General features: G+C 38.8%; 6 protein-coding genes, 2 long non-coding RNA genes and 1 other non-coding gene across 22 annotated transcripts; 3 read left to right on the top strand and 6 right to left on the bottom strand.

Annotated features, from left to right (window-relative positions):
* Nucleotides 1-1,095: 1,095 nt before the first annotated feature.
* LOC141584152 (uncharacterized) lies at nucleotides 1,096-310,830 on the bottom strand. Of its 2 annotated transcripts, XR_012517093.1 has the most exons (6): nucleotides 310,752-310,830; nucleotides 148,927-148,990; nucleotides 32,373-32,418; nucleotides 31,893-32,011; nucleotides 3,230-3,300; nucleotides 1,096-1,857 (listed from the first exon to the last, which is right to left on the bottom strand). It is a non-coding gene; the product is annotated as an uncharacterized LOC141584152 (long non-coding RNA). The 2 variants fall into 2 exon arrangements; XR_012517094.1 differs by lacking the exons at nucleotides 1,096-1,857; nucleotides 3,230-3,300 and adding an exon at nucleotides 10,040-10,135.
* Nucleotides 1,332-1,463, top strand: LOC120363469 (small nucleolar RNA SNORA70). The gene has a single exon (XR_005579015.1). It is a non-coding gene; the product is annotated as a small nucleolar RNA SNORA70 (small nucleolar RNA).
* LOC141584151 (uncharacterized) lies at nucleotides 59,040-59,922 on the bottom strand. The gene is made up of 2 exons (XR_012517092.1): nucleotides 59,755-59,922; nucleotides 59,040-59,413 (listed from the first exon to the last, which is right to left on the bottom strand). It is a non-coding gene; the product is annotated as an uncharacterized LOC141584151 (long non-coding RNA).
* An 86,940-nt stretch (nucleotides 310,831-397,770) lies between the features above and the next one.
* LOC141584312 (uncharacterized) lies at nucleotides 397,771-406,405 on the bottom strand. Its single transcript, XM_074398021.1, has 3 exons — nucleotides 405,323-406,405; nucleotides 400,697-400,735; nucleotides 397,771-399,905 (listed from the first exon to the last, which is right to left on the bottom strand). The coding sequence occupies exons 1-3, from the start codon at nucleotides 405,852-405,854 to the stop codon at nucleotides 399,748-399,750; spliced, it is 729 nt and encodes a 242-aa protein (XP_074254122.1). The 5' UTR covers nucleotides 405,855-406,405; the 3' UTR covers nucleotides 397,771-399,747.
* Nucleotides 406,406-408,058: 1,653 nt separating this feature from the next.
* NFYA (nuclear transcription factor Y subunit alpha) lies at nucleotides 408,059-433,649 on the bottom strand. 8 transcript variants are annotated; one of them, XM_074398019.1, is made up of 10 exons: nucleotides 433,325-433,649; nucleotides 427,249-431,195; nucleotides 425,491-425,577; nucleotides 422,533-422,679; nucleotides 416,991-417,122; nucleotides 416,394-416,499; nucleotides 415,012-415,178; nucleotides 413,635-413,808; nucleotides 412,016-412,117; nucleotides 408,059-409,116 (listed from the first exon to the last, which is right to left on the bottom strand). In XM_074398019.1, the coding sequence occupies exons 2-10, from the start codon at nucleotides 427,321-427,323 to the stop codon at nucleotides 409,063-409,065; spliced, it is 1,044 nt and encodes a 347-aa protein (XP_074254120.1). In that variant the 5' UTR covers nucleotides 427,324-431,195; nucleotides 433,325-433,649; the 3' UTR covers nucleotides 408,059-409,062. The 8 variants fall into 8 exon arrangements, with proteins under 8 accessions (XP_074254120.1, XP_003923306.1, XP_010332441.1 ...); XM_003923257.4 differs by having other exon boundaries at nucleotides 427,249-427,384; XM_010334139.3 differs by having other exon boundaries at nucleotides 415,012-415,160; nucleotides 427,249-427,384.
* Nucleotides 433,650-433,849: 200 nt separating this feature from the next.
* On the top strand, nucleotides 433,850-439,572 carry OARD1 (O-acyl-ADP-ribose deacylase 1). Of its 3 annotated transcripts, none has more exons than XM_074398022.1 (6): nucleotides 433,850-433,942; nucleotides 434,725-434,796; nucleotides 435,128-435,272; nucleotides 436,247-436,305; nucleotides 437,433-437,545; nucleotides 438,924-439,572. In XM_074398022.1, the coding sequence occupies exons 2-6, from the start codon at nucleotides 434,758-434,760 to the stop codon at nucleotides 439,024-439,026; spliced, it is 459 nt and encodes a 152-aa protein (XP_074254123.1). In that variant the 5' UTR covers nucleotides 433,850-433,942; nucleotides 434,725-434,757; the 3' UTR covers nucleotides 439,027-439,572. The 3 variants fall into 3 exon arrangements, with proteins under 3 accessions (XP_074254123.1, XP_003923307.1, XP_010332437.1); XM_003923258.4 differs by lacking the exon at nucleotides 433,850-433,942 and adding an exon at nucleotides 433,985-434,090; XM_010334135.3 differs by lacking the exon at nucleotides 433,850-433,942 and adding an exon at nucleotides 434,097-434,173.
* Nucleotides 439,573-441,873: 2,301 nt separating this feature from the next.
* On the bottom strand, nucleotides 441,874-454,034 carry APOBEC2 (apolipoprotein B mRNA editing enzyme catalytic subunit 2). Its single transcript, XM_003923255.3, has 3 exons — nucleotides 453,760-454,034; nucleotides 445,015-445,579; nucleotides 441,874-442,264 (listed from the first exon to the last, which is right to left on the bottom strand). The coding sequence occupies exons 1-2, from the start codon at nucleotides 453,888-453,890 to the stop codon at nucleotides 445,036-445,038; spliced, it is 675 nt and encodes a 224-aa protein (XP_003923304.1). The 5' UTR covers nucleotides 453,891-454,034; the 3' UTR covers nucleotides 441,874-442,264; nucleotides 445,015-445,035.
* An 8,537-nt stretch (nucleotides 454,035-462,571) lies between these two features.
* On the bottom strand, nucleotides 462,572-466,644 carry TSPO2 (translocator protein 2). 3 transcript variants are annotated; one of them, XM_074398016.1, is made up of 4 exons: nucleotides 465,702-466,644; nucleotides 463,985-464,177; nucleotides 463,468-463,609; nucleotides 462,572-463,235 (listed from the first exon to the last, which is right to left on the bottom strand). In XM_074398016.1, exons 2-4 carry the CDS (start codon nucleotides 464,155-464,157, stop codon nucleotides 463,038-463,040), a joined length of 513 nt encoding a protein of 170 aa, XP_074254117.1. In that variant the 5' UTR covers nucleotides 464,158-464,177; nucleotides 465,702-466,644; the 3' UTR covers nucleotides 462,572-463,037. The 3 variants fall into 3 exon arrangements, with proteins under 3 accessions (XP_074254117.1, XP_074254118.1, XP_074254116.1); XM_074398017.1 differs by lacking the exon at nucleotides 465,702-466,644 and adding an exon at nucleotides 464,603-464,817; XM_074398015.1 differs by lacking the exon at nucleotides 465,702-466,644 and adding an exon at nucleotides 464,369-464,814.
* Nucleotides 466,645-466,930: 286 nt separating this feature from the next.
* On the top strand, nucleotides 466,931-480,406 carry UNC5CL (unc-5 family C-terminal like). 2 transcript variants are annotated; one of them, XM_074398014.1, is made up of 9 exons: nucleotides 466,931-467,558; nucleotides 472,407-472,851; nucleotides 473,361-473,661; nucleotides 474,392-474,654; nucleotides 475,380-475,481; nucleotides 475,769-475,836; nucleotides 476,732-476,832; nucleotides 476,984-477,097; nucleotides 478,603-480,406. In XM_074398014.1, exons 2-9 carry the CDS (start codon nucleotides 472,467-472,469, stop codon nucleotides 478,823-478,825), a joined length of 1,557 nt encoding a protein of 518 aa, XP_074254115.1. In that variant the 5' UTR covers nucleotides 466,931-467,558; nucleotides 472,407-472,466; the 3' UTR covers nucleotides 478,826-480,406. The 2 variants fall into 2 exon arrangements, with proteins under 2 accessions (XP_074254115.1, XP_010332434.2); XM_010334132.3 differs by lacking the exon at nucleotides 466,931-467,558 and adding an exon at nucleotides 467,620-468,310.
* Nucleotides 480,407-487,587: the final 7,181 nt, after the last annotated feature.

The following is a 487,587-nucleotide window of genomic DNA, read 5'->3' as shown; positions in this document are numbered from 1 at the left end:
CCCATTAAAAGCAGCCCATACTTAATTTCACATGGTCATGGTAAACTCCTCAAGGTTGAGACTCCAGAAAAAAAAAAAAGCAAAAATAGCACAAATCGTTACTGAGGAATTATAGGGAAACAGAAAGATGGGAACCATTGGGAACAGCACCCACAGTACATGTTAGAGCTTTGAAGAAACACTCCCCTAGTGCTGAGCTGAGAAGGGATAAACCCAAGATTGTGACGTAAGGCCAGGCTAGAAATACAGACTGGCCAGTATTAGAAGAATGTGAATACGTAAATATGCCTTAGAGTATGCCTTAGAGCGTGCTAAATATGCCTTGCAACATATAAATAGGGTCCTTTGTAGGCACTTACGGCCAGCTAACTCATCTGCAGGAGCTGGATAGAAGGTAATGCTTAGGCATGGAGACCAGCAAAGGCAGAAGAGGCAAAAACCAGGTGTCTCTTCTTCTAGGAATCAGGCCCATGGGGGTTCAAATGATGGTCTCAATCGCAGGCTGTGGCGTTATCTCAGGGCATCCAGTTTGAGCGTAAGGCAAATTTGGTTGATTCTAAGTTCCACCTGAACTCAAAAACAAGTATTATAATATATCTTGCATCTATATCCTCCAACTGACTGCTGGTGAGGAGTGATACCATGGTCAAATATGTGTTTGTAGATTTGGAATTTCTGGGGCAAAAATAGGGACTTTTAGTCCCTAGGACAAAGAAGCTTGCAGGTCCCCTTCAACAGTATTGCCCTTGTATGAAGCTAGAGTATTATCTGTGATCTTTTATTTTTTTCTTTTTTTTGAGATGGAGTTTCGCTCTTGTTACCCAGGCTGGAGTGCAACGGCGTGATCTCAGCTCACTGCAACCTCCGCCTCCTGGGTTCAGGCAATTCTCCTGCCTCAGCCTCCTGAGTAGCTGGGATTACAGGCGTGTGCCACCATGCCCAGTGAATTTTTTGTATTTTTAGTAGAGACAGGGTTTCACCATGTTGACCAGGATGGTCTCGATCTCTTGACCTCGTGATCCACCCGCCTCCACCTCCCAAAGTGCTGGGATTACTATCTGTGATCTTTATAGCATAGGAAGGACCTCCAAGCTAGAGAAGGGATGGTTCAAGGATGGAAACATCTTTCTTATTAAAACACCACATAAAACCCTGTGAGTTCTCAATCAAGAAAGCAACTTAAAGAGAACCTCCAGCTGGTGGGAGCTGACCCCACCAGCAACCTCTGACACTTTTCTATGACCACTGCCTTTTTCTAGAGTTCTGTTACTCTGATTACCACTGTCATCACAAACTCTGGGACCCAGCAGACTTTTTAAATTATTCATCTTCTGCAGTCAATTAAGCCAGCTGTACTATTTTTCTCATAAGGCCTCAGTGTGATGGCTGCAAACAACAGCCTCCTTTGTCATATACACAGCTGTTTCTTGTATGGGTTGCTCTAAAGAACTTTGGAGACAGCCATTTCCAATGCATGTTTATGTCTCTGACCTTCGACCTTGCACTATTCCAGTGTAGGCTCCAGACAGGTGTGCAGAGTATCTCTGGAAAGCCCCAAAGCACAGAATTTACAATGGCCAAGTCATCATATCCATCCATACCAAGGTACAAAACAAGGAGGATGTGACTGAGTCCCTGCACAGGGTCAAGTTCAAGTTGCCTGGCCACATCTCAAAGAATGGGGCTCTATCAAGTTTAATGTGGATAAATTTGAAGACATGGTAATTGAGAAGTGGCTTAGCTTAGATGGCTGTGGGGTCAAATACATCCCCAGTCATGGCTCCCTGGACAAGTGGCAGGCCCTGCACTCCGGAGGGCTTCCATTGTGCTGCCCGCTCTTATGCTCACCAATAGTTCCTGTCAAAAAAAAAGAAAAATTGTTAACATATGTGTAACCAAACCCTTCCTTTCCTTTATCTTTCTTAGCAAAGTAGAGGCATGTAGAATTTTCTAAATTAATGTGATTTGATATTACACCAAAATGAAAAGGCAGCCATTACAGGCAAACTACATTGCATAAAGTTACAATTCCAAAGTTTTAAGTCCTTGATTCTAAGATGAACACATCCAGCCCCAAAAGACTTCACTATCTCTTGCAGTGAATCCTCTACCTACACCTTTCCTGCCTATTATTTGGTCAAAGTTTTCTAGCTGTCATATTTTCTTCCCATCTTTCCAAGTGTGGTAAGTGTTCAAACCATGGGTGAAATAAAAAACAGGGGATGATCTACTGTAACTGAGATGGTTAAAAAAGATGTCTAGAGAAAATAAGACCAAACTAAAGAGCAAATGGCAGCCAGTCATAGGAAGCTAGGGAAAGCGTGTTCCTGGCAGAAGGAGCAACTTGTACCCACGTAGGCAAGAATCTCTTGTGCTGGAGGAACTGAAATGTGTTCTGTGGAACTAGAGCATGCAGAGGAAGAGAGAGATGACATGAGATTAGGCTGAACAGAATGTCAAAGGTCAAATCGTGTAGGCTGTGGTGAGGAGTTTCAAAGAGTTTGGATTTTTAGTTAAGTGTAAGAAGCTGTTGAAGGCTTTGAGCAGGAGAGTGACATGATTGGGTTTTTCTTTTGAAATACTTTTTGCTGCTACATGGAATAACAGAATTCATGTGGGAAAAATAGGAGAAGAGAGATGGGTTAACAGACTGCTGCAGATATCTGGGCAAATGATGATGCTGTCTTAGATTACTGCTGTTCAAACTGTGGGTCACAATCCATCAGGGTTATACAGTCATTTTATTGGTCTTAACCCACAATATCAGTGAAAGAGAATAATGTACAATAGAAAACATCAGCCCAGCACAGTAGCTCATACTGTGGAGCACTTTGGTAGGCCAAGGCAGGTGGATCACTTGAGGCCAGGTGTTTGAGACAAACCTGGCCAACATGGAAAACCTCGTCTCTACTAAAAATACAAAAATTAGCCACACATGGTGGCAACACCTGTAATCCCAGCTACTCAGGAGGCAGAGGCATGAGAATCGCTTGAATTCGGGAGTCAGAGGTTGCAGTGAGCCAACATCTTGCCACTGCACTCCAACCTGAGCAACAGAGCGAGACTCTGTCTCAAAAAAAGGAAAAAGAAAATAAAACATCAGAGACCATCACATTATTTCATAACAATTCCTGTCAAATTTTTGTGGATATAGGTATGCATTTGCAAGTATCAATTTATACTGTGCAGTGAATTTCTTACTCTGGATAGTGATCGAAAAGTTACTGACCTAAAGTGGTGATTACGGAGGCAGAAAAAAGATAAAGATGCCTTCAGATACATGGAAATGAAAGAGGTCACCTAGTGAGAGACATAAAAGGAGAGGAAACAGAGTCCTGTAACGTATTTTATTATTACATTTTTATGTTTATGTCCTACCTATTCTTTAAAAAAAAATTTATAATAACTTAAGCATAGTAAAAATCTCTTAAAATCCAACAATTAACATTGGAAAATGACATGTAACCCACCATTTTTTTCTGAGCGATACATATTTTAAAAATTGAAACATAACCTGATGGTCACCAGTAGGTCATTCTCTCACCTCTCTGCTGAGCATGACTTTTCTGAGGCATTGACATATGTCTAGCAAAGTTTAGAAACAAGTCCAGAATATTTCCAAATAGTTGCATGCAGGAAATATTAAATCCTATGTCTACTCAGTCTTCATGCCTTCCAAAGAATGTTTCTTGGGCTTCTGAGTTTCCAATTCTAGCTTTGCTGAACTTCACAGTGCAATTTGTCTCTGCTCAGTTTAATGTATAAAGTCACCACCATACAACATGTCCAAAAATTTGCATCATTGCTACAGTGAGAAATGAGAATACATAGTCCACCAGACTATATGTCATGTTTATGTTTTGTTTTGTATAATTTAACATAAAATGACCTTTCTTAGAAAAGATCATCTAATAAGTCTCTTTATATGTACTGGAGCACATTGAATTTAAAACGCTTTTTGGAATATGTTTTTAACCTGATGAGAAAACAGATTAATAATAAATCATCACTGAAAATTAGAATTTGTCTTGGAAAGAAAAGGTATATGTCATGGGCAATTAGCAGATGCAGAAATCCTTTAATTATAAAGCATGTCCTTACCTGAGGAACTTTATACTATGCTGACAAGAGGCTATATATAATAATAAGCATTCTCATTTTACACACACAAACACACACCCACAATCTGTGAACATGTTAAGACCCATATGTTCAAACAACCCATTTACAAATTGCTAGATGGGACCAGCATGAGCTCCTTACTCCCATCACCAAATGAAGAAAGCAATTTCATCACCTTTCTTCTTCCTGGAGTCCTGACAGCTTCAGTTATAACAGCATGCCTCTCCTCCCTCCTTTTACCAAACACCAGTCTTGCATTAGGGTAGGTGACAACCAAAAACTGCAGCTGTATTTTACTAGTAGACTCTTAGAGCTCTTCAGAGTCAAAAGAATGAGCCTCTAATGGCAGAAAATTAAATCCTAATGGGAACAACTCTAGCTGCTACTTGAGATATCTTCTCCCACTGCTTATCAATCCAGGCAACCCAGGTAAATACATATGTTGAATGTCCTTGCATTTTGATAGAGCCATCCAGAGAGCCACTCCTGAGCTGAGTAGTTGTACTGCTGACTCCACTGTAAAGCCATTCCTGTGCCAGATGAACCACAAAATTTCAGCAAGTTAGGAGCTAAAGACAGAGCAGCGTCATAATCTTTAATCTGTTTCTTCATTCTTAAACCTCACAATGTTGGCCCTTTCTGCAGAATTGTCAGTTTGTTTTTTATTCACTGAGGAAGTCTGGTACATAGAAAAGCTTCCTCTTAGCATAGATAAGGCTAACAGGCTAACAGTTATTTGGGTAAGTAGGATTAATTATCAGGAAGCTGTTGATAGTTCATGGCTGACCTGTAAAAACCTGGTTAGAATGAGATCAGCTAAAATAATAGGGTCTATTTAAAGTTTGGGTCATATAAGACGTCATTAAGGATCACATTATTTCAGCAAAGAAAATATTACAGAGACTTATCCTCTTAAAAGAAAATAGCTTTTCTGCTGGAAAGCTTCCAAACCACACCATTGCAAAACCTAAACACTTCAAACCATCGAACACTAATGTTTAACTGCCTAGCTCTTTTTGTCTTGCAAACCTTTTCCCCCTTGGTAATTGATTTTTGCTGCAATCCAGGTGTCATTTGGCATTTAATCCCAAGTTTGTTTCTTATACAGGAGAAAACATATTTTTATTGCCTAGGGGTTAATTCTTTAAAACTTACATAATGTAAAATATATTCTTTGTGATTAAAATAAGTAGTGATCAGCATTTTACTAGAGTTGGGGGAAAACAGCAAAGGGAAGGGCTAGCCCAAGGCATAATTGGGAAATGCCTGAAATTTTAAAGGCTTTGGCTCCTAATTTGTCATTTAACTATTTTTGTCTTAGTCTCTTGTTCAGTCACTTAGAGCTGCATGACCCCCTCTAAGCTTCAGTTTTCTCCTGTTGCAGGACTGAGTGAGATGCTGCACATTGCACTGTGCAGCACATTGCCTGATGCATAGATGTTCAGAAATTGGTAGGTTATCATCATCATCATCCTCATCAACATTCCTAAACCTTGGGACAAAGGGATATTTAATATTGATTTATGATTAAATTGTTTATAAAAACATTTGCTTTTAATTTTATTCTTAAAGACTAAAAAACTTTACCAAACCCAAAGGAATGTGCCTCTAATTTCAATATTTTAGGTCACCACAGGAGGTGGAGAAGAGATGTGGTAGCTGGTGGGGGAGTCTTCCCTTCTTTGTAATGCTGACAGCTACCTGTTCATTAGACTGGCCTTGTTGGAAAAAAAAATGATAATATGAGTTAGGCATGGGAACCAAGACAGTATATGGAACATGCCCTGTCTATACCAGAGCACAAGAGTCCATGTCCTAGTCCAGTTCCAAAGCCACTCCCCTACCAATCCACCTGTGTGGATCCTTCCTCCTCCATCCAGTCCCCAACCATTCAGTGAAGAGTCTAATTAGTTAGTGCATTTTTAAATGCTGTATTGGCAGGGGCAGATACAAGATCTGTGGGATCTGAAGATTATGTAATTATGGGGGGCCCTCTTTAATAGAATACAAAATTATAAGTAATAGATACTATTAAAAATGCATGCTTTGAATGAAGAGACCCCCCGCCAAACAGGCTTTGTGTGAGCAACATGGCTGTTTATTCACCTGGTTGCAGGTGGGCTAAGGCCGAAAAGGGCGTTAGCAAAGGGCAGTAGGATAGGAGATGGCTTATAGGTTTGGGGTGGGCAGTGGAAAGTTACAGACTAAGATCAGTTACAGTGGTGGCGGTAGGGTCGGGGTAGGGGCAAGGGGTGTACGTTACCATAAGTTAGTTACAATGGCTGGTGGGTTAAGAATATTATCATAATAACTATAGTCTATTGCATCCAAGCGTGAAGCAATGTCAGGCAGAAATCAGAATATCTGGCTCTTTGGAAAAAGGAGAAGAAACTGGTGCTGGCCTCTTCCTGAATTATGAAGAACCTGGTTCTTTCCTGCCCCCTCCCTCGGCCCTGCCCAAAGTGACCTGAAGAAGCAATTGTCTTCAATCTTACCTAGATTAAATAATTTTAATTGATTCTCCAAATCCCAACTGTGCTCTGTGACTAACTAGCTGTGTGAGCTGGGACAAATTAGCCTCTCTAAGCCTTCATATTTGCATACATAAAATGGCAATGGTAATATTTTATTTGCATAACTGTGAAAAAAGTTAAATGGATAGTGTATGTATATTACTTGGCACCTAGCAGATAATGAAGATACTGTAGCTATTTTTATTCTTGTCCATATTTCAAGTAATAACTAAAAAGGAGGAACTAGAAAGGGAATATTGAACAGTGAGGACTCCAGATTACCAAACACAGCATAGAAGATCAAACTCCATAAATACTAAAAGGAATTATTTCAGTTTCAACTTTTTTGCTTTCCTCCCAGAGCCCAATGGCAACACAGTGAAAGTGGCCATGGCAAAATGAAAGCCACAGTACTCTATGAACAGAGTTTACCAATAAACATGAGGCTTTTAGGAGGCCGCAAGAATTCTCCTGTCTGGCTCAGGTGTTCCTCCTGATGTAGGATCTAATGCTGAAGCTGCATGAGATTTGGGAAATGTTCTTGACTCAGATTATGATAGTTTGATATTTAGACAGAAAACAGCAAGTTGCCCCTGATACTGGCTACAAGTGACTGGCACTAAGCACCTCGCAGGTAGTAATGATCCTGTAAAAGATTTCAGAATTCATCTAAAGTGATCTGTCCTCAGAGGCCCTGTACAGGGCTGCCTGGGCAAGGAACAGGCTGTGAGTAACCTAAGACATCAGGCAATTTGAGGCATCAGAGCATTGTCGTTAGTGTTGGCTCTGAAGCCAGATCAGGCCTGGCCCCAAATTCCGACTCTAGCATTTACCATATTTACAACCTTGAGCAAGCTGCTTAAATTCTCTGTGACTAGTTTCCTTCAGTATAAAGCAAGGTTAATAAAATATCTACCTAATAAGGTTTTAGTGAGTATTAAATGAGGTAACATTACTGAATGGCTTTAGAAGAGTGCCCAAAGGCCTTCATTGCAAGTGCTCAGTAATGGCTAGCTCTAATGTTAAAGGGGAAAGCTGGTGGGAATATCCAGCAGGTATTTGGTGATGTGTATCTGACACTCAGAAAAAAGACAGTAATTAAAGCCATAGATTTTAGATTTTCTAGTTTTATTCCTTTCTTATGGTGCCTGTAACAAGTTACCACAAACTTGAGTTGAAAAAAACAGATTATTTTCCTACAGTTCTGGAGGCCAAAAGCCCAAAATCAATATCACAGGGCCAAAATCATGGTAGTGACAAGAACCCTCCCCCTGGAGATGCTAGGGGAGACTCCATTTCTGGCCTCTTTCAGTTTCTGGTGTCTGACGGCATTTCTTGAATTGTGACAGCATTATTGCTATTGCTGCCTCCGTGTTACATTGCCTTCTCTTCTTCTCTCTATAGCAAATCTCCCTCACCCTTCTTATAAAAACACTGACTCATGACATTTGGGGCCTACCTAGATAACCCAGGATAATGCAGATTCATCCCTCCATCTGAGGACCATTAACTTAATTACAAAGATGCCCACCCCAGCAAATAAGGTAGCATCTACAGATTCCAAGGATTAGGACCTGATATCAATGGGAGACATTTAATCAGTCTACTATACTAATTAATACACGATGCTGCAAAACATAGATGAAGATGAAATTATGTGAAGAGAAGATTAAATACAGAACCCCAGAACCATAAACACATAACAGGGAAGCAAAGAAAGAAGAGATGACACAGGGAAATCGGAAACAAAGAGTTTCTAGAGGAGAAGACGAGGTGAAAGGAGATTGTCTGAGGCTCCAAGGAGATAGTTTCACAAAGGACAGCATGCTGGAAACACTGCAAAGAATCAAGGGGAGGGCTGACGAGGGATTATTGGGTTTGACTATTAAGAAGAACATCAGTATATTTAGCCACAATACATTTATTGGTGTGGGAGAAAGAGAGCAAATTTTGATAGATTAATAACGGAGTCACTTACCTCTGTGGTAAACTGTGTGCATAGGCATAGTTGTAAGAGGAAAATGGTGCAGACATACATCTTAACAAGCCACTTTCCAATACCTCATCTCAACTATGTTTTTGTTGGATTCCCAACAATAAAATTGCATGAAAGGCCCTGAACCTGCCAAGGTGGACATGATCTATGATTAGCAGAGGAAGGCACTGCCTGCTTCCCTTAGAAATATGTTTGCTCTCCAGCTTCTGAAAGAGGTCAGTGAAAAAGTTATATTTATCTTCATGATTTACTCAGCCCGCCCTCTCACTCAAAGGTATTAATGCCTAAACTAGTCAAGTGGTGATATTTTTAATGATTATACTCTTTTACTCTTTTTCAATATCTTAAAATAGAACTCTAAATATTGAAGTAGTTTACATTTTTTTCTAATAGAGAAACAGTATTACTCAACAACTATTACAGAAAATAAACCATGTGCTAGGAAATATATTAGGGATAGTATAAGATTAAAATATTAGTAACTAATATTTGAGTACTTTGCGTGGGATAGGAACTGCTCTAAGTGCTTTATATATCAACTTAATTCAAAAATTTGGTGACAGAGGAGGTACTAATATGATACTATTATTATTGTTCCAACTTTGTAGAAGAGAGAACAGAAGTGCAAAGATAAGGAAAAGACACACAGCTAGGAAACAGGAGGCAAGGATTAATCCAGCAGTCAATCTCTGGGCCTATTTTAACCACTATGGCATACATATTTACAGCATTTGCAAGAAGACACCTCTAACATGCTCTTTTTAGGCAAAAGCATACAAATAAGCATTATTTTAAAGTGCCTTGACAAAAACTAGTTTTTGCATTTTAAAAAATTTTGGAATACTGGAAGTACTTATTTGTTACTAAGAACTTACTGACTGAGTACTTAGTAATTTACTAGGTACTCATCTAGAAACTGAACTTTCAAAAATGAACAAAATGGACACAAACTCCTGCCCTCATTTTCAAGTAAGCCATTTCCATTTTTAAATGTCATGGAATAATAACACCACCATCATACTTTCAGAGTCAAGAAGAAGCTAACTCTTCCCTCACTGTATACGAGAACAACATTGAATCATTACCAGGAAAATTACAGCAGAAACTACTGTTACCAATTCTTGACATCATGCTTCTGGTGGAAATTTTACTATACTGACCCATGGGTGAGAAATTCATAGAAAATAGCTAATGCATGCTGGGCTTAATACCTAGGTAGTAAGTTGACAGGTGTAGCAAACCACCATGGCACACACTTATCTATGTGAGAAACCTACACATCCTACATGTGTATCTTGGAACTTAAAGTAAAACAAAACGATAAAATAAAATTTTTAAGAAGAAATTACAGAGAAAAATGGAAAATCATACATAGAGGATTTTTTTCTTATGGCTCACTGACCTTTGAGCATCTAAATCAATAATCCTGGTTTGAAGAGCCACTATCTTCTTGATATTGAAAGTGTGTGACATTTCTGGATCTGGTTCCTGAAAATGGCATTGCCTGAAAAAAATACTAAAATTAAATAAATAAGTAATAAAAAAAAATAGATTTGGGTTTGGGGGTAAAATGACATTTCCTGTACCTGACATCTAAGATCGTTTTTCATCTGACTTTCTCTGACCCTAAGTAAGAAATATCAGGGGTTAAGAGAATCCTAGAGGTCCAACATGGTGTACTTTCCACTCACCCACTGTCAAGAATCTAAGAGAAATCCCAAAACCTCAATGACTCAGAGTAAGATAGCCCTGTCCAGCCCTCTGCATCAGTGCAAATGGAGTCCCAGGGATCTGTGATGTTCATTACACAACCTATGACACCCTCTTCCCATCAAATTGTATCATTGAAACACATGTGCCGTTTATCCCAGAGAAAAATTCAAGACTCTTGATGCATTCCTCATTATCAAGTATAGTTGCCAGATAAAATATAGGATGGCTGATCAAATTTAACTGGACATACTGTATTTTACTTGCTAATTTTAATTCTGGGGACTCTAGCCCAGGCCTCTAAGCCCTTTAGAGGAAAATGCCATCATAGGCAGGAAGACTTTCCTGTTCACCCAGACCGTTTTTTTAACTTGTAATCTTTTCACCCTCAACATTTATTATCTTGCTTCTAGGTTAATTCTCCCTATACCATTTATTGTCACCTGACATATGATACATTTTATTTTATTGTATTTTTTTTTATTCTCTGCTCTTTCCTCATCCCACCAAGATTAAAAGCCCACAAGACTATGCATATTTACCTACTTTGTTCATGTTATGTCTCCACTGCCTATAATACTGCCTGGTGCAGAGTGTTAGATAAATATTTGTAAATCAATTTGTTAAACTAAGTACTTCTTTGATGTCAAGAATGATATTGGAATTGTGATAAATATAGTAAATTGAATAACAATAATATTGAATACAAATAGATCATAATTATGGAGTACCTATATACCTGGCAATATGCTAAACAGTTTATTAACTCATTTAATACCAAAAAAAAAACCACACAAAAAACATTTAAAACTCACAAAAAACTGTCATCTTCATTTTACAGCTGAAGCAACTGATACTGAGAAAAATAAGAAATGTGCTCAAGGTCACATAGGGTAGCTCCAAGATTCAAACCCAGCTGCCTGACTCTAGAGAATGAATTTTTTTCCTTAAAAAGAATGTTTTACCTAGGAGACTAAAAATATGAAAAGGGAAATAAATACTTACACAAACAATTGAAGGTTTTTGAATAAATAAATTACTTTTCCTAGCCAAAAAAAAAAAAAAATTGTTAATGGATCCCCTTATGTGAAATAGAACCTGAATGTAGACAAGTTAAGACATTGTTATATAACAGATTTGAGTCATGTTAATACAGCATTGGGTTGGAGAAGAGTCTGAGAAGGCGGGTTCATGGCTGCTAATATGTTTTTGCTCACTTTGAAGCTCAGAACCTTGACTCCAATAGGTGCCAACTTACAACCGGCTCTATATACTATGTACACACTTAGGTAGTTTCTTTACTTAGGACTTTACAAAAACGGCAAAGGGATTCATAAGTAATAACTGAAGCCACCATTCATTCTGAATGATAGTGATAATTCTTTTTATTAACAATTAACATAAACACAAATATACACAATTCTAGGTAAGATCTGATTTAAATTTCTAGTTCCTCCTCATTGAGAAACAGGCTATATTACTCTTTGCCACTGACAGGAAGGGAATTCCTCTTCTTTTGCCCATTCAAAAAGTCTCTTTCTTCTTCTGTGTTGGCTCTTCTCAGCTCACACTGCCCTGTGCTAGATTCTTTTTCTTATATGAGGATGCTTACTATCATTTTCACGTTACTCCCAATACCTGCTAAGACAATGATCCCAAATTGATGTGATGGACTCTCTGTTACTGAAAACTAGTGCACTGTGCTGCTATCAAAACCCAGGATCCCAGCAACAACCCAAATGTAGGAAGCCGTAGCCAGCAGCTGTTACTGATTAACTATTGCTTGCTCTTTTGCGGACTATGCTTTTGCTGATCTTCTCTTGGGCATCTAGACCAAAATCAACAAACTATAGCCAAAAGCCAAAATCTAGCCAATAGCCTGTTTTTGTATAGTCCAGGAGCTAGGAAAGGTTTATAGAGAAAAATATTTACAATCTATTAGAGGATATGGAACACTAATATTAAACAGCTGTTAAATAAAAAGTTATTTAAAAAATCAATTCTTCATCTTAGCAAAATTGTATTACAGAAAATTGTACTCCATTTTTTTTTAATTTCAACAATTAAAATTGTGGAAATGTATGTTCTCTTTTGCTATATAAGTAGCCATTTATACTCAGTTTAGCCTCTTGGCCCATAAAGGCTAAAAAATTTATCCACCTTTTACAGAAAAAAAAATGCTGATCTTTGTTTTAATCTTTGATATTAAGGCAGTATGCTACCAAAAAGGCCAATTGATAATTATTTTTTTAAAGAGTATGTACATTTTCACCAACTCTAATTTTCTTATTTAGATGTAATTTAAGTATGCTATTTTGTGGTATCCTTTTTAAACTTCATATTTATTTGCTGCCACAGACAGGGTTATTAAAATTTTTAATTGTTATTTCCATTTTCAAGGGACACTACTTTTTTTAGCATAGGTTTATGTTGTTGCAATTTACTAATTGTTACTAAAACATTCCACTTTGGCAGTTCATTTTCGTGGGTGGTAAATTACATGCAGTACAGTGTAAAAAGATCTCAGATAATCTAAAACCATGCTTCAATAAACACAATCTAGAAAGACTTTTTCTACAGGAACATCTCTTCCCTATCTATATCAGCAAGGATGTTAATAATTTTTTAATATTTTCAATTGACTAGCATCTCATTTCAGATGGAAAAAAATAAAACTTTTTTAAACAAAAAGTACCTGCTGAAGAAAGTTTGCATGGATGTCCACTCAAACACCAAAAAAAAAAAAAAAAAAAAAATCCCTTTAGCTGACCCCATGGAAAGTGTGGCACATTCTTGATGGAACTATAAAAACACAGTTATGACTTGTTCTGTACTATCTTAAATTTTTTTTAAAGTGTGCTCTCTCTTGCTCTCATGGTAGACCCTGAATCAGATAGGGAAAGAAGAACACACATAGGCATTGCTGCATCCCTGGAAGTCTTTAAGGCCGTCATTGGATTTAACCCAAGTCAGGTTTATGGAGCATAAATTCAACCTGGACCTGGGGCTGTTTGTTCATCATTCCCTAATCCACTCAACACTCCTTTACTGGAAGCTCACTGGGAGGAATTCAAAGTTAATTTCATCCTATTTGGCCAAGGTTGGCCCTAGGAGAAACTATAATTCAAGTAAATATAGCTTGCTGTCTCTCCCTTTGTGCACCTATATTGACTTGACCTTTTAAAGTTACCAGTATCATTGCTCCTGGGATACCAAAGGTCTGTAGCCCATTGCTGCTATTCCTGTCTTAGTTTCTGGAAGTCAGAATCTACTCCATGGAGCCTCCATTTGAGCATTCCCTATAGCTCAAATCTTCAGTCATTTCCAGGTCACCCAAAGGCAAGATTCCTTTCACTGCTCTATATTATTTCCCATCTTACTCCTCCAGGACCAGAATAATTCTTTTAAAAGTAGAATGTCAAGTCAACTAGCACTCTAGGAAGTGAACTAAACTTCTCAGACTTCTAGATGAGAATAGTAGGTAACATTTATCAGTTCCAATGCTGACTTAGGCCAGGCACTGTTGTATAGACTTTACATGAATTCACTTAGAATCCTTTTATAGTAACCTCTTGAAGTAAGTGCTTCTATCCCTCTGCATTTTGAAGATGAGGAAATGGGCACACAAAGTTTTAAGAACTTGCCCAAGGATGCTCTGCTGAGATGTGGAAGGGCCAGCTACAAAGCAAGCTTGTCCGATCCTTAACCTCTACTCTCTCAAGTGCCTTTAAAAATATTTAGAAGATTTATATAGATTTTAGGAATTGATCAGCTAGAGGCAGCCTTCCAAATTTGACCTGACCCAAGCAGAGACTGGAGTAGCCCCTGATCCAAGGGGGCTATGTTCCAAGACCCCCAGTGGATGCCTGAAACCACAGATAGTACCAAACTCTATATGTACTACCATTTCTCCTATACATACATACCTATGATAATGTTTAATTAGACATAATAAGAGAGTAACAACAGATAACTAAAAATAAAATAGAACAGTTATAAAACTATCCTGTAATAAAAGTTATTAGAATGTGGTCTCTCTCTCAAAATATCTTATTGTACTGTACTCACCCTTCTTCATGTGATGATGTGAGACAATAAAATGCCTATATGATGAGATGAAGTGAGGTGAATGATGTAAGTGAAAAATTCCAGAAATAAACAATTCATAAGTTTTCAATTGGGTATTATCCTGAGTAGCATGATCAAATCTCCACACCTTGTGCCTGCATTGCCATTAGTAGCCTTCCATGTTATTAGATGAACTGTCAGTGTCACATTGCTTGTGTTCAAGTCATTCTTATTTTACTTAATAGTGGCTCCTAAATGCAAGAGTAATGATATAATACTTTCAGACCAAGGTTGATTGTAGGTAAGATAAGTCCAGAATAACGGAGAGGGGAATTTTGAGCTGAGACTAAGGGACAGGTAGCCTTGCTTAGAAGAAAGACACTTTTAGTAAAAGAAGCAGACTACAATGATTAATGTTGAACTGTGGGCTTTGAAGAAATTATCTCATAAGAGAAGCTTGTTTCTTGAAAAGTCAGAAATGAGCAGTCTTTTAGGCTTCCATCTTGAGCTGGTTCACCTTGTTCCTGGAGATGAACTTTCCACCAGGGCCCACAGAGAGGGGCTCCATACTGGGGAACTTTTTCATAGCAGTAACCAGGTGACTCCAAGGCCAGGTTGTGGGCAGGATGAGGAGTGAACCAGGACTTGGGATTACGTGCTCTAGTCAGTGGCCAACTCCTTCAGAGAAATCTGGTTCCCTTGTCACATCAGGAAAAAGAGGCTAGAGCAAGTATCTAATTATCAAGGCTTTTCCGAGTTGCAGCATCCTTCAAATGTGAAACATATCATGTCAGCCTAGGCCACTGAGCATGACTGTATGAATACATTAAAACTGCCAGGCTGGGCATGGTGGCACACTCTTGTAATACCAGCAGTTTGGGAGACCGAGGATGGTGGATCACTTAAGGCCAGGAGTTCAAGACCAGCCTGATTAACATGGCAAAACACCATCTCTACTAAAAATACAAAAATTAGCTGAGTCCACTGTGGTGATGTGCGGCTCTAGTCTCAGCTACTTGAGAGGCTTAGGCATGAGAATCGCTTGAACCCAGGAGGCAGAGGTTGCAATGAACTGAGATTGCACAACTGCGCTGCAGCCTGGGCAACAAAGCAAGATTGTCTCAAAAAAAAAAAAAAAAAAAAAAAAAAAGAAAGAAAGAAAAGAAAGAAAGAAAGAAAGAAAGAGAAAAGAAAAAAGAAAACCTCAGAGGCCATCACATCATTTCATAACATTTCCTCTCCGATTTCTGTTCATATAGGCATGCATATGCAAGTACTGGATGATACTGTGAAGTGAATTTGTTACTCTGCATAGGGATCAATAAGGCACTGGCCTAGACTAAAGTAGTGATGGTGGAGGCAGAAGCATGGTAAATACGTCTTCAGATACATGGAAATGGAAGAGGTCACATAAGAAAAGATATAAAAAGGGAGGAAAGAGTACTGGCATGGTGGCGAGCACCTGTAATCCCAGCTACTTGGGAAGTTGAGGCATGAGAATCACTTGAACCCCGGAGGTGGAGGTTGCCATGAGCCACACCACTGCACTCCAGCCTGGGCAACAGAGTGAGACTCCATTTCAAAATAAATAGATAAATAAATCAATAAATTTGCCAGAGTGAGATTTTGGTTTTGACTGGTGTGTCTGTGTGTGTGTGTGTGTGTGTGTGTGTGTGTGTGACACTACATTTTGTGTTTCTATAAAGGAATATCTGTGTATTAGTCTGTTTTCATGCTGCTGATAAAGACATACCCAAGGCTGGGCAATTTACAAAAGAAAGAGGTTTAACTGAACTTACAGTTCCATATGGCTTGGGAAGCCTCACAATAATGGTAGAAGGCAAGGAGGAGAATGAATGCTAAAGGAAATGTTTTTCTCCTTATCAAACCATCAGATATCATGAGACTTATTCTCTACTGCCAAGAATACAGGAAAGACCCGCCACCGTAATTCAATCATCTCCCACTGGATCCCTCCCACAACACATGAAAATTATGAGAGCTACAAGTTGAGATTTGGGTGGGGACACAGAGCCAAATCACATCAAGATGAGACTGAGTAATTTAAAAAGGTTTATTTGGCTTATGGTTCTGCAGACTGTATAAGAAGCATGATCCCAGCATCTATTTCTGGTGAGGGCGTCAGGAAGCTTTCCATCACAGAGGAAGGTAAAGAGGTGCAGGTATGTCACATGGCAACAAGAGGAGCAAGAGAGCATGGGCAAGGGAGGTCCCAGACACTTAACAACCAAACTTCCCATGAACTAACAGAGTGAGACTCACTTATTAAGTAAGGAGGACACCAAGCCATTCATGAGGGATCCACCCCCATGACTGAAACACCTGCCACCAGGCCTCAACTCCAAAAATGACATTTCACTATGAAATTTGAAGGGAATAAATACTCGAACTATATCAACATGTCCTCTAGAAGCTGTGTATCCACCCTCATGACTGAAACACCTGACACCAGGCCCTAACTCCCAACACTGATCACATTTCACTATGAGATTTGAAGGGAATAAATAGGCCAATTATATCAACCTGTCTTCCAGAAACTGTGTACAATGTGTCAAAAGAAGGCTAGGCATGGTGGCTGACACCTGTAATCCTAGCATTTTGGGAGGCCAAGGCGGGTAGATCATGAGGTCAGGAGTTTGAGACCAGCCTGACCAACATGGTGAAATCCCGTCTCTACTAGAAATACAAAAATTATCTGGGCGTGGTGGCATGCACCTATAATCCCAGCTACTCGGGAGGCTGAACCCAGAAGGTGGAGGTTGCAATGAGCCGAGATTGCACCACTGCACTCCAGCCTAGGTGACAGAGTGAGACTCCATCTCAAAAAAAAAAAAAAAAAAAAAAAAAAAAGAAGTTGGCATTTGTGAGGGCATTTAGACTAGACAGCCCTAGAGGCAATCTGTAAGCACAGCTTTCCCTGCATGCCCAGGCTTTCTGGCATCCCCTTTCCACTCCCTTCAGTGGGCTCAGGCTGGTTGGCTTAGATTCTGGAAGAACAGAGATAACTTGGCCTGCCTGTAGATCAGAGAGAATAGCTTTAAGTTCCTGGAATAGCAAAAAATTATACACCACAGCAATATGGTAAGGAAAAAGACAATGTGAGCTCCATTTCTGTCACCGGATGCCAATCATACTTCCCTATTTAAAGGACAGTTTTAACTTCAGGACTGGCTTTTCAGATTTTTCCTTTTAAGCTCACATATAATTCATTACCACTCACCTTCTTGCTTTTAACTGATATTAAAAGATATCAGACCACAGGATCCTAAAGTGTTTCTCAGAGAGTTTTGTTGTTTGCTTTGTTTTCTATTTGTAAACACCAGTATTCATTGCCCCCAAATAGAACAATTTAGGAGACTATTTAAAATAGATTTTCCAGGACATCAGATGTAGCAAGAACTTTGAGAATTCCTAGATATTCTGTGAAAATGTACTTTATGCCTCAATGTACAGGATAAAAAGTCCACCAGGCTGCCCAAAGCCACATCTTCTATTCTTCCCTTTAGGATGGAGCCTGATCCTCTAAGGACTAGACCGAAAGCAGATACGGAGATTGTAGAGGATAATGAATGCTATGGGTTTGGGGGACTTATAGGAATGTAAGGATAATAAAGGAGACATGATTCAGAGCTTCCTGGAAGTTACTTATCTCCATCCTTTGTTTCATCCTTTCTCCTTCCCTTCCTCCTTCCCCTCTATTCACATTATTTGTTGTGGGTAGAGTACAAGATTTGAAATTTGGGTTAAAAATCCTGGCTTCAGCATTTCTTACTTGCTATGGTCTTTCTTGCTTGTAAACTGGGAATGATATTCACTTCACAGGTTGTAAGGATTATGTGAGGGAACATTTGCGAAATAGAGAATAATATCCTGACAAGTAGTAAACACTCAACAACTAGAAGTCACTTCTACCCCACTTGTTCAGAGGATACTAGAAACCCCTTTAATTATGAAGAAAAAGCCTTCCAATTAGAGATTAAAAAGTAAGTAAAATTCAATTTGATATATCAATAGACTCTATACCAGATTTTGATGAGACTTGGAGCCAACGCCCAACCAACCTTGGAGATTCTTAACAAGAATGCTTTGGGTAGTGAAACTGATGCCACACTTCATGCCTTAAATTTCACCACAGTTCTTCAGATAACAGCTGAGGCAGTGGGAAGAGAATTCAGAGAAGTCAGTTAGGTTAATTCCACCTAAAGAAATAAGCAAGCCACTGTTTGCTTTTTTCTTTTTGCCATGTATATTTTTAAGATATTGTAATGATAACATATTCATGTAGTATTTTTAAATGTACTATTACTTTTAAAGACTTGTTATCTCTAGTGAGAACACATGGACACAAGGAGGGGAACATCACACACCAGGGCTTGTTGGGGGCGGGGGCTTAGGGAAGGGATAGCATTAGAAAAAATACCTAATGTGGATTATGGATTGATGGGTGCAGCACACCACTATGGCATGTGTATACCCACATAACAAACCTGCACATTCTCCATATTTACCCCAGAATTTAAAGAATAAAAAATTCATCAGTAAATGATACATAAATGGTAAGTTATCTCATTTCTAAATGGTAAATTATCAGAAGGAAAATAAAATAAATAATTAAAGCAGATGAATTATTGCCAAAGTTTATTGAGTTCTTATTCTTGTCAGCCACTGTTCTAAGAGTTTTTCATATGTGACTCCATTCCATCTAACAGTACTCTGATGCAAGATACCCATTGTTTTAATTATACAGGTAAGGAAACGAACTGACCCAAGATCACAAAACAATAAATAATAGGTCTAGATTCAAGGTCACGTATTCTGGATCCAGAGCACACACTCAGCCTCTTCCCCAACTGCTGAGTCCTTAGTTTCTAGATATTGACTAATCAACAAAATGAAATCATTATCCCAAGATTATTTATTCAATTTAAAAGTCTTTTGTTAATCAGCCAACCTTAGTTTAGGTATACACAGCATAGCACACACACACACACACACACACACACACACAACAGTTGGCAATTGTCTTGTTCATTTATAATCATATGATTTTAAAGGTAAACAATATAGGTACCAAGTAGTGAAGCCCCTGATTTTATGGACAGAAATTAGGAGACATGACTAAAGTACTAAGTCATCCAGTTAATTCATAAGAAAATCGTTATGAAAAATTGGGCTTCTTATCTGCCAGTTCAGAGCTCTTTGTTCTATTTTACTGTTGTATAGTGACAACAACAATGAGGACTCACTATGTGCTCTGTTAAGCCATTGATTAAACTTATCCTATGTCATCTTTCCAAAAAATCTTTTTGATATTTTTATACTCACTTTACAGATGAGCAAATTTATATGGCCTATGTATGTATAAGCCAGTTTACGTTATTAACTTTCACATTAATAGTATTGCATGTACCAGATTTCTTAATTTAAATAAATAGACAACTGAAGGACTTTAGTTTTGTTTTGGGGTTATTTCATTTAGCACTCTTGTCAATTCTCTGAGTAGTACCCATCTCTGTGTAAGACTACATTGAGAATATTAGTATTCTATGCTACCTATTGGTCTTGTTTACATAAAAACAAAGAATAAAAGCAAAAAGGCCCACAGGCTAAAGATCCTCTCTTCTAAGTGAAAATCCTTTGGTAAAAGGCATTATAACTTATTTTGTTTTATCATTTCTTTCAATATTTAGAAAGCAAATGTTAGCCCAAGAGCTGAACTTCCTCTGTATGTTCCGTAATATCCAGTCCACATCTGTGTGCTTTTCAAGCATGTGAATCTAGCCACCATTGTGGAGGAATATGGAAACCATTCAATAGTTGCTGTATGAAGAGGAATAAAATGCCACTTAAAATTATAAAGCAGTGCATTCTGTTAACATTTGCAAATAATGCAGGCTTGTTTGTTTCTACTTTTGGTTTGTATGCTGTTTTAGTTCTTTTGCAATCTCTCCACTTCTATTGCTCAGTTTAATTATCTGCTCGTCAAACCATCTATTGATGAGGGATATTGAAAGTCCTGCAAGACAGCACTTTTCACTTATAACCTAGGGGAACGTAATGGACTCAGGGACTGACACTCTGAGGATTACTTAATATTAAATGTAAGTTAGAATTAAATTATGGTTATTCAATCACTAATAACTAATTACAAATGAATTAATAATTATTACTAAATTAATATCAAAGTGCAAATCGTCTGAGAAATCGAAACTCTAAAGAGGAGGCTTAAGGACAAAAATGCAAACTGATTTTCTTAGCTAACTCTACATAGACAATTCCTTATTAATATTTAAGGAAGAAAACACACAAAAACCAACAGTCACTTGTTTCGGGAATTCCATCTTTACTAGACCCTCTGGGCCAATTACATTTGTTTGATTGAAGTCAAATGTTGATTTAACCTTCAAGATATTTTATGCTCTGGGGGCAGCTTCACACACTCCTCCCTTCATAACCCTTTCTAAAAAAGCAAACACAGGCTGATTATACTAAATAAATAACCTCATAAAATAACGTTATACTTGTGACAAATAATCAGTTATCCCCAAGTGGACATACATCATACATCTTCTCATCCATATTGTATATAAATTGTTAACTGATGTTCAAAGGGCTTAAATGTACAAAAAAATTAAAACATTTGGGAAAAGGAAAGATTCCTGCCGGACAGTATTGAAAATGTACCTCTCAGAAATTAGGAATATGCTTCTTACTGGTTAACTATAAAAAAACCAAAAGAAAAAAGAAAAAAAATTGGGAGTATTCTATATTGTGTGATTCAACTCTGTTACCAGGAAGCTGGATTCATGATTGTTTTCTTAGCATGCAGGCAGCTTTTAAAACACTTAGAGGACAGTCTGCACTTTCAATTGCATCCCCACTTAAAAATGACTATCAATGAAATTCCTAAAGTACAGTGTTGCTTAATTGTAAGACTTGAGGGTCTCTTTAGAAGAACTCTAATCTCACAATCCAGGACTTGCTTAGACTTCAGGAATGCCTCTTTTAATCTAAAGAAGGAGATTTCATAACTCTGTTGGTGACTCTATCTTGATAATAAGTTGTAGAAGATTGTATTTTCCAAGATGTCTGCAAGAACAGCTTGTATTCCACATGCTGTACTACAATGTGTTTCTTACTCTTGAATCTGTGCAGGGTTATGGTTTCCTGATAACTGATGGAATGCAGCAAATTGATACAACATGACTTCATGACTTCCAAGCCTAAGTCAAAAAAGCCAATGCAGCTTTCACCTTGCTCACTGGAAAGCTTGTTTTTGGAGCTTTCTGCTGTCATATAAACATTTAAAAATCCTGAGAGCACTGTACTAAGAGGAAGCTTAAGCCACCTGAAAAGACCACATGTTGGTGTTACCATTAATTACCCAGCTGTATTAGTCTGTTCTCAGACTGATAATAAAGACACATTCAAGACTGGGTAATTTATAGAGGAAAGAGGTTTTAATTGACTCACAGTTCAGCATTGCTAGGGAGGCCTCAGGAAACTTACAATCATGGTGGAAGGGAAAGTAAACATGTCCTTCTTCACATGGCAGCAGGAGAGAGAAGAATCACTGCTCAGTGGAAAGAAAAGCCCTTTATAAAACCATCTGATCTCAAAAGAACTAACTCAGTATCATGAGAATAGGATGGGAAAACTGTGCCCATGATTCAATTATCTTTATCTGGTCCCTCCCATGACACATGGGGATTATGGGAACTACAATTCAAGATTGAGATTTGGGTGTGGACACAGCCAAGCCATATTACCAGCTGAAGTGTCAGTCCATAGCCAGCATCAACCACAATATACATCAATGATGAATACCATAAGAACATCCATGTTCAATAAAAATATATTCATCATATATGAAGTTTTAAATTTTCTATTAGCCACATTTTAAAAATTAAATAGGAATGAATGAAATAATTCTGTTACTGTATTTTACTTAACCCATTATATCTAAAAGAGTATTATTTCAACATATCATCAATATATGAATTAACAAGATAGCTTAAATTCTTTTACTTTCCATATGAAGTCTTTGAAATAGTGAATGTGTGTGTGTGTGTGTGTGTGTGTGTGTGTGTGTTTCAAACTTAGAGCACAGCTAAATTCACTAGACATATTTCAAGCATTCAATAGCCATGTGTCATTATTTCTTTCTCTACTGGACAGCACAGCTCTGGAAAATTCCAGACTTCATTCATCAAATTCTCCCCCAACCCTATAGCAAAAGTGGAGTCTTAACTGGGAAGACTCCACAGTTGCTATAGGGGTAGGAGAATTATGTCTCTCCATAATCTTTACACACAAAATACAGGATTTAATCTGCTAAATTTGCAGATAATGATTGGCACTGATAGTGAAACCTAGGTACTGCAGGAAATGTGGGTTATGAGAACATATGTGGTTTTTGCCCTCTGTTTTAAGCTTAATTATTTTTTAGAAAGATTAAACCATAGAATCTTAGAGGCCCTTAGAAAAGGTCTTTAAAAGTTTTTATTTCAACCTCCTACCTAGTGCTAAAACCATGATTATATTATCCTCAGAAAATGGACTACTCATCTTTGCTTGATGATTTACAAATTATACCTCACAAGAAAATGTATTACATTTTTTAGTGATTTTTATTTTTTTGAAATTTTCCTTTATATTGAATTTTAAAATGGCCTTTTTATAATTTCTCTTCATAAGTACTATTTTGGCCTCTGGAGCTACAGGTCTAATCCCTCTGATGTAATAGCCTTCAGACAAGACAACAAATATATTTTCTCTGCCCATATCACCCCACTTCAACCCCCATATTTCTTTTTCTAGGCTGAACACCAAAATTTCTTCAATTGCTTTTTGTAAGACATAGTTTTAAAAACTTTAACCACTAGAATAAATTCCCTTAGCTCTCTAATTTCTGACTCTTCATAAATCTCAAATTTTTCAATGTAATACTTAAAAGGGAATATATGCTCCAGACATGGCCTGGCCAATACACAGTTGAGTAAAACAGTTCGTCTTGTTCTAGGTGATGTATTTTCATGAAGGTAAGAAAGATTGCTGCTCTCCAAAGGTATTTCAATGAAGTCAGGGCTCCCTCTATCTAAACACAAATGATTGGCACTGATAGTGGGTTAAGAGATAGTAGGGACTAAACACAAATAGTCCCTTAGCTTCATGCAGCAGCGTAACATACTGTAGTAGGAGCCTGGGACTTAAAATCAGAAGACTGACCGTAATTTCAATCAGCAATTTACTAGATATGTGACTTCAGGAAAGTTACTTATACTGTCTGTGTCACACTTTATTAAAAAAAATTTATAAGAATATCATAAGAATATCCTAATACAGAAATGTGGCATTATGTATAAATGATTTGCAATCTGTAATTATGCAAACAAAATCTTTTTAAAATTACTGTCTATCAAAGAGTAAAACTTGATGCTTATTTTCATATAATTTTATCTCCCTGATTTTGACTTATCATTACAGCTGTGGAAAACTTTCTTTAAAATGTTGTTTAGTCTGGTTTAGTAATTCAATAAACATTTACTAAGCATTTATGCAGTATGACACATAGCATTATTGGTTCTCCTCAATGCCTTAGAAAGTTTCAAGTTTCTAGGTCATCTATCAACTGCCTACAGATATGTTGGAGTATTTTAATCAAAAGGCGTGATTTGACTCCGGACTCAGTATGCTGTTCTTTGTACCTGATGATCCGGAACCCTGGGTCAGGTTACCCAGGGAAGCAGCAGCGGCAGCAGCAGCAGCAGCAGCAGCCAATAGACCCAGCTCCACTTTAGGGTCACTACAAGGAGCAACCTGTACAGCTTTCTACTCCATTCCAAAGCTCTAGCACAGTCCAAGTGAGCCAAACAAACACTGCAGAATAAAAGAGCCTGTTTTATTAATGTAGATGTTGGATCTGGAGACTTTCAGACTCAGACTGGTGCAGGGTAGTAAGCTGTTAGGTATCTGGAACTTAATTATGGAATAAACTCCACTCCTCTGCAAGGCTTCTAGAGGCACCAGACTCAGGAATAAGTGTAACATTTGGACTTAGTATGTCAGTCCACAATACACTCCCACTGAAAAAGCCTCGAAGAAAGAAGCACATTTTTCATTTTTCTTCCCTTTAGTTCATTTTCTATTGTGTCTCATACAATAACATTTATATAAACGATAGCAACTTTAACTCTACACTTACTGTGAATGGCATGGCAGAGAATGGCAAGGTATTTTTCTGGTATGACCTGGCATAGGTATATTACAGATTTCTCCCTGTCTATAAGTCATATATGCTTGGAGGGACCTTCTGGATCAGCTAGTGTGAGATACTCAATTTATAGGAGAGATTGAGCTTTGGAAGGTTGTTTAAGACCCATGGCGAATTAACAGCAGCACAGACTACAATTTCCTATCAAATGAATTTTCTCTATGCCATACTGATTAAGCAACTGAGGAGTTAAGTTGCTGAGAATGTCACAAACACGTAAACATACACACATACACTCAGGCATACACACATTAAGTTGGAGTGTGAAAGAAACTGGAACCAACATTACTTCTAATCTGGTTCACGGCAGTTTCTCTTCATAAATAGAAAATGGTTGGACTAGTTTTGTATTTCTGTTGTTTTTTTTTTAAAGCTTCAATGAACTGACTGAACTGATCCACCCTCATTATGGGCCGCTACCAGTCATAGTAGCATATACTATCCTAAAACTCCATTAACATCTACAGAAATATGGGGTCTCGCCTAACTCTCTATTAAGTGGCTGAGAATTAACAAAGCTGAATGGGATCAATCATGGAAGGTTACCTGAAAGGTAGATCTTTAAGGTGGTAAGAGTAATAAATACATTGATAAAGAAAAATGAGGATAATGTAAAGTAAAACACCTTCTAAAAACACGGAAGTGGAAACAATCAAGTGGTATGAGAAAGGTGGAAAGCAAATAGTCTTGGCTAGGGTAGGGCAGATGTAAAGAAATCTGGTAAAACGTGGTGTGAAAGGGTGGCCACGGTCTCGACACCATCTAGATATGCATAATGGCATTATGCCATTTCTACTGCCTATTGTACAGGGCAATAATCCCAGCAGTGAAAACAGTGTGGAGGCACTTAATATTTGTAATATCATATGGGGCAGGTTCGAAAGTTAAATGCATTTCTCCCAAACGTGGAGTTTGTTAGAACTAATTAACATGAAATTCATTGTACAAAAGGAGACAGCAGAAGTGCTCACACTTCACTGAGTTTTTCATCTACGTAATTCTGTGAAATCAAAGCAAGTACTGTGTTTGAACTACTCTGTCAGAAACTATATATGCCGTGCATTTATTAGCATTTCATGGTTTACCAAGCACATTCACAAATACATTTTGTTTTATCTAATTCTCTCATTAACCCTATGAGTTAGGCTATCATTATTCACATCTCACAGATGAACAAAGCCCAGCCTTGAGAAATTCGGTGAGTTGCCTGAGGTCACTCTGCTTGTGGTGTCAGTGCTGGAGCTCATACTCAGGTTCTGAATCCAAATCAATTTATCTTTCCACTGAAAGGGACTATTTCAGGGAATAATGACGAACACCTCCTTGAACCCATCACCTTGAGTAGCCTTCTGACAGAAGGGATTTCTGTTAAGGTGTTCCCAGCTATCATAAAGAGATGAATACTAGACAAGAGTCCCCTTCTTTGCAGGACACTTTATAATCTGTCTGTCTGACTGCTCACATGGGCAACTCTGTAATACATGACAGGACAATAGGTCATACGATAGAGTTTATGTATATAGAAGCTTGGAATGTCTATGGCTCTGTGTAGCAAAATGGCAACTTGAAGAATTGGTTTAATAGGATTTATTGAAATTTTGACCTTTATGCTTTCTGAGGAAGATGAGTTATGTAGAGAGTAAAATTGATTTACTCTTTAATTGGCTTTTCTAAAATAATTGGTCTCATTTTGCATTTAGTCTTTAGCTATTGTTCTGATGCCTGAAATTGTATGTTATTACATTTTCTGAGGCAGACATTATTAAAATATTCACTGCTACTTTATATTTCAGTGCTTTAGTTTCAGTTTCATATTTAGGAATTTGATAATATTTTCAAATTATATATCAGAGCCATTGTGTCAATGCAATTTCCTTTCTGTTTTTACTGTATTTACTTTATTCAAGATGATTTTTGCTTTCTTTACTCAGACACATACACTTGCATGATTTTTTGTATGTGTGCTTTCTAATATTTTTTTCTTGCCCAGTGGCCATTATTATTTTGCCTTATTCAAAATTCATTCATGTCAATTTTAAATAGATTTTTTTAAAGAACTTCAAATATTTGTTCCCATTTTACTGTGGGAGACAGGTCCTATCATTTATCTAACAATGACCAACATTGCTTCTTTACATGTCTCCTCAGAATAGGTTCTCCCCAGTTCTTCATTTTACCTGAAAGAATCAGGATGACAAGATAAAACCCTAGCAGGAAAAGAAAATGGTTGTCCTATAACTTTTTTAAAAAGAGCAATAAATTGTATTATTGGCAGCAGAAGAAAAAGTCTGTTGCTGATGATGTTAACAAAGTTGGCATAGTGCCATTTGAATTGACTCTACTCCTAGACAAGCATGAATAGTATTTACTCAGTTCAAGAAAATGTGATCCTCAGGTTGAATCTGGAAATAAAAACTCAACAGGTCTGTCAATTTTTATTTTCTTAAATCTGAGACTAATGTTTAAAACCACTGAAAGACAAAATTGGCTGTTTGATAGAAGCAGCATAGCATTGTAGCTCACACACTTCTACTCAGAGAAATATGATGTCCTAAGGACAAAACTTTGACACAGAGCTTAGCTATTTAAGGCTTATAATATGCTGAATTTGTAGAGTATATTTTAGTTTACAAATATTGCTTTGAAACTGGCAGCAACCGTAAGAGGTTTGTAGAAAGCATACACTATTAATCCCAGTTTAGAGCAGAGAGGAGTGGAGGTCAGTCAGAAGGTCTAAGTGACTCACAAAGGGCAAACAGCTAATTAGAGGAAGTTCCAGGTTTCCTAATACCTAGTCCATGTTATTTGTACTATTTGGGTTGAGCCATTTTTAAATGTCTATGCTATTAGAGCATTTTTAGACCAGTAAGAAGGACAATTTCTTATGGTCTTTCAAATATTCTTCTTGCAATGAATATTGCCACTGTTGGTGATTTTTGTGTGGGAGTATGGAGTGTGGAGTAGGAGGAAATAGGTTTGAATTTTATATAATTACTAATTAGTTTGAAAATATTTCATGACAATGTGACTTAATATGCTTTTCCTTCTACATAGCAGGAGTTCAATTAATTGTGATACTTATTAAAACTGTGAAGTAAATATTTCCACATGGCTTTAAAAATTGTGGATGAGGAAGATACATCATTAACACACGTTAATAAATAAAATATTTAAATACTCACTTTGCCCTCTGATTTTCCTGAAGATGGTTTGTTTCTTTTTATATCTGAGATTCTATATTCTATGCACTCTACTTCTGATTTATTTTAAAATAAATCTTAATAGTAATCAGAATGGAAAGTTAATAACTCAAACTTATCAGAATTGAGAAAGGTTCTAGAAAAAGAAATTTTTCCCTATTCACTGAGAAAATAGCATTTAATCTAAAGGAAGATGCTTTCTCCCAATCAGGAGAGAGAAATGTTGTTCTCTGTTGCTTGAGTCTCTCCCCAGTCCAGTGCCTATCCCAGAACCCAACTGCCATCTCCAATTTCAGAAAGCAGCATTAGTAAAACACTCTTGCCTGCATGGAGGAGCAGTGAAGCCATTCCTTTTTAATCAATTATTTAATGTCACGCTCCCAAAACAGCAGGATCCACAAACTCTCTTAATGCCAGAAAGACCTCTTTATTTGTGAACAACATATTCCAGGAAGCTCCATACACCTACCATCAATAAAGCACCACTCAGGGCCTTGGCAGTTGGTGACTCAAAGGTATTTGTTCTGTTTATTTCATTGCTGTTTATGGAGGACCATTGTACAAGGAAAATTAAAGCTTAAAAAAGAAAGATAGTTCTGCCAATATTGCATTGGTGGAAACTGCACTATTGATTCTCATCTGCCTCGTGAGTCACCCAGGATTATTCCCTATTTCCTGTCAATGGAAATTTTCTGATAGGGTTTTGAAGGATAAACTGTGTCTCATGGCCAGGGCAGGCAGAACAGCATTAATGATTAAAAGCGAGTGGCTTTTAGGTAGACTGCCTGTGTTTGGAGCCTGACTCCACAACTTACTAGTTACGTGACCTTGTGCAAGTTTCCTAACATCTGTGCTTCAAATTCCACATCTATAAGTGGAGACGACGACAATAATAGCTACTTAGTAGTGATGTCATGAGGATTATATGGATTAATGCATGTTAAGCTCTTAAAATAATGTGTTGCACATGGAACGTGCTCAATATGTATCTGTCATTATAATCAGCTCAGGTGCCCAACTAGCCCAGTGAGAAATACGTTCATCTTCAGGAAAAAAACACCTGTATGTGATTCTGTTATCTCTAATGCATGATGACCACCGAAGTCATAAATCAAAGGTCACCTCAGCACCACATTCAAACTATGGTCAGGACAATGTACAGAAAGAGTTCTATTCTGTAAGCGAAAAGACACAGATTTTAGTCCATGTTTGCTATTAACTTGCTGTGACCTTGGGCAGTTACGCATCTCTTTTTCCCACTTTTTGGAACTATAAAACTAAGGGAATCTTCCAAAGGCTTATTCAGACTTACCACCCTACAATTACTTGGCCTTTGAGGAATAAATGAAAAATCTAAATGGTTCAGTAAACTGAAAACAATTCATTCAGTGAATATTTGTGTGCCATAAACAGCTGTGGGTCCTAGTTGGAGATACAGATTGAAACAAGACAGACAAGAATTTTCTCTCCTGGAGTTTGCCTTCTAGAGAAGAGAATCCATAAATCAATATAGACTAGCAAATACACAAATACATTTCAGATAGTGTAAAGTGCTATGAGGGAAATAACACCATGGTGAAGGGATATGAAAGATTGGGTCACTTTAGTTTAGGTGGTCAGGAAAGTTCTCTTCCAGATATTATACAAGTTGAGAATTGAAGGGCAAGAAGAAGACAGCTATGTGAAGACTCAAGGGATGAGCATTCCAAGCAGAGGGACCAGTGGTTCCAGCCCAAAGTAGAAACTGGTTTGGACTATCTGAGTACAAAAGGAAGACAACAAATGTGGTAGAGAGAGAGTCGAAGAGTCTCAAGAGGGGAGGTGGACTCCTGTAAGCCTCACAGCTGTGGTGAAGAATTCAGGTTTTATTCTAAATGTGATAGGGGCCATTGTGTTTTAAATAATGGGGGTTGGGTGGCTTATTCTGATTTGTGGTTTATAGTGTCTTTTTAAAAATAAGGACTGGTGCCAGAAACCTCATTCGTGGCGACAGTCACAATTTTCTGAAGAGAGGGATGAATTACCTACTTCATTAATTCAACAGTCCTGATTCTTTGTCTCAATTTAACTTTCAACTTAGAGATCATTTGGCAAGTCATATAATTCATAATTGCCTTCTTTTATTATCAGAAAAATAGGAATCAAACTATTTTTTCACCTTAAATTTGGAGGTATGACAAGAACTGTCATTATGCTGTAAAAGCCTTTTGAGTTGCTTTAAGGATAGTGTATCTTACACATTTTCTACACAGTGTTTAAAAGTTCCATATTCCTGTAGAAAATGGGGAGAAGAAAGGCAACAGGGAACATAGAGTAGACATCTGCAGTAGCTAGTCATTAAAATTACAGGCTCAGAACCAAACTACTAAATTGGTATGTGTAATTCTGAGAAAGTTACTTAACTCCATCTGCAAAGGGGAATCATAATAATGGTAATAGTGCCTCATTCATAGAGTTATTGGGAATGTTAAATGAAATAATGTCCCTATAAAGTGTTTCGTACAGTAATTGGTAGGTAAGTACCCAGTTGATAAAACCACTACTTCTTTTGGTTCTTGGTCATCCACCCTGGCCACTCTATTCCCATTTTGGGAGATGCGCACATTGCTATATTAAATGAAGCTCTGCCATCCACTATGAAAAATGACTGCACTGTGACCTAGTCTAGGCCAATCAGGGTAATTATGGTGCAAAGATGATGGAGTTGCTATATTCACAACAAGGCCATCTCTGCTACACAAGAGATGTGGGGTTGTCCTCCACCACCACCATTCCCACTGCCTCAAGGTGCTTTGGTATATAACCTATTTTTCCAAATGCCACCCTCCAGCCTTCTTTTGATACATCTCCCACCAATTCATTTCCCATAGCTTTAGATAGCCAGAATAAATTTATTTAGTCACAAACAAATGATTCCTAGGGAATACAGGCTAGAATCTTCCCTCTGGCTCTCCCTCTAGGGCCTTCTTCTCCTCTACTTGATTACATCTTCTAAGATGGCTGAATTGCTAGATGACAGCTAATGTTAATATCACAGCTGCCTAGCCTTGCTTAATGTGAAGGCCAGAATCCTGTACAATAGAAAGTCTTCCTTTCACTAAGGAGATTTACAATAAATCTCACCTCCTCCAAGAAGTAGAAATGCAGATCACTCTCCCCTTCATATTGCCATCATACATAGTTATCAAGGCTAGTACTGGCTGTACTCTGTTTTGCAACAGAATTATTTGAGTATATACCTGTTTCTCCTCTGGACTATTAGCACACAGAATGCAGGAATTGTATATTACTCATTTTAAAATTAATATCTGATACACATTTAATTCATTAATATAATATCATTTGAGAATTATATCATTGTAGCTAATAGTTACAACTCCCTTTGACAACTATCTTCAATCCTGGTCCCCTTCATGACCCAAAGGTAACAAAAGTCATCATATTGGCATGAGGTTATCAACTGTGGCTGCCAGACTGTCACCAAAAAACCTATCGCCCATGTGAATAACACTTTCTGCCACTGTGCAGTGGGGGGGCCTTCCTCGAAGGGTATGGTTCCAGGATCATTGCTATGCATCACAGTGATTATGGAGAAAATAAATAGGACAGAGAGAGAGATAGAGAGAGAGAGAAAGAGAGAAATTTTTCTCTAACATCATGTCTTGGAGACTTTTCCACTTATGGATCTACCTCCCTCTTCACAAATGATGGATGGTTTTCCATTGCATGGATACCTCAGAATTGGTTTTGCCAGTCTCTTAATGATGGGCATGTAGGTCATTTCTGATTTTTCACTGTTATTTTCAACACATCAATGAATACTTTGGTACATGACCTCTTGGGTTCAAGTACACTTTCTAAGATGGATAACTGAGAATCACTGGCTTTCTCATTGATTTTGCGTCCCTCTCACACTGTCCAGCACAATATCTGGCTTTCAATAAGCCTTCAGAATATTTTTTAGATGAGTTTGAATAATTAAAACTTACCTTGTCCCTTCTAGTTCTTGTTTCTCAAACAGAAATATAGTCCAGAGATAATGTGTTAATATTGTCTAGGCTGAGAACTGAGGTACTTCCACGGTTCTAAATAAGGCTGGGAAGTCTTTCTGCAGACACAATCGAATTCAATAGTAATCATAAGTTTTAAAAGACCTCATTGAAACAGGCAGAAAACAAAATTTGTATTAGACCCAAAGAGGTATTGCATCTATTGAAGACATTGCAGCCATTTTTTATAGCAACAAAACTTATCAACATCTCTTTTTCTGCAGCCCAAATCCCTCCCATTTACAGATGAGAAAATTACTGTGCCCATCATAAACATTAAAGGATATTTATGCAGTGTTCATCTGCTGCACAGTTTCCATACACTTTATATGGCTTCATTCACTTGCAGCAGAGGCACATTAATAGCAAATGCTGAATGATAAATTATTTCTCATGGGAAAGATAGTTAATTTCACTGACCCCATGTGTCACAATTCAATGCATCATCCTGGTTGAGGAAGCAGACCTGTGGAGAGGAAACCACAAAAAAGACAAATCAATGCAAAGCTCTGTGATCCAAGGCTAAGGTCATTTTTAATGGAATAAAAGACACTCCAGGGCTTTAGTTATTATACCACAATCACATGCCACTGTACCCTCAACTATAATTAGAGCACAATAATACACATCCTGGGATGTTTTCTTTAATTGGCACTGAAAGCCAAGGGAGGGATGAAAAAGAACTATTTGTCAGGTACTAAGATTTAAAAAGAATAAAGTATAACATTGATGAAATAAAATATGCATTTTGCATATTTTTAATTACAATTTCTAATTTTACTTTACTTGTCCCTACCTAAGCTAGTCACCAGATATAAAGCATCCTTCCCCTGAACAATGTTGAAATTAATGACCCCATTACTGTGGGGTTGCAGAGAGCAATCATGAGGCCATCCCTATTTTAGAGGTTAAGTAGTTTGACTGCAAGCTTCCCGTTGTTAGGGATCAATCACATCATGCATTGCTTGGACTGGGGAGCAGCAGAGGTGATGTTGAAGGGAATTGGGTGGCCTACTAAGGTGTGACATTTTTGGGAGCATGTGAAAACAACGTATGCAAAAATTTATCTTCCAACTTCAGACCCTGATGGTTTTCTAGTTCTGCCACCAGCTACCTCCTTCAATAAACATGTTTTCTTTTCTCTCTCTCTCTCTTTTTTTTTTTTTTTTTTTTTTTTTTTGAGACAGAGTCTCACTCTGTTGCCCAGGCTAGAGTGCAATGGCAAGATCTTGGCTCACTGCAACCTCCGTGTCCCAGGTTCAAGTGAATTCTCCTGCCTCAGCCTTCTGAGTAGCTGGTATTACAGCCATGCGCCACCATGTCCAGCTAGTTTTTATATTTTTAGTAGAGACAGGGTTTTACCATGTTGGTCAGGCTGCTCTCGGACTCCTGACCTTATGATCTGCTCACCTCGGCCTCCTAAAATGCTGGGATCACAGGCATAAGCCACCGTACTTGGCAGTTTTCTTAATATGACTTGAGTTAAATGTACTTTCCTCATACCCTAAATTCCACAACTTGAAAAGTAGCTGAGTGTCAAGATTTATGATAATTTATCATAAGAAATAACCAAGTACTTTCCTGGAGTGTAAGGTCCTCTTCATGAGTACAGTTTTTGTACATTTGCTTAGAACCGTATTTTCATCTTTTACTTCAAGTTGTTTCTGTCCATATTTCTTTAGCTAAGTGTAATTGAAGTTAGAAGACAGAATTGCATCCACAGAAAGATACTTCTCATGAGTAATCTTACTTCACTTGGCTTCTGTTTAGTAAGCAAGGCTACTCCTGACACATGTGGCAGTCTGAAAAGTTCTTACTGAGCCAGACTGTAGAGTTCTTGGAAACCACATACTCTCTTCATGGGAATTATGATTCTACTTAGAATGGGAGGAGTACATTAACTGAAGCATCTGCGAATATGTTAAACTGAATCCTTTCCAAGTCACAATTGTTTTTTTGAAGAGGAAGAGAAGAAAAAAAGACTAAACCTAATTCGGGTTAAAGTGAAGTAAAGACGATGTGAAAGAAATTTTAAGAGAAAAAAAAAAGTATGTGGAAACAGAAGTGAGTTAAATGTTCCCTCTTTGGAGGAAAATGTGGAAACGGGGAAAAAAAGAAAATTTTCACTAAATTAAAGGAAACAGTGTTTTTGTTTTTTTATTTGAATAACACTCAAGAAAAAAATTAGTTGTTTTATTGTTTTCATGAATAATGTAAATCACTAAATCATAAACAGTGTTTCATGCAGTTCTATGGTAATAACTTTGACAATCTTAAGCAAAATGGATTATTTTCTAAGGAAATGTGTAGAAATTTGAAATAGCAAAATGGGCTAAAGAAGAGATTGGAAGTTCTAAGAAACAATCATACTATGAGAAATGAAGAGAGATATCAAAGAAGTACTCTCTCCTTGCCTTAGGTACCCTACCCACTTGGATGTATGAGATTTTTTTCCCCCAAATATTTCCTGAATAAGTAACTCTAATATTACTTAAATTATTTCAGAGAACAGAGAATGAAGGAATGCTTCATAGCTGGTTTACATATAACTAGGACAAATTATATGTCATTAGTACTTACATGTATTTAGGGGAAAAAAGATGTTAGATTTGCCTGTAGGACAACTGAAGTATATTTATGGTAAAAAGCATTTTTTAAAAAGGTTAAAAGACTGGCTGGGCGCAGTGGTTCATGCCTATAATCCCAGCACTTTGGGAGGCCGAGGCTGGCCGATCACGAGGTCAAGATATCAAGAACATTCTGGTCAAAAAAGTGAAACCTTGTCTCTACTAAAAATACAAAAATTAGCTGGGCATGGTGGTGCGCACCTGTAGTCCCAGGTACTCAGGAGGCTGAGGCAGGAGAATTGCTTGAACCCAGGAGGTGGAGGCTGTGGTGAGCCAAGATCGTGCCATTGCACTCCAGCCTGGGTAACAAGAGCGAAACTCCCTATCAAAAAAAAAAAAAAAAAAAAAAAAAGGTTAAAAGGCAAAGCACAAACTTTAAAAATATGTGCAACATGCGTGATACTATATTACTTTCCTTTACACACACACACACACAAGGATACACACACACACATAAATCAGTAAGAAAAATTTTTACATCTGCATACAAATGTGGGCAAGAGGCATACACAGAAAATTTATGGAGAAACGCAAATACTACATAGAAATGCTCTACTTATAAGTAATCAAAATACAAGTTAAAACAAGACACCAATTTTGGATTTTCAGATTAGCAACAATTAGAAAGGTATTAATCACTGTTGAGCAATTAGAGAAAAGATATACTCGTATAATTGTGGGAAGGTGTAGACATTAGCATGACTTCTTGAGAACAGAGTATGTATTAACGCATTTAAAATATGCCTATCACCTTTGCATAGCAACTCTAATTCTTATTGTAAAAAAAATTGTGAAAATTCACAAATAATGCATATACAAGAATATTTATATTGCTTAAGAACTGCACATTTATTAAAATGTCACCTCTAAACATGCACTTTCCCTATGTCCCAGATATTACACTCCTGGCTGCATTTGTCCTAGAGAAATAAAAACACATTTATACACAAAAAAACTGTATATATTCATAGCAGCTTTTTTTTGGTAATTGCCAAGTACTAGAAACATGCCAAATTCCTTTCAACAGGTGAATACATAAGCAAACTGTAACACACCCATGCAATGAAATACCATTCAGCAGTTTAAAACAATGAATCATTAGTAGGTACAACAACTTAATGGGACATCATGGTGTTATCCTAAATGAAAAAGCCAATCACAAAAGGTTGCATATTACTTGATTCTATTTATATAACATTCTTGAAATGACAAATGTGTAAAGGTGGAGCAGAGATCAGGGGTTTCCAAGGGGTTAGAATTGGATAGAAAAGTGTTACTGTTAAGGGGTAATACAGCTGAGTTTCTTTGTGGTAATGGAACAGTTCTATATGCTGATTGTGGTGACATTTACATGCATCCATGCATGTGATAAAATTTCATAGAACTACACACACACACACATGCACACAAGTGAGTGAACATAAAAACTGGTAAATCCTAATGAGGTCTGCAGCTCAGTTAACAGTATTGTACCAATGTTGATTAATCAAACCCAAATCCTGGGTTTTATTAAAATGCACTGTGATTTTGTAAGATGTTACCATTGGGGAAGCTGGGTGAAGGGTATACAAGAACTCTGTACTATTTTTGCAACTTCTTATGAGTATAGAATCATTTTAAAATAAATTTTTAAAAAATATGACTGTACTGGTGGGGAGGAGGGGAGGGATAACATGGGGAGAAATGCCAGGTATAGGTGATGGGGGGATGAAGGCAGCAAACCACCTTGCCATGTATGTACCTATGCAACAATCCTGCATGATCTGCACATGTACCCCAGAACCTAAAGTACAATAAAATAGCAAAAAGAAAGAATGCTTGGAGTAAGAGATGAAAAAAAAATATGACTGTACCTTCCAAATTTTTATCAAATGGTCTCACTTACTTTAAGCTTTTCTCATGACTTGGCCCATTTTCCCATTCCAACTTTTATCTGATATCACTATCTCTCTTTCTCTTCCTCTGTCTCTCTCTTTCATTTTAAGTATCTCATTCCTCTTGCAAGACACTTACAAAATTCAGCTTTTGTCTTATTACTCTACTAGATTTTAAGGTTAATGAAGACAAGAACTATGTAATTTGTATCTTAGTATATCTGAATATTTGCCATTTATATTGAATGTAAAAAATACTATTCCAGCATAGTTTATAGTCAATAACGTTTGTTCAGTTAATTTCATTTAATTCAAATTCATAAATCCACCCTCATTGGAGAAGAGTGAAAGAGTCTAAAGTACTTCCTACACCACTTCCAGTTTGTCGAATGTAGTCCTTTACTGCCCAAAAGAAGGCAAAACTATTAAAAAAACACAGAACATTGAACACATTATAAAGTTCTCAATAATATTTACTGAATTAAACTAAAGCTAAGATTCACTTTTAGTATAGAAGGGAAAAAAAGTGATATTTTCCATATAAAGTCCATCACTCTGACTCTTTAACTATGGAATTATGAAAGATTTGTTATGTAAATTGAATGTTGGTGATGAATACTGCTGTGGGTTTTCCTTGTCATGGCAATGCCTAATGTCAAAAGAAGAGAAATCAGGTTTCTATGCTGTGCTATGATGGTATTGATTTTTTTTTTGAGGCATAAGATACAAAATGATCCCATTGAAAATATTCCTTTCTATATAGCCTATTAAAAAATACTTTACTAAATACAGAAAGCTGTACATATTTAATATCCATCACCTCCAACAGTTTCTTCTTGCTCTCTTTCTTAGTCTTACATGCAATAAGAACATTTAAAATAAGGTCAGCATTCCTAGCATAATTTTAATTTACCAATTCAGTTACTGTTACAGTCACCATGCTATATAGCACATATCTAAGACTTATTCATCTTGCATAACTTAAACTTTGTTGCCTTTTACCAACATTTTCACATTTTCCCCTGTCCCCAGCCTCAGCAACATTCTATTCCCTGTTTCTGTAAGTTTGATAGATTGCACATGTAAGTGAGATTGTTTGGTATTTGTCTTTCTGTTCCTCTTTTGTTTCACTCAGCCTTGTGTGCTCCAGGTTCATCTATGTCACTAATGGCAGGATTTCCTTTTATTAAAAGGATGAATAACATTTCATTGTATATGCATATTATATTTTCTTTATCAATTCATCCATGTAAGGACTCAGGTTGATTTCATAACTGGGCTATTATGAATAATACTGCAGTGAACATGGAAGTGCAGATATCTTTGACATAGTGATGTCATAATTTCATATCCTTTGGATATATATTGACAAGTTAGATTGCTTAGTCATATGGTAGTTCTATTTTTAATTTTTTGAGGAACTCCTTGCTGCACAATTAACATTCCTACCAACTGTGTATAAGGGTTCCCTTTTCTCCACATCCCCACCAACACTTGTAGCCTTTTGTTTTTTGGATAACAGCCATCCTAACACATTGGAAGTGATACCTCATTGTGGTTTTAATTTGAATTTCCCTAGTGATTAGTGATGCAAAGCACATTTTTATACACTTTTTGGCCATTGCATGTGTTCTTTGGAGAATTGTCTATTCAGAATTATTTGCAGATTTTTAGCTACTGAGTTGTAGAATTAATATTGTTAACATGTCCATACTACTTAAAGTGACCTACAGATTCAATCTAATCCCTGCCAAATTCCAATGACATTTTTTACAGAAAGAAATAACAATCCTAAAAATGCACATAGAACCACAAAAGATCCTGAATCGCCAAAGCAATTTTAAGCAAGAAGAACAAAACTGGTTGCATCACACATCCTGATTTCCAATTATATTACAAAGCTTCAGTAATACGTTACTGGCATAAAAACAGACATATAAACCAGTGACAGAATAAAAAATCAAGAAATAAATATACACATATTTAGTCAACTGAGATTTATTTTTCCAAAAAGTTTTCTGTGCAATACTTAATGCTGCCATTCAACTTATCTTTGATAAGTGTGCTAAGACTATGCAATAGGAAAAAGATAGTCTCTTCAATAAATGGTGCTGTGAAAACTAGAGAGCCACAGGCAAAAGAATGGGATTGAACTCTTCTCTTATACCATCTACAAAATCAACACAACATTTATTAAAGACTCAAACAGAAGACCTCAACACATAAAACTTATAGAAGAAAATAGGAGAAAAGCTTCTGGATGTAGACTCAACACATAAAACTTATAGAAGAAAATAGGAGAAAAGCTTCTGGATGTAGACTTTGGCAATAATTTATTTTTGCATGTAACACCAAGAATACATGAAACAAAAGCAAAGATAAGTGGAATTATATTGAACTAAAAAGCTTCTGCACAGCAAAGGAAACAGTCAACAAAATGAAAAGGCAACCTATAGGATGAGAGAAAATATTTACAATCCATATGTCTAAAAAATGTCTATTATCCCATAATAAGGAACTCCTACAACTTAATAGCAGACACATACACACACGCATGCACACACACACACAAACAACCAGACCCATCCCAGCCTATGTTAGAGTTTCTTTGGAGTGAGTCAAAGAAGTAAAAAATAAAAGTTTTCCAATGCTTCCCAAACCCTAGGCCTGTACTGGAATGGATGTAAAAGTTTCATGCTGCCATCTTCTCACATCCTTAGTCAGGAAGTTCTCCATCATACCCTGCTATTTTGATGGGTTAAAGGGAGAAACAAGAAAATTCTCTTATTTACACTTAAAAAATCATTTTTTCTCCCATAAAGAATTTTATATATCTCTATCAGAAAACTTTTCAGCAGAGATCATATAAATTCATGTAAGTACCACCTCAGATAACAGCACGAGATTTGTTGAAGTCAATATTCTATGACAAGTGAATGGTAGAGACATAATTTTATCTTGCTCCTTTCTTAGAGTGTATTGAGTTACTGTTTATAAGTTATTGGCAGGGCCAAATCCAACCATGTTTTAAAGACCTAGGCTATAAAGATGAAATGGTTCTACGATGGAGTTTCCTTTCATGCTGAGTTTCTTTTGAGAAATATAGCAGAATGAAGTATGAACCTGAAAACCTGGGTTCTTTCTTTTGTCCTTCTGGGATGCTTGTCTTGTTTTTTTTTTTTTTAACCCTAATTTTCTTTGGACCACAGACATAGCTTGAGGTCAGTAGTCTGTAACTTTGGCTCATTTTGCTAACTGCCATTTGGGTGTGGCTGTATGGAATGCATGCCTAGATAGGAAATCAAAATTCCTACCCTATGGGCCTTATTAATGTCAGCTATGGAGCAAAACAAGGACTATTGATTCTTGATTAGATGACATGATTTTAATCATTCATGGGATGCTCTAAGCAGGTTAATTTTTCCATTATATCTCATGATCAACAGGGCAAGCTGATTGTTCATTCATTTAAGATACTTACCTAATAATGTAATTAAACTTACTAGCTAATTCTCATTAGAGAAAATGTAAAAGGGGAAATACTAAAAAAAAAAAAAAAAAAAAAAAAAATGTGTGCTATTTCTCAGTCCAGATATACGCTACACCCTTCTTCATTCAACTCTCTCCCAAGGATGGCTGACCTCTGTGGACTCTATGTCAAAGATTTCTTTGCACTCTTACTGAATTTGACCAAGGAGAAGCAGCATCAGGAGATTGTAAGGCAGAAGGAGAGAGAAGTTCAGGTGTTTATTTCCCTTGTTCTCTCCCTGCCAGGCTTTTACCAGAGAGCCTCTCTTACAACTATACCTCTCTGCAGATTCTGGTAAACATTCTATCCCACTCCCTCTCAAACTTGGATGATAATGGCTCCCAGTACTTTACCACTGCTTATTGGTATCCTTCGCCATACCCATTCACCTGTAAATCATCCTTTTATAAAGTCCTGTCAGTTGTCCCAGTTGGGTGGGTCATCTGTTTTTTAATAGGACCCTGACTAATACAGCATGGAAATAATTATATTTTAATACAGCCATATAATGAGATATTATATAATCATTAAACATAATTTTTACAAATACTTAACATTATGAGAAAATGCTCAGAATGAGGAAAAAAGGATATATAATAGCAAGAATATGACTTCAGTTTTGAAAAGGAAGTGTGATGTGTGTGCGTGCATGTGTAAGAAAAAAATTTAAAGACTAAAAAGAGATATACTGAACTATTAAGAGCTTATATAATTGATGAATTTTAGAAATGTTTCAAATGTTTTCTTATTTACACTTATATTTTCCAAGTTACCTATTATATGCTTATATTGTTTTATAGTCAAATTCATAAATAAGCTCTTTCTTAAATATTTACATCTATCTATATTAGTGTGTCTTAGTCCATTGTGTTGCTCTGAAGGAATATGAGACGGTGGGCAATTTATAAAAAATCAATATTTATTTGGCTTATAGTTTTGCAGGCTGTACAAGAAACATAGCACTGGCATCTGCTTCTAGCTAGGGACTCAGGCTGCTTCCACTGCTGCTGGAAGGCAAAGGGGTGCCAGTGGATGCAGATGACACAGTTAAAGAGAGAAGAGCAAAAGGAGAAAATGTCAGGTTCTTTCCAATGATCAGTTCTCTCAGGAACTAAGAAGAAGAACTCACTCTCTTTACAAAGAATAACACCAAGCCATTCGTGAGAAATCCACCGGACTTCAAACCATGATCCAAACACCTCCGACCAGGTTCTGTCTCCACCTCCGGGGATCAAATTTCAACATGAAACTTGAAAGGGCCACACAAACCACATCCAAACCATAGCAATACGTATGTATGTTTTCTTCAACTAACACTGGAATTGTCAGTAAAGGATAGGCCATACCATTTTGTTTAAAGTGTGCTTTAGCTAAGGACATGAATTCTGTTGTCTTATAATGCCATATGGTTTCTAAGCACAAAGCTATTAGAGAAAACTAAATGAAAAAGATATTTAGCAAAAATTTTACAGAAGAAAAAGGTTATATAGGCTTCTATAAATTTTTCAAGACTTTAAATAGAAGACAATACTTACTTGTAAAGAAGAGTAATTATTAAAGCAATAGTAACAAAGCTATCCTTTTTATATTACTTTTTATTTAAAAATCTTTTGTATATACAATAGTCTATTTTCTTTTTCTAATAATTCACGGAGAGTTTTGTGTACCCCCAATAAAAGTGTTAGTACCATGCAACACTTCGCATTCTTGTCATTTGAAACTGTAGAATCCACTTGCACACGTCAATTTTCAGGGCTGACTAAAAGTGACTAACAAAGTTATAGACTACTTTGGTCTGAATGTTTCGGTCCTCACGAAAGCCATATGTTGAAGTCTAATCCCCAGTGTGATGGTGTTAGGAGCTTAGGCTTTTGGGGCAATTAGGTTATGAGGACAGGGCCCTCTTAAATGGGATTAATGTCCTTATCCTAAGAGTTACCTTGCCCCTTTGGCTATATGAGCTTACAGCAAAAAATAAAAAAATAATAATAAAAAAAGACACCTAGCAAACAACCTTCACTAGACACTGATCTGTTGGTACCTTAATCTCAGGCTTCCCAGCCACTAAAACTGTGAGAAATAAATTCCTGTTGTTGGTAAACCGTTCGGTCTATGGTATTTTGTTATAGCAGCCTGAATACACTAAGACACAGACTATGATTAACTGAATATTGTTCAGAAAAACTTGAGTTTTTGTAGCTCAATCAGTTTCACTCACTGCTGTATTTCTGGTTCATGTCTTTAAATTTTATATCACTAAAATAAATATTCTTTGTACAAAGTAAAAAACAAACGAGTTAGAGTAAGTAAAAACTTTCTTATTCCTCAATACCAATCTCATTTCTCTGGTCCTGTGGTATAACAAACTATTAAAAAATGTTTTTATGAGGGCACGTTTTTATATTATTTTAAATTGCATAAATATAAATAAATACATTCTTATTACAAAATAAATATGCTTCAAGTTTTACTACCATCTATCTAGAACATACATGAAGGAAGACTGTATCATCAAAGACTCCAGCTTATACCTCAATTTTCCCCTCCTTCCTGTATCCCCCTGCCTATGCTGCCTACCTACAGTGTGTATCATCACACTCTAGAACAACTGGCAAGTACAAATGCATGACATGAGTAACCATGTACAATGCAGGGTGGATTACCAGGCATAAACAATGCACTGATAAGGCTAAATTTCAGAACCCCACATTATTCTGTTTAATTGGCACAGATTTAAGGTATTATATGAAGCATTCTGGGGGCTACTCCACTTTCTTCCATTTTCTCCTCATTCATTTTTCTCTTCACAACTGAGTCTCAAAAAATCATATTCAAGGCTAGAGAAAACTCTTTAGTTACAACATCTAACCATCAAAAGGGTATGAGACTCTGCATGTTTCCCCCAATATGCAACTAAAAATAAAGCAAAAATAAATTAATTAAAATTTTATCTTTTCTGGATTTTGTAAAGTTTCTGGTAACTTTTTGTGTTTTTTTATGGTTTGTAATTTATTTTCCAACTCTAAAGAAATGTCCACTCTTGTAATTCATTTTGTATTTGTGATTTTGTCTCCTTTTCTTTAAAGAAGTTCTTGTCAATTAAGTAAACTTCAAACTTCATAAAATCTGGATAGTTTTATTATATCTGGGTGCTGTTCTTATACCTTAAGCATATTTTGTAAATATTTTCAGAGATATGGAACATTTAATAAAAATTATACAATTTTAAAAAGGAAAAGAGAAGCCTTTGCTTTACAATGGCTGGTTCTCCTCTGTGTTCTATTCCAGTTCCAGCTCTTCTCCTTGTAAGGTTCACGCTTTCCTCCTTGTCAGTCAGTTCCTATTATAATGCTTTTCTCCTTGTGAGTTGGTTCCTATTATAATGCTTAATTCTAGTATCTGTTTTTCTATTATTTCTCTTTCTCACTCCTTACTCATCATTCCATCACATCTTCCAATGCACAATTTTCTTTTATCTTATTCTCTTGAGTTCCAGTTTTCTAGTTCCTCTAGAAAAGCATCCTTCATTAAAACTTTATTTCTGGGTCAAATGGGATTTCTATTTTTAGGTCCTTGAGGAATCGCCACACTGTCTTCCACAATGGTTGAACTAATTTACATTCCTACCAACAGTGTAAAAGTGTTCCTATTTCTCCACACCCTCTCCAGCATCTGTTGTCTCCAGATTTTTTAATGATCGCCATTCTAACTGGTGTGAGATGGTATCTCGATGTAGTTTTGATTCACATTTCTCTAATGAGCAGTGATGATGAGCATTTTTTCATATGTTTGTTAGCCTCCTGCATGTCTTCTTTTGTAAAGTGTCTGTTCATATCTTTTGCCCACTTTTGAATGGGATTTTTTTTTCTTGTAGATCTGTTTTAGTTCTTTGTAAATTCTGGATTATCAGCCCCTTGTCAGATGGGTAGACTGCAAAAATTTTTTCCCATTCTGTTGGTTGCCGATTCATTCTAATAACTGTTTCTTTTGCTGTGCAGAAGCTGTGGAGTTTGATTAGGTCCCATTTGTGTATTTTGGCTTTTGTTGTCAATGCTTTTGGCGTTTTGGTCATGAAGTCCTTGCCTACGCCTATGTCCTGAATGGTTTTGCCTAGATTTTCTTCAAGGATTTTTATGGTGTTAGGTCTTATGTTTAAGTCATTAATCCATCTGGAGGTAATTTTAGTGTAAGGTGTCAGGAAGGGGTCCAGTTTCTGCTTTCTGCACATGGCTAACCAGTTTTCCCAATACCATTTATTAAACAGGGAATCCTTTCCCCATTGCTTGTTTTTGTCAGGTTTGTCAAAGATCGGATGGTTGTAGATACGTTGTGTTTCCTCTGAGGCAACTGTTCCATTACTGGGTATATATCTAAAGGATTATAAATCATTCTGCTATAAGGACACATGCACATGAATGTTCATTGCAGCACTGTTTACAATAGCAAAGACCTGGAACCAACCCAAATGCCCATCGATGATAGTCTGGACAGGGAAAATGTGGTACATATACACCATGGAATATTACACAGCCATCAAAAACGATGAGTTTGTGTCCTATGTAGGGACATGGATGAACCTGGAAACCATCATTCTCAGCAAACTGACACAAGAGCAGAAAATCAAACACCACATGTTCTCACTCATAGGCGGGAGTTGAACAATGAGTACACATGGACACGGGGAGGGGAGCACTACACACTGGGGTCCGTTGGGGGGAAATGAGGAGGGACGGCAGGTGGGAGGTGGGGAGAGATAGCAAGGGAAGAAATGACAGATATAGGTGAGGGGAAGGAAGGCAGCAAATCACACTGCCATGTGTGTACCTATGCAACAATCTTGCATGTTCTTCACATGTACCCCAAAACCTAAAATGCAATAAAATTAAAATTAAAAAAAAAAAACTTTATTTCTACCGGTCTGTGAAAGCTTTTGTTTGCAGCCTAAATCATTCTGTTGACTTCGTGCTCGCACCACACCACTCACCTTCTGGGACTGGCCAGGATGCCTATGAGGGGATCTCCCTGACCCCAGCTCTCTGCCATATTGCCACTGCTGAGTACTCGCCTCACCACTTGTCTCACCCCAATGTAGTCTTCAAGATTTGTATGTGACCTTGCCTATGTCTGACCTGATCTGGGGGATAATACGAGGCCCTTCCCAGAGACAATGAACACACTGGAAAAATCACTTGCTTCTCTCCTGCTTCACATATTTTCCATGAACCTTAGTGGTATCATATGCTTTCTCAGGCACTAAACACAGAGTCCACTGTTATACTACCTTCTCTTTGGCTTCCCACATCTGGACTCATCTTGCCTGTTCTTCGTTTTTCCTCCCATTCAGTTTTATTACCATTCCCATCACATTGTCCAAACATTTACTACTAATCATGATGATTGTTATTTTTATTATAACTCTCTGGCCCAGGCACTGTGCTCAGTGTTTTGCCTTTATATTTCACTAAATTGTCACAAAGCTATGATAAGAAAAATGTTATCTATTTTTTGTTAGAGTGAGAAACTGAGGTTTAGAAATGTCAGTAACCTGACAAAAGTTATTCAACTAATAAATGGCAGAGCCAAACATAAAATTCAGAATATTCTGCAAGACTATCTTCACGTCAACACCGTCAGTCACTCTACTGCTGGTCTTATCTACACAGCTATGGCTTCCATATTTCTAGACATTAACTTTTCAATGGCTATCCACAGCTTACAGGATAAAGTTCAAACTTTCTTATATTCACCCTGGTGCCAAACTCTCTTTATGTACTTTATGTGCACACAACCCTTACCCTGCATCTTTATCTAATCTTATGAAATTCCAATTCATTCTTCAAAGCACTTCTCAGCTCTCACCTCAATGATATCATTCCCAAGTTCCAATCCATAGCCATCTCTTCAATTCTCAAAAATAATTATTCTGTGCTACTTATTTATTTTTATTTTTTGTTTTTCACATGATCACATCTTTTCTCCCCAATTAATCGGCAACATTTCTAAAAGTAGGCATAATGATGTTACATAGCTTTTTATTAATCACAACACTTACCCAGCTGTCCTTCCAGTGGTAGGAGCTCAAAAATTTTATGTAGATTGATTTTCCAAATTTCCTACATCTCACTGCTGAGTCCTATTTTAGTCACGTGCAACAGCAATACATAAATTAATTTGAAGAGTTTTGTTTTTGTTTTTGTTTTTGTTTTTTTTAAATGTAAGAGATGGGTTTCACCATGTTGGCCAGGATGGTTTCGATCTCTTGACCTTGTGATTCGCCCACCTTGGCCTCCCAAAGTGCTGGGATTCCAGTCGTGAGCCAATGTGCCTGGCGGAAGAGTTTTTAAATGTAATGTGCTAAAACATTTTCCTCACATCAGACAACACTAACTGGTATCTCTCACTTGTGGCTAATCATGCTCCCTGAGGCCTCTCAAAAAAACACTTTAAAACTAGGGACCGAGTCATAGTGTCAGGTGCTCTGGAGTTTCCTGAGCATCCTTGTCACCTTTTTTTCTTCCCAACACCAACCAAAAGTATTATTGAGAAAGAACTTGAGACTAAAAGAAGGTGACACATGGAATGAACCTGAAAACAATTCACGAGGCCAATTTTTTGGATGCTAAAGCATGCCCATTGCATCACTTCTCAGCCTTTTGGTTAAGATGAAGTGTAGCATGCCCATTGCACTGCCTGGAGAAACTTTTGGCTTTACAAAAGACTTTTCAGGGTCTTCTGTGAAGATTCAGTCACAGGAACCAAGACTATCAAAAGTGAAAGGAGACACTTAATGTGTCCATCAGTTTTGGTCATGGATACTGTTTTCTTAGTTTTATTACATGCCTAAAATGGGGAAGGCAGTCATACTCTGGTTCCAGTGACACCAAGTAGTTGATGGAGATGGGTGGTTGGCCCCTGGAATTTCTATCAGTGATCCTATAGCTACACCAATGTAATAGTATAATAATCTCTAGAAAGTTGATCCTTTCTCAAACTCAAGCAGTAGGAATATAAACTACATTAGAAAATCACTATTTATATTGACCCTAAACATATATGAAGTAAAAACATTACTTGTGATGCAAAGTGAGCTTCCAGATGAGTCCATAATTTATCTCCCAGCTATACTGTTGCCATTGAACCCATCTGTGTAGAATTTTGGAACTGCTTCCAACAAAAGGGCAAATTTGTTGCTGTTGATATTATTTCTTTTGGGAACTCTCTGGAGGAGGTTACAGATTCTGTTCCACATTCAGTTTCTCAACATTAAAATCTTGGCATTACCAAGCCATTGTTCCACCATCAACACTGAATATTACTTTTGTATGTAAGCTCACATCATCTAGATTTCCATATTCCCTGTCAATTCCTTCAGATCACCTCACTAAAGTACTTAGAACAATATGTGGGATTTAGTGAGCATTCAACACGTGGGAGTTATTATTATAACTAGAACCATTGGGTGTTTTCAACATCCTTGAGCAGGGGTATGCTAAAGCCAGCTCATTTGTTAATATTTTTATTATTTTTTAATCATCCATTCCAGAATGTCATTTTAATACTTTTAGAAATTTAACAAGCCAATTGTTAAACATGCCCATCAGTAAAAATTATGTGAACTTGTAATTCAATAAATTATATTAAAAATAAGAGTTATAAGCACCCCAAACTCATCACTTTTTCATTATTTTACTATATTTTCATATTACTTATGGTCTTGAGGCTATTTAACTCTATTATATCAGCATGGCAGAAATACTATATGATGGTGTACTACTGCGCTTCTCTTCCCAACTCTGTGTTCAATGACATCATCCTAGTAGCTTGAAATTGATCATGATGGCAATGCTTCACAAAAGAAGGGAGCCAACACTACAAATCAAGACTTGGTTTAGCATTCTGCTCATTGTTTAGACTAAATAAAATGATGAAAAAATGTTCATAATGCCAATTAAACTTAACAGTGTGTTGTGCCTAATATTAAAGCCAAAAGATATTTCAATTTAATGAACATAACTTGGCACAAGAGTTAGCAGTAGTTCAACCATAAATCATGTATAAGATTTAATGGCAACAAATTTACTGGGATATAATCATTTGTGAAATCATGGTAGCATTGCAATCGTAAGTTGGTTATGCATTCAAGAGTTCTAAAAATAAAAGTTTACTGTAAGAATCAATTGGATATGTGAAATTTATAAAACATAGTATATATTTTATTATTTATAAAATTATGTTACTATACTTTATATTACATTATAAACTTCATATATAAATTTATAAATATATAATATATACAATTTATAATAGACATATATATGCATACATACATATACATATGTATACACATACACACGCTTGTTTCCTAAAAGCTTTATTATAAAACATTCATTGCATGCTTCTGCCTTAGGATTTTCTTACCAACCAAAGGATAAAATAATTTTGCTAAGGATGGAATTCATACAAAAATGAGATGGTGAAAAGGAAAAATAGATATCACCTTAGAAAACCATAGAATTTTTCAAGTAGCAAATATTTATAATCAGTTATTTCTGCAAAACAAACCACCTCAAAATCAGAAGTTTAAAACTGAGAATATTTTTTATTGCTCTCAATTTATGGTTCAGCTATGTAGTCCTGCTCATCTGACCCAGGTTTGACTGGGTTTATTCATGCATTCACAATCAACTAGCTGGTCTAGGTACGGCTTTGCTCATACCTTTGGCAACAGTCTGACTGTTGTCTGAAGTGATGGCGGTAGATGAGCCACATGTATCCACCCACCAACCGGATACCACAGATCATTTTCATAGCTATGGGCAAGATTAGCACAAGGCCTCCTGAAATCTGGGTTTAGAAGTGGCATAAAGCTCATTTCTTCCTAATTGGTGGCTAAAATGAGTCACAAATACAGCTCAGATTCAAAGATGGGAAAGTAACTCCCACATTTTCATGGGAGTCTGGGAAGTCAAAGGGTATGGATATAGAGAGGCATTGACGATTTGAGTCATCATCTACCACAGTGTTTTCTGCCATCTACATATGCTTACTTCAGGATGCAGCTGACATCCTATTTACCTTGGTTAAACAAACTGCCTGTGAATGGGGCCAGCCCAACGATAAACAGAAAAACAAAATCTTCTTTGTCTGTGGATTATGGTCCTGCTCTCCCCTTTTCCAAACATGAACAATTTAGTAAACCTATTGTAGACAAGGATAAAGTAGCTAGAATTTAGTCTCAGTTTCTCTTTTCTCATAGAAAATACGCATAAAATGCAAATTTGCAATTAAAATAGAATTGTAGAAGAAAACTTAAAAAGACATTTAGTAGAATTAAGGAAGCTGAATGAAATTTTATCTCAAATACCAAGAAAAATATGCCTTAAAAGCTGTAATTTTACAGTGTGAGGGATACATGGACATAAACTAAACTTGTGAAAAGAGAAAAAGGGGATTAAAAAAGACTGCTTTATTCCAGATAGAAATACTAAGGTTGTAGGAAGGAACTACATTGTGATAACATTCTTTTTCTTCTTTGGGTACCCTTGCCAACATTTGTAATTATATTTATTTATTAACTAGCTTTTTTGTTGAGTCATGTACCCTTAACATCTAACTCAGTACTCTGGCACAATAAGTAGTTAAATGTTAAATTAATACTTCAATATATGAGACAGCAATGACACTTAAAGAAAAGTGATATTCATGTATGTATTTCAGTAACATTTTCCTTTTAGAAATACTTTCTGCATAGTCTTCAAAAGTGAAACAGTAGAAAGGAAGGATCCTGCCTTAATATTAGAAAACACTTGAGTATTTCTATGGTTCTTTCCTTCCTTTTGGAGACTGCAGAAAAAAAAATTGTAGAACCATAGCAATCTTAACATTTATTCAAATCAATCAGTCCTGTTCCCTCAGCACAGCAGCGTAACCCATGCAAACAATACCGATGCATCTGTTCAAAACACTTCTATGTGCAGATCACATTTGCCAATTTGGCTTCCAATCACAGCAATAACTATCTCTCAATGGTTATTTAGCCAGTCATATTAAAATAATCCTGCCCACTGATTCAGAATAGGAAGAAAGGGAGATAATGAATATTAATTGAGTGATTAAATATCAGGTTCTGTGCTAGAGACTGTAAATACATTATCTCATTTAATTCTCTAAAACAATTCTTCAAAATAAGTTTCACAGATGAGAAATTTGAGGTTCAAAGAGGTCAAGAATTTGGTCCAGTTTACAGTTTGTAAAGTGACAGATGTGGGATACAAACTCCAGTAAGTCTGTCTGATTCTAAAGCTTTTGTTCTTTCCAATCTGTCACTGTACTATTTCATCTCTTTTGTCTTATTTGAATTTTACTAGGGAAGAAACTTTATAAGGTATAATTGGAAATGTAGTAGAAAAGAAAAAGAAATTTCTAAGCCTCTCCTTCCATTGATGGTTCTTCCAGGAAGCGCTACCAAGAGAATGCCATGTTTCAGCCTTGCTCAACAGAGATTAAAACAAACATTCTCATCAGCTATGGTTTATGCCACAGCAAAATTTTGTATTACCCATGACTAAAACATGCCCCTCCTTTTCATAATGAAGATCCCAGGTCTCACTGTACCCCTTGTATCATTCATCCAATTCTGGCTGGCACTGCTCCATGGCTGCACTCCCAGAATCAGTATGTTCCCAAGCCAAACCATTCTTCTATTTCGTATTATGTCTCCTTTAATGGGGGAAGGAGTCTTAGAGCAAAGGAAACAGATAGAGGCTGTGTAAACAAAGCATATCGTAGGCTTGAGAGTGAAGTAAATTAGAGGAAGTTTGAAGTTTTGCAAAGTGATAGCAATTACACAGTTTAAGCATAATTACATGCTAGCATCATATATAATATAAAAGAGAAATGTATTACAAGCAAGTGCTAAGGAAAGATGGAAATGGTTAGGAGTACATACACAGGAGAAAAAGAAACAGGCCCTAAGAGACTTAATGTAATTTCTCCTTTTAGTGGCAAGCACAAGGCAGTTTAATTTTACTTACTTCTCTATTTGACAAGGCTATTTTTATGATTGTTTCTATTTCTAGCCAAATGTTCTCCAATGCAGTGCTCCTCAAACTTTACTGTGCATGAAAATCACTAGGAGAATTTGTTAAAATGTGTATTATTTGTTAATATGATCCAGGAGCTCTGGAGTGAAGCCTAAGAGTCTATGTTTCTAACAAGCTCACAGTTAATGTCCACACTGCTGGACAATTTCAAAACTCCATTTGAGAAGCAAGGTTTTTGTTCATAAGACACTATATTGTGGAGTATGAGTAGGAAGAGGAGTAAAAAATCTAGTACCTTAGAAAATGGGGTTAAAAGAAATATTTTCTTATTTTCCATTTCTAAGAATTCTCCAATTTTGGACTATCAGTATTGACATTTTTCATCAGACTAATTTCAGAAACCAGCTATGCTTTCCTTTTTAATATAAATAACATTTTTTCTTGTTTTGCTGACTTCTGGCATTTGAGACAAGTTAGTTCCTCAAATGTTAAGACTATTTATGTAACAAAATATGAATCTAGATTTCTACTTTCAAGTGTTCAATAGGGTTTTTTTTCTCATATGATGAATCTGTGAACCCACAAAAATAAAATAAACTCAAGCATGTTGGTTCATGCCCATAATCCCAGCACTTTGGGAGGTTGAGGTGGGAGAATCACTTGAGGCTAAGAGCTGGAGAGCAGCCTGGGCAACAGAGACCCTGTCTCAAAAAAACAAACAAACAAACAAACAAACAAACAAACAAAACTTAGCTGGAGATGGTTCTACGTACCTATTGTTGAAGCTACTCAAGAAGCTGAGGTAGGAGGATCAGATGAGCCTCAAAGGAGTTCAAAGCTGCATGCAGTAAGCTAAGATTACAATACTACGCTCCAACCTGGGCAATACAGTGAGACCCTATCTCTAAAAATAAAATCAATTTCATTATTTGTATAGGTGTGTACATATGTCATCTGAATCCAAATGGATTTTAAGGCAAAAATACATCCAACATAATTTTGAAGCTTCTTTTTAACAAGCAGTAATAAGTTTCAGTCTATACAAGGTAAACTAGTCTAAGAAAATGCTCCATAAATTATAGAGGGACACAGATTTGCTCCTTCTCTTTCAGAAGCTTCTGGCTAGGAAAAAAAAATACTGAAATAAGATTGCCATTTATAAAGTAAAACAGTATTTTAGTCAGTGATATACTGAATAAAGCTTGATTCCTCTCATTTCTCTGATCAGAAAATCAAGGCAAAGAGAGGTTAATTCACTTGTACAAGATTGTTGCAGTCATAAGCTCCAGCGGATGAGACATGAGAATAAAATCCAGCTGACTGACTCTGAGACCAGTTCCTTCCTCTCCCCACACTGCCTGCCTGCTTTGGTTCCACCCAACTTGGCTTTCCTGTCCCCAGGACTTTTCACCTTCAGACATGTCGTTGACCCCTTAGAATTCCTGGGCTCAAGTGATCCTCTGACCTCAGCTTCTTGAGTAGCTGAAACATAGTGCATACCACCATACTTGGCTAATTTAATTGAGAGACAGAATCTGGCTATGTTGCCCAGACTGCTCTCCAACTCCAGGCCACAAATAATCCTCCTGCCTCAGTTTTCCAAAGTGCTGGGATTACAGGCATGAGCCATGATGCTTGATCTGATTTTTATCATTGATATACTGGAATTTTAGGCAGTTTCTAACTCAGTTTGCCGGTGAGATGTTAAGATTAGTTCTCAGCATAAGTGAATGCCCTGTTTCAATATTTTTGCCCAGATCCATTGGTATGTTGTTATTATTTTTTTATTGCATTTTAGGTTTTGGGGTACATGTGAAGAACATGCAAGATTGTTGCATAGGTACACACATGGCAGTGTGATTTACTGCCTTCCGCCCCATCACCTATATCTGGCATTTCTCCCCATGCTATCTCTCCCCACCTCCCACCCCCCGTCCCTCCCCATTTCCCCCCAACAGACCCCAGTGTGTAGTGCTCCCCTCCCCGTGTCCATGTGTTCTCATTGTTCAACTCCCGCCTATGAGTGAGAACATATGGTGTTTGATTTTCTGCTCTTGTGTCAGTTTGCTGAGAATGATGGTTTCCAGGTTCATCCATGTCCCTACAAAGGACATGAAGTCATCGTTTTTGATGGCTGCATAATATTCCATGGTGTATATGTACCACATTTTCCCTGTCCAGTTTATCATCAATGGGCATTTGGTTGGTTCCAGGTCTTTGCTATTGTAGACAGTGCTGCAATGAACATTCATGTGCATGTGTCCTTATAGTAGAATGATTTATAATCCTTTGGATATATACCCAGTAATGGGATTGCTGGGTCAAATGGAATTTCTATTTCTAGGTCCTTGAGGAATCGCCACACTGTCTTCCACAACAGTTGAAGTAATTTACACTTGCATCAATGGTGTAAAAGTGTTCCTATTTCTCCACATCCTCTCTGGCATCTGTTGTCTCCAGATTTTTTAATGATCGCCATTCTAACTGGCATGAGATGGTATCTCAATGTAGTTTTGATTTGCATTTCTCTAATGACCAGTGATGATGAGCATTTTTTCATATGTTTGTTGACCTCATGTATGTCTTCTTTTGTAAAGTGTCTGTTCATATCCTTCACCCACTTTTGAATGGGTTTGTTTGTTTGTTTCTTGTAAATCTGTTTGAGTTCTTTGTAGATTCTGGATATCAGCCCTTTGTCAGATGTGTAGACTGCAAAAATTTTTCCCATTCTGTTGGTTGCTGATTCACTCTAATGACTGTTTTTTTTCTGCTGTGCAGAAGCTGTGGAGTTTGATTAGGGCCCATTTGTCTGTTTTGGCTTTTGTTGCCAATGCTTTTGGTGTTTTGATCATGAAGTCCTTGCCTACGCCTATGTCCTGAATGATTTTGCCTAATTTTCTTCAAGGGTTTTTATGGTGCTAGGTCTTATGTTTAAGTCTTTAATCCATCTGGAGGTAATTTTAGTGTAAGGTGTCAGGAAGGGGTCCAGGTTCTGTTTTCTGCACATGGCTAGCCAGTTTTCCCAACACCATGTATGAAACAGGGAATCCTTTCCCTGTTGCCTGTTTTTGTCAGGTTTGTCAAAGATCAGATGGTTGCAGATGTGTTGCACTGCCTCTGAGGCCTCTGCTGTATTCCATTGGTCTATCTCTGTTTTGGTACCAGTACCATGCTGTTTTGATTACTGTAGCCTTGTAGGGAAGTTTGAAGTCCGGTAGTGTGATGCCTCCCACTTTGTTCTTTTTGCTTAGAATTGTCTTGGCTATTCGGGCTCTCTTTTGGTTCCATATGAAGTTTAAGGTGTTTTTTTCCAGTTCTGTGAAGAAGGTTATTGTTAGCTTGATGGGGATAGCACTGAATCTGTAAATTACTTTGGGCAGTATGGCCATTTTCACGATATTGATTCTTCCTAACCATGAACATGGAATGTTTCTCCATCTGTTTGTATCCTCTCTTATTTTGTTGAGCAGTGGCTTGTAGTTTTCCTTGAAGAGGTCCTTTACATCCTTTGTTAGTTGTATTCCTAGGTATTTCATTCTCTTTGTAGCAATTGTGAATGGCACAAGTTCGTTCTTGATTTGGCTCTCCTTAAGTCTGTTATTGGTGTATAAGAATGCTTGTGATTTTTGCACACTGATTTTGTATCCTGAGACTTTGCTGAAGTTGCTTATCAGTTTCAGGAGATTTGGGGCTGAGATGATGGAGTCTTCTAGATATACAATCATGTCGTCTGCAAATAAAGACAATTTGACTTCCTCCTTTCCTATTTGAATACTCTTTATTTCTTTTTCTTGCCTGATTGCTCTGGCTAGAACTTCCAATACTATATTGAATAGGAGTGGTGAGAGAGGGCATCCTTGTCTAGTGCCAGATTTCAAAGGGAATGCTTCCAGTTTTTGCCCGTTCAGTATGATATTGGCTGTTGGTTTTTCATAAATAGTTTTTATTATTTTGACATATGTTCTGTCAATAGCTAGTTTATTGAGGGTTTTTAGCACAAAATGCTTTTGAATTTTGTGAAAGGCCTTCTCTGCATCAGTTGAGATAATCATGTGGTTTTTGTCTTTGGTTCTGTTTATGTGGTGGATTACGTTTATAGACTTGTGTATGTTGAACCAGCCTTGCATCCCCAGGATGAAGCCTACTTGATCATGGTGGATAAGCTTTTTGATGTGCTGTTGCAATCGGCTTGCCAGTATTTTATTGAAGATTTTTGCATCTATGTTCATCATGGATATTGGCCTGTAGTTTTCTTTTCTTGTTGAATCTCTGCTGGGTTTTGGTATCATGATGATGTTTGTCTCATAAAATGATTCGGGAAGGGTTCCCTCTTTTGGGTTATTTGGAATAGTTTCTGAAGTAATGGTACCAGCTCCTCTTGTATGTCTGGTAGAATTTGGCTGTGAACCCATCTGGAACTGGGTTTATTTTGTATGTGGAAGGCTCTTAATTGCTGTCTCAACTTCAGACCTTGTTATAGGTCTATTCAGGGTTTCAACTTCTTCCTGGTTTAGGCTTGGGAGGATGCAAGTGTCCAGGAATTTATCCATTTCTTCCAGGTTTACTAGTTTATGTGCATAGAGTTGTTTGTAATAATCTCTGATGATGATTTGTATTTCTGTGGAATCTGTGGTGATATCCCCTTTATCACTTTTTATTGCATCAATTTGGTTATTCTCTCTTTTCTTTTTTATTAATCTGGCTAGTAGTCTGTATATTTTGTTGATCTTTTTGAAAAACCAGCTCCTGGATGTATTGACCTGTGGTGATATCCCCTTTTATTGCATCTATTTGATTATTCTCTCTTTTCTTTTTTATTAATTGGGCTAGTGGTCTATTTTGTTGATCTTTTCGAAAAGCCAGCTCCTGGATTTATTAATTTCTGGAGGTTTTTTTTTGTGTCTCTATCTCCTTCAGTTCTGCTCTGATCTTAGTTATTTCTTGTCTTCTGCTAGGTTTTGAGTTTTTTTTTAATCTTGCTCCTTTAGCTCTTTCAATTTTGATGACTGGGTGTTGATTTTAGATCTCTCCTTGCTTCTCATGTGGGCATTTATTGCTATATATTTTCCTCTAGACACTGCTTTAAATGTGTCCCAGAGATTCTGGTATGTTGTGTCTTCGTTCCCATTAGTTTTGAAGAACATCTTTATTTCTGCCTTCATTTCATTGTTTATCCAGTCAGCATTGAAGAGCCAGTTGTTCAGTTTCCATGAAGCTGTGTGGTTTTGAGTTAGTTTCTGCATTTTGATTTCTAACTCAATTGCACTGTGGTCTGAGAGACTGTTTATTATGATTTCCATTCTTTTGCATTTGCTGAGGAGTGATTTACTTCCAATTTTGTGGTCAGTTTTAGAGTAGGTGCAATGAGGTACTGAGAAGAATGTATATTCTGTGGATTTGGGGTGGAGAGTTCTGTAAATGTCTATTAGGTTTGCTTGTTCCAGGTCTGAGTGCAAATCCTGGATATCCTTTTTAATTTTCTGTCTTGTTGATCTGTCTAATATAGACAATTTGGTGTTAAAGTCTCCCACTATTATTGTGTGGGAGTCTAAGTCTCTTTGCAAGTCACTAAGAACTTGCCTTATGTATCTGGGTGCTCCTGTATTGGGTGCATATATATTTAGGATCGTTAGCTCTTCTTGTTGCATTGATCCTTTACCATTAGGTAATGTCCTTCTTTGTCTCTTTTGATCTTTGTTGGTGTAAAGTCTATTTTAACTGAGATGAGAATTGCAACTCCTGCTTGTTTTTGCTCTCCATTTGCTTGGTAAGTCTTCCTCCATGCCTTTATTTTGTGCCTTTGTGTATCCTTGCATGTGAGTTGGGTTTCCTCAATACTGCACACCGATGGGTTTTGGCTTTTTATCCAATTTGCTAATCTGTGTATGTTATTAATAGTAAACTCCATTAGCTCTTTTATGTCTCCTCTCATGTATGATGAGCTTTTGAGAAATCCAGTTTTTGAATACTAATCTTCCCCTTCCACCTCAGCTTCCTTTCCTTTGGTCATCCCCAATTCCAACTCCCTGAAGTCCATGATCCTGTCTCACAAATCTCAGGTACTCAGAGAATGATGAAGAAAAGGAAATGTGAACTGTCTTATTTTAGAGAACCTTGTCCCACTCACAACACAAACATTTGTTCTATCCTTCACAGCTAGGATGATCAAATGATTCATAGTCTACATCAGGACACTTTTAAAAATGACAGGAGCAAGGTTAAAAGTAGGCCTGGGTCAGTGGTATAAATTAGGACTGTGCTAGGCATATTGTAACATGGCCACCCTAACAATGGCTACACGGGGCTCTCTGTGATCCCCACTAAGATGTCATGGAAAAGGCGTTGAATGTCAGGAAGTTTAGTGGACCCTGAGCAGTAATCTATGCATGAAATGTGGGGTACAGCCTCTAGATGTTCCACTACATTGTAACTTTCAGGTGTCAATTGATTTAATGACTTTTAAGGTCTCAAATTATAGTAAAAGCATGCAGAGCTGTGCACAAAGCAACAGATTAAAGAAAGAGATGAGACATGTTGGTTTGTTTTTGTCTTTGCTTCCAGCTGACTTAAAACCTCTGTTTGTTGGATATAAAACATTTTTCTGTTTGCAGAATGCATACATCAGAAACCAATGTTGATAAAGAAGAGAAATCCAGAAGTTTATATTTAATTACCCTTGGCTCCCTACTCTCATTCTTTGTTTAAGAGCCAAGTTTATGTTTAATTTAAAAAGGAAAGCAAGGCTGAGAAGTGATAAATTGTACTCTCTAAGAAGATATAAAAATACTATTTCATAACACATTTTAAATTATGGAAATCCCCTGTATGGTGACATCTAATTCCCTCATGAGCAAATGCAACAACACAAAGAATGGGGTATTGTATCATCTTAAGCTGCCTTATAAATGGTATCACTGAAATATTTTCCCATTTGTTTCTTCACAACTCCAATCTTTGTCTCTAATAGTCTCCTAACTCTTAGTCCCCTTGAATTTATTTGCAGTCCTTGCTATCTTTTGCAAATACTTTTCTGAACCTGTAACTCCCCAGTATAGAACATTTCAATGGCCCCCAATAAGGAAACTACAAAATTTTTAACCCAATTTACAAATCCCTGCATCATCTATGCCTTGAGACTTATTGCTGGAAAAATAATGGACTTGCATTTGTTGAATGACTGTAACCAAAGATTAAAAAGACATGCTCAACCTTTCTCTCAAGTGACTTATTTTCTTTGAAAAGGTAGTTAAGATACTAGTGTTGGGATGGACTGAGATACTCCAAGAGCTTGTTGGAGAATGGTTTTTATTTCTGTTTTGCTGAGCTCGTGGTAATTGGGGAAGGAAACAGGAGGAAGTGAGAGGAGACTGAAATTGTTAGTCTAGGAAACAGGTGGAGGAACTGGGTTCCAAGCTGTGGAGAAGAGCTGAAACCTGGAGGAGTGGAAACGAAACAAAAATGAAAATGGAGCAGAGAGACCAAAATTGGAGAACTTTTCAAACTATTTTTAAATCTCTTTCCAACTGTAAGAGCTCATTTCATCCAAAGAAGACTTATGTTTGATGTTCGGTGCCACAGATGTGGACCGTTTGACTCTCAATCTTGGTTGCACATTAATATCACAAAGACATTTATAAGATGATAATTTGCAGCACTCACCTCTGGATGTTCTCATTTACCTGGTTTTAGATGGGGCAGAAAAGTGTAGCCTTTAAAAGTTTCCCCACCAACAAGGTGACTCTTATAAAGATAAAATGAGATTATCCATATGACTGCACTTTACACAGGGCTCTTATTGATAGGATCCTATCTTATTGACAGGATTACTAAATCAACTGCCACTGAATTTCAAAGCAAAGGAGAGAAAGAGCACAGTTATGGACAATGCTAGGGCTTAAATTCAGTTCAGGGTAAGTTTTTCAACAAAATCTTGAAATCCAACTTAGGTAAAGAATAGGGTCAAGCAACCTAGAAGTAAGACCATACACAAAGGCACAAAGGTCAGAAATAACATATTCTGTGAAGAATGCATTTAATTTTCTGATTCATTCAACAACCATTTATTGCATACTTAATCCATGGTTTACACTGTCCTATTCAGTGGGAGCATAAATGTGAGTGACAAGAAATGTATAAACTAAAGTGGATTGGACACAGCAAGGCTGTCTTCTCCTCTAGAGCGCTTGCAGTGGTGGGTTGGTCAAACTGAACTTTAAAGGCACGTTTAGGAGCAAGCAAGGGACAGGATCTTCCTGCAGTGAAGTTCTTATGCCTCAGCTAATTCAGAGTCAAAGACTGGATGTCAGGAATGGGCTTAAAAGTCCAGTGTGATTAGCTTCACAAGAGAAAAGTACGTGAGTAAGGATCTTACTGGCACACTGCAAAGTTTCTGCAAATATGCAACAGCAATATTATATTTTTTGGCTCTTCAAAGCAAATGTTAATACATTGAAAAAATATTTTAATACTTAGTATTAATCCCACAGAAACTATAAAATGCATTTAATATTAACGTATTAAAATTGAAACATTTATTCAGATCTTCAGAAGTGCAGTGACCCAGTTCATCCAAGTTTTAGTAGTTGCCTGAAACTCTTTGTGGAAAAATACATAAATTCACAAACACATATACAGGAGTATTGAGACCGTAACTCTTCCCAGACATGTTTTTTTCATTTAAAATTGTCCATGTTTCTAAGGAAATATGTGTATGAATCGAGAGTAGCTTGCCTAGTCAGCCCAGGGAGAACCAGGGCCAAGGACAAGAGACCCCTGAGCACTGAGCGTGTTCCATAAAGTGGCTGGGAGTTGAGAGGGGAAGCTGGAGACTCAAAAACCAACTAAAACACAGAATAAGTTAGTGCAGTGGTTTGCAAATATGGTCCTAGTACCAGCTATGTCAGCATCACTGGGAACTTGATAGAAACGCAAATTGTCAGGCCAGAATATATACTGAGCCAGACCCCTTGAGGGTGTGATCCAGTAATGTGTGCTTTAACAAACCCTCCAAGTAACTTGATGATTGAGAACCACTAGATCAGTGGTCCCCACTCCTGGCTGCTTATTGAATCTACTTAAGGACTCTATTAGTTTGCTAGGGCTGCCATGACAAATACCACAAACTGGGAAGCTTAAATGAAAATTATTTTTTCATGGTTCTGGAGAATAGGAGTCTGAGATCAAAGTGTTCACAGGGTGGGTTTCTACTGAGGCCTCTCTTCTTGGTTTTTAGATAGCCGTCTTCTCACTGTTTTTACATGATCTCTCTTTTATGTACCTGTCTCTGTGTTCTCATTTCTTCTTCTTATAAGGGCATCAGTCAAATTAAGGCCTACCCTAATAACCTCATTCTAACTTATTATCTCTTTAAATATGCTATCTCCAAATACAGTCACATTCTGAGGCACTGGGGGTTAGGACTACAATATATAAATTGTAGGGATGTTATGAGGTAACACCCTAAACAGCTCTGATCATAGCAAGAACCTTGAATTTAAAAATCTCAATATCACATGAGACCAACTGACTGAATTCTTCGGCATGGGGCCCCAGGGTAAGTATTTCTTAAAAGTTCTCTTGTGAATCATGTGTAGCAGGACTGAGAATCAGACTATAATGGGTAAAAGGCCAAACAATTGGGCACATGGCAGCAGATGTAGCCATCAGTGGCCACGTGCGCCTCTGTCAGGCAGGTAGACCCTACCAGGAATAGAGGCTGCTATGAGGTAGCAGGACTCAATCATGATAAGTCTGGCTTAGGGCAGCATAATTTAGCCAAGCCCTAAAGCAAAAGAAACATATTGAGAATTCAGGTAACAGCATAGAGATGTGTATGAGAGCCAGTTTATAAGACACCAACATCAGAATGGGTGCAAAAGATTGGAACTCGGCTGAGATCCACAGGGCTGATTTGACTCTGGTGACACAAGTTTGTGACCAGGGTCTCCTGTCCAGGAAGCAGTTGCCAGGGTCAGAGGATATAGCTGCAGAAACCCCAGAGATGGCAGTGAAGGAATTCAGATGGCATCTGAGGCTTTTACAAGCCATCCTACCTTTTAATACCTCGAATACACATCTCTCTTTATAGTGTTTTATAAAGAAAGAAAGCAAGACAAACAGCAATAACAAAACCACTGCCCTGAAGACATGATATATGGATGGTCTTAGGAGGCTGTGTGAAGAGCTATCCAATTCCTAGCGAGTTCCTGGACTTTATTTTATGTGGTGATGGAGAGTCTCAAAGAGTGACTGATTAATCTTCTAACCACTTTTGTCTTGTCAAAGCCAATAATCTCTGCTTTGTTCTTCACAGAGAAGAAGCGAATTGTGTTCCAATTGTCATTATTAGCTCAATTTCCAAAGCCACAGAAATTAAAGGACTGCTGCAAAGAAACAAATGGAATCCAGGAAGAGCATGCAATCTCTTTGAAACCTCCTCACCCGCATCCACCCACCTGGCCCAAAGATGGAAGAATTACAGGGAACCCAGCTGAGTAATAATGTTGTTGATTCCCTGCTAATCAGATTTTTCTTGAGTTCAGCAACAGTCAAGTGTTTACAAGACTTCTCTTTTCAAAACAACTCAAAAGGCATTCCCAGCAGAGAGGCTAGAAACCAGCAAATCAATAATATAGGAACTGCTACTAAGGATTTTCATCTACCCAACAAGAAGAATATTTATTTATAGAAAAACTGGCTACTCCAGTTTAGTGTGGTAATAACATGGTACAGCTAGTTCAAAGAGTGGCATGGTTGAACACAGCCTTGTATTATGCCCACCGTAAATGGTCTCTATGAGGAAAAGCCTATAATTTAGAGAGATTTGCCATGGATGGTAAAGTCCGGGTCATTGTAACAGATACTTTTTACCAACTCTATTTGTGGAGAGGGCATGTAAAAAGGAAGGAAAAAGGTTTGCTTCAGGAAACCTGGAAGGAGAAAGTGAGCCTCATTTGGTTTTACCTACCTAAGAGCTATCTTACACCCAGCCTGAAAACTTCCAAGATGGTTGGAGAAAAATTAATTATAAAGGAAGAGTTTTTTTACATGTTTGGTTTCCTAAAGAATGATTTCTCCACTGTCCTGCTTCTGCCTTATCTCTATGTGTTCCTTGAATGCTGAGGAAAAACAATGTGGTCTTCCATTGCATTTTTATATTAGCGTACATCATTGGGTGGAAGTCAGAAAACACTGACTCAAAATGTCAAGCTCTTCTCCGGGGAATTCCCTGGGGCATGGCTCTGTTGACCTTCTGCTGTTTATCCCATCAATCTTTGTCATAGCTACTGGAAAAGCAGGAGGTACAGACTGTAGACGTGGCTGCTTCAAAGCCAGTCTCTGAAGACGTAGGTAACAATTTCTTAGTCCTATTTTTGTTTAATCATCAGGTAAATATTCTGTCAGGAATTAGGAATTGTGTGTCTGAACTTAATCTCTCTGTGTCTGTCTGCCACTGTCATTTCTAGTTTTAATCAGCCAGCTGTGGTGCGGTCCCAAAGATGACATTTGTACAGTGGTATGCTGGTAAAGATTTAAAACTGGCTCTCCAGGAAAAATAGGACTCGTTTGTATTGTTTGACAATTTCCTTGGTGTAAATACTCCCACATGGTTTATTTCAAGCTATCAGCATGAAGTTCTTGGAAGCAAAGTTGGGAAGAAATACACCATTATGTAGTATTTCCAGAACACAGATCCAATTGAAGGAAAAAACTCCAGGAGTATATACAATAATAAAATATAGTAAAATAATTAGTAAGTGGTAAGCTTTGAGCATTCTTAACCTTGTTTTTAATACAATTTATGTAACTGTAAGTTTATATAATTTTTTAAATGGTTGTGTTTATCATCCATCTTTACAAAATTTTTGAAAATCTAAGATTGGCTCACATGAGCCAATAGTAGCCAGTTTCAGCACACCACTGGTGTTCTGGAAAGCGAAGCCCAGATTTATGAATGAAAGCAGAACCCAGGCCCACAACATCAAGCACTGCAAACTGTGAAAACCCTGAGCCTGTGAGCAGAGAAGAGACTGAATGAATGGTAATGGGGGCTTGAGGAATAAACATAGAACCACATTTCCAGATTCTGGCCTGCAGGGCAGAGGTCACCAATTAGCGGGCTGAAAAGTGTCTTTTGTTGGGGAGTTCTGATGCCACTGGGCCAGTTTGTACATTTAGCACAGCAGAAATCAGCTGAATCTGAGGCGTAGCTGCCACCTTTGGGTAAGATTTGTGAACTCTGATTTACAACTATTCAATCCTCTGCCCATTGCCTCTTTCCATGACTTGTTGCATTCATTTACATTGCTTCTGAAGGCAGGAGTGCTTTTAAATCAGCACTTAGCCAAGTACAACCCTTCAAGAAGCCTCATGGCTTTAAGTGACATCTACATGCTGATGTGCCCTTCCCCTGAAGTGGAGACTTCCATATCTAGCCGCTGCCAACTCAGCATCTCTCCTTGAATGTTTAACAGGAATCTCAAACCTAACATGCTCAAGGGTGAACTGCCCCTGCCACTGTGTTCACCAACTTAGAAAACAGCTACTCTATCCTTTTAGTACTTTATCCTTTCCTGGCCAAGAGTCATGGCCTCATCTTTGACTCTTCTTTTTCTCTGTCCCACATCCTATCTGGTGGCAAATCTTGTCATATCTGTCTCCAAAATACACCCGGAATCTGACCTTTTCACCACTCCAACATAGCTTTCATAATCTCTCCCCCTAATTATTGCAATAGCATCCTAGCCGGTCTCTGTTTCTGGCCTTGCCCACCTACTGCCCATTCTCACAACAGCTACCATGAGCCTTTTACAACTTAATCTCAGTCATGTATTTTCTCTGGAGAAAGACCTCAATGTCTCCCTATTTCACTTAGAGAAAAAGCCAGAGTCCTCAGGCCTTTGCTTCTGCTGTTTTCTAGAAATGTTCTTTCCCCAGATATTCTCATGGCCCTCTTTCCCATCCACTAAGCTTTTTCTGAATGTCATCTCTTCGCCTGTCTATGCAGAATTGTATCCTCTATCAAAATTCCCTTTTGCTTTCTTATCCATGGCACTTATCACTAGCTGAAAAACTATACATTTTACGTTTTCTCTTCCTGGAAGAAGTTAAGCTTTCCTGAGGTAGAGAGATTACCTGTGACTATATCCCTGGTCACAAATTGCTATCAATTGATATCTGGTTTGGTCACCGCTGTATTTATGCACCTAGAAACAATGCCTAGCATGGTGGATCTCAACTATCAGCTGGAGCAATAGATACTCACCCACAGGAAATTAAGTTATTTCAAATACAATTAGAAAGGAGGGGTAGGATGGGAAAGGAGGTAGGGAGAAGGGAGTTAGGGGAATCTCAGGAAAATGGAGCATTTCAATTGGTCAGCTCAGAACCTAGTCTCTTCAGGTTTCCTGCTAAGAGTCAGTGAAGGGTGTGGAATTTTAGAAAACTCCAGCACTTCCGATGTGGAATAGGGGCTTATATAAAAAAGGCTGTGTGCATTCCTAAAAAGAACAATACTTTGAAGTGAGATAAACATTGTTGCTGCTCCTATTGTTACTTTCTTGAGTATATAATTTAATCCCTCTAAGCTTCTCTTGGTTCTCCTTTCATTGAATTCTTCCCCTTTTAGGCAGCTGGTTTCTGTGGCATCTTTTATCCCCTTGATTTCTTAAAGGCTGTGCCTAGCAGCCTTTCTGTCACTCTCTTCTCTTCTGACTATAGCCTGATGGAACCACACTTTTCACCTTCCTGATTTCACTCACACTACTCTCATAGCCTAAAGAAAACAGACAGTGCAAATGCAAATCTGCCCTCTGTTCAGCTCAAACTGCCTTTGTGTTCTTATGATCCCATCTCACCCACCTTCCTCATTACTGCAAGATGTCATGGGACATCTTAGAGGAAAAACTGAATCTATCACAGAATCATCATTTCACAGCCATGTTAACTTGAATCAGTCCTTTAAACTGTATAAGCGTCTGTTTCTCTAAGTGAAAAATGGGCAGGCAGCCAGGCATCCTGGCTCTAGCAATGGACTCCTTGGGTCATAGCAAAGCTCTGCTACTTTTAGCTGGGCGAAAAGGCAAATTAATGTCACCAAGCCCCGAAGTCTTCCTTGATGAAAGTGTGAATAATGATTCATAGGGTGGCTGTACAGATTTGATGAGATGTAAAGGCCTGACACACTGCCAGGCACATAGTAAGCTCTCAATTCATGTCAGTTATTACAATCATTATTATGGGGCCATTGTAAATACCCACGAGCTAATGTCCATGTCCTGGACAGCCTCTGTTTGCCCCTCTATATCCACTCTCCCCCAACCTTCTTCCCTAACTCCGGCCCCATGAAGCTCAGCTGGAGGGCCTCCAACAAAGCTCCTTCATCCTTGGGCTTCTGTTTGGGCAAACAGAGGCACTAGCAGGACATGTGCTCCCTCCCTGGGAAGCTCCATGGCTCCTGTCAAATGACTCTCTCCATGGGATGCCGTACTCACTGTATATACTGTCTGGGGATGGGTAACCACACCCTCCTCTTGGTAGTGACGTCCTACTATTACTAGCAATGGGATACTATATTACCTTGATTTTGCTTCACTGTGGTGACACCCCTACAAATAGTTTCTTTATCGAACTCTACTCGATCTGAACATGCTAACTGCTTCCTGTTTGACACCAATTGACAGAATGTACATCAGAGTACTTTGTGAGTTACAACACACATCTTTCCCCTATTTGTTTATTTGTCCCTATATCTCTAGCAACTGGCAGTGTCAAGCACTTGAGGGAAAAAAAAAAATACAAAAAAACCCTGGGTTCGGCATGGTAGCTCACACCTATAATCTTAGCACTTTGGGAAGGTGGATCACTTGAGTCCAGGAGCGAGAGACCAGCCCGGGCAACATGGTGAAACCCATCTCTACAAAAAACATTAAAAAATTAGCTGGGTGTGGTGGTGCACATCTGTAGTCCAAGCTGCTAGGAAGGCTGAGGTGGGAGGATGTCTTGAGCCTAGGAGATGGAGGTTGGAATGAACTGAGATTGAATCATTGCACTCCAATCTGGGTGACACTGAAAAACACTGCCTCAAAAAAAAAATCACTGTTCAAGTTTTTTAAAAATGCACTGCCTACAAAATATCTCCTAGGTATCCGATAGGAGCCTCCAACTCAACATGTCTGTTACTAATCCATCATCTGCTCCTCCTCCAGTATTCCTGAATATTGTTAAAAATATCATACTATTTTTACTATCCATGTGAACATCTCAGGTCATTTTGCTCTCTCCCTAGAATCTGCTATTCAGTCTGTGCAAATGGACTAAGAGCAAGAAGGCTTGGTGGAGGAGGTGGCATTGATCTGGGTTCCACTTTACTCATGCCTCATTACTAGTTTCTCTGTGATGTACCCTCTACCTGTGACTATATCCCTGGTCACAAATTGCTATGAATTGATAAATATCTTACCACTCTATATCACCCCTACAGACCATAAAGGTTATAGATATAACCAACAGACAGTAATGACTTTCCAGGGTAAAAATGTGTCTTGTTTATCCTGAGCATTCAGCAGAGCTCCTGGCACATAGTAGATAGTCAATAAATGCTTGTGGAGTAAATGAATAAATGATATATTTATAGAAAGAATTAACTTTCTCTGGAGAAAGCAAATTCTTTATCTGGCTCTTTATGGTCCTAGTTCAGAAACAAGTCATTTTATAAGGGCTATGGTTTGAATGGGCCCTCCAAAACTCATGCTGAGATTTAATTGCCATTGTGACAGTATTAATAGGTGGGATCTTTAAAAGGTGATACAGTCATAAAAACTCTGCCCTCACGAATGGATTAATCACAGGAATGGGTTTGTTATCATAAGGGTTCAGCCCCTATTCTCCCTGAGTCTAACAAGCTGGCTTATTCTTCCTCTCACTTTCCACCATGGGAAAACTCTTGCCAGACGTCCAGCACCATTATCACGGACTTTCCAGTCTCCAGAACAATTAGCCAAGTAAATATCTTTTCTTTATAAAATACCCAGTCTGTGGTATTCTGTTACAACAGCAGAAAATAGTCTAAAACAAAAAGATACCGACTTTTTATAGAATTACACTTTTCCCTTTTGTGAGGTGTTCTTGGCTGAGCCTTCTATAAAATGTATTAGCATTTCTTATCAGCCTTAATGGACAAAACTCGTTACCAGATGCCAAGCACTTCTATCAAGTGTACATGTTAGACTCCGATGAGAACCAGAACTGCCTCCATTGCTCCACACTTTGCCTCTTCAACCTCCCTTCATCAGTTTCTTTCTGTAAACTCCCAGGTTAAAGTCTCTTTGCTATTTTCATTTGTTTGCTTGCAGTATAGTTTGTTTCCAGCTGTCAGCAGCAGTTCAGTAACACACTTAAAGTCCGATCATACTTCCTTCTAGAGATAAGTCATGCTAATGAGGCATAAATAATCCATTTGAGTAACTGGTAGAGAAGTTTCAGTTTCTTTTCCCAGAAAATAAAACTTCCCAACTTGATCATGAAAACAAAGCCGTTTCAAAGAAAGAAACTTATTAAAAAGAAAACATATACAGACACACACACACAAACCATAACCTGTTGACACTAAACTATCTGAACACAGAAAGCAGTTGGGCCAAGGCAGAGTAATTGAGATTTGTGCTTATTTTTCTCTTGGTCTTGCCCTAATGGGTTCATGAGGATTGTCTATAATGAACAAATAATAATTCTGATGAATGAGTTTATCAGTTAATCATAAAACATACGGCAAGCTTCCTCTGCCACAGTATTTGGGCAAAGGAAAAGCAAACAAAAATCAAAAATAAACAAATGATATGACATATAAACAATGTTTTGAAGTAGACCAGAAAAGTCAACTAATTTGGGTTTTATTGATCTAGAAAAGAGGAAATCCCAGTTCTATTCTAGACACATTTGCACACACCTAAGCATCAAAATGGAGATGAAAACTCTGTTTTCATTAAAATTCAATGGATGTGGGCCCTAATTCTCACATTCTTCTGTATGTTACCACAAGTTTGCTCTGTAAACTTTGTTGCAAAATTAAGAAACACTATGCAAAAGGAGCAGTTACCTTTCTCATATTAGGCTGGATAAGAACGACAGTGCGGTACTATTAAATAACTCCAAAAATCACAGTTTTAACTTAAAAAATCTGATTTCTGCCTCTCACAGTGTATACTGCTAGTCCAGGTGATTGTCCAGGATAGGCTTTTTGATCTTGTTTTACTTCCATTTCAACATCTATTTTCAAAATTGCTGATCACTTCACCAGAGAAGACAGTGTTGCTGGAGGTCTTCTATCAGCAATTAAAAACACCAGCCAGGAAGTGCCACATGGTACTTAATGTCCAAGAAGAAATGTGGAGCCATTACCGTAACACAGAAGCACTATAGAGCTGCAATCAGTTCTGTCACAATTTCCTCATCTCCAAAATCCAGATCATAGTCAAGCCTCTTCTTGGCTTGTGGCTTTCTCTACCCTGGAGGATGCTAAATTTTTAGCAGAATATCATAGTAGGCGGAATAATGATTTTTCTGTTTGCACCAATCCCCAAGTGACCTTGGACAAATTATTTAACTTCTTCAAGCCTAATTTTCCTTATTTGACAGATGAGGGTAATAGTGGTTCTTATTTTATAGGCTTGTGGGATGAAGAGGAATAATACATGAAAAGTAGTTGGCACTGAAGAAGCATGCAGTAAATGCTTGGCCATCCCAAAAAGTACAGTCACTGACAAAGTTTCATGTGCTGCCTATCTCATACATTCTTTACTCACTGAGAAATGCCTATGAGAGAGGGAGAACTCAACTGGGGACAAGCAAGTGTCTGGATCTGAGGTCCCTGCATGAAGGTTATAAAGTATCTGGGTCACTAGAATTAGAGTTGCTTCTGATCCCTGTAAATACTGCCCTGGAAAATGGACTTAGGTGAGTACTTTGCAACTCCCATGGAAATGAAGGTGATAGACAACAGGCAGCTTACTTCTCTGGAACCATTTTAAGTCTGGTTTAAGTTTCAAAGTAAACAATGGTTTACAGCAGCCCTGTAAATAAAACCTACGTAATACTTTACCCCAAAGCACACTTGACCTTTTAAACTTGATTTCAGGAAGAGGTGAAGATGTTATTCTATTTAATCAGAACCACTGTTTGAAATGTTTGAATTTATGTTAAAATCATTATAGGTATGATTTATCACTTTGCAACAGGATTCAGGATGGAATTGATTTAAATAGTATACCTTTGTCTGAACTTTATTTTTATTTTTTTTATATTTATGTATTTTTTGTTTTCCCCACTCCCCTCTACCTTTCTTGGCCTCTGGTAACCACAGATCTACTCCCTATCTTCATGAGATCCATTTTGTTTAGCTCCCACATATGAGTGAGAATATGTGATATATGTCTTTCTGGCTTACTTTATTTAATGTAATGTCCTCGAGTTCCTTCCATGTTGCCACAACTACAGGATTTTATTCTTTTTTATGAATGAATAATATTCCACTGTGTATATATATATATATGCTACATTTCCTTTACCCATTCATTCATTAATAGGTACTTAGTCTGATTCCATATTTTGTCTACTGTAAATAGTCTTGCAATAAATGTAAGAGTGCAGATATCTCTTCAGTATATTGATTTCTTCTGGATATATATATCCAGTGGTGAAACTGTTGGAGCACATGGTTCTTCTATTTTTAATATTTTGATAAGCCTCAATATAGCTTTCCATAGTAGTTCTAATTCACATCCCCACCAACAGTGTATGAGAATTCCCCTTTCTCCATATCTCACCAGCATTCATTATTCTGTTTTTTTTTTTTTTTGATAACTGCCGTTTTAACTGGACTGAGATATTTCACTATAGTTTGATTTGCATTTCTCTGACAATTAGTGATGCCAAATTATCTTTCATATACACATTGGCCATTTGTATGTCTTAATTTGAGAAATATCTTTTCAGATCTTTTGCCCAATTTTTTATTGGATTTTTTTTTTGTTATGGAGTTGCTTGAGTTCCTTATATAGTTCAGTTATTAATTTGTTGTCAGATAGAGTGTTTGTGAATATTTTCTACCATTCTATATGTTGTCTCTTCCCATTATTGATAGTCTCCTTTGCTATGCAGAAGCTTTAGAGCTTAATGTGGTCCCATTTTTCATTTTTGTTTTGGTTGTCTGTGCTTTTACACAAGTTTTACACAAGAAAAATCTTTGCCCAAATTAAGGTCCTGGACATTTCCCCGATGTTTTCTTCCAGTAGTTCTATAGTTTCAGGTCTTAGTTTAACTCTTTAATCTATTTTGAGTTGATGTTTTTATCCGGTGAGAGACAGAATTCTAATTTCATTCTTCTGTGTATTGTCATCTTGTTTTCCCAGCACCATTTCCCAGAGACTCTCCTTTCCCCATTTTATGTTCTTGGTACCTTTGTCAAAAGTGAGTTTGGCTTTAGATGTATGAATTTATATCTGGGTTTTCTATTCTGTTCCATTGTTCTGTGTCTGCTTTATTCCAGTACCATTCTGGTTTGGTTATTACAGCTTTGTAGTATATTTTGAAGTCAGGTAGTATGATGCCTCTAGCTTTGGCTGTTCAGGGTTGCATAATTCCATATAAATTTTAGATCTTCTTTCTAGTTTTGTAAAGAATTCCATTAGTAGTTTGATAGGGATTGCATTGAATCTGTAAATTGTTTTAGGTAGAATTGTCATTTTAACAATGTTAATTATTTCAATCTATAAGCATGGAATATATTTCTTCTTTTTGGTGTCCTCTTCAATTTCTTTCATCAGTTTTTTATTGTTTTCTTTGGATAGAATTTTCACTTTGGTTAGATGAATTCCTAAGTATTTTATATTATTTGTAACTACTATAAATGAGATTGCTTTCTTGATTTCTTTTTCATATTGTTCCGATAGTAGATATATATAAATGCTACTGATATCTGTATGTCGATTTTGTACTTGCAACTTTACTGAATTTGTTTACCCATTATTACAGTTTTTTGGTGGAGTTTTCAGGCTTTTCTAAGTGTGAGACTGTGTCATCTGGAAACAAGGCTAATTTGACTTATTCCTTTCCGATTTGTATGACCTTTATTTCTTTCTCTTGCCTAATTTCTGTGACAAGGAATTTCAGTATTATATTGAATAAAAGTGGTGTAAGCGGGCATCCTTGTCTTGTTCTAGATCTTAGAGGAAAAGCTTTCAATGTTTCCCCCACTCAGTACGATGTTCGCTATGGGTTTGTTATACATGGTCTTCATTATTTTGATGTATGTTTTTTTCTGTACTCTATTCGTTGAGGGTTTGTATCATAAAGGAATGTTGAAATTTATGAAGTGCTTTTCAGTGTCTATTGGAATGATCATGTGATTTTTGTTCTTGGTTCTGTTAATGTGATGTATTATTTTCACTGATTTGCATGTATTAAACCATTCTTGCATCCCTGGGATAAATCTCACTGAGTATAGTAAATGATCTCTTTAATGCAGTGTAGAATTCAAATTGCTAGTATTTTGTTCAGGTTTTTTGGCATATATATATTGAACAGTGACATTGTCCTGTAGTTTTTTTTTTTTTTTTCTGTTGTGTGCTTGTATGATTTTGGTAACAGGGGAATGCTGGTCTCATAGAATAAATTTGGAACGATTCCCTCCTCTTCAGTTTTTTGGAAGGCTTTGTGTAGAACTTGTGTTAGTTTTTCTTTAAACGTTTGGAGGAGCTTCTATCTCATTACTCATTGGTATGCTGAGGTTTTCTATTTTCATGGTTCAATTTTGGCAGGTTATATGTGTTCAGGAATTTATCCATTTCTTCTAGGTTTTCCAATTTGTTGACATATAGTTGCTCATCATATTCTCTAATGATTCATTGTACTTCTGTGGTCTTTATTGGTATGTCTTTTTTTTTGTTTCTGATTTTATATGTTCGAGTCTTTCTCATTTTCTTAGTCTAGTCTAACTGAAAAGTTGTCAATTTTTTTCTTTTCAAAAAGCCAACTTGTCATTTTGTTGATCTTCTGTATTATTTTTAGTCTCAATTTTATTCATTTCTACTCTAATATTCATTGTTTCTTTCCTTCTACTAAATTTGCATTTGACTTATTCTTGCTTTTCTGTCTGCATGTAAAGTTGTCTAATATGCTAACAAGTTTTCAAGAATGCAGTACAAACTAAAAAGGTTTTGTGAAGGTCATATATGATCAATAGAAGACATCACTTCTCTACTTTCTTTTGCAGCTTTCCAAAAGGATCATGTCAATATCCAAGTAAGCATATTCATAGAGATTTAAATAACCATGATTTCTCTTACAGAGAGAGGGAAGATTCTTATTTCTAGAGTTGAAATATATTTTTCAAACTTTCCAGCTTTCAACAAAAAATTGTGACATACAAACAAATAAAAATATATGATCCACATGCAAGGATGAAAGCAATCACTGAAAATTGTCTTTGAGGCAGCCCTAAATGTTGAATTTATAGGCAAAGACTTTAAATCAGTTATTTTAAATATGTTCAAATAACTAAAGTAAATAGTATCTGGAGAACTAAAGGAAAGTGTAAATATAACATCTCATCAAACAGAGATTATCAATGGATACAAATTGTAAAAAAGAGTCAAACAGAAAGTCTGATGTTGAAAAGCATAATAACTTAAATGAAAAATTTAGTAGAGACATTCAACAGCAGATTTGAACTGGCCAAAGAGACTGAGCGAACTTGAAGACAGATTAATCAAATGTATCCATTCCGAAGAGTAGAAAGAAAAAAGAATGGAAAAAAAAAAGCAGTCTCAGAAAACTGCAAGATACTAAGTCCAACATAAATGTAGTAAGAGTTCCAAAAGAAAAAAAAAAAAAGCAGACAAAAAAAGGAATAATTTAAAAATTCGTGCCCAAAATTTTTCAAAAATTGTTTACAAAGCATTAATCTAAACATCCAAGAAGCTGAAAGAATCCAAGGAGACAAACAAAAAGATTCACACCAAAACTCATAATAAAACTGTTGAAAAAAGGTGAAGATAAAAATCTTGAAAGCCTCAAGAGAAAAGCAACTCATCACATACATATAAGGGATCCTCTAAAAGTTTATTTTTTTTTATTAGAAACCATGGTGCCAATCACTTATTCAGAGTGACAAAAGAAAAAAAAAACTGTCTACTAAGCAAAACCATTTCTTAAAAATGAAAGAGAAATTAAGACATTCACCATATAAAGAACCAGACAATTTGTTGCTTGTTGGGCCCCAAAAGGAATACCACTATGAACAAATGTATAGTAACAAATTAAATAATTTAAACAAAATGAACACATTCTTAGAAAGACATAAACTACCAAAACTGACTCAAGAAGAAATAAAATATCTGAATAGACATTCAGCAAGAAAAGAGATTGAATTAACCATCAAAAAGTTTCTCATAAAGAAAATTCCAGGACCAATTGGCTTCATTGGTGAATTCAATCAAATGTTTAAAGAATTAACATCAAATCTTCAAAAACTTACATAAAAAATAGAAAACACTTCAGAACTCATTCTATGAGGTTAAGATAATTCTGATACCAAAACTAGACAATAGTATATGTGATAGAAGAGAAAAAGTGCAAACTAATATCCTTTAAGAATATGAATACAAAAATCCTAGAAAACAAAAATAGCAAACTAAATCTAGCAACATTTGTCAAGAATTACACCTCATGACCATTAAATGAGATTTATTTCAGTAATAAAATATTAGTTCAGCATACCAAAATCAATGTGATACTTCAGTAGTCTGACTTTCAAAATATTATGTACAATTTTTCAGGTCTGACTATAGGCAATTTCAAAGGCTTTTCCTGACAGGCCTTCCCTACACAAGACATGGTGTACAGCTACTGCACTGCAGGTTCCAGTGAAAGTTGCAGTCAAAGACTCAGGTTCTTCTTGCATTCCTAGCTCAGGATCCTCCCTTTAAAGGCATTGTTATTGGGGATAGTTGGCCAAGGCCCTTTCAGGTGTATCTACTAAGCCCACCATACCTGGGGGACCTTGAAGACACTTTCCTTCACTCTGACTTAATATTAAGTACTTCCCCACTCCTAGCCCTTCTGTCTCTTCCCCTCCATCCCTTGAGTCAATAAACAACAGGAGCCTTTTTGGGGAAAATCCCTTAGCAATGAGATAATCCCCATGTCTGCAATGAAACATCTGGCTCTCCCAACACTATTCTATGGAAGAAAACGGAACACAGAGAGCCAGCACTTTTTCTTGTTTAGCCTCTTGCTTATATTATCACCATAAATGATTAAAGTTTTGACTGTTACTTTCACTTTGGCTTGTTATTTTGACCACCTTGACCCTGGCAACTCAGCTCTCTTAAGTTCAGTTCTTGACATAGTAATACATTATATAACCATAGTAATACAATAAAGGACAAAATCCACATGATCATCTCAATGGGCACAGAAAAGACATTTGACAAACACCTAAGAGTATTTTATTTTTATGAAAAAGCCACACAATAATCTAAGAATACTTCTAAGAGTACTTTCTTAACTTAATAAACAGAATCTGTAAAAACCCACCATTAACATTAAACTTAATGGTGAAAGAATGAAAGCTTTGCCCTTAACATCAGAAACAGGAAAAGTATATCCCCTCTCAAATTCTATTCAACATTGAATTTAACATTCTAGCCAGAGTAATTAGGCAAGAAGAAGTAATGAAAGGAATATAGACTGGAAAGAAAGAAGTAAAACTATATTTCCAGATGATATGATCTTGCATACAGAAAAATTCTTTAAAAAAAATCCACAAAAAAAACTGTTTGAACTAATAAATTAGTTCAGCAAGGTGGCAGGATATAAGATCAGTATACAAAATCAATTGTTTTTTCATACATTACCAATGAATAATCTGAGAAAAAATTAAGAAAGCTATTACATCTATAATACTATCAAAATAATAAAATAGTAATACGGTTAACAAAAAGGTTTGTCTTCTATACTGAAAAATAAAAAAAAATCATTGAGGGAAATTTTTAAAAGACATAAATAAATGGAAAGGCATTCTATATTCATAACCTGGAAGACTTAATATGGTAAAAATGGCAATACTCTCCAAATTGATCTACAGATTTAATGCAATCACTCTCACAATCCCAGATTTCTTTTTTTTAAGAAATTGACAAATCGATCCTAAAATTCAGAAACTTAAGAGACCCAGAAAAGCCAAAATAACCTTGCAAAAGAAGATAAAATTTGGATAATTCTCTATTTCCAATTGAGGCTGTGTGGTACTGGTCCAGGATAGATGTATAGGTCAATGGAATAGAACTGAGAATCAAAAAGAAAGAAAGAAAAAAGCCTGCTACATTTACTGCTAATTTTTAAACAAGGGGTGCCAAGACAATCGATTTAGCAAAGAGTAGTTTGTTTCGACAAATTGTGCTGAGACGATTAGATATGCATACATAAAAATAATGAATTTGGACTCTTCACATCATAAAAAGATCTATTCAAAGCTCTATATGTAAGAGCCAAAGCTGTAAAACTCTTCAAATAAACCATAGGCATAAGTCTTTATGAGCTGAGATTAGACAATGATTTTTAGTTATTACTCCAAAAGCATAAGGAATAATTTTTTAAAATAGGTAAATTAGATTTTTTCAAAACAAATTTTTGTGCTTCAAAGGACACCTTTGAGAAAGTGAAAACACTAGCAAATCATAGAGCTAAGAGGTACTTATATTTAGAATATTACAGAACACTTATAACTCAATAACAAGAAGATAAATAATCCAGTTTTTAAATGGGCAAAGGATCTGAATAGACCTTTCTCCACAAAAGTTATACAGATGGCCAATAAGCACATGAAAAGATGCTTAATATCATTATCCCTAGGGGAAATGCAAATCAAATCACAATGTCATACAACTTCGCACCCACTAAGATGTCTAGAATCAAGAAAAATCTACAAATATAAGTGCTATGGAAGATGTAAAAAAATTGGAACCATCATAAATTGCTGGTGGAAATGTAAAAATGGCATAGATTCTGTGGAAAACAATTTGGCAGGTCTTCAAAAACTAAACATGGAGTTATAATAAGATCCAGCAATTCAACTCCTAAACATATACCCAAGAGTATTGAAAGCTTATGTTCATACAAAAATGTATGCATGCATGCTCATAGCAGCATTACTCATAATAGCCAATAAGTAAAAACACCCCAAATATTCATCAACTGATGAGTGGATAAACAAATTATGTTATATTCAAATGGAACACTATTCAGCCATAAACAGTAATGAAATACTGATACATGATACAACATAGAGAAACTTTGGAAACATTATGCGAAGTGAAATAAAACAGACCCAAAATACTACATATTGTATCCATTTACAGGAATTATCTAGACCAGGAAACTCCACAGAGACAGAAGGTAACTTAGTAGTTGCCAGGGGCTGGGGACAAGGAGGAATAAGGAATGACTGCTAAATGATAGTTAGTTTATTTTGGTTATGATGACAGTGTTTTGGCATTAGACAGAGGTGATGGTTGAATACCTTTATGGATATACTAAAAACCACTGAATTTTACACTTTAAAAATGTGAATTTTATGAAATGTGAATTTTATGATATGTAAAAATTGAATTACAGCTCAATTTTTAAAAATTCATGCAGAAGTTAAAAAAGAAAATTAATGACATCAATAATTCTATGATCTGGAGACAAGCACCATTAACATTTTGAATATTCCATTCCAATCTTTTCCCTATGCATATAAACGTATTTTAAGTCAAGCTCATATCCTACATATATAGACATATACTTTCCTTTATTGGCACTATAATTTTTGTAAGAAGAAAAATTATAAGATATATTCTAAAGACCTTTCTTTTTTGGAACAGTTTCTTAATCTTGCACTAATAGAGCAATTCCAGCTCATCCACTGATTGGACAAATGCAAGAAATTGCCTTCAAGGAGCAAGCCTTCACATTGAAAATGATTTTGAATACTGACATTGAGTGTAGAGGTACCAAGATGTTGTAGAAAAATGGTTCAACTAGATATTTTGCAAAACATTTTTCTTTCTCTTTCAACATTCCTTTCTTTCATAAATATATTTGTTTCTCAACACAGGTCTACAGTCAAAGGCTGCATACTGGCTAATGATTAACCAGCTGCTCTGATTATTTGCCAATCTAATGTTGTACAGGAATATTGCGCATTGGATGATAAAAACCTTGGATACCACACATTAACTCTGGTACAACATGTATTCTAAATGTCCGCCATTTGACTGGGAAAGTCTAGTACATTTTCAGTGCAGTTTATTTTTGTCTGCATTTCATTCGGAGGCTGAAACAGCATACTGTCTTTTCTAGGTGCACAAATGGCTCCAGCATCGTAACTTACCTATGACAATTAAGACTTTTATTTTTTTTTTTAGACAGGGTCTCACTCTGTCACTCAGGCTAACGGGCAGTGGCACCATCATAGCTCCCTGCAGTCTCAGCCTCCCAGGCCCAAGCAATCCTCCTGTCCTAGCCTCCTTAGTAGCTGGGACCACAGGAGTGAGCCACCATTTGATTGAGACATCAAATTAAAATTCCAAAGTACTGTGACCCTTCCTGGGCACTCAAAGTATAGGAAAGATTTTTGAGGCAAAGCAATGGCTCTTTATGAGATAGGGCCTATCTATAGCATTATAAAAGTATTCCAGAAGATGGTTTAAGTCAAATATATGGTATAGATAATACACATTAAAAGGCTTTCACATAAGACTACATTTTCTAGGCCCTTGAAAATAATTTCATTGGTTATTAGTTGCAACATAATAATAGTCCATTTTTTTATACAAGGCAATTGAGATGCTCCTAGGTAGATTTATTCAGATCCACTCAGCAACTCAAAGGCAGATTAAAAGTCCTGGTTCTTTAATTCCCAAGCCAGGTTCTAATGCCGCTGGATCACAAGGTCTTTATAATAGAGTTTATAAAAGCACATTTTATGTGAGGTAACTGGTTAGAAAAAATATGACCTTTCAAATTATATCACCATTTTCCACATAAAAGCCTCAGCCAGCCTCCTAATTCATGTGACCTTTGGAAGCCATAAAATCACTTCCCAGAGAGAGTTGATGTTGATTTGATTAGGGCCTGCTCTTTTTGACCCAGAGTGGGTAGGAGCCAGCCACCCAGGGAACAGTCCAGGGAACATCAAAATTCACTCAGCCCAGGGATAAATCTGCAGCCTGAGGAAGTCATCTGAGCCTGGGAATGCACTTGCTAAAGACAGCTAGTTACTCTAGCTAATGGTTTAATCTCTATCTCCTTAACTGCAAACCTAAGAAAACCTTCAGGTTTGCCAATTGCTTGAAGAGAAGTATTTCAGAGATGTTAAGAAATACAGGACTCTGCAAATAGAAATGCTAAGAGTATGTATGCATAGAAATTAAAGTCATCAGAAAAGGAAATGCTGCCTGATTGAAAACTCATATACTTAATACAATTTATGTTTATTAATAAAGCAGTTTTACTTTAGAACTTGATGAATGACTAAGTGAAACAGAGGAAGGAGCAAAGGACTTGACAAAGCACTGTTTAATACCTTTAAAATATATCATGTTTTTAAATATAAAGTCATTTTTATAGTATATCTGCCTTATGTGAAATATCAGTTGGATAATAAAAGATACAACCAAGATTTGTTGTATTTTATATTCACTACTTTTTGTAATGTACAGATTTAAGTACCTAGATGAAATCCTATTTTTACATATACAATAAAAGTAGGATATGTGTGTGTGTGTGTGTGTGTGTGTGTGTGTACATATGTGTGTGTATATATCCCTTTGGCATATATATATATATATATATATATATATATATATATCCTTTTAGGATATGTGTGTGTGTGTATATATACACACACACATATATATCCTACTTTTGATCACAAAACATAATAGTAGCATTTTCCCCACGTAATTATAAATACTATGAGAACACCATCATAAACTGCTGAGTAATATTCCAACATATAAAAGTGCTACAAGTTATTGAAATATTCCATTACCGATGAACATTAGAGTTTCAGTTGTTTGTATCATAATTAACAATCCGTTGAACATTTTTGTGGATAAAAGATTTTCATTTCAGTTTGTCATGTGGAATAGACGAACGAATGTATGTTAAATCATCCTTCGTTTTTGAAGATGAGTATCACCAATGGCCTTCCTATTTTTCTCTAGGTATATTACAGCCTTCTTTTTGCAATTACAATCATTGAATTTGGACTATGAATCAAAGAACCAGGTTCAATACTGTGTTTTTATACCTGCATGCCTCTGACATTGCATAGATTCCTTGAATAATGATTACTCTCCTTTTAACAACACCACTATGAATTTGAACCTTGAACAAGAGATAACTAGAAGAAATATGTAAGAAAGAAACAGAAGAAGTGATGTTCTCAAGCTCTGGAGATTTTCAGGCAGCTTTAAAAATCTTTTTTATTTTACATTTTATTCCCAACAAACTTAAAATCCTACTGGGGCATTAAGGTAGTATCTGAGGGGTAGTTTTTCAAGATCTCCTTGTACACTTCCTCCTAGAAATATCTAGAGTTGTGTAAACTACGTTTGAAAACTCACTAATTTAAGACATAACTTTGCACATGGACTTTCTTACCTGGGAGAACAAATTGTTCTTTTCTGCTTCAAAGAAGTTTTATAATGCCAAGTAAGGCTTGGTATCCTCAGAGGAAATACTGGCAACCTGAGACAATTTTGGCCATTGGATTCCTGAGGAATCAGCCAACAGCTGTGCCCAAAATGGATAATTGTGCCTGGTTAAGTTTAGCCCTCTCTGACATCACACATCACAGAGGAAAGCAGCCCCACACATTTTTCTTCAAGGAGAGAAGAGAATTCATACAGATGATTCAGAATCAAGGAATGGACATGACAACAGGCATGCAAATGTCACATTGAAAACAAAAATCCTTCCAAGTTCATTGGCTAAAGAGACAGTAGAAACTTGCTGGGTTGTACTGAGAGCTGTGGCTCTTGTTCTCAGTGGCCTGGAGCCATTCACAGCACCAACAGGAAGGGAAGGCAGGGAGCAGCGCAAGGCCCAGTTGTGTCTGTTTATCAAGTTCTGTAGACCTCACCAACTATCAGGTAGTCTTTTTATGGAAACGAGATAAACAACATGCGTCACTGTGGCTGTTTCACTTTATCAGAGAAGTGGAAGAAAGACTTCTATGAACTGCAGATATCACACAAGTGTGTGGGCCTTTCCAAGTGATTATAGCACAAAATGAGAAAGAAACTGAAATGTTTTCTGCCAATGACTGATTTTTATTTTTATCCAAGTCAGACAGAAAATATTTCTAAACATATAGAAGTTTACCAGAGGCATCCATGTGGCTGTGACACCCTTTCATCAGCCTTTAGGTTTGGAGTTTTCCACGCCAAAGAGACTGAACATCTGCATTTTAACCCTAGCTCAGAGATACTTCCAGGAATTCCAGTCCTCCAAGATTTCAAATGTCTTGATTCCTGTTCTACACTGCAGTTCTGTGCTGAAAGCATCTAAAGGAGGAAGAATGAGGGAAGAGGACTTCTGCCTTCTGTTTAATCCACCATTTTCTCATCTTTGCTTATCAATATTTGCTGACTGATGAGTTGATGTCTCAGTTTTACCTCCATCTTGCACTCACTGTGTTTCAGTGGCTCCTTACCTTCCTTCATCTCTTCTTTGTGACCTCAAATTATTTATCAGGATCTCTTTTTGAGGGGTTTGGGGTATGTAGCACATAATTTGGAACCAGCCAGGGCCCATTTATCTGTTCAGTTAGACTTATCTGACTATTATATTTAGTTTATGAGGCATTGTCTGGCTCATAAAGTTTGTAGAAGTCCATCCTTCTCTCTCTTTCTCCTCCTGTTTCACCCTGCTCACTTCCTATACTGGTGTATTTGTTTGTTTGCACTACCAAGGAAGACCCCTGTGATTTCTCCCCACTTCTCCATTTCTGCAGACTCTGACAAGGTTAAATTGTTGGCCCCAGAACATTTTTTAAGAGGCACCATGATTGTTGTCCCAGTGCCTAATTAAAGTTAGAGAATGCCGGGTACAGTGGCTTATGCCTGTAATCCCAGCACTTTGGGAAGCCAAGGTGGAAGGATCACCTGAGGTCAGGAGCTCAAGACCAGCCTTACCAAGATGGTGAAATCCCATCTCTACTAAAAATACGAAAAAATGAGCCAGGTATGGTGGTGCACACCTGTAATTCCAGCTACTCAGGAGGCTGAGAGAGGAAAATCGCTTGAACCCGGGAGGAGGAGGTTGCAGTGAGCCGAGATCATGCCACTGCTCTCCAGCCTGGGTGACATAAGACCTAACACCATAAAAACCCTAGAAGAAAACCTAGGCAAAACCATTCAGGACATAGGCATAGGCAAGGACATCATGACTAAAGCACCAAAAGCAATGGCAACAAAAGCCAAAATAGACAAATGGGATCTAATTAAACTAAACAGCTTCTGTACAGCAAAAGAAACTATCATTAGAGTGAACTGGCAACAAACAGAATGGGAACAAATTTCTGCAATCTACCCATCTGACAAAGGGCTAATATCCAGAATCTACAAAGAAGTTACACAGATTTACAAGAAAAAAAAATGCCATCAAAAAGTGGATAAAGGATATGAACACTTTTCAAATAAAGACATTTATGCAGTCAACAAACATATGAAAAAAGCTCATCATCACTGGTCATTAGAGAAATGCAAATCAAAACCACATTGAGATACCATCTTATGCCAGTTAGTATGGCGATTGTTAAGAAATCAGGAGACAACAGATGCTGGAGAAGATGTGGAGAAATAGGAATACTTTTACACCATTGGCAGAGTGTAAATTAGTTCAACCATTGTGGAAGACAGTGTGGCAATTCCTCAAGGATCTAGAAATAGAAATATCATTTGACCCAGCAATCTCACTACTGGGTATATACCCAAAGGATTATAAATCATTCTATTATAAAGACACATGCACACATATGTTCACTGCAAACTACGTGTAAATCAATGATAGACTGGATAAAGAAAATATGGCACATATACACCATGGAATACTATACAGCCATTAAAAGGATGAGTTCATGTCCTTTGCAGGGACATGGATAAAGCTGGAAACCATCATTCTCAGCAAACTGACACAAGAACAGAAAACCAAACACTGGCATGTTCTCACTCATAAGTGGGTGTTGAACAATGAGAACACATGGACACAGGGAGCGGAATATCACATACTGGGGCCTCTTCAGGAGTGAAGAACTAGGGAGGGATAGCAGGGGTGGGGGGCATAGGAGAGGGATAACATTAGGAGAAATGCCTAATGTAGATGACAGGGTGATGGATGCAGCAAACCACTATGGCACTTGTATACCTATGTAACAAATATGCACATTCTGCACATGTACCCCAGAACTCAAAGTATAATAATTATAATAAAAATAAGTTTGGAGAAAACCCAACAGCAAGACCACAGTGTCATCTTGGGAAGGGAGGAAATCAGATCAGTTTGTCTAAGAGATACCTGCACTCACATGTTCACTGCAGCATTATTCACAACAGCAAATATGCAATCAACCTAAGTGCCCATCAATAGTTGAATGATATGTGGTTTGTACACACAATGAAATACTATTCAGCCTTTAAAAAGAGGGAAGTCCTGTCATGTGCAACAACATGGATAAACCTGAAGGACATGATGCTGAGTGAAATAAGAAGTACAGAAAGGCATATAACCACACAATTTCATTTATATGTGCAATCTAAGAAAGTAAAACTCATAGAAGCAAAGAGTGCAACATTGATTACCAGCAGCAAGTGGGTGTAGGGTGGAGAGGTGGAGCTGGTTTGGGGAGATGTTGTTCAGGGATATAAAATTTTAGGTAGAAGGAATAAATTTAGGAAATTTATTGTACACCATGAACATTATAGTTAATAATGTATTGGAAACTTGGAAATCACTAAGGGAATAGATTTTAAATGTTCCCATCACAAAAAAAGTTTGTGCAATAATGAATATATTAATTAGTTTGATTTGGTCATTCCACAATGCGTGTGTGTATATATATATCATGCTATACACTATAAATATATACAATTTTTATTTGTTAAAAACATTTAAATTTAAATTTCAACAAATGGAAAGGGAAATGGGTTTGGAGTCACTCAGAACTGGATCAGATTCCTGGCTGCACAATTTACATGAACAAATCCTTTAAATTTAAACTTGATGAATGTTCATTTCCTCATCTTTAAAATGTACCTAAAATGTACCAATAATGTCATAAGAAATTTGTGGAAATATGAAATAAACTAATGTATGTGAAATGATTGGTAGGTTATTGATTATCAGTATCAGGGTCAATTTCCATCTCTCTGCCCCATAGTTTCATTCCTTCTGCTCTCTCTTCTGCCCAGAGCTCTTTCATTCTATATCTGATACACAGACAAAATCCAACAAACAGCTACTGGCTGGGTGAACTTGTGTATAGATGCTGGTAAGTAGACCATGTTTGCAAACGTGCAGAGTAATGCTTCCCTTTTGGCCAACCCAAATTCTTGCTTTGCATAGGGACTTCCTTAGCTCTCCAGAATTCCCAGAGAGATACCAAGAGGGTTATAGATGCCATGGATACTATTTTTTTTATGTACATCAATATACATAAGTCTGCATGTCAAGTAGATATTTATACTGGGTAGATTTATATAAATTTTCTATTTCTAAGACAGAGTTTCCCACATTCTACTCTTCTGGATTATGAGGAAATCCTTGAAGAGTGTGAGGTCTGCCAACCTCTCCATCTAATTTCCTGCCATCTCTTTTCCCTTCCAGCATTCCCATGCCTTCTGTATTATGGGTTCAATAATTCAAAAGTGTTGCTACGCCATCAGTGCATTTGCACACGTGATTCCCTCTATTAGACTCATCCTTTCCTTAATCTACCATGTATTAACTTGTCCTTTAGCTCAACCATTACTTCTGAGAAGACTCTCCTAACACCACCTCTTCTTTTCTCATAGTTCTCTGGACTTTTCTACTCACTACATTTGCCATTTTATCACTAGTTTAGTTTCTATTTCCTCCCCTAGATTCTCAGCCTCATGAGAACTGGCTCAACAACTTTATCTTGTTTTCTTCTGTGTTTCTATAATACTCCACAGTTCCTGGCACATAGTAGGTGCTTACAAAGTATTTATTGAAGGAATGAATGAAGAAGTGAAAGCACTTCACAAACTGACATTTGCTTTTCTTCAAGTTATGCTGCTTTAAGTAGAAAATGGTTGGGTATCTTTCCTACAAGGTCATTTTATATAATTTAGCAAACCTGAAAATGATTTTATGCCCATCTGAGTCTCCAGCACTTAACTCAATATTGTTTTTAAAAAGTTTCTCATACAAAATACAACTAAATTTTCAGTGGTCATATAGAGGAAATACAGGAAAATATCTTTTTAAAACAGGCTAGCTTCATTGTCCGTTTATATCTGATGTACAACAGAAGCAATTCTATGTATTGTTTCCAAATCCATTATTATATTCATGATTTTTCAATGAGGATGCAACCACATACCTCTGATTTCCGGCTTAGAATGTTTGTGATGTTATAGATACAGATGCATGCCTTCAGTATATACAGCATGATTCATAAAGTGTATGACATCATGGGAAGTTTAACAAATATAAGAAGAAGTAACTAGAGTACAGTTGCTTGACTGGCATTGCTAAGTCACTATCTAGCAATCCTCCTGTTTATCTTGGGCTTCTGGTATTTTCAATTCCACTCGGTGAGGGTTGGCGCTACACCTATGTGTCTAGTTCTGTAATGTATTAAAAGTCTAGCCAAAAAGAGGTGGCTATTCGTTATAACCGGAAGCTAAGTGTTTAAAAAACACACAAAGTGAGAGAAATAAACCAAATTTTCAGGAAGTATGGTATCAGGAAGCTTTGTCTGACTTATTTTTACTTCTTTTTTTACTATTTGACTGCATGTAAGTATTCATGAGACTTATCTTGACAATATAAAATGTGCTAATCATGATATTAACATTTGAATCTGTTAGACACATACATTCTGACCCCTAAATGTATTTTGCCACAGGTGGGAGAAAATTGCATGAGTAGTATGGTTTTCAATTGTTCAAGTTTGCCATTCATGGATATTTAAAAATGGAATAACGGCAACATGGATTTCCTAGAAATGCAAGAAAAATCATCCACAGGCTGTCATAAAGCATGAACCATGAGTGATATACACGGGACAGAAGAAATAGTTATGAACTTTTTTCTCCCTTTAGGCCTAACAGAGCTGAAGAAGAGGAAGCAAAAAAGAAAAGACAAGAAAAAATAAAAGAGACAGAGAAAGAGAGAGAGAAAGAAAGAATGCAAGAGAGGGAGGGAGGAAGGAAGGAAGGAAAGAAGAAAGGGAGGAAGGAAGGAAGGGAGGAGAGAGAAAAGAAAGAGAAGAAACAGAAAAGGAAGGAAGGAAAAGAAAAAAACTCAATACGCGAGAAGGATCATAGATTCATTGAGGTAGGCAGGATATCACTATGTATATTTTAAACCGGTAATAAATAGCAGAGATATTGCTGAGGGCAGGCGGAAAGACGATAAACCCATAGAAAACTAGACAAAGTGCAATACTCTAGGAGTTAGACCTCAAAATTAAATCCTTCCAATAATGTTGAGCAAGTGTTTTAATATGTGTACAACCAGAGACCTTCTAGAACAGAAGTTGTGATGACTCCTGGAGGAGTGCAGGGAAGCTTCAGAGAGGAAATAACTCTTGAGTAGGCTTTCACAGCAGTTGGATATTTCCTCCACCAAAATCTCCACAAGGCACGGAAGCAATCTATTGCATTGTTGAACAGAAAATTTAGGAAGGGAAATAAAATACATCTGAGAATGGACAGCCACTTGAATTACCTCTAAAGTTCACACAACTCCATGGTAACAGTAACAATCACAACAAATTACTACTATTGCTATTACTGACATTTATTCTCAGTATTTTATTTTAAATTATAATTTGTTAAATACTAAGAATCTATAGCACTTTAAGTTACAGACCAGAATCCATAAGTGGAAGGAAGCAGTATCTCTCACTGATGAAAAATGAATGAGGACATGTATTGAACAATGAGACACAGTTTAATAATATGTCTATGTGAACCTGCATAATACAGAAAAAAATTCTTGCTTTTTAAATCCATTGAACAATAACAGAGAAATTGTTGTCAGAAAACTTAGATATGGGTATTCAACTATATTAAATAAAACGAAGTTCAAAAGAGCTGGAATAATGTTAATTATTTATTCCAGTTAATATCTGTATTTAGTGTGTATCATTTTAGACAGTTGTCTTTACTTTCAAAATCCTTCAGCTAGAATGCCTATCCCACCATCACCTCCACTGCAGCCTTCAAGACCAAAATCTCCAGTTATTATGTTGATCAAGGAGGCAAGTTCAAACAAACATAATCAACTGATTTATGGTAAAAATGATAGTTGGTTAAATAGTTTACTGGTTAAATAGTTTACTGGCTCAACTTAAGCACAAAGAAAGTCTAATTTTGCCAGAATATCACAAAAGAATCGTCATGAAGGGTATTGGGGCTGAATCTACAAAAATTTAGCCACACTAGATTGGAAAGGAAACAAAAATTTAAAACAAAGAAACAAAAAACTCTGTGTTTGATCAGTCATCGCTTGCCAGTATCTCCTCCAGCCAGTAGAACCCCAGAAGCATTTTCCTCTGCTGATCCCACACCATCTTCTCAAATCACTCTTCTTAAGAGGCCCCAGTGAAAGTCAGTTCCACTAGGTGTATGCTGACTCAGTCAGGACAGCCAAGAGTGACTGAGAGCTCACCTGAATGCAGGAGCCATGAGCCAGTCAGTTCATCTCCGAAGTGAGAGAAAGAACAGCTCACATCTCTGCTAATTAGATACTAGCAAACTAAATGAGTAGATTCATAGGAGCAGGCTATCATTTTACCACCTGAATGAGAAAAGGAGAGGTGGCACAGATATGATTCTTCAGCAAATTGGCTACAGCTGCCAAATTGCACATTCAGACAGCCCAAGACAGCAACTATTTAACAGATTATCTGTGCTGGGCCTAAAATTTTCCTAAGACATGTTTTTATATATCTTATCATCAGGTGGGTCAAGGTACAGACTAAGAAGTATAGATGAGACACTGGCTTAACTTTCTAACTAAATTAAGTTAGTGAAAGTGCACAAAAAAGATGCATTCATTTAATACTGATGACTTTGATTTATTTTGCCTCAGTGCATTTATCTGCAAAATGAGACAGACCAATATCTGTTTAAAGGCACCTCCTAGTATTAAGTTGAAAGTAATATAAATAAGAAATGCATTTTAAAAGTTAAAAATGCAAGTGTAATTTTTATAGTGGATGATTTTTCTCTTTAAGCTACTGATTTTTTAAAAGTCTTTTCTTTGTATTTTGTTTCTACCTTTGTAGCATGAGAATAGAAGTGCATTTTAAAAGTTAAAAATGCAAGTATAATTTTTATAGTTCAAGACTTTTCTCTTTAAGCTACTGATTTTTTCAAAGTCTTATTTTTTTGTATTTTGTTTCAACTTTTGTAGCATGAGAATACTTTTTTTTTTTTTTTTTTAGATGGAATCTCACTCTGTCGCCCGAGCTGGAGTGCAGTGACACAATCTTGGCTCACTGCAACCTCCACCACCCAGGTTCAAGCAATTCTCATGCCTCAGCCTCCCAAGTAACTGGGATTACAGGTGCCCACTATCACGCTTGACTAATTTTTGTATTTTTAGTAGAGACGGAGTTTCACCATGTTGGCCAGGCTAGTCTCAAACTCCTGACCTCAGATGATCCTCCCACCTCGGCCTCCCAAAGTGCTGGGATTACAGGTGTGTGCCACTGTGTTCAGCTAAGAATACTTAATACTTAGAAATACAAAGGAAAATTGTTCAAATCTAACAGTAATAACATAATTAGATATTAATCTGTCAAAGTGCTTAACTCTACTAGGTCAGCAAGATTCTAAATAACAATCTGGAGGAGAACATGTCATTAATGAACAAACTTTCAAAAAGTAAATTGTACTTAAAAATTTATTGAGAGTAGACCTCATGTTAAACATTTACCACAATATAATGAAAGAAAAAATAATTTAAGTAAATAATTTGTATTTCTTAGGTTTACTATTTGTAAATGTCTTTGTGGACTTCAGGGAAAGGGTGCTGCATATGAAATTATTATTTTACAAATCACATGTTGATTTTAGGCTCTACTAAAGAATATGATTAGAGTTTGGCTCACAAACTGATGACAGAAAAATTGTTTTCTGATTGTACTTGGTGACTTTCACTGAATGAAAAGTTTATGAAGGTAGAAAGATTAATGGTTTTTTGTCTTTTATATTATATTCCTTCCCATTCTGCCCTTGTATATGTGCATTGTGGGAGAATAGGAAGATGACAGGAAAGATTTATTAAAGGAGGAGTGTTTATTTTCTGGCCAATTTCTAATCTAAATCTAAATTCCTAAGAAAAAAAGACGAGTCATCCATAGAATTGCTACTTAGCAGACAAGAATTTCTGCTGTCATTTCCAGAAAAGCACAGTGATTTAGTGTAGGACTCTAACATCAGACTTTTGGGTTGAGATCTCTGCTCTGTCATGCACTAGCATGACATGGAGGGCAAATTATTCAGCTGTTTTATCTCTATGTTCTCATGTGTAGAATTAGAATGGGAATAATACACAGTTATTAAGATTCAATAAGTTAATACACAGAAAGTGCCCAGGACATAGTAAATGCTCACTAAGTTTTACTTACTACTTCCAGATATGTTACACATTTTAAAAAACATTTTTTATAAAAATTAATCTGCTCTGCTGTTAGAAAATAAGAGATGCTTAAGGTGAAATGAAAGAAAGAAAAGAAAGAAAATTCTATTAGTTTACTAGTTGTGGAAAAAATGATATTTTATATCTTACTTAGAATTGAAATGGAAGACCTCAAGAAAAGAAGACTCAGTCAAGCCAGAAGAAAAAAAATGCCCATGAAACTTGAATTATTGCTAGCAGAAGTCACCATGTGAAAGCAGGAGCCTGCAAGCATTGTTGAACAATCTTTTTGGAGGACAGCCCAGGGACACGGGTCAAAAGTATACAACTTTCATTCTCTACTACTCAGTGAACTCTTCTTGGGAATAGAAGAGCTATTTGACTAAAAATTAGTCAAAAGGGGAATAAACTCTACCATGTTTATAAAAATGACTACTGCAATATTATGTATAATCTTGAAAAAAACTACCAAATGACCTATCTCATAGGGAAATGTCTAGTTGATGAAATATTGTATCATTATTAAAAGTCTACATATAAAAATTAGCAACATGGAAAACAAAGGACTGGAAAGGGTATAAAGCTTATTACTGCATCTTTATGAAAATGCATTCATAAATATTTAATGAAATTATATGATAAAAGGCAGTAAGGGAGCAGAGAAAAAGATATTTGGGTTTTGTGAGTCTAACTTCTTTGTACTGTTCTAGACTGATACTAAAATAATAAATACAAAATTGAAACATAAACACATATCTAAAGTATAATGCTAAAATCAGTCAAGTAACTCATGTTGTAACAAACCAAGAGCTTAAATAACTGTTCAATTTCATCAATTAGTAGAGGATTTATTTTAACTTTCTGCTGATATTGATACTGTTACTAAAGCAGTGTTCACTTTACATGTGTAATAGGAAACCTACGTGTCATGACTTAGCAAGTTTGAAGTGAAGAAACATCTTATTCATTTTTTCCCATTTAAAAATAAATTTAAAATAGTTCATTGTTCAATAGTTAATTATGATTTTTTTAAAAAAATAGGTGGCGCAGTGAAAACCAACATTTACTGAAAACATATTATGTGATATATAGCGTTTTTAGAAGTATACGATTTCTCCTTTCAAACACTACAAGAAAATTATGATTGATAACATCAGAGTAAATAAAAAAATGCCATTGTGGTCAGGCACTATGTTTCCCTTGAGGAGTTTCATGAACCACAAATATAGACTGAAAGAATGTATGTCAAAGAAGTAGACCATGAGTTTCCTTACTGCTGACTTCAGCTCAGAAGCATGACCCCACAAAGCCCACTGGAGATGAACAAGCTGCACCCAAGGAGTGGACCTGCCACCCACAGTGGCAACCAGTGAAAGACCACAAGAGACCAGGTTACTCCTCCTCCACCCAGGATCAAGAAGATCACAAGGACAGACACCATCTTGGGAAGAAGAACTGAAAGGAAGAAACCATTATAATAAGGACTTGAATTTGGAATTCCTGGAATATTTACCTCAAAAAGAAATCTCATATCAAAATGGAATGTTTAAATCAGAGGTGGCAAAGAAACCATTGGCTAACATTATTTTTCTTTTTCCTTGCTACCCAGAGGGATAAGGTAGAGATGGGGAGAAGAGAGCTTGAGTTTAAGGAACATTATATAGACGTAGAAAAAGAAAATAACTTTATCTAAGCAGTATATGAATACCTTTCTATATTTTAGGCTCTCTGAAAAAAGAAATCACATTTTATTCTTCTACTTATCCCCCTTTAAAAATTAGTTATACGAGAAATGGCACTAAATAAATAAATCACAAGACTTGAAGGGATGAGAGAGGTTTTCTAATTCATCATCTTTATTTCAGGTAGATCTACGTAATTCAGCACAGAAACCTTTTTTCTGAGGAGGTGGAGCTTTTATTGTGGGTTTGCTCTTGGCCTGTGCAGTAAGCAGGCAGAATAGTCACTCTCCACCAGCCTTACCTTTCCTTTCCTGTCCTTTCTTCCTTTCGTTACAACTTTCAGACTATTTTTCTTTACTTGCTGATTGCTAATAACTTTCTGCCCTTCCTCTCCCCACCCCTCATATCAGCTTACTTTTCAAACTAAGAAAACACCAGTCTTGTTGAACCATCTACAACAAACACTAGAGCAGAATAACAAAGGGATTTTTTAATCAAGGAAAAACTTGAGAAGAGGTTAAATTATTACTATTTTGATTAGGTGGGTTGTTCAAAAAAACTTTATTTTTTTTTCTCCAATGAGAAATTCCTGCAGATAACCTGTTGAGTATTTGAGTCCTCTGAGTCCTCTTGAGGCACTAACACACTCAATTATTTATACTGATCAAATTATAAAACACACCATACATACAATTTGTTAGCTTGACTAAGTTTTGTTTTGCTTTTGTTTTTGTTGTTGTTGTTGTTGTTGTTTTGTTTTATTCATTCTTTTCCTGTTTCTTTTTACTTTTTTTTTTTTTTAAAGGAAACCTTCTCTAGTTATATCTACTTTAGGAACATTTATTTGGAATAAAATAAAAGTGACTTGTAATTATAGTTTAATGCCTCAAAATAGAAAAATGTGCCAAATTGCTTAACCAAATACGTATTTTGTTGGGATTCCAGAATTACTCCTGAGTCAAGGCCCTCGAAAGTCTAAACCACTGCTTATCTTTAATTTATAGTTCCCTGCTAATGGCAGCACAGAACTGATTGTTCATAAGTTTAAAATTTTGGCTTAGGAAAGTTGTGCATCGCAGAATAGGCATTAAGACAAACTTCTATTGCATTCTTTTTCTTTGTTATGGCATCTGTTTCCCTCAGCTTAAGACTCCCTCATGGAGGAATTTCCAATCCTGATTAACAGAGCTGTGCATAAAATGGCCTACCATAAAGACAGCATTCAATGAGCTCTTCCTGAAATTCCTGAGATCTTTCATTTCCTTCTTTCCGATTTTTTGGCCTCATCAAATATTGTTTGTGGTGTCTAACTGGAAATGATCTGCTACACTTCAGCATTCTAACATGCACCGTTTAAAAAAAATGCATGTATCTCCAAGTTTAGAGTAAGAATAAGATGGAGAACTGTGCTTTTCTCCAGCGTTTGCAAAGTTTCAAACCTTTGGCATTGTAAGTCGAGATCCTTACAAAATGGAGTTTTCCCTGACATGTCTGGATATGCATGTACCTGAATCAACTGAACTCAGTCTTTCAGGGAAGCGGAAGATGACCAAGGTGACTATGCAGGCAGTGAGGGCCCTGTGGCTTCATTCCTAAAGTTCAGCACGGTACTCCTCCAGCTGTGCAGCTTGGTTGATGTATCAGCCAGGATCCTGGCAAGAAACGGTTGGCACACTCAAATTGGGTGCTTTGAAGAGAGATAGTAGGGGGATAATTTATTAAGATGAAGGTAAAGGGAGGAAGCTACAAGTACTTAGAGGCTAGTGAAAGCACGATTGGGAGGAGGGATTGGTGGCACCCTAGGCCAGAAGGGGTAAAAGGAGGAAGTAGTTATCAGAACCTGGAGACAAATAACAGACATAGAAAGAGGAATGTGGAGACAGCTGTTGGCAAGAGCCTGGCTTCCAGTGGGCATGTAGCTGGCCTAAAGTAGTTGAACACAGCCAACCCAGAATGAACTTGTCCTTGATCTCCAAAACTGGGATCGCAGAATAAGGGAGGCTGTTCATGCAGGTCAGACTCTTGAGAAATAGCAGGGTGAATTCTGGATCTGAAAGTGCAAATAGAACAGATACAAAAACCAGTGAGAATGATCCGTGAACTCCAAGGTCATGGCTGCTGCTAATTCATAGGTACCTCTTTGTGAACTAGAAAATAAAATGTTCTTTTTGAGGGCCACAGACCCATTAGTGCACAGGATTTTGTTTTACTGAACTCTGATTAATCTGAGCCAATTGAAGTAATTCTATTCCCCTTGCCAGAGTTATTGTTTTGGTGATGGATGCAGACCCTAGTCCAAACCAATTGGCACCCTCACTATCCCCTGGTAAAAGCCAGTGATTCGAGGGCAGGAATGTGTCTGACATTAGCCTGATGGGAGTGAAGTTCAGAACATTTGATCTATGGTTGTTCAAGAAGTTCTTTCTTCCTTCCCCAAATGAATGAGGGAACTTGGGATCCTGAGAGATTCTAGCATTTACTATAACAGATACCAGACAAAGAATGAGCCCAGTGTGTAAAGGGCAACAAAATGAAGAAATCACCTACAGCTCTTTTTATACAGACACATACACTTTTTGTATTCTGAGACTTTGCTGAAGTTGCTTATCAGCTTAAGGAGATTTTGGGCTTAGACGATGGGGTTTTCTAAATATACAGTCAGTTCATCTGCAAACGGAGACAATTTGACTTCCTCTCTTCCTATTTGAATAGCCTTTATTTCTTTCTCTTGCCTGATTGCCCTGGCAAATTTCCAGTATTATGCTGAATGGTAGTGGTGAGAGGGGGCATCCTTGTCTTGTGCTGGTTTTCAAAGGGAATGCTTCCAGCTTTTGCCCATTCAGTACGATATTGGCTGTGGGTTTTTCATAAATAGCTCTTATTATTTTGAGATATGTTCCATCAGTACTTAGTTTATTGAGAGTTTTTAGTATGAAGGGGTGTTGAATTTTATCAAAGGCCTTTTCTGCATCTGTTCAGATAATCATGTCGATTTTGTCATTGGTTCTGTTTATGTGATGGATTATATTTATTGATTTGCATATGTTGAACCAGCCTTGTATCCCAGGGATAAAGCCAACTTGATCTGGTAGATAAGCTTTTTGATGTGCTGCTGGATTCAGTTTGCCAGTATTTTATTGAGGATTTTTGCCTTGATGTTCATCAGTGATAATGGCCTGAAATTTTTTGTTGTGTCTCTGCCAGGTTTTGGTATCACGATGCTGCTGCCCTCATAAACTGAGTTAGGGAGGAGTCCCTCTTTTTCCATTGTTTGAAATAGTTTAAGAAGGAATGGTACCAGCTCCTTTTTGTACCTTCCACAGCTCTTATATCATAAGTATCCAAGTTAAATTATGCCTGAAGTCTGCCCTGTCTCTACATTTTTCAATCACATAAGTCAATATGTTTCCTTTAGTTTCTAAGTCAGCCAGAGTTTAATTTTCTGTTGCTTGCAAACAGGGATTTGTAGTTCTTATTGACCTTTCCATTGTGGACAACTTAAAGCTTTTTAGCTCCTTCATTATTTGAACCATATAGGACTAGGAAAATTTTTTTAAATTGATTCAACCCAAACTACATTTTTAACTCAAACCAGATTGATTTCAATCATTTCTATATGTCTATCCTTATTGATGTTCACTTAGAAGTACCTCCAAAATTACTTAACACATTTCAAGTCGTGGTTTCTTTCTGACACTTTCTTTAGCTTAATTGCAATAATTTTATCATCTACTTAATTTTATCATCTACTCAGACAATTGTATTTGCATTTGTCAAAAATGTTCCCTCTGAGTGGATATATGCCCAAGATATCCCTTTCATACCCACAGCTGGATTTTCTTTTGATAATTTACATATTTTGCATTTAACTTCCTTGCTTACGAATATGAAGGTCTAACAACATTAGAGAAATTGCTGTAAGAAGAAATTAAGAAATGCAAACTAAAGTTTACTAACTCAGGAATTTGGTTAGGTTTAACTATCAGGAGCTAGAGTTCAAAAGTAGACTAAAGTGTGGCTGCCCTAATCTCTGTAGTGATCAGAGCTTGTCTGAGCTCTTCTTTGTATATTTAGTTTATTTCCAGCTGACAAATAGAGAGTTTTATATATTTAAGGTGTGCAACATAAAAGTCTTTTAACCAGCTTCCCCATAGGAAGCTAATCTTGACCTCTTGAAAAATCTGCATTTGCACTACCCCTAAGAAGTTGATGGTCACTCTCCTGATTGGGAAGGGAATGCCACATAATAAAGCCTCAACAGACTTTTGTATGGTTTCTTGCTTCAAAGAATTTTGTTCAGGCCCCTCAACAAGAAAGATAAAGTCCTCAGTGTCTTGTTTGGTTTCCAATCTGGTTTTCTCCCTTTCTCTTCCATACTTTTGACTTTAACTTAACTAGCATCTCCACTACACAATTCTATTTTCTAGCTGTGTCTTTGCTCCATCTCTCCACCTGAAACGTCCTCTCGGGCTCCCCTCCACAAGCTTCCCAGGCTTACCTGGCCAACTCCTACTCTTGTTTGGCTCAGTTGGCACCTTCTCCAGGGCTTCTCTTTTCACACTCTGGCAGCTGTGCTTCCTTTGTGGTCTCGTGTTAGTTCTGTCCCTGCAATTCTATTCTCAGAGTTTCTTAATGTGTGGACTCACCCACTAGACTGAGCTCCATAAGCAGGGACAATGTCTTACTTCTCTTTTTACATCCACTGACCATGGAAAGGGAGTCCTATACTTAATTCCACATACAAATGAATATTTTTATCTCTTTATCCAGGTAGGAACTCCCTCAAAAAATTAGATTTCATATAACAAAACATATAGTTGAGTCAATTGAGAAAACAATTAGTTTGAATTCAAGTTAGGCATTAAATTGAGACTCCTTTTGATCCATGAGTGGAGAAGATAAATTTAAATTCAAATAAAAATTTAAGTTAACAAAACTGTAAGTGATATTTTGTTTTTCTGGATATGGTCCTACGTATTTTTCTAATAGCTTTCTAATCAGTTTCCAAATACTTTCGGCAACTGATGTGTTAATACCTTCAAAAAACAGCAACAAAGACAAAAACAAAAACAACTATTGCAGAGCATTCTTTGCAAGTCTGTCATCCATATTGCGTAATATGTATAGAGTTTCAGTTTTACAATATAAAAACAATTCTGGAGATGAATGGCAGTGATGTTTGTACAACATTATGAATGCATTTTATCCTATTGAACTGTACATTTAAAAGTGATTAAGATGGTAGATTTTATGATATACGTAGTTACCACAAAAAACTGGGGGAAAATGTGTCAAACAAAAATTGCGGGTGAAAAAATACTAATTCTAAATTTCTGAGGGGCTTTATTCCACCTGCTTGGCTCTCATTTATAACACCCAGATATTTCAAGGGAAGTTCGAAAGTAGAATTAAAAGGTAGTCTGAGCCAGGCGCGGTGGCTCATGCCTATAATCCCAGCACTTTGGGAGGCAAAGGCGGGTGGATCACAAGGTCAAGAGATCGAGAACATCCTGGTCAACATGATGAAACCCCGTCTCTACTAAAAATACAAAAATTAGCTGGGCATAGTGGTGCACGCCTGTAGTCCCAGCTACTCGGGAGGTTGAGGCAGGAGAATTGCTTGAACCCAGGAGGCGGAGGTTGCAGTGAGCCGAGATCGTGCCATTGCACTCCAGCCTGGGTAACAAGAGTGGAACTTCTCAAAAAAAAAAAAAAAAAAAAAAAAAAAAAAAAAAAGTAGTCTGATTCTTCTTAGGATAGAGCCTTTCTAGTTGAAGTCTTCTTGGAAACTCTATCTTCCTTTTTGAAATCATGTAGTGATTTCAAAATCTACCTTACTTGTCCAAGGATTGTGAACCAGCAAGGAGGGAGACTTCTTATCACCACAGACGGTAAGGGATGGTGACGAAGGCTGGCATGGGAGCAAGTGTCCACTGAGGGGCCGGGTAAGCCTGTGACCACAGTAAGAGGTCAAGGCAGTGCAGAGGACAGCCACAGCTGATCAGCTAGTCCAAAGAGATATGCCCAAGTGGGCTACTGACCGTGTAAGCAGGGTGGGGCTCCCATCCTGGATCATGAAGGGGACTTTTAACTGACCATAGAGGGCTATGAGTACGTTAAGAGCTCAGTATCTGACTGAGAGAAAGTAGCGTAACAGTATTAATAGCTGTTACAGGGAACATTTTAGGAGTAAAGACAGTCAACCCTATTTTTAAAATAAATAATTGGATACTGGGGCACAGAGAGGCAGCCCAGCTCTGCCCTGGCAGAGACCAGCTTGAGAGTCAATAGAACACTGAAGGTTGGACTATGGATGCGAAAGAATGCAGGGACTAGGAACTAGGACTGCCTGTGCTCACCATCAGTCACAGGGTTCAGGGCAGAGACACTGAAGAATAACCACCATCACATTACTCTCCGCCCACGTTCTTACCATATGGGTACTCAGGATCACTACAGAGAGCCTGCATATAATTTGCCTAGAATGCCACTTTGATCCTTTTCAGTTAATTATCCTTTTATTTCAAAAACCTCATATTAAAAGTATTATAAACTTAAGTGCTACCTCTGCCATATCTCAGTTTCTCTATATGTGTGGATATAATTCTAGGTCCCCTATTATATTTCATATTGTTATATTTATCTATTTGTCACCACCATTATTTTATGGCTGTAGCTCTAGAGTAAGTCTTTTCTCTGGTAGAACAAGTGCTCCCCCAGCTTGTTCTCCCACACCAACTTCCTAGATCATCTGAAATGCATTTCTGGTTTGTTTGTTGTTGTTGTTGTTGTTGTTTTTGAGATGGAGTCTTGCTGTCGTCATCCAGGCTGGAGTGCAGTGGCTCAAGCTGGGCTAACTGCAACCTCTGCCTCCAGGGTTCCAGCAATTCTACTGCCTCAGCTTCCTGAGTAGCTGAGATTACAGGAGCCCACCACCACACCCAGCTAATTTTTGTATCTTTAGTAGAAACTGGGTTTTACCACATTGGCCAGGCTAGTCTCCAATTCCTGACCTCAGGTGATCCTCCCACCTCGGCCTCCCAAAGTGCTGGGATTACAAGCATGAGCCACCGTGCCTGCCTGAAATGCTTTTCTTTATATACTTGAATTCTTACAAATGTTGATATCACTGCTGGTTTTCAGCCTCCAAAGCAGCTTCAGGCATAATCAACAGTAGCCATGGAAGTTGCTTAAACATGAAAAGGAAGGAATGTGCACCTTCCAGAAAAACAAGGAGAGAGGAAGAGTGAGAGAGAGAAATGAGAAATGGAAGGAGAATTGGTATGGTTTGGATTTGTGTCTCCACCCAAACCTCCTGCCAAATTGTAATCCCCAATATTGTATCTGGGGCCTGGTGAGAATGATTGGACTATGAGGATAGAATCTTCATTAATGGTTTGGCACCATCTTCTTGGTGATGTTCTTGTAATAGTGAGTGAGTTATCCTGAGATGTGTCTGTTTAAAAGTGTGTAGCACCTCCCCCATCTCTTTCTTCCTCCTGCTCTCACCACTTAAGACACCTACTCTGGCTTTGCCTTCTACCATAAGTAAAAGCTCCCTGAGGCCTCCCCAGAAGCAGATGCTGCCATGCATCCTGTTCAGCCCGTGAACCCATGAGACAATTAAACCTCTTTTTTAAAAAAAATAAATTACCTAGTCTCTGGTGTTTCTTTATAGCAATCCAAGAGTGGACTAATACAAAAAAAATCTACATAAAACATATGCTGTTAATAAAGATTTAAATGCAGTCAAAGTAGACAAATGAGAAGTAATTGCAAAAAATAAAAAGATATAAGAAGATATATGAATTGGATTGTGGTTCTCCAAACGGCTATGTTGAAGTCCTGATTCTCAGTATCTCACTCATAAGGGTCTTATTTGGAAATAGAGTCATGCAGATATAATCAGCTATCATACGGTAGTAGGGTGGGCCTTTAATCCAATATAACTGGTGTCCTTATAAGGAAGGGGAAGATAGACACCTGAGGGGGAAGGCCATGCGGTGATGGAGGCAGAGACTGACGTGTTGCAGCTTCAAGCCAAGGAGTGCCAAGGATTGCTGTGAACCACCAGAAGTGAAAAAGACGAAAAGAAGGATTTCTCCTACAGATTCTACATACAGAGAGTATGTACCTGCTGACACCTTGATTTTGAACTTTTAGACTCCAGAACTGTGAGATAATAAATTTCCATTGTTTTAAGCCACCCACTTTGTGGTACTTTGTTGCACAGGCTTAGGAAACTAATACAGAAAAAAAGTCACACCAGATTCATAAACTGACACACCATTGATTGCAGGATGCCCTGTTATTTTATGTACCTTGAAGAGATTTTTTAAAGCTGCCAATTCAATTATGGCACATTGTCAGCTGTAAGATGCAAACTAATTTAAAGATGTTAAAAAACAGTATCTTAGAATCTATAAAATATGGTAGCTGATTTCTATCAGCTCAGTTAGACAGTAATATTTGGGTGAGAATTAATCTGATGCTTCATCTAAGATGTCAGGTATCTTGAAAGTAGTCCCCACTTGGTATCTAAACAGACTTCAACTCAAACTGGACATTTCAGATAAGTAAGATATGTAAAATGATGCCAAAGAGGCACAATCTGTTTTAAGGTAAATATGGGATGTATCACGTGGTGTTAATCTTTACTTCTGGGGAATATCAAGCCTGGGAAAAAAATAAACATCGAATGAGCTGCTTCTTCCTCTTTCGTTATTTCTGTGTTATTTGTTACCACTATCATAATCACAGCTTTGATTTCACATCCTCTTAGAATCCCTGAGTATCTAGGTTAGTGGTTCTTGATCTGACTGCACATCAGAATTAGCTTGAAAACATATTTTGAGAATTTATTCCTAAAATTCAGAATTTTGGTAACACACTCTATCAAAAAGATTATGGAAAAAGAGTTTCTCATACGTTGCCAGTAGTAATAAAAAAAAAAATCAGACAATACTCATGGAGGACAATTTAATAATATCTGTCAAAATGCCTTTCCACCTAGAAATCTCACTTTTAGGAATTTGCTCCCAAGCAATACACTGCAATAAGTACAAAAAGAAAACAATTATAGGTAAAAAGATTACTCATTGTAGCATTATTTTCATAAAAAAATTGAAAATTATCCATGTTTATCTACATGAGGCTAACTGAAAAAGTTCTACTATATACACACAATGGAGTACGCTTTACACCAGAGCTATACAAAAAAAAAAAAAAAAAGAAGACGACTTCTGAGAGTGAATATGGAGAGAAAAAAAGCAAGATACCAAAGAGTATGCTGCCATTTGTATATATCTATCTTACATAAATATATAATTGTTTATGTTATCAAAAGAAAATAGGAAGGATACACCAGAATTAAATATAAATGGTTCACTCTTTGGGGTCAGAGGAGAGAAAATTGGTGGTAACACCAATTGGGAGGAATATAAGGCTTCTTGGAGTACAAATCATTAGCAGTTTTGAAGGGTTTAGGATGTATAAATATTTTACATTTTCAAAATAAAATTATATCAGCAAGGATGGAAAACAAAATGTAACTCAAAATTTAACTCAAACAGAAACAAGTGGACTCAACAGTATATTAAAATAATAAGAACCACACAAGAAAAAAATGAACAATTCAAATAACTCTTGAACACGTTTTTCTTAATGTACACCTTTAGTGACATATTTTCTCAGGATAAAAAGAACAACATAACTTAGTAAGTTTATTGACTATTAAAACTATTTTGTGTATCATAATATAAAGCAAATGAGCAAATACATTGGAGTTGTCAGGATTCAGAGTTCACACTGTGGAAGAAGAAGTGTATAAATATGGAATGGGAAAGGTAAGGAAAAACCCAGAGGTATTGGATCTGAAATGGATTCATCAGCATGAACTCACAATTTCAAAAATGTATATATTTTCTGCCCCCGAAGGGACCCAGAAACAATGTCACCTTGAGGCATTGAGAATACTACTATCAAGATCTTGGTTTCTAAATACTACTCACTACTCACTACTGAGAGCAGACAATGTTTCCTGGAGAGATGGCTAATTCCAGATTACAGACAGATAGTGTACAAGGTGAACCCTGAATATTCTGTATCACAAAGCTAAGGAAGTACCTAGAGAATGATAAATATGAATCAAAAGAACAAATCACAAGGATGGAAGGCCAAATTTGGGATAATTTGAGAATTTTAAAAACTGAACATGATGGATTGTAACACACTGAATTTTTTAAAATCCATGAGTCTGTAGTGATACTGGAGGAGGGAGTCTTTTATTTACACAAGAATGCCAGAAAATAAATGTAAAAGGAATAACAAAATTAGGAAATAACTATTTTGTAATCTCTAATGTGGTTCAGAAAAAGGTCATCAGTACATGCTAACACTACTAGATGAAAATGTATTGGAGAACATGATATTCAAAGAGTATCAAAATGTCATCCCATAGATTACTTATCATAAAGAAAAAGCATAACTTCAAAATGGAAAAAAAAAACTCGGTGGACACAATCTTAACCATGTAACCAAACATCACACAAAACACACAGAGGCCGCTGATGTGAATGTACACAATAGCATCTGTGCAGTTTTTCCGCCAAAGATATTCTTCTTGAATCTAGCCATGGAACGCAATCAGACAGATTCAGAGAAACTCTATAAGACAAGCCTGAACTCTTCAAAAATGGCAAGTTAATCAAAGGCAAAATATAGGTGGGAAACTGCTTGGAACTTAAGAAAGACAGTACAACTAATGCAAGGTGTGGGATCCTTGATTAGAGTCTAGATTTTTAAAATCAGCTAAAAAAATACATTACTAAACAAACACATAACCAAATAAATCATTTTGGGACAACTGAGATAGTTTAAATATTGACTTGTTATATTGTTCACTGTAGTGCAGAACTTTTTCTTAAACCCTGTTTCAATCAGATGAAATTATTCATATGCAATGGGTGTCAAAGTTTTAATGGTCAAGTGTTAATAATATAATAAATCTAAGCATAGTATGACATATTTTTAAGACAATTACAGTTTTTGTGTCATAAGAATACTGTTTCAAATGTAGAGATTGTTTTATATTTGGTAAAGATGAAGCCTATGGTTTTTATAATTCCCCTTTTCTCTCTCTGCCAATCAACTGAAAATAATTGTTATACAGCTAGTCAACTCCATAGATACCTACCACAGAAAGCAAATTGAAAAGTTACAACAACAAATAAACCAAAGAAAAGTAAATTAAAATAATTCATGCATATGGACAGATACTTTAGCTTTTTCATCTCTTCTCCTCTTGTAATAATTAGCACATGGTCTTTTATATGATAGATGCTTGTCACTTCTCCAGACCCAGCCAGCTAAGTAACAATTACTAAGATTGACTCAGAAACAGGGCACAACATGAAAATAAACTTTTCAGAACTTGAACTAAGACAGAAAATTGGTGATCACTGAGCTACAGGATCAGTGTTTCCAATGACAGACGCCACATTCCAAAGTGTGGTTAAATGATGGGGATGATAAACACCTAGCAGTCATGCTGTCTCTCCTTTTTCTACACCCACAACAGATACTATATTCTTTTTCATTGGCTTGCACCTTTACCTCATCATCTTCTTCAACCAGGTACTCAATGTCACCACCAATAGTCAGTTGAAAATGCATTTGCTATGAAATAAGGACTATAATTTTGAAATTCTTGTTTCAGGTTAGGCTATAGTAGAAAGAAGATGAGGGGCTATATCATCACAGCTTTGAGAGGAATCTTGCCAGTCTAGCAGCCATGCAGAGAGAACTTATGCTCAATAGCTGTTAAATTAGAAAGTGAACTACAGTAGGGAAGAACGGCAAAAATAATTTTCTTCAACATTGCAGCTTGTATCGTGACCTCAATATGGTAAGTGCTTACCTGGTTGCAAACTGAGCAAAAGCAAAAAAGCTGCCCCACTTCACAAAGGCAAGTTGCTGATTGAGATATCAGAAAGCAAGTCTGAACCAGATGGCTACAAAGGTGTTATTTCAAAGTTTTCACAGAGCTGGTGGTATCTGCTAACCTGGGGTGTTTGGAATAAATTCAAAGGAATTCTTCATTGTGGTTTCTCTATCTGACTCTTTTATAAGTAACACCTATGCTTCCTCACTCTTTGAAATTCTACCATTATTAATGTTTTTAATACTAGGCTTTTAGGCCCTAAATATGGTACGCCATGAAACAGTTTGAAATTTTTTTGAAAATGACATTTTTGAAAACCGTTTATGCAGCATTTTTTGTTTGCAAAATATTTTTGTTATAAGCATCCTAGCTAATTATCCATCCTGGTTATTCCGGGACTAGATCACCCTTACATTACATACATGAAAAATTAGAGAGATAATTTCAACTTAGTAAAGTTAACTTTGCTTGCCTCCTAGCCAATGAAAAATCAAAATAATTTGCCCTACATTATATAGTAAACCAATCGCCTGGCCATGATTAAAACCCTCAGTCTCAGAAGCTCCTGCTCAGTTCCCTGAATAATTCAGCCCTTTATATAAGGATTTCATTGTTTCATAATATATTGATTTTTCTGAAATATTCGTCTCCTATAGTAAATGCATAGTAGTAAAAACTATAATAGCTGACTATTTAGGAAATAAGAATGTCATTTATTTATTTTATATCTTCCATTTCTCATATTCCCAGCATTGCCGTTTCTTTCTCCATATGTTGTAAACATGACAAAGAATCTGTAATTTTGTGAAATCTCTAGACCTTATGTACCCATTAATATGCTATTTTGCTGCTTCCTCTTTTTTAACTTTTTTTTTTTTTTTTTTTTTTGAGACAGAGTCCCACTCTGTCGCCAGGCTGGAGTGCAGTGGTGCGATCTCCGCCGCTCACCGCAACCTCCGCCTCCCGGGTTCAAGCAATTCTCCTGCCTCAGCCTCCCAATTAGCTGGGACTACAGGTGCATACCAACACGCCCAGTTAATTTTTGTATTTTTTTTTTTTTTTTTTTTTTTTTAGTAGAGAAGGGGTTTCACCATGTTGTCCAGGATGGTCTCGATTTCTTGACCTTGTGATCCGCCCACCTCGGCCTTCCAAGGTGCTAGGATTACAGGTGTGAGCCACCCCGCCAGGCTCTTTTTAAACTTTTTGACAAAATAACCTATATTCACCATCTTCATTCTGGAACTACCCAATCACTCCTTAGCTCACAGAAATTTACTTTCTGTTCCAACCAATTAATTGACAGGTTCTATCAAAGTGCATTCACTGACTCAATTATTCTCAAGTCCAAAGGACACTTTGAGATCTTATTTATTGTTCTTGAGCTGATTGATGTATTCAGTTTTGTTGAGGTCTGTTTCTCAACTTTCTGTATTTATCTCTGTCCAGTCCTTCTCTATCTCCTTCATGAGCTACTCCTGGTTTTTCTCTATCTTAAATGTTAAATTTCTGAGTTCCATTCTTCGTCCACTGCTTTTTTCATGATGAAAGTTCTCTTTGGACTGTCATCCACTTTTAGGATTTTAACTACTTTCCGTGTCCTACTGATTTTCAAAACTAAATCTTCATCCATGAACTGCCCTCCAGATTTCAACTCACGTGTACAAATAAACATCTGTTGGGCACTTCTAATCATTTGGGATCCATAGGCAACATATGAAATTTATTTTACCCTCAATCCTGCCCTTCCCATATTCCCTACATCATTTTAATAAACAAATATCTACCAAACCTTAAATCTAAGAGCTTTGCTAGTTTTCTCTTTGTTTTCCTTCTCCATATTCAATACATATTCTGTCCATTGTAGCTCCTAAATGTTTATTAAATTAATCCTCTCTGCTCTGCTTCTACTATCTCCCATGTAGTTTTAGTTTCATAAGTTTAATTATGTTCTAATTGAGCTTCTTGTTTGTATTCTTGACTTCTCCAAACTCATTCATTGCACAAAAGCCCCCTGGGGTAAAACCAAATCTGATGGTTATTCCCCTTCTTACAGTCCTTGAAGCTTCCCTATAGCTTATAGAATAAAGTCCAAATTTGTAAGAGTGGGTACAAGGGCCTTTATAAACTGACTTTAGTCTCCTGCTGCTAAAGATGCCTGATACTCCCCGCCTCACTGTTTAATATTACCAAAATATTTATAGTTTCCCAGGCACATGGAACTTTATCAAGCCTCAGCTTTTGACTGTGTCTGGAACACTCTTCAAATCTCGCCACTATGGGGCTTATTAATAGTGTTTTCACTATTTCCGGATACTCTTCTGGGTACATGGTAGGTTAGCACTCCCCACTCCCTTGAAGATGGGCATGACCATGTGACTTGCTTTGGCCAATGATAACTAAGTAAACGTGATGTGAATTGCATCCAAGCAGAATAATTTAGGAGTGATGTATGATTTTTTTTTTTGTCTTCCTTCTTCCTGTCATGGCAAAACAACATTCCAGAGGCGGTTTAATTTTTTTAAAGCTAATGCTGAATTTTATTTAACCATTTGTCTTGAAACTAACATAAAACTGAAATTAATTCAAAATAATCGGTCACTAGATCTGTCACCACATTAGTTGGGTGACTTTGGGCAATTTAGCATCTCTGTGCCTCAGTTTCCTCAACTCTAATATGTAGCTAATAACACTATCCACCTCATAGGACTGTTGTGGAATTTTTGAAAAACTCAATTCATAAAAAAAAATTACTTAAAATGGTAGATAGCTAGATGTTTGCTTTATAAAATGTGCCTGTTGATGTGGTGGTTACTAGTATAATATAATGATGTCAATTGCCTCATGACTATCTCTTTCCCATAGGTTTTCTTTGTCCTTCAGTAAAAATCAAGCTAGACAATCCTCACTCCAGATAGCTCTCTTTATCAAAATACCAGTAGCCGAATTGCTTGTTTAGAGACTGGAAATGTCCAGAATAAAAAAGGAAAGAGTGCAGACATTTGGTCAGGTTTCAGCTACACTAAGTGGTCAGGATATGTTTGCATGATTAATCTCTATGAGTGTCAGTTTCTTCAATTTTAATACATAAATAGTAATATGTAGAGCTCTTGGGGGGATTGAAGAAAATAATATGCACAGAGAATCAAGCTATCTAGCACATAGTAATTTCACAATACGTGATTTTCATTCCTAGTTACTGTTATCATGTTTATTATCATGAATCCTGAGGAAAGGCTGTCATTCTGGGACCATAAATAGGCTTTAACTTTGCTTTGCCTCCACTACAATTCACAAAACTAAGGCCAGACATACCATCACATTTTATTTATCCAGAATGCCAAATACAGCACCCAGTATGTATTTATTGGATTCAACTGAATTTTTAATCAAGTGTTTTGGATAGCTCAAATCCATCTGACGAATCTCTATGTCAAAGACAGAGTTAGGGTTACATCTGGAGATGGCACAAACCCCCATCCTCTCCCAGCCGGGAGACAACTGCCATTGGCATGCCATGGCTCTGGTCTTAGGAACTGCCTCTCTATATGAACTGTTACAATTGCCACCTATATTGCTGATGATTGTTCACAAACAATAAGCCCATATCTGTAGCAGCTTCAGCACTGTGCAGGTGCAGTAACACACACAGACTGCCTGAAAATATTTGTTGCTCTCTACAGAGGGGCAACCACTGACAACAATAGTACTATAAATTCAGGAATTCTATCACTCATTGTAGGAAATCTCATAGATACAATTAGCATCAGAGTTTGAGAATTTGGGACACTGGTTATAAAAGTATAATACATTTTTTTTCTTTATCTCATACTTTGACCAACTTTCAGCAGAGAATGAAAAGTATGGAAGCTTTAAAACAATCTACAGAAATGTGATAACCTGCTGAATAACTACAACTAGGAGGGGGAAGAAAAGAAAACTTCTTTTCTGATGGAAATAGAAATCCATCAATAGATTCTGACAAACTAGTATTAAGCAAAGAAAATTCATGATTCATGATTCTTCTTCCCAGTAACTTGGTTCAGATAAAGAAATCCTAGGACTAAGGTCACATATATAGCATGACAGTCAATTGGAAAGCAATCAATGTATCCCTGACCTGACATCTGACATTTAGTTGTCCCTTTGTATGCTGAAATAATTGCATGTATGTCAAAAGACTACAATAATTGAAAACCAAAACAAGCCTTCATCCTGCACAGGGAATATAAGCCATTTGGTAAGACACCAGCCTCCCAGGCCACACCAGCATTTGAGATCTATGAACATCAATGATGATACCATCAGCAACAAATGGCATCACCCAATCCAGACAAGTCCATGTAATCTTCATGCTCTGCTTTCCCGTGCAAAAGCATCCATCTTTTACCTACCCGATCAGACACTGAGGTTCTAATGAAAGTAGCTTCTATGGAATCTTTGGATCTTAGGAAAATATCTTCACCAGCCAGAATAAATACATTCATACAGTATTTTTAAGGTACATTATTCTTTGTCTAGTTTGCATTTTGCTTATTTTGTCAGGCACAAGAAAAGTGCTTTCTGGCCAAAAAGGAGAAGTATTCAAAAAGAAAACATGGAAGAAAAAGAAACAGTTGCTAGAACATTTTATTCAGACCTCTTCCTGAAACTTTATCTGGCAAGCCATTTCAGAAAACATAACACATAATCTGCTAAAAATTTTAAAGTGACTGGGAATTTTTATTATCAATCCCAATGTTCTGACCAAAACTTTCTCTTCTAGCTCTAAAAGCCAAATCTGCATTGACATATGCTTTTCTTCCCACAACCTCTCTGGATTTCATGGTGGATAAAGTTATTCCAAGATTTTAGAAATTGGATGACTTTTTGGTTCATAATGATTTTGTGAGAAATTATATTACTCTGGGAAGAGAGAAGTGAAGTCAGGTCGAATTTTTCCAGTGACTTTTTATCTGGCCCAGACAATTCATTAAATTTGGTTCACACCATAGAAACATTTATTTATTACCTGAATTGCTTAGTGTGGCAGAATGGAAGGGAAACACGTTTGGCTTTGAAATTTGAAATTAAACTGGGAATTAGGAACTGACTTCTAATTCAACCTCCTACTAGCTGCATGAATGTTATATAACAATTCTGAAATGTTGTTTTTATTCCTTCTTTCTCTCCTTCCTTCCTCTCTTCATCCTTCCCTCCCTTCTTTCCTTCTCTTTATTTCACTGTTTCTCGTCTATCTGATTATTTGATTATTCAATAATCAAAGGATTATTGAGATGATTAAACATAGGAAAAGCAGACATTGCCTGGAATGTAATAAGTCCTCCATAAGCATTAGATTCTGTTTATTTTATTGATTTTCCATATGAGCAATTCCTGTTTTGCCAATGTGCCAAATGTCTAAGTAGGCTTCTCACACTTTGGCATGCATCAGAATCACCTAGAAGGCTGGATAAATGTAGACTCCTGGGCCCCACACCCCAAAATTCTGATACAGTAGGTCTGTGGATAGGCCTGAGAACTTGCACTTCTAACAAATACCCAGAGCATGTTGATGCTGCTGGTCCAACAACACACTGTGAATGTCACTGATAATCGTAACCAACAGCAAACAAATTTCATCACTTGGGCCAACTTTAATTATTGTGTGCTCTTTTGGGAAAGATTCCGAGGCCGTGTCAGGCTAGGGATGAGATTGTATGTTTGGAGTGCTGAGTATTTAGCATCTCTATCATCCCTGCAGAAACTTTTTCCCTTTTTCTTACCAGTTGCTCCTTCCCCAGTCAAAATGCTAAATCAACCTCAAATTTCAACAGCTTCAAATCATATGGCCAGTCCTCACACAGGAGCAGGAAGGTGCAGAATTGTTCCATCTACTTCCTGGTACCAGACCTTCTTTCAACCCACAAAACACCTATAAAGCAGTCAGGAACAGATGCCCATACATGTCCATCAGCTACAGAAATCCCATGACATACAGAAAAATAAATAATAGCAACAACAGTGTCAAACCTTAGCATGCATATATATTTTTTTAATTTTATATTTTATATTATTATTCCAACAATTCGATGACGTACATATTATTTTCCCCCAGCTTAGAAATGAAGAAATGATGTTTGGAGAGTTTTCTCAAATAGTTTTCCTGAAGTCATTCAGAAAGTATGCAAAATAATTCTAATCCCAAAGGCTGTGTTCTTAATCTCTACAGAAATAAGATGTACAAATACACAAACACTTTCTCCATTGTTTGAAAACAAAACACTGTTGTCCTTTGGGGGCTAAGATGCATTTTAGTTTCATTAAATAGATGCAATCCATCATTCTCACATATCACATTCAAGGGAAGTATTGAACACATACAGTAGCCCTCTCCATCTGCAACTCTGCTTTCTAAAGTTTTAGTTACTTGCAGTCAACCACGGTTCAAAAATGTTAAATAAATAATTTCAGAAAGAAACAATTTATAATTTTTCAATTGTGGGCTGTTCTGAGTAGCATGATGAAAATACTGTGCTATCCTCTTTTATCTTGCCTGGGATGCATATCATCCCTTGGCCTAGCATATCCACACTGTATGTGCTACCTGCCTGTTACTTCATGGCCATCGTAATCATCAGACTAAAAAAAAAAAAAAAAAAAAAAACATCGTATTGTTTATGTAGGATTTGGTATTATCCATGGTTTCAGACATCCACTGGGGGTCTTGGAACATAGCCCCTGCAGATACGGGAGGGTTGCTATATATAAATGGAGTTCTGTGCAATTGTAGAGTGATCTCTTCTAAATATAGCTTAGGTATACATGCTCTGGCTTAGTATTCTTCAATATTTTGTAATCAACTATTCTTACTACAGAAGTACCTCATGTAAAAAGCAACATATCTTAACTCAAGTCTGATGATTCATATTTATCCAAGGTTTTAAATTTAATGCATATTCAATGCTTTGCTAGGCTCCAATATTAGATGCCTTTACTTTTTACTTGAAAGGCACTAGGGTCATATTTTATTACTGATTTCTTGCTTTCTCGTGTTCACTATCAAATTAATTTAATTTATGGGTATCCATGCATAATTCATTCCTTATTTCTAAGAAAAAGCATATTTCAAAGCAGGTCAGACATTGGTAAATTACATGTATGCTGCAATAATTTAATATGACTGCTTAATAAAGAGAGGACTGCTATAAATGACATTCTCTCAAAGCTCTGAAGAATTTAGGTTAGTGGTAAAAGCAGAAGTTTTTCCCTCCAGGGTGCTGGTATATTTATGAAAATGAATAATCAAAGCCATTTTGAAATGTTATTTATTCTATTCCTTTTATGTTTGGAAAATTTCTTTTTTTAAATAACATGCGTGTGTTGACAGAAATTAATTTGGCACTCATGAAACGTGCTTCAAGGATAGTACTATGAATTGTTTTTAAGCGTTCTTATTCTCTTGGACAACTCTTATTGTCATGAGCACCACAGAGGGAAATAGCCTGGTATTTGTTTTTCTCTGCACCTTACAGAGCTGTCTTTGAGATCAAAGAGATTCCTGTGTGAGAGGGAGTCTCAGGGAGTACAGGGTGAACAGGCAGCTGATGCCAAACAGGCAGGGGAGTCTGATTGCAAAGACCAACTTCCAAGTAACCAAAAATATCAGCAGCTGACATAGGGAAACAAGAATTACAGGATTATAGAGTTTTGAAGTCCAATCTCAGTTAGAGAAAACCTAGCCTGACATTTGTATTTCACAAATGATTATACTGAAAAGGAGAGAGGATCCAAGACCTCAAAGTCAATTGCAGAAAAAGAAAAGTTTATTAAAATAATGACAAATAATGCCACCAAAAACCCTTGAGTTCTGGTCTAAGCCAGAACAAAAATTAGGTGACATATTCGCCAGTAAGCAGCCAATTGTAGGTAGGAAAGGGCTTCAAGATGCTAAGTAGAGGAAAACAGCCAAGAGTCAAGGATCTTTTGAAAAAAATAAAAAGAAATGAGATTCATCATCATACTATTTTTATTTATGACTATAAGGATATTAAGAATGAATTAGAGAAACAGTCACTGAAAACTTATAAAAACTTTTCTATTAGGACATATTTTATCCTATTTAGGAACAATTTTGACCAAAGTGTGTCTGGTCTCTCTGGTGACTTCCAAGAACTCAGATTCAGCAAGAAATCTATCAAAAGATGACTCAGGTGAAAAGAACCATTAAGATAGGATCCTTTATGAGCAGGACACAAAACATATTTGCCAACTTTACACTTTAGTTTATGGTATGATACCCAGTATTAACTCTGGTGCCATTTTTAACTTAACCACAACACTTACAAAGTTGAGACTGTAATTCTAAAATAGACTAGGATTCTAAAATAGACCTTATCCAAGCAAATCTATTATAAATTTGAAGCTACAAATTAGAATAAATACGGTATTATAGTATAAAACTACAATTTACACAGACACAAGCAAATAATGTCCCCAGAGTTATCTCAAAATTCAACGAACAGAAACTTAAACTGCTGTATTTACCAGAATTAAGGTAAATATTTGCCTCCATTGCTAGTTGGTGCAAGTATTTAAACAGTATAGGTACCTGTTTACTTATAAGGCTGGTATTGATTCCTTTGTTACTATCAGAGATAAAGTTGATTTCATGCTCTAACCAAAAGCATTCATATCTCTGCTCTTGGAAGGAGTGGACAAATTCTACTACTGAAAGCTAGGGTGTTCTCTATGTGATCAGGCCCCATCAGTGTTTGTCTGAATCATTGCTAACAATGTTAGTAGTTACTCTAGGTAACCAGAAAGTTTTTTAAAAATATTGTAAACATTTACACTAGCACACGCACCAAAATTCAAGGGAGAAAACAATATAAAATTAGCAACCAGGTGCTTTGGTATGTGTTCTAAATGGACTAGTCACTACTTCCTAGAAATTCATACTAGTTTATACTTATGTTAATTGCACACTGTTCTGGATGCTTAGAACACCCTTTCTTTTCCCAATGATGCATTCCTGTTTACCTCCTGAAGACTCAATTTGCTTTATCTTTTCTGCAGTATTAGAGAAAACTATATGTAGCCTATATATATGTTAAATGGCAAACTGTTTTTGTCATTTAACAACATGTGGAGATTATCTCATATTCTATCATACTATATTAACATATACAGATCTATTTTTAATGTACTAACAAGTTTTCCATTGGATTACATAAAACAATCTATTCAACCAGTCTCTTATTGAAAGATATTAGTAGTGTCCAGTTTGTACAACAATAAAAAAGGCTGCAAAAGATTGAAAACTGGTGTATCTTTGTGTGTGTGTTTGTCTTTGAACCCACAAAATCATAGCCAGAAATCACTATGTCAAAGATTTGACATATTTATTTTAAATCTTGGTGCCAATTTCCAAATTGCTCTATCAAGTGCTTGCAACAACAGAAATAGGATTTATGGATGTTTGTTTGCCCACCCCAGAGCCAACACTCTACTATCAAACTTTGTTCATCTTTGTACATCTGACTAGTGAAAAGTAGCATATTATTCTTACTTCAGTATTTTAAAGATATGAGTCATTTAGATTAATTCTGTAGACTTTCTAAGGCTTTGTGTTCTATTTTGAACTACTTCAACCCATTTTTAATAGTTCATGTACAATTTGAGAATATTAACTTTTTAAATAATCTAATCTACAATCAGGATTTTTATTTTACTTTATTGTTTTCTCTCTCATACACTGTCTACATCTTTTGTATTTATCTTTGTTAAAGCTTCTCCTGTTTGTTCCAGCCATTCTGCCAGCCTGTTTAGTGATGCCATCATCCACTGCATTAATCTCCCTCCCAGAATTGTGCCTGCATTCTTCCATAAGTGCAACTGTCATGTTCTTCATGCTGATTTCTGGTCACATGTGCAGTGGCCAGAGCCTATCTAGTTGAGATCGTGTGGCTCTCAACTGAGGCCTTGTCCATACTGACAGAGTATCCCACGTGGCCTCCTATGCCCACCTCTGTGTTCTGAAATGTGTGGGAGAAATCTCTTGCATAGGAGCCATAAACTGGGACGTTTCTGTAGTATTTAAGTGAGTGTTGTTTATCCCCACCTCTCACCACTCATCGTGCCTTCTCCTGGTTGTTTTTGTCAGCTGTATAATCAATCCCGATGAGTCATATCTTCACTACTGAGGGAAAGGGAATGGGAGAAAAGCTGAGAGAAACAGCTTACTGATTTGGTTTATAAATCCACTGACTAAATGAACAGACACTCTCGGTTTGTTTTTCCACCAACTCACACTTGAATGTTATAGAGTCATCTGATTTATCAAATACATTCATATTTTTTTCTTTCCTTTAAAGTGCTGGCTTTACTTAATAAAAAATAAAAACTGATCAACAAGTGAATAAACCTAATTCAACCCTCCTTGCCATTTTCTTCCTGACTTCTTATGGTCATCTTATTTTTATCTGCAGATGATTCAAACTTACTCTGATTCCTTCATATCTTTCCAAATTTTTTACCCAAATCTTTTTAAATGGGGAATTCTATCTAGACACACCCAGAGAGCTGGGTCTCAGGGCTCAAGAGATGTCTAAATCTCCTCTCTAGCGGACAAAAGTATAGGGTAGGCAGGAAATGATCCACTTCTTTAAAATCACAGCATGTCTAGACTTATGCCCAAATACATCGGTTCATAATAAAGTAGTAAGTAGGACTTTCATGGAAAAATATATGGTAGAGAAAACAACACAGAAGTTTACATCCTTTGAAAATTGGACATTGCATAGGATTCAGGAATTGTCTAGCCACAGGTTGTTTACATGTGGTCTAAGCATTTTCTTAATGTGATCCTGTACTTAAGTGTATATAGGTTCAGCCAGAAAAGAGAAAGATGAACATCAAAGTTGTTGCAACGCCAGAAGAAAATTATAGGGTGTTTCCATGTTTGAAAGATCACAGTTTCCATCATTGGTTTGGAGCAATGAATTATCCATAAATAAAAACCTTAGAGACCTCTGACCGAAAACATATACTTTGTTTACAAAAAGTACAAGTTCAATGGGTAGGCACTCCTATCAAAAAGATTAGGTGTACCCAATTTGAAAAAAAAGGAGAAACTAAAAGCATTGAAGTAGCTTTGAAATTTTCTGCCAACACATTCTAGAGTTTCTTTTCCAATGCTGACATTTCTATAACCAAAAAAAAAAAAAAAGAAGAAGGAGAAGAAGAAATTTTGTTTTTGTTTTTGCTTTGTTTCATTTTGAAACAGTGTCTTGCTCCGTTGTGACTTCAGATTCCTGAGATAAAGCAATCTTTCCACCTCTGCCTCCCAAATAGCAAGGACAACAAGTATATGCTACCACTCTGGGCTAATACTTTTTCTGATTTGTAGAAACAGGGATCTCACTATTTTGCCTAGGCTGCTCCAACTCCTGGCCTCAAGAGAGCCACCCACCTCAGCCTCCCAAAGAGATTGGCTTACAGGCATGTGCCACCTTGCCTGGACAGAAAAAGCTTTTAATAACTAATGCTATTTAGGAAAGTCTGTAAATAATAATGGCTTTCATTTATTGACTGCTTACTCTGTGCAAGGCACTATACTAAGAAGTTTACATGCATCATCTCATATTCCTGTGCATTGATCAATACTGGCCCTACTAATCTATGACAAATAGACCCAGAAATTCAACACAAATGACAACACGAAAGTTTATTTCTGGCACACGTAAGTTTATTCTGATCCAGTATGGGTCAGATAAATTTCCTGGATAGTCATCCTCAGATTTCACATCACTGCAATACAAGACGGCTAAACATTCGCTGCAGCTTTCAAATTCTTTGGACTAGAAGTGGCACACGTCACTTTTATTAACAGCCAACTGGCCAGAATTACTTGCATGTCTAAACGTAACTGCAAAGGAGCTGGGCAATGTGAGGCAGCACATGGATATTTACTGAGCAGTGTATTTTCTATATTCTAGAGAGTAGGCATTAGCTCCATTTTATAAAGAAACTGAAGCATATCTGTAAATATACAGTTACGGAGAAGTGGATGTCTAATTCAAACACTAAACTGACTGCATCAGCTGTTGAAATATTGGAACCATCTTTGTTTGGCTAATAGTGGTAAGGCTGCCTTACTCATCTTTGCATCTTATAGAATAAACTGCATAACTAGCTAGAGATCAGCAAATGAATTTAATGTAGATATAATATGACTTTTTTATGAACTAAATAATGTGATTATTCCTTAGACCCTCAATTATAACTAAAAGAATCTCATACTTGTCTCTGTAATCCCAAACACAGATCTCATACTAAGTGCTTAATTAGTAAGTATGTGCTCATTGATCGACTGAAACAACTGTCAGCTTCCCATTAATACTTTCCATTTGAACTAGTTATTTGTATTTTCACCTTCTAATATCAGAGGCAAAATATCCTACTTAAAGGCAAAGACTTTTCTGGAAAAAGGAGAGAGCTGCTTATTTTGATTTTTCTGGGTTTACCTGATGATTTTCAACTTGGGTAAAGAAAAAAGCACTTTAAAGTTATTGAAAGCTGACACATACCATAGAGTAGCAGAAAAGAAAACATTGCTACCAGCTAGTCATTATGATTTCATATGATTTGGTTATTGTCTTCTTTTTAACACATTAACATTTTCAGATGCCAGGACAGCCATAATTTTGCATGAGTTTGTACCAGATTCCTTTCTCTGCCTTTATATATTTTTTAAAGTTTCTATTCTTTTTAATATTCTTCTATCCTCTTATTTTGTTTTAAAAAGTTGCTTCATCTCTGTTCTGGTATGTTATTTATCTTTTAAAATAATGTCTAATTTAGTGTTACATGCTGTTTTGTTGGGTTTTGATGTGGTTAACCATTTCTTCTCGATTGTCCAGATGTTTTCACTTTAGAACTTTAACCGACCTCCCTTTACCTCTAATATCCCTCACACTGTTTTTAGCATAAATGCTTAAGCATCAAATGATGCTTAAGTGGACATATAGAGTGGTAGCATCGAGTCTTATTACGATCTCAGTCCTAATTTATGTTTATTTGTTTTTTCAGTTTCCATTTTAATGAGCTTTTTGCCCTTTATTCTTTTCTTCCAAAAAGATCACACATTTTCTCTAACTTCCCATTCTTAATTATGTAATGCATTTAACACTCAGTTTGTGATATATCTTTACCCCTGTTTCTGTGTAACTTCCATATAATTGTGTGTTGATGAAAGAGATGTTTTTCATTTCTTTTTCAATTATGAATCTTTATATAAATTCATCTATTGATAATTAAGCACTTTGAATAGAATGACCAAGTAATGAAATCTGTTAAGCACAAGCTTTTTTATCATTGTTGTTTTTATATTGAAGAGCAATTAAAATTGAACATATTAGTTATACCAGGATGAGTTTCTTTTTATCCAATGGAATACTCTCTTAAAAATTGTCAAGCTAATTACTAGGTACTTCAGCATTGGCAAAATTATTGTTACAAAAATAAGTTTTGGGGGCTGGCAAGAAGGCTGAATAGGAACAGCTTCAATCTGTAGCTCCCAGCGAGATCAACACAGAAGGTGGGTGATTTCTGCATTTCCAACTGAGATATCCAGCTCATCTCATTGGGACTGATAAGACAGTGGGTACAGCCCACTGAAGGCGAGCAGAAACAAGGTGGGCCATTGCCTCACCTGGGAAGTATAGGGGATTGGGGAACTCCCTCCCCTAGCCAAGGGAAACCTTGAGGGACTGTGCCTTGAGGAACTATGCATTCTGGCCTAGACACTATGCTTTCCCCATGGTCTTCACAACTGGCAGACCAGGTAATTCCCTCAGGTGCCTACACCACCAGAACCCTGGGTTTCAAGCACAAAACTGGGTGACCATTTGGACAGACACAGAACTAGCAGCAGGATAATTTTTTATACCCCAGTGGTGCCTGGAATGCCAGCCAGACAGAGCCATTAACTCCCCTGGAAAGGGGGCTGAAGCCAGGGAGAAAAGTGGTCTAGCTCAGTGGATTCCACCACCTCAGAGCCCAGCAAGCTAAGATCCACTGATTTGAAATTCTCACTGCTAGAACAGCAGTCTAAAGTTGACCTGGGACTCTTGAGCTTGACGTGGGGAGGGGCATCTGCCATTACTGAGGCTGGAGTAGGTGGTTTTCCCCTCACAGTGTAAACAAAGCCACTAGGAAGTTCTAACTGGGTGGACCCCAGTAGCTCAGCAAAGCTGCTGTAGCTAGACTGTCTCTCTAGATTCCTCCTCTCTGGCCAGGGCATCTCTAAAGGAAAGGCAGCAGCCCCAGTCAGGGGTCAAATTCCCATCTCCCCAGGACAGAAGGGGAAGCTATAGGTGCAGCTTCAGCAAACTTAAACATTCCTGCCTGCTGGCTCTGAAGAGAGCAGTGGATCTCCCAGCACAGCACTCATGCTCTGCTAAGGGGCAAACTGACTCCTCAAGTGGGTCCCTGACCTCCATGTCTCCTGACTGGGAGACACCTCCAAGCGGGTGTGAAGAGACACCTCATACAGGAGAGCTCTGGCTGGCATCGGGTGGATGATCCTCTGGGAAGAAGCTTCCAGAGGAAAGAATAAGCAGCAATCTTTGCTGTTCTGCAGGCTCAGCTGGTGATACCCAGGCAAACAGGGTCTGGAGTAGACCTCCAGCAAACTCCTGCAGACCTGCAGCAAAGAGGCCTGTTAGAAGCAAATCTAACAAACAGAAAGAAAGAACATCAACACCAATTAAAAGGATAACCATACAAAAACCCCATCTGAAGGTCACCAGCATCAAAGACCAAAGGTAGATAAATCCACGAAGATGAGAAAAAACCAGCTCAAAAAGTCTGAAAATTTCAAAAACCAGAATGCCTCTTTTCCTCCAAAGGATCACAACTCCTCACCAGCAAGGAAACAAAAGTGGATGGAGAATGAATTTGAGAATTGACAGAAGTAGGCTTCAGAAGGTGGGTAATAACAAATGCCGTCAAGCTAAAGGAGCAAGTTCCAACCCAATGCAAGGAAGCTAAGAACCTCGAAAAAAGGTTAGGGGAATTTCTAACTAGAATAACCAGTTTAAAGAAGAAGATAAATAACCTGATGGAGCTGAGAAACACAGCACGAGAACTTTGTGAAGCATACGCAGGTATCAATAGCCAAATCAATCAAGCAGAAAAAAGGATATTGAGATTGAAGATCAACTTAATGAAATAAAGTGTGAAGACAAGACTAGAGAAAAAAGAATGAAAATGACTGAAAAAGTCTCCAAGAAATATGAGATTATGTGAAAATACCAAACCTACATTTGATTGGTGTACCTGAAAGTGACAAGCAGAATGCCACCAAGTTGGGAAACACTTTTCAGGATATTATCCAGGAGAACTTCCCCAACCTAGCAAGACAGGCCAACATTCAAATTGAGGAAATACAGAGGACACCACAAAAATACTCCTTGAGAAGAGCAACCCCAAGACACATAATCACCTGATTCATTGAGAATGAAATGAAGGAAAAAATGTCAAGGACAGCCAGAGAGAAAGATCAGGTTACCCACAAAGGGAAGCCCATCAGACTAACAGTGGATCTCTCTGCAGAAAGCCTATAAGCCAAAAGAGTATGGGGGCCAATACTCAACATTCTTAAAGAAAAGAACTTTCAAACCAGAATTTTATATCCAGCCAAACTAAGCTTCATAAGTGAAGGAGAAATAAAATCTTTACAAACAAGCAAATGCTGAGAGATTCTGTCACCACTAGGACTGCCTTACAAGAGTTCCTGAAGGAAGCACTAAGTATGGAAAGGAAAAAACACAGACTGTAAAATTGAATAAAGAGTCAAGACCCATCCATGTGCTGTATTCAGGAGACACATTTCACATGCAAAGACACACATAGTCTCAAAATAAAGAGGTGGAGGAATATTTACCAAGCAGATGAAAAGAAATAGAAGCAGGGGTTGCAATCCTAGTCTCTGATAAAACAGACTTTAAACCAAGAAAGATCATAAAAGACAAAAATGGGCATTATATAATGTTAAAAGGATCAACAAAAGAAGGGCTAACTTTCCTAAATATGTATGCACTCAATACAGGAGCACCCAGATTCATAAAGCAAGTCCTTAGAGACCTACAAAGAGACTTAGACTCACACACAATAATAGTGGGATATTTTAACACTTTACTGTCAATATTAGACAGATCAATAAGACAAAAAATGAACAAGGATATTCAGGACCTGAACTCAGCTCTGGACTAAGCAGACCTACTAGACATCGACAGAACCCTCCACCCCAAATCAACAGAATATACATTCTTCTCAGCACTACATCACACTTATTCTAAAACTGACCACCTAGTTGGAAGTAAAATACTACTCAACAAATGCAAAAGAATGGAAATCATAACAAACAGTCCCTTAGACCACAATGGAATCAAATTAAAACTCAGGATTAAGAAACTCCCTCAAAGCAGCACAACTACATGGAAAGTGAACAACCTGTTCCTGAATGACTACTGGGTTAATAATGAAATTAAGGCAGAAATAAATAAGTTACTTGAAACCAATGAGAACAAAGACACAGCATACCAGAATCTCTGGGACACAGCTAAAGCAGTGTGTAGAGGGAAATTTATAGCACTAAATGCCCACAGGATAAATCAGAAAAGATCTAAAATCAATACCCTAACATCACAATTAAAAGAACTAAGGAAGCAAGAGCAAACAAATACAAAAGCTAGCAGAAGACAAGAAATAACTAAGATCAGAGTAGAACTGAAGGAGATAGAAACACGAAAAACCCTTCAAAAAATCAATAAATCCAGTAGATAGTTTTTGAAAACATTAATAAAATACATAGACCACTAAACAGACTAATGGAAAAGAAAAGATAGAAAAATGAAATAGACACAATAAAGGGGCAATCACCACTGATCCCACAGAAATGCAAGCTACCATCAGAAAAAAACCATAAACACCTCTATGCAAATAAACTAGAAAATCTAGAAGAAATGGATAAGTTCCTGGGCACATACACCCTACCAACACTAAACCAGTAAGAAGTCGAATTCATGAAAAACTCAATAACAAGTTCTGAAGTTGAGGCAGTTAATAATAGCCTACCAACCAAAAAAAGCCCAGGACCAGAGGGATCCACAGCTGAATTCTACCAGAGGTACAAACAAGACCTGGTACCATTCCTTCTGAAACCATACCAAACAATAGAAAAGGAGGGACTTCTCCTGAACTCATTTTATGAGGCCTCCTCAACTCATTTTATGAGGCCATCACCATCCTGATACCAAAACCTGGCAGAGATACAACAAAAAAAGAAAATTTCAGGCCAATATCCCTAATAAATATTGAGGCAAAAATCCTCAATAAAATACTGGCAAACCAAATCCAGCATCACATCAAAAACCTTATCCACCATGATCAAATTGGCTTTATCCCTGGAATGCAAAGCAGGTCAATGTAAGCAAATCAATAAACGTAATTCATCACATAAAGATAACCAATGACAAAAACCACATGACTATCTCAATAGATGGAGCAAAGGCCTTTGATAAAATTCAACACTCTTTCATGCTAAAAACGCTAATAAACTAGGTATTGATGAAACCTATCTCAAAATAATAAGAGCTATTTATAACAAACCCACAGCCAATATCATACTGAATGGGCAAAAGCTGGAAGCATTCCCTTTGAAAACCAGCATAAGACAAGCATGACCTCTCTCACCACTCCTATTCAACATACCATTGGAAGTTTGCCAGGCCAATCAGGCAAGAGAAAGAAATGAAGGGTATTCAAAAAGGAAGTCGAATATGTTTGCAGATGACATGATTGAATAATTTTAAAACCCTATCGTCTCAGCCCCAAATTTCCTTAAGCTGATAAGCAACTTCATCAAAGTCTCAGGATACAAAAATCAATATGCAAAAATCACAAGCATTCCTATACACCAATAATAGACAAACAGAGAGCCAAATCATGAGTGAACTCTCATTCACAATTGCTACAAAGATAATTAAATACCTAGGAATACAACTTGCAAGGGATGTGAAGGACCTCTTCAAGAACTACAAATCACTGCTCAAGCAAATAAGAGAGGACACAAACAAATGGAAAAACATTCCATGCTCATGGATAGAAAGAATTAACATCATGAAAATTGCCTACTGCTCAAAGTAATTTATAGATTCAATGCTATCCCCATTAAGCTACCATTTATTTTCTTAACAGAATTAGAAAAATCTACTTTAAATTCTTATGGAATCAGAAGAGAACCTATTTATCCAAGACAATCCTAAGCAAAAAGAACAAACCTGGAAGCATCACACTACCTGACTTCAAACTATACTACAATGCTACAGTAACCAAAACAGCATGATACTAGTACCAAAACAGAAATATAGACCAATGGAACAGAACAGAGGCCTCAGAAATAATGCCATACATCTACAACCATCTTATCTTTGACAAACCTTACAAAAACAAGCAAAGGGGAAAAGATTCCCTATTTAATAAATGGTATTGAGAAAACTGGCTAGCCATATGCAGAAAACTGAAACTGGACTCCTTCCTTACACCTTATACAAAAATTAACTCAAGATGGATTAAAGACTTAAACATAAGACTTAAAACCATAAAAACCCTAGAAGAAAACCTAGGCAATACCATTCAGGACATAGGCATGGGCATAGCCTTCATGATTAAAACACCAAAAGCAATGGCAACAAAAGCCAAAACTGACAAAAGGGAAACAAACTAAAGAGCTTCTGCACAGCAAAAGAAACTATCATCAGAGAGAACAGGCAACCTACAGAATGGGAGAACATTTCTGCAATCTATTCATGTGACAGAGGGCTAATAACCAGAATCTATAAGGAACTTAAAAAAATTTTTTTAAATCAAAAGTGGGAGAAGGATATGAACAGACACTTCTCAAAATAAAACATTTATGTGGTAAACAGGCCAGGTGTGGTGGCTCATGCCTGTAATCCCAGCACTTTGGGAGGTTGAGGTGGGCAGATCATGAGGTCAAGAGATCGAGACCATCCTGGCCAACATGGTGAAACCCCATCTCTACTAAAAAAATACAAATGTAGCTGGGCATGGTGGCACACACCTGTAGTCCCAGGTACTCAGGAGGCTGAGGCAGGAGAATTGCTTGAATCTGGGAGGTGGAGATTGCAGTGAGCTGAGATCATGCCACTGCACTCCAGCCTGGTTCCTGGTAACAGAGCGAGAGTCTGTCTCAAAAAAAGAAAAAAAAAAGAAAAAAGAAAAAGAAAGAAAAAGAAAAAAGAAAAGAAAACATTTATGTGGCAAACAAACGTGGGAAAAAAAAAAGCTCATCATCACTGGTCATTGGAGAATCACAAATCAAAACAACAATGAGATACCATCTGATGCCAGTTGAAATGGCAATCACTAAAAAGTCAGGGAACAACAAATGCTAGAGAGGTTGTGGAGAAACAGTAATGGTTTTACATTGTTAGTGGGAATGTAAATTAGTTTAACCATTGTGGAAGACAGTGTGGCAATTCCTCAAGGATCTAGAACCAGAAATACAATTTGACCCAGCAATCCCATTACTGGGTATATACCCAAAGGATTATATATCATTCTACTGTAAAGGCACATGCACATGTATGTTTACTACAACACTGTTGACAATACCAAAGACTTGGAACCAACCCAAATGCCCATCAATGATAGACTGGATAAAGAAAATGTGGCACATATACACCATGGAATACTATGCAGCCATAAAAATGAATGAGTTCATGTCCTTTGTAGGGACATGGATGAATCTGGAAACCATGGTTCTCAGCAAACTAACAGGGAGGGGAACATCACACATCAGTACCTGTCAGTGGGTGGAGGGCTAGGGGAAGGATAGTATTAGGACAAATACCTAATGTAGATGACAGGTTGATGGATGCAGCAAACCACCATGACATGTGAATACCTATGTAACAAACCTGCATGTTCTGCACATATATCCCAGAACTTAAAGTAAAATAATAATTAAAAAATTATATAAATGTATAATTAGAAACTTCTATTACAAAAGTATAATTTTTGAAATGAACACAATTCTATTTAGTGAAGCATTAATTTTATCCAAACACCAGAGTGATTGACCTTTGGGAAGTAACCTGTAAATGCTTAGAATTTTCCAAATGATGGAAATCTCTCCCCTGTAAACATAACTGAAAGTTTATGCTAATGAGATGAGCCAGGGTGGGGGCTGGTAGTGCCAGAAAGACTAATCCATTAGTTAAAGAGTTGGAATTTGAGCCTCATGAAATAGCCTCTAAGGAGTGAGAGGCTCTAAGGAGGGAGAGGCTGGAGATTGAGCTCAACCACATGTGCCATAACTCAATCAATACTGCCTACATAATGAAGCCTCAGTCAATACTCTAGACATTGATGTCTGGTGAAGCTTCTGCAGTTGGCAATACTCTTTGCGTTTCTACAGATAAATACCAGAAGGGTAACATGTTCCTAAAACACACCTGTGCAATAGTACAGCAAAAAAAAAAGTTTAAAAAAATTTTTTTTAAATATTTATTGGGTACCTACTAAACTTCAGGCATTATGTTGGATACTGAAGTCACATTAGAGAAAAACAAACAAAATGCAGACTCATAGAGCTTACACTTTGGTCAGGAATAAAGAAAAAAAAGCAAAGTAAACAGAATTATAAAATATTGTATGTTGCAAAATAATAATATTTTTTAAATCACAACTTGAGACACCTGTACTCTCAATAGCAGAATCAGGAACTATTTCTTTTAGGCAGTCATATTTACACTGCTGTTTAGTGGACAAGAAGGTTCCCAAAGTGGGGAAGAGCAGAGGGTCTGCAAAGGCCCTGAGGGGGAACAATTCAGTGTGTTTGTGCAGTACAGATGGCTGCTGTGATATAGAGCCAAAGCAGGGGTCAGGGATTAACCAGGGCAGGGGAAGAATTATATTAACTGTGAAAAGTAGGCAAAGGCCAGATAACCCACAGCTTTGTGGTTTAAATTTTATTATGTTGAATATGAAAAGTCTTTAAAAGGATTTAAGCAGGGAAGTAGCATGATTCTAGTCACAATTGTATCAAAATATATTTATTAAGTTCCTCCTGTGTGCCCGGCATGGTTTTAGACACTGCAGATATAGCAGTGAACAAAATAGACACAAATATCTGGTGGCATGGAAATTTCATTATAGTGTTTTAAGAATATCCTAGTGATTGCTGAGTGGAAAAAGTATGAGGGCAGCCAAGATTATGAAACAACCACTAAGAAATTTATCACCAGATTCGAATAGACAGACAATGAATGCAGGACTCCAGTTGAACAACTCACCTAGCCTGGGATGATTTTATAAATAAGATGATTTGAATACACATTCCCTGTCTTTTAAAATCAAACCAGTACAAAATGATATACAATAAAGAATGTACAATAATTATTAAATCAAGATACATTATACACAAATATAAATTCCAGATAGATTAAAAATCTTAACATAGACAAATAAAACCATAAAATATAGAGGAATTTTTTTAAATTCTGAGGTGCAGAAAGCCTTTCTAAGCATAGCCTAAAACTCAGAAATTATAAAGGAAAAGAATGCAAAGTTTGACTTCATAAAAATAAAAAAATCTGGCCAGGCACAGTGGCTCACCTCTTTAACCCAGCACTTTAGGAGATCAAGACAAGAGGACTACTTGAGGTCAGGAGTTTAAGACCAGCCTGGGCCACATAGTGAGACCCTGTCTCTGTGAAAAAATTTTTTAAATGAGCTAGGTATAGTGGTGCATGCCTGTGGTCCTAGCTACTCAGGAGGCTGAGGCAGGAGGATCACTTCATTCAAGTAGTTCAAGGTTATGTAAGCTATAATTGTGCCACTGAACTTCAGTCTGAGCAACAGAGCAAGACTCCATTTCTAAAAAATAAAAATAAAATTTAAAAACTCTGAAAGGCAAAAATGCCATAAGTATAGTTTAAAACATAGCTATATTTATTTAAAAATATAAATATAGCTATGTTAAGTAAAATAAATATTCTTTTTTTTTTAAAAAAAAAAGAAAAGAAGAAATAACTGTGGGATAGGGAGAAGCTGGCAAAATACATATAAGTCATTAATAGGTACTACAGAAAGACCTCCAAGAAATCAAAACAAAACATCTTTAGAAGTCCATTTTAATTTCTGTAAACATTAGCAAGACACCTAACTTGAATACCCACTACTCTGTTCATTCAAGACAGTTCATTAAATATCTTTCTCATGACTAACATGTGCTAAGGGCTACAGAGAGCAATATAAACACAACAGATGTGTACCATTCTCTCAGGTAACTTACAGTTTGGATTTGATTTTTATATGATACAATCATTCCATTATAATCATAGATGCTATAGGATCATCTTTCTGTTCCCCCAGTACTAATAAATAATTCCAATGCTTTTGTTTTTTCCTTTCTCCATAGTTCTATAATGCTTTCCATTGTTCTTTGGAAATATTATAATTCTCACTCTACAGGATCCCATAATGGGGTAATGTATATTTTTAAGGAATATTTTATTTCTTAATTCATCATACTTTTAATCAATTTACTGGGCTCACATTCTGCACTAGGCTGTAATATATGGTAGGACTATAAAGGTGAATAAAGGTAATTCTTGTTCTCAGGGAATTTACAGCCTAAGGAGAACAAAGACTAATTTATCAACAAGCACAGAATGGTGGATGCATGCTCTCATAAAGGAACATATAGGCCTGGATAGAAGCAGAAAGGGGCCGACCAAATCAGACTCTGGGCTAGGAAAGGTCATGGAGGCTTCTGGGTTGATGACAGTAAACTTTCTTCAAATCTCTGGGTTTCAGCCAAGTGGAGAAGGGGAGGGGCCTCCTCAACAGAGGGACTAGAAAGTGCCAGGGCAGGAATGAACTGACATGATATGTCTGGAAAACTGCTAAGGAGTAAAGTGTTTATGACAATGAGGGGCAGTACATAAGGTCTGAAGGCAGACAAGAAAGCTCCACTGAGGATTTAAAAATTATTATGAAAGCTATAGGAGAGGCAATGAAAAAATTTAAACAGGGGTTTAAAATTTTAAACAGGGGTTTAAATTCCTTTAAATTTAATGATGACTACTCTGGAAACAATGTAGAAAAATTAATTAGGTGATAATTGCATAAATCCATCTTAAAAGTGATGAGAACTGAATGAAAGCAGGCTGGATCTCCTGTTATGAATCCAGCAGAAACTTAAAACCTAGTTCATGACCTATTGGATAGGAGGGATGGAAGGATAAATGAAAGAGATGGGTTCAAAATGACTCCAAGTTTTCTAACCTGGATCCTGCAGTAAATAATGGTTCCATGCATGAAGATAAGGCATGTAACAAGAGCAAGTTTGGAGATAAAGAAGATAAATTCCAGCTGGTCATATTGGATTTGAGATGACTTGACTAACTAACTGAGTATGTCCAGGTAGCTATTGAGTATTTGGGTCTGGAACTCAAGAAAGATGACTGCACTGAACATTAAGGTTTGTTACCAGCTGGGTGTGGTGGCTCACACCTGTAATCCCAGCATTTTGGGATGTTGAGGCAGGCAGATCACAAGGTCAAGAGATCGAGACCATCCTGGCCAAAATGTGAAACCCTGTCTCTACTAAAAATATAAAAATTGGCTGGGAGTGGCGGTGCAAGCCTTTAGTCCCAGCTACTCGGGAGACTGAGGCAGAAGAATCGCTTAAACCCGGGAGGCAGAGGTTGCAGTGAGCCGAAATTGTGCCACTGCACTCCAGCCTGGCAACAGAGCAAGACTCTGTCTCAAAAAAAAAAAAAAAAAAAAAAAAAAAAAAAAAAAAAGAAAGAAAAATTATATATATATATATATATATATATATATGTATGTGTGTGTGTGTTACCAAACAAGTTGTAACAGAAACCATGGGCTAACATGAGATCACTCAGGGAAAAGATGCCGAATGCAAAGAATGGTTATATTAAAATGTATCCCTGAGAAGCCAGTTGAGAGGAAGTGAAGGAGAAGAAAATGTAAAAGAGGAGTCAGAAGGAAATGAGAAGAATCAGAAACCTGCAATGACACAAATCCAATGAAAGTTTTAGGATATGTCACTGATACATTATAAGGTAAAGCTAAAATATAAATTTGTCTCTGAGAAATGTATTTTAGTTCCACAGATTTAAGTAGATAAGTAACCAAACAACTAGAATAGAATGCATTTTAGGTGAGGTCACAACGGGGTAAGGTACATACCTATGTGAGCCCACAGAAAGGCTGGAAAGTTGTTAACATTGTGTATTGCTATTGCTGTTTTCTAAAGAAACTGATGCCCAAAACAGAGTTGAAGGAAAAATTTGAGTTATTTTAGTGAGGTGTTGATGGAAGACAGAAAAAGGTAATCCAAGAAGAGAAAATATATTCAAAGATCCGAAGGCATGAAAGGATGTGATTAGAACAGAGTGGCGAGGACATTAGCAGAGATTAGATTGCGCAGGGTCTTGTGAACTTAGGTAACATATTACTTGTATGTAGATGATTCCCAAGTGGTTATTATAAATTTTAACTCTTTTCTAAACCTCTATTTTGTATTCCAATCACCTTCTAAAATTGTCCATCTGTTACTCTCAAAATATCTAAAAGCAAATTATGTTTTAGTAATAATTCTGTGACCCCATGAACCAGGCTACCTTTATTTGATCCCTGTTCTTTCACTTAACACTATATTGAACTTAGTGCAGTTACTTAGCCTTTCTATGTACTGACACCTAATCTATTTAGTGGGGATAATGATAAGAACTACTTCACAGGATTTTAATGAAGACTAAATGAGTTAATACATGCAAAGTGACTAAAACAGTGTCTGGTAGAGATTGAGCCACAATAATTATGTATAAAACTAAATATATCAACATTTCTCTGAAACTTTCTATTTCCATATTTACTCTCTGTATCAATGGCTCACTGTCTACCAGTCACTCAGATTGCCATCTTGATGTCACCCACTAGAACGTAAGCTCCATGAAGGTTGGGAGTATGCCTACCTTCTTATTGGTACCATCTAGAGTGAGCCTCACACAGGAAGCTCAGTGAAAATTTGTGGAATAAATAAATGACTCATGATGAATCTCTCTCACTTACTCTTAAAATTTCAGCTGCCAAAACCTGTTGATTCTACTTCTGTAAGATCATTTACTTGTACATCTTCTTCTTTGTCCACTGCTCCACTTTCATTATTCGTTTGAGTACTATAAAGCCTCTAACTGACCTCTGTGTATCCATTTGCCTTTTCTACCCAGGTGCCCTGTCCTTCACTCACACACACACATCTCCATAGACTCATTGCCACTAGATTCACATTTTCAAAACAGTTTTGATTCAAATACAAACATGTTATCCTAAAATTCTAAGCCTTTTATGATATCACTCTAATCTATTTTCTTGGTATTGGGCTCTGAATTAGATCGTAGAGCTAAAAGGGAAACAAATATATAACACATATCCATTGCAATGTATGCTCAATTACAAACAATATAGTAAAAATGATATGTGCTATCTTATGAGAGAAATTCCTGTAACTCTCCCATAAGATTAGTGTAACTTAGGAATGTTTATAATAAAAGATAGTATTAGATGAACCTTGAGAGAAATGTACAACTTATCTGATCAGAACAGTAAGGAAAGGGTATTCTAGGAAGGCAGAATAAAGATGTAAATATAGAAATGCCTAAGGCGTGTACATGCACAGTAGGTAAATTTGAGATATTCAAGGAAGGCAGATAAGGAAGCATGGGGTCTGAGCTATGACCGTAAAGTTCAGACAGGAGATAACTGAGGAACCAAGTAATGTGACAGGAAGAATTTATGTATCTTAGTGGTTTATCTGATATCAATAAAAGGGAGAAAGAGACATCTAAGATGACTGAAAGTAGTGATAGATATGGGTCCATGTTGAGAGAAAGCTGTATGGAGGGAAGAAAAGATAAACACAGATTAAGATCGATTAAGTTCCAGGAGAAGAAGGTCCCAGTAGAGATATTCAATGAGAAAAGGTTTGAACTTGTTAGGATTATGGGTTGGACAAGATTTGGGAGTAATCTAAACAAAGAAGGTTGTTATAATCATAACAAAGGGTGTGCCCATGTTGAGGACATAAAAGATTAAAGGAATTCATTGTGGAAGACAGATTGATAGCAAAGAGAAAACCAATAAAGAGCAGTTTCATCTACATCAATGGAGAAAAAGAAATATTAAAGGAACAATCAACTGTGTTAAAACTATTGGGTAGAGGTGGAAGAGAATAAGCATTGGACAGGTCATTGATTTAAAGCCTATTGACAATCTCAAAAAAAAAAAAAGAAAGAAAGAAAGAGGATACTCACAAACTAAATTGCATCCATTTATTTCACAAACAACTATTGAGTATCTACTAAGTGCCAGCCACTGAAGTGTATGCTAAAAATATAATAGGGAACAAAATAGATGGGGTCCTTAACTTGAGAAATCTTAACACTGTGAAACAGATGACCAGATAGTTAGAATAGAATGTATTCTAGGTTAGCATTAAGCTGAGGGAGGTCGATAACTACGAAAGCCAACAGAAAGGCTGGAAAGTTGTTAACGTTGTGTGCTGCTATTGTTAGTTTCTGAAGAAAGTGATGCCCAAGCCAGACTTGGAGGATAAATTGGAGTTATTTGAGTGAGTGCTGATGGAAGAGAGAACAGAAGGATTCCAGGAACAGGACAATATGTTTAGAGACACCCAAGGCATGAAAGGAGGTGATTAGAACACAGAGTGGAGAGACAAGACATTAGTTGAGGTCAGATTGTGGAGGGCCTTGTGAACTGAGTGTATTAGGGTTCTCTAGAGGAAAGAACTAATAGGATAGATGCATATATGAAAGGGGATTTATTAAAGAAAATCGATTCACATAATCATAAGATAAATTCCCAGCACAGGCTGTTTGCAGATTGAGCGGCAAGGAAGCTAGTAGTGGATCAGTCTGAGTCCCAAAACCTCAAAAGTAGGGAATCTGACAGTGTAGGCTTCAGTCTGTGACTGAAGGCCTGAGAGTCCATGGAAAAACCACTGGTATAAGTCCAAGAGTCCAAAAGCCGAAGAACTTGGAGTCTGATATTCAAGGGCAGGAAGCATCTAGCACAGGAGAAAGATGAAGGCCAGAGGACTCAGCAAGCCTGCTAATTCTACCTTCTGACTGTTTTTTTTTTTAGCTGCACCAGCAGCCGAGGAAATGGTGCCCACCCAGATTAAGGGTGAGTCTTCCCCTCGCAGTCCACTGACTCAATGTTAATATCCTCTAGCAACACCCTGACAGACACACCCAGAAGCAATACTTCAATTCAATCAATCCTTCAATCCAATCAAGTTGACATTTAATATTAACCATCACAAGTCCACCCCTTATCAACTTAAACCCATGTACATCTCCAAATATAGATAATAATAAGGTCATAAGTATGCCTAACATAATACAGTTATCCTTCATACAGCCAGAAGCACACTAATCCTTTACCTAAAGGTTATTACATAAAGTTAACAACATTTCAATGTTGATATGGAGTCAATAAATCTTATGTCACATGATAAAGGGAAAAAAAAGGAAACAAAATGAAGATACTTTCTTAGTACAAGTGTATATATGCACAAACATATTCTTTTAAAAATAAGGAGGAAATATTCATGATAATTACAATCCTCATTTCTGCAACTGGTCACATGGTCACAGCTGGTATTGATGACTACCTTCTTCTACTACCCATTCTGCATTCCTGTTGCCTTCAGCAAGCAACTCAGCAGATCATGGTTTTTTTTTTTTCTTGGTGGAGTGACCCAAACCTTCATTCCCAAAGGGTCTAGGCCATTTGCAGTCCTGTGTGGATTGGGTTGTTGTAGTTTCCCTTTGCCCTTAATCACAGGGCATGGTAATTTTAAAGATGCCCTAAACGATCTCCTGCATTCCATATATAATCTTCCTTACCTCCATTGTGGGGTAGTAGACTGATTTTATCTTGATATTCTAAGGTTAATCACTCCAACCAACACTCTAACTCCCTTCTTAGCCTGTTGACTTAGAGCTAGGAGGAGCCCAAAGTGGCAAGGGAGAAATCTTAACTTCCAGTTTAATGAAACCATTGTTGTGTCTCCTGGTGGCAGCATTCCTCCCTCTGGAGTTAAGAGCTTTAGGCCAGCAGAATGTAGTGGAAAGAGAAAGCAAGAGTTTTGCTAACAAGTCACTGGGGGTGGCGGTGAGTGGTGCCACTTCCACTTCCACCCCTTTATTCCAGGACCCATGAATCCTGGCTATGGAAGAAACAATACCATATATTGGATGTTAATTCAGAGTGTACACAGCCTTCTGGAGAACTTTTACTCAGCCCTGAAAAGCACTGTCACCTACTTGGCATTGTAATTGTGACTCAAAAGGTCATTCTACCCTTCTATCAATCCAGCTGCTTCAGGATGATGAGGAACATGGTAAGACCAGTTACTTCCATGAGCATGAGCCCACTGCTGTACTTCTTTAGCTACAATGTGAATGCCTTTGTCAGAGGCAATACTGTGTGGAATACCATGATGGTGGATAAGGCTTTCCATTGAGTCCAGAGATGGTAGTCTTAGCAGAAGCATTGAGTGCAGGATAGGCAAACCCATATCAGGAGTGAATGTCTATTCCAGTGAGAAGAGACTGCTGCCCTTTCCATAATGGAAGGGGTCCAATATAATCAACCTGCCACCAAGTAGCTGCCTGATCAACCCGAAGAATGGTGTGATATCAAGGGCTCACTGTTGGTCTCTGCTGCTGGCAAACTGGAAAGTCAGCAATGGCCACAGCTAGGTCAGCCTTGGTAAGTGGAAGTCCATGTTGCTGAGCCCATGTGTAACCTCCATCCCTGCCACCATGGCCACTTTGTTCATGGCCCCACTGGGCAATGACACAGGTGGCTGGGGAAAGACACTGAGCAGTGTTCACAGAATGAATCATCCTATTCACTTGATTATTAAAATCCTCCTCTGCTGAGGTCACCCTTTGGTTAGCACTCACATGGGATACAAATATCTTCAGTTTTCAATCACTTAGGGAGGTTCATCTGCATACCTCTTCCCCAAATTTCTTTATCACCAATTTTCCAATCATGCTTCTTCCAAGTCACTGACCATCTAGCCAAACCATTGGCTACAGCCCATGAATCAGTATATAATCACACATCTGGCCATTGCTCTTTCCAACCAAAGTGCACTGCTCTAAGTTCTGTCCACTGGGAAGATTTTCCTTGGCCACTGTTCTGCAGTTGTCCACTTTCGAGTGGTGTCTGCATATCACGCACAGCCATCTGTAAACCAGGCCCTCATCTTCTCTTCCTCTGTCAACAGATCATAGGAAACTCCCAATGAGGCCATCAGTGCAGTCCAGGAGAGATGAGGCCAGGTGGCAGGAGTGGAGACCATGGGCATTTAAGCTACTTCATCATGTAACTTACTTGAGCCTTCAGGAGCTACTCAAGCCCGATCACATATATGTCACTTCCATTTGATGATGGAAAGCTGCTGTGCATGCCCCACTTTATGGCTGTTGGGTCAGAAAGCAGCCGGTTCATGATAGGCAGTTCAGGTCACATGGCAACTAGATGACTTGGAGTCAAACATTCAGTTTCTATTAAAGCCCAGTAACAAGCCAAGAGCTGTCTCTCAAAAAGGAGAGCAGTAATCTGTAGAAGATGGTGGTGTCTTGCTCCAAAATCCCAGAGGCCTTTGTTGTGACCTATGGGGGTCTCCAAACAGTATCCCTGTCTGCCACTGACACCTTAAGCACCACTGGATCTGCTGGGTCATATGGCCCAAGTGGCAGAGCAGCTTGCATAACAGCCAGGACCTGTGGAGAGCCTTCTCTTGTTCTAGACCCCACTCAAAACTGACAGCCTTTCAGGTTACTTGATAAATGTGCTGGAGTAACGCACCTAAATGAGGAATGTGTTGTCTCCAAGATTTGAATAGGCCCACTAAGCATTGTGCTTCTTTCTTGGTTGTAGGAGGGGTCAAATGCAGCAACTTACTCTTCACTTCAGAAGGACTATCTCGACCAGCCCCACACCACTGAACCCCTAGAAATTTTATTGAGGTAGAAGGTCCATGAACTTTAGTTAGATTAATTTCCCATGCTGTGGCACCCAAATGTCAAGTGTGTTTGCTACTTCTTGCTCACTGGATCCAATCAGCATAATTTCATCAATGTAATTGACCAGTGTGATATACTATAGAAGGGAAAAATGATCAGGATCTCTGTGAACAAGATTGTGACACAAAGACACAGAGAGTTAATATACTTCTGAGGTAGGACAGTGAAATTATATGCTGGCCTTGCCAGCTGAAAGCAAATTGCTTCTGGTGGGCCTTATGGACAGGAGTGGAGAAAAAGGCATTTGCCAAATACATGGCAAATGGCTATATACCAGATGCCAGCAGATGTGTTAATATGTTCCAGCAATAAAACCACATCTGTACAGCAGCTGCAATTGCAGTTACCACTTGGTTAAGCTTAAGATAATACACTGTCATTCTTCAATGACAGGAGACCTGACCAGGGATGTAGTAGGAATCACCACCCCTGTGTCTTTCACATCCTTGATGGTTGCACCAATTTTCACAATCCCTCCAGGGATATGATATTAGTTTTGATTTATATTTTTCTAGGTAGAGGCAGCCCTAATGACTTCCATTTGGCCATTCCAACCGTAATAGCCCTCACCCTACCAATCATGGAGCCAATGTAGAGATTGCTAAGAATGTCTATGCCAATTATGCATTCTGGTAATGGGGAAATGACCGCAGGATGAGTTCAGAAACCCACAGGACCCATTTTAAGTCCGATCTGAACTAAAACTCCATTAATTACCTGACCTCCATAAGTCCCTAATATTTTTTTTTTTTTTTTTGAGACGCAGTTTCGTTCTCGTTACCCAGGCTGGAGTGCAATGGCGCGATCTCGGCTCACAGCAACCTCCGCCTCCTGGGTTCAGGCAATTCTCCTGCCTCAGCCTCCTGAGTAGCTGGGATTACAGGCACGCGCCACCACGCCCAGCTAGTTTTTTGTATTTTTAGTAGAGACGGGGTTTCACTATGTTGACCAGGATGGTCTCGAACTTTTGACCTTGTGATCCACCCGCCTCGGCCTCCCAAAGTGCTGGGATTACAGGCTTGAGCCACCGCGCCCGGCTAAGTCCCTAATTTAACTGGATATATTAGTCCATTTTCAAGCTGCTGATAAAGATATACTGAGACTGGGTAATTTATAAAGAAAAAGAGGTTTAATTTCACAGTACTACATGGCTTGGGAGGCCTCAAAATCATGATGGAAGGCAGAAGGCATGTCTTACATGGTGACAGGCAAGAGAGAATGAGAACCAAGCAAAAGGGGTTTCCCTTTATAAAGCCATCAGATCTCATGGGACTTATTCACTATTAATATCAATAAATGCAGCCTAATCTAACTTCAGGTTTCTTCTATAATTATTCCACACTCTTAATATTCATTTCCATGTCTGTTCTCCAGATTTCTGATTATATAAATTAGAAAACTAAAACAGTTCTTTTGGAGTATAGCACGCCTCCTCATGTAAGGTTCATACTCTGAATTTTACCTCTAGAGGCCTGCTGGGATTTGAGTCTAGTTATAGGTCTAGAGGCAAACAAGGGTATTGTGAGTAGGTCTTGAGGAGAATCAGAATTGTCTTGCCTGACAACTGCTTCATGGGAGGCCGTTATTGTTGCCTCAGGCAGTGCATGGTAAATCTCCTCAGACAAAAGTGGAAAGGCTAAGGGCAGCCTGGGCTGGGGAGGGATGCTGCCACCACTTGGGGGTGGGGATGCTGTTTCCTCTGGCAAAAAAGTTCCATCAGAGTTTTCAAGCTTAGTATCCCCAGCTTCATCAAGATTTTCCCACGTCCCCATTCCAAATTGCAGGATTCCATTCTTTTTCAATCAATGCCCTTACTTTAGCAGTAGAAAAATGGTAAGACTAAATGTGTACCTTTTATTGCAGACCAGCCACTCACATTATAAGAGCTTTTGTCTGATTTTCTGAAATTTCAGCCCTTTGTCTACAGATTAGACTCTCACTCAGGGCAATCTTTGAAGACTTGAGGCTTAGTATGTGTGTCTGTAGCAGGGAGTTAGAATCCCTGGGCTCATTTTTTTTCTTTCATCATTGTGTCCAGCAAACTTAAGAGCAACCAACCAACTTCATTATATTCCTTGGTTCTCCACATATGATCAAATGTATCATGTATAGAGTCATTAAACTCCTTGCCTCTCACAAGCAGTAAATCAGGAGTATCAAATGCATTTATTTTACATAAATCTCTAAACAGTTCACACCAAGGACTCTCAGTGTTTTCCATACTATTAGAAGCAGAGTCTTAGCATTTTGGGGTCTAATCATATTAAGCAGCCAACTCCAGAAACCCTGAAACCAACTAAAGAAACTCATCCTTAAAAGTCTGTTCGTCTAGAACCACTCCCAGTACCAAAATCTGTATTAGTCAGTGTTCTCTAGAGGGACAGAAGTAACAGGAAAGATACACATATGAAACAGAGTTTATGACTCACACAATCACAATGTAAAGTCCCATGACAGACCATCTGCAAACTGAGGAACAAGGAAGCCAGTAGTGGATCAGTCTGAGTCCGAAAACTTCAAAAGTAGAAGAGCTGACAGTGCAGCCTTCAGTCTGTGGCTAAAGGCCTGAGAGCTCCTGGAAAAAACCTGTTGTACATCCAAGAGTCCAAAAGCCAAATAACGTGGAGTCTAATGTTCAAGGGCAGGAAGCATCCATCATGGGAAAAAGGTAAAGGCTGGAAGACCCAGCAAGTCTGCTAATTCTACTTTCTGCCTGTTTTTTCCAGCCGCACTGGCAGCAGAGTGGATGGTGCCCACACAGATTAAGGGTGGGTCTGCCTCTCTCAGTCCACTGACTCAAATGTGAATCTCCTCTAGCAACACACTTAAAGACATGCCCAGAAACCATACTTTGCATTCTTCAGTCCAATCAAGTTGACACTTAATATTAACCATCACACTGAGTTACGGATTTTCAACTCTTTATTATAAGAGAGAGATTGCCACAATAGAACTTCAGGTTCAGAACCATTCCTCTGGATTCTGTGTGGCAACAGGTTTGCAAAGGAGTCAGATGGGAAGTAGGCAGTGAGAAATGGTTGAAAGAGAGATCACTAACTGAGGACAAACATCGGGGTTGAATTGACATTAGAATCACACATCCTAAGGACTGAACGTTTCAAGTAGTGATGGTTGGAGAGACCAGTATGTTGTCAACCAAGAGGAACATGGATTTTGCTCTGTTCAGTAAGGGCCCAACTAATTTTAGGGAACCTGTATGTGCAGTTGCACAAGTTAACAAATGCTATAAAACCATCCAGCAATGCAAAGTGACCTGGGAAGATTAAGGCCTTAAGCATGTCCTGGGGCTGGAGATTAGACAGTCAGAATGAATGTTTATGAATCATCATAAATAAATAATCACACTGGAGCTGCCCATCTTAAACTTCCTTCATCCAAAGATGAATTATATAAGAGCTTGACCTGGAATAAAGATCGAAAGCTGATTTTATGAGAAGAAGAATGGCAGAGTAGAGAAAGACACATGAGAGATATAGGAAAGAAACAAAAGTAAACAAATATTTCAGAACACTGACCATCAGGGGTTGGTCAATTTTAGTCTTGAATGCATAGAAGATCCTATGACATAAATTGAGATACTTAGAAATATCACAAAAATATGAAATATGATAATGCTGGCAGAATATTTTGTTTTATTCATAGTACTATCTCTAGAGCAGTGGCAGTGCCCAGCAAATTTAAATAAATATTTGTTTAATTAATGATTGAATTTATTTGTAACATTTGACAGACATGTCCAGAGGAAGGAGCAAAATTACTATTTTAAAAATCCAGAAGAAAGAATTATTTCTTTAGCTTTAATTTTCAAAGGTACTGTTATGGAACTTGCTTTGAAATGAAGGCCTAGTGCAGGGAATGGGTCCAAAAGGAGAAGTCTTTTTGAAATAATAATATACAGAATGTGAAAAACATCACATAGCCCACAGTTTATTGACACTGTGTCTTCCCTGGTCTGTTACGTCAGTGCATGGTACTGAGTGTATTTTATTTGAAAGGCACAGAAGAAACCAGAGTATCTTCCTCTACAGTATAATTATGTCACACAGATTTTGGCTTTAACCCTTAGCTTTGTTTCTGAGCATATGAGACCTGTTAGGAGACATTCAACCACACAGTCAAACAATACCTTAACTGTTTCAATACTATCTAAATAATAGGCTTATCAACATAATAATAACCTACATTTCTTTAACCCATTACATTTACAAATATTCTTCATATCTGTTAACTTATTTGCTGGTTGGAACAACTCACTCTATAAAGGCAAGACAGAGATACTTCACAGATGAGTAACTGAAACTCGGAAAGCTGACGGGATTTACTGTGACCACCTGATTAGAGGCAGGGCTGGAATGAAAATTTAGTGTGCCCAGCCCAAACCAGCATTCTTTCCAGTACCCCATACAGACACATCTCAAACCACAGTTGAGTCACATTTGAGAACATGGCTGCAGCCCATGGTACATAAGCGTTCAGTCTGGTGGTTTAAACACCACTTGGCTTCAATACAGAGCTTCAGCCTAGTGACCCAGTGCCGAGTTTCAGAATGCAATGTGAAAATCTGGGTAAGAATCCTAAGACAAACGTTGCCCTCTTCCAGAACAGTAGGCACTGGCATCCCTCAGTGTGCATTTTGTTCAGGGAAAGTAATTGCTCTGAGGTCAAGACAGAGCATTATAGCCATAGATTTCTACCAGCTTTCCATCAGGGCACTGATTCTGGGTAAGATCATTGGGAGACACCAAGACACCAAGCAATTCACCCTTCAGAGGAACTGCATTTAAAAAAATTCAAAGGAGACTCTGCCTTAAAATAATAATTATAATAATAATTCAGATGATTTCTAAATATGTGTATGAAAAGATACTTGACCTCTTTTTAAATAACAGAAATGCAATTAAATAATACAATACTAATCCTATCTATCAAGTTACCAAAGAAAAATTTCAAGTATTACATTGTGTAGGCAAAAGTATTTCAAGTCTGACATCTCATATATTTGTTAGGAAGAATGTAAATTGCCATTACTCTTCAAAGGACAATTTTAAAATATCTATTGAAATGAAAATCATATTTCCTGTTTGTTCTAGCAATTTGATTTATAGGAATTTTTCTGAAAATTATGAAAGATGTATTTATAAAGATACCCTAAGAACATTCTAGAAGCATTATTAATTCTGGCAGGGGAGGATACACAAGCAACTTTCAGAGGGGAATCATCACCAGAAGAGTAAAACATCACGCACTTTCTTAGCTACAATAAAAAAAATTCCTCACTGACAAAAAAAAAAAAAAAAAAAAAAAATACAAGTAGCCACTCCAGAATCACTTTATAAAGAACTTTAAAAAATACTATAAACAAAAATAAATCCATTGTTCCATCTTTCTGTTACGTTTTTCAGAAAATAAATTTGATGTGATTTTATGAAGGAAAGCACACTTTACCTGACACCAGAAAGTTTTTTCATCCTTTTTTGCCAGCTGTGAGACTTTGATCAAGCCAGTTGCTTCTCCTGAACTTCAATTTTCTTATCAATTAAAAATATATTTATTTTTTCAATTCTATGATATTATCATTTGGATATTTTAAGTAGCATTGAGTTTTGATTGAGATATATTTTAAAACTTGAACCCCAGAAATATCTAAAACATAAAAAATGACAGAAAGATTTAATCATGTTAGTATCTGTCAAAACTGAGGGTTAGTAGAAATATATTTGGAGTTACAAATTTTCATATATTTTTTTGTTTCCACTCTGAAGTTTCTTGAGTCCTTATTCATTTGCCCAAGAAAGCTTAATTTAGAACTGGCCTGACTCCGAATCTTTAGGATTGGTTAGGATACTCCTAACTGCTACTTAAATGCCACCTTCTATTTCCTGGGCAAGAGTGCCTGGGCTGGCACAGTTCCACAGCCCAGCAGGGCAGCAGCGGTTGTGGTAGGAACTGCAGAGGGGTTGCTGTTTCAGCCCCTGAAATTAGTGCCTAGAGAGCTAGAAATTCCGGTAGTCTCTGATCAGAAGGTCCGGAACTGGAAATGACAGGAGTGAGAAGTTCGTAAAAGAGAAGGCTACAATCAATCCCAAGGGAAATTTGCACAAGAGCCCACCACTGCACACCACTTTCAGCAGAAAAGAATTCAACTCCATTCCTCCCTGGCTTTCTACCTTCAGACCTGTCTTCTCCTGGCTATTAGTATTAAACAACATGGCACCTGGGTCTAGATCTACTCAGTGAGAACAACAAGGTCCTCACCCCACCCTGCCCGCTTCTCTTCAGTCCTCCTGTTTCTACTTCTTTAACTTTGTTCTGTTTTTTGTCATCTCTTCTTCTGACTGCAATTCCCCTACTCTACCAACTGCTCACAAGGTTTTTGAAATGTCAATCAAGCAGGGCATCAACAACAAACAACATGGCCATACTGCATCTTTAGTGTTCACAATGCCGGAGTAGAGAATATGAATTTGTACAACAGTTGTTAGTGTCCCATTCCCAAATAAGACTCCAGATACACCTGCACCCAGGCAGGCAGAGGAGCCAGGTAGAGAGGTTCAACCTCTGAAAAGCCCCATGAGACTTCTCTCCAGGCTCCAACATCTCATTAAATAACAATTAAATGACTTTTAACAGTGTAATTTTCAAATAAAAAGAAGAGAATATATGACTCATGGTATCTAATACATGTCAGTATCAATAGTTTTTTAAATACGTTTTTTTTGGGAAGTCAGATAAATATAAATCTCTAAATTGATATTAAAAACTGACATACCACCAACTGTGTCTGGAAACTAGCAACTAGTGATTCCTGATAATGAGGCCAGAAGATGATATCCATATAGCAATGTGAGAGACACTGCAAGTCTGATTACTCGGCCACTTAACTAACGAATAAGAGGAAGACCTTGAGTTATCTACATCAGGATAAAGAACTCGGGGAGAAGATTAACCAGAGTCAGTGCTTGAGAAAAGGAACATCAGTTAACTGAGCTTCTTAACTGTTTTGAGAGTGTTGCTACTAAGCAAAAAACAGTGACAGGCACAGTAGGTATGTCCATTCTTACCAATCTTCAAGCAGTGCCTCTACCTTCATAAAGTAGGATAATCTGTAATTATTTAAGTGGTAAAAATAAGCTAGTTAAATATTCTATAGTCCCCAGTCATACATCTTATACTCCAGCCATATCAAATGTCTTACTTTCTTTAAACCAGCCTGACCTATTTACGACCACTAAGAGTTTGAATGCTCTCTTGCATTCCCTGTCTGAAATGTTTTCTCCTCTCCAAGGTATGGAGCACTGTTACCTGGTCTTCAAAACCAGCTCAAATGTCTTCTATTTCCTGCCGCAGATATTCCTTTGCTGAGTTAGGAATTTTTTCATGGAGGAGGTGTCTCAGAAAATTGACTTCTTTCCTCTTAGAGAATTCATCACATTATATCATAACTAAGTGTGTACATGTCACTTCTCCCCATTCCCCACCCCGTATTTCCCCCTAGAATTTGTTTAACTGTGGGGCGGAAGCCATCTGTTAGCCCTCTCTTTGTCCCTAGAGTAGGTCTGAAATGTAGTAAGCTCTCAATAGGTATTGAAGAGTAAGTTGAGAATGCAGCTGAAGGCAGGTTAGAGGTGGGGTTGGAGACAGCAGAGGCCCTGTCAGTAAATTCACCCAAATTCCCAGAGCAGGAAGGCCTTGGGAAGGTTCTCATCTGTTCATAGTATATTAAGTGATACCTAAGATGTAAGTAAGCTGTATGGTTATGGTGTGAAATTTTGATGACTACTGTTTTTGGTTTAATAGAAATAACTTTCTATAATTTCTTAGAAAAATAAAGGCAAGGAAACAATTCCTGAACAAAGTAAGGAAAAGAAACAAGTTTACTGTGTGAAGTCTCGAGTAAGAATGAATCTCCCTTACTGGATTCTGGGTGAATCAAAACTCCCATGTTTTCAACAGTCAGGAATAAAATATTTAGAAGACAAAAAAAGTTATAACTATAAAATGGAGTAGTGATAAGTATCTCACAAACATAAAATAACTGCAATCTCTATTTTCTGTCTTTTTAAACAAAGTGCACATATGCCTCTATCCTGCATAACTAATGGCATGATATGAAAAGCTACTGCTTCTAACTTCTCGTAGTTGACAAGTGGGAAAAGCTCACAGTTACCTCACAGATTCTGGGAACAGATCTCTCTAATCTGCATGACTTCACACACATTGGCCTTCAGTCTGAAGGGAAGCCCAAGACAATTTCACAAGAGATGAAATTTCAAATTTTTTACAGCAGGGAAAGTAAAACATTCACGTCTGGGCAAGAATGCTGAGGTAGATTCAGCATCTGTTTATGAACACAGGAATGATGCCTAACGCACATTTGGAGAAGGAAGAAATAGATTTCTTTTTCTTTGCTATCATCTCTATGTATTTTTGAGGTACAGGACACATTTGAGAGGCCTGACACAGAAGTGCAAAAAAGAAAGACAAGATGAGACATCAAAAAAAGGCAAAGCTACACTGTGTTCTCCTTGGAGGTGCAAGATGTGAGAATCTGAAGGTGAAGAGACCAGGGGGGCCATGGGCTTTGCACTCCATCTGGTTTAGTCATTCTAACTAGTACTGAGGCAGACAGAACTGGAAAGAAAAGACGGCAGGCCTCATATTCAGAAATCCACTCTGTGAAGACAGCCGCAAAGCCTGCTGGTTCATCAGAGGACACAGTAGGAGCAGGTTTGGCAGAAGTGGCATTTGTGCTGCTGACAGTTCTGTTTTGTTCTGTGCTTTGCAAGGCTCTGAGGGACGCAGGACAAAAGGGCATTGATGATCTCTTGGCATCGTTTGAATGACAGAAAGTTGCGTGTGGGGCCAACAGGCGGGTAGAATGAATGGTATCATTTAGAGCCAGAAGTCAAGCAGAAAGGATAGGGAAGGAACATTTTCATTTCTGCGTTTCATCTACACTGTCCCTAAAATTGTTCCCAACCCACTTGGGAACTCGATCAATATTAGGAAAAAGGAAGAAGCGTCCTTAGAAGCATGAAGTATCATTGAAAATGACTGAACATGGGCAGAAAGAGATGGAAAATCCTTGTGAAGGTACACTTATTTTGAAAGGTGGGGTCAAATACGTAAGTTTTCAACTCATTTGTGAAGCAGAAGCTAAGATTCTTAAATTCTCTGTTTTAGGATATTAAGCAGACAGCATTGAGTCAGTGGCTTCAGCAAGTAACCTATTTTCTTTGCCTGTTTGTTTTCTAATGGAAGAAAAGATAAGGTCCAGAACTTCAGACATTGCTGAAATTCTGTTATTAGTGAATCAGGGGCTTGAAAGGCAAGAAGCTCATTAGTGGCTTCTGTGGATAAGTCTGGGGCACTCCATGCTAGAAGGAAATGGAAAAGCTGCCAGTTAACAGCAGGAACATCTAAATCATCACACTTAGGAGAAGAACTGGAAAAACAAGACAGTATTTTACCCTCCGCAGAAAAATAATAGTGAAAGAAAGACTTCATTGAGTGTATATATAAAATGTCTTAAGTCAAGCTTCTAAGTTAACAGCTGCTGTTGATGAAGGCAAGAAGATAAACAGGCATTCTTCATGGTCAGAGAGCATTGGCTGTGGGGTAGAGGACACTTGCCATTCCCGATCACCAAGTGACACATACCCCAGGCAATACTGACTCAGAAACCAGCATCTGGTTGCCCCTCATTCTGAGGCAAATACTAGGTTTGGTCTATTACAGTATCCCATAGCTTGGTGGCCTGGGTCATATCAACCAACCAACTAATATTTTTAAACATCAACCATGTGCAAAATAGTATTCTAATCATTTCTGGGAGTGTGGCTGGGGGTGGGGCTGGGAGGGGATCACCAACACATTCTTCCTTTTTTTTTCCTTTTTTTTTAGACAGAGTCTCGCTCTGTCACTCCAGGATGGAGTGCAGTGGGGCTCACTGTGTCCTCCACCTCCCGGGTTCAAGTAGTTTTCTACTTCAGCCTCCCAAGTAGCTGAGATTACAGGCGCCTGCCACCCTGCCCAGCTACTTTTTGTATTTTTAGTAGAGATGGAGTTTCATCAACTTGGCCAGGCTGGTCTTAAACTCCTGACCTCATGATCCACTGCCTTGGCCTCCCAAAGTGCTGGGACTACAGGCGTGAACCACCGCGCCCCGACGCATCCTTCCTTTTTAAGCATGTCCCATGTACTTTTAGAAACAGGATCTAAACACACAGAAAAAGGATAATAACCATTGCAGTTCCCAGAATAGCCAAATGATAATAAATATTCCAGGGGCTGAAAGATTGCCAGGATATAAGGAGTTTAATTGGACTGTTCAGAGACCAAAGTACATTTAGGCTGAAAGAGTGTCAAGAAAGCAATGCAGTCCAAAACTTTCCAAAAATGAGAAAACTGAAGGTACCTGAGAAGTGTCCATGGTATTACAGTGACTAATTGTTCTTCAGAGAAATTTAGTATTTGAATCACAGTTGTACCATGTATTGGAAAGTTATTTAACCTCTCTGCACTCACTTAGCTCATGAATGAAAGAGGGATAATAATAATAATCAGCACAAACTATTGTCAGAATTGAATTCTGTCATTAGCCAACCATGATGTTGTTTCCCTCAGATCCAGACTGAGCCTCAGATCCCTCTCAACACAGAGCCCCAGGCAGTCAGCCATTCCTAACTGAATAGAATTTCCGGTGAGATTCAACATTTAAACAATATTTAAACATAGTTAAACAACAGTAAACAAACATTTATTTTTTCAATAAATCAAGGGGATTTTTACTGCTATTGATGACAAATTCTGTAGACAAATTAAAAACTACTACTTTTTAAAGTTGTAATCTAACTTCTTTCATAAACCTAAATTATTTCTTGGTTGGACTTGCAACTTCCAAGTCTCACTAGGTCATCGCCATTAGTTGAAACCAATTACACAGGAGGTCTTTGCAGTGCCTGACTGTTCTGATGGAGTCTGCTTCAAAATAAAAGTATGTTTTCAGTTTTAGGTATGACAGGCAGCAGTCTGGTTTAACATTGCATGTGGCATATCATGAGGTGGAAGGTCGTTAACTTGCTTGAATCGAATGACTGGAAGCTGAGCTTTTACCACTCAGTCTTTCTTTCAGATGAGGAGGCTGAGATCCGTTATAGCCCCCCCACCACACCCTATTGATGGAGATGCTCGCCCCAACCATGTGGCTGTTTTCCATTTAATGAGCAGAGTACATCTAAGAGCCACCAAATGTTAAATGTGAAAAGAGATCTTAGAGGTGATTTAGCTCACTCTCCCATCTAGCATACAGTTAGTTCCCTGTCACTGAAGACCATCTACTCAGGCAAGTCAGAAGTACCCTAGCACCTTTGTTCAGCAAGACCAAATTAAAGGCATATTAGTCATATGAAGAAAAGTTGAAGCAGCTGGAGCAGTGGCACCTGGGAAGGAAAGAGACCCCGCCTATTCTGTAATCTTCCCTAGCAAGGTCATCAACTGCTTGCTTAAGTCAGTGCAATATTATGTGTGTATTCAATATCGTAGAACTTGCAGAGGCAGAACTAAAGAAACCCTAATTCTGACAGATCAGCAATGTCCTATGTAAAAGGAAGAAGAAATGTAAAAACAGTTGAGACTAAACATGCCTGCCTTACATAGTTCAAAGGGCATGTTTGTGGTGCAGGAACACCCAACTCCAGAAATGGGAAGCTGTTGGGATGAAAGCCAGCATGGAGATGGCTCCCTCCTGACTGTCTAATGGGAAGACTATGTGTTGTGTCCAGCTGCATAATGGAGAGAATCTGAGGGGCTTGCCAATGAAATTCTGACGGAAGTACTGTCCTGCACACCATTATTTCCCTCCTTTGATTTGCTAAAGTATAAATAATCAAAATGATACATAAATTTAATTGCTGGTGTCATGTAGTTATTTTTGAGGAACAGCCACACGTCTGAGATCTGGTATTTAACAAACTCAGGCTACCTACTCAGACTAAACACATAGTGTGTTTGCCAGGCTGTAATTTTATAAAAACAAAATGTCTTTAGAGAGAGAACAAGCTAGTACTATTACTTTAGAAATCACTTTAGGAAAGGTTTCCTTACTAAACTAAAATAAAACATAGACAATGTAATCCATTTTGCTGGCTGGCCTTGATCCGCCCTGTTATGCCATGTTATTACCATCATTTCATTGACATCCCACATGAATGTCTTCTCACTGACAGGCTCGGGGAGCAGATTATCTCCTCTCTCTTACGGTGGGGCTTTGTTTCTCTAAGAGCAGAAGTTTGCAGACATTTCATTTCTGGACCTTTTTACACCCTTAAGAATTATTCAGACCCCTACAGACCTTTAGTTATGTGTATTTTGCCTGTTAATGTTTACTGCAGGGAAAATTAAACATTTTATAAAAATAATGTCACCAAAAACAAAATTTAGTAAGAAGGGTGACATTATGTCATATATTTGCACATCTCTTTATTGTCTGGGTTAACAGAAGAGAACTGGGTTCTCATATCAACATCTACATTTCATCTGTTGGGATGTGTTGTTCTAGCTGAAGTACAGTATGTAAAAAACAGCTAGCCTCACACAGATTTGTAGAAAGAAAAGGGAAAACTATTCTAATAGTCTTTCAGAGAATTAGAGATATTCCTTCTACCCAAACTTAACAAGTAGTAATTTCTTAAAGATTAGTTGCAATGAGGAATCTGAAACATTACCAACAAACATTTTGTACTCTATTACACTAAAATCCATTGGTCTATCTTGTATTTTAAATGAGTCTTTTATCCATGAATGATTTTTATAAGAACATTTTATAAGGTCATTGACACTGTAATTATACAATATCCAAAAATCACATAGATCTGTGAGATTACAGCAGGCGTCCCCAAACTTTTTACACAGGGGGCCAGTTCACTGTCCCTCAGACCATTGGAGAGCCGCCACATACTGTGCTCCTCTCACTGACCACCAATGAAAGAGGTGCCCCTTCCTGAAGTGTGGCAGGGGGCCGGATGAATGGCCTCAGGGCGGGCCGTAGTTTGGGGATGCCTGGATTACAGTCTCATAGAAAAGTCTTTAAGTATTAGGAAGCTTTCAAGCTTATGGTGGTGGGCACAAGTGTATTTTTTCTGTGAATATTTGGTGGCGAAGACTACAACTGACCACCTGTATAATTTGAAGCCAAATTTGCCTTGATTTGTGCTAAGGCAATGGGAGCTGCACTCACCATAGCTTTTGCCCTGTTAGTGTAAATGTTAACAAAGGGAAAAATGCAAATAATGTCTCAGTATTGCTATGAAAACAGTTTTAATTTCAGAGACAGACTGAAAGTGTCTCAGGGACCCATAGGGGTCCAGGGAACACAGAGAACTCCTGTCTTGGAATATTTCAACAAATTTTGCAAGACAAAATGATTAAGTATTAAAAGGAAGAAATTCCAAATGCATAATAGCCATTAAATTTTTTTCCGTAAATACTTTATAATAAAGTCAATAAAAATATCAAAATATGTACCCCAAAACCTAAAATGCAATAAAAAAATAAAAAATAAAAAATAAATTAAAATAAATAAATAAATAAATAAATAAGCCCTGCATAGAACAGCAATTTCTATTGAGGTATAGAAAGAAAACAATGGCATCCCTGCTCTAGCAATATCTTTATCTTGTCTTTTAAAATTTCTATATTTCTGTGTATTTTTGATAACAAAGATTTTAGTACTTGCATATAATTTATAAATAACACATTTAAAAGAAAGTAAGTGTGCTGTTTGTTTATCAATAGGTAAAAAGATATAGAGATAATTAATAAAATGAAAAAATACAAAAAAAAATCAAAATACAGGAATGTTATGTTCTAAAACTAGAGACTTGCCCCTTTGCCCCATAATTTTTGTCCATAATTCTTGATTACTTGCATTTCTCTGGGCCTCAGATGTTGCAACTGTAAAATGGAAATGATAAAAGCATCTACACACATTTTTTTTTCCCACAATTACAAACTCTTTATTGAGGACATCTATGACTCATGAGTGTGAAGTTATTTATGATAAAAATATAACTGCACTTTTCCTTCTTATATATTCTGACATCACAATGCCCTTTAATAGTTTCTTCCCGAAATATTTTTAAAAATAATACTGACAAGCCAAAATTTGAAATGAAATGTGAAGATCCTTAAAATTAATGCCTGCTACATGTTTATCTATAGAAAACAGGACAAGGATAGCACTTGTCCCTTGTACAATATGATTTACTAAATTAGAATGATGAAAGTCATGGTGAAAAAGGTTGTGAGTTTATTATGCAGCTTAAGATTTTAATGACTGAATGACATAAAATATTACTTTTGATGTGTCTTGACATTTTCCTTTATTAGAAAATATTTTCAAATAGCTAAGTAACAGCACCATTAGCAACAATATTGAATTTTGCAGAATATTACTGAGTGTCGCCTGGCATGGGATGAGACACACTACTCAGTGTGAATTCCTAAGACTGAATGAGGGCTTTGAATTTAAATAAAGGTTTGCAAACTTCACAGAAATGTTTCCTTTCTTCTGGCATGAACTTTGAAAAATACCTCTGCCAGTGTTTACACAGTTTTAGGAGGGCTTCGTGGTTTATGATCAGATTAGTCTATTTTCCCCTAGTGCATGGCTCCCAATTCCACATGTGAGAATGTTTCTCTGAGAGCAGTAATAAGTGAAGCCTGTTCTTGGAGAGTTCCTGCAGTCAGGAATAATCAAAGTCTAATAAAGGCAGTCAGTTTGAGAGATACTAGGTTGCAAATGTGGTCTTATTTTAGCAAGTTAGACAATAGGGAGAGGGACTTGGATTCTTATACTATAACAATGCTTGAAAATAAACCCTTCCCACCTCACTCACCTGAAACACATCTACATCAGTTTCAGGCTGTAACTGCCATATTAAAATGAAAGCTAAATATAGGATAAAAAAGGAGAGCATGCAGAAAGTGACCACATTACCTTCTATGTTTCTGCTGCATGCTTCTGAGCTGCCGTTGGCCTTGAAATGGAGCAAAACTGAAGCTGTATCCATGTGGCCAAAAATGGTCCTTATGAGCATGGATGATGGTGTGTTATCTAACCAGTTTATGGGTATTGAGCCAGTAAAAATACATGGGGTATAACTTGGGCAGAATAATACAATGAAGAGCTTTGCATCATGAATATCAATGGTTAGAAAACCATGGTAGGAATGCATCTGTCTAAACACAGCCAATCAACCAAAAAGTCTTAGTACTCACTTACTATGTGCCTACTGCTGTGTTATACTCTGATCATTGGATGACAATGTTTATTTCAACAATGTAGACCAAGAGGCTAAGGAGGAGTCACCACAAGAGACAGGCAACATTTCCTAAAAACAAAGAGAGACCAGTGGGCAGGATACCCTTGGACTCTGTAGGAAAGGATACCCTTGGACTATAGGAAAGCAAGAATATGAAGCTCTGCCATCTACCTTAGCAGTAGCAATAGCACATCTTCAGACATAAACAGAAAGACAAGTGAGTAGGTGAAGGAGTAAATAGAAGAGTAGACAAAGAAATCAAAAGTAATCTCTCTGTAGAATACCCAGGCATCTTCTGTAACTCGCATCAGTACTTTAATGGGTAATTCCCCTTCTTACTTAGTTTCTGCAGCCCCTTGAGTTCAATTTAATCCTTGTATAAAGTGACAGCTGGAAGTAGTATTTCACTTTAAAACTTTCAGAACATTTCTTGCAGTCAAGTATTTGGTTTTACGCCCATGTTTGTTTTTGCACCTCCTTGTGCTACACAGCAACCCTGCGTTCTGCAAGCCAAGGCCAGACAGAGCCTAGGAGGCAAGTTCCAAATGTCTGACAGTGCCAGATTCCAGATATAAGACGGCATCTCTCCTCTCCTGTGTCTCTCTTTCTTTTCCTGATGACAGGGAGAGTAATTTCTCTGCAATGTGACATTTGAAATTATGCCTAGCTTTCACTGAAGATAAGCAAGCTGCCAACCATGGAAGAATTGTGAGGACACAGGATTCAAGAGCACAGAAAGTATTGGGAGGCTTATTGCTTACCTTCTTGTATAGTCCTAGAAGAGCCAACCCCTCACAAATCGCCTTTTCTTCATTTTCAGGACCTCTAAATATTACAGTGAGGCAAAAAAAAAAAAAAAAAGAAAAGAAAAGAAAAGAAAAAAAAATTAGAAGTAAAAGACAATAGTTCAGGATAGTTGACAGAATGAGAGAAGCAATTAGACTTTCCAGTAAAGAGAATTAGAAAGAAAATCAAGGGCTTCTTAGATATACGTTAACTATATTAGATCTTTTCATAAATGTCAAAATTAAGGTGGCATTAATATTTTTAAAAATAAACTGTGAAATACTTTGTTAAGATTAAAATGTGAGGTTTAAATATTTAACTCTTCAAATATGTTGTTTCTCTCCTGTAGAATTTATGAAGTATTTAATAACTCTGGCTCTAACACTTTATAATAACTTTAAACATATTAAGTTACAGTGAGGATTATTAAAAAATAGAATTCTGGGAAATCAGATGCTCTAATTCTTCAGCTCCTTATTTTCTCCTCACTCTTACCATCTCTGAGAAATTTTAAATGCCTTTTCTCTTTTGTTCTAATTACCCTTTACAACTATCATTTGGGTATTATCACCTTAAATGTCTGTAACAGCTCCCTAAATTCTTCAATTAAAAGTAAAAATCATGATCATGGCTTTCTAGACCCATTAGCTGTGAATTCATTCATCAAACATTTATTGCATAACTACTGCATGTCAGAAATTTGCTCAGTGTGGGAAATGTAGAGATGAAAGACGGGCTTAATGTTGAACAACACACAATTTTGGAGGAGAAACTGATCCATAAGCGACCTTCTACCAATCCGTGCTATAAGTGCTATGGGACCATGGAGACAAGACCCTCAAAACTCAGTGTTGAAGAAGTTGAAAGTCTCTCGGGAAGAGGTGACAATTAGGTTGATTTTTAAATAAAAAGTGGACATGAGCCAGATGAAGAAAATTTATGTCCAGGGGACAGCATGTACAAAGGAGTGGACATGAAGCAATTTATAAATAAAATGCTATTTCTATCAAATTACTAAGATTATTTTTCACAGAACCAGAGAAAAGCTATTCTAAAATGCATATGAAACCAAAAAAGTGCCCAAATAGCCAAAGCAATCCTAAGCATACACAAAAAAAGCTGGAGACATCATATTACCTGACTTCAAACTATACTACAAGACTACAGTAACCAAAACAGCATGGTATTTGAACAAAAATAGACACATAGAACAATGGAACAGAATAGAACCCAGAAGCAATGCTGCACACCTACAACCATCTGATATTTGAGAAAGTCAACAAAAACAAGCAATGGGGAAAGGCCTCCCTATTCAATAAATTGTGCTGGGATAATTAGCTAGCCATATGCAGAAGATTGAAACCGAACCCTTTCCATACACAATATACAGACATCAACTGAAGATGAATTAAAGACTTAGTGTCAAACCTAAAACTATAAAAACTTGGAAGATAACCTAGAAAATACCATTCTACACATACGATCTGGAAAAGATTTTATGACAAATATGCCAGAAACAATTGCAACAAACACAAAAATTGACAAGTAGGACTTAATTAAACTAAAGAGCTTCTCCACAGCCAAAGAAACTACAGAGTAAATAGACAACCTAGAGAATGGGAGACAATATTTGCAACTATGCATCTGACAAAGGTCTACAATTCAGGACCTATCAGGAACTTAAATTATCAAGCAAAAACCAACCCCATTAAAAAGTAGGCAAAGGACATGAACAAACACTTTTCAAAAGAAGACATACACATGGCTAAAAACCATATGGAAAAAAAAGTTCCACATCATTAATGATTAGGGAAATGCAAATCAAAATCAAAATGAGAGACCATCTTACACCAATCAGAGTAGCTATTTCTAAAACGTCAAAAATCGCAGATGCTGGTGAGGTTGTAGAGAAAGGGGAACACTTAAATGCTGCTGGTGAGAATGTAAATTAGTGCAGTCATTGTGGAAAGCAGTCTGGCAATTTTTCAAAGAACTTAAAACAGTCACTCAACTCAATAATCTCATTACTGAATATATACCCAAGGGAATATAAGCAGTTCTATCATAAAGAGACATGGTATTTGTTCAAGACAGCATTACCAACAATAGCAAAGATGTAGAATCAACCTAAATGCAAAGGCATGGAATCAATCATCAATGGTAAACTGGATAAAGAAAATGTGGTATTCATATACCATGGTATACTACACAGTCATAAAAAAGAACAAGATCACATTCTTTGCAGCAACATGGATGGAGCTAGAGGTCATTATCCTAAGCAAACTAACACAGGAACAGAAAACCAAATACTGTATGTTCTGACTTATAAGCGGGAGCTAAACGTTGAGTACATATGGACACAAAGAAGAAAACAACAGGCACCAGGACCTGCATGAGTGTGGAGGGAGGGAGAATCAAAAAACTACCTATCTGGTACTATGCTTATAAGCCGGGTATGAAATAATTTGAACATCAAACCCCTGTGACACACAATTTAACTGCATGACAAACCTGCACATGTATAACTGAACCTAAAATAAGAGTTTAAAAAAAAAAAAAAAAAAAAACCTAAAACAAGAGCAGCATGGCTGGGGTGTAAGGCAGCATGGCAATGACACCAGACTGGTATGTAAGGGACAGCTTATTAAGAGCCCTGCAAAGAGTTTGGATTTTAACTCCAATGTAATAAGTTTACATCAAAGATTTTAAGAGAACAGAAACATGACAATTTCTGTATTGTAGAAAGATTTTTCCAAAAGTCCCATGCATAATGGATTGACATAGGAAAACCAATACAGAGGATATTAGAGGAAGCTGGAAGATCAACAATGAGGACTAAAATTGTATAGGGAGAGAAGTGTGGAAAGAAAGACATGGGCAGATGAGATTGATAAACAGTGTTGTAGTTTCTGATCACATATTGCATTGGAGAGCTCTTGCTGAGGGAGAGGAGAAATCAAATAAGATTCCCAGTTAAGAATTTTATTACTTTAAAGAATGTCAGGTCTGAGAAAAGAGATAATCTTAATTGTGGACATGTTGCTTTTGAACTATGATTCTATGTCATATATATATATATAAATATATATATATATATATATATATATATATATATATATATATGGCCTGTACTAGAGCAGGAAGTAACACATTTATTCACCAGCATATTAGTCACATATATATTAGTGGAGAGCAAATGAGGTTATTTGGATCTTACACCTAAAACACATGATCGATCATCTAGAAAGTGAAACCAAAGAATGATGTCATGGAAGCCAAGGGAAAAAGGAGTTTTAAGAACAAAGTGATCAATAGTGTTAAATGCAGTGAAGACATTCTGTAAGATAAAGCCAGAAAACATCACTGTGTTTGGCAACTGTGACCTTTCCACAATGGTTTCATTAGAGTGTTATGGATAGAAATCGGAGTGTAGGAAGTTGAGGAGTGAAAGAAAGGACAGGTATGTAGAAAAATGTGAGAGATCCAAGATAGCCAACTAGCAGCAGCTCAAGATTTTAGCTCCCAGTGAAGGCGCAGGAGTGAGTGGACACCAGACTTCCAGACGAATTTTTATTGCCTATGGACCAGGAGATTCCCAGCGGGAGAGCCCCACGGGTCACTAGCATGACTCTTTTAGCTGGCATGGCTGTTTTGCTGGCGGCGCTGTGGTTCTCAGTGCGGAGTATGCGGGACTGGGTGTCCTTTTAGTTGGCATTTGGAGCTCCGAGAAGGCAGAGTCACCCATTCAGCTGATTGAAAAGGGGACTGAAGGTGGGAGCCAGACCAGGAGATTCCCAGACAGAAAAGCGCCACGAATCTCAGTGCCACTGTCTCAGCTGGCACAGTCGCGGCACAGGAAATTGCATAGATCCAGGCCCTTTTCAGCAGGTGACAGGGGCATCTGGGAGAGAATCAACTGTTCAACTAGGAAAAGGAAAAAGGGGGCTCCGAGGCAGGGAGTCAGGTGATCGGGCTCGGCTGGTCCCACCCCCACAAAAAAACAGCAATTGGAAATGCTGACAGTTGACAGTTTCACAGCAAGCACAGCTGAACCTGGGAAGGTCCAGCTCTGTGGGGGAGGGGCGTTCATCAAAGGAAAACAAAGATACAGAAATAACATCACCACAAACAAGCTGGATGTCCACTCAGAGACCCAATCTGAAAGTCAGCAATTACAAAGACCACAGCTGGATAAATCCACAAAGATGGGAAGAAACCAGTGCAAAAAGGCTGAAAACATCCGAAAACAGAATGTCTCTCCTCCTTCAGGGGATGGCAGCTCCTTATCAGCAAGGGAACAAGGCCTGATGGAGAATGAGTATGATGAATTGACAGAATCAGGCTTCAGAAGATGGATAATAAGAAACTTCTGTGAGCTAAAAGAACATGTTCTAACCCCATGCAAAGAAATTAAGAACCTTGAAAAAAGGTTTGATGAAATGCTAACAAGAATAGACAATTTAGAGAAGAATATAAGTAAATTAATGGGGCTGAAAAACACAATACAAGAACTTCACGAAGTATGCACAAGTTTTAACAGTCGAATTGATCAAGCAGAAGAAAGGATATCAGAGGTCGAAGATGAACTCAATGAAATAAAAATGAGAGACAAGATTAGAGAAAAAAGGGTAAAAAGGAAAGAGCAAAGTCTTCAAGAAATATGGGACTATGTGAAAAGACCTAATCTATGTTTGATAGGTGTACCTGAATGTGACGAACAGAATGAATCCAAGCTGGAAAATATTCTTTAGGATATTATTCAGGAAAACTTTCCCAACCTAGCAAGGAAGGATAATATTCAACTCTAGGTAATACAGAGAACACCACAAAGATATTCCTCAAGAAGAACAACCCCAAGGCACATGATTGTCAGATTCACCAGGGTTGAAATGAAGGAGAAAATGCTAAGGGCAGCCAGAGAGAAAGGTCAGGTTACCCACAAAGGGAAGCCTATCTGACTCACGGCAGATCTCTCAGCAGAAACCCTACAAGCCAGAAGAGAGTGGTGGCCAATATTCAACATCCTTAAAGAAAAGAACTTTCAACCCAGAATTTCTTATCTAGCCAAACTAAGCTTCATAAGTGAAGGAAAAATTAAATCTTTTGTGAACAAGCAAGTACTCAGAGATTTTATCACCACCAGGCCTGCTTTACAAGAGCTTCTGAATGAAGCACTACACATAGAAAGGAACAACCACTATCAGCCATTCCAAAAATATACCAAAAGGTAAACAGTATCAACATAATGAAGAATCTACATCAACTAATGGGCAAAACAGCCAGCTAGCATCAAATGGCAGTATTAAACTCATATATATTATTATTAATCCTAAATTTAAATCGACTAAATGTCCCAATCAAAAGACACAGACAGGCAAATTGGATAAAAAGCCAAAACCTATCGGTATGCTACATCCAGACCCATGTCACATGCAAGGATACACAAAGACTCAAAACAAAGGGATGGAGGAAGATTTACCAACCAAATGGAGAGCAAAAAAGTAAATAAATAAAAAGCAGGAGTTGCAATTCTCACCTCTGATAAAACAGACTTTAAAGCAACGAAGATCAAAAGAGGCAAAGAAGAACATTACATAATGGTAAAAGGATCAATGCGACAAGAAGAGCTAACGATCCTAGATATATACGCACCCAATACAGGAGCACTCAGATACATAAGACAAGTTGTTAATGACTTATAAAGAGACTTAGACTCCCACACAATAATAGTGGGAGACTTTAACATCACATTGTCAATATTAGACAGATCAATGAGACAGAAAATTAACAAGGGTACCCAGGACTTGAACTCAGACCCAGAACAAGTAAACTTAATAAACATTTATAGAACTCTCCACCCCAAATCCACAAAACATGCATTCTTCTCAGTACCACATCACACCTACTCTAAAAGTGACTACATAATTGGAAGTAAATCACTCCTCAGTAATTGCACAGCATTTCACAGGTTTAAATGAAATATTGGTTGGCGGCTTGTTTGTTATTTTCCTCCCTTATTCCTTCCAGTCTCCATTGTTAAGCACAATTATTGGCATAAAAGAGGTTTTTAATACCCATTTTTAGACTGCATTCTAGCCTGTGCAATAAAGCAAGACTCCCATTCTCTCTCCCTCTTTCTCTTCCTCTTTCTCTCTTTCATTCTTTTTTCTTTCTTTCTCTCTTTCTTTCTTTTTTTCTCTCCCCCACCGCCCCCTGCCAAAAAAGGAAAAAGAAAACGAATGGATTTTAGTAAATATAGCATATTATCCAATTAGTTTGCTTTTGAACAACTCTCTGGCTTCAACATTTTTATGAGCATCATTTATTTAATAGAAAAGATCATCTATAATCCTTTTTGGTTTCAACAGCAGTGTCTGATTAACAGTAGCAAACTCTCTACTTATCATTTTTCCCAAACCTAAACCCTACTACAAAAAAAAAAAAAAAAAAAGAAAGAAAAAAGAAAAGAAAAATGTGACAACAACATTTGTAGACCAATTTAGACTGAAGGAACAACTGTCAGATTGTAGCGGCTGACTGCAACAAAGGCTTATTTTTCACTATGCTACATGTCCAGTGCAGGTCATCAGGAGTACTCTGCTTATGGTAGTCACACAGAGACCCAGGCCAGTGAAAGCTCCACCTTAGCACATGCTGTAACATCCACTATTGCTGTAACAAGAAGAGAGAACTGCTGTACCTGGCCTTGGCAATTAAGCTTTCACCTGGAAGCAAGACCTGCCACTTCATTCCTATTTCACTGGTCAAGACAAGTCACATGGCCACACGAGGCAAAGAAGTAGAATGCTACCGTGCGTCCAGAAGGAAGAGAAGTGGGGTATTTGTATACAGTCCTCAGGAGTAGGTTAGAGCACTAGCTACGACAGGGATGTAAGTTGGAGGAAAGATTTGTTTGTCTGGTTTTTAAGATAAGATAGACAATGACACTAGTAGAATACATTTCTCATCATGTTCCTAGCTGGCACTTTGTGCTGCTGTTGTGCAATCCACCAGGTAAACACCATTCGTGTCTAATCCTGTCTTTTGGAATATCCTTTTTCCTGTCCTGTATTGGGTACATCTTGCTCTATCTCCAAACTCTGTTTAAGAATCACTTCAAGCATAAAGCTGTCCCTAGACAAAGCTACTTTGCTACTTGTGTCCAATTATATTTAGATAAGTATATTTTCTCATGTTTCCATTGTTCACTTTTGTCTTTTTCATATACTTTAAAGTCCTTTTCCCTAACCTTCTAAAAGGCAAGGATGTCCCCATTTGTTTATTTTCTTTCCATGTGGTAACTGGCCATAAGGTATGTACTCAATCCACTATGTTGGCTAAACAATTGGTTTCTCCAAACCAGAGAAGATCCTTCAGCAAAGTTTATGGGGTGTTACCACCCCTGAGCACACAGAGTCATTTATACAATGGTTTATGAAGAAAACTGCAGATTCTGGTTTTTTTCCATGGCTGAAGAGGCAGGAAATTGAGTAGCAGTGGCAGCCTAACTCTTATGGAAACTCCACCCCATGAACTGGCACCATGGTAATTTTGCTTAGCCTGCTTTCTGGGACTAGCCCAAACCTGTCAAGTTCTCACTTTGAAAATTCGCAGATGCATCCACTGCATATTTATGCACTTGCTTTCATATGCAAAGAAGTGGCTACTGAAAAGAGACACCTCATCAAGAAGGCTTACAACTGAGTTGTTTTGATGATGACAGATTTATTCAGATTCACCTTCTTTTCTCCATCTGGCTGTCTAATACCAGTACCATGGCTTTGCATGTGCAGAGTACCTCTGGGTTCAGAGTTCAGCCTGGTCTGCAGGACATGTGTATTAACTGGCACCTAAGCATCAAAACCATAACGCAGGTCTTATTAGCACCATCTGATCTGAGCTAAACAACCACAGATACGCAAGTTCAGGAAGGCTTTGGAAATGAAACAGGTGCACATGCATTTTAGTAAGGATTTCCCCTTCACTCAGAGCTAAAAATTTAGACTCAGCCATTAAATTTTAGGGCCAGGAGGAGTCACAAAAACCACCCACACACAAAATAAATAGGTCAATATGTAACCCAGACAGACCAGAAGACACTTTTTGAAGAAAAGGGAAAATTTGTCAAGAAAAGTGTGCTTAATGACAGAATAGATTAAGCAGCAAAGACAGCATATGATTAGAAAAAAACTCAGCCACAGCTATGTGAATGTATCCTGAGGACAAGTATCTATTGTGATCCATTGAAGCTACTAAATAATCTTTTTACATAGGTGAGAAAATGCAATTTGGGGTGCTGCTAATTTTAATTCATGATACAATGTAGCGACAATACCAAAGAAGCCTTATAGCCAAATTGCAATGACAAATAATTTTCCTCTCAAGCGAGTTGGCTCCAATTGGCACTTATCAACTTACAGGTCAGCATAAATGTTTTTATAATAAACCATAAAAGGGGAAAATATAATCTGCACTGGCACTCAGAAAGCCTGCTTACTCACAGCAAGACCACTGAGTCTGACTCTGGGCTATTGGCCAAAATTAATAATATCAGCTCCTTGACAGGTTAGGTGGGGGCAGTTTCTTACCTTTGAAATGGTCTAAAATGTTTTAACAACAGGCAACACGTACTTCAGGGGTAGGTAGGCTGGGCCACTGAGTGGCTCCTAACACAATTACTGGTGCCTTCTTCCCATCCCCACCTCTATTCACTAAGCCCATATTTTTTTATCCATTTCTCTCTACTACTATTATGCTCATTCTATTTTTTTTCCTTGTTGGGTACTTTTTAATTCTGCCATTGGCACCTAGAGCTCCCATACTCACAGCTAAGCTTTGTGGAAGGACTGAGGATGCAACTGTCTCACAGCTGCAATGAAGATGCTGCTGAAATGGAAGCTTCAGGAGGGCAGAATAATGGCTTCCTTGAACATAGTAAGCATTCAATAAATGTAGACATAAAGTGTTTAATATATTTGCAGTAGCTGAAACACATTTCTCCTAAGCTTCGTATGAAAATATTTATAATCACTGTCATGGTACAATGTCCCACTTATATTCCCCAAATACCCTAACACAAGGAGCAGAAATTTGCTTCTGGACTATCAAGTCTCTAAATATTTCCAGCCAGCCTCTCCAATCAGTGGCTCTATTTCAGTAAAATCAAGAGAATGGAAATGGAAATGGAACCAGGAAATAGTTTTGTGTATCCCAAACTCATTTAGAACCAGACTCCACAGCATTTTGCAATTCATGTTGTCACTGCTGTATTTCCAACATTTTTCACAGCAGCTAAAAATTTCATACCATAGAGAAGGCAGAGAGTGGATGACTACAATACAAAATCTGTAGGAAATATGCAGGAATGTGAGCCTTTTATCAGAAAGGCACTGGGTTACAGCTCAGTAGACTTGCTGAAAGAGGGCTGTAACCGAAGGAAGCAGGAGATGTTCAGCCCTTCTGGCCTATAAAAAAGAGATGTTTTTCAGTTTTGCTCTTCTACTGCCTGATGTCCTGACATCTCACTCTAAATTCCATTGACTGGTAACCAGCACAGACCAGCTAACAACTATTTACTAAACACCACTGTGGCTAATAAAGCCCTCCAAACCGTTATTCAATGTGTTTGTTTCATGATGCATTTTGACTTTACAGAATAAAATACTAAAATCGTCTGCTATAAACCCAGACTGTTATTTTAAACTTGAGATGATTTTTGCCAAAGCCAACAGGAATTTTAGAGTAAATCATCATCAAGGCAACCAGCACGACACATTCCAAATCACCATTAGGAAACCAGCAGTCTACAACATTGCTGTTCTGTAAAAACAGAAGCACATACTGCTTTTACCCAGTAGAGTCTTTGCAAATATGCACTACCTCAACGATTTAAATCTAAGAAGAAATAAATTACTTATAAAGTAGAAAGAATTGTAAGAGAGTCTCATCAGATGTAACAGTCTCACTCCATTTACAAGTAGGATGACAAAATATTTTACCTTCATACTAAAACTTGATTTTGTGCCATGCTTTTCTGACTACTACCTATTAACACAAGTAGTCAAAGAGTGCTTTTCCTACTTCCTACATTAACCCAAGAATGCCCCACCCTTAGGAAGGGAAATTATTACTTTCCGAAGAAAGAGTGCCCAACAAATGATGTTGTGATTACATCACCCAATGCCAACATGTCCCGTTTATCTTCAACATTAGATAAACCTTTAAAATCTAGATGTGCAATGCTCATCTCATACATTAGCATATTTAGGAATCTCTAAATCCCAAGAACCAAAATTACAAAGCAAAAAGTAATCATTATTACAATGATTTAAAAAAAAAATTATTTATCTCCTTTCAGTCACCATAACTTGAAAAAAAAGAACCTTGAAAAGTAATGAAATATTCAAATCCACAGATAAAACATCACCTGAATTATTATAATTTTCATAAACATAAATTATTATAAATTCATAAACATAAAATATGCCCTAAGCAATATAACTTAAAAATATATTTTTAGAAAACAGATAAATTAATTCTTTTTGGCATTTACTCTGACAAATGATATGAAATAGCTACTTTCTATTTTTTAAAAAGTAAGCTCTCTGGTTTTGGCAACTTGGAAAATCCCAGCTTTTTCTCTCATGCCTTTGTTTATTCTCTTTGAAGATTAAAAATTTAACATTTTCATTATTCAAAACACTTCTTTATTATCATTTAGTAAATAAAGTTAAATTGGCTTGAGAATTTTCAGAAAAAAATTAAATTGTATCTAAGTTGTATTATTTTTAATGAAAGGAGGCAAAATTTAAAACAATCTCAACACTATTTGCTGGTTAAAAATAACCCCATTGAATTTTTTTAATTCTAAAAAATCGTGACACCAAATTATTAATCAAAGTTTATCAACTGCCCAAATGTGGTACATGGAAACATGCTGGTTATCCTAGACAATCTTGTGGCTTCAAAATAATAAATGGCAGGGTATGAAAAAGACTGGAATTGTCTTTGGACACAGTGAACACTAAGGAACTTTCATTCAAGTTAAGAGAAGGCACACATAAGGTTGGTGAAAACATAGGAAGAAAATTAAAAATAGTAGGTTTAATGTGAGCTAAGAACACATTGAAAAGGTATCTCATTTAATCCCAACAACGAACTTTAAAATATGTATTATTATCCCCATGAAAGCAAAGAGGTAACTAAATCATAAAGAAATAAAATTATTTGCTTAAGATCTACTAGAGAGGGATCAGTGGGACCTTCAGTTATGTGCTCTGTGAACTGTACTAGGCAGCTTCACCATTGTAAGTTCTACTTCTGTGTTTCATGATCTCACTGTATCTTTAGTCCACCCTGCAGACACTGATGGCCTATTAGCAGTAGTGGCATGCTGCAGAAGAGATGAGTGAGTTTAAATCCAGATCCTGAGGCTCAGATTTGCATATGAGAGTATAAAGCTGGTGAGAGGCAAAATTGTAGAGTTGGCAGACAGGAGCTTTACTGCCTCCACCCTACTTTCCCCTGAGGCACCCTGATGTCTTGCAGATGCCTGGCACCTTCAGCTGGCCCAAGCCCTGAAATAGAGCAGCCCTTCTAGCTCATTTCCTTCTGCAACACTGCAGACTGCCTCATATCATAAGTACCTGTGTGGTCTCCTTGCCATGATTCTCCATTAGATTGTAGACTCCTTAAGGACAGTTTCCCTTCCCCCGCCACCTCTTTTTTGAAATGGACTTTAACTCTTGTTGCTTAGGCTGGAGTGCAATGGTGTGATCTTAGCTCACTGCAACCTCCACCTCCTTGGTTCAAACTATTCTCCTGCCTCAGCCTCCTAAGTAGTTGGGATTACAGGCATGTGCCACCATGCCCAGCTAATTTTGTAGTTTTAGTAGAGATGGGTTTTCACCGTGTTGGCAGCTGGTCTTGAACTCCTCATCTCAGGCAATCCACCCACCTCAGCCTCCCAAAGTGCTGGGATTACAGGCATGAGCCTCTGCGTCCGGCCCCATTTCCCTATTTTGCTTAGCTTAAAGTGGTTTCTCAGTGAATATCTGTAGTATGAATTCATTAACGTATGACTGGAACTCCCTCCCAACCCTAATCAAAATATTCAGATCCTGTATTTTCACTCTCCAGTTCTCTGATCTTTGCTCCTTAAGGTGGTGAACAACTAATACATGCTGTTAACATATCAAGAAGTCATTGACTGCTTGACTCTCTCAGGTCTTATTTATCAGTATCACTGGATGTATTTGTTTTTGTTTTGAAGAAAAAATAAATACTCAATATTTATATTTATATTTATAAATAGCCAGTATATACACTGGCTATTTGAATCTTGGGAATTTGGACACAGCTCTTTAGAGAAGGCGATATCACAGTAAGATTGAATGTGCAGCAGTAAAAATGCCTAGGGGGCAGAGCCAGTGTGACAATGCCTGGAGTGGCCTGGCTAACAACAGCAGGCAGAAAGCAGAGTGCATGCTAATACCTCACACTTGACAGATGGCATCTCATTTCATCCTCACAACCTTCGAAGCAGGTTCCAACTTTATTGAAGGAAAAAAAAAGTTAGTCCTAGAAACATTATGTATTATGCCAAGACCAGACAGGGAGTAACAGTGGAGAAAGGATTCAGTTTGGGCCTGCCAATAACTCTTTTAATAGGCCTGAATCCCTCAGGCCCTCAGAGTTATTGTCCAAGCAACAGCTAGAGGACTGAAGACTTAATCTATTACAAGGAGGGTTTAGCATAAGGACTAGGGCTGTTAATTCTCTTAATGTGACTGGAGAAAGAAATCTTGGGATAGAAAAGAAACAGAACTCATTTGAGGCAGAGTTTCCTAGCCTTGGCTAGGAACGGCTGATAACCCCACCTGATACCCCACCAAAAGTGCCACTTCTCCTGCCACAGACGCCCTTGCCTGTGGTGACCATAAGGCTCTTTCTGAACCTGCACCAGCCACATAAATAAAGGCCTGGATGGTTTCTGCTGCAAAACGTCAGTAAAGATCTCATTTGATAGGAGATGAATTTCATATCCCCACAAGATATTTTGATTTTATCTAAGAGGCAGAACATAAACATTTGAAACAATCATGTAGTTGATTATATGGATATAGTGGAAAGAGCACAAGACCGAAAGACGGGAGATGGTTGTGAGAATTATATGAGATAATGTATACAAAGCACATAGTAGAGGTTCAAATGAATTATGGTCATCATTATTATGCTGGGAACCCCTGCATATTAAAAGAGATTGTTATTTAAAAAGAACTTTATGAATATCGACAACCAGTTCTAAGCTAAAATGACCTCAGTTGTTTCCTGGTAACCGAAATAAAGTTGGATTCTGTGGGGAATTCCACAAACTCTCTCTTGATTATGCCTTGATTATCCTGAGAGCATGATTTGTGCAGTCAGGGTGGCTCATGGCTGTTTAAGCACCACACTATAGGTTATCATGTATCAGTCGAACAGTCAGTTTCTAGTGCTTTGCCATGGCCCTGCTCAATTTTTACAAATGTATTATTTCTTCTATGACTACAAAGAATATAAATTCTTTCCTGAGAATTTGAAAAATCTTAAAAATTATAAGAAAAAAATGAAAATTATCCCAAATTCCAATGATAACAATGGGTTTATATCTTTCCAGCCTGTCTCTTTTTCTTCAATTTCAAAGTGTATGTTTATGTATGTATATACAAATACAGGCACTACCACAAGTTGGTTTTGTATTATACACAAACTTTTTAACATGTCATTCACACAAAATATTTTATGACTACTTAACATTCCTCTGAAACATGGTTTCTAATGGCTGCCTCATGTTGCATCTTATGAATTTATTATAATTTAACCAAATTTTACTTTTGTCATTAATATTTTATCATTTTAAGTATCAGTGATTAATATCACTGTACACGTTTGTGTATATTTCTAAAATAATTTTTTTTATGATAAATTTGTGAATTTTCCAGAGAAAACAGAAAGTGCATATATCATGGCTTTTGATACATTATCCTTCAATGTATTCATTTTGCTTAGGAAACTATTCATTTAACTCATATCCACAAACTCCAGATTTATCGTAAAGAAGCCTACCACTTTGATAAGTTAAAAACGCTAACAATTCACTAGGTTGATTTATGCTTCCTTTCTGACCTGTGAGTTAGAGTATTTTAAAATATTTATTGAACACTTTTCTTCCTTGTTAAAGGATTGTCTGTTCATAAATTTTTCCCATAATTCAATTGGCCTTTATCTACAATTTCAAATTATTTGAAAAGAGCTCCTAAAAGATTAAGAGTGTAAATCTGTTTCCAGTACATATATTGTAAATATTTTTCCCAACTGATCACTTGTTTTTTATTTTTGTAATGTTTTGATTTTTGACATAACGATATTTTTTGTTTAGTCAAACTTATGCACCATTTCAAAAGAAAAGAATTAATGAGACCTATATAAAACAGGTAACCTAAAATGGTGGCAGAATTAAAACAAATGGACTTAAATTATGACAAAAAAGCGTAAATTGTTTAAACATTCTTATTAGAATTAATAACTTCAAATTGAGTCAAAAAATCTAAATCCAACTTTATGGAAGACAACCATCAAAATACAATCTATTTAAGGTGAAAGGATAGTTAGAAAAAAAATAAAGCATTAGTGAAGGGCAAATACCATTTGGAATACTGGAGTAAGAAATACCAGAATTCAAGACAAAAATAATAATAAAAGCTGTAAGAAGACCAAGAAGCACATTTTAAATCAATTAATGAGGGAGCAATCTACAGGAAATAAACAACAGGTATGAAACTATGAGTTGAAGAGTCAAGATCAAAATATATAAATCAAAAACTTTAGAAATTCAAGGAGAAATCAACAGAAACATAATGTTATTAGAATAACCGAATTTACCACTCACTCTTTGACAGTTCAAATACGAAGACAAAAAACTAAAGATACAGATCTGAATAAGCTCATTAATAAATGTAAGTAGATAAATACATCAAGCTCTGTAGCCAAAAAAGTACATCTTTCTTTAACCACTCATTGACAACTTATAAAAATATCATCCTACACACAAAGAAAACATAACTTCTAAAAAATAAGTTACACTGTATAAAATGTGATCACAAAGCAGTAACACTAGAAAGTGTTAACAAAGTGTAAACAAATAGAATAAAATGGGTTGGAGTTTTTTAAGTACAGTTGTTCCTCAATATCCATGGGATATTGGCTTCAAGACCTCCCTCCCAAGACCAAAATCCCTAATGCTCAAGTCTCTGATATAAAAAGTTATCATATTTGCATATAACCTATGCATATTCTTTTAAGTCATATCTAGAATATGGAAAACACCTAATACAGGATAAATGTTATGTAAATAGCTACATGATATTGTTCAGGGAATGATGACAAGAAAAAAAATCTGTACATTTTCAGTACAGACACAATATTTTTTAATATTTAAGATCGATGCTTGATTGACTCAATGGATGAAGAACCGACAGATACAGAAGACTGTACACACATTTCATCAACTCATATTAAATAAAAAAAATTAAAACTTTGTTTACCAATTAGATCCAAATTATTGCCGAGATAAATCCAAGACTTAAAATGTTTTAATTATTAAGGTATATTAAGTAAAAAGACAAAATTTTAACCTGAATTAGTGCCTCAAATGGCAATTTATACAAGTATAGAAAGGGGGTTTTTCATGGCAACAGCTCAATAAGAACCTACATTGTAAAAAGGAAGGCCAAGAAGTCAACATCATCTTGGACTATGTTAATAGGCATTAAATGCTTAGATGAATGCAAACCATGATCTCTAGTCTACTACATACAATGCCTGCCTCCACTCTTCTTGAAAAATTCATCTCAGGAATAGAAGACAACACATGGGTCAAGGTGGGGAGGAATTAGGAAATGCTAAAAAGATTACACAGAATAAAGCAACCTCACATGTTCTTTTTTTTTTTTTTTTTTTTTTTTCTTTTTTGACCCACTGTCAGGGTCAGAACAGCATAAGACATAGTGGGATGGGACAAGGATAATAAGCATCTTGTCCGAAAGCATAAAAAGATGGCCAATGCTTTCATCTCTTTTCATTTCTCAAAGGGATGGCGCTATTACAGAGACAGGCATTTGGGGTTAAGAGATATTTTTTAGGAAGCATCATTGACTTTAGGTGGACGGGACCATTGGGATGGAGCCCAGAGAGAGAATGCAAGGAGGAATTGGTTACCTGGGGAAACCTCCTGAACCTGTCTTTCACAGGTGAAATGGTGTGCTCAACTTTCCTTCTAACTCGTTTCTCATAGTAGAAAAGTTAGGAAGGGATTCAGAGTAGAAGCATAACCGAAGAAGAAAGAAAGTTTATTTAGCTAAGATGAGCTCCTTTGACAGTGCAGTAGGTAACAGATGGCAGACAGATGCAGACCATAACACCCGGGTCACTGGTCAGGCCACGTCTAAGAACCACATTCAGGGTCGGGTGCTACATTTTAATTAGAGAATACGATAAATCAGAAAAGCAGGACAAGGAAAGATAAAGGGTCTGAAAATCACATTCTACAAGGAAAGGTTGATATCTAGCCTGCCAAAAAGGTAAATTGAATCAGGAGCTTCATGTCTATAAACATATACGAGACATCCACATCTCTATTCTTTTAAAGGGGTAAACAAGGAGGAAAATTATGCAAATTATGGAGTATCCAAATTTGCTCCAAATGGGAACATTACAACAATTCTAAAATGAAAAGAGTTGACTTGTGGAGTTATTGAGAGCTCTTATCTGGATGTGTCTACACAGAGATTGGCAAAAATTGTCTTCTTAGGAGTGCTAACAGGGTACCACTGCACTTCAAAGCTTGACTTGAAGAATGCTGACAAAATATGATGTGAATCTATATGAACTATTGAGCAGGGTCCTGGCCACATAGCAGGTACACAGTGAAGGCCTGTTTCCTCCTTTCACAACCCTACCTCTTAAACCTTGCTTCTCCCCTCAATAGGTTTAAAGAATCACATTGCTAGAGTCTCAGTAATTCTCCAAGGAAGCGGCCCAGGCTTGGAGGTGATGACAAGCACGAACTCCTTATATGCCCCTATTCTTTGCCATAACACATCATTGTGCCAACTGTGTACTATACCCTTCCTCTTGTCACATAGTAGGTCTTCAAAAAATGGGAATGCTCCCCTTTCTTCTTCCTTCAGAAGGAAATGACATTAGTTTCTCTTCCACTTAACTTCATTAAATCCAACTCAACAAACATTTAATGTCTTTGAAATACTCCTTGTTATTTAGTCCCTTGATGAGTTGAGCTGCCTGAGGTTGCAATATGCTCAACTGTGGAGTTGCTGGAAAACTAATAATTCTGGGAGATTCAAGCCAGGCTAAGTGGGGGTGGTGGGGGCTGAGGGGAGGGTCCTTACAGATTGGTCTTGCTGTACTCCTCACTGTGACCTCACTTTGTCCAGGAAGGACACTATGAGCCAGCCCTCACTCCCTGTGAGCATTGTAGATGCTCACAGTATTTTTTTTGTTTGTTTTACTACAATTCTAGTTAAGAATGAAACACAATATTACTGCCTTTGTAGCCCAGATTAACCCAGTTTGCTGAGGCCATGACTAAGTTTATCTGATATCGAGGATTTGGCAATGGGGACATTAAAAATTTAAGTACATCTTTTCCTGTAAGCACAGGGTGTGGCTAAAGCAATAATCCTGCTTTATTTTCAAATAATTTAAATATGACTAGCATTTTGACAAATTAGCATATGGTTACAGAATTACCAGCTCAAGAAAAATTATTGCAATTCAGGCACCCCTTCCACTGCTATAAACTACTATCCCAGATATAGTTTGATTTCTGCATCACTACACATCTCTTGTTTTGTAGTGATTTAAAACAATGATGGTGTGATTACAAGAGAGAGAAGCAAGACCTATTTTATGAGACTCCAAGAGTTTCAAAAACATAAAGATGTATGTACTCCAATTCAACCTCTGAAGAAGTTAAGAGGTGACAGGTACACAGACAGATGGACTTGGTCCACAAGCAAGATCACAAGCTTCTCTCATGTCATGCAAGGTTTCCAGCCATTTATCCTTATACAGCACTTTTCCAGGAAGGCAATACAACACGGATGTGCTATCCACACAGCAACGTATCTGTCCTTGTGAGGGGAACACCATCTTAGTCATTCAAAGACTAACTCTCCCTAACATTTACTAAGCCTGTGCCGTGTGTGTCAATATGCTGAGCAATTTATATGAATTATCACACCTGAGCTAGATAATATTATAATGTCTAATTAACTGATGAAGAAATTGAGGTTTAGAAAGTTACTGAAGCAATATTACCAGTAACAGGCAGCGCAGGAAATTGACCCAGGCGTCACTGAACCTGGACTCTAGGCCTAGAGCCACACTCCTACTTGCTGCACTCGGCTTCTATGAACAAAAGCAACTCTTTCAAGTTGGAAACAGCCAGAGCCACTATGATCCCCTGAACAACCAATTTCTATTCTTGTGCTCTAGGCTGAATTGTTTGAATCAAGCAGAATATAGTATGCTCATACCCCCACACACACATTTTTCACATAGAAAGTCTTCATGAAGAGACACAGAAAGTAAAGATATTTACCAACAGTAACATCTCTGAAAAAACACTCTACACCACCACATAGGATTTGACTTAAATGTGAATTATAAGGTAACTGCAATTTCTCGTAATTTTTAGAATTCTGGTAAGTTCTTTCTTCTCTGAAAATATCCCATCCTGATGATGGAAAACGTATTGTCTGAGGTCCTATCTTTGACTGAACATTGCTCTTTGTGTGGTACCCCTCTTTTAAAATGCAAATGTTACTGGAAGTATGACTTAGTAAGTCATGAACAACTTTATGTAAGTTGTTTTATTATAACCCTTAGTTCCCATGAGCTAAGAGGTCATTCAGGGTGCTTAGACACACAATGGACCTCAGCTAAAAACGAAAACAAAAAAAAAATCTGGTAGGCATCTAGGGTTTGTCTCAAAACTAGTGAGCAGCTTCACAGAATGACCAACACACAAGAGAAGATGGCACATCTTCTATTGTAGGGGAGAGCTAGAGATCTCTGTTTTAGAGCAGAGCAGTAAGTTTCTGAACAAGACTTTAATATCTAAGTATGTCCAAATGTTATTTGGGCCTCTGGGCATTTTTGGAAACAACATTCTCAGATTCTGTGCATAATGACTAAGTTGCTTGTAATAAAATACCCCAGGATATTTTCTAAAGTTTCCTATTGAATAAAAAGATGGGCCTGGACTGCTGTTCCTGGGAAGATGGAGTAGATACGCTTTTCCCTCTTCCTTTCATTAAGTACAACTAAAAACCATAAGTATTAGGTAGAAAACAAACATGAGAAGACTCTGAAGAGTGGATTGAAGGAGGAAGACTGGCTATGGAAATGAAGACCCGAGGAATAGCACAGTAGTGAGATCACTGGATTTTCTTTTTGTTTCACTTACATCCCAGACTAGAAGCTGAAAATATCAACCACCAAGAAATGCCAATGGGTGCAGGAGAAAAAAAAAATGTTTGCTTTCTCTAGCCAGGGGGCCAAAAAGGCAGTTTAGAAAGAAAGAAGATTTTTTTGTACACAATGTCTGTTACATTCCAGCCATATATCAGAGAAAAAAAGAATAGCACCACTCTACCTATGCCAGAACGGCCAGGTGGGAGCCTAGACTTCCACCCTCCCGAGGCCATATCAAGGCACCCCAATATCTCCACCAGGATGGAGTCAGAGAGGGTTAAATATGGAACTGGGCTTTCATCCCAACCAGCATGTAATGAGCTCCCAAACCCACATAGCATCCATGGAGACCACTTGTAAAGCCTAGACTGCCACTCCCACCTGGTAGTAATGAAAATTGGTCTTTTCCTTAATGGGATGTTGTCAGAGGCGGTATAAGTGGAGAGTCAGGCCTTTCATCATTGTCCAGTGCTAACAAGGCCACCAACCCTGTAGGGAGTGGCAACTCCCATCTCTCTCTGACAATAATGAGGACCCTAGTGTCAATAGAGGATAAAAGCAAAGTCAGAACTTCTACGACCACCTGACAGTAATGAAGCATGATCGCTCTGTTGGAACAGTATCTGAATAAAAAAGGAAAAACAGCTAAAACGAAAGATGTATATAAGATTGAGAATCTTATAACTGAATTCTGAAAATGTCCAGATTTCAATAAAAAAATCACTCTACAAATAACCAAGAAGTTCTCAAACTAAAAAAGACAATCTGTAGATTCCACCACCAAGAAGAAAGAGATGTTAGAATTTCCTGACATCGATTTTTAAAGCGGCTTTTATGAAAATGCTTCAATAATCAATTACAAATATGTTTCAAACAAATGATACATTAGAAATTTCGCCTAGGCAAAGAAACAGAAGATGTAAAAAAAAGAAAATCAAATGTAAAAAAACTAAAAAAATAACAACTGAAATAAAAAGCTAAGTGTATGGGCTTAAAAAACAGAATGGAGCTGACAGAGAAAAGAACAAGAGAACAAGATAAAGCAATATAAGTCACCCACTATGAAATACCAAAAAATTAAAATACACTGAAAAAATAAACAGAGTCTCAGGAGCTTGTGAGACTACAACATAATATCTATATTTGTGTCACTGGAATTATGGAGGGAGAGAAGAGGAAAGTGTTGCTGAAAAGTACTTGAAGTGATGATGATTGAAAAGTTCTCAAATTTGACAAGAGGCATAAACTTAAAAATGGCAAAGCTTAGCCATTCATAAACAGAGTAAAGTCAAAAATATTTGCTCTAAGACACACAATAATTAAATTTTTGAAAACAAAAGATAAAGAAAAAAATCTTGAAAACAGTCCGAGAAAAACAACATTTTACCTATGGAGAAAATAATTAAAATGACAATTTTTTATCGGAAACCATAGAGACTAGCAAAAGTGGCATGACATATAAAAAGTGCTGAAAGAGGCCAGGCACGGTGGCTCAAGCCTGTAATCCCAGCACTTTGGGAGGCCGAGGCGGGTGGATCACAAGGTCAAGAGATCGAGACCATCCTGGTCAACATGGTGAAACCCCGTCCTACTAAAAAATACAAAAAATTGGCTGGGCATGGTGGTGCGTGCCTGTAATCCCAGCTACTCAGGAGGCTGAGGCAGGAGAATTGCTTGAACCCAGGAGGCGGAGGTTGCGGTGAGCCGAGATTGCGCCATTGCACTCCAGCCTGGGTAACAAGAGTGAACTCCGTCTCAAAAAAAAAAAAAAAAAAAAAAAAAAAAAAAAAAAAGTGCTGAAAGAAAATTATCATCAAACTAAAATCTCATAATCAGCAAAAATATTGTTCAGGAATGAAGGGAAAAACAAGACATTTTCAAATTTAAAAACAGAGTTTGTTACCATCAGATCTACTGTAAAATTATAGTTAACTAGTTGCTTAAACAGAAAGGAAACACTAAAATAAAGAATCTTGGAATATAAATGAGTGTAGAGAAAATACTAATATTTAAGATAATTGTATTATACTTAGGGAGGGATAAAGGCATTTAAAAGGAGATAAAATTTCTATACTTCACCCAAACTGGTAAAATGACAGTATCAATAGATTGTGATGTTATGAGTACATGCATAATAAAATAGCTAGAGTTATAAGAAGAGTTTTTTGAAGTTATAACAGGAGATACATTCAAAGACAGTATTAATAAATAAAAGTGAAATTATAAAAAGTTTTCAAGTAACCCACAGAAAGGCAGGAAAAAGAAAACAAATGAAAAACAGAACAAACAGAATACAAAACCAAAATGACATAGTTAAGTTGTAACATATCAATAATTATTTTAAATATAAATGTACCAGTTAAAGGATAAAATAAACTAAATTCATAATTTTAAAAGTTCCCCCCAAAATCTCTATGTGCAGGTGTTTTTACTGGAGAATTCTACCAAACTTATGTACTAGAATTAAAACCAGTTTTACACAGTCTCTTCTAGAAAATAGAAAATAAAGGAATACTTCCCAGTTCATGTTGTGAGGTTAATGAGTTTGGTGTTACCCTGATATCAAAAACCATACAAAGACAATACACAATTTTTTAAAATAGCAATATTGCTTATGAATATATATGCAAAAACACTTTATAAAATATTAGCCAAAAATTCAGCAGCATATAAAAAGAATTACATACTTTGACCAAGTGGCATTTATTCCAGGGATGAGAGTCTAGCTCAATTCAAAAATCAATCACTGTAATTCATCATAACAGGCTAAGAAAAAACATTGCATAATTGTACCAACTTGACAAAATTCCATGCTTACTTATAATAAAAAGTCTCAGAAAAATTGGAATAGAGGGGAAGTTTCATCAGCTTAAAAGCATCTACAAAAAAACAATAGCTAATACTATGCTTAATAGTAAAAGACTGAATGCTTTCCCTCACTATCAAGAAAAGGATGTTTACTGTCACTACTCATATTTCAACATAATGCCAGAAGTTTTAGTCAATGCAATAAGAAAAAGAAATAAAAGTTATACATGTGAAGAAGGAAGAAATAACACTGTCTTTATCTGAACATAACATGATGATCTGTATTGAAAATCTCAAGGAACTAAAAAAAAAAAAAAAAAAAAAAAACTACAAGAACCAATAGTGAGTCCAGTAAGGTCGCAGGATACAAGGTAAACATATACAAATCAATTGTACTTCTATATACTGGCAAAGGACGTATAGACATCTAATTAAATACACAATAATGTTTGCAATTGATCAGAAAAATGAAATAGGTGTAATCTAAGAATACATATACAGCATTGATATGCTAAAAACTACACAACAATGATAAAAGAAACTAAAGAAGATTTAAATAAATGGAGAAATATACCATGTTCATAGATAAGAAAAGTGAACATAGTTGTCAATTCTCTCCAAAACTGATATATAGTTAAGATAATTCCTTTCAAAAGTCCAGTAACATTTTTATAGATATGGACAAAAGAATTGTAGGATTTATGTGGAAAGATATTGGCACTAGCACAGCTAAAATAAATTTGAAAAATAAGAACAAAAAGAAGGAACCAGTTTATCTGATTTCAAGACTTATGGCCACAGTAGTCAATCCTGTTGTATTTGTGTAATGCTAGACACACAGATCATTAAAACAGAACCTAGAAACAGACCTATACAAACATTTCCAGCTGATATTTAACGAAGTTACAAAAACAATTCAAAACAGGAAAAATAGCCTTTCCAATCAATGGTGTCAGACAATTAGGCATCCATAGACAGCAAGAAGACAAGGAGTCAAGGAGGTAGAGAAGGAGGAGGATGAAGGGGAAGAGGAAGAGATTAACTTAGACTTAGGTCTGATATCTTATATAAAAATTAAATAAAATTGGATCACAGGCTTCACTGCAAAACATAAAACTGTAAAATGTTCAGAAAAAAAATTAGGAGCAAATTTTCAGGATCTAGTTCTGGGCAAATAATTATTAGACTTGAGATTGAAAGCATATAAAGCAAAATTGCTAAACTGAACATCAAAATTACACACTTTTGCTTCACATAAGACTCTGTTAAGAGACTGAAAAGACAACTACAGACTGGAAAAATTACTTGCACATCATATATCTGACAAGGGACTAGTATTCAAAAGATACATTAACTTAAAAAAAAACCTGAAAACTCAGCAACAAAAAATCTTGTTAGAAAATGGGCAAAAGACATGAACAGACATTTTATTGAGGATATATAACATGTGCAATTAAGCACATGAAAAAATGTTCAATATCAATAACCATTAGAGAAATACAAGTAAAAACCACAATAAGCTACCATTGCACACCTATCAGAATGGCTCAATAAAAAATAGTGACAACACCAAATGCTGGCAAGGATACAGAGAAACTGGACAGATCAACTGCCGGGGATTTAAACTGCTATGGCTGCTCTAAAAAACATTTTGGCAGTTTCTTTCAAAATTAAACATGCAGTTACCATGTGGCCCAGAGATTATACTCCTGGGCACATTTTTCCCCCCAGAGAAACAAAGAGTTATGTTCACACCAAAGTCCTGCACCCAAATTTTTATAGTGGTTTTAGTCATAGTAGCTCAAACCTGGAAAATAACTCAGATACCCTTCAACAGGTGAATGATTAAACAAACTCCAGTACATCTATACCATAGAATATACTCAGCAGTAAAAAATAAACAAGCATATTTTCCTTGCAGAAATATATGGATGACTCTCCAGAGAATTAATGCTGAGTGAAAAAATCCAGCCAGAAAAAGTTACATATTGCATGATTCCATTTTTATAGCATTCTCAAAATGACAAAATTATAGAAATATAGAACAGATTAGTCTTTGCCGGGGGTTAAGGAAGAGAGGGGGGCAGGTAGGAAAAGGTTGTGGCTATAAATGGGAACATAAGAGATCCCATAGTGATGAAAATGTTCTATTTCTTGACTCTGTCAATGTCAACAGCTTGGTGGTAAAATGTGCTCTAGTGCTGCAAAATATTAGCATTGTGGGACACTGGGAAATAAACACATGGAGTATCTCTTTACTCGGTATTACTTCTTTTTCCTTTTTTTTTTTTTTTTTTTTTTCCAGTAGAGATGGTTGAGGTGGAGGGTCCCAGGCTGATCTGGAACTCCTGGCTTCAAAAGATCCTCCCACCTCAGCCTCCCAAAGTGCTAAGCCACCGTGCCTGGCCTATGTCTTACCATTGCATGTGAATTTACAATTTTCTTAAAACAAAAAGTTGAATTAAAAGCTAATACTCGGAAGCCATCCAAAACAAAATAAATATAGATTATTAACATACACACACACACACACACACACACACACACACACACACACACGTGGAGTTGTAGCTATATGCTATTTGACATCTTCTACCAGAAGTTTAGAAACTGAGAAATTGATCATGGAGATTAAATAATTTATATATATATATATATATGTATTTTAGATTAAAGACCTGAAACAGGGATGGCAAACAGATTAAATCTGATACATTCTTAGATGGAAATGCATGCTATCAGGGAAGAGGAATGTCTCTTATGGGCCCTGGATTGGGGGATGTCGTGGCTTGTGTACCACATAATTGCCATTCCTGCCTTGGAATTTTAACCTAGAGGTTTGTCAGTAGGATCTCTGATAGCCTGGGAATTCCTGAGACTAGAAGTTTCAAAAACAGCACCCATTATAGTTTCACTCAAACGTGAGCATTCAAAAGCTGCTAAATATCCTGGGCTGTCACTCTGGCTGTGCCATGCAAAATGGCTGAGCTACGAAGTTGGCTGTTTAGCTGATGTTCCACAATGATCATTTGCTGGCCCACAAACACATTATGCAGTTCATTGCTCAGGAAAATTTCTTCTTTGTTTGAGTTACAGGGATTAAAAACATTACAACTTAATCCCTTTGATGCATCCAGGCCATTTTAAAATTGAATGTTTTCTTATTAACTCTCCTACTGGGAACCAATTCACTGACACTGTAACCAAAGAGCCAGGCAATCCTGATTAATTACAGAATTTTTGCCCTTCTGCCTCTATGAGTCTCTCTAAAATATTTAATAACAAAAGTACTTAAATAAATCTATGGGGTTAATCAATGTTTCGTGTAATTTGGAATAAGAAACCTCAAAGCCTTTCAAATAAATAGTGAGAAAAAGATGAGAAGTAGCATATTAAAGAAACCCATGTTTAAGAATTCGTATGTATTAAAGGCTCAAGCCATGTTCATCCTCAAACTAACCAAAAAGCTAATTCATGTTAGAAAATCAGCACACACTTCATTTGTTACAATTCTTTTAATGGAGAACATGAGTTTATAAATTAAATTATACATTCAATTCAGAGGCTGTAATGCTGCTGTCAGATTTATAGCCTCCAATTCACAGATATCAAGGCATAACAAACTATCAGGGAGAAAGGCTATCTCCTCATCAGATGGGTTAGACTGAATGTTCTCCATATGGTAACCACAGGGATGAATGAGGGCTTCTACTTTTGTTAGCAGTGCATGTGGAGAAAACTAGATCAGAAATACCTGTCTGATGTTGAAAAATGAATATTATACTTCACTTTATGTGCTACAGAAAATGGAAGAGATCTGTGGAGGAGAAGATTTAAGCATCTCAGTTGCAGACTAGCACATATTGAGAAATTAATCTGCCCACTGAATAATGCAAGAAAAAGTTGTGACCTCAGAAGAATTAGCATCACAGGAAGATCACAGGGTGAAATGTATTTCTATCCTGAAAAAAAAACAAAACTTGTGCAAACTTAAATTTCACAACCTACTTTAAGATATTATTTCTCGTCAGCAACCTTGTAACGATTTAGCATAAAATTTATTTCATACATCAACGAGGATCAGTTTTACTCATGAATTTTTTTTATATAAACTGATATTTCTTACACTCTAAGATCGTATTTATTTCCTGAAGCCTAATATATAGACTCATTCCAAAGAAGTACAGCAATGCTGAGGAATTGTTCATAGTTGCTTAAGGACAAAGCACTATGCTAAATAATGTAGAATTATTATATGGTACCCCCACACACAGAATCCCTGGAAATTAACTTAGGCAGGCAAGAATTGGTTTCACTTTCATGTGTGCAACGAGACAAGCCTTTTTGAAATTTGAATGATAAAATTCCTTTCAAAAATGCCACTTGTCAGCCTAATAAGGAAATAGTCTGTATGTTTTCCTACCTATTTTCCTGAATATTGAACTTTTTTATCAAGGCCATGTGAGCACTGAAGTGTTATAAAGCTCATTTCTTTTACTTAGGAAAGTCTATTCATCTGGGATATCATACACTATTCACAATTTATGCATTTTTATTTTTTAATAAATATTTTCTTCTTTTCTATATATGCTGTTTGCATTTTTGTAATTCGAAGCTAATCACTGCACCACTACTGTGGGCTCCTATTCTGCATAAGGCATCATGTAGGAAGCTGGAAGAGATACACAGTTGTGAGTCCTGGTTTCCGCCTTCAAGGTGGCTTGTGTTCTGGTTAAAGAAATAGATCCACACACCAGACACAAAAACGGAGCGTGACAGGGCTCTTGCTGCTCAAAAGGTGTTTCTCAGACTGCATGCTCACTTTGAGTTTGTGAGAAGTACAGTATAAGCCCCGCCCCAGTCCTGTTGAGTTAGAAGCTGCATGTTAACAAAATCCCAGAGGGTTCATATTCCCAGTACAATATGAGGACTGAGCCATGGGGTTGATGTAGAAAGGGAACTGAGTATGGAAATAAGAAGACTCAAAGTGCCACACAGTAGCACTGGCAGAACAATTTGGAGGACATGGTTCACAGGCATTTCCTAGGTGTAGTTATATCTGAATTTTGAACCTTACCTGGTCTGAGGATAGTTGAGCAAGGTATATAGATGGGGACCCATCTAAAATAAGTACTTTAAAGGCTTAGAGAAATCTCTGAAATTAAAGGATGCTCATTTCTATTTGTATTTTTCTGCATCAGATATCTTTAACGTAATACAGAATTCTCCTGACTTCATTAACTTGTAAGTAAAAATAAGATCAGATTTGCTTTAATATTCAAGTTACATAGGTTTCTAGTTCCCATATGATCAGAGTAGCAATAAATGCAGTTATTCACCAATCTAATGTCTAACACCTTCTTTAAAACTTTTTTATTGTGGTAAAATATAGATTTTACCTATACTAAATGGCATTAAGTACATTCATATTGTTTCCAACCATCACCACTGTCTATTTCAAGAACTTCATCATCACAAATAGAATCTCTATTACCCATTAAACAATAATTCCCTATTCCCTTCTGGCCCCAGCTCCAGGTAACCACCACTCTACTTTCTGTCCCTATGAATTTGGCTACTCTAGGTATCTTATATACGTGGAATAATACAGTATTTGTTCTTTTGTGATCGCTCATTTGGCATAATGTCCTTTTGGTTTGTTCATGCTCTAGCATGTATCAGAATTTTATTTCTTTTTAAGGCTGAATAATATCCCATTGTATGTCCATACGATATTTTTAAAAACATTTATTTTAGGTTTATTCAGGTTCAGGGTATTAACTTTGTGTGAAGGTTTGTTACATGGGTAAACTCACGTCACAAAGGTTTGTTGTACAGATTATTTCATTTACCAGGTATTAAGCCCAGTAGCACATACGTATCTTTTCTGCTCCTCTCCTTCCTCACACTCTCCACCCTAAAGTAAACCCCAGTGTCTGTTGTTCCCTTCTTTGTGTTCCTTACTTCTCTTCATTTACCACATATTTTTATCCATTAATCTGCTGACGGACATTTGGGCTGTCTCTAGCTTTTGGCTATTATGTATAGTGCTTCTGTAAAACCTTACCTTTTCATGTTACCGAGTGTAAAGCTATTGAGAGCTACCTAAGCCTTGTTTGGAAGCTGAGCAATCTTGGCCCCTTTCACAGAAGCTATCATCGTGTGCATAATGAAGCTGTTGGGTGCAATATGTCCTATTCTACTTCATTTTTGCTGAAGTGCAGTTTAACTGCCAAAACCAAGACACTCTAATCTAAGTTCAACTCACTAGTGTGTTGAAACCTTATTAACACGTGGGAAGGAGGACATACCCTCCCCTAGCAGTAAACTTACACTCAAAATTGGCCCAGCTGCCAAGTGTGCAGTGCTGAGTGTTAGCCATTGCCTGTCACTCAGAAGCAGCCACTTCCTCCAAAGCATGCAGTAGCACCCTAGAGGTGAGTTAGAAGAGATCCCAGTACCATCCTGAACATCCCAGAGCCAGTCCCCACTCCCACAGTCCATGTGCTGGGTGCAATCTACAAAGCTAGTATGGATCCATTTCCCTCCAGCTTCCCTGGACTATCGCTTGGTGACTAATTTCAGAGGAGCTTATTAGTCTTTTCTTGCCATCTCTCCTCAATAGAGGTGACTGCCAGTCCCTTGGACGTGTTTTTAAAACTGAATCACAAAGTGGAAGAATGGAACCTGTAGGGTTTCCACCCCACAAACCCCTGTGTGGCAAGTGCTTTTCCAGAAAATGTATCTTGTCATCTCCAATCTCTTTAGAGCACTGAGTTTCACAGAGGGGTGTGGGGACTCTATCCACCTACAGAGCTGGATCCAGGCCCAGCTCAATTAAGTCCCATTATATGCTCTCCCAGAACTGGAGTATTAGCTTTGCTTGCAATACATAGCTAAAAGATGTCATTCAAGTGGTTCTTCTCAGACTGAGGGAACTCACCCAAAAGAGAATGAACAGCTAGCTCATCTTTGAGGCACCAGAAACTAGAGCTTATATTAAATGATCTTCCATCTTATAAGAATGTTTAAATTCAATTTCTTCTAAGTATTCTGTTATACATATGTGCACTTACATTTGAGTATTCTGTTGTACATGTGTGCACTTACGGTCCTGGTGGGAAAAGACAAGTAGAACTCTGATTAAATCAAAGCGTAGCCTCTGATGGAAAAACTCATCTGGGGGAAAGGAGAATCAGGCAAATGAACTTGACCAGTTAAACTTCAGGTATCTGAGGATCACTCAGCTCTGAGAGCTGTGTGGTGTCTATCTCTCGGGTCTGACATTACACATAAACAGCTAGGTGCTAGGGAGCAGAGGTGTTTTTGAGAAAACCTAGAAGGACTCTCTTCACTCTGTAAAATACTGGAGCCTAGGAAATGCTCTGGTGATGCCTGTGCCAGCCGGTGACACAAAAGTGGTTGTGGGAGGTGGTGATTACTCCATTTCTGTGAGGAAGATAGTACAGTTTTGGTACCTGGACGAGTTGAGCACATTTATGGCCAAACATACAGGCTGCAGTATCCAGAGGAAACGTGGGGGCAGAGGTAATGTGCCTGGCAGGGAAGTGGCACTAGCGTATCCTGGAGTGGTTTGAGGATCTGCGTGGGTATTGATGTCCCAAAGAGATGTTGATGTCAGCTGACAGTCATTGCATTTAGAAAAGGAAGCTTATGGTGGGAACAGGAGGAGGCTATTTCATGCAGCTTTGTTGGACATGACCTTTGTTTAAGGGCCCTAGGACAGGAAAGCAGAAAGTGACATATGCTATGATGTGTCATAGAGGATCTGTGCCTAAGTAGTTGTGAGACACTCTGAGGGACTCCTCGGAAAACCTAAAGGGAGACCCTCAATGCGAGTGAGGTGAAATTCTTTTTTTTTTCTTTTTTTGCATTGAAAGTTTTATTCAACAAAATTTTTTCACTACTGTCAACTAAGTATTTAAGTCCATGACTTAAGGAGAATACAAGCAAATATTTAAATCATTTAATATCAGAGCAGAAGGCAAACTTAAACTCTTGAACATAATATTTAGCTTACACCTTCAGAAATAGCAAATAAAGGAAAAACCTTGCTCCACAACTGATCTTAAAATAAAATAATAATTTAGCATTGCAAAGTACAGTACAGGGACATAAGAAAAAATCAGGCATCTGGCAATGCTGAGAAATCATTGCTTATTAACATTTATAAATGAAAATGTGAGGTAAAGTTCTAACTCACACTATCCAAAGCCTCCATTCGTTTTACCATGGATTTTCATGGACTTAGAACACACACAATCTCTTAAAATAATACATATATATGCAAATTTGAGAATGCTTCTTTAGGATGAGCAAATGATTAGGCTTTCACTTCTTACCTCATTTCCTAAATAGGACTTGTTTTCAACTCTGCTGTTTGTTAGGTTTTTAAGAGTGAGGAACATTTAACCATTCACTGCTTTGAAACCTTTACTGTATCTCCTTATGATATATAGTATGGGGTCACAACTCAAGGACGATGGGGTGGATGGACAGGTAAATATGTGTGAATGTATGACATGATGGTTACAAGGCACTAGAGAGTGGCTGGAGACAGCGCTGGCTCTGTCTAAAGGCATGCTGCTTCACTGAAAACAAAACCAAAACCAAAACCCTTAGCCACACAAAACATGTCCATGGGTCACATTAAGCCAATAGGCTACCTGGATTCTCATTCTATCATTATTGTAACTCTTACCACATAGATAGTTGACTTCTACCTCAACATGGCTGGGATCAACCCTCTCTTTCATGGTTGACATGAATGAAAACCAACAGAAGCCTATCAGAGTATCACTCCCATTATCCCTGGAGCTGGCCAAAAGCAGGAACGCTACTGCTTCATCTTCGGATTCTGTGTACCAGTTCAGGTTGCACATAATCAGCATTGCAATCTCATGGAGAAACCACGTCAGATAAAAGAGAATGATAGTATCAAACAACTATTTAGAGCTCATTTCTTGCCAGGTCCTATGCTAAGGATTTTCCTTATCCCATTTCATTTACTCTTCCTAACTAACCTATTGCATAAGAACGATCATTATCACCATTTTATGGATGAGAGAACTGAGACCAGAATCACACAATGGGTGAAGCAGAAATTTGGCGACTTCAAAGTCCATGATTTTAACCAAAATGTATATACTTAGGTAAAGCAAGTGTGAGTCAGTGGTTCAAGGATAACGCAACAGGCTAGAAAGAAAGGAATTGAATGTAGGTAATATTTAACAGGGAACTACTGTTTCCAACAACAGACCTGAGGAGCACAAGAGGAAGAGCAGTGGATCCAGGAGAGCTTGGACAGAGGCTCGGTGGTGGGAGACCGAGATCCGTGGTTAGGGTTGAAGTGCAATCTGACAGGAGGGTGAGTGGAGACAGTGTTGAGGCTGAGCTGCTCCTCCCCCACAATTTCTCTCTCTCCATCCCATCTCTACCCTTTGTCTGTCCACTTACACAAGTTCCAAGTAAGAAGAGATCATTGAAACTTAGAAAAACACTGTATTTCATATATTGAAGCATATGTGATTTCTCTCTGCGTCTCTGACCCTCCCCTTGGGTGTCTGGCCTCTATTAAGTTAGGAAAACACAAACATGTAAACTTGAGTGACGTGGAGAAAAGGACAGACTTTCCCGCTTCATACCACACCACAGTTGTGCTCCAAGGACTGGGTTTAGTGTGTTCTGGATGTTTCTCTCTGAGGGAAGAGCCTGAAGAGATCCAAGACAATGAACTCCAACCCCTACAGAAGCCTTGAGAGACAGAGCAAAGTGCTTGCTGTTCTGTCCCATCTGGTCTCTGTAGTGTTTAGGAGTGACTTCCGGTACTATCTGTGACAACGAACAGACTCTCCCCACACTTCCTGATGTCACCCTGTGATGGTTAATTTTTTTCTTTTTCTTTTTTTTTTTTAAGACGGAGTCTCCTTCTGCCACCAGGCTGGAGTGCAGTGGCATGATCTCAGTTCATTGCAACCTCCGCAATCTCCATCTCCCAGGTTCAGGCAATTCTCCTGCCTCAGCCTCCTGAGTAGCTGGCACTACAGGCATGCATCACCATGCCCAGCCAATTTTGTATTTTTAGTAGAGAGGGGATGTCACCAAGTTGGCCAGGATGGTCTCAATCTTATGATCTGTCTACCTGAGACTTCCAAAGTACTGGGATTATACACGTGAGCCATTGAGCCTGGATGTGACGGTTAATTTTATGTCAACTTGGCTAGACACTATATGCAGATATTTGTTCAAATATTATTCTAGATGTTTCTATGAAGATTTCTTTAGATGACATTAACCTTTAAATCAGTTGACTTTGAGTAAAACTGATTACTCCTCATGATGTGGGTAGATCTCATCCAATCAGCTGAAAGCCTTCCTCCTCAGAGAAAGAGGGAATTCTGCCAGGAGACTGCCTTTGGACCCAAATTACAGCTCTTCACTGGGTCTCCAGCCTGCCAAACTACTCTGCAGATTTTGGATTTGCCAACCTCAGTGGTCACATGGGCTATTTCCTTATAATAAATCTTTCTTTCTATAGAAATGTTTTGTTGGAGAACTTTATTGAATCTACACCCTACTTCACCAATTCTAACATGTTTATTTTTTCACATTTCTCTAAAATCACAAGGTATTTTAAATTAACATTGTTTCCAGTGAAGTATGATCATTCCCAATATTTGATAGTATTCGCCATTCCCTCAGCTAGATATTATTTTGGAAATGCATGCTAATAGTTTGCTATATTGAGCTGACTGATTGTAGTGTAACCACCATCCATGATTTGTATAGCCATGTAGTGACTTTTCTCCAAGGATTACAAAGTTCTGTGCAGTTGTAAATAATTATTTTCCATAACCCTGTCATCTAATTGCCATCTGTAAACTCTGAAAAATGTATTTTTCCAGGGGATGCAAAATATGAACCCAATAAGGGAGATAGAGCTTCAAAGCAGTGCTTTGAAAATGAAGAATAGGAAAATGGAATGCAATGTATTTGTCCTCAGTTAAGCCTCATTGTACTACTTAAGCCCCACTTTCCTCTCCACACAAGTTTATAGCATTTTAACTACCAACTATACCTTCTTTATTCTGTTGAAAGTGGCAGTTTGTTTTTCTACCTGGTATATTTTCAAAAGAATTAGATAAGTGGCCAATACTACAACAATTTTTTGATATATCACCGTCCTGCATAAAACTAAGACTAAAAGGTAACAGTACGTCTTAGGTATGTGTGTATGTCAGCATCTTTGTACATAGCATGTGCACGAAGTAGATGTGGATAGTTGTCAGTACATGCATGTCATTGAATAAAGAGACAAAAATGTGAAATGTTAGCAAATGTCTTTTTTTTTTTTTTTTTTTTTTGAGGCAGGTCTTGTTCTGTAGCACAGGCTCGAGTGCAGTGATGCAACCAAGGCTCATTGCACTCAACCTCCCAGGCTCAAACAATACTCCCAATACTTAGCTTCTCAAGTAGCTGAGACTGCAGGCATGTACTACCATGTCTGGTTAATTTTTAGTTTTTTTGTAGAGATAGGATCTCAAACTCCTGAGTTCAAGTGAACCTCCTGCCCTGGCCTCCCAAAGTAATAAGTGAGTATTTGTCTCCCTTTTATTTATTTTTGTATTACATCCTCCCTTATATTCTAGGGAGTGAGAAAGAGAGAGAGAGAGAGAGAGAGAGAGAGAGTATGTGTGTGATTAAGAAGTTGAGCAAATAAGAGAGCAAGATTGTCTCTTTTGGATTGCGAATATTTTGAAGGTGGCTTGGCCAAAATACCATAGGTTTAGTGCCATGGTTTTGAATATTACTTCTGCCACATATAGGCTATATGACTTTGGAATACTTAACTTTTCTCATCTTCAGTTTTTGTGCTTGGAAAGTAAACATAATAAAGTTTAGTGAGGCTTAAAAATAATTTCTGAAAGAAACAGGCACATAGAAATGGTAGCTCTCATCATCCTGTCTCCCTCTCCTGCTATAGCCCTAGGCACAGCACTTGGTACTTGGAAGGTACTGTCATGTTTGTTGAATGAATCACAAAGAAGTGTCTTGACAAAAAACACACACTATTTTTGGCTTTCTATACAACATGCAATAAATTTTATGGCCTGACTCTTTTGAGTACAAAGTAAAGAACCATTCATAATGAGATCCCTTTTTAGCCCAAATGTTTAATATTTCAACCAGACTCATCAGCTCCAATGTATTACTTATCTTCTAGCCTTACTGTCCTATATAAATATGATCTTCATTTAGATGAAAACAACCATAAAACAAACAACATCGCAGATATTTCGGTTAACCATGGAACATACTTCAAGTTTATGATATTACTAGTTTGAATTTTCACAGAAGAAACCAAGATGCTCATTTCTAGTTTTTAAGCAATAAAGTCACAAAACAGACATCTTCATGTCGACTTTATTTCCCCTTTTGTTTTTTTCTTTCCTTTCTTTTTCCACTGTCTTCTCCCCGACCCACCATCTGTTTGTTTGGAAGATCAATGAATGAATCATCCAACAGGCGAACAAACTCTGGATGACACATTACTTTAAGCCACATCTGAAATGAATTGAAAGTTTAAAAGGCCACATAATAAAATCAATCGGTATGCGTGCCTTTCTTGCTGAAAGATAATCAGATGCCAGAAGGGCCCTTCGTAACACACTGTCCCAGAGACTATCAATTCCAACATCCACACATAATTTCCCTCTATGAAGCATTGGCAGCCATTTTGTACTTACTGATTATGCCTCTATAATTCTTCTTCAGATAAAGGATTCACCAGACTGTAGTAGCACTTAGAGAATCACAACTAACAGCTAAAAGCAAGTATCAAAACCAAGTGAATGAGAGAGAGTCTCTTCCCACTGTTCTAGGTGGCAATGGAAAGAGTAAATTCTAAATAGACTGGAAGCTGAAAACAGACAGATGGAAGGAAGGTACGAAGATAAGAGGGAAGAAAGGAAGTGTTGGTGGATGGATTTAGGGCCAGATTAGTTCAAAAGCCTGAAATTTCTGCTCTAAGTTGTAGAAACTGAGTGGAAGCTAGGATTCAAACAAGTACTTCACTTATTCAGTGGAACTATTTAACCAACACTCTATGTCAGGAAATGTTCTAGATACTGCAAGTATGCTATTAAACAAAACAGAAATCTGTAAACTCCTAGAAATTATTTTCCAGTGGGGGAAGACAACAACAAAAAGTTAATGTAATCAATCAGTCAATTAATTATAAAGTATATTGAAAGAGAAAGAGAAGTGCTGTAGAAAAACTAAAAATCAGGATAACGAGAATTGCAAATGCCAGAATGGAGGCTTCAGTTTAAATGCTGTGGACTTAGCATCAGGATTACTTAAATATCAATAATTCACCAGAAAATGGCAGAGTCACAAAACTAAAAGGAAACCATTATGTAACATAACACAAATAGAGGAATTTCATGACAGTATATAAAAGGATTACTCACATTTTTATCTAATTTAAATAAAATATTTACTATGCATGTAAAACCAGAGAAGCTCTGAAAATATTTCAGAGATAGTTGCTTGGCCAAATGCTTCTTTAATAAAACACCTTGCTGCTAAAAGAACACAGATATGTGGATTTCACTTACAGGCAAGGTCAAAGTCCCTAAAAGCAGTTTCATCTCATCACTGTCCATGTGACTGATACTATTATCCCTGTTTTACAGGTGGGGACATTAGAATGATTATGACTAAGCAACATGAGTCAGTGGTAGGGTTTATGGAAAACGCATGTCCTAGGCAGCATGCAAATGACTTCATCTTATGTGGGTTTGGCCATGTAAGAAGTTAAATTATCTCAGCGATTTTGTGAACTTGGCTTTCTTCGTAATTATCCTTCTTCCTGTCTGCTGTCCCAAAAGACCTGGTTACTGAAGAAAGCTCTGTGAGAGCTAAGGATGAGTGTAAATGCCATGAAAACACCATAAAAGTATGCACAAGGTGCCATGCCACAGAGTTCTTCTAATGAAGGAATTCAGGAAAAGCTTAAGTACTGCCAGAGAGTTTAAGTTCCCAAGCGTTGTTTTTTTTTTTTTTTTTTTTTTTTTTTTTTTTTTCCTTCTCTTAGAAAAGTGCCTCTTTGGCTGGCACTTTGTCATAGGAAAATGACAAAGGCTTTACAGTAAGTCCCTTATCTCCTTTCACTTTTTCAATCTTTAGAATATGGTTAATACTACGTACTTGTGGTTCGACTAGCAAACTCACTGATTACACTTGGCAAGGGACAGCAATAGCAGCAACCCCACAAAACTTAGGCAATCATAATGGTTTCTTTAAATTGGAATTCAAGATAAAATTGAGAAATTCATCAAGAAGGGATAAAGCTCTTTACGTTGTCTTATCACAGAATTTGAAATTTGTGGCCAAGACAATGAAGTTAAATGTTTATTTTATACTACTTGATCATTCTGAAAGTTTTCCAAGTTATTGCAGACTGAACTTAAAGCAGGATATTGTCTTAATCAACTCTTAAATATTAATGTGACACTGCCAAACTAGCTTCCTTAAAATCTCTTTTATTTCTGTTACCCTGCCATTTTCTCATGTAAGAGATAAAGATAAATATGCAATGCTGTTAACCCATTTTGCTACTTGGATTACTAGGTTCACACATAAACACACAGAGAGAGCACCTAAACCTATTCGGGGCAAACGCCACTTTTGCACAAGGCTTCTTAATTTATCTACCTATTACTCTTTTAGTGAACATTTTCTTTCCCTTGAAAAGTATCAGGATTGAAAACCCCAGGAATTCCAAAACAAACCACTCCTCCCTCTGTCATCCTTGTCCTGCTGCTTCTGATCTTGGCCCTCAAACCCAATCAATGTCCTTATCAGAGCAGATCAAGCTGACTTAGGTTGGGGTTATTTTGATGAGACCTTGAGTGTGTGATCAGGTGTATGGATTTTTGCCCTCTCCCAGAAACAGGCCAAACATGTGGCTGCAGCCCTAAGGGGTAGCCTGGTCTGGTCTGAAAGAAAATAAATTGGCTTCATAATGGCCACTGTGACCTTTGGCAGTCTAATTTCTTAGTTGAATTACAACTAGATGCCCTACATACAGCTATTCTCAATAACTACACAAGCCTACAAGAGAGAGAAACTTTTAACTTGTGAGAATGCTGGAGCTACATCTGTCCAGGAAACTGGTAACATGGTTACATCACTGGGCTCCAGAAGTTTTGTGAACTACCATTTGGCTTGGGGAGACAATTCAAGGTGTGAATTCTGACTTATAAAGCTGTCTGTGTTTTGGATGCTGGTTACCTTAGAAATGGCTTTAAGGCTATAGCTAAAGAGTTCCCAGATTTACACTTCAAACACCCAAAAGCAACACCCTTCCATAAAAAGACAAGATGGCTAGAATTAAGGGCTACTTCACTCTAACAGAAGTCTACTTTGTAAAAAATACAACTTTGCCTTTTTGGCTTCCTTTACTGAGTAGAAATATGAATGTAGAAAAAGTACCACTGTGAAAACTTTACCATTCGCAGCTTAATGTCCTTGAGTGTTAAAACATTTAAGGTCCAATCTTAAAAGATATAACAAATTCCAGTGTATATTTAAATAATGTTCCTGTTTATAACCCAATTTATACCACATATTTAGTTGCATGGGATCATATATTTAAACTATTATTCTCTCACTGGAAAGCACATATTCCCATGAGCAACAAGATTTTAATAAATTTGGTGTCATCATCTATAAATACCTTGTTTTAAAATGTGCCTTTCATTTATACTAGGTCTTTAAAAGAATTTGGCAGATTTTTTTCCTTAACCTCTTCATGAGATTTACTTAACCTGCATATACTTGTACCATTTTTACTATATCCTAATTATTCAACCATTGTTTTATTTGTCAAAAAAAAATCTGAACATGGTTTGAATAATCCAGCTAGTGAAGAGCTGAATCTGTCTTGGGATTTAGAATAAACTTTCTCTGGAACTAGCAGCATCAGTGCTCAGTGCTCCTCCTTCTAATATTCTAGTGTTTTAGGATCATCTGAACATTCCTTTCACCTGCAGGTTGTCTTTGTAATTTTTTTTTTCACAGAGGAAAAGAACAGAAGCAGAATGGATTAAGAGGCTTACTCAAGGCCATTCAACAGATTACTGATAAAGGTAGGATTGGTGCATTATATCTCTTCGAAGAAAGCTTTTTCTTTTTGCGTATTTCTCCACCAACTAAATTAACCTGTATCCTATCAGCAGGCGATGTCAATCTCAGAAGACAAACTGTTCTTGCTGCTCCTGTTAAAACATGCCTATGGAGCACATGTATGACACCACCATATAAAGGAACAAGAAATCAGTAGAACGAGAGTCAATTCAAGATTTAAGGGCAGAGAAAAGTCCATAACGGTTCAAAATTGGGCAGTTGCTGGCAGCCTCAAGCGCTCTTGCACTGGTACCGAAAGCAGAGAATTGCTGTGCCGGGACGCTGGGACAGTTCCTCATTCCCTCTCATACACCCACAATTATAGTCACCAGCATAAAAAGTCAAGACGGTGAGCAATGCCTAACCACCTAATTGCCCAAGTAACCGTCTTTTCTTTTACAGGCCTCATTGTCTTGAGCATGAAGGAAGTGGCAAACCAGCGGGACTGTAATCTATTATCTGTTACCACTAACAGCAGGGATGGGTTGTGACACCAAGCGGGGAAAAAAAAGGCTAGAGAGACAGGCACAGGGGAGACTCATCTGAGTACGGCTGTACTAGACATTTCCTTCATCTTTCCTTCAAAAGACTCATGTGTAACTGTGGGTACACTTGGGAGGGGAGCCAGGAGGGTAGAAAAAAAAGAAAACAACTTGATAGAAGAGCTTGAATAGGTTGGGCAAGGGGTGATTTTACATACAGGGTAGTTTCCTGATCCTTGCTCTGTTCTACATGCCTGTGAATCAGTTACACACACACACACACACACACACACACACACACACACACACACACACACTGTCTTTCATGAATTAATTATTCCTACACATTCTTGAATGAAGCCCATGCACAATGCGGCAGAACACGTGATGAATCCACCTGCCAGGACCCTTGGATGGTGCCTGTGGTGGAAGTTGAGCAGCACTTATCAAAAGCATGGCTGTCTTGTTCTCACCAGAAAGCACGTGAATAAAAGCCAATGCAAAATGAGCTGCAATTGTAACACTGTTTTACTAAAGCGAATCTGGCTGCCAAGGATGGTCCAAACAGTTTTTTGTTTGCTTGTTTTAAGCCCTAGAGAGCTTGTGGCCGTTGGCTTTTATGACTGAGACATCAATTTTGAGAAAATCCTTTAATTGTTATGCCTTTTAAAACCTTAATGCCCTGACAGCACTCTAAAGGTTTCCTTGCCTTCCTCTGTCTGATACTCTGGAAAATGTCAGCTCCACAGTTCTTCCATGATCCACTGCAAAGCTAACTAGAAAGATCATAAAACAACATCGCCAGAAATGTTAAAGTAGCTCTTTCTTTTCTCAGAAACTAGATTCTAGTGTAAACTTGTATGAAGTATAAGCTTAAACTTTAAAGCTTCATAATTTTAGAATGTGACCATAAAAAATATGGGAGTAATGACAATGAATAAATTATGTTTTTATAAACGCTGGGTTCTGCAGAAAAAATTTTAAAAACATTCTATAATGAAATGTTTTAAGAACCTAAATTACAAAAAAGAGAAAGGTATTAAATATGAAGCCTAGCTAAAATATTTTTCTATAAATTAAAAATTAAATATAGATAGATATTAAGTACCAAATTATTAGATATCAATTAGACCTAAGATGGTGTGCCAAGTAAATCAATATATTCTTACTAGACCCTAGAAGATTCATAGATGGAATTCAGGCAATTAGCATATCCTTCAAAATTGTATGAAAAATCATATATCTTTGTGAAGATGCGTTCCACTGGAGTCTGAGATGGGTTCACAATGTAAATAAGAAAGTTTCAAAACCACTGACACAAAAGACATGCCTTACACAATTCAAACTTTTTCAGTATTCAGTAATGCTTTGTTCTTTTTGACAGTTTTTCTAATTTAAGGTTGTTATACTTACTCAACTAGTAAGGCATTATCTCAGACTTTTGTAATATTTGGTCTATGTAATCATTGCAAAATGCAAATTTCTTTTTATCATTTTTTTCTGTACAGAAGAAAGGAAAGAAGTACCTAATAGGATAAAGACTATAAGTAATAACAATAAAATTAAAACATTGTTAATTTAAAAATCAAAACAAAAATGTATATATACTGCCCTATTTTATTATCCATAAATCAAAAAGTAGTTTTATTCTGTTCATTACTTTTCAGAGAAAGGAACAGAATTCCTCTTCCCTTCATTTTAAATGTATTCATAGGCACTACGAGTATCTTACAGAAGGTTATTTGGCAATATGCTTAATGATTTGGATACTGAGTAGTTATCTTTAAAATGTACAGACTTTCTTTACTTAAACAAGCAATTTTTCATTTCAAGAGGAATCTCATAAAAAATTGAACAGTGCCTCTACTTTACTGTCTGGTAGAGATGAGCAAAGGCCAGAATATTTTCATTTATCCAAAAGAATGTATTTTTCTTCTTCCTCAGTCTCCTATTTATCAACAGCTTACTGACTATGGGGGATAAAAAGAGTTTTCATAAAACCAGTAGATAAAGTTCTCTAGACAATTGCAAAGTTATCAACACAATTAGGAATAAACATTCATTTCTTGTCAATATGCATCATGAGGATGAAAGAAAAGTGTGGTACTTTGACATTTTTTTCAAACTGTTAACTTTATATAAATACAATTCAAGAAATGTTTTGAAGAAGCAGTAGATTCCTGGTGTTGAAGCCTTATCTTCATGTATATTCTGATCAAGTATCATCAAGTTTTGAAAGCTGACTACTGACTTTCCTAACTTACAAGACATCATCTCAAACTTTTTGTAATATTTGGTCTGTGCTCCCATTATGTCCCTGTTAGCCATAATAAACTCCAAAATCGAAAGGGACAAGTTATCACAGGAGGAAAGGAAAGGGCATTTCGACATTTCACTTTTTGATCAAATACTTAAGGGTTTTATTATTGGTGTTCTACTTAACATGGCCCTGGGCCAGGTGCCATGACTCATGCCTGCAATCCCAGCCCTTTGGGAGGCTAAAGCAGGTGGATAACTTGAGGTCAGGACTTTGAGACCAGCCTGGCCAACATGGTGAAACCCTGTCTCTACTAAAAATACAAAAATTAGCCAGGCATGGGATGCACCTGTAATCCCAGCTACATGGGAGGCTGAGGCAGGAGAATCACTTGAACCTGAGAAGTAGAAGTTGCAGTAAGCCAAGATTGCACCCCTGCACTCCAGCCTGGGCAAAAGAGTGAGACTTTGTATGTATGTATGTATGTATGTATGTATGTATGTATATATGTGTGTATATATATATATATGGCCCTGAATAACAACATTCAAACTCTTTTGCTTGATATTCAAATTTTTTTATAATTTTATCCCCAAAATTCCCAGCAAATTGTTAACCGTTTTTCCCCAGCAAATTGTTAACCTTAGCAATGTGCTTCAGGTTATGGGCTTCAGGAGCAGTCAAACCAGAATTCAAGCCCTAGTTCCACAATGTACCAACCAAGTAACCTTGGCTACGTGGTTAATGTTTCACTTATGAAACATGCATTGTCTCATTTACTATTCCCAGCAACCTGACTGATTAGATTTCAGTGATGACCAAATCAGCCACTCTATATAAAGCTATGTACAGTGTCTGGCACAGAGTAACTGTCCAGTGACTATCAGTCACAGTTATTAAAATATGCCTACACAAATGCTCTGCCTAGTTCTTTACTCATGATTTTCTAAAAAGTCTTCTGTCCCATCTCCATACTTTCTCAGATATCGCCATGTATCCAAATGACACTTATACGTCAAGTTTCTCCAATATACCTCCTCATAAAGTGTTCTCTCAGAAATTTTTAATCTCCTATATCATAATTATTGAATTAATGTATCATTTGGTAGTTAATTCTCTATGATCTATCTGTTATGTATGAATATTTTCCTAAACTATTACTTACACTATTTCAACATTTGAATTTATGTTTAGTATCCCAAATGAAACAGTAATTTAAGGACAAACATTATCTTACATATTTTTCTATTATCCCTAACATCTAGCAGAATTTGTTGTCTTTGTATGTGCTATGTAGAGATTATTTAATTTTTAAGCCTATAGAAGAGAGGAAAAGACTATCTAAAATTATCTCAAATCTACTTACTTCTATAAAACCCAGGCCTATACCCTTGAGCGACACAACTGGATTGAGAAGCATGAGAAGCTGTTAGTTGTTATAGCCAGTGTTGTGCTGGAGTCAGATGGAACTACCGTATCTTGCAGGAGTCAATTGTGTATGTATTTCCCCCTACTCTGCATGCAATGATGTCTCACTGGTAGCTTGAAATAGGTCATGTTGTACTTACACCACGAGAATTGACAAACACTATAAATCAGGGCTTTTTACTTCCCTCCCTCCCTTTCCTTCTCTCTCTCTTTTTCTCTCTCTCTCTCTCCTCTCTCTCTCTCTCTCTCTCTCTCTTTCATTTTCTTTTTTTGGAAAGTTGATTGTTACACATTTATCAGCACACCACAAAAATCAGTTTAAAGCTATCCAAAAGATCTATGTAGATTTAATTTATCTTAAACACCGAGAAATCTCAGACATCTATGCTTCCCTTCCAGAGTCAGAGGGCATTCTATGCACATAGAAATAGCATATTCACATTAGTGGAGAGATTCTATATTCATTATTTAAACTGTAATTTTCTTTGAAAATGATCTAGATATTTGGCAGATAGTCCATGTATTTGTGTAGTGAAACTATGGCTTTATTTTTCCAGAACTGATGTATGTATAACTTGTTCTTCTAAACTGTGAGATCCTCAGAGGAATTTGCTGGATTAAAGACATGTATCAAGCTGAGACTGTATTAAAAACTGTGCTAGGCTTAGAGTAGTTGCTGAAAAAAATTTAAAAAAAGATCCATTCACTGTTTCTCAAGATGAGAGGGAATTTAAAAGAAAGAGAGTATGTTCCACACACTAAACAATTACCAAAGCACAAGTATATTCTCAGCCTTGGAGATTGTAAATAGAGATTGCAGCAGCTATTTTTTTGTATGTGTCTCTTTTTTTCATTTGTTCTGAAATTCAAACAGTTTTTTTAAAAGATACCATTGTCTGTGTTAGGTAAGCAGTATAATCCTAGAGAGACTTATATTTGGTGGTGGTGGTTGTTTTTAACCATGAGTTTGACTGGTGTTTTCCTTAAAGCACTTCCATTTCAGGCCCTGGGGTCAGCCCTAAGCTTTCCTGTGCTGCATCCAGAAGCAGCATTCTTAGGTTATTATGAAGAAAGAGCAGGATAGATGAAGGGCACATTAGTAAAATCTTGGTTTGCATGTGATAGATTTTTCTGCCATGACAAGATTTCTTCTGAAGGCAGATATAAAACACCACCAATGATAAACGAAAATCACATACTGAAAGTCCAGTGATCCATCAAACACACTCAGGACACACTTTTTATTGTATGTGAACATAGATATTTGTCTCCTATTTCAGGAAAAAGAGAAATGACCTCTTACCACTGAGGCACAGCAATAAACCACCTTAATCGAGAAATTCAAAGGAGAGCTGAATCTCCAGCATGCAAATGGAACCACCATAGAGTTCTAACTCCTTTGTAACGAACCAAACTTAATAATCAGATTTCCTCATTTTCACAACTTCCCTATTTTGCCAGTTCAGAATTTTAGTTCTGGAAGCTCTCTGTGCTCCCTGACAGAGGCTGTGTGCTTCAGATTCCCCACCTTCTGCTGTTAAAGTGGAGACTAGCAGGTATTAAAAACATGTTAGTATTTAGATGAACATCTCACCCAGATAACAGAAGGCATTAAAGAATATTTTTGGACATAAAATGTGCCTCTCTGGAATAGAGTTTGTGACAGGAACAAACATTTCAAGCATTGGCCTTTTGTGGGCTCCCTAGAACCTACCCGCTCACATTCTAAATGAGGAGAGTATCCACTATGGGACGTCTAAATAGAGACCCAAGATTATGGTGCTTACTAGGGCAAAGAAGCAAGGAAAAACATCCAGACTAAAAAGGCAGTTTACTCTGTAAACAGTAATTTTAAATTGACATTTGATTTCAGATAAGTTGAAACATCTGAGCCTGAATCCCATGCCAAATTAAAACATACATAAAAACCATCCTTTGGGGTTGTGAAGCTTTCAAAGATGGAGCGGTAATGTAAGCGTATTCTTTACACAGAGTTCTTCCCAATGGTGTCTCTTCTGTGTTCAAAACACTTCAGTTGTTCCCTGTTAACGCTGCAGGATGAAGTCCGATGCCTCAGTACGGCACGTAAAGTCCTTAATCATCCCACGTCTCCTGCCTCATAGCTCACTCCTAGTCCCCTCCCTGGATGTTCTCTACACCACTCATACTACATTTCTTCCCATTTTCTTGTTTCCAGTTATTCACACGAACTGTTCTGTACCTGAAGTGCTGGCTAATTCCCATGTATCTTTGGGGTCTCCGCTTGGACCTTTCTCCTTTCCTTTGCTGACTCCTGAAGGCATGGTTAGTTTCCCCTCGCATTTTCTCCAGACCACAAGGTACTTCACTCATATGACACTTAAAACATAGTGTTTTAAGAGCTTATGTCCTTGTCTCCACCCACTAATAGGTAGTCAGCTTCATAAAGGCAGAGGCTCTGATTATTTTGTTAGTGCTGAGTCCTCAGTATATCCTCTGCATAGCAGGTTGACAATAATCATTTGCCTTTTAAATGAATAAATTAAGCTCCTGTAACTCTATTAACATCAGTGACCGGCTGGGTCCAGCAGCTCATGCCTGTAATCCTAGCACTTTGGGAGGCCAAGGCGAGTGGATCACCTGAGGTCAGGGGTTTGAGACCAGCATGACCAACATGGTGAAACCCTGTGCCTACTAAAAGTTAAAAAAAAAAAAATTAGTAGGGCATGATGGCAGACACTTATAATCCCAGCTACTCAGGTGGCTGAGGCAGAAGAATCACATGAACCTGGGAGGTGGAGGTTGCAGTGAGCTGAGGTTGCAGTGAGCTGAGGTAGCTCCCTTACATTCTAGCCTGGGCAACAAGAGCAAAACTCCAACTCAGAAAGGAAAAAAAAAAGAAAGAAAGAAAGATCAATGACCACAATTACCTGAGCAGTGTCACTGCAGGGAAATTCATGAAAGCAGAGAACTTGTCCTGTCTACCCTTGTATCCCCAGCACTACCATTGTATCTGGCACACAGGAAGTAGATGCTCAACAAACATTTATTGAATTAAAAAAATGAAATACTGAGTAGCATTTAAATTACAATATATTATCCTTAACATAGTGGCTAACACAATTTCATATTAATAGCTCTAACAGGAATATTAAGCATTTTCAGGTTTTTTAAAGGCATAATATCTCAGGGGGGAAATTATTATTCTTATTACAGAAACCATTACTACTGTCAACCTTAATACCTTTGCCTATTACAGATCAAGAATTTTTTTCTTCTCAAGGATTATCCTGAATAAATGTTTCCTAGTCTACTGAGTAGTGTTTTCAGATTTGCATCTTTGAGTTTCAATAATACCTAGTCTTCTTGAAATATGTTATTTTCCAACTACACAAATGTCCTCCCTGACCCTCTCAATAGAAACACACTTGGACTTCTATATTTCTCAAAGAGAAAAACAAAAGAAATCAATAAACTCTTTGGAGCCACACAACCTCACATAGGAAAAAATCAAAACATCTAACTAAAAGGGTATTTAAGAAATGCTCTGGCTCAGCAGCATGCTTAAGACTGAATGATTTATTCTTCCTTTAAAAGGAAGAGGATGGCTACAATTACAGTATTTTATTGATCTGCTCCAAATAGTTAAATATTTTTCTTTAAAAATAGCACTAGTCTACAGACATATGTCATTCACAGAGTCATTACCTTTATACATTATGGAAACAATTTACATAACTGATATAAATGATAAACACTCTTACCAACAAATATAATCAAGGAGAACCAAGTGGCATTCATAGATTACTGATAATCACATTACATAAATACAAATAGTACTCCCACCACTCCCCACCCCTATATTCCTATCATTTCAGTGAAAATCGTTTTACAGTTCTAGGTGAAGAAAATATTGCATCAGAATGAATATTGTGCTATAAATTTTGTTACCATGAAAATAAACCTCTATTTTTAATAAGGAAAAAGAACAACAATAAAAACTATGGAGTCCAGTTCCTCTCTAGAGAAATGATTCAAGATTGAGTTTCCTATATTAAGAAAAATGAGCAAATTACAAAGTCGACAGTTTTGGGTTTTATATTTCTCATCTATCTTTCATAAGATTGTCCCACACCCCCATAGGGCCTCATTTGGGCCTGACTTTTGGCAACTTTATTTTTACTGTTTGAATTCAGTAATCAGCAGACAAAGCCAGTAACATCAGAAGTGTCCTTTAAGTGACTCAAATTTGAAAGAAACAATCCTATTGTAGACAAAGTAACAGAGGAGTTGCATCTGGAGGCTCTCACATAGTAGGACTTTAAGAATATGGCCTTTCCATTCACAATCCAGCAGCAAGGAGAAGCAAGGTGACAGAATGATAGCTGGACATCTTAAGCAGATGGTTAAAAAAAATAAGTTTCAAGAAAAGAAGGGGGAGTGATTGTCTTAGTCCACCTGGGCTGCTGTAACACAGCACCAGAAACTGGATAGCTTTTAAGATACAGAAAATTATTGCTCACAGTTCCAGAGTTTGGAAAGTCCAAGATCAAGACACTGGCAGATCCAATGTCTGGTGAGGACCCTCTTTCTGGTTCATAAGTAGCACCTTCTAGCTGTACCCTCACATGTTAGAAGAAACCAATAAACTCTTGGGAGCCTCTTTTATAGAAGACTAATTCCATTCATAAAGGCGGAGCCCTCATAATCTAATCATCTTTCAAGAGCCCTTCCTTCTGCATTTGATCTTAGCCAAAAAGCCAAGAAACGATGAGTCCTTCCTTTTAATACCATCAACCTAGCAACCAAGATGTTATGAAACTAACACCTCATGGGTAGGTTTCAACATGTGAATTTGGGGAAAACACAAGCATTCAGATAATGGCAATGATACTGGCTAACCAAGTAAATTACTTACCAGATGATACATCAGGAACGTGGACAAACATTCAGACTCATGAATCCAGTATAAGAATGAGGGATAGCACCAGAAAGATTTACTAGCATAGAACATTGAAAATAACAATCAAAGTAGAAGTAGGTTATTAAGCTGAGCCTGGTACAATATTGGGTGCCTGTTGACACAATACCAAGCCACCAAGTGTTGTTCTATGTGGCTCCTGAAGATCCTGGACAAGGGTGTGTTGGACCTTTAAGTAGGTTAAAAAACACCAGATTTGCAGAGAAGGGTGGGGAGAGGTGCTGGATATTGACTTCTAGACCTTCCTCTAAGCTCTTGCTATCCATCAGAATTTCCTCCTCTGGCCTCTGGGCTTTCCTTCCATACAAATTAACACTTTTTGTTTATTTAATCTTAAATAAAGTATGCCCCTTTACAGGTTAAGGCTGTCCTTTTCCTTAGCTTCAGAATATTCTCACTAGTCAAGGAGGAAGGAAATGCTCACCAAAATTAGACCAGTGAACAGAGGAAAATGTGGAAGCTGCTTGGCCTGTGCTTCTCACACTTTTGATCTCATACTGGATGGCTGCTCCAGATTAGAAAACTACACTCAGGGAGAAAACATTCTGCACTGATAAAAGGTAAAGAAAGGCTGACTAAATGTACTTAGGGCAGAAATAACCATAGCTGACCATGAGTCAGCTATGCATCACAAAACTAAAAATAATCTGTCCCACAAATTCCTTCTTTCTCTCATCTGCCATTATCTTTAATCAGATTGTTATAACTAAGTTGGTTTTTTAGAGCTCTTCCTTAGTCCATCCCATAGCAAATGCTATTCTCTGCTCCAATCCCATCTATATTCTGAGGTCACTGTGATTTTTCTCACTCTTCTGTATTAGATATATTTCAATTTCATGTATGTTTCAACATCACCTCCCTGCCAAATTAAGTTCACATTTTTTATTCTGACCTAAACATTTTTCTACCATTACCTTCTACTACCCAACCTATTCAAAGCATTTGTAAATTTTTATTGTTCCTAGTTTTCTGAATACATTTATCCTTTTCTCACTTCTGGATATTTATCCTCACTGTTCCTTTATGGGAATGTCCTACCTTCATCTCTACCTGACAAAATTCGAACTATTCCTCTGAAATCTAGATGCTGTTTAAATGCCTAAGGTATTTCCTACTCCTTTCAACCATAGGGAGTTCTCACCTCACTGATTTTCTGTAGCTCTGTCTCTCATGCTAACTGTACTCATCACATTAGATGCTGGATTAAGAATTTTCTGGGTCCACTGTCATAATGCCTGCTGCTAGTGAAGTTTTAATAAATGTTTGTTGAATTTAAGAGAAGCAAGCATGATTCTTGTGGGTGGATGGATGGAAGGACAGATAGATAGATAGATAGATAGATAGATAATAGATAGATAGATAGATAGATGATAGATAGATAGATAGATAGATAGATAGATAGATTAGATAGCTAGAGATACATGAGCTACATTTAAGTATTTTAAAATAGAATAGGATAGGCCGGGCGCGGTGGCTCAAGCTTGTAATCCCAGCACTTTGGGAGGCCGAGGCGGGCGGATCACAAGGTCGAGAGATCGAGACCATCCTGGTCAACATGGTGAAACCCTGTCTCTACTATAAATACAAAAAATTAGCTGGGCATGGTGGCGCGTGCCTGTAATCCCAGCTACTCAGGAGGCTGAGGCAGGAGAATTGCCTGAACCCAGGAGGCGGAGGTTGCGGTGAGCCGAGATCGCGCCATTGCACTCCAGCCTGGGTAACAAGAGCGAAACTCTGTCTCAAAAAAAAAAAAAAAAAAAAAAAAATAGAATAGGATATCTAATTAAGAAAATTAGAAATCAACAAAATTATAATGGCCACAAAGTAAGGTCATGATGTAAAGTATGTTTCAGCTCTCTAAAGTTTGCTGTTAACCACCACCTTCTTAAAACCCCAGAATCTTTATGAAAACCATCATGTAAACAAAATGACCTAAAGAGAATCAAGATAAGCATTGTCATATAAAATTCACATTTTGGCTATTTAGTCATTCTGGGGAAATCTACTGAGGTTAAAGACAGCAGCTAGGAGCTTCTAGCTTCTTCAAATCATGTAGCTAATTCAAAGGGAAATCTTTAAAGCAAGATTTGTTTTCCTGGTAATGGTTTCAAAAATATCAATAACTTAGAACACTGAACCAGTATAGTGGGTAAATGTCAAAAGTCCTCTTAATTTAGAAACTCTGACCTCTAGCTTCTTGGTATCTAAGTAGTACTACTAAAAAATACATATAACATATTCTACATGGCTTCGAAAGTAAAAAGGATCAATTATCTTAAATTCAATCTTGGCATGGCTTTTAATTTTAAATGAAATCATTATAATCTTCTATTTTTTTAAAAAATCATCTATGCTCCTCCCCCATCCCAAAAAAGACCAACAAAATTCATACCAAATAATGTCACAGTAAAATAAAGTTTTTTAATGAAAAAGATGAATTCAGAGAATGAGATTTGGATTCCAGTTCTAATACCAGCCCTGGACATGAATACTTGAGTGGAATGCTGTACCATTACAATAATTCCTCTCCAGACCATAAAATAAGGAAATATCCTGGTGCCTTACCTATGTCATGGTAAGGACTGAAACAAGTAAATCAAGGGAAAGCACTCTGTGAACTGTAGGAAATGCACCAAAAGCTGTGATGACAATAATGTCAGTTCCTATTAGCCCTCCACTAATGTAGATCCAGAAGCTCTGCAGTTGAACCAGTTACCTTCTCATCCACCTCACATGCAGTCCTCCAGATAGGTTCTGTGGTTTTCAAGTTGACCATATTTTTAAGAACCTCACATTCCTCCTGTCCATCAGTATGAGTCTTGTAATTTTTTCAGACACTTTAACCCCCACAAAACTTTCATTCCTGATCTACCCACTAGGATCTTTGCTGTCAGATTTCTTTTCATACTAATATTCTGAACCTCAAATATGGCAGTAGTTTAAACCTTTATATAAACTGATTTATTACAGCTTGCAAATTTTGTTAAACCTATACAGGAAATTTATTTAAAAGGTCCACTAGGAGCAAGATTTATGCTCTCTGTGTATGAATACTACATCATCTACCTCTGTTATATCACTCCAAGTGCCTAGCTCAGGGCTGGCTAGCACACAGCTTCTTAAAAAGAATGAATTATATAATTTCTAACTTCCTTTTCCCAAGTTCTTGACTGAAGGACACCATGACTACCTCACCCTTGACATGTAACACATCATTAAGTCTCTACTTTGCCTTCAAAATAAAGTCTCACATCTGCCCACTTCTTTCTATGTCATCTGCAGCACTTCAAAAGCTTCTTTACTGCAATTCCACTTTATCAATGGCTCTCAAGTAATCCATTCGATTCACTCAGACAGAAAAGAATGTATCTTTAAAAATCCAATTCTGCCTGCTTTCTTTTTAGAACTGATAAATGGCTTTTCATTTCAGTTTGAATAAAATCCCAATACCAGAGAGTGGCCTCCAAGGCCATGTATGATCTGGCCCCCACCAACTCTTTAATCTTAGCATAGGGCACTCTCCTTTCTCTTTCTAACCCAGCCATATGGGCCTCCTTTGAGCTTCACTTAGTGGCCATGATCACTTGCCTCAAGGCCTTTGCACATGTTGATCCCTTCACTGAAAGGCTCTCCATCAGCACTTTAATAATCATTTCCATCTCTCCTTCCAGTATAGGAGCATCATGCTTGCTTTCCCCCCCATTCTTCTTTAGACAGGAATGCTTAAGCAGTTCCATCACTGTGCACGTTATGTTACCGATCATGGGTAATTATTAGTTATTTTCTGGTTTACTTTCAAATTATTTCTCCTTTCTCTAGATTATAATATCCATAAAGGTAGGGACAATCTATGTTTGTTGTTTTTGTTTTTATTTTCATCATTGTGTACCCAGCATCAAGCACAATTACCTGGCACATAGAAAGCACTTAGAAATATTTGTCAAATAAGAATCTATGAAGTGACACTTGAGTATTTAGTATATGCCAGGTGCAAGAAACACAAAGTAAAATAATTCCAGGTCTCTACCCTTAACTAATATTTCTTTCTAACTCCCTGTTTGGTATCATCTTAGCTTGAATTTGACCATGGTAGAATATTCATACAAGTGAAATTACCAATTCTGGAAATCAGTGCTTCCCTCCCTGCATGACAGCCAGTTTATAAACACATCATTTTAAATAGAAAAATTTATAATTATACATATATGTAAAAAATATTAAGGGAGTTTTCAATATATGGTGCTAGGAAAACTGGATATCCACAAGCCAAAGAATAAAGTTGAACCTCTAACTTATACCATATATAAAAATTAACTCAAAATGAATCAAAGACATAAACATAAAAGATACAACCATATAACCTCTATAAGAAAACATGGGAACATCTTCATAATATGAGATCTATTAATGATTTAGATATGACACCGAAAGTACAGTTAACAAAAGATAAATAAACTATATAAAAATTAAAAACTTTTGTGCATCGAAGTGTGGATCAACCAAATAAAAATCAACTCATGGAGCTAGAGAAATGTATTTGAAAATTATACATATAAATAAATATGCAAATATATATATGAAGGAGTTAACAGCCAGAATATATGAAGAAGAATGCCTACCACTCCACAAAAATAACAAAAAAGAAAAACTAATTGAAACACACGAAAAAGACTTAAACAGCCATTTCTCTAAAAAAGGCATTTTTCCAAATAGCCAATGAGCACATGAAAAGATGTTCAACATTGCTGTTAATTAGGGAAATACAAATCAACAGTATGAGATACTGCTTCCCATCTATTAGGATGGCTATTGTGAAGAAGAAGAAAAAGGAGGAGGGGGAGGAGGAGGAGGAGGAGGAGGAGGAGAAAGAAGAAAAAGTAGTAGTAGTGGAGGAGGAGGAGGAGGGAAGAGGAAGAAGAAAAGGACGGGGAGGGGGAGAAGGAAAAGGAGGAAGAAAGAAGAAAGAAAATAAGTATTGGTGAAGATATAGAGCAATCACAGTCCTTGTTCCCTGCTGGTAAGAATGTAAAATGGTGCAGCTGCTATGTAAATAGCATGATAGTTCTTCCAAAAATTAAATGTAGAATATGATCCAGCAGTTTCATTCCTGGCTATATACCCACAACAATTGAAAGCAGAAACTTGAACAGAACTTGCACACTAATGTTCGTAGCAGCCTTATTCACAATAGCTAAAAGGTGGAAGCATCAAGTATCCATCAATGAATGACTGCATAAACAAAAGGTGATGCATTCATACAATGAAATATTGTTCAGCCTTAAAAATGAAGGAAATTCTGATACATGCTAAACATGGATGAACCTTCAAAACATCAAGCGAAGTGAAATATGCCAGTTACAAAGGGACAATTAGTGGAATGATTCCACTAATACACGATACCTTGAGTAGTGAAATTCATAGAGACAGAGAGCATAGTGGTGGTTGTCTGGGGCTAAAAGGAAGAACTATGGGGAGTTATTGTTTAACGGGGTTTCAGATTGGGGAGATGAAAAGAGTGCTGGAGATGGAGGTGGTGGGTGTCACACAACAGTGTCAGTGTACCTAATGTCACTCAACTGTACACTTAAAAATTAATAAAATGGTAAATTTTATGTTATGTATACTTTACCACTATGAAAAAGTTACCAAAAAAAATGTTATGGGAGTATAAAAGACCAAGCAATTGAAATATTGAAATGGGGAGAGATTCCTGTGAAGGAACTAAGGGCTTAACAGCAGGGGTGACATCTCAACAGAAAGAAGAGAAAAAGTATTTCTGGGCAAAAGAAAGAGAATGTGCCAAGGAAAGGGGCATGAGAGAGAGGGATCTGTTCAAGGAAGGGATGGCTGCTTGGTGAAGTCTAGTCACAGAGGTAACTAGACTAGGTAGTTACATGAGCTGTAACTACCCAAAGATCCCAACAGTCTGATGAGAAAATATTACATTACTTTCTACTAACTTGAAACCTGACAGCTCATATATGTTTTGCTTGGTTATTCAACAGAGTAATTACCCAAAATATCCATTTCTTATTCCCCCAGATTTCAGACAGTTTATTCAATTTAACAATGAACTTAAAAGTGAGAATTTTGACCAAAACTAGAGAACCATATTTTAAAGGCTATAAGCAAAAGAGATACATCCTCTTTATATCAAGTATGAATCCAGATTTCAACATCCAAAGGCTAGAACAAAATGATCAGATGCCAGTGCACTCCACAGCCAACACATGCGGCGTAAGCCTGGTAAGAAGTCTTAATTATCAGCTTAAGGGACATTCAAGAATTACTAGTTACTATACTTTTTTCTCTGTAATATAAAAAAAAAATGAAAATGTTGTTTTTTCAGTCTAAGGTTAATGCTTTCTATTACATGATTAATTGTGAAGACCTATTATAAAGTAGTCAATAAATCTCACTTGTTATCACGTATTATTGACTGTAGAGTCGACCACAGTGAGGAGAAGTAAAAATCATGACATTGCATCACTGAGCACAGTCATGTCAATATCATAAGAGTGTAAAACAGTGTTACTAACACCGAAAACAACTGGGTATTGAGGTCTAGGAAAACCTATTTCTATTCGTCTGAATGGATCAGAATGGTTTACAAGTCACTGAGAGACCTGCCCTAAGGTTTGAAGGTACTCCCATATAGAAACTTACCAGGATAAGTCTCATACACCTGTGGTCCTGAATGAAGCAAGAGATTAATTATCTAAGGAATGAATTTTAAACTAAAAGGAGTTTAAGAGAGCAGAGTTTCATTTGTTTTACTGCAATAAATATGGGCTAAATACCTTCTGAGAAGCTAATATTCAGGCTGTGGAGTGAAAGTAAAAGCACTTCTTTACAAGACTTGTCAGATTTGATTACTTTTCTTCCTTCTTATGTCATGTCTCTCTACCCTGCTTTGTTCTTTTATTCTCTACTCCATTATCATCTGCATGAGAACCTCATTTAGTTAAAGATCCTCCACCCAATGCCTTAGGAAAATGGAGGTTGCTTCCGTCTCTTGGGTTTGGTTTTTCCCGTAAGCATGTTGTTAAAAACTATATTCTTCCTTCGTATCAAAGCCCATGCAGCTTCTTTCTAATTTTAGTTTCCCTCTGTGCATAGCAACCTGCAATCAAAATTTTGGCATATAAACATATTATAGGGCTTTTCATATTATAAGTGCTGCTGTTGAACTTGAGCATATAATATGGAAGGTTTTGGAACATTTTTTATACCAACCATTAATCTCCTCATCTTCTTTACTCCCATACTGTAACTCCACCTCTACTACTGTATATACCAATTTCAGTGTGTTGCACATTATATCACATGTTCCTTAAGGGTAAGGTGAAATTTAATTTATTCTTTCATGCAACAAACATTTACAGAGTAGCAGCTGTGAACCAAGCATAAAACTGTTGGTTGGCAATATAAAGAGAAATAAAGAAGAGTCCCTCTCCTCAAGGAGTTCACTTTAACTTCTATTCTTATTACATGCACTATATGTTTGTTAAATTAAACCAAAACACTAGATAATGCTTTATCTTGAAGATGCTGAGAGCCTTTTCCTAGTAAATTAATCAAGTGTTTCCATGGTACCCTCACCATACAGACTCACATACTTGTTTTCTCTTGAATCTCCAATTGCAAATATTACAGGAGCTGTGGTTGCAAAAACAGCAGAGAAAGGGAAAGGGAAAAGCCCACCTACACTGACCTGAAGGTGAAGGAAGAGCCCAGGAGGAGATAGACAGATTCCTTGCCCAGGTTATTTCACATCTATGTCTGTGGTAAAGGGCCACCATGTCAATCTTGAGTCGTCCCACTTCATAACAAATTTTTCAATGTTATGAACTTAATAAAATTCAGAATCCAAAAGTAGCTAATGTTTAACTCATAATTTGAATGTTTCACAAAATTTATGCAAATTGTCAACTAAAATCCTTCTTTTAATACAATGACCTATGAGAAGGCATACCAGAGACAAAGGTAGTATCTAGACAGAGATGAAGAAATAGACTGTCTGACAAGGTGGAAAGACCACTCTGGCCAATTGATGTCACAACAAATAATCTATGGATAAGGAGACTTACAGGCCCAACATGCTCCTTAAAGTTTACTTATATTGGTTATGTTACAGATTAAACCAAGTTCACTTTTTCATGAATTTCTATTTAAGAAGCCCTTTACAGAGATTAATAATTTCCTTCATTTACACAGCAATGTTTGAGTGTCATTCTGTGCCAGGCTATAGTTTGGGTGCTGCTGACAAAAAGGTGAACATGACATCCTCTCAAGAAACTTTCTATCCAGTGAAGGAACAAACAAATAAATATGCGGGCGGGGACCAGACCTTTAATCTGAATTCAACTCACACTCTCTCTAATCATCTATAGGAGAATATTTGCTGACTTGATTGCTTAAGATTTTGAGAAGCAAAATCAGAAAAAATAGGCAGAAAGAAGAGATAGGAAAAGGTAATTAGATGAAAGGATGAAGAGGCTAAATCAGGCTACCTAAAGAGGAATGAAGTAGTAAGGTACCAAAAAAAAAAAAAAGTCACTTGGCACTAAAGCTGAAGAAAGCGTTTTAGAAGCTAGTACAAAGTAACTCTGGAACATAAGAGTTTACAAGGTGGAGGGTAAGAAAGTAGAAGAGTGGAGAAAATGATATTTATAAGAATTGTTCTGAGACAGAAGTTGAATCCCTCTGTTGTTTTGTTGAGAGATAAAAGAAAAGTTAAAATATACCATAAAGTCACCTTTGGCCTGTCAGACCATGCTTCTTTGTGTGTGATTCTACATAGAGACTGAGCCACGTGGGGCTCTAAGATTTAGGGTGTATGTTGGAAATGCAGGCCTTGTTAGTGGAGTGTATAAAGGTTACTCTGAGGTTCACAATATGTAAATGCCAATATTATTTAGCTAAGCAGAACTTTTTGCTAGCTGAAGAGTCCTAATTTACTATTTCAGTTTTTCAGGATCTTTTAATGTCAGGGAAGGCTCCAGGAAGGATGTGATACGTGAATTGTTGAGCTGTGTGTTTGTTTTAAGTGGAAGGTATATATTCAACCTTCCATTTAAAGATGGAAAGGGATAGGGAAAAGATGGTAAAGGGATGAGAAAGAAAGAGGAGAGTGGAAATTCAACTGCTGAATAAGGTTGGATGAGGCAAGGAAGAACACAACATGGGGATGGGGCTATAAGGTGATATCTATCATGCTTAACTCTACAATTAAATACTGCAATCTTGGTGACACCCAGTCAACCTCTTCCAAGACAGAATGCTCACAGTTTTATTTCCTATTCTGATGAAGACTAGGTGAGTTTTATACTATTACATTTATTTAAAAAAGATGACTTGCCTTTTACTATCCACATAGTGAATTTTATATACATTGTATCTGTCATATCAGGATTATTGGGGTTTTTCTTTTCTTCCTTTAGGGAATGTGATGAGTGTCACATCGGGGTCCCTGTTCAGGCACCGGCTGTGACGAGTGCCATGTCAGGGTTACCACCTGAGACGTTGATTATCACCTGTGCAGATCTGTCCTGAGGATCCTGACTTAATGACAGAGAGTAAAATGCACTCGCACACACCAGAATACAGTGAATCTTAGGGGGCTAGGGATGGTCATTGGCTGCTTTTGAAGGGCAAATGCAGCTAAGACCATGACTCCTTGTACCTCCTCACATTTATTCAGTACAGATTTTATGACAGTGGTTCTAAGTCAACATGCTTGTGGATAATTAACATGGTTAAAAGAATGATTTTATGACTGAGAAAAGCTTTTGGTTCCGGGGGCCCAGAGTAAACACCATTAATGGGTAATTCCCCTTTGACCTCCCCCTGAAAGGACCATCTAACACAAAGTTTACATGAGCAAACAAATTAGAGTAGAGACAAAGGAATGTGGAGTAAACAGACTTAACTGGGGAAGCTTTTATTGTCTCTATCTATTACCCCAGGCGTCCCCAAACTTTTTACACAGGGGGCCAGTTCACTGTCCCTCAGACCGTTGCAGGGCTGCCACGTACTGTGTTCCTCTCACTGACCACCAATGAAAGAAGCGCCCCTTCCTGAAGTGCAGCAGGGGCCAGATAAATGGCCTCAGGGGGCCGCATGCGGCCTGCGGGCCGTAGTTTAGGGACGCCTGTATTACCCTATGACTTAAAGTTCTAACTTAATGAACTGGCTGACTTCAGCCCACTCCACTTAAACCTTTGGTCTGCTAACTTTCCCTAATCTTTCCCTAGTATTTTGCCAGCCACACCAAGTGAATCTCAACAAGGGAAGTTATGGGAACATGTTTTTGCTTTCATTCCTTCTCTGGTGATACAATATACAATATTATGGGAGTAGAATATTCTAGACCAAAGATAGATCTACATGAAATATCATGGCATGTGCAAGAAATTGCAAGTTATTTCTTCGGGCTCTAACAGGAGTTGAATAAACACTCCTGAACATTCACTACGGGCCAGGCACTAGGCTGAATCCTTTATTTATATCATTTCATAGTCTTAATAACAACCCTAAAGTCAATGCTATTACAAGACTTATTTAATAAGACCAAAGAAGTTAAATAACTTGCCCAAGATCACACAACTAGTAAAGAACAGAGTCAGGATTCAAACAAAAAATTAAATTCCAGAGCCCAGGTTCCTAACTACTTGGCTACACTTCTTCCTCATGGATGTTATGCATCAAGATCTGAGCTATATCCTTTAGATCTCTACTTCTCTACTTCTCCAATTATAGCATATGAGTCAGAAATATATGAAGCCAGAGAACATATGTAGCCATCTGACCAGTAAACCAACGGGACTGAAAGACCTATGAGGGAAAATTTTACTCAGATAGGTGACAAGATGTTAAAAGTAAGAATTTTGAAACATCTTATAGGAAAAAGAAATAAAGATACATTGTAGACTAATATGCAAAACTTTATAAATTATAAAGGTATATCATGAAATTTTGAAAAAATGCCATAGTTGTTGTTACCATTTTAACCTATGATCTCTTTCCTCCAAGCTTACTCAGTTCTTACGTTGCTGCATTTCAAATATATTTTTTGAAATACAGCTTTAGGCATGAGAGCCATGGAGGGTTACAACAGGGGTGAATTGTGGTCAGGTTTACATTTTGGAAAGCTATTAACAGGTGAGAGAGGAACACAAGGAAACAATCACACTTCCCTAGTAAAATGAACACTGATTTCACTTATAAGACAGAGTGAGTTTCAGGAGCCTGGGGATCCTCCAAGTGGCCAAGGCTATGTGTGGGTCTGGAACTCAGAAGAGAGGTCTTTCACCAAAACCTTGTACCTTCTTTGGTACAAACAGCATTCAAGATTATGTTTCCACATTTTTCAAAGAAGAGTGTTTGGTGCAGAGTAGGTACCCCAAAACCATTTGTTGAATGAATGAAATGAAAAATAGAGGGCATACGCTAATGTGATTAAGAGAATCATTAATGCTACACTGCAAAAAAAAGTTCTGAATTAAAGGACCTTTTGTATCTTTATATGTGCACATGAATTTTAAACATTTTATAAGGTTCACAGGGTATAGGGATATTTATCCATCCAAGAAAATGGCTTTTGAAGAGTAGAATGTTTCCATGTAGTCCTACTGCATTTTTAAAAAGCTTTAGATTTTAACATGCCAATCACTTGTTATTTCTATAATGTAGAGGCATTACTAAAGTTAAATGATTATAAAGAGCTTTTAAATAAACCCTTCTGTCTTAGGAAAAGTACTGCCTCTTCACTAATCTCTGAGAAGATTTTTGGCTGCCACTGCCATGTATTTCTGCCAAAATCTTATTTGCATGTATGTGTATATATGTATATATACGTATATACTTACATATGCATATATTATATATATGTGTATATATGTCTGCATATATTACAGAAGATGTGTGTGTGTGTGTGTGTGTGTGTGTGTGTGTGTATTTATATATATCTCACAGAATATGGTCTCCTTTTGTCCAATATGACCTCTGTAATATAACAAATGGTTTAAATGTTTATTTTGCCTCAGTAATTTCTCCCAGTAGCTTCATTACTTTTTCAATGTTTTAAGACTTTATAGCTACATTTCCTAAGAGACACTTATTTCTGTGTTTCCTAGTTATAGATTTATAGATTGCTAGGAGTTCTGAGTCACTGTGTAACTATGTAAGATTAAGTCCCAACTTTATGACTCATTTTCTGGATATCACTTATCTCAAGCCACTGTCCTTTTAATTTCATTGGCCATAATAATTTTGAAATAAATGCATATATGCCTATAGATGATACTTTAGAAACTATTATTGGCTTAGGTTTTATATTGAATTACATTTTAATGTTCAAATTGTGTTTTATACTCTTTACTTCCTTTAAATGTTTTTATTTAGAAAATAAAATTTTATTTTGCATTAAACTTACCATTAAAAAGATGCATGTCAGTATGGTATGACTGAATGCTGCTACTATTAAATCTTAGAGGGCTTAGTTTGCCTTTGCTTCTTTAACTAGCTATGGTTGGAGAACATGAACTAGCCTATCACGATTCCCCTTCTAAGCAACAAAATTAGAAGTGTGCATTATGACAGTGTTCTGTGACTTCCTTCTCCTGACCCCAACTTCTAACCATCTTCCCATTCCTAGCACTTTTATTATATTTCCTGGAGCCCTCAATCCCTAGCCTTGCCACTTAACTCACTCCACCTTCTTGCCTTAATTAAAGCTTTTCTCTATCTGAGGCTCCTGCTTCTCCAGCAGTCTCACCAAGTGAAGAATGTGGCTGTCAACTTCCTTTGCTATCTCAGAATAAAGAAGCAGAGTCCAGATCATCTTCACCTTGTAGTGCTTCAAACCAATCCTCATCACCACCAATATTCATGCAAAATCCCTCCATCCTTGGTGGTTTAGATTATCCAGATATACCACATTTCACCCTCCCTTGTACCCAGAGTATCTGCTGATTCCATGGACAATTTCTCCACATTCACTAAACACTTCTGTACATAACTGTAGTTTTTCTCTCCATGCAACTTCCTCCCATCATTCAGGATGGCATCCTGTCCATGCAATACCCAAGTTTAATAATTCTTGACCTTCTCATCTTCAGTTACTTCTCCATGTTATATCAACTACCATGGCATCACTCCTTCACCTCTGAAAACCTAAGCTCAGCCATCTTATTCTCTGACTATTACTTCCTGCTATTTCCTACCATATCCCTTACTTAGTGATTCCTCAATACATTTTCTTCATATTCATTGAGTTCTCTAACCACCTGATAACTCTACTTTCTCCCTCTCTAACCCTTCCTATATTCATTTCCTTTCCTATTTATCCAGGAGTCCACAAATCATTACATTATTATTATTATTTTGCCAGTATTCTCATAGCACTAGCCCACTGCCTTTCAAATTGCTATAGACCAGCAAAACCCTAATCCTAGACAAGTCTACACATCTACCCTATCTATATTCTAAGTCTGCAAAACCTGGCCAAAGAATATCATGAAAACACATCAATTTGAGGGGCAGAACCAAGATGGACAACTAGAAACAGTGGCATTTGGAGGCTCTCATCAAAAATAATAATAGTTATTATAAACATGTGAATTCTCCACCAGCAATAAAAGTATCCAGCTTCTTTCATCAAAATTGACTAGAAGTCTGGTGTGACCCACAGAGAGAAGGAAGAGCAGTGTGGTGTGGCAGCCCACCTGAGAGCCACACCGGGAAGGGGAATTTCCTCCCCCCAGCCGAGGGAGGCAGCGAGCAAGTGCGCTACCCAGCCGGGGAAACTGTGCTTTTTCCACGGAACTGTGCAACCAACGGATCAGAAGATCCCAATCGTGAATGCACCCCACTGGCCTTTGTGTCCTAACCCTGAGATTCTTAACAGCCTCTCAGCTGGAATCTGATTAAGCCTACTGAACTCCTGGACGGGATGGGGGCTGGGGCAGGAGTTGGGCCAATCAACACTGGCTGTGGAAGTCTGCTGTCTAAGCTGTTTCAGCTCCTTGGGGGCGGGGCAGAAGCCAGCCCCAGGACTCACAACTGTCTAACATGCTAAGCTCCCTGGGCGGGGGGAAAGTGGCACCCATTCTATAGCTCCAGGCTGTGCTTTTCTCCTGCTGGAGCCAGGGAGGCTGGATTTCTTGGCCCCAAGACTTGTTCCCACAGCCCAACACACAGGCTGTGGCAGGCTTCCGACAGTGTGCCTCTTCAGGCCTATACCTGACCCATCCTTCCTTAGCGGGTAGGGCTTCCCTGCGGGATCCCCACTAAGTATAGCCAGAGGCTCAGGGACAGAATTCAAATCTCCCTGGGCCTGAGCCCCTAGGTGGAGGGGTGGCTGCAGACCAGCAGACTTAGTTTCTCCTCCTGGTATTTCTTACAAATCCAGGCAGTCCGAATGAGTGAGTTTTCCCCCAGTGAAACACATCCTCTCCACTAAGGGACAAAATGCTTCATTAAATGGGTCCTAATCCCCATGCCACCCAACTGGGTGAGATCTTCCAACACAGGCTGTCAGACACCCTATATAGGAACAATCCTACTGACATCAGGTTGGTGCCTCTTGAGGTCAGAGGTCCCAGAAGGAGGAGGAGGTACCCATCTTTGCTGCTTTCCAGCCTCCTTGAGTGACATCTCCAGGCACAGGAGTGAAACAGATCAATAGAGCCTGAAGTGAACCCCTAGTAAACTGAAGCAGCCCTGCAGAAGGGAGAACTGACTATGGAAAGCAAAACAAGCAGAAACCAATAACAACAGCATCAACAACAATAAAAAGGCCTCCACAAAAACCTCATCCAAGGATCAGCAGCTTCAAAGACTGAAACTAGGCAAACTCAAGAAGGCGAGAAAGACTCAATGAAAAAGTGTTGAAGACCCCAAAGCCCAGAGTGTCTCTTCTTCTCCAAATGACTGCAACATCTCTCCACCAAGGGCACAGAACTGGATGAAGGAGCAGATGAATGAACTGACAGAAGTAGATTTCAGAAGGTAGGTAATAAAAAACTACAATGAGCTAAAGGAGCATGTTTTAACCCAATGCAAAGAAGCTAAGAACATTGATAAAGGTTAGAGGAATTGCTAACTAGGAGAGCCAGTTTAGGGAGGAACCTAAGTGAATTGATGGAGCTGAAAAACACAGCACAAGAACTTTGTGAAGCATACAAATGCATCAACAGTCAAATTGATCAAGCAGAAGAAAGAATATCAGAGTTTGAAGACCAGCTCTCAGAAATAAGACATGCTGAGAAAAATAGAGGGAAAAAAATGAAAAGGAAAAAACAAGGCCTCCAAGAAATATAGAACCTCACAAAAAGACCAAACCTACGATTGATTGGAATATGAGAAGGAGATGGGGAGAATGGAAACAGCTAGAAGACACACCTCAGGATATTATCCAGGAGAACTTCCTACAGATCAACTACAAAGAGAAGCCCATCCGACTAATAGAGGACCTCTCAGCAGAAACTCTACAAGCCAGAAGAGATTGGGGGCCAATTTTCAACATTCTTAAAGAAAAGAATTTTCAACCCAAAATTTCATAGCCAGCCAAACAAAGCTTCATAAGCAAAGAAAAAATAAAATCCTTTCCAGACAAGCAAATGCTGAGGGATTTCATTACCATCAGGCCTCCCCTTACCACCCAGCTGCCCTGTAGCTATTTGGTTATTCTGGATAACCAAATAGCTGCATGATGACAGAATCAAATTTACACATAACAATACTAATCTTAAATGTAAATTGGCTAAATGCCAAATTAACAGACACGGAACTCTTAAAAGAAGCACTAAATGTGAAAGGAAAAACTGATAGCAGCCACTGCAAAAACATCAACATATAAAGACCAATGACACTATGAAGAAACTATATCAACTGGTGTGCAAAATAACCAAATAGCTGCATGATGGCAGGATCAAATTCACACGTAACAATACTAACCTTAAATGTAAATGGGCTAAATGCCAAATTAACAGACACAGACTGATAAATTGGATAAGGAATCAAGACCCATAAGTGTGCTGTATTCAAGAGACCCATCTTATGTGCAAAGACACACACAGGCTCAAAATAAAATCTACCAAGCAAATTGAAAGAAACAAAAAGCAGGGGTTGCAATCCTAGTCTCTGATCAAACAGACTTTAAACCAAAAAAGACAGAGAAGAGCATTACGTAATGGTAAAGGGAACAATTCAACAAAAAGAGCTAACTATTCTAAGTATATATGCACCCAATACAGGAGCACCCAGATTCATAAAATGAGTTCTTAAAGACGACAAAGAGACTTAGACTATCATACAATAATAATGGGAGACTTTAACACCCTACTGTCAGTATTAGACATATCAATGAGACAGAAAATTAGCAAGGATATTCAGGACTTCAACTCAGCTCTGGATCAAGTAGACCTAGTAGAATGTACATTCTTCTGAGTGCCACATGACACTTATTCTAAAACTGACCACATAATTCAAAGTAAAACACTCTTCAGGAAACATAAAAGAATTGAAATTATAACAAACACTCTTTCAGACTACAGTGCAATCAAATTAGAGCTCAAGATTAAGAAACTCACTCAAAACCTCACAATTTCATGGATATTGAATAATCTACTCCTGAATGCCTCCTGGATAAATAATAAAACTAAAGCAGAAATCAAGAAGTTATTAGAAACCAATGAGAACAAAGGAACAACATACCAGAATCTCTGGGACACAGCTAAAGCAGTGTTAAGAGGGAAATTTATAGCACTAAATGCCCACATCAGAAAGCTAGAAAGATCTCAAATTGACACCCTAACATCGTAATTAAAAGAGCTACAGAGGCAAGAACAAACTAATCAAAAGCTAGCCGAAGATAAGAAACAACTAAAATCAGAGAAGAATAGAAGGAGATAGAGACATGAAAAACCATCCAAAAAAATCAAGGAATCCAGGAGCTGGCTTTTTGAAAAAAATAACAAAATAGAAAGACTTCTAGTTATACTAATGAAGAAGAGAGAGAGGATTAAATAGATAATAAAAATGATAAAGGGGGTGTCACCACTGAGCCCACAGAAATACAAACTACCATCAGAGAATACTATAAAACATCTATGCAAATAAACTAGAAAATCTAGAAGAAATGGATACATACACCCTACCAAGACTAAACCAGGAAGAAGTCGAATCCCTCAATAGATCAATAACAAAATGCAAAACTGATCAATAACAAAATGCAATAATTAATAGCCTAGCAACAAAAAAATCCCAGGACCAGATGGATTCACAGCTAAATTCTATCAGAAATACAAAGAGGTGCTGGTACCCTTCCTTCTGAAACTATTCCAAACAATTGAAAAGAAAGGACTCTTCCCTAATTCATTTTATGAAGCCAGCATCATCCTGATATCAAAAGTGGGAAGAGACACAACAATAAAATAAAACTTCAGGCCAATTACTCTAATTAACATTGATGAGAAAATCCTCAATAGAATACTGGCAAACCAAATGCAGAACATCAAAAACACTTATTCACCACGATCAAGTTGGTTTCATCCCTGGAATGCAAGGCTGGTTCAACACATGCAAATCAATAAATGTAATTCATCACATAAACAGAACAAATGACAAAAACCACATTATTATCTCAATAGAAGCAGAAAGACATTTGATAAAAATCAACATTCCTTCATGTTAAAAATTCAATAAACTAGGTATTGATGGAAAGTATCCCAAAATAATAAGAGCTATTTATGACAAACCCACAGCCAATATCACCCCAACTGGGGAAAAGCTGGAAGCATTCACTTTGAAAATCAGTACAAGACAAGACTGCCCTCTCTCACCATTCGTATTCAACATAGTATTGAAAGTTCTGGCCAAGGCAATCAGGTGAGAAAAAGAAATAATGTGTATTCAAATAGGAAGAGAGAAAGTCAAGTTGTCTATTTGCAGATATTATATTTTGAAAACGTCACCATCTCAGTCCAAAACCTTGAAATGATAAGCAATCTCAACAAAGTCTCAGGATACAAAATCAATGTGCAAAAATCACAAGCATTCCTTTATACGAACAATGGGTAAGCAGACCACCAAATCATGAATGAACTCTCATTCACAACTGCTGCAGAGAGAATAAAATACCTAGGAATACAGCTAACAAGGGATGTGAAGGACCTATTCAAGGAGAACTATAAACCACTGCTCAAAGAAATAAGAGAGGACCTAAACAAATGGTAAAGCATTCTATCCTCATGGATAAGAAAAATCAATATCATGAAAATGGCCATACTGCCCAAAGTAATTTATAGATTAAATGCTATTCTCAACAAACTACCATTAACATTCTTCACAGAATTAGAAAAATCTATTTTAAATCTCATGTGGAATCAAACAAGATGCCTTATAGCCATGACAGTCCTAAACAAAAAGAACAAAGCTAGAGGCATCATGCTACCTTACTTCAAACTATACCACAGGGCTACAGTAACCAAACAGCATGGTACTGGTACCAAAACAGACATATAGACCAACAAGGTAGAATAGAGACCTCAGAAATAACACCACACATCTACAACCATCTGATCTTCAACAAACCTGATAAAAGCAATCAATAGGGAAAGGATATACTATTCAGTAAATGGTGCTAGGAAAACTGGCTAAACATACTGAGAAAACTGAAACTGGACCCCTTCCTTACACCTTATGCAACAATTAACTCAAGATGGATTAAAGACTTAAATGTAAAATCCAAAACCATAAAAACCCAGAAGAAAATCTAGGCAATATCATCCAGGACATAGGCATGGGCAAAGACTTCATGACAAAAATGCCAAAAGCAATTGCAACAAAAGCCAAAACTGACAAATGGGATAAAATTAAACTAAAGAGCTTCTGCAGAGCAAAAGAAACTATCATCAGAGTGAACAGGCAACTTACGGAATGGGAGAAAATGTTTGCAATCTACCTATTTGCCAAAAGTCAAATTTCCAGAATTTACAAAGAACTTAAACATATTTATAAGAAAAAACAAACCCATCAAAAAGTGGGCAAAGGATATGAACAGACACTTCAAAAAAGAAAACATTTATGTGGCCAACAAACATATGAAAAAAAGCTCAACATCACTGATCATCAGAAAAATCCAAATCAAAACCATAATGGGACACCGTCACACGCCAGTCAGAATGGTGATTATTTAAAAAGTCAGGAAAAATACATGTGGGTGAGGCTATGGAGAAACAGGAACATTTTTATACTCCTAGTAGGAATATAAACTGGTTCAACCATTGTGAAAGGCAGTATGGCAATTCCTCAAGGATCTAGAACCAGAAATATCATTTGATTTAGCAATCCCATTACCGGGTATATACCCGAAGGAATATAAATCATTCTACCATAAAGTCACATGCACACATATATTTACTGCAGCACTATTTATAATAGCAAAGACATAGAACCAACCCAAATGTTCATCAATGATAGACTGGATAAGGAAAATGTGGTACATATTCACCATGGAATACTGTACAGCCATAAAAAAAAATGAGATCATGTTCTTTGCAGGGACATAAATGAAGCTGGAAGCCATCATCCTCAGTAAACTAACCCAGCATCAGAAAACTAAACACCACATGTTCTCACTCATAAGTAGAAGCTGATCATTGAGAACATATGGACACAGAGAGGGGAACAACACACACCAGGGCCTGTTGGGGATTGGGGGGTCGGAGAAGGAACTTGGAGGATGAGTCAAGAAGTGCAGCACACCACCATGGCACATGTATACCTATGTAACAAACTTGTGCATTCTGCATGTGTATCTCGTTTTAATTTTTTTAGAAAAAAAAAAAGGAAAGAAAACGAAGCACCAATTGGTGTCAATACAAATTAATGACCTTCAATCTGAAGAAGAGCCATGGTATTGCCTGGCAATCCTTTTATGATACTCCAATCAAGTCCCCTTCCCATCTTCCATAATGGATTTCAAACCTTCTATGCTCTCCTAAAACCTTGTATCCTACCCACATCATCCCTGTCATTCTTTAAACATTACTTACTCTACTTCCTGGGGAAAACAGAAACCATCATTCAAAAAGTCTTTGAGCTTCCTGCACAAACCCACACATTTATTTGTGTGGTCTCTGTTTTTTCCATCTTTCCTGTATCAACAGAGGAGTGATATACTTTCGCCAGGAGGCTTGTGTTAGTGTTATGCTTCCTGTATAGCCTGCAGAACCAGGAGCCAATTAAACCTTTTTTCTTGTAAATCACCAAGTCTCAGGTATGTCTTTATAGCAATGCAAGAACAGCCTAATACAAAGAGTTATTTATTCTCCCATTTAAAGCTAATGCATTCACTTAAATGCAGGTTTCCATCCTCAGACCCTCAGAAACCTGCTTAATACATTATCCCATCTCTCTTAACATTTTAATTAAGACATATAATCAACTAGTTTCTACCCATCAAAATCCAACATACTTAGCCTCTACAATTAATTTTTTAAAATTCATTCACCTCACATTCTCCTCCAATTTAACACTGCAGGATTCTTCAACTTTCCTCATTTTATATTTGTCTGGAGAACTCTGGTTTCCTACACAATAGCAATAGACTTAATCATGAGCATTATCTTACAATACAGTCATATATCACTTAAGGAGAAATTAGTTGTTAAGTGATTTCATCACTGTGTGAATGTCATAGAGTGTACTTATACAAACCTAAAGGGTATAGCCTACTACACACCTATGCTATCTGGCCTAGCCTATTGCTCCTGCACTACAAACCTGTGCAGCATGTTACTGCATATTCTACTGAATATTGCAGGCAACTGCAACAGACTAAATAAATCTAACACAGAAAAGTACAGTAAAAATGCAGTCCAAAAGATTTTTAAATGATATTTCTGTATAGGGCACTTACTACGGATGGAGCTTATAGGATTAGAACTTTCTCTGGTTGAGTCAGTGAGTCAGCAGTAAGTAAATGTGAAGGCCAGGACATTACTATGTACTACTGTAGACTTTACAAACCCTGCACACTTCAGCTACATTAAATTTATTTTAAAATATTTTCTTTCTTCAGTAATAAATTAACTTTAGCTTACTGTAACATTTTTACTTTGTAAACTTTTAAGTTCTTCAACTTTTCGATCCATTTGTAATAACACTTAGCTTAAAATACACACATTATACAAAAATATTTTCTTTTTATATTCTTATTCTATAACATTTTAATTAACTTTTTTATTTTTATTTTTATTTTTATTTTTTGGTTAAAAACTAAGACAAAAACACTCACATTAGCCTAAGCCTTCAGAGTATCAGGATCATCAATACCTCTACATCTTGTTTGGCTAGGTGGTTTTCAGAGGCAATAACATGCATGGAGCTGTCATCTATGATAATAATGCTTTCTTCTGGAATGCCTCCTATTGGACTTGCTTGAAGCTGTTTTACTCTTAACTTTTTTCTTATAATTAGAAGAAGTATACTCTAAAATAATGATAAAAATTATAGTATGGGGAATACATAAACAAATAATAATTGTTTATTATTATTATCAAGTATGTATTATACATAATTCTATATGCTATATTTTTATATGACTGGGAGCACAGACTTGTTTACATAAGCATCACCACAAACATGAGTAATGCATTGCACTGTGACATTACAGTAGCTATGACATCATCTGGCAATAGAAATTTTTCAGCTTCATTATAATCTTAGTGGATGACTGTCCCATATGCACAATGTCTGACCAAAACATTGTTATGTGGCACATCACTGAATATACAAATACTTTTAGATTATTACAGTCTTATTACCAAAAATAAGCCTACCATGTGAGGATCAACATTTCCTTGTAACTCTTTTTGTCTTTAGAATATATTTAATTTAAAGGATACAGTCAGAGTACTGTGTTCCAACTTACTTGAACCCATTATGCTCATATGCATAGTTGTATTATCACTTTGACAAAAAGACTCATTTATTTCTACTTGTATTAAATTTTATATTTTTTCATTTTTAAAATTTTATTTTTTTATATTTACAAACTTTTACATGATTCAAATACATATATAGGTAAGCTCAAAATATTCTACTCTCACCCTATCAATCCTGTCCCATTTGCATCCAAACCCAATATATAAACATTTGTATTGGGTTCTGGGACATTCTTCTTGAATTTCTTTTTTGGAAAAACTACATATTCTTTTTCACCTATATTTTTTCACAACGCTACCATACCATATACACTTCTTATATCTTGCTTTTTCAACTGTCAGTGTATCTTTGCTCAAGTCAATTTTATGTTATATTTCCTGTGTATATCAGTGATATTTACTGTTTCTTTCTCTTGGTATTTAGGAAGGTTTTGCTCTTCTTCCAGTGATAACCTCTTTCTAATGTCATTTGTAATGTCCTCAGTCCACTTTTGCCTTTCTGAGGCTTCTACTATTTGGTTTGTCAACTCTAATTGATATACTTGGACTGCACATACTACCTATAAAGCAATAAATTTATTCTTTCCACCTTCTCTTCACCTTTCTACTTAGCTTATTTCTACTTTTTCAGATTGGGGGCTTGGCTTATTTCTACTTTTTCAGGTTGTATAATGCTCATACACTTTTTCTCCACTGTTTGTTTTAATGCTAGGTCTACATTGAAATATATTCAGTATATACTATCAGTTCATTCATTTCCTTAATCTTATTTTGGTTGGATAAAGCTTACCTTCTGGTTCTATTTGTGAATGTACCACTCCTTCAGTCTTCACACTTTATCTTTAAAACCATTTTCATTTATAGACTTGGTGGTTTAACACTAACTTGTCTAGATATAAAAGCTTTGACTCACACTTCGTGTTCTTGCTTTTAAAAATTTTCATTTCAAAGTTGTTTTACTTTTTATCTTGCCATCTAGAACTCTGATTTAAACTTTATTTCATTCTCTTGTAAATTATATGGTCTTTCTGTCTGGAAGCCCTGAGATTATTTTTTATTCATTAAAGTCTAAGAGTTTTATTAGCACATATTTCTGACTTGATCATTCTAAGTCACTTTTGGTCCCACATATGTAGATTCAGGTTTTTTAATTTATAATAAAAATAATAATTTTAAATAACATTTCTGTTATTCCATCGCTTTGTTTTTCTGATTTAAGGACTCCAGTTGTATGTATGTGAGATCATCTCTGCCTATCTTCTATAGCTATCACTTGCTGATTGTTTCGCTTTCATGTTATTTTCACCTCTTAGCTATTTTAATTCTCTTCTTCAATATCCCGTGTTGTATTTATCATGGATTCTTTTCTCTCTTGGTTACCCTGTAGCTTAGTTTTATTCTTAAAATGATTTTTCTCCCATTTCTTTCTGGATTTAGTTTAATTCGCATATTCTTTCACCCCCTTCTTCTGAATATTTGAGTTTCAATTGGGGTGGGCTTTTTAACATAGAAAATGTTTATTTAATATTATTTAAGTCAGTTTTATTACTCTTCATGGATTTTTCTTAGAATTTTCATCAATAGAAATGTTTTTATTCTTATTTTCCATCTTCTTTATTTAGTAACCTTTATAGTTGTTGTGTATAGTAAATATCTTGCAACTTCTGGGTTAACAATAAAAAATAATTTTATGTTGACAGATGTGAGACATTTGGTGGCTTTCTAGTTTTTTTTAGTTCAAGAGCACCCTCTTCTGTTAATATAATAAAATGTAATTTTATTAAATGGCGCCATTCGTCAAGAGAATAATTGGTTTGACTGGTTTGACTTTTGTCTTTTCTTTCTTGTTTTTTTAGATGAAGTTTTGCTCTTTTTGCCCAGGGTGGCATGCAATGGCACAATCTTGGCTTACCACAACCTCTACCTCCCAGGTTCAAGCGGTTATCCTGCCTCAGCCTCCTGAGTAGCTGAGATTACAGGAACGCACCACCACCCCCGGCTAAATTTCGTATTTTTAGTAGAGACAGGGTTTCCTTCTCCATGTTGGTCAGGTTGGTCTCAAACTCCTGACCTCAGGTGATCTGCCCACCTCAGCCTCCCAATGTGCTGAGATTATAGGCATGAGCCACCACACCTGGCTGGTTTGACTTTTCATTAAGTAATCTTGTTTATTTGGATCCTATTTTCCACTGATTTTGTTCTCTTATTTTCTTCACCATTAAGTCCTTTCAATTCCCCACAAATGGAATTCTTCCAAGATTTCCATCTGAGATACCCTGCATTTTGAGCCACTTCCTTTTGAATTCCTGCAGCCAGCATTCTGACAACAAGGTGATTTTTATTTTTAATTCATTATTTTATCACCACTAAACACCACTGCCTTCCTTTTACCGTGAAGTCTCCATTTGATTTCCATTTTGATGTGTGCTCCAGAGTTGTTTTGCTGGTTAGTTTATTTCCCCACTTTTATATAAACGAAATTTTTGGTACCGTTTATCTCCTCGTTATTTGGTGGGCATGGTTCTGTAGTTTTACTTGCTCTCATCTGTATAGTTTTGGCAAGATGTTTAGTATTGGACTTTGGTAGCTGTCATTTTTCTTAAGTTGTAATGTTTCACAGGGGTCTTTTCTAGAACTCTTTTTCACTTTTCACTAACTCTAAGTGATCTCAACCACTTCTGTTTCTTAAATTAAAGCTTACAGACTGATGACTAACAACCTTTATTTTGTTTCTGGGCTCCACAGTTTTTGCTAATAACAAACAAGATACCTCAATAGGACATAGTGCAGTTACCCCCACCTCACATAAACAAAACTAAATTAGGTTTTACTCTTCACCCTATCCCATACCTGCTCCTCCTCCTGTGTTCCTCATCTTAATAAATTCTGTCATTTCACCCTCCCCAACATGCTTTGTCATGGCTACCTAAGACAGAAAGCTTTCTATCACTCTGGCCCCAGTCAGTCTTGTAAGTACTAATTATTCTACCTCCAAAATATCTCAAAACTGTCTTCCACCCTTCTCCAAATTAACAGTTTATGGCAGCCTTCACTTCTTGACTGGATTACTATGACAGACTTCTAACTGAAACTCTTGCTTTCACTTTTGCCTCTTTCATTCCACAGTCCACATAATTTTGATAAATGATTCATTTAATTATGTCATTCCCCTTCCAAATGTTACACTGCCTTCTAGATATAGTCTAACTCAGTGAGAATGATCTAAGTGACCATACATAACCTGATGACTGCTTACCTCTTTAGACTTCTCTTTCACCAACCTCTGCCCTCACCTCTTCCCTTCCACTATGAAACACACAGAAACAGAAATAGAGCCATCTCCAAAAATTGCCACAACAATATTTTTAGTTCCATATGCTGTTCTAGAAACTTGCCATTCCCCCTCAATAGATGAAATCTAGTTTCATTCCCCTTGAACATGATTCAGCCTTAGTGACTCACTTCTAATGAATGAAATGCCATGACAGTGATGCTATATAGCTTCCAAATTAACTCAGTACACCTCTGGCCTGGTGCACCTTCTTCCTCCCTCCCTTTCTCCCTCTCTCTCTCTCTTACCCTTTCCTTCTCCCTCTCCCTCTTTCTCTCTTTCTGCATGTTTATGTAATTCCTGGTGTACCATAGGTATTCTATAGATTGTATTTACTATCATTTTCACATTTCAGATTAAGAAAGTGAGACAAGTTAGAAAGTTCAATAATTTTCCCAAGGTCACATGGCTAACAACAGGCAAAGCAGAAATTCTATCTCAAATCTGTCTGCTGAGCCCATGTACCAGTATGGCCTGATTTTCTACTCATCCTTGTCTTATTTTATTCTTGGGCATTTATCCATTATATTTCCTGTTCTAGAAATTCATACTTTCAAGTGAAAGCTTATTTGAAATTTAAGGAGATAATTGAGCAAAAGAAAAATAACTGAATGAGAGACTATACATGAAATATTATGTTATTATGGTGTACCTATTGGGAAAGCAATACACAATATTTGCATGTTGTAATATTTAAACACTGACATGATCTAACCAAAATTCTATTATTATGTTGAGGGGGAAGATAGGGCTAAGGGGAGTGAGAGGTGTTTAAGAAGGATAAGGCTTCATTTACTATGGAGGGAAGTCAATAGATAATGTCTAAAATTAATAAGCCAAAACAGCTGTATAGCCATATTATGTAGAAAAAACAATAAACACAGTTGAAATGCCTATGGACAACAGGACTTGGAGGCTAGAAAAGAGGTGGAGTAAAAGACTAATATTTCCATTACAAACTTTTAAGAAATATTCGAGTTCATAAAAATGAATGTGTATTTGATTAAATATAATTAAAATAGATTATTTCCCCATCTGGAATTTATATCGTGATTGGGGTGAGATGGACATCTAAACATCATGGTTTTCCAACTGCCTGTCCAGTTGTTATCTAGGCCAATTTTAATTAGTTCTTTCTTGCTTCTCACATATTTGTAATTTGAAAGAACACCAATAAACAAGAAAATGTAGTGTCATACACACACTCAGTTCTTCTTTCTTTTTTTAAGGTCAATGTCATGTTCTTAGATAATTTATGCCTGAATTTCTTCAAGTCACATATGAAATGATCAGAGAGGTCACAAATATCAGGTGAAATATGAGAACTGGATCTTTAGAGGATTTAGGTGCTAAACATGCTGAGAACATTTGCTTCACATGAATGTTGCCTATGCCCCCAGCTGCCCTCTACTTAATGTGAATTAAAAGTCTGACATTAAGTCTGGCTGATGAGTACATGCAAAAGTGTTCTACTAGGATGTGGCAAAAGTAATTTTGTTGGTAATAAAACAAAGAAACAAAAAAGTAATTTTGTTTCTACTAGGTTGATGCAAAAGTACTTTTAGTGACAAAAACCTCACTTACTTTTGCACCAACCTAATACACCATTAGTTGTTGAGGGAAAACACAAATTAAACCCACAATGAGATACCAGTATACTTCCATCCACCAAAATGAATAAAAATTTAAAAGACCTATAGAGCTAAATGTTGCTAAGCATTCAGAGAAACTGAAATTCTCATAAACTGATAGAAACTTTCCACCACACTGAAAAATTTGGGAGAAGTTTCTAACGAAGTTAAATGAACATCTACTCCTATAACCAGTAATTCCACTTCTAGTCATTCAGCAAAATTAAATAAAAATATACATTGGCAAAAAGATTTGTTGCATAATGTTTAACTCACTTCATTCACAATAACCAAAAACTGGATATAGCCCAGGTGCCTGGTAAAATAACAAGTAAACTTGGATATATTCATACAATAAAATACTACTCAGCAATAAAAAGAACAAGCTACTCATAAAATGAACACAGATAAATCTAAAAAAAATTTGATGACTGAAATAAGCTTTTATGTGCTAAACTGTATTGTCAAAAATTCATATGTTGAAGTCCTAAACCCCCAGAACTTCAGAATATGGTCATATTTGGTCATAGAGCCTTTAAGAGAGGTTATTAGGAAAAATAAGGTCTCGTGGATAGACCCTAATCCAACATGCTGATGCCATCAGAAGAAGATATGAGGACACAGACAAAATAGAAACTAAGGGGTGACCATCTGAGGTCACAGCAAGAAGACAGCCATCTGCAAACCAAGAAGAAAGGCCTCAGAAGACACTAGGTTGTTCTCAAACTTCCAGCCTCCAGAACAATCAGAACATAAATTTCTGCTGTTTAAATCACTCAATCTATGGTATTTTGTTATGGCAGCCCAGAAAACTAATGCAGAACCCTTACACAAAAGAGTACAGACTGAGTTATTCCAATTATATGAAGTTCTAGAACAGGTGAACTATTCTATGGTGAAAAAAATCAGAAAAGTGGTTACTTCTGAGGAGTGTGTAGGAGTTTAATTAAGAAGGGGCATTCCAGAACATTTTGGGATAGTGGTTAAAAAAATGTTTGGGGGAGACGAACCCAAGATGGCCAATTAGGAGCAGCTGAGGATTGCAGCTCCCAGCAAAAGCTCAGAGGGTGAGTGGACACCGCATTTCCAGACAGATTTTTATTGCCCACAGACCAAGAGATTCCCAGGCAGAAGAGCCCTGCAAGTCACCAGTGCAGCTGTTTAGGCCCGCGCGGCTGTTTTGGCTGGGGCCCAGTGCAGCAGTTCTCCATACAAAATACACAGGTCTGGGCACCATTTTAGCTGGTGATTGGAGCTTCAGGAAGACAGAGTCATCCATTCAACTGACAGAAAAGGGGACTGAAACAGGGAGCCAGACCAGGAGATTCCCAGGCAAAAAACTGCCACAAGCCAGCGAAGGCACAGTGGGTCGCCACAAGGGAAATCCCACAGATCCTGGTGCCTTTTCAACAGGCAACTGGAACACCTGGTAGACAGTCGACCGTTCAACTGAAAAAAAAAAAAAAGAAAAAGAAAAAAAAGGCTCTGAGGCAGGGAGTCAGGTGATCAGGCTCGGCTGGTCCCACCCCCACAAAAGAACAGCAATCTGAAATGCTCTGGATTGAGAGTTTCACAGCAAGTACAGCTGAACCCAGGATGGTCCAGCTCCGTGGAGGAGGGGCATCCGCCATTACCAAAGCACTCCACCACTACAGAGGCAGTCCACCATTGCTGAGGCAGCCCACCATTACAGATAAAGTCCACCACTACAGAGATGGGCTGCCATTGCCAAGACAGTTCTAACTACACCTGCATAAACAGGACTGCAGAGAAGTTCACATGGCAGCTGGGCAGAGCCCAGAGCAGCTCAGCAAAGCCTCTGCTGGCAGACAGTGACTAGGCTGCCTCCTCGTTGGGCAGGGTAGCCCTGAAAAAAGGCAGCAGCACAACAGAAACTCATAAATAAAGCCCTAACTCCCCATGACAGAGCACCTGGGGAAAAAAAAAAAGTGGGGGAGGGTTATGACTTCTGCTACAGCAGACTGAAACGTACCTGCCCAGCAGCTCTGAATCAACAACAGAGCTCACAGCTCAGCACTAGAGCTCCTATAAAGGACAGACTGTCTCCTCAAGCAGCTCCCTGACCCCCGTATAGCCAAAAAGTCACCTCATAAAGGAGAGCTCAGACTGACATCAGGTGGGTATCCTTCAGGGACAGAGATAGCAGAAGAAGAAACTGGCAGCAACGCTTACTGTTCTGCAGCCACTGCAGGTAATCCCCAGACAAGCAGGGACTGGAGTGGACCTCTGGAGTCCTACAGCAGTGGAGCCTGACTGGTAGAAGGAAAACTAAGAAAGAAAGAAATAACTTCATCATTAACAAACTGGACGTCCCCTCAGAGACCTAAACAGTAAGTCAACAACTACAAAGACGACAGGTGGATAAATCCAAAAAGATGGGAAGAAATCAGTGCAAAACGGATGAAAACATCCGAAACTGGAACACCTCTCCTCCTACAAGAGATCACAACTTCTCAACAGCAAGGGAACAGGGCTGGATGAAGAATGAGTGTGATGAATTGACAGAATCAAGCTTCAGAAGGTGGGTAATAAGAAACTTCTCTAAGCTAAAAGAACATGCTGTAACATAACGTAAAGAAACTAAGAAGGTTGAAAAAGATTTGATGAAATGTTAATGAGAATAAACAATTTAGAGAGGAATATAAGTGAATTGATGGAGCTGAAAAACACAACAAGAGAACTTCATGAAGCATACACAAGTATCAACAGCTGAACTGATCAAACAGAAGAAAGGATATCAGAGGTCAAAGATCAACTCAATGAAATAAAACAAGAAGGCAAGATTAGAGAAAAAAGAGTGAAAAGAAATGAACAAAGACTACAAGAAATATGGGACTATGTGAAAAGACCTAATCTATGTTTGATAGGTGTACCTGAATGTGACAAAGAGAATGAATCCTAGCTGGAAAATACTCTTCAGGATATCATCCAGGAAAACTTACCCAACCTAGCAAGGCAGGCCAATATTCAAGTCCAGAAAATACAGAGAACACCATAAAGATATTCCTCAAGAAGAGCAACCCCAAGGCACATAATTGTCAGATTCACCAGGGTTGAAATGAAGGAGAAAATGCTAAGGGAAGCCAGAGAAAAAGGTCGGGTTACCCACAAAGGGAAGTCCATCAGACTCATAGCAGATCTCTCAGCAGAAACCCTACAAGCCAGAAGAGAGTGGGGGCCAATACTCAACATCCTTAAAGAAAAAACTTTCAACCCAGAATTTCATATCCAGCCAAACTAAGTGAAGGAAAAATAAAATCATTTATGAACAAGCAAGTACTCAGAGATTTCATCACCAGGCCTGCTTTACAAGAGCTCCTGAAAGAGGCACTAAACATAGAAGGGAACGAGTACCAGCCACTCCAAAAACATACCAAATGGTAAAGAGCATCAACACAATGAAGAAACTGCATGAACTAATGGGCAAAACAGCCAGCTAGCATCAAAATGGCAGGATCAAATTAACGCATAACAATATTAATCCTAAATTTAAATGTGCTATATGCCACAATCAAAAGACACAGCCTGGCAAACTGGATTAAAAGCCAAAACCCATCGATGTGCTGTATCCAGGAAACCCAACTCACATGCAAGGATACACAAAGGCTCAAAATAAAGGCATGGAGGAAGACTTACCAAGCAAATGGAGAGCAAAAAAAAGCAGGAGTTGCAATTCTCATCTCAGTTAAAATAGACTTTAAACTAACAAAGATCAAAAGAGAAAAAGAAGGACATTACATAATGGTAAAAGGATCAATGCAACAAGAGCTAACGATCCTAAATATATACGCACCCAATATAGGAACACCAGATACATGAGGCAAGTTGTTAATGACTTACAAAGAGACTTAGACTCCCACACAATAATAGTGGGAGACTTTAACACCCCATTGTCAATATTAGACAGATCAACGAGACAGAAAATTAACAAGGATATCCAGGACTTGAACTCAGACCTGGAACAAGCAAACCTAATAGACATTTACAGAACACTCCATCCCAAAATCCACAGAATATACATTATTCTCAGCACCACATCACACCTCTTCTAAAACTGACCACATGATTGGAAGTAAATTACTCCTCAGCAAACGCAAAAAAATGGAAATCATAATAAACCTCTCAGACCACAGTGCAATCAAGTTAGAACTCAGAATTGAGAAACTAACTCAGAACCATGCAGCTTCAGGGAAACTGAACAACTGGCTCTTGAATGTGGACAGGATAAACAATGAAATGAAGGCAGAAATAAAGATGTTCTTCAAAACCAACAAGAATGAAGACACAACATACCAGAATCTCTGGGACACATTTAAAGCAGTGTCTACAGGAAAATTTATAGCAATAAATGCCCACATGAGAATCAAGGAAAGATCTAAAATTGACACCCTCTCATCAAAATTCCAAGAGCTAGAGGAGCAAGACCAAAAAAACTCAAATCTTAGCAGAAGGCAAGAAATAACTAAGATCAGAGCAGAATTGAAGGAGATAGAGACAAAAAATACCTTCAAAAAAATCAATAAATCCAGGAGCTGGCTTTTCAAAAAGATCAACAAAATAGACCACTAGCCATATTAATAAAAAAGAAAAGAGAGAAGAATCAAATAGATGCAATAAAAAGTTATAAAGGGGATATCACCACACATTCCACAGAAATACAAACCATCATCATAGATTATTACAAACAATTCTATGCACATAAACTGGCAAACCTGGAAGAAATGGATAAATTCCTGGACTCTTACATCCTCCCAAGCCTAAACCAGGAAGAAGTTGAAACCCTGAATAGACCAGTAACAAGGTCTGAAGTTGAGGCAGCAATTAGGAGCCTACCACCCCAAAAAAGCCCAGGTCCAGACAAATTCACAGCTGAATTCTACCAGACATACAAAGAGGAGCTGGTACCACTCCTTCTGAAACTATTCCAAACAATCCAAAAAGAGGGAGTCCTTCCCAAATCATTTTATGAGACCAACATCATCCTGATACCAAAACCTGGCAGAGACTCAGCAAGAAAAGAAAACTTCAGGCCAATATCCATGATGAACATAGATGCAAAAATCTTCAATAAAATACTGGCAAACTGACTGCAACAGCACATCAAAAAGCTTATCCACCATGATCAAGTAGGCTTCATCCTGGGGATGCAAGGCTGGTTCAACATATGCAAGTCTATAAACGTAATTCACCACATAAACAGAACCAAAGACAAAAACCACATGATTATCTCAATTGATGCAGAGAAGGCCTTTGACAAAATTCAACAGCACTTTATGCTAAAAACCATCAATAAACTAGGCATTGAAGGAACTTATCTTAAAATAATAAAAGCTATTTACGACAAATCAACAGCCAATATCATACTGAATGGGCAAAAACTGGAAGCATTCCCTTTGAAATCTGGCACTAGGCAAGGATGCCCTCTCTCACCACTCCTATTCAATATAGTATTGCAAGTTCTAGCCAAGAGCAATCAGGCAAGAAAAAGAAATAAAGGGTATTCAATTAGGAACGGAGGAAGTCAAATTGTCTCTATTTGCAGACAACATGATTTTATATCTAGGAGGCCCCATCGCCTCAACCCAAAATCTCCTTAAACTGATAAGCAACTTCAGCAAAGTCTCAGGATACAAAATCAATGTGCAAAAATCACAAGCATTCCTATATACCAATAACAGACTTAAAGAGAGCCAAATCGAGAATGAACTGCCATTCACAATTGCTACAAGGAAAATAAAATACCTGGGAATACAACTAACAAAGGATGTAAAGGACCTCTTCAAGGAGAACTACAAGCCACTGCTCAACAAAATAAGAGAGGATACAAACAGATGGAGAAACATTCCATGTTCATGGTTAGGAAGAATCGGTATCGTGAAAATGGCCATACTGCCCAAAGTAATTTACAGATTCAGTGCTATCCCCATCAAGCTAACAATGACCTTCTTCACAGAACTGGAAAAAAACACCTTAAACTTGAACCAAAAGAGAGCCCGCATAGCCAAGTCAATTCTAAGCAAAAAGATCAAAGCGGGAGGCATCACACTACCAGACTTCAAACTTTCCTACAAGGCTACAGTAATCAAAACAGCATGGTACTGGTACCAAAACAGAGATAGACCAATGGAACACAACAGAGGCCTTGGAGGCAACACCAGACTTCTACAACCATCCAACCTTTGACAAACCTGATAGAAACAAGCAACGGGGAAAGGAGTCCCTGTTTAATAAATGGTGTTGGGAAAACTGGCTAGCCATGTGCAGAAAGCAGAAATTGGACCCCTTCCTGATATCTTACACTAAAGTTAACTCCAGATGGATTAAAGACTTAAACATAAGACCTAACACCATAAAAACCCTAGAAGAAAATCTAGGCAAAACCATTCAGGACATATGCATAGGCAAGGACTTCATGACCAAAATACCAAAACCATTGGCAACAGAAGCCAAAATAGACAAATGGGACCTAATCAAACTCCACAGCTTCTGCACAGCAAAAGAAACTGTCATTAGAGTGCATCAGCAATCAACAGAATGGGAAAAAATATTTGCATTCTACCCATCAGACAAAGGGCTAATATCCATAATCTACAAAGAACTAAAACAGATTTAAAAGAAAAAAACAAACAAGCCCATTCAAAAGTGGGCAAAAGACATTAACAGACACTTTGCAAAAGAAGACATACATGAGGTCAACAAACATATGAAAAAATGCTCATCATCACTGGTCATTAGAGAAATGCAAATCAAAACTATATTGAGATACCATCTCACACCAGTTAGAATGATGATCATTAAAAAATCTGGAGACAACAGATGCTGAAGAGGATGTGGAGAAATAGGAACACTTTTACACCGTTAGTTGGAGTGTTAGTTCAACCATTGTGGAAGACAGTGTGGCAATTCCGTAAGGACCTAGAAATAGAAATTCCATTTGATCCAGCAATCCCATTACTGGGTATATATTCAAAGGATTATAAGTCATTCAACTATAAGGACACATGCACACGAATGTTCGTTGCAGCACTGTTTACAGTAGCAAAGACCTGGAACCAATCCAAATGCCCATCGATGATAGACTGGACAGGGAAAATGTGGCACATATACACCATGGAATACTATGCAGCCATCAAAAACGATGAGTTCGTGTCCCTTGTAGGGACATGGATGAACCTGAAAACCATCATTCTCAGCAAACTGACTCAAGAACAGAAAATCAAACACCGCATGTTCTCACTCATAGGTGGGTATTGAACAATGAGAACACACAGACACAGGGAGGGGAGCATTACACACTGGGATCTGTCAGGGGGAAATAGGGGAGGGACAACAGGGAGTGGGGAGTTGGGGAGAAAGAGCACGGGGAGAAATGCCAGATATAGGTGATGGGGAGGAAGGCAGCACATCACACTGCCATGTGTATACCTATGCAACAATATTGTGTGTTCTTCACATGTACCCCAAAACCTAAAATGCAATTTAAAAAAAGAAAAAGTTTGGGTTACACAAATATATATGTTGATCAAAACTTCTAAATGTCTAATTAAGATTTGTGCATTTCATTGTACATCAATGTTGTATGAAGAGACAAAAACTAAAAAAATTAATGGGTCCCAGTTCTGACATTAGATTCTGTACGGTTCCCATTTCTTCTCTTTTCACTACAATTGTAAACCCAAGCACCAGCTGTGCTATTGATATTTTGCATTTTTCATTTGGATGTCTGCTAAAACTCAGCAAGGTGAAATTCAGTAGCTGAAATGCCTGTGTTGTGCTCATAAGCCAAGAGAGGTAAGTTGAAGAATGAAGCTGAATTGAGCGGAGACATTAACTTTTTATTACCAGAAGGGAAAAAGAAAGCCCAACTGTAACACTAGCCAAAAGCATTTGATCTTCAGGTGAAATAAATTTAGTAGATCGGAAATTTTCAGCATATAAATCTATAATATTCAGGGCTCTGAGTTGAAAATTATTGAACTTAAAGGAGCTAATTCTCAGAATTATTTGAAGAGCAAGGAAATAGAAATTTGCAAGAGACCAAGTCATAGCAGCAGGACCTGTTTATGTAAGTAGTCTTGCTTCCTACAGTTGTAATATGAGAAAACCTCTGACTCTCTGGTTCAAAGTTCAGACACATTTTGTTAAAAAGGGAAGAAAAATTCGAAGGTTCTATCTATGTTTTCCTTCCTATAAGTTATCTAGCTTGCATTCTAGACACTAATATTCTACTTTTTGAGAAATGCGACACTTTGTGTCTTTCAAGAGATTCAGCATTAATTTCTCAAATTGCCTTAGGATATCTACTACATAATCTCCTCGGCGTTTTGACACTTTTTGGCCTGTGTATCAAGTTTCACTTGTCTCTGAGTGAGTCCAATCTTTTTTACATCCCTACCATTTCTTATTTCACCCAAAGGAAATGGGTGGGAAGCCATGGCTCAGAACGACCCTTGGAGCTATGGCTCCACAAGTCTGATCATAGAAGAGGAAAACAAACAGTGGTTGTGAATCTATGAGATTTGGGATGAGGCACAGTATAGCATCTTTAAGTTTATTACTAGAGTCATGACAATACTCAATTTCTAAATAAACCTGAAAACATTTACCAAGCTTTCAAAAATTTGAAGAAAAAATTCTCTAGCTTTCAACTTAATAGCATTTCTGAAGAAATCTCTTACTGCCTGAACTCCTCACTTTTCTCCTCTTTATTCCTTTGTGAATGAAAAGATGTTGCCTCGAATGGGCTAGAAGCTTGGCATGGTCCTTAAAATGAAGGCTGCTAGAAATCTGTGAGATTACTCCAATCTCCATCTGAAAGAGTCCAGCGTCAGCTGTGACAACCAACACTCAGTTATAATTGAAAGACTTATGAGGTCTTCTAAAAATGCAAATTCTTATTCTTCTACATCCTATCTTTCTATATAGAATATTACAGAGAGGAATATTCTGAATCTCTTTTACATCCTTCTAAGACTAATAATACATTTTTTTAAATCCTTAAAAATTTTTAAAAACCTTACAAAACTGACGAACATATAGGATCTAAGTCAAAGTGCTGGTATGAATTATATTATTATTGCTCCCTGAAGTTTCTGATCACTATAATATCCTGTCTATTTTTACTTTGCTCACATGCTAGAGAGGAAATTTGTCTCCATTTGTGAACTTGAATGTGACAGCACTTCAAGTACAACATGTTCCTCCATATTTTTTTTCAATCAAGATTCCTTCTGGCTGGACTTTACATTTCTGGTAGGTAATACTTCACAGAGACTTTTTTTTTCCTTCAAAGTTTAAGTTTGAGGTACATGTATAGGATATGCAAGTTTGTTATATAGGTAAACATGTGTTGCAGTGGTTTGCTGCACAGATCATCCCATCACCTGGGTATTAAGCCCAGCATCCATCAGCTGTTCTTCCTGAGGCTCTCCCTCCCACAGCCCTACCTCTGACAGGCCCCAGTGTGTGTTGTCTCTACCTCTATATGTTCATGTATTCTCATCATTCAGCTCCCACTTACAAGTGAGAACATGCAGTGTTTGGTTTTCTCTTCCTGTGTTAGTTTGCTAAGGATAATGACTTCTAAGTCCATTCATGTCCCTGCAAAGGGCATGATCTTGTTCCCTTTTATGGCTGCATAATATTCCATGGTATATATGTACCACATTTCTTTACCCAGTCTATCATTGTTGGGAATCATTGATTCCATATATTTGCTATTGTGAATAATGCTGCAATGAACATACACACACATATATCTTTATAATAGAATGATTTGTATTCCTTTGGTGATATACCCAGTGAAGAGACTTTCATCAAACACCACTCTCCCCTAGGACAGACCACAATGAATGCCTCAGCTAACTTCTTTCTAAATCCTCCTATACCTTAGATTCCACTTAGTTCCCTTAATAAATTTGAAATATAAAGCCCCTTAACTCCCTTAATAAAGCAACTTGACTATTACTTCATCTCAACTCATCCCAACTGGACCTGGCAAGTGTCAGGATAGTAATGACACAATCAATAACCCAACAACTGTGGAACTTTATAATCCAAATCCCCCATAAAAATAAATGGATATTATTTGACCCAAATTGTGTTTTTAACCACAGTGACTAAATATTGTTTCTGAGAATACAGAAATAGGGAAAGTGGTGTGATTTGGCTGTGTCTCTACCCAAATCTTATCTTGAATTCCTACATGTTATGGGAGGCATTTGGTGGGAGGTAGCTGAATCATGGGGCAAGTCCTTCCTCTGCTGTTCTCATAGTGGTAAATGAGTCTCATAGGATCTAATGATTGTATAAGGGGAAGTTTCCCTGCGCAAGCTGTCTTATCTTGTCTGCTGCCATGTAAGACATGCCCTTCACCCTCTACCATGATTATGAATCCTCCCTGGCAACATGGAACTGTAAGTCCATTAAATGTCTTTCTTTTGTAAATTGCCCAGCCTCAGGCATGTCTTCATCAGCAGCATGAAAATTGACTAATGCAGAAAGTAAATGAAAATATTTAAGTCTCTGAAGTATTCATGAAAATGATTTTGCCATGTCCAAACTCTCAGGCCCTTTTAAAACCCAAGCTAACAGAAAAAAATAATAATTCACACCAAAGTTCAGCCAACATCACAAAGGGAGTCTTCAGATAATTGAACTGATATAAGAAGATCATATTTCTTTAATACTTTTCCAGTTTCCAGAAGACAGTAGTATGATGTCTTAATTTCTATCTATTGATTGACAAGATACACTTTTGTGTATGAAATCAATGTAATAAATAACTAAATATTATATGCTCCAAATATTCATTGGGCAATAGCACAATGCTGGTAGGTAATATACTTTATCTTAGACTGTTCATCCAAATTTAAATCTAAATTTATTCTGCACATATTTTTTCCAGATCTTTCTCTGCAAAGTGGATAAAAAATGGAGCATAATTTCTTAAGCACATTCATCTTCATAACTTCACCATATTAAATGCAATCTCTGTGATAAAGTGAAATGTAATTTCACATATTTTTAAGGGGTCAGTATTATTAAATATTTAAATTCAGTTCATTGTAATATCTTCATCTGGAAATGCTAAAATGTGAAATGATTTTCTAAAACTTAATATGAACTTCATTGACACAGCTGGAAATATGTTGCCACATACTTATTAAAGTCAGAAATATTATAGGCCTAAGCCAACTAGGGTAGAATGACAATTTCTACTACTATGACTGGAGATTAATAATGATGAAAAGAATTGATCGCTCTTTATTCAAAATCATCTGTGGGAAAAACAAATTCTTTTAAATATATATGTCAAATAAAAGGTAGACTTATTTAGCATCTAACCAAGATGTGTAAGTATTCCAAACCCAGTTTAAGCAACTAATCCTGAAAGAGATTGTTAAGTATAACTTCCTGCCTGACAAAAAAAAAAAAGAGAATTCCTTTATCTTCTCAAATTTAAGAATAGTAAATCTGTGAACTTTACTTTGAAATCCAATTCTATAACTTTAATTTCATCACCTAATGTACATTAAAACATATAAAGTAGAAAACATACACAAGATAAAATCTAAGATTGATAGTTAGCCTGTTAGTTTCATAGAGAAGAAATTTTTACTAAGTACAAAGACAATGGAGTTGGTTTCAAAAACAAGCATTTGTCTACCCATGTTTTACTTCGTTAAACAGAATGAACTTGCCAGCCAGGAAGTAGGCCAAAAAAAGTACTCCAAAGCACACCATTACCTATCCCCCAACTCAGAAAAGCACATTCTCCATCAACCTGAGAAATGAGGAGGGCTCGTTTATCAATATTCTGCCAAATTTCTGAACCAACCAAAATAAAACTCCCATCCATCCCCACACTCTCATTCAATGTCTACAAAACTACTGAGAAATTATGATATGCATCAGAGAACCAGACTTCAAAACAGATGTTTTCATCTCATGTCTACAGAGCCTCATTAGATAACTGAATTTGGCTTAGGAATTCATGTCATGTTGTCCTGTAGCTAGAGATCTGAAAACCTACAGATCCCAAGTAGACAGTAAGTAGCATACATAGTCTATTTTGTCCAAAACAACAACAATAAAAAAAAAAAGAAAAAAAGACAAAGAGAGAGAACAGAGATCTTAAAGCTTAAATACAGGCAGTATCATCCTCCCAGATCCTAAAAGAACAAATAAGCTTTGGAAACTGGTATGATAAAATCCAGAAAAAAAATTATAAAATTTATTAGATTCCTCAATAAAATAACAGAAGACATAGTCTATATGAAAAAGTAGCATAAAGTAATAAAGAGTGAACAAACTGATATTTAAACATAACAGTGAGATTAAAAAAATAATAGGTTTAAGCATGAAAACTATGGTGCAGCAAATAAAAAGTAGAGGTAGAGAAAAATGGTATTTACAACTTAAATCCAGTAATTGATGGGGAAAACAGAACTGAGAACCTGTTTTAGAGTGCAGAGGATACGAGTGGATATTAACAGATTGAGTCTATAAAAGGCAAAAAATATGTCCATTATAAGAAATACAAATATTCACAAGAAATATACAAGAATAGGAAGAAAAAAGAAGTTAGAAACAAAGCAGTAAGCAAAAATACAGTGAAACAGTTTTCCCAAGCTAAGAGAAAATATTGTGTGAATATACATTTATTCATTACACACATGTACAACTAATTATTTGGGTTCCATTATACAAAATACACTGAGGATAAACTTTTTTAAAGGAATATCTTTATCCTGTGAGTAATTAGGCAACACAGACAAATAATCACATGACTAAACATAAAATTACAACCAAGACAAGAGAGTATGAGACCATGTGATGGGGATGTGAGCTAATCAGGAGGTCAGGAAATGTTTCCCTGAGGAAATTATGTTTCATATGATGTTTGAGAGTCAGTGGAAATTAACCAGGGAATAGCTGAGTCGCAGGTAGAAAGAATAGCATATGCAAAGACCTTTAGTAAAAGTGAACATAGCATGGTTGATGAATGGTAGGTTGAGGAATATGGCTGAGGAGCAGAAGGCCCTTGAAACAGGCAAAACAAGAAGGCTAGAGTCAAGAGAAACATCAATCAGATGACAACTGGGTAGAAAGGCAAAGCCTAGGTTATCCAGGGGACTGTAGGTGAGAGACTTCAACCATTTTTTTAATACTATGACTTAAAGAAAGAAATATTTTCCATATCATAGCCTAGTACACAAACCTCTATGTACATATACAGAAATCAAATTGCTAGATCATGAGAACATTTAAAAATGAAAGAAAATAAAATATAACATAGCAGAGTGCTTTTCTTATTGTAAAAGTAGGGAGCAGTTCATGAAATCTTTTGTTTATTTATATTTCATATGTATATTCCATCTATATAATGATTTATTTAATGTTGTCATATTAACAAATGGATTTTGGCCAGACACAGTGGTTCATGCCTGTAATCTCAACACTTGGGAGGCCAAGGCTGGTGGATCACTTTAGGTCAGGAGTTCGAGACTATCCTGGCCAACATGGTAAAACCCTGTCTCTACTAAAAATACAAAAATTAACTGGATGTGTAGCATGCACCTGTAATCTCAGCTACTCAGGAGGCCGAGGCAGGAGAATCACTTGAACCTAAGAGGCAGAGGTTGCAGTAAGCTGAGACTGTGCAACTGCACTTCAGCCTGGGTGACAGAGCAAGACGGCATCTCAAAAAAAACAAAAACAAAAACAAAAACAAATGGATTTCATGACACATCAATAGATCCCCACCTGCAGTTATAAAAATTCTATAGTAAATCTATGTTAGAGATTTCACTCTTTATCTAAAAGTCATCAAAGTTATTTTAGCAGTTATGTGATGTGAACAGATTTGAATTTGGAGATAAAATTATCTTTCTGACTGCAATGTGTAGAATAGTAAAGAAGCAAGTCTAAGCCTCTTAGTGAGAGTCCTGGTAAGAGATATCAGTTATCTTGAATGGTAACAGGAGATTAAGAAACTGAATAGATTCTAGAATTGATGGAGGTAAAGAATCAACAGGACATTCTGATAAGATAAATATGGATACAATTTTCAAAGATGACTCCTAGATTGAAAGGGGCTTAGTGTAAATTATTAAAAAGAAACCCAAGAGTGACAAACCATTGGACTTACAAGAATAAACAAACCATCTAACAAGCAACCCTCCAGAAAACACATGATGCTAACAGAGAAATCAAAACTTGGCTGGCTCCAAACTCTTCTTTTGTAATGTGAAATGCCAAGAGGTAATGAAAAAAGCAACCACAGAAATTTGAAGGAAAAATGGTGGTGAACTAAAATGTTACGCTAAGCCAGCTTGTCATTCAGAAATGAATGAAATAGAAACAGGCATATTGAGAAAAACATCATCTACAGTATTGAAAAAATATTACTTGACATGGTTCTACTGAGAGATAAATCTGAATTTAAAAACTAAGAATAAAGAGGCCATGATTTAAAAAAAAGATTAATAATTGATACTGAAACCAATTAATAATAGAATTGAGTTTAAGTGATTATTTAAAATAAGATAAAAATACAAAGAAGGAAAAAAATTCCCCAAATAAAACATACATAATATTAAAAATGATAAAATTTAAAAATCAGAGAATAAAACAAAAATGTATTAAAAGAGAAAATAATTTAAAGCATGCTAAATATCTCACACAAAATAATTTATATGTATCCATATATACCAAGTTAAATAATCCAAATGAATAAAATTTAAGTGTAAGCGGTGGAAGTATAAAAGAACTAGAAGAAAATTTGGAAGCACATTCATACCATTTTGAAGTGGGAAGACATTTCAAAGTACAGCAAAAAAGAAAACATAAAGGGAACAGTCTTCCTAGTAAGACTTTGTACTTCATTCTTTTGGTCATATTTTTTCCTCTTCACTACTTAAAATTACATTCTCCTGGCTGGAACTATTATATTTTTCATATTAAAAGTCATAACTTGCCTAAGTCTAGGTTTTAGCATACATAATCATCATCTAGCTAATTTTCAACTTTCCAAAGCTGAAAAAACAACTGAACCAGAGGAGGAAGATTTTATGGAAAAGCAGCAGAAACAAAATTACAATGGAAAAGACTGACTAAATAAAAATGAATGTTTCTAATAAAATTAAATTAAAAGGCAAATCATAAACCAGGAAAATATGTGCAACAAATATCACAGTGATAATATCCTTACTCCCAACATCTGAGAGTAAAATGAATTAGAAATTATATGCATAAAGAATTATTAATCATTAAAATGGTTTCCATGAGGAAATGGTTATGATTTTTTATTAAATGGAATACTAGTACAAAATTGTATATCCGTATAGACATACAGATATAGATATGTCTAAATTCCAAATGTTTATATGCACTATATGTTCTCATTCATATATATATCTATATACCATATATAAATTTATATTCATAATTGTGGCAACAGAGCAAAATATTAACAGTGATGTTGAAATTATAAATGCATTTCTTTTTATCTTTGTTTTTAAATTTATCTACTTGAATTACTTTCATAATATAAAAGTCCATAAACAGTTTTGTTTTGTTTTTTATATATTTTATTGCACTTTGGATTCTGGGGTACATGTGCAAAACATGCAGGATTATTGCATACCTACATACATACATGGCAATGTGTTTTGCTCCCTCCATTCCCCCGTCACCTATATCTGGCATTTCTCCCCGTTAGCCCTCCCCAACCTCCCTACTCCCCACTGTCCCTCCACTATTACACCCCGACATACCCCAGTGTGTGATGCTCCCCTCCCTGTGTCCTGAGTTCTTACTGTTCAACACTCGCCTATGAGCGAGAACACGTAGTGTTTGTTTTTCTGTTCTTGTGTCAGTTTGCTGAGAATGATGGTTTCCAGATTCATCCATGTCCCTACAAAGGACATAAACTCAACGTTTTTGATGGCTGCATAGCATTCCATGGTGCATATGTGCCACATTTCCCTTGTGCAGTCTATCATCGGTGGGCACTTGGGTTACTTCCAGGTCTTTGCTATTGTAAGCAGTGCTGCAGCAAACATAAGTATGCATGTGTCTTATAAATAGAGTGATTTATAATCCTTTGGATATATACCCAGTAATGGAATTGCTGGGTCAAATGGAGTTTCTATTTCTAGGTCCTTGAGGAATCGCCACACTGTCTTCCATAATGGTTGAACTAATTTACACTCCCAACAACAGTGTAAAAGTGTTCCCATTTCTCCACATCCTCTCCAGCATCTGCTGTTTCCAGATTTTTTAATGATGGCCATTCTAACTGGCATGAGATGGTATCTCAATGTGGTTTTGATTTGCATTTCTCTAATGACCAGTGATGATGAGCATTTTTTCACATTCATTGGCCTCAAAAATGTCTTCTTTTGAAAAGTGTCTGTTCATGTCCTTTGCCCACTTTTGAATGGGTTTGCTTTTTTCTTGTAAATCTGTTTTAGTTCTTTGTAGATTCTGGATATTAACCCTTTGTCAGATGGGTAGATTGCAGAAATTTTTTCCCATTCTGTTGATTGCTGGTTCACTATAATAATTGTTTCTTTTGCTGTACAGAAGCTCTGGAGTTTAATTAGATCCCACTTGTCTATTTTGGCTTTTGTTGCCAATGCTTTTGGTATTTTAGTCATGAAGTTCTTGCATATGCCTATGTCCTGAATGGTTTTGCCTAGGTTTTCTTCTAGCATTTTTATGGTGTTAGGCCTTATGTCTAAGTCTTTAACCCATCCGGAGTTAATTTCAGTGTGAAGTGTCAGAAGGGGGTCCAATTTCTGCTTTCTGCACATGGCTAGCCAGTTTTCCCAATACCATTTATTAAACAGGGAATCCTTTCCCCATTGCTTGTTTTTGTCAGATTGTCAAAGATCAGATGGTTGTAGATGTGTGGTGTTGCCTCTGAGGCTTCTGTCCTATTCCATTGGTCTGTATCTCTGTTTTGGTACCACTACCATGCTGTTTTGACTACTGTAGCCTTGTAGTATAGTTTGAAGTCAGGTAGCGTGATACCTCCAGCTTCGTTCATTTTGCTTAGAATTGGCTTGGCTATGTGGGCTCTCTTTTGGTACCATATGAAGTTTAAGGTGGTTTTTCCCAGTTCCGTGAAGAGGGTCATAGGTAGCTTGATGGGGATAGCATTAAATCTATGAATTACTTTGGGCAGCATGGCAGTTTTCAAAATATTGATTCTTCCTAATCATGAACATGGAATGTTTCTCCATCTGTTTGTGTCCTCTCTTATTTCCTTGAGCAGTGGTTTGTATTCCTCCTTGAAGAGGTCCTTTATATCCTTTGTTAGTTGTATTCCTAGGTATTTTATTATCTTTGTAGCAATTGTGAATAGTGGCTTGTTCTTGATTTGTCTCTCTTTAAGTCTATTATTGGTGTATAGGAATGCTTGTGATTTCTGCACATTGATTTTGTATGGTGAGACTTTGCTGAAGTTGCTTATCAGTTTCAGGAGATTTGGGGCTGAGATGATGGGGTCTTCTAAATATACAATCATGGCATTTGCAAATAGAGACAATTTGACTTCCTCCTTTCCTAACTGAATGTCCTTTATTTTTCTTGCCTTATTGCTCTGGCTAGAACTTCCAATACTATATTGAATAGGAGTGATGAGAGAGGGCATCCTTGTCTAGTGCCAGATTTCAAAGGGAATGCTTCCAGCTTTTGCCCATTCAGTATGATATTGGCTGTAGGTTTGTTGTAAATAGCTTTTATTATTTTGAGATACTTTCCATTGATACCTAGTTTACTGAGAGTTTTTAGCATAAAGTGCTGTTGAATTTTGTTGAAGGCCTTCTCTGCATCTATTGAGATAATCACGTGGTTTTTGTCTTTGGTTCTGCTTATGTGGTGGATTACGTTTATAGACTTGCATATGTTGAACCAGCCTTGCATCCCCAGGATGAAGCCTACTTTATTGTGATGGATAAGCTTTTTGATGTGCTGTTGTAATCAGTTTGTCAGTATTTTATTGAATATTTTTGCATCTCTGTTCGTCATGGATATTGGCCTGTTTTCTTTTTTTGTTGGGTCTCTGCCGGGTTTTGGTATCAGGATGATGTTGGTCTCATAAAATGATTTGGGAAGGATTCCCTCTTTTTGGATTGTTTGGCATAGTTTCAGGAGTGGTACCAACTCCTCTTTGTATGTCTGGTAAAATTCAGCTGTGAACCCATCTGGACCTGGGCTTTTTTTGGTTCATAGGCTATTAATTGCTGCCTCAACGTCAGCCCTTGTTATTGGTCTCTTCAGGGTTTTGACTTCTTCCTGGTTTAGTCTTGGAAGGGTACACATGTCCAAGAATTTATCCATTTCTTCCAGGTTTACTGGTTTGTATACATAGAGTTGTTTGTAGTAATCTCTGATGGTAGTTGTATTTCTGTAGAATCAGTGGTGATATCCCCTTTATCATTTTTTATTGCATCCATTTTACTGTTCTCTCTTTTCTTTTTTATTAATATGACTAGTGGTCTATTTTCTTGATCTTTAAAAAAAAAAAACAGCTCCTGGATTTATTGATTTTTTGAAGGATTTTTTGTGTCTCTATCTCCTTCAGTTCTGCTCTGATCTTAGTTATTTCTCATCTTCTGCTAACTTTTGAGTTTTTTTGATGTTGCTCCTCTAGTTCTTTCAATTTTGATAATGGGGTGTTGATTTTAGATCTTTCCTTACTTCTCATGTGGGTATTTATTGCTATAAATTTTCCTCTAGACACTGCTTTAAATGTGTCCCAGAGATTCTGGTACCTTGTGTCTTCATTCTTGTTGGATTCAAAGAATATCTTTATTTCTGCCTTTATTTCATTGTTTATCCAGTCAACATTCAAGAGCCAGTTATTCAGTTTCCATGTAGTCGTGCAGTTCTGAGTTAGTTTCTTAATCCAGAGTTCTAATTGCACTGTTGTCTGAGAGACTGTTTATTATGATTTCCATTCTTTTACATTTGCTGAGGAGTGATTTACTTCTAATTATGTGATCAATTTTTGAGTATGTTTGATGTGGTGCTGAAAAGAAGATATATTCTGTGTATTTGGGGTGGAGAGTTCTACAGATGTCTGTTAGTTTTGCTTGTTCCAGGTCTGAGTTCAAGTCCTGGATATCCTTGTTAATTTTCTGTCTTGTTGATCTAACATTGACAGTGGAATATTAAAGTCTCCCATTATTATTGTGGGGGAGTCTAAGTCTCTTTGTAGGTTAAGAACTTGCTTTATGTATCTGGGTGCTCCTGTATTGGGCACATATATATTTAGGATAGTTAGCTCCTCTTGTTGCATTGATCCTTTTACCATTATGTAATGCCCTTCTCTGTCTCTTTCGATCTTTGTTAGTTTAAAGTCCATTTTATCAGAGACTAGGATTGCAACTCCTGCTATTTTTTTTTTTCTCTCCATTTGCTTGGTACATCTTCTTCCATCTCTTTATTTTGAGCCTATGTGTGTCCTTGCAAGTGAGATAGGTTTCCTGGATACTGCACATCTATGGTTTTTTACTTTTTATCAAATTTGTCAGTCTGTGTCTTTTAACTGGGGCATTTAGCCCATTTACATTTAAGATTAATATTGTTATGTATGAATTTGATCCTGTTGTTTTGATGCTAGCTGGTTGTTTTGCCCATTACTAGATGCAGTTTCTTCATTATGTCGATGCTTTTTACCATTTGGTATGTTTTCGGAGTGGTTGGTACTGGTCGTTCCTTTCTATGTTTAGTGCCTCTTTCAGGAGCTCTTGTAAGGCAGACCTGGTTGTGATGAAATCTCTCAGCAATTGTTTGTTCATAAAGGATTTTATTTTTCCTTCACTTATGAAGCTTAGTTTGGCTGGATATGAAATTCTAGGTTGAAAGTTCTTTTCTTTAATGATGTTGAATATTGGCCCTCACTCTCTTCTGGCTGTAGGGTTTCTGCTGAGAGATCCCTTGTGAGTCTGATGGGCTTCCCTTTGTGGGTAACCCGATCTTTCTCTCTGGATGCCCTTAGCACTTTTTTCTTCATTTCAACTCTGGTGAATCTGACAATTATGTGCCTTGGTGTTGCTCTTCTTGAGGAATATCTTTGTGGTGTTCTCTGTATTTCTTGGACTTGAATGGTGGCCTGTCTTGCTAGGTTGGGGAAGTTCTCCTGGATAATATCCTGAAGAGTATTTTCCAGCTTGGATTCATTCTCTCCATCATATTCAGGTACACCTGTCAAACGTAGATTAGGTCTTTTCACATAATCCCATATTTCTTGGAGGCTTTGTTCATTTTTTTTCACTCTTTTTTCTCTAATCTTGTCTTTTCATTTTATTTCACTGAGTTGATCTTCAATCTCTGATATCCTTTCTTCTGCTTGTTCAATTTGGCTATTGAAACTTGCATATGCATCACAAAGTTCTCGTGTTGTGTTTTTCAGCTCCATTAAGTCATTTATATTCCTCTCTAAGTTGTTTATTTTTGTTAGCATTTTCTCAAACCTTTTTTCAAGGTTCTTAGTTTCTTTGCATCGGGCTAGAACATGTTATTTTAGTTCAGAGAAGTTTGTTCTTACCCACCTTTTTGAAGCCTGTTTCTGTCAATTCATCAGACTCATTTTCCATCCAGCTTTGTTCCTTTGCTGGTGAGGAGTTGTGATCCCTTGGAGGAGGAAAGGCATTCTGATTTTGGGTGTTTTCATCCTTTTTGTGCTAGTTTTGTCCCATCTTCATAGATTTATCTACCTGTGGTCTTTGTAGTTGGTGACTTTCAGATGGGGTCCCTGAGTGGACATCCTTTTTGTTGATGATGAAGTTATTTCATTCTGTTTTTTAGTTTTTCTTCTAACAGTCAGGGCCCTCTGCTGTAAGACTGCTGGAGGTCCACTCCAGACTCTGCTTTCCTGGAGTTCACCTGTGGCAGCTTCAGAATAGTAAAGGTTGCTGCCAGTTCCTTCTGTTATCTGTCCTAGAATGATACCCACCAGATGTCAGCCTGAACTCCCCTTCATAAGGTGACTCTTTTGATACATGGGAGTCAAGGAGCTGCTTGAAAAGTCAGTCTGTCCCTTATAGGAGCTCAAGTGCTGAGTTGTAAGCTCTGTTGCTCCATTCAGAGATGCTGGGCAGGTATGTTTAAGTCTGCTGTAGTGGAACTCATAAAAGCCTTTTTTCCCAGGTGCTCTGTCCTGGGAAGATGGGACTTTATTTATACATTCCTGACATGATGCTGCCTTTTTTCAGAGCTGCCCTGCCCAGCAAGGAGGTAGGCTAGTCACAGTCTGCCAGCAGCGGTGTTGTTGAGCTGCCATGGGTTCTGCCCAGCTGCTGTGTGAACTTCCTTGTGGTTTTGTTTATAGAGGTATAGTTAGAACTGCCTCAGTAATGGTGGTCTGCCTCAGTAATAGTGGACTGCCTCGGTAATAGCAGACTGCTTCTGTAATGGCAGATGCCCTTCCCCCAACAGAGCTGGACTGTCCAGGGTCCAGCTACGCTTGCTGCAAAACTCTCAATCCAGAGTGTTTCAGATTGCTGGTCTTTGTGAGGGTGGGACCCACTGAGCCAGATCACCTGGCTCCCTGTTTCAGCCCCCCTTTTTTTTCCATTGAATGGGGGGCTCTGTCTCTCAGGTGTTCCAGATGCCAGTTGAAACAGCTGCCCAGATTTGTGTGTTTTTGTATGGAGACCCACTGCACCGGCTGAAACAGCTATGCTGGAAACTCCTGGTGCTTTTCAGCCCAGGAATCTCCTGGTCTGTGGGAAGTAATAACCCGTTTGGAAATGTGGTGTTCACTCACCCTCTGCATTGTTCTCGCTGAGAACTGCAATCCAGAGCTTTTCTTATTTGGCCTTCTTGGATCCACCCCCGATAAACAGTTTTGTTTTGTTTTGTTTGAGATGGAGTCTCATTCTGTTGCCAGGCTGGAGTGCAGTGGGGCGATCTCGGCTCACTGCAACCTCTGCCTCCCAGGTTCAAGCAATTCTCCTGCCTCAGCCTCCCAAGTAGCTGCGACTATAGTTGCACCTACCATCCCCAGCTGATTTTTGTATTTTTTCGTAGAGATGGGGTTTTACCATGTTGGCCAGGATAGTCTCAATCTCTTGACCTTGTGATTGGCCCGCCTCAGCCTCCCAAAGCCATAAACAGTTATTTATTTATTTATTTATTTCAGACATAAATGTCTATATTATATTTATTTTTTTATTGCATTTTAGGTTTGGGGGTACATGTGAAGAACATGCAAGATTGTTGCATAGGTATACACATGGCAGTGTGGTTTGCTGCCTTCCTTCCCCTCACCTGTATCTGTCATTTCTCCCCATGCTATCTCTTCCCACCTCCCCACCTCCTCGTCCCTCCCCCATTTCCCCCCAACGGACCCCAGCGTGTAGTGCTCCCCTCCCTGTGTCCATGTGTTCTCATTGTTCAACACCCGCCTATGAGTGAGAACATGTGGTGCATAAAGAGTTTTTTAAAAAGCAATTCACTATCTGGCAACTACCCTCTCCCATTCTCCCGTGGAGATATCTTCCCTGGGGTTCAATTTAATGTTATAACTTCAACCTTGATAGAGGGCAACATAGAAGGTACTTTGTTTAACATTTTACCTGGTTATTGAGTGATTTTGTTCTTAAAACACTGTCTGCTGTGTTCCTCCAAACCACCTGTATAAGAAACTGCATGACAGATTCCTCCTAGAGCTTGGTTCCTGGGAAAGATTTGAGTCTAGAGAAATGTGATTATTTTAACCAACAATAAAATTATATCCAAACTATTTCAGCTTTACCTGAGCTATTAGGAAACACAGAGAAGTTCTCTCTGTCCCTTATAGATGCTTGCTGTTCTTCTCTTCTTTCTAATCCTAATTTTAACTTTTATATTAATATAGTTTTGTATGGCACATCAGACTGCTTCAGGAAGAGGTGAATGTAAACTGTAAATAAATATGACTTTGTCTTTCCAAGAGGAGTAACAGAAAATATCCCACCTTCTTTGAGTCATGTTGATACATTACAGCATCACCTTAACTCTACTCACCTGAAAAATTTCCACATCTAAGCTCTAAAAACCTTTAAAAAGGTGGCAAATTGGAGAATAGCTAAAGCCACTAAATTCATACAGTCTTTGTTTTTGTAGTGAGCTTATTAGTGATGGCCTTTTGGTGTCAACACCACCTTCAAGCCTTTGATGCTGGATGCCACCAGGTAATTCATGCTTACAGAGTCCAAAAAAAAGTATGCACAGTAAAATCATTATCTCCACAATTAACACATCCACATTCCATCCAATAAATATTGTAAAGCACTTGCCATTGTGGGCAGTGGGAATGAATGGAGTCTACCAAAAGTACTGGTCCTGCCATGGAAGAGCACAGTACAGTATTTCTCTTCTCCCCAAGATCAGGGCATGATCCTTGTTGATTTTGTTCTTCCATGCCTTACTCTCTGTACAATGATGATGACTAAATTCTGAAATCTAATAGGAATCAGATTTCAGATAATTCCATAAAGCAGTCTACCAACTTTGCTGTAAGAGCAATTAAAGGAATCAGGAAAGTAGAATGCTGCTTTCATTTCATTAGCACGGTAATATTAATCTAATCTTTGGACAAAGTGCAAAAACAGCATTGGATAATTATTTTTCAGTTGAAAGATTTCACACAAACTTTTAAACTCCTCCAGTTGAACAGTTTATATCCACTACTTTCATTCCTCCCTCTGCTCCCATCTCTTAAAGTAATCTGGTTTGGCTCCTCCTCCTTTATTGAACCTTCCCAAGAACCACAAATAAGCATTTTGTTGCTATCCTCAAAGGCCCTTTTTCAGTTTCTGTTTTGGCCTTCTTTTTCCTTGTATTCTTTGTAGCTTTTAACATGTTTCATCTTGAAGTAATGCTATCAACCTCTGGAATGTGGCAGTATTTCCTGATGTTCTTCCTTCTCCTTGTTGGTCTCTTTGATGACTGCTCTTATCAATCCTTCCCAACTCCCCAAACACAGACTTTTCACAAGTTTAAAACCTTTGCCCCTTTCTCACATATTCATACTATTTCTTCTTGGAAACTCATTGACTATTAATACTTCAATCATCCTTTCCATATGGATGACACCTAGATCTTTAGCTATCAAAGATGCAGGCCCACATTTCCAAAGATGAAGTGGATGGTTAGCATAGACAACCCACTACTGCTTTGAACTCAATACACTTAAAATAAAATTTCTCATCTCCCCTAAACACACAATCATCACTGACTTTTTGGTTTATAGGCCTCAAGCACTCAGACCTCAAACCTCTGTGTCATCTCTGAAAACTGTTACTCAAACCATCAGGTTTAACTCAAATACTCATTTGAATTAGTTAACTTGGTTTTTTGAACACTGAGTCTTGATTTCCTCTCCTGTAAAATGGGGTTAAAGTAGAGCTCAAATGAGAAGGTGAGATCATAGATGTGGCTATAATCGATAACTTAGACTACTGCATGCATATTGGATACCATGTTCATATTGTTCCTCTCACTCAGGCCAGGACATGACATATAATACACTCTTAGTGAATATTTGCTGATCAAAATAATGAACAACTGATTGAATTAATGTGACCTTTCCTTCTTTTGAATTCCTATTACATTTATTGCCTGCTGTATCATCCATTTGGCTCAGATTATATATTACTCAGTCTTTTATCAGCATTTTAACTATAAATGTCCTGACTTCTTAGACAGACATTCAGATTCCTCAAATTAGACACCTAACTTATTCTTCCTTGTGTTTCTCACAGGGTCCAGCAGTTTTTAGACACAGCAGGTATGTACTACCATTTAACTTTGTATCTTATTTGTAAGTCTTAAGTGTGTATCAGCTAATTTTTCCCATTAAAGAAAATTGGTACACATTATTTTGCAAGCACATATTGCACATATTCTTGAAGCTTTTTAAATTTGTGACTCATCGTGGTTCAGACACTAACACCAAACAATGATTTTAGTGGCATGATGAAAGAGGGTTTAGTCAGGCCTCCTCACTTTTCAGATTTGCTTCAATTCAGTCATAAAATTCCTTTGCAGCTGCTTATCAATAGCCAGGGTCATTTTCATCCTGATATAAAATGTAATCAAGCTTCTTCTGGCTATGTTAAAGTAATCTATACTGCGGAATTGCAACTACACCAGAAATAAGAAATAAGAGAATTTCAAATATTTTCTTATATCATGATGGAATTTCTATACTCAAGCAAACAACTTTCCTGTCTTTCTTCCTCCTTTCTTAAAAAAAACTTTCTTCTTAAGGGGGGAAAAAAAAAACAGTACCCACGCACTGGCCAGCAGAGCAATTATGATGAAAGGGGAAATATGTACGTGTCAAACAGCACAGCACAGCTTGGGTTATCTGGTCTCTATGGAGAGAACTTTTCAGTAAGATGTGAGTGGGTGAAATTGCTGTGTCACCCACAAAAGTATTTTCATTACCAATTTCCCAGCAGACTTTTACTCATAGGTCTATCTTTATTACTCTGAATATTGGTATATTAAATATCCTAAGATCTAATAAAATAGAAATGAATTAATGATGGGCATTTCTCAGTCGTATATGAGCCCAATAGGGTTTTAGGTCTCATAAGTTACAAGTAACTCCCATGGGCCAGACACATCAAAGACAGATTAGTGTAATGGGCCAAAAGCTTCAGTACGTTTACCAGCCTGAGTGACTCCTTAATTTCTGTTTCTGAAAACAACTCCTGCTAGGAGTGGTTTTGACAGTGTGCACTCCCTCAAAATTTTCTAATAGAGAACTTTCAATATAGAGTGCTAAAATGGGGCAACCATGAAAAGTATGGATTCCTAAAGAATAGCCCTTTATTAGTTTTCTAGGTCAGATTTAACAAAATACCAGAAATTGAGTGGCTTAAACAACAGAAATTTATTGTTTAAGTTCTGGAGGACAGAAACCTGAAATTAAGGTGTCAACAGGATGATGTTCATTCCAAAGGCATCTACCCTAGAAGGATGGCTCCAGATCTGTCTCCTAGCTTTTGGGAGTTCCTTGGATTTTGGCAGCATAACTCCAATTTAGACAAGACATTCTTTCTGTGTGCATGTATCTCTGTGTCCAAACTTCTCTTTTTTATAAAGATGTAATCTTCACCATAACTTGATCATCTACAAAGACCCTGATTCCAAATAAGGTCAAATTTACAGGTACAAGGAGTTAGGACTTTAATATTTTTAGAGGGGACATATTTCAAACCATAACAATCTCCATTCAGTCAGTGTGGTTAATCCCAATACATGAGGCAGAGCAACAAAAATCAACTTTAGCAACACAAATAAGCAAGTAACAACTGGTATTTGAAGCCACAGACATGATCATGTCTTTGACTCTTCTGAATCATAATTCACATTTAGGTTAGATCAAATTTTGGTTTTTTTTTAAGTGAGCAAAACTGTCCAAAATGAAGAAATGATGACTCCTAAATAATCATGCAAACTAATTTTTCCCATATGAGTCACCGTGAGAATAAAAACTGCAGCATTATCAGCTCTACAAGAAGGTAACTGGACATCTTAAAACAATAATAACAACAACAAAAACAGGAAGGGATGTCAGCAAGAGGATGCATTAGGAGATTCCAGATGTCATTCCCTGCCAAAACACCAATTCTGGTAGCCACTCATGGATGAGTATATCTTTGTGGGAATCACAGAGTCTAACTGATGTTTCAGTACTTCAGTGGCACAAAAAAATCCAAAAGTGGACAGACTAAAAAGACTAGGCATAAATCCTGCTATTCAGTTTTCAGATTCCACCAAGAAGCTTGTCCACAAAATGATTCACCAGAGGACAATCACAATCAACTGACAAATGCCTCCAGGACCCCATGTTCCCTCCCCATGGACAGTGCTCTGTGCATAGCCCACATAGAATCCCATTGTAAGGACACATATAGGACACATATCTCAACAGAAGGTGTGTATCTTAGCAGACAGCTCAACCCTGTTGATCTGAGAGAAGGTACATAACATTGAACATTGCCCTAGGAAAAATAAATGGGAGCCTCATAGCACCAAACCTAGCCTTGGAGAATCCAGAGAAAGCATACAGTCCCTTACAATTTTTCCCATTATAAAGAACAATAAGAGTAAAATTGATGCAACCAGAAAAAATCTGGGAGACTCCCAGAATCTCTAGCTGTGCTTGCTGGTGAAGGCTTTTCTGTCTTGAAGCCAGTCAGTAAAGATTAGAAAAGAAGATTCCTTCTTCAAATGAAATGAGAGCAACACAAGTCTTCAAGGAGCACAAAGAATCAAGGAAATATGGCAGCACTAACATAACAAAATAAAGCTCTAGTGGACTAACCCCCCAAAAATGGAGATCTACAAATTCAATGATAAGTAATATAGTCAACCTAAATCTCAGTGAACTACAAGAGACTGCAGAAAACTAGACAAAATCAGGAAAACAATACATGAAAAAAAAATGAAAAGTTCAATAAAGAGGTAGAAACCACAAACAAATAGCCAAACAGAAATTCTGGATCCCAAGAATATATCTAAAGTGAAAAACAGAATAGAGAGCTTCAATAGAAGAATCAGTCAATACACCAATAACAGACAGAGAGCCAAATCATGAGCAAACTCCCATTCACAATTGCTGCAAAGAGAACAAAATACCTAGGAATATAACTAACAAAGGACGTGAAGGGGTTCTTCAAGAACTACAAACCACTGCTCAAGGAAATAAGAGAGGACACAAACAGATGGAAAAACATTCCATGCCTATGGTTTGGAAGAATTAATATCATGAAAATGGCCATAATGCCCAAAGTAATTTATAGATTCAATGCTATCCCCATCAAGCTATCATTGAACTTTTATACAGAACTGGAAAAAAACACTTCAAACTTCATATGGAACCAAAAAAGAGCCTGCATAGCCAAGACAATCCTAAGCAAAAAGAACAAAGCTGGAGGCATGCTACCTAACTTCAAACTATACTACAAGGCTACAGCAGTCAAAATAGCATGGTACTGGTACCAAAACACAGATACAGACCAATGGAACAGAACAGAGGCCTCAGAAGTAACACCACATACCTACAACTATCTGATCTTTGACAAACTGGACAAAAACAAGCAATGTGGAAAGGAGTCCCTGTTTAATAAATGGTGCTGGGAAAACTGGCTAGCCATGCGCAGAAAGCAGAAACTGGACCCCTTCCTTACACCTTACATAAAAATAAACTCCAGATGGATTAAAGATTTAAATATAAGAACTAACACCATAAAAACCCTAGAAGAAAACCTAGGCAATAGCATTCAGGACATGGGCATAGGCAAGGACTTCATGACTAAAATACCAAAAGCGATGACACCAAAAGCCAAAATAGAAAAAGGGGATCTAATTAAACTTAAGAGCTTCTGCACAGCAAAAGAAACAGGCACACACCTGTAAGCCAAGCACTTTGAGAGGCCGAGGATGGTGGATCACCTGAGGTCAAAAGTTTGACACCAGCCTGACCAACACGGTGAAACCCTGTCCCTACTGAATACAAAAAATTAGCTAGGCCTGGTGGTGCATGCTTGTAATTCCAGCTACTTGGGAGGCTGTTGCAGGAGAATCGGTTGAACCTGGGAGGCAGAGGTTGCAGTGAGCCAAGATCGTGCCATAGCACTCCAGCCTGGGCAACAAGAATGAAACTCCATCTCAAAAACCAAAACAAAAGAAAACAAAACAAACAAAAAAAAAAAAAAGAAAAAAAGAAAAAGAAATGATGACACAAAACTTCCCAGATCTGGAGCAGGAAATGAACATATGAATACAAGAAACCCAGAGAACTCCAAATTGGTTGAGCATAAAGAGATCTTCATTGAGTCACATCTTAATCAAATTATCACAAATCAAAGTCAGAGAATTTTGAAATCAGCAAGAGAAAAGTAGCTTATCACTTATAAAGGAAGCTGCATAACACTATCAGTAAATTTCTCAGGAGAAACCCTGCAGGCATGAGAGAAGGAATGTGTCAAAGGAAAACAATGGCTAACCAAGAATATTGTATCCAGGAAGTTGTTATTTGCTGGTCAAAGTAAATAGACAGTAAATTCAGAATACTCTAATACTGTAATTATATTGCATAAATCATTTTTAGTCTAGTATTAAGGTTTAAAAGACAGAAGTTGTAAAAATAACCATAGCTTCAATAACTTGTCAATGATTATACATTATAAAAAGATGTAAGTTGTGAAATCAATAGCATAAAATGGGGTGAATAAAAGGGTAGAGTTTTCATATGTAATTAAAATTAAGTTGTTATAAGTTTAAAATACTCTGTTATGTTTTATGTAAGCCTCATGATCACCACAAAGAAAAAGTCTGTAGTAGATAAACAAAAGATAAAGGAATAAAAGTATACCACTACAGAAAAATCCAGTTAGAACTTCCTAATTCAAATAACAAGGAGAGACAACAATAGAGAAAGGAACAAAGGATCTACAACACACTATTTTCCTGTAAGAAAACTATTAGCTGCCAGAAAAGCAGGCTCTAAATCAAAGAAAACAATTAGCAAAATGACAATAGTAAGTTTTTACCTATCAATGGCCTCTTTAAATCAGTTTAAATTGATTGCATTCTCCAACCAAGAAACAAAGACTAGCTGAATGGATTTAAAACAAAACAAAAACAAGATTCATCTAGATGTTGCCTATTAGAGACATACTTTAGTTTTAAGGACATACTTAGGCTTAAAGTGGAGACATGTTAAAAATATATGTTATAGAAATGATAACCAAAAGAGAGCAAGAGTAGCTTTATTTATTTATTTATTTATTTATTTATTTATTTTATTTATTTATTTTTTGAGATAGAGTCTCGCTCTGTCACCAGGCTGGAGTGCAGTGACGCGATCTTGGCTCACTGCAACCTCCACCTCCTGGGTTCAAGCTATTCTCCAGCTAATTTTTGTATTTTTAGTAGAGATGGGGTTTCACCATGTTGGCCAGGATGGGCTCTACCTCTTGACCTCATGATCCGCCCACCTCAGCTCCCAAAGTGCTGGGATTACAGGCATGAGCCACCGTGCCCGGCCGAATAGCTATATTTATATCAGAAAAATAGACTTTAAGTGAAAAACTGGCATGAGAGACAAAGAACATCATATAATTATAAAAGTATCAATTCTTCAAGAAGATGTAACAATTATAAACACAGTGGATCCTCTGCATGCACAGCTTTCACATCCACCAATTCCACAAATTAAAAATGTAGTAAGGCTTACAATGGTTACATCTGTACTGAACATGTAAGAACATTTTTTCTTGTCATTTTTCCCTAAACAATAGAGCATAACAACTATTAAGTCACAGACATATGTATTAGATATTACAAATAATCTAGAGGTGATTTAGAGTATACAAGAGAGTAAGTATATGTTATATGCAAATACTATGCCATTTTTTATGAGACAAGCATCTGTAAATGGGGTGCTAGAATTAATTTCCAAGGATACCATGGAATGACTGTATATGTGCATTCAACATTAGAGAACTTAAATATATGAAGCAAATACTAACACAACTAAAGAGAGAAATATACAGCTTCACAATGATAGTAGGAAAATGTAGTATTTCACTTTCAACTATGAATTGATCATCCATGTAGGAAACCAGTACAGAAACAGCGAAATATCTACTGTTAAAAAATTATATTCTAACAAACTGGATATAAATACATTGAATCAACAGCACATTAAAATAATCATACGAAATAAGCAACTAGGATTTATCTCTGGGATGCAAATATAGTTCAACAGACACAATAAACATGAAGACATTAACATAATAAAAGAAAAAATGTTTATGTCAATAGATTCAGAAAAAAAATTTGTTAAAATTCAACACCATTTTACAATTTTTAAAACCTTTCAACAAATTAAGAAAGAAGGAAAGTACCTCAACATAATAAAGACCATATAAGACAAGCCCACAGTTAAATTAGCACTTAATAGTGAAAAACTAAAAGCTTTTCCTCTAAGATCAGGAAGAAGTGTACGTCCACTCTCATCATTTCTATTCAACATCATCCTGGAAGTCCTAGCCAGAGCAAATAGGAAAGAAAAAGAAATAAAAGTCATCCAAATCAGAAAGGAAGAACTCAAATTTTCTCTGTTTGCTCATGACATAATCTTGTATGAAGAAAATCCTAATGTCTACACACGTACACACACACACAACTGTTAGAAATAATTATCAAATTCAGTAAAGTTACTGGATACAAAATCAACACAAATCAGTTGTGTTTTCATACACCAATAACAAACTATCTGAAAAAGATATTATGAAAACAATGCCATTTATAGTAACATAAAAACAACACAGTACTTACGCATAAATTTAACAAGGAGAAGAAATCGATATTCAGAAAATTATAAAATATATTTTCACAGTCTTTAGACACTACACAGTGAAAACTAAAGAACACTGATGCTGATGCCTATAATCTCAGCACTTTCGGAGGTCAAGGCGGGCAGATCACCTGAGGTCGGGAGTTTGAGACCAGCATGTACAACATATAAAGAAACCCCTTCTCTACTGAAAACTACAAAATTAGCCAGGCATGGTGGAACATGCCTGCAATCCCAGCTACTCAGGAGGCTGAGGCAGGTGAAATGCCTGAACTCCAGATGTGGAGGTTGCAGTGAGCCAAAGTCACGCCATTGCACTCCAGTCTGGCCAACAAGAGTGAAACTCTGTCTCAAAAAACAATTGATTCAAGCAATTAAAGTAGATACAAATAAATGGAATGGTATCCTATGTCCATAAATTGGAAGGATCAATATTGCTAAAATGTTTATACTACCATGGGAAACTACAGATTCAATGCAATTGCTATTAAAATTCTAGTGGTACTTTGGCACAAATAGAAAAAATAATTCTAAAATTTGTATGGACCCACAAACAATCCTGAAGAGTCAAAGCCATCTTGAGAAAGAACAATACTGAAAGTATTACACTTTCTGATTTCAAATTATTTTACAGAAGGAAAACAAATATTCCAGAATTGTGAAGGACACTCCAGATCCCAGGGAGGAGAATGCTGGCAAACAGCCCCCATGATGGAGATTTGGCAGCATGCTCACACAGGCATTTTGGACCCAGGCCAGAGACTGGAGAACTGCTCTGGAGCAGGGTAGGAGCCTATGCAGACAGATCTGTGGAAAGCACCTCAACTAGAAATGTGCTCTCCTCCATTCCATTGCAAGACTGGAACAGGAGAGCTCCTGTAGATGTGGCTTCTGCTGAACAGCGAGACATAAAATGAGAGCCACCTTGGCCACCTAGAACTCTTCTGCATGTGCCGTATTTGAGGCCCTAGCCTGTTTCCCTAAGTTCATGGTGCAGCACAGCCCTCTCCACTCCACACCCAAGCGTATCAACGGGCATCTGCAGCACCGACTTGTCTGGTTCAGCAGCCTTTGTGGGTCCATACAAATTTTAGAATTATTTTTTCTATTTCTGTGAAAGTGCCACTGGAATTTTGATAGCAATTGCATTGAAGCTGTAGTTTCCCATGGGTGGTATAAACATTTTAACAATACTGATTCTTCCAATTTATGAACATAGGATATCATTCTGTTTATTTGTATCTACTTGACTTGCTCGAATCAAAATTTTTTTGAGACAGAGTTTCACTCTTGTTGCCCAGAATTAAGTAAAGTTGCTGGATACAAAATCAACATAAATCAGTCGTGTTGTCATACACCAATAACAAACTATCTGAAAAAGATATTATGAAAACAATGCCATTTATAATAACACAAAAACAACACAATACTTATGCATAAATTTAACAAGGAGATGAAAAATCTATACTCAGAAAATTATAAAATATATTTTTGCCACTACACAGTGAAAACCATAGAACACTGATGCTGACGCCTATAATCTCAGCACTTTGGGAGGCCACGGCAGGTGGATCACTATCCTTTCTGGACATAGATTGTGGAGCAGCAAAGCTTTTTCTGCTCTGTGCCCAGGCAGAGCTCCAGGCATTCCAAGCACCTGCTTACCTGGATCAGCCACCAGAGCTACCCTATGCAGAGTGCCAGACCTCCTATGCAGAGTGCAGATATCTCGGTGCAGGGAACCCTCCTTGCTCCATACCCAGACAGATGTCCAGGCATCTTGAGCACCCATTCTCTTGGATTAGGAGTTTAGACCCTCCACCCTGCCCCCTGCTCCCAACACACACACACCCACACAGAGAAGTTGGGGCTGAGAAGGCTTTCCAGTTCCATGCTGAGACACACAAATCCTGGTTGGCTACCCACTGGATTTTCCCTCAGTGCAGGTGCTTGTGCCTGCTATCAGGAGACTAGCCCAGTTCTGTCCCACCAATTGTTGCCCCTGCCACCTCAGAGCTGAGCAGATAGCTCACACGACTCAGCCCACTGTGCGTTCCACGAACCAGCCCATTGCCTCAAGCAACAAAGAACTTCTGCCAGTAAACAAGGATCAAGTATATACCCAGCCACGTTGGCCACAGCCAGCTCTTATCTATAAGTGCCATCTGCTGCCTCATTGGTCAAACTGTACAGCCCAATATAAAGCCTGCCAAAAAACAGTGTGTAAGACTATAGAGGTCAAGCCAAAAAGATGCTATCCAGCATTCTCTAAAGTTGCATCCCCCGGTGGGGTGAAGTAGGTGAGGGGGAAAAAAAGGAAAAACATTATATTACAGGGAAATAAAGAAAAAGAAAAAATCCTTCCTGCACAAAAATAATTTAAAAAATTTAAAGTATCAGTATCTCCAGCATCCTTCTCCAGATGAGAAGGAACCAGTACAAAAATTCTGGCACCATGAAAAATCTGAATGTTATAACACCACCAAAAAAATCACACTAGCCCTCCAGCAATGGTTCCTAACAAAATGAAAACTCAGAAATGACAGATAAAGCATTTAAAGCATGGATTTCAAGGAAGCTAAACAAGATCCAAGATAAGGTTGAAAATCAATGCAAAGAAACTTCTAAAGCAATCTAGGAAATAAAGGAAGAGACAGCCATCGTGAAAAGCAATCAACAGGGCTTCCCGAATTTAAAAACTCACTTAAGGAATTTCATTACACAAGTGAAAGCTTTATGAACAGCCTGGACCAAGCAGAAGAAAGAATTTCAGAGCTTGAAAATTAGTCTTTCTAGCAAACCCAGACAAAAATCAAGAAAAAAGAATTTTTTAAATGAACAAAGTCTTCAAAAACTATGGAATTATGTAAATTGACTAAACCTGCAAATTATTGGCATTCCTGAGAGGAAAAAAAAAGGGAAGGATAAAAACCAGAAAAACGTATTTAAGGGAATAATTCAAAAAATTCTCTAATCTTGCTAGACATGTAGACATCTAGATACAAGAAATCCAAAGAACACTTATGAGATACTATACAAAATAAACATCACCAAGGAATATAGTTACCAAACTGTCCAAGATCAACACTAAAGAAAAACTCTTAAAGGCTGCTCAAGAAAAAGGTCAAGTGACATACAAAGGGAAGTCCATGAGGCTCACAGCAGAAATCTCACATGCAAGGAATGATAAGGGGCCTGTTTTCAGCATTCTTAAAGACAAGAAATTCCAGCCAAGAATTTAATGTCCCACCAAACTAAGCTTCATAAGCAAAAAAGAAATGAAACTTTTTCCAGACAAGCAAGAAATAAGGGAATTCATTACCACTAGACAAACCAAATGATCATCTCAATAGGTGTGGAAAGAGCTTTCAAGAAAGTCCAAGCATTCAAAAATAAAAATAAAAATAAAACTCAAGAAACTATGTTCCTCAAAAAGGAACATACCTCAAAATCATAACAGCCCTCTCTGACAAACCAGATCCAAAATCATACTGAATGGGCAAGAACTGGGAGCATTTCCCTTGAGAACTGGAGCAAGAAAAGAATGCCCACTCTTACCACTGCTAACATAGTACTTACTGGAAGTGCTAGCCAGAACAATCAGGCAAGAGAAATAAATATAAGGTATCCAAATAGGAAAAGAAGAAGTCAAACTATCTCTCTTTGCAAGTATGATTCTACACCTAGAAATCCCCTAAAAACTCCACAAAAAGTTCCTGGAACTAAAAAACAACTTCATAAAGTTTCAGAATATAAAATCAATGTACAAAAATCACTCGCATTTCTACACACTAATACATTCAATCTGAGACCCAAATCAAGAATGCAATCTCATTTATAATAGCCATTCAAAAAAGAAAAGAAAAGAAAAGTAATACCTAAGAATACATCTAACCAAGAAGACGAAAGACCTCTAAAAGAAAAACTACAAAACAGTGCTAAAATAAATCATAAATGACAGAAACAAATGAAAATCTTTCCATACTCATAGATTGGAAAAATCAATATTGTTAAAATGGCCATACTACCCAAAGCAATCTACAGATTCAATGCTATTTCTATCAAACTGCAAACATCATTTTTCCCAGAACTAGAAAAAAATTCTAAAATTTTTATGGAACTAAAAAGAGTCCAAAATAACCAAAAAATTTCTAAACAAAAAGAACAAAGCCAGAGGCATCACTGTACCCAACTTTACACTATACTATAAAGCTACAGTAACCAAGACAACATGGTACTAGTGTACAAACAGACACATAGACCAATGGAACAGAGAGAGAATCCAGAAATAAAGCTGCATACCTATCGCTATCTTACCTTTGACAAAGCTGACAAAAATAAGCAATGAGGAAAGGACTCCCTATTCAAAAATTGGTGCTGCAATAACTGACTGCCATATGCAGAAGAATGAAACTGGACCCCTACCTTTCACCACATACAAAAGTTAACTCAAGATGGGTTAAAGATTTAAGCGTAAGACCTCAAAGTATAAGAATCCTAGAAGTCTTGAAAAAAAAAAAAAAAGTTAAGTGGGACCTAATTAAACTAAAGAGTTTCTGTACAACAAAAGGTACTATCAACAGAGTAAACAGACAAGCTATATAGAATGGGAGAACATACTTGCAAACTAAACATTAGACAAAGGTCTAATATCTAGAATCTATGAGGAACTTAAAAATTGTTTAAGTAAAAAACAAACCCTTTTAAAAATGGGTGAAAGACAAGAAGAGACACTTCCTCAAAGAAGAGATACAAGTGGCCAACAAACATATTTTTAAATGCTCAGCATCACTAATCATCAGAGAAATCACAAATCAAACCCACAATGAGGTATCATCTCACACCAGTCAGAATGACTATTATTAAAAAGTCAAAAACAACAGGTGCTGGCCAGACTGTGGAAAAAGAGAACACTATTTACACTGTTGGTGAGAATGTAAATTAGTTCAGCCACTATGAAAAGCAGTTTGGAGATTTCTCAAAGCACTTAGAAGGTGGGCTGGATAAAGAGATTGTGGTACATATATACCATGGACTACTATGTAACCACAAAAAAGAATGAAATCATATCCTTTGTAGCAACATGGATATAGCTGAAGGCCATTATCTTAAGCAAATTAATGCAGGAACCAAAAAACAAATACCACATGTTCTCACTTATAAGTGGTAGCTAAACAGTAGATAGATACTCATGTACTTAAATACTCCAACAATAAAAATGGGGACTTCTAGAGGAAAGAGAAAAGGAGTGGGGCAAAGGTTGTAAAATTAATATTGGGTGCTATGCTTAGTAACTGGGTTGGATATTATTCATACCCCAAAACTCAGCATCACACAATATACCCAGATGAAGAAAAACCTGCACATGTACCGAATGAATCTAAAGTAAAAGTTGGGGGAAAAAAAGTTATGAAGCTGTGATAATCAAAACAGTATGGTGATTGCATAAACCAAAAGCATAAACCAATGAATAGAAAGCCCAGAAATAAACCTGCCCATTTGCAACTAATTTATTTTTAAATTTTACTTTAAGTTCTAGGATACATGTGCAGAATGTACAGGTTTGTTGCATAGGTGCATATGCCATGGTGGTTTGCTGCACCTATCGACCCATCATCTAGGTTTTAAGCCCCACATGCATTAGGTATTTGTCCTAATGCTCTCCCCTCCCCTTGTCCCTTCACCCCCTGACAAGTCCCAGTGTGTAATGCTCCCCTCCCTGTGTCCATGTGTTCTCATCGTTCAACTCCCATTTACGAGTGAACACATGGTGTTTGATTTTCTATTCCCATGTTAGTTTGCTGAAAATGATGGCTTCTAGCTTCATATATGTCCCTGTAAAGGACATGAACTCATTCTTTTTATGGCTGCATAGTATTCCATGGTGTATACGTGCCACATTTTCTTTATCCAATCTATCACTGATGGGTATTTGGGTTGGTTCCAAGTTTTTGCTATTATAAATAGTGCTGCAATAAACATATGTGTGCATGTGTTTTTATAGTAGAATAATTTATTTTGGGGGGGATATAAACCCACTAATGGGATTGCTAGATCAAATGGTATTTCTGCCTCTAGATCCTTAAAGAATCACCACACTGTCTTCCACAATTTACACTCCCATCAACAGTGTAAAAATGTTCCTATTTCTTCACAGCCTCACCAGCATCTATTGTTTCCTGACTTTTTAATAGTCACCATTTTAACTGGCAAAAGATGGTATCTCATTGTGGTTTTGATTTACATTTCTCTAATGATGAGTGATGGTGAGCTTGTTTTTATATGTTTTTTGGCTGCACAAATGGCTTCTTTTGAGAAGTGGCTGTTCATATCTTTGGCCCACTTTTTGATGGAGCTGCTTGCTTTTTTTCTTATAAATTTATTTAAGCTCCTTGTAGATTCTGCACATTAGACTTCTGTCAGATGGGTAGATTGCAGAAATTTTCTCCCATTCTGTAGGTTGCCTGTTCACTCTGATGATAGTTTCTTTTGCTGTGCAGAAGTTCTTTAGTTTCATTAGATACCATTTGTCAGTTTTGGCTTTTGCTGCAATTACTCTTCATGTTTTAGTCATGAAGTCTTTGCCCACCATTTGCAACTATTTTTTGACAAGGGTACCAGGAATACACAAGATGAAAAGATAATCTTTGGAATAAATATTGAATAGAAATCTGTATATCTACATGCAAAACAACGAAATTGGACTCTTACCTTATGCCATGCAACAAAATCAACTCAAAATAGATTAAAGACTTAAAGAAGAAGACATAGGGGGAAAACCCCTTGAAGTTCATTATAGCAGTATTTTTTTAAAAAAGCACTGGCAACAAAGGCAAAAATAAACCAGTAGTATTGCATCAAACTAAAAAGATTCTCAATAGCAAAAGAAATTATCAACAAAATGAAAAAGCAACCTATGGAGTGGGAGAAAATATTTGCAAATCTTATGTCTGATAAGGGATTAATATCTAAAATCATAAGGAATTCATACAGCTGAAAAGCAAGAAATTAATAAATATTATTACAAAATGGGCAAAGGACTTGAAATTTCTCAAAAAAAGACCAGTAATTATATGTAAATGTGCTCAACATCACTAATCATCACAGAAATACAAATTGAAATCTCTAGATATCACCTCACACCTATTAGGGTGGCTGTTATAAAAATAAATAAGTAAATAAATAGTAAGTATTGCCAAGGACATGGAGAAAATGGAACTCTGTACCGTTGATGAAAACATCAATGTGTAAAGCCATTATGAACAACAGTATGAAGGTTCCTTAAAAAACTAAAAATAGAACTAATACATGACCCAGCAATCCCACTTCTGGGCATATATCCAAGAGTTGAAATAGGATCTTGAAGAGACAGACATATGCATTCCCACGTTCACGGCAGCATTATTCACAACAACCAAGATATGGAAACAACCTAATTGTCCATCAATGGATGAATGAATAAAAAAGTCATGGTAGATACATACAATGTATTATTATTCAGCCTCAAAAATTAAAAAAACCTACTATTTGTACAATATGGATGAACCTGAAGGCATTATGTTGAATGGAATAAGCCAGACACAGAAAGATAAACCCTGCATAATTGCACTTGCATGTGGAATGTAAAATAGTCAGACTCACAGTAGCAGAAAGCAGAATGGTAGTTGTCAGTGAATAGGGAAAGGAAGAAATGGGAAAAGAACAATTAAAAGGTACAGAGTTTCAGTTGTTTAAGGTAAGTTCTGGAGATCTATACCTCATTGTACCTCTAACTAACAATACTGTATTATTACATACTCAAAATTCCTAAGAGGGTAGATTATGTGTTACATGTTTTTATAGAAAAACAATAACAACAACCACAACAAAGAGGGCAGGAGGACACTTTGGAAGGTGATGGATATGTTCATGGCTTTGATGGTGGTGCTGCTTTTATGGATGTATTCTTACCTCCAAACTCACCAAGATGTATACATTAAATGTATACAACTATTTATATGTCAATTACACCTAAATAAGTTGGTCTTTTTAAAAAAGAAATTAATTAAACATAAAAGATGCAGCCTCCACTTGATATAATTGTCAGATATTAAGTTTTAGGGCAAAGGGGGAAAAACCCTTTAAGCTGATAGGATGCACACCAAGGTCATACAGAAAAACATTTTGAAAAATGAGATTTTGATAATTTTTTTTACAAAAGGAGGTTTAACACTCACACTTCTTTTGAAATACGAGGTAGACAATTTTTCTTATTCACTTGGATAGTTTCTAGGACATTATATTTAATATCATACCACGTTTTCAAATAGTTTTTCAAGCAATTGAGGCCTCCACAGAAGTAACTCAGATTAAATGAGGTCATAAATGTAAGCCCTGATCCAATAGGGTTAGTGTCCACGTAAGAGACACCAAGGAGCTCTCTCCCTCTTCACAAGCTCACAAAAAGGTTATGCAGGTACACAGCCAGAAAGCAGCCACCAAGAGAAGCAGTCTCAGGATGAAACCTCCTTTGCCAACATCCTGATCTTGGGCTCCTGAGACTCCCAAAATGTTAGGAATAAAATCTGTTGAAGCCACCCAGGCTGTGGTATTCTGATGACAGTTTAAGCAGACTAAAACAGGGCTATTCATATCTCCACTCACCCATTCAGATTCTCACCAAGGTTATATTTCGTAGATCGCAAGATAAAGAGGATTCCACCACCACACTGGTTCTAATTCTAAATGTTTATCCCACAAATATAATCTTATTTTTATAATCTTATAAAGTTACAGGCCCATTATCTGTAAGAAAAACATACATATGTTACAGAAAGAAGATCAACTACCGAAGAGTCATTTCAGCAAGTAACTAACCTGTCACTTAATCCAACTTTGCCAGCATATGAGAAAGAAGGTTTAATTTGAGAGTAGAGGAATGGAGGCACTAGGAGGGACTAGATCAGGGCCTCTATTAGACACTGTGAAGAATCTTTGTGTGAATTGGAAAAAGCAGCCTTTCCTCAAGTTTTTTTTTTAAAAAGGATAATTTATTATTATACAACCAGACCCAGGGCACATGGTGAGTCTGGTGTGGGTAGGAATGTAGGCAGCCACCCCACTTGGCATCATTAGGTAATCCCAGTCAAGGGGGAGGACAAGTGGTTATCTCATGTCATTATTTCTCTTGGTCAAAATTAGTCTCATTTTGGGTTCATCATATTGAATGATGATTCTAAAAGACTCTGTGGAAAGAGAATCTCCTCTTCTGCTCATGGAGAATACTATTCATCCTTTCTAGTTACTCCACGCCAAATCAATTCTGGTTCAAGACCAAAGCTAATATTAGAAGAAAAAAAGTCTTCAAGTGTTTGTTTATTTTAAAAGAACAAAATCTACTCCAGGGAATAGTGGAAAGTGTAATCCTTCTTCCCACAGGGGTGTGGTAGGGGGTGTTATGTGAGGCCAGGCCTAAGAGAAAAGACAAGGAAAGGTTGTTTTTTTTTTTTCTCCCATTTTCAGACTAGCCATCAGTGACTTAAAAATAAAAAGTAGGAAAGAAAAAGTCTTGGAGAATCTTGGCTTCCCCTTTGTCAGTATCTTTGAGAGTTCACTTTCTGTTCAAAATGTGAAAGGGACATAATTATTTCCACATCTGACTAATATGCACTTGTTTGTGAAGGGCCATAATCCCGTAACCCATCTGGATCAGGGTCTTGGTTGTATTGAAAGTCAAAAAATGAGGGCTGTTTTCATCCTGGCTCCTCTGCTGACTGAGTCACTATGTCCTTGGGCAAGTTATTTCCTCTCTGTGTACCCGCTATTAAAAACAGAGAGATAATAGTGTTCCTGACCTCCTTACCTCACTGGGATGTTGTCAGCATTAACAGGGAATAAACTCATATTTTTAGAGTAGACAGAAAGAAAATTGCTTAAATTTTAGAGTATTATTTTTCCTTCCCATAGATCTATTTTGTACATCTGAAAATTCCTAAATGGATCACAGTGGAAAAAAAGGGGACGAATCTTAGGAGTCTTTCCAGTTTTCTTGAGAAAAACATGAAGACCAATGACATTAATTTCTTTTGGGGGCATTTTTACAGACAGTAAGTTACCAAAAAAATAACAATCATTGGACGAACTACTAAGAAAAAAATCATCACAGTATAGTAAAAGTAGCACTGAACTGAGAGTTGAGAAAAAATTCTTGATTCTAGATTTCGATTACCAACTTATTTAAGTCAAGTTACACCTCTCTAAGCCTCAGTTTACTGATTTGAAAAATGAGAGCCTATGATAATATTAGTTATTGGGTCTACGGTACTAAATTTAACAAGATTCAAATAAAATAACATATGTAAATATTCCTTAAAATTATAAAACACAGTGGAAATACTAGGTTGTGGTGCCACTGCTGAGCATACCAGCTCATCTCTCTGGTCACCACAGCATCACCTCATTTGCTTCAAGGACAGTGGTTACACCAATTAACTTGGACATGAAAAGAGTGTCCGCATGTTCCATATAATTAGAGCTCCTACCCAGCCATTTTTCACTTTGACGGGGAAAAAAGGAAGGGAAGGGCTGTGTTCCGTGTTTAGGCCATCCTTTGATTCAGATATGAAATGAGAGCTTTGAGGCTGAGGTGATGGGTCGGCGCTGACTCAGGAAATGAACTGTCTTCTTCCAAGCAGCCTTAAGTTCTGCCTGTTTCAGAGTGTGTCAGCAGAGACACAAAAAGTCAGTATTCCATACAGCAAGTTTGAAGCACTGCTGATCTACTCCAGGGCTGAAGGAAAGGACTGTGGAGAAGGCTTTCAACATTTTCCAACATTGGATGGCAAGAAAACAGCTTTGCTCGATGACAGCTACAATCTCCTCCAACCCTGCAGCTCAATCAGTGTGTGATCAGCAAACCATAAATATAATTAAGGAAGCACACATATTCTCCTTGACTCCTCTGTCCTTTTATTGAGACACAGCCATTCTGAGTTAGTTCAGAATATATCCTGGGTTTTCAGTTTACCAGAGTTTGTCAACCTTCCTCAGCCACTCCAGGGCATCCTTATAATTCTTTGTTCTTTATAGACATTCCACCCAATTTTGCCCTTAATGATCTTCTTTCTTATACCATTGTCTACTATTCTAACAGGATCTGCCTTAACAACCAGATTGTAAAGTCTTTGGGTGCACAGAGGCATCACAATTCTGGATTTTCATGTCACTTTGTTACCTTAATTCTCTGAGTTTCATACTTGCTGAAATCAGTCATTCCAGGATCACTCTTTGGGTGTTTTTCCCTTTGTTTCACCAGTCCTTGAACATCATGCCCCACATCACAGCATTTCCTTCTGATGCTTTGCTCTGAATTTCCCTTTCTCCTTATAGTGCCACTCCAGAAAACTTAAGTACCATCCAGCGACCATGTTCACAAATTCCTAATGGGAAGTAAGCCATGAGATGCTAGCCACAGTGGGTCTACGTGCGACAGAGAGACTAAAATAGGACTCAGTGTAGGAAAAATTTCGCAACAACTATTCCATGGTGAAAAATAAATATTGGCAATAGGCTTGAGATGGAAAGAAGAACGAGAGGCTCATTTCTTAAAACTGAATGGCAAGTGACATCTGTGCGTTACTTGGACTGTGCAGTGATTCCAAGAGCAAATGTGGAAGAACTTTTAGAAGTTTAAATTCTACTCTCATATTTTTGCCCTACCTATTTCCACACTTGATTTATACTCTTCAGAGTAGAGAAGATCACCTAACTCACAAAACATTCAGTAGGAGGCAGGAGAGTGGGCGAAAATGAAGAGTGGAAAAGAAGGAAAGAGCAGAGACTCTGACCTATTCAGAATACCATGTTCATCTTCTTTGTACCTACACTGGGAAAAGGGTTGTTAAAACACTAAAAGAAGGCAACAATTTCAGTATGCTGAATGGAATATAGTGGATTAATAGCTCCGTTTTATGTTCCAGTTACTGAGTCAAGAATATTGGTGCCCAGGGCTAATGATTAATTTAGGATGATTACATGATAAACTAATGGCCCCATGTGTTCACACTCCCTGTATCCATGCCCTTTGCAATACACCTTTGCAGATTTATCCTTTGCTAGTTGAGGTTTATTTTCACACCTCATAAGCCTGGCTGGCTCTGTGACTTGCTTTGGCCAAGAGAATGCCATACAATGGGATACCAACCAAGAAACCTTGCATGCTTTACCTCTCTCTCTCAGAACCCAATGTCTAGCATGAGAATAAGCCTAGGATAGCCTTCTGGATGAGAAGAAACACACAGTCCCATCTTCCACAACACCCAAACTGACAGCAGCCATGTAAGTGAGACTATTCTAGATCAGCCTGTTCCTAACTGACCCAACAACAGACCTAAGAGTCATCAAGGAGCTTAGCAGAACTAAGCAAATATCAGATAAGTAGGACCCAAATCTACCTAGCTACCCAACAGTCTCATCATGAATAATAAATGCAACAAAAGATAATTGAGACAGTCATTCAATCAATAATTTGACCAGACACTTTGCCTACTAAGAGAGGCATGTACATAAATCTGGAGATAGCCAGGAGGCTGAGCCAGTAGTTTTCACAGTTCATACTCCTTCCTACCAGGGCTGTTTGGAATCCAGAATAAGTGGTTCAAGAAACAAATTTAAAGCTCCAGAGAAAATTTTTAATAATAACAATCTTAGAAGCTAACATAGGTGAAATGGTTAGTACAAAGCCACAGACTCCTATAATTTCATCAGACCTAAGCTATTATTATCCTGGTTTATGGATGAGAAACTGAAAGTAAGAGAAGTTAGGTTGGTAACTAGAAAACCTTGATTGTGTATGATGTCAAACCCCAGGTTATAAACACTGCACAATAGCATCTCACTGGAAATGCAGTATTGCCACAGCTGGCAACCAAGGACCAAGCTTGGAGGCAACTCCCCTATCTACAGTAGAAATGACATTTGGGGTAATTGTCTAGGCTTATTCAAAGGAACAGGAGGAAAGGGGGCAGCTGAAGAGAAGGCAGTTGCTTAACACCTGACAGATGTTATTGCAGCAATAAACAAGCCCAGCAAATCCTGTTTCCCTCTTTAGAACATTTGTCTCCATGGTGAAATAATGCAAAACTGCGTAAGAATCAGTCATAACCTGGGAGAAGGGAGGGCTCAGGGTCACAGAGGCTTAGCAGAGTCCTCTCTGCCGACTCTGACTCATCAGTCCCGGAGGAGTTAAACACTTGCTTAACAGCTCTCCCAGTCACTTCAATAGGCAAGAGGAGAAGGGGACAGAGCAAGCAGGAATCTCATGCTATTGTAAAATTTTTAGATTTGATTTGGGATTTTTCAGTCTCCTCTGTGAGCATGGCATACTATCTCTACTCATTGTGGGTATGATTAATCTACCCAATCCACATGAAAATTACCATACTGAGTGCCTCAAAAATAATCCTGTTTGGAAGAATCAGGTTGTAAGTTAATCCCAATGTATAGAATTAATAAGAATTAATTCTACTCTCAAAGTCAGCCCTATGATATAGGTATTAGTATTCTCCTTTTAACAGATGAAGGATTTAAAGTTTGGAGAGGGGATAAGCAACTTGCCAAAAACCACAAAGCTGGGCCCCCAGTCAAAGCTAGTTTGGCAACCACCAGAATCCATGCTTTTAACTATTTGCTACTGTCTCTTTTTACTTCCATGCTAATAGAAATTTTATTTTTACCATGCTAGTAATTTTCTGGATGTCAGGGTAAAGAATAAGGTTCAGTTTGAACTCTTGCCTATCTTCTCTTTAGCAACTCAGAAATGGCCCTGAAGATAGAATTCCAAAGTTTTCAGCACCTTGACAGATAAGTCCTGAGCATTTTGAGACTCTGTTACCTTCCAACATTATCACATTTCCAAACTCCTTACAGCTAATTTCAACTCTGCTGAAACTCAACAGCAAACCATCAGACTTTTCTTTAGGTGTTTATAGTTTTTTGTTTGTTTCTTTAATTAACACTCAAGATATCGCTTGTAGCTCCTGACTCAACCATGCCAGTGTTTCTCCGAGTCATACTAAAGGTTTGAGATAGATTCTCACCCAACTAACCTGTTCTCATTTGGGACACAGAAAAAAAGCACATTCCAGGAATAAGGTTAGGTGTATTCAGCTGAAGGATTCAAGTGGGGTACCATCCAAGAGACTTGAGCATGCTCTGTGGTTATTTTCTTAAACTTAACTGTGTTTAGTTTTTGTGTGTCAAATGCCTGAGTTACAGGTGGGCAATATGAATGCCATATCTCTAGAAAACTCATTATTTTCTTAACATTTCCTTCTTCTTATACCTTTACCCTTTCAGACAGAGCATGTTTGAAGCTCAAGTTTGCAGCCATCACAAGTCTCATTGCACACAACTATACCAAAGTGGAGAAGGAAGTTATCAAAGTCCTCCAATCCACCCCTTCCCCCATGCATGGAGTCTAATGCACTCTTTTAAGGAGAATTTTAACTTCCGTTCAAATAGTTCTAATACAGACAACTCACGAGCTTGCAGGATGAATAATTAATTAATTACTTGAATGGTTCAATTTACTAGTATGACAGACAGATATCAAAAACCTTCTCTATATGTCAAGCATTGCCCAATGACAGAGTTAGAAAGATGATAAGACAGTCTACTCTCAAGAAACTGACAGTCCAACTTTAGAAACACAATCAGCCTCCCTTTAGCATCTCACGCTTCTTTCATGGTTCTCTTTTAAAGTATCACAGAGTAAGTTCAGTCCTTTCTCTACTTAACACCCTCACCTATCACACCCCCTTTACGTATCATTTCATGTTTACAATCCTGGATCTTTCAAATTATAACATGGCTTAAGGTGTTACCCTTCAATGGCTGCTAGGTTTATCCTCGTAGTTCTCCTCTAGCTCTACCGTAGGTCAATTGCCCTTCTAAAGTCAGGAGACAACTATTGAATTAAATATTTAAGGATGCTGGAAGACCATGGTCTCCCCATACCAATGGCTTCCAAATCAGATTTAAAGCCAAAATTTCAGTTTTGAATACCTATCTCTGAAAATAAATGAATCCTATGAAATGCCCCTAAAAGAAACACAATGTGAAGTTCCTATCAGTCAAAGATATTTTCAACAGTAAGCTGTTAGGTCTCTATTTTTGACAGATAAGAAGAGGAGAATAGTTTCTCACCAAAGAAAAATAGGAAAGAAAGTCCACTAGTGCTGGAAAATATTGATCTGGGTATTGATTTTATTGATGTAGCGTCAGTATTGGCCATGCTAAAGAATGTGAAAAGAATGCAGGGTTTGTTATTACTATATTCCTAGACGTTAATGACCAACATTTAGTCTTTCATGACTTCTATCAATTACTTTCTATTTCTTAATTTTTGTGTGTGTGCATCTATGACTGTCCCTTCTGTAATGGCTTCACTGGCTTTTTATTCTGTTTAGATATTTTAAACGCTAGCATTCTCTAGTATCTGACTTCATTTCCATATTAAATTACAAGCCTCCTCATGAGCTTCCCACGGTTTCCAACAGTCTAAAAGCTGGCAACTCTACTCAACCTGTATCTCCAACCTGGACCTCTCTCCTGAGTTCCACAAATATATCGCCAGTGTCCTAACCCACTGTATTGCCTTTGAGCACAACAAATCAACTGTTCTCTTTTCCAAATACATTTCTCCTTCCATATTCATAATCTCTGTTCATTTTGTCACCATCCATCTTATCAACAGGCTAGTGAATCCTGTTTATTCTGCCTCAGGACTATTCCCTGATTGCAGCCTTTCATTTATAGCTGCAGGTATTACAACTAGAAAATAGCTTATTTTTCTGTTATTCTTTCTCTCCTGTTGATTCCATCTTCCACATTGCTCCCATAATTATGCTCCTAAAATAAATGAATGAATAAACAATGTCATCTGATCATACCAATCTCCTTCCTATAACTGTTCTTGGTACCTCTCACCTTTAGAAAAAGTAGTCTAAAATTATTTTATAACAAAAACCTCCTTCACTGCCTGTCAGCAATTGTACCTCTTCTACCTAAACCCACTCCCAGACCATTCCCTGCACCTCAATACACCTACTCTATACACATCCAAACTCTGTGCCAGCCACCATGAACTTCTTACTTGATCTTCTTCTTAAACACAGCCTATAGTGATTTTGTCTCTGTGCTGGTCTGTTTTCCTGAATGCCTATCTTTTTTTCAAGCCAACAAGCTCATATTTGTCCTTCAAAATCCAATCCAAATCTTATCTCTTCTGGGAGACAATTTCTGACTCATCCAGACAGTTGTAAATTTCTTCCTATGCACTGGTGAATTGTCAAAAGTATTATTGTGCATCAGACACCAGACATGCTGGACACTGTGCTGGATAATGGATATACCATGGTTAGATAGAAAGATAGAAAAGTCTCTACTTTACGGGATGTTAAAACTGGTGGGCAAGATGGGGCAATGTAAGTAATTCAAGTACACCGATTGTTATAAAAGAAGCTATGTTTTACAGAGATCTATAGTCAATGCTGTTCAATAGAATTTTCTATATCTGTAAAATGTTCTATATTTGTGCAGCCCAATATGATAGCCACTAGCCACATGTGGTTATTGAGTATTTGAAATACGGTTAATGTAACTGAGGAATTAAATTTTTCATTTTATTAATTTTAAAACCCTGATGTGACCACTATGCAATCTATGCTTACAACACAATTGGATATGTACCTTATACATTTGTGCCAATTTTAAAAATAAATAAAAATAAAAACAGACAAAAAAGATTTAAATAGCCAGCTAATGTCATTTATATAGGATAGTAAGGTTCTAGATGCTAAAGAATTACCTGAAAAGAATGAGATCTCTTGGATTTGAAGGATGAACAGATCTAATGAGCAAGAGAAGATTGGGAAAGAACACTAGAATAGAGGATTGTAAAGGTCCAGATTTACAAGTTCACTCTTCTCTGTTAATCCTACACATCCGCCGGGCGCGGTGGCTCAAGCCTGTAATCCCAGCACTTTGGGAGGCCGAGGCGGGTGGATCACGAGGTCGAGAGATCGAGACCAACCTGGTCAACATGGTGAAACCCCGTCTCTACTAAAAATACAAAACATTAGCTGGGCATGGTAGTGCGTGCCTATAATCCCAGCTACTCAGGAGGCTGAGGCAGGAGAATTGCCTGAACCCAGGAGGCGGAGGTTGCGGTGAGCCGAGATCGCGCCATTGCACTCCAGCCTGGGCAACAAGAGCGAAACTCTGTCTCACAAAAAAAAAAAAAAGAAAAAAAAATCCTACACATCCTTCTGCTCTTATGAACTTCAACAGTACCTGGGACATAGTAAGCACTCAACATGTAGTCATTATTATTATGTAATTAAGTTTTCCTGGTTTATAGACTTCTTCATAAGAGTTATTAAATCATTTACATATGACTGTACCTTCAGCCCCCATCAATTTAGTAAAAATGGAAACTGTCAAAGCATTTTCTATTCTGACACAGTTTCCCAAAGAGTGCTAAGCAGGAAGATTCACTCTCCAGATGAAATATTCTGCATTTTAAGAAATACAAATTAGTGAAGACATTTGCAGCCAAGTGATGATTATCCCAGCACACCATGAATCTAAACCCTGCAGTTCCAAGGTCAGAGCATAGAGTCAATCATATATGCTCTGAGGATTCTGGGTTAGTGTTTAAACTAAGTCATATACTTCCCATCCTCCTCAGTCCTGGAGTTATCCACACTAACTTTCCAGTAAGGATTTTGTCTCTCACCTGAAGTATAATCCCATCTAAAACCCAGCTTCACATTACTGTCAATGGAAAGGCATTACCATCCCATTTTAGTAGTATAATTTTATCTTGTTGCAATATGGTTTAATATGCAACATGTAAAAGGTATGGGCAAAAAGCATGCTATTTTGGAATGCATGCTTATCAACATGTAACACGTGTGGAACAAAGACTGCAAAGAGCTGCTTTTAACATGTATGACAAATCCCTGAGAGTATCTGGGAGAGCCAATAGTGAAGGTGGTTTGGCAATCTGAGCAGCAGACCGCAACCTCACCTCCAAACCTAAAGAGGCCTTCCAGTTATTTTTAAGCATCACCTGATATCTGCACTCATTCAGATATCGATATAATATATAAGAAGCTGGGGCCAGGCGTGGTGGCTCAAGCCTGTAATCCCAGCACTTTGGGAGGCCGAGATGGGTGGATCACGAGGTGAAGAGATCGAGACCATTCTGGTCAACATGGTGAAACCCCATCTCTACTAAAAATACAAAACATTAGCTGGGCATGGTGGACCGTGCCTGTAATCCCAGCTACTCAGGAGGCTGAGGCAGGAGAATTGCCTGAACCCAGGAGGCGGAGGTTGCGGTGAGCCGAGATTGCGCCATTGCACTCCAGCCTGGGTAACAACAGAAACTCCGTTTCAAAAAAAAAAAAAAAAAAAAAGAAGCTATGGATTTTTGGAGAGAAATTGGATGCGTAAAACTGAGAAAGGGAACTGTCAATTAACTGAAAGTTCACCAAAAAAGATGGAAGCAGAAAATAATCAACAAAGCCAAAGCAAGCTCCCTTTTGCCAAGTCTGATGCTGCCCATTTTTTATTGAGAGACTCTCCCAAATTTGATCCGATGTTCAAGACCCAATTCAAATTCTACTTGCTCTACGGATCTATGATGGCCTGTTACTGATAAAATCCTAGAGTATTTGTCATTGATTCTCAGTTTGGGACATTATTATGTATTCTTTTATGTTTTTTGTTAAGATTTCATGTGCTTGGGTCCTCAACCAGAATATAAGTTTCACAGAGTGAAACAGCTGTCACAAAACCATCATGAATTCCAATGTCCCAGTATAGAACAGGGAATCTCATAGAACCCCTGATGAACATCTTTCGATCTGTTCAATAACATGTTACCAGTCAGACCATTGCCAAATACTAAGAGGAAGAGAAGCAAGGGAAAATGAGAGCAGGGTGCAGGGGCTGTGCCCTCATGAAAGCAGCTAAGACTTCCTGAGGTGACTCATAGAACAGGAATGCCAACACTGATGAGTAGAAGTGGCTACATGTCTTAGACACTTGAACTCTGATGTTCTCTTAGTATTGGCTGACTCCTGGATTACATTCTCTAACAGTGTGTAGGGGCAAATTCTTTGTTAAGAATCTTCCATCCTAGGTGTTAAGAAAAAGTCCACATAAAAGCATTTCCCCCTCCACAGCCCCGTAAGAATTACTAATCAGATGAATCACCTGACCTGTGGTCGCAGAATGTTAAAACTGGAAGAAGCTTCACATATCATCTGATCTCTGTTCCACAAACTGAGGCCCAAGGACATGAAATGACTTGTTCAAAGCAATGAAATTGGTGAGTAGCAGAGCTGTGTCTAGAACACAGGCTTCCTGGTTTCTAAGTCCCATGATCTTTCCATATCCATTTCATGAGAAGTAGCAGAATTCCACCGGCTTAGCTGGTGAAACTGCCAATGACTAGTCTCTATTCCTCCTCACTGATTTCTTCTTCTGACCAGACTGGACCTTCATCACTTAAACTGTTCTCCCATCAAGGCTGGATTACAATTTCCCTGTCTGTGTGTCCTACTACACCTATACTAGAAGCCTTAAGCAAGGAATGAATCCAATAATCTACTTCCTACATTCCTCTGCAGTATGCTAAACCCAAATGGAAAAAACCATACAATCACAACAAAAATGTATGATTCTCATTTCCTGTGCCCTCAACAATGAATAGCATTCCTTTGACTTATTCTTCATCGCTCCCTCTCCAGGCCCCTTAGTGACTATTTCCAACTGCAGTCCCTCTTCAGTTCCACATGACTCATTCTCGTTAATGGGCAAATCTGCTACTTCACAGAGGGAGTAAGTGCTTTGAGTGTCAACTTTGTCAGCCTTCCATCCAATCTATGGAGCTGCATTCACCCAGCTAAACTTCACTTCCTTCCCTCCATTTCCCGGTTTACTTCTTCAGGACCTTGTTCTATCACCTCTCTCTTTCTGCTGTATAACCAACCTCCCCCTTTTTGATGGCTTCTCTTTGGCACATAAATGTGCCCAAATATATCTTCAAAAAACTCTCTTAACTCTGCCTTATCCCAATACCTTTCACTCTATCTATCCTTCTCTTCACAACTGTTCTTGATGACTCTGTCTCCTTCCTTTCCATTTTCCCCATCATAGCACACTATAAATTTGTGGTTCTGAAACTAACTAGGAAAGGGCAACTTTCACACCTTAAGGCACGTGGCCATTATTTGTATTTTTAATATTGTTCCTGTGGTAAAATATATATATATAAAATTTACCATTTTGAACATTTTACATGTATAGGTCTGTGGCATTAAGTACTTTTATGGGGTTGTACAACCATCACCAACTTTCCATTTCCATGAAATTTTTCATCATCACAAACAGAAACTCTGTACTCCTTATACAATAACTTCCCAGTCCCCTTTTCCCTCAGCCTCTGGTAACCTCTATCTCCTTTTTGTCTCTATAAATTCAGCTATTCTATGAGTCACATAAGAGGATTCACAATATTTGTCCTTTTATTGTCTGGCTTATTTCACTTAAGACAATGTCTCCAAGATTCATCCATGTTAAGGAATATGTCAAAATTTCCCTCATTTAAGGCTGAGTAATATGCCATTGCATGTGTACACCACCTTTTGTTTATCTGTTTATCTGTTGATAGACATTTGTCTTCTTTCCATCTTTCTGCTACTGTTATCAATGCTGCTATGAATATTGGTGCAAAAGTATCATGCTGAGTTCCTGCTTTCAATTTTGGGGGTATATGCATAGATATAAAATTGCTGGATCTTATGTTAACTCTATGTTTAATTTTTTAGGTAGCATCTAACTGTTTCCAAAGTGGCTGCACCATTTCACATTCTGACTAGCAGTACACACAAGTTCTAATTTCTCCACATCCTCATCAACATTAGTTATTTACTACTTTTTGGATAACTATTATCCTAATGGGGGGAAAGTGGCATCTTGTTGAGGTTTTGATCTGCATCTCCCTAATGACTCGTGATGTTAAGTATTTTTTCATGTGTTTATTGGCCATTTAGTTATTGTCCTTAAAAAAGTGTCTATTCAAGTCCTTTGCCTATTTTTGAATTGGGTTGTTTGTAGCTTTTTCCTGAAAATTGTTGTTTTTAGTTCTTATTTTATTTGATTACCTGTAGCATTTGCCCCATTCTGACCAGATCATCTCACCTTCTGACTCCATGACTCTATTCTCTCCGATTTCTTGTCTTCCTACTCTGATCTTTCCTGAGTAATATTGTCACTAACTCCTGAAACATTTAATCACTTTCCACTCTAACATATATCGAGTACTTTGTATGTGCCAGACTTTATGCTAAGTGTTTTACATGCATTCTTTTCCTTTATGTTTAAAACCACACATTAGACAGATAGGGTTATTTAAAAAGCCATTCAATAGATACGAAAACTAATGCTCAAAGAAATAAAGTATTTTACTTAAGTTTATTAATTAGTGATAGAGTTAGCATTTAAACACAGGAAACCGATTCCAGAGTTTATGCTCCTAAGACTATCCTATCTAGCTTGATGACATTAACCACTAAGTTAAGCTAATACAGCCTTTCATCAACAAATTATATAATTGAATTATATAGTTGCACGCAATGAAAACCAGCTTTGACAACTGAAGATGAAAAGGAATTTGTGGTAAGGATATGAGGTGCTGGGCACGGTGGCTCACACCTGTAATCCCAGCAGTTTGGGAGGCTGAGGCAGGTCGATCACGAGGTCAGGAGTTCAAGACCAGCCTGGCCAAGATGTTGAAACCCCATCTCTACTACAAATACAAAAATTAGCTGGGTGCGGTGGCACGCACCTGTAATCTCAGCTACTCAGGAGGCTGAGGCAAGAGAATCGCTTGAACCTGGGAGGCAGAGGTTGCAATGAGCCGAGATCGTGCCATTGCACTCCAGCCTGGGTGAGAGAGTAAGATTCCATCTCAAAAAAAAAAAAAAAAAAAGATATGAGGTAACTCACATAACTGAAGGGGAAGCTCAAGAACTGGGCTTAAACATAGACCTAGATGGAGTGCAGCACCAAGCTTACAGGAATTGAAAAAAGCCTCATAAGGACCCATCAACTTCAATAAATTGGCTGAAAATTATTTCAGCTCTTTGGTCAAACTGAAATTTCAGAAAGTGAGTATCATATTGGCCTAGCTGGGACACCTCACAATCCCATGGGTAGGGAAGACAGGAAGAGCATGTGTCAATTACGAACCCAAATCTGGCTGTATCAAAGAGGGAAAGGCTGGTTCTTCAAAGACAAAGGAAGAAATACTGAGTAAGTGGGGGCAAAATGACAAGTCTACTGTGCTCCCGATCATTAACTTTAGGCCAAACTTCTCCTCAGCTCCAATGACTGACCATTTTTACTTAAACTTCTTAGCACATTCATACTACTTCCTCTTCTTTAATTGGGTAGAAGTCTACCTTACAGATAGCTTTTCTGCTGCATTTCTCACTCTGGACTAAAAATATGTGTCAGTGTTTTTCTCCTTCATTAGAGTGTGAGCTCCCCCACTGTGGCCCTTAGCATTAAGCATGGTGCTATGTATGCAACAGGGGCTCTCAGTAAATGTTTGCTGTCTGCTGACTGACCCAAAACTACAGACTTGAGGGGAAATCTCAAGTTACAAATTATATTGATGTAAAGTAATATACAGCCACATAACAAGAGACTTGAACTAAAAGGACATTGAGGTACAGTACGAGCCAAGATATGTTTTATAAGCTGGTCAAAAAGTGAATGTTATCTTGGTTATATTGACAAAAAATGGTGTCCACAAAAAAAAGGAGGTCTAGAGTACCTAACGCTAAGCAGACCGCATCTTTAGTATTAGCACTATTTCTGATCACTACATTATAAGGAGGAGAATGAAAAGTTTGAAATGTTTGAAAAGTACATTCAGTGAAAAAAGTTTACTGAACAGGGAATGTTTACAATAGGAAATACAAGAATTAGGTTTGATCACCACAATTACTCAGGAGAAACACACAAAGCAGAAAGCAAGAGTTATTCTATATGACTACAGATAAACATCAAGATGAAGGGATAGAAGATAGGTTTATCTTGTCCTCTGGAAATGACAAATCATTTGTCACACAACATGTCCAGATTTAGGATCAATGTGATGTTTGACAGAGAGAGTGAGTGAAGTTTAATAGGACTAGAGGTGTCAGAAGGGTCTGTATCAGTGTACGTGTGCGAATGAGAATAGAACATTACTGCAAATGTTAAAAACTAATATTCTAGAATAGGAAATATACCTCTGACTAAAAGTATTAGAAAACAGCTATAAATTGGCACAAATGCAAGTGAGAAGGAAACCTCTGGTGGTACAATTTATTAAGTCAAGAAATAACAACTAGGAAGATTATAGTTAATAACAATGTATTGCATTCTCTAAAATTGGTGAGAGAAAATTTTACACGGTTTTGTTTTAAGTGTAAATTTAGCTAATTTACATATGCATTACCTCACCACAAAAAATGAGGCAATGCATATGTTAATTAGCTAAATGTAGCCACTCCACAATGTACACATATTTTAAAACATGATGTTGTACACAATGAATCTATACAATTCTTATGTGACAATTTAAATAAATACATATTCTAAAAGAAATAACTAAGCAAATAACATTTGTGAATCTGCAGTAAAATGCCATTTTTCTTCATGAAATAGTAAGTTCCCTAGGCCCTAAGTCTACAGAAATGAAATTTTGAAGCTGCTGGTTTGGGTTTTTGAATAGAACAGTAAGTTTTGAAGAAAACAGAAGCACAGTGATATGAATGCATAATGGGAGAAGTCAGCTGATATTCTACATTGTGTGTTTCCCGAAGTGGTATGGAGCTTCTCTGGTTGAAGTTTCCAATGTAACAGACAAAAAGGGAGCAATGGAGCCCAAAGCTGTGGGGAGGACCACAAGGACAGAGCTGGCACTAATCCAGATAGAGCAGAGTACAAATTAAGGAGAACATAAGACCCAAAGTTTGGGAGATGAATGATATTTGGGAGTTCTGTTATCTCTAAAAACTAATTTTAGAGAAGAGGATTCAGTCAGACGGAGGCTGTTGAGATGCACAGTGCAGCAGAGGGCATTTTCATTCACTTTAAGCTCCCTTGAGGCTGGAGACGTACTTACAATGACTTCAGCAATTCTCCTCTTTTTAGTTCAGTGATCTTTTGTGTCCATTTAGTGCTGATTAACAATGGGAGCATGAGGCCAGGCGCAGTGGCTCACACCCGTAATCCCAGCACTTTGGGAGGCCAAGGCAGGCAGATCACGAGGTCAGGAGATCGAGACCATCCTGGCCAACGTGGTGAACCTCCATCTCTAATAAAAATAGAAAAATTAGCTGGGCGTCATGGCATGCACCTGTAGTCCCAGCTACTTGGGAGGCTAAAGCAAGAGAATCGCTTGAACCCAGGAGGCAGAGGTTGCAGTGAGCTGAGATCACGCCACTGCGCACTGCATTCCAGCCTGGCAACAGAGTGAGCGAGACTACTTCTCAAAAAAAAAAAAGATGGGAGCATGACAAACACTCATTTTTCATGAATTATTGGTCAAGGACTATTTACCTTGGGTTTACACTGCATCGCCAGCTCTTATATTTGGCCAGTCTAATAATGATGATTAAACATTGATAGTTAGCTGAACATTCTTGAATCAAGACATCTGGTGGGTGGGGGGATTATTGATTTTTGTGTTTTTGGTTGCTGCCAACCTCCTTTTTCTCTCTCAACAGTTACAAGTGGGTCCCCATTAGTAAGTTATATTCCGCTAAGACTATAGACACAACCTCTGCTCCACTGTCCATCTTAGTGCTGATCTGGCTGAGTCTTTGTCTCTAACATTCATTTCTTGAGATCACAGGGCTGATGTTAAGAAAACTTAAAATGAATGAATGAAAATGCTCCAACTGACAATAAATGAAGAAGATGAGGTCTCAGAGTCAGAAAATTTCCTTGAATTGATCTAAATTTATGCAGTGGGAATGCTTTTAAAAGTGCCATCCTACTCAAATTTCTGAAAGTATAATTTTTCTTTTTAATAGAAAATTCACATTTGATTGAACGGACAGAACATGGCAATTTCAGTTTAATGTTTCCCAGAGAAGCTTGTCATTCACTGGATTATATGCTTAATGTTAAGTTCAAAACACAGATTTTAGATAATTTATTTTCAGTAAAGAAGATGAATTTATGTAACTCAAAGAACAAACTAATAATGACAAGTTTTCTTTTGAAGCACACTTTAAGGTATTATTCAATAAACATTTATTGAAAACTTTCAGTGTGCAAAAGACTACCTTGAGAACTTAAAGAATATATAAATATGTTTATGATATGCCTTCTTTCTTCAACAAGCTTACAGCCTGATAAGGGAGATGAACACACAAATACTGTGGTTTTGTTTTTTTGTTTTTTGTTTTTTGTTTTTTTTGAGACGGAGTTTCGCTCTTGTTACCCAGGCTGGAGTGCAATGGCGCGATCTCGGCTCACCACAACCTCCGCCTCCTGGGTTCAGGCAATTCTCCTGCCTCAGCCTCCTGAGTAGCTGGGATTACAGCCACGAGCCACCATGCCCAGCTAATTTTTTGTATTTTTAGTAGAGACGGGGTTTCACCATGTTGACCAGGATGGTCTCGATCTCTTGACCTCGTGATCCCCCGCCTCGGCCTCCCAAAGTACTGGGATTACAGGCGTGAGCCACCGTGCCTGGCCATGTGTTTTTTATTGTAGCAAATGTAAAAGAAAATGTGAAAAATTACCATTAGAAATTTGGAGAAGGATGCAATTTTTATGAATGATAAGATAAGGAGCATATTGGAGGAACTGGCCATTGGCTCATTTTTTTTTTAATAAAATGAATACAGGCAAGGGTGAAGGGGCGGGGGTGGGGCCATAGGAAGAGGAGGCACTGGAAAAGCAAGGAAAAAAGGAAAATCCCATGAAGCATTTTCGAGAACTAACAAAAAAGACTGTTTGTTTGAAAATGCAACACTCGGGTGGGGAAAGTATACCAATGAGGCTTAAAACATCAGATCATTGGGAATTTTGAATGCTAGGAGTTACAGAAGGTGTTTTTAAAAGACAATGGCATTATTAGAACTATGCTTCCTCAGGATAAATCTGAAGTTAGAATGTGTAATAGGATATGGAGGCAAAGAAAATAGGCTACTGAGATAGTTCAGGAGAACTAACAAGGGTCTTAATTCTCAAAATCTTCAGGTCCTATGTGCATAACATCTCTTGATGCTGTATATTGACTGGGCATCTGTCCTCTCTCTGAATACCATGCTATGACTGCCTGGCTTGATTTATTTTTCCCATGATTTACTGCTGGATCTGTTCCTCTGAGCCTGGTGTTCAGTGAAAAGTCAAAGTCCCAACCTTTCTACATCTTTGTCTTTCTGCAGAGCCATGGCTGGCAATGTATCAAGAGATTACAGAGAGAAGTGTAGGCAATGCCTGTATAAAAGGGGAAAAACCAGTGGAGAGTCCAACAGCCAGTAAAGGAGGCAGAGAAGGAGTGCTCTAAATGTAAGAACAAACCTAGATAGTATAGTGCAATGGAATGTATAAGGCATTGTTTCAAGAACAACATATTCAAAAACCATTTATTTCTGTAAAAATGTGTAAAAAGACTATGGTATTTGGGAACTGCCATGTCTTATAATGCCATATTTTTACTAATAAGTTATACTGCAGGGCAAATGTTCCCCAAAAGCATGGATTGGGGTCTTATTCCAAACCTATTATAGTGCCGTAGGAAAGTAACCAAATAATTGTTTCTTAGATAAGTTAATGAATTAAAAAATGGGTAGTCACTCAACATCATCTTCAAAAGAAAAGATTTTTAATTTTGAAGTGAGGGAGGGGATAAAAAGTGAGTGGTAAGAAATTAGAAGTAATCAACATATGTCGAAATGTTCTGAAATAAAATAGTGAGATAAATTAACAGCACAAGAAGTTAGCAGAGGTTTTTGGTTTTGTTAGTGGTGGTTGACATTGCTGTTGTTTGCTTTAGACTTATTTATTTTTTATTTTTATTGATTGATTGATGGATGGATGGATTGAGACAGAGTCTCGCTCTGTCGCCAGGCTGTTGGAGTGCAGTGGAGCAATCTCGGCTCACTGCAATTTCCGCCTCCTGGGTTCAAGCGATTCTCCTGCCTCAGCCTCCCAAGTAGCTGGGACTACAGGCACGCACCACCATGCCCAGATAAATTTTTTGTATTTTCGTAGAGATGGGATTTTACCATGATGGCCAGGATGGTCTCAATCTCCTGACCTCATGATCCACCCACCTTGGTCTCCCAAAGTGCTGGGAGGGATTACAGGAATGAATGACCACACCCAGCCCCAGCTTTTTATTTTTATGTGTGAAGGAGACTTAGGCCCTTTTATAGTTTGTGAAGAAAGAACAATGATGAGAGAGAGAGAGAAGGAAAAAGAGGGGAAAAAAAACATTGTTTATGGAACAAACAACCAGAAAAGATAAGAGGACATGGGATAAAAAGGGCAAATCCTCGAAAAGGAAAAGTGGTACTTTTTATTCTAAGAGACGAAAAAAAGAGAAATGCTGTTATGTAAGAATCAATAGATCATTTGGGGACATACATCTTGAGCTGGATACAAAGAAATCCTGAGCTGAAGAGTCTTCTTAGACTTAACCTCTCATGAAAGAAGAGACAGATTGTGCAAGATCAAGTTTTGTGTTAAGAAGAATAGAAAAGTTAGGAATAGCAATCTTGAAAATACATTTAAGAGACAAAATATAAAGTTAGTTGCAAGGGCCCCAGGTGATGGCAGAAGGCTGAATGAATTGTAGGAGGCTCAATCAGTTTGGTTTATGGCTCCATCTAGCCAGAAGCTTAGGGATTTGTTGGACAGGTACAAGCAAAGGTCACAGAATCAAAGACTTCAGATTACCAATGAAAGAAACCATCTTGGCAATAAGCAAGAGGCAGTATTTCTCATAAATTATTTTTCATAATTAGTTGTTTAATGGCTGTCTCTTCCACTTGAGTGTAAGCCCTGTGAGAGCAGAGTACAGTGCCCAACACGATCATCTAGTTCATCCTTCATAAATAGTTGTTAACATATCAAAGAAAGAAATGGAATGAAAGAGGCAAGGAGACAGAAAGAGATTAAATGAAGGTAGTAGGACTTTAGAGCTTTTGTTTAGAATCAATCATGTTGTCCTTAAGAATATCTGAAACAATATTCACCTTTATTAAACACCTACTACACATTTACAGTGCCAAATAATGTGCGCTGTGGACTGTTTTCTAATCTCTCACTTACTTTTAAGAGAGTGTTAAAAACATGTTGGTTGTATATAAACTAGAGCAAAACCATAAAAGGCAGTGAATACAGTGTACATGTAGTTTTCATGCTTAAGAAAAAGTGAAGTCTGTCTCTGATCAGATCAATCAAGAAGTCTGCTAGTGAAACTGATTTTTAAAAAATGGCACAATTTGCTATCATTATGAAGGATATGTTAAAAAAAAAAAAAAAAAAAAAAAAACCCATCTCACCAGATCTTTGAGAAATGTATGACAGCAACTATAGCAATCTCAAGCATTAGATAAAATATATTTCTGCCTAGCAAATACGTTTCTCAAAAGCTATTCAAATGATGGACCATCCTACGTAAAGGGTTGGTTTAGTGATTATATACTCTAATTTTTAAAAAAATACTCTTTAGCCAAATGTGTGAGATAAAAGGAAAACTTAAAAATCATCAGAAGTTGGCTCGGCATGGTGGCTCATGCCTGTAATCCCAGCACTTTGGGAGGCTAAGGTGGGTGGGTCATGAGGTCAGGAGTTCAAGACCAGCCAGACCAATGTGGTGAAACCCCATCTCTACTAAAAATAGAAAAATTAGCTGGGTGTGGTGACACCTGCCTGTAATTCCAGCTACCCAGGAGGCTGAAGCAGGAGAATCACTTAAACCTGGGAGGCAGAGGTTGCAATGAGCCTAGATGGTGCCACTCCAGCCTGGGCAACATATTAAGACTCTGTCAATCAATGTTCACAGTTTAGCAGGCCAGAAGGGATTCTGGTTAATAGGAAACCAGTCTAGAAATAATTATGACCATAGAATCAGGAACATTACAGGAGGAATTCAGAGTTTCACTGAACGCCTGCATTTTCCAAGGTTAATGTCTTCCTGAATTTTCTGATGGCCAAATGTAATCATAGGCCCTCCCTGGCAAGGTTTATAAAATGCACAACTCTAATGAGTAGCTTTCAGCCATCTGCTCCACAATTTGATGTACAGATGCAAGAGAAATCGTGCAAACACTAAGTGGTGACTTAGAAAAAAAAAACACCAACAGGCTCAATCTTACCCCAATTCCCAGATTAAGGAGTATGTAAACAAACTTGGCCTCCCTCATCTCAGCCTTCCCACCCCACCATGCATTATAATGTTCTCTACAGAATTAAAATGTGGCTACTCTGCCCAACACTCTAATCGCAGTCTAACTTGGGAGAGGGGTAGCAAAAGGCTGACCCATGAGTGCCTGTCATGCTGTTTAAGACACATTTCTTCATGCCTAACAGATAACTCGTTCTGATAACACTGTTCGGCTCCTGAGTTCCCCAAGCCAAGGTCTCTCTTTGTGACTTCCTTAATAACATCTATTTCTTATACCTTCCTGGGATCCTAGCTTCCCTGAAAAGCCCATTGTCCTGCCTTTATATTTCCAAGATAGCTTAGAAGAATGTGAAGATCTGACCCAAACCCAGCCCATTGCTTTATGTATTGCCTACCAAACTGCCAACACTTCGCACAATTTCTGGCACATAGCAGCTACCTAAGAAATATTAGTTGAATTAAACTGAAAGATGACCTGCCCTAGTTCTCCAGCACCAATGCCAACCATGTGCCTGAAGAGTGTCTGAGGACTGCCACCTCCCACCCACACACTCTGCTGTCCCTTGCTTGTGTGACTGCAGCTCAGCTGTCAATCAGGCTGTCATCCAGTCAGGCTGTCATCCAGTGTCAGGTCTTCATCCATCCACTGCCATGTCCTAGTGTAGGCAGGTCTGGTCAACAAGGACAATCTACTCTGCTTCCAATGTCTTTTACAAGTGTCCTACTATTGACAAAGAACCTATTTTAAACTTGATTTCCTAAAACAACTCAAATTTCATGTGATGCTCCTTAAACAGCTAAGTACTGAGTGTTTTGGCCTATTACATATGGAACTTATTTTCTCCAGTGTAATACAGTCTCATAAAAATATATACTACAGTGCACATGACTTATATGTTGGTATTGGCTTATATTCTGCCACCTTCTAGAATTATCTAGTCAAAATGTGATAGACTATTCCAGGACATTCTGAAATTTTATCAAGTGAACAAGAGATAATTATAGCCAACACTGAGACAAAGGATGCTTAAAGAAATATTCAGTGATTGACCCCTATGTCAAGTAAAACTTTAAGCAAGAAAACATATGTGAGAATGGTAGCTGCCCATCTAGAGAATTGAATATGTGTCAGAAATGGTTTTATTATTTTACAATTAAAAGCCTTTAAGACATAATTATTATCATATGTTTCTACATGCATAAGACTTTAGTTTAAACTTGTGCTTTCATCTTCTTTGTCAAGAAGCACAATCTTGAGCTAGGAAAGGTCAGAAGACGTAACGATAAGATAGTCCCAAAACCCAAGAACAGTACAGAGATTCTAGGAAAGGCTCTAAGATAACTTAAGTCTCATGATCTGAACAAAATACACATGAATAATTTGGGGTGGGGGAGGGTTCTCGGAAACAATTTTTGAGGAGCCAGAAGAAACTGAGAATGGGCCATTGTGGTGTAGATTTCCAAAGAAGAGAGACAAATTCCTCAAATCATAAACCAGAAGATTTGATGTTCATTTTGGTCAAGATTCTTGACTGGACTATTAAACCTTGCTTTTTAATACATGGAAAGAAAGTAGGGATGGTAAGAAATAAATCATCTGAGATTAAACTAATTGTTGGTAGAGTTACTAAGCTGGCAAGAAATAATGATCTAAATATGGCATATCATGATTGCAGCAAGATGTTAGACAGAGTCTCTTAAAATATTTTGCTTTGTATTCAGGGCAGAGAATCATAAACTGAATAACAGGGAGTTGGTTGACTTGAAAATGGGTTGAACAGCTACGATGAAGAAATCAGTGTCAACCTAAAGGGATTTCCAACAGCATCTTTCCTATCCCATGCAATGTTTCTACCTGTGGTTTGAACAAGGTTTCTCAACTCTGAAACTGCCAAAGCCGAGACAGATAGCAAATACCCACATGATGGAAAGAGGACATAAAAGATCTCAAATGGCTTAAATAATAAAAGTCAAACAAAAATTAAACATAAAAAAAAAATTGGGCCTTTCACATGGGTTGAAAGAACCAGCGCATTCTCACAAAAGAAGAGGAGGAAAGAAATATTAGAGAATGGGGAACAAAAAGCAGGGGATTTTAGTGAAAGAATAGTGTACTAATTTTCTAGGGATGTCAAAACAAAGTACCAAAGATTGGGTAGCTTAAAACAATGGAAATTTTATCTCACAGTTCTAAGGGCCAGAAGTCAAAAATCACGACACCACCACTGCAGTACTGTCTCTGGCAGCTGTCCCTTCCGCACCCGTTCTAACTTCTGTGTGCCAGCAATGCCTGGTGTTCCTTGGAGTGTAGATGCACCACTGCAGTCATAGGGTTATTGTCTCCCTGTGGGTTTACACCACCTTCCCTCTGCGCATGTTTGTCTCTATGTTCTAATTTCCCTTTTCCATAAGAGCCCCAGTCATACTGGATTAGGGCCCACCCTAATGACCTCATTTTACTTGATCACCTCTGCAAAGATCCTATTTCCAAATAAGGTCACATTCTGAGGTACTAGGGGTTAGAACTTCAACATATCTCTTGGGAAGGGCACAATTCAGCCCATAACAAACAGCTCGGTGTGAATTAACAGTAATGTGCCAATCATGAAAGGTATGATTGCATAGATCAGTAAGAAAGGGACAGCTCTGCTTCTCTGGACAGAAAACACCTGGGGAATGGCAGTCAGTTCTGGGCCTTTGACAGACACATACAAGAGAAAGCAATCAGCATGAGGAGGGAACTTAAAACCAAAGGATTCAAACATGGTTTGGAGGAAATGGGAATGTTTAGCCTCAGGAAGAACAGTCATGGGGGAAATGAAAGCTGCCTTCAAATACACAATCAGCTGGCTGAAAGTAGAACAAGAGTTGTTTTCTATGGCTCTGAGGTCTGAATTATATTACTAAAAGAGATTGATTAAACTGGATGAAAAGAAGATTCTAAAAGGTAGTGTGTCCAGAGGCAGTTGAGATTTTATGGAAATACTGAATTCTCTATCTTTGGATGTCTTCAAGCAAAAGCTTAACACAGAGAGAGGAATCAAAGCATTGGAAATTAGCTTGGATCATGAATCTTCTGACCTTGATATTCAAGAATTCTATAAAGAAGATTTTCATTTAAGTCAAGAATGTTAATGCCCAGACAAAATAACACATGATATCTTATAAGGAAATGGAATGTGCTAACCAAAATTTGGAATTCTTTTCTATTAAAGACAATGTGGAGGAAAGAAAAATGAAAGGAATCACATATTTTAACTCCACAAATAAAAAATAGATGGTCTAAGTAAACATAAAATAAACTCGGTAAGAATATAGAAAAACCACAGAATCAAATAAAGGAAAGTGAAAGCCTTATCCAAGTCACAGGAATTTTAAAACAAAAGCAGTGTTTCAACTTTTATAGAAGAAATATGAGAGATGAATTCTAGACTAAGAAATTGAAAATTCAATAAGTACCAACATTTTTCCCCCAGTACTCAGGAGCATAGAGGAAACAGGAAGCACAGATACTAATCTGGTAAAGTGAACTGATTGCTCTGAAAGAGATTTGGAGAGCAGAAGAGATCCAATGAAGATGTCCAATAGATGGAGGCCATACGGCCAGGGGAAAGGGCACCAGCTTTGAAATAGGTCAGGAGACCAGCTGGGCTTGGCTCGGTCACCAAACAGCTGTACAAGGTTTTACAAAATACTTCTCTGCTTCTATTTGCTTTGTTATTTAAAAAAAAAAATCAGACGACTTTTTAATAATTTCATCCAGATGCAAAATTGTGACACTGATGAATATGCATACGTAGGGAATGAAGAAATATTTTGACACCATACAGGCATAGGAATGTTCAACTTTAAAAGGCAACAAGCAAGAAACAGCCCATGTAACTGCTTAACAGACTGGAACCAAAAGCAGCTGATTAAAATATATTAATAGTTACTGTAAATGGGGATGTGCAAATATCTCTGCCAAATATCATAAGCCAAATGTCCGTATACAAATATTTTTTGACTTTCACAAAAAATAAAAGGGAAGTCAGTAATCAGTTAGCCTATTATTACATGTAAAATGTTAGCTTTATATTATGAATGAAATTATGAGTACCATGTAAGCAGCTGCTCACAACTATTTCTATAAGCCCACTCACACTCCAGACATTGGTTGGTATGATCTAAGATGTAATATATCCCTAAGCTTGAGGCTACTTGTTTTGCTCCAAAGTCCAAATAATGTCACCTTCTAGGAAATGTGATTTAGGATTACATTCTCAAGTACTTTTTCTATAACAGCAATTTCATTAAAATTCTCCACTGTATTCATTTCAATACACATTTAATGATTGCTATGCATGGCAACAAATGATTTTTAAATCTAAAGAAAGATAAACAAACTAAAATGTATTAATATTATGGAATAATACATACAATAAGCCACGAAGATTGAATCCAGAAAATAAATTCAAAGAGGCAGTAGTGACTGATTACGGTTCTAAAGGATAAGTAGGAGTTCATTCAACACAGGCATACAAAAAATGGAGAAACATTCCAAGGAGAATCTTCACAGGCAGGGAAGCAAGAAATAAAATTGAAGATTTGGTCAACTACAATGCATTAAATAGTTCTGGAACACAGTCCCAGGAGTAGAGAATAGCAAGAGGTGAAACAAGAAAAAGACAATGAGCTCCAAAGGGATTCCTGGGACATTTTAATAGCAAAGCCTTTTTCTTATGGAAAATAAAAAGGCACTGAGAGATTTTGAGCATTTAAGTAATAGGCTCAGCTTGGCATTTCAGGAAGATGATTCTAGTTGCCGAGTGGAGAAAGGACATGAGCTAAAGAAGAAGTGAGGAGTAGTGAAGGTAAAGAGGTAGGGAGGACCTGAATTAAAACCATGACCCAGCAAGCAGAGCCATCACCTTGAAAGTGGAACTGGTGGGATTTTGGTAACCAGTGAGACACTTCAGACCTGCAGCAGATCCAGTCTCAGAGAGGGACCACAGAAGGGAAAACAGGTTTCAGGGTCTAGATTGGACCATTACTGCATTTGGGATACCCAGCAAACATGTACACCTACCTCTTTATCATCTTTTTCCTTTCTAACTCCTGCACATTTAAAAAGCCATTTTTTGAGAATAAAAAGCTTAATACTGTTTTTTTTTTTTCATTAAAGGTCTCTTTAAGAAAATAAAACAGAATTATGTTTTCCCCCAGGGCAAAAATCAAGCACCACAAAATGCTCTTAAAAAACTGGTTTTCTCAAACAACACCTACTCTAAATGCTGTAAAAGATATTAACCAATCAGAGACCAGTTAATCAAATTTTTATCAATAGAAAGTAACTGTGTATGTCATACTCAGATATCAAAGTTCAAAGAATGGGATGCAAAGATACACTTAACAGCAAAACCAATTACAACACTATTTTCCAGGATTCAAAGACTCTGACCACGGGTGTGCTCTTATGCACCTCACTCAAAACTGCATGTATGTGTGGAACTGCTCTTGCCTTTGCTGGATGCTAAGTGGACCATCCTGCTCTTTGTAATGGTCTGCACTTAGTTTGAACAGAGGAATCTGAGGGGATGACAGCATCTTTAAAAGGGCAGGGGACAGTGAGCCAAGTTTGCATTCCCCCTTGGCAACACAGGGCCAGACTCATAGGAATTTGGTCAAGACAAAAATTGAAGTTTAACTGATATTTGACGTGGTGTAGCTGAGAAGGCCAGGGTTGCTGCAGTGTATGTCAGTAAGCCCAATGAGAAAAACAGAGAGTGCAAGGACTACTTCCAAGACTCACACATTGGCAGGCTGACAGACACTAACACATTTGGGTAGCAATAGCCAATCCAAAGTTTTCTTGCATAATTAATAGATTTGATAGTCTTGAGACAAAACATTTTCCATGAAGAACTTGCTTTGAAGGCAGACCTTAACTGCCAGGTCTCCTGGGAGACTCGTTTTTTCCTAGCTCTCGCTATCACTATCTCTGACTCATCCCTCAAGTTTAAAGGAAAACATTCTTGGATGAGGAGGGGGAAGTGGGGGTTGCAACAAAATATTTTTGAGTGTCTCCAAATGTCTCCTGTACTTAGAGAATCACATGACTTTGCTAAAGCTCAGATTTGATAACCCTAGCTCTGGGCTCCATCTCAAAGAGGAAGAGAATAGGTGAGTTGTGGAGGCAGCCTGCTGCTAAGAGAAAGTTCTTGAAATGACCCATCAGTGGTCCCTGAGGTCAGGAAACATTGTTGTCCTTGAGAGGAAGTAATAATGTACCCTTGAGAGGAGCAGAGAAAAAGTTGTGGGCAATGTAGAGGGAGGAGTCAGGAATGAGAAGAGAAAGGAAAGATTATCTCGACACTTTAGGAAATGACTAGAAAATACCGAACAAGCTTGGGTGGCCTTCCTAAGCCCCTGCAGAAATAACTCCCACTAAACTGGCTAACAATGGAAACAAATAATGTCCAGAAGAACAAGCTTTTATTGGTTTGGACTCTTGGGTGAAAGCATTTAGGGGAAACAAATCGACTCTGATGTACAGTGATATAATATCATGATCTTTGACTTTTTCTAATTGGTTATTTTTTCTTTAAATTTTTTAATTACTTATTTAATTATTTAGAGACAGAGTCTCTCTGTGTCACCCAGGCTAGAACTCGGTGGCACAATCATACCTCCCTGCTCCCCACCATGCCTGCCTGCTTTGTAGTTGCTGCTGCTGTTGAGACAGGGTCTTGCTATGTTGCTCATTCTGATCTCAAACTCCCAGCCTCAAGCAATCTTCCCACCTTAGTCTCCCAAAATGCTGAGATTACAGGCATGAGCCACCACACCCGGCCAATTATTTTAATCTTTCGAATTCTTTCTAACTCCTCAGCCACTTCAATATTAAGTTGATCAAAGCTTGTGATGGGTGGGATGGTAACTCTTGTCTCCTGTTTGTTGAATATGACCTACACTGCTAACCCACAATCCTAACAGAGGATTCTGCTTCATACCACTGAGCAGCAGGATGTTCCTGGGATGCTGGTTAAATTTGTCAGTATCCTCTGCTGAGAATGAGTCTCTTCACCAAAGCAGAGAGAATTCAAGCAATCTCTGCCAGGTGAAATGACCGAAGACTGGCTAAGAACAATGCAATATGCCTTGGTGCTGACGATGCAGCCTGCCTCTGCCTCTGGAGACCCCATCACTAGGGCTGATGCAACTTCAACACTGGATAAATTATATAGGAGAAAAATAAATAGTTTCTCCTTTGGGTCTGAGATTTTCAGATTTTTTTTTTTCCTGTAAAAACATTTCACTGTTCTATAAACAGTCTCCTATGGCCCCAGTTTCATTTTAATTACATATATCCATCTTTATTTTTTACTTCTACAAAACCTGGGCCATACACTATTGCACATTTAAAAGAAACCACATTCTTGGAATGAAACATCCTGAAATAGCATCTCCATGTTTCTTTGGACTGATATTCACAGCTTCCACATAAATGAGTTTAGAATTACTCTTGGCCATTGGGCAGCTTTGAGGAGATTGGGAGCAGAGCCCATCTTTCTTCTGTAGGTCTCTTAGGTTTTTGACCTACTTATTGCCCTTGAGTGAGACAAGGTGCCAGGAAAATTTTCTTGAAGTTCTGGTCTACTTCCCACGAAAACACAAAAGATTCTTATATTACATTTGTAAGTCATAAGAAGATTCACATTGGGGGTCAAGATTCCAATTAGGAAATGAAAAGCTCTGTCCTCTTGAGTTTGATTTTACACATGAAAACTTCATATATACATATGTGTATATATATATATATATATATATATGTGCATATATATGCACATATATATATATGCACACACATACATATATATAAGGATGTAATGATTGTAACTTAACTCCTCAAAGGCAACTATAAGCAATGTTTGATGAATTCAACAAATACATTTTTTTTATGTAATCAGAATATTCTCTCAGTGTGACAACTACTGAATGGAGTAGTAATTGTACAGAAAAGACTTTCAATGACAGCCCCTGAGGGAGGCAAAATCCTGGAGAACACATCATGGAGGTTTGCAGCAGTCAACCATGAGAACCCCTATGAAACACAGCACCGGTGGCATACGTTAGAGTAAACCTTTACATTGCCAAATGGCTTTGGAAGAATGTACAAGTTTGAGCTGTGATTCTGTTGTACTTCTGGAAAGATGCCACTTCTAAGTGATAGCCATGGCCCTCCCACAGGAGACAGCCTGTGTCTCCCAGACCACCGCAATTATGCCTCGCCTCTCCTAGCCTCTGCCCATAGCATGGGTCACGATGCCACTACCCACTTAGAGCACTCTCTCCTTTAGTGTCCCAAGGGGATGGTCAATACCACATATGTGAATTTTGGTGAAATGCACTCGAAAAAAAGCAACTTAATTCAGAAATAGTAAAACAACAAAGCCCAAGGTACAGTCAGTCTTTTTCAGGGGTTCCATATATATGAATATTTCAAAGAAAAATTAAGTTATTTAAGTATCAAAATGCTTTTAAACGTGATGAATTTGATGAAATAGAATCTAAAGTACTATTACACTCTTCCTTGCTTTCTCATTTCCTAGGCTTAAGTATACCATCATTAACAAACTGGCATTATCATTTTCTACTGTTAAGAACACGATCTGGAGCCGCTTTCATTCCTTCCAATCTCTTGGTCTTATCCTTACTCAAGTTCAGCCAAAACAAACCATTCCACAGTCCCCTTTACATTTCTCACTCTTGGCAATTACAGCCCTTATTCAGGCATATTTGTTGATTGAATCTCCCTGGTTCTCATTTTCACAAACCAAGCTCTTCCCATCTTTCCTGGACCAGTTGTATTAGGAGGACTCCTTTGAAACCCTTCTCTATTTTTAGGAAAATAGCATTTTCCTAAATAGATGCTAATTTTTTAACTTTTCATATTGACATTTATCACTCTTAATGATTGTTAGTTATTAATGTGAGTATAAGTTGTTTAGAGCTGTAGCCATATTTTATATACTTTACCCAATTATGCCTTAAAACAGTGTCTGGCAAAATAGATAATTTTATAAAAATACATTTAATGCATTAATAGAATAAATTTGTCATCAGGGCTCTGGCTAGCCAAAACTAAAATTTGACACAGCTGGCAGGTGAACCTAAGTGAACCTCACCCTACTCCTAGCCCAAACTCTTTCATATCTACTCTGCAACCATTAACATAAAGGTTGAAGGTCTCCTTGAAAAAAATGCTCAAACCATGTTCACAATTGGAATGTATGCCTTACTTCTGGTACATGAAATAAAGAGTAGGTGAACAAACTAAGTTGGGTGACAAATCAGGCCTAATCTGCCTTAATTCTGGTGCGTTTTCACAGAACACATCATTTCATCTTAGAGTATCCTTTACGCTTCAGCCTCAAGAGTAAGGACGTAGGTGATTGGAAAGATCAGCAAGGAGCTGAGCTCTGGAACCTGGGAGAGACAATGGCCACTGTGTTCACTCAGCTCTCAGCTGCTGCAGCATCCTTACCCCTCAGGCTTCAGCTCAGGGGGAGATAAAGGCACTTGTGGAAACAAATTTGCAGCATGGTAGAGACAAGGGCAGGAATGCTGAAGCATCTCAGGCTCAGTGCATTCCTAGACTGCCACAGGCAACTAGAAATGATCCATGCAGATCACAATCTCACAGAGAACACCTCTCAGCGTTCCTGGAAACATATGAATGGGATTTTCAAGGGAATAGAGTTCCTACATGAAAAAAAGTGGCTGTCATTGTCTGATAAATTTTTGTTTTATTGTTTAATCTGTCATCATTTTTGTCCAAGAGTAAATGTGGAACCATTTGGGAAATGAATGAATGAATAATCATACATAGTAAAACTGAATTCTTAGAAATTAGGTTTTTTTCCCCTAGAAGATGTTAAATACTTTAGTAAAGTTTGAGAGAAAGATATTTAAGTTTAGAGAATAACAGAACCAGTGGGAGCTTAGTAACTCACCAATCTAAACCCGTTGCTTTTCTGGTGAGAGAACTTTCCAATCCTATGGCTAGCTGTCAACCAATGGGGTCAGGATCAGTAACAAGACCTGCTGACTCCCAGTACTGTAGCTTTCTCTAAATGTACCAGAACAGACATTCCCTAAAGCATGATGTGAAACTCAGTTTCACTTGGAATCAAACTGGAGCAATGAGATAAATACATACTAATGGGAACCGGGTTCTGAGCCCCAGTGGCCAAGTCAAGCCAATAAGCCTTAACAGCTCCTACTAATGTACAAGTCAAGTATTTTCCATTTCCACTAAAAGAAAGTTGGAACTATATAGTATCTCAAAAAATTTGATCTTTTCTTTAATAGAAGCCACAGCAAAAAGCATGCTGCCCTTAAATCATCACATCTCAGAGAAAAATGAGTTTGAATTGCATGGACTCTGAGAGGCTTTTATTTCTAGGTTTTTTTAAACTAAGGAGAAAAAGAAAAAACAGAAAAGGAAATCTGTGGATAGCAATAGCAAAAGGATAAATCTATCTGGAAATTTTCACTTGGCAGCTGAAATTCTGCTTGGAAATCAGAATAAATTTTTTTTAATTGCAAAGGAAATTTAGTTTTAGTGATATTCAATCTCTCATCCATCCAATAAATATGTATTAAGGGCCAACATCCTTCCAGGAACTGTGCTAGAGATGGGAAAAAATCACAAGAACCGAATGGAGCTAAGCCCAGGCATATGGAGGTGGAGAGCATGGAGGCCTTCTCTGAGTTACTGAGTCTTTAGGGACAACAATTGTTAACTACATGAAATCTGGGAGGAAGGGAATTACAGACAGAGGCAAAGAGAGGGCATTGTTGCAAGAAGAGAAAGAAGCCCAGTAAGCCTGGAGTGCTGAGTGTGGGGAAGAGGTGGGGTGACAAAGGAGGCTGGAGGGTAGAGGAAAGACCACCGCAAGAATGTGAGCTGCGTACAAGGGTAAGACATATCAGAAATATCAAGAAATTCTTATATGATCAGATTTGTATTTTCAAAATAATCAACATTAAATGGCTCCTAGTCTAAGCACATAAGATGCTCAGTTTAAAACTTAGAGTTACTGTTTTTCACCTACCAGATTGGCAAAAAGCAAAAAGTTTGAGAAAGGTGAAGAAACAGGCATGTTCACACATTTCTAGCAGGAGTAATACCAATTTGGCAATATATATTAAAACACATACCTTTCACCTAGCAGTCCCAGTTCTCAAGCTCTATCTTGCAGTTAGGTTCTCACTCATGTAGAGTGACATATGTACAAATTTATTCATTTCAACAATGTTTCTAATAGCAAAATATCAGAAACACTAAATACCCACTAAAAGCAGGTTGGCTACATTTTGCAAGCACGATACGATGTACTTGCACTTAAAAAACAAAAAAGTCAAGCAAAACACACTCAGAAAAAAAAAAAAAGAACTTTTATATACGGAAAGGCAACCAAGATACATCATATAAAGTACAAAACTGTGTACAGCATGGTATCTTTATGTAAAAGGGGAAGATATTTTATTGGATATGTATATAATATTTCTGGAATAACACACACATATGACATCGTCACCATCATTGTCTGTGTGGAAAAAAACTGAGTGGCTAGGAGATAGGGGCGCAGGGATCCTTTCTGGTGGATGCCATCTTTTGCAATCTTTGCTCAAAGTGTTTCTAGGAGTGATGTAAGCAGAGCCAAGGCAGAGTGGCTTGAGGACTGGACTGATTAGAAAGTGATGGCCATGAGACCACTTCCAGGAAGTCTGGTTGTGGAAGGGGAGGTCATTAGGCCAGGGCTTGGGGTGAGGTGAAGGAACAATGTCATATTGAGAAAAGTCTCTTTTAAACTGAGAAACAGACCTAAAATTATTTATAAATACAGACACAGAGAAAAACAAATGTGAAAGATAGAGGATAAAGAAGGCAATATTGAAATAAAGAAAGGGAGGAAATGGAAATACTCTGCACTTCCGAACAAGACTGAACACTGCAAGTCCAAGGGTCACAGCTTTCCTTTTTCCTTTCATTTTTATCTGCCCTTCGTTGGGTTTAGAATCATGGTTTGCACCAAGTGGGACTCATGAAATGTTTTTTTTTTTAACCCCTGATATCATGCTGCCTGAGCTCATGCTTTGGGATATCTTCCTTCATTGAGCTTTGGTTGCCATACGGCACATCCAGAAAGATATGCTATAGCAGACAGTGCATGCCTGTATCAAAGCAAGGTCCAAGCAGCATACACCTACCTGGATAGTAGATGCAAGAATTCTCCAAGCCCTACAGCCCTCACTGAACCCAGAGGGGCCGAGAATGTCAGTCTTCCCTGCTCCTCCTTGGCCTCTTCTGACCGCACTGGCTTGGCCTACACTCAGTATACAGGACTATACAGTACACAGGACAGATCGTGGGTCTGGACCTGCTAGAAGCATAGCCCTTGGCAGGACACAGCCCCACTGTCTGTTTTCCGTGTGTTTTATGCCCCAGCATAGAAATTCCTAAGTTTTCAGTGCTTTCTATACCCCAGCATTCCAACCCTCTTTCCGGCATTTTCTAAGTGAAAAATTTGTCTCACACTCCCCCTAGTGACTGCCTCAGGAAACCTTTCCATGGCCAAAAGCACAGCTCATTGACAGCAAAAAGAGCCAGCCTGAATGTTGATGATCGTCGGAACAAGCATCTCATTTCCCCACTCCCCACCTAACACATAAACTGCTGCTTTCTTCTGTGATTAGAAAGAAATATTCGGCAAACCGAATACCTAGAAATTAACAGACTGAAGGGAATGAGTGTCCATCACAGTGTAAATAAGCTCTTCCTTGTTTGTGAGAAGAAAGAGTTAGAAGCAGGAAGACTCTAGACATAAAAAGGAGAAAGGGGGGATGTGAAACATACTATATCTGTCTTAGTCTGCACTAGTGATCCCAAAGTCAAGGCGGTGAAATCACTGCCACACTTAAAGGCTCAACTTAAGAAAACAAATCTCAGGGTCTAGTGAATAAGAAAGAGAGGAAATTAAAAAATTACCTGCGGAAATTTCCTCCCTTTCTTAGTCTGCAATACTCTTTATCCCAGTACCTCTGGAACAGACAGCTGAAGGATTCCACTACCACAGCCAGTAAACGTTTGAAGAGCTAACATGCGGAAGATTACGCTTCCCTTGTTCACAGCAACTCCAAGTTAGTGGTTCTCAACCACCTGAGGGTCCGTTTAAGAAATGAGGAATCTATGGGCTTTTTCACCGAAAAATGTACTTTCCTATTACATGGAGAGTCATGGGGAAAAACAACGTTAATGGCTAATAAACATATAAAGAGATGCCCAATTTCCCTTAGAAATTCAGGCAAAAGAAACAGGGATATACCATTTTTTAATCTGTCAATATGGAAAAGATTCAAAAATTTAACAATACGAAATACACTTAACCCTTGAACAACATGTGTTTAGACTGTGCAGGTCTACTTACACGTGCATTTTCTTCTGCCTCTGCCACCACTAAGATGGCAGGACCAACCCCTCCTCTGCCTTAGCCTACTCACCATGAAAAGGATGAGGATGAAGGCCTTTATGATGATCCACTTCTTAATGAATTGCTACTATATTTTCAGTTGCTTATGATTTTCTTAATAACATTTTCTTTACTCTGGCTTACCTTCCTGTAAGAATATAGTATATAATACACATAACATACAAAATTTGTGTTAATTGGCTATGTTATCATTAAGGCTTGTAGTCAACAGTAGGCTATTAATAAAGTTTTGAAGGAGTCAAAAGTTATAGGTAGATTTTTCAACTGCATGTGGGTCAGCACCCCTAATCTTTGCATCGTTCAAGGACCAACTGTATTGTCAAGAGTGTGGAAAAACATACATTTATGCTATTTATGCATTATAAACCAGTGCCATCTTTTCAGAGAATGCTCCGTAAGTTAAGATCTCCCCTATGCCAGAGTTTTAGTTCATCTGTAGACCTATGGTTCTCCAATGTAAATCAGCCATCTAGCTCAGACCCATTTTTAATATTTAAACATAAATAATCAACTGTCAGCTTGACATCTTTACCTGACTATCTCAACGTTTCTGCAAATCCATCCATGTTCACGACAGAACTCAAGACTCTCACAAAATTGGTATCTTCATAGCATTCCACGGTGGTATGTAGCAACTCCACGCATCTAGTTGTGGTCGTTGGAAATCCCAGCACCTCTACGGCACTTCCCTCTGACTGCTTCTCCCCACGTCCCATGTCACTACACCATTTAAGCAATCACTTCTCATCTGGGTGACTGTGAAAATCTCCTAGCTTGTGTCCTAACACTCACTCTACCTCTCTGATAGCTATCCTCATTGCAGTCAGAGCGACCTTTTCAAAACTTAAATCTACGTTTACCAATCCATCTGTTTAAAGTCATGCTGTTGCTTTTAAGACAAAGACAAAAATTCTAAACACAATCTGCCAACCCTACACAGTCTCATTGCTAACTACCTTTCCAGGTTCCTCTACCCCTTTCTTCTTCCTTCATTCTCACACCGTAGCACTCTAGCTTCTTACTTTTCTTTGAAGTTGTTTTTGTTTTTTTCTGCTACAGGAACTTTTTATATGTTTCTTTTGTCTGAAGTGACCTCCCTCTCTTCATCTAGTTAAGTCTTACCTAGGACATAATCTCAGATCCATGGAGAAGGCTTCTGCCACCCCAATTCAGCTCTAATTTCTTTTCTTACTTATATATGAAATCATGAAACTATGTCTTTTTCTTCATGGCACTTACAGCAATTTGTAATGACGCCTGATTTATGTGATTACATTAGTTCTATCTTTTCCATTACCAGACTATAATCTTCATGTCAGCAGAGACCTTCTCTTTTCCAGTATATGCTACTTATCTTGAAATAGTCAGAGATGGGCCCTGTGTGTGTATGTGTTTGCATGCATGTGCATGGGCCAGAAAATACCCAAAAGTGTTAACAGTGGTTATCTCTGAATGATGCATGCTTAACTTTTTGTTTTTTCTGTATTTTGTATATGTTATACAATAGGTTTGCATTTATTTATAACCAGACAAAAATCAATAATAATTATACTATTAAAATCCTTAATCAACTGAATTTCAGAGGAAATGCCTGCCAACTACCTATACCAAGAATGAGTGGACCACAAAAGATTAACAGAAAAAGTAAGAAAAATTAACATCGTGAAAGAGAATGTCTGAGATAAAATAACTAGCTATGGAGTAAACAACAATCAGTTTTGTTTTGTTTTTTTTTTAATATCTCAATTGGCACCCTCAGAGATATTTGAGGAGTATCATTTTTATCATAACACTCATAACTGAAAAAGAAGGCAATCAGAAAACAAGATATTTATGTAATTAAAAATATATTTGAGGCCAGGCATATTGGCTTACACCTGTAATCTCAGTACTCAGGACAGGAGTTCGAGACCAGCCTGGCCAACATGGTAAAATCCTATCTCTACCAAAAAATAAAATGAAATTAAAATTACAAAAATTAGCCAGGCGAGGTGGTGCTCACCTGTAACCCTCGCTACTCTGAAGTCTGAGGCTGGAGAATCGCTTGAACCTGGAGACAGAGATTGCAGTGAGCCAAGATTGCACCACTGCACTCCAGGTTGGGCAGCAAAGCAAGACTCTGTCTCAAAAAAATAAATTAATAATATACTTGCATAAAGGCCGTGAAAAGCTGCATATATACATATATATTTATACACATACATGTCTGAAGTTAGTGAGCAGAAAGAGAAATAAAGGCAATCTCCCAAAACAGAGAAAATTTAAAGAAATGGGAAATATGAGAATAAGTTTAAAGGCATAGGAAACAGTCCAGGTAATCTGAACTATGTCCAAAAAGTGTATAAGAAAGATGTAGGAACTATATAGAAGAGGGGTCGGAGGAGAAAAAGAGAGAAACAGAGAGGAAAGAAGGAAGGAAGGAAAGAATATAATAGAAATATAAATCTTGGCAAAGTAAAAACAGTACAATAAATAAAATAAGGTCAAGGGAAGTAAGAAGTGTAAGTCTACTAAAACTTTCATTTTTGTGCAGAGTTAATAGATGCTGTAAATCTATAAATCAAAACATAGTCTTTCAAATACCAGGGGAAAAAAACTAAAAATAATAACATAACCAACACATTTAGGAAATCAGGAAGGAAAAATAGAATTGGTTAAATTTCTTTAGTCCTTCATCTTATAAATCACTTGGTTAATGCATATAGTCTAAAGTTGATAAATCAGGAACTTAAAATTATAATGTCAATTCCAGAAAAAGTAAAGGACAATGGGACTACTTCTGGGGAGTAGAACTAACTTAAGAGGAAGTAGTAAGGAAGAGATCTTTATGTCTAATTTTGTACATTTCAGTATCTTGTGATTTATCTGTGCATATGTACACATGCATTATTTTCAAACTGTTTTTTAAAAGTTAAAGTAATTTGAGAGTCTATGAATACTGTCTTTGAGACCAGCAATGCCTCTAAAATATTATATAATGAAGTAGTTGGTGAAGTCTAGCTCCTTCCAGAACTGACTTCACAAAGTGCTAGCATTAATGTGCTAGCTTTTATCAAATACTGCTTTGAAAAACAACCATAAAAAATATTTTCTTGTTTACTGTAAAACTGTTGTTGAGGATATATCATTTATGACATGAGTCATCATTCACTGTATAGGGGTCCTTGAGTGAACCTCTTCATGTCAGTGCCAAATGAAGCTTGCTTCTGCTCAAGGACCGTTTTGCTCTCTCCTTGGTTATGTTCACCATTTTCACCAAGAGTGAAACTTGGAGTCCTTCCCCAGTGTATTAGTCTGTTCTCACACTGCTGGTAAAGACATACCTGAGACTTGGGTAATCTACAAAGAAAAAGAGGTTTAGTGGACTTACAGTTCCATGTGGCTGGGGAGGCCTCACAATCATGGTGGAAGGCAAAAGGCACATCTTACATGGTGGCAGGCAAGAGAGAATCAGAGAGACAATGTAAAAATGAAACCCCTTATCAAACCACCATGTCTCATGATACTTATTCACTACCATAATAGTATGGGGGAAACTGCCCCCATGATTCAATTATCTCACACTAGGTCCCACACATAACACATCGGAATTATGGGATGAGATTTGGGTGGGGACACAGCCAAACCTTATCACCCAGCAATTGTGTTACTTTATATAAAGAACATAGTTGTATTTTCCTTCCCCTTGATCCTGGTTTTCTATCAATATTTCATCATTTACTTTTGTTCCCTGTGATGTAAATGTATAAAAAATTATCTGTAAATTAAAGTGGGAAATAAACAAGTGAAGTTTGTTACATAGTAAAATGTATTATTTATGATCATTAATAAAATACGTAATCCCTCTATGTTCTCAAGCTGTCAAATCTTACCCAACAAATTATTTTTCCATTACTTTTGGGATTATACTGGCTAAATTTAGATGCAGTTACATAAAATACAGAGCAAAATATCCTCAACATTTCTTGAACTAAGCAAAAGGTCCAAGCAGACATGCAAAAGAAAAGCTTGACTACAATAAATATATAAATGCCAAATATAAAGAAAAAAATTACCAATAGCTAGAGCAGTCTAAATATGGGAATGGGTTGCCCTGTCCCCAGGAATTTGCCCTCTTGTGGGACATTAGACTGCTTTCTGATGGAGGTAGGGAGACAGAACTCCCTGAGTATCCATGTTAGGTACTCTTCACTAGCAAACACTACCACAGTATGTCTGTCTCACCCCATCCTGTGGCATGAAAATATCACAGGGTTATATTGCAAATGTTTGGGTGGTAGGCCCAATGTCTAAATCTCTTTTTTACCCTCTTCATCTTCCCTATTTGAAGGTAAGCATTAGTCTCATTGGTTGTTGATCTGTCAGTCTCAGTCAACATGGCAGAATATCTACTCTATCTGCCAAGAGTTTATTTTTTGATCTTCATCTATTATATGGATTAATAAGATTTCTACAAAGGACAAATAATGCTAAATCAGCAGCCCTATAGGTAAAAATATCTTAGGACACTACCAAGAAGGTATATACAACATTAATATTGGCAGATTTTTCTGCTTGAGCTCACCTCAATGTCTGATTCAGCTACAGATCAGAGACATAATACTGATTCCAGCTGCTTTGCAAGCAAGTTGTGGTCGTCATCTAATACTATGACCCCTTGTACAATTTACAACCCTCTGTCTTCATGACTTGCTGAATTATATGCAGTACCCATTTTTCTTTGTCCCCTATTTTAAAGGTTATACTTAGACAGACATGGTTACTCAGCATTACAGACCAAAACTGTTTTAAATGAATTGGGAAAGACTCAGGAAAGAAATTCCAGAGAAAGACTTGAATTCTTTAGAGTCATGCAGAGCAATGTCATATAAGGTCAAGGAACAGAGAGTCACTAGACCACCAGGAACTTTTAATTCTCTGAGAATGGAAACTGTAATGACTCATTCAGACCAAAGGGGGCTGCAGTGCCTAGTATCCACGCAATTCACTCAGAGTGCAAATCACAACTTGTCCTGGGGTGGAGGAGCAGAAAGCCAAGGAGGGCAGAGAGAACAGTCCTGAGTGTGGGTTGAAGTGCGAGAAAGAAACTGAGAACTAAACGACACAGAAACTGCACCGCCAAACCCAAACACATCTAGACCTGTGTTTGGAAAAAATAATACCATCTGTAAAATGTTAGCTGTCTCCGAGGTTTTGCTATTTTTTATTTTTCCTTAGATCTATGGAGAGATTTCATAGTAAATAAAAAACCTCAAAAATTATAGATGCTCCATAAATGACAAATTAGGAAGTGATTCTCCACATTAACAAAAAGATATTTAGCTCCACAAAAGAAAAGGCCGTAGCATTTTAAAAATAACTACATCTCTTTATATACCTACCTATATTATGATGTCATTTTGTATTAGCCAGGGTCCCAACCGGAAGCACCATGCTAAATTTATTATGCAAAATCTCTATAGCCCAACATTAACTGACCATTAAATAAGTTTTTACCTAGAATATGCTCTGTGCTGTCCTAGATGATGAGAAATGTTCAGAAGTACATGACATTTCTATCTTAAAGTGAATTAAAGTTGAAAAAGCTTAATGTTGGGTTCAAAAAATATGATATGCATATGAAATTGCAACAAGCACTAAAAACAGAATTTGTTCTAAATGTTGGAGTGCATTCTTTCAGAGCTTTAGGAGACTACAGAAGCCATGAAGTCTAACTTGGTATGGGGAAACCTGATAGGAAAAATAGAAAGTGAAGAAGCAGGACCATACTATTACCGCAGATGAAGAGAAGAAATTGAATGTGTGCAAACTGAAAACAGTCTGCAGACTGAAAAGGTCACTGTCAGAATACAAGGTAGATCCTCAACACTGTAGATCTTTTTAAACAATGGGCCATATTTTAGATTCTAAATAGACCTAAGCAATTTGAGACGGCAATCGCTTCTATCTCTGCTCACTCACATAGATCTTTCTCCAACAGTTCTGAAGACTGAAGATCAGAATTTAGAAAAAATTTAACTGAAGCTACTGGTAGTAAACAAGACTTCAGCTATTGACTAGACAGATGCAAAAACAGTCTGTTTTTGCCAATTACATTATTCCCCTTTTTTCCACTAGCAGCCAAATCAACCTTGATAGCAGTTTGCAGCAAGTGTCTTCGTGACAGTTCACAAAGATTAACATTCGAGCTTTATTTAATTGTGTGTGGGTTGAAGAGATACTAGGTTTCAAAATCCATAAAATTGTTCTTTCATTACTTACAACATCAATTTAGGGCTTGCTGTGTTTGTCCCAGCCAAATACGGTTCCCTACTACCTGAACTGAGTTCTCATTGACCAATGAATTGTAAAAATTGCATCACCAAAGTTGTTCCATTAAAAAAAAAACCTTTTGATAAGCTTCTTTGCCCTCAGTGCTCTAGGTAAAAAAGTAAAGAGAACATTTTGACCTGGAAATAAAGATATAAAAGCCAAGCTGACATGCAGACAAATGGCAGGGTGACAGTGTCATCTAATCACTTCTTTCTGTCTCTCATGCTCCTTCCCCTTCCAACTCTCATGCATACAACTGTTATTTCAAAGTGGTCGCACCATTGCCAATAAAGGCAAGATGACCCCGATTACCCAGGAAGTTGCTTTGTGGAAATCCCAGTTACTGACCTCACTGAAAGGACTGGGAGGGAATATCGTCTTAAAGGAGCACTCATCCTAAAAGGATTTAGTCCTGCCCAAAACAAAATCACGTGTGATTTACCAGTGTGAAGTTCAACCTCCATTTTCCTTTCCGAAGCAAATGTGGTCAAATAGGAAGCTGATTGGGACTAAGCACCCAGATAGAATAAGGATTTCGATATTTTATGTAGCAAGGCAAGGTCTCAAATATTAATGAATCCTTCAGCTTTTCTTTAAATTCGGAATCTCTACTCTTTGATTTCTGTAGTTTTCTACCTGGCTGTACAAAAGAATCATTTGGAAGGCTTTTTTAAAATGCTGGTGCCTGTACCACTCCAGACCAATTAAATCAGGATCTCTGTGGGTGACAGCCAGGCACTGTTAGGCCTGCAACTCTCCAGGTGATTCCAAGGTGTAATCAATGTTGACTACCAAAGTAGTCCGAGGTGCTCATTTGGACTAAATAAGAACCACTTGGGCGGGGTTGAAGAGTATAAAATCCCTGTCTGTGTTTTGTGCTTGGGGTGAAAGACGTGTTGAGAGGGGACTGGGGGTGTGCCTGGTCCCAGGAGATAATGCAGATGCATATCAACCCAATAATGATCCCTGAACACCAGTGCAATTTGGGGATAGATGTACCACTATTCTTCTACTTTGCTAGATGGCATTCTACTCTCACAAAGAGTTTTCTCTTCCCTATTTTACTTACCGATTTGTTAGCCATACAGACTCATGGATTCTTACTTCATTTAATGAGTTACAATTTGCTGATGCTCTCATTGTCTCAGATTTGGATCAAGCTAGCTCCTCTGTCCTTTGGACATGACCCCATCCTTTTATTCTGAGCACTTTCTTACTTTCAGTTACCACAAGATGTTCTCGACTCAAGCTTGTATACTCCCTGCACCAGCCGTGGATTCAGCCATTTCTTCAAATAGCCCAAGTTCCTTTTAGTAAGGAGTGATATTTAGAAACCAACATGCAGTCTCTAGGTTTGTTCATTGCAACCAGTGTTACTGCTTTTAAGCAAGTAATGTACTCAGAAGTTTCTCTCCCTCCAGTAACCCTTAAGCTCCATTCCCTTATACCAAACCTCTTGCAGTTCAGCAATTTCATGAGTTTCTGATTTGTATTTCCTGGGTCCCTTTTTCAGAAAAGCAAATACATGTTTCAATTCTTCTTTTTAACAAAAAGTAGCATACTATCCATACTATTTTGCACTTTTCAAAAATGGAACCTTTTTGAAAGATCACACTATGCCATACGATAGAGATCTTTGCCTTTTATTTTTAAAGCTGCATAGTATTCAAATATGTATGTGCACTGTGGGGAAGGAAAGATTCTTTCCTCATCCAGTAGTAGGTTCATGGCTGAGGCCCCATAACAAAAGACAGATTAAGAAAAAAGCATATCCATGTATTTAATACATTTTACATAATACAGTAAAGTTCATAAGGAAATGAAGACTCAAAGAAATAGTTAAACTTTTGTATTTTTACACTTAGGTTTGATGTAAAAGTGGATAGCCTTGGAGAAGTATGACTAGGCAAAGGGGGTATGATCTAATGATAGTAAGTTGGGGGGGGGGGACTTAGAAAGGCTTGTTTGAGAGTCTTTTCTGTGTCCCTACGGCTTTAGAAATGAGGATGTCCCTTTTCTCCAGGTGTAAGAAGAGCACCTCTCAAGTGAGGGTCTTATGACCTGCTTCAGAAGGGAATGGTGGAAGGTCAGAAAGTAACATTCTTAGGAAGGTTCAGGAAGAGAAGAAAAATGAGCTTCCTATTTCTGCTGTTCCTCAAATGCCAAGGTGACATGTTTTGGGGTAGTTCATCGGTACCTTATTTATTTAACCAATTACCTATGTTTGGACATTTGTTTCCGATATTTTGTGAACATATGTTTTCATTTCTCCTCGTTAAATACTTAAGAGTAGAATTGCTTAAGTATTTTTGTTTTATTGTTTATTTTAAAAATACCAGTTTTCTGAAGTGGTTGTACCATTTTATACTCTTATCAGGAATGTAAGATAGTCCATAATGTTTCATGCCATGGTCAACATATAATGCAGTCTTTTCAATTTTGATTATTCTAGTTGGTGTGGAATATTTTCTATGGTATTCTTTTGTGGGTAAAATTCACCTTCCCCAAGACCATGTTGAGAAACTATCCTTTGCATAATAGTTATTTGTCTATTTTTTGGATGAAATGTTGGCTCAAGTTTTGTTTCTTTTTGAATGGATTATTTGACTTTTTGTTATTGATTTGTAGGAGTTTAGAATTACAGATTTTAAATATATATATTAAACATATACTTTCCACATCTATGGATTGCCTTTTTATTATTTTTTGAGATCAAATCTCTGTCGCCCAGGCTGGAGTGCAGTGGGATGATTGCTGCTCCTTGCAACCTCCTCCTCTTCATCTAAAAACTGCTAATCTGTTACTCTTTGTAGTCATGATCATCTGACCTCTTTCCATGGAGATCATTAAAATGGCATCCAAAGCTCTATAGTACACTGTTCTTCAAACAAATAAACCACCTCAAAGGTAGAGTTTTGAGGATGATTCCAAATGCTCCAGCCCTTAGTCAAAGATTTGGCTCTCCCCAGAGGATAATCACTAACCGAAGGGTACCAAGGAATAAAACTGGGGCCCAGAAGAGTTCAGAAGGTCACAATAACCCGTTTTCTGGGAGCTCACCTCCCACTTTTCTTCCTATTCTTTTCCCTGACATTCTCTAACTTAGTAATAAGACAAATGCCCACACTCTACCCTAAAGTTATTAAGTCTGTATTATCTATCAGAATTTCAGTGGCAGGAGCCAATCCCAGACTTTTACTGACACCTGAAGTCCAGTCAATTACTGATTTTGCCAGTTCCTTCTCACTCAGCTATGACAGGGGGGCCAATTTTATCACATATGAGGGATGGTGAATAAACTAGATGATTTCACATTCCATCTTTTTTAGGGCAGCCCTTTAGTTCTACAGTAATGAAACCGGTGCAGAAAAAGAAATTGACCAGAGACTACGGGTGTGGATAACAGCACAACAGCAAGCATGGGTTGTGTTTTTCTTCTGGGTGACCCTCAAAAGTCAGCTGTCAACTCCACAGGAACTTTGTGGTGGTGGCAGAGTAAGAGGTGTTCAGAAGACATGAGCTTCACCCAACAGGTGTAACATCTGAGTTCTAACAAGTGTCCTTTCAGTTAAAAATAAGAGTTTCCTTCCTGTCTTCCTGACAACTGGCCAGAATCGTTACTAAACTTTTGTCAAATCTGTGATATGTATAAATCAGTCCCCAAGGTCTAAAAAAGAGAAGAAAGGGCAAATACTAGGAATAGAAACCAATCAACTGCAGGTCTGAAGTTACAAGAGGACATCCGTGCTTTGGATTGAATGCCATCTCTGAGCCATCCCCTCCCCTCCCTGCTTCCACTTTTCTCATCAGCATTTTCCCTTTGGAGAAATCAAGGAAAGAGATCAGGCAGCTGCGCATCTGTAGTGACAGTAGTAAGAGAAATATCTTCAGCTGAAATCTAATGCCTCTCTTCGAGTCAAACCTTTTCTTGGTTCCAATATTTCCTCTCATCACCACGTCCAAGTTGAACTACCCCACTCATGAAGACATTCCATTTCCAACCCCAGATTATTTTAAAGCTGGCAAGTTAAAGTCAATGCTTTTATTGTAGAAGGCGTGTTATAGAGATTACTAAATCCAACCCATTTACAGGTTAGAATGTTAATGTCAAGAGACTGAACAATTTGCCTAGAGTTACAATTAGTGAAAAGTACAAGACAGATTTCTCACCCTGTGACAAAACTGTCATCCATTCATCACCCAGTCTCTAGCCTAGATACCTGAACGGAGTAACAAAAATAAATTTTAATAGGCAATCTTAACAATGAGCTTATACCAAGGTACTGGGCTGTGCTGATATCATTCAAAATAATTCATTGAATACGAAGAAACAATTAGGCGCAATTATTGCCATTTCTGTAATTGAACAGTACGATTCAATTAAGAAGAGTAAGAATAGAGGGAAACAGGCCAGAGGCCCTGGTGAATATAGCTTTGTATTCTCTACTTCCTTCAAATTAAAAATCAGTAATAAGCACAGGCTGGCATTTGCTGAAAGCTAGATAGCATATTGCTAAGATGTGACCAAACGATTCAGTTCTATAAATAAGAATAAATATATGAATAAAGAGAATGCAATATATTTATTTTTGGAAGACTAAAACATTAACTGATAAAATTTTGCTACTTATCAAATACAAACACTAATTGTTATTTTGACAGCTTTCAGTTTATTCCCCACAAGGCCACTCCAGAGAAATCCTCAACAACTACCTTCTATGCTCTCTCTTCCTTCACCTTTACTATTCCCACTGCACCTGCAAGGACAGAACAGAGTGTGGGAGGGTGATCGTATCATTACGATTAGATTGTAATGAGAGCTATTTGTGGGGAAAAGAACCTTCACCATTCTTTGTTTTCGTTTTCATGTCAGCCACCTTTAAACTTGTTCCAAGTATAAATTCAATTAGACTGAAGCACATATTGTTGCATAACTTAATTACCTGTTTTCTTATTATGGAAGTTTTTATGGTCATTTTGTTTTCATGGTAAAAAGAAAAAATTTAAGGGACGTGGACATGAAAGTAAAATTTTAGAAAAGCAACAAAGAACCCATTCATAATTCTACCACCAAATCATAATCACTATTAATATTTTGGAGTGTATACTTCCAAAGGGTGGTGTGTGTGTGTGTGTGTGTGTGTGTGTGTTTTCAGATGTCCTTGTCAGAGTTGGTAACTGTAAGGTCCTGGCTTCTTGGTCCTGCCTCAGCCTTATTCTGACCCGTTTGTGGTCGACTGGTACTGTAACAGTAGATCTCCCACCAGCTGGTAGGGTCTGGAATGCAATTCTTTGCACACCCTAGAGAATGTTGCTGTGGTTCTGTGACGGCCAAGATGTGCCTTGGGCTTCTGTGAGTATCTGGAGTTACATCCTTCCCACTCATTTTGAGTTTGTGCAACCCATAGGACTGGGCAGCTGCCTTACTTTCCTGATTTGTACTTTTGCTCTCCACTCAAGGCCTGGAACTCTGCGTCTCTCAAGCTTCTTGGCTGGCGCCCAGCACATAGCCTAGCTCTTTCCCATGGCTCCCTTCCTTCTGAGTCACTAAACTCTACATCCTGAACCCTTGGCTGCTGTGTGCACCTGCCTATGAGCATTTCCTGGAAACTTAAACCGCAGCAAATCCACCCACCAAGTCAGATTCCCCCTGGGTGCTGAAATCACCAGGCATCACTTTCACAGGAACAAACCCTAGGACAGCTTCCCCAGATACCTTTATTTGCTGTCTAATGTTTTAAGCTATTTGTTTTCCTCTTTCATTTAAAACTCCTACCCTTTACTGAGCACTGGGTTATTTAATCTGTGGTAGGGCAATCAGTGACATTTTAATTAATTGCTTAGCAATGTTCTTTCAAAGCAATGAAAATTCAGGATTACACTCACACTTTCCTGTAAATGACTCAGTACCACCTGACACAAATTTGCCCTCACATTATGGCCTTCTAATCCTTGTCAGCAGGAACAGCAGGAAGGAAAAGAAAATAAACAACCAAAGGAGATTTATGAATATCATGTTTTCTTTGCTTAGAGAGGAGAGGGCAAAAAAGTTGTGTTCTCTCATCCACTAATGGTTAGATGTTGGCTTTGATATGTTTTCATCTGGATCTGAACAAGCATTCTGGGTACATCTTGCTCCCTTCAAATATCAGATAACAACCCCTCTTCGTGGTAACAGAATGGGAAAGCCTATCATGCTATTTTGTCCAAAGTGACACATACAGGGGATTATTTTAAAAGTAAAAAGGCACATTTGCCTAACAGAGACGCTTGGACAAGCTCAATTTACAGAATAAAAATCCTCAGAAAGGTGTTTTGCGACATGCTGAGCCATTCGTCTCTAATGTCACTTTTTCCCCAGAAACGCACACACACACACACACACACACACACACACACACACACACACACAATTTTTGAGATTGGTTCACTAATGAGCACATTGTATTGAGGGATAGTGAAAGAATCACAAACCTTGTTTCAATCCCAGCTGTCAGCTCTCCACTGGAAGGAAGTCATTTACTTATTCATAGACTGGATCCTAGACTTTAAAAAAAAAGGAAAGAAAGAAAAAGCGTGTGTAGCTACCAATCAGTGTGAATTGAACATTATTATCTACTAGCCTCTTCCCAGCAATTTACAGCAGTATCAAATTCCTACCAGAGATGAAGATGAATGAAGCGCAGGGGCTGCATGCTCAGCTCGTTCAGGGGCTGAGCAGGAAAGTGAATGGGTGACAGTGGGTGACAGTGGGTGACAATGGCAATGCCAGTAAGGAGGAGGGCAGGTGCCTCATCCGCTGGTCTGATGGGCTAGATGCTGCTGAACCCCAGCCTGCCCAGGCTACATAGAAACGCCAGCCCGATACTGACAAATACTCTGAGGCTTTGCAAGAGAAGGTGGAAGGAAATTTGAATATTTATAAAAATTCTCCAGATTTTTAAATGTTGGCAATTGACTTAAAGAATTTTCAAATCCCCAGCAAGCCCAAAAAGACACATATGGGGGCCAGATGTAATTCTTAGACATCTAGTTTGTGAACTGAGTTCTAGAGCATGAGGAAGAGGGATGAGAGGAAGCCATACGGCAGGCTGGGTGAGTTCCTGCAGAGCTGACCTGCACATCCCCGAGAATGTCATCTACAGGGAGGTGGGGGTTACTCAGCAGAGCAAAGACACTCTTCAATCAGGTTAAAACTGATCCTGTTGGGCATAGCCCTTTAAGTTTATCTATAGAACAAATATATACTAAGTTTATCTACAGTACATATTTAATACTTTAAATATTTAATACACATATTTATATATAAAAATACACCAGTCCTTTGTATCAGTGAATATATATGTATTTATGCATATCCAATGAAATGGTCTTTCACTCATTATTTATCTTTTTATGCAATACCACTCACATTGCCTTGCACATAAAAAGGAACCATTAAATGTGTGTTAAATTAATTTTTAAAAAAATATTTATTGAACTAATATATGCCAAGAACTGTTGTAGGAATCTGAAATAAATTACTGAGAAAAGCATGCAAAGTTTTTAGTCCTCAAGGGAGTAGAGTTCCAGCAGTGGACAGATACTCAATAACGAACATAATAAATAAGTGAAGTATATTTTGTGATAGAAAGCAGTAAGTGCTACAGAAATAAAAGTAAAGTCGGGTAAAGAAAACTGGGATTACTGGGAGAGGTACATCTTATGGTATTAAATTGGATGAAATTTTCTATTTAAAAAGATAAATATGCTAATAGCTAATATTAGTCCAATTTTAGTTTAATAACTAATATGATAACTAAAGTGACTCCTAATTTCAAATCTTTTTATTTTTGGTGTTCATATACACACAAGTTGGCAATCAAACAATCAAAAGAAAATAATATTTGTTCATTTATTCAGCTTTTCTTTACTGAACATCTATTAGATGCAAAGTGCCAAGTCAAGCATCAGGTGCAGACAGAGGACATGGCAGAGACAGTGAGAGAAGACCTTGGTAACACAACCCTCAGAAACACAAACTTCTGTCTAGAGATACTAGCCTTTTCTCTGCCCCATTCCCCAGGAATGAGATTCTTATAAGGACCAGCTTGGCTTTCATTATTCTTGAGAGTAGCTGAACTCAGGGAGGAAAGCAACCTTCCAGCCTTTCTTCCCACCAATTCCATGTCCATTGGGATCCACGTCTATCCATCCCCATAAACTTGGGCTGCCTCCTGTGTAATTCACTCTATCTCATCAGAAACGCAAGACCATGGAAGGATTATGTCAATGTGGTCTCCCAGTGTGATCTCAGAAGCCAGGGCTCTCAAAGCTTTGTGATTCTCCCTCCTAACAGTATAATTTAATGTGCATATATTTTTACTAGCCTCCAGAATGACAGACAGTGTGTGATGATAGAGACAGAGCATTGACAAGACTAAAGACATATGTCCTTCACATTTGACAGGACTCTTGTGAGAATCAAATGAGTTATGGTATGGAAGAGCTCTCTGTAAACTTTAAAGTGCTATTGTAATAATTATTTCAACAAGAGCTAACACTTACCGAGTTGTTACCACATGTCAACAGTGGTTCTACTTTACATGTATTAACTCAGTTAAGGCTCACAACACTCTATGAGGTGGGCGGTATTATTAGTCCCATTTTCTAGATAAGGAAGTCCAGACACAGGAGGTTCAATGACTTGCCCAAGTTCACACAGTTGTCAAGTGACATAGCCAGGAATCTACTCAAGCTAACTGACTCCAGAAACAAAGCATTTAACTCCACTTGTAAATGCTAACTTATGATTTATACAAGCAAGATCCATTCCACAATATTCATCATCTTCAATATGCAAAGCATGAGGCTAAGTAGCTTGAGAAATACAAGGAGTAAAATAAGTCTTTAAGAAGTTAATGAATTCATAGACGATCATTTAAGTCATTAAAAGTGTGTGTGTACATAGACACCATACATCCACTGTTGCACTATTTCTTGACTCAAACTCCTTATGATCAGTAAAACATACAAGAGAGTTCTTAAATCAGAGGAGAAGAGTTCACATATGAGAGGGCAGAACCAAGCTCAGTGGTCTAGGGGTTCTTGGGAACAGGGGAAGTGCTATAGGTCTTAAACAACTAGAACCTAAATCCTCCACCACCAATGGCCCCTCCAGAGATGGCTTTTGAATTGGTGGCAGAAGTGGACAGAATATTTATGTGATATTTCTTCAATGTCACATTTGAAATTAGATCCAAGTGACAGCCTCCCAAGTGATATCAAGGAATAGTACATATTCTAAGAGAGCTAGCTTCCTACAAAGAGGGCAAGGGAAGACATAGGAAGATCCTCACAAATATGTGTTTGCCTCACTCCCGCCCCCCCAAACACTCTGGGCTTTTACTGGTCTTTGTGAGGTGGAAGAAAGTGCTTTTTGAAGCCCTTCAGGGATTCATTTAAAATGCATCCCCCACCTAACAATGAAAAACTGATTTCTAAAAAATATTCGTTAAAGTATCAATTCACTTAATTTCATTATTTTACTTCTTAACACCCCCAATGAACATTCTATTATGGTTGGTCTCCTTCAGTGATCCACTGCTCAAGTCCTTCCACAATCCAAAAATTTTTAATCGCAAATTCCAATGTGTATCACTATCTGCATATCACAATTAGGAAAAAAAAAACAATTATCTGCTTTAATTCTATAGATACTTGAAGACATGACAAGCTAGGAAGTGGTTACAGAGGTGGCTACTTGTGCAACTCAGATTTGGATCTCTAAAAGTCACCGTTAAGAAGCTCCTAAGGATCTACTCTCATTCAGGACTCTTCCAGAAAGGCCAAGTCTGAAAATAAAGAAAACTTAGACCCCCTAGAGTCTACCCTGATTCCTTGTTTCTTTCTCAGATTGTGTGGGGAGTCAATCAACTTTAGCCTTCTTCAAACAAATAATTACAGAAAATAAAATGTCTCCTTTACAAAAACAAATTCAGATAAACCCCTCCATGGCAAACGCAAACTGAACCTCCCAAATCTCTGGGCCACTATCTATAGATAACAACAGGCAGCAAATGGGACAAGGCAACAGCAATGATCCAGAGAAGCAGTGGGCTCTCCCAGTGGGGGATACCAAGTCCTGGAGAGGCTGAATTCATCCCCAAAATGCTTGGTTCTACCAAGCCTCAACCCATGGGAATCAGGGAAGCCAGCTACGTAAATACGGATTTTTCTGCTGGTCAACCAGCATAGTTCAATTATTTCATTTAAAAATCTTAATAAGGTCTTCCTATAAAGAATCCTCAGATATTTATACCCAACTATTCTCAAAAATCCCTGAGCTCAGAAAGCAAATTTTAGTTTCTGAGTGCTCTCGTGTAAATTACAAATAAATGGTTTCTCAAAGAAACTGTATGTCACACCACCAACTCTCCTCATGTCCTTATAGGGAGATAATACATATCAAGTATTTTTTTTATCTGCCAAAAATATTCTGAGTCAACTTTAGGTGCCTCAAAACATGCTTGCATTGACTGGTTTACATCTAGCAAACCTGAATTTTAACTAATGCTAAATTCTATTTAAAGCTAGCTATTTAAAGCTAGCAAACCACTAGTTTAATTGGGCCATGGGAGATTGATGGGGAATCTTTCAGTCTGGTATTCAAAAATATTTTACATTCATAAAGAAAAAAGGAAACCCTATCAAAATGCAATTGCCCTAATTTCAATATTTACCAAAAATGTCAATAGATGAAAAAAATGAATAAGGCTTTGTTTTCTTTTTTATTATTATTATACTTTAAGTTCTGGGGTACATGGGCAGAACATGCAGGTTTGTTACATAGGTATACACGTGCCTTGGTGGTTTGCTGCATCCATCCCCCCGTCATCTATATTAGGTATTTCTCCTAATGCAGTATCTTCCCAATCCCTCCAACCCCTGCTATCCCTACCCTAGATGCCCCCAACCACAGGCCCTGGTGTGTGATGTTCCCCTCCCTATCTTACTCAGTTTTCTCAATACGTATGTATGCATGCTAAAAGTTTAGGTTATGAACCACAATCTAAATTTTCTATTTGTCTCTTAATTCCAATCTTGAAATTTCTTACTATCCAATTTGCAAGTTGTGTCCCCCAGAATTAGGTAAGAAGCTGTATCTTTTTTAGTGGCATGTAGGAAAGTGTAAAGCCTTTGATTACAGGTAATCTGATACTACTAAAATCAGATATATAAGAAAGGGAAAAACAGTCAAATGTGGTGGCTCATGCCTGTGATCCCAGAATTTTGGGAAGCCAAGACAGGCAGATCACTTAAGGTCCAAAGTTCAAGACCAGCCTGACCAGCATGGTGAAATCCTGTCTCTACCAAAAAATATATAAAAATTAGCCCAGCGTGGTGGTGTGCTCCCAGCTACTCGGGAGGCTGAGGCATGAGAATTGCTTGAACTTGGGAGGCAGAGGTTGCAGTGAGCCAGTATCTCACCACTGTATTCCAGCCTAGGCAACAGAGTGAAACCCTGTCTCGAAGGAAAAAAAAAAAAGGGAAAATAAAAAAAACAAGACTGTTACTTCACCCTAAAAAACTGACATGACTGCTTGAAATGATTGATTACGAAGCTAAAGATTCATCTGTTCACGTTCACTGCTTAGTAAGTCATTTGCTTGATTGCATTTAAATAACTAAATTGAATATTTTTTCCTTTATTTAGCTTTATTGTTGATACTGATTTCCAATTATTCAACACTGTAGGTAGAATATCTTCATGACGACAAAGTAGGGAAAGAGTTATTAATCAGGAAAAAACACTACCTATACAAAATTAATAAATGTTAATATATTAGAATAAGAATTTGTGTTCATCAAAAAGCATAATACTAGGGGGAACAGAAAAACTGCAAGTAGAAGAATTGGAATTTTTTTTTCTTGAGACAGAGTCTTGCTTTGTCACCCAGGCTGGAGTGCAGTGGCTCGATCTTCACTCACTGCAACCTCCACCTCCCCAGTTCAAGCAATTCTCCTGCCTCAGCCTCCCAAGTAGCTGAGATTACAGGCATGTGCCACCACACCAGGCTAATTTTTGTATTCTCAGTAGAGCTGGGTTTTACCATGTTGGCCATGCTGGTCTCAAACTCCTGGCCTCAAATTATCTGTCCACCTTGGCCTCCCAAAGTGCTGGGATTACAGGCGTGAGCCACCATGCCCGGCCTAGAATTTCATGTATTTTTACACATCTTTAAGGCAAAGGACATTCGAACACAAGAATGGGTAAAATCCTAAACAGATCTTGCACAAAACATAATATCCAAATGGCTAATTAATGAATGTGAAAGTCCTTAATCTCACTGATCATCAGGGCAATACAAAATGAAACCTCAATGAGACCTGACTAGACAAACAAAAATGACTAAAAAGCACAGAAGGGAAACAGCAAGTGTTAGTGAAAAGGTGGAGTCAAAGGAACTCACATACACTGTCGGTAGAAATGTTATTTGGGTGGAAAACTGGCAGTATCTACTAAGCTGAACATATGTGTATCTTATGATCAACACCTGTGCATGTGTTAACCAGAGACAGTACTAGCATGTTCATAAAATTTTGACAATAGCTGCAAATTGGAAACTACCCAAATGCCTACCAACAATGGAATGAATAAGCAAAATGATATATTCACACAACAAAATACCCTATAGCAATGAGAATAATCACCCTATAGCTGTATATAAAAACATGGATGACTCTCACGAACATGTTAAGTGAAACAAGCCAAATGCAAAATATATACTATGACTCCAATAATATAAAGTATAAAATGAGCAAAACCAGTGTAATCTGTTAGAAGGAGTTACCCTTGGGAGTGAGGAGGCAGGCAAAGGAGAGGGCTTCTGAGTGCTGATAATATTCTGGCTTTTGATGTGGGTGTTGCTTACTGGGGGTGATCATTTTATAGGTGAAACCATCAAGTAGCACACTTGTAATTAGAGTGCTTTCTATATTTATACTATCCTTCAATAGAGTTACTAACAAACAAGTTGGATGTAACTAACTTGAATTTTCATAAAAACACTTTCAGTCCTCAGAGAACACTATACATTTTAATAGATAAAATTGTTATTTCTTTACCGGACCTCTTTGTAATTGAGAAAATATGTTCTTTCAAACCCTTCTTCCTTTTTATTTTTTTTCCAGATGAGATCTCCCTCCATCACCCAGGCTCGAGTGCAGTGGGACAGTCTCAGCTCACTGCAACCTCTGCCTCCTAGGCTCAAGTGATCCTCCTACCTCAGCCTCCCAAGTAGCTGGGACTGCAGGTGTACACCACCACACCTGCCTAATTGAAACACTTCCTTCTATCACAAAAAAAAGCAACTATTACCAAACATTTACAAATAATACACTTTTTCTTGAAGAGGCACAATAATTTCTTTAAGTAAATTAAACAAGTAATAAAATAATAAGTCTTTCGTGTTAATGATCATGTTTTGGTATACCCAATACTTTATGTTTTCTAAAATACTATTTTCACACACCGCATCTCTCCCTTGAGCCATAGTTGATTAATAGAGTAAGTATCATTGTTATTATTCTCATTTTATGGAAAAGGAAAATGAAGTTCAAGGCTCAGTGTATCCAGGATCACAAAGTAAATAACTTGCATTGCCCAGATTCGAACATTTTTAATGTAAAATTCACTATATTAATATTGTAATTTGAAATATTGTAAGCCTAAATATTTTAAGTTGAAAATACATTTATTATGTCTAAACTATCAAACATCAGTTTAGCATAACCTACTAGTAACATGACTGCTTAGTAAATCATTTAATTTTCTCTGTATTTCTAATAATTTGCCTATGTGCAAACTCTCTTGAGTCTAGTTTTATTCCTCATCCATTTAACAAAACTCAAAGTACTTCTTTGTGAAGCAGCCTAAAATATTAATTGATAAGATTTTTTTCTTGTTTGACTATTTTTATGTTTGATGCCAAGTTTTCTCTTTTTAATCTGGCAAAACCTACCAAAAGCTCCTCAGTATGTTAAAACGAATACACTTAAGGTGGCTTATCTTTGCACCCAGGTAATTAAAATAACACCATAGGGCATGGTGGCTCACACCTGTAATCCCAGCACTTTGGGAGGCCAAGCCAGGTGGATCACCTAAGGTTGGTAGTTCAAGACCTGTCTGACTAACATGCAGAAACCCCATTTCTACTAAAAATACAAAATTAGCCAGGTAGGGTGGCACATGCCTGTAATCCCAGCTACTTGGGAGGCTGAGGCAAGAGAATCACTTGAACCTGGGAGACGGAGGTTGCAGTGAGCCAAGATCACGCCATTGTACTCCAATGTGGGCAAGAAGAGTGAAACTCTATCACAAAAAATAAAAATAAAACAACACTATACTACCAGGGTAGCCTTTGACTTTGACTTGCATTCGATGTCTTCATCTTGAAAGTTAGGAAGTTAAAAAAAAAAAGCGGAGGGGGATACATAATGGATATGAGTTCACCTAAACCGTGGATTTAGAGTTGGGCTATAAAATCAAGCAGTTTTCTTTAATAAGTAATATTTTAGCAAAAGAACTAAGAAACTGAGACTCTACAACTTCTGAGTTTTCCAGAATGCCACCACTAACTTCTACTCCCCGTTGTTGAGCATGACCTATCTCTTCTCCCAACCCAACTACTAATCTGATAGTGTTTCCCAGCTCACACAGAAATACATCAAAAGCCATAGTTCAAAGTGATACAAGGATGTGCCTCAATTTATGATGGGATTACATCCTAATAAACCCAGCATAAATTGAAAATATTGTAAGTCTAAATGATACATTTATTACACAGAACCTACCAAACGTTGTACTTCAGCCTAGCCTACTTCAACGTGCTCAGAACACTTACATACATTTGCCCACCCTATACAGTTGGACAAAATCATTTAACACAAAGCCAATTTTATAATAAAGTATTATATATTTCACATAACTTATTAAATGCTATAGTGAAAGTGAAAAACAGAAGAGTTGAATATGTACTCAGGAAGTTTCTACTGAATAGATATCACTTTTGCACCATCATAAAGCTGAAAAATCATAGGTTGAACCATATTAAGTGAGGGATCATATGTAATTGCTTTCAAAGAACATAGTACTACAGTGATTCCAAAAATGTCTCTGATAGTCCTAGAACAGTTGCTAAAATAAGTGTCATCTATTCTCGTTGATTAGAAGAATCTGCCAGGTTTCTGACTTTTAGAATTTGGAGACTGAGGTCTTTAATCCATAACCAACAGTGTTAGGTTTTCATGTGTGTGTGTGGTTTTGCTTGTTCATTTGCCATAAAAAAATGTAGCAAATTTAGTGGCTTAAAACAACACAAATGTATTTTCTTAGCATTCTGTGGACCAGAAGTCCAGTATGGGTCTTGTTCAACTGACATCATGGTATCAGCAGGCTGTGTGCCTTTCTGGAGGTTCTACAGGAAAACCCATTTCCTACTCATTAAGGCTGTTGGCAGAATTCAGTTTCTTTTGGTTATAGATTATAGGCGGAAGTAGTTGTTTCTTTTCTGTCAGCTGAGGGCTATTCCCAGCTTCTAGAGGTCCCTGCTTCCTGCATCGTCAAAACCAACACTGGCAGATTGAGCCCTTCTAAGGTTGCATCTCTCTGACCTTCTCAATCTCCTCCAATTTTAAGGGCTTGTATGATTAGATTGAACCCACCTATATAATTTCTCCACTCAATTTTCATAGCCTTAATCATGTCTGCCAAGTACCTTGTGCTCTGTAAGAAAACATGTTCATAAATTCTAGAAGTTAGGATGTGGAAGTCTTTGAAAAGCCATTAGTCTTTCTACTATACCAGTCTTACATATCTCTGGCTGAAAAAAGTTTATCAAAACATTTGTAATAAATAAAATTTGATGATTGGCATATGAATTTTATAGAACTTACATTAAAAATGTATTCTTGGCTTGATTCATCTGTTTTATTCTCATCTGCTACCAGTCATCTACATAGAGAGATGAAAAAGTAAGTCGATGCTATGGTCTCACATTCACATGTTGAAGCCCTAAGCCCCAGTGAGATTATATTTGGAGATGGGGCCTTTGGGAGGTCTAGGTTTAGATGAAGTCATGAAAGTCAGTTCTTATGAGATTGGTGTCCCTTAGAAAAGAGATACCAGAAAGCAAACACTTGCTCTGTCTTGTATACTCTCTCTCTCTTTCTCGTACTCCTCCCTCTCTCTCTCTCTCTCTCTCTCTCTCTCTCTCACTCTCTCTCTCTCTCTTTCTCTTTCTGTCTCTCTCTCTCCTTCTTCCTTTCTCTGCCATGGGGGAACACAGAGAGAAGGCAGCTGTCTGCAAGTGAGGACACACGCCCTCATCAGAACCCAACCACGTTGGCACTCTGATCTTAGAAATCTAGCTTCTGGAACTACGAGAAATAAATTGTTCTTGTTTAAATCACACAGTCCATAATACTTTGTTTGGCAGTCTGAGTAGACTAAAGCAGTCAGAAAAGTAGATATAAGCAAAAGAGGTTCATCCTCTAAGTTCAATTTCAGAAAATGTAGTTCCATGATGGAGGTGGCATAACCCCCTTCAAAAAGCAATAAACTTTAGCTTCCATTAGATATTCTCTTAATCACTGGTTTTTACTAGCTAAGAGCAGAAAAATCCTACCTAACAATATTGAGATTTTCTAAAATCCACTATCATTAGAATGGTTTGAGACCTTTAAAATATTATTTATAGTAAAGATTGCCTCTTCTATATGATTATAGATCAGGACCTGTCAAGTAGCAGTAATAATGTCAAGAAGCAATTTCTTTGAATGTGAAACTAAGGCAACTATATAAAACTTGAACCAATTGTTAACAATTGATTTCTCAGGACAGGCATGGTGGCTCAGGACAGGCATGGTGGCTCAAGTAATCCCAGTGCTTTGGAAGGCCAAGCTGGGTGGATCACTTGAGATCAGGAGTTTGAGACCAGTCTGGCTGACATGGTTTGGTCTCTATTGAATATACAAAAATTAGCTGAACATGGTAACAGGCACCTGTGATCTCAGCAACTTGGAAGCCTGTGGTAGAACTGCTTGAACTTGGGAGGTGGAGGTTGCAGTGAGCTGAGATGGCATCAGTGCACTCCAGTCTGGGTGACAGAGCTAAGCTCTATCTAAAAATAAAAAAAAATAAAAAAGAAAAAAGAAAAAGAAAAAAAATTGATTTTTCTCCCTCTAATGCACACAGAATAATTTTCATAAGTTTCATGCCTGGAGCAGTGAGGATGGCTAATAAACGGATTTATCTATATGTTTCAAATTTTAAAATCTAAAAAATATTGCTTATTTATTTGCTTTTTAAATCAAGGTAATCTCTAAATAACATGGTGGCAGGATAGAAAGAATAAACAAAAAGATAAAGGTATCCATTTTGTGAGCAGCTACACCATGGCCTAATATCAGGGACCCAGGAAGATCCTTTTGGTACATAGCTCTAAAGATTATTACATCAGTTTCTGCCTTTCCTGTACAACACGCCACTCCCTTAGCTGAAAGGTGGAGTTTATTTTTTTCTCCCCTTGAATTTAGGCTGGTCTTGCAACTACTTTGACCAAAACAATACAGCAAAAGTAATATTCTGTGTACTTTTAAGTCCAGACCTTAAGAAGACTGGCAGCTTCTACTTCCTTCCTCTTAGAATATTCTTCCCTGGAACTCAGCCACCAATCAGTGAAGAAGCCTAAACAGCTACATGGAGAGGCCCACACGGAGGAGAACTGAGGCCCTTAGCCAACAGCTCCAACTTAGCTCCCATATGGCAGCCAGAATCAACTGCCAGCCATATGTCTGAGACCATCTGGACCCTCAAGCCACCCTAGCACCCCAGGCAACACCACATGAAGCAGAAGGATTGTCCTATTCAACTAAAATGGGAGACAAAATTAAAAATAAGAGCAAGGTAAGAAGGAAGGTGAGCATTGCAGTTTTAAAGAGAATAGCCAGGGGAGACCTCATGAGAAAGATGAATGAGGGAGTGAGCCTTATTGATATCTAGAGGAAGAGTGTCCCAGGTTGTTCCCTCTGGAACAGCCAGTGTAAAGGCCCGAATCTATGGTCCTGGCATGTTTGAGATAATCAATGAAACCAGTGTAAGGCAGTCAAGGGGAGGAGTGGTCCAAGAGGTAACATGGGCTCATAGAAGGCAGGGATCTAGAGTGGGATAAATACAGGGCCCCCAAAAGATATGCCCACATCCTAACTCCTGGAACCTGTAAGTGTGACCTTATTTGGAAAAGTTTTTATAAATGCAGATAATTTAATAATCTCAAAACGAGATTATCTTGGATTATCCAGGGGCTTAAATACAATAACAGGTGTCCTTGGAAGAGAAAAGAGAAAGCTGTGTGAAGTGGGAGGCAGAGATCAGTTTCACTGCCACAGGCCAAGGAACACCTGGAGTCAAAAGAAGCTGAAAGAGGCAAGGAAGGATTCTTCCCTGTAACTTTCAGAGGGAGCATGCCCACACCTTGGCACTGTGCTTCTGGCATCCAGAACTGTAAAAGAAAATTTTCGTTGTTACAAGTTATCCAGTTTGTGATCATTTCTTCTATCAACTCTAGGAAATTAATGTGGGCTCTCTAGGACATTATAAGGACTTTATTTTTTAACTGGGAAGAATGGGGGCCTTTATAGGGTCAGAAAAGAGAAATTGTATCATCTAACTTACAGTTTTAAGAGACTACATTGAAACTCACATGTAGGAAATCAGGAGACTAATTGGAAATGACAGCACAGGCCAGTACTGCAGTGTTAGGAACGAGGAGTGGTTAGATTATGGATATATTTTCAAGATAGAGAGAACAAAATTTCTTGATAGACTGGACATGGGGTATGAAGGGAAAGAAATAGTCAAGGGTGACTCCAAGGTTTTGGATGTAAGCAAATGGAAAAATGGAGTTGCCATTGACCAAGATAGCAAAGGTTGAAGGTAAAACAGATATGGGGGGAAAGATCAGGGAATCTCTATTTGGGGCCTATTACATTTTAGCATTCTATTAAATATCTAACTAGCTGTATCAGATATGCAGTTGCATATAAAAATCTGAAGGTCAGGAGAGGATATGGGCTGAAGATGTTCATTAGAGCACATCAGCACACAGATGACATTCAAATCATGGAACTGGGTGAGGTGAATAAGAAAATAACTATAGATAAAGAAGAAAAGAGATCTAAGAAAAGAACCCACAGTACTTGGGGAATAGAGAGAAATGGAGGAATGGAGAGCAGAACAAGCAGCAAAGGTGACCAAAAAGGAGTAACTGATGAGAAAGGAAGAAACCCAAGAAAATGTACCATCCTCGAAGTAAGCAAAGAAAGACTGTCAAGGAGGGAGTGCTTCTACTTTATTAGATTCATGGGGAGGATACATAAGACGAGGACTGAGAATTACTCAGTAGATTCATCAACAAGCAGGTCACTAGTGGCTTTGCCAAGAGCCATCCTGGTGAAGCATGCGGAGCATAAGCCTGACTGAAGTGGACTTTAGAGGGAATAAGGAAAGAGGATTTGGAGATAGTGAGCATAGAAATATTTTTAGCGGTTGTTTTAATGCAAGAACAATGAAATGAGATGGCAGCTGGCAGGGGGAGGAGGTTTGAAAGAAAGCTTTCTGAAATCGAAAGGAAAAGCGAACACATAACATGCTGATGGTGGCAACTGAGACGAGCAGGAAAAAATAGCAATGTAGAAGACAGGGAGGAGAATTGCTGGAGCTATGTCCTTGAGGAGGCAAGATGAGACGAGATCTATGCAAGAGTAAAGGGAATGACACATAATTCCTACGGTGCGAACCAAAGGCAGACTAGGTGGATGCTGGCAAGCAGGTAGGAGGGCAGTAATAATCTGTGCAACTTCTTTTCACTTCAACATACTCATGAAGCAGGAATTGGAGTCCTCAGCTGAGAGTCAAGATGGAAGAGGTGGTGTTGGAGTTTGGAGAAAAGAAAGGAGAAAGAAACACAGGTCCAGGAGTATGGGAGAATAAATAGCTAGGAAAGTATAGAATAGCCGTCCAGCGGCTATCAAGGCCTGTTTAATGTTTGAGGTGATGAATTTAAAATGGTTGAGTTGAGTGTTTTCTCCAGCCAAGCCCAGCTGCACAGAATCAGGCACAGAGAAGGCCGATTCTTAGACTTAACCAGGGATCTAGGCTTTCTAAGAGACTTCTACAAAATGAGAGAGGCAAAAGGTAGCCCAGTGTGTACATAAGGCAACAACATGACAATTGGCCTGGGAATCAGGGACGACAGGAAGGGAGAGAAGCCAACAAGGGGATGCAGGGTAGTGAAGGGATGATGGGACCAGTTGGTAGAAGGTTAGGGGTGTTGTGGGGAGCCAAGGACTGTTGTAGGAGCCAGAAGGAATTAACATGTAGAAGAAACCCAAAACAAAGGATCTTAATGTTATGTTACTGAAAACCAGAACAGACCAGAGGGCAAAAGCCCTTCCACTTGATGTACAAATCACGCTAGAAGAGAAGGGAATTTTTGAAATAGACAAAAAACAATTTCCTTATCCATTATTTCCTATACCAAAAATGCCATTTACTTCCAAAGCTATCTTATTTATTCAAGTTTGCAGTAAAACAAGAAGCCTATATTATTTTCCAGGTTAATTTCTAACTGTCCTGTTTTAGAGGTATTCCCGTAAGATTAATAGTACATTTTCACTTTAAGTCACATGTTATAAGTGTACATGATCTCCTCCAAACCTATGACTGTGTTCTTTAACCTCCTCCCTAAATTCTTTTTGGAATCTTTATTTTCATCCTTTTATTCTTCCCTATCACTAATCTCTCTCAAAATTAAAATATAATGATTAAACCGGAATTTGACATAAGTACCTCACCAATGCCAAGAATAGCAAGAGGATTATCTTGACATTCTTGTACATTATTTACTTTCCCAGTGTCATGTCAGTATTGGGTTTAGTGTTTCTCAGGAAGTAGATGCCCACTTTCTGAGTCAGAGCAAAGAGTAGGACAGGGTCTCACCAAGCCATCTTGCAACTGGAGATATCTCCTGGGGAAACATGCAAAAATAAAAAGCAGCCCCAGGGAACTAGACCTCATTATATTTTTATTAACACAGTAACTCTTTTAAACAAGCAATATCCTAAATTGGATAATTATCTCCCACATTGCTTTCCCATTGACTTTGGAACACCAGGCTCTTTCTCAATTAGTGTTCTGAGCTTTGAGTCAAGTTCCTTATGTGCAGTTACCCAGCTGCTGTACAACTACTTAGATGTTGCATGAAGCCCTTCCTAAATATAGCTCTTTAAACACATTCAGAATTTTTCAGGAAAAAATAAATAACATTAGCATAAGATTTCACTGGCAAGAATCAAAATCTACCACTTAAAAGTTATTTTTAACAACCAATTATAAGTAAGTCAAAAAAGCAAAATTTTATTAAGACTAGATTTCAAGCTACTGACCTGGCCAAGGTAAAAGGATCATCAGGTAATAAAATCTGATCCAAGTTCATGATGCAGCATCTTTACCCAGGAATATGTGATTACCGAGTAAGAGTAATTTAGTAATAAAATTGTTAAGCATGAAATAAGGTACATTGGGAAAAAAAAAAATCTGCTAGTGTTTTGCATTTAAATATTTCAGCATTTAAATGGAAACCAAAAAAAAAAAAAAAGCAGAAATATTCTGAAGTAAAAACAGAACTGGAATTTCCATTTCCCATCCACATCATAAATGAGATCATTCCACAGCAATGACTCCTTGCACACCGCTTTGAAATGAGTGCACTCAGACAGAATCTGTGGTCTAGGCCCAAGGCACTGAAAACCTATACTGGCTTCTGAATGATTCATTATACACATAAGGGTGGATTTACAGCTCTACCAGAAGTTGTATAACCTATGGTTAAATCTCTTTAAAATTTATGAATAAACAACTAAAATAGCCTCAGGCAAAAGTAGCAGAAAACATTGCTCTTTGTATACCACTCTGGATATAAACTCCATTCACTTGAAAAGATAACATATGATGTTTTGACAACATCAGAAATAATACTTAATAACTTAGAAACCCTCTGGCATAGAGTCCAATATCCCCAAAGGATTCACATCTGAGTCCATTTCTTTAAATCTGAATTCAGAGGGCCCTCAAGCTACCCAGGTGGCTTCTGCCCAAGCATGGAACTCACATTTGCACAGCCGTAACTCAAGGAGTCACCAGCCTGCTGGTGTAGCTGCTATAGCTGTTCTTCATTGGCCTGTCACTTACAAGAGATGTATTATCAAAGAATGTCAAACTACTTTCCACCTTCACAACAGAGTGCCAGCTTGCGGAGGAATTAGCAGATGGGGAGATGGGTTAGGATACAGAGGTAGATGGCACTGCTGGGCAAATAGAAATAACAGACAGAGGGGACTCAACAGCAGATAAATAAAGGAGACAAAAGGTCAGATTAATTCTTTCAGTGCTGTGAACAAGGAGCATAGTTTGCCCTATCGACTGAGCCCTGTGGGAGGCGAGGGCTCACATGGTAAACGCATCCTCTTCCTGTCTAGCACCACCTGCACTGTGTTCTCCACGGTCGGTGGTGCCTGTAAGAGAAGCTGTAGTCCTTGGCCTCCTCATAGTGACCAGCTCCAGTCCACTGCCCTTGGCACAGCTAAAGCTACACACGTCGTATGGTTCGTTTGCCGACTCCCAAACTTTTGAAAGAAAAGAAAAGTTTGAAAAAGAAAAGAAGAAGTTTGAAAAGAAAAAGTTTGAAAAGTTTGAAAGAAAAGAAATATTGCCATGATATTTACACCATACTGTGATCGTTTCCTCCAGAATAATATGTTTGAAAAGATTTTCCAAATAATCTACGGAGATGAGTCTGAGGAAGATTAAAGAAATAAAAAGAAGAAGCATCTCCCATCATTCCTCTTAAGTTGAGGGAAAGAGGGAGGAAACAGAAAGGAAAAAAGTTGTTAAGAGGGAAAAAGTAAATTACATGAAAGCAGTGGTAGGTAACTTTGGAAATTATTTCTTCAAATTCTCAGCCTTCCTTCTAGCATTTCCTGTCAGCTGTCTGGCTCTCTATCAGGGAAAAGGAAAACCTCCTAATTCTATTCTTGTGGGAATTTGAATTCTAAGTATGAGAAATAACAATGGCCCACAGGCCAAAGAAGGAAATGGTAAAATTCCTAAATGACTATAGTTGAAAGATCAAAAACAGTGTAAAATATTTGTATTTTTCCAGTTTTCTGTGTGGTGATACACAAGATACATCTATGCATGAAGTATTCATGATGAATTGATATGAGGGAGCATCATGCCACTCTGGCAACATTAGGTATCTATTAAGTCCTATTGCTAAACCACAGATACTGCACATGCAGTAGCATATGGGACTTTAGGGCTTGGTTCTCCTGCCAACCAGACTACATTTAAACACAAGCTGTTCTCTTTCTACATTACCATGGAAACTGATTTAAGCACTGTGAGCCTCAGTTTCCTCATCTAGGAAATATAAATAATAACAGTACTTTCTTCATAAAGTTGTGTGGATTAAGTAAACTAGTATATTTAAAGTATTTGGAATAGCACCTGGCATATAGTAAGTATGCGATGTATGCTAGCTATTATTATTATCTATCATTATACTGGTAATAGCTATGTTACTTTCAGGTGTAAAGAGGAATTTTTTATATTTTAAAATAGATTTTCATAAACTCTATGGGAAATTGATCATCCAGATAAAGAATCAGATATTTTACTTCCCTTTTTATTCCACAATACATACATATACATTAAATTATAAATTGGTCAATTATGCAGGTATTTATTATAAAAATATGAAGTAGATAGTATATTTGTATAATTTAATTATATGTATAATTTTGATTTTATATTGTCAGGCTATAGATACTAGTAGAGTTGACTGAAAAAGATGGATGTAAATTGTTTGAAAAATGGCAATAAGCAGACAGTTGCTGAGCTGAGGTTAAGAATTGCTCCAGTCAACCAAGTACGGTGGCTAACGCCTGTAATCCCTGCACTTTGGGAGGCCAAGGTGAGTGGATTACCTGAGGTCAGGAGTTCGAGACCAGCCTGGCCAACATGGCAAAACCCCATCTCTACTAAAAACACATACATCAATAAATACAAAATTTAGCTGGGCATGGTGCCATGTGCCTGTAATTCCTGCTACTTGGAAGGCTGAGGCAGAAGAATCACTTGAACCAAAGAGGCAGAGGTTGCAGTGAGCCAAGATCATGCCATTTACACTCCAGCCTGGGTGACAGAGCAAGACTCTGTCTCCAAAAACATAAAAATAAAAAGAATAGCTCCAGTTTTTAAAAAAGGGAACAAAACAAAAGTTAGTGGGATTTGTTACTTTGCCTATAAGCATTAGGCAATTATGTGGGTGAATGAATGAATGAATGAATGAATGAGTTGTCTCAGTTTGTTTTCAAGCTTTCCTACTGATAATATTTCCCTCCATTCTATTCATTAATTTTCCTTCTCAAATACTGAATCACACATTATCCTAAGCAAACTAATGCAAGAACAGAAAATCAAATTCTACAGGTTCTCACTTACAAGTGGGGGCTAAACATTGAGAACACATGGAAACAAAGAAGGGAACAGCAGACACCAGGGCCTACTTGAGGGAGGAGATGGGGAGGAGGGAGAGGATCAAAAAACGACCTCTCAGGTACTACACTTACTACCTAGATGACAAAATAATCTGTACACCAAACCCCCATGACATGCAATTTACCTATATAACAAACCTGCGTATGTATACCTGAACCTAAAAGCAAACAAAAAAAATGGCTCACATATGAAAAGTAAAAGCTTTTGAGTTCATCACAAAACAAATATATAAGAAAAAAATCTATGTTCACTTGTTTAATAAAATAAACCTCACTTTCCTGAAACTCACATTTTTTCCATGCCATACAATATACTTGGCATGATTCTCTCCCACACCTCTTTTTATTTACAATGATCACCTCAATTCTCTCATGAAACTTACCTTAAGTTAAAAGTATTTTCCTACCTAACATAATCATCATCAGTACACTTTCCCCACCCTGGAATAAAGGATGAAATCAATGTGAAAAAAACAACATGTAATGATGACTCTGTTCATTTGTTTTCTTAGGATTTAGGCTCCAGCAGCTCTGAGATCAGGTCTTCTGAAATTATGAATGCCCAATAAACTTGATTTGGAACAGTCTCGCTTTGAGGACTACAGCTCCCTGTGTGACTATCCTTACTCCAGGTTACCACTGTCTGGATGAGGCTTACTCCTCATTATATTTCCACTTGTTTCTGTTTCTCTGTTTTCTTACAGACTACAGTCAGGGCCAGAAATATCCTCAGTCTACCCTTTACTCAGCTAAGGGTGTCTCCTCCCTTCTTCATTTTGCTCGCCATTAAACAGAGCTTTTTATAGTACCCAGAGGGTGTCAGCCTTCTCAGATGAATTACTTTTCCTGAAAAAGAAAAAAAGAGGAAATAAATAATAAAATGATTCATGATCTTGACCCCTGGGACTGGAAAGTAATGTCTCACTGAGTGAAAAGGCAGCACAAAACTCTAGAAAAACTGCAATTTATATTTCAGTTCATACCTGTTAACTTTCCAGCAGTTGGTGGAAATTATTGTGAAGGAACAAGAAAGAATTTGGCAGTGGCGTATGGAAATAACAATACAAAACTATTCTATATATAAAAATGCAAGGAAAGCAATTATTGCTAGTCCAGCTACTGGTAGCATTTACTTATTGGTTCATTTATTCATTCAGGATATAATAATCTCTTTGAGAAAAGTTTATTCCAAAACATCACTCTTAGTAACTCCCTTGTCGTCTTACTTATGTGAAGTGGAATTACTAATCCTAGCATTAAAAGACAAAAATCTGAAAGTAAAAATAGAGTAAACCAGAGTGTAAGAATGAGCTCAAATTATTTTATCGATTTGAATATAAAAATTATTAAAGATTGGTCAGGGACGGTGGCTCGTGCCTGTAATCCCAGCACTTTGGGAGGCTGAGGTAGGTGGATTGCTTGCAGTTCCTAGGACGGGAGTTTGAGATCAGCCTGAGCAACATGGCAAAACCACATCACTACTAAAAATAAAAAATTATCTGGGCATGGTGGCATATATATATTAGATATATATATATTATATTATATATATTATATATATGATTATATTATATATATGATTAATTGAAGAGGGAATGAGAAAAATTGAAAAGACAAAGTCTACTCATTCTTCTTACATTTTTTTCATTTTAAAAATATGTCATACTATTTCAATTAAAAAATTGTACTTATTATTTTAAATACAGCTGAACTTTATATTGTATATTTAGAATTTTACTCCTTTGTTCATTTACAAAAAAAATTTATTAAATATCCACTCTGGGATAAGTAATGAAGTAAAACACAATTTCTCACTGCAATGAGTTCACATTTTAGAACAGAAGTAAACAAAAATACAATAAAATGTGTAAAGTACAATAATAAAGACTTCACAAGATCAGAGATGGCTCAAGAAAGGATTGGATAACTCTCTCAGAGGAGTTAGTGGACAAAAATGAATAGAATCTATTAGTCAAGCTCAGTAGTGAAGAAAATTCTGGGAAGAAAATGAACCATATGCATAAAGCCATGAACACACAAGCTAACATGAAGTGTCCTAAGAACTGCAAGCCATGTGAAAGAGCTGGAGCATGTGGGAAGGAGGCAGACGATGAGGTTGCAGAGTATGCCAGGGCCATGGTCACAAACTGTTCAAATGCAGTGTTTGGAAACAGCCAGCTCCATGGGCATGGGACTTATGCAACTGCAACAAATCCCACATTTAGAAGCACTCTGTACTTGGTTTACTTCTCTGCTGTTACTATCTTCAAGATTTTACTTTTTGAACAAGAGTCTCTGCATTTTTATTTTGTACTGGGTCCCACAACTATGGCCCCTCTCATGTTAAAGACCTTATTTTATTTTATTATTTTTTTATTTGAGACAGAGTCTCGCTCTGTCACCCAGGCTGAAGTGCAGTGGTGCAATCTCGGTTCACTGCAACCTCCACCTCCCAGGTTAAAGTGATTCCTTGCCTCAACCTCCCAAGTAGCTGGGATGTGTGCCACCATACCTGAATAATTTTTGTATTTTTAGTAGAGATTGGGTTTTGCCATGTTGCTCAGGCTGGTCTTGAACTCCTGACCTCAAGTGATACAACCCTTCAGCCTCCCAAAGTGCTGGGGTTACAAGCATGAGCCACCGTGCCCAGCCAAATATTTTAAATGGTAAGTATATGTGGGAAAAAAAAATGAAAAACAAAACCTAATCCTCCTTAGACTATTTTGTGACTGTTTGACTTTAACCAGTATCACTCACTACACATGAATGCCAATGATTCTCAAAAGAAGGAAGATAAATTTCCAAAAGATTGTTCCTGACCAAGCTAATTGAGGAAACAAGCTAGTTGACTGTGTTTCTTAGCCTCCATGCTGATTCTGGCTCACACTCAGCTTTGAAAATATCCTCCAATTCAGTACTCTACAAACTTCTAAATATTCTCTGGGATTATCTTTATAAAAACACATCCATTAAACAGCACACAAAAGTCATTTGGCATCCATTTGAGAATAAAACATACATTTTCTTTCCAGCCTCCAAACTCAACCCACTTTCCACTTAGAATCTTAAGCAACACATAAGGTTACAGATGAACTTTGGTTTACAATGTTGGTTGTACAATGGTTTACATTGTTGTTTATCTATGGAACAACAAGTTGTGCCCTTGCTGAAACTATTCATAGCTCATTTACCTCCTCCTATTTTAACAATGAAAGTCATCAGTCCAAGAAACAATACTTAGTTCACTCTGGATATCATTTTGAAATGACTACAAAACATTGCCAAAAGAAACCAGATGACACAAATGGAAAAACATTCCATGTTCATGGACTGGAAGAATCAATACCATAATAATGGCCCTACTACCCAAAGCAATTTACAGATTCAATGCTATTCTTATCAAACTACCAACATCATTCTTCACATAATTAGAGAAAAGTATCCTAAAATTTACATGAAACCAACGAAGAGCCCAAATAGCCAAAGCAATCCTCAACAAAAAGAACAAAGTCAGAGGCATCACACTACTCAAACTACACTACAAAGCCACAGTAACCAAACCAGCACAGTACTTGTACAAAAAGAGACATATAAGCCAATGGAACAGAATAGAAAACTCAGGGGAAAAAAAGCTGCACACCTAAAACCACCTGATCTTTGATAAGGCAAACAAAAACAAGCAATGGGGAAAGAACTCCCTATTCAATAAATGGCACAAGAATAACTGGCTAGTCATATTCAAACTATGAAATTGGACCCCTTCCTTTCACCACATACAAAAATTAATTCAAAATGAATTAAAGGTTTGAACATAAGACCTCAAACCATAAAAATTCTGCAAGACAACATAGAAATAGTCTTCTTGACATAGACTTCTTGACAAAGAATTTTTGGCTAAGTCCCCAAAATAAATTGCAACAAAAACAAAAAACAAAGAAGTTTTTTGTTTTTGATGCAATTTCTTTTGGAGACTTAGAAAAGCCTCGTTAGATTTTTTTTTTTTAAAGAGCTTCCTCACAGCAAAATAAACTATCAAAAGAGTAAACAATCTACAGAACGGAAGATGTTCACAAACTGTGCATCTGACAAAAGCCTAATATCCAGAATCTACAGGAAACTTAAACAATGTAACAAGCCAAAAAACAAATGGCCCCATTAAAAAATGGGCAAAGGACATGAACAGACACTTCTCAAAAGAAGACATATATACAAGTGGCCAACAAACATAGAAAAAAGCATTTAGCATCACTTATCATCAGAGAAATGCAAATCAAAACCACAATGAGATACCATCTCACACTAGACAAAATGGACATTATTAAAAAAATCAAAAAAAACAATAGGTGCTGGCCAGGCTGCTGAGATAAGGGAATGGTTATACCTTGTTGATGGGAATGTAAATTAGCCCAGCAACTGTGGAAAGCATCTGGAGATTTCTCAAAGAACTTAAAATGGAGCTATGCAGCAATCCCATAACTAGGTATATATCTAAAATAAACAAATCATTCTACCAAAAATATACATGCATTTGTATGTCCCTCATTGCACTATTCACAATAGCAAATACATGGAATCACCCAGGTGTCCATCAATGGTAGATGGGATTTTTAAAAAATGTCTATTTTCTTATATATCGTGGAGTACTATATACCATGGGATACTATGCAGCTATAAAAAAAGAATGAAATTATGCCCTTTGCAGCAAACATGGATGGAGCTGAAGTCCAGAATCCTAAGCAAATCAATGCAAAAACAGAAAACCAAATACTGATATTCTCACTTATAAGTGGGAGCAAAGCATTGAGCATACATAGAGATAAATATGAGAACAATCAATACTGGACTACTAGACTCTTCTAAAGAGTAGAGTGGGGAGAGTGGGTTAAGAAATTACCTATTGGGTACTATGCTCACCACCAAGGTGATGGGATCCATACTCCAAACCTCAGCATCATACAATGTACCCAGGTAATAAACCTACACAGGTAACCCCTGTATCTGAAGTAAAAGTTAAAAATTTGTTTAAAATGAATGAATCCATTTCCAATACTTCCTTTTATTTGAAATATCGCATTTATTCAACTCACCCTCTGATTCAGTAAAAAAAAATCATTTCTCTATATGTACTATTCTCAGCAATTTTTCCACCACAACCCTAGATTAGCAAAGACAGTGTTTTTATTTTTCATTTTCTTTTGTTTTTGTTGAAATATAAAATGGATAAAGTACACAAATTGAAGTATGCTTATCAGTATATATACATGTATACACACATACATACACTAATGTAATCACCATGCAGATCAAGATATAAAATCTTTCTAACACCCCAGAAAGATGTTTCTTATCCCTTCTGAGTCAATACTTCCCCAGAGTTAACCACTTCTTTTGACTTCTTTTACCATAGATCAATCTTTCCTATTCTTGAACTTCATAAAAATGCAATTTCAATATATTTTATTCATTAGTCTGTCTTTGATGTTTCTGCCTGTTGTTTTATATATCAGTAGTTTATTCTTTTTTGCTATATAATTAATTTACTAATTCATCCATTGTACTGTTAATGAATATTTGTGTTATTGAGCCTTACTGATAAGTTTTGAATACCTAGGCACTGTTTGAGACTATGCAGGTAAAAGGAGTATAAGGCAAGGTTCTTGATGCCAGGAACTTATAATCTAGATAAAGCATAATGAATATACATATGAAAACCTGGGTACAACATAACAATGTGCATACTATGCTATCTTCATAATCTTGTATCTTCACCTCTGAGGCATGCATGTATCTTGTCTAAAACATTCCAACATATCTTTCCCTGTTGTCTTTCTTCCTTCAATCCACTTCCCACTTCGCTCTCCAATGCACATGCATACATACACACATCTGAATATCAAATGTACTGTGAAATAATAAAATTCTTTTCGGAAGAGAATGTAATATATTCTTTAAAATATACAGTATGTCCCAGGTTTAGCGCTGTGTACTTTAAAAACTATTGATTGTTAAATACAGAATTAATCAACCTTCCAAAAGATTAATTTTCTGCTTTAAAAAAATAAACATGTCACTTTGAACTAATAAACATAGGAACTATACACAGAAATCAGCAGAAATTTAGATGCTGTCAAGTTTAAACACAAAGGTCATATAACAAATATTTTCTAAATAGGTAATTTTCAATGTCTATAATTTAAAAAACTTGTCATATGCAATGTGACCTGTAACCTGAGTGTTAATCCAGATTAAATGATATACTAGTGTTCTATTCAGGAAGCCTATAATACAAAGTTGGTGCTATAAGAGGGCTGTTCCTTGTATCTTGACCAGTAACCAATGCTTTGCTAATTTGAATATACAATATCAGAAATAGATGTCTCTAAGGGGGTCTGTTAACTAGTAAGTGGTCTAATAATTTGCCTGATAATTAACAGGATAAAGTTAAGACATTGACTCTCTTGATGGAACCTTTAAAATGTAAATTAACTAAAATTATTTTAGAGACATTCTCTACCCTTAAATGAACAAGACAAAGAACGCAAGGGATGGCCAAGCATGGTGGCTCACATCTATAATCCCAGCACTTTGGAAGGCCAAAATGGGAGGATCACTTGAGACCAGCAGTTCAAGCCCAGGCCTGGTCAACATAGCAAGACCCCGTCTCTATTGTAATTTATTTTAATTTATAAAAAAAGGACCCATGGAGGCCTGCACCCTGCACTTTTTATCCTGAGGAAAGAAACCCAAATATTCTAGTGTCAAGCTGTGAATTCTGTTTCCTGATGAACCCATCAGAAACAAAAGACACAGACACCAGTGAGCAAATGTTTGAGAAATAAGTAATCTATAGGGATAGCAATCCTGCCTCTGGAATCTGGACACCAGTGTTGTATGAATGCTCATTGAACCATAGTGTCAAAGTACCTTTTGAAGGAATGAGAACTGAGATGCTCCTGATTCTACAAAAAAGCCTGGATAAAGTGTTACATTGACACTTGGGCCCTTTTTCTTGACATTAGCAATTAATTTAGAGAGCATGAGCGTAAAACTTGATATGGTATAATGTAATGTAGTAAGGAATACTATTAATAACAGCTAGTAGATAATTTAAAAGTATTCACTATCTCAAAAAAACAAACAAACAAAATGCAGGCTGCTGGATGAATTTGGCTCCTGGGCCAAATTCATAGTTTGTTGATTCTGTTCTAAGAACTTCACATATATTAACTCATTTAATCTTTTCATCAACCTATCAAGTACTATTGAATCCCTATTTTAGAAATAAGGAAATTGAAGCAAAAAGAAATTTATTTACTTTCTGAGATCAGACAACTGTATCCTATTAGTATAAATAGTAGAGTCTAAGATACAGGATATTATTTTCTCTATGTGCATTTCCTTTTGAAAGCCCATATATAATACAATTTTTTGTCCACAGTAAAAGACACATTGATTGGAATGTTCCTCTTGTTAGATAACCTCTCTTTCTGACATCAGAATGCTAGGTCTCTGGGAATCATGCTGGGGGCCACAGTACATAAAGATATGGGAAATAAATTTAGCCTTGTCTTTATGCCATTACGAACCTTTCACAAGTCTCCTTTAACTTCTTCATTTTCTCAGCCAAGGTATAAACAGCCAAGGTCAGACATTTAGTGACAATCAGGCAGGAAGAAAAGAGTAAAGGGGACCCTATTCTCTTTAGAGCTGGCATTTCCTCTGTAAAATAATAAAGCTTTTATGAAGAGCCTCCCAATGCAAATAACAATACAATATTTATGTTCCCAGATGGCACATTGCAGTCGTTCATCTTTCTGTAACTGATTAGTGTGGGTTAGCAACTGAAGCTGAATTAGCCGTCAGTTTGTCTTTAGACCTTGCTGATAATATCAACCCAATATTTGTAATAACTGATGACATGCGCTTATGCATAGAAGAGCAGATTAAGCTTTACCATCTCGAAAAGGAAACGTCAAAGACAAAAAAAACACAAAGATGCCTCTGGGTCCCAAGACTCCGGCACCAATGAAAGGTTTTTTTGCTTTTTCTGGCTAATGGTGCAATGATTCTAAGACGGGTGTCATTTTCTCTGCCTCTTTAATCAGAAGCAAAATCAAGTGGAAATAGCTTTATTATGTTTATCTTCAAGCCAGACAGCCCTTCGCTAGGTAATCATCACTCTGGGCACATTTCAAAACATTAGAGATTTGAACTTTCCAGTACTTGGAGCACCTTTATTTGGCAAGACCATACAATAAGGGTCCTGGTCAAATTATGGTCAGTATTGTGGGTATCATAGTTAGTTACCACATATTCCCTATGAGGATTTCACATTATAAATCATTCCCGTTCATCAATAACTAGCATGACTTGGAGGCAAATGGGTCGCTTGAGCCCAGGAGTTCAAAACCAGCCTGGGCAACATGGTGAAATCCATCTCTATCAAAAAAAAAATAATAAAAACTAGTATGACTTAAATGTTTAGGACACAAAAAGCACTAGGTGCCATAGTATAGTACAAAACTCAATGACACTTTCTATCCAAAGATATAATACTAAAATTATACTAAAACAAGTACGCTTTAGGATTCAGCTAGTATGAATGATTAGCAACACAAATTGTTATATGGAAAATGTGTGTGACTATTACTTAATAGAATCATATTAATCTGTTTGTTATAGATCAGAAACACTTGAATCTTGGCAATTTTATACTTTCCAACAGATTTCTAACATCATATATATAACATCATAAATATAACAGATTTCTAACATCATATATGGAATTATTGTTTTTATTAAAATTAATTTGCTAAGGAAAACTTTCTTTATTTAGAAACTTTGAAGTTAGAGCCTTAAGACCTAAAACTCCTCATATCTTACCTAAAGAAGCCATGCTTGCTTTCCAAGTTACTTTTGTGATTTCCCTGGTGATCGGCAACAGCTTGCTCTCTAAGTTTGCAGCTTTTGCTTGCTGCTGTGTGGTAGGAGATGAATGGTGGCTGGTGAGGAGGCACTATGTGAGCTTTCTTGCTGAGCACCACTAGCAGCCACTGAGACTCCACAGCCATGTGGCTTCTGAAGAGCTAGGCTCTGTGACACACTCAGAAGACTGGACCTTACCAGTGGGAAATACCAATCTTCACTGTTGCTGCCTTTGGAAATCGTACACTAAATGGCAAAATGGGAGTGCAGTACCCCTCTATTATGCATGCAATTAGATTCACTTACACAAATTATTACTTTAAATACAGCATCAATCATATTATAAAATAACATATGCTTCTTCCATTCCAGTAGATAATAAGAATTTAAGAGAGGTTTTTAAAGCATACAAAATGAAAGTTACTTTAGCCAAGCACAGTCAAGTAAATACCATATTATCTCACTTTTATGTGGAATCTAAAAAAGTTGAACTTACAGAAGCAGAGAGTAGAACAGTGATTTCTAGATGCTGGAAGAAGGAAAGAGCAGGATAAAGAATATGTTGGTCAAAGGTTCAAAGGATACAAAATTTTAATTAGATAAGAAGGAATAAATTCAAGAGAAGTATTGTCCAATACAGTACTACACACAGTCAGTAACAATGTGTAGTACACTGTAAAATTACCAAGAGTAGATTTTAAGTGTTCTTACCACATGAAAAAATGTGTGTAGTAATACATATGTTAATGAGTTTGATTTAGTCATTCTACAACGCATGTATATTTCAAACCATGATGCTGTTAACCATAAATATGTACAATTTTTGTCAATTAAAAAATAAAAATTTTGAAGTTATTTTAAGACGCTTTAACAAATTTTATTAAATACCTACTCTGTCCCAGACTCTGCCAGTCCCTTTCTCATATGCCATCTCTTTTTCTTTCTATAACTTATCTACAACACGGCAGGGGTTAAAACCCAGGTTTCTGAACCAAACATGGGATACCAAAGTGCCACACTGGTTTTGCGACCTTATTTAGAAATCCTTCTCTGGGCTGTTTGGTACGCATTATGCAATATGTTTTGAATCAATTTGGTAAAACTGAGAACTAGAATAGTTTGCTTTTAATTTCTTTCAGAGACATTGTGTGGAATTAAAAGTTCCTGTATTGAGCACAGTGACACTTTTCACCTAGGCAATGAATATACACAACCTCAATCAGAACTGTCCAAAGTGACTATTTTCTGTAGAAGGAGAAACAAGCCCAAGTTAATGATAACTCCCTCCTAAACAGAACTATACTGAACCACCCAGCTTAACTTCCCTAGGGTGAACCTGCTTCACATTGAACACAAATATTTACCTAGACCTACTTGAAAAGGAACCCAAGAGTCCTTCCGGGTGTGGATTACCAACCTACTTCAAAGAGCTGGGCACTCACAATGCAGCGCGCGTAATGACCAGGCTGGAGACTAGTCACTGAAATGGCAATTCAATGTCCTGATGTGGAACTAAGGTATAGTTTATAAAAATATTACATAACTAAATAGAAAATAGGAAGAAAATGCATGTCAAAATAAGCCAGCAAGAATTTCACTAAACTTTCAGTCCTTTATTATAGTACTGGGAATTATCTAGGAATTTGACTTTACTGGGTAAATTCCACAAGGATATGTTTGCATTATCCCTGACTTTATAATGAGAAAGAGTAATAGACAGGATGTGTATATCACATAATGTAATTCCATAATGTGTATGCAACAGGGAGGAAGAGGCTGGGTACCAGGACTTTTAAGAGCCTAACCATGGATGACCTGCCACTTCACAGAGCTGTGGGAGACCTGGCCCTGTCACAGTCTCCAGAGGCCAGGGAACCCCTGACTAGTGCTCATGTCTTGCCTATTAGGACAGATATACCTGCAGTGTCATTATAGACTCTGTAAGATGCTAAAAAATAAATAAAAACCCCCTGCACCTCCCTAGAGGTACAACTCCTGTCGGATTGGCTACCTAAATAGCCAATTCAGTGTTCGGATGTGTCACCAAGTTATAGTTTATATAAATATTACATAACTAAATAATAGAAACTAGGAAGAAAATGTATGTAGAAACAAGCCAGCAAGAACTTCACTAAACTTTTCAGTACCAGGTATTATTAGCTACCCAATCCAGCAGGATTGGCTGCCCAGTGAAAATTGAAAATGTGGGGCTTCTTATTCCAAAAAAACCTTTTATTTCTTTTTTTCTGAAGTCTTTCAACCTGTCATGTTGTTTTATTTGTTTGTTTATTTTTGCTATTTGATGTCCCACTTCTTTAGGCATAGAGATCTTCACTGGGCAAGCACAAATCCTCATAGGCATGAAGTTCCCACTTCTCTCCAGCCTGCCCAGCTCAGCACATGGGATTTGCACATCTGCTCTGACTCTCTTCAAACCTGTACCCAGCCTACCATAGTGGGGATATAGAGTGACAATGATCTTCAGGCAGATCCAGGGGAATGAGCAGCTGAGAACGTGTCCCAGGGAGGCAGTCTCATGATAAGAGGCAGGACCCTGTGTAAAGCAGGTTCCAAGACCCTGCTGCATGCTTTATGGTCCCATCGGACTCCACTTACAAAATACAAATTTAAAGATAAAATAAATAAGAATGTTAAGATGGTGAGTGCATTACATTAAAACTCAAGTGTAGAGTGAGCACAGAGCCCAGTGCAACCACATCAGCCATGGCAGTCCTGAATATCTGGCTAAACTCTGAGGTTTCCTCAGCGCACTTACTTGCTGAAGATTAGCTATTCTGTCTAGAAATTGATTGGACATTGATGGTAGTCTACCTAAAAGGAGGAGACACTGTCCAAAAAAACTCCTAAAGCAAAAATGCCAGTCAATGTGTCCTAGAGCTACAGAGGTAATACTCCTAATTTTGAATTTACCAGTAGATAAAACGAGTTCAGGGATCCAAAATCTTAACCTCGGGTGCCAGAATTTGTTAATGATCATTAGGATGAACTTGTAACTAGAAAACCTCTGAGTTTCTTGGTTGAGAAGCTAAAGTGAAGGAAGTTAATGAAAGAAAACTAATCAGAGAAACAGTACAGAAGCTACCAAATCATGGAAATTCGAACAAACAGGAAGGAGTAATCTTTTCAGTTGGGCCAAGAAACCAGAGTCAGAGAAGCAGCTCTGGATGCTCAGAAAATAAAATATTGGGGGGCGTGCCAAGATGGCCAAAGGAGGTAAACCAGAATGCAGCTCCCAGCAAATGAGACACAGATGGCTAGAGGACTTCATGATTCCAAGCAAGCTGCAGGGTTCATTTCAGTGGGACTGGTAGATAACTGAAAATAGCCCAGGGAAGGCAAGCCAAAGCCGAAGCAGGGTGAGAGAAGCCCAGGAAGGGTGAACCAAGACAGGGCAGGGCGCATCCCCACCTGGAATGTGCAGCTGGCTCTGAGGGTCAGGGACTTCACCCCCTCAGGGCTCCAATTCAGGTCCTGTGTTTACCTCATCCCTCCTGCAACCCACAGTCCACGAGAGCCCCACTGGACTGAGGGGTGCCATAGGTTGCCGATGCAAATCTGAGTGACAGCTCCCACCTGGTGCCGTAAATTGTCTGCAGGGACCTGGGCAGAAGTTTGGACTAGTGCCAGTGGGACAGAATAACCCATCCCACAGAAAGAGGTAGAGTTGAAAGCAGACCATAAGGCCTGGTAGGCCCCATCCCCACAAAACTCAAACTGAAAGGAGTGCTAGAGAGCATAGCAGTGAATATACCAGTTTGACCCCAACCAGGAAGATGGAGCTTGGGGAAGGAAAGACACCACTGGGAAGGCAGGGCTAATCTCCCCTGCGTAAACAAACTCCAGGGGAAACCACCCACCTAGCAACCTGAATGAATCTGAGGCAGCCCAGCAGCACCTCTACAGGCCAAAAAAGCCCTATGCACATAAACCAGTAAATCTGGAAGAAAAGATAAATTCATCTGGACACTTGCACATCCCCAAGACTAAGTCAGGAAGAAGTTGAAGCCCTGAATAGAACAATAACAAGGTCTGAAGTCAAGTCAGCAGTTATAACCTATCAAACAAAAAAAGTCCAGGCCTAGACAGGTTCACAGCTGAATTCTACCAGATGTACAAAGAGGAGCTGGTACCATTCCTATTGAAACTATTCCAAACAATACAGAAAGAGGGAATCCTCCCTAACTCTTTCTATGAAACCAACATCATCCTGATACAAAAACCTGGCAGAGACACAACTTAAAAAAAAACTACAGGCCAATATCCATGATGAACATTGATGCAAAAATCTTCAATAAAATACTGGCAAACCGAATGCAACAGCACATCGAAAAGCTTACCCAAAACAATCAAGTAGGCTTCATCCCAAGGATGCAAAGCTGATTCAACATACACAAATCTATAAACATAATCCACCACATAAAAAGAACCAAAGACAAGAACCACATGATTATCTCAATTGATGCAGAGAAGGCCTTTGACAAAATTCAACAGCACTTTATGCTAAAAACTCTTAATAAACTAGGTATCGATGGAACATATCTCAAAATAATAAAGGCTGTTTATGACAAACCCACAGCCAGTATCATACTGAATGGGCAAAAACTGGAAGCATTCCCTTTGAAATCTGGCACTAGGCAAGGATGCCCTTTCTCACCACTCCTATTCAATATAGTATTGGAAGTTCTAGCCAGAGCAATGAAGCAAGAAAAATAAAGGGTATTCAATTAGGAAAAGAGGAAGTCAAATTGTCTCTATTTGCAGACGACATGATCATATATTTGGAAGACCTCTTTGTCTCAGCCCAAAATCTCATTAAGCTGATAAGCAACTTCAGCAAAGTCTCAGGATACAAAATCAATGTGCACAAATCACAAGCATTCCTATATACCAAGAACAGACAGAGAGCCAAATCATGAGCGAACTCCCATTCACAATTGCTACAAAGAGAATAAAATACCTACGAATACAACAAAGGATGTGAAGGACCTCTTCAAGGAGAACTATAAACTACTGCTCAAGTAAATAAGAGAGGACACAAACAGATGGAAAAACATTCCATGCTCATGGTTAGGAAGAATCAATATTATGAAAATGGCCATACTGCCCAAAGTAATTTATAGACTCAATTCTATCCCCATAAAACTACCATTGACCTTCTTCACAGAACTGAAAAAAAAAAAACCTTAAACTTCATATGGAACCAAAAAAGAGCCTACATAGCCAAGACAATCCTAAGTGAAAAGAACAAAGCTGGAGGTATCACACTACCTGACTTAAAACTATACTACAAGGCTACAGTAATCAAAACAGCATGCTACTAGTACCAAAACAGAGATATAGACCAATGGAACACAACAGAGGCCTCGGAATTAATGCCATACATCTACAACCATCTGATCTTTGAAAAACAGGACAAAAATAAGCAATGGGGAAAGGATTCCCTGTTTAATAAATGGTGTTGGGAAAACTGGCTAGCCATATGCAGGAAGCTGAAACTGGACCCCTTCCTGACGTCTTACACTAAAATTAACTCCAGATGGATTAAAGACTTAAACATAAGACCTAACACCATAAAAACCCTGGAAGAAAACCTAGGCAATACCATTCAGGACATAGGCATAGGCAAGGACTTCATGACTAAAACACCAAAAGCATTGACAACGAAAGCTGAAATAGACAAATGGGACCTAATCAAACTTAAGAGCTTCTGCACAGCAATAGAAAGTCATTAGAGTGAACCGGCAACCAACAGAATGGGAAAAAATTTTTGCAATCTGCCCATCTGACAAAGGGCTAATATCCAGAATCTACAATGAACTAAAGCAGATTTACAAGAAAAAAAAAAACCCATTCAAAATTGGGTGAAGGATATGAACAGACACTTTTCAAAATAAGACATTTATGTGGACAATAAACATACAAAAAAATGCTCATTATCACTGGTCATTAAAGAAATGCAAATCAAAACAACATTGACATACTATCTAACGCCAGTTAGAATGGTGATCATTAAAAAATCTGGAGACAACAGATGCTGGAAAGGATGTGGAGAAATACTAACACTTTTACACTGTTGGTGGGAGTGTAAATTAGTTCAACCATTGTGGAAGACAGTGTGGTGATTCCTCAAGGATTTTGAAATAGAAATACCATTTGACCCAACAATCCCATTACTGGGTACATACCCAAAGGATTATAAATTATTCTATTATAGAGACCCATGCACACGTATGTTCGTTATGGTGCTGTTTACAGTAGCAAAGACCTGGAACCTACCCAAATGCCCATCAATGTTAGACTAGACAAAGAAAATATGGCACATATATACCATGGAATATTATGCAGCCATAAAAATGGTGAGTTCATGTCCTTTGTAGAAACATGGATGAATCTAGAAACCATCATTCTCAGCAAACTGACAAAAAAAACCAGAAAACCAAACACTGCATATTTTCACTCGTAGGTGGGTGACAAACAATGAGAATACTTGGGTACAGGGAAGGGAACACTCACTGGGCTAGGCCAGGGGGTGGAAGGAGGGACAGTGTGGGACAGGAAGGATAGGGAGGGATAACATTAGGAGAAATGCCTGATGTTGACGGTGGGGGGAGGTGGGGATAGAGACAGCCAACCACTGTGGCAGGTATGTACCTGTGCAACAATCCTGCAGGATACATGATGTGCACATGTACCCCAGAGCCCAGTGTACAATAAATAAATAAATAAAACTATTTCAAGATTTGAGTATTTAAAAAAAAATAAAATTTAAGAAATACTGATAAAAACAAAAATAGAAGCATAACAGCCTTGAATTCTGTGCTAGGAATGGAACAAAAATCCAAATAAGCTTAAAAAGAACAATCATGGGTCTTGCATTTTTAGAAACAGTTCACATGTTATCCTCAATGGGTTATAAAGCTCAAAAATAACCTGAAATTCTTTTGACACTGAAACTACAAAACTAAGATATTAGGTTAAGTGTTTTAAGTTGGATATCATGCCTAATTGTCAAAACCACCTGCTGAGGTTCGGGGACGGTTTGCTTACATCAGAATTCATGTTGAAATTTTACTCCCAATGTAATAGCGTTGGGAGGTGGGGCCTAGCTAGGAGGTGTTTGGCTCCCAGCGGTGGAACCTTCATGAATAGATTAATGGTCTTTTGGTAATGAGTTCTTGCTCTTGTGGACTGAATTAATTACCAGGATATCAAGTTGCTCCTGCTTGTGTTTGATCTCTTTGCACTCACCCTGCTTCACCTTTTGCTTTCTGCCGTGAGTAGAAACAGCTAAGGCCCTCACCAGATGGGCTGCGCAATCTTGGATTTCCTAGCCTCTCCAGAATCTTAAGCCAAATAAACTTTTCTTGATAAATCACCCAGTCTCAGGCATTCTGTCACAGCCACACTGAATGGACTAAGACACCCACCGCCCTTCATTAGCTTCATTTTGCACGTGGGAAGCCAGAGCTTAAAATAGGTATCTTGCTCAGAGTCGCACAAGTGGTACACAGTAACAGAGCCTAGCGCGTGCGTCTCAGTCAGCTTGCGGCTGTCTCCACTCCCAGTCTCTACTCTTCCTCATACTCAGAGCACAGACTGCTTTATATTCCCTTACGGGGCATAAGAAGCACTCGTTAAGCCATGTGTCCTGATTTTTGAATTGGAAATTGTAATCACTGAAACAAACGAATGTAAACAATTAAGCTAATGAAAAGCAGTTATAGGGTACAAAAGACATTTCACTTCTTTTCTCTCTTCTTTCTGTTTAACTATTCCTCTTAGCTTTTCTAAGCTCCCCCATGTCCTATTTGTAAGACAAAAATAATAATGAAGTTTTCCTCTTAGCATTGCTGTGAGGATTAAAGCAGATAATATAGATTGTTTAGCACAGCCCTTAACAAGATTTACCATTATTAATACACAATTAGTTTTAATATCACTGTTAGTAGTGATTTGGGCATGCAAAAAGACTGTTGAATGCTAAAAGTAAGAAAAAGCAGAGCAGTATATTAAGCTGGCTCAAAGAAAATTACAAATTGTGGACTTAATGGTAAGTAAAACCTGCATTGTGCTATAAATATACAAACAAGCTGGCCAGAGTGGTTCAGGCCTATAATCCCAGTACTTTGGGAGGCTGAGACAGATGGATTGCCTTAGCCCAGGAGTTTGAGAACAGCCTGGGTGACATGGTAAAATTCTGTCTTTACAAAAAAATACAAAAAGAAGTCAGACATGGTGGGGCATTCCTAGAGTCCCAGCTACTTCAGTCTGGGAGGCAGAGGTTGCAGTAAGCCATGATCACACTACTAAACTCCAGCCTCAGTGAATGAGCAAGACCCAGTTTCAAACATTTATGTGTGTGTGTGTGTGTGTGTGTGTGTGTGTGTGTGTATGTAAAATATATGTATGAAGAAGCATACCACATGTGTTTTATTTTCAGTTTATATTTTCCTAATTCTTTCAGGGGCTCCTCTTATCCCATAAAGGACCAATTTATTAGTCATACAGAAAGGAATCCAGTGGAAGACCTCTGTCTCAGTGTACTAGGATCCAAATGTTGCCAATTTATCAGCTCTAAAATGTATTCATGAAAAATTTCACATCAATTGGTTTATTTTATATTTTACTGCTTCACAATCTATAAATGGTTTAGGATTCAGTTCCTTTTTTTTTTTTTTTTTTGAGACAGAGTCTCATTCTGCCACCCAGGCTGGAGTGCAATGGCATAGTCTCAGCTCACTGCAACCTCTGCCTCTCGGGTTCAAGAGATTCTTGTGCCTCAACCTCCTGAGTAGCTGGGATTACAGCCAAGAGTCACCATTCCCAGATAAATTTTTTATTTTTAGTAAAGACAGGGTTTTGATATGTTTGCCAGGCTGGTCTGGAACTCCTGACTTCATGTGATCCACCTGCCTCAGCATCTCAAAGTGCTGAAATTACAGGCATGAGCCACTGCACCTGGACCCGTTCCATCATTCTTATATTTTACTTATCGTCTCACACAGAGTAAAAGTTTGATACTTTCCAATTTCTAGCACAGTAAAACACAAAAGAGAATGTTTGAAAGAGGCTTAATTTATTAATTTAAGGCTATAAAACACTTACTAACTTTCCCTTAGTAAACTTTTTTTCTGATCCCTACTAGTTTGACCTCTTTTAGTTTAAAGGTTTTGAGGAAACACATCAACCAAGAGACCTAGCAAGAATCGTACTGAATACTAAGCTACACCTGCCATCCAACCACTACAGGCAACACATGCTGAAGGACTAGCAGGTCAAAGGCCAATCATCATCTTGGCAGGGGTGATGGACCCTGATCATCAATCAGGAAGGATGCAAAACTGCTGTTACATCAAGAGCAGAAAGAAGTAAGCTTGGCACCCAGGTGAGCCTCTTAAGCTTGTCTTAGTATTCCCTTGCCCAATTATGATGCTGACGATAATGCAGCAACCACTCCTGAAAAGGGAGGTTGAACTTCTTAGGGTTGAGAGTCTGAACCTCCCACCAAGCCCCATAGATCAGCCAAAGGTCAAGGGAATTTTGAATGGTTAGCAGAGGAGGGAGGTCATGAGTGTCATGTGTGGCCTTGAGGCTAACTGCACTGGTGGGTCAACAGTTTGTCTCACTAACCAGGCCTTTTAAGTCTGCCTCAGGAAAAGAGGTCTAACAGAATCCAATAGGAACTGCCCCAGAATTCATATGAAGTATATCCAAGCAGTACAAGGAATGAGCCATCATGAACACAGTGCCACAATCTGATTCTCCCTGCAAGATTGAAAGATGTATCCCTCAGCTCAACAGAAGGTTGTCGACTGTCAGCCCTCCTCAGGAATTGCATCAGCTACAGAGGACCTCAGCTCAAAGTCATGTCTCCTTCCAGGCAGACCACACCTAAGAACCACTTAATGCATTATAAAAGCCCAGACTTCTCACTCCAAATCAGGACAACTCTCAAGGGCCATTCTAGTTTTAGAGCTGCCACTGTATAGGTACAGCCTTGTTGTGACTGCCCCTCAACCCACCTTCTCTTTCTTTTTCTTCCTCTTTAATCCCCACTTTAATAGACTTTCTGTACACTAGCTCCATCTCAGAACGTTCTTGCTGGGGAACCCAACTGGGACACAATTACTTAGACTAACAGTAAATTCTTTATCCAGATAATCATATTCTTTCATTTTCAGGCCCAACCTTATTTGATGGGTCAAATGGACTTGAAGATAGATGAGGTTTGATCTGTTTTTCCAATGCTACAGGAACAAGGGCCAGCAACTGGCAAAGGGACCTAGTAGCAAGAGGCTGAGTTTTTCTTCTACAGGTAAAGATGAGGAGGTAGAGCAGGAGCTTCTCCTATTCAGAGCTGTGAGTTGAGGAAGTCTCAAATGATACCCTCAAAAATCTCATTTATGTTCCCCTTAAAAGAGCTAACATTTTCATGCTTACCACACAGTATGCATTCACTAGCCAGGATGGGTCAACGATGATAGAAATATTTACAACAGAGAACTGTAGGCAGGGGTTTGCTAGTAACAGTTTGACAACCAGAAATCAATGCAGAGGGGAAAAAGCACTGATAGGTAATGTTTGCTTATTTCCGTTGTATAAACACACCCACCATGTGTGATTTGAAGCTTTGAGTGTGATATAACTGATTGTGGAGTTGGAAGGCATGTGCAACAGCATCCAGTTACAATTGTATTTCCACCATCTACAAGTGTAATATACGTAAATAACCTTAAGAATATAGATAATAAAACAGTAAAATAATTAGGAAGTGACACATTGTAAGCATTAATTTCCTACTTTCAATATAATTTAATAATTTGATATAATTTAGTTTTAATAGCATTTAACAATTGGCACATAAAATTTCTCTAAGTTTAATAATCAGCTGATTAAAGTAAAATCTAGGACATTACCTGACTAGCATGACCAGTTCAGAAAAAATACTTTGCTTTTATTCCCTCATTCCTCTTACCAGTAACCAATACAAAAAGCTAAAAGCAGAAGAGGAAGGGAGAGAAAAAAAAAATAATAATGTCCCTGGGCTAGATAAAAAAAGTAAAGGGAATGTATTAGTCTGTTTTCATACTGTTCGTTTTGATAACCCTGAGACTGGGTAATTTATAAAGGAAAGACGTTAATTGACTCACAGTTCAGCATAGCTTCGGAGGCCTCAGAAAACTTATAATCACAGTGCAAGGTGAAGAGAAAGCAAGGCACTTTCTTCATAAGGGAGCAGGAAGGAGAAGTACTGAGCGAAGAGGGAAGAGCCCCTTTTAAAACCGTCAGATCTCTTGAGAATTCTCTATCAAGAACAACACGGGGAAAACCGCCCCCAAGATTCAATTACCTTCACCTGGTCTCTGCCTTGACACGTGGGGATTATGGGGATTGCAATTCAAGATGAGATTTAGATGGGGACACAAAGCATAACCATATTAGGGGAAACATTCCAATTATCTATTGCTACATAATAAACTACCCCAAAAGGTAGTTGCTTTCCTCTCATGAGTATGACAGTTGACTGGAATCAGCTGGGTAATTCTTCTGCCCCAGGTGAAGTTCGCTGCAGCTGCAATCATATGAATTGACTAAGCTCTCATACCCAAGATACATGCCTAGTCCCTGTGTAGAAATAGCTGGAAGACGGGGTTGAGCTGGACGCTGGAATAATGAGATCATATTTCTCTCTCTCTCTCTCTCTCTCTCTCTCTCTCTCTCTCTCTCTCTCTCTCTCTCTGTCTGTCTTCTTGAATGCTCAGGGCTTCTCCCTCTCCATGTGATCTCTCTATATGATATGTGGACATGCCAGATTTCTTGCATGGTGGTTCAGTGTTTCCAAAATCACAAAATAAGAAGCTTCCAGGCCTTCTAATGACTTAGGCACAGAACCAGCACAGCATCCTTTCCCCTGCATCTATCGTTTAATGAGTCACAGGCCAAGGGCAGATTCAATGCAGGAGACAGAAGGGAATGGTTCATTTGGGGCCAGCTTTGGAGACTGGCTACCATGAGATGAGAATACATAGGTGGGAAGAAGGAGACAAAGTTTGAATTGATTTTGAAATTAGAATTTTACATTTCATATTGGACAAGAATGAATTTTTATATAACTGAAAATGACAGGAAATAATGTTGTCTAGACAAATGTTATTGGGGGTGGGAAAGGAATATTACACATAACAGATTAGAGAGCATTTAGAATAAGATAAAATAACTGGATATATACACCCCTATTTGGTTTAAATTATTCAAAAAACCAACTACATAAAAATCATCAGTGTATAAATATTAGTGATGATTACAAGTCATTAAACTACCATACAAAAATTGAGGTAAGTACAGATATTGTATTAGTCTATGTTCACTCTTACTTTTAAGAATGAACATCTTAATCTACATCTGAATAGTGTGATCTGATAAATGTTTCACTTTTTTTTTTTTTTTTTTTTTTTTGAGATGGAGTCTCACTCTATCACCCAGGCTGGAGTGCAGTGGTGCACTCTCAGCTCACGGCAACCTCCGCCTTCCAGGTTCAACCAATTCTCCTGCCTCAGCCTCCCGAGTAGCTGGGATTACAGGTGCACACAACCACACCCTGCTGATTTTTGTATATTTAGTACAAATGGGGTTTCATCACATTGGCCAGGCTGGTCTCAAACTCTTGACCTCACCTGCCTCAGCCATTCAAAGTGCTGGGATTACAGGTGTGAACCACCACAACCGGCCATTTATTACATTTTTATCATACATTTTAGTATAAAACTCAGCATGTAGTCCAGTATTCCATAAGTCTTTGGGGCTTTTTCAAATATGGAAATTATGAAAAAATAAAGTGTTATTTGGTACATACTCACATTTTGCTTAATTTTGAACAGGTTAAGAAACAATGCTTGGAATTCACAGTATAAATTAGGTACTTCCTTGAACAATACATTGCAGCATATTTTTAAAGTATGATTGGGAATAATCGACCAATAAAACTTTTCTCTATAGTGGTAACATATTTCCTTAGTTTTTTGGTTTGAATAACACCTTCAGGTATAATATTTCATTCTAGCTTTGAACAACATTGAGAGATATGGCTTATTGCCTCCATATTCCAGAGAAGGAAAACAAGGCCTCCATATCAGCCCTCTTTTTAACCTTCTTATCCATGCAGATGCAATAATTCCTCCCACAAACATGTATTTAATTAGAAACTACTCTAAGAACATTAGATTTTAAATGCTAAAGAATAAAGAAAGGCCATTACATGACTCACACCTGTAATCCCAGCACTTTGGGAGGTTGAGGCATGTGGATCACCTGAGATTAGAAGTTCAATATCAGCCTGGCCAACATGGTGAAACCCCATCTCTACTAAAAATACAAAAATTATCTGGGCGTGGTGGCGGGCACCTATAATCCCAGCTACTCGGGAGGCTGAGGCAGGAGAATCACTTGAACCCAGGAGGCAGAGGTTGCAGTGAGCCGAGATCGTGCCATTGCACTCCAGCCTGGGTGATAAGAGTAAAACTCCATCTCAAAAGAAAAGAAAAGAATAAGAATAAATAGAAAAATAAGAATTATAGTGCAAATTTTCTAGATAAAATTGGTGTTGACATTTACGTCCCAGTAAGGAGATGCTTTAGACTTTAAAAAAGATAAAAGAATGAAAGAAAGCAAGTAATAATCATAAAAAACACATAACTAGGTGCTATTGAAAATTGTTTGGATCTAAAATCTCTTGTCCATCTTTATGAATCATTCTCTTTGTGTAATGTCAGGTGAGTCATTCTTCTTTCCATGAATCATATTTATTGTGCTGGTTCAATATGTACTGACTACTTATAACATGTAAAGCACAATCCCTGAAGGTGTGATAACACAGCCATCTGGATGCTCATTGTCTCTCTACTTTTGTTAACTTACACAAGTTTCAAGAGACTAGGAGAAAATGACAGTCAGTACAATAGTAGTGTGAGAATAACACTGACTACTTACTGGATGAGGTGAACTTTGAAGTGAGTTGTGCAGGAAAGAAACCGTTGCCAACATATGAGAATAGAGCTCTGTCCTACCAAGAGATTTAGGTTAGCATTCATAGGTTAACCAAAGAGATTTGGTGTAAAAAGGGAGAAAATGGTGATTGGCTTTAAAAGAGAGCCCATAACTTCCCATTCTTTGCTACTGTCACTATACTCAGTGGTTATAGGGTAAGGCATTAATGGAGCCCTTTTGCAGAGGATAGACACTTGGCATGATCAGGGATGCATGTGTGTCCCTACAAAGTCTCTCTGACTTTTTTGTTGTTGTTGTTCTTCCACTCTTAACATCAACATTGTCTTTTTATTGCTTCTTTTTTTTTTTCTTTCTTGGAATGGCCCCACTGTGAGCAAGCTTGGGGCTAATAGCTTAGATTCATCTCTAGCTCTCAGAGAGAAATGTATGTCCTCCCCTTCTCCTTGTAGGTGTGTTATTTATTAGGTGCTTCTTTGTGCTGTCCCATGCTCCAGTTCCAGGAAACTGCAAAGCAAAGCTACACCTTCCCAAGACAGAACCAGGAAAAAATTGAACCCCTGAACAGACCAATAATGAGCTCTGAAAATGAGTCAGTAATAAATAGCCTACCAACAAAAAAAGCCAAGGAGCAGGTGGATCCACAGATGAATTTTCTACCAGATGTGCAAGAAAAGCTGATATCATTCCTGCTTAAACTATTCCCAAAAAAAATTCAGGAACAGGGACTCCCTCCTAACTCATTATCTGAGACTAGCTTATCCTGTGACCAAAATCTCGCAGAGACACAATGAACAAGGAAAACTTCAGGAAAATGCACCTTATGAATATCAATGTGAAAATCCTCAACAAAATACTAGCAAACCAAATCCCACAGCACATCAAAAAGTATACCCAACACAGTCAAGTAGGCTTTATTTCTAGGATATCAGGTTGGTTCAACATATATGAATCAATAAATGTGATTCATCACATAAACAGAACTAAAGTCCAATACCACATGATTATTTTATAGATGAGAAAAGGCTTTTGATAAAATTCAACACCCTTCAATATGAAAAACTTTTAGTATACTAGGTATTGAAAGAAAATACTTCAAAATAATAAAACCCATCTATGACAAACCCACAGCAACATCATACTGAATGGGCAAAAGCAGGAAGCATTTCCCTTGAAAACCAGCACAAGAAAAGGATGCCCTCTCTCACCACTCTTATTCCAAATGACCTTGGAAATTCTGGCCAGGTCAATCAGACAAGAGAAAGAAATAAAGGGAATCCAAATAAAAAGAGGGAAAGTCAAACTATCTCTGTTGGCAGACAAGATGATCCTATATCTAGAAAACCCCATAGTCTCAGTCCAAAAGCTCCTTAAGTTGATAACTTCAGCAAAGTCTCAGGATGCAAAAAAAAAAAAAAAAATGTGCAAAAATCACTAATATTCCTATACACAAACAGTCAAGCTGAGAGCCAAATTAGGAATGCAATTCCATTCATGATTGCAAAAAAAAAATAATAAAGTAAAATATCTAAGAATACAGCTAACCGGGGAAATGAAATATCTCTACAAACAGAACTACAAAGCACTGTACAAAGAAATAAGGGATGACACAAATACATGGAAATACATCCTACGCCAATGAATTGGAGGACTTGATATTGTTAATATGGCTACAGTGTCCAAAGCAATTTATAGATTCAATGCTATTCCTATCAAATGACCATTGGAATTCTTCACAGTACTAGAAAAAAACTTTTTAAAAATTCATATGGAACCAAAAAAGAGCACAAATTTCCAAGGCAATCCTAAGCAAAAGGAACAAAGCTGGAGCTACCACATTACCCAATGTCAAACTGTATATAAGGCTACAGTGACCAAAACAGCAGGGTACTGATACAAAAACAGACCCATAGACCACTGTAACAGAATAGAGAAGCCAGAAATAAGGCCACATACCTACAACTATCTGATCTTTGACAAATCTGACAAAAAGAAGCAATGGTAAAAGAATTCCCTCTTCAATAAATGGTGCTGGGATAACTGGCTAGGCATACGCGGAAGATCGAAACTGGATCCTTTTCTTACACCAGGTACAAAAATTAACTCAAGGTGGATTAAAGGCTTAAATGTAAAACCCAAAACTATAAAAACCCTGGAATACAACCTAGGCAATGCCATTCTGGACATAGAAATGGGCACAGATTTCATGACAGACACCAAAAGCAATTGCAACAAAAGCAAAAACAAATAAATGGGATCTAATTAAATTATAGAGCTTCTGCACAGCCAAAAATAAGTAAGTAAAACATCAATGAAATAAACAGACAACCTACAGAATGGAAGAAAATTTTCACAAACTATGCATCTGACAAAGGTCTAGCATCCAGCATCTATAAGGAACTTAAACAAATGTACATGCAAAAATAAAAACAAAACAAACAATGCCATTAACAAATGGACAAAAGACAGGAACAGACATTTTTCAAAAGAAGATATGCATGCAGCCAATAATCATATAAAAAAAAAAGCTCAACATCACTCATCACTAGAGAAATTCAAATCAAAAGCACATTGGAATACCATCTCATACCATCTCATATTAGTAGTCAGAATGGCTACTAATAAAAAGTCAAAAAATAGCAGATGTTGGTGAGGTTGTAGAAAAAAAGGTACACTTATGCTTTTGGTGGGAGTGTAAATTAGCTCAACCATTAGGAAGACAGTGTGGCAATTTCTCAAAGATCTAGACAGAAATGCTACTCAACCCAGCAATTCCATTACTGAGTACATACACACAGTAATATAAATCATTCTGTTTTAAAGACACATGAATGCCTATGCTCATTGCAGCACTATTCACAGTAGCAAAGACATGGCATCAACCTAAATTTCCATCAGTGATAGACTGGATAAAGAATGTGATACATATACACCAGGGAATACTATACAGCCATAAAAAGAATGAGACAATGTCCTTTGCAGCAACATGGATGGGGCTGGAGACCATTATACTTAGCAAACTAACTCAGGCATGGGAAACCAAATATCGCATGTTCTCATTTGTAAGTGCAAGCTAAATGATGAGAATACATGGACACATAAAGGGGAACAACAGACACTTGGGTTTACTTGAGAGTGCAGGGTGAGAGAAGGGAGAGGATCAGGAAAAATAACTAATGAGTACTAGGCTTAATACCTGGGTAACAAAATAATCTGTATGACAAGCCCCAATGACACAAGTTTACCTATATAACAAACTTACACATGTACCCTTGAACATAAAAGTTAAATTAAAAGAAAATCTTTCAACAAATTAATAGTCAAAAACTTCCCAAGTCCAACAAGAGATTTATGTATCCAAATATAGGGAACTCAGATATTCCTAAATAGATACAACCTAAAAAGTTCATCTCCAAGTTACATTATAGTCAAACTGTCAAAAGTCAAAAAATGAATTCTAAAGACAGCAAGCAAAAAGCATCTAATCACATAAAAGGTAACTCCCATCAGACTAACAATGGGTTTCTCAGAAAAAAACTTACAAGCCAGGAGAGACTGAAATGATGTATTCAAAGTGCTAGGGGAAAAGAACCCTGCAGGCAAGAATACTATATCCAGCAAAGTTATTCTTCATAAATTAAGAAAAAATAAACTATTTCCCAGTCAAGCAAAAACTGAGGAAACTGATCACACTAGACCAATCCTACAAGAAATGCTAAAGGGACACCTATACCTGGAAGCGAAGAAAATATCTACCATCATGAAAATGCGCAAAAGTATAAAATTCACTGATAAAGCAAACACACAAGTGAGCAGCAAAAGGACAAAAATGTCACCACTACTAGAAACAGAAAACCACCAAAGAGTAATAATAAACAATAAGAAAGAAAAGAACAAAGGATATGTTAAACAACCAGAAAACAATTAACAAAATGACGTAAGTCCTCACACATCAATGATAGCTTTGAATACAAATCAATTAAAATTTTCAATTAAAAGATATAGACAGGCCAGGCACAGTGGCTCAAGCCTGTAATCCCAGCACTTTGGGAGGCTGAGGCAGGTGGATCACGAGGTCAAGAGATCGAGACCATTTTGGTCAACATGGTGAAACCGCGTCTCTACTAAAAAAACACAAAAAATTAGCTGGGCATGGTGGTGCGTGCCTATAATCCCAGCTATTCAGGAGGCTGAGGCAGGAGAATTGCCTGAATCCAGGAGGCGGAGGTTGCGGTGAGCCGAGATCGCACCATTGCACTCCAGCTTGGGTAACAAGAGCGAAACTCCGTCTCAAAAAAAAAAAAAAAAAAAAAAAAAAGATATAGACAGGCTGAATGAATTTTTTAAATAAGCCAGCTATATGCTGCCTAAAAGAACTTTATTTTGCCTGAAATGTCATATAGACTAAAGTAAAGGGATAGAAAAAGATATTCCACAAATAAAGATCAAAAAAGACCTGGAGTAGCTTAATTTATATCAGATAAAACAGACTTTACATCAAAACCAGTAGGTCATTATATAAAAATAAAAGGATCACTTCAGCAGGAGGATATAACAATTCTGAATATACATGTGCCCAAAACTGGAACACCTAGGTATTTAAAGCAAATATTATTAGATCTAAAGAGAGATATTACGTCCAATATAATAATAGTTGGAGGCTTCAGCATCCCATTCTCAGGATTAGACAGATCATCTAGACAAAAAATAATCAACAAAGAACCTTTGATTTAAACTACACTTTAAACCAAATGGACCTAACAGACATTTATAGAACATTTCATACAAGAGCTACAGAATATATATTCCTAACATCACCACATGAAACATTCTCCAGGATAGATCATGTTAGGACACAAAAGTCTCAGCAAATTTATAAAAATTGAAATCATATCAAGTATCTTCTCAGTCTGCAATGGAATAAAACCAGAGTAACAAGAGGAACTCTGGAAGCTGTATAATGTGCCACTGCACTCCAGCTGGGGTGACAGAGCGAGACTCTGTCTCAAAAAAAAAAAAAAAAAAAAAAAATTAAACAACAAGCTCCTAAACAGCCGTTGGGTCGATGGAGGAATAACAAAAGAAAAAAATTTTTTGAAACAAATAAATATGGAAACACAATATACCAAAACATATGGGAGACAGCAAAAGCAGTACTAAGCAGGAAGTGTATACCAACAAATGCCTACATCAAAGAAGTAGAAAGATTTCAAATAAACAACATAATATTGCACCTCTAGGAAAGAGAAAAGCAAGAACAAACCAAGCCAAAAATTAGAAGAAAGCAAATAATAAAAATCAGAGCCCAACTAAATGAAATAGAAACTATAAAAACAAGACTAAGGATCAATAAAATGAAAAGTTAGTTTTTTTGAATAGGTAAAAATGGATAGGAGTGGCAAAAAAAAAAAAAAAAAAAAAAAAAAAAAAGGAAAAAAAATGATAAACCGCTAACTAAACTAACCAAGAAAAAAAGAGAAATGATCCAAAAAAAAATTAGAAACAAAAAAGTACATTACAACAGATACCAAAGAAGTACAAAAGATGATTAGAGGCTGCCATGAACAACCATACTCTAACAAACTGGAAAACCTAGAGGAAATGGATACATTTCTGGACAAATACAACTCACCAAGATTAAATCAGGAAGAAATAGAATACCCACACAGACCAATAATGAGTAAGGAGATTGAATCGGAAATAAAAAATCTCCCAAGAAAGGAAAGCCCAGGATCAGATGGCCTTATTGCCAAATTCTACCAAACTTATAAAAAAGAACTAATACCAATTCTCCTAAACTATTCCAAAAAAAAAACTGAAGAGGAAGAAGTCTCCCTAACTCATTCTATAAGGCCAACATGGCCCTGATACCAAAACCAGACAAGGACCCAACAAAAAAAATGAAAACTACAGGCCAATGTCCCTGATGAACAGAGGCACAAAAATTAGCAGCAAAATACTATTGAACTGAATCCAACAGCACATATACACACACGATCAAATGAAATTTATCCTAAAAATATGAGGACTTTTCAATATACACAAATCAATAAATGTGATACATCACATCAATACAATGAAAGACAAAAAATATATGATAATCTCAATGATAATCTCAATGGATGCTGAAAAAGCACTTGATAAAGTTAAACATCCCTTCATGATGAAAGTTCTCAACAAACTATGCATAGAGGGACCATACTCCAACATAATAAAGATCATATCTGACAAACACAGAGCTAACATATTGAATGAAAAAAAAGCAAAAAACATTTCCCCTAAGAAATGGAACAAGACAAGGATATTCACTCTCACCACTCCTATTCAACATAATATAGAGGTCCTAGCCAGAGCAGTGAGACAAGAGAATGAAATAAAAGGCATTCTCTTTTCTTCCCAAAGTGGAAACGGGGAAGTCAAATTGTCCCTCTTTGCTGATGATAAGACCTTAGATTTAGAAAAACCTGAAGATTCTAGCAAAAACTCTGAGATCTGATAAACAAATTCCATAAAGTTTTAGAGTACAAATTCAACATTAAAAAATCAGTAGCATCTCTATACACCGATATTGAACTAGGTGAAAAAAATTAAAAGGCAATCCTATTTACAATAGCTACAAAAAATAAAATAACCAGGAATATATTTAACCAAGGAGGTAAAAGACCTCTACAAGGAAAACTATAAAATACTGATGTCAACAATTTAAAAAGATACAACATAGGGAAAAACATCTTATGCTTATAGATCAGAATAATACTGTTAAAATGATCTTACTAACAATGCAATCTACAGATTCAATGCAATTCTATTTAAATACCAATCACATTCGTTACAATCCTAAAATTTGTATGGAACCAAAAAAGAGCCTACATAACCAAAGCAATCCTGAGCAAACAAAAAACAAAGCTGGAGGTATCACATTATCAGACTTCAAAATACATTAAAAGGCTACAGACTAAAACAGACATTTCAAATATGATGAAAATCATGTAAAAACAGACATGTAGAGTAATGGAAGAGAATAGAGAACCTAGAAGTAAACCCATCTATTTGCAGATTACTAGTTTTCCAAAAAGAGGCCAAGAGTAAACGCTGAAGAAAGGACACTTCTTCAATAAATGGTGCTGGAAAAACTGAATATCCATATGCAAAAGAACAAAACAGGACCCCTATCTCTCACTATATAAAAAAAACAACTTCACATGAATTTTAAATCAATCTATTGAGATCATCATATTTTTGTCCTTTATTGTGTTCATATGATATATTATGTTTGTGGATTTGTGTATAATGAATCATCTTCACATCCCTAGGATAAATCCCACTTGATAATGTGTATGTGCTGCTGGATTCAATTTGCTAGTATTTTGTTCAGGATTTTTGTGCCTATCTCTATCAGGGATATTGGCCTTTGTTTACTTTTTTTGTTGAAAACTTGTAAATTCTTACTTCAGTGTAAGACCTGAAACTGTAAAACTGTTAAAAGATAACATAGGGGAAACACTTCAAAACATTAGGTGAAGATTTTATGGCTAAAACCTCCCTCAAAATCACAGGCAACAAAATCAAAAACACGATTGGGACTATATTAAACTAAAAAGCATCTGCAAGAAGCAGCAGAGTGAAGAGACAACTTGTTGAATGAGAGAAAATACTTGCAAACTATATGTAGATGATTGGGACTCTTAAACTAAAAAGCTTCTGCACAACAAAGGAAATGGTTAGCAGAGTGAAGAGACAACCTGTTGAATGAGATAAAATATTTGCAAACTATTTACATGACAAAGGGCTAATATCTAGAATATACAAGGAACTCAAAGAACTCAACAGTAGAAAAACAAATAACCCCATTAAAAAGTTGGCAAAGGACATGAAGAGATATTTCTCAAAAGAAAAGCCAAAAGTCAAAAAATACATGAAAAAAATCTCAATATTATTAATCATCAGAGAAATGCAAATCAAAACCATGATGAGATATCATCTTAACACAATTAGAATGGCTAATATCAAAAAGGCCCAAAAACAAACAAACAAACAAACAAACAAACAGATACTGGGGAGGATAAGGAGAAAAGAGAACTCTTATACACTACTGGTGAGAATGTAAATTAGTCCAGCCATTATGAGAAAGAGTATGGAGGTATGGAGGATGGTGATTTATCAAAAAACTAAAAATGGGACTACCATATGATCCAGCAATCTCACTAATGGGTATTTATCCAAAGAATGGGAAAATTAGCATATCAAAGGATAATGCTCTCACATATTTAGTTCAGCACTACTCATATAGCAATGATATGGAATCAACCTCAGCGCCCATCAACAGATGAATGAAGAAATGTGACATATATATACAATGAAATACTTTTCAGCCATAAAAAAGGAATGAAATCCCTGTCATGTGTAGCAATGTGGATGGAACTGGAAGTCATTATATTAAGTGAAATAAGCCCAGGCATAGAAAGACAGATATCACAGGTTCTCATACCTATATAAATGTGAGAGCTAATAAAAAGGTGATCTATGAAAGTAGAGAGTAGAATGATAGTCACCAAAACCTGGAAAGGGTTGCTAGAGGGGACAGGAGCATTGAAGAGAAGCTGGTTAATGTGTGCCAAATACAGTTAGATAGAAGAAATACATTCTAGTGTTTGTAGTTAACTATAATCACAGTAGGGTGATTATAGTTAACAATGTAGTGTGTATTTCAAAATAGGTAGAAGAGAGTCTTTAAACATTTCCAACACATAGAAATGATAAACGCTTGAGATGATAGATACCCTAAATATCCTGACTTAATCATTACATGTTCTGTGCATGTAACAAAATATGACATGTATCCCATTAATACTATGTAGCCATAAAAAAAAAAAAAAGAAATAAAAAGGAGTACTATTGTGTTGGTTTGAGAGCTAAACGTTCTTGAAGAGACATGTAAAAGTCACTTGGCAAAGTACATTATTAACAATTAGATGCAAAATTTTGGAGCGTGATAAAGAGCGGTTCTCTACAATTTCTCACTTGGAGTTTCATAGAGTCTGGCAGCCGTCTTTAGAAAGAAGGCATAATATCACATTCACTTGTAAGTTACTGTTGAAAACAGGCTGTGTGAAAATGACTCTCATCAGTGGCTAATGAAACTTCAGGACAGCTGCTCTAGTGATAAAGCGGACATTACATCCCTGAGGCCCATCACCTTCCATTTCAGAGTTATAGAAGAGCTAGCAGTAAGGATTGTCACCCTGAGGTCTGGGTACTCAGGAATGTTTATGAATTATCAAGAGTGAATGAATAAATAAGGCACTCAGAAAATATATTCAAGTGGAACTATTCTCCACTTTGATTTTGTTGTTTACTTCCTGCTCAGGCTTTGGTGTAACTGAACAAAAGCATTTTGTTAATGGCTTATTTGACATTAATACATAGTCAAAGTCAAGCTTGTTTGAAAATAGACTTTATTTTCCATTTTCAAATTCTAATTAGCTTCATATTAAATGGCTGATTTTTATTCATAGAATACAGAAGTCAGACTATCACATTCTAAATTGGAATTAAGATTTCCCAAAGGAGACGATTCAGAATAGAATGTGATGTGGTGCCTGCTTTCCTTCCTTCCCCTTCTCTCTTGGAAGTGTAATCTTTTTAGAGGAATTTACTGTTAATCCTATAATGATGCCTGAAGGAAAATCAGTGAGGATAGAGTAGGTCTGATTGTTCTAACCATAAATACTATCAGTTAGAGCTAGAAATAACTCTGGGAAACCGTCACCACCAAAACTATGGTTAAACTTAAAAATAACACAATACAATTTGAAGGGGGTGGATGACTGTGGTTCAGACAACAGTTTTCTCTTTATTGCAGGTTTACAGGCAGAGGTCACTACGCAGTCAACCATCGTGGTTTCTGACGAGCCTTTCCCAGCTTTGCAGTCCAGAGATCCTGAACACGATTGTCTTCCCTTAAATAATTTTCCAACCCCTTAAAACTCCCTTGGATTCACTTTGCAGGGGTTGGGGGAGGGAGGTGTGCTTGGTATGATGTTTTCTTCACCTGCAGCCGAAAGATGGATCATCAGGGTAGAAGGAGAAATTCTTAGAGGGAGCAGGAAAGAGGAATCCAAGTTGACCACTGGATGTGATTTTTCTCCTAATAATGTTGCCCAAGCTTCTTTTTCACCATGGCTGACTGGCCGCCCGCAAATCTCCAACCTAAGAGACTGTAGGATTCATCTACTTCCAGGCAAAACTGACACCATGAAAATACTGGAGTCGCTGAGCAAATTCACTCCAGCCTGTGCTGACCAGGGACTTACGTGTTACAATTAAGCAGTGTTCTTTCCTGTTTTACAAATCAGCAGTTTCCTTATTGCTTAACACAAATATATCTTATCAAAAGGAAAAACAAAATCTTCATAAATAATAAAACTATATAATGCTACTTGCTGCTCTGTCACACTTTGAGAATTTCAAACATGAATTGAGTAATCAACATTCATGGGAAAGGAGAAGTGATCTGAATAGTGATATCTCCCGGCCCTTCGATTTGTAAAGTCACAATGTAAAAAGAAATGGCAAAAGACAGAAGGAAATTGAGTTACAGAGTAACCCAGGAGGTTGACAAGTAAAACGCAGAGGGTTCTGGGTTCTGTGCTGTGCTGCTTCCATGTCCTCAATGGAACACGTCACTGTCACTGTAGCAGACACTGCTACACAGTACCCATTCTCCCCTTCTTTCTTACCCTGGCGGAAGCAATTGTGTCCAGGTTAAACACACATACACACCACCACTATTTTCTGGCTTTCCTTGTAACTCCAGATGTTCATGTGACATGTTTGCAATTTAATATGTAAGTGGTGTGTGATAGGGTGAGTTTCTGGGAAACTTTATTTAAAGGGAGAAACTGGCCAGCCCATGCCGCTTTCCCTTCATCCTTCTCCTCCTTTCCTGAAGGCACTGTGTTTGGAGGTAGAGGAGCCATCTTACAATCATGAGGAACAGAATCTAAACTAAGGATGTCAGGCAAAAGAAAGAAAGCCCTGTGTGTTTCAGCAGGTGTCATTCTGATCATTTGAGACTGACACAATCTTTAACTGACACTCTCATCTCTGTAAATGAGGAGGCTCCTTGAAACTGACCAGAGTCACACATTTCAAGTCCATGTCTATTTTCCGGGAGCCCATTCTTTTTCTTCTTTGTCTCTGCTACTTGCCTCTGCCTCCCCAGATGAGACCTAGAACTTACGGTGTTTTCCAGTAGCTCATAACTCCTGGAAAAGTTCCTAAAAGTGATTCATTTCACAGTACTAAATGATGGACTTACCTCCTGTTTGACCATGCCTGCCAAAGTGAGTTCAAAGGTATTCTTTGAGCTATTCCTCATTGAAATATTGAAGGAAATTCAGAGCAAGCTTCCTAAAGAACAGAGAATTAGAACTGGGCTGTGAATGTTTCAAGAATTTCAACCGCTGAGGTCATGGAAGGAAAGGCATTTCAAGTAAAGAGGACACTTTGAGTGAAAGCATAAAGAAGGTCAACTCCAGTTTGGCAAGAGCAAAGGATATGTAAAGAGCTATCCTTACTTTTCTAAAGTTTTTATGCACTAAATATTTCCAAAAATGATTTTTGGAATGGCATACAGTGAACAATGGAGATGCAACAAAACCACAAAACCAAAATAAAAATGGGAATTTTTTTTTTTAGTGTTGAATAATAAAGCTGGTAGAAGATATTAGTACTAGACAACGTAAACTAAGGAAATCTACAGCAGCTGAGTACAAAACTAAATTTAACTTTCCAGCAGCAAAAGCAAAAAAACAAGAATGTAATGTGTTATATTGTAGTATCAATAAATGGAAGAAACAGTTTTCCAAGAATTGAAAGCACTTACTATCAATTACATTGTAAGTTATTTTTAATCTATGTGCAGAATTGCAAGCCTGGGAATTTTGTTCAGTACAGTGAGGCTAAATAGATAAGAAAGGTTGAGAACTACTGTACCAGGAGGTGCAGGTATAACAAAGAACAAGATACAGAACCTGCCTTCTAGAAATATCTAATCCTAGTCGAGGGAGATGAAGAAACGAAGGCTTATTGATTACAAACTATGTAATGGGCATTTTTAATCTTATTAAGTCTTTCTAAATCCTCACTAAATCGCCTCAAGAGTAGGTGTTATTTATTAATAGTCACATTGGCAGGCAGGAAAACTGAGTTATTGAAAGGTAGAGTGCATGGCCAATGGCACAAAGCTACTAAGAGACAGAATCAAAAACTAATCTCAGAACTGTTGGATGCCATAAATCACATGCTCTCAACTCAGAGGTTTCCAAGTATAAGAATAGCAAATCAACCTTTCCTTAAATAAAATCATGGAAAGACTGGTAAAAGTTTCACTAGGCATTTAGTATTGTCTAGTGTCTTCTCCTAAGCCTCTTTCCCTGGAGAGGGGCGATCGCTGGAGATCCCAGCTTGGGCAGTTTAGATCTATGGTGCCAAATGATGTCTCTCTCCAAACTTAGACTTTCCCAGCTCTGATTGCTGAGGTGATACCATGCAGAACATCACAGTCAGAGGATTACAGATAACATGATGGGTTCCTCTTCAGCATCACTTTAATCAACAGTGTAGATTCCTTCTTTACATGGTCATTCTTTCACTGACACTCCTAAAAGCCAAGGGCACACTGCTAAATTATAAAGGTTTGAAATCACTTATTTGGAGAGCGCAGGTTATGTAGGTTTAGGTAGTCTGGTGCAAACTGGAGGAAATTTAGGCATATAATTAGCATATTCTAGAATCTGTATTCAGTTTTTGTTGAGTATGTATGTTTTCAGGATATGGAAAATGAAAGTGTCCATATTAGAAGCACTAAGAACAAGCCGAAGGTATCCTATAGATGAGTTAAAGTAGCTCCAAGCTAAAGATCGTAGGCTTGTAAGAAGCAAGGCTGACACTTAGGAGTAAAACTCAGAGAATCTGATTTATATTTCAGCTATATCACAGGTTTGCATGATTGAGCGTGACTCAAGTGGTTTTCCAAATGTCTGAGCTATCATACATAAATAAGATGAACTGGGCCTGGAGATTTTGAGGCTAGAAGTTAACATTATGTCCCCCCACCAGCAAAGTCTCCTGGAATACATTGTAGTTTTAGATGAATTAGTGTATTCCCAGGCTCTACTCCAATCCTGGGTCACGATGATGCTAAGAACTTCATATAAGAGAGGAATCATAATACAGGTCCCTTATTTTTAACATCTTTTGTTAAAGATTCTCATAGCCCTAGACAAAAATTGGGAAGATTCTTTTGTTTGTTTTTGGGGTTTTTTTCAGTTTTTTTTTTTTTAAATCAGGAGTTTTAAAAACCTGTACAAAGGGAGCAAGGCATTCTTCTTAGTCTCATTCTGACAGAACAAGAATCACGACCAGAAGTTCAGCTGCAGAAATCGAAATAAAGAATCACAAACCCTTGACTAGTATTGTATTCAAGCTTGTGGCACACAGTGCAGGAAAGTAGGCTCCAGAAACCCCCACCTATTTGCTGCTCCTGAAGCAGCCAACTACCCAGGGATTGCGTTTGTCAGAGACCACGGTCTTTAGTTCTGAGATCTCCTAGTGGTTTAACTTATAGATCTTCTGAATTATGAAAAGTGGTCATTTTTTATGTGGGGACTCTCAGTCTTTTTACACATTAAGTATCTCTATTAAGAGAAATTACCTGATTAGATGGTGTACTAGGAGGAAGGTTTGAGTGTCAGACCTCAGACAGAGAGACTATGTAGGTAGCTACTGTAAGGATTCAAAGGAAAATAATCAGGGACTTACTTAGGGTTGGGAAATAAAAACAAGGATGAGAAAGAGATAAAATAGAGTTATCAATGGGTTTGGCATAAGAAACGATCTTGGTGGAGAGAAATTCTTAAGAATTCTTAAGACCCATAATATCTGTACCGATTGTGAAAAACTGTTAAAATTCGACAGAATAAAAGACTTTATGTACAAATATATTCGTACTATTATTTTAAGCAGAAATTTATCAATAACCCAAATTTTCAATGACAGGGAAATAGGTAAGTAAACTATAGTGAGAATGAAGTGGAATATTTAATGATCCTATTATATACCTGAAGTCAGGAAAAGGTGGAACCTGAGGGCCGCGCTCCTCCTGGGTTCATTTGACTATCTTAACCTGTCAGTTGTTGAAGCTGAGTTTACAGGCCAGATAGGGAGTTCAGGAATCTGGGAGGGATGTGAGCCTGCAGCATGATCTGAAAGGCTGGTCTGGAGCCTCCAACTCAACACATTACTCCAGGAAGGCCCAGCATGGAGAGAGAGGCAGGGCCTAAGGATGTCAGAGCAACTGAGCTCAGGGAGAAAAAAAAGGCAGACCTTAAGGGGTTTTCAGGGAAAGCCGGCCTCACCTATGAGTGGAGAGGAGGAAATCAGAAATTCATAATGAATATGAGTAGTCACGGTTTCTTGACCTAAGAAATGTAATAGGAAACGCACTATGCAACCATATGCTTCTTTCAAATGTCTCCCACACAATGCAGTTCCAGTGGCCTCATGATACCGGCAGAGCTGTGGAGAGGCACGGAGCTGAATGGAGCATAACTCCATCTCAAAGTTGTGCCAATCCCAGGGGCTCTGTTTTCCATGGCACTGAAAGACGAGTATTCACTAGGACCCGGATAAACTGAAGTGCTTTATGTAACCATAATTTTTTATACTGTAGTCCAGATAACAAGCATATATGAAGAATGCATTTGGCAACAAAATAAGAACTTCCGGTGTGGCGCTATGTATGCCGACAGTGTTGTGGTATAATCTTTGTGGGGGTATTATACCTTCAGGCTTTAAAACTCTTAAGGGATCCACATTTGCCTGCTACAGGAAGGAGGATGTGGATAGTTACGCAGTCAGTCATTGTAATGTAAGAGGCCCCACGGTGCACAGGAAAGAGTCCTGGGTTTGAAGTCAGACCAGGGTAACTTCACTAACTGTACGACCTTCAAAACGTCATTCAAAATCACCCTCAATTTCCTTTTATATAAAATGAGGCTAACAGTGCCTCTAACATCTTTCAGAATTATTTTAACAATTGTGAAATATTAAAAATATTTAAATCTCTATAAAAGTAACTATGAAGCACTACATAAAATAATATTAAAATAATGTACTAAAGCCTGTTTCTGCCTGTTACAGAGGCTCCCAACATCACAGATAGGTTCTAGGGTCAACATAACATTCAGACACCAATTATTCCCAAACCTAAGAATCTAGCCAACCCCTTTTTTAAGTTCAAAGCCTTATCTAAATATTTCACAAGGGTCACACTGAAAATGCCATAAACTCACCTCAAAGGCTGTCCCTCCTCCTGTTTTCTCTTTCTTAATGAATCATGTAACCATCTTCCCAAGGTCACAAATCAGAAACTTGGAAGTTCTGCTTTCCTCCTCTGTTTACTCCTAAATTCTGTTGATACAAATACCATTTGTACCTGTCTCCATCGTCACTACCTTAGTTCATTTCTCGCTTCTTACCTGTTTATCTTTCCTCTAGTCTCTTACCCTTGTTGTTATAATTGATAGCTTTCTAAAGTTTAAGTCCAATTATGATATTCTCCTAAAATTTTTTCATGGTCCACCATGATGCTCAGTACAATCCCAATCGCTTTCACAAAGCTTACTTAGCCCGGCATGATGATCCCTGCACTCCTCCCAAGCGTCTCATTTGCTTCTCTCTCCCTCTGCTCCAAAATCCAGACACACTGACCTTCAGTTCCCTGAATGTGCCGTCTCTTCATCTGAATGTACTGTTAATTCTGTTACTGGAATAATATTCCCATTTAGCTTTCTTTAAGATTCAGTTTCAATACCACATCTTCTACCACTCCGGTACACACACACAGACACACACACACACACACACACACACACACACACACACACAGTCATGCAGATGCAGTCCTTGCATCTCCATAGCATAGTCTCCATAACATTTCTCATATTGCAATTTTTGTTTCTTTTCTGTCTGTTTTCTTTACCAGATGAGCTCCTTGAGGGCAAGTACTGAGATTTTCATTATTTTCTCTCCAACAACTTACTCTGTGTCTGGCATTAAAAAAAAAAAAAAAAAGGTAACCCTGACCAGATGTTAAGCATTGAAGGGACTCATCCAAAGAGATGGATCTTTTTTTGGACCCCTGTTCAGACAGGCAAAGGGTCTCTTTAACTAGGCATGAACTTAAGAATGGCCAGCAGATGGATACAAAAAGTTCAATGGTTTAATCATAGGGCCTCTCTTATACCTATGACGTTTTAAAGGAAAGCATCTGGTTATCCTTCAGATTCACATCTGAAAAGCAGCCACAGCAAGCAGGAGAAGGTCCCTGATGTTCGACTAATGGCCGAAAGAGAAGTGAAGGGGAGAGTTTGTTCTCACGCCCTGGAGCACAGCTGGCCCTTCAAGTAGAAGTAGGTGAAAAGTTCAAAGGAGTCAGAAGGGCCAAAGAGAGACCCAGCCCTTGTCTGATCAGGCTCTTAATCCCTTAACTTAGCACAGGAAAAAAAAACCTCCCAGCTCTGCAAGCTAACAAAATGCCCTTGCTCTTGAGGGTAACACAATACTCTTTCCCTTGCCCTGGAGGAGAAAAAGAAGAAGAGAAGCACTGAACATTTCCTTAGAAATCTACTCCTTGCTTAACAAATTATGGAAACCTACTTCCTCAAAAACAATTCCAATCTTCATTAAAATAGTGATGAAAATAGTACTGATATCTTGATACACACAGGCACTACATAGAAATCCCAGGAAATGTGCTCTGCCCACATTAGATTTAGCTGTCGAAGGAGCCATCCCTACCTCACAGTTGTTCTCCAACCACCCTTTGATGGAGACATGTACATACAATCTGCCACTCATGAGAGTGTCATGGTATCCAACACAGCACATTATTCAGAAAGCCAGTGCCCATTCTCCCATTTATGTTAGCAGAATGAATAGGTAGCTTGCTTAGATGAAGCAAGAAATAGGCAGTGAGGGAAAGTTGCTCAACTTTTTTTTTAATTGCTGCACTGTATTTTTTTTTTCTGCTCCATCAATTATATTTCAGGCAGGTGGAGGAATGGAGACGCATACCAGCACATCTTCATAAGTTGTGTGACCCCTGACATTCTCCTGACTGCCAAAGAAAGAAATCATAACCTGGGTCTGCTGCCAATATTTTAGCAAATTCTTAACAGACTGAAAATCATAGTTCTGTCAGTATTTCTGGTTTTCCTTGCTCTGGGCTTCATCCACATTTGTCTTAATGAGATGGCTCCAGGGAAAGAACAAAAAAACCAAAGAAGGATAAAGAGGCTCATATTATTTGTCGAGAATAATCTTTAAGAGAACATTTTCATTTACAGTAATTTAGTTGGGAAATACCCAAAATAGTTCCAGTTATGTTAAGGGATTAAGAAATGAATCTGGAATGAAGAGAATATGAGAATCCTGGTGATTTGAGTTTCTTTCTTTTTGTATATTATACATATTATATATTTTGTATATTATATTTAAAAATTGTATAATTAGCATATATTCAGAATTGCTAGATTTTGCAAATAAAAATAGAAGATGTCCAGCTAAATGTAAATATCAAATAAACAATGAATACTTTTTTAGTGTATGTCCCAAAGATTGCATGGGACATATAGATACCAAAAAATTATTTGTTATCTGAAATTCAAATTTAGCTAGACATCCTCCATTTAACCTGGCAATCCTACGTGTAATTAGTGATAGCAGCTAAAAAGAAAACAGTAACATGCCAAACATAGAAAATGCTAGCAGCGGTTCTTTGCACATGATGGAATTTCTGTTGACTCTCATTTTCATTAAACTTTTCAGAAATTTCCAAATTTCTTGCCATAATTTTCATAATCAGAAATAAAATGCAAATGACAGTTTTTTCAAAAGGAATCTGTGTCCAGTCAGTCTAATATTTAGGTAAGTTGTATCCAAAGACAACCCAATTATCTTTCAGGCAGGTGGAGGTTCCTCTAATCTAGGTTCTTCTTAGACAGTGAGCAGAAGGACTAACCAGCTATAAGAATCTAGAATTGTCCACACACAAGCTGGAGAGCAAGTGTTTGATTTAACCCAGGAATTCAAAATGTGAAGAAACTTTTTCTTCCATTAAGAAAAAAAATACCAGCCTGGCCAACATGGTAAAACCCTGCCTCTACCAAAAAATACAAAAATTAACCTGGAATGGTGACACATGCCTGTAGTCCCAGTACTCAGGAGGCTGAGATGGGAGAATCACCTGAACCTGGGAGGCAGAGGTGATAGTGAGCCGAGATCGCACCACTACACTCCAGCCTGGGCAACAGGAGACCCTGTATTTAAAAAAAGAAAGAAAACAAAAAACACAGGCTGGGCACAGGCAGGGACACACCAACATGTGTTTTTCACCAAAGTGTAATTCCAACACTTTGGGAGGCCAAGTCAGGAAGATTGCTTAAGCCCAGGATTGCTTGAGACCAGCCTACGCAACATAGCCAACCCCATCACTATGAAATATACAAAAATTAGCCAGGCATAGTGGTGCATGACTAAAGACCTGGCTACTTCGGACACTGAGGTGGGAGGCCCACTTGAGCCCAGGAGGTCAAAGCTGCAGTGAACGATTATCACACCACAGCACTCCAGCACTCCAGCCCAGATGACAGAGGAAAACTCCATGTGACAAAAGCATAAAAAAAAGAAACAAAAAATGTTATCTGTGGATCCTGGAGCATTCCTGTAAATTAAAGTCCTGGAGCATGATGCTTAGAGAAGCAGGAACTAGCATTCAAAAGTGAAAAGGAGAATAGTAAGGTTTTGAATTTTTTAATCATTAAGCATGCAAATTAGAAAAGTATGCATTCAAATTTCCTAATATACAATCCACCAATGCTTGTGTTTGAACTTGCATTGAACTCAGACCTTTTCTTTAAATTCAGTCACTGTCCTATGTAAGCGGCCAGTTAAAAAACAAAACAAACTTCATGGCTACGGGCAATGATCTTCCAATGTCAGCATTACAAACCAGGAAACCACTGAGTGTTTGCAAGCAAGCTTTTCAGAATCATGAATATTTGAGTGAAATTGCCTTATTGTTAGTAATAAAAACCTCAAGTTATTTTTTCTATGACTTAACAAATAGCATCAAGGAACTTTCATTAATATTCCACTTAAGTCAAAATCAGACACCAAATTTGTTTTGATTTATATTCATTTTTAAATTAGTTTCACTTCATGGAATGATTTGTTGAAATTTGATGGTCTCTGTGATTTTATAAATCAGCCTAGGACATGGTTCCTCACAAATTTGTTGGGATTCTTAATAAGTTTACGTGATTAATGATGATTAAAGGTTATTAAGAACTTAACATGATAAATATTAAATATCCATTCTGGTAATTACTGGCTCTTATTCAGAGTCATTTTTGCAATGAAAGATGCTGTGAGCAGTCTCTGGAGGGAAACAAAAATGTCAAACCCAGCCCTGCTTTTTAATAATAGCCTTGAGCTTCAACTTCTAATTTTCACTGAATAGTTCTCTAAAGCTACCTCAATCCCTCCAGTAGGAGGATATGTATGAAAAAGAGCCTACTATTTGCCAGGCAGGCTGTATCACCACGAGGTAGCAGTGATTGGGCCGAGCCCTGACAACCTCACCTCCTGAGCCTTCTTTTCTTCTTTTAACCCTGATTCTACCACTTAGTGGTATGTGAATCAGGAAGATTATTTTAACCTCTCTTTGGCTCAACTTCCTTGTCTTTAAAATAGAGATTTTCCAAACTTGCAGATTTATTATGAAGGTTAAACTATACAATGTACAGAAAATACATGGTACACTTTTTAAAAAAAAAGAGCACTGAATAACTAGAAACTGCTCGTTCTATTTGCCCTCCTCCCTAGAGGATGTCTCGGGAAAGAAAAAAATATTTAAGAGTCCTGCTTTGCTTGGGATTCTCAGAGGCTCTATGTTTCACAGTCTATTTTCCAGAGACTGCAGTCACCTCTTCTTTGGATCCCAAGAGAGACGTGTACTTTATGAAATTACCAAGCAGGACTAGGTCCATGAGTGTCAAGATCATGATAACAGATTTCACCAGATGATTTCTCCCTTTGACTGGGAATCTCTAGAATTTTTAACCTGTCCATAATTCCCTCTGTTGCTATATGCCACCACTTCAGGCGATGCCCCTCAAAGGTGTCAGGCCACCTGGCCAGAGCCTGGGGCATAGCTCTATGTTCTGGTGAACAGAGCCTGCAAGTATCTCTGGATTTTGGAGGATGGAGAAAGAGAAGAACTTCTACCAGAAGCAGCTGGTAGAACTGGTATTTCATCCTGTGCTATTTAACACACGGAGCCAGGGCTGGGCCTTCACAATCATGTACAAGGCACGGCTGTCACCTGGGTAGATGCTGTCTCTGATGTTACTGCTGGAAAACTCTGCTCTTCCATATCTAAATCCACACTTAAGTAGGATGAAGCTGTTGGAATGGAACAATATGTGATGACACTAGTCTGTGGAGTATTTTACTCTCCCTGTATTTTCTCCTCTCCTTTCCCCACTCTCAAACCAGCAGTAGGCTCTCGTCTTATTGTTGTAGGATAGCAATTTCGGCTCTTAGTGGGTTTTGGAGGATGGAAGAAGGGAAGGGCTTGTATCAGAAACAGCCTGCCAGTATCTCTGGATTTTACTTTCTAAAAGTCTAAACTTTAAGAAAACATACACGGGTTTTAAAGGAAGTGAAAGGAAGAGAGTATAAAGCCTGAGAGAAACAAAGAATCCCCTTTCTGACTTCCCCAAACTGGAAACAGAAAACTCAGGCAGAAGAGGAGAGAGAGTGAGCAAAGCCTTTGGTGCCTAGACAGGAATTCATTTTCTGTCATTGCATAACAAATTACTACAAACTCAGCAGCTTAAAATACCATCTCTTAGCTCCCAGTTCTATAAATCCAGCATGTTCTATAGCTCTCCAGTTCACAGTTCTATGGATCCAGTTCCATAAGTGCAGCACAGTATGGCTGGGTTCTCTGTGCAGAGTATCACAAGGCTGAAATCAAGGTGTTAGCCAGGCAGGGTTCTTGTCTGGAGACCCTGGGGAGAAATTTGCTTCAAAGCTTTTCAGGTTGGCTGAACTCAGTTTCTTGAAGTTGTAGGGCCAAGGCCCACATTTCCTTGCTTGCTGTCAGGAAAGGCTTTTCTCTGCTCCAGGAAGCCAGTTGTATTCCTTGCCATATGGCCCATTCCATCTTCAAGCTAGCAATGATGTATCGAATCCTTCTCATGTTTTGAATCTTTGACTTGCCCTTCTGGAACCAATAGGAAAAAAACACTCTACCTTTTTTTTTTTTTTTTTTTTTTTTTTTTTTTTTTTTTTTTTTTTTTTTTTTTTTTTTGAGACAGAGTTTTGCTCTTGTTACCCAGGCTGGAGTGCAATGGTGCAATCTCGGCTCACTGCAACCTCCACCTCCTAGGTTCAGGCAATTCTCCTGCCTCAGCCTCCTGAGTAGCTGGTATTACAGGCACGTGCCACCATGCCCAGCTAATTTTCTGTATTTTTAGTAGAGACGGGGTTTCACCATGTTGGTCAGGATAGTTTCGATCTCTTGACCTCGTGATCCACCTGCCTCGGCCTCCCAAAGTGCTGGGATTACAGGCGTGAGCCACCGTGCCCGGCCCAACACTCTACTTTTAACGGGCTTATATAATTAGGCCAGCTCATCTGAATAATCTCCCTAATTTATGGTCTTCTGATTTGGGGACTTCAATTACATCTGTGAAATTCCTTTGCAGCAGTGCCTAGATTATTGTTTGTTGAATAAAGAAGAGAAAAGTAGGTATACCACTGGCACCAGGGATCTTGGAAGCCTTTATAGAATTCTGCCTACTACAGTCCCGGAGCAAAGAACTAAGCCTTGCTTCTTGGCAGCACTATTGGGGTTATGGAGGCAATGGCTGGCTGATGTGCTCAAGAACAAAGGATCTCAAGGAGTCATTCAAAGATTCCCACATGGCCCCAGTTTGGCATAAAACTAGCATGCCAATGTCAAAGCCAGTTCTGAAGTAGAACTGAGCAATAAACATCTGAGCATTGACCAGTGGGGACATCTGAGGAATAACCAGCAGTAATCATACTCCTGAAACTTCATACTATGTGAAAGCTTAGAAATGCAGTCAGAAATTGAGTTATGGAAATTAATGACAATGATATTTCTTGCACATGCCATAAGACAGTACTGGGAGATCTTTGTATTCCCAGTACCAACTGCAGTACCTCATGTATTTCTTTATTATTGAATGAATGAATAAAATAGCAAAGGAATGAAGCTAGTAATTACTAGCTTGCAAAAGTTCACAAAAGCCACCAGCTTCTTAAGCCAATCTCTTTTTCAGGTAAAATAAAAAATAAAGCATTAAGGCCATTCTCAAAAAGAGTGTTCAGTAAAAAGTCATTTAAAAACAACTTTTTAATCAAGATAACTGGGGAAAAGCTACATTCACAATGGTAAAGAGTTCTTCTCTGCAGTATTTTTAACATCCTTTAAAATGCCAATGTACATTATTTCCTTTGAGTGGTATATCACATGCAGCCTTTCCAAAATTTGCTTGACACAAAGAATCCCTTTTTTCCAGGAATGTACCTGTAATCCCATTTTTCTAGGATGCATGAGTTGGATAATGCTGCAGTAAAAAAAATCCCCCCCACACAAAACTCAGTGGTTTCTACCAACACTGCTGTATTCTTGCTCAATTTTCATGGCAGCTATTAGTTGGTGGCAGCTCTATTCAGCATTTTCTTCACTCCTGGATCAGGCCTAAACAAGCAGTTCTTACCTGGCTATTGCCAGTCTCATGGAGGAGGAAATGGAAAATGCTAGAACCATGTGATTGTCTTAAGGCTTTTGCTGGAAGTAGCACCAAGCATCTTGTGTGGCATTTCATTGGCTGAAGCAAGTCATGTGGGTCAAGCGAGTTGTGAAGATCTATAATCCTCCCACAGGAAGCATTCAACACAACTGGTTCTAGAAACACACTTTGTGAAACCCCACATTAGGGACACAGAAGACGAAAATCTCTCTGGGCCTAGGGCACCCTGCGTTCCCCATGGCAGAAGAAGGAACCAGAACCACAGGACAGTGCAAAATTACACCACATACATCTTGGATTCTATCCCAAATCCATTACACTTGTAAATTAGACTTTTCTTTCAATTGGAGAAAAAATAGTAAATAAAATAAAGATTGTATAACTGTCCGAAGTTTCACTTCTCTGGTTTAATATGCCTAAATATTTTTAAAAGAAGAGAAACATTAAATCTTCTATTATCTTCTGGCTAAAAATTCTGATTGTCAGATCTACGCAAGAGAAAATAGAAATCTGCCTGCATCTGGTAGAAGAGAACAGAGTTTGTTTAGCTTTCTTCTTTATGCTATTTTGGGGATTGAGCTCCACGCGTTGTAAGTGAACGTAAATCACCAATGCCCTGCCCTCTTCACAGCACTTGGCTCGTATTTTCTGACAGGGCTATGTGCACGTCCCCACTCAGCCCTGCCAATATGCCACTGCAGATAGGTCTGAATGACTTGATGAAAAGCAAACCATTTTGTCGAAATAACTACTTGACTCTGGGCTATATATGAAGCAATAACAAAGCTGGTCAAAGGCTCCAAAATCTCAATGATAGAACATGGCATTCACTTCTTGAAAAAAGATTCAAGAGAAAAGGCACAAATCCAAGGTTAATGACTGAGACTTTATTGTCTTTTCCCCATTCTTGCCCTTGCCTCCTTCATTCCTGTGTGCCAGGCAGGGGTCAGAGGTAACTTGTCCCAATTAAGAAAAATAAAATAAAATAATAGGTGTGTTAATTACTAATTGGCTAATTACTGAGCCTAAACTTCAGTCTCCCCACTGCAAGCTGAAAGAACATTAAATTTTTTACTAATAATCCCTAAAACAACTCCATCCCAACAAATCTATATCAAACATCTCAGGAATAAGGATCACTCACTGGGTTCCTCTTCTTTAAGAAATATCTTTATACTCGTATCTCAGGGCTGCTGACCCACTCAGCACAATAAGAAAAAGACTTTCAAAATCAGCTTTTAAAATATCAGTTATTTGGACTCTGCCTTATCTCTCACTCCCCCACCGTTAAAAGTCTCTTCCTTAGAGCTGGGTGTGGTGGCTCATGCCTGTAATACCAGGACTTTGAGAGCCCAAGGTGAGAGAATCACTTGAGGTCAAGAGTTTGAAACTAGCCTGGCTATGTAGTAGAGTCATGGAAAAATCCTGAATCTACTAAAAATACAAAAAAACAAAAATAGCCAGGTATGGTGACACATGCCTGTAATCCCAGCTACTAGGGAGGCTGAGGCATGAGAATCATTCAAACTCAGAAGGCGGAGGTTGCAACGAACTTAGATTGTGCCACTGCACTCCAGCCTGGGTAATGGAGTATGACTCTGTCTCATAAAAAAAAAGAAAGATCCTTTATTAAAAGTTACATCTGTGTGTGTGTGTGTGTGTGTGTGTGTGTACATATACATATACATATATATGTATATATACACATACATGTATATATACACACATAGTGATATACATATATACACACACATACACATACAGTGTTTGGTTTTTTTCTTTATGCTATTTTGAGGATTAAGCTGCATGCATTGTATATATATGCGTGTGTCTGTATGTATATACATATATGTGTGTGTATATATGAGTGTGTGTATATATGTATGTATGTATATATGTTTATGTGTGTATATTCATACATATTTAATATAGATAAAAACACTTGCTGTTATATAACCCAAAACTCACATATACTTGGACTTAAAATTATAAGTCATAGAATTTTATATAACATACTATATATAATTTTATATAATAGCTACACATTGATAGCTAGAGACCATGACTGAAATCTTCTATTCAAATAAAACATCTTTAAAGTATCTTCAACTGGCGTCTTTTAAAAAGCCAGGAACTGGCCCAGTGACTGTGTTTTATGAATGTGTTATTTTACTCTCTCCTGGGCCACATGTTTTAAACAGCGTAAGTAGTAAGTCTTGTATTTTCATCTCTGCCAAAAAGTTCTTTGGTTCATGAACAATGGGTTTGACCTAGATTTGACTTTACCTGAATGAAACTAGTCCTTGTTCTCAGCCATGTGTCATCAGGATTTAAAACCAATTCTTCGGATAGAAAAGATGGATGTGCTGGCTCTTCAGAAATGTACAGCTAGAGAGGCTGGATACAAAAGAAGTACTTCAAGTCCCTTAAGTAGCTTTGTGCAACACAAGTTATTTCGTACTGCCTAAAATGAGCACAAACCCAGCAGTGTTCACAAATCAGTAAGCCACACTCTTTCCTCCTCCACAGGGTCTTCATAGAAGTCTAATTAACTTAAATTATTTTGTTAGCTAAAACCTATCATTGCAATATAATGAAAACTACTAACTTACATCTTAGAAGTCACAGCTAATCATCTTGAAATATGCAGTTTTGTCACTTAATGTTTATTATGAAACTGTCCAGAAAAATGAAATATGATATTTTAGTATTTATCTAGGCTGTTAAGAATATACATTTTAGTTATAGCTTCGGTAAGTGTTACAAATTATGTTTCTGACTTTTAACAAAGTTCTTCCAACCAAAGACCTGGAGGAAACGTAAAGAAAGAAGAAAAGGCTAGGGCTGTGTTAACAAAGACCACAGATGTGAGCAAACTTGGCTGAGGCAAGTAGCGACTTCAAGTTAAGAAAGAAAATAACTGGGTAGTGGTCTATTTTGCTAATCTTTTCAAAAAACCAGCTCCTGGATTCATTGATGATTTTTTGAAGAGTTTTTTTGTGTCCTTTTCTTCTTCAGTCCTGCTCTGATCTTAGTTCTTGTCTTTTGCTGGCTTTTGAATTTGTTTGCACTTGCTTCTCTAGTTCTTTTGATTGTGATGTTAGGGTGTCAATTTCCGATCTTTCCTGCTTTCCGATTTGGGCATTTAGTGCTACAAATTCCCCTTTTAACATTACTTTAGCTGTGTCCCAGAGATTCAGTATGTTGACTTGGGACCAACTATTTTCTATGTTTAGATATGTTTAGACACACAAATACTTAACACTGTGTCACAACTGCCTACAGCATTCAGCACAGTAACATGCTATACAGGTGTGTAGTCTTGGCTATGCCATACAGCCCAGATGTACAGGCTATACCATCTAGGTTTTTGTAAGCACACTCTATGATGTTCACACCATTAAAAAATTGCCTAATGATATGTTTCTCAGAATATATTTTCATCAAGTGACACATGACTGTATTTTAAATCTCCCACATAACCAAGCTAACCCTCTCTTACTACCATATGCACTCACTAAATCTGGTTTCTTCTCCAATATTCCCTTATCAGTAATTGGCATCACTATATATTACTTTGCTAAGACCAGAATATAGATATTACCTTTGACTTTTTTATTTTCCTTATTCAATTATCTAATCCATCAACAAGTTCTATTGGTTCCATCTTTCAATTACATGCTAAAGCTATTCGTTTCTCTGTCTTCCTCCATTATCACTCCTAGGTCCAAGTCACCATTATCTCTTAAGTAGCTTTGTGCAAGACAAGTTATTTTGTACTGCCTAACCTACCGCAATCACCTACTGTCATCCAGATTCCTTTCTTGCCCTACTATAATCCATTATCTACACAACCTCCAGAGTGATCTTTAAAAAATATCAGATCATGTCACTGGCCTGCCTAAGTTCCTTCACTGGCTTCCTAGCTCCTTTAGATGAAAAACCTCAATTTTAGATGTCAGATGGCGGCCCTCACAAATATTTGGCTTATGTCCACCTCTCCATTATTATCTCATTTCACTTCTCATTTATTCTTTGTATTCCACACAGATTTTTTACCACACCCTATACATGGGCAGCTTGAACCGAAGTTCATTGTTAAATGTTTATAGCCCCCAACAGCCCACAGCCCATTTTGTGATTATAATTTCTTATCCCTCTAGTCCCCTCATTGTATCACTCATTCATTATGTTCTCCAGGCCCTTGACTACATGATTCACAAGTATATCCATTCTTCCACGCACACTTCCTTCCTAACCATCCTAGACAACATAGAGAAAATTATACAGTTATGCAAATTAATGCCATTGTCTCGTGACCTTCAGCCTTGTCTATGGCCACCATACTGTTTGGCAATCTTGGCTGGACATGGTGGCTCACACCGATAATCCCAGCACTTTGGAAGGCTGAGGCAGGTGGATCACTGGAACTCAGAAATTCAAGGCTAGCCTAGGAAACACGGCAAAACCCCATCTCTATAAAAAAATACAAAAAGTTGACCAGACGTGCTGGAGCATGACTGTGGTCCCAGCTACTCAGGAGGCTGAGGTGGAAGGATCTCTGGAGCCCAGGAAGTTATAGCTTCAGTGAACCATGATCATACCATTGCACTCCAGCTTGGGTGACAAACTGAGACACTATCACAAAGAAACAGATGACAATTTTATTGCATCTCCAGACAGATCCCCTCCCACTGCCTTCCCCATTGTCATTGATCTTCAATGTCATTTCCTCTCTCACCATTTAGCTTCTTAAAGCACAGGGGAAAAAAATGAATGCTCTCTCAGTCTACTGCCCATTTAGCACAATATAAGGTGTTTATCCATTCATTTTTAATTCTTTCCACAATATCTCACCAAAAACGGCTTTTAGTTTGGATTAAGTTCTGCTGTAAGTACCAGAATATTAAAATGAATGTGGTTAAATAGCATGAATATATAAACTCATAGAAGAAGCTGCAGGAAGTTTAAAGGTTGATGCAGTAGCAGATGGCATCAAGGTCCCAACTTCTTCCCATCATTGCACTCTGCAATCCTCGCCACATTAGCCTTCATCCCAAGGCGTCACTTCCTCACGCAATGTAGTCCAAAGGCAAAAAGACTTGTAGTGGGATGTCTTCTTGTATCTTTTATCAAAGAGAACCACTGCTCCCAACAAGGAGAAGCCATGCAGACTGTGCCCAGGGTCCATGGCCAAGACTGGATCACATGCAGTGTGGACTGTCAACTGTTTCATGGTTGCTCTCCATGAAAGCTCTCCACGAAAATGCAAATAATCCTCAATTATTTATTTCCAGTCAAGACTTATTTTTAGTTCCAGACCTATATATACAATTGTCTTTTACACATTTACACATTAATGACTTCCAACATCTCCAAACTATAATTTATTATCTTTCCCCCAAAGCTACTGCACCTATACTGCTGCTGTCCTGGACTGACACACCCAGACTAGATTGCTGTGAGTCATATTATATTCATCTATTGCCTGTACCCTGTCTCTAATGAAAGCTCAGTATTGTGAGTCTCCCTTTTAAATTTCCCTAAATCCTTCTTCACTCATTCAAGAACTAGCATCTTTTTCCATACATTCAGTAACACTAAATGTTCTCTTTGTCTCTAGATCCTCCTACACACCTTTAATCTATCTTCCCCGATTTTTGTGGAGAGATCTATTACACATGCTGGCTCAAAATTCTTTACTGGCTCTAATTGTCCAAAGGGCGAAACTGAATTCCTCTGATTTACACATGGACCTTTATATTACCTGAACCCCAGCAACTGTTCACTCTCATCTTTTGTTTTTTATCTCTTGTCACTCTAATTTTGCCTTCTCACTATATTAAACTATTTGTACAGAACACATCATGCTCTTTTATGTTTCCATTCCTTTGCACATCGTGTCTCTCTTTCAAGTGTACTTTCCTCCCTTATGGAACAAGAAAACTCTTCATCCTTAAAGTCTCAGTAATCATCTTTGTCATTGTAAAGTCTTCTCTAAATATCTCAGAGAAAATAGGGGCTTCTGCATTGACTGTACTTTGCATATATCTTCATAAATTTCTCACTGTATTATAATTCTTGATTTTTAAACTCTTCGAGGATAAGAACAGTTTCATCTCTATACCCTCTGTGCCCAGAATAGTGACAGACATGCGGTAAGTGTTTAAATAGGCTTATTGAATAACAAAATGAAGAAACATATTAATATTGACTCTCTAGAATAATAATTGCTGCTGTTCTAAAGACAACAGAGACCAGCTTAGCAAAGCACTGCTATGAGTATCAGATCAGGAATGGCCATCTCATAAAGATCAGATAACTCTGCTTGTCTCATAGCAAGTCAGCCACCAACAATAGTAAGATGGGCATAAACGTGTCTACTGTACTGTTTGAAAAATAAACTATTGATAAGTAACATGGTCTATTGATAATGGGCATATATATACAATGGACAACATATAAAAACATACATTTTGATAATAAAACAGATAAAACAAAGACTTCAAGAAGCTAATTTACTCATTTCCTTCTCCTATCTAGGTGAAACTTAGGAAAATTACATTCAAATGTGTGTCTTTTATTTTTAATCCTTTATGTGCCCCTGCAACTTTCCAGTACAAAATTTTCATATTTTAGGTTTTTGGACTGTGATCCTGAAGGGACTACAGATTCTCTCTTATCATGTGGTGAGTTTTATAACAAGGCATCAACTGGAGAGCAGGTTTAGAAAAAAAATACTGTTATTTGAATTTGCTTATGTCTTGCTTGAGATATGGGGGTAAGATTGGTCCAGCCATTGCATATAGGTCTGGAGCTTAAATTTTCCAGTTTCTATTGCTATTTAATAGTAAATAATGTCACTGAAAAAGTTCACAAAAGGGTTTGGGTGAGTTTACATTTCTATCATGTAGACATTTCTCTTTCTCTTTGTGTTCTACAATTTCAAGACAAGTTTTCTAACTATAATCTGAGTCTTTTGTGCATAAGCATTTATAATAACACAAAAAGATAATTGCATGTAAGGTAATAGACTTTTTACACAATTTTCTCAAAAATTATACATCAAATATTATATAGTTATTAAATTCTGCCCTAAGTAAACATGGAAAAAAAAAAGTATGTTCAAATTATTTTGAACTCAGAAAGAATGCAGGATGCAAGTACTGATGGAATGAATAAAGAAGAAGCATCAAATCCCGGGCATTTTTGTAGAAGCTATGTTAATTTTGTAAAGCTGCATCCATTTATTTTTCTTCTTTACAGTTTCTTTAACTTTTTTCTTTAAAATGCCTCCAGGAATCCATTGAAATATCTTGGATTTCTCAGAAATGGGCTAATTTAGCAGTCACATTGTTTGAAAAATTCTCGACTGGAAATCTACTTGGTAAAAAGTGAACAGCATGACTGGTTACCATTTTGACTTTACCTGAGGCAGGGTTGCCTTAGAAAACAGTCTCCATGTCTATTAGAGCTGAAATTAAAATTAAATAGATCAAACGTGCTCTTATCAAGAGATTTTTTAAAATTGAAGATACTTTGAAATAAAATCTTAACAAAATTTTATTACAATCTAGTCATCCAAAGAAATATGAGAAAAAAAAAAGTCTAACCCATCTTGTGTCTATCTCGAATTTCCCTGAGAATGAGAAGAAATGATTTAGTCTTCTTTCTGACAGAACTATTCCAAATGAATAGCCTACAATGGCAAATGGACATACCATAAGATTTGTGCTCTGAGATTCTCTTGCTAAGGGTAGGAGAGGGACTCATGAGAAGAATTTGGGCTGAGGAGGGACAGGAAAGAAAGGTGGGAAGGAGAAAAGGAGGGCACTCCTCTAGAAGCTCACAAAAATATAGACATAACCTCATAAACCCTACCACTACACATGGTAAAAAATTGTGCCCTCCCTAAAGTTACACACTATCCTCTTGTGTCTTCTTTCTCCCCTGTCAAGGTGTGATCTCACATACATACTATTCATCGGTGACTCTTCAGAAGTATGGGGTTGGAAAAGAAGAGGGTATTAGACATTGTGATATACCTGAGCCCCAAGGCTTCATAGCCTCACACTCTGACAGTCGTTTTCTGCTTTTGCTTTCAAAGAAGAAGAGAGAATTAACATTATGCCATTAAAACACTATTGGTTTAACTTTCTGTGGTAGGTCAACACATGATAGCAATGGAGATAGAGAGAAAGGCATGTCTTTGGGACATATTTTGGAAGTAGACCAATTTATGTTATTGTTGAAAGAAAAGCAAATAAAAACAGAACCAGTAATTACCCTGAGGTTTTGATAGGGTGGATGCTATTGTCTGAGATAGAGAAAAAATGGTTGAGTAATAGGTTTAGGGGTGAGGAATAGAAATTAAGTTTTGCTTTGGCCATTTTAAGTTTGCAATGTCTTTAGCAGTCCCAGCAAAGGCAGACTTCATAGGCTCCAGTGCTGCACTTAGGCTGATGTATTCTTCTCAGTTGAATGACACCACCATCTGCTCTGTCTCCCAGGATAAAAGCCTAAATGTCAGCCCAGAGCAACCTTGCCTTCCTGTTGGTCATTCACCTCGAATCAATTCAACCTCTCTATATCTCATCACCCTGTTATTACATCTAAATTCTCATACCCAATCGACTTCTTCAATCCAATTCCCACAACATTGTGCCCCTTTCAATCATTAGGACCAAAAAATGTGTAGTTGTATAACTGCTGCTAGATGGTATCCATCACAGCACAGGACACGACGCAACAAATGATAAAGATTTGATAATCTGCTGGGCATGGGGGCTCACACCTGTAATCTCAACACTTTGGGAAGCTGAGGTACAAAGGATTGCTCGAGCCCAGGAGTTCAAGATAAGCCTAGGCAACATAATGAGAACCCATCTCTACAAAAAAACTATTTAAATGAGATGGGCATGGTGGCATATGCCTGTAATTCCAGCTATTTGAGAGGCTGAGGCAGGAAGATGGCTTGAGTCTGAGAGGTCAAAGCTGCAGTGAACTGTGATCATGAGAATGAGACCCCGTCTGAAAAAAAACATCATCTGAAGTATGGTCAAATTTTATGTTTCTTTTGTTTCCCTTTTGTATTCTTCCCACACAACCCTAATGTGGGTACTTCCAACAGTACCCACATTATTGTCTGAACACCACCGTAATTATTAGGTGGTATCTGCCTCACTGCCATTTGGTTTTCCTGACCAGGGAAATGGGGGATGACACAGGTAATGTGCAGCCCCAGCAGAAATCTGGTTAACTGGAGCTCCAGTTAAGACATCAAAATTCGTTCCAAGTCTAGAAAAACCCTAGAATCACTCAGCCCAGTGTTTCCAGTGCAGGTGTGTCCAGTTCAAGAACTTCACCTTTGCCTAGTACTTCTTTATTTCTTATGTCTTTCATGTAATGAGGCAGTAGAAAGAGAAGGAATGAAGAAGAAAGAGAAGAAATGCTACATATATGTCATTTCATTTCTACTCTCTCAATCATCATCATTCTAATATCATATGATATTTGGTGCATTTTCCTGTTCCAATGGCCATCAGAATGGATCTCTAGTGAATGCCAATGGTCTACTGTAAATATAATCATTACAGAATGAAAAGAGAGGAGGTAAGCATAAATGATTAGAAATTGTTCAAATTACTTCAGAAAAGCTTCTTAGAATAAGAGTCTCTGCTGGCGCCAGGTGGGGTGGTTCACGCCTGTAATCCTGGCACATGGGGACACCGGGGAGGGTGAATCACTTGAACTCATGAGTTCAAGACCAGCCTGGGCAACATGGTGAAACCCCATTTATACTAAAAACAGAAAAATTAGCTGAGTGTGGTGATGCACACCTGTAGTCCCAGCTACTTGGAAGGCTAAGACACGAGAATCACTTGAACCAGGGAGGCAGAGGTTGCAGTGAGCCAAGATCATGCCACTGCACTCCAGCCTGTGTGACAGTGAGACCCTGTTCCTCAAAATAAATAAATGGGTGTTGAAAAGTGAAATGAAGACCCAGGACATGGCAGAAAGGAAGACAGAAATTACTCTAGTTAAAGTATCTTGAGTTGAAGCAAAACCAATCAGATAGAAGCAGCTCATGAAAAGGTGTGCATCAAGAGGTGAGGACACTTACACGAGGCTGGTGTGGGCATTCCACGGAGGTCATTAGAGTTCATGGGCAGAAGTGTACACTTCATTCCTGAAGTAACTAAGAAATCATTAGAGCAAATGTGGCCAAGTTTAATTAACCCTATTGGACCAGCCAGGGTCAGAAATACACTTCCATTCTCTTTTCCAGACCTCAACTCCATAAGAAGTTAATTTGTGTTGCACAATCCAGTCTTCTGGCTTAGACCGAAACACTTCATTTTTTAGAAATTACCAAAATATTTATAGCTTGACTAAGCTAATTTAAAACACACAGAAAAAGCATGTCATGCCTTACGTTCTCTGGGCCACAGCTGCAGGGGTGGCTGCATATCTCTAAGCTCACATGGTGGCTCTGTCAGGAACACGCTATTAAAAGCAACACCCTCCATTCACCAGGACTGTTGCATAGATTACATAGGAACTTTTTTGTTCATTAGGTAGCTGTCTAGCATGGAGATGCCATTGTTTCCTGTCGTGTTTTCTTCAGAACCTAAACTTTTGAGGCATTTGGACCTTGAGCAAGAGCCTGAGCTCATCTCAGGGTGAGGTATTTTGTGTACTGACCCAGCAAAATATTTTATAATGTTTCCTAATCCAGGAAAAGCTGAGTCTTACCCTTGTATAAACCCAAAATTTGCCCTGAATAACAAATGTGATTAAATAAAACAATTGGGAAAAGATTTGCTTTGTTCTGCTGGGAAGATTCAACATGTGCCCGATGGCCACAGCCAGCCTAGCCATCAGGAATCACGGCCAAGGTATGCAGGCGACAAAGCTCATCCCTTCACACCTGACACAGGCACCAGACATTTCCGCATCTGTTCCTGGCCCTTTAGAAGCAGCAGAAACTACTATTGGTTTCTTTACCATCAAAGAGAGACACCAAAAGCTCCTCAAATCTCCAGAGAATGTGAATTTTAACATTTCTAAGTATACTGGCCAACTCATTTTTTTCTGATTTAACTAGTAATGTGTCATCTGGAAAAGCTATTTTGTCATAAATTAGAAATGACATCAAGAAGAAATAAAAATTCTTTTGCTCCAATATGTACAGGGAGAAAAGGTAAGTGGAGGAGTGAGGGGAAGGGGGCCATTAGGAAAGGCCGCACTAGCTAAGGTTTGTGCTAAAAACGTCTTTAAGCAGATGTCGATTTCACATGCTGCATTTGATACACATGTGTCTCCTGATAAAAGCAAAGGGAACGAAATTACAAAGTCCAACACTGTCATCACCACAAAGCAATATGCAAATTATGGTCTTAAAATAAGTGCCTGAGAGGCCTGGGTAGTTTCACCCAGACCAAGGCAATCTCTTTGTCATCCTCTCACAGTTTACACTAATCTCCGGTGAAGCGAGCTTGGGATTCCTACAAAGAGCAATGCTGTGATCCATGACATTTAAGATCAGGAAGGGCCCCCCTAGAAATGAGCCACTGGGCTGAGCCTGGGCAGAAAATAGACCGCAATGAGTCACACAAAGTAAGACAGCACAAAAGATGATTCACCAGGTCTGAAGGAAAATAAATGGGAGTGAATGGCTAGAGTACCCAGTCCCAGTGGGCAGAATTTATTGGTCTGCATCACTCTGAGTTCCGTCATGGAGCTACTGGGATGAGGTGATGGTGCTGGAAATGCTGAAGCCGGTGGGGGTGAGGAAGCAGCTCCTTTTGGGGCGGTAGCAGTGCAGTAGCTGCTTGTCTTCACTTAAGGAGCTCTGTGACAGGGGGATACATCTGCAGTGGATGCTCTGAAGTGTATGATGTGAAATGATTTATCCAGAAGGCTGCACAGCTGGCATCAGATAAAACATTTGGAACCACTTAACTGTGCGTTACCTAGAGGCAGCATTCCCTCCTCGATGCTAAATTTAAACCATTCCTGTCATTTCAGACTCTCTAATGAAATCTGTTTCTCATAGGATGTCTCTCTCTTGGAAATTGCATGTGATCTCCTTGCAAAATGAAAGGGAATTTAAAGCATATAAATCACCTGTTTTTCTTTATCTCCCTATTCACACACGCACACACACACACCCCCTCCGTGAAAAATATTTCAGAACAAAAGAAGCAATGCATGGAGGTGATAAAAGTGTGCTTCCCGGGACAGGGAAAGGCTAGGGAGGGATGGCTAGTGCCTCTCAATAGCTCACAAGCGGCAGTGCTGTCTGCTGAATGACTCATGCAAAAGTCCCAGAGGGATCAGCTCCCTCAGTCACTCTTTAGGAGAGAGAGACAGAAAACGTGATATAAACGTTCCCACAGAATCACAGCTTTATCAGATCCAAGGCTTACGCTGCTCCTCACGATGCCGGAGTGTAAATAAGTTGATGTGCCCTATCATGGCTAAAAACCTGACAGAAAACATTCAAAACACTACATACATACATGTACGTAATTCAGGCTCAGTGGGAAAGTATAAATAGTCTGAGTCTATCCTGTTCTATGCCTGAATACTGAAGTAAGTTTTAAAGCCTTCCAATATTTCTTGATGCAATTTAAAAGCTAAATCTATATTGTGATATTTCTATCTTTATCTCAACTATAATTCCAAAACTATTTCAAGAAACTAAAAACCAAGTTTAAGCAGAATCCAGTAAGGACTGCGGTTTGGAGTCCAAACGCAAATGCTCTTTACTATTGGTAAATAGGGGCCTTACTTACATTGATTATAAGCCATAGTTAAAAGAACACCACATCTTTAACTTTTCCCATATGCCTTGGTTTTGCATGGTGATGATGGTACTGCTGTCCATAGTTCTTCACCTCGCCTGGAATTAGCTGAAGAACTGGATGCTATCTGAAGGGTGCTAGGAAAGACGCATAGAGCTCGGCCCAATTTGTAACAATGCAATAATTGGTTAGTGAGCCTTGTTTGTCGGAGTATCCTCCTTCCTCCCATGAAGTGGCTCAGAAACAGCAGGTAAGTGCAGGCTTCTGTGCCCCTCTTAAGGTAAGCAGATAGGCAGGACACCAGGAGCCCTTCTCAACAATGGTTCAGTGAGAAATGGGAAGAGTTTGGTTGTTTCATGCCCAAAGAAGCGGACCTTCTGAGTACCTGCCCAAAGAGTACAAACCATCCAGGTTACTTGATCTCTTGAGTGGCCAGAGTTCTCTATCAAGGCCTTTTGCCAAAACTGCTGTGGTCACCATGCATTGTGAAATTACAGTGCTTAAACAGTTAATGTGGCTGAAAGCTTCCACTTGACATTTTATGGGAGGTGACACAAAACCACTGGGGAAGAAACTGGTTCTTCATAGGAAGTCCTAAAGCCCTACAGCATAAATCACTTCAGGTGTCCAAACCTTTTCTTCTTAAGCCACATCATCAATGTTTCTGGCTTTCATTAACACAAGTAAAACCACCTGCAGCCCTCACTAACAAAAGTAAGAGGTTTAGTCTTCCTGAGGTTCTACCATGTTTCTTGTCCATATTAATCATTGTAAAAACACCTCCTCCCTTCGCTCATTTCTTAGTGTCAGACTTGCTACCAAAAGGACGTTTTCAGAAATGTCAAGCAGTCTTTGACCACCTAATGTATGTCAGGTTATTCTGGCAGATACAAATTACAGTTTTGCATTACTTACCATATTCTCTTGCAATAAAAGACCTGCAAACTCATAACAATATCAACTGCAAAGTCATCTACAGAATGTAACCATATCTATCATGACAAAGAAGACATTGCCACTGCTATATTATCAAGTCAAAATATCCTACGCTGGTACTATCCTACACACTGTCCTGTCAATTATATTCCTGGTGGTTTTAGCCCAAGTAAAAGTTACCCTAGTGTAGGTGTGTTAATGAAGTCCACTCCACTTCCTGCTTGGTTACTAAAATGTTTACTCAATGCTCAGAACAAAGTCTGATTAAGTCTCTGTTGACTTTCAGAATGCAAATAGTATTCGTATTTTCTCTTCCATGAAAACAAGCAGTGATTAGCAGAGCCTGGCAATACATACTCAGTCATTCAAATCTATTTAGAAGGTACTGAAAGATACTTTGTAGTAGGCAAGAGTCATGAAACAAAGATTTCAGGGTCAAATGTAAAACAGGCACAACTCTTAAGCATATTCATTTTCTAATAAAAAGTATTTTTAGATCTCTTCTATCAAAACAGAAAATAGTTTTGGTTGTTCTGGCAGCAGTTTATCATACCGACTGACTCCTGAGGGTTTCTAGTGCAAGGGTCTGACCATGTCTGTGCTTTCTACAGAGGAGTCACAGTAACCTAATAGCCATCAACAATGTGTGAACGGGACTGTTAGCTATTTATTCCCTGTGGCCTGGGCCCAGATCTGTGTCTTTCTTTCCTGAATTTATTTTCAAATAGAAAATGAAAAATAAGCCCCACTTATGTCAAAGAGGTTCAAAGAGTTTTGTATTAAAAAAAAAAAAAGTAACTTGGATGGCAACCCGCTGAACTCAGGAAAAGGTGTTAACAGGATTCTTATTGGAAGATTGCAGTACTAGGCAGGGAAGGCCATGGTATGCCAGCAAGCACGCTGCAGCACAACTGATAATAATTTGTCCTAATTTCCAGTCCATCTGCCAAAAGCCATGCTTCCTGGTGAACAATCACTTCATGCTTTTACGCAACACACTTACTCAATATGTGAAACTAAATTCAGAACCATCTTCCTGTTAAATTTGTGTATAAAACTTCTGCTGGTTGAAACCCTGGCCCTTATAACCTCTACTGTCATTGTTAAAATACAGCCATTGTGATAGCTGGTACCATAGAATCATGGTCCAGTGGATATACTTGTATAAAATAAACATCACATTTAAAAGTTCTATTATGTTCAGTTGAGCAAGTGCATTTCTCACTAAAAGTATTATTCACAATTGCTTTGGGTTTTGTTATTACAAGTGTTTAGTTTAAGAGCATTCATTTAAACAGTGTTCCAAATGAAATCACAATTTTGAAGCACTATTTGTTCAGTAGCCAGTGAAAACATGTCAATTCTCTTTGTGGAAAAATTGACAGTCAAATTGATTTCTATCTCTAGATAACATCTGGCTGCTCTGCATAAGTTTTCATACCATCCAGATAGATGTTTTGTGGGTGTGTGAGCAGAACTTTCCAGTAACACAGGAATAACACAATCAACTTTTCTTAGGTGAGGTGAAGTTTACTTTTGGATTTGTTTTCCAGGTAGGGATAAGAAACAGCCCAAGAATAACAGGACTGCATCAGGGCCGTTGTGGGGAGCAGAATGCATTGTCTTAACCATTTGTCAGCTCTGGCAGCTGTGACAGAACGACACTACTTCCCTTCTCCTCCTGGTCCAGCTTATCAAGTCTCTCTCTCCACTCCCTCCTCTCCAAAGAATAAAGTAAGGAGGATATGCATAGTTAAGTGTTTGGATGCATTTCCTTCTCTAGACATGCTTCTCATTGACATATGTCCAGTGTAAAGAGCATGCGCCAAGTACCTGACATTTCTCACATTAACATGGGAATAGGGGTTTGAGTGGCAGTTCTATGGGGGTATGAAGAACACAGAGTTGGGCAACTGCAGGACTATGGAGTTACTTCTGTAGGAAACATTCTTCTCAAGGATGGAATGGAAAGGAAGGGACTCAGAATAAGACAATCAGCATTTATTCACATAACCATCCACAGTTACTGAAAACAATAACTCAACCTACTGGTCTACAGTATCCTCAGGTGCAGGGATGGACTGAAAATAAAATTTTTTTAAATTTACCATTTTAGTATCTTGGACAGTGAACAAGAGAACTACTACTTAGGAAAAACTTTTAAGCCCAAATGCTTAAATATATTGGCATAGCTTTTGGGGGGATTACATTGCAATTATTTTAAATGTTCTTCTTTCTTCAAAGAAAAGGCAGAAACAGTGTTTATAAAGCACACTGCCATTCAGTAAACCCCCATCCTCAAAGAAGTTAGGTGACTTCAGTCACCATATGTGGTTTGAGTCCATCTAAGTATAAACTTCACATTTCTTAGTAAAATAGTACCTTAGTTTTGTAAAAAGTACAGCTGCTCAATTATGATGGGTCATGACATGATAAATACATGTCAGAAATGCATTTAATATGCCTAACCTACTGAACGTCATAGCTTAGCCTTGCCTACCTTAAAGGTGTTCAGAACTTACATTAGCCCACAGTTGTTCAAAATCATCTGGTACAGAGAACACCATAGAGTACTGGATATTTACTCTTGTGACTGGGAGCTGCAACTCACTGCTGCTTCCCAGCGCCACAAGAAAGAAGATCATGCAGCATATTGCCAGCCCCAGAAGGGATCAAAATTCAAAATTTTAACTACAGTTTCGACTGAATATATATCACCTTTATACCATCACAAAGCCAATAAATTGTGAGTCAACTGACATATAGTCATAAGTCTGGGACAATCTCTATAGTACTTTGTAGTTTTTTTGTTTTTGAAACAGGATCTCACTCTGTCATCCAGGCTGGAGTGTAGTGGCACAACCATGGCTCTCTACAGCCTTAACCTCACCAGGCTCAGGTGATCCTCCCGCCTCAGCCTTCTGAGTGGCTGGGACATAGCCATTTTTAATTGAAAATATGTGCAAAAGATGCAACAGAAAAAAAAAAAAAAAAAAAAAGGACATAAAACTTAGGATTGCTGGGGGAAAGGGAAGTGCTTATTTTCTCATTGTGCTTTGACGCTTTTTTGATTTCCACTTTGTGCATTGACTAGCCCTTTACCATCACATCTTCCGTGGGCTCAGGTCTGTTCCAATTTCAGAGATCTTTCAAGAATCTGTGTATTTCACCTTCTTCTGAAGCCCACAATGTAGAGTTTGGTAAGAAGTCCCACTGACGCCAACACAGGATCCACTGGTTCAGATTACCCCTGCTCAGATGACTTGGCACAAAAACTCCTTGACTCTTCCTAATCCCTACATTGCCCATTCCTTTATCTAATTTGGTCTTCTCTTCAGGATTGGATCCCTGCCTAGGTTCCCCTTTAATTTTTGCCAGTTAGTTTCCCTATCTAGTACACCCTTTACCCTCAAAGACAGGTGTTACATCCTGAGCCTGAGTTAATGGAGAAAGAGCCCTAATAGTTTTGCCAACAAATATCTAGAGCTATGTAGCGCTTCTGTCCCTGTACTCTCAACCAAATAAAGGCATATCGTTTGGGATCATGACTTGAGGTCCCTGGCTCAAGAGGCCCAAGTTCTAAGTCTCTCTACTACTATTACTCACTTAGCTGGAAGTCTGTGTAACTTTGTCTCTGAGGTGGTGGCAATAATATTTCCCATCTTATGTGCACCTTTTTTAAAAAAACTTTATTTTGAAATAATTGTAGTCTCACAGAAGGTTGTAAGAATCCCATGTTGCCTTCAATCAACTTCCCTAACTGTTAATATAAAAAGTATAGCTATAGTATAATATCACAATTATGGAACAATATACAGTGATATAGTACAATGTCAAAACCAGGAAGTTGACATCAGTATATTACTGTTAACTAGAATACAGATCTTACTGTTTTGACTTTTTAACCTAGAGTCATTTGTGTATGTGCATATAGTTCTGTGCAATTTTAGAACATGTACATATTCATGTAACAACCACCACAATCAAGATAAGAAGTGTCCCATCATCAGAAAAGAATTCCTTTGTGCTACTTCTTTGTACTGGTGCCCCTTCTCTCAGTGACCCTCTCCCACCTCAGTCTCTTTCCCCTGCAGGCCACTAATTTGTACTCTATCTCTATACTTTTGTTATTTTGAGAATGGTATGTAGATGGAATTATACAGCATATAATCTTTAAAGACTGTCTTTTTTTACTAAGCAAAAATTTCTAAACTTACAGTTACCAAACCAGAAAAAAGTGAGATCAAGGTAGACAATCAGTTTCCCCATTACCTTGAGTTCCCTGGCAGAAGAACTGTCTCTGCCTCAAACCAGGAAATACATCAAGAGTGCCTGAAGGGAGAAAAATTCCTGAGGACAGCCAGAGACAAAGAGCAGGGAGGTGGGACGAGCATCCCCAGACCAGGAAACTGTCCTCTGTATCTTGACCGAAGAAGGTAACAAATCAGAGTGGCTGTTCAACAGCACCATGCAGCAGGAGACTACCCTGGGAATGAACCCTCAGCCTTCCCACACTGTCAGGATATCCCCTTAGGGACCTCCCCTGTCTGGAATGCACAATGTTCCAAAGTTGGCAACAGCTGAGGCAAACCTAGGCTTAAGGTGCCATCTAGTGCTGAAAAGGAGGCAGCAACCTAGTGTGAAGAAAAGTTCAACAGGTATATTATTAAAAAATATCTAAGCAGGCCAAAGCACAGTGACTCTTGCCTGTAATCCCAGCACTTCGGGAGGCTGAGTGGGGTGGATCACTTGAGGTGAGGAGTTTGAGACCAGCCTGGTCAACATGGCAAAACCCTGTCTCTACTAAAAATAAAAAAAATCATCTAGTCATGTTGGTTCACGGCTGTAATCCCAGCTACTCGAGAGGCTGAGGCAGAACCACTTGAACCCAGGAGGCAGAGGTTGCAGTATGCTGAGATTGCACTACTGCTCTTCAGCCGGGGCCACAGAGTGAGACTCTTATCTCAAAAAGAAAAAAAAAAAAAAAAGGAAAATAAAACCACTCTAAGGAAACACATACAATAAAAAACAAAAGACTAGAATAAACAGCCAGTTCTTCACTGTGAAGGCATTCATGTACATCCATAACAAGAGCAAGCAGAAAAGCATGACTTCCCCAAAACGACAATGCAAAGGGGCAGTGACTGACCTTAACAAGGTGGCAATAGGCAACCTCTCTGACAAGAATTATAAAATATCAATTTTGGGCCAAAAGCATGGTGGCTCATGCCTACAATCCCAGCATTTTGGGAGGCCAGGGCAGCTGAATCACTTGAGCCCAGTTTGAGACCACTCTGGGCAACAGAGTGAGATCCTACCTCTATTTCTTTTAATTTAAAATAACAAATAAATAACAGTTTTGGCTGGGTGTGGTGGCTCATGCCTATAATCCCAGCACTTTTAGGGCCGAAGTGGGTGGATGGTTTGAGTTCAGGAGTCAAGACCAACCTGGGCAACATAGTGAAACCCCATTTCTAACAAAAAATATAAAAATTAGTTAGGTGTGGTGGCATTCACCTGTAGTCCCAGCTATTTGGGGAGCTGAGGTCAGAGGATGGCTTGACCCCAGGAGGTGGAGGTTGCAGTAAGCCAAGATTGTGCCACTACACTCCCGCCTGGGCAACAGAGCCAGACCATGTGTCAAAAAGCAAACTCTGGGAGGATGAGGTGGCTCATGTTTGTAATCCTAGCACTTTGGGAGATCGAGGAAGGTGGATCACTTGAGCTTAGGAATTTGAGACAAGCCTGGCCAATATGGTGAAACTCCATCTCTACTAACAATACCAAAAAGATTAGCCAAGTGTGGTAACAGGTACCTGTAATCCCAGCTGCTTGGGAGGCTGAGGGAGGAGAATTGCTTGAACCCAGGAGGTGATGGAGGTTGCAATGAGCCAAGATCGTGCCACTGAACTCCAGCCTGGGTGTCATAGTGAGACTCCGTCTCAGAACAACAACAACAAAAAGTTATTTGAAAATTTAGTGACGTTTAAAATAATACCAAAAAGCAAGTCAGAAATTTATTACAGAAATTTAAGATATTAAAATAATTTTTAAACATCAAGCAGAAATCTATAAATGAGAAATATATTTGCTGAACTAAAAATTCATTAGAGGCTCTAAACAGCAGAATAGATCAAGTAGAGAAAAGAATCTGTAGCTCAAAGACAGGATGTTGAAAAAGTCATAGTCAGAGGAGTAAAAGAATTAAGAACACCTAAAAGATATAGAAAATTACTTCACAAGAGCAAATCTAAAAACTATTGGTGTTCAAGAGGGAAGTGAACAAGAGCAAGAGGTAGAAAGTATATTTAAGGAAATAACAGGGGTGGGAGAAAGGAGAGGGAACTTAGAGTATGGGTCTATAGGTGTGGCAAACCACCATGGCACACGTAAACCTATATGACAAACCTGTATGTTCTGTACATGTATCCTGGTACTTAAAGTACAATTTTTAAAAATAATAATAATAAAAGAAAAACTGAAACTTGACAAAGATATAAAATCTAGGGACAAGAAGGTCAGAGATCACCAAACAGATTAAACCCAAATAAACCTTTCCCCAGGCATTTAATAGTCAAATTCTCAAAGGTCAAAGAAAAAGAAAGGATCCTAAAAGCAACAAGAGAAAAAATAATAACATATAAAGGAGCTCCAATTTGTCAGGCAACAGAATTCTCAATAGAAACCATGATCATACGAGCTAGGAGGGAGTGGGACAACATTTTCAAAGCGTTAAAAGAAAAAACCTGCCATCCAGAATACTATTTCCTGCTTGCAAAGCTATTCTTCAACTATAGAGGTGAAATCTTTCCAGACAAATAAAAGCTAAGAGAATTCACCACCACCAGATTTGTCTTACAAGAAATAATAAAAGGTCGTTCTTCTATCTGAAAGAAGAAACCACTAATGTTTAAAAAGTAAACATTTGAAGGTAGAAAACTCACTGGTAAAATTATGTACACAAATTCAGAATATTGTAATATTGTAATTGCAGTATGCAATCAACTCATAACTTTCATATAAAGACTAAAGGATAAACATATCAAAAACAATAGCTACAGCAATCCATCAAGAGATAGGCAATATATATTGATATAACAGAAAGTCAGAATATAAGGGGGGATGAAATTACAGACTTTTTCTAATTTTGCTGTTTATTTCTATTCTCTCTCTCTCTTTTTTTTTCTTTTGACAGACTCTGTCACCCAAGCTGAAGTGCAATGGCATAATCTTGGCTCACTGCAACCTGTGCCTCCCAAGTTCAAGCAATTCTCATGCCTCAACCTCCTGAGTAGCTGGCCTTACTGCCATGCGGCACCATGCCAAGATAATCTTTGTACTTTTGGTAAAGATAGTTTTTCACCATATTAGCGAGGCTGGTCTCAAACTCCTGGCCTCAAGTGATCTGCTCACCTCACCCTCCCAAAGTGCTGGGATTACAGGCATGAGCCACCACACCTGATCTACTTCTCTTCTTTTCTTTGTAATCAAATGTAGGTTGTCATCTGTTTAAAATAACTTGTTACACATCTGTAAGATGTTTTTTGTAAGCCTCAAAGTAACCACAAAACCAAAAGCTACAATAAATACACTTTTTTAAAAAGCAACAAATTAAAACATACTACCAGAGAAAATCATTTAACCACAAAGGAAGACAGTAAGAAAGGAAGAAGGAAACAGAGAACCTACAAAACAACCAAAAACCAAGTAACAAGTGGCAGTAGTAAGTCTCTACCTATCAATAATAACATTGAATGTAAATGGACTAAATTCACCAGTTAAAAGACATAGAAAGGCTGAATAGATAAAGAAATAAGACACAGACAGACTGAACAGATAAAGAAATAAGACACAGGCTGAACACAAAAAGAAATAAGAAATATATGCTGCCTACAAGTAACCCACTTCACCTATAAAAATACACATAGTGTACAAATGAAAAATGATATTCCATGCAAATGGAAACCAAAAAAGAACAGGAATAGCCATATTTTATTAGATAAAATAGACTGTAAGCCAAATACCATAAAAAGAGACAAAGAAGGTCACTCTGTAGTGATAAAAGGGTCAATCCAGCAAGAGGACATAATAAATATATCTATACACCCAACACAGGAGCACACAAGTATATAAAGGAAATATTAATCAGAGTTAATTTGCACACTAGACCAAATGGGCCTAACTGACAACTACAGAACATTTCACCCAGTTGCTACAAAATTTTCTCATCAGTAAATAGAACATTCTCCAGGATAGACCATATGTTAGGCCATAAAGCAAGTCTCAATAAATTCAAAACAAGTTGAAATCACATCAAGTATGATTGCTGACTACAATGGAGTAAAACTAGAAATTAGTTATTTCTAATAATTATTATAAGAGGAACCCTGGAACTTACACAAACACATGGAAATTAAATAACAAGCTCCTGAGTAATAAATGAGTCATTGAAGAAATTAAGAAAAACATAAGAGATTTTCTTGAAACAAATGAAAATAGGAATATACAAAATTATGTGGGATAGTGCAAAAACAATGCTGAAAGGGAAGTTCATAGCAGTATATGTTTACATAAAAAATGTAGCAAGTCTTCAAATTATCAACCTAATAATGCATGTCAAAAAACTAGAAAAACAAGAACCAAACCAAACCCAAATTTAGTAGAAGGACATAATAAAGATCAGAGCAGAAACAAATGAAATTGAAACCAAAAACAACACAAATGATTCAAAAAAAGACTAAGTCAGTTTTTTGAAAAGATAAATGAAATCAATGAATCTTTAGCTGGACTAAGAAAAGAAGGGAGAAGACTCAAATAAATAGAATCAGAAACTAAAAAGGAGACTAACAATCAATACCACAGAAATACAAAGAATTATTAAAGAATTTTATGAATAATTATATGTCAATAAACTGGAAAATCTAGGAGAAATAAATAACTTCCTAGACACACACAACTCTCCAAGATTGAATCTCGAAGAAATAAAAATCCTGAATAAACCATGCAACTATGCAACAGGAAGGATATAGAATCCCCACATGGCTCTATGTATAATGCCAATCTTGTTATTGCCCTCAGCTGCAGAAGTCTTAGGTGAGCTAACCTTTAAAAATAACACCTTCCAGCTGGGTGCAGAGAGTCACACCTGTAATCCCAGCACTTTGGGAGGGCGAGGCAGGTAGATTACGAGGTCAGGAGTTTGAGACCAGCCTGACCAATGTCGTGAAACCCTGCCTCTATCAAAAATACAAAAAAAAAAAAAAAAAAAAAAATAGCTGGACATGGTGGTGGGTGCCTGTAATCCCAGCTACTTGGGAGGTTGAGGCAGGAGAATCACTTGAACTCGGGAGGCGGAGGTTGCAGTGAGCTGAGATCATGCCACTGCATGCCAGCCTGGGCTACAGAGCGAGACTCTGTCTCAGGGAGTGGGGTAGCTACCACCATTTTTCCTTCTATTATACAATACACCTGGAGATAGACATTTTGTCTGTCTGGAGATGGAGGAGGGGAGTAGTGGAAGAAAGGGTGTACAGAGGGGCACAAGGAGACTTTTTGAGTGATAAATATGTTCACTATCTTTATTGTGGTGATGGTTTCAAAAGGTATAAATATGCCAATGTATAGTTTCAATTATCCTTAATAAAACAAAAACCGAAAGAGACAAAAAAAGATGGCAGGCCAAAAGAGATACCATATAACATAGAATATAATTCTTTACCACTGCTCCTCAAAACATAATAGCTGGAGCCAACTTTTGCTCTTATAAGATGTTTCTGAACACTTGTGAAGGAGCTTTGTGTATTAAGTTTCCCCTCCAATCCTGACTCTGCCATTGGTGAAACTTTGGCCTCTGTATGCAGCTTTTAAATTTGTATTATATTGTATCATATTTTTGATTATGTTAAGCAGTAACATAGTTCAAAAAGTAAACTATATTAAAGTATATTTTAAAATCTGGCTTCTACCTACATGTACATCTTTACTATTTTCCTGATATTAGTAATTTTATTAGTTTCTTATATATTTGTTCACTGTTTCTTTATGCAGATATAAACAAATTTAAAAAATTCTTATTTTTCCTCCATACACAAATGGTAGCATACTAAACATGCTGTTTTGCATCTTACTTTTTTTTTTTCTTTGAGACGGAGTTTCGCTCTTGTTACCCAGGCTGGAGTGCAATGGCGCGATCTTGGCTCATCGCAACCTCCGCCTCCTGGGTTCAGGCAATTCTCCTGCCTCAGCCTCCTGACTAGCTGGAATTACAGGCATGCACCACCATGCCCAGCTAATTTTTTGTATTTTTTAGTAGAGACGGGGTTTCACCATGTTGACCAGGATGGTCTCGACCTCTTGACCTTGTGATCCGCCCCCCTCAGCCTCCCAAAGTGCTGGGAATACAGGCTTGAGCCACCGCGCCCGGCCCCTGCATCTTACTTTTTTTAACTTACTATATCTTGGAGATACTGCCATATCAAGACATCTTATTTTTTAAAAGTTGCAGATAATCTTATTGAGTATACATATTTTTTATTTAACCAGTTTCCTATAAATTGTTTTCAAATTAAAAAATTACAAACCATATTATAATCAATAACCTTGCACATGCAACATTTCAGATGTGTGCAGGTATACCTATAGGATAAATGTCCAGGATTGCCAGGTTAAGGAATAACGCATTTGTAAGAGTCAATAGTATAGGTGGTATGTAAGTGAAAACAAGACTTTTTAATATATATATATATGGTTTATTTTTTGTTGACATAATAAAAACAATAAAAATAAATATAATAAACATTGCCAAATCACCCTTATACCATTGTTTACTCACAGTATGAAAAAGCTAATTCCTCACAGACTCACCAAAGAGTATGTTGTCCAGCATCTGAAGTTTTGCCTATCTATAGGTAAGATAGGTAGTCAATGTACTTTCAATTGGCATTTTTCTTATTATGAATGTTGATCATCTTTTCACATGCTAAAAGACATGCATTTCCTTGTCTATATATAATTTACTCATGTCCTTTGTCCATTTTTCTCACAGAGTATTATTCTTTTCTTGATTTCTAGGTGCTCTTTCCCTAGTAGAGCAATTTACCCTTTGTTTATATGAATTGCAAATATTTTTTTCCCAGTTTATCATTTATCTTTTGAGGTTTTTATAGTGAGTTCTCCCCTCTGCCCCCCACCAACTGGATCACTCTTTTAGGAGGTACTACCTATCTTTAACTGCAGGTCCTGGCCTTCTCTGGTATGATAGATCCCAAATTTCTCCTGTATCTCCATACTGCATTTTGCCACCAAGGTAATGATGTCACTCAGTTGGTTTTGTTCTGCTCTCCAGAGTGCCAGAAGCATGTTTCCTGCAGAGATACAGGATCAGTTGATGCAGACCAAATATCTAGACTTACTTGGTCCAGGGTAAAGTCTCCAATAATGCAGAAGATCAACGTGACCCAGTGTGGGTATCATGTAAGTTATCAGGCAAGGTTTCTTTGCTGTATACATTATGCTAGGTTAAAATACTGCTTCAGATCCCCAAAATCATTCAGTACATAGGCAGAAGTTGAAATGATCCTAAGGGTATTTTTGGTAATTTTCCTTCTACTAGTATACTAACAGGGGAGGAGAGGTACTAGCAAAAGGTTCATAAAAGGTGGGTTCAAGTTCATATCTAATTTTTTTTTTTACATATGTCCTTTAAACCAATGCAGTAAGTTCATGTCTAATTTTATGGCTGGTTTTATTATGTTTAAATGAGAAACCAGGCCAACTATGGGGCATACAGCTGTTAGCGATCCTGAGTTCTCCAGACATGACATGCTTGACTCCTCCCCATCTCATGCTTAGCTTCTGCTATTAATGGCCAAGTTTCTCATTAGTTTTCTCAAGAACGCTTCATATACACTTATTTTCCTGTCCTTCAATCTAAACAAAAATGTAAAGCATGTGAGAGCTTAATTTGGGCAAAGCTTTTCCACTAGACTAGAAGAAAATCCTTTGAGGCATAGACTATGTCTTCCTCATCTTTGTATCCCCAGGGTCCAGTACCTATTAATCAAACAAGACTGAATAAACAAATATGCCAAATTCCACCTAAATACAGTCCTCCTCGCTCACAGTCTTTTAAGTATTCAGAAAAACTGAAAAATACCTGTGATATTTAGGATATCCCCTCCAAAACAGAGCACATCTGAAATCAAGCAAGAAAGGGAGAGGAAATGAGTCAAAATCAGATATAAATCAGATCATGGCAGAATTACATATGGTCAAAAGAATGACCTACTGAGTTTATCCTCATGTCTTTCTTGTCCATTTGTTCACTCCAGGACTCTGGCTCCTTCTTCCTACTTTTCATTTTCTCCCCCAAATCTGTCTGTACCTACACACATCTTTTCTAAAATGGAAGTATTCCTGTTCTCTTCAAAGCCACCCCATTTTTTGATAGGAACCTTACCCCTCTTAACTTCTTGAGACCTTCACACCATTCCTAATCTCTCTACTGAAACATTCCCATCAATAGCTTAGAAAATGAAACCAAAACACACAAAAATAATCCACATATTCTTGGCTCTATCTTCCCTTCTGCCTATTAGCTCCATTTTTTTTCCTGCTACATTCACAACAAACAAACAGAACCCCCTAATCTCAAAAAAGTTGGCAATATGTACTTTCCTCACCTCCCATTTACTCTTCCTTTTAAATGTTTTCTCTGCCATTATTTTTCTCGGATTACTCCAATCTGACTTCCACCTCCACCACTTCAAACGATCAGGCTCATCAACAGCAATAATCTTGCTAAATTCAATACTTTTCTGACCTCACTATACTTGACAGCTGTCATTTTCAACCCAGCTAGCCGCAGCTTTCTTCTAGAGACACTATCTCTCCTTTGGCTTCAGAAACATCACAATATCTTACCTCACTGGCTGCTTTGCAGTCTCTTTTGCAGGTTCCTTCTCCCTCATCATAATCCTCCCCTGGAGTTCCTCAAGCCTCAGCCAAAGGCTCTTTCTCTTTATTTATGGTCTCCCAACATGAACTCAATTGGTTCTTAACTTTAAGTCCTACTTTATGCCATCAACTCACAGTTTCATCTCTAACAGAGATCTTTTCTCTGAGCTCCAGGCTCAATCATAGCTGGATTCTCCACTTAAATGGAGTCATTCTTCACCTGAATGACTTATTGGCATCTCAAACTCAACATACTCGAAACAGAACTCTTGATTTTCTTTCTCAATGTTCAGTCTTTTCTGTCTTGGTAAATGACCATTTATGAAAGCCAAAAAACCAAGTCTTTTCTTACCACTTCCCACTGAAATTCAATCTATTAACAACTCCTGTCTGTTGAATCTGTAAGATATATTTTAAATCTTATTTAAAATGCAGCTCCATGCAGCTCCACTGCCATACCTCTACACCAACAATCTCCAGTCTTGACTGCACATTGGAATTACTTATGAAACTTTAAAATGTCTTATTCCTGGGCCAACCTAAAGAAATTCTGATTTAAATGCCCTGGGGGTGAAGCTCAGGCATTAAGATTTTTAGTTAGGGAAGGTGGTACAGTACCTGTAGTCCCACCTATTTGAGAGGTTGAGGCAGAAGAACCTTTTAAGCTCTAGAGTCCAAGACAAACCTGAGCAACATACTGAGACCACAGTCCCCTCCTCAAAAAAAAAGGTCAGGCGCGGTGGCACACCACGTAATCCCAGCACTTTGGGAGGCTTAGGCAGGTGGATCACAAGGTCAGGAGTTTGAGACCAGCCTGACCAATGTGGTGAAATCCCATCTCTACTAAAAATACAAAAATTAGCCAGGTGTGGTGGTAGCCACCTGTAATGCCAGCTACTCAGGAGGCTGAGGCAGGAATTGCTTGAACTTGGGAGGCAGAGGTTGTGGTCAGTTGAGATTGCACCACTGCACTACAGCCTGCACAACAGAGTGAGACTTTGTCTCTAAATAATGAAAAAATAAATATTAAAAAAATTTTTTTAAAGACAATTAAAAAGCTCCTCAGGCAACCACAGCTGAAGTTGAGAACCACTGCCTTAGACCAAATCTCCATCATCTCTCCAGAACAATTGCCTCTTCCAGCTTCTATTCTTATTATTCACTCTCCACCAGCATTCAATCTCCACAAGGTAGCCAAAATCAGCTTTAAAGTGTTAATCAGATCATATGACTCTCCTGCTAGACCTTTCCACAGTTTTCATTTATACAGAAATATATAATTCCAACTCTTTACTATGGACTACAGAGCTTGGTGATCTCACAGCTACCTTCTCCCAACCTTGCCTCAAACCACTCTTCATCCTGCCAGCTATGCTTTGGCTGCACTGGCTTTCTGTTAGTTCCTAGGGCATGCTGAGCTCTCTCCCATCTCAGAACCTTTGCACTTAGTAATCTGCCTGAAATGCTTTACCCCTAGCTACTTCACAAGCTATTCCCCTCATCCTTCATGTCGGCTTGAATAATACCTGCTTGGCTGGGCGCAGTGGCTCAAGCTTGTAATCCCAGTACTTTGGGAGGCCGAGGAGGGCAGATCACGAGGTAAAGAGATCGAGACCATCTTGGTCAACATGGTGAAACCCTGTCTCTACTAAAAATACAAAAATTAGCTGGGCATGGTGGCATGTGCCTGTAGTCCCAGCTACTCGGGAGGCTGAGGCAGGAGAACTGTTTAAACCCGGGAGGTGGAGGTTGCAGTGAGCCAAGATTGTGCCACTGCACTCCAGACTGGCGCCTGGCGACAGAGTGAGACTCTGTCTCAAAAAAAAAAACCAAAAACCTCCTCAGAGGAGCTTCCTGTGACCACCCTGTCTCATACACTCCCCTACCCTAAAATTGTTTTGTGGTTTCTTTTTACCACTATACTATGTTTATTTCCTTAACAGAATGTGTAAGCTACAATTAATGTATTTATTGTCTGTCCTACTGAAGTGGAAACTCCATTAGGGCAGACACTCTGTCTTACTTTCCCCTGTATTTCTAGTACCCATTAGTTGCTGGTATTAGAGTACATACACCATATAGAATTTTTAACTTCCCCTTCATCCAAACCTGATGAGAAAAAGCAAAAGACCTTTCATATGTGTTCCTTAAGGATGAAGGGTGAGCCAAATAATGAAATTCTTAATGGAGATGCCACAAAGTAATTACTCTGGTGAATCTCAGAATGTTGGACAGAAGCATATAAGGCACTGTCAGTAAACGATGAGAATGTTACATAAATCCTAAAAGGCATACTAAGGTCGGAATCATTTCTGTTGGGTACACCTGACTAAAAAGTTCAAGAGTGGGTTCTTGCCTCGCCTGCACCTATTACAGTGCTTATCACAGAGTAGGTACTTAAAATATGTGTACTGCACAATTGAGTTTTTTTCCAGATATCGGACATTTGACAAATATCTAAAAGCTTAATACATAACAGAACATAAGAAAACACCTATTCCTTCCTCACTGGATCAAAATGTAATAACAGAATGAAAAGGTGTTTTTTAAATTATGTCTATGTACACACTCGAGATACATTATTAAGAGACAACCTAAAGAATACTTCATTTTGAAATAAAATACAAATGTGCAAAATAAATTAGCTCCCCCTCCCCGCCTTTGAACACTGAGTCAATAGAATGTGAAACCAGGTAATGGCAGATAATAGGCAAAGGTCCAGCTTTTCAGTGGCAACTTGAAACCAAAGATGAATGCTGCTAAATGAATGACCCTTTAGTACCTGTTTTAAAGAACTTCTGGACTCCTTCTTTTATAAACCCCCAGGAGCCCAGCACCACATCTTGTTACCCTACAATGCTCACTCACGCTCCACGATGTCACTAACGTAATAACTGAAGATGTAGGTCAGTTTGTCCATGTCACGTTCCGACTTGCAGGTCAGGCTGAACCTGTCCATTAATGCTGTAAACCCTGACCAACAAAGCAGAAGTCACCATGTTAACCGAAAATCCTCAACTCTTTGGTCCATTTCTCCCCACACATCTGGCTAGTGTAAAGGCAACAGATCCCTTCAAGCTGAGTAATTCCTTTATCCATTAACATGGTGTAACTTAGAAACTAATCATGGTCAGGCTGGTTGCCGGGGCCACTGGGGAATCTAGAGGACCACCCTCTCTGCTTCCAGGAGCTGGAGACAGTGCCCTTTTCACCTGGAGCCAGCTCTTTCCTCCCCTCTCTGAGGCTGCCTGGCTATGGGAAGCCATAGAATTCCTCCTCATGTCTCGCTAGAGAACGACTGACAAGGGCAATGGATTTAAGCTTCACGTAGAACGCACACGGTGAAGACAGGTACCTGGTATTACCCATCTTCATATCCCTGACACAGAGTATTTGCTTAAATGAACGACTCTCAGAAGTGGCTGCTAGATCGCTACAACCTAGAACAACGGCGGGCACATGCTTATGGACGCCAAGAATGAATGAACGAATAAAATAATTGTCTGAAACAACACTTAATGGAAAATGCTCGGGGTTGGGAGAAACGGGTTCAAAGCCCGCCGCGTGGTCCTGTAAAAAATCCTCTCCTCGCTCCGAGTTTCAATTTCATCATCGTTGAGGCGAACTCAAGGACTAAGCTGGTTCATCCCAAAAGGTGTCCTCCCGCTCTAAAACGAAGACCCTCAAAGTTTCCTGCGGAAGCCGTGGCACGAAACTAAACTGTGCCTTAGCTCGCGGGAGGCCAGGCCTGTAACCGTCGCAGCTTAGGCCCAACGGCCGCCTCTCCGGCAGGCCGGGAGACTGAAGTGCCAGCCCTTGCCCTCACCCGTCACATGGACGCCTAGGACGCCCTGGGCCGTGGCGACCTCAGGTTCCGATCCCCGCGGTTTCCGAAAGACCAGAAGGTCGGGAAGCAGCGCCGCCAAGCGGACCTCCATCGGCCACAGAGGCGGAGCCGCCTCCAGCTCGCGAGTCACCATGATTGCCCGCCTAGGAACCGGAAACAGGGTCCAGCCGTGTAGCAGCCAATCCGCACCGCAGGCTCTGCCGGGACCCTCCCGCCTACCAATCCGCACAGGCTTCCTTGGGGCAATGCCAATTGGAAGCGGCCGCAGTCCCCGCCCCACCAGCTTCCAGTAGCCTTCGCCAGGCCGACTTCCGGGGGGAGAAGGCACTGGAGTTGCGGCAGTAGGCGTTTGCAAAGGAGCAAAGCTGTCTTTTCTAATCTCCTGGAAACAGGGGAGGTGAAGAGCTCCTACGATAAAGCCGCTGATGTGAGATAACATATCGAGGTCTTTCCTCCATACCAGAGAGTAGAATCTTGGGTCATCTCTGAATTTGGTAAGGGCAAGTTCCATTGGTATAAATCTAAGGCAAACCCAATGTTTTTTTCTTAAGTACAGTTTGACTAAAGCTATCGAATACTGTCAGTCCCTTTCTTTCATTGTCAAGAAGACTTTCTCCTCTTTTAGCTGCCAGGGCAGGTCTACTGGTTTCATCATGAATGCTTCCCCCGGGCTGTTTGTCTCTTGTGTGATAATCGCATATCGGAGGGGGTCTAGTCTTTGTTGCTTAGATTCCTGGCAGTAACAAGGTGAGAATACTGTGGATTTTTAACCATCAGAAGTGTTTTTGTGTTGTCTTCTGGGGAAATATAACAAAATCTAAAAAGTACATCTTCACTATCTGAAATGCTACAGTACCTAATCAAGGCTGCTTTTGTGATAAGGGCTAATTTTCTTCATGGAATTACTTCATCACATTTTGATAAACACTTTCAGTAGTAGCATCAAATGTATGATCAGCCTGCAGGTGACAGAAAATGGATGGGCCAGGGGAAGAAATTAAGGGGAGGTAAAAGCCAAGAGGCCCAGACATTACAAGTTTGACACTGCCTACAGAGACACCATCCCCATGCAGATATGTCTTGTCGGTGGAGGTCACAATTTCAACATTGGAGAAACAACCTAGAAACTAGGAGTTGCAGATTTCCTCAAAAGTCAAATTACTTTTTGGTGTTTTTATAAATTTATTTTAAAAAATAACAATTGCAATGACATCAATGATCGATCACCTGTACCCCCCATACCACTAGGGGAAAAACCTTCGATATAGCTGAGTCCCAAAGAAAAATCAAGACATTATTATCAGGCACCCTATAGCCACAAAATGCTCTGTTGGTCCAGTGGTATAGACACTGACATGTTCAATGTACCAGTGCAGTTAAAATATATACACTTAAAATTATCCTGCATTAAAAGAAAAAGCACTCAAGTGGCATAACTAGGCATTAAACCAATTATTCATTTATCCATTCACTCTGCATCTGTGAAGTCATCACTAGAGTCACAAATAAAAATGAACAAAAGAACTAGTAACAGAAAAAATATGAATGTCAATACCCTGCCCCCACTTTGTGGGCTACTATGGTGTGCTAAAGTGACCACAAGAAAAGGGTCATGAGCTATTTGAAATGCAATGACAAAATGACAACTGAAGCATTTCAAACAAAACAAAATTCAAACTCATCCCCCCACCCCCAAATAAAAAATTCAGCAACAAGGCTGGCATTACTATGTACAAACTTACAGACACAAATAAATAGCATAACTATTGGCAGCTTAAGCACTCAGTTAGATCTGAGTAATTTCTGAACTCTGCATCTTGGACTCCTAAATTAACCAAGGAATATTCCTCATTGTTAATAATCTATCCTCTGAAAAACTTGGGACTTACTGAATAACATTAATGTCTAAAACTCTTATAGAGAGCCGGAAGTTTCTAGTGAGCTTACCAAAGGATCAGCACTTTGACATCTGGAAGCCTGGATAGATTACCAGATTCCCTGGGACTGGGAAGATTTCACTTCCTGTTTCCTTTGCATAGCTCTGTACCTCTATTTCTATCATTACAATGATCTCTTCTTGTGGTGTTTTTCCAGGGCTTAATTTATTTTCTGTCTTAATACAGTTAAGCTGAAGTCAAAGAAGAAAGACCTAATCTTTATTCTTGGTATTTAACCCCAAATGTTCCTCAGAATTATTGGGTTTTCCTTGTTTCCAGAGAAGACAGCCAGCTCTTCTGAAATTATCTTAGTTCTCTCAGGGCTCACCATCTAGAAAAGAAATAGATTTGAGGCACAACCCATTCTGGTAACAATGGCCTAGTTCCTGACCCTGCAGGCATGTCTATTTCTAGTCTGCAATTTATTCTCACAGTTATGGATGCAATGAGAAAACTTTTCTGCAAAAGGCCTATGGAGAAAACATGAAAACTGGCACCAAAGCATCAGCTGCCATGGGAAGAATGAGAATGCTTGCTTTCTAGGGCCAGCATTGTGCTGCAGGAGTGAAGCCAACATCCACTTCAGGCTCTAGTGGGTAACCTAGACTCTGTCCGGGACAGCGTGACTGATCAGTGCTTTCCAGAAATTGTCAAGGACCGAATCTCAGATTTCTTCCTTTCAGTGCTTGTTAAAGGTTCTACAGTAAATGTGAATTACTCTCTTCATCATAATGATCCATTCCAGGTATCCATCTACTGGAGAATTGCGCTCTATAACGTATGGCTGTACATGCTACTCTCTCTCTTCGTCTCCCCCTCTCCTCCTAGGCTGAAACACATGAACCTTTCAGTTCCCCAATGCTGTCACAAAGTCTATGATTGAAAATCTCTAGTTTGGCTCTCCCTTTAGGAGTTACTACAAATGTCCTCAGTGCTTCAGTAAAGAAGTTGTTGAATAGTCTTGTTCTCTACTTAGGAAAGGCAGTTTCAAGGTCCAGTACCCTCTACGTTGTCTTAGAAGTAGTCACAGCAAGTACTATGGTCCAGATGACCAGTCAACAGAGGGACAAGCAGACCACAACTTTTCAAAGCTAGAAAAAGAGATTCAGCAATGTATATTTTTAGTGCTTCAGTCTTTTATCATTCTATCCCAGAGTTAGCTTTTTCTTGGCTTGAGTTCAGAAATATCAACCTACCATCTGGGCAGACAGAAATTCTTATTATTACCACAGATTAGAAGAATGTACCTCAGGAATTTATTGTTTCCATATCACAAGATAGAACTTCCTTGCGTGGAAGCCATCTCTGAATACAAAGCGTCCATTCAGTTACTCAGTGTGAGATCCCCTACCAGAGAGATAAATGCTGTCTAAATTCCATGGGAAGGAGTGGGCTGCCACTTTCCTGACTGCAGTTTTGGTTGAGAAGGTTGTTCTTCCCTGCTGAGATGGCTGACTTCACCAGTCAACGTAAGTGCTGTATGTACTGCTGGGCTGGCGTGTGTCTCCTTGCATCATCTGAATCCATGAAATGTCAATGGCATCAACAGTGTGAAATAGGTCCTGACTGAAAGAGTAAGACAAAGGCTTGCAACTTCAATTTGCCAGGCATCGCTGCAATTGTAATACTCGGCCACTTATTAAAAACTAAGTGGTTTCTGTCCTGTAGAAAAGGGCAGAATGTGATCGTCAATGTCCCACTGGATGAGTTGATCGATTTCCTGGAACAGTGAGAAACTGGTGAGGAACAGGACTTTGATCAGCTCCATCACATGGCCTGGGGTTAGGACACTCGGATGATCTGTGTCATTGCTTCTTCATCGGCTTGGTTTGGATCCTAGAGACAAAGATGACATGATGATTAAAGTCCTTTGCAAAAGCAACAGGAACTCATGGCTCTCATTACTTATCCTCAAGAGAATACAAACAACTTTACTAAGTAAATCAAAGGTTTGTAATATACCTTAAGTCTGCATACATGGCTTAAAGTGCAGCCCCACTAGGAAAGAAGAGACAATAAACCTTATTCTTAAAAATTTTAAATCTGGTTTGCACTCCATGGCGAAACACTCCAGAACTGTTCGTGTATCTCTTTCCTAAGAATCTTGTGGTGTTCTCTATACTTAAGGGTTAAGGGTATTCAGGTGGCTAAGGAAAAGACCCAGAGAAACTATGTCATGCTATATTTTTGTCATTGTTTTTTGATCATCATTTAAATACTGAGTACTTGGCAGAGCTGGAAAGAATCATTAGAATCTATACACTTTAATGTACTCTTTTTACAGATAAATCTGAAGGCCAGACAGGTAAAGTGATTTGCTTGGACTAGGGTCAGAAAGTTAGGAGCCAGCAAAGGCTAATCCCCAACTCTTGACCTGTTTAATCTTCTTTCCATTGAACTCTATATGCTGTTTCTCACTTCAGACCTACAGTGTTAAGAATAAATCCTTGGAAGCTCTGTGCAACACTCTGCAAGAACCACCTTTAGTTCTCCCATACCAAGGCTCTGAAGCCTTGGTAAGGAGGATCTGAGAAAAAGCTGAAAGACTTCTGGAAATGGAAGACTGGGTCTTGAACAATAAGCAAAAACAGTAACCAGCATTTACTGAATTCATCATGCACTAGGTATGGAGCTACATAGATGCCTAATGTGGATTACTGAATGAAATCCCTACAACATTCCTGTGAAGAAGTATCAACAGTATTCCACTTTACTGATAAAAATAAAGAGGCTGAATTGACCAAGATCATATTGTTAGCACATGGCACAATGCCCTCCTGTATCTGGCAGGCCCACATTCTACACTGCATGAATGAATAGCAATAAGAAAGGAGGAGCTCTCACACTACAGGTGAGGACTAATAGCACTAAAAGAGTTGTTAGTGTTAATGTGTTGGGACACTGAGGAAACCGAGTTTGATTATTGAAGAGGGGTGATAACACAAAGTTGCTTAGATGATACACAGAAATAGTTTGAAATTTGATGCAGTTAAGAAATGAGGAACTATTTATCAATAGCATGTATCCTTGATCTGGAGACTGCCAGTTTAAAAAAAAAAAAAAACAGTTTTATAACTATCTGGCAGTACTATATAAGGTCAATTAGAGGAAACTGGAGATTAATTTGATGGATATTGCAATAGTGCAGGTGGAATGTGATGTTCATATAAAATGAAGTGTCAGTAAATGGGAGGAATCTATTAATTCAAGAAACACTGATTGCTTGGTTCAGAATTGGACACTAAACCCAATAAATAAATCTAAATTAAATACAACTTACTTAAATAGAACTAAGTTCAATAAATACAACAGAGAACAAAAAAATTCTCTGTGCTCTATTCACCTTACAGTCTAGTGAAGGAAACAATCTTGAAAAAATCCAAAAACTTAATGATTATTACACTGTAAAGAAAAGGGCTAAGTGCAATGGTGTGTCCCTGTAATCTTAGCACTTTGGGAGGCAGATGCGAGAGGATCGATTGAGCCTAGGAGTTTGAGACCAGCTTGACCAACATAGAGAAAACCCATCTCTACTAAAAGTACAAAATTAGCTGGGCATGTTGGCGTGTGACTATAATCCCAGCTACTTGGGATGCTAAAGTGGGAGAATCACTTGAGCCTGGGAGGTCAAGACTACAGTGAGCCATAATCATACCTGCAGCTTGGGCAACTCCTATCTCTCCCCAGCCAAAAAAAGAAAAGCAAGATGTTTTAAGAAAACAGAGAGAAGAGACCTATTCTAGATAGGGTAGGCTAGGGTTTTTAATTAAACTAAGACCTAGCAGATAGGAAAACAGACCAATGAACAGAAAGCAAAAGCACAGAGACCAAGAAGTAGAAATGAAGTCAGAGGTAGACAGGAGCTGGAGCATGCAAGGCTTTGCTGGCTGTGGTAGTAAGCACTTGGGATTTCAGTCCAAGTGCAAATGGGAAAGGGTGAGGTTTGAAGGAGCTTGATCAGAACAGTGACTTGACAGGATAAACATTGAAAAAAGATCACAGTAAGATGTGGCAAGTAGGCTACAGGGGGACAAGAGTAGAAGAAAGGCAATTAGGCAGCTATTTTATAAATCTAAGCCAAAGAAGAGAGGATTAGACCAGGCTCACATCAGAAGGGAAAAATGTAAACATTCAAATTATATTTGTAATGAGGTAATAAAACTTGTTCAATAAAAATAAAACTTGTTCCTTGAAAATTAAGAAAACTGCAATTTTCTATAAAGAATTAACAGTAATAACTGATGAAGAGCAAAGAAAGACCACTGGATTAAAAACCTTTAGTATTCTTCCTTCTTGAGACAGGATCTCACTCTGTCACTCAAGCTGGAGTGCAGTGGTGCCATCCTGGTTCACTGCAGCCTCAACCTCCTGGATTCAAGCAATCCTCCCATCTCAAACTGCCAAGTAGCTGGGACTACAGGCGTGCATCACCAGGCCTGCATAGTTTCTGTATTTTTTGTAGAGATGGGGTTTTGCCATGTTTCCCAGGCTGGTCTTCAAATCCTGGGCTTCCCACCTCAGTCTCCCAAAGTGTTGGGATTACAGGCATGAGCCACCACGCCTGGCCTAGTGATTTTAGGATAAAAGAGAATCTAAAGAGACACAGATTGCATCCAGTTTAGAGAATGTGAGTAGTCCCAGAGTATGAACATAGCAAGAGGACACTGCCGAAGGCTTCAACTCAAGTCAATACAAGGTAATAAAGAGAAAAATAAAAGATGTTAAGTCTTTTTACCTGCATATGGGGACTATCCTTTTCCTTTGGAGAGAAAAATCGACCACCTTCACCACGCTTCCGTGCCATGGCATGACGGTGCCGAGACTCATGCAGGTATTTCTAAAGAGAAAAAAACCATTTAGCTATTAATACTATCCAGAACCAGCACAGTTATCTAGTGTATAAATTCCATTCAGCAAAGTTTAAGACAACTGGGATCAAAGCCACAGGGACAATTATGACTTAGAATGATGATGAAACCTTTGGAAAAAACAACTAGTAAGAAGAATGATGATGAAAGCTTTGGAGAGAACACCTAGTAAGACAGCTAACCATATATAACTACTGTAAGAATGTGAATGCTTACAGCATGAAATTAAGTATAACAGAGATTACCACCTATACTTCCCAATATATACCCTTACCTTCTGCTGTAACAACAGGCCAAATTTCGTTTGGGGAAATGAGTGTTCAGTAAAGACTTTCCTGGCATTAAAGTTCATTATTATTATTTTTAAAACAGGGTCTCATGCTGACATCCTCGCTGCTGGACTGCAGTGGCATGATCATGAATCATGGCAGGCTCAAATTCCTAGGCTCATGTGATTCTCCCACCTTAGCCTCCCAAGTAGGACTACAGGCATTTGCCACCACACCTGGCTGGACTTTCCTAGCCTTATCTGCATGTAAGTGTGATCAGGTTACTTAATTGTGGCTAGTGAAAGGTACAGAACTTCTGGAAAGTTTCCTTGAAAAAAGAGTAACTGGCCAGGTGTGGTGGCTGACGCCTATAATTCTAGCACTTTGGGAGCCCGAGGCCGAGTGGATTTCCTGAGGTCAGGAGTTCGAAACCAGCCTGGCCAACATGGTGAAACTCCGTTTCCACTAAAAATACAAAAATTGGCTGGGTGCGGTGGCTCATGCCTGTAATCCCAGCAATTTGGGAGGCCAAGGTGGGCGGATCATGAGATCAAGAGATTGGGACCATTCTGGACAACATGGTGAAACCCCGTCTCTACTAAAAAATACAAAAAAAAAAAAAAAAAAAAAATTAGCCGGGCGTGGTGGGACACACCTGTAATCCCAGCTACTCAGGAGGCTGAGGCAGGACAATTCCTTAAACCTGGAAGGTGGAGGGTGCAGTGAGCCAAGATTGTGCCACTGCACTCCTGCCTGGGTGATAGACCAAGACCATCACACAAAAAAAAGGAAAGAAAAAGAAAGGGTACCTTTCTTGTTCCCTTTCTTCCTAGGTTGGAGCCTAGGCAGGAACCTTAGTAAACCAAATTCTGTATTTAGCACCCTAGCAATATTAGATTAGGGAAACAGGTCTTGAGAACTGTGAAAATGTGCTATCAGTCCAGGATAATTTATCTCTGCTCTACTTTTATGTATGAAAAGGAATAAAATCTTACTTAAGCCACCGTTTGTTTTTGTTGTTAAAACTGCAGTTACATACAGTAATAACAAATGCTGACTCTTACCAGAGATAACAAGTACCTAACGTCAACTGTTTGGAAGTTGCATAAAAAGAATTGCATAAAATCACTTGGACGGTACTCAAGAAAACAAGCCATATAAAAGATAATTTCAAAAGTAGAACTATTCTCGTATTTCCTTCGCAATGTTATACATACCCTCCTCTCCTTCGGAATTTTCCCTTCTGCCTCTAGTTTAGCCCGGGCTTGCCTCCTCTTAAGAATACGGTGGTATTGTTTGGCATTCACGTAGAGAGGCTCTTCTTCAAGCATCTCTGCTCCAGGTAGAGGGATTCTTTGGATAGCAGGCACAGAGCCAGCCCCAGGAACCATCTGTGTGAACAGAAAACCAGAGCTTGTTGATGGCATGAAGTATGGACATAGAAACAGTTTTTTGGTTCCTCTTCATCCATTTTTTCCTAAATGCCACAAAAAGTAACTTTTAGAGGGTAATTGGGTAAATGCAGATCCCTGGAGAAATTTATACTAAAGATCTGCACTTTAAACAAACACCCCAGATACTGTGTCATACGGGGTTCAAGCGCCACCTTGTGAAACAATATAACCATGCCCAAATTCATGTCCACCTGTGGCTCTAGATATTTCTGCTGCCATCTAATGGTCAGGAATAGTAGTCATAAGACAGAAAACAGCACAAAAATATATAGACCAGGTGCTACTAAATGTCTATATTTATAAAAATAATTTAATAGTTAACTTATAATTCAATCCTAATTTTTCTTTGAAAACACGAAGAAAACACTGTACTAAATGTATGTGAAAACAAGTAACAGATGCCTCTACCCCACAGCTCTTTCCAAACTATGACTACTTTGAATAACTATATTGATTCTTTTCTAAAAATTATTTATCATTTAGTTAGTTAGTAGAGACGAGGTCTCTCTACATTGCCCAGGCTGAGCTCCAACTCCCGGACTTAAGCCATCTTCCTCCTTTCGCCTCCCAAATAGCTAGGACTATAGGTGCATGCCACTGAGTCAGGCTTTGTTCTGTTTCTTTTCATAGCTTCCTTTACTATGTCCAGACTTCCGTTACTCATTCTTAATTTATGCACTTAACATCTCATTTTGACATGAGGATTTAGCTTTCACTTACACCACCCAACTCTTTGTATTTTCCCCATACATTTACATCACACATTTTTGTTTGTTTTGTTTCTCTATCCATTACAATCTTTCTAATTTTTAGCTTCTTTATTTCATCCATCATGGACAATACCGCTTTCCAATTCTCAAAGATTAGTATATTCTTCCCTTCATTATTTGAATTCTGAAAAGAATTGCATAAAATCACTATCTATTGCTTTATCTCCAGCATCTAGACTAGTCCCTGGCACATAGTAGGTGCTCAGAATGAATTATGATTTGTCATGTTATTGTAAAAGTAGATTACTGACAGTGCCCTAAGGATAAATCTCGATCCCAAAAGGTCAGTATAATAAACAGATTTTATGAGGCATCAAGTTGCACGTTCAAGAAAATTTCAAAGACAAGGCTGAAGAATACATTTTCTTACCATGACCATTCCTCCTGAATTGACCACATTGCCCGCCACTGGTAGTGTCACAGTGACAGTCCCTTGCCCACTGCTGGTTGTGTTGGTATTGGCTCCTGTCTGAACAATCTGTGCTCCTGCCAAACTGGCTGCTGGGATAGTGATCATGCCTGAAACAGGGACTGTAACTTTAAGAAAACAAAACATAAAACAAACAAAAAACAGGCACACAGAACAGAAAGAAGGGAACACAGTTAGTCCCTCTTCTATCTGGTACACATTCATTCATCCTGGCAAAACACACTGAAAAACACAAAGGGAGAAAAAGTACTCTCTCACTCTGGTGTGTTACATATAATCCAAGTAATCACAATATCTGAAATTCTATTAAGTGTCTAGGTCCCAGTTGTGAGTAACTCTGTCCTTAGCAGTTTTCAAAAGATGAAAAGGTTTACAGGCCTCCTCTTCTATAGGTCAGCCTGACTAGCTATACCTAGTGCTCTTGGACATATGAGCAATCTGCTTCAGGACAGAGATTTTATAAACTTATACTTTATCTCAAACTGACAATGAGTCAGTTGTAGTATTAAAACTTAAAATTAAACCAAGCATTCCAAGTCCCCCAACTATCAATAGCGACACTTGAGGATTTGTTCATCATTCTGTTTGGGCTCTTGCCTGGGCTCAATCCAGTTCAGGGCCTCCCCTGAATTATACAAGAGCATATAGTTACTGCACTCTCTGGACCTTGTATATTGCAAATTTTCAATCACTAAGTCATGGAATCTAACAAAGATGTCCTTTTTTGAGTTAACTACTTGACTAACAAGTGCTTCTAAAAGCCTTCAAGTTCAGTTTGGGCACTCCTGCTCCCAGGCCAGATCTCTCTATTACTTACATTATCTATTCCTAGAACATACTTCTGCGAGGGCCCTGAATTGTATTTATTTGTTCACATGTCTCTCTTACTAGCTTGGAGGCTCTTTGAGAACTCTTCTTAGTAAAAGTGCTGTATATATGTAGTTATATAAGGAAATCGAGTGACCCAGAAAAAAAAACATAAGCCACAATAGCACTCTAAAGCCAACCTGATTTTTTATCTATTTCTCTTTACTAATAAACTCTCTATTCCTAATCTTCTATTTAGAAATACTTCTTCCCTAAATGCTTACACAATCCCTAGATTAACAGCCACTGTAGGAACTCCTACACATGGAATTACTGTTGGTCATGGATGGTAACAAAAAAACAACAATCATTGGAGAGCTAGAGGAAACCTTTTTTTTTTTGGTCCAAAATGTATGTGGTGTCAAGTTCACCACTAAAATTCTAAAGATGTCCGCTGCCTAACAGACAAAAAAGTTGCCCCAAGAAGTCCTAGGGAAACGTATGGGTACACTTACCTTGCTGGAGAATGGTGCCATCTGCATTAACTGGCTGATAGACGATGGTCTGCCCTTCAGCAGTCTGTGCCACTTGCTGTCCCTGGACAGCAATCTGCTGCTGTGTCTGGAGGAAATAAATAATGACACAATTCAATAGATCCCAAAGATACTAACGAAAAGAACCATGTAGTCCTTATTAAAAAAAAAAAAAAAAAAAAAATTTTTTTTTTTGAGAGTCTGCTCTGTCGCCAGAATGGAGTGCAGTGGCATGATCTAGGCTCACCGCAACCTCCACTTCCCAGGTTTAAGCAGTTCTCCTGCCTCAGCCTCCTGAGTAGCTGAGAGATTACAGGCATGTGCCACCACACCCCACTAATTTTCGTATTTTTAGTAGAGATGGGATTTCACCATGTTGGCTAGGATGGTCTCGATCTCTTGACCTGGTGATCTGCCTGCCTCGGCCTCCCAAAGTGCTTGGGATTACAGGCGTGAGCCATGGTGCCAGGCCAAAAAAAAAATTTTTTTTAATGGTTTTTCATCCCTTTTTTACTATACATGAAATATCTGATTCTTCTAAATCAGCTGTGTTCCTTCGTGACAAGCTAGTGGAATTACCTGAGTCTGGCCAGCAGTCACGGCCGTCTGGGGCTGCTGGATGATGATCTGCTGGGTCTGGCCCTGCTGGCCCTGCACCTGCACAGCCTGTCCACCTTGGATCTGGATCTGTCCAGGTGGAACCAACTGTATCTGCAGAAGAGAACATAAAAAAAGGGATTGTAATCTACTGACACTGGTCTCCTTCGGTGCCCGAGAGTTATCCACATTTCTCTAGAAAGCAGAAAATGTTCTGAAGAGGAAAAAAGAAGTCCGGCTCTACCCTCGATTATGAAGTAGAGACAAATTATTTTCATTTATGAAACAATCAGGAAATTTTGAACACTGTCTGGATACCTCATATTAAGAAATCAATGTCAGTTTTTATAAAAGATAGCAGTTGCATGATTATATATATTGAAAAGCATGTATATTTAAAATACACTCTGGGCCGGGAATTGTGGCTCACACCTGTAATCCCAGCATTTTGGGAGGCTGAGGTGGGTGGATCACTTGAGGTCTGGAGTTAGAGACGAACTTGGCCAACATGGTGAAATCCCCATCGCTACTAAAAATACAAACATCAGCCAGGCATGGTGGTGCACTCCTGTAATCCCAGCTACTTGGGAGACTGAGGCAGGAGACTCACTTGAACCGGAGGTGGAGGTTGCAGTGAGCCAACGCACCACTGCACTCCAGCCTGGGCGAAAGAGTAGGGCTCTTGTCTCAAAAAAATTAAACAAACAAAAAACACTGTGAAGTATTTTTACTATTATTTTTTGACCTTGTCATTTTGGTGAATGATGAAGTACTTCTTTATAGAGGAAATAATAAATATAAATAATGTTGACAGCTAGGCACAATGGCTCACACCTGTAATCCCAGCACTTTGGGAGGCTGAGGTGAGCAGATCCGGTCAGGAGTTCGAGACCAGCCTGGGCAATATGGCAAAACCCCATGTCTACTGAAAAATATAAAAATCATCCAGGCATAGTAGCACATGCCTGTGATCCCAGCTACTTGGGGAACTGAGGTGGAAGGATCACTATAGCCTGGGAGGCAGAGGTTGCAGGGTTGCAGTGAGCCAAGATCTGATGTACCACTACACTGCAGCCTAGGCAACAGTGAGTAACTGTCTCAAAAAAACACAGAAAAAAACCAAAATGTATTCTACCCTAGTCAAATGTGACTGCAGCCCAGGACAACACCTTGATAAGGGCCTTGAGAAAGACCTTGAAAGAACCCAACAAAGCCATGCCAGGATTCCTAACTCACAGAAACTGTAAAATAAATGTTTGTTATTTTAAGCTGCTAACTTCTAGGACAATTTGTTATGCAGTAATAGATAATTAAGGCAATGTGACAGATTATATTCCTCCTATTAGTTTCCAATAACCTCACCAATACTCACTACTGTCATTAATGTTTGTGAAATTTTTGTTGATTTAGTTTGTATCTCCTACTTGGTCCTAGGATTGGATAGCTAAACCTTAGATAGCAATTATGGAAAGCAAGCGATCGTGTGCTGTTCAAATCTATCTTCTTTCTTTTTTATATGGCTATAGCCAGTTTATTAGGAGTATTATCAGAAACCTGACGAGAAGCTTGAAAAATACTTCTCTAAAATTTTGGAACTAAAAAACTGCAATACAACCCTTTAAATGCTGGGTGTACAAAATCCTATTTTCACATAACTAGTGGACACTTTTTTTTTTTTTAAGCTCTAAAGAGAAAGCAGTTAGGAAGGCTCCAGAGCTCAACATTTCTAGTATTTTATATTCAAAAATACCTCCCAAACTTAAAAGTCAGAATACATGGCTACTCAACTAGGTTTTCCCCCAAAGCCCCTTTATCTCTCTTCTCTTTATTTCTCAACAAACATTTTTTTTTTTTATTTGAGCATTGCTTCAACAGAGGTGGCAGTTTGGAAGGAGGATACTTTCAGAAAGATAAGATTTTTATAGCCAGGTCGCTCTTCATCCATAATTTCAACTTGGACCAACTTGGTCGGGAGAGAAGAACATGCCTGGAACCTTAAGTTATCACAAAATCTACCAGTTGATAGCCAAAAGGACTACTAATAAAACGAAGGTGAAAAACAGGTCAATAGGTTCCATGTCTTAGCGACATTCATGGTTCCTCATTTGTTAGAGGATAGATTGCCTAGGTTTTCTTAATTATTTTTTCCAAATACTTAGCTCATAATTAGCATTCAGAAAGTACTGGCAAATAAACAAGTAAGCAAACTTATCTAGTTATGTGAACCTATTTCATTTCTGAGTTTATACTGGCTATTAGGATTTCCACGTCCATCTATTCATATTCTTTGCCCATTGCCTACTTTTGTATAAATACATAAAAGTTATTTATACATATTCTGAATACAAACTCAGTAATATGTATTTAAAAATCTTTTCCAAATCTTCACCTTCTTTATTTTTATATTTCAATGCATGTTTTATAGTAGTTAATTTGTTTTTAAGAAATCCTTCTCTATAGCATAAAAATTTCTCCAATAGTTTCTTTTGAATTTTCAAAGTTTGCTTTTCTACATTCAGATCTTTAATCTATCTAGCAAATATTTTTAAAAATACAGGATGAGGTGGAAATCAAATTTTTTTCTGTATCATTCTTCAGCCGTTCCTTCACTGAAGTTTACACCACTTTAATTATATGCCAGCTTCCAATATTCTTCTGTTTCTTGGCTGTCTTTCTGGTTCCAGTGTCTTTCTCAGGCCAAGGATCTTAATCTAAAATTATATGTAGAATTTTCCATGTGACTGGACATCCATACTTTTTCTTACAGGGTGCAAGCTTTACTAAGATTCTAAGATGGAAAATACAATTCAAAAAAGGTTAAGAAGTACTCTTCTTTAACAAATGGCTACTCAAAGAACACTAATGAGAAAAAAAAAACCTCTCATACATAGGGGATTAAAGCCTTAAGCATTGTAAGGTAGGCTATGGAATCTCACCTAGAGCATTATTTATGTAACAGAATATACTTTTTTTCTGCCTGGTTAGTTATAGCCCTACTTGGAAGCAGGGAAATAAAGTAAACAACTCTTTCAAGGTTCCTTATAGCAAAATAAAACCCTATAAAAATCACAGAATTTAGAGCTAGAATGAACCCTAGATGTCATCTCATACAAATTTTATTTTTGGATGAGCAAACAGATAATTAAATAACTTGGCCAAGATTAGAATGCTTGTTTAATGGCAGATCTGGTGATGAAAGCTGGATCACTACACTCACAGTATACTGTTTCTAACTATCCCATACTGTCACTACTGGGCAGTGGAGAAGGCGGCGCAGCAAGTAGGGCTGGAGAGAAGAACAGAAGCAAAGACAGAGGAACAGAAAGGATGTAGCAATGGGAAATCGAGGAAAGCACATGCTAAGATGATATTTAAAGCCTCATATATTTATGCACGGAGAAATGGAAAAACTATTTTTAATGCCAACTATAATTCTATCTTGGCAAAAATATGTCAGTGGGCTCAAATATGCTCTTACCTTTTGCCAAGCAATCCCCAATACAAAGAAATTACCCTGAGAATTCAATTGAAAAATAGAACTATCATGCCCAAGTATGTTTACCAACAAAAGCAAATGAAAAGTAAAATCCTTAACTATATTTTATAAATTAGAAATTCTGATTCATCAAGTTGACTGAACATTATGAAAGAATTAAAAACAACAACAACAACGAAACAACCTCACATGCATGGTACAATTATGCCAAAAAATTATGATAAAAATATAAGCGAATACATAAAAAGTGTAAGTTTGATTTATAAGCAGTGTGATCATGGCTGCTTTTTTCAACTGAAATTCCTCCAGAAAATCGAGACTTTAATGTGGCTGCTTTAACTGCTGAAACAATATAAAGATTTACATAGAGTAAAAAGCTAACAGTTCTCCCTCATACTCCCTTTTCCATGCCTATAAACATATACTCATGGGGGTTTGGTTATGAATTACCAAGATGAGATCACACACTATTTCTCTGCAAATTATTTTCACTAAAAATATTTCAATATTAACCCACCCAGGTCAATAGTTCCTTTTTTTTTTTTTTTGAGATGGAGTTTTTCTCTTATTGCCCAGGCTGGAGTGCAATGGCACAATCTCACCACAACCTCTGCCTCCCGAGTTGAAGCAATTCTCCTGCCTCAGCCTCCCGCGTAGCTGGGATTACAGGCATGAGCCACCACGCCCGGCTAATTTTTTTTAGTACAGACGCAGTTTCTCCATGTTGGTCAGGCTGGTCTCGAACTCCTGACCTCAGGTGATCCACCTGCCTCAGTCTCCCAAAGTGCTAGGAGTACAGGCATGAGCTACCGTGCCCAGCCCATAGTTCATTTCTTTTCATGATGATGCAGTAGTCCGTATGTGAATATATTATGATTTATTCCAACCATTTCCTTATTCTATTAATGGACACTCAGATTACAATTTTATTTTTTGCTAGTACAATGCTATGACAAGTGTCTTTGTAATTTATCCCTAGTACTGATACTTTTCTTCCTATAGGATAGATTCTCAGAAGTGTAACTGCTAGCTCAGCTGTTCGTTGTATTAAACAGATAGTGAGATGCCTTTCCCAAATAACTTCACAGTTTGAAATTACCAAAAATAATGATTAATTCTTTTTTTCTACATCCATCCTAGCAGTGAATATAGTGACTCTTTTTGGTTTTTGCCATCTTGATGAGAAATATCTTTCTAATTTTAAAATTTGATGCCACAGCGTTGTATGTAACATTTCCACATATTTCCTTTAATCTCTTCTTTTTTTTTTGAGACAGAATCTTCCTCTGGTGCCCAGGCTGGAGTGCAGTGGCACAATCTTGGCTTACTGCAACCTCCACTTTCCCAGGTAGAAGCACCTCCCATGCTTCTACCTCCCGAGTAGCTGGGATTACAGGTACGTGCCACCACACCAGTTTTTTCTATTTTTAGTAGAGATGGGGTTTTGTCCTATTGGCCAGGCTGGTCTTGAACTCCTGGGCTCAAGTGATCCACCTGCCTCAGCCTCCCCAATTGCTGGGATTACAGGCATGAGCCACCCCACCTGGCCTTCCTTTAATCTCTTCTACATCTTTGCTTACTTTTGTTTTGTGTTTCTCAATCCGTCTTTCAACTGGATTTACCTGTTTTATTGGTCTGTTTAAACAATCTAGATTTTATTTACCCTTTCCATACTTCAGTTTTCTACTTAGTTTTGACACTTTTTGCTTATTTTGTTATTTTTCTAACTTTCTAAAAATATTCATTTTTGCTTCTTTTAAAATAAAATATACTATGAATTAGATTCTAACCTCTTTACATACTTTATAGCAATTCAAGATCATGTCTAATATCTTAGTCTTTACTGGAGCTGGCCAATTTCTGCATAGTTCTAGTTTGTATCACTGGTACTACAAAAGCAGAAAATCAACTAAATGCAAACGTCAGTCAGGAAGCAGTTAAATGCAACATCAATTATCAGTTTGTAACAATCTATTCTTTGAAACCTCTCATCTGATATACTGCTCAACATTTTTTAATACTACTCACCTGCTGCAAACCCTGTGTTCCAGAAACAGGTACTTGCATGATAGTTTGACCTTGTCCACCAGGGACAGCCTGGACCATGATGGGTTGGCCAGTTGATGTGATTAGCTGGCCTCCACTGACCTGCACCATTAATGGCTGCCCTTGGACCTAGAATGAAATAAAATAAGAACAATGAAATAACATAAGATACAAATGGTTTTTACCAAAAGAAAATCACTGGAACTATTCTTCTGCCTTGCTAGAGAAGGAAAAGGTAGAAAAGACACTAAGAAAGTATGTCTTAAGTTCTCGAGTTATTTTTAAGTATCTATGATATCTGTTACTAAATGCCAATTTCAATACTTTAAGGTCAGACATAATGGAGTATATCCAGAGTCTTTGAGAAGTCTCAATAGATATAAGGTATTTGTCACTGAACATGGGCTAAATCCCTGACAAACATTTAATCATAATGGCAAGGTGAGTTGCCTGTTTAAACCAATCCAGGAATGGTCTCTAGTGAAAGCTGGGAGAGGGGGCAATGAGAGAGAGAGGTGATGGTGGTGATGGTGATTGAGTACAAATTCTAAATAAAGTGAAGAAAGTAAATCAAACTCTACCCAGCAATGACTCTAAGAGGCTGAACAGCAAGCAGCTCTGGCAAGAAGCTTATGTAGAGGATGACCCTTTCCTCCCTATAGTCTCTCAAGCTAAAATGAAATGTCAAATGTATACCTTTGCCCTGCTCATTTTACTCTGTGAATTCTATGTTGTTGAAAGAGCCCACTACTAATGATTTCCTAAAAATACTTTCTGGTCAGTTTGTGGTCTCTGTGGTGGAATTCCTCACACTGGCCTCTGTTATATCCACATGGTTATTTTAGCTTTATCAGAAGCAACAACAAATATTGAAATTAAACAGAGCAGTCAAGTGTTCAAACTTCAAGCTCCTGTGAGTACACAGACTACTGTAGGAGCCAGGTCACTACAAGTGCTCTGTCACATCTTGAGTCCCAATACAAAAATACCTAATAGAATGCTTTCTGGAAGCACTTTAAAAATGCTTTATAAGTAAACTGTAATGATCCATGGAATGGTCCAAAACTTTGATTTTCAGACTCTATCTTTGTTTTGACAGAAATTACTTGTAACAAAGAGAATATTCATGACTGAAATATTCACACTTAATGATAGTCAAAGTATGTGCAAATAACAACAATTAGTTAAAAGATCATTCTGTCCCAGATGAGTAGGTCAGATAGTAAGATCTTCCCTACAATCACCACCACCACCAGCACCACTGCCGCCACCACTAATATATTAGAATCACCAGGAACACTGAAATCCTAGGTTTTGTTAAACTGTCCATTGAGAACCTTTACTTTTTTAAGGACTTTACAGCCTAACTTTCTCATGCTATCTCCTTCCCTTATTTCCTCATTCCAAGTCAAATTCCCATTGCTACACCAATGCTTGCGTAGTCTGTATCAAGAAAGATTTCTCAGAATACATAGAGCATGAATAACCAATAACTATTTAAAATTCTCTCCAAATAATGAGATCCCTAGAGGAAAGGTTCCTATTATTTCCATAAAGTGTTTCCACTTCTTTTAAATAAAATCTATGTAAGTAGGAGACACAAGTTTTAAGATATAACTATTAAATTTTTGTCTATTCATCATCTTAATTTCCTTCTGCTATTTGTGCACATGATAAATGCTTTGATACTCCCAAGAGCTCACTGTGGTTGTAACAGAAAAATGATTACAAAGACACATGCATCAAACAAGAAGCCATACAGTTAAGAGCATGTTACATTTCTATTCCACAAGGGGTTAATGACAATCCAAAATACTGTTTTATATATGAGTAAGATGAAACAAGCATGAAAAACATTAACAAGCTGTTGGACTGTGAGATTTGAATACAGTTTTGGAGTGCCTACAAGGTCAGTTTCTTTCAGCTCAATTTATGTTCAAAGTTGGCTGTACATCATTACCAAACACTATTGGTGGCAAGGGTGGGATGGGACTGAAAGGATAAAGTGAAATGATGACAGTAAGAGGTAGTTATCTGCAGGATGCTTAGCAGCACTAGCAATAAAGTGAGATGTCGGTTCTACATTCTAGATTCTACTTTGAATCATTTCCAATTCAATGGAGGGAAAAAGTAGGGTATCCAAATCTTGCCTATAATTTCTCAAAAATATAGTCATTTTAATAAAAGTAACCTACATACACAGAGTAGACAAGTGCTCCTACTCCTATTTCTTATAGGAACTGGCCAAATTATAACCCAATTTAAGATACTTAGCTGTACACAATGTTAAGGAAATGTACTGATTAACCAAGAATTATCATTGTGGCTTTAACACCTAAGACTTACACAAAGTACATCCTGCTTCTGCCTAACCAAGAGGTATCTGGGGTAGTCTCTGCAGATCTAGTAATAAGACAGGTCACTATTTCCCCAGGAAAGGTAACGGAATAGCAGTTAACAAGAGATTAACAAGATTCAGTGCTTAGATAAACCTTGCCAAGTCTAATTTTTTCAGTTGAGCTGCCCCTTTAATAAAAATAAAGCACAGCCTAGCCTAGTCATGTGTGGCTATATATGTATATATTTCCTTCTCCGTTATAACACAAATATACAATTTTTTTTACCATGCAATTAACTGGATCAGAGTTTCTAATGTCACTTCTAAGAATTTATTCCTGTCACTTATATTATATCTTTTGTAGGCATTTTCAAAGAAACACACTAGTCAAATCCAATTCTTAGAAAATTGATATGGGGTATCTATATGACTTGCCATGAAACATTAGGAAACTGGCATCTTATAAGCCTCAAAGACAAGTTAGCATCATCAAAGACATGCAACTGACTTTGCCATTCCTACTGGAGATCCTAACACAAACAGCACCAGACATGAGGAGAGAAGTTCATGCAGTGCTCACAGAGAATCAGAGAGGATACCACTACCTGGAGGGTCTGGACTTGCTGGCCTGAGGCGGATGCCACCTGGGCCTCAGTCTGCAACTGCACAGCAGTGACACCACCCTGCTGCTGAGAACAGGAACAGGAAGAGCTTGAAATATGTCAGGAAGGAAATGTGTAGTTCAAGACATGAGATCACCTTATCTTGGAGGAGAGGGAGGGAAGCCCCACCCTACACAGGACTTTCAAAATGTACAGACTCCCTATATTGAAGCTGTTTTGTTGAAGGTAGTAGGATTAAAGATACTAGCCCTTTGCCTCCAGAGTGGACCTCAAAATGGGACTCAAAAACTCAAAACAGTTGTCATCATTAACACAAAGATTTGTGATGCAATCTTTCCCCCTAGAAACAGGAATCTGATACTTCTACTTACACAATTATTTAATGCCCTTTTTAACTCCTCTAATGAGTTCATAAGAAAAAAATTATTAGGTTTTAACAGCCCTGAAACTACCATGAAAAAATTCTGGGAATTAAATGCAATCACCAAGAAAGGAGGAATAATTAATCACTGTGAACCAAAATCATCTTCATGAGGTCAATGCTCTTATGCCCCAAAACTATGATTTTTTAAAAAACTTTATTTATTTACTTATTTTGAGATGGTGGTCTTGTTTTGCCCAGGCTTGTCTTGAATTCTCGGGCTTAAGCCAACCTTCCTGTCTCAACCTCCAGAGTAGCTGGGATTACAGGCATGTACCAGCATGCCCCACTTCAAAACTAAGATTATTTCTACCCAACTGGACTGCTTTAATCACTTATTTCAGTGATTCAACCTTATTTTACATCCACGAGTGGTAAATTCTGAAGGAATAAAAACCCACCCTCCAGGGCACTGGTCTGAATGGAGGGCCCTTTGTGGAATCCCCTTCTCTAAAAGGGCGGTTTAAGGAAACTTCAAGAGCCACAGCAGCTGTGTGGAAGGGAAAGCTATCAAGGGAGTTTGTCTTTTCATTAAGAGTAGCTCCTTCCTTTGATCATAGATGGGAACAACTCATCATCAATACTTCCTTTGCCCTCCCTACTACTTTTCTATATTAGCTAAATTCCATTTCAAAAACAAACTATTTCCAAAATATCAATCTTGGCCTAAGGTCAAATAGAAGCATAATAAATTTCTTTTCTTCGAGGGGTGGGAAAAAAATGAAGTTTTACTACAATAAACCCAAGCATAAAGCATCAGAAAATGTAACCTGCGTATAAATTCAAGAAAGCACTCTATTAATTAGCAATAAATCACCAGCAGGAAATTCCTTTCTAATATGTGCTTATCTATAAGAATTGTTGTCTAAATATTATCCTAATGTTAAACCACAACTTTTCTGAATAAAAAAAATGTGGCAGACCAAATCAAAGAACAGAAGATTTCCAGGAAGCTATGTTGGTTTGTCTATTGTAGCCAAAGGCTTACTAAATCACAAATTAAGCTCAAACAAGAAGAGAAAAAGACCAAATAGAATCCAGAAAAAAAAAAAAAAAAGTCAAAACTTCCATCTGAAAACCAGACTAGATGTTTTTAATGAGATAAAAGATGCAATTTACTATAACCAGGCACCCATGAAGAGTAGATTCTAAGTGGTCATGGGCTGGACATGGCACTTCAGCACAAGCCATTAGACCCAATATTTCACAAGAACTGGTACCTTTCAAATAATTCCCCTGGGTAATACACCAACCAATTGAGGGGTGCTGTTATCAGTTTTGTTGATGTAATGTTTAAAGCAGTTTTACTTCCATACCTGCTGCTGAATCTGTCCTGCCTGGACAACAATCTGCTCTGTCGAACTATTGCTGTTCGCTGTATACTGCTCCATGGTCCCTCCAAGTGAGATTCCTGTCCACTCTGGAGATCCTAGAAGGCTGTGAGGTATACTCCTATTAGAAAGGTGGGGAAAGAAACTAAAGTGAGATTGTCAATAAAGGCCTTACCAGACAATCAACCTGGATAATGTATCACTGGACCTTATTTGCTAGAAAACAGGATAATAGGAAATGTTTATATTCAGTTTTATTTTTAACTAAGATTACATGGCACAATTATAATAACGCTATTTTCACGTTTCTAAAATGCTTTCAGTCATTTCTTATTGGCAATCTTACCTTTCAAAACTGTCACCGCAATACCTGCACCTTAAAGATACTCATTAAGCTACAACATCACTTAAATACAAGGCCTATATAACACTGATTTTCAGATTTGCACATATACTCTAGAGAATAAAGCTTCTTTAAGTTGTAAAACATAATTGCTTCCCTCCAAACATGTTACTCAAGTCCACTACATGTGGTAGGCAAAATTTACCCTTCTCAAAGACTAAGAGTTGAAGATCCACTTTCAAAAATAAGGACACAATTAGATAAACTGAAGTGGTATCTGAGACCGTTAATAAAGACTTTGTTAAAAAATTTAAATGATATAAATTAGAAATGGGCAATTCATCTTGGAAATATGAGAGGGACGATAGATACATAAACAAAAGTGTAGATAGTCCTTTCTCTCCAATTTTTCACCAGACCCTCATAAATTCCAGTATCTGAACAATAAAATGATGTGACTTAACTGAGCTGCTCATTACAGTGGCAAAGTAGAGTACCACTCTACATAAATCCACACATGCTGGTAGAATTAATTACTTGTAAGGTGTCTCAATACAGTCTGAATGAAGAAATCAAAATATGTGCAAGTGTATGTACAAGTACTTAGAAGTGTATTAATATCTAAAATTTACTTTGAAATGCATCAAAAAAAAAAAAGAAGAAAGAAAGAAAAATGGATGAATGGGTGGAGAAATATCTGGTAAGGCAATTATAGTAAGATGTTAATAATAGACTCTAACTGGCAGGTATACAGGTGTTTATCTTCAAATTCCTTTGTTTTCATTGGGCACTTGAAAATTCTTATACCAGAATGTTGGGGAAAAAAAATATAACAAAATTTAATCAAAATAAAAATCAAGCCCATTACATAACCAAAATGGATACAATGTAAGAATGTATAAGCCATAAACAATAGGTTGTGTCACCACAGCAAGATGACTTGTGGCCATATGGTTCTCCGAAGCACTGCTCTTCCTCTAGTGGAATGCTCACTAAGCAAATTTCTAGCTATAATTTGGATTTACATATAGATTGGCCAACAAGGAGTAAATATAATCAGCAACATAAGTAATGCAATAGTTATTTTTCATTCCACACTGGCCAACTGGTTTTCTTATTTTTACACCAGTCTCTTTGGAATTGGTTGACTACTAAGTCTGCTCCTCAGAGATTCTGGGTACAGAATAGAAAATCAAGTTTTCAGCCAGACTGTAAGTCTATTAGGGACACTGGCAGGCTTCCCTAAATTCTATTTTGTCTCTAATACACAATACATTTGTGTTTGTAAACTTATCTATGATGTAAAATAATATATATGATTCCATTTATAGAAAATTTCCAAAAGACATCAGTAATCTAGAGACAGAAAATAGATCAGTGGTTCCTTGGGAGTGGAGGATACAGGGAGATAGTAAAGAGGGAGGCTGACTGGCATGGAGCATTAGGAACGTTGTAGGGTGATGAAAATGTTTTATATCTTCATTGTGGTAGTGGTTGCACAGGTATACAGATTTGTCAAAGTTCATCAAAATACTTAAAATTATTACACGTTGTGTCTAAACTATCTCTCAATAAACTGACTTTAAAAATAAGAATCATGAAAGGAATGCCTTTTAGGTTTCAGTGCCTCCCCCACTCCAAATTTTCTTCTTGTGTGATATTTTTTCCTTGACTAATATCCAGACGATTACATCTTTTACAAGAGTAAAATATAACTTGAAGCACATGATAATGACTAACAGATGTAACACACAGATTTTCTTCTTAACTAGTTTATCCTGGTTAACAAATTGGTTTACAAATAAACCAATTTAGCAATATTTAAATCTACTATACTTTGAAGAGTAAAAAAGAATGCAGCTTCAAATCTAACAGGCGTTTTTTCTCACATTAATGACAAAGTGATTTAGCCTGTATCATGATACTGATACTGTTGATGGTTAATGCTATAAGTAACTGGCTTCGGTAAATCCCTATGTTCCTACTGTGAGCTTTAGTTAGCAAGACTGCAACACAGTCTGATGATAGTCTTTCCTCTCTGCCCAAGATTATGACAAACTAAGTTAGACAGATTTAGTCTGTCTAGCTTTTGTTCCTAACACAAAGTTTTGAATGGTTTTTCCTCAAAGAGAGAGGAATAAATAATAAGCGCGTTTATTCTGGCTAGCATGAAAATTGTCTTCCTAGTGCATTTTCTTCTCAGTGCAATTCTTTGCCCCACTATCCCAAGGTGCAAAAGCTGAAATTTAGCCAACCACTCACTAGGAACCCATTCTATGTGGACCCACACACACTCCAAAGCTAAAACCTTCAGAAACTCAACTAGTAGTGTAAGGATATGAAAAGCCCTAAGATTACCACAGTTGACAATCACTACCAGGCAAAGCCTAGAACAGGAGCTTTTTAACTTTTTTGACCACAACCCTTAGTAAGAAACACATTTCATTATCACAACTCAGCGCACACATAATGTGTAAAACATGTAACTGAAATAAAGGGTCATGAAACAGTATTTACCCTTAAACAACACAAGATGCACTTTGATATTTTCTATTCTTTTTCTTTCTTTAAGAGACGGGGGTCTCCGTTTGTTACTCAGGCTGAAACTCCTGATCTCAAAGGATTCTCCCACCTCAGCCTCTCAAAGTGTTGGGATTACAGTCGTGAGCCATTATCATGGCAGATACCTTCTATTATTTAAAAATTCTCATCATTAGCTCAATTTCTTTCACAACTCAACAAGTGGGTCCTGATACGTTTGATAGACTAGACTACAACAAAGGGCTGTCCAGCTTCCCCATCATTCTACCGGTTTCTGGATTGGAGCTTTCTAATACACTTCTCTCCACTAACTACATACCATGTGCCAGACACTGTTCTGAAGGTTTTAAAAATAAAAAGAAATATCTGAGGAAAATCTTAACTTCAAAGAGTCTTTAAGTTTAGTAATGGAGTGAAAACCTATACTGGAATTCTAAGACAAAGTACTATGGGAATTTGGAGGACAGAGATTTGTTCCAGCAGGGGATAAATCAACAAGGCTTAAACAAAAAAGGTACTATTTGAAGTGTTTTTGTTTTTTCTTTGCTATCAGAGGTCTGCAGGATGAACTGGTCTTAAGTGAGAGAAAGATTTAGCTATGTGATTATGTGGAAGAAGGTAAAGTACTACAAATCAAGGAAGCATAAAAACAAGAACAGAAATGTTTCAGCATGTGAACAGCAGACTAAAAGGTCCATGTCTGAAGAAAAGCTACTGGCCAACTCCTGTCTCTCGAAATGCCAGGCAAACAAATTCTTCTGCAGATTGGTGGAGATAAAGGTGTTTAGCAAAAAAAGTGACTAGATTATAATGCTTTTTAGAAAGATGCCAAGCAAAAGTATTTAGTGGTTTTGAAGTGACCAGGACATACCTATTTTTAAATCCTAAGGTTAAAACATGTATTCCAGGCCAGGACGCAGTGGCTCATGCCTGATAATCCCAATGTTTTTGGAGACCAAGATGGGAGGATAGCTTGAGCCCAGGAGTTCCAAGTTACAGTGAGCTATGATTGCGCCACTGTACTCCACCTGGATAATAGAGGAAAGCCCTGTATCCAAAAACAAACAAAAAAACTTTTCAAAGGCAAATATACATGTTTTTTAGACTATTCAAGCCATATCATGTCATCTGCTAAGGCGGATAACGTGATGATCAAATGAAATAAGAAAATGATTTAAACAACAATAAAAAAAAACTCATCCTAAAAAGTGAAAGTAAAACCTGTCCCCAAAGTTTTAGTAATGAAAGAGCACTGGAATACGAGTTTTCTGAAACCTACCAGTTGTATAACCTTAAATATGAATTTAGAAATGAGCACCAGATAATGAAGACCTCCTCTATGTGCCAGAGAATGCACCAGAAGATTCACATGAGTAAAAATAATTCAGAGTCCTAGGACAAATATCTCCTCTTCTTCCCCAAAGAACTCAGCCACTTCCCCAAGGAACTCAGCAGAAACCATTAAAACAAGTCAGAAATTCGTTTTTTCAATCTTAGGAAAAAATACAGTTCTAGATCCCTTCTACTTGAACCTCCACACAAAATAATAATGGTTTCCAAAATATTCCTTAGCAACACATACAAGTGGTTTACCAACTGGGTCCCCCGTCTAAACTATCACTACTACTGCCTACTTCCCTATCCCATCTTTCCACCTCAAACAGTATAATTTGTTTCCTCAGCACATGCTTCTCTGCAAGCAATGCTCTTCCATCTGTGGAAGAATTATCATCATTCTTCAAGGATAATCAAAAGTGCAGCGCTGATAAGCCTTTCACGGAGGCTAGCTCACGCATTGATATTTCACAGCACTGAACTTGGCCCCTTTATAGCACTAACAGTTAGGTATTAACTACCTGTTCACCTATCAATTTCTATCAGGTAGGCACAGTTCGTATTTACCTCTACGCATTCCTTCCCCAACACGTGGATTATATCTGGCATATACTAACTGCTGGATAACTGGTTGCCAACAGCAACCTCTCAACCTAAGGAAAACCCCACAACACTGTTAAAGTTTCTAAACATTTGCTGAGAAAACGTTAACACAGGATAAGAAAGTGTATCAGAATAAAATAAACCAAGAGATGAGTGGACTGAGTCAAACCTGACAAAAAGTAACATAGAAAGGTGAAAGCAAAAACAAAGGACCCCTCCCCCCCAAAAAATGTACTACATTCCCACGGGAGGGATAATTCACAAAATGAGCAGTGGATAAGACTAATAATATGAAAAGCAAGTTGTACAGCCTCCGGGAAAAAGAATGCGCAGGGCTATCAATCTTCTAAGAGTGAGGTTCCAGGCACGGAACGGACTGGTCTTACAGCCCGGGCAAAAAAGGAAGACCGCTTGGTTGTGCTCCAAAACGGAGGTGTGCGGTCCTGCTTCGGCGACCGGGGCGGGGAGGAGAGGAAATGACGAGCCAAAAGGGGTGGTAACGGCGCCAGGCCGGAGACTCGGGCGGAGCGGGCTGGGAGGTGGGGCGCGGCGAAGCAGGGGGAGTGGGCGAACTAACGGCCCCCACTCCCCACCAGGGAGACTGCGGGGGCGGGCCCGTAGGGCTCCGAGGCGAGAGCGGGCCAGCCCCCTTGCCAAGCCCCACTTGGGACCCCGCGGCCGCGACGCGCACCCTCCCCAGGCCTCTCCTCCCGACCTAGAGGGACTGCAGACGGAGGGACCAGGCTCGCGGGGGGCGGGGGACGCGGGCCCCGGGGAGGCTTCCAGTCCCAAGGGCCGAAGCGTGGAGAGTGCAAGGGCGGGTTTAAGTGTGCAGCCAGAATGACCAGGAGAAAATCGCGGAGGCTAAGGGAGCGCGTGTCCCCTAGTGGAGGGCCATTCGTGGCCCCAAGCCTGGGGCCTGTGAACCTGGGCCTAAGAGTCGGGGAACGGGGATGCATTCCCAACTGGCCCTGGCACTCTGCGAAGGTCGGGGCCCCGAGGTGCCTGCTCCCGGGGTGCCATCCCCGCGCGGGGCGGCCCCTGCAGGCCTCGGACGGGAGTGCCCCGAGTCACTCGCAGGCTCCGGGTCGGGGCCGCCGGCCGCCCCACTCGGCTAGGCTCAGCTCGACTCCCCGGGCTCGACGGGCGCCTGGGCCTCTCCTGAGTGGTCAGCGAGACCCGCCAATCGGGGCGCTGGGGCCGGCTCTGGGCCGCTGGATATTGGCTCCTCACACTCACCGTGCCTCGCTCCCCCGGTTCGCTGCCCGCGCTGATTGGCTCCAGTACCGGACTCCGAAACCCAATCAGAGGCTCCAGCCGCCGCTGCCGCCGCCACTGCCGCTGCCTCGCAAAATGGCGAACCTGAACAAAGGGAAATCGGGCCTCCCTCCAACCGCCTTCGCGCAGGCGCCTCTGAGGCCACGCCCCCTAACTCGTTCTGGGCTCGCCCCAGCCCTTTGGAGGAGCAACTGCGCAGGCGCCATCTGCAGCCACGCCCACCTTCTGATTTAACACCACGTCCAGCCGAAGGAATACGCAGGCGCCTTCAGGAAGCGCCAGCCCCTTCAACTCAAAACACTACCTTGAGCTTAGTACTACGCAGGCGCTAACTAGCCCCTTCGCCGACTGCCCACCCCGTTCCAGGCGGCCACTAGGACACACCCCTGCGGCTAATACGCAAGCGCCACCCTTCCTGACTTCTTGTGGGTATTCTCGTTACGCATGCGCGGGCGGCGGCGGGAAACCACGAAATTTACTGCCGGAAGTTCGGCGGCCATAGCCAAAGAGTGTGGGCTCGGCTAGCAAGCTAGAGGGGCTCGTTTCCGCCCCGCTACCGGGCGGGGGCGGCCATCTTAGGTGCGTGCAATTAAGGGCTGTGGCGGGATTGGCTCCGCGTTTGGGCTGGTCCGCTGCTTCCCACCTACCAGGGTCGTATCCGGAGCCCTTCCCCGCGGGGCGGGGATCCTCAAACAGCCGACTCCTTTCCAGGTGAAGGGTAACTCGGGTAAGTTGCGGCTTTGAGCGAGTCTCCCCGCACCCTCCATAGGACTCCAGGACAGACCCTGCGTCCTCGTGGACCCACCCTAGGTTAGGAGACAGAGAATGGGAGGCTCCTCTAGACTCTTTCCTACTCCCATGCACTGCCCAAAAAAGAGGGGGGGGTGAAGGTTCCTTGAGAGGCCGCCTTCCTTTCCCCACGCCTGGGGCTCAGCTCGTACCCCGTTCACTCCGGTTGCGGCTTAACGGGACCGTGGCCAAGTCCTTCCTGTTTTCTTCTAAGCCACACCCATGGGGGAAATACTTCTGCGTGATGCAGAGAAAAGGGGAGCGTCCTAAATCCGCCTTGCTCGGGAGCGGCAGCGGAGAAAGGAGGAGGCGTGTCTTAGGATGGGCTTTGCTTTGGCTGGCGGAGCGGGGCGCTCCAGGAAAGCGCGGAATGGGAGCAGATCCAGGCAGCCGCCGAACCTAAGCGTTCTTCCTCTTTGCCCCAGAAGAGTTTTGTGTTACTTCCCAGGAGCCGAACGAACTCTCATTCATCGATAAACGTTGGGGGGAAAAATCCTATAGAGTGGGTGTATAGGGCAATCAGTGTTATATACTGAGGCTGCCTGTTTTTACCTCCTTTTCTCTTCTCATAGCTGAAGAAATTCTGGAAATAGCGACTCAGTATCATGGCCAGCAGTGTTAATGAAGATCCAGAAGGAAGCAGAGTGCGTACAACTACTCACTTATTGGTGAACTGAAATTCATAATGGAGATCAAAAGCCTAAACACATTTAATTAAATCAATGATTGAATTATCTTTTTTTCTCTCTAGCTGATTCACATAAGCTCAAAATTCTTGGCAGGGACCATCCATTACTTTTACACATGCTGTAATTCATTGTAGTTAAGTCAGATCCTGCAAATTTGGCTTTAAATCAGATTGCAGGAAGGGGTACAGGGAGAGGTAGTGGTGGGGGACAAAATACAGAAAAATAAATAGCTTAGTATTTTTCTGCATCTAATAAAACATTGTCTTCTCCTTTGCACATTTTTTAGATCACTTATGTGAAAGGAGACCTTTTTGCATGCCCCAAAACAGACTCTTTAGCCCACTGTATCAGTGAGGATTGTCGCATGGACGCTGGGATAGCTGTCCTCTTCAAGAAGAAATTTGGAGGGGTGGAAGAACTTTTAAATCAACGTGAGTTTTGGAAACCTATGACCTGGTTTGCCCTGGCTAGAGCACCTCTTAATCTGTTACACTTTAATAAACAAGATATACGTGTAAAGGGATTCCTAAGAACCAAATGTTTTTAGATTTTTCCTCCCCAAGAATGGCCTCTAGTTTGGACCCTTATCATATCAAACCTGAACTCCTGTGAAGATTTTTAATCTCTTTCTCCTCTATCATAAAACCTTCACGACATTACTTGATTTGTAATAACTCTCAAATGCTTAGCACAGTGTATAGGTTGGCATTTAAAATCTTCTACTTACTAATACTCTGCCTTTTCTTCAAAGAGGAATTTAGAAACCTCTTCTTCCTTACAGACCTTTCCCATCCCTTTCTACTGGTGACTTTAAACCAGAAACGTGCACTAAAGTCCTATTGTGAAGCTTCTGAAAGTTTCTCAGATCACATTCCAGGTTTACAGAATCAGCGTCCACAGTGATTCTTAGCCTTACACAAAGGCAATTTCTTACTGCTTTGTATTGTAGTTATTTGTAACAATTATACCTTCTCTGGATTGAAAATTCTGTCATAATTCCTTTTTTATATGTCTGTATTCCTTGTAGTGCCTTATACAGCTCTTTGTATGTAAAAAGATAATTATTGAATAAATACACGTTTGGCAAATAAACTATACATTCCAAAACAATTTAAAGGCAATAGACAAAGTGTGTGGACAAATAAGGGTATATTTGAAAGTAGAAGCAGGGCAAAAGTTGGATTGTGAGGAAACACGTTTGTAAAAAAGCTGTAGGTTAAGGAATGTAGTATTTGGGAATGCTGATAAAAAACGAAGTGTGGGAAACAATAGATCTTCCCTATTCCCTTCAGTGTTGAAAATTAGTACTGAGGTAAACTTGTAAAGATTTAAAAATCTAAGAATAGAGATCAGTGTTTTTTTGCTTTTTCATTTCTACTATTAAGTAACTATAACTTTTTCTTAGAAAAGGAATCTGGAGAAGTGGCTGTTCTGAAGAGAGATGGGCGATATATATATTACTTGGTAAGATGGGACCAGCCCTTTTTCTTTTTTTTCAGGGCTGATTCTTAATACATTTTAAGGATTGGTGAACAGATGGGCTGCACTGCATTTGTGTTGATCATGATGTTCCATTCTAGACAACTAAGAATGTCAAAAAGCTTCTTATCTTATGACTACTCAGGTCCAGTGATGGCAGCTACTTGGAGCACTGGGTTAGAAAGGAATGTGAGGCGACATCCCAGCTGTGTGGGAAAGTCCTGCGCCATTTACCATAGGCTTGTTCTGAGACTTGCAAAAGTTAGGAATGCCTCCTATACTGTATTTCCTAAGCAGAGTGAGGTAAGAACAGTAATGTCTCAAGAGACAGAGTCCTCAAAGGAGCTTTTCTCTTATTCCATGTCAAATAGCACACTGACAGCAAGGGAGTGAAAAAAAAAAAAAAAAGTGCAGTGCCAAATAATACCCAGCTCCTCTCCTAACTACTGCTTGAATGTGGGGTTCTTCAACAGTCCAAAATGTTATTTGGTCCCTGAAAGGGTGTGGCTTCCTTGGTGATGGTGGTGGGTAACTTACAGCTAACCCCCTACAAGCCTGATCTGGATGGCAAACTGAGTAGGGAGATGTCCTAAGCCCTTTGAATTCTGTCCTTAAAGCTTATGTGGCTTCCAGTGTTTTTACTTTGGGACACTACCAGTTTTTTTTGTTGTTTTATATAAAGAGATATCAAGCAAGCAAGCAAGCATAGTTGTTAAATAAATAGAGGCCTTTTTTAGCAGGAAATTTTCAGGTGATATGCATTCTTCCTTGTTACAGATATGCAGCTTATCTCTTGGAAGTGGCACAGAGAATTTTGCCTGCCTTGTTTCAAAATATTGACATTAGACACCACCTGCTAATCTTGGGTTTCCTGGGAAAAGGAAAGATTAGTACGTGGCAGAATCTGGGTTTCTCAGTCTCTACTTAGTGGATTTCTTGAGGATCTCCCGTAACAGTGTGGAAGGGGCAATACGACGTGACATTTGTCATCCTTAATCTAGACTAATTCAATAAAAAATGCCCTTTTTTCATAATCAGGATGTTGGGAGAATGGGGTGATTTTCTTTGGCTATCATTTTGGGATGATGAAAGTTTGAATCCTTTGTGTTCAGATTACAAAGAAAAGGGCTTCGCACAAGCCAACTTATGACAACTTACGGAAGAGTTTAGAGGCAATGAAGTCTCACTGTCTGAAGAATGGAGTCACCGACCTCTCCATGCCCAGGCAAGGAAATCTATGTCCCGAAATGAAGATTTAATTGATGAGTGGGGTTTACTGTCTTACCCAAAGACAACTTAAAAGCTTAACCCAAAATGCAGATTTAAAGGTGGACAAAAGTCAAAATTTTGTAAAACCACCAGTAAACCAGTTGTCTGGGCTTAGGCCAAGACACAGCCATTTTCTAGCTTGAGTTGAATGTATCATGACAATTACCTTGAAATACCCACCTGCCTCAGCCTACTTAGCAGAGAGGAACCATTGTTATTCAGTCACATTTGTTGAATTCTCAGCACCCTCTGCTTGAAGCTGGACCTCTATTCCTGAAGCAATATAAGCTAAAGAATCAAGACTGAATAATGGTGGTTCCCCTCTTGGACCACTTCCCATCTCCCAGACCTATTACTTTGTGTCAAGAAAGTTGTAAATTGTCACTGCCTTTTATACTGCATGCTTGTTTGTGGTCAGTGTGGGTAATAGCTGGAGGATCTGCCCCGATGTAACTTCTTAGACCTTAGCTATTGGGAACTTAAGGGAATGACTTTGAGGGTTCAGTGCTTCCTTGGCTTTCTTTTCAGGAAATGGACCTCAGCTCTTCCTGTCACCCTGGTAGTTTTGAGTCAGTGCTGAGCATGCATGCAGTTTTATCTCGAGTCCCATGTTACTTTGAGTGTGGCTGCAATGTCCCTTATTTTACACTGGTCTTTTCTATATTTATGGTGTATGTATCAGAAACTTTTTTTTAAAATCACAGTTCTTTACTGACTTAATTATCAAATTATGAGATGAAATTAGCAATTTTGAGTCTCTTTTTCCATAGGGATGTTGAGGATCACTAGAGTAACATCTTGGAAGGTGTCAGGTAGTAGAGTTTTGTGGACTGAGTTTGCAAAAACCTTATTCCTGGATTGCAGCCATTCTGCCATTTCCTAGCATTCCATCTTGGCTTTCTTTTTTGCAGAGATCCTGTACTTCATCCCTTTTCTCCTTATTTTTGTTAACATTCTGTTACTGTAAGTGTATTTTTAAAATACCAACCCTTCCCCATCCATCCACAGCCAATTTTAGTCAGTAGTCATAGAGGGAAAATGAGTCTCCCATGCCATGACAGTTATACATTTCTAAATGTAATATGAAATAGTTGGAAAGTGGTATCTTGTTAGACAAAAAGAAGTGATAGTTTTTAGATGTTAGAGCTGTCCAGGAATGGTCTTAGGTAACTCACAACAAGAATTGGCTTCCAAACTCCTACCATGGTTGCCTATAAGGGTGTGAGACTAGATTATTTGTTTTTATGCTTTGAGCGGATATAGCTGACAAGAGAGAAGGAGCAGTTTCCTATATACTTTCATCACCATCTATGGAGATATTTTGTCTTTTTCAGGATTGGATGTGGTCTTGATCGTCTGCAATGGGAAAATGTATCTGCGATGATCGAGGAGGTATTTGAGGCAACAGACATCAAAATTACTGTGTACACACTTTGAATCAATCAACATTTTGGATGTTTCCAGGTTCTCCTCTGTCATCTCTACTGGGCCATAGGACTGGGCAAATTTACGTTAAAATCGGCAGAGGAAAGTTTCATGGGAAGTAGTCTGTTTCACAAGACAGACTTTGGTAGCTGTATTCAAGTATTTGGACTAGGACTGTGGAGGAGGGGTTGCTTATGATATATTGCTGTGGGGTTTTTTTTGCAGGAAAGTAAGGAGTGTGTGGCCTGATATTAGGCCTGGAAACCAGATTGTTGGGACTGTGACCTTTGTTTTGCTCCAGTATGCTATGATTTGTTTGGCTGGCCGCTAGGTGGCAGCATTGATTCTACGTCTCTGCTTTTTAAGAGAAATTTCAGGAAAGATGATCATTCCAGTTTGGCATTTTTTTATCGTTTGCGCACATAACTTGGTGTTATCCTTATGTCATCAGAATCCTCTGAGGGGAGAGTTTTCATTTTAATTGCACAATTCTACATTGTTAACAAAAAATTTGTGGTGATAAAAAAATGGAAAAATAAATCTTTGAGGGATTTAAGAGGTTCTGTGCTTATGTCTGTTTGTTCTGGTCTTGGGTAATGGAGGAGTCACCTGCAACTTAATTTCAAACAGTCAGACAAAGGGTCCAAGTGGGAGGAAAAGCAAAGTGAAAAATAAGAAAATTGGACGAGTCAAAAGGCAGGTTTTTAGAATCTCCTCTTGGTGAACTCGTTCTCTCTTTTGTCCACTGCATGGTTTCTGTGATTGAACCTGTCTGAATTTAATCATTAAAACAAGTGAAATAATATATGTCAAATGTCTAGCAGAGTATTTAGCACAGAGTAGTGACCCAATAAATCAGTGATTCTCAAAAATCCATATGAATCTTCTTTAAAAAGTAAAGGCCACTTCCGCTCAAAAAATTCTCCCATCTGTCATCCCAGCACTTTAGGGGCTGAGATTGGAGGATCACTTGAGCCCAGGGGTTTGAGACCAACCTGTGTATCATAGTGAGACCCTGTCTCTGCAGAAAAAAGCTGGATGTGTTGGTGCACGCCTATAGTTCCAGCTACCCTAGAGGTTGAGGCAGGAGGATGGCTTGAGCCTAGGAGGCTGAAGTTGCTGTGAGCTGTGGTTGTGCCACTATACTCTAGTGTGGGAAACAGAACAAGACCCTGCCTCAATTAAAAAAAAAAAAAATTATAATTTGGTGGTGGAGTTGGATGGCCACTTTTGTGTTTTTAACCTCCATAGAAGATTTGGATGTGTAGCCAACGGATCTAAATAGTCCTCTTTACTTCTGAAGCTACAAAGACCAGTCTTCTATTGTGTTCTTGGTGGGAAAGCAAAGGTCATGGATTTAGCCAGTAGTTCAGTATCAGAGGTATTGGGGAAACTAGACATTTTCTTTTTTTCCCCTTACTGTGGTGTTGAGAGTTAAAACAGCCAGACTTGCTATTGATTTTCTCCCCAGAGTGACTTGGGGCCTGTCACAGAACTTTCTGCTTTCCCAAGTATAAAAGAACAACTGTATTTTAGAAGGGGCTTGTTTAAACACCAGGTAAGTACTGGTTAAATATAATCTTTGTACTTTAGACTTGTGTTTTTATCACATATCAGCCTGATAAGAGGCAACAGTTTAAAAAAGAATTTCACTTTTGTATTTCTAGGCAGAACAGACGAGTTCTTGATGTTGTTGGAGCAGGGGCAGTGGAGGGTCAAGGTCGTTAACAAACTTATAGATGGAGGCTTTTCTTGAAGCGTTGCTTTTGTCCACATAAAATTAAGGGAAAAAGGAAGGAGAGATTGTCTAAATACACAAAATTGAAAATGAGAGTGGGGGATAAGTAGAAACTTACAGAAACCTAACAGTATTTTGCTTAACTCTGTGCAATTACAGATGCTCCTCAACTTATGTTAGGGCTATGTCTGGGTAACCCCATCTTAAGTTGAGTTCAGTTGAAGAGTGTACTGAATGTGTATGGCTTTTGCACCATTGCAAAGTCAAAAACTTGCAAGACAAACCATTATAAATAGGGTACCATCTGTAAATCTTAACACAAGTCAAAACATGGATTTTTCTAGACTTCCTTTACTTTGAAAGAGATGGTTATTTTTAGTTTTTTTTTGTTTTGTTTTGTTTTTTTCATGGAGTATGAGCCTTCATTCTTCAAACAAAACCTAGTCTCATCCAGGATTGGCTGTAAGTAGAATTCTGGGACTTGGCAGGAATGTGATAAAGCACTTTGTTATTTGCAGATAGTAGTCTTGGGTCAAATTCCGATGACTTATCACACTTGAAGCCTGGGGAAAGAAGGCATGTCCTGGTAATCAGAGTGAACACATTATTCCTGGAAACCTAGTTAGAGTTTGGCAAACACCCAGAAATTTACCTGTGAATTTTTGCTTCCACATAGGACTCAAACAATCCTTTAAAAAATGAGACGACATCATCCTGCCATTACCATCAAACACCATATATTGAATGATTGTGTAACTGAACATTAAATGATTGTGTAACTGAACATTAAACTCCTACTTTTCACCCGCTCCTTGCTAATCAAGAATCTAATTGCTTATAAATTGATATTTGGGATGTAGCTACCTTGGATTTCTCATGCTTTTTGTTCCACCTTCTACTGTATTACTTGCTGATTCAGAGAAAGAAAAAGGCCCTCATTTGACTGTGGTAAGAAGTCTGTATGGGAAAGTTACTCTGTATTGTCTAGCCAAGTCCTGGTTTAACCTTCCCTCCCACTTCGTAATGTCATGGCTTGGCTCATAGCCTGGGGCATCCCTGTGTGTGGGACCTGCTCACTTGTCTGTGGTAACTTCCAAATAGTCGAGTTTCTTAACAATCTGGCCACGGGAAAAACACACCACTTTTATTAATGTTGTTTTTCTTTTTTAAAAAAAAGTACTCAAAATGCACATTTCAGAAATCTAAAACCTTGGGTCTGAGGCTGTTTGCGTTAAGCAGCCCCCTTGGGTGAGCAGTGAGGACCTTCAGTCTCATAGTTGACTGGTGCCCATGTATGGTTGCATTTCTCTCCTTGGAGGTCACTTTCCTCCTTCCCAAGAGCAGCATTAGAGAGAGAGGCACAGCCTAAATGAACTACAGCATGAGAAGCATATTTCAAGTCCTCTAAGGGCCTTGTCCGGGATGATTGGTTGGTGTCCAATGTTGTCCAGCTCCAAATGGTATTAGGCAGGCATGTCCCAGATGGCTGTCTCTGGATGGCAGCAGGAAGACCTTGACAAAACAAAAAAAGAAAACGTGTTACTGAGAGCCCTGCTGGCCCCCAACAATGACTAGTTTCTTTTTGAACTAAGGTTTCTGTGTGTCCTTCCCTACAAGTCCTTGAATTTCTCATAGTTTCCTTTGGTTTCTGATTTACCCTGGATTGAGTAAATTGACCAGGATTGAGTAAATAAGAACCCAATCTTTCGTTATGTTTTGATGTGATTTACACAGAAAAAGCCCCAGAAGAGATGTGCTTTAACTCTGTTCTTTCGACTAGATATAGGATTAAATACAATTCTGTTGGTTTAAAAAAAAATAAATAAATAAGCAAAAGATGAAGTAAGAAATATGTAAAATAAGACATTTTCTTTAATAAATGCTCATTTCTCGAGATAAGAAGGGTTGTTGTTCTTTTGGGCTTTTAGATTACAATACCATCTCATACCAGTTTTGTTTTTGTTTTTTTAACTTGTTATATCTTTAACCTTTCCCTTCGGAAACATGAGCAATTCAAATAGACAGGGAAGCATGTTAATGGGTCCAGAAAATGCAGTTACATTTGATGGAAGGAGGGTTAAAATTGAAGATGTCTACTAATATTTAAAAATAATCTGACTTTGATATTTTATTTTTCCTCAGACAGTGATTTCTTTTACTTCTGTTTAGATTAGTATAAGATACAACCCTCAATTCAAAATTTAAAAATCTTTTAAATCTTCTTTGAAATGCTTAATTTTAACAGAAAAAAAAAAATCACTGGGGAAAAAAAGTCCCAAGGACTTGCTAGTTAGGCAGCTAGGCCCTTGACTCCAAACGATGTTTAAAAGGAAAGTATACTGCAGTTAAAATTAAGCTGCCAGTTAGTCTGTAGAGTTTGTGTTGGGTTTATAATTATAAGGATAGTACATACACTTAACAAAATCTTCATGGAATTCTAAAAGTTAAATTTTATATTTTCAGAAGGCACCCTCAGAAACCTGTTTTCACTACTGTTTACCACTACCGAGTGCCAGTGTCTTACTTATGTGAGCGGAGTACCAATAGTATACCCTGCAATAGGCTCGCTGAATTCAGCAGCTGGGTCCTGCTTTTTCCGAGAAAGGCTGAAAGTTGCGTCTTTTTTTTTTTTTTTTTTTTTTTTCCTGAAAGTTGTGTCTTAATGGGTTGGCAAATGCTCAGCTTGAGAATGATCAGGTCGCCGTGTGCCTGTCTAATAGAAAACACCTGCCAACATCAAGCCCTGGAATATTTATTTCCTAAACGTGTCTATGAAACAACATCTTCTGTTAAGGGTGTTAGAGTGAGAAAGACCAAAAGTATCCTCATGGAAGCATGGTGTTTTCATGTATTAGTAATATGTGAGTTGTTGCAGAATTAAAGTTGGGTAAGAGTGTCGTGAAGACCCCTTCTCTATTACTGGAAGATTCTGATCAGTAACTGCGGCCTTGCAAAGGGGCCTTAGTCATAGCATTTTGATAGGTGCAAACTCCGATCAGACTAAATGCAAAAAAAAAAGATAGTAAAGGATCCTCTAGCTCTCTTTCCTGAGGGTAATTGGCCTGTTTCTCTAAGAGTTTAATTTACCCTCAGCAAGAGGCCAAATTGGCCTTAATTGTGTCCTAATTATTTGCTTAAATAGCTAATCTTTACTTCCAGTTCTCCTATCACCTCTTGCTATCTGTAAGAGGTTACTTCTGAGCTGCTGCCTGATTTACAAACATCTTTTTAACCCTTTTAATATTCCTGCACGGACTAGCTTGTTGCTATATCATCCCCATTCCTGCATTCGGCATCCTTCATGAATTCTGCTGAGGTCTTCTCAACATAAGGAAAATGTTCTTGGATTATACATTCACCTAGCAATTATTAGTCTCCTTCAAAGTGTAGCCATCTGTTTGAAAACATGAAAGCATGTCCGGCTGAAAAAAAGTTAAAATACCGCCTGGCATGGTGACTCACACCTGTAATCCCTGCACGTTGGGAGGCTGAGGCAGGCAGATCATGAGGTCAGGAGATCGAGACCATCCTGGCCAACATTGTGAAACCCCATCTCTACTAAAAATACAAAAATTAGCTGGGCATGGTGGCACCTGCCTGCAATCTCAGCTACTTGGGAGGCTTATGCAGGAGAATCGCTTGAACCAGGGAGTCGGAGGTTGCAGTGAGCCGGCATCACGCCACAGCACTCCAGCCTGGAGATAGAGCAAGACTCTATCTCAAAAGAAAAAGTTAAATATCAGTCCATTTGGGGCATTTCAAAATTACCAAAAGTGAAGAAATTGGCCCTGAAGGACTGAAAAATATTTATTAGAGAAAAATTGAATGGTAAGATTGCCAATGGATATGGGAGCAGGGCATCTAAAAGGTGTCTAAAGTTAGTAATCCCTGACATGTACAAAGGGGCATTCTCAGAGGATTTCGGTATCTTCTCTGCTGTGGTTCAGTAGCAGGTCCTTGCGCCATCTAAATCTTACTAAAGAAGGTCATCTTGTCTCGTGAAAGTTTTAGGATTCCTGTCAATCTTGAGTATTTTAAGTTAGGGGAAAGTTACTTTGATACGAAAGTGAGAGAGGGAAAAGTTTAGGGAGAGAGATTCGGATGAAAGAAACATGATATTCTAAACTTTTTATCACCAGTCAAAAGCAGAGAAATGAAACCTCCCCAAAGGAAAATCAGATGTATCACTCATTCTACCTGACCTCACACCTTCTACTTGAGTTAACACAAAGTGATGGTGCCGTGGCACTTGGAAAACTCACGTGAAGCCGAGCCCAGTTGTCCTACTTCAGAATGTCTGCCAACTTCTCCTCATAGTATAGGAAGTTCTCCTGAATGTCCTCCCAGGGCTGAAAGGCCTTGGATTCACCTTCTTCTTGCTCTACAAAATTCTGCCAGATGTACTCGAAGTCCTGGGGCTTCATGATGCGCAGTTTACAGCCAGCCTCCTTCAGCTTCTTCAGAGCAGCCTGGATCTCCGGCTCCTCCCACATGAAGAGTCGCCCCACCAGAATGAGCAGACGCAGGTTCTTGGTCTTGCTAAGGGTTTTGGTAATGCGGTCAGCGCAGGCTGCACAGGGGCTGGAGGACACGTACCAGGTGACATTGTACCGCAGGGCTGGGTCGAAGGCTGGCAGGATAGTGTTGAAGAAGGCTTCCTCCGCATGGGCAGCCGCATGCTCATCCTCTAGGTATCCCCGAGTTGCCTGCACTTGGCCCCCCTTGCCCTGTGCCTCAACCACGTAGCAGAGGAAGGTCTTGTTCCTCCCGGAACTGTACTCTACATTCCGGAACTGGAACTTAAAGAAGTTGGCAGGCAGCCGTTCTCTGTAGGTTAAGGAGACAAAAGGACAGGAAAGAATGATAAGTTCCTGTTTCTAGAACCAGCCTAGAGTAGGTAGCCCTTCCAGAACAGTGTTTCAGAAATCCATTCATTCTTACTATAAACAGGCTTTGCCTGTGTTAACATCAGTGGCAAAAAAAAAAAAAAAAAAAGCATGAAAAAATCCAAAAGGGTTTATCTGAAGGAGAGGAGAGTGTGGATTGAGGTGTGAATGCTGATCACCCTACTAGGAAGGGTCTCCAAACATTGTCTCCACCATCACTCTTCCAGCAGAACACAACCCTACATTTCTAAATCAGTAGAATCTTTAATCTGTCTTAGAATCACCTGGAACACTCTAAGAATTTCAGTGCTTGGGCCCCATGCTAAACCCATGAAATCAGAACATGTGGAGAGGTAGTCCAAGCATCAGCAATTTTACTTTTTTTTTTTTTTTTTTTACTTTAGGTGCATACTATATCCAGCATCTCTCCCCATGTTATCATGTTATCCCTCCCCACCCCCACTGTCCCTCCCCTACATCCCTCAACTGTCCCCAGTGTGTGTTGGTCCTCTCCCTGAATCCACATGTTCTCATTGTTCAACCTGATTCAAAAGTGGGTGAAGGATATGAAAAAGCATCAGTATTTTTGAAAATACTGGATGATTCCAATAAGTGGCCAGGTATGTAGCAAGCATTTAAAATTTCTCATGACAGAGCAAGACAAAGATTTTGCAGAGCATTTCATGCTTTCTTTTCTCTTCCTTGTAACGCATGTAAATGGCATCTTGGCATGAAATGTTCTAAAACTTGCAATACCATGCTCTCCTAGTGACTATTTCTCAAGTCTATATTTGCTTTCAGGTGAGGGGATTGTCACATGATAAGTGTCTAAGAATTATTATCTGTGAGGCCAGACTACTCAAGGGTATCTTGGGATAATTAAGCCTGTATTTAGTACCGAGTCACTTCAAAATCTTAAAAGACTTGTTCTCTGCCCTCCAGATGCTTATAATTTAGCACCTAGGTTGCAGCTGGACAGAGAAGATGTAAGTAAAACAGCTGAGAACATTATAAGACTACTGAAATTGGATAGGTACAGTACAAGGTTCTTGAAAGTTTAGCCTTGATTCCAGAGGCAGTAGAGAATCGTCACAGGTTCTTAAGAAGAAAAACAATAAAAGTGGAGTCCATGGGAGATTACTGCGGTAGCAGTAGGCAGATGGTGTGAAGCTGAGGAAAAGCCTGAAATTGAACAAGTCTAGTAGGTGTCTCGGGACTCTAGACTTGGCGACGAACTGTGTGGGTGCCTTTGAGGAGGAGGTGGATGGTCAGGAAATGAAAACAGCAGGAAAAGTCCAGGAATTTTGGAAATTCTGATAATAATGAGAAGAAAAAAGAGAGGGGCCAGAGAGGACATCAGAGTTGAAGATTGTTTTTGCTTTTTTTTTTTTTTTTTTTTTTTTTGTATGTCTGTGTTTTTCTAAAATAGGCAAGATTTGTGCAAGTTTGAAGGCCAAGGAAAATGGAATTTTAATAGGAGAGATGAAGAAGGTCAGAAGGAGAGGAGGAGATGAGTACCAGCTAGAAAGACTAAATATTTTTCTTTTTATTTGTTTTTTTTTTTTTGTTTTGTTTTGTTTTTTTTTTTTTTTTTGAGACGGAGATTCGCTCTCGTTACCCAGGCTGGAGTGCAATGGCGCGATCTCGGCTCACCGCAACCTCCGCCTCCTGGGTTCAGGCAATTCTCCTGCCTCAGCCTCCTGAATAGCTGGGATTACAGGCATGTGCCACCATGCCCAGCTAATTTTTTGTATTTTTAGTAGAGACGGGGTTTCACCATGTTGACCAGGATGGTCTCGATCTCTCGACCTCGTGATCCACCTGCCTCGGCCTCCCAAAGTGCTGCGATTACAGGCTTGAGCCACCGCGCCCGGCATATTTTTCTTTTTAAAAATGTAATCTCTCTGGGTGTCCCAAGGGATACCTGTGGCACTATTAATTCTACTATTGCCTCTCTCCACCCTTTCTCTTTCCCCAGAGAAGTCACCAGACTCCCTGGGCTGCAGGGGAATCCCTGGTATCCCAGGGCCTTGGCTGCTTAGGGATAAGCAGCAGATGCCAAAGATATGAGTAAACTTGACTTATTTCCCTGCAGGATTCCCTCTCCCCCGCCCGTCTCCAAAATGTATCCGCCCAAGTTTCCACATCTCTTGCTGTCAGGTTCATTTTCCACTGTGGAGATGGATGTGTTTGAGGACCCAGCCCCAGGATTCCTTCAGGTACTATACTTAGCTCTCTAAGCCCCTCTGTCCCTAGTTGGAGGCGTTTATTGTTTACTTAACATTTTAGGAGGATGGATTACCTGATGTTTGCTGTTCCTCTTCTCAATCCCTGTTTGGCATTCACTTATAGTGAGCGCTCCCTAATGACACTCACCCCACCTGACCACTCCTGAACATTACCAGTTGCTAAATGGTCCCTTCACTTCTGCTTTTGAGAAGCATAGAGCTTACCTTTCCTGCCCAAACTTGTTCTTCGAGGCTTTTTGCCCCCCTCCCCAAGTCTAATCCAGGGCTACCATGATGGATTATCAGGTGGAACCCCTGGAAGTATTCATGGCTACTCAAATAGCTTGGAGGCTTAAGCAGAGTTGCCATGTGGTCCCTTCTTTCTTTCTGGAGCTCCCCAAAGCATTGCTCCAACTTTGCTCAGTATATCTCATTTGAAAGCATGAATTTAGGCCAGTGTGAATCGGCCCAGCATGCATATTTGCATATTTGCCTGGATGGTTGTGTGGTGGCTGTTTCTCTCTGCCCTTCTTAATCTCTGATATTTACCCCTTCCTCTTTCCTAGTCAAGAGGAGAAGACCCAGAGAAACCTGAAACCCAAGGGTGAGGAAGAAAGGTCATCTCTCTATAAATACCCGTTTCCGACACCTCTGGCCAGCAGCCCTAGAATCTACTGTGTTCCTCCGCAGGGCCTTTGGACTAGGTGCCTTAGGAAAAGAAGTGCTTTCAAGGAGCAAAGGAAAGGCAGGGAAGGTTTGGTTCCTAGTCATTCCTATGGGCTTGCTCAGAGACTAAACTTGCTTGATTTCTGAATGGGTTTCTTGGTCTTCTAGAAGGAGCAAAAAGGTCAAATGAGATTCTTTAGGCCTCTCACAGACCGAAACAGCTAAGTCCTGGGGGCAAACCAGGAGAACAGAGGTAGTAGAGGTCTGGAATTTCTCCAGGGAGCTAGACAATATGGCCATCTCAGGCAATTCTGTAGACTCACAAAATAACACTATTATGCCCACTAGTGGAAGGAAGGAAATAATGACACCTAACTTGTTAAATATAGGCACCAGCATTTTTTTTTTTTTTAAGTAGCATGATATGCCTAAGTACCATATTTTATTACAGCCCTTTACGTTTAACCTAGAAAATATTTTACTGGTTAAGGGGTGTGTGTGTGTGTGTGTGTGTGTGTGTGTGTATGTGTGTGTGTATGTGTGTGTGTGAATGGTGCTCAGGGGAGACTCTGATGCTGGTAGTAGATTTCTTTCCCTGATCCAGTCACTTCTTCATGCATAGACACCTACAGCCTGATTTCTCTTCCCTGTCTCCAGACTCAGCACTTTGTTAAGCACCATTTCCTCATACTTTCTGCCAACAAGGCCAGCTACACTTCATCTGCTTAGACCCAGGCTACTGGGCATTTCAGTTCACTTGGGAGGAAACAGAGAGTCCAAATATCTAGAATAAAACTGAGAAGATAGTCTGCTGGATGGAGGGAGAAGGGATGTGAATAAATGTAATCATATTTTTCTCAGGTTCATGTTCAGAATGTTTGAATTTTCTAAGCATAAATCTATATTGTGAAAGGAAGCAACCCAGAGGGCAGTTGAAGCTGGGCTGAGATTAAACATTTGCTCCAAAATAATCCGTGAGTGGAAAAATCTGCTCACAGGTAATTACGTGTTGCCTCGTTTCAGCTTTCCCTCATTAGACCTCTGGGTGACCGGTGTGAAAGAGGGAGGATTGCTGGTTTCACTGGCCTTCTGCTTTCTCAGACCACTTTTCAAAGTGGTTATAAAGGAGTGGGCATAATCAGAAAGAGGAGTAAGAGCAGGAGTAGAGGGTTCTAGCAGCCTGACTCCCTAGATCTGAGAAGGAAGCTCCAGACTGCCGGACTGGACAGGATTCTGCCCCGGGCAGGCCCTGAACTTGCCTGTTTTCCCTTCAAACTTGCACAAATCCTGCCTGTTTTAGAAAAACACACACATACCAAAAAAAAAGCAATTTACACTTGAGCTTTGAGCTGCCCCCAATCCTCTGTGGAAGTCAGATTGGCCAGTCAGTGGGCTGTCTTCTCTTCTTCATGGCACACCGCCCAGCGTGCTCCAGAGGCCAGGGCGAGGGTAAAGGGCTGTGGCTGGCATTAACTGGTGTCGAAGTCCCCTCACTCCTTATCTCACCCTTCTCCTCTGGACACTGCCTCTCTCTGTTTCTTCCGTGGCCAGCGTAAACTACTGGTAGCTAAAGAAGTGATTGGAAGAAGAATCACTCTGTAGGCCATTTATCTTTGTTCCATAATAATCCCTTGGATAGGAGGTTCTGCTTTCTGCAAAAACATACACAACATAACTAGAGACAAAACCAAACACACATCAAGGGTGCTGCCAGGCAGAGCCACAGTCACTTCTCACTGGGTTGGAGAACTGGGTAGACAACCAGCCCTGGTGGCCCAGAGCTACCCTAAAACATGCTGTATCCAAAAGCAGGCATGAGCCAGGGGAATTCCTACCTAAGCCTAGTGCCACTGGATCTTCATACATCCTGAGCTGCTGTCCTCAAGAAACCCTCAGTTCACTCCCTATCCTAATGTCTGCAGAGAGCCTAAGAACCACACAAGAGGTTCTTATTCATTAGGTCTTTCATTTATTATTATTATTTTCATTTTTATTATTTATCATTATTATTTTCATTTATTCAACAGATATTTATTGAGTATCCATCAGGAGCTAGGTGCTAAGGATAAAGCAGTGAAAAAGACAAAGTGCTGTCCTCATGGAGGTTAAATACTAATGGTGGAAACAAGCATAAATAACAACTCCTATTCAGTAAACATAAAAAGAATCCCCTCTGGTTTTTGGATACGGTGTGATGATTTGGAGTCAGTCAGTCCTGGGGTTCACATCCTTCTCCATCTACAAGCTTTGGCCATATGACTTAATCCATCTGAGGTTTAGTTTCCTCACTTGAAAGAGTGAGTAATCCAACGTCTCGGGCTTTGGACAACAATAGACACTCAAAGCTAGTATAGGCTGGACACAGTGGCTCAAGCCTATAGTCCCAGCACTCTGGAAGGCTGAGGCATGAGGATTGCTTGAAGCCAGGAGTTTAAGACCAGCCTGGGCAACACAGTGAGACCCCATCTCTATAAAAAATACAAAAATTAGCTTGGTGTGGTGGCATGCACCTGTAGTCTTAGCTACTCGGGAGGCTGAGGCAGGAGGATCACCTGAACCTGGGAGATTGAGACTGCAGTGAGCTGTGATTGCACCGCTGCACTCCATCCTGGGCAACAGAGAAAGAAGCAAGACCCCATCTCCCCCTCCACCCCAAAAAGTAAATCGATGTTATGATACATATGATGCCTTTTCCAGGCCTCAAATTGTATCCTTCAGAGCTCCATCCTAAGCATGAACAAACCTGACCCCTTTTTCATCGCTCTTCCTCTCACTTTGTGAAGTCTCTGTTTTTCAGTGGTGTGCTGGTAAGTGTAACACTTAGCTCTCTGACAGAAGGAAAAAATCCCTGATTTCTAAAGTTTGCTGATTTCCATAAGGTAAGTATTCCCATTACAGAGATTTCAAGTTCCTGAGGTGACATCACTGGATGCAGAGTTGGGAATAGATTCGTGAACCAACAGGGGCTAGCTTCAGCACGCTACAGCAGTCTTAGACCCTTTTCCAGAACATTCTACCATGTTATTTTGTTAATGTGCTCAGTTCCAAATTTCTATCCTGAATGCTCTATTCAACCAGAATCACTATTAGCTGGGCATCTCTCCTTTCTACCAGCTACCCCCACCTCATGTTGGATTGTTTCCTGAAAAGCCACCTGCTCTTCTGCTAATTTTTGGCCCAAATCTAAGGCGCACTAAAGATCTTCCTTCTAGAGACCAGGCTAGAAAAGGAGCTGCTTTGCTGATCCCCTTGACTCCAGGAGGGAGTCCTGGGGGAATGCATCTGGAGAGGGAAGGAGAGGAAAGCTATTCCCTCACCTTGTCCCTGCACAGACCCAGCTGTACCTCTGGGCTATTTTAAGACATCTGTTTACCCAGAGTGGCTCAGGAGATAGCTCTCCACAGCTGTTACTTGTGGCCAGGAAACACTCAGGGTTCTATCTCCCACCCGAACTGCTCTCAGAATGCTCAGAACGCTGCCCCTTCTGTGCCTCCTTTTTCTGACCCTTGGGTCCTAGGAAGCCTCTGACCCTCACTACCTCCCAGATGGAGATAATGTGGAGCTCTGGGAAACCTGGGACCCAGAATGAATAAGAGACCAGTAGAAAGGATACTATCTCCCTCTCCTCCCTTTGTGCTGAGTGTTGAATGGGCTCATGTTCATGAAACTATGTTGTGATTATAAAGCCCTGGACCAATGTAAGTTATATCAGTGGACTTAACCCTTCAGGATCCATTGCTCTGGGATCTGCAAGGCAAGTTTAGCTCAACAAACATAGTCTAATTCTGTTCTTGACCTACCCTGCCCCTGTGTTGGAATGCCACACAGAGTGGCGTCTGTGTACACGCATGTGTGTATGACTAGGGATAGCGTGTACCAGCATGCTTAGGTGTTAGAAAAAGGCTCTCCTTCCTTGGAGAAGCCGCTGGAATTGAAGACTCTCCTGGCCAGGTTGCCCTAGGCTTTCCATGTGTCTGTATTAATCTGTGCCCAGCTGCTCCCTTAATCCTAGGATGAGGGTGAGGTTAGTTGGGTGGGCATGGGCAAATGGAAGTTCAGGGGCTACTCTTGCCTCAGGAAATAGGATGCATTTTCCCTTAGGTTCTCATAGAAATCAGAAAATATCTGAGCTGAAAGGGACTTCACTAGTATAGCTTCTTCATGTTATAAATGCTAAAACTGTGGCTCACTGGAAAATCACATGCCAAACTTAAAATATCAAATCCAAATTGCCACTCAAAGCTTCCTTTCCCCCTTGAAAGCATCATGCCTCCGTTCCTCCTGAAACTTCTTTTAGTCTCCCACCTGCTCTGCCTCTGGGCATTCCTGGAGACCCCATGAAGGAAACGTTTGGTTCAGGGAGGAAATGTGGCCTCATATATTCTCTTTTTATTCTTTGCTTAGGATCTAGCCAGGTTCTTCCACTGCAGGAATAGAAAGGGAAGAGAAGGAAGACAACTTCATTTATTCCTGGAGATGGTGTAATCTGGGTAAGACAGAGGGACCCTGCACACAGCCCCCTCCTTGCAGTCTGTAGACCCTTTGCTTTGGGTCCCAGTTCCTCCAGGCGATGCCTGAGCATGTTGGAGCAGCTTCTGTGTCCATAAGCTCCTGGTCTGCATTGCCTGCACTGTAATTTCTGTTTCTCTATGGGAGAGCCCCTGAGGAGACTCAGAGAGGATTTAATAAGAAAACAGCTGCTTCTCTCTCAGTCTTGGGAAAGGATGGATCTATCTTTCCTGTCTTGGGAGCTTCTACCCCAGGGAAAGTCTCTAAAGAAAGGGCTAGAGGCCGATGGATAGTGGAGATACCAACTCAGGAACAGAGAGAGAAGTTGAAGGGAAGGGGCACTTTGACTAGACCCATACTTAGGTGTGCCAGCCTCATTCTCTGTCCTCACCAGATTCCCTGGGCCTAAGCCTCTACCCAGAGAGGCGGGTGGCTGTCCCATACCAACAGGCCTGAGGAACGGTTTTCTTTTGGGGCCTGGACTCCAAGGAGCTCCTCCTACCTCTCCCTGATTAGAGAGCCCAAGGTGTCACCCTGAGAAGCCATGAGAATTTGCTGCTGGGTCTCTTACAACCCCTGCCGTGCCCACTGGTGCACTCTCACTGCTGCGGGGTTGCAGTTGGCCCTGATGCCTAATACAACCATCCTGAATTTCCACAGCGTACCCCAAGCCTGCACTCTTCTAGGAAGCGGAACCCAGGCCCCATCTGAGGCTTACCCTGTGACGATCTCGAAGGGTGGCAGCTCAATCAGCTCCTTCAGCTTCTCAGGGTCGTCCAGGTTCTCCAGATCCTCCCCATTCTGGGAGGTAGCCTCAGGGGCCGCAGCAGCCTCTTCCTTCTGGGCCATGGAGGGGCTGTGGCTCAGGAGTCACTGAGAGAGAGGAGAGGCAGGCAGATCTGGGCCAGGCCCTGGGGGCAGAGTCCCAAGCAGCTGTCAGCAGCTAAATCTGGCTAGGGATGTCGGGAAAAGGACCCGGCAGGCCAGGTTTCGTGCTCTCCCCACTTAGCCGCAGGCTTTATAGCCAAGGCCTCCTGCCCCTCCCCCCAGCTCTCTCCCTCTATCTTTTTTTAATTGAGTGACTGACGGCGGGTGCTGCGGTGGGGGAATGGAAAATCTGGCCATTAGTATCCCCTATTTATCAGTAGGCAAAGACAGGAAGCTGGCAGGTGGGTATGGCTTGGCCAACTCTCCTCTCCTTCTCCCTCTTAGCTCACCTTGTCTTCTCCCCTTTGTTTCCCACCCGACTTTCCTACCTCCACTGGGGGAGGGTGTGGAAGGGGCCACAGGGTGGGCATCTTGAGATTTAGGAGGGTGGCCTTCTGCGATTTCAGCAGGAGGAGATGTGTGTTGAAAGGGGGTGACTGCAAAGAGACGCAGGCCATCTCCTTTGGGGGAACTTGGGTTCAGGAAAGCAGGGGCGCAGGAAGAGGTGGGATAAAGACTGACAGTTTGGGGAGAAAGTGAGTGAGTTGTGACTCAAAAGTAGTGGGTGCTGATTTGCCTGTTATGAAGCCATAATGCAAAATGTCAAATTGATCAGGAGCCTCCCTGAGTAACAATAGCTGCCATTTACTCAGCTCAGAGATTTTTGAAATAGGCCAGGCAGTGGGTTTAGGGGTTTAAATGAAATCAGATGTATGCTTGCTACAGCCCTGGGAGGCGATGTGTATTATCCCATGTTACATACAGATAAACTGAGACTCACAGAAGTGTGCAGAGCCAGGATTAAAACACAGCCCAGTGTACTTCAGGCTAGATATTCAGACTCTGTGCTCTGTGCCCTCAGAGTCGGTCTTTCATTCCTCTTAACAAATGTTTATTGAGCATCTACTCTGTGCCAGGTGCTGTTTCAGGTACCAGGAATATGGCAAAAGAACAAAGCAAATGAAAATCCCTGCTTTGAGGTTTTGTGGAGCCTCAGGGACAGGACAACAAATAAGATAAGTAAAATACATCGTCTGTTTGGTATTGATAAGTGCCAAGGAGAAAAGACAGGAAAGGGAAACAGGAGGTGCTAAGAGGTGGGGTTACATCCTTATAGGATAGCCAGGGTGAAGGACTTTGAAAAGGAGACAGCTGAAAAGGAGCTGAAGGAGGCAAGGGAGCTAATCATTTGGATATCTAAGAGGAAAGCTTTCGTTTGACGAAAGGAAGCAACATGAACAAAGGCTCTGAGAAGTGAGCCTTCCTGGGGTGTTTGAGGAACTCGTAAGGACATCTGGGTGGCTGGAGAGCTCTAAGGGATTAAGCCAGGAAGATAACAAGGGTAAAAGGGGCTGGGGCCTTATAGGCTGTTACAAGGACCTTGCTTTTTCTCTGAATGGGGTGGGAAGCCATTGTCTCCAAACAGATGAGCGGTGGTCTGAGCACCTGGGGAGAGCAGAGGCTGGTGAACAGTGAGAAGCCTACTGAGGCCACAGAGAGATGATGGGGGCCCCTAGAAAAGACCCTGAGCTGAAACAGCAGCAGAGGATAGCTAGATGATTTTTGCAGCTCACATGATGGGTACTTAGCGGCATACAAGTCTTTGTGTTTGGAGCAGCACAGACACTCTAGGCCATTCTCAGGGAAGTGGAAGGAAGGAGTCAGGGAAACTTGCAGGTTGAAAATGAGGAACAGAAGAACACTGGGGAGTGGATCTGAAAACAGCTCCAAATGGATTTGCATGGTGGGGATGAGAAGAGTCAAGATGGCTTGGAAGATTTAGGCTCCGTCCTCCTAAACTGCAGAGTGCTCTGTTAGTGTGATGCCCAGCATTTTGGTTTGCCAGGGATGCTCGTGGTTTCCTCCTGTTGTCTAGGCATAATTGGTAATAGCACTCCTTTACTCCCAAAAGTGTCCCACTATGGACAACAAATTATGTGGTTACCCTACCATTAGACTTATTACTAAAACCTTTTTTATTTTTTTTGAGATGGAGTCTCTCTCTGTCACCAGACTGGAGTGCACTGGTGCAGTCTCGGCTCACTGCAACCTTCGCCTCCCAGGTTCAAGCCATTCCCCCTCCTCAGCCTCCCTAGTAGCTGGGACTACAGGCATGGGCCACCATGCCCAGCTATTTTTTTTATATTTTTAGTAGAGATGGTGTTTCACCATGTTGGCCAGGATGGTCTCGATCTCCTGACCTTGTAATCTGCCTGCCTCGGCCTCCCAAAGTGCTGGGATTATAGGCGTGAACCACACCGCTCCTGGCCACTAAAAGCATTTTTATCCAGATCGCATTTTTTCAGACATTTTTCCAGGGGAATAAAGCACAGAGTAGAGGTAATAATGCCTGTGTCCACCACGAAAAGACAGTGGCAGCTGATAAACTGCAAAAAATGTTGTTTTCACACAAATATACCACATTTAAATGCGAAGAGTTTATTTCATTCTCTTGTTCAGTCAACATTTATCAAAGGTTCCTGTGTTCCAGGTGCTGTGGTAAATATCAAGAATACAGAGATGAATAAGGTGCTGCCTCACCAGGGGCTCCCAGCCTTTATCATATTTGGGGCATTAATCAGGCACCCAGGCATGCATTATCTCATTTAGTCCTTACACCAGTCTCACCTGAGTGTGAATTATTGGGCTCATTTGTATAAAATCACCCAGGCTTTGAGTTCAGGTCTTCGGAGCCGAAGTTTAGTGTTATGCTCAGGGCTGCACGCAGCTGCCTTTGATTAAACATCTCAGCTGTATTATACATATGTGTCCCCCTCCCACTTCCCAGGCCCAGCTAACGTGATATGCCTGGATCAACGGAGGAAGAGTAAAATGGCTTGCAGAGGAAAGCGAGGAAGATGGATCCTTTCAGTTTTCATTGTTCCCCTGTAAGAAAGACCTCTTCCCTCAGGACAGGTTCTTTTATTTTGGCTGTCATGTATAACCCTGGATTAGGAGGCAAAAAATATTCTATGTTCACATCCCCATCTTAGCCCCCGATTCATTGTGTGATCATGGACAAATCACTTGACATCTCTGGGCCTCCGTTTTCCCGTCTGTGACACAGGCTGTGCTACGGCTTTCTATTTCCAAATGGCCAAAGGGCTGAAAATAGGGTGCAGAGTGGGCCTGTGAAGACAACAGGTGAATGGTGTGCCGAGAATTTCCTGCTTCTCCCAACAGCTCAGAGTGAACGGTGCACAGGTGTTCTCAGGCTGGTCCTCTCTGAAGAGTTGACCCCTTTCTCCTACCTTACCTATAGACAGTTTTCCCTTTGACCTTTGGGAAAGGACCCTGGGCCTGCCCCCAGACGGATGACTGACAGCTTCCTTTTTCACTGCTCCTCTGAGCCTTCCCCTTCTCCCAGCCTGCCATCCTAGAGGCCCTCTGGCCTGCTCTATTTATGGCACTTCCTGGGGGCCTGAATTCCTGGCTGGTCCCTGGCTCTCCTTTCCAAGTCAGACCAGTTTACCCTACTCGCCCCAGAGTGCAGCAACTAATCTGGGGGATCAGATGCCAGAAGCTTGACTCCCCTCCCTACAGCTGCCTCTATACTCTTAAGGGCTGGCACACCCCATTCCCAGTGTTAACCCTACTGGGTAAGGTTCTACCAGTAGTCCCCCTGCTACACAGGAGGATACTGGGCAATAAGGTATTTCATTCAAAGTCACATGTGGAGTCAGTGGGGTGCTGGGATTTGAACCCAAATCTGTCAGCTCCTAAGTTCCATGCTTCTCCTACTGTGTTATATGCCCTGGAATTTAGTAACAAGGAAAGCTGACATTAACACTGTCCTTGCTGCTGGCCTGACATTGCCCTAAAAACATCATGTAGGTTAATTCACTTATTCCTCACAAGGATGTTTGGGGTAGGTACTATTATTATCCTAATTCTTCTGGTGAGGAAATTTAGACCAGAGAGGTTAAGTGACTTACCCAAGGTGACGCAGCTAGAGAGGGCAGAGCCATGTGCTTCCAGAGTCATACTTTTATCTCCTTCACCATTCAGTCTCATCTGCTGCCAGGACCCCTGAGGCTTGGCTCTGGGAGAAGGGAAGGACAGAGACCAGCAGGAGCTGAAGAGGCTGAGAAGGAGTTCTTGCAGGAAGACCAGGCCCTAGCAAGTAATTGGTTCATGAAGGGTGTGTGTGTGTGTGTGTGTGTATCGGTGTGTTTTTGTATCTGTGTGTTGGGGGTACAGGTAAAGATACCAGACAGCTAGTAAGTGGGGATGGAAACCAGAATTGGAAAAGTCTTAGCTTGTCTCTGCAGGCCCTTGCCCGCTTCTGCAGGGATGGCAGTGGCTGGAAGGAGCTGGGTTAGGCCTGAGATATGCTGCAGCCTGCCTTTCCCTGTCCCATTTCCCACGGTCATTTCAGAAAACATTCAGAGATTCTAGGAGGTGGCTGAGAAGGAGAGAACAGGGTCAGGCATGGTTGTTCCTTGGTTCTTGGCTGGATATGGAGCTGCCCTCACTGGGAAGGGAGCAGAGAGGCCAGGACGGGGGCGGGTGGAAAATAGAAACCTCACCAGAGGAAGGTTTAAATTCTCACTCCGTGAAAGAGGATACCTCAGGGGTGCATTGATGGAGTCGGTGCTTTATGTGCAGAGACAGCTGGGACCCCAACAGCGTGTTGCCCCAGAGACCCAGCCCGGGCGTGCCTGCCCCTCCGGTCACTACTGAGACAAGGTACACAAACAACAGGCCTCGGGCAGCAGGCACCCCTCTGGAGGGCAGGAGGCTGTTTCCTCTAGCAACTGCTCTGTTGACATAAACACAAGGTGTCCAGGGCTTTGAGCAGCCTTGGCCAGAGAAGAGGGGAGGGGGCCAAGGGTCTCCCAGAGTTTGAAGCAGGGATTGGAGAAGGCACCAGAATCACAGGGCAGGACAGGGTTTTCTGTAGAGGACACAATGCTTGCCTTGCCGTGTGGGACACGCTGTCCTGGGCAAAATGGTGACTCCCGGGGCTTTAGTCCTGGTCACTATGGTCTCCATTCCAGTGGCTACTCCTGGCACCGCCCAGCTCCTGTGGCACCACCTGGCTCCTGGGGCTGCCACTTTCAGTCTTTGAAGAAAGTGATCTGATAAGGATCATGTACATTAAGGTGACTAATTCCTCTTTGAAGGGGTGTTTGCAAGGCCAAAGAACCTACTGGGAGGAGGTGATAAACTACAATCAACTCTTGAGAGGAAATTTCAGCCCTTTAGAGGAGAAATGTGTTGGAGTAGGTGTAAGTGCTAGAGGGATTTTTCTGGTGCTTCTCTTAGCAGATAATCTCTGTGTGGGCTGGGGGACCTTGGAAAGGGACAAAAGCCCAGATGAACATGGTCGAGGCCCTGGTATGACCAGGGATGGCTTTCTCCTGGCTTGCATACCAGAAGAGCCTAAATGTATGGAGTGTCCTCGACATTTGTGGGTGGAACTGGGGGGAGGAGTCTGGGAGGCAGGTGAATGTTTTGGTGGGTTCTACCTCAGGATAGACGAGGAAGGTCGAGATCCGAGAGAGTCCTCAGCAAAGCTGGGCTTTGGACTGAGTACCTTGTGAGCTGCTAATGAGAATCAGCAGTAAAATCTTTAAAACAAAGGGATTGTGTGCTTGGTTTCTGGAACCACAAGAAAGGGGACCTCTAAGAAGACTCTGAAATTGGGCTTGGGGTACAGGGGAACGCCAAGAGATAAAGCAAATGGTGGCCATTCACAGAAGAAAAGAGACTTTGGAACCCTGGCCCAGGCCTGACAACATTCAGGGGCCTCCTGGCTTCCCCTGTGTATCAGCTCTACCCCTGTCGGTAGGAGCCAGAGACGTGCAGAATAAACACTTCCTGTGCCCCGCCCCCTTCCATGCCCTGCTGGCCAACCTTTGTCCACTGGACACACACCTACCAGTCTGCCATCTCACCTAGCCCGCCATGTCTCCATTCTGCAGATAATGGCAAAGTGAGGAAGAGTGAAGGTTTAGGGGAGGAAAGGATGGACTAGGGTACAATAAAATGAGATGTGCCACCTCCTGGGTCTGCTATTTTACCTAGTGCCTCTCCAGCCACTGGACTAGGGATCTGCGGAGCCTTATGATCTTGTCTGTCTCCCACTCACCAAATCAGAGGCAAATGGAAAAATACGGCCTCAGAACAAAAATGTGCACACAGAATTTGGATGGTGGAATCCTGGGATATGCTTAGAAAGACAAGAGGCAGCTCCAAGTCTATTTAGGCACAACTATTAGTAACAAGAGAGGAGGGTCAAAGTCAGGTGTCCACCAGGCTGGGCTCAGAACTGGGATGTGGGGTAAGGAGAAAGACAATAGGCCCAGGGAGGTTGGGAGACTGTGGGATTAGAGGCTCCCTTCACCCGGGAACCAAGGAGATGGGGCAGAGAGGGATTTTAAGGACAACTTTGGAGTCAGAGGATAAGAGTTTGCAGTTGGGATTCTGCCCTTTCATGCTGAGTTTCTGCACAAGGCCAAAAATCTCTTTAGTTTGGCTCATGCTGTATCAGGCAGTCATGCCAGCCCAGGGCTTGGGACACTGCCCGAATTAAGCTTTCTTCTAGGGCCAAGTCCAAAGCATGGGTTAGTGGCTCCAGTCTGCCCTGGGGAGGTCAAAGTAATACCATAGGCATCGTACATCTTTATGGAGATTCCGCCTAACTTCTAGAATTAGCGGGTAACGTGAATAAAATTGGTAGCATATACTACAATGTATATGTTATTATGAGATGATAATAATAATAATAATGGAAGATACATCTGGTATGCCCACTTGCCAAGATCACACAATGGTAGTGGAGCTGGGGTAAGAACCCATGCAATTTGGCTTCTGAGCCCATCCTCTGTCAATTAGTATTTACAGCTAAAAGTTGCACCAGCTTACCAGTTAATAGATGACAGAGTCAGTATCCAACCCCAGGTTGGTCTGACTCCTTGGCCATTACTGCAAAACACCATACCCTATTGCTTTCACACCCCAAGATGATCTGATTTCATGGGTCTGAAGTGGGGCTGGAGTCCCAACGAGGCCCTCAGGTGGTCTCTGGAGCACTCTTTGAGAAGCAGCGCCTTGCGGCAATGGTTCTCAGTTTAGCTGCACACTAGCACCAGGACTTTCCAAAATGATTAAAACCTTTCTGTTGTTTTTTCAGTTGTTCCAGAGTAGCAGTGGGGCATAGGGGTGGTGGCAGGGTGCTGGTCAGGCTTTGTTTTGAACGTATGACAACGAGATCATTTAATCATTCGATTAATCAACAAATAAAAACATACTAGCCCCTACTCCGTGCTCCGCCCTGCCCTGGGGCTGGAGATACAAAGGTGGGTAGGACACTGTGTGTGTCCTCCTGGGATGCCCGTGACCTGACCCTCTGGGCTGAGCATGCCCTTGGTGGAGGAGGGGAGGCTGCAGACTCCCTCTCTTGGGTGAGCTCTGGAAAGAGCCACTCCCCTCCTCAAATTTTGCTGCCCTTGTGGCTTCTCACCCGAGAGCACACAGTTTGTTTCAGCTCTAAAACTCAGCTCACAAAACCTCAGATTGTCAAGGCTAAACGGACCCTGAGAAACGATCTGTGCCCAAGCGGCTGACAGAAGTGCTCAGGAGCTTTTAACTCTAAAGATGCCAGGAGCCTACCCGCAACGTTCTCATTTATGGGTCCTGAGTGGGGTCCGAGGAATATGTAAAAAGCTCCCAACAGCTGTGCTTCTCAGCCTTGACTGCACCTGAGAAGGTCTCAGGGAGTTTTGAAATGTTGGTGCTCAGGCCTCCTCCCTGGAGAGGCTGATCAGGATTTTTAAACACTTCCAGTGATCTCATCATGTAGCAGGTGGAGACCTCCTACTGCAAGGTGTCTGGGCCTTCCAGCTGATCTTGTTAAAGATTTGGGGAGGTATACCCAGGGGCGGTCACTCCTTGCCACCATCAGGGCCTTAAAACCAGGGCAGAAGAAAATCAGAGAAGGGAGGAGACAAAAATTCAAAAGCCACTAAAAGGTTTAGAAAAAGATAAGCAAGATAAAAGGCTGAATAAGCAGCTCCTGTGAATTCACCTGTCAGCACCCTGAGGCTTAATCTCTTTTTTTTAATGTTCTTTGCTTTATTCTAATAGTAATTAATTGATGTAAAATAAGGAAAGCATAGGAATGTATGAAAGCAAAAATGGTCTATAATCTTATTTATCAGAGATTCATAACTTATATATCATACCACCATAATACATGTTATAACTAGATATTTTGTCATAAATCTGATATATAAATTAATGTATAATATATACTATATAACCTTAACATGTATAATTAGTACCTTTTTTTTTTTTTTTTTTTGAGACAGAGGAGTCTCCGTCTGTCGCCCAGGCTGTAGTACAGTTGCATGATCTCAGCTCACTGCAACCTCTACTTCCCGGGTTCAAGGGATTCTCCTGCTTCAGCCTCCCGAGTAGCTGGGACACAGGTGTGCATCACTGCACCTAGCTAATTTTTGTATTTTTCGAGACGAGGTTTCACCATGTTGGCCAGGCTGGTCTCGAACTCCTGACCTCATGATCCGCCTGCCTCGGCCTCCCAAAGTGCTGGAATTACAGGTGGGAGTCACCATGCCTGGCTCCCTAGTGCCCTTCTATTAAATATATTTCTCTGTTTTGGCTTTTTTTGTCACTTTGTAAAAGGCTTTTGTTTTTCAGATAATTAAACATCTGACTGCTAAATCTTTTTGCCATGTGGGGAGGGCATGTGAGTGGAGGCAAGCTGGTGTGCCCACCCCCTACATAGGCCTTCACACATTCATTCCCACACACACACTCACACACAGGTATGGAAGCTTCTATTCCCTCTCTGCCGCCCTAGGCATTATATTATCCATTCAAATACACACTTCATATCATACCCTCAGAGTTACTAATAGGATTTTATTATTTAGGTGTAAAATCAGTTTCCCCCCCCTTTCCCATTTTTCTGATTTCTAAGGAAAAATGGCACCAGGGGACCCAGGAGGGTGGTCCCATTGGGTTGAGCCCTAGCTCCACAGCCCTGCTTGCAGACTCCTCCTCCCCACCCTGGCCATCCCTCCTCTTCATTGCCCTAGGGCCTCAGTAGCTCTTCTCCGTAGGCAGAGGATGGTGCACTGGACAAAGGCTGTCCCTCCACAGGTGGTAGGTGAGGGCTGCAGTCACGGTGAGCCAGGCTAGGTAGGGCAGCAGTAGCAGGGCAGCCAGCTTGTTGATGGGATGCCAGATGAGTGCTGTGCTCACCACCAGCCCATACAGCAGCAGCAGGTGCAGCAGGGCCTGGGCACAGGGGCTGGGGGTCAGATGGCTGCCCGAGAACCGGCTCCTCCACCTTTCTGCTGTACCCAGCATCAAGCTAAGTGCCTGGGGCTCTGTGCATACCATGGGAGTGCAGAGAAGTCTGCCCACCTGTTACCTGCCCGCACTCAATTGCTCTGCTGAGTTATCTGCTTCTGGGCTCTGTCGCTCTGACCCTCTCCCACATTACATCTACTGAGCACCGTCGCCTTACCAGACCAGGGCTGTGGACTATGAAAAAGAGAACCAGGACAGTCCAGCTGATGGTGAGCTGAACAGCATAGAGGCCAAGAGGCAGGGCCAGGGGCCACCCCAAGCCCCCTCTCAGGTCCTTCCACACCAGGTAGGAGGCGTAGCTGTAGAGAGATGGCAACAAAAACAGTCAACATGGCAAATGGAGGAGGCTCTCTGGCACAAGAACTCTCGGATATCCTTATGGGCTGAAATGGGGGCAGATGGGTCTGGGCATCATTTGAGGGCCAGGGAGGGAGTTGTTAGGAGAAGCTGGGCACAGCGAGGTGGGGAAGGGGGTAGGGAGACTTAGGGTGGAAGAAAAGCTAGCTGGAACCCCAGGCAGCCTCAGAGGGTTTCTTACTTTCTAGGGGGCCCGCCATAAGAGGCAAGACAAAGTACCTGCCTTTGCAGGCCAGTATATGGCAGTAATTCACATATAGGTGACTTGCTTCCACCCCAGTGGGTACCGGGGCCATGGGTGAGAAACAAGTACTCACCCCACAACAGAGTAGATGATTGTCTGTACAAGCAGTAGGACTTTGTGGAGCGGGCACCAGGACAGCATCCTCGGGCCCTCACACCAACCAGACATCTGATTACGAGTGAACAGCCAGACCAGGATGGGCCCCAGGTGGGGCAGGAGCACAAAGATGGTCCCTTGAAGCCGCATTCACCTTGAGGAGGCAAAATCTGGGAAGGCAGAGAACATGCTAGTGATGAGTCTTCCCCTGTGGCTCCTCATCTGTCTCTACCTCCTAACCTGACTCATTTCCTGGCTTGAGCTCCTCAGAGGAAGTCTAATCATGGAGGTCCTTCCTCTCTCCCTGGCCAGCTCCAGTCCAGTGCCTCTGAGCGCTTTCCATCCCCAGACCCCAACTTGCCCATCTTCTGGCTTCCGTGGACTTTTTTTCTCCATAGCACTCTTCTGGCACTTGATGGACACTTGGCCCAGCACTGACAACTGCTTCTGAGTGAAAGTCCTTCCTCCTTGTGCATCTGACTCCTGGAGATCAGGTCCCAAGTGACCAGCTTTTCTGCCTCCCACAGTGGGCAGCTCTTGAGGGTATAGCTGGCCCTAACCAAGAAATGTTCTACCTAAGCTGACAGCAACGAACCTGGAAAGACCACGATCTGAAAGCAGGAGCCAGAGATTCCTGGGGCTGTTTTCTAGTCACGAACGGGGCGGCCCATCTGCCCCAGGCTTATCTCACGGTATCAGACTGGTATACTCATGGGGCCCACCCAGGCTGACCTCCTGCCCAAATTCACACTCAGCCTGTTGACACTGTGGATTCCTTTCTCTGAAACCTTAGCTGTCTTCTACCCCGGAGCTATGGGGGATGAGCTTCCTGCTCCATCTTTCCATTTCCAGAGGGTCAGCAGGTAAGCACAGGCGTCCAGGTTTCTTGTGGCCTGACTTTTCAAGGAAACAACTGCCTGGTCTTTGATTAAAAAGCTGCCATGCTGACTGGCATGTTGCTTTGCATGTCACTGGCATGTGGGACAATGTACAGACCCTCCTCCAACCAAGGCCTCCCCCAATATCGTTCTCATTTGCTCATGATTTCAGCCTCCCGCCATGACTGGCCAGATTTGAAGAGTAGAAAACAATCATTTTCAGTGTTCTGAACTGACCTCTTAATCCGTCCTTTTTTTTTCTTTTGATACAGAGCTTTGCTCTTTGTTGTCCAGGCTGGAGTGCAATGGTGAGATCTCAGCTCATCGGCTCACTGCAACCTCTGTCTCTCAAGTTCAAATGATTCTCCTGCCTCAGCCTCCCTAGTGGCTGGGGTTACAGGTGTGCACCACCATGCCTGGCTGATGTTGTATTTTTAGTAGAGATGAGGTTCCGCCATGTTGGTCAGGCTGGTGAGCTCCTGACCTCAGGTCGTTCCCCCGCCTCGGCCTCCCATAGTGTTGGGATTACAGGCATGAGCCGCTGTGCCTGGCCCTAATCCATCCTTTTCTGTCAAGGGTCAGGGACACTGGTCCTGGAGGTTCTGGGACAGAGCTGAGCAGCATGCCTGCCTGTGCATCTTATTTGTCTTTCTCTGCTCCTCACTGTCCATTTGCTCATCTTATGCCTTCCTGTTTCTCTACATGTCTGTCCAGTGGTGGAGGCCCCCTCCCTGCCCCTTGCTGCCCCCATCCTCTTTTCTCCTGACACTCATCACTCCCAGTGCCTCCCTGTTCCCAGGCCTGTGCTCCCCTTACCTTGGGTAGCACACCTCCCAGGCAGGGTGCCTGATGACGTGTGATGCGTGGACGGCCGAGGAGGGTGTGGCTGGTAGAAGGGTGGAGTGGTTCTCCCAGCTGGTCTGCCTTTCTCAGATGACAAGGGTGGTGACACTGGCTGGGAAGTCCAAGTTGCTGTTTCATGGCCCCAAAGAGTTCCTCTCAGGAGGGGCCCCCTGGCCTGCCAGACCCTCCTTGATGTCTGGTCTCTGGAGGCTACCACTTGATGAAATATTTGAGGGTTTGTGGTGAGGGTTTGACTCTGTGACACCTGGACCTCCTGTGACAGCTCAGCCCTAAGTTATAATGCTATCGATGCCTATGGTCTCTGCATCCCATGAACCAGCTCTGTGGCCATGGGAGTGAGTGGTAGGAGCCCTCAAATTTCTCCAAATCTTCCCTATAACTGGGATTGTCCCCAAGGGTGGCAAGCACCAGCTTTGGAAGTGAGTTCGTGATCCATGAACACAGCCCCTGCTTATAGCCTCCTGGTGAGCATGACCCTCCCTGGCTTAGAACCCTAGCTTGACAGATGTTTCACAAACCCCTAGGACTTTACTCAGATGAGGAGGCAGCTGACAAGTGGAGTTGGGTGACAACTCAGGCGGGAGTGACCTGGCCCTCCCTGGAAGAAAGTCCTGCCTCCTAGCTGCCCTAAAGAGGGGTAGGAGAGAGTGTCCCTGTCTGTTGGCAAGGTCCAGTCTCCTGTGTGACTCAGAACTTTGTTCAACAAAAGACAAACAGTCCTACCCAACTCCCTTTGTTCCCTATCCAGGTTCCGAGTACCCCTTCCTGGCTTGTCTATAGGCATGAGGTCTGCTTCCCAGGTTGCTGCTCTCGACGCATTCCTTTGCTACATCTCTGCCCTTTGGGGAAGTGGGCTCCCCTGGGGGTTTTATCCCACCCTCTCACCTCCACCAGGGAAGGAAGCAGAGGGGAGGGATTGCAGTCAGAAACAAGAGGCTAGAGAATTATTAACTGAGACAAGGCAGAGGAAGTTATTTATTTTCTATGGGAGATGATAACTAGGGGCGTGGGGGTATTCACCAAGCCTCCCCAACTACAGGAGGCCAGACCGTGGTGACAAAGGTTACCACCTATTGACCACCCATTCTGTGGTGGGCATTTTACATGGATTAGCTCAAGAATGACAATTATTATCTCACACATGGTAGATATTCTTATCTGTGTTTGACAGATGAGGGAATTGAGGCTAAGGGAATTAAGTAGCTTGCCCACTATTACACAGCCAACATTTGGCTCACCTGGGTTCAGAGTTGGCTGCTTGGATCCAAAACGCAACTTCCTCCCTCTCAACTGCTTCACTCATTCATTCAAGACATCTTTATTGAGCACTTTCTATCTATCGGGCTGTAGCAGGAGCTGAGGGGATAGCAGAAAACATGAGAAATGTCCCTCTCCACAAGGAATTTTTACTCTTGTGATACCATCTCTCCTAGGCAGAGTTTCTAAGAACTCCGAATGGCAAACGGCCCCAAAGTTCAACTGTCTCCCAAGCAGCAGTGTCTCCTGCCAACTCTGGGTGGGAGAAGTGGAAAGCACATTGTGTGAGGAACAGATATGGGTACATCTCAAGTCCACCGGCAACGGGGGAGTCATTAACCCTCTCAGTGCCTCCACTAAGTCTTTTCTGTGCAGGGAGCAGTTGGAACTAGATACTCTCTAAGCTCCCTGGACCGGTTGCATTGGCATCACTTGGGAGCTTCTTCAAGCTGCAGAATCTCTGGCCCCACACCAGAGCTACACGATCAGCGCCTGCATTTTAGCAAGATCTCCCAGGTGACTCTTGTGCATGTTATAGTTTCGGAAACTCAGGTAAGATTCCCTCCTCCGCCTATCTGCTATTTTAATAATAGCCTCGCCAGGCACAGTGGCATGTGCCTGTAGTCCCAGCTACTTGGGAGGCTGAGGTGGGAGGATCAATTGAGCCTAGGAGTTCTGGGCTGCAGTGCTCTATGCCGATCTGGTGTCCGCACTAAGTTCGGCATCAATATGGTGACCTCCCAGGAGTCGGGGACCACCAGGTTGCTTAAGGAGGGGTGAACCGGCCCAGGTTGGAAACGGAACAGGTCAAAACTCCCATGCTGATCAGTAGTGGGATCGTGCCTGTGAATAGCCACTGCACTCCAGCCTGGGCAACATAGCGAGACCCCGTCTCAGACCCTGTCTCTTAAAAAAAAGAAAAAAATACATAATGGCCTCTGGCTAGGGACAGCCACTCACCAGCAGAGGGCACTGTAGGAAGGGGTTTCAAGGTGCAGCACCTACACCTAGGTTGTATCCCTCCCTCCCTCCCTTCCAGACCTAGAGTGGCAAGTTTGCTGACTTCTGGGATCCTCCAGCTACTCCCTTACCTGGGCTGGACTTTGCCAATAGACAGGGACACTCTCCTTCACCCCTCTTTAGGGTGGCTGGGAGGCAGGACTCTGCCAGGAAATGCCAGGCCACTCCTGCCTGGATTCCCCGCCTACCTCCACCTGTCTCTTGGCTTGCCGACTGGGTCTGGCTGATCTCTTTCTCAGAGAAGGAACTGGACCAGCCAGCGGCCTCTAAGCCTGGACGGTAAGGTGAGCACTCCCTTGGGGCAGCTGGAGAGGGGATGGGCATTACGATGGGGTTACCTGGAGCTCCAGGGAGGAGCCAGGCCAGCTCAGTCTGCCTGCTGGAGTGTAGGGACTCTGCTGGAGGCGGGGAGGAAAATGGACTTGGCCAATGGGTATGAGGACCACTGGGATGATTCCACGTCCTGTGGAAATGTCCATTATATTAACAAACGCTATTGATGGCTTGTGTTTGGACCATCCATCCCAGTACTTGTTATGCAGTAGCTGGACATCCCTCAGGAGTTGGGGAGGCACAGGGAGAAGCAGTGAGGTGGAGGAAGAGTTGGGAATTTTCTTAAAGGATATGAGCAGAACTTGTCAGCAGGAGTTTGGATCTTTGTGCTGCAGGATGCAACTGCCTAAGGACAGGTGATAGCAACATTCTAAAGGACTCTTATTTTGGGGACCTGGTACCCAGGATGATCTGGGGTCTAGGGCAAGACAAACTGGAAAAGTGGGTAACGAGGAGTCCAGGCATGGGGTTGGGAAGCTCCAGGTCACACTTGAATGGCTGCAGTGCCGTAAATACCACTCAGCAAGAATGGGGCCATTTGCCATTCCGAGTTCCTTTCCCCCTTCTGGAGCCAGAGGGAGGATGGAGTGAGGGTCAGGACAGCCTGAAAAAGCTGTCAGACTGGAACACCCGGGACTGGCCCAGGAGGAGTTAACCTGCTTCAGGCCAGGTAAAGGAATGGCCTCCCTCTGAGAGGCCCGGTGGGGCTTTGGGAGCGGTGCGTGCCAACTGCTGCAGGGTAGGAGGCTGAGCCAGGGGCTCTGCTGTGCCACCCAGTGAGCTGCACCTCACTGGGGATCTGGACTCTGCTCTTTGGTGGCCCCAGGGAGGTGGCTGCTGTGTAAGCGAGGTGGGGCGACTCTTTTCTTTTCTTTAGCTATTCTATCCCCTGCCACTGGTGCCTTGGTGGGTGGGGGTGTGGTGGGGTTGGGGGGGTGCATAACCGCGGAACTCAGGATGCACGTTCCGTTCCTTCTATTTGTTTTTACTTCATTTGTGCTTCTTTCTCTTCTAACTTCATTTCTTCTAGAGAAGGAAAGGAAGATACTTGAGGAAAAAGAAGGGGTGGACAGAGAAAAGGGGGTGTCTCTGGAAGTCCTTGCTCATCCTCGCTCCTCCTTCCTGCCTGTCTTCAGTTGTTTAGCAATTCCCTATCCATCCTCACTGTGGGGAGAAAGCTCGGATTCCTTATCTGTGAAATGGAGATAAAAATAACACCTCGCTCCTAAGGCTGCAGTGAGAATGAGATGGGACAGGCTGTGGAGAGTGCTTTAACACAGGGGCACTGAGGAAAGCTCTGCAAATGTTAGCGATTGTTATTACAGTTGAAATGATAATGATTACTAATGTGGAAGAGCCAAAGGAATGATGGGACATCAAGGGTAGCTTGCTGCTCCAAACCCCTTCCCATCAGCTTTGGGGCATTGCCGATTCACCTGATTCACCTGTGTGCCCTCCAAGAGGCCTGGCTGAAGAAGGCTGGTGCATTGTCTGCAGGACTGGCTCTTTGGGCAAAGAGAACAATGCCAAACTTCCGCTTCCTCTTCATATTTTCAGTGAGGCCATGGGGGGAGCAGGTCCTGCCCCAGTCTTCAATCCTGAGGATACAGTGGGGCTTCTGCCACGGTCTGGGAGGCACCAGGAAGGGGCTTTAGTTTTCATGGGTCCTGAGGATGGAAGGAAGAAGGTGGGCCAAACCTCAGTTCCAGGTGGGCAGTGCGAGTGACGGGCATGGGGAGGACTGGACACGGGAAGCTGTCCCAGTGCAGCCTCTAGTGAGTCAACCGGAGGGGCCTCCCAGGGCTCCGAAGGAGGACGCTGTGCCTCACAGAACTCAGCTACCAAGCCAGTGAACTCCATTCCTGCAGAAGCTCCTTGAGAGCGGAATAAGACGTCATCTTTGGCAGGACTGAACTTCCCACAGTGTCCGATACACAGCCGGTGCTTAGAAAATGTTCGTTTGAGTGGGAAAATCACACATGACAGCACGTAATCAAGAGTGACTCAGTGCTGTGGGATGGCTGTGGAGGTTTCAGCGAGCTGGAGACTGTCAGAGGCTGGTGCGCCAGCGGGAGGCGCTATTGAACGGGAGGGTCCACGCAGGGAGAGGAAGCAAGTGGGGAGAACTGGTGAGTGGAGAAACAGAAAACCGCATGAGCGAAAGCCAGAGGCTAGAATTGAGCAGGTGTGGGGAGCCTGGTCTGGCTACAGGGCAGGGGTGATGGAAATTGCAGGGGCTGGAAGAAGGAAGTAGCAGGAGGCGGAGGTGGGTTCTGGAGGGCCCCAGAAAGAGCTTCTGGGACTTCTCAGCCTGTGGCCTGGCTGGGTAGCCAGGTGAGCAGGAGGCGAGTGTGTACCTTTGCCCTGCCTCATTCCAGCCTCACTGTAGGCCCTCACCTTTGTGTTTTTTTTAGTTCTTCTTCTTCTTCTTCTTTTTTTTTTTTTTTTTTTTTTTTTTTGCTTCCACTTTCAGCTTTTGTTACTCTTGTTGTATGTCGCCTATCCCTGTGAGCTACCTTCAGGTCTTTCTGGCAGAAGGAGGGACATAAAGAAACACTTGGACTGTGCTTTATCATCTACAAATACTTTTCACATGACCTTATGCCATCCTCACCATTACCCAAGAGGCACTTTTTCCCCACTTTTAACAGCTTTAGAAAAGAACTACAAAGTTAATACAAAATACATGCTTGATGTGAGAGATTCAAAGTTCACAGAAAAAGATTTAAGAAAATACAAAGCTTTGGTTCACCCCTTCCACCTTCTCAGTGTGCTGTGACCCTTGGGAATAGTCTAGGGGGGTGTGTCCTTCCAGAGCTGCACAGTCTTAAGACTGGGCTCACTAGCACGTGTGGCTACTGGGCACCTGAAATACAAGCCAGTCCCAAGTGAGCTGTTCTGTTCATATAAATTACACATGGATTTCAAAAACTGGGTATGAAAGAAGAAAGTAAAAATACTCATAATTTTATATTGATTGCCTGTTGAAATGATAACATTTTGAATATATTGGGTTAAATAAAATGTATTAATGTATCCCATTTCTTTTCTAATGTGGCCATCAGGAAATTTAAAATTACATTTGTAGTTCATATTATATTTTTATTATATACAACTGCTTCAGACCTTTCTCTATACCTTTACATTTATATATATGCATCCAAAAATATGTTATCTATTTATATGCAGTTTTGTTTTTCACATTAATGAGCTCAGAATATTTTATCTCTCTGCAACTTGCTTTTTCCACTTATAGATTTTTCTGTATCAGCACTTGTAGATCAAGGTAGATATTTGGACAGATGAGGAAACTGAGGTACATTAAGCAATATTGAGGCAGGAGGTGGGATTTGATTCCTGACCAGATGGAAAACTGGCTGACACAGGGAAGAGGCACCAAAGCACCTCTCCATAAGACATGCCCACCGGTGCCATGACAGTTTACCACTGCCATGTCAGTGCCTGGAAGTTACTGCCCCTTTCCATGGCAGTGACCCGAAGTTACCACCCCTTTTCTAGAAATTTCTGAATAACCCAGCCCTTATTGCATGTAATCAAAACTGGACATAAATATGATGACAGAAATGCCCCCAAGCTGCCAGTCTGGGCACACTGCCTAGGGTTAGCCCTGCTCTGCAAGAAGCATATCTCTGCTGCTGCTGTACACTGCCACTTCAATGAAAGTTGCTGTCTAATACCACTGGCTCTCCCTTGAATTCTTTCCTAGGTGAAGCCATAAACCCTCCCAGGCTGGGGATCTCCTGCCCTACATCAATATGATAAGCTTACCCAGCCACAGTGACCAAGGTGGCACTTGAACTCATGTTCTCTAACCCTAAACTCAAGCTCACTCTACTTCAGAGCAGTTTATCTCCATGTATTGGGTCATGGGGAGCCAGAATAGGTTCTCAAGTAAAAGAGAGAGGGGTTAAAGGAGTGTGCAGGTTGCACTGGAATGAAGACAACTTGCAGTTATGTGGAAGCCAAGCTTTCATCTCCACAACTTAAAAGGGCTTACCCTGACACTGACGCCTTCTTCCCCCACAGGCCTTTGGCTTTGGCTGGCACGGGGTGAAGGAGAGCCGGCAGCATTGAGTGACCAGGCGAATGTGCCCCCAGGAGAGTTCGTTCCAACCCTCCCAATTCCTACTGCTGGTGGGGGTCCCAGTGGCAAGTGTCCTTCTTCTGGCCCAGTGCCTTCGATGGCACTGTCCTAGAAGGCTGCTGCAGGCCTGCTGGATGCCAAATGGTCAAGAGGAACCAGTGTCCCAGCCTACCCCCCCACCAGAAAACGAGGTCTCAAGGCAGCACCTGCCAGCCACACTGCCAGAGATGGCTGCCTTCTACCAGGAGCTGCACACACCCACTCAAGGCCAGACCGTGGTCCGCCAGCTGATGAACAAACTGTTGGTATTTTCGGCTCGAGAGGTGGATCACCGCGGTGGTTGCCTGATGCTCCAGGATACAGGCATCTCCTTGCTTATCCCACCAGGTAACAGCTCCCGGCTCTCTTCTCCACATACAGTTGTTCAGATTCAGACTGTGCATTAGGTCGCCACATCTGAGGGAGCGATGTTCATAGACACCTTTTACTTCTGATAGTTGTTTGTATTTTGAGTACAGCTTTATTGACTTCAGGGGTGGACGTATTATGTATCTTTTAGGACAACTTCCTGGCAGGTGGAAGTAAAGTGCCTTGTTCTAATGAATCAGTATGCTGTGATGATTCTCCAGTAAAGGGAGGGAAGAGCACCATTTGCAGATGCACACAAGGCACACTACGGGCTAGCGGCAGCCTGGGAGGAAAGGGAAGTGCCTTGCTTACACTAAAGTCAGCTCTACAGTCACCTTACTCTTGTTCATACCACCTCCCTGTGTGTCCTACTGGGGATGTCTCTCCTGGGCTCCTGCCCCACCTCTTTTCTCTCTGGCCTGGCCTCTTTCAGGGGCAGGGGTGTGCCTGCCTGCCAGGCCCATCTCAGCTCTCCCTCTCCTCCCCAGGTGCTGTGGCTGTGGGCCGCCAGGAGCGGGTGTCTTTGATCCTGGTGTGGGACCTGTCAGATGCCCCATCGCTGTCCCGAGCCCAGGGGCTGGTAAGCCCTGTGGTGGCGTGTGGCCCCCATGGAGCCTCCTTCCTGAAGCCTTGTATCCTCACGTTCAAACACTGTGCTCAGCAGCCCAGCCAGGCTCGCACCTACAGCAGCAACACTACCCTGCTCGATGCCAAGGTATGGAAGCCGCTGGGGAGGCCGGGGACCCATGCCTCCCGGGATGAGTGTCGCATCCACCTCTCCCACTTCAGGTAGGCACATGCCATTGGGCTGTCTTCCCACACCCATCTCTCTGGGGACTGCCTTTCCTGCCCACTTTCTCTGTCTGCCTTATCTTCATCTCTCTATATAGAAGATGGTCTGCAAATCCTCTATGCTCTGGTGTCCCTTCCTGGGCCCTCTGTCCTCGTGTCTGTAGCAGTTTTTCTCATACCAATCATATCCAGGACTGCAAATCCCACTGCTGTCTCTCTGTCTGTCTGGAAGCGTCTGACTTAGCCCCATCTCTCCACCTAGAGGGGACCCCCTTCCCCATCTCTCTCTCTCAAATTATCTCTGTCTGTTCTGTGCCGCTTTCAGGTCTGTCCCCAAACTTAGCACCAGTTCTCTAAGACTCCATTCCATCTCTGTCCTTCATCTCTTTGTCTTTCTAGAGTCTTAGGTCCTCTGCCTCCCAGCCTCCTTGCTACCCATTGATAGGAGTAGGGCCATGTGCAGGTGCCCTCCCAGGCATGGTGACCCTGAGCCCACTTTCCCTGTCTCCCCTGCCAGCTGTCCTCCCCATTCAGTCACCAGTCACCATGAGGTGCTCACTTTTCATCCTTCACTCATCAGTTCCACCCTATGTGCTCCCCTCAAGTGCTCTCCGAACTTCCTTGAAGAGCCCATAGAGGCCCCCTGGGTTGCAGGAGCCTGGTGGCAGGTGTGCTGGTGTCTTCGCCCTCCCTACACACCAATGCCTGACACCAGCTCCCCCTGCAGCCTCTACACCTGTGTGCTGGAGGCACCTGTGGGGCGTGAAGCCCGCAAATGGCTGCAGCTGGCAATCTTCTGCTCACCGCTGGCACCAGGACAGTCTCACCTGCAGCTGCGTGTCTACTTCCTCAACAACACGCCCTGTGCCCTGCAGTGGGCACTGACCAACGAGCAGCCCCATGGTGGGCGCCTGCGTGGGCCCTGCCAGCTCTTCGACTTCACTGGGGCCAGAGGCGACCAGTGCCTGAAGCTCACTTACATCTCAGAGGGTGAGGGAGGCGGTGGCCTGTGGGACAGGATGATCAGGAGCCCCGCAAGAATGAAGGGTTCTGGGCCTTCCCTGGACATCTAGGAACCCCAAATCTCTTTTTCCCCCCTGAGATGGAGTTTTGCTCTGTTGCCCAGGCTAGAGTGCAGTGGCATGATCTCAGCCCATGGCAACCTCTGCCTCCTGGGTTCAAGTTAATCTCCTGACCCAGTCTCCCGGGTAGCTGCGATTACAGGTGCCCACTGCCATGCCTGGCTAATTTTTCGTATTTTTAGTAGAGACGGGGTTTTACCATGTTGTTCAGGCTGGCCTCGAACTCCTGACCTCAAGTAATCTGCCCGTCTTGACCTCCCAAAGTGTTGTAGAGGCGTGAGCAACTGCGCCAGGCCCCAAGTCTCTTTTTGTGACCTCGGGGCCAGCAGTAGCCTCACAGAGCCCCTAGGGCTTTGACTACTCTGCTGTCTACTGAGCCCTTGCCACTCACCTCTAGGACAGGGTGATACCAGGTGGGAGGTGGGGAGGTGGGGAGGAGAGGGGTTACACCCCACAGCAGCAGGGAGGAATGGAGGGTTTTTACAGTGCAAGGGCACCCCTGCCCCGGCTCTGGGGATTCCCATCCCCTTGAGACCCTCCTGCCTTTGTTCTGTCTTCATGCCTTCCTACAACCCCATCAATACTTGTGGAAGGCCCCACTCTGAGGCCCTCTGCTCTCTGCCTAATCCCCAGGTTGGGAGAATGTGGATGACAGCAGTTGCCAGCTGGTTCCCCATCTCCACATCTGGCATGGAAAGTGCCCCTTCCGCTCCTTCTGCTTCCGGAGAAAAACAGGTAGCCCAGGAGCCCTGTGTGCACCTCCTTCCCTCTCGTTTTGCCTCTCTTCTCCTCCTCTCCCTTCCCTGTAACCCTGGAGCTCTGCAAACCCTCATGCAGCCATGCACACAGACCTTCCCTTAAAGGCCAGGAGCCATGCAGATCTTTGCAGACAGAAAAATGAAGTGCTCAACCCCAGCTTCTTCAGATTTCCCAAGTCTTACTACAGAGTCCCTTACCTTCTCCTGCTCTTACCCCGGGCCTTTTCCTCACTCACTGGCCACACTCTCACCTTCTCTTTATAGCTAATGAGAATGAGGACTGCTCAGCCCTAACCAATGAGATCATTGTCACCATGCACACCTTCCAGGATGTGAGTTGGAGCTGAGGGGCAAAGGAAGGGTAGGGCCTGGGAGGGAATCCTGGGCAAAGTGGGTGCAGGGTCTGGTGCCCAGTAACTATGGTCCCAGTCACATAGGTGAGAATGGCATTTTCCACAGAGCCACCATACCAGCTCTTTGAGGGTCTCAGATCATCCGAGCTCCAGGTTACCCTGCATCCCTGACTCTTCTTGTCTATTGGTGAATGAATCCAGCAGGAAGTTAAAAAGAACCAATCCCTAGTTTAACCCCTTCTCCCAACTCAGAGAACTGGGGCATCAAGCTGATATGGTTTCTCTCTAGGCTGATTGTCTACATTTGAGAGATGATGTTTTGTATCTTCATCGTGGGAAGTGACCAGGAAGAGGGGCTTGAGTAGGTGGGGTGGGAGTTAGTTACCTCTCCTCTCCTCCTGCTGCACCAAGGGAAGATGCGAAGAAATCAGAGTTGAGAGTCTTTGGGGAACCATAGTGGCTTCTTAGTGGAGAGCAGGCAGATACCCTGTTGTCACTTGGAGAAGAGGAAGGGAAAGTTGGAATGGAGGGAGGGACACATATGCCTGAGATCAGCGTCTTTGTGGTTGGATGACCTCCCACTGCCCCATGACTCACCCTGGACTTCCCTGATGGCTTAGGATGCACCCTGTTTGGTTGTCATGCCCCAGTTTCCAAAGAGCTCAGTGGGCAAACGTAAGACTGAAGGTGGGGTTCTGAAGTTGGGGAGACAGAGGGTAGACGGTGCTGGGTGGAGCAGGATTGTATCTTCTGGTAAGGTGGCTCTGAGTGACAGACTGAAGGAGAGACATGAGGAATGGAGGTAGGACTCTAGCTTCTTCCTCTGGGGTGCCTTGTGACCCCTAAGTGTGTTCCCTACCCCATGTTGACTCAGGGCTTGGAGACCAAGTATATGGAAATCCTCAGATTCCAGGCGTCAGAGGAGGAGTCCTGGGCAGCACCGCCTCCCGTCTCCCAGCCGCCCCCATGCAATAGGTGAGACAGGTTGCTTGGACTGCTGCCTGGGAGATGCTGGGCTCTTATCCTGGTACCCATAGGGTGACTATAGCATTTGGGGTACGTATGGGAGAACCATACTGGGTCTGTTTGTCCCTTTCTTCCAAGAATACCCATTTTCTTGCCTCAGGCTGCCCCCAGAGCTCTTTGAGCAGTTGCAGATGTTGCTGGAGCCAAACAGCATCACAGGCAATGACTGGCGCAGACTGGCCTCCCACCTGGGGCTTTGTGGCATGAAGATACGGTAGGAAGAGGGTCTGTGGAAGGGAGAGGAGGCTGGGCTAGGGCCAGAGTCCTCAGGACACTCTGGAGACTGGACCCCAGGCAAGGGAGTGACTTAAAAGTCAAAGAATGGCTACTCTCCACCCTATTTCCCATAAAAGGGCAGCTCTATTAATCACTGTGTCATCAGTACCTAGAATGATGTCTGGTGTATAGTGGGTGCTCAATTCACATTTAACAACGAATCCATGAACATGAAAGTCATTGGGTACGTGTTGAGTGCTTGCCATGCTGTGCCCTGAGGAGTAGAAAGGCAGATTATAGGATAACGTGTATAAAGCATGTAGCTGGGTGCCTGACACATGTTAATTCAATAAATATTAGCAACGAGGGTGACAGCACAGTCATGATCCCTGCCAAGGACCTCACAAAGAAAGCAGCAGAGTATTTCTGAGCTAAGCTCCAGAAACCAGCCTATGAGTGCAATGGTCAGGGAAGACTTTATCCAGGTGACGGGGCTAGCTGGACCCTGAAAACAGGGTGGATTTTTAAATCATTCATTTATTTAAGCATGTATCAAGTACCTACTATGCCCTGGAAACTGCTAAGCACTGAGATACAAGATGAATGAGGCATGGTCCCAGCTCCTAGGAGCACACACACTAGTAAGGGGTTCAGTGAGCTTGAAAAATAAAGGCAGTGTCCCTGTGCCTTCTTATAAGAATCCGTTATTGTATAACACTGAAGAGAGACAGAAAACAGCGGAAGCAAGAATAATAATGAACTGTGGGGTTATGACCAGAAGTCTGAACTGAGGGGTGCACAATGGTCTCTTCCACCTGGGAGAGGGGAGCTAGAAAGGGCTTCCGGGAGGAAGTGATGGGGAAGAGGAGATCAGCCATTCTGTTTTGGGGAGCAGCAGAGGTTCCTGTGGGTGCAAGGCGGGAAAGAGAGAGACCTGAGCTAAGGAGGTTCAGGATGGGAGAAAGGAGAGAAAGCAGAAAGACAGCGTAAGGCCCGGTGGCGAATGAGCCGAAAAGGCTCATGGAGCACGGAGACTCTGGAAGGTTTTTGTGCACTGGAGGGTCGGGATAAAAAGCCATGGTTTAGGGCAAGTGTTTCCTTAGTAGTGGGCAGGATGTCGTGGCTTAGGAGAGAGGAAGAAGGGAGTTAGGAGGCTAGGGGGAGGCTAGGGGTGTATTTGGGGTGGGGGAGGTAGAGAAGGCAATTAATTACAGAACATCAGAGCTGGAGCAAACTTAAAGGTCCTCTCTGTAAGCCCTCAGCTTCATAGAGGAAACTGAGGCCTAGAGAGGAGTAGGGCTCAGAGGTTAGCCTCCAAGGCAGGGCAGTCTCAAGTTTCAACGTCCTGGGCCCTTCCCTGCAAGGCAGACAAGAGCAGGGCCAGGACCAAAGCTACAGGGCGGGGAGGGACGGAGCTCGCCGCGGCGCAGCCCCGGGAGCCTGGAGGAGGGGAGGAGCCCCTCCCTGCTCGTTTCTCCTCCTCCCCCCGCTGCCTCGGCCCAGGTTCCTGTCCTGCCAGCGCAGCCCCGCAGCCGCCATCCTGGAGTTGTTTGAGGAGCAGAACGGCAGCCTGCAGGAGCTGCACTACCTCATGACTGTTATGGAGCGGCTGGACTGCGCCTCCGCCATCCAGAACTACCTGAGCGGGACACACGGAGGCAGCCCCGGCCCCGAGCGCGGGGGCGCCCGGGATAACCAGGGCCTGGAGCTGGACGAGAAGCTCTGAGCGCCGCCACGGGCAGGGCTGGCGGAGGTGTGGGCGCGAGAGGGGTTGTCCCCCATACCTGAGGAGAACACAGCAGCTGTTCCTGGCCGTGCCCACCAGCCTTCCCTGAACCCTCGGACGGTGCCCGGGACGTCCGCGCCCGCCTCCCGGCAGCAGGACCGCCCTTCGGGCCGCGGACCGTCCCGCGTGCGGGTTCCCTCCTGGCCGGCAGAGGGCGCGGGAGCCCAGGAGATGGCCTCAGCGTGGTCCGCCTGCCGAAACTGACCAGGGAACGCCCAGTGTCTGTCTCCGCGTGCACTTTGGGGCCCTTCAGCCCCCAAGTACTGAGCACTTAGGAAGACCCAGCACTGGGCTGGTGTCACGAAGAATACTGGAATATAGGAGGTGGGGTCTGGAGCCCTGAACAGCACACAGTTCTTTTGCAGGAGTCAAGACGGTGCTCACAGGAGCCAAGTGCAAACTCTAAAACAGCCCTGCCCTGCGTTTAGGGGATTTGGGTGTGGCTTTAGGAGTCGGGGAAGAGCCGAGTGTGGGGTGAAGCAGCGAGGATGCTTCACGGAGGATGTTGGGGAGAGAGGATTTGACTTGCAAAGTGGTTTGGAGATCTTTAAGTACGGGTGGGGGAAGAGGGTGGCTGGACGTAGGGTAGGAGCCGAGAGTGGGCATGGGGGCCCAGCCCTGTGGGTGAGGCCGGGGTAGGACGAGGCTTCCCGGCCAGGCATGCCTGGCTGTCTGCCTCTGCCTCCACTAACTTCCTTTCTCTGTTTACCCTCCCGCCCCGGCCTTGTCTTCCCCTCTCGCTGCTGGCATTTATCAGAAAACATGAAAGCTGAGTAGACACTTGAAGATGATCATTCTGGCCCAACCCTTTTATCTCTGTATCTCCAGCTGCGTGCGTTTTAAGTCTCTCTGACTTGGTTTTTCTGTCCCTGTCTCCCACAGTTGTTCCCTCTCTGCACCTGTGTTTCTGTTATTCTCTCTCCCTTGTCTAAGATCTTTTTGTCTCTGCTTAGTCTCTGTGCCCTGTCTTTGTGTGTTTCTTTCTCTGTCTGAAACCCCCAGTCTTTTCCCTTCAGGCAAGTGTCTCTAAACCAGTGCTATGTATCAAAGACTGTTGAAAGAGACAGGGCTACTCTAGGAATGGATGGGTGGGGATATTTTCCCCGTGGATTAAGATCCAGTTTAGGGTCAGGAAATAAAGGATAGGGATGAAAGAGCACCCCATTCAGTCAGCAGATACTTATTCAGCACCTACTATGTGTTGGACACTGTATACAAAAGACATGAATGGGTTGGGTCCTGAACAGAGAATAAAGGGGTTGACGCCATTCTGGAAATTCTTTTGTTTGCAAACATGTGTTGTTAATTTGTTCAAAGACAGGCAAACAATCTCTCTGGCAACACAATTTGCTTCTGTATTTAATTAAAAGATATTAAAGCTTTTTTTCTATGATGAATAATAAAATATGAAAATTGCCTTTCTTTGTTACTCACTGTATTTTGCTCAGATTGGCAAAGTTAGATGTGAGTAGGAATGATTTGGTAAAATTGTACCTACGGGAATGGGTTTGAGAGAAGCATTTTATAGGCTGCGCTTCCAGTGTGAAAATTATCTGAGCCCCACATGGTAAGTCAGGGAGGTTCGCTTCCATTTCTGGTAGATGTGAGCCTGCAGAACCAGGTCCTTCCATCCCTTCCCTGTTCCCCTAGCCCCACCTGTCCTCTCCTACCCTTCTCATCTGTCCTGCTTACCCCACCGGGGGCTGCCAGTCATACCAGATTGATGCCCTTGCTCTTTCCCTCTCCACTTAGCTCAGGACTGAACTGTGCAGTAGCCCAGCACTGTTTAGCCTAAGGCATCATCGTGTTCCTTCTTACCCTGGAAACAATCATTTTAAGGGTTTCATGTTATCTGGAGTTGCAAATAGAAGCCACAGGATTCCTGTGATGGAGATAGAATGCTTTCTGGCCCCAACTCTAATTTCTCAAAATGGGTTTCCAGTGCTGACAAAGGAGGCTTGGCAATCCTGGGGTAGATGCAGGTCGAGTGATTCCTGTAAAGCAGACCCTTCCTTTCTCACATCAAGCCCAGTTGGCAGGTTGTGTATTGGCACCTAATGTTGAGACATGGTGTGTCCTAGTGGCATCAGGAGACTTTACACTTCGCCCTGACTCAGACTAACCAGAACAGCTCTTCTTTGGGGACTTTAACCTCTTCCTTGGAATGAAGCTATCGTATTAGAGGCTGCCCCAGGGCCTTTGGTTTCATAGACTTGGGCAGACATGGCACACTGGTCACCCAGGGAATGTTCACTTGAGGATTTAAAAAAATTTTTTTGTATCGCCTTTAAATAGAACAACTGATCACTGCTTGTGGCCTTACTTCCAGCCCTTTCCCTGATAAAGGGTTGCCTAAATCACCTGCCTGCAAACCCCAAGTTTGTGACTTCCGCTCTTTCACATGCTGCAGAGGCCCACGTCTACACTTCCTCCTGCTGGATTTGGAGTCTGGGAGTGGGGTTGGGGAAATGAAGGGGTAAGGTTGGGCCTAGGTCTGTGGGGTTGGAGCCTCTGGTGCTCAAAGGAAATATGTGTCCTTAGCATCCCCTTTGATCACTGAGCAGTATTTATGTTAATGTTCAGATCTGTGCTAACAGAAATTCAAGGAAAGCCACATATATAATTTTACATTTTCTAGTAGTCACATCAAAAATTGTAAATAGAGGGCCAGGCACAGTGGCTCATGTCTGTAATCCAAGCACTTTGGGAGGCCAAGCAAGGCAGGTGGATCATGAGGGCAGTAGTTTAAGACCAGCCTGGCTGCCATAGTGAAACCCCATCTCTACTAAATATACAAAAAATTAGCCAGGTGTGTTGGCAGGTGCCTGTAATTTCAGCTACTTGGGAGGCTGAGGCAGGAGAATCGCTTGATCCCGGGAGGCAGAGGTTTCAGTGAGCTGAGATTATGCCACTGCACTGCAGTCTGGGTGACAAACAAGACTCCATCTCAAAAAAAAAAAAAAAAAAATTATAAATAGAAATAGGTGAAGTCAACTTTAATAACACGTTTCATTTAACCTAATATATTCAGAATACTATTTCCACATGTAATCAATGCAAAATTAATGGTATATTTTACATTCTTTTTTATATTAAGTATTTGGAATCTGGTATATACATTGCAATTACAGCAATTTGTATGCTAATTTTTCATTGGAAAGATTTGATCTGAATTTAGCTTTTATACAATTTATAGCTAAAACGTAAATTTACATACACAAGTTAAACAAGCCAAAAGTTTTCCAAAAATGGAATTAGATATCAGTTTTTAAATTTTAGTTCACTGAAATAAAATAAAAATTCAGGGCAGGGTGTGGTGGCTCACGCCTGTAATCCTAGCACTTTGGGAGGCTGAGGTTGGTGGATCGCCTGAGCTCAGGAGTTTGAAACCAGCCTGGAGAACCCTGTCTCTACCAAAAACAGAAAAAATTAGCTGTGTGTGGCAGCATGCGCCTGTAATCTCAGCTACTCGGAAAGAGACAGGAGAATCGCTTGAACCTGGGACGCAGAGGTTGCAGTAAGCCAAGATCGCACCATTGCATTCCAGCCTGGGTGACAGAGAGAGACTCCATCTCTAAGAAAAGAATAATTCAATTCCTCAATTGCACTAGCTACATTTCAATTGTTTAGTGGCCATGCGTGGCTACTGGGTACTGTTAATAGACAGCACAGATCCTAGGTTAGGAATCCAGCTGGGTATAACTTTATAGTGTACTTGACCATTCATTTATTAATTCATCAAACATTTGCTGAATACCTACTCTGTGTTAAGCCCTGCACAAACTGTTGATGATAAAAATCCAATGAAGAAGAGCATTCTTGTTCCGTAGGAGCTCCTGAGATGCTGGGAGTCAGAAGAAAGGACACTTTCCTCCCATCCTTCTTTGTACCTGACTCAAGAAGGCAATGGAAGATGAGGTCCAGGATGATACGTTCTGTTGCAGAAATGGCTCACGCTGCAGCCTGGTGTAGAAGCAGTGGATTCAGGGTCAGTGTTCCTGGCTTACCTAGCACCTCAAGTGGGTTGTGGGCTGCTGACAACAGGATTCACTCTGGCTAGTTGAGGCAGATGGGGTTTATTAAAGGAAACTTAGGACAAGCAATCATTTGGAGGCTGAGAAATAGATTTGGGTAAAGTTTCCAGGAACAATGCCCTAAACTGTGCTTTGGACTGAAAAATGGAGGGGAAATCTGATATTACTATGGCTGCTGCTACTAAACAGTAGACACCAGGTACTTTATTTTAGCCACTCCTGCCACCACCACTGATGCCACTTCTGAGTCACCAACCAGACCTCACCATCACTTCTGAAAGCTAAGGTCTCTGCTGCCTTCCATGCCAGCACCCATAAAAGCTCCATGCTTTGCCCGCTCTTTATGCTACTCACCTCTGAATCAGCTCTTTAGTGGAGGCATCGGGTTGTCAGAGCTCAGACCGCATGCCTGAATCCTAGCTGCAAAGACAGCTGGAAGCTCTGAACTCCGACTCGAACTCTGACTTCAACATCAGGGAGATAGGACTTATTACATGAGAATATCCCCAAATATGGAAAAGCTACACAAAAGTTGATGAGAAGCCACAAATATGACAGATGTCTACTACAGTCAGGGTGTGGGCACGCTATAGTCTCAGGTAGCAAATCCCCTTCTCAAGAACAGCCCTGCACTCAGTAGGTGTCATATCAAGGTTCTGACAGAGTGCTATGGATTGAACGTTTATGTGCCTCCAAAATTCATATGTTAAAATCCTAACCCTCAGTAAGATGGTATTAGGAAGTGGGGCCTTTGGGAGGTAATTAGGTCATGAAAGTGGAGCCCTTGTGAATGGCATTAGCGCCCTCAGAAGAAGAGACCCAGGAGAGCTTGCTTCCTTTCTCTCTGCTTTTTAGCACATGAACGTACAATGAGAAGATGGTGGTCTGAGAACCAGGAAGAGGGCCCTCACCAGACGCTGTACCTGTCAGAACCTTGATGAGGTGCCTGTATAAGATCACTGACCTTCAGAAACTTCTCAATAAAGCGTGACTGCACACATTCCTTAGGATGGCTCTCATGCCCATACCCCCAAATGTGATTCTGTAACCCAGGCTTAGACCTTGACATGTTTTATAAATGCTATGATCTGACAAAAATCTCACCAACAGTGGCGAACCGGTTCACTCAATGCCTTCTCCAGTCCCACGTGCCTCCGTGTACTGCGGAGGCTAAAAACTAAAACTGCGTTTCCTGGACTCCTTGGCAGATGGGGATCTAGACAAGCTTAGGTTCAGCCAATCAGCCGACCTCGTGCAGGACTTTGATTTGTAATTGAATAATATGGGGAGTTGAACGGGGCATGAGGCTGGTGCTCATTTTGAGGAGCTAGAGTGGTCAGTGGCTGTGCAGCAGCTCCCTCAATGGCAAGTTGCCTGGCATAGTTCAGAGTTAATACAGAACTCAGCTTGGAGCATATCCCTACAGCCTTTCCAGTGACTTACGGACCATCTATCTGGGCTTCATAATATATTGTTTGTGCTTAAACTTGCCTGAAAGGGACTATATTGTGTAAAGCAAAGTCCCGTATCCAGTGTACCAATGATTTTTTTTTTCCTCTGGAAAGACAGTTCTTTATTGTGTGATCATGTACTTCTTACTTTGCTTGTGTTAACAGGCCTATTAACTTATGAGAGGATGGTAAAGAGATGATAGCATTATTCAAATGTCTCTACTCAGTAAAGTAAAAAAAGATACTAATCCTATGCTGATTTTCCCCTCCCCAAATTAAAAAACAAAACACAAAAATATTGGTCTGTAAAATACAAAAGCGTGGAAATGCTTTTTTTGTGAGACCTGTCATCCTCATCCTTTTGAAAGCCTTACACAGATATGTTTATTCATCTTCTCTGCACATGTTTGACTACTTACTATGTGCTTAGAAACATGGTGGCCCTTCATTTATTTTCTTATCTTCAGGTAATCTTCCCCATGCTGACTTTAATCCAGCCTATGCTAGTTTCTTGGTGGCAGAGATGTTGTGGCTTCTGGCCAACAAAAAGCTAACGTCAGTCTTAGCTGGTTAGTGTCATGATGCCATAAAGATATTAGCTTAAGGACAGGAATATGTTTCATATTAGCTCCCAACCTTCAAATGAAACTAGATTTCATTTCCAAACAACCTAGAAAAGACACAATTAGAAAATGAAGCATAATGTTTGGAAAATGCCTAATGGGGTGAAGACGGGATTATAGAAAAGTTCTTTAGTGGGGTAGAAAGTGTAGATGGGGATGGGGGTGGGGAAGGGCCCACCCCCCTAATCAAGAAAGAAGCTGGCCATCCTGTCCCTGGGAATCTCAGATAAATATAAAGAAGGCGTGTGACAGAAGGGGACCCAGTGGCATTGGTCACCTTGGAAATCTACCAGGAAAGCCTTTACCTGTGGCTTGTGCTCGCTGCACACCCAGCCACAGGGTTTCCACAGTTGCGTTTCTTGTGCTTTGGCTGAGGAGGCCATCTGTGGCTAGGTGGCAGAAGCAGGCCATGTTCCGTACACAGGGTGTAAGACCTTGGGAAGTTTCCAGTTCTGGAGACCGCCTGTCTCTGTGTGCTTGTGTTGTCCTTCTTTTCTGCCTGTGACTGCCCTCTTCTTTCTGGGTCAAACCAGTCAGATATGACTCAGGCACATTCTTCCTTGGGAGAAGGTCAGGTGAATCCCTTAATTCAGTCTCTGTCTCTTTCCCTTAATAAACTCTTTTTAATTTATTTGACTTCATCAAAGCAAGAATGTGATTCCATTCCCTTCAGGCCCTTCTTAGAAGCCTGGTTATGTGGGACAACTAAGGAATCCGGAACCCCACAGACTTGAACTTAGAAACCAGCATCATCACTTTCCACGTGGATTCTGGCAAGTTACTTAATGTGTCTGAGGTTCTGCCTCCTTGTCTGGATGATGGGGATGATATCATCCTCCTTGAAAGATTACTGTGAGGAGTAATGACTATAAAGCCCACAGCCTACATATGGCCTGGTTCAATGTTATTCAAGGTCTTCTTCTTTGTAACACCATGTAATGACCACTGAGCTGGATGTTGATTGATGTTGGCTACAGAGCATCCCATCCCCTTCTCTAAAAGCACCATGACTTGCTTTGAAGAATCATCTTTTCCTAGTGGGATTTGTCTTAGAGGGAAATAATGCCAAGGGGCAGATGCTTTCTCTTGCCCTTGGTGCAGCCAGGGGGCTGGAACATGATCACATCTCTGTCACTCCAGACACCAAATCCTCAGACAGTAGACTGAGGATGTGCTACAGACTGAATGTTTGTGTGCTCCCAAAATTCATATGTTAAAATCCTGACCCTCAATAAGACGGTATTAGGAAGTGAGGCCTTTGGGAATTAATTAGATCATGAAGGTGGAAGCCTCATGAATGGCATTAGTGCCCTTATAAGAAGAGACCCAGGAGAGCTTGCTTCCTTTCTCTCTGCTTTTTACCACATGAGCATACAATGAGAAGATGGTGGTCTGGGAACCAGGAAGGGGCCCTCACCAGACACTGTATCTGTCAGAACCTTTATCTTGGACTTCCCATCCTCTAGAACTATGAGGAACAAATATTTCTTGTTTGAGCCACCCTGTCTATGGTATTCCGTTACGGCAGTCTGAAAGCACTAAGTCAAGATGTGTGGAATGACTAGTGGCTCTTCGGAGCTCTGGAGGTGTGGCTACCTCTCCATGCCTGGCTCTTCCTCTCCCTGAACTGGGGCTGGAGTTATGTCACCAGGGGATCCTGAACTCAAGTCTCCAGGCTTTTCTTGGATTTGGTGAGCCCTGACACCCTCCCCGAAAATTCCCCTGTGGCTTACATGTACCAGAATTGGTTTATCTTGCTTGGCATTGAAGACAAGAATTTTGATTAATATTCAATAAGGCTGTACTTAAGCCATAGGGTATCATAGGTACTGTATGAATTATCTATTGCCGTATTACAGATTACCAAGCCCTCCAACTTAGTGGCTTAAAACAGTAGTCATTCATAATCTCTTACTGTGTCTGTGGCTGAAGGGGTCAGGAGCAGTTCTTGGTTCAGGGACTCCGTGAGGCAGCAGTCATCTGAAGGCTTGACTGGGGCTGAAGGATCCACTTCCACAGTGACCCATTCAATGGCTGGCAAGTTGGTGTTGATCATTGACCAGGGGCTTTTAGTTTTTCTGCATGTGGAGCTCACCATACGACTTCTTGAGAGTCCTCAGAGCATGCCACTATATTAATTGATTCCTACTTATTCTGATAAGGTGGTTGGGGTAAAAACAACCATGAGCTCTTAGGCTTGGAACCATTCTCTGACAGGCACATCAACAACAGCCTTCCTCTAGAGTTGTTTCCAAGCAGTGGAGACTTACTTTAATCTTGGTCGCTACTGTTTTATTCTCTAGATGATCCTAAGGTAGAGTCATCTCAGCAAAACTTGGAGCAATGCTGTTTGGTTCTTTTGCATTAGGCTTTGTAAGTTCACAATGCACCTTGGCAATCACTTTTTAGTGGATTCTTGCAACAACTCATAGGGTAAACAGAGCTAGATAGAGTGGTTCCATTTCACGAACAGGAGACTGAGGCCTATAGCCAACAAGTGTTACCCATGGTGGTTAGGTTAGGAAGCAGACAGACCCGAGTCTGCAATTTACTAGCTGTGTGACCTTGAGTGAGTTGCTTAACATCTGTGTGTT

The sequence above is a fragment of the Saimiri boliviensis genome, chromosome 4 (assembly GCF_048565385.1).
Source record: "Saimiri boliviensis isolate mSaiBol1 chromosome 4, mSaiBol1.pri, whole genome shotgun sequence".
NCBI lineage: Eukaryota > Metazoa > Chordata > Mammalia > Primates > Cebidae > Saimiri > Saimiri boliviensis.
This window is presented reverse-complemented; position numbering and strand designations above follow the sequence as displayed.

Bases quoted from the DNA above. Each gene is read 5' to 3' on its own strand.
- TSPO2 (XM_074398016.1), bottom strand. From the start codon at position 464,157: ATGCGGCTTCAAGGGACCATCTTTGTGCTCCTGCCCCACCTGGGGCCC. The intron at 463,610-463,984 runs GTGAGTACTTGT...ATCTCTCTACAG, and splicing joins ATCATCTACTCTGTTGTGGG to CTACGCCTCCTACCTGGTGT. The intron at 463,236-463,467 runs GTAAGGCGACGG...CCCTGTGCCCAG, and splicing joins TAGTCCACAGCCCTGGTCTG to GCCCTGCTGCACCTGCTGCT.
- UNC5CL (XM_074398014.1), top strand. From the start codon at position 472,467: ATGTGCCCCCAGGAGAGTTCGTTCCAACCCTCCCAATTCCTACTGCTG. The intron at 472,852-473,360 runs GTAACAGCTCCC...TCTCCTCCCCAG, and splicing joins CTCCTTGCTTATCCCACCAG to GTGCTGTGGCTGTGGGCCGC. The intron at 477,098-478,602 runs GTAGGAAGAGGG...GCCTCGGCCCAG, and splicing joins CTTTGTGGCATGAAGATACG to GTTCCTGTCCTGCCAGCGCA.
- OARD1 (XM_074398022.1), top strand. From the start codon at position 434,758: ATGGCCAGCAGTGTTAATGAAGATCCAGAAGGAAGCAGA. The intron at 436,306-437,432 runs GTAAGATGGGAC...CTTTGTGTTCAG, and splicing joins GGCGATATATATATTACTTG to ATTACAAAGAAAAGGGCTTC. The intron at 437,546-438,923 runs GCAAGGAAATCT...TGTCTTTTTCAG, and splicing joins ACCGACCTCTCCATGCCCAG to GATTGGATGTGGTCTTGATC.
- APOBEC2 (XM_003923255.3), bottom strand. From the start codon at position 453,890: ATGGCCCAGAAGGAAGAGGCTGCTGCGGCCCCTGAGGCTACCTCCCAG. The intron at 445,580-453,759 runs GTAAGCCTCAGA...CTTAACCTACAG, and splicing joins CCCTTCGAGATCGTCACAGG to AGAACGGCTGCCTGCCAACT.
- LOC141584312 (XM_074398021.1), bottom strand. From the start codon at position 405,854: ATGGAACTTGCCCTTACCAAATTCAGAGATGACCCAAGATTCTACTCT. The intron at 400,736-405,322 runs GTGAGGGCAAGG...GCTTGATTTCAG, and splicing joins CCTAGGCGTCCATGTGACGG to ATGTGCTCTGTTTTGGAGGG. The intron at 399,906-400,696 runs GTATTTTTCAGT...GTATCTCTGCAG, and splicing joins GGATATCCTAAATATCACAG to GAAACATGCTTCTGGCACTC.
- NFYA (XM_074398019.1), bottom strand. From the start codon at position 427,323: ATGGAGCAGTATACAGCGAACAGCAATAGTTCGACAGAGCAGATTGTT. The intron at 425,578-427,248 runs GTATGGAAGTAA...TCCTGTTCTCAG, and splicing joins CAGGACAGATTCAGCAGCAG to CAGCAGGGTGGTGTCACTGC. The intron at 409,117-412,015 runs GTAAAAAGACTT...CTTTGTCTCTAG, and splicing joins AGGATAGTCCCCATATGCAG to GATCCAAACCAAGCCGATGA.